The 538716-nt window shown below is 54.1% G+C and overlaps 47 protein-coding genes, 1 long non-coding RNA gene, 5 other non-coding genes and 1 pseudogene across 132 annotated transcripts in view; 26 read left to right on the top strand and 28 right to left on the bottom strand.

The window, feature by feature from the left end:
- Window positions 1-6845: 6845 nt before the first annotated feature.
- Window positions 6846-10284, bottom strand: LOC118679578 (patr class I histocompatibility antigen, B-1 alpha chain-like). Of its 4 annotated transcripts, XM_036356472.1 has the most exons (8): window positions 9931-10259; window positions 9429-9713; window positions 8885-9160; window positions 8030-8305; window positions 7803-7907; window positions 7380-7412; window positions 7198-7245; window positions 6846-7047 (listed from the first exon to the last, which is right to left on the bottom strand). In XM_036356472.1, exons 1-8 carry the CDS (start codon window positions 10001-10003, stop codon window positions 7043-7045), a joined length of 1101 nt encoding a protein of 366 aa, XP_036212365.1. In that variant the 5' UTR covers window positions 10004-10259; the 3' UTR covers window positions 6846-7042. The 4 variants fall into 4 exon arrangements, with proteins under 4 accessions (XP_036212365.1, XP_036212368.1, XP_036212367.1 ...); XM_036356475.1 differs by lacking the exon at window positions 8030-8305 and having other exon boundaries at window positions 9931-10284; XM_036356474.1 differs by lacking the exon at window positions 7803-7907 and having other exon boundaries at window positions 9931-10268.
- A 34998-nt stretch (window positions 10285-45282) lies between these two features.
- LOC118679482 (eukaryotic initiation factor 4A-I-like) lies at window positions 45283-48455 on the bottom strand. The gene is made up of 2 exons (XM_036356263.1): window positions 48450-48455; window positions 45283-46606 (listed from the first exon to the last, which is right to left on the bottom strand). The coding sequence occupies exons 1-2, from the start codon at window positions 48453-48455 to the stop codon at window positions 45446-45448; spliced, it is 1167 nt and encodes a 388-aa protein (XP_036212156.1). The 3' UTR covers window positions 45283-45445.
- Window positions 48456-57914: 9459 nt separating this feature from the next.
- On the top strand, window positions 57915-58724 carry MCCD1 (mitochondrial coiled-coil domain 1). The gene is made up of 2 exons (XM_036356423.1): window positions 57915-58082; window positions 58542-58724. The coding sequence occupies exons 1-2, from the start codon at window positions 57915-57917 to the stop codon at window positions 58722-58724; spliced, it is 351 nt and encodes a 116-aa protein (XP_036212316.1).
- A 249-nt stretch (window positions 58725-58973) lies between these two features.
- Window positions 58974-71438, bottom strand: DDX39B (DExD-box helicase 39B). 4 transcript variants are annotated; one of them, XM_036356419.1, is made up of 11 exons: window positions 71281-71438; window positions 69891-70215; window positions 68686-68813; window positions 68309-68401; window positions 64942-65125; window positions 63779-63897; window positions 61511-61642; window positions 60232-60341; window positions 59994-60138; window positions 59712-59859; window positions 58974-59202 (listed from the first exon to the last, which is right to left on the bottom strand). In XM_036356419.1, the coding sequence occupies exons 2-11, from the start codon at window positions 70099-70101 to the stop codon at window positions 59186-59188; spliced, it is 1287 nt and encodes a 428-aa protein (XP_036212312.1). In that variant the 5' UTR covers window positions 70102-70215; window positions 71281-71438; the 3' UTR covers window positions 58974-59185. The 4 variants fall into 4 exon arrangements, with proteins under 4 accessions (XP_036212312.1, XP_036212313.1, XP_036212314.1 ...); XM_036356420.1 differs by lacking the exon at window positions 71281-71438 and adding an exon at window positions 71108-71263; XM_036356421.1 differs by lacking the exon at window positions 71281-71438 and adding an exon at window positions 70343-71039.
- LOC118679665 lies at window positions 70580-70656 on the bottom strand. The gene has a single exon (XR_004975282.1). It is a non-coding gene; the product is annotated as a small nucleolar RNA SNORD83 (small nucleolar RNA).
- A 3298-nt stretch (window positions 71439-74736) lies between the features above and the next one.
- Window positions 74737-77264, bottom strand: ATP6V1G2 (ATPase H+ transporting V1 subunit G2). Of its 2 annotated transcripts, XM_036356515.1 has the most exons (4): window positions 77194-77264; window positions 76403-76487; window positions 76036-76136; window positions 74737-75571 (listed from the first exon to the last, which is right to left on the bottom strand). In XM_036356515.1, the coding sequence occupies exons 2-4, from the start codon at window positions 76482-76484 to the stop codon at window positions 75398-75400; spliced, it is 357 nt and encodes a 118-aa protein (XP_036212408.1). In that variant the 5' UTR covers window positions 76485-76487; window positions 77194-77264; the 3' UTR covers window positions 74737-75397. The 2 variants fall into 2 exon arrangements, with proteins under 2 accessions (XP_036212408.1, XP_036212407.1); XM_036356514.1 differs by lacking the exon at window positions 77194-77264 and having other exon boundaries at window positions 76403-76539.
- Window positions 76736-95022, top strand: NFKBIL1 (NFKB inhibitor like 1). 10 transcript variants are annotated; one of them, XM_036356505.1, is made up of 6 exons: window positions 76736-76828; window positions 77789-78064; window positions 83804-84025; window positions 84190-84592; window positions 84976-85187; window positions 85638-85951. In XM_036356505.1, exons 2-6 carry the CDS (start codon window positions 77800-77802, stop codon window positions 85724-85726), a joined length of 1191 nt encoding a protein of 396 aa, XP_036212398.1. In that variant the 5' UTR covers window positions 76736-76828; window positions 77789-77799; the 3' UTR covers window positions 85727-85951. The 10 variants fall into 10 exon arrangements, with proteins under 10 accessions (XP_036212398.1, XP_036212400.1, XP_036212399.1 ...); XM_036356507.1 differs by having other exon boundaries at window positions 76736-76849; XM_036356506.1 differs by having other exon boundaries at window positions 76745-76863.
- Window positions 95023-96591: 1569 nt separating this feature from the next.
- LOC118679652 (tumor necrosis factor-like) lies at window positions 96592-99346 on the top strand. 2 transcript variants are annotated; one of them, XM_036356660.1, is made up of 4 exons: window positions 96592-97065; window positions 97598-97658; window positions 97841-97888; window positions 98199-99346. In XM_036356660.1, the coding sequence occupies exons 1-4, from the start codon at window positions 96880-96882 to the stop codon at window positions 98618-98620; spliced, it is 717 nt and encodes a 238-aa protein (XP_036212553.1). In that variant the 5' UTR covers window positions 96592-96879; the 3' UTR covers window positions 98621-99346. The 2 variants fall into 2 exon arrangements, with proteins under 2 accessions (XP_036212553.1, XP_036212554.1); XM_036356661.1 differs by having other exon boundaries at window positions 96596-97065; window positions 97601-97658.
- A 22079-nt stretch (window positions 99347-121425) lies between these two features.
- Window positions 121426-123126, bottom strand: LTB (lymphotoxin beta). Of its 2 annotated transcripts, XM_036356592.1 has the most exons (4): window positions 122808-123108; window positions 122390-122441; window positions 122163-122234; window positions 121426-121961 (listed from the first exon to the last, which is right to left on the bottom strand). In XM_036356592.1, the coding sequence occupies exons 1-4, from the start codon at window positions 122964-122966 to the stop codon at window positions 121525-121527; spliced, it is 720 nt and encodes a 239-aa protein (XP_036212485.1). In that variant the 5' UTR covers window positions 122967-123108; the 3' UTR covers window positions 121426-121524. The 2 variants fall into 2 exon arrangements, with proteins under 2 accessions (XP_036212485.1, XP_036212486.1); XM_036356593.1 differs by lacking the exons at window positions 121426-121961; window positions 122390-122441 and having other exon boundaries at window positions 121968-122234; window positions 122808-123126.
- Window positions 123127-124418: 1292 nt separating this feature from the next.
- Window positions 124419-127787, top strand: LST1 (leukocyte specific transcript 1). Of its 6 annotated transcripts, none has more exons than XM_036356598.1 (4): window positions 124419-125713; window positions 126561-126662; window positions 126949-126971; window positions 127680-127787. In XM_036356598.1, exons 1-4 carry the CDS (start codon window positions 125473-125475, stop codon window positions 127725-127727), a joined length of 414 nt encoding a protein of 137 aa, XP_036212491.1. In that variant the 5' UTR covers window positions 124419-125472; the 3' UTR covers window positions 127728-127787. The 6 variants fall into 6 exon arrangements, with proteins under 6 accessions (XP_036212491.1, XP_036212490.1, XP_036212488.1 ...); XM_036356597.1 differs by having other exon boundaries at window positions 124426-125713; window positions 127620-127787; XM_036356595.1 differs by having other exon boundaries at window positions 124432-125713; window positions 127545-127787.
- Window positions 127788-129301: 1514 nt separating this feature from the next.
- On the bottom strand, window positions 129302-131781 carry NCR3 (natural cytotoxicity triggering receptor 3). The gene is made up of 3 exons (XM_036356672.1): window positions 131230-131781; window positions 129794-130138; window positions 129302-129653 (listed from the first exon to the last, which is right to left on the bottom strand). The coding sequence occupies exons 1-3, from the start codon at window positions 131282-131284 to the stop codon at window positions 129370-129372; spliced, it is 684 nt and encodes a 227-aa protein (XP_036212565.1). The 5' UTR covers window positions 131285-131781; the 3' UTR covers window positions 129302-129369.
- A 15579-nt stretch (window positions 131782-147360) lies between these two features.
- Window positions 147361-149377, top strand: AIF1 (allograft inflammatory factor 1). The gene is made up of 6 exons (XM_036356502.1): window positions 147361-147481; window positions 147899-147960; window positions 148053-148119; window positions 148460-148501; window positions 148689-148851; window positions 149187-149377. The coding sequence occupies exons 1-6, from the start codon at window positions 147457-147459 to the stop codon at window positions 149269-149271; spliced, it is 444 nt and encodes a 147-aa protein (XP_036212395.1). The 5' UTR covers window positions 147361-147456; the 3' UTR covers window positions 149272-149377.
- Window positions 149378-151874: 2497 nt separating this feature from the next.
- LOC118648929 lies at window positions 151875-152004 on the top strand. The gene has a single exon (XR_004965515.1). It is a non-coding gene; the product is annotated as a small nucleolar RNA SNORA33 (small nucleolar RNA).
- Window positions 152005-156397: 4393 nt separating this feature from the next.
- Window positions 156398-170962, top strand: PRRC2A (proline rich coiled-coil 2A). Of its 10 annotated transcripts, XM_036356399.1 has the most exons (33): window positions 156399-156556; window positions 156695-156829; window positions 157857-157994; window positions 158171-158345; window positions 158835-159012; window positions 159367-159466; window positions 159557-159629; window positions 159961-160104; window positions 160247-160398; window positions 160585-160664; window positions 160815-160957; window positions 161508-161598; window positions 161692-161911; window positions 162322-162796; window positions 163158-163348; window positions 163532-163820; window positions 164157-164367; window positions 164541-166397; window positions 166732-167009; window positions 167192-167322; window positions 167526-167652; window positions 167749-167834; window positions 168026-168259; window positions 168408-168548; window positions 168664-168735; window positions 168823-168996; window positions 169187-169266; window positions 169439-169646; window positions 169738-169833; window positions 169969-170157; window positions 170271-170365; window positions 170443-170533; window positions 170658-170962. In XM_036356399.1, the coding sequence occupies exons 4-33, from the start codon at window positions 158234-158236 to the stop codon at window positions 170796-170798; spliced, it is 6459 nt and encodes a 2152-aa protein (XP_036212292.1). In that variant the 5' UTR covers window positions 156399-156556; window positions 156695-156829; window positions 157857-157994; window positions 158171-158233; the 3' UTR covers window positions 170799-170962. The 10 variants fall into 10 exon arrangements, 8 of the variants coding, with proteins under 8 accessions (XP_036212292.1, XP_036212294.1, XP_036212290.1 ...); XM_036356401.1 differs by lacking the exon at window positions 157857-157994 and having other exon boundaries at window positions 169789-169833; XM_036356397.1 differs by lacking the exon at window positions 157857-157994.
- Window positions 158520-158650, top strand: LOC118648928. Its single transcript, XR_004965514.1, has one exon. It is a non-coding gene; the product is annotated as a small nucleolar RNA SNORA38 (small nucleolar RNA).
- Window positions 170963-171958: 996 nt separating the features above from the next.
- Window positions 171959-187684, bottom strand: BAG6 (BAG cochaperone 6). 18 transcript variants are annotated; one of them, XM_036356621.1, is made up of 26 exons: window positions 187332-187684; window positions 182664-182784; window positions 181431-181548; window positions 181112-181308; window positions 180839-180892; window positions 180604-180678; window positions 179472-179704; window positions 178863-178992; window positions 177534-177731; window positions 177075-177324; window positions 176693-176770; window positions 176475-176582; window positions 176240-176352; window positions 176057-176144; window positions 175584-175867; window positions 174929-175220; window positions 174591-174760; window positions 174328-174381; window positions 174122-174224; window positions 173915-174039; window positions 173602-173748; window positions 173446-173505; window positions 173210-173353; window positions 173027-173134; window positions 172421-172567; window positions 171959-172139 (listed from the first exon to the last, which is right to left on the bottom strand). In XM_036356621.1, exons 2-26 carry the CDS (start codon window positions 182769-182771, stop codon window positions 172044-172046), a joined length of 3480 nt encoding a protein of 1159 aa, XP_036212514.1. In that variant the 5' UTR covers window positions 182772-182784; window positions 187332-187684; the 3' UTR covers window positions 171959-172043. The 18 variants fall into 18 exon arrangements, with proteins under 18 accessions (XP_036212514.1, XP_036212511.1, XP_036212508.1 ...); XM_036356618.1 differs by lacking the exon at window positions 187332-187684 and adding an exon at window positions 183348-183637; XM_036356615.1 differs by lacking the exon at window positions 187332-187684 and adding an exon at window positions 183384-183637.
- On the top strand, window positions 185714-187815 carry APOM (apolipoprotein M). Its single transcript, XM_036356642.1, has 6 exons — window positions 185714-185939; window positions 186321-186475; window positions 186755-186828; window positions 186921-187019; window positions 187193-187291; window positions 187680-187815. Exons 1-6 carry the CDS (start codon window positions 185826-185828, stop codon window positions 187691-187693), a joined length of 555 nt encoding a protein of 184 aa, XP_036212535.1. The 5' UTR covers window positions 185714-185825; the 3' UTR covers window positions 187694-187815.
- A 436-nt stretch (window positions 187816-188251) lies between these two features.
- Window positions 188252-190924, bottom strand: CUNH6orf47 (chromosome unknown C6orf47 homolog). The gene has a single exon (XM_036356638.1). It carries the CDS (start codon window positions 189516-189518, stop codon window positions 188628-188630), a length of 891 nt encoding a protein of 296 aa, XP_036212531.1. The 5' UTR covers window positions 189519-190924; the 3' UTR covers window positions 188252-188627.
- A 124-nt stretch (window positions 190925-191048) lies between these two features.
- GPANK1 (G-patch domain and ankyrin repeats 1) lies at window positions 191049-194090 on the bottom strand. 4 transcript variants are annotated; one of them, XM_036356637.1, is made up of 4 exons: window positions 193728-194090; window positions 193418-193507; window positions 192227-192908; window positions 191049-191662 (listed from the first exon to the last, which is right to left on the bottom strand). In XM_036356637.1, the coding sequence occupies exons 3-4, from the start codon at window positions 192835-192837 to the stop codon at window positions 191218-191220; spliced, it is 1056 nt and encodes a 351-aa protein (XP_036212530.1). In that variant the 5' UTR covers window positions 192838-192908; window positions 193418-193507; window positions 193728-194090; the 3' UTR covers window positions 191049-191217. The 4 variants fall into 4 exon arrangements, with proteins under 4 accessions (XP_036212530.1, XP_036212528.1, XP_036212529.1 ...); XM_036356635.1 differs by having other exon boundaries at window positions 192227-192905; XM_036356636.1 differs by lacking the exon at window positions 193418-193507.
- A 208-nt stretch (window positions 194091-194298) lies between these two features.
- On the top strand, window positions 194299-198205 carry CSNK2B (casein kinase 2 beta). The gene is made up of 7 exons (XM_036356641.1): window positions 194299-194453; window positions 194989-195071; window positions 195877-195979; window positions 196526-196641; window positions 196976-197051; window positions 197193-197382; window positions 197993-198205. The coding sequence occupies exons 2-7, from the start codon at window positions 195000-195002 to the stop codon at window positions 198081-198083; spliced, it is 648 nt and encodes a 215-aa protein (XP_036212534.1). The 5' UTR covers window positions 194299-194453; window positions 194989-194999; the 3' UTR covers window positions 198084-198205.
- A 155-nt stretch (window positions 198206-198360) lies between these two features.
- On the top strand, window positions 198361-200600 carry LY6G5B (lymphocyte antigen 6 family member G5B). The gene is made up of 3 exons (XM_036356640.1): window positions 198361-199073; window positions 199158-199286; window positions 199561-200600. The coding sequence occupies exons 1-3, from the start codon at window positions 198950-198952 to the stop codon at window positions 199959-199961; spliced, it is 654 nt and encodes a 217-aa protein (XP_036212533.1). The 5' UTR covers window positions 198361-198949; the 3' UTR covers window positions 199962-200600.
- Window positions 200601-202846: 2246 nt separating this feature from the next.
- On the bottom strand, window positions 202847-206387 carry LY6G5C (lymphocyte antigen 6 family member G5C). The gene is made up of 3 exons (XM_036356367.1): window positions 206245-206387; window positions 204341-204508; window positions 202847-203093 (listed from the first exon to the last, which is right to left on the bottom strand). Exons 1-3 carry the CDS (start codon window positions 206363-206365, stop codon window positions 202939-202941), a joined length of 444 nt encoding a protein of 147 aa, XP_036212260.1. The 5' UTR covers window positions 206366-206387; the 3' UTR covers window positions 202847-202938.
- Window positions 206388-210692: 4305 nt separating this feature from the next.
- ABHD16A (abhydrolase domain containing 16A, phospholipase) lies at window positions 210693-224656 on the bottom strand. 5 transcript variants are annotated; one of them, XM_036356347.1, is made up of 20 exons: window positions 224452-224656; window positions 223951-224107; window positions 222930-222986; window positions 221840-221926; window positions 219907-219992; window positions 218219-218292; window positions 217728-217850; window positions 215460-215574; window positions 215267-215368; window positions 214334-214397; window positions 213898-213947; window positions 213491-213614; window positions 212966-213070; window positions 212710-212773; window positions 211960-212016; window positions 211771-211833; window positions 211545-211621; window positions 211366-211464; window positions 211220-211266; window positions 210693-211028 (listed from the first exon to the last, which is right to left on the bottom strand). In XM_036356347.1, the coding sequence occupies exons 1-20, from the start codon at window positions 224581-224583 to the stop codon at window positions 210945-210947; spliced, it is 1767 nt and encodes a 588-aa protein (XP_036212240.1). In that variant the 5' UTR covers window positions 224584-224656; the 3' UTR covers window positions 210693-210944. The 5 variants fall into 5 exon arrangements, with proteins under 5 accessions (XP_036212240.1, XP_036212242.1, XP_036212238.1 ...); XM_036356349.1 differs by lacking the exon at window positions 223951-224107 and adding an exon at window positions 222145-222211 and having other exon boundaries at window positions 224452-224654; XM_036356345.1 differs by lacking the exon at window positions 211220-211266.
- Window positions 224657-228871: 4215 nt separating this feature from the next.
- Window positions 228872-232256, top strand: LOC118679533 (lymphocyte antigen 6 complex locus protein G6f-like). Its single transcript, XM_036356355.1, has 6 exons — window positions 228872-229278; window positions 229766-230095; window positions 230177-230440; window positions 231405-231560; window positions 231734-231800; window positions 231932-232256. The coding sequence occupies exons 1-6, from the start codon at window positions 229224-229226 to the stop codon at window positions 231954-231956; spliced, it is 897 nt and encodes a 298-aa protein (XP_036212248.1). The 5' UTR covers window positions 228872-229223; the 3' UTR covers window positions 231957-232256.
- A 939-nt stretch (window positions 232257-233195) lies between these two features.
- LOC118679537 (lymphocyte antigen 6G6e-like) lies at window positions 233196-234882 on the bottom strand. Of its 2 annotated transcripts, none has more exons than XM_036356364.1 (3): window positions 234704-234882; window positions 233996-234121; window positions 233196-233859 (listed from the first exon to the last, which is right to left on the bottom strand). In XM_036356364.1, exons 1-3 carry the CDS (start codon window positions 234759-234761, stop codon window positions 233657-233659), a joined length of 387 nt encoding a protein of 128 aa, XP_036212257.1. In that variant the 5' UTR covers window positions 234762-234882; the 3' UTR covers window positions 233196-233656. The 2 variants fall into 2 exon arrangements, with proteins under 2 accessions (XP_036212257.1, XP_036212259.1); XM_036356366.1 differs by having other exon boundaries at window positions 234710-234866.
- Window positions 234883-239270: 4388 nt separating this feature from the next.
- On the bottom strand, window positions 239271-242104 carry LY6G6C (lymphocyte antigen 6 family member G6C). Its single transcript, XM_036356363.1, has 3 exons — window positions 241946-242104; window positions 240289-240399; window positions 239271-239825 (listed from the first exon to the last, which is right to left on the bottom strand). Exons 1-3 carry the CDS (start codon window positions 242085-242087, stop codon window positions 239614-239616), a joined length of 465 nt encoding a protein of 154 aa, XP_036212256.1. The 5' UTR covers window positions 242088-242104; the 3' UTR covers window positions 239271-239613.
- Window positions 242105-242847: 743 nt separating this feature from the next.
- MPIG6B (megakaryocyte and platelet inhibitory receptor G6b) lies at window positions 242848-246573 on the top strand. Of its 4 annotated transcripts, none has more exons than XM_036356361.1 (6): window positions 242848-243059; window positions 243460-243810; window positions 243951-244041; window positions 244355-244395; window positions 244530-244609; window positions 244733-246573. In XM_036356361.1, the coding sequence occupies exons 1-6, from the start codon at window positions 243020-243022 to the stop codon at window positions 244835-244837; spliced, it is 708 nt and encodes a 235-aa protein (XP_036212254.1). In that variant the 5' UTR covers window positions 242848-243019; the 3' UTR covers window positions 244838-246573. The 4 variants fall into 4 exon arrangements, with proteins under 4 accessions (XP_036212254.1, XP_036212255.1, XP_036212252.1 ...); XM_036356359.1 differs by lacking the exon at window positions 242848-243059 and adding an exon at window positions 243151-243312; XM_036356360.1 differs by lacking the exon at window positions 242848-243059 and adding an exon at window positions 243152-243312 and having other exon boundaries at window positions 244511-244609.
- A 293-nt stretch (window positions 246574-246866) lies between these two features.
- DDAH2 (dimethylarginine dimethylaminohydrolase 2) lies at window positions 246867-249219 on the bottom strand. Of its 4 annotated transcripts, XM_036356354.1 has the most exons (6): window positions 248893-249219; window positions 248706-248805; window positions 248495-248568; window positions 248241-248360; window positions 247355-247504; window positions 246867-247178 (listed from the first exon to the last, which is right to left on the bottom strand). In XM_036356354.1, the coding sequence occupies exons 1-6, from the start codon at window positions 249187-249189 to the stop codon at window positions 247062-247064; spliced, it is 858 nt and encodes a 285-aa protein (XP_036212247.1). In that variant the 5' UTR covers window positions 249190-249219; the 3' UTR covers window positions 246867-247061. The 4 variants fall into 4 exon arrangements, with proteins under 4 accessions (XP_036212247.1, XP_036212246.1, XP_036212245.1 ...); XM_036356353.1 differs by having other exon boundaries at window positions 248706-249219; XM_036356352.1 differs by having other exon boundaries at window positions 246867-247504.
- A 1583-nt stretch (window positions 249220-250802) lies between these two features.
- CLIC1 (chloride intracellular channel 1) lies at window positions 250803-257029 on the bottom strand. 2 transcript variants are annotated; one of them, XM_036356358.1, is made up of 6 exons: window positions 256795-257021; window positions 253639-253748; window positions 253326-253451; window positions 252842-252948; window positions 251845-252026; window positions 250803-250998 (listed from the first exon to the last, which is right to left on the bottom strand). In XM_036356358.1, exons 1-6 carry the CDS (start codon window positions 256831-256833, stop codon window positions 250837-250839), a joined length of 726 nt encoding a protein of 241 aa, XP_036212251.1. In that variant the 5' UTR covers window positions 256834-257021; the 3' UTR covers window positions 250803-250836. The 2 variants fall into 2 exon arrangements, with proteins under 2 accessions (XP_036212251.1, XP_036212250.1); XM_036356357.1 differs by lacking the exon at window positions 250803-250998 and adding an exon at window positions 251458-251710 and having other exon boundaries at window positions 256795-257029.
- Window positions 257030-259297: 2268 nt separating this feature from the next.
- MSH5 (mutS homolog 5) lies at window positions 259298-282371 on the top strand. Of its 3 annotated transcripts, none has more exons than XM_036356407.1 (24): window positions 259298-260439; window positions 260621-260744; window positions 261143-261223; window positions 261389-261451; window positions 262114-262235; window positions 262616-262725; window positions 262991-263026; window positions 263601-263683; window positions 264387-264432; window positions 268015-268153; window positions 268284-268346; window positions 277862-277990; window positions 278236-278308; window positions 278452-278561; window positions 278773-278853; window positions 279094-279181; window positions 279411-279600; window positions 279706-279832; window positions 280211-280360; window positions 280930-281004; window positions 281200-281343; window positions 281551-281688; window positions 281840-281913; window positions 282131-282371. In XM_036356407.1, exons 1-24 carry the CDS (start codon window positions 260305-260307, stop codon window positions 282240-282242), a joined length of 2493 nt encoding a protein of 830 aa, XP_036212300.1. In that variant the 5' UTR covers window positions 259298-260304; the 3' UTR covers window positions 282243-282371. The 3 variants fall into 3 exon arrangements, with proteins under 3 accessions (XP_036212300.1, XP_036212302.1, XP_036212301.1); XM_036356409.1 differs by having other exon boundaries at window positions 262114-262254; window positions 262572-262725; XM_036356408.1 differs by having other exon boundaries at window positions 260298-261223; window positions 261389-261651; window positions 262072-262235; window positions 277820-277990.
- Window positions 282372-282423: 52 nt separating this feature from the next.
- On the top strand, window positions 282424-285681 carry SAPCD1 (suppressor APC domain containing 1). The gene is given in 5 exon segments (XM_036356262.1): window positions 282424-282435; window positions 283423-283470; window positions 283473-283525; window positions 283527-283564; window positions 284874-285681. Coding segments are annotated over 5 exon segments (213 nt in total). The 3' UTR covers window positions 284936-285681.
- VWA7 (von Willebrand factor A domain containing 7) lies at window positions 285672-293377 on the bottom strand. Its single transcript, XM_036356411.1, is given in 19 exon segments — window positions 285672-285986; window positions 286080-286254; window positions 286444-286583; window positions 286651-286952; window positions 287151-287243; window positions 287353-287505; window positions 287620-287752; window positions 288174-288359; window positions 288834-288950; window positions 289156-289268; window positions 290166-290203; window positions 290205-290289; window positions 290292-290338; window positions 290436-290631; window positions 291237-291347; window positions 291835-291931; window positions 292139-292420; window positions 292710-292950; window positions 293197-293377. Coding segments are annotated over 19 exon segments (2724 nt in total). The 5' UTR covers window positions 293238-293377; the 3' UTR covers window positions 285672-285812.
- A 311-nt stretch (window positions 293378-293688) lies between these two features.
- Window positions 293689-308012, bottom strand: VARS1 (valyl-tRNA synthetase 1). Of its 2 annotated transcripts, none has more exons than XM_036356521.1 (30): window positions 307679-308012; window positions 307007-307426; window positions 305631-305765; window positions 305397-305535; window positions 305050-305174; window positions 304861-304948; window positions 304553-304653; window positions 304335-304462; window positions 299648-299812; window positions 299353-299434; window positions 298880-298999; window positions 298695-298803; window positions 298507-298601; window positions 298226-298316; window positions 297871-297995; window positions 297687-297790; window positions 297450-297608; window positions 297276-297366; window positions 297070-297175; window positions 296918-296988; window positions 296711-296836; window positions 296322-296426; window positions 296172-296240; window positions 296015-296093; window positions 295786-295913; window positions 295366-295521; window positions 295029-295235; window positions 294849-294960; window positions 294438-294763; window positions 293689-293814 (listed from the first exon to the last, which is right to left on the bottom strand). In XM_036356521.1, exons 2-30 carry the CDS (start codon window positions 307391-307393, stop codon window positions 293746-293748), a joined length of 3798 nt encoding a protein of 1265 aa, XP_036212414.1. In that variant the 5' UTR covers window positions 307394-307426; window positions 307679-308012; the 3' UTR covers window positions 293689-293745. The 2 variants fall into 2 exon arrangements, with proteins under 2 accessions (XP_036212414.1, XP_036212415.1); XM_036356522.1 differs by having other exon boundaries at window positions 304861-304945; window positions 307679-308011.
- Window positions 308013-308424: 412 nt separating this feature from the next.
- LSM2 (LSM2 homolog, U6 small nuclear RNA and mRNA degradation associated) lies at window positions 308425-317284 on the bottom strand. The gene is made up of 5 exons (XM_036356606.1): window positions 317094-317284; window positions 316356-316423; window positions 309209-309239; window positions 309032-309091; window positions 308425-308925 (listed from the first exon to the last, which is right to left on the bottom strand). Exons 1-5 carry the CDS (start codon window positions 317094-317096, stop codon window positions 308800-308802), a joined length of 288 nt encoding a protein of 95 aa, XP_036212499.1. The 5' UTR covers window positions 317097-317284; the 3' UTR covers window positions 308425-308799.
- Window positions 317285-319526: 2242 nt separating this feature from the next.
- On the bottom strand, window positions 319527-324093 carry LOC118679620 (heat shock 70 kDa protein 1-like). Its single transcript, XM_036356575.1, has 2 exons — window positions 323982-324093; window positions 319527-321785 (listed from the first exon to the last, which is right to left on the bottom strand). The coding sequence occupies exon 2, from the start codon at window positions 321770-321772 to the stop codon at window positions 319847-319849; it is 1926 nt and encodes a 641-aa protein (XP_036212468.1). The 5' UTR covers window positions 321773-321785; window positions 323982-324093; the 3' UTR covers window positions 319527-319846.
- A 559-nt stretch (window positions 324094-324652) lies between these two features.
- Window positions 324653-342957, top strand: HSPA1A (heat shock protein family A (Hsp70) member 1A). Its single transcript, XM_036356287.1, has 2 exons — window positions 324653-326715; window positions 342602-342957. The coding sequence occupies exons 1-2, from the start codon at window positions 324799-324801 to the stop codon at window positions 342608-342610; spliced, it is 1926 nt and encodes a 641-aa protein (XP_036212180.1). The 5' UTR covers window positions 324653-324798; the 3' UTR covers window positions 342611-342957.
- Window positions 340524-342957, top strand: LOC118679507 (heat shock 70 kDa protein 1). Its single transcript, XM_036356289.1, has one exon. It carries the CDS (start codon window positions 340685-340687, stop codon window positions 342608-342610), a length of 1926 nt encoding a protein of 641 aa, XP_036212182.1. The 5' UTR covers window positions 340524-340684; the 3' UTR covers window positions 342611-342957.
- Window positions 342958-350252: 7295 nt separating this feature from the next.
- LOC118679639 lies at window positions 350253-352164 on the top strand. The gene is made up of 4 exons (XR_004975280.1): window positions 350253-350615; window positions 350817-350852; window positions 351595-351755; window positions 351961-352164. It is a non-coding gene; the product is annotated as an uncharacterized LOC118679639 (long non-coding RNA).
- LOC118648924 lies at window positions 350663-350723 on the top strand. Its single transcript, XR_004965511.1, has one exon. It is a non-coding gene; the product is annotated as a small nucleolar RNA SNORD48 (small nucleolar RNA).
- LOC118679668 lies at window positions 351428-351496 on the top strand. The gene has a single exon (XR_004975284.1). It is a non-coding gene; the product is annotated as a small nucleolar RNA SNORD52 (small nucleolar RNA).
- A 20359-nt stretch (window positions 352165-372523) lies between the features above and the next one.
- LOC118679642 lies at window positions 372524-375515 on the bottom strand (annotated as a pseudogene).
- A 2682-nt stretch (window positions 375516-378197) lies between these two features.
- On the bottom strand, window positions 378198-382981 carry NEU1 (neuraminidase 1). 2 transcript variants are annotated; one of them, XM_036356469.1, is made up of 6 exons: window positions 382750-382978; window positions 382182-382374; window positions 379803-380065; window positions 379125-379307; window positions 378797-379019; window positions 378198-378699 (listed from the first exon to the last, which is right to left on the bottom strand). In XM_036356469.1, the coding sequence occupies exons 1-6, from the start codon at window positions 382906-382908 to the stop codon at window positions 378473-378475; spliced, it is 1248 nt and encodes a 415-aa protein (XP_036212362.1). In that variant the 5' UTR covers window positions 382909-382978; the 3' UTR covers window positions 378198-378472. The 2 variants fall into 2 exon arrangements, with proteins under 2 accessions (XP_036212362.1, XP_036212360.1); XM_036356467.1 differs by having other exon boundaries at window positions 378797-379307; window positions 382750-382981.
- A 320-nt stretch (window positions 382982-383301) lies between these two features.
- SLC44A4 (solute carrier family 44 member 4) lies at window positions 383302-393453 on the bottom strand. Its single transcript, XM_036356466.1, has 21 exons — window positions 393368-393453; window positions 391830-391878; window positions 391532-391605; window positions 391332-391410; window positions 390618-390717; window positions 390415-390540; window positions 390198-390258; window positions 388808-388895; window positions 388649-388732; window positions 388179-388414; window positions 388001-388100; window positions 387363-387455; window positions 386998-387100; window positions 384951-385204; window positions 384762-384856; window positions 384550-384653; window positions 384399-384472; window positions 384194-384264; window positions 384015-384106; window positions 383862-383946; window positions 383302-383521 (listed from the first exon to the last, which is right to left on the bottom strand). Exons 1-21 carry the CDS (start codon window positions 393399-393401, stop codon window positions 383400-383402), a joined length of 2124 nt encoding a protein of 707 aa, XP_036212359.1. The 5' UTR covers window positions 393402-393453; the 3' UTR covers window positions 383302-383399.
- Window positions 393454-393834: 381 nt separating this feature from the next.
- On the bottom strand, window positions 393835-420233 carry EHMT2 (euchromatic histone lysine methyltransferase 2). Of its 8 annotated transcripts, none has more exons than XM_036356460.1 (28): window positions 420159-420233; window positions 419446-419512; window positions 419134-419352; window positions 418793-419043; window positions 417749-417833; window positions 417622-417662; window positions 417331-417486; window positions 401974-402114; window positions 401760-401874; window positions 401515-401616; window positions 401137-401285; window positions 400897-401040; window positions 400586-400821; window positions 400326-400508; window positions 400145-400227; window positions 399754-399860; window positions 399551-399673; window positions 399379-399480; window positions 398082-398186; window positions 397823-397977; window positions 397575-397742; window positions 396981-397125; window positions 396686-396763; window positions 396298-396413; window positions 396123-396209; window positions 394937-395015; window positions 394642-394817; window positions 393835-394301 (listed from the first exon to the last, which is right to left on the bottom strand). In XM_036356460.1, the coding sequence occupies exons 1-28, from the start codon at window positions 420195-420197 to the stop codon at window positions 394121-394123; spliced, it is 3633 nt and encodes a 1210-aa protein (XP_036212353.1). In that variant the 5' UTR covers window positions 420198-420233; the 3' UTR covers window positions 393835-394120. The 8 variants fall into 8 exon arrangements, with proteins under 8 accessions (XP_036212353.1, XP_036212354.1, XP_036212357.1 ...); XM_036356461.1 differs by having other exon boundaries at window positions 401974-402093; XM_036356464.1 differs by lacking the exon at window positions 401515-401616 and having other exon boundaries at window positions 401974-402093.
- A 1783-nt stretch (window positions 420234-422016) lies between these two features.
- Window positions 422017-424461, bottom strand: ZBTB12 (zinc finger and BTB domain containing 12). The gene is made up of 2 exons (XM_036356451.1): window positions 424259-424461; window positions 422017-423768 (listed from the first exon to the last, which is right to left on the bottom strand). Exon 2 carries the CDS (start codon window positions 423745-423747, stop codon window positions 422368-422370), a length of 1380 nt encoding a protein of 459 aa, XP_036212344.1. The 5' UTR covers window positions 423748-423768; window positions 424259-424461; the 3' UTR covers window positions 422017-422367.
- Window positions 424462-454811: 30350 nt separating this feature from the next.
- On the top strand, window positions 454812-467811 carry C2 (complement C2). The gene is made up of 18 exons (XM_036356449.1): window positions 454812-455031; window positions 455225-455431; window positions 456177-456362; window positions 457958-458131; window positions 458205-458303; window positions 458456-458589; window positions 461991-462129; window positions 462668-462808; window positions 463688-463777; window positions 465631-465771; window positions 465927-466021; window positions 466109-466223; window positions 466304-466469; window positions 466555-466631; window positions 466768-466859; window positions 466999-467125; window positions 467271-467320; window positions 467461-467811. The coding sequence occupies exons 1-18, from the start codon at window positions 454986-454988 to the stop codon at window positions 467617-467619; spliced, it is 2238 nt and encodes a 745-aa protein (XP_036212342.1). The 5' UTR covers window positions 454812-454985; the 3' UTR covers window positions 467620-467811.
- Window positions 467812-468141: 330 nt separating this feature from the next.
- CFB (complement factor B) lies at window positions 468142-474305 on the top strand. Its single transcript, XM_036356448.1, has 18 exons — window positions 468142-468348; window positions 468433-468666; window positions 469028-469213; window positions 469340-469513; window positions 469716-469817; window positions 469903-470039; window positions 470308-470446; window positions 470765-470896; window positions 471154-471255; window positions 471351-471488; window positions 471902-471999; window positions 472117-472234; window positions 472872-473025; window positions 473115-473191; window positions 473363-473469; window positions 473551-473683; window positions 473760-473809; window positions 474100-474305. The coding sequence occupies exons 1-18, from the start codon at window positions 468213-468215 to the stop codon at window positions 474250-474252; spliced, it is 2370 nt and encodes a 789-aa protein (XP_036212341.1). The 5' UTR covers window positions 468142-468212; the 3' UTR covers window positions 474253-474305.
- Window positions 474306-474436: 131 nt separating this feature from the next.
- NELFE (negative elongation factor complex member E) lies at window positions 474437-482012 on the bottom strand. Of its 2 annotated transcripts, XM_036356454.1 has the most exons (11): window positions 481857-482012; window positions 481434-481516; window positions 478362-478431; window positions 478135-478280; window positions 477385-477459; window positions 477265-477302; window positions 476807-477102; window positions 476563-476707; window positions 476389-476443; window positions 476059-476161; window positions 474437-474615 (listed from the first exon to the last, which is right to left on the bottom strand). In XM_036356454.1, exons 2-11 carry the CDS (start codon window positions 481506-481508, stop codon window positions 474518-474520), a joined length of 1101 nt encoding a protein of 366 aa, XP_036212347.1. In that variant the 5' UTR covers window positions 481509-481516; window positions 481857-482012; the 3' UTR covers window positions 474437-474517. The 2 variants fall into 2 exon arrangements, with proteins under 2 accessions (XP_036212347.1, XP_036212346.1); XM_036356453.1 differs by having other exon boundaries at window positions 481434-481923.
- Window positions 482013-482031: 19 nt separating this feature from the next.
- Window positions 482032-491760, top strand: SKIV2L (Ski2 like RNA helicase). Of its 2 annotated transcripts, XM_036356447.1 has the most exons (28): window positions 482032-482154; window positions 482232-482335; window positions 482864-482973; window positions 483068-483185; window positions 483271-483385; window positions 483488-483562; window positions 483851-483904; window positions 483997-484187; window positions 484353-484481; window positions 484692-484837; window positions 485508-485654; window positions 485775-485859; window positions 486032-486138; window positions 486440-486586; window positions 486662-486758; window positions 486911-487123; window positions 487203-487313; window positions 488477-488707; window positions 488996-489133; window positions 489289-489426; window positions 489544-489648; window positions 489901-490048; window positions 490142-490268; window positions 490375-490585; window positions 490722-490832; window positions 490901-491119; window positions 491294-491434; window positions 491524-491760. In XM_036356447.1, exons 1-28 carry the CDS (start codon window positions 482133-482135, stop codon window positions 491722-491724), a joined length of 3741 nt encoding a protein of 1246 aa, XP_036212340.1. In that variant the 5' UTR covers window positions 482032-482132; the 3' UTR covers window positions 491725-491760. The 2 variants fall into 2 exon arrangements, with proteins under 2 accessions (XP_036212340.1, XP_036212338.1); XM_036356445.1 differs by having other exon boundaries at window positions 489289-489648.
- DXO (decapping exoribonuclease) lies at window positions 488170-493599 on the bottom strand. Its single transcript, XM_036356452.1, is given in 8 exon segments — window positions 488170-489662; window positions 490725-491899; window positions 491901-492021; window positions 492106-492200; window positions 492321-492456; window positions 492560-492779; window positions 492863-493098; window positions 493215-493599. Coding segments are annotated over 7 exon segments (1242 nt in total). The 5' UTR covers window positions 493568-493599; the 3' UTR covers window positions 488170-489662; window positions 490725-491818.
- A 259-nt stretch (window positions 493600-493858) lies between these two features.
- STK19 (serine/threonine kinase 19) lies at window positions 493859-500419 on the top strand. Of its 3 annotated transcripts, none has more exons than XR_004975272.1 (6): window positions 493859-494177; window positions 498301-498396; window positions 498589-498728; window positions 499466-499544; window positions 499661-499808; window positions 499989-500419. XR_004975272.1 is itself a non-coding variant. In XM_036356455.1 (6 exons), the coding sequence occupies exons 1-6, from the start codon at window positions 493890-493892 to the stop codon at window positions 500032-500034; spliced, it is 816 nt and encodes a 271-aa protein (XP_036212348.1). In that variant the 5' UTR covers window positions 493859-493889; the 3' UTR covers window positions 500035-500419. The 3 variants fall into 3 exon arrangements, 2 of the variants coding, with proteins under 2 accessions (XP_036212348.1, XP_036212349.1); XM_036356455.1 differs by having other exon boundaries at window positions 499466-499563; XM_036356456.1 differs by lacking the exon at window positions 498589-498728.
- Window positions 500420-500938: 519 nt separating this feature from the next.
- C4A (complement C4A (Rodgers blood group)) lies at window positions 500939-514321 on the top strand. The gene is made up of 41 exons (XM_036356444.1): window positions 500939-501081; window positions 501157-501355; window positions 501742-501943; window positions 502112-502182; window positions 502268-502356; window positions 502508-502590; window positions 503067-503163; window positions 503535-503640; window positions 503736-503868; window positions 504276-504391; window positions 504487-504660; window positions 504759-504944; window positions 505048-505233; window positions 505316-505474; window positions 505683-505809; window positions 505942-506016; window positions 506263-506460; window positions 506541-506652; window positions 506738-506811; window positions 506984-507123; window positions 507221-507430; window positions 507675-507726; window positions 507818-507907; window positions 508037-508246; window positions 508388-508463; window positions 508602-508758; window positions 508850-508966; window positions 509065-509236; window positions 509397-509629; window positions 509703-509870; window positions 510221-510280; window positions 511017-511110; window positions 511187-511397; window positions 511520-511610; window positions 511690-511764; window positions 512935-513037; window positions 513149-513238; window positions 513326-513424; window positions 513520-513603; window positions 513818-513950; window positions 514110-514321. The coding sequence occupies exons 1-41, from the start codon at window positions 501020-501022 to the stop codon at window positions 514249-514251; spliced, it is 5256 nt and encodes a 1751-aa protein (XP_036212337.1). The 5' UTR covers window positions 500939-501019; the 3' UTR covers window positions 514252-514321.
- Window positions 514322-516488: 2167 nt separating this feature from the next.
- On the top strand, window positions 516489-518904 carry LOC118679567 (steroid 21-hydroxylase). Its single transcript, XM_036356450.1, has 10 exons — window positions 516489-516801; window positions 516888-516977; window positions 517058-517212; window positions 517291-517386; window positions 517511-517612; window positions 517694-517780; window positions 517878-518078; window positions 518197-518375; window positions 518446-518549; window positions 518639-518904. The coding sequence occupies exons 1-10, from the start codon at window positions 516600-516602 to the stop codon at window positions 518902-518904; spliced, it is 1482 nt and encodes a 493-aa protein (XP_036212343.1). The 5' UTR covers window positions 516489-516599.
- A 16-nt stretch (window positions 518905-518920) lies between these two features.
- Window positions 518921-538716, bottom strand: part of TNXB (tenascin XB) — an 80290-nt gene continuing 60494 nt past the window's right edge. Inside the window, exons 27-47 of the mRNA XM_036356443.1 lie at window positions 531729-532025; window positions 531072-531395; window positions 529252-529584; window positions 528595-528918; window positions 526775-527107; window positions 526118-526441; window positions 525336-525623; window positions 524225-524500; window positions 522517-522840; window positions 522078-522413; window positions 521824-521946; window positions 521568-521711; window positions 521328-521447; window positions 521066-521209; window positions 520851-520981; window positions 520592-520724; window positions 520352-520503; window positions 520175-520271; window positions 519925-520086; window positions 519458-519621; window positions 518921-519197 (exon numbers count right to left, since the gene is read on the bottom strand). Of these exons, the coding sequence (XP_036212336.1) occupies window positions 519096-519197; window positions 519458-519621; window positions 519925-520086; window positions 520175-520271; window positions 520352-520503; window positions 520592-520724; window positions 520851-520981; window positions 521066-521209; window positions 521328-521447; window positions 521568-521711; window positions 521824-521946; window positions 522078-522413; window positions 522517-522840; window positions 524225-524500; window positions 525336-525623; window positions 526118-526441; window positions 526775-527107; window positions 528595-528918; window positions 529252-529584; window positions 531072-531395; window positions 531729-532025 (4631 nt within the window). The 3' untranslated portion in view covers window positions 518921-519095. The remainder of the gene's footprint in view (window positions 519198-519457; window positions 519622-519924; window positions 520087-520174; window positions 520272-520351; window positions 520504-520591; window positions 520725-520850; window positions 520982-521065; window positions 521210-521327; window positions 521448-521567; window positions 521712-521823; window positions 521947-522077; window positions 522414-522516; window positions 522841-524224; window positions 524501-525335; window positions 525624-526117; window positions 526442-526774; window positions 527108-528594; window positions 528919-529251; window positions 529585-531071; window positions 531396-531728; window positions 532026-538716) is intronic.

Here is a 538716-nt window from a genome sequence, read left to right as displayed (position 1 = left end):
CTGCTGTTAGGGTCAATTTGCATATTATCCTTTTATTATATAGAATAGAGGCCTGGTGCACAAGTGGGGGCCAGCTGGTTTGCCCTGAAGGATATCCCAGATCAGGGTGGGTGCCTGGCCAGCCTGGGTGAGGGGCTGAGGACTGTTTGCAGGCTGACCAAGCCCTCCAGAGGAGATCCTCACCCCATGGGGGTGGGGCCAGCCTGGGTGATGGGCTGATGGCCATTTTCAGGCTGGCCATGCCCCCCAGTGACCCAAGCTCCCAGCCTCTCCTTTTTTTTTCTTTCTTTTTTTTCCCCTGGGATTTATTTATCTTCTATAATTGAAATTTTGTATCCTTGAGTGGAGCCCAGGTCCAGCAACCCAGGCTCCCAGCCTCTCCTTGAGTGGAGGCTGGAAGCAGGTATCTGGGATTTATTTATCTTCTATAGTTGAAACTTTGTAGCCTTGAGCATAGCCCAGGGCCGGCCAGGGCAGGCAGGAAGCTTGGCTTCCTCCATCGCTGGGGGCAACCCAAGCCTCCTGCTTGCTCCAGCTCTGTGGCTGCCGCCATCTTAGTTGGGTTAATTTGCATACTTGCTCCTGATTGGCTTGTGGGCGTGGCTTGTGGACATGGCTTGAGTGTAACAGAGTGATGGTTAATTTGCATGATTCTCTGGTGCACAAATTAACCATCAGCCCATCACCCAGGCTGGCCACACCCCCACCGGAGCTGCCTTCAGTCTTTGCTCCGCCACTTCACACCTATGTATGCAAATTAACCGCCATCTTTGTTGGCGGTTAATTTGCATATCTCGCTAATTAGCCAATGGGTGGCATAGCGAAGGTATGATCACTTACCATGTTTGTCTATTATTAGATAGGATATATAGATAAACTTGCTTAATTAGACCTGTTTCTGATTTAGTTAAACTGTTTCCAGCCCAGTGAAGCACCCCAACTTCTCTTTCAGGTAATTGTCAGCAACACAGCAGTAAATATCAACATGAAGCAGATTATTATTGTAGATCAGGCAGAGAGGACAAAGGGTAAAATATTTATTTATTTTTTTAATAAATTTATGTAATTTTTAAAATATATTTTATTGATTTTTTACTGAGAGGAAGGGAGAGAGATAAAGAGTTAGAAACATCAATGAGAGAGAAATATCGATCAGCTGCCTCCTGCACATCTCCCACTGGGAATGTGCCCGCAACCAAGGTACATGCCCTTGACCGGAATCAAACCCGGGACCCTTCAGTCTGCAGGCCGACGCTCTATCCACTGAGCCAAACCGGCTTCAGCACGGGTAAAATATTTAACTGCAGCAGTGTTTGACTATATTCTGCACAGTGAGAAAACCTGAAGTCATTTTCAGGGCCCACCATTTCTTACTTCTTTTCAGTCAGGTCAAATTTCTAAGCTTTCTAAATCTCCATTTTCCAGTTAATGAAAAGAAAATAGGATTCCACCGAGTCTCCTATCTACCTACTCCAGGACTTCTGTGAGGATCAAATAAGATGAGGCATGGGAAAACACTTCACAGACATTTGGTTAAAGTGTAAAATGTTTGCACCTGGCTATAAAGCAAATTGTGTTCCTGGGATGAAGAAACTCCAAGGAGGCTAGTTGCTAGGAAGAGGGAGCCAGGCATTGCTATGTGACATTATTACCCGGAGCCCACAGAAACCATTTCCAGGCTGAGCTGGGCTGTGGGCCGCATTTTGCACCATGGGGTTTTGGCAGTGTTGGCTGCAATTTGGTGGGGTGTCACTCTGGGGTGATGGCGGGGCCTATGTCCCACTTGGGGGAAGCTGAGTGTTGTTTTGTGGGCGCCAGTTCTGGGGTGCCGTTTCTCTGTAAATGGCCAGTGCGCATCATGGCAGCTCCTGCATTGAGCATCTGCCCTCTGGTGGTCAGTGTGCAACATAGTGATTGGTCAGATGATCGGACACTTAGCATATTCGCCTTTATATATATATATTTTATGGTGCCCAAAGGTTTCATAGGATTTGTCTCCATTCTTTTTTAAAAAATTTATCTTTATTGTTGAAAGTATTACAGATGTCCCTCTTCCACTCTTTCCCCCCCCCTCCCCATTTATCCCCCCTCAATCCCGTTGTCTCCATTCCTTTTCATTTCTTATGCTTAGTGGAAAATTTTAATTGACCTATCTTTGATTCACTGATTCTTCTCCCTGATAAATTCCACCTATATTAGCCTGTGTGATGTCCCATATGTACCTTAGGTTTTGTTTACTACACCAGAGGATATTTTTTTCCATTGCTTTCAGAGAGAGTGGGAGGGAGAGAAAAGAGAGAGAGAAACATTAATGTGAGAGAGAAACATCGATCAGTTGCCTCCTGTATGCACCCCAACCTGGGATCAAACCCACAACCATTGGTGCACAGGATGACATTCCAACCAACTGAGCTATCAGAGAGGGCAGGTTCTGTTTACTTAAAAAAATTTTTCTTCTTTGCTCCTCAGACTTGGCAATTTAAATCAGCCATCTTCTAGTTCACTGAATCTTTCTTCTGACTTTGAATATGTTGAACCCCTCTAGTGAGTTATAAATTTTATTTATTATACTTTTCAGTTCTAAAACTTCTATCAGTTTCCTATTGTAGTTTGTATCTCATTTGATAGTTTTTATTTGGTGAGATATTGCTCTCTTGGTTTCCTTTAGCTCTTTGAAATAGTTATGATTATTGATGTAAAGTCTTTGTCTAATACATCCAATGTCTTGACTTCCTCAGGGACAGAGTCTATTTACTTTTCCCTGTTAATGAGATGCTGTCTTATTTCTTTGTAAACCTAATAATTTGTTGTTGTAAACTGGACACTTGGAATATTATAATGTGGTAACTGAAAATCTCATTTCTTCCTCTCCCAGAGACTCTTCTTGCTGTTTGTTGTGGGTTATAGTTGTTTCTGTGCTCAGTGACCTATCTTAGCTAATATTTTAAAGACTGCCTTTGTCATGCTTGGTAACTAAAATCTCTGTTGCATCAGCTCAGTGGTCAGCTCGCAGTTTTACAGAGGTTTCCAAACAGCAGGTGCCAAAAAAATAAAGTGGCCCTCTCTGGTGTGGCTCCACTTGTTGGTGCATCATCCTGTTTGCTGTACACAGTTATGACACTTTTGCTATTAGTGACTCTGTGGTAAAGCCCTATGGCATAACAGAGAATATCGAGTCTTTGTCCCTGTCGCTGGCACAGAGCTCCTGAAACCCTGGGACTCTCCTGAGTGGAAGAGGGCCTTTGGGATGTTAATGAGATGGCTCTTGGCTGAGGGTCCTGGTTCCCTCCAACTGGGACTGGCACCAGAGGCCAAGCTTGACCAGAGGGCTGGAACGTTCAGCCTCACTCCCACCCTCCGGGAGAGCAGCAGAGTTCCTCACCAATGGCCAGTGATTCAACACTGCCTGCACCGTGAACTTCCATAGCAAACCCCCAGTAACCGGCTCAGAGGGCCTCTGAAGCACAGCCCACACCCACACGCTGGAGGTCGGGACACACTCAATGCCACGCGACAGAGGCTCCTGGGCTCGGGGCCCTCCCCACCTCACCCAGATCCCTCTTCATCTGGCTGCACACCTGCATCTTTTGTGATAAATTGTAACAGTAAGCACATCATTTTCCTGAGTTCTGCAAGTTGTTCCAGTAAATTAATGAACTTGGAAGAGGGGGAATCCCCAACTCAGTACCAAAGTCAGACACAAGTGCTGGTACCATGAGGACCTGAAGCTGTGGCTTGTACCCTAAATGGGACGGAGCCCTGACCCTGTGTTGCAGGACACCCAGCTGGTGTCAGAGGAGCAGAGAACTGGTTGGGTGGAGGAAAGCATCCCTCACCATCCCACAGATAAACTTGCCGGGGCTGACCAGCAGCCCCTGAATGACGGATGAACAGATTACTCAGACACAGTTTCACGGTGGGGGAGACAGCTAAGGGACAGCCTGGCTGATAGCAACTAGGCAGCCTTGATTGCCTGCCTCGTTAGGCTTTTATTGGAATTTTTATCTTCAGATACAATCAGCCAGGTGAGTAATCTCAGGGGCACACATGTTTACATTGTCCTCTAGGCAGGGCATCCAGGGAGTAAGCATAAGGATTCCAGTAAATACCCGAGGGTCTGCACAGCACAGACTTGTTTGGAAAGGTCCCCAACAGAAACTGAGAAAGAGAGCAAGTACCGCTCTACCTCATCTCATCCCAGAGCACAAGATCCAGATACAAGCATTTATACCTTGTCCTTGGGCCTCCAAGCTGATCATGGTCCAGACGTTGAGTACAACTATGTTGAAACAAGGAACATGTTTTAGGTTTTGGTTTTTAGTCCTGTGAGCCAGTCCAATAAGAATTGATGTGAGAGATTTTCTCCCCAGAAACATTTGCATATACAAGGAGGTATAAATATGATGACATCGGTGCACAGAGAGCTGCTGCAGTCTCCCCGACCTGGGTGCTCTACCCCAGTAAGAGACAAAGGCAGGGGGAAGATGTTTGAGTAACCACTTCATGACCCCACCCTCTTTCCTGAGAATAGAAACTGGAGTAGAGAAAAGCTGGATTCAGGACATAGACTCAAGGGAATGAGCTGAAAGATGTCATTTATTATTCCCTGTTCTTCCCACCAAACCTGAGCACCTGCCAAGTCCTGAGACAGGTCCGCTCAGTCTGTGTCCGAGAGCTGAAATTGGTCTTGTTTCCATCCCTCACCGCAGTACCCGACTCTTTCTACATGAGAATTCCACGCGTAGAGCTCTGGTGGGAGACCACGCCCCTCCATAAAAGAGGGAAGCCCACCTCCCCCAACATTCCTGCATCTGCACAGGGCATGCGGCTCCGCCAGTCAGGCGGCCACATGCCGAACTCTGGCTCAGGACGTGGTGACACAGAGGGGCTGGGGCCGTGCAGAGTTCACTGGCAGGGGAGGCAGGAGCAGCAGAGGCACAGTCCTAGCCCCGGGCCCAGGGCCAGGTCAGGGGGCTCGGCAGTGTGAGCCGTGGCGTCTGTGCCAGCAGCGGGCAGTGGCCGCATGGGCCCAACCTGGGCTGCACTGCAGACCCCTTACTGGCTGTGCAGTCTCAAGCCTGGCCTGTGGCTTTCCCCCAAACACCGTCAGACACAATATCATGTCTATGGTACTCCATGTCTAAACTAGAAAAAAATGGGATTGCAGTGTTGGCACCAAGAAACCAGCCTGGGGAGCAGTTCCAGAGAGCAGACACGCCTCGATCTCACTGCGCTGACCCACAGCCCGCTTGCAGTCTGCCCCCTGACTCTGCCCCACGGTGAGAATGGCGTGTAATACCAACTCCATGTCTCATAGTTGACAATGTACGTCTTCCCTTTTCTTTCTGAGGAAAAAATAGGCCTTTAAATGTGGATTTGAGACACACACACACCCCCACCCCCACCCCCGCCCCAAGCTGTCACTGACCTCAGTGGTTCCCAGTCCAACAGCCCCATCAACCCTTCATGACAAAGTGAACAAAGTCACACCCAGAGTCTCACTTTAATACGGGAGTAAGAAGTTGCAGCTCAGAGCACCAGGAAGTCAAGACAGGGATGTGGAGGGCCCAGCCTGGCCTCTGCTGGACAGAAAAGTGTGGAGAGGAGGCGCGGGGCCACAGGTGTGCCAGCCTCCCAATTAGAGGTTCTTTATATGCATACTAGTAGCCCCCATAGATAGGAGACTAAAGGAGGAACTATGGGGGGATGCATGAATCCGTGCACGTGGAAAGGAAATTAATTAGAAGGTGGCTGACGCAGGACTGGGAGATGGGCGGGACACACCTGGAGCCAACCTCCCATGGTCCCTCCCAGGCCAGCCACACCTGGGGTGGCTCCGTGGCTCAAAAGGCAGCTGTGGAGTGAGTGGGGTCCCTCCGGCAGGTGGGGTCCCTTGGCCTGGTCTGTGGGGATCAGGCTGAAACCAGCTCTCCAATATCCCCTGAGGGGGCCCAGAGTGCGAGAGGGCACTCTGCGAAGTTGCTGTGGTACAGGGTGTGGAACGCAAACACAACTGCGCAGTAACCAGATTCGGGGCCGACAGTGTCCCAGCAACAACATAACCCACGGCCGAAGGTGGAATCTTGCAGCCCTGGGAGGAATCCGCCTCCCTCCTCTCTGGTTTCAGGGTGCATCACCTGAGAACCACCGCTGCCAAGTCACTGCGCTCAGCAGCTCCTGCGTTGAGCGTCTGCTCCCTGGTGGTCGCTGCGCAGACAGTGGGAAGGACACTTAGCATATTAGCCTATTACATATAGAGATTGATTTCAGACAGGGAGAGGGAGGTGAGATAGAAGCATCAATGATGAGAGAGAATCATTGACCTGCTGCCTCCTGCAGGCCCCCCACTGAGGATCAAGTCTGCAACCTGGGCATGTGCCCTGACCAGGAATTGAACTCTGACCTCCTGGTTCAACAAATTTTTTTTAATTTTAGGTATTATTTTATTGTTGACAATATTACAGATGTCTCCCGTTTTCTCTCTTTTTGTCCCCATCCACACAACCTCCATCCTACTCCAGGTCTTGCCCATGCTATTGTCTGTGTTCATGTCCCCTCTCCCCCTAACCCCTCCTGAGATCTGTTATTCTGTTCCCTGCTTCCATACCTCTGGCCTTATTATGTTTGTCAGTACAGTCTGTTGTTTAGATTCCATTTATACTGGGGATCGATCCTGTAACCCAGGCATGTGCCCTTGACAGGAATGGAACCCGGAACCCTTCAGTCTGCAGACCGACGCTCTATCCACTGAGCCAAACTGGCTAGGGCCAAGCAGAGGTTCTTTTTTTTTTTAATATACTTTATTGATTTTTTAAAGAGAGGAAGGGAGAATAGAGAGAAACATGAATCAGCGGCCTCCTACTGGGGATGTGCATGCAACCAAGGTACATGCCCTTGACTGGAATCGAACCTGGGACCTTTCAGTCTGCAGACCGACACTCTCTCCACTGAGCCAAACCGGCCAGGGCTAAGCAGAGGTTCTTGAGGCAGGAAGTGGGGCCTGAGCAAATCTTCCATCACTCAGTCCCCACAGGCACATGCCTCACGCTGTAGAAGAAAATAATCATGAACAGATTCAGGTCAGTTGCTGTAACTGGTGACATTCTCCAAAGTCCACTTCATGCTCAAAATGTCCCAGAGAAATCCTATTACCCAGCCTCCCTCTCTGTCCAAACCCTCCCCACATCAGGGTCTCACCTTTAGAAGCCTTGAGAAGCACATCAGAGCCCCAGGAACTGTCACCTCCTGGGGTAGGACAAGACAGGATGTAGTCAGAGCCCCCAAGACAGGAGACTAAGGAGGAACTATGGGGGTGAGGTCCCCCACGGGCTCCGGTATGCACTGTCACAGGGTCTCAGGGTTCACCTCTCCATACTCACTGGCAGTCTGAGCGTAGCTCCCTCCTTTTCCACCTGCGGGAAGCAAACATCCTGAGACCAGGGAGGAGGCAGGGCCATGAGGTCCTAAAGGAAGCCCTAGTCCTGGGCCCCAGAGAAGTTTCCAGAACTGTGACCACAGACCCAGGGCAGGATCAGGAAACCTGAGGAAAGTACACATGTGGGGACTGGACCAACTGCCCTCCTGGAGGTCTGTCCTCCGCAGGGACCTTCCACTCTGACCTCCTGGGAATCACCAGGTGAGGAATCTGTGCCTCATTTTCACACGGGCCTCACTAAGGAGTTAGTGTGAGCCAACAGGGCCCCACATTGTGGGGCTGGTGCTTCCCATGAATGAAGTGGGGCACACGTCTTCCTGGGCTTGAACCCCTCACTGGGACAGACTCAGACCCACCCCTTCCCCACCTGAGCGCCTCCTCTCCCACATCACAGCTCCAGCCACAGCTCCCAGCAGAACCAGGACCACGGAGATGCACATGATGATGAAGATGAAGGTCTGAGGAGGCGGCTCTGGGAGGAGAAGGGAAGGGGAGGTGAGGGCCCTGACCCCAGGCCTCAGCCCCTACCCCACTGAGGTCCCCCAGGGCCCCTGCTTCTCTGAGAAGACGCTCTGTGCCCACGCCCCTCCTCACCCCATCTCAGGGTCAGGGGCTCGGGCAGCCCCTCGTGCTGCACATGGCACGTGTATCTCTGCTCCTCTCCAGGGGGCACCCCCACGGCCGCCCACTTCTGGAAGGTCCCGTCCCCCGCCGGCCTGGTCTCCACCAGCTCCAAGTCCTGGGTCTGGTCCTCCCCATCACGCTGCCAGCTCAGGGTGATCTCCGCAGGGTAGAAGCCCAGAGCCCAGCACCTCAGGGTGACCTCCCGGGCAGAGACGGGGTGGCGGGTCACATGTGCCTTTGGAGGGTCTGAGGGGAGGGGAGAAAATGCAGAAACTTTGCATCTGCCATGGGACACTCCGGCAGCGCTCATGTGACCATCCTGAGAGTGGACAGGACACCTGGGGTGGGGAAGGGAGCACACACCAGCCTGGACTGAGGCAGCAAGAGTGATCTCCTAGTCTTCAGAAAGCTCTAGAATCAGTGACACAGCCCAGGGCAGGAGGCAGGGCTCTGAGGGGAGAAAAGGGATTTCTGGTCCTGACCTGGGTGGAGGCCACATGACTCAGAAAAGCCGAGGTCAGACCTCGGACACAGTGGGCGAGGGGCAGCCAGCAAGGTCTGAGAGAGAAGGCCCCCGAGGGTCCCAGAGCCCCCGCAGGGCCCATGGGAAGCCTGACCGATTATTTCAGGGGTGGTCCCCCTCCTTCCCGGAGAGACCGTACCCTAACTGTCGTGGAGAGAAGGGTGGGAGCTCCCGCTGCCGGATCTCCGGTCTCCCCACACAAGGAGGGCCTTGTTTGGAGGCTGACCGCATTTCCTCCTCTCCTCTTTGCAGGCCCCAGCCCGAGGGGAGAGGGAGGCCCTTCGCCCCGGTACCCCTGGTACCTGCGCGCTGCAGCGTGGCCCTTCCTTTCTCCAGGTATCTGCGGAGCCACTCCATGCACACCCTCTCCAGGTAGTTCCTCTGCACCTCCGCCTCATCCACAGCCTCATATCTGCGCCGGGAGAGCTGAGCCGCCTCGCTGGCCGCGGTCCAGGAGCGCAGGTCCTCGTTCAGGGTGATGTAGTCCGCGCCGTCGTAAGCAAACTGGTCATAGCCGCGGAGGAAGCTCCCATCTGACCCCATTTCGCAGCCATACATCCACTGGAAGGTGTGAGACCCTGACCCCGCCCCCGCGGTCAGCCCCGCCCCCGCGGTCAGCCCCGCCCCCGCGGTCAGCCCCGCCCCCGCGGTCAGCCCCGCCCAAAGCCCCGCCCCGTGGGGATTAAACCTAAACTGGAAGTGAAATCGGGTCAAATTCCCCGTAGGCTCATCCGGGTGGGGTGGGGGGGATGGGCGGGCCCCGCAGCCTCCGGGTGAAGCTCGGACCCCGACTCGGGGCGACCCCGGCCCGTCGGAGGGGATGGGTGGGGGCAGCCGCGTGCTCACCGTCCACGCTCTGGTTGTAGTAGCCGCGCAGGTTCCTCAGGTTCGCGCGGAAAGCCTGTGCGGTTTCCTTGATGTTCCCCGTCTCTACGTCCCAGTACCGCGGGTCCTCCTGCTCCACCCACGGCTGCTGCATCCACGGCGCCCGCGGCTCCATCCTCGGGCTCGCGGCGTCGCTGTCGAACCGCACGAACTGCGTGTCGTCCACGTAGCCGACGGCGATGAAGCGGGGCTCCCCGCGGCCGGGCCGGGACACGGCGGTGTAGAAGTACCTGAGGAAGTGCGGGCCTGGGGGGCGGGAACACTTCGGGGAGTGAGGGCCTGGGCGGGGGGCGAGGGGGCCGCGAGGCGGAAAGGGGCGGGGCAGAGGAGAGGGGGCGTGGGCGGGGCTCAAGCTGGGGCATCGGGTCTGGGCGGTGCCAGGTGGGCACGCGCCTTACCCGGGTCCAGCGCCCAGCCGAGCCCCTCCTCCCCGCAGAGGCGGCCCCTCCCGACCCGCACTCACCCGCCCAGGTCTTGGACAGGACCAGGGCCCCCGAGAGCAGCAGGAGCGGGGTGTGGGACCTCTGGGTCCACATTCTCCGAGTCCGGGGAGGCTCTAGTCCGGGCGGCCCGCGGCGCGCAGTAACCGGAATCGCGGTGAGGCCGCCTCTGTACAAACAGGCACCCAATGGGAGTGAGAGCGGGGGACGGCGTCATGAGTTTCCGGAAAGGAGGACGCGACACAGGTTGTGAGAGGAAGTGAAACACCAGGGCCTTTCCAGGCCCCAGACTCCATCGCACTGAGACGCTGAGGGCCCCTGGGCACCTGGACTGGGCCCGGACACTCCTGCCAGGGGAGCTCTTGTCGCCGTGTCTCCCGGAGTCGTGACGCAGGGCGTGTCTGCGCAAACCAGCCAGAGAGACCAGCTGGGTCAACCCCTTTTCATTCGCTTCCCCAGGTCGTTGGCGCAACTTTAACACCAACAGGAAACCACAATTTGAGGGCACCGTGAAGGAAGAAACTTTCAGCACAAAACAGCTCAATTGTGACCATTCTACTCTGGCCTGGGCAGTGGGCGTGGCTCTGCGCTAGTGAAACTTAGTCTCCCTGGAGAGAGAAGCTGGCCTATATGGACAGAAGTCCCCATCCTTGGTCCCTGATTGGTCTGTCCTCATGCAAATAAGAACTCCAAACCCTCCCATGTTGACTGATCAGAATAGAGCCACTCTGGTTGGTCGGAGTTGTGCACCTCCTATTGGATGAGGAAAGCTTCAGTCCTATTGGCTGAAAGGCAGTCCAGGACTCTCTGCTGGGTTGACAGCAACACCGTGCAAAATGAACTAACAAGCAAAAGAGAGACGGAGTCATAGCTCACTGACAGCTGTGGGGCAGGCGTTTGGGAGACGCCAGATGTGAAGTGATTGAGAAAAAAAGGAAAAAAGGCGCGCGGGGGGGGGGGGAGAACTCATGGACAAGTGTAGTGATTGCAGGTGGAGGAGGATGGGGAAAGTGGAGGGCATAGGGCAGTGATGGCGAACCTATGACACGCGTGTCAGAGGTGACACGCGAACTCATTTTTTGGGTTGATTTTTCTTTGTTAAATGGCATTTAAATATATAAAATAAATATCAAAAATATAAGTCTTTGTTTTACTATGGTTGCAAATATCAAAAAAAATTTTCTATATGTGACACGGCACCAGAGTTAAGTTAGGGTTTTTCAAAATGCGGACACATTATTGCAGAGAAGAAGGGAGCAAGGGGAGAGATAGATAGAAATATCAATGATGAGAGAGGATCATTGATCGGCTGCCTCCTGTCTACTGGGGATAGAGCCTGCAACTCGGGCATGTGCCCTTGACTGGAATCGAACCTGGAACCCTTCCGACTGCAGGCCAACGCTCTATCCACTAAGCCAAACCAGCTAGGGCAACAATAAATATTTTTTTAATAAAATAAAAATATATAAAGTATAGCTAAAAAAATTTTTTTAATGTTTGAGATAGGACAAAAGACCCACCTCAGAATGAAAGGTACATACAGGCTGAAAGTAAAGGGATGGAAAAGATATTTCATGCAAATGGAAGCAGAAAAAAAAGCTGGGTAGCAATACTTATATCAGACAAAACTAGACTTTAAAACAGGGGCTATAATAAGAGACAAAGGAGGATATTATATGATGATAAAGGGATCAATCCAACAAGAGGATTGTAAACATTTATGTACCCAACATAGGAGCACCTAAATATATAAAGCAAATTCTGTTGGACATAAAAGGAGAGATCAACAGTAGTAGAGTCCTATTAGGGAATTTTATCACCCCACTGACATCAATGTATAGATCTTCCAGACAGAAAATCAACAAGGAAATCATGGCCTTAAATGGCACACTAGACAAGATGGATTTTATTGATATTTTCAGAGCATTTTACCCCAAAGCAGCAGAATATGCATTCTTTTTAAGTGTACATGTTAGGACACAAAACATTAGTGTCAATAAATTATAAAATACTAGAGGCCCAGTGCACAAATTTGTGCATGGGTGGGGTCTGGCCGGCCCGCCGCAATGAGGGCACATTGGGCAGGGCCAGTTGGGGGAGAAGGGCTGTGGGCATTTGGCTGGCCGGCCCTGCTCCCAGTTGTAGTTTTGAGGGTTGATTTGGGGCTGGGCCAGCGGAGGGGGCAGGGGTGCCGATGGGGGCCCGGATCAGGTTGATTTGCTGCTGCAGTGTGTGTTATAGCCACCAGTTGTTCTGGTCGTTCCACCGTTCCAGTCGCTGGGCTTTTATATATATAGATTAAAATCATATCAAGCATCTTCTCTGACCACAGTGGTATGACACTAGAAATGAATTTTTTAAAAAAACTGAAGAAAACACAAACACATCGAGGCTAAATAACTTGTTACTAAACAACAAATGGGTTAACAATGAGACCAAGGAAGAAATCAAAAGATACCTTGAGACAAATGAAAATAAACACAAAATCTATGGGCCATGGTTAGAGCAGTACAGGCTGCCTCAAAAAAACAAGAAAATTCTCAAACAATCTAAACTTACACCTAGAGCAGTGGTCGGCAAACTCATTAGTCAACAGAGCCAAATATCAACAGTACAACGATTGAAATTTCTTTTGAGAGCCAAATTTTTTAAACTTAAACTATATAGGTAGGTACATTGTTATTAACTTAATTAGGGTACTCATAACTGGCCTTTGCTAAAATAATAATAAAGCCACCAACACAAAATAATTACAATTCTTAAATTGATTTCAAAAATACCTGTAGGATTTGCAGCTGGTTGAAAAAATACAGGTAACTTTATGCTTCAAGTAGGTACTTTTGTCACACACGAGTGGGGATGTGACTAGCACTAACCACTGCACAATGAGACTGCGGACTGACTGGCTCACTCAACTGGTGCATGAATCGCAAGCGCCTCCCCCGCGCTGCGTATCCCGTGGCCCGCCTGCACTGCATCTCCCGTTGTCGACCAACCAACACCCCCCACTTCTTCTAACGCCACTTCAAAATAGACTCGCCCAGGCCGAAAACTGACTTCTGCGCATGGGCCACGAAGTTTCAATCGCATTGTACATGTGTGCCTGCACATGGTATTTTGTAGAAGAGCCACACTCAAGGGCTGCATGTGGCTCGCGAGCTGCGGTTTGCTGACCACTGACCTAGAGGAACTAGAAAAAGAACAACAAAGCCCAAAGTGAGTAGAAGGAAGGAGATAATAAAGATCAAATATCAAAGCAACAATAAACAAAATAGAGCCTTAAAAAATAAAAAAGATCAATGAAACCAAGAGCTGGTTATTAATAAAAATAAGCAAGATTGACAAATCAGACACATCAAAAAAACAAGTAAAATCAGAAATGAAAGGGGAAAAGTAACAACTAACACCACAGAAACAAGAAAACTAGAGGCCTGGTGCACGAATTTGTGCACAGGTGGGGCCTGGCTGGCCCACCCTGATGGGGGCTCATCAGGGGTGGGGCCAGCCAGGAGGAGGGGCTGCGGGAGGTTGCAGGGGGCCAATCGGTGCCAATTGGGCCAGTGGCCACTGCAGTGCGCATCATAACAACTGGTCATCAGGTCGTTCTGTTGTTCCGGTCGGTTGGCTTTTATAAATATAGACTAGTGCCCCGGTGCACAAAAATTTGTGCACTCAGGGGCTGGGGGGAGTGTCCCTCAGCCTGGCCTGTACCCTCTCCAATCTGGGACCCCTGGAAGGATGTCCTACTGCTGGTTTACAGGGATCGGGCCTAAACTGGCAGTCGGACATCCCTCTCACAATCTGGGACTGCTGGCTCCTAACCACTCACCTGCCTGCCTGCCTGGTACCCCTAACCACTCTGCCTGCCAGCCTGCTTGCCCCCAACTTCCCCCGCCACCAGCCTAGTTACCCCCAAATGCCGCCCCCCCCCGCCAGCGTGATCAGCCCCAACTTCCCCCTGTACCAGTGTGCTCACCCCAACTACCCCCCCTGCCAGCCTGCTTGCCCCTAACTGCCCCCACCCCCTGCTGGCCTGCTCACTCCAAGTGGCTCCATATTCTATTCCATTTGTGTCCTTTCCACCCCTAAGTTAATGCCGTGTCCTTAATATGTGGTTATGAGATGTCTCTGTGACTGAGCTGGGAAACCTTTCATGTTTCTCTTTCCTTCCCCTTCATCTCAGGATAACTGAGCTCTGCGGTTTGTGTGGGACGAAAGGCCCTGGGAATACAATGCTGAGCCCCCTGAACTCATTTTATTCTTTATTGTATTATTTGATTCTTGGGACTGAATTAAACATGAAAACAGAAGAAAATACACCCTTAGATATAGAATCTGAGTCATTACCCGGAGATTTCTGTGGTAGTTAACACTGAGGCATGACACGCGTGTTTATTGGTCAGTTTCCTCAACTATGGAACGAAGGTTGATCCTGCCCCTCGGATCCTATGGAGGTTGGATATGCTGCATCCAGAGGGATTAACTGGCAGCTCTGAGAATAAGGTCAGAAATCCACAGACACTTGTTTCCTTTACCCAGACAGTTAGAAAAACACAACTCCTTTTATCATAACAGCAGCAAGGGCTGTGCCTGTGGGAGGAGGAGCAGGGAACCAGGCTTCTCCCTTGCCCCTTCCCCGCCCCCCCCCCCCCCCCATCCCTGCACTGGTCCCGCTGCTGTGCTATGGTGGAACCGCTCAACTCAGGCTCTCGCCCTGCCCATGTCACAGAAAGGAGCATGTGCACTTCTTGCAGACACAGAAGCAGTTGTGGAGTAGGGAGGTGGTGGTTATTCCCCTGAGCAGGTACTGAAGTCCTTGTTGAAGTCTCCACTCCGGAGCCTGTGAGTCCGAGTCCTGGGAGGCTGCACAGTGGAGGCGCCACATTCCTTTCAGTAGAAACTGAAGATTGATGGGAGCCTGCCAGCTGAGGGGAAAGGACCAGGAGGTCTGCTTTGTGCCCATTCCCAATGCACAGTCCGGCTTTGCTGGTGGAGCCTCCTGAGCCCAACGCCCATGGCCTGGGCGCACAGGGGGCGGGGCCAACGCCGAGGCCATGTTCCCTCTGAGCCCCGCGGATGGCTGGGGCTGCACTCAGGAAGGGCTGCACACAGAGCCGGCTGCACATGGAGCGGGGGGCCCCTGTTATCCCCTTGTTCAGTCTGAGCTCCACCGATGGCCTGGCCGCACAGGAAGCGGGCTGCACACGGGGCGGGGACCCCTGCCATCCCCTCCTTCAGCCTGAGCTGCCTGCCGATGGCCTGGCTGCACATGGAGCGGCTGCACACGGGGCGGGGGGCCCTGTCATCCCCATGTTCCGCCTGATCTCCGTGCTGATGGCCTGCCCGCAGTGGGAGCGGGCTGCATACGGGGCGGGGACCCGGCCTTTGCCGCTTTCCCCCTGATCTCCACACCGATGGCCTGGCTGCACAGGGGGTGGGGCCCCACCATTGCCTCCTTCTGTTTGAGCCCCAGGGCCACTTTTGCCTTGCCACCCGGCTCTTAGCTGCCACTTTGGTTTCCAATCACCCTGTGGCAGGCGGCTTCTTCCCCTTTCACCTCCCAGAATTGCACCTACATATGCAAATTAACGGCCATCTTTGTTGGCAGTTAATTTGCATATCGCCCTGATAGCCAATGGGAAGGGTAGCGGTCGTACGCTAATTACCATGTTTCTCTCTTATTAGATAGGATATTATGGACATCTATATGCTAACAAATTGGACAATCTGAAAGTAATGGATATACTCCTAGGAACATATAATCTTCCAAAACTGAATCAAGAAGAAACAGAAAATCTGAACGGACCAATTACAACTAATGAAATCAAAGCAGTAATCAAAAACCTCCCACAGGTGGGCACTAGTGCCAGGCGGTACAGCCTGGAGCCGCCGTGGCAGACCTGCAGCAGCTCCGGTGCAGGAGGCAGTGGACTCCATGAAGAGGACATCGGCAGGCCCGTGTTCCACTGCAGCACGGCTGTTGTGAGGACAAACAGTGCATTGGGTGCTGCCGCGCTTCTGGCTCAAGCCCAGGCCCTGGTGACTGGTGAGCTGGAGAAGAGGCAGGACCTCCCGGCCTGGTGCATGGTGCACTGTGTGGCATCGACAAAGCCAAAGGTTCAATAGATGCCGGGAGTAGAGCCAGGGGAGGCAGCTGTGTGACCAAGTGTGCAGATGCCCACACGAACCTTCCTTCCAACCGTGACCAGAGATGAAGGCATCTCCCCCTTCCTTCAGAAGCAGAAGCCTTTGCCATTGGCCATTGGGACTGCGGGCAAGAAACTATTTAAAAAGAAGAACGAGAATTTTGGTCTTTTAAGCGGGGTTTATGAATGAGGAGCTAGAGGATGGCAGCAAATTTAAAGCATATGTCACTTTCCTCTGGACTCTGGTTCCCTGTGTTTTAATCCTAGGAAGTGAAACAGAAAAATATTGGTGCTAAAATTTGGGTCATAGACTTTTGAGAGCCTAAGTGTTATGTGGCAAGAGCTTGTCTTGGCACCAGGCAGCTCGCTCAGACCCAGCCAGAGCCCCCTGAGGTCCTGGCAGGCTGGCTGGCTCCAACCCTGCCAGTGCCGTGGGGAGGGGGGAGGTTTGTGTGTGCTGCCAGCTCCTGCTCACCAGAGGCACCGTCACACCGTTCCCAAAGGCTGTACAACAAAATCTATGAGGTCACTACTGAGAAGGGAAGCCGGTTTCCGGGTGTTTGGCTGGCTTTGCTCTACGTGCAGGAGCGCGAAGTTGATTTAAGATGTGGAGCTGGGAGAGGTCGTTTGGGTGAGAACTTTGACAGTTTCATTGGGACGGGGATGTGCATTTCTTGAGTCTCCGTCACAGGACAGGTGATGTCACACCGGGTACGGAAGCAGGGCCTGAGCCTGTGCACAGCAGAGTGACAGATGGCCTTGCCTGGCGCCCTCCCTCCAAGGGAAAGAGATAGGACAGCCTTGCCTGGTGCCCTCCCGAGAAGCAAAGGGGCCTTGACTGCTTTGTATACCCGTATCCAGGAATGAAGTGAAAGAGGAACTGTTGGCTGTGTAACTGAGAGAGTGGGAAGCACCGCGTTGGGGAAAACCTGGTTTTCAGAAATGAAACCTAACCCAGTGCCGCTCGCTCAGCCCCTGAAATCACCGAGCCCAATGGAGACAATCCCATGGCAACAGGAAGGAGGGGGGGGGGGGGTTGGGGGGGAAGTAAGCAACCTGGGGGAGCTCTGGCTCTTTTAGAGCAAAAGAGGGGCAGCCCCCCAGGAGCGAATACCACTTTGCCTGAGGCCTTGGCAATGGCAGTGCCCCTGCAGCTCTGGCTCCTCCCACTGTTGACAAGACTTTGCCCTTTTACCCACTTATTACTTGAAATGATAAGAGGGCCTGTCTGGCTGCTGTTTCCGGACTGTAATGTATTTCCCTAATGGTCTGGTTTAAAAAAATAAGGTTTAATTTTTCCTTCAAAAAACTACTAACAAACAAGAGTCCTGGACCAAATGACTTCACAAGTGCATCTTACCAAACATTCAGAACAGAATTAACACCAATACTTCTCAAATTGTTCCAAAAAGTTCAAGAGGAGGGAAGACTCCCAAGCTCTTTTGAAGAGGCCAACGTTATGCTAATTTCATAACCACATACAGATACTGCAAAGAAAGAACATTATCAGCTAATATTCCTGATGAACATGGATGCAAAAATCCTCAACAAAATATTAGCACAGTGGCCCAGCCGTCATGACTCAGTGGTTGGGCGTTGACCTATGAACCAGGAGGTCACAGTTCAATTCCTGATCATGGCACATGCCCCAGTTACGGGCTCGATCCCCAGTGGGGGTCCTGCAGGAGGCAGCTGATTCATGATTCTCTTTCATCATTGATGTTTCTATCTCTCCCTCCCTCTCTCTTCCTCTCTGAAATCAATAAAAATGTATTTAAAAAACAAATAAAATAAAAGAATCCTAAAGATTCCACCAGAAAACTACTAACACTGATAAATAAATTCAGTAAAGTAGCAAGATACAAAATAAATATTCAAAAATCAATTGCATATATATATGTGTATATATATGTATATGTATGTATATAAAATTGATTTTTTACAGAGAGGAAGGGAGAGGGATAGAGAGTTAGAAACATCGATGAGAGAGAAACATCAATCAGCTGCCTTCTGCACACACCCCCACTGGGGATGTGCCCGCAATCACGGTACATGCCCTTGACCGGAATCAAACCTGGGACCTTTCAGTCCACAGGCTGATGCTCTATCCACTGAGCCAAACCGGTTAGGGCAATTGATTTTTTTTATCCTCACTGAGGATATTTTTCCATTGATTTTAGAGAGAGTGGAAGGGGGAGAGAATGACAGAAAGAAACATCGATGTGAGAGAAACACATTGACTGGTTGCCTCCTGCACATGCCCGGACCAGAGCCCAATCCAGGGAGGAGTCTGCAACCGAGGTACGTGTCCTTAATTGGAATTGAACCTGGGACTCTTTGGTCCACAGGCTGACACTCTATCCACTGAGTCAAACTGGCTAGGGCATCAGTTGCATTTTTATACACCAACTGGTGGCCCTGTGCACAAAATTTGTTCACGGGGGGTGGGGGGGGGGGGGTTGGTCCCTCAGCCCAGCCTGCACCCTCTCCAATCTGGGACCTCGAGGGATGTCCGATTACCGGTTTAGGCCCAATCCCTGTGGACATCCCTCTTGCAATCTGGGACTGCTGGCTCCTAACCGCTCACCTGCCTGCCTGATTGTCCCTAACTACTCTGCCTGCCAGCCTGCTCGCCCCCAACTGCCCCCCCGCCCCCCCGGCTGGCCTGCTCACACACAATGCCCCCCCCCCCGGCCTGATCACCCACAATGGCCCCCCCCACCAGCCTGATCACAGACAACTGCTGTCCCATCCTGGCCTGATCACCCACAACTGCCCTCCCCTCTTGGCCCCTAATCATCTCTACCTCAGCCCTGCGACCATGGCTTTGTCCAGAAGGTCTCCTGGAAGGTCTCCCAGTCTAATCACCATATTACCCTTTTATTAGCATAGATAGAGGCTTGGTGCACGGGTCGGGGGCGGCTGGTTTGCCCTGAAGGGTGTCCTGGATCAGGGTGGCCTGGGCAAGGGCCCTGTGGTGATTTGCAGGCTGGCAATGCCCCCATTTGGGTGGGGGTCCCCACTGGGGATGGTCCCGGCCTTGGCGAGAGGCTGCGGCAGTTTTCAGGCCAGTCACACCCCCATGGGGTGAGGGGCCCCGCTGGGGGGCCTGGCCAGCCTGGGTGAGGGGCTGATGGCTGTTTGCAGGCTGGCCACACACCCCAGCAGGGACCCTCACCCCATGGGGGCCTAGCCAGCCTGGGTGAGGGGCTGAGGGCCGTTTTCAGGCTGGCCATACCCCCTTCAGGGTGGGGGTTCCCACTGGGGTGCCTGGACAGCCTGGGTGAGGGCTGAGGGCCATTTGCAGGCCCCTCCTTCAGCCCCAGCCAGGGTGGGAGGGAAGGTTGAGTTGCCCCAAGCCTCCCCAAACTCTGGCCTGCTCCGTGGCTGCTGCCCACAGGCCCCTCCTTGGCGCCGGCCCAGGCAGGAAGCTTGGCTTCCTTTGTTGCCTGGGTGACCCAAGCCTCCTGCCTGCTCTGGCTGGCTCCGTGGCTGCCACCATCTTTGTCCCACTAATTTGCATACTCACTCCTGATTGGCTGGTGGGCGTGGCTTGTGGGCATCTTGAAGGGATGGTTATTTGCATGTTTCTCTTTTATTAGCGTAGATAAGGAAATATCACAAAGGGCAACTGAGAAAACATTCCCATTTACAAAGGCATAAAAAAAATTACCTAGGAAAAAATTTAACCAAGAAGGTAAAAAACCTATAAAAAAAGTATAAGATACAAAAGAAAGAAATTGAAGATACAAATAAATGGAAGCTATACTGTGCTCATAAATAGAAAGAATTAACATTATTAAGATATCCACACTACCTAAAGCAATGTGTGATTCAATGTGATTTTTTTCCAAATAAACAATGGTGTATTTCACAGAACTAGATATTCCAAAAATTTATACGCTACCACAAAAGACCTCAAACAACCACAGCCATCCTGAGAAAGAACAAAGTGGGAGGAATCATGCTACCTAATATCAAACTGTTATAGGCACCGCTCACCGACACCAGAGAGGTGTTATGGGACAGGACAGCCCACTGAGGCCGTGGGAGAGGCTGTCCCCAACCTCGATCCTGTGTTCTCATGTAGAAGAATTCACACGGCAGACCTTGCCTGTGTTGTGAAAGGCCAAGGTATTAAAGCAAGTCAAGCGTGAGCCTGTGCATCTGGCTTATGCAGCACAGCCGGTCGCTCAGCTGACCTGAAGAGCGAGTTGGGCGGGGCGTTACACACCCTCCTGTCTACGGGTCTCAAAATCCCCTGGGGACTATTTTGGTGCAGAGTAATTCTCAAGGTCCCTTTTGACTTTGTTGTGGCCTTCCCAGAATTCATGAGTAACACCTGGCAACTTTATCCTGACAAACCTGAGGCTGCCGGCTTCTCTGCTTAGGGCAGCGGTTCTCAACTTGTGGGTCGCGACCCCTTTGGCGGTCAAACGACCCTTTCACAGGGGTCGCCTAAGACCATCCTGCATATCAGATATTTACATTACGATTCATAACAGTAGCAAAATTACAGTTATGAAGTAGCAACGAAAATAATTTTATGGTTGGGTCACAACATGAGGAACTGTATTAAAGGGTCGAGGCATTAGGAAGGTTGAGAACCACTGGCTTAGGGCTTCCCTCCCCCTCCCTTTCCGAATTCTCTCTGCAGGGAGGTTTTAACCATTTGCTCCTTGGTTGGTTAGTCACAAGGTGGCTGCAAATTGCCCACACTGCTTGGTCTTGGTTTTTGGGTTTTTTTGTGGGGGGTTTTTTAGTTTACATTTTTATTTATTTTATTTTATTTTTAAATATATATCTTTATTGATTTCAGTGAGGAAGGGAGAGGGAGAGAGACAGAAACATCAATGATGAGAGAGAACCATTGATCGGCTGCCTCCTGCATGCCCCCTACCAGGAATGGAGCCTGCAACCCCGACATGTGCCCTTGGCCAGAATCGAACCTGGAACCCTTCAGTCCACAGGCTGATGCTCCATCCACTGAGCCAAACTGGCTAGGGCTGCGTGGCCTTGTTTTAACTTTCCTGTCTTAGTGTCCCCCTTCCTCCTGTCCTGGAATCCTGTAACATTCCCCCTCAGAGACGTCCGTCCCTAGAATCTTTTAGGGTTGATGAGGGAGGAAAGTCTGTCTTCCCTTCTTACTCCATGCTGTTAGGGGTGTAGACCCTGCCTGCGTTAGGGTGGAGAAGCTCTTCCTGTCTGACCCAAGGGAGACCCGGGGTGGGATCCGAGCCTGGAGCGGGGATGGGATCCGAGCCTGGAGCGGGGGTGGGATCCGAGCCTGGAGCGGGGATGGGATCCGAGCCTGGAGCGGGGGTGGGATCCGAGCCTGGAGCGGGGATGGGATCCGAGCCTGGAGCGGGGGTGGGATCCGAGCCTGGGACGGGGTGGGATCCGAGCCTGGGACGGGGTGGGATCCGAGCCTGGAGCGGGGGTGGGATCCGAGCCTGGAGCGGGGGTGGGATCCGAGCCTGGGACGGGGTGGGATCCGAGCCTGGGACGGGGTGGGATCCGAGCCTGGGACGGGGGTGGGATCCGAGCCTGGAACAGGGGTGTGATCCGAGCCTGGAACAGAGAGGCCCTTCGATTCTCCCACAGTGGGGATGGGCTGGGACCCGTTCGGCGTCATTGTTGTGACTGGAGGTGTGGTTTACTAGAGGTGGCGAACTGGGTAAGGAGGTTAGTGGACAATTACATGAAGGCCCAGCCATCATATCACTGACGGTAACTGGGTTTTGTTTCTTGAAAAGGAGCTAGGAGCTTGAGGCCGCTGTGGGGACTCACAGGAAATAGGGTTGATGTGCGAGAGGTGAGGTAGAAACTTCCCCTTTAGGTGTTGTTTTTATTCCTGTGAGACAGGTGGGTAACGGACACCCAGGCCCTTGAGGGTTGGGGCAGAGGCTGGCGGGAGTCCTTTCCTTAATTCATTGGGTCCCTCGGCTCCTTTCCTTTGTCCTCATTTGCTTAGTTTGATCAACTTAATTAAGGTTCTGATTTGGGATTGTATCTCCCCCTGATCTGTAACTGTGATGTTGACTATGATGACCAGTTACTTTATTAGCATAAACCCTTATAACTTGTAGGATGCGTTGATTTTTATCTGTAGTGCAGCAGTGGAAGAGAACAATTTATAAATTATTCTAAGTTACAAGTCAGTGTCAGTGACTAAGCCCCTGTGAATTTACTAGAGTTCTCAGAAAACCAACCGAGGTTTTCTTTGTAAAGGGCCACATACCTGGGCTTTTGTGGGGCAGTAACAGCTGGTTTTGAAAAAAATTAAAGAGAGCTTTTTGCCTTTCCATTTGTCCCTTTATTAAATTTGCACGACCTTCTGTGACTTACATGGACTTTCCGTGACTTATGTGTGTAGTCCCTCTTAGTTTGTTTCTTTTTCAAACCCTTGGCTTGGGCATTTTAGAGGCCTTGGTTTAAAAGCGCCTTTTCTTTTTTTACTTTTCCTTTTACAAGGGGAGGAGAGAGGAGTGCCCCCCACTTAGACCAGGTGAGGTGTCCTCCCTAATAAGGGAGGGGGCACCTTGGAGCTATGAGAAGGCATGACTGGGAGTGAGGTTCCCAAGGCTACAGCCTGGGGGCAGAGTGAAGGGTGGCGCTGAGGATGCCACTCCCGCGGTGATCACACAGGTTTTGGAAGAGGCCCTGGTGAGTGGCAGCAAGCAGCCCGTGCAGTGGGCTGACCTGTCCCGTCAAGGAACACGCTTGTCTCCACCCCGTCCCAGATGGTGCCCTCAGTGGGGGCCGCCTGGAGCACTGGGCCCGTCAGTTCAAGGCCATCGTGTGGGTAGGTTCTGGTCCGGGGGCCCTCCAGCCCCAGGGACAGTCCCTCTTCCAGTGGCCAAACCTTTGACAGAGGGGGCAGGGCCCTTGAGGTGACGCCTGGCTTAAAGCTGAGCATTTGTTCCTATGGGATGGCTTTCTTGCTCTTCCTCTGCCCCTTCGCAGGAGTTAAAAACACTGCAAGTTATTTCTCCCAGTTGCTCAGTGGGGTCTGGGGCCCTACGGCTAGTTTTTGGTAACTTCCCAGTGCCCGGGCTGTCTGCTGGATAAAACGCACCCGCACCCGCACCCGCACCCGCAGCGCTGGGCCCTTAGCACACCTGAGCAGCTCCCTCACAGGCTCCCTGGTTCTCACTTTCCTCAGAGAGAGCGCGCTAGGGTTCGGGCGATAATGAGCTCGGCTCCTGGTAGTGGCAGGCCTGTTTAGATGAGTGCCTGCAGTTCTGCAAACCAGTGTCTGCAGTTTTGTAGCAAAGAAAGGGTTTGCCGCCGCTGCTCTGCGGGGGGGTGAGCTGAGAAAGCGGCTGCTCTGCCTTTGGGAGGGGCAGCAGTGTGAGGGACTGTGAGGAGGAGTCCCTGGGAGTCTACCCGGTTAAGGGCAAACAAAAACGGACAGTTTGGGTCTAATCGGATACAAAAGAAAGCATCTTTCGAGTCTAATACTGAAAACCACTGACTGAGTCTGAGAGGGAGTTTCCCCTCCAATTGTACATGGATTTGGTACAACGGGGTGTGTAGGAATTACAGCCTCGCTGATGGCCTGTAAATCTCAGACTAATCTCTATGATCCGTCCTTTTTCCTGGTGGGTAAGCGGGGTGTTCCGGGGGAATCACTAGGAACCAGCAGCCGAGACCAAGGAACGTTGTCATAACCGTTGCAGGCCCGCCCCGGCCTCTAGATTCCTCGGGCATGGCCGCTTGTTTGGCATGGATTTGGGTCCTGTAGTTTGATCATAGCAGGTGTTCTATGGGCTCGTCCTGGCGTTCGCGTGCCCAGACCTGGGGGTGAGGTTCCTGGCTTGTATTTCAGCCGCCCCTCTTGTTCCAAGTAACGTCATCATTGGAATGGGACCCTCCGTGTCTGCTGAGAAACTCCGTGAGGTTTTGACTTCGCTTAGACTCTCCCTGAAGATGGGGAGCCAGTGCCCGTCCCCCGCCCCCGCAGGCGAGGGAAAGGCGGGGTGAAGCGCTTGGCCTGGGGTTTCCGTCCCCCCTTGCGCACAGCTGCTGGCGGAAGAGCGGTCCTGGGAGGAGGGGAGGAGGCTATAGCACCCAGAAGGCGGCTCCGTGTCTGAAAGAAAGTCAGCGGCCTCCCTGCCACTTCAGGGGCCACCTTCGGATCCGGCCCCTCGGTGATGGCGTCTGAGCTCTGGGCGGGCCGGCTGGAGCCATTGCGCGCAGGTTCTGGTCCGAGGCCCCGCCCCTGTGGCCAGGCTTTTGCAGAAGGGGCGCCCCCGGCCTAGGGCGTTCCTGTCTCCAGCGTCCCGGCTGCCCGCTCGTCGCCTGTGCTGGGCGGGGTGCTCTGAGGCTCCCCTCCCCGCGGCCCCTGGGCTTCTGCCCCTGGGCGCGCCTTTTCTCCGCGGGTTCTCCCTCCTCCTCCTCTGCATCCCTGCAGTAAGATCCCGCCCTCCCGCGGGCCGCGGCCCCGCCCTAATCTCTGTAGCTCCCTCCTCCTGCCGGGCCGACTGGGCCATGCAGTACCTTTCCCGACCAGCGCTCCAGCGGGGTCATCAGGGTCCAGAGGGGATCTGACGGAGCTGAGCCTTTCCATGAAGGAGCGGGCTTTCTTGGGGACCCTGGTCAATGGCTGCTAGCCCATTGCAACTAGCAGGTCCCCTGGGAGGTTTCATTCCCTGCAGAAGACAGTCCCATCGCCCATGGTCTGAACCATAGTCCCAAGTCGGATCAGAGCGCGAGGGCCTCCTCGCCGGTGGGTGCTTACCCCTCCGTGTGTGGGGTTCATATGCACCGGCTAATGCCTCCCCTTAATACTGTGGCTTCCTGAGGTGGCCGGGGCTCCTTGGAGGGTTAGATTAATGCCCCTCCGAGACAAGTCACACCTTAAGGCAGCGGTTCTCAACCTGTGGGTCGCGACCCCTTTGGCGGTCGAACGACCCTTTCACAGGGGTCGCCTAAGACCATCCTGCATATCAGGTATTCCCATTACGATTCATAACAGTAGCAACATTACAGTTTTGAAGTAGCAACGAAAACAATTTTATGGTTGGGTCACAACATGAGGAACTGTATTTAAAGGGCCAGAAGGTTGAGAACCACTGCCTTAAGGTGAGCTTCCTCCACTCTTGGGTAAATTTACCAGGGTCATCTGCGAACCCCAGCCTGTCCTTATGCCCATGAAGTCACGGATGCTCAATGGAACCTGAATTCTTATTATTCCCCCCACTCCTGCGCCTGGGGCTGCCCTCGAGGGAAAAGTTGAAGTGGTATTTTTTGTTTTCATTTTGTGTTTCCTGCTTTATCCTCCTCCCAATCAGTCGGTTCAGCATAGGGTGGCGCTAGTTCTCAGCTGACTGGTTGTTGGGGCTCCACGGGTGGAGTCGGGCATTCGCTCTCAAGGTGTAGTCCTTCACTATGGCTGCGAGAGTCAGGATCTACCTTGCAGCTCTGGTATAATTGGAATTATTTCTCAGGGCCATACGGTATTTCAGTCCCCTTGCCCTGCCTTCGACAGAACGCGTCCAATTGCAAGATTGTGTTATAATTTAGGCTCCCATCCACAGGCCGCACTTCCCCATCTCCTCATTTAAACTGGGGCCAAGCTGTGTTGCAAAAGAAAACCAATCTTTTTCTCCTTAAGGTCTGAGGGTCAAAGCTGTCCCAGCTCTTTAGGCTGCAGTCACAGGAGGAACTTGTGATGCTGAATGTTATTTCCATCTGAAGAGAAAGGAAGAGATCATAGGAGGGAATGTTACTCCTGGAGAAGCGGCCCTTCCAGGCGTAACCAGTCCCCACTGTGTAACCCCTGGTCTTCCAGGCTTAACCAGTCCCCACTGTGTAACCCCTGGTCTTCCAGGCTTAACCAGTCCCCACTGTGTAACCCCTGGCCTTCCAGGCTTAACCAGTCCCCACTGTGTAACCCCTGGCCTTCCAGGCTTAACCAGTCCCCACTGTGTAACCCCTGGCCTTCCAGGCGTAACCAGTCCTTACTATGTAACTCCCTGGGTTTCCAGGCTTAACTAGTGCTTCTGGTGTAGTGCCCCCTGGTGTCTCTATTCTCCTTGATTTAAAGCCTCCTCTGCCTCCACGCTCCTTCCCTTTGTGGCAGGGGAGGCCTCAGACCCCTGGGTGCACTCCTATTCTATGCAGGCAGTTATGCTGCTCTCCTGCCAGAGGCCCTGCTGGAGTTAAGAATTGCAGTATCGCCAGAACCGGTTTGGCTCAGTAGATAGAGCGTCGGCCTGCGGACTGAAAGGTCCCAGGTTCGATTCCGGTCAAGGGCATGTACCTGGGTTGCAGGCACATCCCCAGTAGGAGATGTGCAGGAGGCAGCTGATCGATGTTTCTCTCTCATCGATGTTTCTAACTCTCTATCCCTCTCCCTTCCTCTCTGTAAAAAATCAATAAAATATATTTTAAAAAAAAAAGAATTGCAGTATCGCTAGCCCTGTGAGCTCTTGTAAAGACAGCACTCCTCCACACGCTTGTACTGTTTCCATTCCCTCGGGAGGTTTGCTATTTAGCATATCTGTCTGCCAGAGTGTCTGGGAAACCCGCCGCTCCTGTCCGCGCGCCCCCGCCGCTCCCGTCCGCGCGCCCCCGCCGCTCCCGTCCGCGCCCCCCCGCCGCTCCCGTCCGCGCCCACGCCGCTCCCGTCCGCGCCCCCGCCGCTCCTGTCCGCGCGCCCACGCCGCTCCCGTCCGCGCGCCCCCGCCGCTCCCGTCCGCGCCCCCCCGCCGCTCCCGTCCGCGCCCACGCCGCTCCCGTCCGCGCCCCCCCGCCGCTCCCGTCCGCGCGCCCCCGCCGCTCCTGTCCGCGCGCCCACGCCGCTCCCGTCCGCGCGCCCCCGCCGCTCCCGTCCGCGCGCCCCCGCCGCTCCCGTCCGCGCGCCCACGCCGCTCCCGTCCGCGCCCCCGCCGCTCCTGTCCGCGCGCCCACGCCGCTCCCGTCCGCGCGCCCCCGCCGCTCCCGTCCGCGCCCCACGCCGCTCCCGTCCGCGCCCACGCCGCTCCCGTCCGCGCCCCCCCGCCGCTCCCGTCCGCGCGCCCCCGCCGCTCCCGTCCGCGCGCCCACGCCGCTCCCGTCCGCGCGCCCCCGCCGCTCCCGTCCGCGCGCCCCCGCCGCTCCCGTCCGCGCGCCCCCCGCCGCTCCCGTCCGCGCGCCCCCGCCGCTCCCGTCCGCGCGCCCCCCGCCGCTCCCGTCCGCGCCCCCCGCCGCTCCTGTCCGCGCGCCCCCCCGCCGCTCCTGTCCGCGCGCCCCCGCCGCTCCTGTCCGCGCGCCCCCGCCGCTCCTGTCCGCGCGCCCCCGCCGCTCCTGTCCGCGCGCCCCCGCCGCTCCTGTCCGCGCGCCCCCGCCGCTCCTGTCCGCGCGCCCCCGCCGCTCCTGTCCGCGCCCCCCCGCCGCTCCTGTCCACGCCCCTGCCTCGTGGGTCCCGTGGAGCTCTGCGTACAGGGGCCTGATCGGAGTGGTAATACTTTCCTTGTCTGTGTCTACGCAGGTGGTTTACTGGCATCGCATTCCCTGCTGTGCCTGTCAGCTTCTTCAAGATGCGTCACAAACTGGTTTTGAGTGTCAGAGCCCGAGTGCACGCGTGAGGAAGGTCCCTTTATTCTACAGCCCACGGCTGGCATGGAACCAGTCCCTGCGTAGTGAAGAGCCCTAGTCAGCCTGGCGACCAGTTTTAGGACCTTAGCCTCCATGTTTCTAACTAGAGCGTCTCATCAAAGCCTTTGTTACGTACTAGCGTCTCCCTGGACAGCCGCGCCCCCGGCCCTTTTCTGACCATGTCTGTAAGGCAGCCTAAGGGAGAAACTTCCCCTGGGTTTTAAATAACAGCCCCGAGACTTGAGGGGTCCCCCTTGATTCTTCTCTTGCGGCCCCACAGATGCCACGCTCTCCCTGTCTGTGTCTTCTACGAGGGGGCGCAGACGGAAATAGAGCCAAGGAAGGCAGAGGGGTGCAGCAGACGACAGCCGACTGTGAGTTCATTACTTTTCTCCTGGTCTTGCTCCAGGGCAGGAAAGCTGAGGGTGATGTTGTGGGTCAAGGTGAGCCGCGGGTCATCTCCACCCCTTTTACCGGCTGGAGTTCCTCTCCCCGGCCGACCGGCGAGAACAACCATGAGGACCCGGGCTGCTGGGGGCCCAGCCCTTCTGTGCACCCTCGGACGGTCAGAGTTTAGTTGCCGTTGTGTTCTGGAGTCCCTGTGAGGCCCCCTACATCTTAGGATGCAACCCCAGACACCTCTGCGAGGTCCTTACTCACATAAGGACATTCTCAAACCAGAGGGAGGAATTTGCCTCTTTGATCTTTGGAGCTTGGGTGGGGCCCAAGCACTCATTTGATTCTATTCTCAATTTTCTGCCCCGCAGCACAGTCCTAGTATGTTTTGCAAGTTTTTGTTACTCTGCAGCCCCCTAACCCTAGTGGCAAAACAGAAGAGATCCCCAAGTAACTGAGCTCGCTAGACCCATCTGCAAGACCGCTGTGCAGCCCGCCTCTGACCTAAGCACGCTCTTGGATCCGAGTCATGGCACCAAATGTATAGGCACCTCTCACTGACCCCAGAAAGGCGTTACTGGACAGGGCAGCCCCCTGAGGCAGTGGGAGAAGGCCGTCCCCAACCTCGATCCTTGTCTTCTCATATAAATGAATTGTATTTATTTATCTTTAAGATATAGTTTTTATTGATTTCAGAAAGAAAGGGAGGGGGAGAGAGAGAGAGAGAGAAACATCAATGACGACAGAGAATCATTGATTGGCTGTCTCCTACATAACCCACACTGGGGATTGAGCCCACAACCCGGGTATGTGCCCTGACCAGGAATGGAGCCATGACCTCCTGGCTCAACCACTGAGCCACACCAGCCAGGCTCATATAAATGAGTTTATATGAGAGACTTTGACTGTGTTGTGAAAAGCCAATTTATTAAAGCAATTAAACATGCACCTTTATTAAAGAAGTCAAGTAAGCAACCCTATACAACTGCCAAGGATGTGGAGAAAAGGGAACCCTAGTTCACTGCTGGTGGGAATGCAGACTGGTACAGCCATTATGAAAAACAGTATGGAGTTTCCTCAAAAAATTAAATATGGAACTGCCATTTGACCCAGTAATCCCACTTCTAGGAATATATCCCAAGAAATCAGAAACACCAATCAGAAAGAATGTATGTACTCCTATGTCCACAGCAGCACAATTTACAATAGCTAAGATCTGGAAACAGCCCAAGTGCCCATCAGGAGATGAGTGGATAAAAAATCTCTGGGACATTTATACCATGGAATACTATGCAGCAGTAAACAGAAGGATCTCTTACCCTTTGAGACAGCATGGAGGGACCTGGAGAGTATCATGCTAAGTGAAAGAAGTCAGTCAGAGAAAGACAAGCACCACATGATCTTATTCATGTATAGAATCTAATGAACAGAATAAACTGATGAACAGAGTGGATCCAGAGACATGGAAGCATGGAACAGAGTGCAGAATCTCAGAGGAAAGGTAGTGGAGGGTAGGTGGATGGGAAATAATCAACCAAAGACTTTGTATGCATATATGCATAACCCATGGACACAGACAATAGGGTGGTGAGGAGCAGCAGGCTGGAGGGGGTCAATGGCAGAAAAAAGGGAACATATCTAATACTTTCAATGATAAAGGTTTTTTAAAAAAGAACAACAAAAGACAACTAAAAAACAAACAAACAAAAGATGTACTGCCCAGCTGGTGTGGCTCAGTGGTTGAGCATCCACTTATAAACCATGAGGTCAGGATTCAATTCCCAGTCAGGGTACAAGCCCAGGTTGCGGGCTTAATGCACAGTAGGGGTCATGCAGGAGGCAGCTGATCAATGATGCTCTTTCCCTCCCTCTCTAAAACCAATTAAAATATATATTTTTAAAGGATGTACTGATTGGTTACTTACAAAATAGTCTCAGGATGTGAAGTAACAGTATAGGGAAAATAGTCAATAATCTACACTAATAAAAGAGAAACATGCAAATTGGTGTCACTCTGCTACGCCCACCAGCCAATTGGATGAGTATGCAAATTAACCCAACAAAGACGATGGTTAATTTGCATGTGCAGGTGCGGAGTGAAGACTGAAGGCTCCAGCCGGAGTGAAGACTGAAGACGGAAGACTGAAGACTGAAGAGGCTTGGCTTCTCCGCTGCGGCCAGACCAGAGGCCTGGGTCCCAGGTGCCAGAGGAAAACCAGTGCCAGCAGCCAGGGGAAGGAAGGCCTACTGCGTGTTGTTGTCTCCGTTGAGCGGTGGCCACGGAGCTGGAGGCTTGTGTTGCCCCCGGTGATGGAGGAAGCCAAGCTTCCAGCCCGCCCTGGCTGCCGCTCAAGGGAGACAACAACACACAGGCGCGGCCAAGAGCCTGAGAGATCAACACAGAGGGGCGCCTGCTCCAAGCCTCTGCGGTGTGGCTGGGGGCAGGCCCCAGCATACACACACACACACACACACACACACACACACACACATACACACACACACGGCACCTACTCCGAGCCTCCGACACAGCTGGGAGCAGGCCCCCAGCGGACACACACATACACACACATACAGGGCAACTGCTCTAGCCTATGTGGTGTGGCTGGGGGCCGGCCCCAGTGGGGACACACACACACACACAAACACACATACGGGGCAACTGCTCCGAGCCTATGTGGTGCAGCTGGGGGCAGGCCCCAGTGGACACCGACACAGACACACAGACACACACACACACACACACACACACACATACACGGCACCTGCTCTGAGCCTACGTGGTGTGGCTGGGGCAGGCCCCAGCATACACACACACACACACACGGCACCTGCTCCGAGCCTCCAACACAGCTGGGAGCAGGCCCCCAGCAGACACACACACACACACACACACACACACACACACACACGGTGCCTGCTCCGAGCCTCTGCTGCCAGACTGGATGTCAGTAAGACATCCACTGAGGGCTCCCAGATGGGCAGACTGGGCTGAGGGACCACTCCCCAGTGCATGAATTTCATGCACCAGGTCTCTAGTCCTATATAATAATAGTCTAATATGCAAATCAACCAAATGGCAGAACAACCGGTGGAATGACCGGTTGCTGTGACGTGCACTGACCACCAGGGAGCAGACACTCAACTCAGGAGCTTCCCCCAGCCCGTAGGCCCTGGGCCAGCCAAGGCAGGTGTGAGCAGGACCCCCGATTGCCCTGCCGGTCACCCCACATATCAGCCCTGATCACGGGCCAGGCCTAGGGACCCTACCTGTGCATGAATTTTGTGAACCAGACCTCTAGTATTGTAATAACTATGTATGGTGTCAGGTGGGTACTGGGCTTATTGGAGGGATCACTCTGTAATTTATATAAATGTCTAACCACTATGCTGTACACCTGAAACTAATATAATATTGATGGGGGGCTTATAATCTGATAGAGCACCTGAATTAATATGAAAAATAATTCTATTATTTTAAATCTTAGAACACATATACTTACGTGAGTAGAGGTAGAGGCTCAAGTTTCTTATGTATGAATAGGGGGTTAAATTTTTCTTAAAGTTTCCTTTTCAAGGCCTGTGCAAAGCAATTGAGAAGGTGACTCAGCTGTGAATCCAGCAAGCAGATCCAATAAACATGGTCAGGTCAACCCACCAGGAGTCAAAACATCATCTCGTCAACATCATCTCATCACCTGATGACTAAGGACAATAGCTGACGTCTGCGGACCCCCAGGCACGTAGCTGCATTCCTCACCTTAGCCCCTTTTTCTAATCCTGTCCCCTACACCTGCTGGAAAACAGGATTTGATGCCTGTAAGCCCCTGCCCTCTGGTGGGCTGGCCTTCTCAGTAAACGCCTACTATGATTCAACCCTGCCTTCATTATTGGACACCGTGACAGGCAGCCCGAGCCCAACCAGGGGTTTCCCAGGAACAATATTGCATGTCAACCATCTTTGAAAAATAGAGAGAGGAGAGGAAGATGGCTGCCGACGGGACTGCAGGCTGCTAGATGGTGTGGGAGTGAGGGAACGAGGGGAGAGTGCGTGGACGTGCGGGGAGTGTCAGTATTTGTGAGTGAGGGACAGCTATACTCCAAGGAAGTGTTGGGGACTGGTGGACTGGCCCCCCATGACCAGGCCGAGTCTACTGCGGCTGGAATCACTCCTGGAGGGGCCTGCTCTGCCGCAGAGGCCATGCCATCTTGAAAGGGAGACGGCTGTGATCGGAGACTGACTGTGGTCGGAACCCCAGCCTGACCTTCAAACCGGGAGATCTCGGATGCCTCCCAGGACCTTACAACCACAACGCCCAGTGACCAGTTACCTCAGCTACGAATCCACAAACACCGGAACTCCAACCTCCCTGACCATAGGCGCCTGGGAAGTCTGCTCAGAGGGAGTCTTCACAGATGGACCCTGCGCCTTCTCGCAGAGCAGAAGGAACAGCTGAATCAAAGAGCACCCATCTGGAACTGGCGAATTGAACACAGCTGGCATTGCCTAAAAAAAGGTGATATTTGGGATCAAGGCTGGAGGGAGAAACGCACGCAGTGGGAACTGGAGCCTCAGAGAAAGACTGCCCCTCACAAAATTTGTGGCTGTTGGGGTCAGTGTAGTCCTCGAATGTGGAAGGGGGTCCACAGGGCTGCTGGCAGAAGGGGATTCTGGATGTTAACCCACAGCTGGGCTGGACCCAGAAGGGCAGCCTGAAGTACTGTACCGGCTGCGCAGAGTCATACACAGAGTTGCGCACACAATTGGTGCAGAGCCAGAGTAGAGAGGACTTTTAGCCCCGGATATTAAGACAGAAACACTGCCACCTAGGGGCTGTAGCAGAAATTGACTCTTGTGTGTAAATACAACTAAAGACAGGCTGAGAACCACAGAGAGCAGAGAGATCCCGCCTGCTTGAAAATAGGATTGTGGCTTACATCACAGAGGAGCGGTGGATCGCAGGGAACTTCAATACTGTGCTGACTACCTGCAAGGAAAAAGACGTGCCAAGCAGAACAGTGGAGGAAATGAACGACCTAAAGTACTTCACATTTTTATTTTTTATCTTTTACTTAAGAAACTAATTTTTTCTCTCACTTGATTTTACCTTATTTTTACTATATTTTTATCTATTAGTATTAATACTATTATTTTATCCTTTTTTAAAAGTTTTATTTTATGTTATTTTTCTTTATTTTATTTTATTTTGGGATTAGTGTTATATATTCTATTTTGATTTTCCCTTTAGCATTATTTTACTCTATCTCAATTTTTCCTTTATGACAACACTCTCTTCACCACTTTTCCCCCTTTTTTAGTCCTGTTTCTCTTACCCTGTTCCTGCTTTAGTTTTTCTCTACCCTTTCTTTTTACTCCCTGTTAAAAATTGATCTTACTCATACATCTAACTTCCTCTCCCCTGCTCCAAACCCATACACACTTCTCTCTTCACTTTCTTCACTATCCAAATTCTTTTTCTTTTTTTGCCTTTTTTTCCTTTCTGTCTTGTTGTTGTTTGTTTGATTATTGGTTAGTTTTTTTTTGTTTGTTAGTTGTTTTTTGCTTCTGTTTTTCCTCTCCTTGCTTGTTCTCTTCTAATTCCAATCACCAACTCAGGCCTATCTACTCTCTATCCTCCTTTTCCAATAGCAAACAAATACATAGATAGATAGATAGATATATTAAAGAAGGAAGAAAATTATATTTATATATATATAAGTTTTCTTTTTTTTTTTTTTTTTTTTTAATATATTTTATTGAGTTTTTACAGAGAGGAAAGGAGAGAGATAGAGAGTCAGAAACATCGATGAGAGAGAAACATCGACCAGCTGCCTCCTGCACACTCCCCACTGGGGATATGCCCGCAACCCAGGTACATGCCCTTGACCGGAATCGAACCTGGGACCTTTCAGTCCGCAGGCCGACGCTCTATCCACTGAGCCAAACCGGTTTCGGCAGTTTTCTTTTATATATATTTCAATATATATTTTTTCTTTTTTTGTATTTAGTGTTTTACTTTTCTTCTTATACACCCATTCTCTTTCTACCTCCTCTATACTGAATTATGGCTATTTCCCCATTCATTCAATTCTTTGACCTTACCTCCTGGAAATAAGCTCTGCCTCCTCAGATTCATCTGGTTATTAGTTGTTTGGAGGTTTGTTGTTTGCATTTTTTTTATTCATTGTTCTTTGTAGTTTGCATTCATCTCTGGGTGTTTGTTGTTTGCATTTTTGGATTAGTTGTTGTTTTATTGGAGTTTTCTCCTGGTATACATATTTTTCCCCCTTTTTTTCTTTCTCTCTCTTACATTTTTTTCCTATTCTCAATATCATTTTTGCACTCTTCTCTATTCCCTAATTCTCTTTTCTCTGGTGGTCACCTTTATTTAGGGGTATTAGTATTGTGAATGCATTTATGTTTGGTGCCCTGTGCGTTGTGTCTTGTTGTGTTGTATTTTATACCTTTAAGTCAATGCAGGAGAGAGTGAGCTACATAACCAGAAACCCTGAGAGGAGCGATCATGGGAAGACAAAAAACGGCCCGCATATGAAAGAAAAAGAGGAATCACCAGAAAAGGAAGTAAATGAAATGGAGGCAAGCAATATGAAAAAGAATTCAGAGCAATGGTCATAAGGTCACTGAAAAGGATGGAAGACAAATTCAACAATATGTGTAAGAACCAAGAGGAAATGAAAAATGACATCGCTGCAATAAAGAACTCAATAGAAAGCATCAACAGTAGACTAGAAGAAGCATCAGTGAGCTAGAAGACAAGGTAGGAAAAAATACCCAAGCAGAGCAGCATCTAGGAAAAAAAAAACAAAAAAACTTAAAAAACAGGAGGAGAGCCTAAGGGAACATTGGGACAACATGAAATGAAACAACATCCACATAATAGGGGTGCCAGAAGAAGAGGAAACTGAGCAAGTAATAGAAAACCTGTTTGAAGAAATAATGACAGAAAACTTCCCTGATATAGGGAAGAAAAAACTCACACAAGTCCAAGAACCTCACAGAGTCCCCAACAAGATGAACCCCAAAAAATCGACACCAAGATACATTATAATAAATTGGCAAACACCAATAACAAAGTAAGAATCTTAAAGGCTTCCAGAGAGAGAAACAGAAAGTTACCTACAAAGGATCTCCCATCAGACTATCAACTGATTTCTCAACAGAAATACATCAGGCCAGAAGGGAATGGAATGAAATATACAAAGTCATGCAAAGCAAGGGTCTGAATCCAAAAATACTGTACCCAGCAATGCTATCAATCAAAATTGAGTGTGAAATCAGGAGCTTCACAGACAAAAAAGGACTAAAGGAGTTTATTACCACCAAACCAGCAATGCAAGAAATGCTAAAGAGTCTGCTATAAAAAGAAGAAATAGGAAGGGAAGAAGGAACACAGGCATAAAGAATAAAAATGGCGACAAACAAGTACTTATTAATAATAACTTTAAATGTAAATGGATTAAATGCCCCAATCAAAAGACATAGGGTAGCTGAGTGGATGACCCATATATCTGCTTTCTACAGGAAACCCACCTTAGAACAAAGGACTCACACAGACTAATGTTGAAGGGATGGAAAAAGGTTTTTCAGGCAAATGGAAATTAAAAAAAAAAAAGCTGGGGTAGCAATACTTATATCCGACAAATTAGATCTCAAAGTGAAGGCCATAACAAAAGATAAGGAACGTCACTTCATAATACTAAAGGGAGCAATTCAAGAAGAAGCTGTAACTCTGAAAAACATATATGCACCCAATACAGGAGCACCCAAATACATAAAAAAAACTTCTGGAGGATATCAAGGGAGAGATTGACAGCAATGCAGTTATAGTAGGAGAATATCTCGGGGAGTGTGGGCGGGGGGGGGGGGGGGTGGTGGTGGAAATATCTCAGGGAGTGTGGGGAACGGAGGGGGGATATCTCAGGAAGTGTGGGCCTGGGGGCAAGGAAGGGCTGAGACCCAGAGGCTCTCCTCCCCTGGTGGTGTACTGGGCTGCATATCTGGCACTTCGGCCAGACGGGGCACGCTGTGCTGTCTGTTCCTAAAACACATAGATAGGAAGGTACTGACATCAGGTCAGGCCTTGAGATACAGTCTCATGGCCCCTTCTCCATATGCTGTACTCTCTGTTCCTAAAACACATAGATAGGAAGGTTATGATGCTATACTGTGTCTGGAACTAATTGTGTAAACAAGGCTTTGTAACGTTGTGGTTTTTGCAAATAAAAATGCTGTACCTCTGGCAGTCAGGGCTGCAGTTCAGCCTTTGCTTCGGCAGGTTGCTGTGACTGTGGTCAGCTGGCCAGCTTAATAAAGTCTCTTAAATTTAAATTCTGAGTCAGTGGTCTATCTCGCTGAGTGAACCCATAACATTTGGAGGCCGCAGCGATATACCCGGCTGGGGTGAGAGGGACCCCCCTATTTAAGGCAGGAGGCTCTCCCCCATTTATCACCGGGCACGCAGCGAGATACCCCACAACCCTGTGGGGAACGACTACCAAGGAGGCCTCCAGTCCACCCAAAAACTTTCAATTAGGAAACCGAGCCACCTGGACTCTCTCGAGAGGTAAGGACCGGTCATTAAACAGGAATTGGGACGTCCCACGGAAGGACCTATACGGAGGGCTGGACGCAGCGGTACTCCTGGTCCTGACCTGCGGCCACGATGGTGGCCGGGGTCCTGGTTTGTGCGGCTCTAGGCTGCACCGGGTTTGTCTGTCTAGTGTTTGTCTGTCTGGTATTTGTTGTTTGGTGTGTGTTGTCAAAATGGGGCAGTCATCGAGTGCTTCTGTGTGCTCCCCGCTGCAATGTTTTTTGAAGAATTTTCAGGACTTCAAGGAGTGAGCTGCAGGTTCCCAGCAACCTTAGGTTCATTTGGCTGATTAGTTTTGTCTTTGTTCTTTGTTGTCTTTGTCTTTGTCAAATGGGATAGGGTCAGTCATCTTCCTCGACCCCCTATCAGTCAGGCCCACTCTGGGTGAGTGGAAGGGGAACTTGATCACCTCCTGGGAAGCTATAGAGCTCCCTCAGGAATTGGGAAATTGTTAGGAATTGGGAGCATTGTTTAAACTCTGAATGAATGTCTGGTGAAAGTGTGAGTGTGGAGGGAGGGGGCCTGCCCTCTCCTCTCCTTTGTGTGGCTCCACGACTTCGGTTATGGAGTCCGAGTGGGCCCCAACCTGCGGTTCCGAGATTCATCATATGGCATAACAGTGACTCACCCCCACGTGGAGGTGACCAGGCCTGGGGTTTATATGGGTGCACCTTAGCTAAGACGAATCTAAGCTCCCAAGGGACGCGGCCAGGTGGGCATCTGAGTGAGGATCTGTGAAAACAGGTCACCCCCTCCCTTGTCTGTCTTTCGTCACCGATCATCATGGGGTCGGGACAAAGTTTGTTTGTGTGGGACTAGCCAATTTACTACAGAGAAGGGGGACTGGATACAGCTCCAGCCTGGGCTAGTCTACTAAGAAAGTGTAAATCATTACTGGTCTGTGTGAAGTAAAAGCTACTCTGATTTATTCTGCTTTCTGTTGATACGCTTGGCTGAACATTTGGGCTAGACCCCGAAATAGTCTGCAAAATCTCTTAGCAGCTGGGAGAATTATTTTTTCTCAGAGTCTTTTGCTCACTATTAAAGGGGAATCGGCCCACTAGTTAATATAAATTTCTATCAGTTGCTCTTACCTGGGTTGTAAATTCGCTGTATTAAATTGAAATTTTGAAGTTCTAGGATAGATTTAAAGGCTAAAATAAAGGCTGGCTAGTTTCCAACATTGCTTGGTTCTGAGATTGCTTATAAAAAAAAAAGGCAAGAGAGAAGTCTTTTCAAGTTAACTGTTTGCTTAGCAAATTAACAAAGTAGTAAATTTCAAAGAACTTGTTATTTATGGTTTTCTTATCTCTTTGGTGGACACAAAGGGCTTACAGCTCTGCAGGGAGGAGAGATTTACTGGCCCTAACCCTGCCTGTGACGTTTTGTTTGACTTGCTGTTTTCAATTATTTATTAGAATCCTCATAGAGGACATAACCTGGTATTTTCCTTCCTCCCTCATCTTGATTCTGAAAGTATCTGTAACTGGATTTCAGGTGGCCTCCAGGCTTTCTGTCTGCAAAAAAATCTCCCTATGCACCCGTTATCTTTCCAGGCTGACTAAGAGTCATGTTTCCCCACAGGTCGGACCCCAGCCTCTGGGAGGGAGGGCTACTATAGGAGCAGTCTGTGGTTTTCTTCGAAACTCCCATTGTTTAAAGGGAGACAAGCAACTGGACTGGGGGTTGGGGGTATTGGTCTAAGAGATCAAGAGTAAAGGGAAAAAAAATCTGTGAGGGAAAGCAACCGGCCTGGGCTGAGAGAAGGGGGGTGGGGTGTTAGCAGTTATGTTACTGGCTGCAGACCGCTAGCAGGTGCCTTATCAACAAACTTCAAGGTCACAAGTTTTTTTGTGAGCACCAATGCTGAATGTTCACTTTTAGTAATCATTAAAAGATTAAGGTTTCTAAGAATAAAGAATTCTAATACATTAAAAAAACAAAAACAACTAAACTCCCAGGAGAAAAGAGGAGGAGAAACAAAGCTGAAGTCCGCAGCCGCCCTGGTGAATAGAACTGTTTGCTAGGCAGACTCAGCCCCTGAGAGCCAGGTCAAAGAAGGGGGGCTGGATGCCTGAGCTGCCCGCTGCGGCCCTGAAAGAAGAAGCAGCAGCAAGAGAAGTAGGGAAAGCTGCAGATAGAGCTAGCAAAAGCTCCCTGTTTGCAAATGTACTAAAAGGGTTCAGTACCTGTTGCTGCTGGAAGAGGAGGGGCTGATATCCTCTTCCATTGCACTCCCTTGGAAGAGGCCTATTGCTGCTCTGCCACAAAGGGAACTGGTGGGAAGGCAGAAAAAGCGGGACCCTGTAACTGATAAACAGGGTTAACAAAAGGGCACTCTCCCTAGACCTGGGAGCCATCAGGACTTTGAAATTCTCCAAGAGAGGAGGAGTCTGATTCAGAGACTGGCCGAAACCTCGTTGGGTTAGGAGAACTGGAGGCTGCATATTGAACTTATAGACTGCGGTTTGCTAGGCAGAGGTCCAAGCCCAGTTGTATAGGGGTTAAGCTGCCTGTGTACAGCAAAACAACTTCTCCTGTGCCAGAATACATTTTAAAGAAATTGTACAGACTGTGTTTATAGCTAAAAAGAAGAACTGGCCACAATGCACAGCCCTGACAGTGGCCTGCAGAACTGTATAATAGACTTCGATGGTGCCTGCATATTCATGGACATGGCTCCAGAGAGACAAGGACAACTTTGCCTTGTATAGAAAAGTCAAGAGTAGACTTTAGTCACCTCCCTAAGATGTTTGTATAGCCCTACCATATCTCATGTTTAGTAGCAGAAGATTTAGCAGCCTGAAGCGGCCATAGTGCCAATATTATGTTTCATTGTATTAATATGTTGTATTAACCTTTAATTCTCTTACAGGTTTGAATGTAGCTATAACTGACAGCAGCTGCTGTAGACTGGTGATGGCCTACAGTCCTTAGTAGTCTTTGGGAGTAACTGACAAGTGTCCAGTCTCACACACTGAGGGCCATTGTTATGGCTATGTGTTAGCTGTCCTGGAAGGAGGCTATGTGGGATGAACCCCAAAAGTAAAGGGTGACTAGCTGCCAAGAGGGCAGGTGCCCAACTGGGCAAAGAAGAATACCCATCAGATTTGGTCTCTATTGAGAGACAGTTGACAGTTGGCAGCCTGTGTACTGTCTTGAGGGCCTGCGTGACCATGCCCATGTCAGGGGTGGTACAAACCTCGGCTGTAGAGAGCTGGGAAAGGCCTGTTTGGAATAGAAGGTCTGAGGCATGGTTATGCATTTTTAAAGGACATAGAAAGAAGGTTTAAAGGCTAATTTGAAAGTATAAAATTTAGAAAGGTTATGTATGTAATAAGGAGGAGAAGAGAAATGTTAAAAGGAAATTAATCAAGTAGTACAGGCCAGTAAGCCAGAGAAAGTAAATAATTTATATTCTGCCTCCTAAACAGAGGGTAAATAGTTATGCCAAAGTACTTAGGGGGGACTGATAAAAGAAATCCAACAGTTACTGTTTTGTTATAACTCTGAAGAGTCCATGAAAAGGGACTGGCAAGGAAAATCAGAAAATCTTAGAGCAGGTCAGTATGTTTTTCTCCTTATATAATTCCTCTGAAATTTGGCAATGCTTAATAAATCATGGCAATACATTTTTTTGCATAGATTCAATAAGACTGGTTCCTAATAGTGGTTTTATTAACAGAAAACTTTGACTGGAGTATCATGTTTTAAAGAGACCTGTCTAGACTCTGAAGACTTGAAGCCAATAAGAGTGCCACAGGAAAAACCTGGTATCCTGCTTGGGAGCCCTGAAGATGGCTGGTGCTGGAGCGTCAGGCCCATGCCCTCCCATCACTGGCGGTTGGTCAGAGTAGAAGGGGAGCAGTAAACCCCCACTCACTCTGGGCCGCAATGAGTAGGAGGGCTACTGAGATGGACCTTAAAGCCTAGAGCGTGGGCTCAGGTGGAGTTGCTACAGGTGAGGGATTCACCTAACTCAGAAGATACTGCAGGCAGGCCTGATGGCAGCTGGATGGCTGGGCTTCCTGGCCCTACGGGGCACATTAAGATTCAATCATGAAATTCTGGCAAAGGTAGTCAGTAACCATTCTTGTTGTGTTTATGCAAATGATCAGGCCAAATTGAATACAGTAGATAAAATGGTCTTGCTTTGGCTTTTTGATAACCATAGAGGAATTTTAAGGAGAAAAATCCTATTTCAATAGAGACTGTTGAAACTGAAATGTTTTCCTTCCCTTCCACCAGACCATCTGTTACAATTTGTCTCTGCCAGGTCACAAGCCCACCTCCTTCTATGCCCAGGACATCAGGGAGCCTGAGTGGAAGGTGACCTCTGACCAGACACAGCCACTGCAGATCACCCTCAAGAAGACAGCGGACCTGGCCAATCAACCTACTCCAAAGAATTCAGAGAACACCTTGCTGAATTCTTCCTTACACTTTCTTTCTTATCGTCTCTTAAAGGCAAGATGCTCTGGTATTTCTGGATAATCATTGTTTTTTATCTTTCTAGTAATTCTCATTTTGTCTTTTTATGAGTGCCGCAGGAACCCGAGGCTAGTCCCAGGAGGAGAACTCTTCTGCCCTTGCTGGAATACAGAAGCACCATAAAATTACTGCTTCCTACACTAAAGAGGAACAAGACGAATAAGACAAAATTCCCTACAAACCTCTCCAAGAGGAAGAAACGGGATGTTAACCCTTTGGACGTCGTCCCTTTCCAGCAGGAAGTAGTAAAAGATCAATCGACATCCCTGTTCACTGTAACATCCCGTGGTTGTTGTACCACAAGGCTGAAAAGCTTGTGGAACAAGGCGGGGGAATGTGAAGGAAAACCCCTATTCTGTGGGACTACTGTTTGGAGTTCTCTGCTGTTCTTTGGATGGCCTCTTATTCTAGAAGATAAGTTTGCTTCCTAGCCCGTGTTAGCCTGCTTGAATAATGGGGAAGATAGACTTGGCTGTCTGGCCTTGTAGGTCAGAGACTAGATACACCAAATGCCATGCCAGGGGCATTTTTGATTGGCTGTGTAATTTTCAAGGCCACCACCAGCAAGCTCACAAAGGGCTGGCTTTTCCATAGAAAGGGAAGTTCTGCTTGTGGCTTTGCTTAGAATTTAAATTCATTTCCCTGGGCACACCGTGGTGAATAAAATGTAACTCCAGAATCTTAGAGGAGGACGCTGAATCAAAGATTTGATTCCCAATAAGACCAGTAGGGAATGTACTGGGCTGCATATCTGGCACTTCGGCCAGACGGGGCACGCTGTGCTGTCTGTTCCTAAAACACATAGATAGGAAGGTACTGACATCAGGTCAGGCCTTGAGATATGGTCTCATGGCTCCTTCTCCATATGCTGTACTCTCTGTTCCTAAAACACATAGATAGGAAGGTAATGATGCTATACTGTGTCTGGAACTAATTGTGTAAACAAGGCTTTGTAACGTTGTGGTTTTTGCAAATAAAAATGCTGTACCTCTGGCAGTCAGGGCTGTAGTTCAGCCTTTGCTTCGGCAGGTTGCTGTGACTGTGGTCAGCTGGCCAGCTTAATAAAGGCTCTTAAATTTAAATTCTGAGTCAGTGGTCTATCTCGCTGAGTGAACCCATAACAGTGGAAAGGATGGGGGAAGTGGCCTGGGAGATGGAAAGGGCTGGTGGTTGAGAGAACAGGGCGGGGGCAGGGGGAGGATGGCTTCTGTGGTCTGGACCCAGGCAGGTGGAGACTAGAGAAGCGCCTTCCCTGGTCCGGCGCCCCCACCGGGACCCCTCACTCCTCCCCACAGAGGCCATTCCCTCCTGACCCAGCACTCACCTGCCTAGGGTCGGTCAGGATCAGGGCCCCCCAGAGCAGCAGGAGGAGGGTTCGGGGTCCCATGACCCAGATCCTGAGGGTCTGAGGAGAATGAGTTCCAGTAGTTGGTGAGGACTTTACCACACAGAACCGCTGATCAGCTTCAATAGAAACCTGACACCCAATGGGAGTGAGAACGGCCCCCATCATGAGTATCCAGGAAGGAGGACCCCACACAAGTTGTGAGAGAAAGAAGTAAAACCCCAGGGACTCCCCAACACTTAGTTTCTCCGCCCTCGGGCAGAGACCCTGAGAGCCAGGCCTGGGAACCTGGGACTTGGCCCTCCCCTCCCCGCCACTTCCCACACGGAGAGCTCTCTGTTGCCTTGTCTCCCTGAGTCCTGGCTGAGGGGCTGCCTGAGGAAACCAGGGAGAAACCCCCAGGCTGAGCCCAGACCCTTTTCCTCCCCTTCTCTCTCTGGATTCCCTCTACCTGAGCTGTACTCCTACTCCTGAACTTTCCCCTGCCGGAGTCCAGCCCCAGCGGTCCAGGGGTTCCCAAAGGTTCCCAAAGGTGTGGACGGAGTCGGGGAAGAATGAAGGACATGGAGACAGCGTTCAGATGATCAGCATAGCCAGGTTCCCTCTTTATTCTCCTGTTACATCTGTATTTATACCATTTGATCTTATAAGCATGCCTCTATAGTCACATCATGGTATGTTTCGGGTTCTCCCTTGACCTACAGTTCCTTGTTTCATGTCCATAGTTTCTTATCTGACCTTTGCCAAAAATCCCATCTCCATCTAGTTCTGTTGAGTTTAATCCTATCCATTCTATTCCAAAGGTTAGGGCTAGTTTGTTCTCTCCATTCCAAGGTCACTACTCTACTGTTCTGTTAAGCTACAAGGAAGTAACTGAAGGAGATTATCCTAAGTAAAGATTATGTAGCTTAAGCATGATTGTTCATAGTTAAAGTGATTAACTACCCGCCTGGCACTTAGTTAAGGGGTTTTACTGATTTATTCCCTTCCTTAGTCCTGTTAATCCCTAACTCCAGGGAAAAATCCCCACCTGGGGAAACAACCTTTCTCGGGGAGGTGGCCCTCATAGGGCTAAGAAGGGGAGCAAACATATTAAGAACAGTATGCCAGGTCCCTTGAAACATATGCTGTGCAGATGTTTCTTCCCTGGAGCAACTGTGTCAAGCAACAAGGATGGACCGGCCTCCGGCACTCCCCCTGCACCCTCGTGGAAGAACACTCACTCCCAGGGAATATGATGCCAATACGAAGCTGGCCTTGGGAAAGTCAGTGAAGAAACAGTAAACCTTGGGCAGCCATGCCTGAGGGGCACCAGTGCCAGAGGGCACCTTTAGAAACCCCTTGTCTATGAACTGCAGTGGGGAACACAAGCTAATCTGTAAAGCTGTGGTTTTACCCTTCACATATAAACGTGTCTAAATAGCTCTGCAATGACTAAACAAAGCTCTTAAGTTTCACGTTCCCAAACCAAGACTCCAGGTTTTTGTATTTTAAAACTATTTATTTGGAGCCCTGAGTTTGTGTGAGTCTTAGACACCTTCAGTCCAAAGAAGCACATAGGAGTATAATTTGGTACCATGTATGATCTATGCGGGGCCTTTATTTATAAAGGTGATTGAGTGATGCTGGGAGAGACTAATGCCATCGACAGAAGACTGTCTTACCACATTTCCCAAGAGGAAGGGGCCAGCACACCACACAGGGCCACATGGGGAGGCACCAAGATTGGTGGGGAGGCAGAAGGAGAGGAAGACAGCATGGCTGTCATGGTGTCCCATAGCTCCCTTAGGCTCTGTTCATCTGTCTTTAATTTTTTTTCTCTTTCTCAGACTTGATCATTTCAATTGTGCTATCTTCAAGTTCACCAATTCTTTCTTCTATTCAAAGCTAATTTTAAAACCCTCTAATGAATTTTTCATTTCAGCACCAGAATTTCTTTTTGGTTTCTTTGGATATTTTTTGTTATCACTTTATTAATATTTTAATTTTGTTCATATATTATTTTCTTGATTTTTTCCATTTCTTTTTTAACTCTTTGAGCATCTCTTGGAGAGTTGTTTTAAATGTCACCTACTAAGTCAATCATCTGCTCTTTCACAGGAAGAGTTTCTTTTCCCTATGAATGGGCCATATATTCCTGTTCCTCTGTACATCTTGTAATTTTTATTGAAAACTGGACATTTGCATTTTTATTGTTGTAGGCTATGTGCTAGGAACCAGCCTGAAGTGTAAACCTGCTCCTTCTCATGTCTTTGCTGAACTGAGGCCTTCCCCTAAGTTCTGAATGTGGGTGATGACTTTCTAAATTCCGCCACGTATGCATCTGCTTTTTAATGTTCCAGTCCTTAAATGTCTGGCTCCCAAAAGGGACAATTTCTGGCCTTTTTATTTCCCTGAAAATTGCTAAAGAGGATGAACTTGAACAGCATCAGTGAGGGTTGCAAGAGTAGTAGCCCACCTCAGTGTCTACACCTCTGCAATCAAATCAGTAATCATATGTCAGCACATAGAACCCTTATTTTGAAAGATAGGGTTCTTTTTTTTTTTTAATATATTTTATTTATTTTTTACAGAGAGGAAGGGAGAGAGATAGAGAGCTAGAAACATCGATGAGAGAGATACATCGATCAGCTGCCTCCTGCACATCTCCCACTGGGGACGTGCCCACAAGCCAGGCACATGCCCTTGACCGGAATCGAACCCGGGACCCTTCAGTCCGCAGGCCGACGCTCTATCCACTGAGCCAAACCGGTTTTGGCGAAAGATAGGGTTCTTTTTTTTTTTTTTTTTTTTTTTTTTTTTTTTGCCTCAAAAAGTGACATTTATTCAAAGGGAAAAAAAGAAAAAAGAAAAAAAATTGACAAGATGTCCATCCCTTGGCTCCCTTCCCTCCCCCCTCCTGCTCCTCCTCAGCCTGCCAAGGACTGAGAACCCTGGCTGGGATGAGGCAGCAGGCCAGCCCCTCTCAGATGAGGTCAGCAACATTGAGGGGCATCTCCTCGATGGAGGTGTTGTAGAAGGTCTCAATGTCTCGAAGAGTCCTCTTGTCTTCCTCTGTCACCATATTAATAGCCACACCCTTACGGCCAAAACGTCCACCCCGACCGATTCTGTGAATATAGTTTTCCCTGTTGGTGGGAAGGTCATAGTTGATGACTAAAGAAACCTGCTGCACATCAATGCCTCTGGCCAGCAGGTCAGTGGTAATCAATACTCTACTAGAGCCAGAGCGGAACTCCCTCATGATTACATCTCGTTCCTTTTGGTCCATATCGCCATGCATGGCAGAAACGGTGAAGTCTCGGGCGTGCATCTTCTCAGTGAGCCAGTCAACCTTTCTTCGCGTGTTGATGAAGATGACTGCCTGGGTGATGGTGAGGGTTTCATATAAGTCACACAATGTGTCCAGCTTCCACTCCTCTCTTTCCACATTGATGTAGAATTGACGGATACCCTCCAGAGTCAACTCTTCCTTCTTGACAAGAATCCGAATGGGGTCCCTCATGAACTTCTTGGTCACCTCAAGCACATCGGAAGGCATTGTAGCCGACAGCAATACTACCTGGGTGTTGCTGTTGAGCTTTTGGAATATGTCATAGATCTGGTCCTTGAACCCACGGCTTAACATTTCATCAGCTTCATGCAGTACAAACATCTTGATGTATTTGGGAGACAGGTATCTGCGATTAAGCATGTCAAACACACGTCCTGGGGTGCCCACGATGATATGGGGAGCTTCCATCTGCAGCTTCTGCACCTCTGCACGCACGTTGGTACCACCAATGCAGGCATGGCAGGAGGCACCCATGTAATCTCCTAAAGCCATGACTACCTTCTGTATCTGCTGTGCCAATTCTCTAGTAGGTGCCAGGACCAAGGCCTGAGTGGCCTTTAGATCCAATTCAATCTGTTGCAGAATCGATATGGCAAAAGTGGCTGTTTTTCCTGTCCCAGATTGGGCTTGAGCGATCACATCATAACCCTTGATACAAGGAAGAATGGCTCGCTGCTGGATGGCAGAGGGCTTCTCAAAACCATAGGCGTAGATGCCACGGAGGAGGGACTCTGAGAGGTTCATGTCATCAAAGCTGTCAACGATCTCATTCCAGTTACTTTTCTCACAGTTCTGGAGGCTGGGAAGTCCTATGAAGGTGCCAGCAGATTTGGTGTCTGGGAGGGCTCTCTTCCTGACTTGCAGATAGCCAGCCTTCTTGCTGTATTCTCACATGGCAGAGAAAGCAGATAGGGTTCTTATAGCCTCCCTTAGCTCCTGCATCTGCAAGCTGCTCCAAGAACTTGAGCAGGGCTGCCTGCCATAGGCTGGTGGGTGGTGGGTGGTACCATCTGCCACACAAAGAGCTGGAATTGACCATGACATATTGTTCAAACCTTTCCATGGAAGTCACATGCCTTCTCATAGACTACACAGTCCCAAATTAGTTAGATCAAACAAATTCTGCCAGTACAATTGCTGTCTAGATGTGTAGACAGGATTCCTGGTATATCCTACTCTGCCATCTTCCAAAACTCCTCTCCTGCACCCTGAATCTTTGCCAGCTTTATATTCCACGTTCTGGAATGCATGTTTTGTTTACCAAGGCCTCCGCCATACTTTCCACCTCTTGCTCACCCAATTCAATCAATGTGATGTCAGTGTAATGAACTGATGTAATATTCTGCAGGTGTTCAGATGGACCCGATCTCCAAGGACTATGTTTTAAATGGCACTGAGATAAACTATAAATAAATACTGTGGTTTGTCCCACATGAATATAATCACCCTACATGCACCTTTCTAATTGAAATGTAAAAGAATATATTCACCAGCTGCGAAGCTGCTTACTGTATGCTAGGCCTTCTCGGTCTGCTCCAGCTGTGGTAGCACACCCAGCACAGCAGCTGTAATCGGTACTTCTGCTTGGTTAAGTCTAAAGTGATCTCATTCATTGTTAGGATCCATCAGGATTCTACAGAGACAGATTGCTTAATGAAATGGCAATAATAGGGAAACCCAACACCACCCTGCATCGTGTCTCCAACGTTGAGCCTAGTTTTCACAAGATCCACCTCCTGAAACACTGTTGTTTCTGATTTGAGCAGGGTGGGGCCAGTTTCAAAGCTTCCTCTTAGCCCTTCCATTTGTTAGAGTCCTTACTCCACAGACCAGGGACCCAATATGAAGGTTACTCAAACTGCAAAGTATATCAATGCAATTATCTACTCAGGGAATGGAAAGATGACTCAAGGTACTTAATATGCCTACTTATGTACTAGGAGGTTCTGAAACGTGGTCTGTTTTTGAGCTGGAACTTGATCGGGACTCCATTATTACCTGACCTCTGAAATCCCCCATTATAATAGTGGGACTTGATTGATGCTGTGGATGTCAATGTCAATTAAATATAATGTCTTATAGGCCTTGAAATTTATGGTTATTCTCCTTTCTCCAGGGTACAGTCACCTGAGTAAATGGTGCTAAGCTCTTTCCCACAAGGACTGGGGAAACTGTCATAATATATACTTCATGGTGCTCCAATTCCTTCCTCTAGGGGATATGAATATCTCTTCAATCAATGGACTTTGAATATGAAAATTGGCTCAGTTCTGGCAACTGAGAAAGGGATCATGATATTTTATGGATGCAACAATCTGCAGCCTCCTTTTCCTCAATTCTTGATTTTTAAAATTGTAGACGTTAAGCAGCAACCATATTGACTATCCCTCAACATCAACTACCCCAGCGTTTGGACACTTGAGACACCATGCTCTACAAGCCATCTCCACAAGTGCCTGCAAGTCAAGCTCTCGAGGCTACTCCTCCAGAGTTGTTATACTTACTGTGGCCTCCTGAATTCTAGGCATTAATGGAGATAATAGACAAAACCAACCCACCACTCAGCCTTGAATTCTTCAGGGTCATACCTTTCCCACCAATATTAATGAGCCCACCTCTATGACCACTTTCTTACCGTCATCCCGGGCCTTCAGAGCACAACACTACCAGCCTCCCTGGTGATGCCAGTGCCTCTCACCAGCACATTCCTGATGCATTTAGTGAAAAAGGTGTCCTCTGGGCCCTCCTGCGGAGCATGAGCCGATGGCCCACTTCATACGCAAGCTTCCCCCAGGCTCTGTCCTCTGCTCTACCAGCTACCAGGGCAATTAAGTCATGTCTACTTTATTGAGAGTTGGACATTGTTTTTTCTAGTCTACATAGAGCCACCCCAGCCTCCTTCCCTGGAGGAAGGTACTTCATAAACCCATGCCTTGAGAAAGCCAATCAAATTTTGCTTCTCTAGCTGGCATACCGGCCTTTCAAAATCCAACCTTGAAGTGTTCCTTGGGCTCCTACATGTACATGCTGGCTAAGTTCTTGCAATTAGTTATAGGTAAAGCCTCTTTCCCCCCTTACTAACTCTACTATGTCCCTGTTGGATGATGTTGGGGTTTTAGCCCTAGTTATTGGGCTAAGGAGGGGGGGGGGCAGCTAGTGAGTGGAATATCCACAGAGGTGAGGCTGCTGCAGTATCTGCTCGCAGAGTGGAAGAGCTAAGCATTCCTAGAGAAGGGCAATCATCAAAAAGCCCAGGAGGTCCAGAAAGCATCCATCAGAATCACCTGTTCCAATCTGCAGAATCGAAGGCCCTGACTTTTACCTGACGAACCTGACGTGGCTGAGTGTCCAAACATCTAGAGCAGCTGTGGGCAAACTACGGCCCACAGGCCGGATCCGGCCCGTTTGAAATGAATAAAACTATTGAAAAAAAAGACTGTACCCTTTTATGTAATGATGTTTACTTTGAATTTATATTACTTCACTCAAACACTCCCATCCTTTTGTTCCGGCCCTCCAGTCCAGTTTAAGAACCCATTGTGGCCCTCGAGTCAAAAAGTTTGCCCACCCCTGATCTAGAGTGTATGAATCATGTACTCAGCTGCCATTCAACTCTACCTGCTGCCCTGTACATGCAATAAAGGCTTCTCTATAAACTGCTGCAGAAGCTCTCACACTCACCAGTAATGATTTGTTAACAATCTTCAGATTCTCATCCTCCTTCCTAGGGCATCAATACAGCTCACAGTAACCAGCCAACTCTGCTGTCTTTAGCAGGCATTCCACTGCCTCACTCTCATTATTGACAAACCCTTCTATCATAAACACTTTTCAGAGCATTCCCCCGAACCAAGACATTTCCTCGCTCACCACCAGTGACAGCTAGCTGTTCAGCTGCCATCATGTGCCCCACCTAGCAATTGGACGACACCTCTTGGCCTGCGGGCAGTGGGAGAAATAAGCTCCAATCCCCGTCTTTGGCCTGTGTTATTGGACCACTCCTGACACCACTGTGTTAGTGCAAAGAGCAGACACTAATACAGTATTAAATGTGTGCGATATTATTAGAGAAAACACCTGCAAGAGAAAATGGGAGGGAGCCAGAAAGGTTGGGGGAACCATCAAATCTCAATGCAAGTCTGCATCCGAGTGGAGGAGAGAAAGGAGGAAGGTGGGCTGGAGGCATTCTAGACCCAGGGCAGAGTAAGGAAAGTTCAGAGAGCGTGCCAGGGAGCCTGGAGCCCAACTCAGTCCTCAGAGGAGCAATGGACCTGCCTTAGCTTCCCTGCTGTTCTCACTCACTGGCCAGATCAGCCAATGGAGGTGTGGCCTCAGCATAAATATGGCAATAGAATTCGGATGGTCCCAGCTGAAACCATCAGTCAATTATGCTTCCTCTACCTAAGGTCTGGGGTGTGCATTCTCATGGTGTCCATGTGCATCGTTTAAGAATAAAAAAGGATGATAGCCCTGGCCGGTGTTGCTCAGTGGATAGAGTGTCGGCCTGCCAACCAAAGGGTCCCAGGTTTGATTCTGATCAAGGGCACATACCTTGGTTGCAGGCTCTTCCCCGGCCTGGGCCCTAGTCTGGGCTTATGCAGGAGGCAACCAATCGGTGTGTTTCTCTCACACTAATGCTTCTCTCTGTCTTTCCCTCTCTCTTCCACTCTCCCTAAAAATCAATGGAAAAATATCCTCAGTCTGTACTATGGCTATGTGATGTAGGAGATGCTGGGAGTGCTGGTGCCACTTTGGGTACCTGCTGTTTTTCCATAGATAGGTAGATCCATAGATAGATAGGTAGATAATAGATAGATATGAATTTCAGAATATTGATATATTTTATAACTTAATAAAACTGAATAAATATTTAATAAAAAAGAAAGAAAAATATCCTCAGGTGAGGACTAACAACAGCAACAAAAAAGTAATAATAAAGGACAGCCAAGAGGAAGAACTGCTGGACCAACACCTCTCAGTATACGAGAGGGATGAGGCCTGAGCACCAGCAGGGACTGGCTCAGGCTAGGAGTGTGGACAGCGGCCTGTGGGGAAGGTCTCCAAATAGACGGTGTTGGAGATTTCTGTAATAATTGCCTTCTAATGTGCTTAGTTGTGTCAGTGAAGCAGGAAGCAAGGGCACCAGCAGTAAGAGATGGGGAAGGAGGGTGGATGTCTAGTGGAGGATGGGGGAGACTGAGGGAGCCTGCAGGGCCAGGATGACTGTGGGCAGCGGTGTGGCCCCCGGGGGGTCTGGGTCAGGATGTTAACATGGCAGCATCGGCGTGGCTGTGTGCTTCTCCGCCTCTAGTAGCTCGTGGGGCAGGTGCAGGCCAGGCAGAGGTAGAAGTCACCGGCTGTGTAGTTTTTCCAAGCGGGTGGCAAAGCACGGGAGAGCCACGGGAGGGCTTGAAATGGTACATCATGGAATTTAAGGAATGAGGAGAGGACACCCAGGGGTGAGGACAGAGAATGGATTGCCGGGGTCCAACCCCAGCAGGTCCAGGGGTCCCCAAAGGTGTAGACGGAGTCGGCGAAGAAGGAAGGACACGGAGACAGTGTTCAGTTGATCAGCAGCCTAGCCAGGATCTCTAGCCAGGATCTCCAGCCAAGTTCTGGTCTGGATCTCCAGCGAAGTTCTGCTGTTTATTGTCTTGTTACATTCGTATTTATACCAGTTGATTTTAATCCTGTCAATTTCTATTACAAAGGTTAGGGCGTTTCTTATCTCCATTCCAGGGAGTAAAGATTATGTAGCTTAAGCATGATTGTTTGTAGTGATTAACTACCCGCCTGGCACTTAGTTAAGGAGTTTCATCCCCTCCCTGACTTCAGGGAAAAATTCCTACCTGGGGAAACAACCTTTCTAGGAGAGGCATCCCCTCCCTGACTTCAGGGAAAAATTCCTACCTGGGGAAACAACCTTTCTTGGAGAGGTGACCTTGGTTAAAACACACAGCGCTAAGGGGAGCAAACATATTAAGAACAGTATGCTATATACGCCAGGTCCCTTGAAACATATGCTGTGCAGATGTTTCTTTCCTGCAGCGACTGTGTCAAGCAGCAAGGATGGACCGGCTTCCGGCAATGGATGGCAGGATAATAAATGGGGATCCCGTGGGGTCAAAGGATTGTTGGAGTTAGTGTAGCACAGGATGGACTCTGGCCTGGGAAGCAGGCACATTTGTGATGAATGGGTTGCTGATACTACATTACCAGACCCGATCCCCCATCGCACCGGTTCCCAGAGCTTAGGCCGCCCTGCGGGGATGCTGGGGAGGTGGTGGCAGAGCCTGGGAGAGGAAATGCGGGCGGTGGAAGGGCGGGCTGTTGGCAATGACAAGGGCGAGGGAACGGCAAGGGAGTGGGGCCGGGAGAGCCGAGCGGGAGGTCAGGGAGGAGCAGAGCTCAGGCCCGTGAGCCGCAGGCTGAGAGCACCCTTTCCGCTGGGCGTGCCCTGTCCCTGTTGTAAAATCACCGCCAACCGAGTGGCTTTACACGCGGCCATTCATTATCTCGCGGCTGCAGGCCGCACAGCCCAGGCCCTCACGGGGCCAGAACCAGGCGCGGCAGGTCCCTGCTCCTCACGGGGCTCGGGGGGCACCACTGCCCAGCCCGTCGCTTGGTTGTCTCAATGCAGATTCCTGCGGAGCAGGACTGAGGTCCCCTTTCCTTGCTGGCTGTCAGCTGGAGCCCCCTGAGCTCCTCTAGGACGGCTTGGGCCCTGGAACGTGGCCCGGCGGCACCGATCCTTCCCCGTGGACCCCCCTGACCTTCTGCCCCCCATCTCTCCTGCAGCGTCTCCCACTGCAGCCGGAGGAACTGCTCTGCTTTCCGGGTTCCAGTGGTGACTGCAGCCCACTCACCCAGCGCTCCCTGTCCAAGGTCCTGAACCGCATGCACCACCCAAGTCTCTGCGCGTAAGGACCCTGCCCACCGGCTCCGAGGACTGGGCGAGACGTCTGTTCGGCCTTCCGCGTCTGCTTGTGCTGAAATCGAGGAGGGAGCACCCTGGGGAGAGTGACAGCGAGCGGGAGCTAAAGGGAATGGGGTCCCTGCAATGAGGGGGTGGGGGCTCCAATCTGACGATGGATTAGGGGGTGTTCGGGGAGAGGGAGGGCCAAAGCAGCTGAGGAGCAAGCACCCCACCCACCACAGGCCCCGAGTCACAAGATCAGAGGGAGAGGAGACTCCATGGGAGTACCTCAGAGGAAGGGTGCCCTCAGGGAGGCCCGGTCTGTCAGAGCTGCGAGTGCAGGGACCTCCTGGGGAGGGCTGCGCTGGTTTGGCTGATCCTGAGCTGAGAATTCTGGGGGTGCAGTGGAAGGGGGCAGGAGAGCAGAGGAGGGATGTGTGGGCCTGTGGAGATGAGTGTGCAGGGTGTTTGGGGACCGGGGATGACAGACAAAGAGGGAAAAGGACAGAATGAGGTCAGTCCTGGTGGATTCAGGGCAGATGGTGGTGTGTGAGGGGGTGGGAGGAGTAGGGGGCTGGGGCTGTCACTGGGCTCTGGCAATGGGAATGGGGTTTGGGTGGTCGCATCTTAGTTCCTGTGTGTGGAGCCTTTCTTGACCCCTCGCTATGGGGTGCAGTGCCTGGGACAGAGGGGTCTTCGCGGATGTGCATAGCCCACTCTTACCCCCGAGGTGGGGGACTGTGCTCACACCAGGTCATTGTGGCACCTGGTGTCGGAGGTGTGACCTTGGGGCACCAGGAGTGACCCTGCATGGGACCCTCTTGTCCTGCTGTGGGAACAGAGGCCGGGGAGCCCAGTGCCTGCCCACACTGTGGGATATTGTGTGGACAGGGAGATGCTGTTTCCAAATAAGAGGATCTTATTTCAAAGCTTGAGTTAAATCACAGAAATAGGGAGAAGAAAATGTTTCTACTCTTCAGTCCCCCGAGTTGTTGCCATGAGGGGATGGAGGGAGGGGTTGCCGGGAGGGCTGGGACCCTGAGCGGAAGGGCTCTTGAGTGCCGCTCTACTGCAAATGAACGGCGGCGGCGCAGGATGACAGTCTTATGTCACTGGAATTTTATAACACGAGGGAATTGCCACTATCTTCTTCACTCTAATAATAATAGTGTTGGAAGAAAAAAGGTTATTTTTAAAGAGACAAATACTGAAATGTGTAGGGGTAAAGGTCATGATGTTGGCAAGTGATTTTCAAATATTTTAGCCAAAATTATAGAAATTCTATATAATAAAACCTAATATGCTAAGTGTCCAGTCGTCCGTTCAACCAATTAAAGGATCATATGCTACTGAAATGCTAAGGCTGTTCAACCACTCGCTATGACGTATGCTGTCCACCAGAGGGCAGACACTCCAACTGGTAGGTTAGCTTGCTGCTGGGGTCCAGCCGATCAGGACTGAGTGAGATGGACCGGACACACCCTGGAGTCCTCCCGCAGGGGTCCCTCCCCAGCTGGCCAACCTCCCACATCCCTCCCCAGGATCATGCACTGGTGGGGTCCCTCAGCCTGGCCTGCGCCCTCTCGCAATCCAGGACCCCTCAGGGGATGTTGGAGAGCCGGTTTGGGGCCGATCCCACAGGCCAGACTGAGGGCCCCCACTGGTGCATGAATTCGTGCACCAGGCCTCTAATAATTACATAAAGAAAATATGGCAAAATATTAAAATGATTAAACCAGGGTGACCATTGAGTTCTTCTTTCACACTTTAAGTATCCGAAATTTTTCACAATAATTTGGAGAAAAAATTTTAAATAATAATGCACAATGACATGGGAAACATTCACAAGATAATGTTCAATGAAAAGTAGGCTTTAATTATTTGTGTGTGTGTGTGTGTGTGTGTGTGTGTGTGTGTGTGTCTGAATATGTGTCAGTGTGAGAATGTGTATTAGTGAGTGTATGAGAATGTTAGTGTGTGTCAGAACGTATATTAGTGTGAGCATTTGAGAACGTGTGTGTGTAAGAGTCCCCATGGGTATGGTATCTGTGTATTGGGGTGTAGCAGTGTGTGTGTGAGAATGTGTGTCAGTATGTCAGTGTGTGTATGTGGGTGTGTCCCTGTGGGTGCAGTGTCTGTGTTGGTGGGGCAGTCTGGGGGTGCCTTCACTCATGCATTCACTCAACAGATGCTTTAAAATCAACAACCAGGCCCTTTTGGGACAATGGAAATGGAGCTGTGAAAATAGAGTCCCTGTCCTTGGCCACAAAGCTTATAATCTCAAGGAGGTACAGAGAGTAAACACAGAAATATATTAAAAATGTGTTAGTAACCAGCTGGTGTGGCCCAGGTCACGGTTCGATTCCCAATCAGGGCACGTGCCTGGGTTGTGGGCTCAATCCACAGTAGGGGGCGTGCAGGAGGCAGCTGATCAATGATTCTCATCATTGATGTTTCTATCTCTCCCTCTCCCTTCCTCTCTCTGAAATCAATAAAAACATTTTTTTAAAGTGGTAACCACAGTGCCGAGACCTACCAAAGGCAAACCCCCACAATATCATATGCAACAGGGACAAGAAAGGTCATACTGGGCCAGCAAGAGGAAAGGAAAAGTAAGGGGAAATTAAGACTAGCCGAAACCGGTTTGGCTCAGTGGATAGAGCGTCGGCTTGCGGACTGAAGGGTCCCAGGTTCGATTCCGGTCAAGGGCATGTACCTGGGTTGCGGGCACATCCCCAGTAGGAGATGTGCAGGAGGCAGCTGATCGATGTTTCTCTCTCATCGATGTTTCTAACTCTCTATCTCTCTCCCTTCCTCTCTGTAAAAAATCAATAAAATATATTAAAAAAAAAAAAAAAAAAAGACTAAAGCCAGGTCAATGGGTCGTTTTCAAGTCAGGTAGACCTGGGTATGAACCCTCCAGCTGTGGGGCCTGGAGTGCACCACAGACACCTGCTTGGATACATGAGTGCTGAATGAAACCCTCCAAGCCAGCTTCCTCCTCCGCAAAACCAGACACAGTGGAACCTCAGTTCTCCAACTTAATTCGTTCTGGAAGGCTGTTCAAGAGCGATCTGTTTGAAAACCATTTCCTTTAGAAATAATGTAAAATGAATTCATTCCAGACCCCCAAATGATTCCATTTTAATCTTTCTTATGTGCAGTGTATGCCAAGTGTGCTGTCTAATCTATAAACAAACACTTCTTAAATGTATCGACCCACCCCTACTGGCCTCAAGAGACCCTTTCAGCACTTGGCCCAGGCTGTCTTTCTGCTCAGCACGGGCGTCTCCGCTTGCTGTCACCTGCTAACCAAATCGCCCGCGATCAGTTTCTTTCACACGTTAGCAACATTAGCACTCCTGATGGCCTCTGCTTTAAAATTGTGCTAATCATCCGTATTGTCAGCAATAAACACACACACACACATATTCACAGCACAATTTCCTGAAATGTCAGCATGGTAAACTGACTCGCATCGGTGTATTTTTTGTGGCCTGAGATTTTTGTCATGCTGACATCTTATATACTAAAAGCCTAGGTGGTGTCGCGAGACGCCCTCGTGCGATGTCATCACAAGATGGCCACCACAAGATGGCCGGCAGGGGAGGGCAGTTGTGGGCGATCAGGCCTGCAGGGGAGGGCAGTTGGGGAGGAACAGACCTGCAGGGAAGGGCAGTTACGGGCAACAAGGCCTGCAGGGGAGGGCAGCTGCAGGGGACCAGGTCAACAGGGCCAGGCAGTTGAGTGCAACCGGGACAGCAGGGGAGGGCAGTTAGGGGCAACCAGGCCAGCAAAGGACAGTTGGGGGTCATCAGGCCAGCAGGGGAGGGCAGTTGGGGGTCATTAGGCTGGCAGGGGAGGTCAGTTGGGGGCAATTGGGCAGGCAGGGGAGCAGTGAGGCATCAGTCAGACCAGCAGGGGACCAGTTAGGGGGTAATCAGGCTGGCAGGCAGAAGCGGTTAGGGCCAATCGGGCAGGTGAGCAGTTAGGAGCCAGCAGTCCCAGATTGTGAGTTGGACATCATCCAGGGAGTCCCAGATTGGAGAGGGTGCAGGCCGGGCTGAGGGACACCTCTCCCACACACCTCACATCCACCACCCCCAGCACACAAATTTTGTGCACCGGGCCTCTAGTCCTATATAATAGAGGGAATATGCAAATTGACACTCTGCCATAAAGATGGCGGCGCCCACAGCAGAGGTGGGGTTTCCGTAACACAAGATGGCTGCACCCACAGTGGAGGCTAATTTCCCATAATGAGCCTTAACGAGCGATCAGCAGGGACCTGAAGCTGCAACTCCAACCCCTGCCCCTGCGGGGCTTGACAGGGGACCTCAAGGTGCAGCCCCTTGCCCTAGTGCTGGGCCAGGGGACCTCAGGCCACATCCCCCCAGTGGGGCTTGACAGGGGACCTGAGGCTGTGCCCCCTCCCAGTGCCAGGCTACGGGACCTGAGGCTGCATCCCCCGCCTGGCGGGGCTTGACGGGGGACCTCAGGCCACGTCCCCTGCCCAGTGGGACTTAACAAGGGTGAGACCACCCGGGTCTGGATCTAGCCCAATGTGTGTGTGTGTGTGGGGGGGGGGGGGGGGGGCCTGGGTTTCGTGCAATTCCAAGGCACATGTGGGTGGGCGGGGACTTGACTCAAGTCCTGTGGCGTGCCCAACTCTGACAGGAGGAAGATTTTCATATATATTTTACTAATTCTCTTTCACCTCTGACACTTCTATTATAAAGGGCAAATAGCAATATTAAAGTATTTCCTCTAATTAATCCCCTTTTAATGTGCACGAATTTTGTGCACCAGGCCACTAGTATCAGTATAAACGGGCTGTCAGGTTGAAAACCAAAGCTTGTTCTGTGACCTGGTCTAGACTGGAGACAGAGCACCGAGGTTTGACTGTACTTCCTTACTTACGGAATGGAGAGGAAGCAAGAAAAGCCAGAGCTAAGGAAACAGACACGAGACGTGGTAGGCTGGGCATGTGTTCTAAAGCCAGCTCTGCCTAAGCTGCAGTATTTTCACATCAGGAACAGGAGCCTGTCTAGGGCCAGGTTGGGAGGGAGGTGAGCGCAGGGGCAGGGCCAAGCACTGAAGCAAGACGAAGGCAAAGGCAAAGGCCCGGTAGAAGCCAGTTCCTGGTGGCAGTTGGGCAGCTGGCAGCTCCCGGCCTCACCCGCCATGGTCCTCCTTCTGCCCTGGCTCTCGCGGTGTTGCGGTCGTTGCCTCCTCCTGCCTTCCAGGCTGCTGGCCCCTGGCAGCTCCCAGAGATGCTGCTCCCAGAGATCCAAGCCAAGCACAAAGGAGCAGGCCAGCTCCACCGGCAGCGGGAAGAGGTCCCCCACCGCAGTAAGTGGCACCCAGAGTGAGGGTGGGAGGTGTGAGGGGAGATGTGTGCTGGGGGAATCCCCAATCCCATCCTGTACCACAGGCCTAGAGCAGATACCAACTGAGACCCCTCAAGTCCGTTGCCCAGTTCCAATTCTCAGCTTCCCAGTATGCTCCCCACCCCCACTCCTCCAGACCTCAGGGCTTACTCCCAGCTTGCAGTCCACTGTCCTTGAGCAGGCATTTCCCCTCATTAAGTTAATGATTTCTGGGTGGTGGGGGAAGGGGCAGGCAGTCTTTCCTCCTGAGTCCTTAGAGCCCCTGAGCCAGTGATCTCTATCTGCCCTACCTCGTGCTTACCAAGAGGCCTATGGCTAAGACAGGAAGCTACTCTTTAACGAATGGTGTCAAAAACTGGACTCCCGGCCAGCCTCAGCCCCCTGCCGTGGCTGATGTCCCCTCCTCACATCCCTCCCCTAGGGCCCTGGGCTCCCTGCTGAGCTAGCCCAGGCGGAGGAGCTGCTGGAGCAGCAGCTGGAGCTGGCCCAGGCCCTGCAGGAAGGGCAGGAGGGGGCCTGGGAGGCCCAGGCCCTGGTGCTCAAGACCCAGAAGCTGAAGGAGCAGATGAGGAGACTCCGAGAGAGCCTGGGAGGAGGAACCTAGGCTGCTCTGGTGCCCACTTCACCTCCAACATGGGAAACACTGCACACCACCTGCCTGGAGGCGGTTGGAAACACACCAGCCTCCCTCGGGCCACTAAGAAAAACAGAAGACCCCTCCAGAGGGCCAGACTGGAAAGCAGCGGGAACCATGACCTCTGCAGTCGTCTTAGCCACGTGCCCCCACTGTGACCCCTCCTGCTGACAACCTTGGCCCCACATAACCTCACCCCAAATTCAATAAAAGGAGCACTTAGACACCACAGACGCATGTTTTTTGTTTTGTTAAAAAAAGTTCTCACAAATAAGGAAACGGATTTAGAAGTGGTGATGCAAAAGAGGGAAGGCATGGGGTGGGGCTGGGCTGTCAGGGGTAGGGGCAGTAGTGTCTCCTTCACCCCCACGCCTGGTGTCATCTCCTGAAGAGGGACAGACTATCACATTCCAGAACAGGCGACGTGTCCTCTATCGTGTCTGTTCAACTGAAAAGAAAATGTGGCAGTTAGAATATGACACGAGAGCCCGGCTGGTGTGGCTCAGTGGTTGAGCACAGACATATGAACCCGGAGGTCACGGTTCGATTTCCAGTCAAGGCACTGGGGTTGCAGATCCCCAGTGTGAGGGGTGCAGGAGGCAGCCTATGAATGATTCTCTCTCATCACTGATGTTTCTCTCTCTCTCGCCCTTAAAAAAAAAAAAAAGAGAGAGAGTAACACACGAGTAAGAGAAGGTGAGGTTGGCAGAAACACATGCTCATACATGCAGATGTCTGTGCAGTGTCTGGTCTAAAGGGCAGACTTGGGGGCGTGAAGAGATCCCAAGTAGACGTGAACTAAACATCCCAACAGGGCGTCGTGTTCAGGGGGCATGAGCTAGTCAGGTGCCCATTATGTAGGGGCTTTGCCCACATGATGGGACTTAAGCCAAACACAGTAAGGAACAAGGAGAATTACACGTGGTGGGGGAGCTGGTCCGTGTGATCAGTACTCACTGTAGGAGGAGATGTCTATCTCATCAGGCAGCTCACTAATATTGACCTCAAAGCGATCCTGCACATCATTGAGGATCTTGGCATCATTCTCATCTGACACAAACGTGATGGCCAAACCCTTGGTACCAAACCGGCCTGCTCTGGCCACCTGGAAGGAGATAGAAGGTAGGACAGGAGGACCCAAAAGAAGACAACACCCAAAGGGGATGAAGATGTATGCCATGAAGACAGGAAATAAGGGGCGGGCGAGGTCACTGAATGGCCAGAGGGTGCGGGGCTTACCCGATGCAGGTAGGTGTCGGAGTCCTCAGGCATGTCGTAATTAAAGGCAATGTTCACCCTCTCGATGTCCATGCCTCGGCCAAACAGGTTGGTAGCCACAAGAATTCGTCGTTGAAAATCTTTAAATTGCTGATACCGAGAAAGCCTTTGTGAGAAAGGAAATTAGAAAACGATGAATTCTTTCTCTCAAGTCTCCTCCTCCCGAGAACACAAAATATCTTCTCCATTTCCAACTCACCTCTCCTCCTGGGGCATCCCGCGGTGGATGGCGATGGCTGGGAAGTTCTGCTCCACCAGGAGCTGGGCCAGGGCGATGCAGCGCTGCACAGACTTCACAAAGATCACCACCTGTGCGTGCGTGTGTGTGATGTAGGTCCATGCGAGTGTGATGTTGTTATGAAAAAGGAGTTTTCGGTCATTACTCTTCGAAAGGAATTCCTCAGTCCCTAGCATGTTTCCTCTTCTGCTCTAAATGCAACTTACCCCAAGTCTAGATAAATTTTATTGCAAATAAACTAAGTAATAGCCCTGGCTGGTTTGGCTCAGTGGATAGTATCAGCCTGTGGACTGAAGGGTCCTGGGCTCGATCCTGGTCAAGGGCATATGCTTGGGTTGCGGGCTTTATCCCCAGTGTGGGGCGTGCAGGAGGCAGCCAATCAATGATTCTCATCACTATTTCTCTCTCTCCCTCTCCGAAACAATAAAAAAAACACCACACACACAAAAATATCCTACATAGAGGTAAAGTGATGAAACACATCTCCTCAGTAAATAGTACACGAAAAACAAATTTAAAAACCTAAAAGGATGATCAAGACATTTCGGAACCATTACAACCTTATTAAGACCCTTTAAGGATTTTATTTTGAGGTTTGCTTTTATGTACTGAGTACCTGTCTGTGCCAGCAATGGAACAGAACAGCAGTTCCCACCTTGCCTGCGCTCAGCCCCAAGACATTTATCTTTAAAAGAATTTCATGCCCGGCCAGCAGGGCTCAGTGGTTGAGCAGTGACCTATGACCCAGGTGGTCACAGTCTGATTCCGGGTCAGGGCACATGCCCGGGTTGCGGGCTCCATCCTCAGGTTGAGGACGCAGGAGACAGCCCATCCATGACTCTCTCATCACTGATGTTCCTCTCTATCCCTCTCCCTTCCTCTCTGAAATCAATAAAAATATATTTTAAAAAAGTTTTTTTTCACTTAAGCCCTGGCCTGGAGGCTCAGTCGGATGGAGCGTTGTCCAGTACGCCAAAAGAAAGGTGGTGATTCGATTCCCAGGTAGGTTACAGGTACGATCCCTGGTTGCAGCGCACACAGCGAGGCAACAAACTGATGCCTCTCTCTCTAGTCGACGAAAATATCCTCAGGTAAAGACTTCAAAGATTTCACTTGAGAGAAAGTCTCCCCCACCCTCCTGCATCACCTATGTGGTTTCCTCTACAAGCGGGGACCGAACACAGATCTCGGCTACAGTTGGAGACGTGCTCATCCTCCCACTGGACCTGGAACAACTGACCTGGTTGAACTCAAGGACATCCAAAAGGTCAAAGAGCTTCCGGTTCTTCTCGTTGTCCTTCAGTTTCACGTAGTACTGCTGCAACCCGTGCAGCGTCAGCTTCGTCTCATCATCCACGAAGATCTCCATTGGCTGAGGGGGAGGGGGAGGTAGGGGTGGGGAACGGGAGGAGGGCAGAGTGGGGGGGTTAAACCTGGGGGGGTGGAGGAAGTTGATCTCCAATACACCCCATGGGGGGAATGGGGAGAAGAGAAGACTGAAAACTTCACCCCGCTCCCAAAAACATGCCCATTTTCACATGGTCTCTTCCACCTTTCACCTAATTTCCTCCCTATCAGTGGAGTTCTAGGAATGCCCAACTGAAAACTGTCAGAGGAAGAACTTTGCAGGGAGGGAATGGAGCAGAGAAACCACCCCACGGCAAGATGCCATGACCTCAAATGGAGGCGGGGAAAGAAAAGTCAGTAGATTCTCAAAGGGAAACACAATCCTAACACCTGGGAAGCAGGGAAACACTGGCGGGACGTCAGAATTCCACCCAAGCCAGTGTACGAATGCGGGGAGGACAAGGACCGCTCCATGAGTGCTCCCTCCGCTGGGAGTCACACCCTCGTAAAGAGGATGGGAACCCTCGATGGACATGAGCAGCATGCCGCGAAAGGAGGAGCAACGATTCAAACTGAGAAACCACTTGCCCTCAACCACAAGGGCACAGCTCCAGACGAGCCTGGTCTCTGAGCGAAGACTCAGCCATCGGCAGTGTCACAGGAAGGCACCAGTAAGTGGTGCCAAGAAATCAGAGTTGCCCGGCTCAGGGGTTGAGTGTCGACCTACGAACCAGGAGGTCGACGTTCGATTCCCGGTCAGGGCACATGCCTGGTGTTGCAGGCTCAATCCCCGGACAGCTGATTAATGATTCTCTCTCATCATTAATGTTTCTCTCTCTCTCTGAAATCAAAAAAATATTTTTTAAAAGAAATTCAGAGCTGCAGATATGCACTTATGTTTTTACCCTTGAAGGGGAGGAAGATAACATTAAAAAAGACAATTTTTTAAAATAAAATAAAAAAAATTTTTAAAGATAGAAATTGAGACAAAACCCAACTCTAGAGCCCAAATTCCCTAGCACTCCTCACTACCCAGGGAGCATAAACATTAAGACCCAGGGGCCAAGATGCTGGGAAAGGGTGTGCGTCACAGGAGACAGCCAGAAGCCAGTCGCAGAGGGAGGCTTTCCAAAAAGAGGTTCTGTGGCCTCCAAACTCACTGCAGCCCAAGTCCAGCTACAGACAAGGAGCTCTCATCCCATGGGAGGAGCAGAGCAGGGAGGCAAAGAACACACTCCACTGCGCACACGGCGGGCCGCCTACCCAATCCCTAACCTGCCTGGTTACATCAAGTGGAGCGCTTCACTGCACCCTTCCCCTCTCCCGAGCATTACATGGAAGGGGAAAAATCTACCACCCCATCCAGGGCACTCCTCCCCACCCCACACGTATGGGGGAAACAAGGAGCACGGCACGCCTTGGTTCAGGAAAAAAACCGGGAACAGAAAAAGAGGCTGGTTTGGTCCTCAGCTTCCTGGTCAGGTTTCCCCGCGGCCTCCGCTGCCGCCATCCACGCCGGTGCCGTCTGAATTCCCCCGCTGCGCCACAGTGCTTCTCTCTGCTGCTGGCTCATGGCTCACATCAACCGAGGTTCCACGTGGGTGCGAGGAGGTTCGGGTGGGAAGGCGTAGGGGATCGGGGATTGAGGTGCCAAAGGCCCCCACCCCTGGAGGTGGGGAGGGGGCGGATTCATTTGTGCTGTTTGCTCTTCGTTTGCACATGCCTTGCCATCTGTCTGTCCCTCTCTTGCTCTCCTGCCACCGGGAGGTTACGAGTTTTGGGGAGCAGAAGGCTCCAGTTGTATGCTCGATGCCACCTTGAGGGTGCGTGGCTGTAGGGGATGTGTAGGAGACGATGGGTGGGTGGTAGGGCAGAAAACCCTGCCCTCCCCCAAAAGGGAGAAGAGGTTCAAAAATGCTGTGATTTAAAAAAAAAAGTCGAACACTACCCGCTCTCACGTTAACCCGACCAAGTCTTCCGGAATTTCCCTGGCACCCGCGCAGACCCTAACGCTAGCTGTCTCTGCCTCTGTGCGTCTCTTCAAGGAGCCGTCACTCCCAGATGGGCGCGTGCCCTTCTTGGTGCTTGAAGGACAGGGAGCTGGAGGGCCCGCGGGGGAGGCAGTGGGCGGGGCGGAGGGAGGGAAGGGAGGAGTATTTACGTCTTGCATGAACTTGCGGCAGACGGGGCGGATCTCTTTGCTCAAGGTGGCACTGAACATCATGACCTGCTTCTCGTGGGGGGTCATGCGAAAAATTTCCTGGACATCCCGACGCATGTCTACAGGAGGGAAAGCAGCAGGTGTCACGAAGACCGCCCAGTGAGGTCGAGACCATTGGGAACGGGTAAGCAGGGTCCATCCAAGCAAAGATTTGCCTCAGGTCTCTCTACTCTATTTCCTCTAACCCTTACAAAATCACATCCAGAGTAATAATACTAGCACATTAGAAAAAGCAATGACTTTGGAATCAAGATTTGGGATCGGAATCCAGGTGTGTGTGTGTCTTAAACGGGCAAGAAGTATGATGAAGCCCCAGAGCCTACAACTACGGAACAGGGAGAGCCCACCACCGAGGCCCCAAGGATGAGACCTGTGAGAACACTTTACAAGTCCCTTCTCCCTGCCCCTCCCCAAGCCCCGCCTACCTGCGTTTGGGGCACACCTGTGATATTCCAGCTGTCAGAGTGCTCCCTGCTTCCTCTGGCTCACACTTTCCTACCAGTCAGGAAATGTGACATCTCTACCTGGAGCCCACCTCATAGCTTGCCATTCAGAACAGCCAAAGATCATTTGGAATGACTCACCCCTAAGGCTATGTCCACCTGTGGTCTCCCGTTCACCAAATTTGAGTTCTTAGAGAATATGTTCTGTGACCCCACTTAGCACACTAGAATACCAAGCCACACAAATGCCCAGCAACGCCCTACATATTAACCCTAGAACTTAAGTCTACATATTTATTCAGCTAGAAAGTCTCATGATATATGCTGTGCGAGGATGTCAGAGGGTAGACCGCCCCCTCCTCCAGTTGGGCACCTCCTCCCCTAAGACACCCAGTAGAGGGATCTGTCAAGGAAAGGGTGATGTAACGGAGGCCCTCTGCCAGCCAGGCCCCTCCCCTCCAAGATAAAGAAACCCCAGCACAGAATGAACAGGACACCCTCCTCCCTGAGCACGAGGGCTGCTTGAAGAGCGTGATAAAGGCCAACCAAGGGAGCCAGCGCCATCGTGAGGGCGGCAGATGCAGGGTCGTCCTGCACGACAGTGCTCCTGTGTCACCAAACAGCACTTGGCTCGGGCCCAGGCCCAGCACGGCCACTCACCGAGTTGTTCAAGCATCTTATCGCATTCATCCAAGATAAAGTGTTTAATGTGTTTGAGGTTGAGGCTCTTATTTCGAGCTAAGGCTAGGATGCGGCCAGGGGTCCCCACGACGATATGCGGGCAGTTCTTCTTCAGCACCTCTTCATCCTTCTTGATGGACAGACCTCCAAAAAACACTGCCACCTGCCAGCGGGGGAGAGCGTCTCACAATGAAGCAATGACTCCAGTCGCCACAGGTCCCACTCTCGCAGCTTCACCTACACCACTTCTGAACATTTCAGAGCTAAAAGGAACATGAAGGGCCGTCTAACCTAAAATTACTATCTCCCCACACACTGAGGGAGACACCAGGACTTGCCTGAGGCTGCAGGGCTGACCCGGGCAGTCAGGACAGGCCCCCAGCCCCCCGCCTTACCCTAGCCGCTTCCTTCCCAGGACTCTGACCAGGCTTCGCTCCAAGAACGAGAACAGCCGGAATCACCAGGTCAAGGGCCACCACAAAGCTCAGGGAACATCAAGGTTCCCCAACTCACCCTAAACCCCTTTGTACAAGCCTATGAAATGGCTGATTCAGGCAAACCGCATCACTCCTTATTAACACCATTAGGGGAATGGCTACTGAGGATCTGGGACTTAGTACAACACAACACCAAAAACTGCTTTCTAGTTTCAAGGGGGGAAGGTCAATCAAGGAATCAGGCTATCATAACCCTTGTCCTAAAGTAAATCTAAAGTCACTAAATGTGAGACACCCAGGTTTACAACAAAGCAGGAGGTACACAGGATACCCGTGAAGAATTCTTGCCCAAAACTTTATTTACAGGAAATGCTGGGAGAAAAGTACAAGCTAACTACCATGAGGAGTCAGGAGACAAGCCTGGCAGAGGGCTCAGTTGGCTGGAGCACCGTCCTATACACCAAGAAGGCTGCGAGCTCGATTACGGTCAGGGTGCATACAGGAGACAATGGATGGCTGTCTCTCTCACATCAATGTTTCTCTCTCCCCCCCATCCTCTCTCTCAAAAAAATAAAAACATCAATGAAAAACATAACCTCAGGTGAGGACTTAAAATCTGAGTTAACCAGAGGAATCCAGAGGTAGGACATTCTGTAGAACTGGCCCAGCCTCTTCAAGTCACTGTAGCATAATTTTGGGCAAAAGAAAGTGTCATGACAATTTGTATTTGATCTGGACACCAAGAATATAGGCACAAAGGTGACGAGTTGGACCTATACACCTAATCAGGTGGCTAGGAGGAAGTGCAATCCTAGCTCACCACAGAGCTCAATGATAAACGCTCCTACAGTTATAACAATGGAAGCTCGTTCCTAGTTTCCAAGTTTTAGAATCAACCTAGACAAGACTGCTTGGAGAAAGGACAGGAAGTCAATGCTATTGACACAGACGATGTAAACACAGAGGCATACATCACATGGACACCTACATACATACAGCATTCAGAACATACTTAGAGAATTAGCATTCATGTTCCAAAAAAAACCAATGTAAGTGAGCTGAGTAAAAAAGGCCTATAAATTGGCAAATTGAGGAAACAGTGCTTAACACTTCGTGTTACAGAACCAGCAGAATTTTCAAAAAAGGGCAACAATGATTCACTTCTGTGCAGCAGGGTCAGAGGCGGGAGAACACAAAACCTCTCACTGTGAGGCCTTGCAGATCCCTGCGGCATTCTCGCCATGCCGCTACCACCAGCACCACACTTAAGTTGCTAAAGTTATTTTTAAATTATAGTAACAGGGTTGCGGGCTCTATCCCTGGTAAAGGGCATGTAAGAGGCAGCTGATCAATGTTTCTCTCTCAAAAAAAAATCAATTAAAAACGTGTATATGTAACAGGAAAAATTTTAACAATCTGAACAAAAGTATTCTTTTGTTTTGTGTTTTATTTTTGTTGATTTCAAAGAGAGGAAGGGAGAGGGAGAGAGACAGGAAGATCAATGAGACAGAATCGCTCATCAGCTGCCTCCTGCACACCACCTACTGGGGATCCAGCCCGCAACCCAGACCAAGGCAGCTTTCATTTTCAACCATAGTTTTTTTCTCTTTTTAAGCTTCCCTCAGTATGTTTATTATTATTACTGATATAATTTTTTAAATAATTCTTTATTGTTAAAAATATTACATATGTTCCCCTTTCCCCCCATTGACCCCCCCCAGCCTACCCCCACCCCACCCCCACCCCCGGCTTTCATCACCCTATGTATTGTCTACCCCTTTCCCCTGAGATTCCCCACTCCCTTCCATGCCTCTGTATCCACTCTGCTCATCAGTTTGTTACTTAGATTCCACGTATGAGTGAGATCATGTGGTGCGTGTCTTTCTCTGACTTCTTTCACTCAGCATGAAACTCTCCAGGTCCCCCCATGCTGTCTCAAAGGGTAGCAGATTCTTTTTTACAGCTGCAGAGTATCCCATGGTGTAGATGTACCGCAGCTTTTTATCCATTCATCTCCTGATGGGCACCTGGGCTGTTTCCAGATCCTAGCTATTGTAAATTGTGCTGCTATGAACATAGGGGTGCATACATTCTTTCAGATTGGTGTTTCGGGTTTCTTAGGATATAGTCCTAGAAGTGGGATCACTGGGTCAATGGCAGTTCCACATTTAATTTTTTGAGGAAAATATACTATTCTTCACACCATCCTAACCAGGAAGATTGGAGGTTATAAACATCAAGGTTATACCATGGAGAACAACTTAAGCCAACTTTGTTATGGCCCCCAGACATCTTTTAATTTTCTGCCACTTTTAAATAATTCTCAAAATTCCCATCATACTAGGGCCATTTTGGAGTTTCCACATTCTCTTGCCATACACCCCCAAATTCTCAAACTGTCACCCAAAGCACACTGAAATGATCCAAAGCGTGAGCTTAAGAAAGCAGTAAGCAAAAGGGTGGTCCTGTGGAAACTTCCTCCACAGCCCAACCACCCAGTCTCCTAATGCACAAGCGAATTTACACACTGTGTTACAAAGTAAAGCAAGGGGAACCCAGCTGGTGTTGCTCAGTGGTTGAAAGTTGACCCATGAACTAGGAGGCCACAGTTCAATTCATCAGGGCACATGCCTGGGTTGAGAGTTCGATCCCCAGTATGGGTGTGCAGGGGGCAGCCAATCAATGATTCTCTCTCATCATTGATGTTTCTATCTCTCTCCCCCCTCCCTTCCTCTCTGAAATCAATAAAAATAAAAGTTTGCAGGAATTTATTATTAGATGTCACTGAGGTTCACGTATAGGTATTGGAACTTAACATCTGTGGGACATGAAGACTGCTGACCTGTAAGTCCCAAATGCCTCCAACTAGCCACACCCTCAGGCTCCCCGGGCTCTTTACCCTGACTTACCTTGACATTGGGCATGTACTTAGAGAAGCGCTCATACTCCTTGCTGATCTGAAAAGCCAGCTCCCGGGTGTGACACATCACCAGCACAGACACCTTGAGGGGTAAGTAGATAGAAAGACAGTGTATCCCTTCACTACCCCTCTGGGGAAGTGCCTATCACAAAAACATACCTGGCAGATCATAAATGACTTCAATTCTGAGATCTAAATCATTAACCCCAGGATTACTACAAAATATTCCCCATGGCCTCAAGGGCGACAGAGGTCACTGAGCAACAAGCACCCATGGTTGTGAATACATCATGTAGCTGAGCTAAAAACACTCTGCCCCAACATTCCTGACCCAAACGCCCTCCCCAACACTCTCCCCACCTGTACCTGCCCAGTGACTGGCTCCAGCTGCTGCAGCGTGGCCAGCACAAACACTGCCGTCTTTCCCATGCCCGACTTGGCCTGGCATAAGACGTCCATTCCCAGAATGGCCTGAGGGATGCACTCATGCTGAACTAAATACAGAAGAAAAAAGATAAATTGGGCTTCAGTCTCCAGATAACATTTTTCACCAGCCATACCCATTTCATGCCACCAAATTAAGTGGTTTTTGTCAATTTCTACACACTTTCTACCTCTATGCTCCTTCAAACTCATCTCCAAATCAGACCCTCCTAGTCCCTTCTAACTTCAGCTTACTTCAGCACCAATCAAGCCCCCCTCCCACACCACCCTCCTAACCACCCATTTGCATCTACCAACAGCCCACCTTTGGTGCTTTTGGCTGCCCTTATTTTCCTTCATCTTAAACAACCCATGGCATTTGTGCGCCCGCTGCGGGCCATTTCTCCTGCTTAGATTGCCATCCTTTGGATGATGTAACCCTGCAACTTGCACTAAATGAAGGACTTGGTACCTGACCCACAAGCCAACCACCTTTAGAACAGCCATAAGGTTTCCAGAGACCAGAGTTGGCCTGGCCCAAAAGAGAACTAAAAGTACAACCAACTCCTCTCTGGAAATTTAAAATTACAAGTTAAAGTGACAAAATCCAAAACTAGAAGGGGAAAACCCAGTCACAAAAATGAACAGCAGACCAGTAAATTGCTTTGTTTCATGCTATCCTATCCTATATAATAAAAGGCTAATATGCAAATCGACTGAATGGTGGAACAACCGGTCGCTATGATGTGCACTGACCACTAGAGGGAGCACCACTCAGCCAGAAGCCGGGCTCAGGGCTGACCAGTGAGGACAGCAGCAGCAATAGCAGTGGCAGGAGCCTTTCCTGCCTCTGCAGCAGTCCGACATCCCCCGGGGGCTCCTGGACTGCGAGAGGGTGCAGGCGGGGCTGAGGAGCCCCCCCCCCCCCCCGCCCACCGGGGCATGAATTTTGTGCATCAGGCCTCTAGTCACAAATAAAAGACAACCTATACAAACCTCTTCCAATGCTAATAGTTTCTGGGACTCCGGGTACTTCCTTACTCCCTGGTCTATCCTAAATACAGGTCTGTATCACTGAGGGACCAGGAACATCTGTTTCAGGATCATTAAAGGGCCTCATGAGTACCCTAAGCCCAAGAGGAATTTACCTTCTGATGGATGCTCAAAGCCACAGTCAACAATGGCTCGGAGCAGCTCTGGCTTGAGCAGGAAGTCCCGAAAGCCAGAGCTATGGATGGAGACATAGGAGCCCTTCACATCCTTCTTGGCGGGGGCCTCAGCCCCGTCTCCCCCGGCTGCGGTCTCCACCTCGTCATCTTCATAGTCCAAGAGCTCGTTGTCCACATCGTTCTCCGCCATAGCTGGGCCGGCCGGGGAGGAGGGAGGGTCTCGGAACGGGTTCACGCAGATTAAGTGAAAACAAAGGAGGAAAGTGGGGGCTTAAGGAACAGAAGATACACTAGTTTCTGACAGCTAGGAAAACAACAACAAAAAAACAAAAACAAAAACAGAAAAAAAGGACATCAGTCATGGGCAGCCTTCGCCACTTCTTTTCCATCCCCACGCCCCGCCCACTTCCCCTAAACTATGCAACCTTTACCTGGGTGGGAAAGTAACACACACAGGCACGGGCCAGGGGCCGGAGGGGGCTCCCGGGGAGGGAGGTGGTCAGGGCACGGGCCCAGCAGGGCCAGGGTCAGCCGGGAGAGCAGCTTAGGAGCTCCGCCAGCAGCGAGGAGAGGCCCGGGGAGGAGAGGCAGACGCCCTCGGAGCGGAGAGGGCGAGGGCGAGGGCGAGGCGGCCGAAACCCTCCCGGGACCCGCGCTCCCGGCGCAGCAGCCATCAGTCCAGGGTGATAGATGAAGGTCATCACTGCGCAGAGCGCTCACCTCCAGAGCGGACACATCATGTGGCTGCCGCCCACTCCCGCTCAGTCACCCCACCTGCGGCTTCAAACTCCGCGCGGTTAACCGATGGCGGGTGGCTCCGCCGAAAGCAACACCATCTCTCCATCACACACCGCGTCGGAGGCGGGAGGACGGCTCGGCCGGCGGGTGAGCCTTGGCCGAGCGCCTCCACCGCCGCCGCTCACCCTCAGCCGAGACGCTCCCGCAAGCACTTGCAAAGCGCTCCAAGTGAACGCGGGCCAGGCGGGGGGGGGAGGCCCGCAAGGCCCAGAGCGGGCTCCTCCGAGTCCCACGCCGGCCGAGAGGACCCAGAAACAAGGGCGGGGGCTCTCCCGCCCAGCGCCGCCTCTCCCCATCGCTGGGGCCTCTAGGAAACGAGGCCGCCGGCGGAGCAGAGAACTAAGAGGACACAATGGCGCGAGGCCACCATCTTGGATTGAGCCTTTTTAGTTCCCTACCTCCCCGCGGGAGCTCTTTGCTCTCGAAAAGGATGCAAGTGATGAAAATAACGACCCAACGAGGCCCAAGCGACCAGGCCATCGCCTGTGGAAGGGGTATCAGGACTCCATTCAGTAGGATGGCTGCACGGAGACGCAGATGGAAATGGATGGTACCGAAGGCCAAATCTTACCTGAGCAAGGCGAACGCGTATGGCGGCAGCAACAGCGACGAAGGAGGCAATCTGCCTTCACTTCCGGTTCCCAGTTTCCCTCTACCCCGGCCCCCCGCCTTCTCGGCTGCTAGCGTCAGGCTCAAGGGACCGGAAGAAGGACCTTCCGTGGTTCTGTAGTTCCGGGGGCTCCGGGGTTGCCTTTAGAAACTGCCTGTCTGAAGTTTTTTTTAAAAAAGTCACTTCTAACTCCTTCGCTACTGCCAGTAGCAAAAGACATAAAGGAAACTACATCCCCTTCCACTAGCATCCCCTTTCTCTTGTTCCACTTTTCTCCACGCCCCGCGCCTCCTCGTTTAGGTTCTGGCCACGCAGGCCTTCTCTCTGGGCACCCCTCTGTGGCGAGCGAGGCTGGCGAGGCTGCGGGTTCCCACGGGGTCCTTGGCCCGGTAGTCAAGGTGACCCGGGGCGTCCGCGCTGGAGCTAGGCAGCCGTGGGGACCAGGGCCTGACATTTGCCCAAAAGTAGTGTTGGCCCATATAGCACATGTCCCAGGGGCCTAAGCTGGTGGGCAGGGGCTGCGAGTCAAGGCGCTCTGAACTCAGAGTGGAGCGGGGTCTAGATTGGGCCCCAGTGTTAAGTGATAGGGCTTGAGGGTTATGCAACATTCCTTAAGCACTGTTAATGCGACTACAATGTTCTGAGCCCCACCCCAACAGCCCCATTGTCCAGCCTGGATTTTTTCGTGAATGAAGCATCGGATACCCCTGTCTTTGATATGCTATAGAAACCAGGATTGATGTCTGCTGCTTGCCAAAAATGACAACAAACGTTTGGCCCTGTAATTTTTATTAATCATTTAACACTAAGGAGTGGAGACCATTATTCCCATTCTATTAACAAGCCCAGAGTGAAGAGAATAAAGCAACATGTGGGAAGTAGTGCAGCTAGTAAGGTGACAGAGCCAGGATGTGAACACCTCTTATTCTCTACTAGAGGCCCGGTGCATGAATTCCTGCTGGGGGGGGGGGCAGTCCCTCAGCCCATCCCTCTCACAGTCGGGGAGCCTTCGGGGGGATAAGCTGACAGTCTGACATCCTTAGTGCTCCCGCCATCACTACTGCGCTGGCCAGCCGTGAACCTGGCTCTGGGCTTCTGGCTGAGCAGTGCTCCCACTATGGGAGCGTACTGACCACCAGGGGGCAGCTCCTGCATTGTGCGTCTGCCACTTGGTGGTCAGTGTGCATCATAGTACCAGTCATTCCATGCCCGGAGCCGGTCCATCCTTGCTGTTTCAAGGGACCTGGCATATATGGCATACTGTTCTTAATATGTTTGCTCACCTTCTTGGCACTATGTGTTTTAACCAAGGTCTCTGAGAAAGGTTGTTTCCCCAGGTAGGGATTTTCCCCTGAAGTTAGGGAGGGAATAAAACCTCTTAACTAAGTGCCAGGCGGGTAATTAATCACTTTATCTATGAACAATCATGCTTAAGCTACATAATCTTTACTCCCTGGAATGGAGATAAGAAAGGCCCTAACCTTTGGACGAGATTGATAGGATTGGAATCAACTGGTATAAATACAGATGTAACAAGACAGAACTTAGAAGACAGAACCCACACAGAACCTAGACAGAACCTAGAGACAGAATAACTTCGCTGGAGAGAACATGGCAAAAGATCCTGGACAGAAACTGGCAACAGAACCTAGAGACAGAACCTAGCGAGAGAAACTGGCTGAAGAACCTAGAGACAGAACCTGGCTACAGAACCTGGATAGAACATGGCAAGAGAACCTGACTAGAACCTGGTGACTGAACCTGGCTGGAGAACCTGGAGAACCTGGCTGGAGAACCTAGCAAGAGAACATGGACACAGAACCTGGCTGGAGATCCTAACCAGAACTTCGCTGGAGATCCTGGCTAGGCTGCTGATCAACTGAACGCTGTCTCCTTGTCATTCCTTCTTTGCCGACTCCGTCCACACCTTTGGGGACCCCTGGACCTGCTGGGGTTGGACCCCAGCAATTCCACCATTCAGTCAACTTCCATATTAGTCTTTTATTATACAGGAGGATGTATCCTGCCGCCCTGCTTAGAGAGTCTGGTTAAGAGGCTTGTTTTCTGTGGCCAAGAAAAATGCAGTAAGTGATCCATCCAAGGATCCCAGGATGGTGTCATAGAAGGGCAGTTTTTCCAACCCTATGTATCAATTTATTCAACAGTATTTATCTTTCATACTCTGTCCCAAGTGCTATTCTAGGATCTGGGGACATAGCAGTGAATGGCCCTGTCATTACAGAGTTCACTAACAGGAGAGACAACGCACAAACAAATATGTCAAGTAGTAGTAAGTGCTATGAAGAAAAATAAAGCCAGATGATAATGGAAAAAATAAAATGGAACAGGCACTGCTAAGAGAATCACCTTACATAGAGTCAGAGGCCACTGGGGAAGCAGCAGTGCTCGGAGCTGCTATGAAGTTGCTAACAACTCAGTTCAAGGCTGAGTCATAAACATTTTGGAACAACTGCTTCAGGGACACATGGACTTTACCTGCTCCTCATAGTTTTTGCCTCCCTTATTTGCATGTTAGAACCAACCAATCCCTAGCCAGTGATCCTTCATTTACATGAAAGAATTGCACTTCGTGGTTTTTGCTTTTATAAATCCTGCCTTTCTTTGTTCTCTCAGAGAGCAGTTTGAGTAGTTACCTGAATCTGCATCATGGTAGTGCAGTCATTTTGTTCAAATAATTGCCTTTTGTTCTCATTATAGCCTGAGCCTCTTCGGTTAATGAAGGGGCAAAATGCTTGTTCCTACACCTCAGCTTTCTCTCCAGTCGCCATCTAAAACCTTCATTTTCCCAAACTAGGAATCGCTTATGTTTCTCACTTTAGAGAAATATAATTTTTTAGGGTTTTCTTTTTAAAAAATATATGTTTATTGATTTCAGGGAGAGGAAGAGAGAGGGAAATATAATATTGATGAGAGAGAATCATTGATCAGCTGCCTTCTGCATGCCCCCTACTTGGGATCGAGCCAGCAACCCAGGTATGTGCCCTGACAGGGAATCAAACTGTGACCTTCTGTTTCTTAGATCAACGCTCAACCACTGAGCCACATCGGCTAGGCAATAATAATGTTATTTGCTATGTTTCTCCAACAAGTTTCAAAGGGCATCCCTTTTGGGTGTTTGGAGAATATAGAAGCAAGACACAAGAGAGGGGCTAAATGAGAAATGATGAAACAAAAGGATTTGCCCATAATCATTTTATTGAGAGTTTTTATTGTTACAAAGGAAGTCCATGCATACACGGTGACAAGCTTCTCTTTCAATCTCAGGAAGCAGCGATCATCTGACAGGTCTTTGGGGGAATAAGAAATGGGAGAAAACCAATAAAGAGAAAGACCAACTTAAGAGAGATGAAGGAGAGGCTAAAAAATGCACCATCTTTCTGGAACTACAGTAAAGGGGCTAAATGAAATCATCATTTTATCTTTTCAGGGATCATAAGGCCTGGGAAAAGAGAGGTGGGAAGAACCAATTCTTCAGAGAATTACTAGGGTCACAGAATCAATGAGTAGAGTTAGGGCCACAGACAGAAGTGAGGAAACAGCTGTGTCTAGGTTTTGGCAGGTGGACATAATATCACGGGGTTGCCATTAATCAAATCATAACTATTACATGCCAGCAACCATGCCAGGCTCTGGACAGAATGATTCCTAATTACTGCAGCAACACTGAAAGGTGGGCATTGTTGTTCCAGGGGAGGCAGTGAGGCTACGGGTTAAGCAGCTTGTTCTGGTTGCCTGTCAACTAGTAGCAGGGTCAGGAGAGGGATCTAAGTCTGCTGGGCTCTGGAGTTAGGATGTTTCCTACATCCCTGCTTTTTCATGCTACAAATTTCACAGAGGGGTTGGGTGAGGGTGACTTGGGAGTTTATAAGGTCTCAATGAAGGTTAAAAAACAATAAGGAGATTCGGGTCTGAGCAGGACATCTATATTTCACAGGAGAATTATTGGGTCCTGCCTCCTAGAATTTCTAGGGAATGGAAAAGGAAAGTAGGATTAGGATGGGAGGCGATTCTGATTTGGGGATTTCTTTTGAGGAGGAGTTAGGCGCTAGGGTTTGTCCTAGGCAGCAATCCTGTAGTTGGGGTGGACCTGGGGCCTGACATCACAGACCATGCCAAGAAGCTGGGCCAGGACGAGTTCTCGATTTTTCTGCTGGGAGCTCTGCATGCCCTGCACCTGGCGCCTGGTAGCCTGCTCCACTTCTGCGGACAGGTTTCCCTGGGAGCCCATGGCCTGGAGGGTGAGGAAGGGGTAGAAGAGAAAACGGAAGAGACAGAGAAAAGAGGGTCCAGGCATGTGGAGGGAAAGATCCTAGAGCAAGGCCAGAGAGAAAGGCCCTCCAACCCGCCCCTCCCGCAGAAACAGCCGGACACCAGGACAGCAGCACAACCCCTTTCCTCCAAGACCTGGCATGCAACATCAGACTGTACAACCCCCACCCTCACCACCCATGACTACTGAACTCTGCCCTCCACCCAAATGTCATCATACTCCACACAGACTGTGGCAACTCCCCCACAAGCTGCTCAAGGCCTTCAAAATGCCCAGACTCTTAAATATCACAAAGTTTGACCAATGTCACATGGTCCCCACCAGGATCCCCTTCTGTCCTTGACCATCTTATTTTATCGTAGAATCACCCTCACCAGATGCAACTTGCACTCTGGGGGGCCATCCCCAATTCTCCCCAGACTCACCGCCTGCTGTTTGCTCTGGAATTCCAGCTCTCGCTCCCGCCGGTACTGTTCCACTTCCATCTGTGCCTCTTCCTTTGCCTGCTTCAGACGCCGCGCCTTCCCTGGAAGCAAAAGAAGGATGGGGGTGGGTGAACCCGACACAAAATGTGATAGTGGGGGTCAGTCCTTTCCAGAAAGTTATTCTGCGCTCAGCCAACCAGGTGCTAGATTCTAACACTCACCCATTTCTTCCCTTCTAATTAGCCACCCCAGCCCCCAGCTCTCTCCCCAGCAGGCTTGGGTACCTCAGGACTCAAATGTTTGCTGTCCACACCCCCCCCCCCCAATTTTCTTTCCAGACTTCTAAGGGAGGAAGGGGGAGACTCACTCTTTCTGGCATCTGCCACCTTCTCAGCCGCCCGTTTCTCTGCTTGCAGGAGCTGCTGGATACCCTGGGATTGACTGGCCATTTCGGTCGTTACGGCAGATTCTGTTTCGGATGCTACCAAGGCACCAGACGGCTCCCAGCCCCCACCCACCGCCTACTGCTCTTCCAGCTCGTTGCTGCAGTCCGCCACTATCCCTGGGTCTTAGTGCTCCCGCTTTCGCTTAGCCTGCACCGGTGTCTCCCCCACACTGATCCTCCCGGGGGTGGCTGGTCCTCCTCTGCCACCTCTCCATCTGGCAGTACCGAGGAGGACCTCTCGGGGGCAGCAGAGACCAGGCCCAAAGCGGCCCAGTCGGGAGGTCGAGGAATGGGGGCCGGGGCTGAGAGGAGAGGAGGAGGCGCGAGGGGTTGAGACTGCGTGAGAAAGTAAGGAAGTCACCATCCGTGGTGCGTTGGGAAGAGTACGTTGGACTTCTGAATTCGGCCAATATCTCCTCCCTTTTCTCTCCCACCCGTTTCCATTTCTTCTCTATCTTTTCCAAGTCCAAACTTCTGCACTCATCTCACCTGCCTTTTATGTGTTTTCATGCCTGGTTTTCTCTTTTTGATCTGCCCCTGTTCTCAGCCTCAATGTGGTTTTGTTTTTCTTTTTCACTGTGATTTTTATTCCCTTATCTCTCCTGTTTTCTCTCTTTTCTCATCTTTTCATCTATCTCGGAACCACTACTCTCTCTTCCCAGTTGGGGAGTCGGGGTAAACCTCCAGGCCGCCCTCCTTTTTCTGCGCCTACCCTCCAGTTTCCCGGTTCCAGGTAGACCCTTTATCTTAAGTTCTCTAGTTTCCCCCCGGAGGCCAGATCGCGGAAACACACCTCCCCGCCCCCCACCACCGCGCGTCCTCGGGGAGGAACGACATCCGGTAATGCGCCTTAGGTCATTTCCGCCCTTTACCTGCGTCTCAGTTGCGCCGTTTCTGCCAGTCTAGAGTGTCTCCGCCTTCCTGCGTACCTCGCTCCGAGCGACTGGTTCCTCAGGGGGCCGGGGCAGGTCTGATGAGTACGCCCCCACTCCCCCACCCCCACCCCCACCCCCCACCCCCCGGTCCAGAGGGAGAAGCCTTTATTTTGCATCATTCGACCGGGTGCATTATATTCAATTTCTAGATCACTACTTGAAATTGTCCATGACTTTAAAATTCTAATTTCTGTTGATAAACATTTCCCCTATCAGTCCCTTTCCCCCCTTTTGAAAGTTCTTTATTTAAGATTTAGCGCTGCTAATGAGCCGCAATGTGATATGAGAACCCGGCCGAAGGGAGGGCGGGCTGGCCGGGCTGGCGGGCGGGCCGGCGAGGCTGGGCCCTCTGATGCCTCTTTTCCTTCTTCAGCCGCGAGTCCCATGGCCTCCAAGGCCCGCCGCCGGCGCCGAGAGCGTCGCTTCCGGCGGTACTTGTCTGCGGGCCGGCTGGCCCGGGCCCAGGCCCTCCTCCAGCGGCACCCCGGCCTGGATGTCGATGCTGGGCGGCCCCCGCCACTGCACCGGGCCTGTGCCCGCCACGATGCCCCCGCCCTGTGCCTGCTGCTTCGGCTCGGGGCTGACCCTGCCCGCCGGGACCGCCACGGAAACACGGCGCTGCACGCTGCCGCCCGCCGGGGGCCTGGGGGTGAGTGTGCCCGCAGGACAGCTCATGAGCCAGGAGCGTCCTGGGACCTAGGGCGTAGATGACAAGTTGGCATTGGCTGTCACCTGTGCCATTACCGTACCGAACTGCCATTGTCTGAGGAGCCCAACACTCAGGGTCACAGCTTTCTAGATTAGTAGCTCCTTTGTCTCTCGAGTGGTGGTTTGCCTGAAGTGCAAAAGGTAGCACAGAGGGTAGGCTTTAGAGCTGGTGCCTGGGTTCAAATCCCAGCCGCGCTCTTAATAGCTGGAACTTCTTGGACAAGGTACCAAACTTCGTTTACCCATGTGCAAAATTAAATCATAACAACCCTTGCTATGTGCAGGCACTTCTCACAAAGTAACTCGTTTAATCCTCACAACAACCGTGTGAGTACTAACAGAAGTAATTTGCCAAAATAGTGCAGCAGTGATTGTAACCCAGGCAGCCCGGCCAGGGCGCTGTCCTGTGACAGGTACAGAATTGCTACAGAAATACACTGTGATGGTGCCTGTGCTCAGCACCCCATGCTGGGGCGAGTGCTAAGACTCTACGAAGCAGTACACATGGCAAGCCCTTGGTAGGTACTCACCGCTGTTCTGCCTGTTGTCAGCATATCCATACTCCCTACCAACGATTCTGAAACAGAAGCACTGAGAGGCGAGCATTTACATCAGCCTGCCACCAAACTCATTCTGTGGCAGGGCCTAACCTGACTGCAGTGAGGCCATCTACCATTTGTTTTTCTCATGCTGATGTCAACATTCAGAAGCTTTCGCGTGTCCGGCCCCGGGGGCTGCCCAGGCTACACACTACACGCGTGTACTTTCAGATCAGCTCTCAAACCCCAGAACATTTGCAAAGCCTTGGCCGCTGTGCTTTCCCACGCGGACCTGCTGACCCTGTGGGCAGTGGAGGCAGCTGTCTAGATTTGCCCTCAGGAGATTTTCCTTCGAGAGTAAGAACATCTGAGGAGACCTCTAGGTTGGGATGAGCACCCTTCATTCAGTTTGATTGCTCCCCCAGTGCCCCAGGCATAGGAACCCATCTCCACCCCCACACCTTCCCTAATAGTAAAGAAGTTACCCCTTTCTTTAATGTTTCTTAATATAAGTGAGATAGGCCGGCATATGGGGAGGTTGTAAACTTAAAAACAAAGAAAGGAGGTTTGCAAAGTGCAGGTGGCTGACTGAACAACTGACATTGCCGGTGGCAAAAGCTGAGCCCTCACCCAGGTTCCGGCCTGGCCACTGGGGTCCTGGGCTGGGCTGGGTGAGGGCCCGCAGCTCACCCTCTGTGAGCCTGATGTGCCTCTAAAATGCAGGTTGTGAGAGTTAAGAGGCAGGCACTTGGTACAGTTTAGCACTAACTCAATGAGAAGTAGTGTTCTATTCTGATATTACTTAAGGCTATTTGAATAATAAAAATATTCTTCATGGTAAGTGCTTTCTTCATTGTATTAAATCCCAAGAAGCCAGCAAGATTGATATTATTATCTCACAGGTGAGGAAAAGAGGGCCTAGAAAGTCAGGAACTTTATTTTTTTTAATATATTTTTATTGATTTCAGAGTGGAAAGGAGAGAGAGAGAGAAACATCAGTGATGAGAAAAAACCATTGATCTACTGCTTTCTGCACACCCCACACTGGGGATTGAGCCCGCAACCTGGGCATGTGTCCTGACTGGGAATCGAACCAGGACCTCCTGGTTCATAGGTGGACCCTCAACCACTGAGCCCCACCTGCCCGGTGGTTCAGGAACTTTCTTCCCAAGGGGGATCCACACTCAGGTCACACCTAAGCCCTTCCTTCCTCCCAGTCCCTGCCAGTCGCCACCAGGGGGCCTTCTAACTCCTGGGTAGGAAGGCCGGTCTCCTTCGTCTCCCGCTGCTTTAGAAACCTCTGTGCCTTAAATGCAGATGTTCTCTTTGAGCTGATGAAATGATCTTGGATCCCTGAGGAGGTGCATTCCCCTCAGCTCTCAGGCAGGCCCAGGCCCGATGGACTTGCCTGTTCTGCTGGGTTGGCTGGGCTGGGTTGTCACACTCAGTGACATGCTGGTAAATGGCCCCTACCTTGGGCTTTTGGTAACTTCTCTTGGGACCCATCACCTTGTGGGGAAGTTATCTCAGCTGTCAGAGACCCCTGTGTACACACACCTCAGTCTGACAGTAACCATTCTCTGCATACAGCAAGAATAATCGAACACTGAGAAATGGGGTTGTTTTTCTCACAGTCTTTGCAAAAAGAATAAAATTGAGAGCCATCCTGATATTTTTTCGGATATATTATTTTTAATATGACGTTCACTGCACTCTGCTGTGTGCCAGACATTCGCTGTCCGTTACCGCTCCATCTGCACCGCGGAAGTAGGCTGTGGTCCTGTCTACAGGTGGCTGAGCCATGGGTCTGTGTTCCATTGCCTTTCCAGCCTGACCTCCCACGGCTCACCCCAAAGCTGCAGCTCCCCGCGAGGCTCTGTCCTCAGTGTCCCCCAGCATGTTTTCCACAAGCCCACCTCTCTCTTGCCTGTTGCTTTCCCGTCTGCCTGATTTCTGCTTCGCTAAATTACTCTCCCTTCCCAGGCCAACATAAGCCACCTCCGCCTGGAAGCCCTCTTGGAGCACCCTGCCCACGACGACCTTTTCTTCCTCTGTGCCTTCCTCAGTCAGTTGTCCTCAACATGAGCTTCTGATACTGGTGTTTCTTCAGTGAGTTGTACCAGTTAGTGTGAACTTTGCTTTAAGGTAGAAATCATCTTATGGGGAGGAGAAAAGCAGTGCTGTCATCACTAAGACAAAGTCTATTTTCACTCCAAAATGTTTTTCATATCTATTTTTCCCAGTAGAAAAGCACACTGGGAAAAGTTGATCCATATGCTAAACTGATGGTAAAGCTGGCATTCCAAGTCACCGGAGGAAGGTGAGCTGCTTAACAAATGATATCGGAGCGTTTGCGTCATCCAGGGAAAAGCAGAGTCCCCCCTCTTTCCTGACTTAAAAGTAAGTTAGTGAGGGGCCCGCAGCTCGCCTAAATGTGACAGGAAGGGCACATGCCAAATTCATAGGAAGGTTTCCTGGGGAATAAAACTTAGAAGGCAGCACTGAAGAAAAATTTACTCTATCCACGGTGGTTTTATTTCTTTAAAACGAAATGATGTTGCAAAAATGACAATATGTTAACATACCCTGTGATAGGAATAGAGGTGTTTATTGTACTATACTTTCTACATTTTTTGAATTTTTTAGGTTTCTAAAAATAAAAGTAAATATAGTAGAAAAACACAGGGGAATCATTTTATAATCTTGGAGTGAAGAAAACCTTCCTAATGAAATAAAGTCAAAAGCTATTGATGCAGATTTAACTACAAACTTTTTTTACAAATATATTTTTATTGATTTCAGAGAGGAAGGGAGAGGGAAAGAGAGGTCGAAACATCAATAATGAGAGAATCATCCATCGGCTGCCTCCTTCACATCTCCCCCTCCCCCTTGCCACTGGAGATCGAGCCTACAACCCAGGCATGTGCCCTGACCAGGAATCGAACCATGACCTCCTAGTTCATAGGTCGGCACCCAACCACTTAGCACCCTGGCAAAAACTTGTTAGAATGGGAGAAAATACCTACAATAAATGTAACACAGACACAGGGTTGATCTCTGTACTATATAAAGGGCTGTCGTCTCTACGTTATCGTTTCCGAGGGAAACGTAGATGAATAAGAACAGGTCATTCACAACAGAAACACAAAGAGCCAAAAAGCATATGAAAAAGAAAATTTCATAATTAAAATCTTTTTTTAATCTGTCAGATGAGCCAAATTAAAAGGTTGATGAGACTAAATTTTGGTAAAGGACGACGCAGATTTCCATAGGGTTGTGTGTTGGCACAAAAGAGAGCTGTTTGGCACAACCTCACATGTTCTTTGACTCAGAGATTCCACTTCTGAGAAGCAGCCCCGCAGAAATACCACAGGGAGCCCACAGAGACATGTAGGAAGCCAAGCAGTTTGGAAACAAAGTCTGTCGCCTGCGGGGAGGGGTGAGTTTGTTCCGCGCACAGTGAAACACCGCGCAGTCATGAAAAAGGAGGCCAGCGTTCACTCCTGTGGAAAATATAAGTAGACGTTAAGTGAAAAGAGCAAGTTGCCAAATAATACATACAGTGCGGTCATGTATCGCTGACAGAAATTGTCAGCTCTGTGCGTTTACATCACCAGATGGGGCTGGAAAAGACAGCAGCAAAGTGGGAAGGGCGATTACATTTATTCTTCATTCTTTAAGAGGAAAGGGGATTTACCGTTAGTTACATCCATGCACTTTAAAATGTCAAGTAGGAGTGGGGGAGCCACCCACAGTCCTTCCACCCCGAGGCCAGAGCCTTATATTTCTACACCTTCTCCAGCCAGAGCACTTGCTCTCTTTTCACACCATTGCAGTCCGGCCCCATGTACAGTTTTGTAGCCAGCTTTCCACACACAAACATCATGCTTAGTTACTAGTTAATATCCTGTGTCACATTTTACTTATATTTTATGGTTGGAAGCCTTACTCCTTAAAACCTATGAACCTAAAACCTTCCCGTCCTAGCCTGAGCACCTGCCACCCTCCCCCTGCCATGAGGCCTGGTCCTGACGGGGTCTGGAGTCGGGGGTACTCGAGTGTGCCAGGAGATGCGTGGGGGCCGCGGGCCTTGGCTGGCCAAGGCTGGGCCCGTCCTGTCTCCCTGCCTCCCTGGCAATGGGAACACCCCTTCTCCTCACCCGTGCTTTTCCTAGATAGCCAGTGCCACAGAGTAAAGATGGAAGGGCCGCCGGCCGCCTCCTCCTGCCCTGGCGAGAGGAAGCAGGCCACAGCGAGAGAGCACCTCATGCACGCGCCTGGTCCCAGGAGCGAGGTGCTTGGGGGCCTGGGTGAGCAGTGAAGTGAGCAGCACGGCCCTGGCACATGGCCACTCTGGAGCCAGTGCAGCGAAGTCAGGACTCAGGAAGAGGGGTTCCTGGGTGGAACCCCCTCTCAGCCCTCTCCCCCCGCTAGGCCAGCAGTCATTGGAAAGAGCTTGCTGGTTGCTTGGAGCATTTCTCTGGTTCAAACTCTGCTTATCTGGCCCTCGACCTCCACCCCTCCCAGCATGCTCTGGGGAAGGCTGGCTGCGGGAAATTCCCCTAAAAACATTTATTTTATCCAGTTTATTGCAAAGTAATATAAAAAGATACCTGTTCGATATTTGCATTTTTATAATGGTAGAGCAGAATGTTCAAATATCTTACCAATCTGAAGTATAATGTGGGGTGAGAAACACAGGAAGAGGTATTAGGTGACAATATTTCCTTTTATCTCAGAGAGAGATAGAAACATCAATGATGAGAGAATCGTTGATCGCTGCCTCCTGCATGCCTCACACTGCGGATCACCTGGGCATGTGCCCTGACTGGGAATCAAACTGACTGGTTCATAGGTCGACACTCAGCCACTGAGCCACGCCGGCTGGGCTGCCGTGACAATATTTTCCAGCCAAAACTGGAATCCATAGTCAGGTTTCTGACGGTGCCCGGTGGCTGGAGGCAGACTGGAAAACATGAAGTAGTTCATGGGGACACAGGTCAGAATATTTTAAACTGCGGTAAACTGTCAGTAAGTGTGTGTCAGGTCTAGGTGGGCAGACGAGGGTGTGCGTGGCCGGCAGGATCCCAGATGCGCCCTGCCAAGGAGGCCCAGCTAACCCCCTGCCCTCCCACCAACAGCCTACACGGACTTCTTCCTGCCGCTGCTGCGCCGCTGTCCCTCTGCCATGGGAATAAAGAACAAGGATGGGGAGACCCCCGGGCAAATTCTGGGCTGGGGACCCCCCTGGGATTCTGCCGAAGAGGAGGAGGAAGACGAGGCGTCCAGGGAGCACCAGTGGAGGCAGAAGCTGCTGGGAGAGCTGGAGGACGAGTGGCAGGAGGTCACTGGCCGGCTGGAAGGTGAGGAGTCCGTTCCCCAACAGCTGCCCTTCCCAGCTGCTGCTTTGCCTGCACACCCCCCCCCCCCCTCCGCACCGCGTCCCCTGTGCCGCCCGCTTCTCTTGCCCTGTGACCTTCTCATGGCCTCTCCCCAACCACCCCTGTCCCCCCGGCCCCCCAAACAGACTATGAGGCCCAGGAACCCGAGTCCTTCTCCGCCTGGTCAGATCGCCTGGCCCGGGAGCATGCCCAGAAGTGCCAGCAGCAGCGCAAGGCAAAGGGAGCCCGCCGGCCCGCCCGGACTGAGGGCTCCAGTCTCAGCTGGCGGCGGCAGGAGGAGGAGCGGAGACTCTTCCAAGAGCGGGCCAGGGCCAAGGAGGAGGAACTGCGGGAGAGCAGAGCCAGGCGGGCGCAGGAGCAGGCGCAGGAGGCTCACAGGGCCCAGCCCCCCAGGGGAGCAGGGAGGGGCAACCTCTGGCGCTTCAATGACGTGCCCTGGCCCTGCCCTGGGGGAGGGGACCCGGAGGCCATGGCGGCAGCCCTGGTGGCCAGGGGTCCCCCCTTGGAGGAGCAAGAGGCTCTGAGGAGGTACTTGAGGGTCCAGCAGGTTCGCTGGCACCCGGACCGCTTCCTGCAGCGGTTCGGGAGCCAGATTGAGACCTGGGAGCTAGGCCGCGTGATGGGAGCGGTGACAGCCCTTTCTCAGGCCCTGAATCGCCGTGCAGAGGCCCTCAAGTGAGCCCAGGGACATCAGGAGGAGCTGCAGGGAACGCAGCCTTCGAGACAGGGCGGCAGGAAGGGCATGATCAGAGGTGGGGGTGGCGAGGACGAGGCAGGACCAGGCACTGTGCAGCAGAGGATGTGGGGTGGGAGCGAAACTTGTGATGAGCGGGGGTGGGAGGGCAGCCACCGGCACTGCTCCTTGACTCTGCCACTTCCTAATAAGACCTGGTTCCACGTCTCACTCCCAGGGCCCTGCCTTTTTCCACTGCGGTGGTTTTCATCGCCCATGACATCTTTCCCGCCCATCTGCCGAACCCACAGCTCTACACACCTGTGACCCGCACGCACACGGCCGCGCCTGCACTGGACGCTAGAGGCCCGCCGGCCCATTCCCAGGCTGGCCCTGAGCAGGCCGGCGCGCCCTCCCGTCTCACTCTCTCCCTGTGCCGGGCTCCCCTCGGTAATTGGGGGCCCAAGAGATGAATGTGAACACCCGCCAAAAAAGGGAACAAAACTAGTTTCCCTCCCCCCCAGCCCCCCCAGAACCACATCCTCCTCCCCACTCACTGCCTCCCCAGCAGACAGGGCTTTCCCTTTGCTGAGTCACTGAATGGTCCAAGGGGGGCAGCGGAGCTGGGGGCCATGGGGAGGTTGTGAGAGGTCGGGACAGGAGCAGGATGCAGGAGGAGCCCTGTGTGGGAGTGGAATTTCGGTTGCTAAAATTAGGACCAGGGGAAGTAGGCGGAAAGAGCCAAATTATGTAACCTGGGTTGTCTGTTCTTGGGCAACCAGGGACCCACACCCGCAGAGAGTGAAGAAGTAACATGGACTCACTCTAGTCAAGCTGCTCAGTCACTAAAGCCAAGTTGACTGAGGCCTGAGGCAACGATTCTGTGCTCATTTTAACCAGTCTGGGAGCGTAAACTTCGGAATTTTCCCGGCCTGTGTCAGCGCCTCCTAATACCCCCGATGACCCCTGGAGGCCTCACTACGCCTTGACCTGACATCCATCACCCAGACACGGTGTGACCAGACCACCTGGGTCTGACGGCGCCCTCCCGGACGGTGGGTCCTGGCTAAGCCTGCAGGACCGACCATTCTCCAGAGTGCACTCGTACCAGGAGGACGCTTAACTTCCTTCTTACTCGGAAACACTGCTGGGGTTTTGCCTAGTTATGCTTCCAGTTTGCAAACCTGTGAATAAATCTTTATCGTGTCTTTCTAGCCAAAGCCTCCAAACACGTTGAGTTAGTTCGACAGCTCAAGCCTCAGCTCCCTCCATAGCTTCTGCCCCCATGAAGCCTGGGTTCCATCGCTGGGCAGCCAGGCCTGGCCTCCAGAGAGACATCTGAGGGTGGAGGGAGAAGGCCTGGGGTTCCGCGGAGGACGGGGCGCCACCCCTTCCGCTGTTCATGCTCAGCTCTCAGCCCCTGGACTGGTGTGGGACTAGACAGCACCGACCCCATGGCACCCCCACCCCCTCACCCCCACCCCAGGCACAGCAGTGAAGTGAGAAGAAAGGGCAGGCTGGCCAGTGCCGTGGGCACTTGTCTGCTGCAGGGCACTGATGCATCAAGCTTATCTCTCAGGTTGGGAGCCCAGTCTCCGTGGGTGCGGGCGGGAGAAGCCCGGAGTAGAAGGGGAGGCCTTGGAGGAGGGAAGGGGCAGCCTCCGAACGTGGCATGGGAATGTGGGGTGAGCACGAGACCCCGGGGAGACAGAGCCAAGAGGCCCAAGGCCTTGAGGCACCGGCCAGATGTTGGGGCAGGAAGAGGAAGGGCTGTGAGAGGAAGCTGCTGTGATTCAGAGAAGAGACGGGCTGTGAGCAACCCAGGCGTCCGGTTCCGCTCACAGCTGGGGGCTTCGGAAGTGGCATGCAAAGAGCTCAGGTTGGTGGGGGGCGGGTGGGGTGACGGTCCGACTGGGAGCTGACAGGTGAGCGTCAGGAAACTGGTGTCCAAGTCTGCTCCTCCATCCAGGTTTCCTCCGGGTTTTAAGCACATCGCTGGCCCTTTGCAAAAGTTACATAAACCACAGCACAACACGGCCTGTTCCCGGCCCCCCTCTTTCCAGTGTCCCTCCCTGGTGTCTGGCCCCCAGCCCTGTTGGGGGTTCCCCTGAGATGAGGGCTGTTCACTTTCTCTGACCACATGGTTTCCGCTTCAGTGTCTCTTTTTCCTAGGCTGATAAAAATACTGAGCCTCAGAGGCCCTGCTTCCTCTGACCTCCTGGGCCAGGCAGCGGCTTCCTGTCCACCAGGTGGGGGCAGGGAGGGGCCCAGGCATCCCGGGGTGATCTGCCTCCCGTGAAGCAGGAGAGCGCGTGTCCCCCGGAGACGGGCCAGGAATCGGTTCTCGGGGAAGGTGTCTGGGTTTCAGTCAGAGGAAGAGGGTTGGGAACGAGACTGGTGAGGTGGAAGAAGGTCTGTTTGGGGTTTGGGGTCCAGTCAGGTCTGGGTTGAGTTAGGAAAAGGGCCTGAAGGACTGCCCAGCCGCACAGCAAGTAGCCTGAGAGACGCCAGTGGCGGCAGTGTGAGCCGTGGGGAAGGCGGCGGGTGGGTGCAGAAAAGCACCCTGAGGAGGGCGGACATGTGAGCTGGCGCTGGCCAATGGGTAGCGTTTCTGTGTGCGGCGAGTGGGGGCACCAGAGGTCAGGGAAATGGCTTGAGCAGAGGCGGGCGTCCAGAGCAGAGTATGTGGAGGAAAAGAGCGTGCGGGCGAGGAAGCCCGGGTGCGAGGGACAGGCGTGGGCGGCGGGCGCGGCGCTGGATGCCGAGATGCCAGCAGAGGGCTGGCCTGCGTCCGGGGCAGCGGCACTGCCACCTGCTGTGCACACGCCACGGGAAGAAGGTGATGTTGGAACACCTACCATGTATGACCAGGTCCCTTTCCTAACTCCGGCAATCCTGCCAGCGGCCGTCCAGTGGGCGGGTGGGTCTCCACGTGCAGATGAGGAGACCGAGCTCATCAACGTCTGTGACGCGCTCGGGCCACACAGCTGAGGAGCAATGGGACCCTCATCGGGCTCACTTGCTCCGTGTACTTACTCCGCAGGTCCCGATACTGCAGGTGGTATCAAAAGAGGGAACAGACTTTATAAACTTCAAGAGGATGTCAAGACAGGACACAGATTGGGCGGTACCAGTGAGGGAAGAGGAGTCTCAGATGACTCCAAGTGTTGAGCTTAGGGAATCGGAAAGGCGATAGTGTCCTGAACAAAGGAGATGCGTGGCCATGGGAAAGGTGGGTCCATTTCAGACACAATCAGTACATTTTTATCCAGCTGCCGATGGGAGCCAGGGGCTCTGCTAGACAGTGGGCATAAGTGAGATAAAGTCACTGCCCTCAGCACGTGCCATCTACTGAAACACACACTACACGTGTACACGGGACAACCACGCAGTCATGGGAGGTGCGCGGCGTGGACTGGGGAGTGCGGGGGGAGGCGCTGGCCCGGCAGGTGGAGGTTTGCCGCCAGCAGGGATGCAGCCCCGGGCGTTGGGCCAGAGGAATCGATTTGGGGGTCACTCCTCTGAGTGGACAGGATCCCCAAAGAGAGGGCGAGCAGCCGAGCCTGAGGACGATCAGAGAGGAGCAGCGGGAGAGAGGCGCCTCTGGTGCTTCAAAGAGGCCGGGCCGGGAGGGCTGAGAGGATGGTTTAGGCTCAGGGACGAGGTGATTACAGATTTTGAGAAGGTAGTTTCCACTTGCCAGAGGGGCAGAAGTCACCTTACATGGGCCGAGGCATGAGTAGGAGGGGAGGAAAGGGAGGCAGTGGGTACAAAGTCAGAGAATGGCGAATACGGAAGAAACTAAGAATTGTCTCTAGTTCAACCCACAGGTTTTACAGATGAGGGAAGTTCTACCAGTTCCCGAAAAAGCGGCTGGTTGGGGTGTGCGATGTCTCTTGAGGAAGAAAAGGAAGGTGAGAGATGGAAGGGAGAAAGAGTCGGGAAGGATTTTTTTTATTTTCAAGAAAAAAAATGAATTTGTGAAATGAAGAGGAGCCAGAAAAGAGAAAACTAAGAGGGAGAAAGGGCCCAGTGAGAGGAAGCGGGAGGCAGAGCCGAAGGGTCCCCTTGGCAGGAGGAGCGCTTCCCTGAGTCGGGAGAAAGGGACGGCCAAGCGCAGTGAAGGGAAGAGGAGCAGCCAGGAGCCTGCTTCCGGTGCCCTTCGCTCAGCACCATGGATGACAGCATGCCCTGGCGGTTTGGCTCCGTGCACAGAGCGGCAGCCTCCGGACCAAAGGGCCCGGGTTTGATCCCGTCAAGGGCACGTACTCGGTTGCAGGCTCCTCCCCTGCCCAGGCCCTGGTTGGAGCGCGTGCAAGAGGCAGCCAATCAATGTGTCCCTCTCACATCGATGTTTCTCTCTGCCCCTCCCCCTCTTCCACTCTCTAGAAATCAATGGGAAATGTCCTCGGGTGAGGAGTAAAAACAGAAAGCGTGAGGGCATCACCAAGTGAGCGCAAAGAGGCAGTGGGAGCACGGAGACCACATCCCTGCAGTGGACGGGCCAACCGAGAAGGCCAGAAGGCCCGGGGGGCAGGGGCAGGAGGCACGACTCCTGCACGCCTGGCTGCGGAGGAGAAAGACTCGGGAGGGAGACCGTTATGTTTACCCAAATGACGACGTCCGGGTCTTCTTAGTAGAACATCAGGTAGGGAGTGATTCCAGAGCTGAAGCACAGAGGTCGCAGTGCAAGCCTCCTCTTTGTGGCTTTGAAGTCTCTATGATGGTGGTGGGGGGTGAGATGGAGGAAAACAGCTGGGCATACCCGTTGTTAGGAGCATGGTGGAGATGTTGGTGAGGACGACTGCCATGTGGACAGGCCCCAGCCCTGGATCCTGACCCTGTCCCTGACCCTGACCCTGAACCTGCCCCTGCCCCAGCCCCAGCCCCTGCCCCGGCCCCTGGTGATGGGTAGAAGAAAGGGCAGGCTTCACCAATGAGAGAAGGAGCATTGGTAGGAGAAACCCAGGTTGCAAGTGCCAGAGGACGCTTTCAGAAACAAAAGAGAGGACTGGAATACACGGAGCCCACAGAACACAATGAGATGGTCGGTGGACGCGTCCTTGTGGAGTGGGTGAGCATTCAGGGACGAGTCTGGACGGCTTTGCCTCTGGAAGCAGGAGGTTGCTGCTTGTGATTGAAGTGGAAGGTGCACAGCCATCATGAGACACAAACACTCCGACGGGTCTGGGATGCACAGGGCACACCGGCCTCACGGGACAGTGCCCAGTGCTGCCTCTGCCTCTGCCCTGGCCTGTGCAGCCCAGGATCATAGCAACTGCCAAGTGACATCTCCACTTGGACGTCTGTCCAATCGATTCAGACAAATCCAACCTCAAGCTCCAGGTCCTCCCACCTCAGGAGCCTACACTCTCCCAGTCTCCCCATCGTCACCCCCACCTGGCCATTCATCTGATCCATCCTGTCAATTCTATCCCTGAAATATATCCCAAATTTGCCTGCTTTTCTCCATCTTCATGGCTGCCACCATCCTCTCTCCAGGATTGCAGCAATTGCCTCCTAACCGGTGTTCCTGCTCTCAGTGCTGCCTCCTGCGATCCAGTCTACACCGAGGGGCCACAGGGATCTTTTAAAAACATAAGTCCAGTCACCTCCACCTCACACCTCACTGCGCCTTTCTCTGTCTCTCTGTGTCTCGCACACGCACACTAAATCTTCCAAAGCGTCCCAAGGTTGACTAAACCCAGATGCTTCACCTGCTCGCCTGCCCCCTGTGCGTGATCTGGGACGCTCTCCCCTCCCTCCCACTGCATCTCCCAGCCCCTCCCCTTCCTCTCTGCTCCAGCCACACCAGCTCCCTTCTGTTCCTCCGCACCCTCCGGCGCCCACCTCCTGGACTTTGCAGAAGCTGGCCTCTTTGCCTGGAATGCTTTTCCTCCAAACTTCACCTGGTCACTCTTGGCATTTGGGCCTCAGCTTAAATGCCACCTACAGAGAGGCCCTTCCCGACTTGTCTAGCGGAGCTCCCTGCCCCTGATCGGCCGCTGGCCGCCTCTCGCAGTGCTCCTGGCCCCGGCGTGTCCTGCGCCTCCCTCACTGGGCTGTGCGCTCCGGGAGCCGCCTGTCTGACTGGCCGCCACTGCGCCCCTCCGCCCGCAGGAGCGCCCACTCCGTGGAGGAGGGAGGAACCGCGGGAAGCAGGCTAAACCTCCCTCTAGCTTGTGGCGCAGGCTGGGTCTGCGCTTAGAGTCAGGCTTACCCATAGGGCTGGGCATGGTGGCAGCTGGTTTCAAGATTAGCTCTAGAGACCAGGTGGGGTTAGTTTAGAGAATTGGTTTGTTTGGGGTTCACTTACTGAGATGTGTTTAGATTTGATGTTAGGGTTTGAGCTGTGATTTAGGTTGAGGTTAAATTTGGGTTAGAGTCAAAGCCGGTATTAAATCCCCATTTTGATTTGAGGCCAAGTTTAGGTTTGAGGCGAGCGCCACGTCGGCCAGGTTGGAAGCCTTGGAGAGTCCCCTGGCCTCTGCCGAGACCACGGTGAGCCGCCCGAGCGGGGGCACAGGCTCCAGGCACCAGCACTCCCCTCGGGAAAGCCCCGGGCCAGCTGCTGGCCACCCCAAGAAAGAAACCAAATTTCACACAACCTCCCTCGAAACTAAGATCGAAACCAAGATTGGCCCATCTGAAGAGGTGCCTTCCGCACAGCGCCCCGTGACGGCCTCGCGGCCTTGCCTCCTCCTTTCTGCCCCCTCGCCTCCCCACCACGCCTCACCTTCCCCTTTCTGTCCATCAGTGCTCGGGCCTTCTCTCTGACCTCACAGTTTCTCTTTCTCACTGGTAATTGCGAGGCCCTTTTATACTTTTCTAGAGCGGCGGTCTCTGTCCATCAGCCCCTGCCATCAGAGAGGCAGAGAGACACCAGGAAGAAGGACGGACCCCAGAGAAAGCTGGGCACAGAGCAAAGGAAAGGGGCAGGAGCCCAGGGGAACCAACCGTGACCCAAGACAGTGCGGTTAAAAGAGCAGAACCCAGCAATGCAGACCACGACACGTAGAGGCGCGTCTGTGACCACTGCTCTTCCTCCATCACACCTGCTCAGCCACCAGGGCCTGGAGGTTTTGCTAGAAACTCTCCTCCTTTCTCCTCTGCAGCCTCTGTAGAAATCAGGCTCCTGTCACCCACTTGCTGGTTCACTGCGAACCCTCCTGACTGGTCTGCACACTCCGGTTTCCCCTCCAGCCCTCCAGCTCCTGCACCCCAATCCACTTCCAAGGAGCTGCCAGACTCGACTTTCTAATGTACCAACCTGGGCGGGTCCTGCTCACTTAGGAGTTTGGGTGGCTCATCACAATCACAGTGGAATGCAGACCTTCCCGTGGTCTCAGACCGCAGGATAGCTCTCAGCTACGTGCCACGCTCCCTTCCCCTGCCACCGGCCCAGTCGCACCGCGTCTGCACACGCCCTGCCTCTGCACACATGGTTCCCTCCGTCTGAACTCCCCTCACCATCTTCTCTGCCTCGATGCCTAGTGCCTGAAGCCCACTCCCCAAGCGCCATGCTTTTCTGCGGGCTGCCGTGAGCGCCCCATCATGGATCTGTCACACCTACTGTCATGTCCCAGTTACTTCCCTGTCTCCCACTCTGGATTTTGAGGTCCCGGAGGTCAGGAGCCTGTCTTTCGCGTCTGTATTCTCAAGGTCTTGTGCAAGATGCTCAGTAAATGTTAGTGGGACAGAGAAAACACTAAGTACATGGGATGAGAACAAAAAGAAATAATAGATGAGACTGTACGGCAGGAAAGGCAGCGCTGCAGGCTGCGGCGGGAGCGGAAAGCACCCTGAGCACACCCTGGAGGTCACCGAGCTCAGGACCCCGCCCCGGGGCTCAGTGCCGGTGCCGGGGAGAGCGCCCAGCGCCCAGGGAGGAGGGCTGCGCCGCCATCACCCACCCTCAGCACCAGTCCCTCCAAAATCTCCGAATGGAAACCTACGACATTAGTGAGAGTGAGATTGTGTTCTCAGTCTCATGAAACATCTTTAGAAGCCTCGCTTTTTTAAAAACCTGCAGCTTACAAGCTAAGTGAAAACTGGCTCATGTTCAAGAGTGTTCAATGTTTTTCATGCTGGCCAATCCAGGGACAGCCCAAAGGCCCCTCCGCAGAATGGATAAATCAATTAGAGTCTATTCACACAACAGGCATCTCACCGCCGTCCTGACGCTCACACGCAGCGGTGCCGGAAGAAACCACACACAAGTGAGCGCACTCCGTGTGGTTTCATTTATCTGCCGTTCACAAGCAGGAAGAACTGATCGATGGCGAGAGGTCACAGTGGCTGCTGTCCTCGGAGGCCCTAACGGAGGGACCTGGGAATGTGTGAGGGTGGTGCTGCGTGGCTGCAAACAGGCGGGAGGCCTGCCAGGCCGCTGTCTGAGGGCAGCTCCTCACATACTAACACCGAGACGCCGGGTCCTCACACTGAGCCAGCGGCCGGCTCTCCAGTGCAGCCTCCAGGCCGGTGGCTCGGCTGCCACACCCCTCCATCCCGCGTGGGGTGTGGGGGGTTCTGGAGACCCGATCTGCGGGGGCCGAAGGGAAGGCCGGGTGTGCGATGCGGCATCGTGTGTGGGTGGGGACCGTGCATGTCTCCCAGGACAGCGGACAAGGGTCCCAGGCTCCTTGATATGAAACTTGACATGAAAGCTCACACTGGGACAACGGGACTGGGCCATTTGGGACAGACAGGCTGCAAGAGGAGGGGTGGGCCCAGAGAGAAGCCTGCAGCCAGAGAGGCCGAGCTGTGACACGTAACCGCTCTCCAGGCAGCCAGGCCTCCAGCCCACACCCAGCTGCTGCCCTGGGCTCCCCGAATTCACCGTCCTTTTCTGGAACTCCTAAGCCTGACCCCACTCCCTGGCCCTCCCGGCCCACAAGTCCCCTAACCCCACACCCTTTCCCAGAACCCAGCCGTCCGCGCAGCCTGCGGTTCTCTGGGGCCTCAGCCTTCCTGCCTTCGGCTGAAAGGCAGCACCTCTGAGCCCTGGGGGCTTCCCCGGCCCAGCAGGCCTAGAACCGCCTGCCGCTGCCGCTTCCTCTATAAAGGCCCCCCGGGCGCACAGCAGGTGAGCCTCTGCCACCCCATCTCCCCGCGCCCCTCCGTGCCTCTCCCCAGCGCCGCCTGGGCCCTGGGGCTGTGGTTTGTTCCTCTCTCTCCGTCTCTGTCTGTCACAGCCTCTGTTTCTGCCTCCATCCCGCTCTGCTCCCCACCTCCCTTCCGTGTCTCTGTCTCTCCTGCTCGCTCACCTCGGCTCCCGACTGCGTCTCTGCCTGTCACCCTGTCTCCTGGCGGCTGGCGCCTGGGGAGGCCGGCTTGGCAGTGCGCCCGCCCCGCCCGCTCACGTCTCCCCCCTGCAGGTCTCCCATGCCACCACCGGGACAGCTCTCCCTGCGGCGGGGGCGTGGCGCCCCCCTCCTCCTCCTGGGGCTGCTGCTGGCCCTGCCACCTGCCGCCCAGGTGAGACAGCAGGAGAAAAGGGTGCAGGGGTGGCCTAGCCGAACCTTGGGCCCCAGAGCCCCCAACTCTGCTCTCCCCTAGGGGCTCCCTGATGTTGGCCTCTCAGCTGCGCAGACTGCCCATCAGCACCCCCAGAAGCACTTCGCACAAGGCACCCTCAAACCTGCTGCTCACCTTGTTGGTAAACACCCCCGCCCCTGTCCCCCCAGACAGCCCCTGGCCCTCCTGCTGCCCCCTTCAGGGCCAAACAGCTTCCACTCCACCTCCCCCAGTCCCCCAACAGGCTCCCACTCCCCGTCCTCCCAACCACCCCAGAACCTGGGCCGGCACCTGCTTCTTCAGGGATTGAGACCTCGGGGCCCAGGGCCCTGACCCCAACCTCTGGCTCTTCCTAGGAGACCCCAGCGCCCGGCACGCGCTGCGCTGGAGAGCGAGCACGGACCGCGCCTTCCTCCGCCATGGCTTCGCCCTGCGCAACAACTCGCTGCTGGTCCCCGCCAGCGGCCTCTACTTCATCTACTCCCAGGTGGTCTTCTCGGGGCAGGGCTGCTGCCCCGCGGCCAGCCCCGCCCCCATCTACCTGGCGCACGAGGTGCAGCTCTTCTCCGCCCAGTACCGCTCCCACGTGTCCCTCCTCAGCGCTCAGAAGTCCGTGAGTCCCGGGCCGCAGGGGCCCTGGGTGCGCTCGGTGTACCAGGGCGCGGTGTTCCTGCTCACCCGGGGCGATCAGCTCTCCACCAGCACCGACGGCATCGACCACCTGCTCCTCGGGCCCAGTACTGTCTTCTTTGGAGCTTTCGCGCTGTAGAAAATTCCAGAAAGAAAAAAAATTGGTTTCAAGGCCTTCTCCCCATCTTGCCTCCACCCTGACCATCTCAAAGGTCACCTTGCCTGTGACCATTCCAGCAGTTTCAAGTCTCCCTGCTCATGTCACCTGGAGCTTCAAAGAAGGCACCCTGGGCACCCAGGGTCCCCTCCCCAGCCGCCCAGATCCCACTGCGCTCAGGGCACCTGGACGCTCCCACCCAGAGCTCTGCTCTGTGCACCCGGCCTCGGGGACAGGGAGGGCGGGGACAGGGAGGGGAGCAGACACGGCCAGAGCAGGTGGCTGTCTGGAGGCAGGGAGGGGGATTATTTATAAGGAGAAAAAAATAAGTTATTTATTTATGGAGGATGGAGAGAAGGGAGAAATAGGGGACATGAGAGGAGACAGATAAGTGTGCCCACCCGATGGGGCGGGGGACATCTCGGGATGCCCTGGAGGGGCCAGGTGGTCGCGGCCAGGCCCTAGGAGAAGAGCCCCATCGCCCAACACCTGCCAGGAGACATCGGCACCTCCCTGAGGCCCAATAAACCTTTTTCTGCGAGATGCTCTGGTTCTGTCTGTCTGTCTGGGAGGGAAGGATGTCTCAGGGCTGTTTAAGGAATGGAGGGAGGATAGAGGTCTTGGAGGGGGGAGCTGGGGGCACACAGAGAGGCAGGGGCCTGCTGTGGGGGAGGGAACCAAAGGGTTAGCTAAGAGGGCGAAGGAATAGTGTGGGTTCAGGTCTGGAGTGGGGAGCCCTGGCAGATATGGCCACAGGTGGAGGCTGCGGGGAGTGGGGTTACAGGGAGCTTCCAGAGAGAAGTGACCCCACCAAAGGGTCTTCAGGACTATGGGGCGGAGCATGGGATCCCCTGAAAGCCTCCAAGGTGAGGGGCTGGGAACACAGGGGACATTTGAGGGAGGTAGTCACGCCCAGGGGCTCTGGAACTAGGCCCTTTCCAGGGACCCAAGGGAGCAGGCGTTCTTTGGGGTCACGTGGCCACACACTGGGCTTCATACGAAAATCAGAGCCTCGGGTGCCTTTGGAGCCAAGACTGAAACAGCACTGTGAGGTCAGAACGAACGGGGAAGGCCTGCCTGTGGGTTCAGGATTCCCAGGCTGCCTCGCTCTCTCTGGGTTGCCCAGGCTTGCCCCTGCTCTTCCCCCAGGCCTCCAGGGGCCCCATCCCCTCCTCTCCCAGAGACCCAGCCCCCCAGCAGGTTTCCCCTTTTTCTTCCTGTCCAGGACTCAGCTCTCTGAAACCCCTCCCGTTTCCAGTGCTGCCCCTATGTGAGTCCTGCCTGCAAATTGAGGGAAACAGGCCACAGCCCTGGTTCCCAAAAGGAATGGAGACCATGGGAATTGGGGGGCAGAGGGGAACTGGGGTCCAGCCTTTAAGGTCCTACATTCACAACACTGACTGGCCCAGCAAGGCCACCTCCAAATCCAGGCAGGAAGGGCAGCCAGTGTCCTTGATGCCTGGGTGTCCCCAACTTTCCAAATCCCCACCCCCGCAATGGAGAAGAAACCAAACCGAGACTGAAGGTGCAGGGCCCACTACCGCTTCCTCCAGATGAGCTCATGGGTTTCTCCACCAAGGAAGTTTTCCGCTGGTTGAATGAGAGCTCTCCCCGCCCTCCACCCCCCCAGGCTATAAAGGCAGCTGCTGGCACAGGCAGCCAACAGAAGCTGCTCAGCGAGGACACGGGAGAGAGACCAGCTCCAGACCCTCGGGAAGTGACCTCTCAGCGACACAGCCCCAGAGAAGCGCCAGGCAGCTCTCTCCCGCAGACACCCTCGCCACCCTCTCGCAGCCACAGCCGCAGCCGCAGCCGCCCTGTGCATCGCTGGGACACAGCATGAGCACTGAAAGCATGATCCGGGACGTGGAGCTGGCGGAGGAGGCGCTCCCCAAGAAGGCAGGGGGCCCCCAGGGCTCCAGGCGGTGCTTGTACCTCAGCCTCTTCTCCTTCCTCCTCGTGGCAGGGGCCACCACACTCTTCTGCCTGCTGCACTTGGGGGTGATCGGCCCCCAGAGGGAAGAGGTGAGTGCCTCGCCAGCCTCGGCTCCCCCCACCACCAAGAGAGAAATGGGGGGAAAGAGGGTGAGAGGTAGGGAGGGATCACTGGAGAAAGACGGGGAGGCAGAAAGAGAAGTGGAGAGATCAGCGAAAGAGAAGGTTGGAGAGAGAGGACCTGTCACCTAGAAGGTGCTCACTAAACATGTGTTGAGTGAATGAATGAGCAAGCGGACAAGCACATATTGAGAGCTGTGTAGAGAGCTGTGGGGCATGAGTAGAGAGCTAGGGAGAAAACAGGTGCTATGAATGAAGATGCTGAGATGAGCAGAGATGATGGAGATGAGGTGGAGGAAGGAGAAATACAGAAAGATGAAGATAGGGCATCTGCCTCCTGGAAAGCTCTCAACAAAGATTGTCGCATAGATGGGTGAGTGAGTGAAATTGTGGATGGAGAGAAAACCAGACACATCAGGCAGAGAGGACACACCACCTAGGCAGCCAGCTCTTTCTCCCCGGGGGGACCTGCTCTGATGCTAATCCTCTTCCTCCTCCCCAGCAGCACCCTCATTCTCCCCAGCAGTTCCAGATGGGCAGCCTCCCGCTGGCCCAGACCCTCGGTGAGTGTCGCCTAAGCCTCTTGCCTACGTCCGGGTTTGGGTAGAGTTGGTGTTAGTCCTGGGATGGTAGCAGCGGGGAAATTTACACCTGGGGGTGGAGGGATGAGGAATGGAGGTCAAAGTAGCAGGCTATTTTGGGGGGAAACTTAAGGGTCTCACCTTTTTCTTTCCTCTTTCCTCAGGGTTATCTTCTCGAACCCCAGGTGACAAGCCTGTGGCCCATGTTGTAGGTAAGAGCTCTGAAGATGGTCTGGGGGCGTAGAAGCAGGTGGGCTGGGGAGGGCTAGGGTTTGGGAGCTGAGCCCAGGCTGAGGGCAGACAGTCCTTGGAGACCCTGTGAGAAGAACTCACAGAATTCAAGGGGAGGGAGGAGAAGCACCACGGCCTCGGGGGGATACTCAGAGCTCCGTGGGCAGATGGGATATGGGAAGACAGACAGAGGGGACAGGAACAGGATGTGGAGGGTGGGCAGGACTCAAGGGCCAGGATGTGGGAGTGGAACTGACAGGGTCACCCTGACTCCCCTCTCCCTCCCTCCAGCAAACCAGCAAACTATGGGGCAGCTGCTGTGGCAGAACAAGGTGGCCAACGCACTCCTGGCCAATGGTGTCAACCTGATAGACAACCAGCTGGTGGTGCCATTGAATGGGCTGTACCTGATCTACTCCCAGGTCCTCTTCAAGGGCCAAGGCTGCCCTCACACCCCCCTGCTGCTCACTCACACCGTCAGCCGCTTTGCCGTCTCCTACAAGGACAAGATCAACCTCCTCTCTGCCATCAAGAGCCCCTGCCAGCAGGAGACCCCGGAGGGGGCTGAGGCCATGCCCTGGTACGAGCCCATCTACCTGGGCGGAGTCTTCCGGCTGGAGAAGGGTGACCGGCTCAGCGCCGAGATCAACCTGCCGGACTATCTCGATTTTGCGGAGTCCGGGCAGGTCTACTTTGGGATCGTTGCCCTTTGAGGGAGCAGGGTGTCCATTCTCGTCCACCTCCGCCCCTGTGCTCCTCACTCCTTCAGACCACTCCATCCCCTCTGGGCTAGCAAGGGGATTAGGGGCTCAGGGCTGGGCTCCGAGCTTAAAACTTTAAACAACACTTAGAAACCTAGAACGCACTGTGGTGTGGCCTGGACAGCGGGGCCCCGGCCACTTCCAAGCATTCAAAAGGCAGGTTTGGATGCCTGAATGCAGCCGGGACACCTGGGTGTGGGGGCCGGGGACCTTTCCTTCTGGCCAGACACTTCAGGACATCCCGTGAGAAGATCTTACCTCCCTTTCTGCAAATGTTCCCGGAAGCTTCCCTGAGACAGAGCGCCCAGAGGGCCAGCTCCTCTATTTATGTTTGCACTTGTGATTATTTATTATTTATTTATTATTTATTTATTTGCTAATAAAAGTATTTATTCGGGGGGTCAGGTGTCCAGGGAGACCCAGCGCAAGGGCTGCCTTGGCTCAGACATGTTTTCTGTGAAAATGGAGCTGAACGCTAGGCTCTTCCCACCTGGCCTCCTGGTCTCCGTGTCTCCCTTTGCTTATGTTTTTAAAAATATTTATCTGATCAAGGTGTCTAAATAATGTTGATTTAGTGACTGACTGTCGCTACATCGCTGAACCTCTGCTCCCCAGGGGAGCTGTGCCTGTAACCGCCCTACTGGTCAGTGGCGAGAAATAAAGTGGCTTAGAAAAGCAGCTCGGTCTCTTGGCATTAACTCTGCATCGGTCGTGCGGTCTGCTCCCTGGAGTCCTCTCTCCACAGGGCTTGGGGTACCTGGACCCCGTCCTAAGGAGACCCCACAGGAGACAGAGCTCAGCCAGACAGCCCCACCCAGAGGAACGTGCAGCCCAGCCTAATTACCTCCGCCTCGGGCTGGGGATTTCCAACTCTGGGAATTCCCACGGGAGAGGGGAAGTCCTGCAGCTCAGGTGCTCAGGTGGGATTTCTGGCTGTTGTGAGAGAGAGCCGGGAGGAGCCACGTTCTCTGGCACCTGAGCCACAGCCCAGGGCTCCCGGACATTCGGGCATCTGGACTCCAAATCCCCCTGAGGGCCTCCAGCCCACCTGGCCCACTGGAACCAGCACTGCACCTCATCTGTCAAATGGAGAGAGGAATGCCCACCACAGACGCAGCCACCAGAGAAAAGCTGCCGCGGTGCCCAGCACAGCACTTGACTCGGGCACTCGGTGAACCCTGACTTTTCTCCTTTCTCCAGCCCCAGCCCTTCTATCCCCTCCACCTCTCAGTGGGTAGGACTGACGCGATAGAAGAAAAGAAAAAGCTAGCAATAAGGTGTGGGGGAAGGGCCCACGGCAGCTTGGTCTCCCTGAATTTTTTGGCAAATGATGAGGGGAGGGATGTGAGGTGGGTGACTTGGAAAGAGAAAAACACCCCCTACCCCCAGAGGCTCTTCTGGACACAGAGTCACAAACAAATATGAAGTAAAAAATGGAGGCGCAGAGAATATGAGCTCTCTCACTGGGCTCAGAAGTTGGGTTTCCTCCCTGCCACTGAGGAATAGCACAAAGAAATAAAATGTCACTATAGCCAAGCAGCTAAATTACTAAATCAAGTAGATTGAGGCCAGAGGAAACAATTTTATTCTTGCTTTAACCAGTCTTGGAACTTAACCTTTTGAACTTTCCAGTCCTGTGTCAATATCTAGATGTACATCAAACCACCTGATAACCTTCTGTTGAGCCCCTGAAGGACGAAGGGACGAATGTCCATGTAGCCAGACCACCTGGCATCCAGCGAGCAGACTGCCTGCCCGTCATCTCAAGAATTACTATCTGGAACCAACCCAGAGGCTAAGCATGCAGAGCTGTTTCTTCCCAAGAAAGTACTGCTTCCTCTAAGAGCCCTCAGCTGCTTTCTTCCTCTGAGCGCTCTGCATCTTGCCTAGCGGTGTTTCCAGTTTGTAAGCCTCCTAGGCCCTTGGAATAAATCCTCACCGGTGATTACTAGCCAAAGCCTCGTGCTCCGGCCGCGCTCGGGCAGCGTTACGGTGGCCGCCGTGGACCCGAAGGACACTCTGCTTCAGCTCTGGGGCTGCCCCCTTGGGTTGAGCAAGGTGTGTGCTCGAGCCCTTTGTGCTGTGTTGTCTCCATGACAGTCCCGGGATTCCAGTGGTGAGTCCTCTAGGTTATGAATCTCCTTCTGTTACCAGAGAATCAAATTTCTTCCTCGCTTGTGGGAGTGGGGTTCTTACAATATCTCTAGAACTTTCTAAGATTTGCATGGGAGAATGGTGGTTTTCACTGGCGTGGAGTTACATTTCTCAGGTTGTAAAGTCCCTGTCCTTACCCCAGTCCTGAAAGAGGTGCGCTGGGGATCCGGCGGAGCCGAGAGGAGGGCCAGTGTCCAGAGCTTCTGTCTATGTTGCAGCCGGGTCCAGCTCAGCCTCAAGCTCATTAAAGTCCATTCCGCCGTTGTACAGAGTCCACATGGTGGTAGGCCCTGCGGGTGAATGCAGGCGTCCCAAGAGGGCCTGAGGGCCGAAGACCAAGAGCCAAGAGAGAGAACACCCTTTGTTCAGAAATTTAAATATTCAGATTTCTCAACCTTGCAGTGGCCATGCTTATTCCAGCCAATCACCTGTTCCCTGGTGCGGCTGACAGACAAGTCAGCACCTTCCCACAACACTCAGACCTTACTGGGCATGTGTCCAGTCCCTTCTCCGTCACCATGGGGAGCAGACTTGGAGAGCGTTCAACTACAGCTTCCTGGCAAAACTGTGTACATGGTATGTCTTGGTCTTCCCTTTACTCCGTTCCGGTTAATAATAACCAGGCTGTTATAACAGAGTCACTCCCTTTGGTTGAGGTTCAGAACTTTTACTCTTGGGTTCCCTGACACTGGTGTCTGTGATGGGATGACCTCTGTCTAAATCTGCTGCAGAAGACAACCCCGTCTGGAACACCAGCTGTCTACATGTTCAAAACTTAGGATTTATTCTCTATCAAATCATTATCCCAAAGGACCTCAAGCACAACTTAGAACTGCAGTGGCCACTTTAGAGATCTTTTGAAATTCCAAAATTAGTTACATCTTAGGATGTTAAACAACCTGGATGAGAAGCATTTTTCAGTCGGAATTTAGAGGCCTTTAAGAAATGAAATGATTCGCTCTAACCGGTTTGGCTCAGTGGATAGAGCCTGCAGACTGAAGGGTCCCAGGTTTGATTCCTGTCAAGCGCATGTACCTTGGTTGTGGGCACATCCCCAGTAGGAGATGTGCAGGAAGCAGCTGATTGATGTTTCTCTCTCATCGATGTTTCTGACTCTCTATCCCTATCTCTTCCTCTCTGTAAAAAAATAATGAATAAAATATATAGTTTTAAAAAAGAAAAGAAATGAAATGATTCAAAGATAGACAACATCTCCTTGTCTTATATATTGTCTAACCTTGAGGCTGAACTGGACCCGGCTTTCAGAGGAACTTACCTTTAACATGGGACCCCTAAAAAATTCCCAAAAGCTTCTCTCCCAGGAACTCTAGCTAGCCAGTTAGATATACAAACATTTTTGTTCCTCCTCATGTGCCTTCTGGCACAAAATAGACCAACTTAGCCAAAATAACTTAAAATTCTAATAGCCATTAAGAGAAAACTTTAAGTCCACCTCAAGGCCGCTCCCTTAAAGAGAGAATTTCACATCTCTCAGGGGTATTGGAATGAATTCTTTGATTGATATGCAGAAGCTTCTAATCTAAAAGACAAATTGAGCCCTGGCTGGTTCAGCTCAGTGGATTGAGCCTCGGCCTGTGGACTGAAGGGTCCCCGGTTTGTTTCTGATCAAAGGCACATGCCTGGGTCGCAGGCTCGATCCCCACTAGGAGGTGTGCCAGAGGCGGCCGATCCATGATTCTCTCTCATCAATGATGTTTCTATCTCTCTCCCTCTCCCTTCCTCTCTGAAATCAATAAAAATATATTTTAAAAAATAAATAAAAGACAAATTGATTTTGCCCTGGATGGTGTGTTCAGTGGTTAGAGAGTCAGCCCACACACTGAAGGGTCATGGGTTCGATTCCTGGTCAAGGGCACATACCTGGGTTGGTCCGGGTACGTGCAGGAGGCAACCAATTAAGTCTCTCTCTCCTCCTTCCCTCCTTTCCTTCCAGTCTCTCTAAAAATCAATGGAAAAAATATCCTTAGGTAAGGATTAACAAAAAAGAAATAATGACAGAAAACTTCCCCTACCTGGTAAAAGAAAGAGACTTACAAGTCCAGGAACTACAGAGAACCCCAAACAAAAGGAATCCAAAGAGGACCACACCAAGACACATCATAATTAAAATGCCAAGAGCAAAAGACAAAGAGAGAATCTTAAAAGCAGCAAGAGAAATAAACTCAGTTACCTACAAGGGAATACCCATACGACTGTCAGCTGATTTCTCAACAGAAACTTTGCAGGCCAGAAGGGAGTGGCAAGAAATACTCAAAGTGATGAATGCCAAGAACCTACAACCAAGATTACTTTATCCAGCAAAGCTATCATTCAGAATTGAAGGCCAGATAAAGAGCTTCACAGATAAGGAAAAGCTAAAGGAGTTCATCACCACCAAACCAGTATTATATGAAATGCTGAAAGGTATCCTTTAAGAAGAGGAAGAAGAAGCAAAAGGTAAAGATACAAATTATGAACAACAAATACACATCTATCAACAAGTGAATCTAAAAATCAAGTGAATAAATAATCTGATGAACAGAATGAACTGGTGATTATAATAGAATCAGGGACATAGAAAGGGAATGGACTGACTATTCTTGGGGGGGAAAGGGGTGTGGGGTGAGGGAAGAAATTGGACAATAATCGTGCACCTATGGATGAGGACAGTGGGTGGGGAGTGAGGGCGGAGGGTGGGGTGGGAACTGGGTGGAGGGGAGTTATGGGGGGGAAAAAGAGGAACAACTGTAATAATCTGAACAATAAAGATTTAATTAAAAAAATAAAAGACAAATTGATTTTAAAAGCGGTTCTAAAAGGGTCCTAAGCTTTGGCCATCTGTGCAGGTACTTTAACTTTTCTTCCTGATTCTACCCACTCCCTCCTCCCCCACTCCCCCGCCTCCCCTCATCCCTGGAAACCTGATATTTCAAAGAACTTAATGAGTCTATGGTCAGAAATCTGGCAAAATTGGAAGCTAAAGATTCAAACCTTGTTGGGAATTTTTTAAAAGCCTCCTCCCCTAAACAGAAATAAAACCACATGCCCAGAGGGAAAGAAGCAAATTAGGAATGATGTATGTGGATGGGTAGATCAACCTATGGTGCCACATAAGTTAAAACCCAACTCTTTGGGGTATTGAGAGCAACTGTCCTCATCTTACAAATCTTTGGGAAACCAGAAATGCAGCTTTAGAAGCAGGTCAGCGCCCACCTGTCTCGACCTCTGATTGCTAAGGCTGAAGGAAGAAGAAGGGAAATGAGCATTTTTTAAAAGCACAAACTGATGCTCTGACCCCAAGATTCCTTGCCAAGGACAAATACAAGTCTTAACTGTCTCATTCAGAAATATAATAAGAAAAGGCCTTAGCCATCTGACTCAATAAACTTAACTTATAAATTAGTGGGGGTTTGCCTTATTTTACTAACTCATGGCTGAAATTTTAAAAACAAAACTATCAGGTCTCTGTTTGCATCTGTCTGTGTGTCCATGTATGCCGGGTGCTAGTTTCTACCCCCAGATAATATTGCTAATTTGGAAAAGTCTGTTTAATTGGCTGAAAGAAATTAAGTACTTACATAAAATTTCTCAAAAATATAATAGGAACTAATCCAAATGCTTCCTCAGAACCAAGGGATCTGGAGCATATTTTATAGGCGAGCTGGTTTCAGTTTGGTTTGGTTACATCGGCAGATCCTTAGGGTTGTATGTAACCCTTTCATCTACCTGGGTTTACTAGTCAGCAAGCTCTCGCCAGGTCAGGATAAGTCCCTGCTATATCTGTTGCAAAATCTGTCAGCAAGAAAAACAACTTGGTATAATAAATGTTCTTAAGTAACCTAAACATTACTGAGAGTAGTAAAATTAAAGTTTTAAGCAATACTTATGCTTTATGGTATGTTTACTTAAATAGTTTATCAAGGTCTTTTGGGCCTGGCTGGTGTAGCTCAGAGGTTCAGCACTGAGCCGGGAACCAAGAGGCCGAGGGTTCAATTCCTGGTCAGGCCCATGCCCAGCTCTTGGGCTCAGTCCCCTGGGGTGGGGGTGGGGGGGCGTGCAGGAGGCAGCAGATGGATGATGTTTCTCTCTCATCGATGTTTCTATCTCTCTATCCTTCTACCTTCCTCTCCCTCTAAAAATTCAATAAAAAGTATATATTTTTTTAAAAAAAAAATCTTTTAGTAACTTGTATCCCAGAGTTTTGCCAAGTTAAGTTAAATGGTGAGTTAGGTTAAAGTCATTGAATATCTACATCATTTAAAAAAAAAAATACTAAGACATCAATTGTTAAGTCTAAGTTTATCTACTTTTGACTTCTTATTACAGATAAACTAAAACATAAATTTGGATCTGTTAATGAACATGTTTCATACTTGAGGAAGCATATGTATCTAAAAATTATGAAATATAGGCCTGGCCAGTGTGGCTCAGTTGGTTGGAGCATTGTGGGTACACCAAAAGGTGGTGGTTTGATCCCTGGTCAGGGTGTGTGTGGGAGACAGCCCATCAGTGTTTCTGATATGGGTGTTTCTCTCTCTCTGTCTCCCTCCCTCCCTCTTTCTAAAAATCAATTAAAAAAAAAAAAAAACCTAAAAATTATGAAATATATTTGCCAGTAAAAGAAACTATGTTTCTAGAGGTTATGAAATATATTCATAAATTTGCCAATCTAAAGTGTGCTAATTGCTTACTTTTCAGTTGTCATTAGAAATTAAAGTTTCTAAGGGTTAAGAATTCAAATTAATATGAGGTCAATGGGGGGGGGGGTGAAAGGGGATATATGTAATACTTTCAACAATAAAGATTTTTTTAAAGAAAATAAAAGGATTCTAATGAATATGGAAGGAAATAATATGTGTTTTCAGGAAAAGAAGATATAAAGTATGGAAATGCACTTTGTTCCTTAAACCTCTCCCAAGGATATTTTTCCCATTGATTTTTAAAAGAGAGTGGAAGGGAGAGAGAGGGGGAGGGAGGGAGGGAGGGAGGGAGGGAGGGAGGGAGGGAGGGAGGGAGGGAAGAGAAAAAGAGAGAAACATTGATCACATCAATTGGTTGCCTCCTGCATGCACCCCAACTGCCCAGGATGGAACCTGTAACCCAGGTACGTGCCCTTGATCTGAAATCAAAGAGAGACCCTTGGGTCCGAGGGCCAAAGTTCTAACCAGTGAGAAAACCTGCCAGGCCTGGAAATGCATTTTTGAGAAAATTAAAAGAAAATGGCTTGGGAGGACCAAGATGGCGGCGTAAGGTACAGACCTGTGCGTGCTGCCTCCCACAACAACATCGAGACTACCAACTATAGGACAAACAGCTATCATCCAGAACCAGGGGAAAGCTGGCCCAGTGGAAGCTCTACAACTGGAAGGAAAGAAAGAAGAGTATTGAGACTGAGTAGGTTGTGCAGAGACACCAAGAACGGAAGTACGGAGTCGCGCGCCAGGCAGACTGCAACTGGATGCACGGTTTTTTTCAATCGAAAGGGGTTGCAGACTCTCGAGTCCACTGAGCTAGTTTGGGGCCGGATCCTGAGGTCCCAGACCCCTACGGGGAGAGGCGGGATGGCCTTGCAAGGGACCAGAGAGTGAGGGTGGCTGTTTCACGGAGCTGCTCGCCAGCACTCGGAGACGTGAGACGCAGAGTCGCAGAGAGGCAAGGAGTCGGAGACGCCATTGGCCCTTGTTCCGCCCTGATGAGTCCCAGGGACCCCACCCTACTCAATTTACATCCCCACCCAAGCTGTGGTAGAGGCACAAAGAGAACCACCTGTGCTTTTGCAGCCCAGCCCAGCAGAATGCAGATTTCAACTCCTTGAATACATAAGGGACACACTCAAGAAGCAGAATCAGGTTCGGAGGAAGCCAGAGCCAGAGCCGGACCCAGCTGAGCCAGCGACGTGGAACCGCTGTACCAGCAAACGCACAGGCAGGTCCACCAGATCCAGTCTCACATGGGACGCTGGGAGACGGCAGACAGGCAATCTGTGCACTTGGTAGAAAATGAAATCCAAGCAAGCATACCAGATATTCAGCCACCAGGAACGCCTGGAGATTTTGTCCAGCAAGGAGCCGCCCAACGAAGGACAGAAAGCCAAACTTCGTGTTGCTGAGACGGCCCCCGTGAGGCCAAGGCAGTCCCCGTAGGGCTGAGGCTGCCCCTGAGAGGCTGTGACGGCCCCTGTGAGGCTGAGACAGCCCGGGTGAACCTGGGACGGCCCCGGTGGGGGTGGGACGGCCCCGGTAAGGTTGAAATCAGCCCAGGTGAGGCTGAAAGGGGCCCGGTGAGGCTGAAACGGCCCTGGTGAGGCTGTGATGGCCCCAGTGAGGTTGAGAGGGCCCTGTGAGGCTGTAACGGCCCTGGTGAGGTTGTGACAGCCCCGGTGAGGTTGAGACGGCCCCTGTGAAGCTGGGACGGCCCCGGTGGGGTGGGATGGCCCCGGGGGGGTTGAGACGGCCCCGGTGAGGTTGAGATGGCCCCTGTGAGGCTGAGACGGCCCCGGTGAGGCTGAGACAACCCCAGTGAGGCTGGGAAGGCCCCGTGAGGTTGACTAAGCCCCAGTGAGGTTGAGACAGCACTGGTGAGGTCGAGACAGCCCCAGTGAGGTCGAGACGGCCCCGGTGAGATCGAAATGGCCCCGGTGGGGTTGCAATGGCCCCAGTGAGGTTGAAACGGCCCCAGTGAGGTTGAAACGGCCCCTGTGAGGTTGAGACGGCCCCAGTGAGGTTGAATTGGCCCTGGTGAGGTTGAGACGGCACTGGTGAGGTCGAGACAGCCCCAGTGAGGTTGAGACAGCCCCAGTGAGGTCGAGACGGCCCCGGTGAGATCGAAACGGCCCTGGTGAGGTTGAGACGGCCCCTGTGAGGCTGGGACGGCCCTGGTGAGGCTGAGACGGCTCTGATGAGGTTGAATCGGCCCCGGTGAGGTTGAGACGGCACTGGTGAAGTTGAAACAGCCCCGGTGAGGCTGAATCGGACCCGGTGAGACTGAAACGGTCCCAGTGAGGTTGAGACGGCCCCGGTGAGGTTGAGACGGCCCCAGTGAGCTTGCAACGGCTCCAGTGAGGTTGAAACGGCCCCAGTGAGGCTGAAACGGCCCCAGTGAGGTTGAGATGGCCCCTGTGAGGTTGAGGCGGCCCCTGTGAGGCTGATACAGCCCCTGTGAGGCTGAGACGGCCCTTGTGAGGCTGAAACGGCCCCTGTGAGGCTGAGATGGCCCCTGTGAAACTGAGATGGCCCCTGGGAAGCTGAGAAAAATACCACACGAACTCACTCATTTATGGATAATAAGGACCATTATAGACTGATGAACAAAAATGGATACAGAGGCAGAGCAGCATTGAGCAGAATGTCAAACCACAGTGGGAACCCTGGGGAGGGTTGGGGGGGTAGGAGATCAACCAAAGGACTTATATGCATGCATATGAAAATAACTAATGGACACAAGACACTGGGGGGTGGGGGAAGCCAGGGGAATGTCAAGGGACGGGGGGAGGAGACGTGTGTAATACTCTTTGTAATACTTTAAGAAATTTAAAAAAAGAAAGAAAGAAAAGAAAATGGCTTTTCCTAAAATAAGCTGGTTAGCCCTAGCCAAGTTTGGCTCAGTGGATAGAGTGTTGGCCTGCGGACTGAGGGTCCCAGTTCGATTCCGATCAAGGGCACATGCCTGGTTGAAGGCTCAATCCCCAGTAGGGGGTGTGAAGGAGAGAGCTGATCAATGATGTTTCTATCTCTCTCTCCCTCTCCCTTCTTCTCTAAAATCAGTAAGAATATATTTTTTAAAAAGTTTAAAAAGTAAAACAAGTTAGTTATTTCTGAATAAGTGAGAAGAGACAAATTAAGAGGGACAGGAAAGTTGTGAAAGGTTTGTGAAAAAGGAATCTTGAGAAAAGAATTTTATGTGTGGTCAAGCTAAATAAGATTAAAATTAGGGCACTAGCCAGTTTTGCTCAGTGGATAGAGCAGGGGTCCTCAAACTATGGCCCGCGGGCCACATGTGGCCCCACTGAAAACATTTATCTGGCCCGCCGGGTGTTTCTGCCGCTGCTGCCTGTTGCTTAGCAGCCGACTCGTCCCGGGCCCGCAGTGCACATGTGTGGAATGTGCGCCGCACTCTCCAACTCCCCTCCTTCTCTCTGTCTCTCGACTCCTCCTCTCAGTCTCGGGTGTGATCGGACGAGTCACGAGCTTGCCTGTGCAGAGCCTGCTGCTGCCTGAGGACCGAGGTAAGAACAAGTTAGGATTTATTTTTTTTTTTTGAAGTTAAGAGGTCTATTTTTTTTTTATTTTGCAGTTAGTAGGGCCTTTTCTTTTTGAAGTTAGAAGAGCCTTTTTTTTGAAGTTTTGTTTTTTTTACTTCAAAATAAGATATGTGCAGTGTGCATAGGAATTTGTTCATAGTTGTTTTTTTTTTTAAACTATAGTCCGGCCCTCCAACAGTCTGAGGGACAGTGAACTGGCCCCCTGTTTAAAAAGTTTGAGGACCCCTGGGATAGAGCATTGGCCTGCAGACTGAAAGGTCCCAGGTTCGATTCTGATCAAGGGCATATACCTTGGTTGAGGACACATCCCCAGTAGGGGGTGTGCAGGAGGCAGCTGATTGATGTTTCTCTCTCATTGATGTTTCTTTTTTTTATTATTAATTAAATCTTTATTGTTCAGATTATTACAGTTGTTCCTCTTTTTTCCCCCCATAACTCCCCTCCACCCAGTTCCCACCCCACCCTCCGCCCTCACTCCCCACCCACTGTCCTCATCCATAGGTGCACGATTATTGTCCAGTCTCTTCCCGCATCCCCCTTACCCCTTTCCCCCCCCCAAGAATAGTCAGTCCATTCCCTTTCTATGTCCCTGATTCTATTACAATCACCAGTTCATACTGTTCATCAGATTATTTATTCACTTGATTTTTAGATTCACCTGTTGATAGATGTGTATTTGTTGTTCCTAATTTGTATCTTTACCTTTTGCTTCTTCTTCCTCTTCTTAAAGGATACCTTTCAGCATTTCATGTAATACTGGTTTGGTGGTGATGAACTCCTTTAGCTTTTCCTTATCTGTGAAGCTCTTTATCTGGCCTTCAATTCTGAATGATAGCTTTGCTGGATAAAGTAGTCTTGGTTGTAGGTTCTTGGCATTCATCACTTTGAGTATTTCTTGCCACTCCCTTCTGGCCTGCAAAGTTTCTGTTGAGAAATCAGCTGACAGTCGTATGGGTACTCCCTTGTAGGTAACTGAGTTTCTTTCTCTTGCTGCTTTTAAGATTCTCTCTTTGTCTTTTGCTCTTGGCATTTTAATTATGATGTGTCTTGGTGTGGTCCTCTTTGGATTCCTTTTGTTTGGGGTTCTCTGTAGTTCCTGGACTTGTAAGTCTCTTTCTTTTACCAGGTAGGGGAAGTTTTCTGTCATTATTTATTCAAATAGGTTTTCAATATCTTGCTCTCTCTCTTCTTCTGGCACCCCTATAATTCGGATGTTGGTATGCTTGAAGCTGTCCCAGAGGCTCCTTACACTATCTTCTTATTTTTGGATTCTTTTTTCTTTCTTTTTTTTTAATATATTTTATTTTAATATATTTTTAATATATTTTATATAAAAGGTAATATTTTTATATTTTATATAAAAGGTAATATTTTTTTTAATATATTTTATTGATTTTTTACAGAGAGGTAGGGAGAGGGATAGAGAGCCAGAAACTTCGATGAGAGAGAAACATCGACCAGCTGCCTCCTGCACACCTCCCACTGGGGATGTGCCCGCACCCAAGGCACATGCCCTTGACCAGAATCGAACCTGGGATCCTGGTCAGTCCGCAGGCCGACGCTCTATCCACAGAGCCAAACCGGTTTGGCTCAGATTCTTTTTTCATTTTGCTTTTCCAGTTGGGTGTTTTTTGCTTCTTCGTATTTCAAATCTTTGACTTGATTCTTGCGATCCTCTGGTCTGCTGTTGGGATTCTGTATAATATTCTTTATTTCAGTCAGTGTATGCTTAATTTCTCGTTGGCCCTTTATCACAACCTCGAGGGTCTCATTAGATTTCTTGTAGGTCTCATTAAGTTTATCGACAGTTTCTAGAAAATTCTTGAAAAATCTTAAATTGTGGTTTTGAGCTCTATATCCAGTAGTTTGCTTTCCTCCATTCCTGTCATTTGTGTCCTTTTTCTTTGTCTCCGCATTTTTTATGCTTCCCTGTGTTGATAAAGTAGTTTTCTGTGCTAAGTGTCCTCTAGGGCCCAGTGGTTCAGCCTCCCCAATTACCTGAGGAGGACACTCTTGGTGCACCCCCTTGTGGTCTTTGTGCACAGTCTTGTTGTAGTTAAGCCTTGATTGTTGTAGTTATCACTGGGAGGAATTGACCTCAGGCCAATTGGCTATGAGAATCAGCTGTGTCTGCAGTGGGAGAACTTCTGTGCTGGAGACACCCCTTTGGGGCAAGACTTGCTTCAATGGGGCTTTGGTGCTCACTGATTCTGCCCCCTGAGTGTGTCCTTTATGGTTCCACGGAGCTGCAAACTGGATGGTCCCACTCTGACCTCTGGGTGGCTCCTGGCTCCTGGATCTCTAGGGAGGTGCTAATCTAGCCTCTGCCTTAGGCTATCCAGCAAAAGCCTCCCTGCAGGGCTTGGGCAGAGTGGGTCCCACGGCATCAACAGGGTGGGGCTAGCAGTTATGGCTGCTCTCAGTCTTGCCTTCAGAGGCTTTGCTTCTCAGTGTCCTGGTAATCGCTGCAAGCCCCTCCGAGAGAAAGCTGCCCTCAAGTTCCGACAGATGCCAGACAGTCCCACTTCTCCCGTATGAGTCTGGGTCCCCAGAGACTCTCCCGGAACTGGAGCTCAGAGCCTGAGACTCCCTCCAGATTGAAAACGACAACTGCGCCCTCAGCCGCCAGCCCTCTCGGCATGCACCTCTGCACCTTAGTATTTTACTTCCGCACTGTGCCTCCTCTGAGTCTCGGTATGCTTTTCTATTTCCTTCTAGTTGTGGAATTTCCACTCAGCCAGCCTTCCTGTGGTTCTGGATGATGTCCGTTCTGTCTTTTAGTTGTATTTTTGGAGTGGTTGTTCAAGGCAGCAAACTCTGGTGTTTACCTATGCCGCCATCTTGGTTTCTCCTCATCGATGTTTCTAACTCTCTATCCCTCTCCCTTCCTCTCTGTAAAAAATCAAATATATATATATATATATATATATATATATATATATATAACCACTTTATAAAAAAAAGATTAAAATTAGGTTAATTAAGCCCTAGCCGGTTTTCCCAGTGGTTAGAATATTGGCCCATGGACTGAAGGGTCATGGGTTTGATTCTGGTCAAGGGCACAGACTTCAGCTGCAGGCTCAGGGCACTCGAGGGAGGCAACCTATCGATGTGTCTCTCTTCCGTGGATGTTTCTCTGACTCTCCCCATGCCTCCCCCCTCCCTCCCACTCTCTCTAATAATCAATGGAAAAGGGCCATGATGACTTAGCCCGGGCCTGTCCGTCCACTCTGGCTCTGGAGGCTGGGTTTCGGGGCGCAACCTTGGACTGGAGCCGAGAAGGATGGTTGCGGGGGTGTCTGGGGACGTGCCGGGTCCCCGTCGGGCGGCCCTGCCCCGAGGTGTCCGGGTCGGTCCCGGCGGCGGTTCCCTGAGCCCGGTGCGCCTTCTCCCCAGAGCGGAGCGTGAGGGACGGGCCGTGGTCCCGGGACGCGGGGAGGGTGCGGCTCCGGGCCTGCGCGGGGGACCCGATGGCGGCCGCGGCGTGGACGGATCGACTGCGGGCTGTGTGACCTTCAAGGACGTGCTCGTGAACTTCTCCCGGGAGGAGTGGGGGCGCCTGGACGAGGCCCAGCGATGCTGGTACCGCGGCCTGATGCTGGAGAACTTCGCCCTCATGTCCTTCCTGGGTTGCTGGCGACGCCGACCTCGAGGCGGCCCTTCCGAGCAGAGCGCCTCTGCAGATGAGTCGCGGGCCGGGGCCCCCGAGCCAGGTCCGATGCTCCAGCCAGCCCACGCGTGGGAGGCGTGGGACCCCCTCCGGAAAGACTCTGTGCCCCTGGGTGGTCTCCAGGGGTCGCACCCCACGCAGGAGCCGTGCACACGTGGCCCTGCCAGGAGAGGACCCCCGGGCCGTGCAGACTCTGACCAGCACGAGGAGCAGCACAGTGCAGAGCGCCCCGCAGCGGGCCTCGGTGGGCCTCGGGGAAGAGCTGTGCCGCCCACACGTTCGGGAGACCCTGTCCCTGCAGGGAGGGTGGGATGGACCTGCTGGGCAGCTCTGGCCTCTTCCGGCACTGGCTGGCTCACTGTGGGCTGAGCCCACGCGAGAGGACTGGGCTCTGAGAGTCTTCCCCACACCGTGCCAGCGCCGGACGCCACCAGGGGCACCGCAAGGCACGGGTGCTCTTCAGCCACAGTGACGACGGGACGCCTTCCTGAGCACCTTCCCGTCGCTGGACAAGCGGGTGACACACGGAAGGGGGGCCGTCGGATGCCCGCCCCGCGGAAGTGTGTCCCAGGAGAAATCGGCTCTCATTCCCCCCGGAACACTCACAGCGGGGAAGCAGCACCTGTGTGTGAGGAGTGTGGGGAGGCCTTTGATCACCTGTCCCACCTAAAGGTGCACCGGACACTGCACCCCGGGAAAAGGCACTACACGTGCAGCGACTGTGGCAAGGCCTTCAGCCGCAAGGACACCCTCGCCCAGCACCAGAGATTTCACTCCGGGAGCGGCCGCACCAGCGCAGCGAGTACGGGAAAGCCTACAGCAGGAGCTCCCGTCTGGCTCGGCACCAGAAGGTTCACGCTGGAGCCAGGCCTCACGACCGCGGCAGTTTCGGGGGCCCTTTGGCTGCGTCGCTGAGACTGGTGTAGCCCCAGGAGGCTCACACTGGAAAAGGGCCTGTGAATGCGGGGTATGTGCCTCTCCGTGTTCGTCCTCAGCCTCACACCGGAGGAAGCTCTGTGAGCACCTGGCACCGAGGGAGCACGGCCCGCAGGCGAGCCTCCTTCAGGCCTGCGCCCGCCTGGGACACTCCCCGTGAGTTCGGGAGCTGGGAGTCTTCATGAGCGACGCTGCACTTTCCGAGCTGCCTAGAGCTCTTGACGGATTTGTCAGTGTCAGTGCCTTTGGCAGAAGCCATCGCTGCCTCCAGCTGTGGGTCCCCCCGCGTGTCAATCACTCCAGTAGCTCAGGGAAGGCAGACCCTGCACACGCGTTCATTCCCTGGCGGGGATCCGCGTGCTCCGAGCCATGGAAGGTCCTCACTTCCCCTGAGGGGTTCTGAGAGGACGTGGTCGAGCTCTGGCCACAGGATCTGAGCGGGAGTCTGCTGGGCATTCCCACGCAGGCTTCCCTTCCTGCAGCCTGGACGCTAAGGCATCGGTCCTCTTCCAGTCCCCCACCAGCGGAACTGCTGCCCACCGCTCCGGTCCCCTGCGGTGCAGGCCTGCAGGGCGTCATGGCGACTCCGGGAGGGCTGCTCCCTGTGGGACATGGATTGAGAGGAACCTGGGTTCTGCCAACATGAAGGGAGGAACACCTTTGTTGGTACCAACTTCATATGCCTGAGAAGGGACAGCAGGAGGGCAGAGAACAGACCTCAGTCCAGTTGGGCCTGGTCTGCATGACTGTCCGAGGCTTGCGGGGAAACGACTGAGACGGTCGTGTGCCTGATCCTGCGGCCTGGACGTCCAGGCTCTCTGGAGGCCAGAGTTCATGCTGAGAAACCGCCAGTGCTTCTGGAAACACCGTGAGTTGGGTCCCTTTTTCGTAGGAAATGCCCCATCCTCCCCAGCACGTTTGGGGGCTTTCTGTCCCCTGGATCTATGGGAGCCAGTTCCTGGTGTCCAGGATCCGTGGGCAGGTGTCAGCGCCTAGAAGGCCTGCAGGGCAAGGTGCGAATCATGCTTTGTGTAGCAATACTTAGACCACTGCGCCTGGCTGACTGGAAATGAGAGGTTCTGTGTCTGTTATAAAGGGGTCGTCTACAAATGCCCGTGTATAGAAATTCTCAGGACCTTCAGACATCTGCATCTCCTGTGGCCAGGGCCACTGTCGGAGTAAAGGTTCGTGGGTTCCTTCTCCCGGGGCTGCTGAAGGCATGGCCATCACTGTACTAGCGCTGACGAGAGGGCACCGTATGTATGCCTGTGTGTGCCCTGGAAATGAATGGACTTCATTCCTCGCTTCAGGGCTCCCCCTTTAAATCATGGGGCGAGGGATATGGTAGCACCAGAATAGCTGGCAGATGTGGCCTGGCAAGAGGGAGGGCGAATACGTGTGTTTTCTATCGAGGTGTGATTGACATGAAAAGACTGCACATATGAGGAGTGTGACACGTTCGGCACGTGTACACGCCTGAGGAGCCATGACCGGAATCACGACAGTGAACGTGTCCAGCAAAGCACAAGGGGCTCCTTTAGGGCCCTTTCCTCCCAGTCCTTTCAAACCCCTTTCCCACGATTTGCAAACAACAGCAAGCATTTTCTAGATTATTATGCTTCTTGGGGAGTGGGGCCCTGGCTTTTTTCATTAATCATAATTGTTTTCAGATTAACCCATCTTGTTACATGTACCAATAGCTTATTCATTTGTATTGTTGGGTGCTATTCCATTGTATGGAGATACTGCAGTTGCTTTCTGTCCACTCAGGTGTTAGTGAATATTTGGGTTGCTTCCAGTTTTGGGCTGTTACCAATAAAGCTGCTGTGAATAAAAAATAAAAATAAAATAAAATAAAAAATAAAAAGTCAATAAAAAAATTTCCTCGGGTGAGGATTAACAACAACAAAAAAAGAGTTTAATTAAGTAAATAAATTTAAATATCAAAAATTAAAATTTAGTTTTATCTGTTAAAAGGACAAAGTTTTCAATTCACCATAGCTAAGATTTGGAAACAGCCTATGTGCCCATCAGCAGATGAGTGGATTAAAAAACTGTGGTACATCTACACAATGGAATATTAGGCTGCTGTAAAAAAGGAGTTCTTACCATTTGCAACAGCATGGATGGAACTGGAGCATTATGCTAAATGAAATAAGCCAGTCAGAGAAAGATAAATATCACATGATCTCACTCATTTATGCAATATAATGAACAACATACACTGATGAACAAAAACAGATCCAGAGACAGAGAAACAACGATCAGACCGTCAAACCTCAGAGGGAAGGTAGGGGAGGGTGGGGTAAGGAGGAGAGATCAATCAAAGGACTTATATGCATGCATATAGGCCTAACCAATGAGGGGGGTGAGGGCATGAGTGGGGGGGATGGGGGGTAATGTGGGGATAAGAACATATATGTAATTAATCAAATAAAGAAATTTAAAAAATGAAAAAAAGGACCAAGTTTTTCTATACTATTGGTATACTCTTTCTTAAATTTTCTTTTGATTGATTCAGAGAGGAAGGGTGAGGGAGAGAGACAGAAACATCAATATGAGAGAGAATCATTGATTGGCTGTCTTCTGCATGCCATGCCCCCCACAACCCGGGCATGTGCCCTGACCGGAACTGAACCGTGACCTCCTGGTTCATGGGTTGATGCTCAACCACTGAGAGACATCAGTCAGGATATTGGTATATTCTTAATCTTACCTAATAATAGACAAACATGTAAACTGACTGTCACTCTGCTACGCTCACCAGCTAATGAGGAGAGTATACAAATTAATCCAACAAAGATGGCGGTTAATTTTCATACGTAGGCGGAGCGGGAGCTGCGAAGACTGAAAGCTCTGGTGGAGCAAAGGCCTGGGTCCCGGGTGCCGGCAGCCAGGGGAAGGGAAGGCCTATTGCACGAATTGCTTCATGCAATGGCCTCTAGTAAATTATAAAGAGAAAGCAAATATTCTGTGTTTTATTAAAATTATTTTATGTTCTCTGTACCATTAGGTCTTTAATTGCATAGGTAGATAGTCTTCTTAATATTAAAAGAGCTAAATTTTGTTTACAAATATTTAACTTTCTGCATTTGCCTGTGAAGTCTTTAATCGGCACAATGATTAAACGTAACCAGGTATTGCTTGACAGGGACCTATGATCCTATTTGACCATTATGTTTATTATTTACTTATTACTTTAAAGAATCATTTTAATATTTTTGTAGTTTTACATTAACAACCAAAGCTGTGGTAGATGAGCATGTGACGACTCGCCAGTGTTACTCAGCACAGAGGCAGCTGCGGGCTGGCCAGCCTGCGGCTTTCCTGCGGGAACAGCCTCTTCGGGGCTTTGCACACCGTGACAGCAGGTCCCGCCCCCCGGTGAGGGTCGCACGGCCGGAGACCTGGGGTGCAAACTGAAGGCCTCTTAGGGAACGAACAGCAGGGACAAGACACGCAGCGCGGCCACGTTCGGGATCATCCCAGCGGGCTGCACACCCGGGAGCCCGAGCCCGGGACAGGCGGGGGCCCCGCCGCAGGGGCTCCCCTCCGCCGCTGGGCCAGGAGGGGTGAGCGCGCGGGTTGGGGCTCTCTCCCTCCTGCCTCGTGGCCTCTGGTCGCCACCACCGCCTCCCCCGGGCCGGCGCCACGGCCCAAGCGGCGCGCAGCGCAGCGCCAGGCTCTCCGGCCCGGCCCGGTGGCGAGCGCGGGGCCCAGGACACCTCACGGTTTGGGCAAAGGCGCCGCTGCAGTGACCTGAGGGGCCGGCCCCGGCCCCGGCCCCGCCAGAGCCGCCCCGGCCGGCTGTCTGTCTGTCTGTCTGTCTGTCGGGCGGAGACTTGTCCCTCTGCCTCCAGCCTGGGCCCTCCCGGGGAGCCCCGAGTCCGACGGCAGCCAACACCAGCGGTGAGCGGGACCCAGTGCCGGCCCGCGACCCCTCAGAAAGCTGACCAGTTACTTTTAAACTTTTGAAATGTTCGACAAACTTCCCAAAATTAAAAAATTGGAGCCCTTTCTTTCCTAACCTAAAGATAACTTTTGATTTTTAAGAAGAATCCATGACGCATTTTAAAGGATGCTCAGAATTCTCTCTCTGTAAAAGGAGGAAAACAGCCGGCCGGGTGGCTCAGTGCTGAGTGTCACCCAGGAGCCAGGAGGTCAGGGCACTCGCCCAGGGTGGGGGCTCAATCCCCAGTGGGGGCCTGCAGGAGGCAACTGGTCAATGATTCTCATCTTTGATGTTTCTCTCTCCCTTCTTCTCTCTGAAGTCAATAAAAATATATTTAAAAACAAAAAAAGGAGGAAAATAAGCTAATTAGGTCTATTTGAGTTGCTAAAATTACATGGGAAGCATTGTCAAATAAGAAACAATAATTGTGTTATACTTGTATGTAATATCATTATTAAAATAAATGTTCTAAATTGTATTAAAATTCTAGGAATCTACAATATCCTGATATGTTTTCATGTAATTATAATGTATAATGTAATTCTACTTATCTCAAAATGTTGTGTGTTGCAGAGAAAAGCAAATTTGTCAATTGCATTGTGATCAGATCTTTAACCACATCATTCTGTCATTTATGGAGTCACTGTCTTATTCTGATTTTTTTTGCAAATATGTTTCATCTTCAGAGAGATTCATGTTGAGGACTCTGACACTTACTCTAAAATACATATTTCTGTTTAACTGTTAGATTATACCTTAGGACTAGATGAGGATTTGCAGAACTGTAAAGAAAAACTGGAGCTCTAGCCAATGTGGCTCAATGGACAGAGCACAGCCTGCAGACTGAAGGGTCCCGGGTTCGATTCCGTCAAGGGCACACACCTGGGATTCAGGCTCGGTCCCCAGTGGGGGGCCTGCAGGAGGCAGCTGATCAATGATTCTCCATCATCATTGATGTTTCTATCTCTCTCTCCCTCTCCCTTCCTCTCTGAAATCAATAAAAATATTTTTTTAAAGAAAAACTGGATTCCTCAAAGTTAACAAAAAGAGCAAAACCAACAAGAATTAATAACCTGGGACTGAGTGAATTGATGAGGATGATTACAATTTTTATGACTTATTTGAAATATTGCTGCTTCTTTATTTTTTTTGTTTTTCTAGACATAAACATTTTTCCTTTAGCAACCTGTGAATTAGAGCAATTATACCTTTGTAAGCAGAATTGAAACATTGACCTTTTTCTACCTACTTGATTCCTCCAGGATTCAGAAATCACAGTGAGTATTCTTATTTTCATGGCAACATTGCTATTTGCGTACGTTAATAAAAACCTGTTCTCCTTGTCAGAGGACACATTTGGAAAGTGGTTGTGTTACCAAGGCTTTCAGTGGAATGTCCTACTTGAGGGAGACGTGCATAGATTCAGATAGGAGCAGACAGCTCCAAGGGATTAGGAGTGGCTTACGGAAGCTAAGGAAACCGTTGGCACCGCCGGCCAGCCTCTGCTCGGAGCGTCTCGGAGGCCTTACCAGATGAGTGAAGAGGCCACTTCCTGCAGGTGCAGGGCCCTCAGTTCCTCGGGGGACCTCGAGAAGAGAGGAACTCACCACATCTATGGTACTGCAGGCGGTGTCTGATGGCGAGTCCCTGCCGTGGCTGTTCTGGCCTCAGGGGCCTTTAAAGTTCCTTATGAAGATTCCTTATGACAAATTCCAGCAAAGCAGATTGTTTTTTAAAAATTTTTTTATTGATTTTAGAGAGAAAGAGAGAGGGAGAGAGAGATGGAAACATCAATGATGAGAGAGAATCATTGACTGGCTGCCTCCTGCACGGCCCCCATGGGGATCAAGCCCACAACAAGAAATTGAACTGTGACCACTGAGGCACACCAGCCGGGTCAAGCAGATTTTTAAAAGCCTATATGGTTACTTACCATTCTTGCTGTTCCTATGTAAATAACAAGCCAACTTTATTGAAACTAGATTTATTTCACAAACAAAGTGGTCTTGGCTATATTTGGTAACAATGAGGGTTATTTTAGAGAGCAAAATTGTTTAACACACCTTTCTGGATATTAGATTCCAGTACTGTTCATTCTAATTTTTTATTTTTTTATTTTTATTTTTTTGTCGTTACTGTTAATCCTCACCTGTGCCTTTGACCGCTATCGGACCCTGGACCCTTCAGTCCTCAGGCCAACGCTCTCACCACTGAGTTAAACCGGTTCTTTGGAGGTTTTGTTCATACAGGTAAACTAGACCAGATCTTGAATTCTTCTAGTTTCCTCAAACACCTGGCTATGCGTCTCCAAACTGACACTTCCAGTCTTTCTCGCATCCTTTGATTTGTAATCCTTGAGAACTAAAACTGCCCTTTCCCAAAGTCATACACGCTAAAGGGGACGACTTGACATAAATGTCAGAGAAATCCCAGCAGCTCACCCACAGACAGGCTTTGTGCCTGCAGAAGCAAGGTCCCCAGAGACATTCAAGCTGCAGAGCAGGGCGACTGTCATCCTGCGCCGCTCCCGCCATCGGAAGGCGGCGAGCAGGCATCTAGAAACTTCTGGACTGGCTGCCTCCAGAGCGCAGGGAGGGCTGATGGGCAGCTCCAGTCTTACACACTGTTTTTTGTTTCCGTGGAGGGCGCGTTATTTGCACCACAGGCCTACCAGTCATTTGGGGAGCCACCGCATCACGGCCTCCTAAAATGAGACAACTGCTTCACTGAACTGACCTAGTCCCTGGAACCGGTACATGTTAGTAATATCTCAACTGGTCCTTTCCTAATGCTTCAACCTAAAACTCGGCACAAATACTGAGCTGACTGTAAACTCATAGGCAAGCATGTCTCTAGCCCGTGTGCCCACTCTGAGGGCCATGCCAGGTCCAAGGGAGGCACGCCACCTGGACATCCAGGGACTTTAAAATGTTTTGTTTGATCTATGATGTTGGCTAAGAGAAGAAATCCTGATCAAAAGGGGAAATGAGTAGTAGAGTGAAGAAATAAACTACAGGCAACAGCAGGCAGGGGAAACCATGCGGTGTGCCACAGGGGCGGGTGACCCACTGGGGTGACCTAGATAGGGCCTTGGGTCCCCCTCCGCCTCCCCCCGCTGGGGCTGAAAGTCAGTCATGGGGTGAGAGGACTGCTGTTACTCACCCCAGGCACCCACACTGGCCCACTCCGGGAAGGGGCCTGAAGTGCGATAGAGAGGTGAGAACTTTCCATCCCTGGAAGGTGGCATCATCTTTTCCTCCTCTCCTCCTCCTCAGGTTCTCCATGGCGTCCCAGACACCATCCCAAGCCATCTCTCTCTCTCTCACCCGCCCAGCTCTCTCGGCCTCCTCCCTGCAGCCCAGGAGCTGTTCCGGCTCCTGAGAGGCGAGCGGGCTGGGGCAGTCCTGCCGGGCCTCTCCGGCTGCTCCTCAGCACCCGCTGCTCCCCGGCACCGGCTGCTCCCCGGCACCGGCTGCTCCCCGGCACCGGCACCGGCAGGGCTGCTCCTGCGGCTGGGCCTTTCTGAGCGGCGCTCGCCTTTTCCGGCAATGCCCCCCTCACTGCTGGGGGGGGGGGGGGGCGCTGCGGCTCTGAGAATCAGGTACTTGGAGATGCTTTGGGGTTTGAGGAGCTCCCCTTCCCTCTACCCTCCAACCTGCCAGTGCTGGCGCCAGGCCGTTCAGGCGGAGAGGGGGACCGGCCGCGTGGAGTCCTGCCTGGCGGCGAGCGCCCAGGGAAGCGCAGAGGCTGCCTACCCGCCGCCCCGACCAGACACGTGGCTCAGCCTCGCGGGCGCCTTCTTTATTGTGGGCTCACAGCAGCGGCCCCGCGCCTCGCCCGGGGCCCCCCACCCCCGGCCGCGAAGCCCGTCCCCGCGGGCGGCGTCAGCCCACCATCACGGCCCCGAAGAAGGTCTTCCCGCGGCGCGAGTCCACCAGGGCGGGGTGGCTGATGTTGACGAACACGCGCTCGCCGCGCCGCAGCCGCGCCAGGCCGCCGAAGCCCACGCTCGCGTACCACAGCCTCCCGGGCGCGTCCAGCGCGGGGCGCACGGTCTCCGCGCCCTCCAGCAGCAGCTCGGGGGCCCCGCGGCCGTAGGCGCCGCCCGCCCGGTACAGCCGGCTCTGCAGCGTGAGCCCGCGGGCCAGCGGGTCGCGGTCGGCGGCGGGCGCCCGGCCGCGGTAGCCCACGTGGCAGTAGAGGTAGTAGAGGCCGTCCCGCGGCAGCGCCAGCCCCGCGGCGCCGAAGTGCGCGCCGCTCCGCAGGAACGCCTCCTCCTTGGCCGCCTCCCAGCCCAGCCCGCCGCCCGGCGTCCAGGCGCCTGCGGAGAGAGGGCGGCTCTCGGGTCCCGTCCCCCGTCCCAGGGAGCGCCGTCGGGGGCGCGGGCGCGGGGCCGGCGGAAGGGGGCTCCTAGGGGCGAGGGCGCTGAGGCCGTGGGAACTGGCGCACCGCCCCGCGGAGCACAGGGTTCTCCCCGCCCGCGGGCAGCTGACCGGGCTGGGCAGGTCTCCGAGGTCCTTACCTATGAGGTGGGCAGCCGGGAGCCCGGGGCTGGGATCGCTTTCTGTGTCCTGCTCCGGCAGCTCCTGGGGCCCTGGAAGGGGCGAGAGCCCAGGATTGGGGCAGGGCGGCCACCACGCCTGGTCCCCCTGACAGGGCAGGGCGCCAGGGCCCAGGGATTCCCGGAGGAAGAGCAGAGTATCTGGGGATGCAGATGGATGGGGCGGGAGGGGGACAGTCTGCTCTTACCCAGTCGCTGCTGGGCCTGTGCTTGCGCCCCAGGGTCAGTGGTCTCTGCAACCTGGACGGGGAGGAGGGTCACAGTGCCCAGAGTTCAGCCGTAGCTGATGCCAACCCCACCCCTGCCAATGGAGACCCAACCTCCCAGCCCAACACCCATCTCCCTGGAAGGGAGAGCAAGCCAGGCAGATACACTGGGCAGAGCGACAGGAGCCCGAGTATGTCTTGGGAAGAGGAAGAAGACAGACAGACAACCAGGAAGGGGCTTGGAGACATCAGGAGGCAACAGCATCACAGGAACATGGGAAAGAACCAAGAGGCGACCAGACAGGCCAGCTGAGCAGGTGACACAGGGCCCCCCGGCGCAGCAGAGGTGAGCGAGCATGAGCAACACCAAGCCCCCTGGGCACCGACTGGAGCCACTCACCAGCCCTTGCTTCTGGGGCGCCACCACCAGCACAGCCAGGACAGTGAGCGGCACAGCCAGCAGCAGGGTCACCAGGGAGGTGGTTCCTGCCACAGCCAGCAGGAGGCAGCCCTTCCCCTGGGGCCTCCTCCTCCAGCCCTCCAGCCCCAGTGCCCCCATGGAGACTGAGGCAGGGCCAGTGCAGGGGGGCTTTCATATCTCAGGGGTGGGGCCCCCCCCTCCCCTAGACCTACACACCTGGCTGGGACTTTCCACACACCCCTGCTCCCCTCACCCAGCTTCCTGTTTACCCAGAGCTGGGGTGGGGCAGCTGGATGCCTGGGTTCCTTGAACTGGGGAAGGAGTGGAGGCGAGGAGGCAGGCTTTCAGGGTAGATCTGGAGGGTGTCTTTCTTAGTGATCTCCTGGCTCAGTGGCGGGGCGGGGGGGGGGGGGGGGGGGGGAAGGGGGCGCCGATCAGGGCAGGTGGCTTGCAGAAAGCCTGGCAGCAAAGCTGCAATGAGAACACAAAACTCCCGATACCCAGCACAGCGTGCAGCCTCTGCCCCCCAGAGGTGGGTGCTGCACAGAGGGCTGCACCCCAGCCCTGAGGTCCAGAACAGGGGTCTTGAGTGATAGATGTCCCTGAGAAGAACTATCCCTGCACTGGACTGACCTCCATTCCCATGCTCCCCCCCTCCCCTGCAGCCCTCAGAACTGGCTGCACAGCAATGGCAGCTGAGGGGGCTGCTTCACCGCCGACTCCTGCCTCGCTGAGGAGGGATGGGGACCACCCCTCCCTGGCTCAAGAGTGCACAGAAGAGCCATACGGCACACCCCCAAAGAGCTTAGCACCCAGAAGGAGTCCTAGCCATTGAGTAGGTGCTGACTGAATGTTAAGAAGAAATGACCAACGAATGAGTAAGCAAAACCAAGCAGCACTGATCCAATGACGGCCATGGTAGACAGTGCGGTAGGGGTTGAGGGGAAGGCCGGGCCCGAGGAAGTTAGAGGTGGTTGCACATCATCTCCCCTTCTCAAGGGCATGTGTGTGTGTTTGGATAATAACAATAATATAGCTAATAGGGCCCTAGCTGGTTTGGCTCAGTGGATAGAGCATCAGCCTACGGATGGAAGGGTCCCAGGTTCAATTCCGGTCAAGGGCACATGTGTAGACTCTAGGTGGTAGGGATATGTGCACTGTTCAATTCTTTCTATTTTTCCTTTCTTTTTTTTTTTTTTAAATATATTTTATTGATTTTTTACAGAGAGGAAGGGAGAGAGATAGAGAATTAGAAATATCGATGAGAGAGAAACATCGATCAGCCGCCTCCTGCACATCCCCCACTGGGGAAGTGCCCGCAACCCAGGTACATGCCCTTGACCAGAATCGAACCCGGGACCTTTCAGTCCGCAGGCCGATGCTCTATCCACTGAGCCAAACCGGTTTCGGCTATTTTTCTTTATTTAAACTTTTTAATAATAAATCTTTTTTTAATATATATTTTATTGATTTTTTACAGAGAGGAAAGGAGAGAAATAGAGAGTTAGAAACATCGATGAGAGAGAAACATCGATCAGCCTCCTCCTGCACACCTCCCACTGGGGATGTGCCTGCAACCAATGTACGTGCCCTTGACCGGAATTGACCCTGGGACCCTTCAGTCCGCAGGCCAATGCTCTATCACTGAGCCACACCGGTTACGGCAAATCTTTTTTTTTTTTTAATGAAACTGAATATTGTCCTCCTGTCCTGCAGTAGGAAGCACTGTGGAGGGGGAGAGGGAGGAAGTAGCAGAAAGTTTCTGAATTTGGAGAAGAAAATGCAAATGCACGTGGACTCAGGCACCACATCTCCTGAGCCCTGGCCTACACATGAGCTCCCCAGTCTCCGCCTCCTCAGGAACCGGCTGCAGTCCTCAGGCACGGCCTCCCCTCCACCCAGGGCGCCAAGAGGCCTTCCTCCAGCCTCTGCCCAGAGGACCTCAGACCACTGCCCTTGCTTATCTTTGTGCCTAACCTGAGAATGCTGCCTCCGGCAGGAAGTCCACCTGGACGGCCATCCCTCCTTTCCGAACACTAACCAGTCCCCAACCCTAGATCTAAGAGCAGTGCCCATTAGACTTAGTCCGGCTGCCTTTGACTTTGTGGTTTGTAAATCAGTCAGCCATGCACCCTGTGAGAGAGAGAGAGAGAGAGAGAGAGAGAGAGAGAGAGAGAGAGAGCCCCAGACACCAGGTGGTGCAGGAGCCAGGTGTGTGTCCACCACACACCGAGTCATGAGCTTCAGCGGGGCAGTGTGGGAAGTCATGGGAAAGTCAGTCAGGGAAGCCCCCCGAGGAGGCAAAGTCACTGGCTCCCTCAGGGTCAATAGGGCGCTGGAACCCAGAGGGTGCTCCATCCCAGGGGTCTGAAAGGAAGGATGTACTAACCCTCACCCTCAAAGCCCAACTTCCTCTCTAGCGGTGCTGGGAGACCCCAAGGCTGAGGGAGAAGCTGAAGCCAGAGGGGGGTGGAATGCCTGTGGTGAGCACTTGCTTCCCCAGGCAGCTCTGCTGTGCTGTCCTCTGGAGTCGCTCTCCGTCCCCCACCCCCCACCCCGCCTGCAGGCCACAGCTCCAGGCTCCGGGTGAGCTGGGAGAGAGCAGGGATCCTTGGCAGGGAGAGCGACAGACACCCAGACTGAGATGAGGCTACGAGGGGCCGGAGAGCATGGCTTTGAGGCTCCCTGGGCCCCAGAGGAGACCTGCCCGGCCTCCGTCTCGGATCCCTCCAAAGTGAAAAGCAGCCCACTCCTGCCCTCCTCCCCTGTGGCCGCCTGGGGCCTCCTGCCACCTGGGCTGCTGCCCCCCCATCGCACCCCACACAGTTCCTCTTGGGCCCAGGAGGCTCTGTTTCCACACCATGGTCAGCGCATCTGGCTCTGGGGTAAAGTCTGAGGCCTCCTTTCTGCCCTCAAACAGGAACAAGCGGTTGCTGGGCAGGAAGCCTGAAGGGAAGTTAGGGGCCCCAGAGGCTCCTGCCCTTGCCCAGCAGGATCTGCCCGCCCTGCCGAGCTGCCAGGGGGCTGGACACTGCCCACCCGCCTTTCCCCGTCCCCACACGCACCCGCACCCTGCTCCTCCCCCGCCTCCGCTCTTCCTGAACAGAACCGGAACTGGCCGGGGCTGGAGAGGCCCAGCGGGCGGAGGGAAGGGGGCGGTCCCCAGGGGAGATGGCACCACAGCCCCTATGCCCCACTGATGAGCAGGGTGACGGGAAGTGCCAGGGCAGGCAGGGCAGGAGCGAGGCTGCTGGGCCTGGGGAGATTGAGACAGAGGCCGGCTTTACCGATGAGGAACTCGAGGCACGTGACTCGCCCCAGGCCACTTTGGCAGCTGGGCAGGGGCCAGGCTTGCTCTCTGGGACGAGTCTCCCATGCCCAACCAAATGGGATCTCCTAATGCTACCTCATCAGGTGAGGTAGCCTCGCCCCGGCCCAGGCACAGCGGGTGCAGAGTGGGGTGTGCAGGCCAGGACCGGCGGGGAGCGGGCCAGGGACTGGGGGGTGGGGGGCGCAGTGGGGTGGCAGTGGGAGCCTCCGAGGGGTGAGAGGTCTCAGGGGTCAGTGATTAAACGATGGTGGGCGGGGCCTCTGCTGGAGGCCAGGTGACAGGGCGGTGAGGGGTTCCTGAGGGATGCTGCTCTGCCTCTGAAATTGCTGGAGAGGCACCGGGAGGACAGGGTAAGTGGAGAGGGCAAGGGGACCTCTGACACTCACCGCTTTTCCCCACAGACAGCATATGGATTTACCTCTATGCGAGCTGGGGGCTGGGGGGCCTCCTGGCTGTGGTTATGGCTGTTCTGTCCGCCTGTCTGTGTCGGCTCCATCGGAGAGGTGAGCCTGCCCTGACCCCCTCATGCCCCGCAAATGCCCCGCGTGGCCCCACCCGCACCCTTCCTACTGATTTCCCAGGGCGCCCTCAGCCCTGACACACCCTGGGAGGAAGGTGAGAAGCTGGGGGAAGGGAGGGGGGAGACTGTCCAAGTGGAGAGGCCAGGCTTTGGCTGTGGGAACCACAGGAAAGTCATCTGCGAGGAGCCACCGCTGGGGGGGCGGGGGGGGGCACTCAGGGGGCGGGGGCACCAGAGTGGGTCACACTGAGCTGCTTCCTTTCTTCCAGTGAGGAAGCTGGAGAGGAGCTGGGTGAGTCTGGGGCCAGGGGCGGGGCGGGGGGGGGGGCGCTCAGACAGAGATGGGGGAGGCGAGAGAAGAGAGAGCAAGCAGGGGTGTGAGTCGGTGAGAGAATAAGAGGCAAAAGGAGAGAAATAAGTAAATGAGTAGAAAAGAGGAAAGAAATGGTACAGATATAGGAAGAGGAAATAAGACAGAAAAGAGAAAGAGAGAGAGGCCCAAATGAGAGAGACAAAGAGTGAAAGAGAAAGTCAGAGAGAAGGAAGGAGACACTGGGAAAAGGAAACAGACACCACAACAGAGTAAGAGGGGGAGAGAGTGAGACACACGTGAGGAAGGGCAATGAGGGGAAGGACCCCAGCTGAGGAGGGAGGAGGAGGGAGAGCAGGAAGGGAAAGGAGGGTTGGGGAGGGGAGGGAGGGAGAGGGGGAGAAAGGAGAGGAGCAGGGGAGGGAGAGGGAGGGAGAGGAGGAGGGAGGGAGAGGGAGGTGGAGGGAGGGAGAGGGGACTGAGGAAGTAATGAAGAAAGTGGGGTGGGGCGGAGCTCACAGGGAAGGATGGGAGAGGCCCTGTGACCCCTGCCAGCCTGTGTGCCACCCGGCCCAGGCCCAGGCCCAGCTCCCTGAGCAGGAGCAGGAGCTCCACTACGCATCTCTGCAGCGGCTGCCCTGCAGGGAGCCGCCTGGCCATGGCCACCAGGAAAGGGAAGACTCCTTGCAGGACCCCGGCACCGACTACACCTGCGTTGCTGACAAGAAGCCCACCTGAGCACCCGCCCCCAGCCCGAGTGCATCCTGTGGCTCACCCAGTAAACACCTTGGTCTCAAACTTCCTGTGTCTCAGAGTTCTCAATCCATCTCAAGCCCCTCAACACTGCCACCATCAAACTTAAGTCACTTCCCTTCCCACCCACTCTGGGGTCAAGTAGTGATTTCTTGGCTAAAGAAGGGTGTCTAGGGACCCAAGCTCATCTGAAGGCTCGAAAAGAATACAGTAGTCCCCCCTTACACTGGTCCAGTTACCCCTAGTCAGAAAATAGTAAACGGAAAATTCCAGAAATAAACAATTCCTAAGTTTTAAATTGCGCACCATTCTGAGCAGCGTGATGAAATCTCTATCCCGCTCCATCCTGCCCGGGGCGTGGCTTATCTGTTTGTCCAGCGAACCCACCCGGGATATGCTACCTGGCCTAGGCACTTAGTAGCCAGCCAGGTTGCAAGGTCGGCAGTCGAGGTATCACTGCGCTTGTGTTCACGTCCCCCTATCTCAGGCCAGTGCCCATGTTATTCACCTTACTGCATCCATCACACAGGCAGGCATTGTATCCTCTCATGTCACAGGAAGCAGGGTGAGTATAGGAAAATAAGATATCTTGAGAGAGAGAGAAACCACTGTCACATCATTTATATTATAGTACTAGAGACTTGGTGCATGAAATTCGTGCACAGGTGTGATCCCTAGGCCTGGCTGGCAATCGAAACATGAGTGTCTGGTGTGGAAGGGCAGGTCCCAGCTGACCTCTGGGCCCTGGGCAGCACCTGAGCCCCCAGGGCCCTGAGCACCCCCCTCTGCCTGAGTCATCGGACCCCCGCCCAACTCTCTCAGCACTTGGGAGCCAGGCAGTGGCGTCACCACCACCGCTGCTGGTCACCATCTACAGGGCTATGGGGCCCCACTCACACCCACCTTGGCCTGGCACCACCTGCTCACCTGCTCCACCATCCTGCTGCATCCCGCTGTTGTCTGGGCTCATTGGGGCCAGCAGCACCTCCACTGCTGCCCGCTGCCCGCTATGTTCCACACCGTTCCCTGGTGGTCAGCACAGGTCATAGCAAGCAGTAGAAACTCCTGGTCACACTCCCGGTCAAGGGGACAATTTGCATATTAGGCTTTTATTATATAGGATATTGTTATAATCGTCCTATTTTATCATCATTGTTAATCTCTTACCATGCCTAATTTATAAATTAAACTTCATCATAGGCATGTATGTACAGGAAAAAACCACAGTATATAGAGGGCTCAGTTCCGTCCATGGTCTCAGGCATCCATGAGGAGTCTTGGAAGATACCCCCCTCATAGGGGGAGACTCTTGTCTTTGTCTGTGGGCAGTTGACAATTGGACCAATCAGATTTGATATCCCTCATTTCTCCACCTCCTGGGCTGGGAGAGCTGGGTCACTTCCTGTTGAGCCCCAGGCTGGGGGAAGGGGGGTCCTCCAGGCACAATTGCTGGGAAGCTCCCTCCTTGGACATTCCTAGGCCAGGCTTAGCAGAAAGGAGAACCCGGAGAGGGGCACACTGGGGTATTGGGGGACGGGGAAGAAATCACAGAGGCTCACTGGAAGTTAGTGGTGGGGCCGATTTATTGGGGTCTCCTGAAGAGTGCTGGGGTCACTGGGGTCTGGAATCACTCATCAGAGGCATCCAAGAGGCGGCAGTGTCCCCAGGTGGCAGTGGCCTGGCAGGGAGGTGGCCGAGTCCCTGGTGCTGTGAGGCTCCTCGCGCCTTGGCCTCTGTCTCCCCCCTCCAGCGCGCTCGCTGCTCCACCTTCTCTTAGGCCATTGTCATGGCTCCATGACGCACACTTGCCTTGGTAATAGATGGTGCTGCCCATGGCCACGGAGAGAAAGCTGAAGGCATAGAATCCAGCCCGAAGGAGGAGGGCCGCGAGGGGCCCTGGCCCAGGAGGTCCTGCATGTGGGTGGTGGAGAAGGGCTTGGTCAGGGGACTGGGGAAGAGGTGTGTGCCGCGGGAGGGACAGCAGCGGGCGCCTTGGGGAAGGACTCTCAACTTCAGGGAAAGTGGAGCCTCCAGCCAAGGGGGGGACTCACCTTTCTCCACCACCAGCAGAGTCCCGTTCCCTGTCCCAACACCCAGGCCCAGCACCTCCACCCGGCACACATAGACGCCGGCATCTGGGCCTCGGGTATCCCAGATGTGCAGCTCCGCCTGGTGGTCACAGAGGAAGCGGGAAGAGGCAAGAGGGGCCAGGCGGCCCCTGAACTCTGGGGTCCCATTCTTCACTTCCTTCCCCGGGGCCACCATGTCCCGATACCATGTGACAGAGCCAATGGCCAGTGTCCCTTGGCTGGCATTGAAGGAGCAGGGCACGAGGGCAGCGGCACCCTCCTGGGCATGAACCTCAGGGGGCTGGGACACCCAGAGAGCACAGGATCCTAGGGGCAGAGAGAAGACCCAGGTAAACGCCTCCCCCAGTAACCCACCCGAGGAGAAAAGAGAGCTCACCGAGGACTGTCCCAGCTTGCGGGTGCCTCGTTAACCCCTTTCCTCCTTACCAATCTAATAGTTAATATTGCTTATTAAGCCCTTTTCTAATTCTTTCCTATACCAACCCTCACCCTGCCTCTCATTGTGTTCCAGCTGCACTCATCAGCAGCATCTTGCTGAAGCTTACCCTGCAACAGTGACATGGGAGCTCACTGGCAAACGGGCTGCCAGTTAACTGGTGTCATTGATCACATCTCTCCAGGCACTATGCCCGCTGGTAGGTCCACCGCCACCACCTTGCTGCTTTGTGTTTTGCTAAAGAGCATCAAGCACTTAAATCTCCAGGTGAAGACCTGGCTGTCATTGATTGAGATCCCACTTAACTGATCGAAATGGATGAATTAAACCCATTCTTGAAATCCCTGATTAAATTCTCGAGTTAGTGAAATTTACCAGGCATTCTTCTATTTCAGTGGTTCTCAAACTTGGGAACTCATGGATAACACCTAACGTCTTTGTTGAACTGGTCCCTGGGCCCCACCCCGGAGACTTTTATTCGGTGGGTCTGGAGGGGGTTTGGCTGGTCTGAAGCTACAGGTCTGAGTCCAGGAATACGTCTGACAGGGAAGGTCTCTCAGTGAATTAAAATCAGTTCCACTAGGAAACTTAGATTTAATTAGGTCTCCCAAACTCCTAATTATATCTACACCAAGATATAAACTCATCAAATTAAAACTGACCCCTTTAAAGAAATTGACCACTTCAAGCCAATTTTGCTGGTTCTTTCAACTTTATCTTATTAGGAAGGTGGCTGGGAAGAAAGGCGCTCTGGGTGGAGGCTGGGCGTGACCGTGACCCTGACCGTGACGGGTTGCCAGCAGGCAACATGGAGGGGACCGAGCGGGGAGTTCCAGGTGTCATCTCCCGTCAGGGCTCCCATCAGCCCCCACCAAGCCTGCTCTCCAGACATCTCTATGGAGCCTCCCCCGGCCCCTCCTCCTGGCCCACACCCCTCAGGGTCCCGGGAGGAAGCCGTCACCTGGATGGAGTACGATGAAGACGAGCAGCAGCGTCCGGGCCACGTGGGAGGGCATTCCAGCTGACGAGGGGACCTGAGCGGCCAGGCTGGCCCAGGAGGAACGACCCTCGCTGAGCAGGCCTTGGTCCCCAAATGCCGGTGGACTTTCTAGGACACACAGGACTCACACGTCACCTGCCAGGGACCTCCGCCTCCTGGCACCTTGGGCATGGGAGGCATGGCTGAGGAGAGAGGCTTCTGCGGACGGTGAGGTCTGTGTCACAGGAGGTGGCTTAAGTGTTAGAGGCGGAGTGGAGGCCTAGGTGTCTGCAAAGCCAGGGTAGGTGGGTGAGACCAGGATGTGGTTCCCCCAGCTTCCGATGTTCAAGAAGACCAGCTCTTAACCCGGAAGACCGCTGGGAGCCCTCCTGGGCCCAGAGTAAACCTGCTTTCCCACCTGTTGGCTCCTCAGTGCCCAGGCCCGCCCATCCATTTCTTTCCCTGGAATCCGGCCCTCCCAGGGGCAGCTCTAGAGATTCTATAATTGAGGGGATTAGAAGAAGTGAGCTGATTGGTGGCGGTGACAAGGTTTGCTCAGGGCTTGCTTCCTGTTTGACTTAGACCTGCGAGGTTTGACGGGGTGAGTGCAGCTGATGGAGAAGTTTGAACCCTTCATATTCAAGTCTCCATGGAAGGAGTCCAGCTCGCTGGGGTCGGCTTCACCCACGACGTTCTGTGTGGACTGCCACCACCGGTACATTCACTCCTTTACTGCTGCATTCGTTATTTAACCAGCGTCCACTGAGAACGCAGAGGCCATTACAGGGAATGTGTTCGTACAGACACAAAGGAAAGACGCATTGTGTGCATGTAGCTCATGGCTGTAGAGGGGTTAATACAAGAATATGGCACACACGCGCATGGCAGAGCCGCGTGAGGAGCACAGCACGGGGACAAGGGGGTGACCTGGATGTGCCTGGTGAAACAGGGCCAGCCTCGCCACACACTTCTCTCTGGCTCCTTTGATGTTATGTATTTATTTTATTTATTTTATTTTTAAAATCCTTACCTGAGGATATGTTTATTGACTTGAGAGAGAGGAAGAGGGGCAGGGGGAGACAGAGAGAGAGAAATCCCAGTGCACAGGACAATGCTCCAACCAACTGAGCACCCCGCCAGGGCTCTCTGTACCCTTTTAGATGAATGCGTTGTTTTTCTTGGTGCCTGTGTTTCTAGCTCTGTTCACAATACGTGTAGATAGCTAGCGCCCTCCACCCGCCACCCCCACCCCCAGGTGATCTGAAGCTTTTCGTTGTTTTGGAGAAGCAGTAATCTCATGGTTAAGCCCGCAGCATGGAGTCTGACTGGGTGCAAATCCCAGCTCCCCGCAAACTATAAGCTCGAACAAATGTGACTTCTCAGAACCACCTCGACAAGCAGGCGCGCCACAGCCCGGGAGGAAGGCCTCCGCCCTTCCCCATGCGCGACGCTGTGTCGGGGCCACCCAGCCCGCGGTGGGACGGAGCTGCCAGGCTGTGCGAGGTCTGCCCCCTGGTGGTCCTGGAGCCTGAGGCAGCCGGAGGCACCAAGAGGTGGCTTTTCCCACCTGGCCTCCGCCGTCCCTGACCTTGCCTGGTCCTATCGACACCTATCACCGCCCAAAGAGTCAGCGTAGAGGAAAGGGTGTCTCCTCCTCAGCTGTGAGAGGCCCCCGGTTTGGAGAGGGGGGAGGTCACCCCTCTGTGGCCGGGGGTGGGGTGGATGGGCCACCTGCTGAGTGCACTACTGCACTGCCCAGGGCCACGCCGCCTGGAAGGCAGCCTCCTTGGAGTCCTGGTTCCACTACTGACGCATCTGCAAAGTGGGAGTCGCATCTGTTACTGCCAGACCCTGCTGTGCTGGGCACAGTGTCGCCCCAGCTCCTCCCAGTCCCGGGCTAGGCTGACCGATGTTACAGCTGGGCCTGAACTGAAGGGTGTCTTGCTCTCTTCCTCTTTCCTCTACCTATGATTTTCAATATCCAAAACCGTTGTAGATTCCAAAGACAACACTTAGCTGTAACCCGTCTAGCATAAACCTGGGACGTGTGTGGCCTTTTTCAGTAACCCTGAGACGCCTGGGAACTTCACCCTGCCGGGCGGGAACTGCCCTGCAAATGAGCTCAGTGGACACAAGGATGGAATCTTCCAAAAGAACAGTTCACCAGGGACTCCAGACTCAATGAACAGAAAAAGCTGTAAAGTTGCCTGGCCGGTGTGGTTAGTGGCTGAGCATCGACTTAAGAACAAGGTTCGATCCTGCGGTCCCCGTTCAATTCCCTGTAGGGCGCATGCCTGGGTTGTGGGCTTCATCCGGGGGGGGGGGGGGGGGAGGCATGCAGGAGGCAGCCAATCAATGATTCCCTCATCATTGATGTTTGCCTCTCTCTCTCTCTCTCTCTCTCTCTCTCTCTCTCTCCCTTCCTCTCTGAAATCAAGAAAAATATTTTTTAAAAGAAAAGCTGTAAAGTGATGCACACACCTCTTGTCTAACTTCTGTAACACCCAGCTGTGTGCTGACTAGAGTGCAATCAGGACCAGTAAACGCCCAACACAGAGCTCAGAGCAGGTGACGAGGTGCCAACCCCGAAGGGACCCTGGGACCCTGCACAGGTGATCCCACTCAGCGGGTGTCTCTTCTGAGTGCTGGCAGAGGTGAGAGGTGGGCGACTTCTCTGACCAAGTCCTTACAAACGTTTTCAAACTAATTAATGGTTCCAGTTTATACTTTCAACCTCTGACCACGACGTCTCCTTTGAGGTTCATAGCATTGGACCCTGTCACCTTCATTCTTTCTGTGTCATTGTCCAACTTCCCTCACATTCACCAAGAGCTGGCATCTGCCTCTCCAGTTTCCTTCCTGTTTCCACCTCTGTCATCAAGACCTAATGGCCAGGTAGATGACATTTATATATATATACTAGAGGCCCGATGCACAAAATTCGTGCAAGGGAATCAGCCCTCGCAGCCTCGATGGCTTGCCTCGGCCCTCGCAGCCCTGGCTTCGTCTGGAAGGTCGTCCAGAAGGATGTACGGAAGGTCATTCGGCTGTCTGGTCTAATTAGCATATTATGCTTTTATTTTATATATATGTGTGTATGTGTATGTATATATATTAGAGTAGTATTAGATTATACGAGTTTGTTTATCTGTTCACTTCATTATGTACAATTGGATTGTTTCTTATTTTTGGCTATTATAAACCAATCTCCTATGAACATTCTTGTACACATCTTGCATATGACTTTTCAATACACGACTTCTTTTTAAAAAAATATTTTTATTGATTTCAGAGAGGAAGGGAAAGGGAGAGATAGAATCATCAATGATGAGAGAGAATCATTGATCGGCTGCCTCCTCCACGCCCTTTACTGGGGATTGATCCCACAACCCAGCATGTGCCCTCACCAGGAATCTAACCATGACCTCCTGGTTCATGGGTGGATGCTCAACCACTGAGCCACATGGGCCGGGCTCAATGCTGGATTTCCCAGTTGCTTCACCTTGTCCACTCCAGCCATAACCTTGACTCTACATGCCCTACACCTTGGATCTTGTCACCGCGGAAGCTGTTCCACATCAGAGTTTTACCTCCTCTTCCACAGAAACATAAGGCTTTACTGTCATAGCCACCGTTTTTTTGTTTTGTTTTTGTAAAATGTATTTTTATTGTTGAAAGTAATACAGATGTCTCCCTTTTCCCCCATTGACATCTCCCTGGCCACTCCCACCCCTCAGCACATGCCTTGCAGTCTATGTCATTGGTGATGCTTATATGCATGCATACAAGTCCTTTGGTTGATCTCTAACACCCCTCCCCCCTCCCCCACAACCCTCCCAGGCCTTCCCGCTGCAGTTTGACAGTCTGTTCGATGCTGCTCTGCCTCTATATCTATTTTTGTTCATCAGTTTATAATGTTCTTTATTATCCATGAATGAGTGAGATCATGTGGTATTTTTCCTTCATTGACTGACTTATTTCACTCAGCATAATGCTCTCCAGTTCCATCCATGCCGTTGCAAATGGTAAGAATTCCTTCTTTTCTACAGCAGCATAGTATTCCATCGTGTAGATGTGCCACAGTTTTCTAATCCACTCATCCGCTGATGGGCACTTAGGCTGTTTCCAAATCTTAGCTATTGTAAATTGTGCTGCTATGAACATAGGGGTGCATATATCCTTTCTGATTGGTGTTTCTGATTTCTTGGGATATATTCCTAGAAGTGGGATCACTGGGTCAAATGGCTGTTTCATTATTAACTTTTTGAGGAAACTCCATACTGTCTTCCATAGTGGCTGCACCAGTCTGCATTCCCACCAGCAGTGTACGAGGGTTCCTTTTCCTCCACATCCTCGCAAGCACTTGTTGTTTGTTGATCTGTTGATGATAGCCATTCTGACAGGTGTGAGATGGTACCTCACTGTTGTTTTGATTTGCATCTCTCTAATGATTAGTGACTTTGAGCTTTTTTCATATGTCTCCTGGCCTTCTGTATGTCCACTTTCAAAAAATGTCTATTTAGGTCCTTTGTCCATTTTTTGATTGCATTGTTTATCTTCCTTTGTTAAGTTGTATGAGTTCCCTATAAATTTTGGAGATTAAACCCTTATCGGATGTAAAATTGGCAAATATGTTCTCCCACACAGTGGGCTTTCTTGTTTTGTTGATGGGTTCTTTTGCTGTGCAGAAGCCTTTTATTTTGATGTAGTCCCATTTGTTTATTTTCTCCTTAGTTTCCATTGCCCTAGGATAGGGGTGGGCAACCCCAGGCATGCGTGCCAAATATGGCACGCCAGTAACTTTTGCTGGCATGCAAAACCCTCTCTTATAATCTTCCATTTACAATTTTTTTCTTTTTTTTTTCTTTTTTATTTCTTTTTTTTTTTATTTTTTTTAATTGCTTAAAGTATTACAAAGGGTATTACATATGTGTCTTTTTTTTTCCCCCGCCCTTGACTATCCCCTGGCCTCCCCCACCCCCCATACAATTTTTTTCTTAATATCAACTTTTTTATTTTTCAGATAAATTCAGTGTAGGTGCATCTTAGATAAATAAATAATTTTACATAACAAGTTATCTTAAAGACCACAGACATGGATTGACGAGAGAAGGGAAGAGCAATTTCAATAGTGTCGAAAATGAACTATTGAGGACTTGGAATGCCATTCCAGAAAATTTTTTCTGTCTAAAAAACTTTGCAACAGTGTTTGTCTCCATGTTTTCATCCACATACACTGTGGATCTTTGTTCTCAGTGGTGAATTTTGTTAAGTCTCGTAATAGGATTAGCCTGACGGATGAAAGTAGTAGCTCGTGCATATCTCTGAAGGTCACAAAATATGAACCTGATGTAAAATCTCTGTCATCAGTGATGCAGCAGCAAAAGTCCCACTGATAATATCAAATGGAGTCATAAAGTTTTCTGTCGGACTGTCAGTGTACATGTGTACATTAAAAAATAAATGTATGTTTCATCATCATATACTGTGTTTTTGTCGCTCAAATGGATTTTATTTCTTCAAGGTTCTTCACATACGTACACCTTAAGAGATATCAAGTAAGCGTAACATGTTCTCAAAAAATTAGGGTTGGCACACAGAAGAATTTTGAGTCAGAGATTTTGCTGGTTTTGGCATGCAATCACAAAAAGGTTGCCCATCTCTGCCCAAGGAGCTGTATCAGTAAAATATTGCTACAGCCCTAACCAGTTTGGCTCAATGGACAGAGCATCAGCCTGCGGGCTCAAGGGTCCCAGGTTCGATTCTAGTCAAGGGCATGTACCTTGGTCGCAGGCACATACCCAGTAGGGAGTGTGCAGTAGGCAGCTGATCGATGTTCCTATTCCTCTCTGTAATAAATCAATAAAGTATACTTTAAAAAATATATTGCTACAACATATGTCTGCTATTTTGCTGCCTATGGATTCTTCTAAGATTTTTATGGCTTCCCATCTTACATTTAAGTCTTTTATCCATTTTGAGTTTATTTTTGTGTATGGTGTAAGTTGGTGGTCTAGTTTCATTTTTTTGCATGTATCTGTCCAATTTTCCCAGCACCATTTATTGAAGAGACTGTCATGACTCTATTGTATGCTCTTGCCTCCCTTGTCAAATTTTTTTTTTAAAATATATTTTATTGATTTTTCACAGAGAGGAAGGGAGAGAGATAGAAAGTTAGAAACATCGATGAGAGAGAAACATCGATCAGCTGCCTCCTGCACATCTCCCACTGGGGATGTGCCTGCAACCCAGGTACATGCCCTTGACTGGAATCGAACCTGGGACCTTTCAGTCCGCAGGCTGACGCTCTATCCACTGAGCCAAACCGGTTTCGGCCCTTGTCAAATATTAATTGAGCATAATGGCTTGGGCGAATCTCTGAGTTCTCTGTTCTGTTCCATTGGTCTATATGTCTGTTCTTGTGTCAGTACCAGGCAGTTTTGAGAACAGTGGCTTTGTAATATAGCTTGATATCTGGTACTGTGATCCCTCCAACTTTGTTTTTCTTTCTCAGGATTGCTGGGGCTATTCGGGGTCTTTTTTAAAATATATTTTTATTTTTATTTTTTAAAAATATATTTTATTGATTTTTTACAGAGATGAAGGGAGAGGGATAGAGAGTTAGAAACATCGATGAGAGAGAAACATCGATCAGCTGCCTCCTGCACACTCCCTACTGGGGATGTGCCTGTAACTGAGGTATATTCCCTTGACCAGAATCGAACCTGGGACCCTTGAGTCCGCAGGCTGACGCTCTATCTACTGACCCAAACCAGTTAGGCCTCAGGGTCTTTTTTTTATTCCAGATGAATTTTTGGAGGGTTTGTTCTAGGTCTGTGAAATATTCTGTTGGTACCTTGAAGGGGATTGCATTGAATCTATAGATTTCTTTGGGTAGTATGGACATTTTAATGATGATTCTACCAATCCATGAGCACTGTATGTTCTTCCATTTGTTTATGTCTTCCTCCATCTCTTTTTTCAGTGTCCTGTAGTTTTCTGAGTACAGGTCTTTACCTCCTTAGTTAGGTTTATTCCTAGGTATCTTAATTTTTTTGTTGCAATGGTAAATGGGATTGTTTGCTAATTGTTTTTTCTGTGAGTTCATTATTGGTGTGTAAAAAAAGCCATAGATTTCTGGGTGTTAATTTTGTATCCTACATTGCCAAATTCACTTATTAAGTCTAGTAGTTTTTTTATGGAGTCTTTAAGGTTTTCTATGTACAATATCATGTCATCTGCAAATAATGACAGTTTTACTTCTTTTCCAGTTTGGGTGCCTTTTATTTCTTCTTCTTGTCTGATTGCTATGGCTAGCACTTCCAGTACTATGTCAAACAGGGGTGGTGAAAGTGGGCATCCCTGTCTTGTTCTTGTTCTTAGGGGAAATGGTTTAAGTTTTTGCCCATTGAATATGATGTTGGCTGTGGGTTTGTCATATAAGCCTTTTATTATGCTGAGGTATGATCCCTCTACTAGTATTCCCATTCTGATGAGAGTTTTCATCAAGAAAGGGTGTTGGATTTTGTTGAATGCTTTTTCTGCATCAATTGATATGATTACTAGTATGTGATTTTTGTCTCTCAATTTGTTTATGTGATGTATCACGTTTATTGATTTGCGGATATTGTACCAGCCTTGCATCCCCGGAATAAATCACACTTGGTCACAGTGTATGATTTTTTGGATGCAATGCTGGAGCTGATTTGCTAATATTTTATTGAGGATTTTAGCATCTGTGTTCATCAGGGATATTGCCCTGTAATTCTCTTTCTTTGTAGTGTATTTATCTGAGTTTGGGATTAGGATAATGCTAGCCTCATAAAAAGAGCTTGGAAGTGTTCCTTCCTCTTGAATTTTTTGGAATAGTTTGAGGAGGATAGGTGTTAGTTCTTCTTTGAATGTTTGGTAAAACTCCCTTGTGAAGCCATCTGACCCAGAACTTTTGTTTGCTGGGAGTTTGTTTGTTTTTTTATTACTGCTTATATTTCATCTGCTGTTATTGGCCTATTCAGGTTTTCTGATTCTTCCTGATTCAGTTTTGGAAGATTGTCTTTTTGTAGGAATTGTCCATTTTATCCACATTGTCCAGCTTGTTGGCATATGATTGCTCATAGTATTTTCTTACAATCCTTTGTATGTCTGTGGTGTCAATGGTAACTTCTTCGTTTTTATTTCTGATTTTATTTATTTGGGTCCTCTCTTTTTGTTTCTTGATGAGTCTGGCTAGAGGCTCATCAATCTTGTTTATCCTTTCAAAAACCTAGCTCTTGGTTTCATTTCTTTTTTCTGTATTGCTTTTTTAGTCTCTGTGTCATTTATTTCTGCTCTAATCTTTATTATTTCCTTCCTTCTACTTACTGTGGGCTTTTCTTGTTGTCCTCTTTCTAGTTCTGTAAGTTGTGGGGTTGGATAGTTTATTGTTAGTTTTTCTTGTTCGTTGAGGTGGGCCTGTAGTGCTGTGACCTTCCCCCTCAGGACGGCTTTGCTGTGTCCCACAGATTTTGGATTGTTGTGTGTTCATTTTCATTTGTTTCCAGGAACTTTTTTATTTTTTTAATTCTTTATTGTTTAATGACTTCTTTCTCAATCTCATTGGTAACCCATTCATTGTTTAATAACATGCTAGTTAGGCTCCATGTGTTTGAATGTTTTGGGGTGTTTTTACTTAGTTGATTTCTAATTTTATTCCACCAAGCCAGCATTACAAGAAATGCTAAAGGGATTGCTGTAAGGGATTGCTGAGAAGAAGACACAGAGAGAGAAACCTAGCCATACAGAATTAAAATGGCTATAAATAAGTACATCTCAATAATAACCCTAAATGTAAACGGATTAAATGCCCTCAATCAAAAGGTGTAGGGTAGCTGAATGGATACAAAAAACATGACTCAACTATATGCTGTCTACAAGAGACCCACCACAAAATAAAAGACACACAGAGATGAGAGTGAAGGGATGGAAAAAAATTTTCCATGCAAATGGAAAAGAAAAAAAAGTTGGAGTAGCAATACTCATATCTGACAAAATTGACTTCAAAATGAAGGCCATCACAAGAGACAACAAAGATCACTACATAATACTATCCAACAAGAAGATATAACCCTGGTAAACATATATGCACCCAATATAGGTGCATCTAAATATTTTTTTAAAAAACTTCTAGAGGACTTTAATGGAGAGATTGACAACAATACAGTCATAGAGGACTTTAGCACCCCTCTGACTTCCCTGGACAGATCTTCCAGACAAAAACTTAACAAGGAAACAGTGACTCTAAAGGACACACAGGATTAGATGGATTTAATAGACATTTATAGACCATTTCACCCCAACGCAGCAGAATATACATTCTTCTCAAGTGCACGTGGATCATTCACAAAAGTATGAAGTTTCCTCAAAAAATTAAAAATGGAACTCCCGCCGAAACCGGTTTGGCTCAGTGGATAGAGCGTTGGCCTGCGGACTGAAGGGTCCCAGGTTCGATTCCGGTCAAGGGCATGTGCCTGGGTTGCGGGCATAGCCCCAGTGGGGGGTGTGCAGGAGGCAGCTGATCGATGTTTCTCTCTCATCGATGTTTCTAACTCTCTATCCCTCTCCCTTCCTCTCTGTAAAAAATCAATAAAATATATTTTTTAAAAAATAAAAAAATAAAAATAAAAAATAAAATAAAAATGGAACTCCCATTTGACCCAATAATCCCACTTCTAGGAATATATCCCAAGAAATCAGAAACACCAATCAGAAAGGATATATGCACCCCTATGTTCATAGCAGCACAATTTGCAATAGCTAAGATTTGGAAACAGCCTAAGTGCCCATCAGCAGATGAGTGGATTAGAAAACTGTGGTACATCTACACAGTGGAATACTACGCTGCTTAAAAAGGAAGGAACTTTTACCATTTGCAACAGCATGGATGGAACTGGAGAGCATTATGCTAAGTGAAATAAGCCAACCAATGAACGAAAAATATCACATGATCTTACTCATTTGTGGAATATAATGAACAACATAACCTAATAAACAAAAATAGAGCCAGAGGGGGGAAAATATACTAGAATATAATAGAAGCAATCCGGTTATTTGCAGATTTTTAATATCTCCTACAACTTTTGTGATACCATACTATGTTAGCACAGTTTTGGTAATATATTTAAAATCCTTTTATTCTTTATTTTGATATATATTTCTTTATTGATTTCAGAGAGGAAGGGAGAAGGAGAGCGAGATGGAAACATCAATGATGAGAGAGAATCATTCGGCTGCCTCCTGCACGCCCCCTACTGGGGGATCGAGCCCGCAAACCAGGCATGTGCCCTTGGCCGGAATCGAACCTGGGACCCTTCAGTCTGCAGGCTGACTCTATCCACTGAGCCAAGTCGGCTAGTAAAATCCTTTTATTCTTGAAATATTAATGTTTATTGCATGTAATACTATTATATGTAAGATCGTTTTTCTTGAATAACTGGTGTTTATTGCATGTAACATTATCATATTTAAAATCATTTTTCTTGAGCTATTAATATTTACTGCATGTAACATTATTATATTTAAGATCATTTTTCTTGAAATATTAAAGTTTATTGCATGTAATATTATTACATGTAAGATCATTTTTCTTGAAATTAAAAAAAAAAAACCTGAATAAAATAAAAACTAAAACTACAGCCCAGCCTGGCCTGTGTGGCTCAGTGATTGAGCATCGACCTAGGAACCAGGAGATCACAGTTCCATTCGCGGTCAGGGCACATGCCTGGGTTGCTGCTGGACCCCCAGTGTGGGGCGTGCAGGAAGCAGCTGATCAATGATTCTCTCTTGTCACTGATGTTTCTATATCTCTCTCCCTCTCCCTTCTTCTCTGAAATCAATAAAAATATTTTTTAAAAAATAAAACTGCAGGGGAGAGGGGACAGAGCTGGGGGGACTGCAGCCCAGGAGAGGGGGCTGGGGCGGACAGAGGGGGAAAGGGGCCAAATGGTGACAGGAGAATAGACTGTGGGTGGTGAGCATACAATGTTGGCCTGTGAAGTTGTATGCCTGAAACATGTTATTAACCAATGTTACCCCAGTAAATTTCATATAAAAGCACACACACTGCAGTCCACCACAGCACTTCCTGTCTCCCTCCTTCACTTTTTCTCCATGGGCACCTACTGCCTTCAATATATTTGTTTATTTTTTAAAAATATATTTTATTGATTTTTTACAGAGAAGAAGAGAGAGGGATAGAGAATTAGAAACATCGATGAGAGAGAAACATTGATCAGCTGCCTCCTGCACACCTCCCACCGGGGCTGTGCCCACAACCAACGTACATGCCCTTGACCGGAATCGAACCCAGGACTCCTCAGTCCACAGGCCAACGCTCCATCCACTGAGCCAAACAGGCCAGGGCTATTTGTTTATTTTTATTGTCTCTCTTACTCAATTAGACTGTCCCTGAAGACTTTACATTTGTTTGGTTCAGTGGGCTAAGAAACATGCCTGGCATACAGTAAGTATTCAATAAATATTGTGAATGAATGTATGAATGAAGAAATGAACTCCCCCCCCCCCCCAGGCAATGAGACCATTGGAAGTGCAGGGTTGCAGCTTTCTTCCAAGGAGAGAGGCAGCTGCAATGAAGGGAAGTCAAGAAGTCAGAGTCCCGCCTGCAGGGTCAGGAGCGGATGAGAAGCGAGAACTCCCAGCAGCAGACAGGGACAGGGGAGGGGAGGAGGGGGAAAGGTGTCTTCAGTGCTGGGGCCGGGACATGGAGTCTAGGTAGGGAGTCAGGACAAAAGGGTCTCAGCGAGGGGGACACACTGTCCCCCCCTCCCCCATCCCCTAGCAGTGACCAGCCAAACAGGGCAGCAAGGGAGATGAAGGGTTTGCTGAGGGAGGGCATTTATCAGGGCTACTCATCCTCTGTTGAACCCACAGCAGCGACCAGCACACACACATACACACACACACACACACACACACACACACCTAATGTCTGCCTCTCACCCTGGCTCATGTCCATAAATGCTGTCTCTCTCAACACCACTTTCAGTTCCTCCAAAGAATCTACTCAAATTCCTGAGTTCTGTAGATTTTACTAAAACATGCAAAGGGGATAAGATGAGGTTACATTGTACATTCTAAAGCAAACACGTTAAAATGCCTTTGTTAGACATTTCTGTATTTCCAAGTGCCTCTCAAGCTGCTGAGCTGGGAATGAAGTTTTGCTGCCTTTCCAGACCCTGCACCCATGTGGCCACCCTCCCGGCCCTCCCACAGCACAGACAGATCCAGCCGGCACCCCCTCTCCCCGTGGCTCCCTGTGTGAGACCCTGAAACCCACCAGATGCCGGCCTCAGTCACCTGAGCCTCCGACCGGGTTTAAAGACCACCTGTCCCTGACAAGAGATGTCCCAGGGGTCTTCCTGCTTCCCCACACCCCGCGGGCTTTCAAGATACTCCTCTCACACACACGCAGGGCTCTCCTTCTGAGGAATCTGAAAGAATGTCGTTTTCTCATTTCCAATCTACACTCCGCTCCCCTTCCTCCTGGAGAGCCAGTGGGAGGAACTCTAAGGACAAAATAGGCAGGTTTAGGGAATAAAGAGGGTCCATGGGGGAGGAATGCGTATGTGAAGGATGAGGTAACTCTGGCCTGAACAGCTTGGAGATGCCAAAATGTTTATCTTATAAAGGACAGAAAAAGGCCACAGGATAAGCGGAGGAGGAAGACATACTTTCACAGAGGATAAAGAAAAGTCACAGGATAATGGAAAGAAGGAAACATTTTCACAGAGAATAGATGAACGTTGCAAGATAAGGGGAGAGAAAGAAGGGTCACCACTGGGCTTTGGTCTTTGAAACTGATACTATGCAACAAAAAAACCAAGAGGAAAGCATGGGAGTCCTAAATTAATGAACGGTCCAATTAGAAGGGGTCAGGTTCAAATGAAGAACTGCACCATGCATAAACCGGAGGTAAAGGGGCAGGAGGCGAGATTTTTTTTATTTTTCCCATTAGACAGAGAGCAGGCTTTTCCCATTTGGGGGCCCCTCCTCAGGGGGTCTCCTTTGGGGACACCTCTGCTCAGATGGAGTTTATATATTAGTGGTTCTCAACCTTCCTAATGCCGCGACCCTTTAATACAGTTCCTCATGTTATGGTGACCCACAACCATAAAATTATTTTCGTTGCTACTTCATAACTGTAATTTTGCTACTGTTATGAATCAATGTAAATATCTGATATGCAGGATGTATTTTCTTTTTTTTTTTTTTTTTTTCTTTTTTTAATATATTTTATTGATTTTCTACAGAGAGGAAGGGAGAGAGACAAAGTCAGAAACATCGATGAGAGAGAAACATCAATCAGCTGCCTCCTGCACATCTCCTACTGGGGATGTGCCCGCAACCCAGGTACATGCCCTTGACTGGAATCGAACCTGGGACCTCTCAGTCCGCAGGCCGACGCTCTATCCACTGAGCCAAACCGGTTTCGGCAGGATGTATTTTCATTGTTACAAATTGAACATAATTAAATCATAGTGATTAATCACAAAAACAATATGTTATTATATATGTGTATTCCGATGGTCTTAGGCGACCCCTGTGAAAGGGTCATTTGACCCCCAAAGGGGTCATGACCCACAGGTTGGCGACCCACAGGTTGAGAACTGCTGTTATATATGCTTCCAATAAGCTTCTACATTATTTTTGCCATTTTTTTATAATTTTTTTAATTAAATCTTTATTGTTCAGATTATTACAGTTGTTCCTCTTTTTTCCCACCATAACTCCCCTCCACTCAGTTCCCACCCCACCCTCCCCGCCTTCACTCCCCACCCACTGTCCTCATCCATAGGTGCACGATTATTGTCCAATCTCTTCCCGCATCCCCCACACCCCTATTCCCGCCCCCCAAGAATAGTCAGTCCATTCCCTTTCTATGTCCCTGATTCTATTATAATCACCAGTTCATTCTGTTCATCAGATTATTTATTCACTTGATTTTTAGATTCACTTGTTGATAGACGTGTATTTGTTGTTCATAATTTGTATCTTTACCTTCTTCTTTTTCTTCCTCTTCTTAAAGGATACCTTTCAGCATTTCATATAATACTGGTTTGGTGGTGATGAACTCCTTTAGCTTTTCCTTATCTGTGAAGCTCTTTATCTGACATTCAATTCTGAATGATAGCTTTGCTGGATAAAGTAATCTTGGTTGTAGGTTCTTGGTATTCATCACTTTGAATATTTCTTGCCACTCCCTTCTGGCCTGCAAAGTTTCTGTTGAGAAATCAGCTGACATTCGTATGGGTATTCCCTTGTAGGTAACTGGCTTTCTTTCTCTTGCTGCTTTTAAGATTCTCTCTTTGTCTTCTGCTCTTGGCATTTTAATTATGATGTGTCTTGGTGTGGTCCTCTTTGGATTCCTTTTGTTTGGGGTTTTCTGCGCTTCCTGGACTTGTAAGTCTATTTCTTTCACCAGGTAGGGGAAGTTTTCAGTCATTATTTCTTCAAATAGGTTTTCAATATCTTACTCTCTCTCTTCTTCTGGCACCCCCATAATTCGGATGTTGGTATGCTTGAAGCTTTCCCAGAGGCTCCTTACACTATCTTCGTATTTTTGGATTCTTTTTTCATTTTGCTTTTCTGGTTGGGTGTTTTTTGCTTCTTCGTATTTCAAATCTTTGACTTGATCCTTGTGATCCTCTGGTCTGCTGTTGGGAGTCTGTATAATATTCTTTATTTCAGTCAGTGTATGCTTAATTTCTAGTTGGTCCTTTATCACAACGTCCAGGATCTCACTAGATTTCTTGAGGATCTCACTACATTTATCGGCAGTTTCTAGAAAATTCTTGAAAAACCTAAAAAGTGTGGTTTTGAACTCTATATCCAGTAGTTTGCTTTCCTCCATTTCTGTCATTTGTGTCCTGTTTCTTTGTCTCGGCATTTTTTATGCTTCGCTGTGTTGATAGAGGGGCTTTCTGTGCTAAGTGTCCCAATTACCTGAGGTAGACACTCTTAGTGCACCCCTTTGTGGGCTTTGTGCACAGTCTTGTTGTAGTTAAGCCTTGATTGTTGTAGGTAACACTGGGAGGATTTGACCTCCAGGCCAATTGGCTGTGAGAATCAGCTGTGTCTACTGTGGGAGAACTTCTGCGCTGGAGACACCCTTCTGGGGCAAGACTTGCTTCAATGGGGCTTTGGTGCCCACTGAGTCTGCCCCCTGAGTGTGTCCCTTGTAGATCTGAGGAGTTGTAATCTGGATGGTCCCACTCTAACCACTGGGTATACTGGCTCTTGGAACTAAGGAGGTGCTAATCTAGCCTTTTCCTGAGGCTACCCAGCAGAAGCCAGCTGTAAAGCAATGCAAGTTGCCCTGGGGCCTTGAGGCAGCTGCAGTTTGTTAAGTTATTTTCAGATTACAAAGGGCCGGGCCTTTCATATGCAAAAGCCTCAGTGCATGGCTTGGGCGGGGCGGGGTCCCAGGGGATCAACAGGGCGGGCGGATCGAGCAGTATGGCTGCTCTCAGTCCTGCCTTCAGAGGTCCTGGCAATCACCGAGAGTGTCTCCAAGAGAAAGCTGCCCTCGAGTTCCGACCGATGCCAGACAGTCCCGTTTCTCCCATATGAGTCTGGGTCCCCAGAGACTCACCTGGAACTGGAGCTCAGAGCCTGAGACTCCCTCCCGATAGAAAACGACAACCGCGCCCTCAGCCGCCAGCCCGCTCCGCGCGCACCTCCGCACTTTTGTATTTACTTCCGTACAGCACCTCCTCTGAGTCTCAGTGTGCTTTTCTCTTTCCTTCTAGTTGTAGAATTTCCACTCAGCCAGTCTTCCTGTGGTTCTGGATGATGTCCGTTCCATCTTTTAGTTTTATTCTTGAAGTGGTTGTGCGAGGCAGCAATCTCCGGTGTTTACCTATGCCACCATCTTGGTTTTCTCAAGCTTCTACATTTTTATTGAAGAAATCTGTTAGGCCACGAATTTATTCTTCATCTTCATCAGACAGGAACCCATGAAAAGCAATCTATACCCCGAACCCCATGTTTCACTAGTGTCAGCACAAGCTGATGAGGAAGTGAGGCCTGGAACTAGAGGAGGAGGAAATGAGAGAAAGGGGAAGTTTGGGGGGGCAGCCTCCCAGGAGGCTGTGGGAGAGGAGAGCCATCAGAGACACAGCCAGCTTGTCTGTCTCCACCAGCATCTACTGAGCCATGAACCAAGCCCAGGATTTACAGGGTAGGCAGCTGGGATAGGCAGAAGCCTCAAAAGTGAGCAGGAGCGCCCTGCTGGCGTGGCTCAGTGGCTGAGCGTCGACTATGAACCAGGAGGTCATGGTTCGATTCCAGTCAGGGCACATGCCTGGGTTGGGGGCTTGATCCTCATTGAGGAGGGGAACGGGAAAGGGAAGGAGGGAAGGGGGAGGGGGAAGGAGGCAGCCAATCAATGATTCTCTCTCATCATTGATGTTTCTATCTCTCCCTCTCCTTTCCCCTCTGAAATCAATTTTTTTAAAAATATTTTTTTAACGTGAGCAAGAGTGACAGACGTGGGCCAAGGGGCCAGCAGGGCAGTTACTGGCCTAAGATGGCACGACTGCGATGCCTGGGGCTGGTGGGCCGTGGCGGGGGTACATTAACTTTTGTGCCCCCTCAGGAGGAAAGGCCTTTGGGCTGCTGAAGGCCCAGCAGGAAGAGAGACTGGATGAAATCAATAAGGTAAAAGGGGGAACTAAGGGGGAAGGGCTGGGGCTGGGGCTGGGGGAAGGGGCCCGGCAGAGGGCCTACCCTGGCTCTGGCTTTTCCCACAGCAATTCCTGGATGACCCCAAATACAACAGTGATGAGGATCTTCTCTCCAAATTGGAAGCTTTCAAGAGTGAGGGGGAAACTGTAGGGGTGGGTGGGAGGCGAGGGGGTAGGAGTTCCCCAGAAACAGAGCGGGGAGAGCAGACGCAGTACTGTGTGGTTGGAAGAAGGAAGACTGCCTCCATTGCCCCTTCCCTGGTCGCATCCCTTCCCTGGTCAGCCCCTCGCAGCAGCCCCTCTCAGTTCAGGATGCCTTAACAGGGCACTTCAACCCAAACCCTGCTTCCTCTGCCTGCCCCCCTTCTCCCACGCCTCCCCTACCTAGCACTGGTAGCAACCCCCTTCTCAGTGCTCTGCCCTGCCCCTGCCCTTCCAGCCAGAGCTTACGTCTGCTTTCTCCCCTCACCCAGAGAAATACATGGAGTTTGACCTGAATGGAAACGGAGATATCGGTGAGAAAAGGGGGATTGGGGGTGTGCAGACCCAGGGAGAGGTCTCTCCTACTGTGCTCCACTGGATGGGGATAAGATGGTTTGGGAAAGAGTCCAGCTACCAGGATTAGACGAAGGGACTGGGAATGTGGCGGCACAGGAGAGAGAGAAGAAATCCCCTCTTCTCACCCCCATCCTTTATCTCCAGATATCATGTCCCTGAAGCGAATGTTGGAGAAACTTGGGGTACCCAAGACTCACCTGGAGCTAAAGAAATTAATCAAGGAGGTTTCCCAGGGCTCTGGGGAGACTTTCGACTACTCCGACTTCCTCAGGATGATGTTGGGCAAGAGATCTGCCATCCTCAAAATGTGAGGGACTGGGGGGGGGGGGGGCAGAGCCAGGGTGGCCCTCGGTCCAGTTCCAGCCGCCCTGTCCTGACAGGTTTCCTCCCCACCCTGCTCCAGTCCCTAGGCTCCCCTTACACACACTCAGCACCCACTCCTTCTGTCCTTTGAGGAACCCTTCCAAGGCCTTATCCCCATCCATGGTTCTGGTCCCACAGCCCCCAGCACTCCCACCCCCGTCCTCCTTCCTCCTCCCACCTCGAAACCCTCATCTTCTTCTGGACTTTCATAGCCGCCTCGGATTTATTCTCCCGAGAGGATTGTCCCCTGACCCCTGTGTCTCTTCCCATCTCAACCAGGATCCTGATGTACGAAGAGAAAGCAAGGGAGCAGGAGAAGCCAACGTGTCCTCCAGCCAAGAAAGCGATCTCTGAGTTGCCCTGATTTGTGGTGGGATTAAAGGGCTTCTCATGACTCCAACACAAAAAAAGAAGACAAAATTGTGAGCCAGGGTCGAACTAAAATAAATTCTCCTCCTTCTCTAGATGAAGTCATATGGTCTCTGTTTGGGGATTTTTCCCGGGGTTGGAAAGAAGTGAAGCATCTTTGAGGGATGGGCAGCGAGGATTTGCTGAGATGAGCGATGTAACTACTACAGCAGATAGTTTTTTGTTTTGTTTTGTTTTAATCCTCACCAAAGGATACGTTTATTGATTTTTAATTATTTTTTAGAGAGAGACAGAAACATCGATGTGAGAAAGAAACATCAATCAGTTGCCTCTCCTAGGCACCCCGACCGGGATTGAACCTGAAACCTTTTAGTGCATGGGATGACACTCAACCGGCCAGGGTTACAGCAAATGGTTGTGTATGCAAGGGGGATTCCAGATGTATAAGATAGCCTTGACCTCAAGGAAGTTAGGGGGTATGAAAAGACAGGTACAGGAAGGAAGGAAGGAAGGAAGGAAGGAAGGAAGGAAGGAAGGAAGGAAGGAAGGAAGGGGGGGAGGGAGGGAGGGAGGGAGGGAGGGGGGAGGGAGGGAGGAAGAGGAAGGAAGGAAGGAAGGAAGGAAGGAAGGAAGGAAGGAAGGAAGGAGGGAAAGAAAGAAGAGAGAGAGAAGGAAGAAAAGGAAGGAAGGAAGGAAGGAAGGAAGGAAGGAAGGAAGGAAGGAAGGAAGGAAGGAGGGAGGGAGGGAGGGAGGGAGGGAGGAAGGAAGGAAGGAAGGAAGGAAGGAAGGAAGGAAGGCAGGCACCCAGGCCTATCGTGAAGAGCAAGGATTATCTTGAACCAACATTCTCCATCACTATAAGCTTTATGACCTTAACAAATCACTCAGCCTCTCCGAGTCTTTCACCTGAAAAGAAAGATAAACATGATCCACCCTGCAGTGCCTGACATATCATTAGCCCTCAATAATGTTTAAAATTGAGTGGATGGCCCTAGACAGTTTGGCTCAGTGGATAGAGCATCGGCCTGTGGACCAAAAGGTCCCAGGTTTGTTTCCGGTCAAGGGCACGTACCTTGGTTGCAGGTTCCTCCCTGGTTGGGGTACGTGCAGGATGCAACCAATTGATGTTTCTCTCTGTCTTTCCCTCTCTTCCACACTCCCTAAAAATCAAAGGAAAAATGTCCTCAGGTGAGGATTAACAACAACAAACTGAATGGATGGATGGACAGATAGATGGATGAAAGGACGGGTGTAATTGAATGAAGTAAAGGATTCACAACACTATAAGCCCTGACAATTTAAGTCTTAAATGAGTCTTTGAGGTTCTTTTGGGGACAAGCTATAAAACTGAAGCTATCTAATGAAGGGGGAAGGGGCTTGGCTTCGGAGGACGCTGAGGGCAGATGCTAGGGATACAGGGTCCCTGGACGGCAGAAAGGGTTAGACAGCCAACCCCCTGGGAAGGTAGAAGCCGAATGGCTCAGTGAGACTATCCCTGAACCTTTCCTCCAGGGGGTCCAGATGAGCTGACCAGCAACCCCCAGTCACTAGCCACTATTTCAGCTTCCCTGACTCCCTGCAAAGAGGGAACCCAATTGCCCAGCTTGCTTCCTGTGCTGAGGACACACTGGGCCCCTGAGGCCACCCATGCTGGCCCTCACAATGGGGAAGCCAGGCTGGCATCCTGAAGAATGCTGCAGCGACTTCCCAGCACTTCAGATGAGGATGAGATCATGAGTGAATAAAGTATCTGAATATAACAAAATCAATAGCTAGCCTCTATTAAGCACCTACCTGTGAGTGTGAAAACAAGAAAAAAAGGCCTCCCTTTCTCTTTGCTGTAGCCTTCCACGACTTATGAGAAGCTCCTCTGATTCAAACAGCCCCTCTGTTCAAACTGCAAGACAAGCTAAGCTACTCTCAGGGCTACGTTCTTGCATACATACCCCTCCTCGCTGCTGTTTTTTACAAATCAGGGATAATTAGTAGGAAGTTCCCTTCTCCCCTCCTCTTCAAACAAAGCCTCCTTTGAACTCTTCATAACTTTCACTTTTTTTTCTTTATTGATTAAGGTATTACATATGTGTCCTTATCCCCCCATTGCCCCTCCACCCCCACCCCCCACCCCTGCTCATGCCCTCACCCCCCTGGTGTCTGTGTCCATTGGTTATGCTTATATGCATGCAGACAAGTCCTTTGGTTGATCTCTCCCATAACTTTTATTCTTTGCATGTTTTACATACAGGTTTGGGTGAAGATGCTGATAAAAACACCTCCCTCGGACATCTGCCCAGACTAAAAAACAAACAGACTTTTCAAACACAACCCCTCATGTATGCTCAACTCCAGCCCTGAAGCCCCCCTCCCTTCCTCGTCACCTAGCAACAGCAGCCAAGGCTTTAAAGGGGAGCAGCCTTTTGTTCTTGGCCCTTGTATTGGTTAGCGTGTACCAGGCCCTTTCCCTTTGGGGAGAGTAAAAATAATAAAACTTTCTCGCTGCATCTATCTCTTCCTTTAGTTGTGAATGCTTTCACAGCCCAAGTCACAGTCAAAAACCCTAACATCACTATATACTGGATACCATGCTAATGCTTTCTGAAGCCAGCCAATGAGTCTGCTTAGGTGAACATGTTCTGCAGAAACTTATACAAAGCTGGCAATAGTAAAGCCGTATTACAAGACTTAAAGACATTGAAGTCAACAAGATCCCTGAGAATGACTTATAAGAAAAAATTTTTAAAGATATTTTTATTGATTTCAGAGAGGAAGGGAGAGGGAGAGATAGAAACATCAATGATGAGATAGAATCATTGATCAGCTGCCTCCTGAACACCTCACACTGGGGGTCGAGCCTGCAAGCAGGCATGTGCTCTGACCTGGAATAGAACCATGACCTCCTGGTTCACAGGTCAATCCTCAACCACTGAGCCACGCCAGCTGGGCCCATATGGCCTTTTTCTAGGACTATGGCAAACAGTCTCAGGCATACGATGTCATCGAGGAGTACTTCCAATACAAGAAATGACCAAATGAAGTTGGCTTTTGTTTCTAAAAAAAAAAAAATGCTTTCTGTGTATTAATTCACTTAATCTTCACAACAACACTGGTGACACCAAAAACAAAGAGCCCGGCTGGCGTGGCTCAGCGGTTGCGTGTCGACCTATGAACCAGGAAGTCACGGTTTGATTCTCGGTCAGGGCACGTGCCTGGGCTGTGGGCTCCATCCTCTATCCCCAGTAAGGGACATGCAGGAGGCAGCCGATCAATGAGTCTCTCTTATCATTGATGTTTCTATCTCTCTCTCCCTCTCCTTTCTTCTCTGAAATCAATAAAAATGTTGGTGTTTGTGTGTGTTTTTTAAAGAAAAAAATATCTGGGAATCTTAAATAATTTGTTCATTCAGGATAAGCAAATTGGTTTATATTCACACAATAGACTATTATTATACAACAATAGGAATGAACAAACTATAATTACATGCAACAACATGGGTGAAATTCATTAATATGTTGAGAAGAAGACAGACACTAAGAGCCCTCACTAGTCCTGGCCAGTGTTCTCAGTTGTTAGAGCGTCGCTGGCACATTGAAGGGTCTCACGTTCAATTCCCCATCAAGGGCATGTATCTGGGTTGAAAGTTTGATCCTGGCCCTGGTCGGGGCGTGTGCGGGAGGCCACCAATCAATGTGTCTCTCACATTGATGTTTCTCTCTCCCTCTCCTTCCCTTCCACTCTCTCTAAAAATCAAGGGAAAAAATAATTCTCCAGTGAAGATTAAAAACAACAAAAAAGAGCCCTTACTGTACAATTCCATTTTTATAAAGAACAAAAACAGGTAAAACTAATATATGTTGTTAGAAGTCAGGATAGTAGTTGGCCTTAGGGAAGGCTCAGAGACCGATTGGGCAGAGGGAAAGGAGCGGAAGGGCAGAGGGGAGGCATGCCTGTGTAAGCGAAGGGAGTAATAAAACCAGCCCTGGCCGGCTTGGCTCAGCGGATAGAGTGACGGCCTGTGGACTGAAGGGTCCTGGGTTTGATTCGGTCAGGGGCACATGCCTAGGTTGTGGGCTTGATCCCCAGTAGGGGGCGTGCAGGAGGCAGCCAATCAATGATTCTCATCATTGATATTTTTCTCTCTCCCGCTCCCTTCCTCTCTGAAATCAGTAAGAATATATTTTTTTTAAAAAGAGAGAGTAGCCGAAACCGGTTTGGCTCAGTGGATAGAGCGTCGGCCTGCGGACTGAAAGGTCCCAGGTTCGATTCTGGTCAAGGGCATGTACCTGGGTTGCGGGCACATCCCCAGTGGGAGGTGTGCAGGAGGCAGCTGTTCGATGCTTCTCTCTCATCGATGTTTCTAACTCTCTATCTCTCTCCCTTCCTCTCTGTAAAAAAATCAATAAAATATATTTTTAAAAAAAAAAAAGAGAGAGAGAGTAGCCATAACCGGTTTGGCTCAGTGGATAGAGCGTCGGCCTGCGGACTGAAAGGTACCGGGTTCGATTCCGGTCAAGGGCATGTAGCTTGGTTGTGGGCATATCCCCAGTAGGGGGTGTGCAGGAGGCAGCTGTTCGATGCTTCTCTCTCATCGATGTTTCTAACTCTCTATCCCTCTCCCTTCCTCTCTGTAAAAAATCAATAAAATATATTTAAAATAAAAAAAAAAGAGAGAGTAATAAAATCAGAGACATAAAAGAGGCCAACTCATCTAGGGTCTCATAACTCACTGTAAAAACTTTAGCCCTTATTCTGAGAAAAACAGAGACAGCTTTGAGCAAAGGAGTCCTTTGAGGCCTCCTTTGAAAAAAGGCTGCAGTGTAGAAAATACAATAAACTGTAGGAGCAGGTGTAGACTCAGACCAGTTAAGAGGCTGTTGCTGTAACGCAGGTGAGAAATGAGGATGGTTCAGATCAAAGTAAAAGAAGTGGAGCCCTGACCAGTTTGGCTCAGTGGCTAGAGTGTCGGCCTGTGGACTGAAGACTCCCAGGTTTGATTCCGGTCAAGGGCGGTACATTGGTTGTGGGCACATCCCCAGTAGGGGGTGTGCAGGAGGCAGCTGATGGATGTTTCTCTCTCATGGATGTTTCTAACTCTCTATCCCTCTCCCTTCCTCTCTGTAAAAAAATCAATAAAAATACTTTTTTTTTTTTTAAAGAAGTGGAAGTGAAGAGGTTGAATTCTGGATATTTTCTCAGGATAAGATTTCCTGTCTGATTGAAAGTGGGGAGTGAGATAAACAGAATTGATGAGGAGTCCACGGTTTTTTATTTTATTGGAGTTTTAAAATTGCCATCAGTTGAGATGGTGAAGGCTGTGCATAGAGCAGGTTTTGAGGGTCTAAAGCTCAAATGTTCAGTTTGAACACACTGAATTTGAAATGAACTATTAGATACCCAAGAGAGGAGATGCCAAGTACATAGTTGTGTCTACAAGTCGGTGAAGATACACATTTGGGAGTCATCAGCACATAAATGCTATTTCAAACCATGAGACTGTTGTCTTTGACACCCAGTTTGGGTAAAGGTTAGGAGTGAATACTTGACTGGAGTGGGTTTAAGAAAGAATGAGGGGAGCCAGCTGGCATGGCTCAGTGGCCAGGAGGTCAGGGCATGTGCCTCAGTTGCAGGCTCCACCCCCAGTGTAGGGCTGTGCAGGAGGCAGCCAATCAATGATTCTCTCTCATCATTGATGTTTCTATCTCTCTCTCTCCCCCTCTCACTTCCTCTGGGGGGGGGGGGGGGGATGAGAGGAGAGAAATTGGAGAGTGAGTATGAATGGCTCTTCCAAGAAATTTTACTGTTGTAGCTGACAAGGGAGAGGGGACAGGAGAATCACTAAGAAAGTTTGAGGACTTAAGTCATCTCAGCTATCTTAATGAGCCTCAAGATAGTATTCTTACCCGATTCTTGCTAATTTTTCTGCTCTCATTTTCCATAATGGTAGTCCCTTAATTTAGCCACACCAGCTTAGGCACAGGTCCCCAAACCATGTCTCCACTCATCAGTTCACTGGGCCTGAGATGTGCACCCTGGCCAGTCTTATTTCTCAAACCTGGCTAAATCTTATTTCTTCGTATCTCTTAGTAAGTGTCACGTTTTTCTAGAAGCATTTCAGAACCGCCCCACCCCCACCCCCCAGGCAAGGTCTGATTTTATTCCCCTGGTTCTAAAATATTCTGTACATATCTCTGGCGCCTTCAAAACATAGTTGTAGAATGATTTGGTGAAGGGGTAGTAGGTCTGATTGGTACACAGTAATAAATAGGACAGTAAAAGGATACAAAGGAGGGAAAAGCATTGCATTTTGTAGAATGAAACCCATTGTGAAGAGAAAGCAAATTACCAACAATATCAGATATACAAACATCTTGAAAATTGAAGGTTATAAAACTAAATGTCCGTCTTGTCACTGGTTGCCAATATTTTGATGAATAGGTCATTCCTAGCCTATCTTTGTTCAAATGATTTGCATATCTTATGCAAATAAACAGAACTACCTAAAGATTGCCCGTGAGGCGCCAGGCAGCTGATACACTCCCCAGGACCCTTCGATTGGCCTGTCTACCCATCTCATTTGCATTACATGATTTAATAAATGAAAGGCCCCGCCCCTCTGACTCTTTCACGTCTCGCGAAAGAACGCGTGAGTTGAAACTCTTCCCTGGTTACGTAGGCTCCGCCCTCAGCAGCTGATCCCTTCCGCCCGTCCTCCCGCTCCTCTCCTCTGCTGGAAGCACGAGGGGCTTGCATCTTTTCCTTGCGTCCCTACGTCTCTCCGCTCCCATCTTTCCACGAACACACGACGCACGCACCGCCTCTTCCTCCCCCCGTGCAAATTCTGAGCCCCAACCGCCGGGGCCACATCCCCGCCCCACGTCTCAACGGCCGACGCAGGTCCGCCTCTTCAGCCAATCGGTGTCCAAGCGCCTGTAAGTCCCTCCTTTTTATGCAAATAACTTACGCCTGCTCCTCACGCCCCGCCTTTTTTTTTTTTTTAATAAGAGCAGCCCTGGAAGTAATGAGGGATAGAGTAGAACGCGCCCCGCCCCTTATGCAAATTAAGAGGCGTGTCTAGGCGCGGAAGGAGGCGGGAGTGGGGGGGGCGCTCCCGGGGGCGGCGGTTGCCCGGATGGGCCGTTAGTCGGAGCCCTGCCGCGGAGGGAGCGAGGGAGACGGGAGGAGCCGTACCCGGCGCCATCCGCCGCCATCCGCCCCCGCCCCACCGCCATCCCACCCCGGGGAGCCCCTGGGCTCCGGTCCCGGATCCCCGCGCACCCGGCCAGGTGAGTCTGGGCGAGCTGAGTGCTGACGCCCTTTTCCAGCGCGGGAGCGGTGGGGGCAGTGGCAGCGGCGGCGGTGGCGGGCCTGGGGGAGGGGGAGGACAAGCTGCCATTAGCCGCCGCCATTTTGTCCTCCTACAGCCGGGACCTGCCTTGCCCCTCCCCCTCCGATACCACCTCCTTGGGACCAGCACTGCCAGCCCCTCGCTCAGGGCTATAGCCTGCCCCTACCACCCGCCTTCTTGACTTAATGGGGCGACCCCCTCTCCTGGACCGGTAACTCCCCACCCTCCGCCGTGCGGCTCTCTCCCCTCTCGGTCCCCTTCGCCGCCGCTCCGGGGTGGGCCACGCCCGGCGTCCTGTTGGAGAGTCCCCTTCCCGTGCCATCGCCCAGCGCTGGGGTCCCCGCCGTGACGCCCCTCTTGGCGTCGAGTCGCTCCCGCTCTGCTCCCGCGGCTCCGCTCCCGTTCCCGTCCCCCTCCGTTTTCATTCCCGGCCCCATCTGCTCCCCGACACCCCTTCGCCCTGCTCTGGACACGGCCCCCGAAACCTGGCCCTCACCTTTCCCTGCCGCTGCTGCTTACGTGTGTTAGTTCCCGCCTGCTTTCATGTGCATTCTTTCATTTCAGTCTTAGCCTCTCCGCGATTCTTCTGTCCCCTTTTCCTCCATGGCTTTATTCTCAGATTGGCCGCCGCCGACACCTACACAGCAGTCCCCATCCTCTCCCCTAACCTGCCCTGACCTCCCCGTCCAGCGCCCGTGCCCACCGCCCGCCCGCCCCACTTCCGTCTCTGCCCTTTCCGCCATCCCCGGGGAAACGCGCTGCTGCCTCCACACGCCCGGCCCGCTCGGGAGCGGGGGTGCCCGGGAGAGACATGGCTGCTGGCGGCCTGTCCCACTGAGGGAGGAGGTGCAGTTAGCTCTGGCCGCGGCCTCGTGGTCACAGGGTGTTGGTGAAGTGGCTCCCTAACGCCCTCGTCCTCGTCGGTAAGCCAGGACGGCCCGCAGCACCTGCAGACGGGACGGGTCCTCTCGCTGCTGGGCCTGTGCCTTGGCGGTGTGGGGAGCCCCGTCCCTCGGGAGTTCTCGGCGCTGGCCTCAGTCCGGCAGAGCCAGGCGGAGTCCTTAGACTCCTGGCAGACCTTGCTGCAAGCCTCCCCCAGGTGGGGGTGAGGTGCTGGGAAGCGGCCGGGGCGCAGATGGGGTGCTGAATAAGTCGGGCTCTAAAGCTCTGTCCTTGCATGATGGAGCCGGACGCCCCTGGTTTTCTCTGGGGCTTGGACGTGCCCTGTTTTATTTCAGGTCTTAGAAATTCTTTTGGTGAAGAGATTATTGCTCGTGGGGGTTGTGAAGAGGCTGCTACCCTTTATAGACTGGCACAGAAGGGAGAGTTTATGCTAGGAGGCTACTAGACTTTTACTTGGATTTTCTTGGCAGGAGGTGAGAGGGAACATGGTGTTTGGGCTCTGTGGTTGCCTTAAAGGGACTGGAGAGTTTGAATAGGCTGAAGGAAAAGACACCAGAGGGCCACGGACCTGGGCTCCTAGTGAGAAGGCAAGGGCTACTGAAGTCTGTAAAGGGAGCAAAAAATGAAACACTTGGTGTTTGGCCCACAGGCTCCGGCACGTTTTGGGGGAGGTGCCTGTAGGACCCATCGTACTCAATGAGCTTCCAGCGCAATGTCCGATCGCTCGGGGCCGACTGCCAAGGGGAAGGATGGAAAGAAGTATTCCTCGCTCAACCTGTTTGATACGTACAAGGGCAAGTCCTTAGAGATCCAGAAACCCGCTGGTGAGGGTCCTGCAGAAATGCTTCTCATTATTGGAGGCTGGGCATGAATGGGCATGCACTTTAGAGCACTTGGAAGGGAAATGGCTACAATACAATTTGTCAAAAACTAGAGAGATTCCCCAGCTTCATCTTGGATTCCATAGAGGACATTGGGCTTGGAGTAAACACCGATCCCCCTCCTACAAAGGCGTGTCTGTGGTTCCCTGTCTTTGGACACGTAAGAACTGGAGGCAAAGCAATGTGGACTTGGAGAAGTCTGGAGCCAGCTAGCTCCCTGCAGGCTCAAGATCAACCATCCCACATAGAGCCTTGGATGGCATGCCTCTCAGCCTGCCCACAAGGGTTTCAGAGATTGCTGAGGGCACAGGAAGGGGTGGTTTCTAAGAGAAGTTGGTAGTAAGGCATGGAGGATGTCGTAGTGGTACACAGAGTAGGACACCGTCAGGTCTCCCATGTGAAGCACTCTTCACCCTCTCTCCTTTTCTCCAGTTGCCCCTCGCCATGGCCTGCAGAGTCTTGGGAAAGTTGCCATTGCCCGGCGTATGCCACCCCCAGCCAACCTTCCAAGCCTGAAAGCCGAGAATAAAGGCAATGACCCCAATGTCTCACTAGTGCCGAAAGACGGAACAGGATGGGCAAGCAAACAGGAGCAGTCCGACCCCAAGAGGTAGAGAGGCTTGGGAGACCTAGAGTGATAAGTATTTTTACGTTGAACTTCGGGATGAACTGGGCTTGGTCTAGCCCAGCCACATAGCCAGAATCAAAGAGGGAAGCCCCTCTCCTGCCTCTTTCCCAGGACTCCTGTTCGATGCCTAAGGAATGGGACTTTAGCTTTCTGTCCGAGGGAAACAGCAAGCAGAAATGGTGACAGCCTATGCGGGTGCCGTGGTTCTAGTATTTTGTCCTAATATGTGCAACTAATAGCAGAGGGGCCTACATTCCATTCCTATCCTCCTCCAGCGGGAGGAGTAAGGAAGGCACCTCAGGCTCTGGGTAACCTTCCCTCCTTCCATCCCCTCAGTTCCGATGCGTCAACCGCTCAGCCGCCGGAATCGCAGCCACTGCCGGCTTCACAGACGCCTGCCTCGAACCAGCCGAAACGACCCCCAGCAGCCCCCGAGGTACCTGAAGCACTGGATGTTATTGAAGGGGTAGGAGCAGGAATGGCTGTAGCTCCCCACCCACGTCACCGTTCCTTTTCTCTGCTCCAGAACACTCCTTCGGTTCCAAGCGGGGTAAAGTCCTGGGCACAAACCAGCGTCACCCATGGAGCACATGGAGATGGTGAGTGCGGGCAGGTGGGGAGCTGGCTCTGGGCACTGGCAGGCAGGAGCCCTGCTCGCACTTTCAGTGCAGTGTCCTCACTCCCGTTTGGCTCCATGTGGGGCCCTCCCTCAGTTCCATGGTGCACATGAGCAAGTTGTGTCAGTCTTGTATGAGGGTGAGGAGGGCCTCCAAGAACTGACCGTGTTTCTTAGGGAATAGGCACCTAATGCATAGGGTGGGCTGGAAGGCAGGAAGCTGGTGACCTGGTACCTATCGGAACCTTCCCCTTTAGTGGGGCATCTTCAGTAAATGTACTTCCGTATCCTGTTCTGCTTTCCAACCTCGACAGGTGGAAGGGCATCAAGCCTACTGTCACGATTCTCTCGAGAGGAATTTCCGACCCTGCAGGCGGCTGGCGACCAGGACAAGGCTGCCAAGGAAAGGGAGTCTGCCGAACAGTCGTCTGGGCCCGGACCAAGCCTCCGCCCCCAGAGTGAGTGGCTGCCATTTGGGAGGGGGCTGTGCGTACGTGAGGGCTTACCTTTGGGCTGGGATATTGCCTTATTCTATCTCGGAGCTAGTGCGTCTCTCGTCGTTTTCAGCCCTGTTCACTCTCTGCCTTTTCCAAAATCCAGATTCTACAACTTGGAGGGACGGAGGTGGGCGTGGCCCTGATGAGCTGGAGGGCCTGGACTCCAAACTTCATCATGGCCACGATCCCCGGGGGGGACTGCAGCCTTCCGGCCCACCCCAGTTCCCTCCCTACCGAGGAATGATGCCGCCCTTCGTGAGTTGGGATGTCTTGTTTGGAGTGGTTGCACTGGAAGATAGAAGTTGGGATTTACTCTCTGGAGGGTACAGCTGAAAAGCAGGGGCCTATGATAGAGAGTGGGAATGGGGAGAAGGTAGGTTTAGGGAGCTGGCAGGCTCTTTGACCATCCCTCTGAGCAGTTGCTTTTGGGCCCTTTTGCAGATGTATCCCCCGTATCTCCCATTCCCTCCACCCTATGGACCCCAGGGGCCTTACCGATACCCCACCCCTGACGGGCCCAGGTGAGTAATGCCAGGTCAGGTCTGGGTTTGTGATTGGGGACGGGAGAGCCTGTTGGTGGAGTGATGATTTTCTAGCCAGGAGGCTGTCTTGTATGTGCTTATACACTGGGCTATCTTTTACCTTCTCTTCCATTTGCTTTTCGTACACAGCCGTTTTCCCCGTGTGGTAGGCCCCCGGGGCTCAGGGCCGCCAATGCGCCTTATGGAGCCTATGGGTCGGCCCTCCATTCTTAAAGAGGATAACCTCAAAGAGTTTGACCAGCTGGACCAGGAGAACGATGATGGTTGGGCAGGCAAGTTAATTTTGTGTGTGTGTTAATCCTCACCCGAGGATATTTTTTTTTTCATTGCTTTTCAGAGAGTGGAAGGGAGAGAGAGGAGGGGTGGAAAGAGAGACATCTATGTGAGAGAGACATTGACTGGTTGCCTCCCCCATTCACCCAACTTGGTGGTGGGGAGTAAACCTGCAACTGGGGTATGTGCCTTTGGGAATCAAAACCAGGATCCTTCAGTGTGCAGGCCAACACTCTGACCATTGAGCACACTGGCCAGGGCCAGGTAAATGAATATTAAGGATCAAGAATTTTGGTCTTAAAAGGCAAGATCTGATAAGGAAAAAATACAGTGATGGGTAGGGGAGATAATGTGCAGGAAAGCCAAGTCCTGGAGATGAACTGCAAGGATTGAGAAGGACAAGACTCCAGTGGGCCCAGACTTCAGAGAGAGGGGTGGCATTGGTGGTGCAAGTCATCGTATAGCTCCAGACCACTGCCTCTGTTCCAGAAGCTCCCTGAGACTCGCAAGCAGAGTAGTGGAGTTACTGCTCTTCACATTTCCCCCCAGGGGCTCACGAGGAGGTTGACTACACTGAAAAGCTCAAGTTCAGTGATGAGGAGGACGGACGAGACTCCGATGAGGAGGGAGCTGAGGGCCAGTGAGTTAAGGCCCTCTGGGGAGGGGCGGCTAGTACACCCTTAAAGGAGCTGGGTCGCAGCTGATTTTAAATCCACTGTTGGTCTGCTCACAGGAAAGAGTCCCAGGCAACGGCTGGGGAGGAACGGCCCCCGGAAGCAGATGGCAGAAAGGGCAACTCCGCTGGCTGTGAGCCGCCCCCTCCCAAGACGGCCTGGGCAGAGACCACTCGGCCTCCAGAGACAGAGTCCGGGCCTCCTGCCCCGAAGCCTCCCCCACCCCCGCCACCGCACCGGGGCCCCACTGGGAACTGGGGCCCTCCTGGCGATTACCCAGTGAGTGTCTACAATGAGCATTTGAGAGGGTCAGTTGTGGCTGATAGTGTCAGCTGCATGATTGAAGGAGCAGTAATTGAGGAAGCTGGGGGGTGGGTCAAAATGGGCTGCAGGAAGTGGAGAGTTTGGGAGAATCTCTGACAAGATTCAGAGCTTCCTTGTGTTAGGGGAATCTGGGTGAATTGGGGGGCTAGAGAGTAAGAATCGGGAGGCCTGGGTGTTTGGATGGACCTCTGAAAGGAGAAAAGAAACAAAAAGATTAGGATGGTGAGTTTGTCCCTACTCAGAGGACATGAACCAAGGCCTGGTCTTGGCACCTACAACTATACACAGTGGGTCAGTCTGCAGAAGAGACCATAAGAAACATAATGACTGACACCTCTGGCCCCGCTGGGTCTGTCCATTGACAGGATCGTGGAGGCCCGCCCTGCAAGCCCCCAGCACCTGAGGATGAGGATGAGGCATGGCGGCAGCGGCGAAAGCAGTCTTCATCTGAGATCTCCCTGGCCGTGGAGCGAGCCCGGCGGCGACGAGAAGAGGAGGAGCGCCGCATGCAGGAGGAACGTCGGGCAGCCTGTGCGGAGAAGCTCAAGCGACTTGATGAGAAGTTTGGGGCACCTGACAAGCGGCTCAAAGCAGAGCCTGCTGCCCCACCTGCCGCCCCTCCTGCCCCAGCGCCACCACCTGCTGTCCCCAAAGATCTCCCCACACCTTCAGCTCCTTCACCAGCACCAGCCCCAACTCCAGAAAAAGCACTGGAAGAGCCGGCACCGGCTCCTCCTGCCCAGGCCACCCCCACTCCAGGTGTGGCTCCATCTCCTGTCCTGGTGAGTGGTGGTGGCAGTACCAGTAGCACCAGCAGTGGCAGCTTCGAAGCCAGCCCAGGTATGGAGATGGGGATAGGTGCTACCAGGTGGCAGATCTCTCCTCTGCTTGGGTCAAAGCTGTGTGTAGGGAGGAAGTGAAATAGAAGACAGTTGTTTGGGCTTATTGGATTGTCTGGGTGAGGGGGAGGTTTTGCTACCTGAATTCCTTAACAGTAGAAAGACTCTACCGCCTTAGTGTGTTGGTTTCACGGGATAGTAATCCCACCAGACCATTGGCTCTGGGGAGGTCATGTTATACATGGGAAGGACTTGCCTTGAGAGAGGGAGGGAGCTAGAGGTGAGAGCCGAGGTTGTGGGGGTGTTCGTGGAATGTCTGTGATGGGCTAGACACTCTGATCAGTGTTTTTTCACCAATGCAGTGGAATCCCAACTGCCCTCAAAAGAGGGTCCTGAACCACCAGAAGAGGTTCCTTCTCCTGCCACACCTCCAGCCCCAAAGGTGGAACCCAAGGGTGATGGGGTTGGTCCCACCCGGCAGCCCCCCAGTCAGGGCTTGAGCTACCCCAAATATCAGAAGTCATTACCTCCTCGTTTCCAGCGACAGCAGCAGGTGAGATCAAGTTACTTCTTCTCTTAAGGGCTGCTTTTCTGTCTGGCGCCAATGTTTACACTACCCTTTAGTTCCCTCTGGGTCCCTCTACCAGTTCTGGTCCAGGTGTATGTCACATTTGTTTTTATACCAGTTCCTTTTCTGTCTGGGCGGGAGCCTTGATGCCCATCTTGTCCTCTCCAGGAGCAGCTCTTAAAGCAGCAACAACAGCAGTGGCAGCAGCATCAACAGGGCTCCACTCCCCCTGCCCCAGTACCCCCATCACCACCACAGCCTGTGACCATAGGGGCTGTGCCAGCTCCACAGGCTCCGCCTCCCAAGGCCCTGTACCCAGGTGCTCTGGGTCGGCCCCCACCCATGCCTCCAATGAACTTTGATCCCCGCTGGATGATGATTCCTCCTTATGTGGACCCCCGGCTCCTCCAGGGCCGACCCCCTCTGGACTTCTACCCTCCTGGTGTGCATCCCTCTGGTAAGAGGCCTTCAGTCCTGGGATGTGGGTACCCGCATCTTGCTGTGGGGTAAAGGCCCCCCAGTGAAGAGGGCAGACATGGTCTTAGCACTGCTGAGGGAGCTCTTTGGGACAAGGATGGGCTTGGGGAAGTAAGAAACAGTGGTCTTTCCTTGGCCAGGATTTACTGTGACTGACGGATGGATTTACAGGGAAGCTGAGTGGGTGCCCTGCTTCAGGAGAGCAGGCCAGGCCCAGTCTTCCTGGGAGTGGGCAGTCGAGGAGCTGATGTTGACGGGGGATATGCCTTTTGGGCTGGAGAGCCTGTCACATGAGAAAGGGTTTTCGTTTCCTCAGGCCTCGTTCCCCGGGAGCGCTCAGACAGTGGAGGCTCAAGCTCAGAGCCATTTGAGCGCCATGCAGGCCCCCTCTTACGGGATCGGGGCACCCCACCAGTGGATGCAAAGTTGGCCTGGGTAGGAGATGTCTTCACCACCACACCTGCTGACCCTCGCCCGCTTACCTCACCGCTGCGACAGGCTGCCGATGAGGACGACAAGGGGATGAGGTGAGTGAGCAGTGAGTGTAATGGGTGAGCTCCTGGTGGAAGGACCTAGGCTAGGAGGAAAGGTGCTGGGGATAAACATGGCAGGAGTGTCTGGGTTCAGATGAAGTGTTCGTTTCCCCACCCAGTTCCAGTTGTCTTCATCCTGAGATGTTCTTTTCTGTCTCCCTCTTCAGGAGTGAAACCCCTCCAGTGCCTCCCCCGCCACCCTATCTGGCCAGTTATCCCGGCTTTCCTGATAATGGAACCCCTGGGCCCCCCCTCCCTCGCTTCCCTCCGGAGGAGCCAACTGCCCCAGGGGCCCGCCCACTCCCTTGGCCCCCAGGCAATGACGAGGCAGCCAAGATACAAGCTTCACCGCCCAAGAAGGAGACCCCCAAGGAGGAAACTCCACAGCTAACAGGGCCAGAAGCCAACCGAAAGCCGCCCCGAGGAGTTGGAGGCCAAGGCCCCCCGCCAGCTCGCAGAGAGAGCCGCACTGAGACCCGCTGGGGCCCGCGCCCAGGCAGCAGTAGGCGTGGAGGCCCTCCAGAGGAGCCAGGGGCCCCTCCCCGCCGCGCTGGGCCGATAAAGAAACCCCCACCACCTGCAAAAGTCCAGGAGCTGCCTCCCAAGCCCCCCGAACAGGGGGATGAAACCCTCAAGGTCCCAAAGCCAGACCCACTCAAGACGGCAAAGGGGAAGATGGGGGGCCCCAAGGAGACTCCACCTCCTAGTGGGAACCTTTCCCCAGCCCCGAGGCTACGAAGGGACTATTCCTATGAAAGAGTGGGTCCTACCTCCTGCCGTGGGCGGGGCCGAGGCGAGTATTTTGCCAGAGGGAGAGGTTTCCGGGGGACATACGGGGGTCGAGGACGGGGCGGCCGGAGCCGAGAGTTCCGCAGTTACCGAGAGTTTCGAGGGGATGACGGGCGTGCAGGTGGGGCAGGGGGACCCAGTCACCCACCTGCTCCCCGAGGCCGCACTGCCAGCGAGACACGAAGTGAGGGCTCCGAGTATGAAGAGATCCCCAAGCGGCGCCGGCAGCGGGGCTCAGAAACAGGCAGCGAGACGCATGAGAGTGATCTGGCCCCTTCGGACAAGGAGGCCCCCCCACCCAAGGAAGGTGTACTCACCCAGGTCCCTCTTGCTCCCCCACCGTCAGGAGCTCCTTCACCAGCCCCAGCCCGGTTTTCTACTGCCCGAGGTGGGCGCGTCTTCACTCCCAGAGGGGTGCCATCACGCCGAGGCCGAGGGGGAGGGCGGCCCCCTCCACCCATTTGCCCAAGCTGGACCCCTCCAGCCAAGTCTCTGGCCCCCAAGAAGCCTCCAGCTGGTCCTTTGCCAAGTAAGGAGCCTTTGAAAGAGAAGCTCATTCCAGGGCCTCTGTCCCCCATGGCCCGAGGAGGCAGCAGTGCAGGCAGCAACCTGAGCATGGCTGTGGAAGATGGGGAGCGGCCCCGAAGGAGGCGGCACGGGAGGGCTCAGCAGCAGGACAAACCACCTCGCTTTCGGAGGCTGAAACAGGAGCGGGAGAGTGCCGCCAGAGGGGCCGAGGGCAGGCGCTCCTCCCCAGCCCTTCCATCCTCCACACCCGGACCGGAGGAGGCCCTCTCAACAGTGGCGGTTCCCCCGCCACCTCGCCGGGCAGCTGCCAAGTCTCCTGATCTGTCAAACCAGAACTCAGACCAGGCCAATGAGGAGTGGGAGACTGCATCTGAGAGCAGCGACTTTGCCAGTGAGCGCCGAGGGGACAAGGAGGCTCCTCCACCGGCACTGCTGACCTCCAAAATGGTGGGGACTCCCGGGGGCGGGGGCGGCGGGGCCGGACCAGGCATTACCACCATGTCGCGTGGAGACCTGAGCCAGAGAGCCAAGGATCTGAGCAAGCGGAGCTTCTCAAGTCAGCGGCCAGGCATGGAGAGGCAGAGCCGGCGCCCCGGCCCCAGCAGCAAGGCAGGCAGCGGCGGCGGAGGAGCTGGAGGGGGCCCTGGAGGCAGGACCGGCCCAGGGCGAGGGGACAAGAGGAGCTGGCCCTCTCCCAAGAACCGAAGGTGGGTAGGGACAGGCTAAATGTGTTCTTAAGCTTAAGAAATGGAGGGTGGGGAGGAGACCTGAGGGAAAGTAAGGGTGGATGTGGTGGCGTTTGGAGACTTGGGGCTGTTAGAAAGGCACCAGGATGTCCTCTCTGCCTGAAGGAGCTGGGGCGCAGCGGGTAGAGTCAGGAACACCCAGCCCCGTTCTCGTCCACTCTGTACATCTGTACCCAGAATTCCTTAGAAATGCCTGAGAGCACCTGCATTTGCACAGGGAAGAGAGGCTGGGAGAGGGTACTGGAGGGAAAGGGTAACTGTTTGGGGAATGCTGGAGCTGGTCTGTTTTCTTCAGCCGCCCTCCGGAGGAGCGCCCTGCAGGGCTTCCTCTGCCTCCCCCACCCCCGAGCAGTTCTGCTGTCTTCCGCCTGGACCGGGTGATCCACAGCAACCCTGCTGGCATCCAACAGGCCCTGGCCCAGCTCAGCAGCCGCCAGGGGAGTGCAGCTGCACCAGGGGGGCACCCAAGGCCCAAGCCTGGGCCTCCCCTAACTCCTCAAGGCCCCTCCCCTCGGCCCCCAACCCTCTATGACCCTCAGAGGGCCAACGACAATGGCATTGGCATCGGTTCGGGTAAGCTGGAGGTGCTACGGGTGGGACTGTCTACTTCCCCAGAGGCAGGCATCGAAGGGGGAAGGGTCTGGCTTGGGGACCCTGGTGCTGGTGTGTGCACTGAGGCGTGGGAGGATTGGGATGGAGGAAAGTAGGGTCAGTGACAGTGAGGCTGGTGCTGACAGATTTCCCCTTTTCCCCAGACCTCCACTTCCAGGAGCCAGGGCCGATGGTGAGGGGGGTGGGCGGGACTCCCCAGGATGCTGCCGGGGTTAATCCTTTCCCCCCCAAACGGCGGGAGCGGCCTCCCAGAAAACCGGAGCTGCTGCAGGAGGTGAGGGATGGGGCTTGAGATTGTGCTTCACTGTTCGCTCCAAGGGCTCTCTTACGTTTTCTTCATTCTTTCCTGTTCTCGCCCCAAATTCTCAGCTTCGGTCACTGCATGCCTCCTGTCCCTGTCCCTCCTCACCCACACCTCTCTGCATTCCCCAGTTCCCAGCTCATTCTTGTTTTGCCTCTGGCCTTTCTCGCCTTTAGGAATCTTTGCCACCTCATAGCTCTGGATTCTTGGGCCCCAAACCCGAGGGCCCAGGCCCTCACAGAGAGTCTCGAGATGCAGGGACAGAGGCCCTGAGCCCTCACATCTGGAATCGTTTACATACTGGTGAGTGAGCGGTAACGCTGAGCGGCAGGAAGGGCCGGGAGACCAGACGGGCCACAGCAGTGTCCTCACCGCCTCTCCTGTCGGTGCTCTTCCCAGCCACTAGTCGGAAGAGTTACCAGCCTGGCCCCATGGAGCCCTGGATGGAGCCCCTGAGTCCTTTTGAGGACGTGGCTGCCACGGAGGTGAGTGGGGCCGGGAGGGAGTGTCCGAGTGGGCTTCTCCAGCGCTGGCCACGTCCCCGCCTGCTCTGGGCTGGGGCCGGGGTTGTTCCCTCGCATCGTTTCTCCTTTCCTCAGTTTGTGTGTGTGTGGCACCCGTCAGGGATGGGGTGCTTCCTGCCCCACTTAACTAACTCCTTCTCCACTCCTCTCAGATGAGTCAGTCTGACAGTGGGGTGGACCTGAGTGGGGATTCTCAGGTATCGTCAGGTCCCTGCAGCCAGCGAAGTTCCCCTGATGGAGGACTCAAGGGGGCAGCAGAGGGGCCCCCCAAGCGGCCTGGAGGCCCCTCACCCCTGAATGCTGTTCCTGGTGAGGGTCCACCTGGCTCTGAACCCTCTGAACCTCCTAGGAGACGGCCACTTGCCCCCCCTGATGGGGACAGAAAGGTAAAAGGTCAAAAATGGGTAAGAGGAGTGTTTCTGGGACTCCGGCTGTAGCTACCTTTGTCTCCCCCTTCTGTGTGTCCTGGGGATTCCCGTATTTGGGCTTCTGTTTCCTTCCCCCAACCCCACTTTACTGTGTTCCCCAACCCAGGAGCTGCCCCGGGAGCAGCCTCTGCCCCCTGGTCCCATTGGCACAGAACGACTGCAGCGTGCAGACCGAGGCCCGGAGCCTGGCTCCCTGCGGCCATCCCGTCGACCCGGTCCCCCGGGCCAGTTTGGCGCCAGTGACAAGGTCTGCATGGGCCACATCTGGGCTCTTGGGCTGGGTGGAGAGAAGGGAAGGACTGGCGGTGGGACATGGAGGACACCTGAATCGCGGGACAACCTTCCCTGCCTCGTGATCACAGGACTCAGACTTGCGTCTAGCGGTGGGAGACAGTTTAAAAGCAGAGAAAGAACTAACGGCATCAGTCACTGAGGTACGTGGGGAGAGTTGGGTGGAAAGGTCTGATATTTCTGGAGAAGATGGCCCAGAGAGCCCTCTTGACAAGTCTGCTCCTCCCCAGGCCATTCCTGTATCCCGAAACTGGGAGCTGCTCCCTAGTGCTTCTGCCTCCACTGAGCCACAACCACAACCCAGGAGCCTGGGTCCTGGGCATTGTGGCCCAGAGCCCAGCTCCGCAGGCCAGCGCTTGTACCCTGAGATCTTCTATGGCAGCCCTGGACCTCCCAGCTCGCAGGTAGGCCTGCCTGCCTGTCCTGCGACCCCATTCCGCCTGCTGTCCGTTACAATAAAGCCTTTCCAGTCTGCACAGTTGTAAACTTTTTTTGCTGTTTCGTTTTTCTCCTTGCTTTTACTGTAGGTGGTGGGGTGGGTGAGCTTTTCTTGACCAGAGAAAATGGAGCTAGTCCAGCTTTGCTCTTCTGTAGGTCTCAGGGGGAGCCATAGACTCTCAGTTACATCCCAACAGTGGAGGCTTCCGCTCTGGGACACCAGTGCACCCTTACAGGTAAGACTAGATGCTTGTGGGTGTCAGAAGGAAATGGAGCCATATTTCAGGGGAGAGGGAGACATTTCTAGGTACCAAAAGCTAGTGGACTTCAGGAGGTGTTCAGACTAAAGGAGTAAATGTTTCTGGCTCCCTGACACCTTTCTTCCCTGTCACCCCAATGTCTTTGCAGGTCACAGCCCCTGTACCTCCCCCCGGGCCCGGCACCCCCCTCAGCCCTGCTCTCAGGGGTGGCTGTCAAGGGCCAGTTTCTGGATTTCTCAGCACTGCAAGCAGCGGAGCTGGGGAAGTTGCCGGCTGGAGTTCTCTACCCTCCACCTTCCTTCCTCTATTCTCCAGCCTTCTGCCCCAGCCCTCTGCCTGACCCGCCCTTGCTTCAGGTAAGAGGTGGGCAGGGGCTGGGCTTAGGGAGCTAGGGGTGGAGGAGAGTTCTTTGGGGGAGTTGACATACTTCTTCCCATTGCCCAACAGGTGCGCCAGGATCTACCATCCCCCTCAGATTTTTACTCTACTCCTCTGCAGCCTGGTGGCCAGAGTGGCTTCCTCCCCTCGGGGGCTGCCCAGCAGGTACTTTTTTATCTGTCCTCTTCCCCTTCAGTCTCTTTCTGTCAGCCTCTGGCTTTTTTAAATGGTTTTGACTCTAGCTCAGGTTTTCTGACATTTCTTTCTGCCCCCAACACAGACCCATATTTCTTGTTACAGATGCTTCTACCCATGATGGACTCCCAGCTGCCTGTGGTGAACTTTGGCTCCCTGCCACCACCTCCCCTTTCTCTGTTACCTGTGGGCCCTGCTCTGCAGCCCCCCAGTTTGGCTGTGCGGCCCCCACCTGCTCCTCGGGTGCTGCCTTCACCTGCCAGGCCCTTCCCTCCTAGCTTGGGGCGAGCAGAGGTAAGGTACAGGAACTGTAGTGCTAGGCAACTCCAGGAGTTAGGGGTAGGGGTTCATTATCTGAAGATGAATGGGTTGAGAGACAGGAGGCTCATGAGTTTTTTTTCCTTCAGCTTCACGCAGTAGAACTAAAGTCGTTCCAAGATTATCGAAAACTGAGCAGCAACCTTGGGGGACCCGGGTCATCATGCACTCTCCCAGCTGGAAGGCAAGAGAAGGGACTGGGAATACAGACTGCCCAGCCCCAAGGCCTTCAGCTCTCTCTCAACACTGTTCCTCCTTTAGGTCTTTCTCTGGCCTCAGTTCCCGTCTCAAAGCCACACCCTCCACCTATAGCGGTGTCTTCCGCACCCAGCACATTGACCTTCACCAGCAGGTGAGGGAGAAGCCCCCATATCCCTGAGTCTGAATTCTGTTACCACCCGAAGCTGCCCTTCCATTCCTGACCTCCCAGTATGAATGGAGCCCTACTTCCTCTTCCACATGTGCCTGCCCCCCAGGCCTCCCCGCCTGACGCCCTACGCTGGATGCCGAAGCCTTGGGAGCGGACAGGGCCACCTTCCCGAGAAGGGTCTTCCCGACGGGCAGAAGAGCCTGGGTCCCGAGGGGACAAGGAGCCTAGGTTGCCTCCACCCTGCTGAAGGAGTTCCCCTTGCCTGTACCTCCGCACCCCCGGCCTTTTATGTAAATTATCAATATATAAGGGGGAAAGGGATTGGTGGGAGGGGTTGTGGGGCTGGGGCCTCGCTTCCCCTCCTCCCTGCTCTTCTGGTCCCCTATCCCTGGGGCCATTTGTTAAAAAAAATAATAATAATAAAAGAATTTAAAAAATATTTCCAAAATGATTGGGGTGGGAGGGGGGGGGTACAGGTTGGTTGCTTGTGATCTTGTGTCCTATGCAACATCGTGCCTGCCAAGTAATCTGTAGAGTGGGTTCAGTCAGGGAACTAACTATCTGTTTGTTACTCCCCAACGTCATCATTTTATTTTATCTTCAGGTTTTGGAGCCGGGCTCAGCTAGGCAAATCCTGTGCCAGCCAGGGAAGTTGGCTGCTTACCAGTCTGCAGCTCATAGCTGGGCTGGTCCCATAGAGCTCCCCTCATGTATCTGGGGCCTTGGTGGGGCATTTGGACTTGTCACGTGACTCCTCCAGCTAGATGTTCTAGGAGTCATCGGGTTTCTTAGGCCCTTGAGCCAGTGTTTCAGACCCCGGTGGGATATGCAAAGCTTATGGCCTGGTCTCTGCCATTGAGTGTCTCTGCCATTTTCTACTGGCCTAGCACTAAGCTAAAGTAGGGGAGGGGACAGCAACTACATCTCAAAGGCAGAAACAGATTTTGTAGCCATGTCTATCACTTCGACCCCACCTACAAACAGTGCCTCTAGCTGTCATGGGCTATGTCAACCACATGAGCAGTGGGCTCCTTGAACTGGGTAGACAAATTCTAGCACTGGTCAGTCTTGGTTGAGCCGTCTGGCTGCTGCTGCTTGAGAAATGGGTTTTTACTGGACAGTTTCAAAGTCCTAGCATGCACCTGGAATACGTTTCTTCCATCTCATAACTCAGGTATTTACATGCAAAAGTATTTTGCATGAAAAACTGAAAGCAGGCTGTCCAAGGACAGGCCTGTACATTTAAGTGTGCTCCGTGAACAGTAAAACGTGGTGTACATCTGCTCACGGCAACATGTTCAAAGCTAAATGGAATAGCGGGTTCCTAGGGGTTATTCCATTTTAAAAGTCAACTTTAGAGATTTAAGGGGCCCAGACTACGTAATGAACACAATTTACAGACAAAAGGGCCAGGAAAATCTGACTTTTATTTCTTAAATACTGTGAAGGAAGAGGGGGGGAAATGGTCCCCTGGTGGGGGAGGGGCAAAGAGCTAGGGATCCTCAGCAAAGGCCCGGTGGGCACTAGGGAAGCGCTGGGGGCTATAGTTGGGGTCTTCCTGCAGTCGCTTCTGTATATCAGCCCGGAGCTAGAAAGAGAACAAGCAGGTTGGAGGGCTTGGCCAAGGCCCTAGGATCCCAACAAACACGCAAGGCCATCCCTCAAGAGCTAACACTTCCCCACCAGCTAACACTGTCAGTAGCCCAATAAGGATCACTGAGCCTTCCCAGATGCCACTAGGGGAGAAGATCTTAAAAACATCAAGTAGTAGCCACAGACCAGTTCATCTCTGAAGGGATGTGGGGAAGAGGGACCCTAGCCCAACCCCTCCCACTAGACCATCCCTATTCTGCTTCGAGGTGGGGGCACCTGCTGCCTGTAGCTCTCCTGAACCTCTGGTGCCTCCAGGTCCCGGCTCAGGCTCTCGGGGCTCGTCAGGGGCCGAGCTCCGGCTGCCTTAGCCGCCCGGCTCACGGCCTCTGAGAGAAGCAGCTGGGGGCCCTCACCCTGCATCGTCTGGGGGACGGGGTTGGGAGGGAAAAGAGGATCAGCGTCAGATCCAGTGCCACCACCCAGCTCACCCTTTCCACGAGTCAACCAGTATCCACGCCAGGAGCAAGAAGGGAAACAGTCCCATGTGTTTAACAGCCGAAGTGCTGCCTTAATATTGTTTGGCTCTGGCCACAACAGCATTTGAATGTGTTGGACTCGCTCTTCAAAGCTATCTGGTCCATCAGAGGAAACCCATGGTAAGGAAACCAGGCCCTAGTCAGGGATTAGGGAGTTTCGGGTGACAGGGCTGCTGGCAAAAAGACTAATGGGGCAGCCACGAGCAAGTCTGAGTCTACAAAGGTTTCCTCGTCAATTAAATGAGGGGGCTAAACTAGAACTCCCTCCTTCCAGCTCAGTTTGTTTGATTCTAAGCATGACGGGAATTTGGATAAAGAGGGATCCTCAGGGAAGAGGCAAACCCACCTTGCGTCTCTTGGCAGGCATACCACTGAGGTAGGCATCGCTCAGGGGAGGCTGGGGTTTCACCTTCCGCTGGCTCTGAATGTCCTGCTGGATAATAGGGACCCACTCCTGGGGAAGAAAAAGATTAGGAAGTCATTGCCACAACTTTCAGCTGCCTCGGCCCACCGATCACCTGACACTTACTGGGGGGACTGCAGCTGCCCAAGGTTCTGTCTCAGCTGAAGCTCCATCCTGTTCCTCTTGAGAGCCCCCTTCAGGGGCAGGAGGAGGGCCTCGGGACATTGCCTCTTCCGCTGTTGTTCCCGGGGCTGGGGAAGCATTCTCCCGCTGCGGGTCACACAGCAGGAAGAGTCAGAGTTCTCGATCCCCACCCCCATCCCTCCATTCAGTCATCTGGTCCCTCAACCTCTCTCTCGTACCTGAGGCTCAGGGGAAGTTCTCTCTGATCCCTGAACTTCCATTGGCTCTTCAGAAAGTGGCTGTGAAATTGGACAGAGGAGAAGACAAAAGGCCCTCTTAAGTCTCTCCAGCTCCCTGCAGTCCCTGAATCCACAGCCCACCATCAGGGCCTTTACCTGTGGGGGATCACCAATCCTGCGGACATATCTGAGGATGGCATCTGGGCCCACAGGCATATGCTCCAGCACTACCTGAAGCCTCAGTCCCATCATAGTGGTCAGCCAGCTCACCAAGGACGGGTTCACCCCACGAGACATGCGACGCTGAGGGGCAGAAAGCAGCCTCAAACACAAAACCCGCAACCAGCTTTTGAAAGGTATCAAAGGGTAAAGGATGGCAATTGGGAGAAGAAAAATGAAACTGCAGGATACCGAAGAGAATGGAAATCTGAGGAAACAAAAGGCTGGGGGATCTGGGCGGGGTGCTCACAATTCGGCCATTGATGACAGCAGCTAGCTCCATCTGCTGTCCCCCCAAGCAGTGCAGGTTCAGAGCCAGGCACTCAAACAGGCCCTGGTTACACAACTCCAGCAAACGGGCCCCAAATCCACTGTCTGTGGGCAAGACAAGGAGGGCGTGCTGGCTCTGCAGCCCTGCACACCTCCACACCCTGCTCCCCCGACCAGCTGGCCAGACCTGTGCAGTGCAGAACGTGGGCAGCAATGCTATTGAACTGCTCCTGCAGAAACTCCAGATTCGTCCGGATGATGTCCACACCTGGCTGCACCTGCACCAGGGACTGAGACACAACAAAAATCAGGAGCCCAAGACACCAGGAGGCAGGAGGACAGAAGCTACCCTACCAGACGCAGGAGAGGAGGGGATGGGGCAGGGCTACTCACAAAACTCTCCCGAACATACTCTTCTAGCCCAGTGATCAATGTGTGAGTTGCCATCTACGGGGGGGAAGAGGGGGGACACACAGCACAGATTAGATTCAAGTCCCAGTCCTCAAGACACTTCCTCCTCCACCCCCACGACCAGGACTGCTTGGGCTGGGACAGTCACAGTGTAGGTGACAGATACACTGAGTCAGGGATTAGGTACTGAAGGTGAGGAGGAGGAGGCGGAGGAGGAGAGCTCTGGGACCCAGGCCTTCATTTACCCGGATGTTACCAGGTGTGGGCTCCTGGCCACCCAGGTAGTGCTGGTGAAAGAAGGATCGCAGCTGGGGCTGGAGCCGCTGCAGTGGCTGGAAATGCCCATGGAGAAGCATCACCACATCCACCATGGAGAAGTTCTGGCACAAGAGAGAGAGCAGGGCCCCAAAGAACCCTGTGGACAGGGGCAGAAGTTAGCAATGTCTTTATCACCAACCTACCCACCCATCCCAGCCCATCACCCTCATCCCACCTTAGCAATACCCCTAATGACAGGTCATCTACCTTCCCCTGGCTGCCCTTTCCTGGAGAAGGCCAAGGCACCCGCCCTGCCCATGCTCACCAAGAGCGCCATCTGCCCCAGGCTCAAAGATGTTGCTGGACCCACTGAGGCGCTGTATGAAAGCGGCGATACTTTCACTGCTGCCGGCCCGAGCTCCTAGGGAGCCCAGCAGGGAGCTCAGCACTCCCTGCACCACCGAGGTAAAAAACTCCGGGGACAGGCTTTCAGGACCCAGGCCTCCAGGACTCCCTGCACCACCAGAAGGGGACCCTGGTGGGGGCATGGTCTGCTGCTCCGTGGCCAGAGGTGGAGGTGGGGGGGGTGGGGGGGGTGGGGGGGCCGTCTGTGTTGCCTGACAACAAAGAAGACATAAAGAACAGAAGATGAGGTGAGAATGGGTACAAGGACATAAAATGGCATCAGGAGGGTACGAACCAGAGAGGTTTGGAAAATGGGGGGGCTCTACTCTGGTCTCGACTCCTTACAGCAGAACATGCATGGGCAGTACTGAGCAGCAGAAGGAGGCCAAGCAGCACCTCTCCCCCCTGAATGAGTTAGGTCAGAAAGCAGTGACACGAATGCTACAAGCCCATTTTCCTCATCTCCAAAATGGAGGACTTGGCGTTAGTGGATCCCCAGGGTTCCTTCCCAGTGGTGACATAATGGCAACAAGACACCAGTGCCTGGCTGGGCAAAGAGCAAGCCAGCCACTCACCTGCAAGAAGTCAGTCATGCCCTGGAGAAAGGCAGGGACACCAGGCATCGCCACAGTGATGGTGGGAGAAGCCATGCCAGGCCCTCCAGCACCTGGCCCTGCAGGCCCCAGCAGGTTCCCCAGGAGCTGAGAGAACTGCACATCTGTGGTGGAGGGTTGAGGGGGTGGAGGCTGGGTGGGGCCCCCTGGGGCAGGGCCAGCTGTGGTGGCCGTGTTCGTGGTGCCAGCACTGGCTGACGCAGTGGCAGGGGCTGGAGGTGGAGCCATTCCTGGGGTCCCCTGAGCTGTAGGGACCAAAAGCAGCAAGGTGAGATCTAAACAGAAACAAGGCCCACAGCACCTCCACTCCAGTCCTCTAGCAGGACGGTAGGAACAAGCAACCCCGGCAAGAACTGGGAAACACCAGTGAGGAGGTCATGGAGGGAGGGTCGCCACAGAAATCTCTGAAATTTGAGGGAAGAACGAGGACTCACCCACAAGGACAGGCTGCATAAGAAGCTGCCCTACAAGGCCGCTCACCATCTGGGCCAAAGAGGCGTTGGTACCCAGACCAGCACCCTGCTGAGAGAGAGGGGCTTTTGGCCCTGCCCTTTCCGTGCCCCACCACAGGGCTTCCTCCCCAGGGACCCCTAACCAAACTCTCCCACCCTACTCACCAGAGTCCCCGAGACTGGGGGCCCCCCAGGATGGGAAGGCCGAGCCTGTGGAGGTGTGGGCCGGGCAATCACCACCCGTGTCGGGGCTGCCGGGAAACCTGGCCCCTGCTGTCCTGTGCGTGGCACAGGGGAGAGACCAAAGAGGGCTGAGGGCCGGGCCCATGCTCGCCAGCCAACAACACCCGCCACCATGGACCATGGCCCTCCTCCCAGGCCTCCCTTTCCAGGTCATTACCTGTGGCCGCGGAGGCAACAGCTGCCACCATGGCCTGATGAGTGATCTGGTGGGCGACGGCGTGCATGAACTCAGGGGGCAGGGAGGGCAGCTGGATGAGGGTGGAGCCTGGGGGGCGGGTCTGATGTAACCTTGAACCTGGACCCCTTCAACCCACCCAATTGGCCCTACCCCTTCTCTACCCAGAGCTCAGCCTGCTCTGATGCCCTCACTCTTACCCAAGGTCTGTCCATGACCAGGGGGTCCCAGGGGGCCAGTGGGAGCACTCGGAACTCCACCAGGTTGTGTGCCAGAATCTGGGAAGGGAGACAGATAGAATGGTCCTGAGACAAGTGGGGCCAAGGCCTGACTGTATCCTCCTGAGATGGGAGTCCTTCAGGCCCCCATTTCCTACCTAGAATACCTGCCTGCCTTTCCCACCATCTAGACAGGGAGGAGGTGCTCTCTTCTCCATGTAAACAAATTTCCAAGGACAAGCAGTCCCTGCTCCCCCCTACCCTCGCCACACATACACACACCTACTCTGACCCCTCTGCTACCAGCAGCAGCCCTGGCCTCCCCCTTCCTCACCCTCACACCCTCGCACCAACCCTAATTCACCTTGAATGTTCATGTGCATCATGACCACGGGTTCCACGCTCTGGTGGGAAATCCGGATGACCCTCGGGTGGCTGGCGGTTGGGGGAGGAGCCGGCCCTGGGGGAGGCGCCCCCTCAGTTGACTCGACAGTGGCAGAAGAGGGAGCCAGGGGTGAGGCCTGCCCTGGACCAGGGGGAGATGCCTCCGCACTGGGAGTCGGGGGGGGCCGAGTCCCATTCCCCGTCATGGTCACAGTGGTCCCCACGTTGATCTGGAGCAGACAAGTGGGACAGAAGTGAGAAAAATACACGAGGGTAACCCAGAGCACCACCCCACGACGTATTTCTGAAATCTCCCTTATCACTCGTCATCTGTTTCCAAGCCTCCTCTCCTCCTACCCTCCCTCAAGTCCAGTAGCTACCCTGGGTCATTCCACCAAGAGCCCTCCATTCTCCCTCGGGCCCGGCGGGCCCGACCCACCTGGATGGGGATGGCCGCCTGCTGGAGCACCATGGGCGTGGTGTAGTGAGACATAGGCCGGACCACATGCAGGTGTCGAGGGGGTGCACAGGCCAGATTGCAGCGCAGGTCAGACAGGGCCACAAAGGTGTTGCCCAGCAGCCGCAGGCTCTCCCCCACCAGGTTGATTAGGCGCTGGTCTTCCTCCCGGCCCTCTTGCTGTAGCCCCGGCCAAAGGCAAGGGGGAAAAGAAAAACACAAAAGGGAGAAAACATCAGGCTGGAATCCACCTTACTAACCAAAGCAACACCTGAGAATATCACACCCTCTAAACCAGCGGTTCTCAACCTGTGGGTCGCGACCCCTTTGGCAGTCGAAAGACCCTTTCACAGCGGTCGCCTAAGACCATCCTGCATATCAAATATCTACATGACGATTCATAACAGTAGCAACATTACAGTTATGAAGCAGCAATGCAAATAATTTTATGGTTGGGTCACAACATGAGGAACTGTATTTAAAGGGCCAGAAGGTTGAGAACCACTGCTAAACCTTTAGGTGTAGCCTTAGAAGCTTCTGCAGATACCAAATCTTTGCAGAATTCTATTGTATACACATAGTTTCCTATTAAAACAGACCTTACAGTGAATCAAGGTCATCATCTACTAATCTCCCTTACTTTACAAACTTGCTAACCCTAGCCAGTTTGGCTCAGTGGATAGAGCATCAGCCTGTGAACCAAAGGGTCCCGGGTTCGATTCTGGTCAAGGGCACATACTTTGCTTGCAGGCTCCTCCCCTGCCTGGGCCCTGGTCGGGGCTTGTGCAGGAGGCAACCAATTGATGTGTTTCTCTCACATCAATGTTTCTCGGTCTTTTCCTCTCTCTTCCACTCTCTAAAAATCAAAAGAAATATATCCTCGGGCCCTGGCCAGTTTGGCTCAGTGGATGGAGCATCGGCCTTCGGACAGAAGCATCCCGGGTTTGATTCTGGTCAAGGGCACATGCCTGGGTTTCAGGCTCGATCCCCAGTGGTGTGCGGGAGGAAGCTGAACGGTGGTTCTCTCTCATCATTGATGTTTCTGTCTCTCTCTCCCTCTCCCTTCTTCTCTGAAATCAATAAAAATATATTTAAACAAAGAAAAAGGAAAATATCCTCAGGTGAGCATTAAAAACAAATAAATAATAAAACAACCCAGGAGACAGAGAGCGGGTCCTGCGAAGATGATCGCCTATCCTGAACGGGATGACGTCTTTGTGGGGAGAGGGAGATGTGTGTCAGCCGGCTCCCCCTGGGGAGAGCGGGGGGGGGGGGGGGGGGCGGGGGGGGGGAGGGGGGGGGGGGGGTCACATTGTTGTTGTAGTCCGTGCTGGCAGCAGCACCCAGAACCTCATAGTAGCGCTGCAGGAAGGGATGAAGGCGGCTCTCAAGTCGCTGGAGCTCCTGCAGCACCTCGATGTACTCCGCAGGGGAAGGATGGCTGTGGGCAACCCCAAGGGGCAGTGAGCCAAGGCTTTCCTGTTCCCCCCTCACGGCTGACAGGGACCACATTGCTGTCTCTCCTGGCCTCCCAGAACCCTGGCCCAATCCCTCCCTGGCCTAGCAGAGCCTGTTCTTTATCCCCGCCCATGGGAAGATGGGGAGGAAGATAAACTGCCTCCACCCTCCCCACTGCACAGCCTGCACCCACAGTGGCAAGATGCTGACTCTAATAAAAGATGGGGCCCCTGTGCACACAGGGGAGAGAATCGTGATCAGGAAGCAGCACTTGGTTTTCCTTGCCCCGGGGAGAACCGTGCAGGTCAGCTGACCAGTCCTACTCTACTCCAGAGCCCCTCCTCGACCACAACCACCTCCACATAGACCTCCAAGAAATCCTCCCTTCCCCATCACACTCTCCTGTTCCTCATCCTCCACTCAGGACCCCAACCCGCTCCCAAAGTGCCCTCCATCTCTCACTTGGGTGCACTGGTCTCTGGGACAGGTGCTGGGCCCGCTGGGGCTGGGCCAGGAGTCAGCTCCGGGCTCTGGGCTGGGGCACGCTCCTCCGCTTCTGCCTCCATGGGCTCCCGAGAAGGCGCTTCGCTTTCACCCGGATCTGATGGCTGAGAGCTCAAGGCTCCTGGTTCCGGGGCCACAGTCGGTGTCTGTGCAGGCGGCTGACTGGGCTGTGCTTGGGGCCCCCCTCGACACTGAAAGTGGGGGAGGGTCAGGGTACCAAAGGCAGGATGAGCCTGCCGCAGAGGACTGCTAGATCAAAGGAGCCTGAGTGGACAAAGTGCTCTGGAGGCAAGGCTCTAATACCTGAAATTCTTGCAAATGAATTACTAACAAAAAGAAGGGATTATGGTTTGCTAACCTCCACAAGGAGAAAAGAAAAAGCCACAGGCTGCAGACACAGCACAAACTAATGAAATTTGGACATTTCAGTATCAAATATCATAATTAAGAAATTAAAGGTCCTCCCTTGGCCAGTGTGGCTCAGTTGGTTGAGCATCGACCCACACACCCAGAGGTCCCCGGTTGATTCCAGGGTTGCGGGCTCAATCCCCAGTAGGGGGCATGCAGGAGGCAGCCGACTGATGGTCCTCTCTCATTGACAGTTTTCTCCCACCGTCTCTCTAAAGTCAACAAAAACATGGTTTAAAAAAGAAAGTAATTAAAGGCCCTGGCCGGATAGTTCAGTTGGTTAGAGAAACCTCCCAATACATCAAGGCTGCGGGCTCGATCCCCAGTCAGGGTACATATAAGAATCAACCAACAAATGTATAAATAAGTGGACCAACAAAATGCTTTTCTCTCTCTCTCCCCTTTCCTCTCTTTAAAATCAATAAATAAAAGTTTTAAAAAATTATAAAATATGAAATCCTTTTTTAATTGAAAAAAAAATGCCAGGAGAGTTATCTGACAAGTATAAAACAAACTTCCCAGACACCAGTCACCGAGAGGATTGGCAGGAACAAGATAGCCTCACATAGATACTTTTTTCTGCCCAAAGACAAAAAAATGAAAGGAACCAGCCAGTCATGCTTTCACTCCCGGGCTGAGACAAGGGGTAGGGAGGATGGGGAGAGAGTGACAGACCACTTACCTCCATCCGGGATAGTAAGGTCTGTATGTCCCTGATCATGTGCTGGGCCATCACCAGTCGTACCCGGGGTTCACTCTGCGACAAGAGAGGGAGAGTTGGGGCAAGTCTGCAATACAGCCACGAGCTCCAGAGCCCACTGAACCAGGTCCCAGCATCTCCTCAGCCAAGTCCAATCCCACCTCATGGCCTCCTTCTCCCAGATCCCCTTCCCTGACCCTCCCAGGCCCTGTAATACCTGCACTGGGGCCTGCTCCATGTTGATGTGAACATCCACAGCAGAGCCGTCACTCTGGGGAAAGGGTAAGGGAAGTTGCTCTGGGAGAAGCCAAATGTTAAGGCTCCCACATTTCCAATTCGTTCTCTGGAGACACATCCCTTTTCTCACATCTGAGGCCATTCGTAGACCACAGGGCCCTCCAAACCCAATCTAAATACTGAGCTCTTGGCTGGACCACAACCAACACTATCCTTCACCACAAAAACCACCCCAGGTGAAACACAAGCTTACAGGAAGATTGAAGGTTCCAACCATGACATAGCTGTTGGCATTCCGGTCATGAACAGAGGCCCCAGGCCCCCGAGTACCAAGTGGGGGTCCCCCACCATGGGTGGCTGAGGCAGACCCTGGCCCAGAAGATGCCCCAGAAGGGAGCTGAGTCTGAGGAGGTGCACGTTCTACCAGGTGAATAACCTTGCCCCCAACATCTGCAAAAAAGAAAGAAAGAAAGAAAAACTATATATATATATCTCTCAGGTAAACCCATGGCTTCAGCTCATCCCTCTTCACAGCTGCCTCAAACTCCGAACTGCCTCCCCCACCCCCTTACTGTATTCCTGGAGCTTCTTATCATCCTGCAGAACTCGTCCCTGATAGATGAGCCGTTGTTTCTCAGAGGGGATGCTGACAGAGGCAGCAATGTGCTCCTTAAATTCCTTTACATTCATCTGCACAGAAGGGACAAACAGGTGTCAGGGAATGGAGGAAGAGGAAGGACAGAGGAGGGACAACTGACTTGTAGGGGTGAGGGGTAAAAACCACCTCATTATAAAATCACTACCCATTTCTCTTGATTGTGAGGTAATGATGTGCAAAGCCCCAAACTAAGACAACTCCCTGTCAAAATACTGACAATAAACTGTATCTTCTAGGCCTAGGAGAAAACTACATGGCTGAGAAACAGAAAAGCCAACTGATAATCTGTTCACTCCTCTGCCTGGCTCACAAGGGAATGTGTGTCTAAAGATACGGCTCCCCGAACACAAAATGATACAACTCTAGGCTCAAAGATAAAAGCGAAGACGAAGAAGATGGGGTGGACAATCAGGTTGAGGAAGGAAGACTCAACCAAGAGGGAGAGAAGGGAGCAAAAAGACGACTATTTTTCCTAACCAGACACCTTCCTCTTGGGAAGATTCAGGTGTTGACACACATCTAATCACAAAAGCCTATATGGTTTTCTGAAACACATATATTGTCACGTTTTAAAAACCATGGGCCAACCCCTCACAATTTTGTCTCCCAGTATTACAGGCGCAATGACATTGATAGTTGTGCCAATGCTGTTAAACTCAAACGATTAAAATTATACCACACATATCAGTAACTCCACTCAACACTCTATTAGGCCTCTACCTGCATTATGGGCTCTGATTTCTCACCTTTAAAAACTCAGTATAGACCTAACCAATTTCTGTTTTCAAGACACACTTGCGTTTGGAGTCTGTGTGTTCTATTTTCCTTCCCAAAGGCCGGAGCCATGGCTATCCCTCTGAGCTGCAATTCACTCGTGATGATGGCATACAGCCTCCTCCTTCCTCCACATTTCCCTCTGCGTTGAGTTTTACTGAGGTGGAGGAAGGCAGAGCAAAACCTAGCTTGTTCAATAGAAACCATAGCTTCTTCCTCAACAAGACACATCAAAAAATGTTCTGTCTAGAATATGAACAAAGAAAGCAATGGAAGAGAAGTTGAGGACCGGAAAATCAGGCTGTTCTCTCAGGTTAAAGGGCCTACAAGAGGAAAAGTTAATGGATGTCTTCCAGAAGTACTGGGGTCTCACCTGGGACCCCACAATGAAGGTCCGGGTCTGAGAGTCCAGGGTCTTCACCAGCACCTCCAGGCTGTCAGGCTCCTCCATGGTGGTACTGGTACTGTTACTGGGCTCCATGGCCTACAGCTCTCTACGGAAGAACAGAGGGAGAGAGGCCGCTGTCGCCCAGAGCGGATTTTATATACCCAGAAGCCTCCCGGCCCGAGTCTCCGCCCCCGTGCCTACATTTCTCCCACACGAGCACACACTCACACCCACCCCATCCCCCTTCTGATTCCGGGGCAGAGGGAAAGAAATGCAAAGGGTAGGAGACGACGCCAAAGGAAGCTGGAGGACGGGAGGTGGGAGGGGCCCCACGATGCCAATCCCAAGAGTGGGCCACTCTGGCTAGGGAGCAGGGAAGCAAGGAAGCAGGATTCCAGGGTCATCACCGGTTGCGAAGGGCCCAGAAAAGCTGGGACAACGCGAGAAAGAGGGGGGGAGGGTCGCATTACACTCTGCGAAGAAAGTGGTTTCGCGCAGGCGCGCCACGCCCACGGAGCCCGCCTAACTCACGACAGACCCAAAATGACGGACACTCACGGGGGGCCAGACCGGTTAGCTGACTGCCCCCCTCTTCCGCCTTCTTCCGGAGTTCCAGCAGAGCGTCGCAACCAACACACATCAAATACACACACCACCCCGCGGACCCACCCCCGACTTCCCCACGGTGCCGTCACTTCCGGTCACCTCCAACCTGCCACCGACGGCCACTTCCGTTTCCCCGATAATATTTGGAGATCGCGAGGCGGAACTTCCGGCTCCCCTCAGGTCCCCAAGCTTCACTTTCGTGGGGCACGACAAGAAAGTCCACGGCCCCAAACAGTGAGTCCCTGAGGGCGAGACGGGCCGGGGCCGGCCTAGATGGGAGGGAGCCGAGCACCCCGAGGAGCCGCCGCCGTCGCCCGGGGCACCGTACTGCGTCTGCGTGCGTCGCATTACGCATGCGTACACACAGGCACCGCCCCACCCTCGCTGGCGCCGTTCCTTTCTTCCGTGCGCGCGCTGGAGCCAGAGGAGATTGAGGTGGCCACTGTAAATGCCTGGAAAAGAATTTCCAGATGAGACTTTATGACTGCCTCGAGAAGCTCTGGACGGTGATATAGGTGTTGGAGTTTGGGGACTAGAGATTGTGCCTCGTTAATCTGTGTTAAGGTCTTGGCCGGCAGAGACTTTGAGGCGGCACTGTCCTGGCCACCTAAAATCCCGTCCCCGTCCTCGCCGCGCCGCGCCACTCCTGCGGCGGCTCCGGAAGTCACCCCGTGCTGGGCGGTTGGGGCTGGCTCGCGAGCTGTCTTTCGTCCGGTCGTGTCGTTGGGCCTAATTTCGGTTCCGTCCGGTGGGCGTTTTGCGGAGTGCGGGTGCCGTGTTTCTCACCGGCGGTGCGCGGCCGAGGGAACACGCCGTTTTTCAGAAGCTAAGCATTTACTACCTCTCAGGACTTTTGTCCCCCCCAAAACGGCACCTCCGAGGTTGGGAGTTGAGAGCAAACGAAGTCCGACCGGACCGAAACACCAGATTCCCGCCGTGGGGACTTGAAGGGGCCGCCACAGGGTTTCTGCAGGCCGAGGTCCGGGGTGACTGCTCCGCCGCCTTCGCCCCCGGCCCGGCCCTTCTGCGGTTCTTGGTTTATACCCGGGTCCCACTACTGTTTCAGTCCAGGGTTCCACGTACAGTCACGTTTATAAGTCATTCAACAGGAGATGGCTATTACATCCCCTTATGCAGTGAGTACAGCTAGGGAACTGGCAGATGCAGGCCTACCGGACTCCCTGGGTCAAGCACTGCTTTACTGCCCCAGTACATTTTTTAGTTTTTTTAAATAAAAAATGTCAAACATTACCCCAAAAGAAAATAGCAGCCCTAACCGGTTTGCTCAGTGGATAGAGCGTCGGCCTGTGGACTGAAAGGTCCCAGGTTCGATTCCGGTCAAGGGCATGTACCTTGGTTGCGGGCACATCCCCAGTTGGGGATGTGCAGGAGGCAGCTGATCAATGTTTCTCTCTCATCGATGTTTCTAACTCTCTATCCCTCTCCCTTCTTCTCTGTGAAAAATCAATAAAATATATTTGAAAAAGAAAATAGCATACTGAGCCTTCAGATGCCCCAAATCTCAAGCCTCACCTCTCAGGACAAACCTTTTTTTTTTTTTTTTTTTTTTTGGCAGTCTATAAATTATAATTAAGAAAGTCCCACATTTCATTGCATTAACTGCTCAACCCTTTTGGTACTATTATTTGGGACTGTATTACCCACCAGAAACTAATAATCACTTTACAAGCATTACTTCAGCGAATATTTACTTTGGACTTGCCAGGTATAGGCTTTTGCAAAGGGCTTTATATGCATTATCTCTTAATCCCCTGAGATTGATGATATGCTCATTTTAAAGATGAAAAAGCAGGCATAGAGATTAATAAATAGAGTTGGGGCTTGAACCCACTCTGCCCAGCACCGTGTCTATCTGTCCCCCTTAACCACTAGCTTATGTAGTTTCTTATAGTAATAAACATGGAATGAACTGTGTCAGTGAGCTTTTCTGGATGGTGTACATATTATTTCCCCAATTACAAACCAGAGAAAAAGCCACCCATCAGGCATGCCCCAGAACCTGGTTCATACCTGTCTGAAAGCACTTATCAGGTTGTATTACAATGATTTGTTTACACAGCTAGTTCTCCTTAGACTGACTTCAAGGCCAGAGACTATGCCTTATTCATTTTTATGTCCCCAGGGCTTAGCCAATTCCTGGCAAACAGCTGAGACTTAATAAAAAGTTTGCTAAGTGAATGAATGAATCCACCTCTCCAGTGCTGCACAACACAGCAGACCCCAGCTCAGATAGAGACCACCGTCTCCGCCTGCAGGGCTCAGCTCTTCTGATAACCCCCAAGACCCTGGGCGTGCCAGGGCGTGTTGTAGAGTGGCTGCGTCTAGCAGAGGGGGCGGAAGGGCAAACACTAAGTAATCAATGTTTGGAAAACAAGGTTGAAGTTACTCATTAGCAGGTAAAGGGTCAAGGGTCAAGGCAAAGGGGCTGGAAGCAGAGTGGACTGACCAGCCAGTGGGGAAGAGAATAGTTAAGGCACCAGCCACTCCACGAGGAACATACCAGCTCCCTGTTGCCTAAAGATGTTCCACCAAATTTGGGCAGCTCTGCTTTACCTCTATGGCATTCTCCTTAATTCCATCTACCAGTGCCCTGAGCCGAGTCACCTGACAACTCAGGACGTGGATGGGAAAGAGGTATGGACTGAGAATGGGGGGAAACTTGCAGTGGGGGCTCTGAGGGACTTGAGTGGGTGGCCTAGCGTGACCAGAAGCTACATTGTGAAAGGAGGGGAGGAAGAGGGTGTGAATACTGTGAGGATAAAAACAAGGAGGAGTAAAAATATATTAGTACTTCGGCCATCAATGTGGAGTCATGGTAGCATTTGGGGTTGGAGGGGCACTCGGGTTACTGAGGGCAGGAAAAGAGGAAAAGTCATTTAATGACTCCCCGTCGTGGATCCAAGTCTAGTTGGAAAAAGGCAGCCGATACCTCCACACGAAGTCTTGCTGTCCTGGCAGGTTGGATGGACCTGCAGTGGGACACACCCTCTCTTGCTCCCCTTGTTGTCTCTCCAGTTTCCAGAGCCCCACCTGGGCCAGTGGCATTTTATTGCAGGGGCAGCTCCCACCAAGGAGGAGTTGGCAACTTTTGACCCTGTGGACAACATTGTCTTCAACATGGCTGCGGGCTCTGCCCCCACGCAGCTCCAGCTTCGTGCTACCATCCGCACGTAAGTGGTGAGGAGGCAGAGGTACCAACAGGTACAGTCTCTGCCCAAAGTGTGAGCACCGACCCACAAAGAGCGGGGCTCACTGGCATATCCTGTTCTTGGCCCACTGAGTGCGATGGTTTTGTTAGTTTTCATCTGGAGAGAGATGGGCCTAACCCTTGGTAGCTTGAAACCCAAGCTGACCCAGGCTTCAGAAGGAATAAAGGAATAAATGAAGGTTGGTACTGTGTGGCTGGGGTGTCATTCAATCTTTCTTTCTCGCCACCACCACCTCTGCAGGAAAACTGGGTCCTGTGTGCCCCGGGAATGGATCTACCACCTGACTGAAGGGAGCACAGATCTCAGAACTGAAGGTTGGTTCTCTCCAGCCCTCCCTCTCTCCAGATCCCCTGGTTGGCTTGTTTTGCATCTCTGTCCTCACACTTCCCCCAACCCATCCTGACAGGGCGCCCAGACATGAAGACCGAGCTCTTCTCCAGCTCATGCCCAGGTGGAATCATGCTGAAGGAGACGGGCCAGGGCTACCAGCGCTTCCTGCTCTACAGTGAGTGCGGTGGCGAGGCAGGGTGGGCTGGAAGGAAACCGGGAGGGGCAGGAGAGCCCCTCACTCTGGACCCTGGGATATCATCCCAGGAAGGGCTGGGTGCTTCCAGGTCCTCCCCAGGGGACTTGCTAAGTAGAGGTGCTGATGGGCCTGGCCCTGCTGTGCCCTTTCAGACCGCTCACCATACCCTCCTGAGAAGTGTGTGGAGGAATTCCAGTCCCTGACCTCCTGCCTGGACTCCAAGGCCTTCTTACTGACTCCCAGGAAACAAGGTAAGGGGACAAAGTCCCACAGAAGAGAACTAGGACTCACCAAGTCTGCTGCAGGTGCTGAAGGAAAGGGACTCAAGTGATGTCACCAGAGGGCAGGACCAAAGGCTGATACTATCAGAGTGGCTGTGTTCATATCCTCCATTTGTGTTATAGGTTGTGATGGCACCAGAGGAAGCCTGGATAGGCTGTGGGCTACTCAAGAGAGGTTTCTGAGTTTGCAGTAAATGCAGGGGGGAGAGTCAGACACAGAGGGAAACAGGCCGCAGAGGCCCCTTTGATAAGGGAGGAATGAGGGAGTGCATTCTCCCCCACCCGTTACCAGCAAGCTTGCATCTCTTCCTGGATTTCCTTCCTTCCCATCCTCTTCTTTTCTCCCTCCTCCCACCAGAGGCCTGCAAGTAGTCCAGTGACTGACCTGTGGCTTCATCTGTGCCCCCAGATGTATTTGGTGGGACTAAGATTGTGGTGAAGAGAAGCCGGAGGTGTCCTTCTAAGGAGTAATAAAGACGATTTTTCAATCCTCATCACATGTTGGGGTTTTTCTCCAGACATCAATCCCACTCCCATTTCAAAACGCCCCCTGAACTTCCTACCACCTGAACCCCTAGCTGGGCGGCATCAGGAAGGACACTGCATGGCAGTTCACTCATTTTAGTGGTATATTTAGGATTTGCTGTGACAGTGATTTATTGCTGAGTGAGCAACCCCTAATCCCTGCAAGGGCTGCCTGCCCCTGCCCCACCCCTCCGGCCAGTACCACCTACACCATCCCCACTCCCTCTGACTCCCAGAAACACCCACTTCATCCCTGCAGGCTCCCTGTTGCCTGTGCGCCCCATCCAGTCCCCAAATCCACCCACCTAGCAGCCCCATTCTACCCTAGATGTCCCAAGGTCCAAGGGACCCCTTGGGTCTCCCAACCACCCTCTTACCCCAGCCAGAGTTCTGTCTGTCCCTGGGGAGTCTTGAAAGGTAGAGAGGACTATTTAGTCTTTATTCTCCACCACAACATTAAAAAAAAAATATTTTTTGGCTTTTAAAACGTGAAGATGAGGAAAAAAACTTGAAGGTAGGAGAAATATAAAATCAAAAAGTAACAACAGCTGGTGAATTCAAGGGCTATGCCCCCACTGTCCATAAACCCAGATGCCCTGAACAGCTGTTCTCTCCCTGGGTGGGTGGGTACCCTCATGTTCTGGGGTTTCTTCCCCATCCCTGAGGTCCCTGTGCTTACAATCTGGGTCATCCCCCCTACTCTCCTAAAGGCCACACTGTCTTCACCCTTGCTCCCACCCCACGGAGGGGGAGGGGGGGCCTGGTCACACCCACTCTGAGGTCACAGCCCCTTTCCTGGGTCTCCCCTCTGCTCCTCTCCCTCCCTCCTCAACTTATTACCCTCCAAGTCAGTGGCCTCCTCATCCCCACTTGGCTCCCGGAGGCTGACAGCCAGCACCAGAGCCTGTAGGAGACCAAAGAGGCAGGCGAAGTGCAGGGGGTGAGCAGTAAGTAGGCTCAGCACGGCATGGAGCCCGTGCAGGGCAGCCAGGAAGGACAGCAGCCCATGCAGCCAGAGGCCCAGAGGCCCGCTCAGGCCCAGCATGTCCAGGGCTGCCCGCAGGGGCCGTGAACACAGTCCCAGCAGGGCCGAGGCCAGCAGCTCCAGCAAGTGCAGCGTCAGGTTGGTGGAGATCTGCAGACACTCCTCTGGGCCCCCCAGGTACTGCGAGGGAGCCCCTGCTCCCCCACCTGGTTCCCCCCGCAGCCAGCCCAGCAGCTTCTGACGGCGGCCAGGCTTCTCCATTGGCGCTTCAGGCCCAGGGGGGCTCAGTCCCCCTTCAGGAGGCACTTCAGATCTCCTGGTGCCACCTGAGTCCACAGGGTCCCATCCCAGATGGGGAATGGCCTCTGCTGCCTCCAGTCTCCCAGACTCTTGAATGCCAGCACCAGTCTTGTCCCCCTTGAGGGAATCCATCCTTTTGCTCCCCAGTTGCTCAACTTGGGGCTCCCTGCTTGGTTGGGGAGCAGTCCCAGAACGACTCCGGGCCCCTGAGTCCTTCCTCTGGGAAGGCCCCACATCGCCCATGGTTTCTGGGGCGCTGTCCCAGTCGCTCCCTGAGTTTTCCGAGGAGCTATCCAGCCGTCTGGGTTCTGGGGTGGGCGGGTCAGGCCTGGGTTTCCGGCGGCTCCAAGGGCCAGGTAGCCAGCCACCCAGCCGTCGCAGGAACATGGTTGGAATGTGCAATGAACCCCAAATCCTGAGGCCGCGTCCTGGCACTGTTGAGGCTCAGCAGCACAGGAATCTGCTGGGTGAGTGCGTTCACCGCCCCACACACAAGACTTCCAAGTCTCAGGATCCGACCAGGCCTCTGTCACCCGACAGCGTCCTCCCCGTTTCCGGGTTTCTTCCCAGCAAACAGCACACCCAGTTTCACTCACCGAGGCCACCCAAGGTGCCCCCAAAGCTGGAGAGGCGGCGCTCCATCCAAGAGGGAAGGAAGTGCTCCGATGTAGGGTCCTAACCTGCCGACTTGGGGAGCTCAGCGCTGGGAAGTCCCCTGTGGGAGGGTGGGGCAGGTGTCGGCGAACCTCGCCAGCAGGTTCATCCCTCGGATTCCAGGGCTGTGAGTCCCCCCGGGCGGCGGGCGGGCCCCAAGCGCGCAGCTGAGACGCGGCCTCGGGAAGGTCAGGCCACGACGTCCTCGGAGACCGCAGTCGCGAGCCCACGAGCGGGCCTGTCGGGGACCCAGGCGTCCGGGTGCTGTGGCGGCGGCCCCTCCCGGGCACAGCGTTCGGGCCGCGGCCTCCCGGAGGCGCCCGGAGCCGCCGAGCCGGAAGCAGCTGCAAGGGCGCCGGAGGGCCGGGCGGGGCGGAGCCGCCACTCGCGGGGAGGACCCTGCGGATGGCCCGCCCCCCGCGACGTCGGTGCGCAGCCCGCGGGCGTCCCCGCCGTCAGGACCCGTGTCCTAGCCCCGGCCCCCGCTTTCGTCGCCCGGAGGCCCCGGCGCCCGCGCTCCCCAGAACGCGCCTGCCCTTTAGCCCCCGCCCTGGGTTCTCCCCCCACAGCTCGTGTTTGTGTCCGTGACTTCAGAGCCATGAGGAGTCCTGGGACTTCAGTTGTTCCGTCCCTCCCAGCGGATCTCAGCGCCGGGCACCTGGTACCCGCAGCACAAGGCACAGGGGAGGATGGGGAAGACAAGCGTAGACGAACGGCATAGGTTTCCGCCTTCCTATTAGGATGTTCCAGGTAGTGGAACACCTGGCTTCAAGTTGAGATTTGAGAGGCCAGAGTACTGGTGCCAGTCAGCGAACAGAGTACAGGCTGCATCATCTGAGGGCTTCCCACCACACTGGCCTCTTCCTACAAGCCCCAACCCACTCTCATCACCCTATTGGGGTGCTCTAGAAAAGGGCTAGGGCTGGCAGGGAGGTGACCCTATGATGCCACCTGGAGGGGCTGCCCTTTCTGGCTCAGGGGAGACTTGCATGTGGCCCCCAGACTCTGTGGCTTCTCCATAACAGCTTCCAGAAAAGTGAATAAAACACAGCAGAGGTGCTCATGGTTGAGCATCCCCCATACACCAGATCACTGGTCTGATTCCCAGTCAGGGCACATGCTCTGATTGCAGGCTCGATCCCCGTAGGGGGCATCAGGAGCCAGCCAATGTTTCTCTCCTCGCTGTTTTTCTATCTCTCCCCCTCTACCTTCCTCTCTTTGAAATCAATAAATACATATTTTTAAAATAAAACACAAAACAAGTGAGATGATTGATTTATTTCTCAACTCTCAGCCCCTCTCTCAAAGGTAGGGCCTGTTGACCAAAATCTGAGTGTCTGGACTTGAGCAGACACCGGGAGTGTAACTCACAGCGCCCAGGTCAGATGCACAGCTCAGACTTCAACAGAGTCCAGTGTCAGACTCTGCAAGGTCAGAACTCAAGGTTCATGTATGTCCTCAGAGCCCGCTCCCAGGCTCTGTCCTTGTCCCTCTGCCTTCTCTCCTCCCTTCTGCTCAGTGTGGCTGCCTGAGGGGCTCTCTCCCTCCCAGCCACCGCCCGGGTATCCTGAGCCAGGAAGTGTGTGACTCGGGGTTGGGGTGCTGATCCGTATCCTAACCCTTCCTGATCTCTCTTGAGGACAGTAGGGATGGGGTTGACACGGCCCTTGCCCCAGGGTCCCAGACCCATTCCAGGCTCCCAGCCTGCCCTCAGCAGCAGCTTGAAGCCTGGGCTGGAAGTAGGCATTCCAAAGTGCAGACTGGGGTTCCGGAGGTCACGGGACAGTGACAGCAGGTGAGCAGTAGATGTGCAGTGGTTGGAGTCTTGGAAGTAGGCATCACACGTCTCACAGTACTGGGTGGACAGGGATTGGGACCTGCAGAGGAAGAAGAGAAAGGATTGAGGGCAGAGAAAGGGTGGAGGTGGGGGACGGGGGGAATGACAAGGTCCTTCCAGTCTTTCTAAGGAACAAATTGCCTTCTTCCCCACTTAGCAATGAAAGACCAGAAGGGGAAAGTTGGGTAAAGAGATGGTAACCAGAACTCACAAGGAAGGGATACAATAGCTACAGTTAATATTTACAAAGTGCTTACTATGTGGAAAGCTCTGTTCTAACACTTGACATATACGAACCCATTTAATCCTAACAAACCTATGAGAAAGGTGCTCTTATTACCACCGTTTCTCAGACAAGGAAACTGAGGCACCTAGACTTTAGGTTGCTTGCCCAAGTTAAGCAGAGTTAGCATTTAAACCCAGAGCTCAAAAAAATAAATAAATAAATAAACCCAGAGCTCGTGCTCATGATCGTCCTAGTACACTGCCTTATCTATCTACACTGGGAGACGGGGAAGAGAACCCTTCAGCTCTTTGCTGGTGTGGAGTGGCTAGGAAGCGCAGAACACACTGAAGACGGGCATGGGCGAAGGCTTCCCCTTACCGGTTCCCTGGACTCCTCGTCTCTCCATGACTCTCTCTGACCATGCGGGCCACCTCAGGGAAGCCTGCTTCTTCAGCCAGCTGAGCAGCATCCCTGCCACCCAGCTCGCAAACTCCGACCCAGGCAGCTCCCCGGCCCAGGAGATAGCGCACAGCAGCCCCCTGGCCTGCTCGGGCAGCACACATCAGGGGGGTCCACCAGAAGGCATCCCGAGCATTGATATTCCCCCCAGCTCCCCCTGCCTCATGGGGATCCAACAGCCTTCTTAGTTCTGCCAAGTCCCCCTCCTGGGCTGCCCTCAGTATCCGATGAGTCATCTTGTCCTCAGCCTCAAGGGATCTCCTTTGACCATGTCCTCCTGATGCTTCTGTTGTAGCCTCTCTCATCATTCTTCTCTTCTTCCTCTTTCTCTCACCGGCAGGTTCAGGTTGTGATCTCTGAGGTTCAGGGGTGCTGCTCTCATCTCCAATCAAGGCCTCATAGAAAGCCCGGGCCGCAGCCCCATCCAAGGCAGGCTCCAGCTCTTCAGCCTGTGACTGCTGCTGCCCATCTTTCCAGAAGTCACTGGGGTCAGTGGCTGGGGTGAAGGTGATGAGGGAGGGTCTGGACATGGCTTGGGAGAGCTTCAAAAATGAGACTAGGCAAGGGGAAGATGAGACCAGCAACCCACTCCAGAGACCTGCTGGGATGAAGGAAAGCAGCCTTAGAGTAAAAAACCTCTCCCGCCCCAAAAGTGATGCCACAACCTAGATCCCTGCTGGGCCTGAGGCAATAGATCATGTGGGAGAACAGGGAACCCTGTAGTAACAGGCCATGCCCAAGAGTAAAGGTGAGCAAAGACTCCATGAGGCAGCTGCTCAGAGGCCCTGCTTTCCACCCCCACTCCCAGCTTCATCAACAATAAGCAGTGATTGCCTCTCTCTGGAACTACTTCATCATCTGTAAGACAAACGACTAAGAAAAGCAATCAGCCTGGCTCTTCAATCTTCCTCCATCCTATTTTGAGTGTCTATTTCGAGTGCCGTCTTCTCAGACAAAAACACCTGACACTTCTCCGAAAGCAGGAAGCAGATTTGGGGAGAGGCTGCAGTCGGCATCCCTACTGCAAAATGGCGCTACTCTAAGCAAAGGAGTTCACGTAATCAAATAGCCAGACTATTCAAAGACGCAAGCGGCTGGGAAAAAACCCACCAAGATTACTGGAGGACGCAGGCGTGCAGAAAGCGCCTGGTTTCCCGCCCTGGAGCCTTTCCAACAGAACTCACGCAGAGCGCCGCGTGCCTAGGGAGCGCGAGGACAGAGGAGGTCTGTCAGTTGGGGTCTTGCTTTTACCTAACGCCCCACAATGCCCTTCGCCTCCCTCAACGTGGCCCCCTGCTCTGAGCTCATTTTCTGGAGCTGGGAAACCACTCTCTGGGTTAAGAAAGGCCCTGGGAAGGCGGAGGGAAACCTATGGGATGGCCCGGACTGGGTAATAAAATAACGTCACGCTGCCCCTCACCATTACTGCAACCAGGGTTCGAAGGTCGCACTTAGCGCCCGCAGCAGAAGGCCCCATTCAAGCCCTAAGAAGTACAAAGAGACGAACAGCAGAATGGCTGGCACCGCCTCAGGTTAGCGCACTAGGCCGCCCGGTTCTCTCACCGCCCAGCGCAGCCCAGCGCGGCCCACCCAGGTCCCTCAGCAAAATATGGGCCCCGTCGAGGGTCCCCAGAGCGCGCCCGGCGCGGGCAAAGGGTGGGCCAGGCAACTGGACGCGGCGGGTTCAGTCCCCTGCGCAGGGCGCGCGGGGGCCGGAGGCCAGCCTCGTCCCTTTCCCCACCGCCTCTCGCCCCCGGATCCCGGGATCACACAACTATATTTCCCATACTTCCGGGCCCAGGAGATTACCGGGCTTCCGCTTCCGGTGGCGCCTCGCTGCGTCCCGCCCCCAGCGTCTTCCTCAGGGGCCTCGCGACACCAGGGTCGTGCGCGAGTCACCTTGGAAGTCGTAGTTCGCCTTGCCCTGGTTTCGCCAGTTTCTCCCTCTCGGGAACTCTATCTCCCGGCGTCCACCGCGGCGCCTGACCCTTGGCGCTTGCGCGTTGCCCTCTTCCCCGAACTCCCGTTTACACCCCTCCACTTGCCTGCCGCGATCGGGTCCGCGGCCTGCGCTGTAGCCGTCGCGGCCGTATCTTGGAAGTAGCGACTCCCCTCCCCAACCCTGGTCCCGGCCCCCGTCCAGACGGTGAGTCTTATAAGGTTGTCGCCGCGCCGAGTACCCTGTCCCTGGGCGCGGCACATGGGAGTCTCCGCGCCTCGCTATGCGGTGGGGAAGGAAGAGAGAGCAAGGAAAGGGTGGCTTGAGGGGCGGAGGCGGGATGTGAGGAGACCCGCGAAAGGGACCTTGGGGCCACCCCAGGCCTTGAGAAAAGGAGGGGCCCAGCTCTCGCTTGGAAAGGATAAACTTGAAACCTTTGGGAAAGGCGCTGGGACCTGCAGAGACCGGCGGGGGTAGGAGCCGAGCCGAGGCCGGCCTCCGGGGGCGTCGGGATGTGGATAGAACGGGTAGGTCAAGGCCTGTCGGTTTCCGGTGGGACCCCAAAGAGTCCTGATCTCAGAGAAAGGGGCTGAGGTGTAGATAAGAGGAGGTGAAGAGAGGTGCTCCAGAATCTGGGACCCTAAGGAACGGTGGCCCCGCGCCCTTTCTTCCCTGGTGGAGGCAGCGGGAGGAGGGAGGTGGCGGAGCAGCGGAGCTTGGGTCTCACTGACTCTCTCTGCAGCTGACGTGAAGATGAGCAGCTCAGAGGAGGTGTCCTGGATCTCCTGGTTCTGTGGGCTCCGTGGCAATGAGTTCTTCTGTGAAGTGAGTTCTCCTGCCCTTCCTCCTGTGTCCGACACAGCCTGCCCAGATACTCCCCAGCCCTCTCACATGCCTCCATGGAAACTCGTTCCTGTGGAGGAGGAGTCCCCTCAGTGGCCCACGGCCGCCCCCAGCCCTGCCCCTCCAGCAGTGTAAGAGGGACAAGTGAAGCTGTGTCTTTTGGTTGGTGGGAAAAGCCAAGATGGTAGTGCCTCTCCAGCGACAGCGGTGTGGCTCAGTTGGTTGAGTGCAGTCCCGTGCACCGAAAGGTCACGGGCGCCATCCCTGGTCAGGGCCCACGCCGGTGCCGGCGCCATCCCTGGTCAGGTGTGTGCAGGAGGCCACCATCCCTGTTTCCTTCTCCCTCTCTCCCTAAAATCAATAAAAACCTATCTAGGCCCTGGCCAGGTAGCTGGTTAGAGCATCGTCCTGATATGCCAAGGTTGGGGGTTCGATCCCCAGTCAGGGCACATACAGGAAGCAAACAGTAAGTGCATAAATAGGTGGAACAAGAAATTGGTGTTTTACTCTCCCTTTCTCTTTCTCTCCCTCTCAAATCAACAAAAACTTTTAAAAAGTTTAAAAAGACATTTATTAAGTAAATAAATACATGTCGTCTTGGGGTTCTTTAAGCCAAAGCTTTTATGGGAGGGGGTGTGTGTGAACTGAGGATAGAGATTCAAGTACCTGTGCTGAGTTGGGAGGGGAATAGAAGCAGTTGTGCTGAGGATAAGGCATCAGTGGAGCGACTTGTCAGGTCAAACAGAATTCTGTTATGAGTTCCCTCCTCACCTCCACATCCTGACAGGTGGATGAAGACTACATCCAGGACAAATTCAATCTCACTGGGCTCAACGAGCAGGTGCCTCACTATCGACAAGCTCTAGACATGATCTTGGACCTGGAGCCTGGTGAGGCCCCCTCAGGGCTGTTTTGTGTGTGATGCTTTTTTTTTTAAATCTTCAAATCCCTGTTCATCTGCTTCTTGATTTTCTAAATTTCCTTTTGGTTTCTGACTCCCTTAACCCCAATCCCATACTTCATTTTGATCTCTCACCTGACTTTTGCCAGTTTAGTGACGTATACCACTTGTGGCTCATACTCTGATTCCATAATTCAGCTCTATTCCATAATGCCAGTTTCCGCAGGGGTCTCCTTTTTGCTTCTTTCTCCTGCCTTGCACCTTCCGGGCTAAAGTTCCATCTTCCCTACTGATGTTTTTGCATGTGTGTCTTGAGGGAGTTGGGAGGAGGAGAAGAAGGCAGAGGCTGGAGAGGTATGGAGAGAAGGTAGAGCTGCCTTGGGTTGGTGGAAGGGTCAGAGGCCCAGGTTTCTGGGTCAGAGGCCCACATGATGGGTGGGGTGAGGCTCAAAGGTGGGTGTTGAGTAGCCAGCAGCTCCTGGGGATGGGCAGGGCACCTAAGAAAGCGGTAAGACAAGTGGTTGCCGTGTTTCAGATGAAGAGCTGGAAGACAACCCCAACCAGAGTGACCTGATTGAGCAGGCAGCTGAGATGCTGTATGGATTGATCCACGCCCGCTATATCCTCACCAACCGAGGCATCGCCCAGATGGTGAGGCCTCTCTGCTTGCACTTGACTCCTCTGAGGCAGTAAGGGAAACAGGTTCCTGCAGCAGGGAGTCTGGCTGAGGAGCGCCTCAGAACCTGGGCCTGGGAACTCGGTCCTGATTGGGAATTGTGCTGAAGGGGGTTTTTTCAGGAAGGGAGGTGTGACCTTGGGCTGGAAGTGGTTAGAGACTCTTCCTCAGAATAAACAGTGAGTGGCTGATGGTCTGAGGGCCTGCAGGAGGAATGGGGACAGAGTGATAGGGGTTGGGCAGAGGAAGGGATTCCCCTTCTCTTCACACCCCCCTGCCACCCCAACACTTGCCATTTTATTCACTCAGTTGGAAAAATACCAGCAGGGAGACTTTGGCTACTGTCCGCGTGTGTACTGTGAGAACCAGCCAATGCTTCCCATCGGTGAGTGTTGGAAAGGAAGGAGGACAACACATGGCAGGTCCTCTGGGAAGGAGTTGGGGCTCAGCAAGTTGGACCCTGTGTTTGGGAGTGAGTTTGGGCACGGTCAGGGGAGCCTGCATGCTGAGCCTGCCTGTCTCCCAGGCCTTTCGGACATCCCAGGGGAGGCCATGGTGAAGCTCTACTGCCCCAAGTGCATGGACGTGTACACACCCAAGTCCTCGAGGCACCACCACACGGACGGCGCGTACTTCGGCACTGGCTTCCCTCACATGCTCTTCATGGTGCACCCCGAGTACCGGCCCAAGCGGCCTGCCAACCAGTTTGTGCCCAGGTAGGGAGCAGGGACAGTCACCAAGGGTCAAAGGAAAGGCCTGGGACCCCTAGAGGGAAGGGAGGACTGGGCATGGTCCCTTTTTGAGGTCTGCTTCTCCCAAAGCTAGGGCTCTCCTTGCTGAGGGACCTTAGAAGAGTTCTTTGATTGCCTGTGTCTCAGTTCCCTTGTCCATAGTGGGATGCTGATGGTACCTGCCTGGCAGGGTATTCTTAAATATGTGAAGTGTTTAGAATAATGTTTGGCACTTAGAGCACCATTTAAACAACAGCTGTTCTTGCCATCACCTGGGATGTTCTGCCTTTGCGAGGAGATCCTCAGACCACAGTTCAAGTGTGGTTTATCTTCCTAAGCATCATCTTTACTCTGGTGGGGGGACGGGGGGTCTCAGTTTTATGGTGAAGCAAGTAGTGATACAGACAGCCTAGAATTTGAGTTTTAATGGGTATTTAAGATACCCAAATACTCATGTAGGGAGGAGGTTGGGAACTGCTGCCCTTAAGCACTGAGCAGGCCCGTGGAGGAGCTGGGTGGGGAGATCGGAATGTAGGCTGCGGGCAGGGCTGCATGTGGCTCACCTGCTGTCTCTCTGACCTATTCCCTGGCCCAGGCTCTATGGTTTCAAGATCCATCCGATGGCCTACCAGCTGCAGCTCCAAGCCGCTAGCAACTTCAAGAGCCCAGTCAAGACGATTCGCTGATTCCTCACCCCCATCCCCAATCCTTTGCTGCCACCTTGTCAGCAACCCTCTATGGTTTTTAGTTTAAATTAAAGGAGTCATTATTGTGGTGGGAATATGAAATAAAGTGGAAGAAAAGGCCATGAGCTGGTCGCTGGTGCTTGGGGTTAGGGAAGGGAGGGTAGTGTGCTGGATGCCAGGGGCCCTCATGGCCCGGCCCACCCTCCCCCCGTTGAAAGCTGGCACGGATATGTGCCTGGTGGATTAGTGATGTTTTAGTAGCAGAGCAGAATCCTAGGACTGGATGTGGGGGTGTGCAAAGTCCCAAAGAAAAGACCCAGAGAAAGGTCAGACTTCAAAGACTAGAGAGATGTTTGCTTTGGTTGGGAGGACACCTATGGCTGTTTACACAGTAAGGGTCATAACACTCTGAGTTTTGGTTTTACAGGGAAAGTGGTTCGGAAATAAGGGGCGGAGAGAAGCGGGAAAAGGCCCAAAATTGCTGCCGGTGTGGTTCTGTGCCCCCCGCTGGGGAAGCTGAGACATGCTCATCTCAAAAGGACAGGGAGGCCGAGTTCCTGGCCAGAGTTCCGGCACAATGGGGAATGGCTCTCGTGTGAGGGAGGGCGGCATGTGGAGCTGGACACAGAAGCTAATTCATGGACCCTGAGGGGCAGGAATAGGTGTTTGGGAAGCACACTGGATACAGGCCCAGGTCCTGCCCGTCTCGGCCACTGCGCCCACATTCAGAGAGCAGGCCTCGTGGGTGAGGACACACTGTTCCTCCTGCCAAGTTAATCACTTCCTGCCCCAGGCAGGAATATAGCTCTGCCCACGGCAGCTCCTGCCCAGACTCAAAACCCCCCTGCAGCTCAGGACCCAGGAGCATGGTCCTGGGAAGGTGGAGTTGCAGGGCACCCCTCAGGCACTGCCCCTCTCCCCAGAATGCCATCATGAAGACACATATGCTTGTAGGTGTGCTGGTCGTGGTAGGCTTCGCAGTGGGAAAAGGTGAGTGGGGCCCAGGGGCAGGAAGGGAGGGGGTGGGGCAGGGACCTTGGAGTGAGCTCTGCTCCATCCCTCTGTCTTCCTCAGTTCCTGTTCCTGAACTCCGGACCTGCCACCTCTGCCTCTTAGAAGACCCTGCTGCAGGATGCATTTCCGGCTCAGAGAAATGCACCATCGGTAGCTCATCCCCATGCATGGTCATCACCATCTATTACGGTGAGTTCAAGACTCAGGAAGGGGCTGCTGGTGAGACGGCCCATTGCTTGGTCTCATAGATGAGGGCTGCTTGGGGCACAAGAAGGAGAGAGGAGGATCCCGGAAGGTGGGGTCAGGAGTTTGGGGCGGGGGGGGAGGGGGTAACGAAACTAAATTTCTGAAGCTGTCTGGGGTGGAAGTTGGGTCTGATAAGGGATGGGGAGAGTTCTTGGTAGGGGTGCCAAGTTTGGAGACTGCGGGAGGCAACGGCTTATGAGCTGTTCTCTTCCTCCAGATACCAGGGTTCGCTTCCTCATCCGAGGCTGTGGACAGTACAATTCTTACCGCTGCCAAGAAAAACGCAACACCTACTTCTCAGAGTACTGGTACCATGCCCAGTGCTGCCAGTACGATTACTGCAACTCATGGTCCAGCCCTCAGCTCCAAAGCTCCCAACCTGAGCCCCCTGGTGGGGCCCTGAGCCTGCCTCTGTCCAAGTCCCAGATCCAATGGTTCTACCAGGCCCTGAACCTCTCACTGCCCCTCCCCAGCTCCCATGATGGGAAGGAGCCCAAAGGCCTGGACCCCCTGGCTGCCCTGCCCTTGAACCTGGGCTTGTCTGTTGCCGACCTGCGCCGCATGTACTTGTTCCTCAACAATTCGGGGCTTTTGGTTCTTCCCTGGGCAGGGCCCTGACCCCTTACACTTCTTGAATTGCAGTTTGTTCAGCATCTCTCCCAACACCCAACCCCCTGCTCTGGCCTCTCAGAACTCAGCTTCTCTGCTCTGCTCTTTCAGACCTTCCCTTTGTCCTCGTGTCTACATGGCTCTGGTTCCATTCCCTCCTCAGAAACCCGTCATGCCCAGTGCCCTCCTTCCTCCTGGAGAATAATCTCAAGTGCAGATCTGCTAGGCTGGCCTGGGAAGGCAGCAGCTCCCTTGTCCTTTTCCCACCTGAGTGTGCCGTCACCCCATCTTCCTCGTCCCCTCTGGTCTGGTCACCTGCCACCTCCATTTAGTTCTGGCTGCCTCCCGTCCTGTGCCTGTCTCAGACGCAGGCCAGACTGGGTTTGTAGCGAGGAGGATGAGGGTTGAGCTGTGCAGATTCCTGGTTGGGCACCCTGGTGTCCCTGCCTCACTGTCTACCACTCCACTCCCACCCGGGTCGCCTGCTGCCTTTCTCAGCTCTTGTTCTGGTCGCTGGCCTCCTCAGCCTCACTCCATGTCACTGAGTCCTGATACCCACTTCCATAGGTGCCCAAGGGAGGGGAGAGGGTCTGTCCTGCTCTTCTCCGTGTCCCCCGATTTCCCTCCACAATAAACAGACAGGGTTAAGTCTGAGTCACATTGTTTATGGGGTTAGGCTCAGGTGTGGGCAGGTGTAGTCGGGTGAAAAAGTTAATTGGGTGTGGGGTTCAAATGGTTGCAGAGCTCTGCCCACTCCACCTGGTTTTGTGGCTTCTGGCCTGCCCCAAAGGCCCACATCCATCCCACCCTCTGCTCAGCGAGAGATCAAAGCTTGAGGATTATGATGCCTCCCGGCCTTAAATGTACCCTACAAAACCTAGGAAGTTCAGTCCAGGTGATGTCAGATTTTTCCACCTGAAAGAGGAGGGAAAACTCAGGAGCAAACCTAAGGGCCCAAGTCTGCACCTCAGTCACCTAGTGCTGAGGGACCTGTTTCCTGCCTGTCTTCTTTTAATTTTGTATGTGTGTTTTTTTCCAATTGATTTCTTTAGAGAAACACTGATGGTTTTAACTGCCTCCTGCATGCCCTCTACTGGGGATTGAGCCAGAAACCAGAATGTGACCTGGTGCATGGGGTGACACCCAACCAACTGCACCACCGGCCGTATCTGCCTGTCCATCCTTTTTAGGTTCCTGGTATCCAGGACCCCTTAGCTGGGGGCCTTTGATTTTATTTTTGAAAATGGCAAATATCCTGAAAGCAATAATTAATAGTCGTACTCCCTTTTCCTTACATTCAACAAACTACACACGCCTGCTCCGTGCCAGGCCCAGTGTTAAGCACCAAGACTCAGAAGGTACAGCCAGGTCTGCCCTTCCACATCTCAACCCATTGCTGGGGTGGTAAGTCCATTCCGGAGAAGTAGTGCAGCCTCGCGGCCGGGAGCGCGATCTCGGCTCCCCCACGTGGGTAAGCTGGTCTCTCCTCAGGTCCATGGCGAGTGCACGTGCACGTACACACACGGCTTCGCGCAAACACACGTGCCTTCGGGACAAGCTGACTTAGGCCTATCTGTTTTTAAACCTCTGGCAAAACATATATAAGATGGGCTTTTGAAAACCACCCACCAGCCGAAACCGGTTTGGCTCAGTGGCTAGAGCGTCGGCCTGCGGACTGAAAGGTCCCAGGTTCGATTCCGGTCAAGGGCATGTACCTTGGTTGCGGGCACATCCCCAGTAGGAGATGTGCAGGAGGCAGCGATCAATGTTTCTCTCATTGATGTTTCTAACTATCTCCCTTCCTCTCTGTAAAACATCAATAAAATATATTTTTTAAAAAAAAGAAAACCACCCACCTGTGTTAGCAGTTTTAAGCTGGCATAAAGGCCTCTGGTACCCAAAGCTGCTTCTAGGCACTGCCCCCAGCTCGGCGTCACCTCTACCCCGAGCTGGAGCAGCTCGGCTGGGTTTTGTCTGCTGGCTTTAAATGGCATCATACAGCATATACTCATGTCCACGGCACTGACACTGGCCACGTGTTAACTCCATGGCCTGTGCTCTGGTGGGAAACACCAACGTTGATGTTTAGGTCAGGAGGCAGTTGGAGGGACAAAGAGGTGTAAGCCTGTGTGTCCCCCTCTTGCTGGGCCCACTATTCCCCATACTTGATTTCGGTATAGGACAGAAAGGCCCAAACTGGAAGACAGCCTCAGAGGCTGAGGACCCCAAGGCCCGAAACAAGCGTAGAGCCATGGTCCTGAGGGAGCTGAGCCTGGGACAAAGCCCCGGGCTCCACGAGGCCCAGCAGCTCTCACCCTTCTCCCTGGACCTGCCTTGCACAGCCCACGCCCACCGACACCTCCCCGCAGGCCTCCCTGCAGTTCCCACATGGCTCTGGGCTGACAGCACTAACGGGTACCCACTGCCCTTTTGGCTGGCACTGTATCTCCTTCCAGTTCCTCTTCACCTGTTTGTGCTTAGAGCTGAATCAGACACCAAGACAGGCGAGAGCAGAGCTCAGAAGAGCTGGGAGCCCCTTACCTGTCCCCCAATGGGGCTGCCAGGCAGGACCCCCCCTCAGCCTCCACCACCACCGGAAGAGAGACCATACAGATTGTACACCAATTTATTCTGCAGGAACACCTCACGAGAGAGGCCTTGGTGGGAGGAAGGGAGAAGGCCAGAGCAGAGCAAAGGCTGCCTAGAGGTGGGAGAAGAGGCGAGGGAAGCTGTCAGACTGTGAGGACTCACAGGGAAAACTCCAGAGATGTCTGGAGAGGGAGCTTGGGCAGGGGCAGAGTGTGAAGGGGGGTGCTGAGGGGCAGCAAGCAAGAGGCAACTAAGGCTGGGTCAGGTAACCTGGGGGGGGGGGGGCGACTGCTGGGTGGGCTAGAAGTTGTCCTGGCTGCGCCCAGGTGGGAACCAGGAAGCTGGCTGGACACCGGCAACATTTTACTGCAAAGGTCTCTGCAGACGTCCTACAGGATTAGAGCGCTCGGTTCTGTGGGCTGTTGCAGAAATCCTGGAAGCAGCATCGAGAGAACATCCAGAAGCCAAACACAGGGGAAGTGCGGGTGTGCGAGCAGTCACTCATCTGCTCCTTGCGGCAACAGTCACTCACCATGATGTCAGACCCGCTACCTGCAACAGCAACACGTCCCTGCAGAGCCCAAACCCTCTTCTCCCTCCCTCCACTTGGACCTACACCGCCCACACCCTCCCCTGCACCCCCAAACGCAGAGACTCCTGGAACTGGGCAGGGCAGGGAGTGCCAGGAAAAGGAGTCTTATTATTATTAACTCCGTTTTGCCGCCCTGCCGCCCCGGTATTAGAGGGTGGAAAATCCCTGCCTGAGAGAGTTGAAGAGCGGAGGTCACCACGGTCCTACAAGTCCCACAGCGGGTGGCAGGTGGGCCTGACGCCCAGGCCCCGGCGAGGAGCGCTGTGCGCGGGTTGGTGGGGCACAGACGCTGTTTACAAACCGCTAGGGAAACGTTACCTTCCCATAACTGTTAAGTTTAAAAAGCAAGTGCAGAACAGTGTCTACAGGGCTGTGTACTGTTTGCGGGAGAAGGAGGTAAAGGTAGAGTACATGTATATAGGGCGGGATGCCCAAAAAGATCACAGAAAGGGGAATCCAGACAAAAGAGTGGTTTTTGTTTTCGTGCGTGGGAGCTGGGGCCAGTGTTGGACCACGTCTGTGCAGCTATCTGGGAAGCGTGTGAGGCGATGTGAACACAGGCAGCTCTGTGCCGCGGTGGTGGAGTGCCATCTCTGGAGCCACCACAGGTTGTGGCTCAGCCCTTGGAGACGGCAGGTGTGGGCCTTTCCCAGCCTCTTTCCTCAGCTGTGGAACACCTCAGAGGGCTGTAAGTGCCTGGCACAGTGCTTGGCCCAGAGGCTGTGTTAGGGTTTGTTAACTAAGAAGGTGAGCGGCCAGGTAGAAGAACCAGCATGAAGAACAAAGGGATGGACAACTTGGGGCAAGTGGAAAATTGAGGGGAGGTGTCCAGAGGGCAATTTGTTGGACAGTGTGGCCACCGCTCAGACTCTGTGATGTGGCTGCGCGGACGCCAGGGAAGCAGGTAAGTTCCTCTGGGAGAGTGAAATGGGAAGATAGCCAAAGAACATGAACCCTTAAGGGTGAAGGAGAACGAGGCAAGACTCGGTGAAGGAGACTGGAAGAGGTAGCTGGCCATCTCAAGGCTGGCGCCTGCGGAGGGTGGGACACTCAGCTGTGGGCTGAGAAGGGCGGTGGCGGTGGCGGTGGCGGTGGCGACACGGACTGGCTCTGAAGGAGAGAGTCGGTGCTGGGCAGTGTCGGAGAGGTGGGGCTAGGAAATGTAGGGACTCAGTTCTGGGCCCCAGACACACAGAAGGCAGCTTACTGTTCTTGATGAAGAGGGTCATACAGCTGCTGCCAGGAGAGGCCAGGCAGATGTCAGATCCCAGCAGGCACCCCAGCTCCTTGGTCTCCAAGAGGCACCGATAGCAGCGCAGGTATTTGGGGAACTCAGCTGGGTAAGGGGGCTCTTGATTGACAGGTTCAGTTTTACCTAGAACACAGACAAGCTCTGACCCCATGCCTCTGCCCGCCTATTTTCCAGGTCAACCCCACTGTCCCTCCCGCATCTCAGAAAACCATAAAATCACCAATTCTTTAAAACCATCCAGCCCAGCCAGTGTGGGTCAATGGTTGAGATTCGACCCATGAACCAGGAGATTTGATTCCAGGCAAGAGCACATGCCTGGGTTGCAGGCTTGATCCCCAGTGTGAGGTGTGCAGGAGGCAGCAGATCAATGATTCTCTTTCATCATTGATGTTTCAACCTCTCTGTCCCTCTCCCTTCTTCTTTGAAATCAATTAAAAACAAACAAACCCAGAAGTAAAAGCAAGAATACAGCATCACAGGATATGAAGAATCTCTGCTTTGTGCAGATAAGAGATTTCAAGCAGCCCAGGCCCACATTCTTTGTTCGGTGGTCCTATCACAGGACAGACTCATTTCTCATTTTTTTTTTTAATATTAAGAACACACTTTTTAAAAATTTTTTATTGATTTCAGAGAGGGAGAGCGAGAGAGAGAGATAGAAACATCAATGATGAGAAAGAATCATTAACCGGCTGCCTCCTGCACGCCCCCAACTGGGGACTGAGCCCACAACCTGGACATGTGCCCCTGACCCGAACTGAACCTGGGACCCTTCATTCCACAGTCCAATGCTCTATCCACTGATCTAAACCAGCTGGGGCAGGACAGACTCATATTAAACTTTGTGCACCAAAGCCCTCCCAACCACATGCATATATAGTTATCCCTTGGTATCCACAGGGGATTGGTTCCAAATTGATACAAAAATCTGCTCAAGTCCCTTATATCAGAATAGAGGCCCCATGCAACTGCGGCAGCTGCCTCAGCCCTCACAGCCTTGGCTTGGTCCAGAAGGTCGTCTGGAAGGATGTCCGGAAGGCTGTTTGGCTGTCTAGTCTAATTAGCATATTATGCTTTTATTATTATAGATGATGTAGTATTTGCATATAACCTATACACATCCTCCCAACTACGTTAAATCATGTATAGATTACTTGTAATACCTAATACAATGTAAATACTATATACTAGTATATAGATGTTATACTATATTCTTTAAGGAATAAAGACAGAAAAATGTCTGTACATGTTCAGTACAGACACAACCATCATAGGCCCTAACTACATAGTACACATTAGCAACAATATCATTTAAAAAATATTTTTCATCCTCGGTTGAACCCAGGGATGCGGAATACGCATATATGGAGGACTGACTGTACATCTGTCTCCCTCTTCCTCTGGTCCCTGGCCAAGACCACAGGTTAACGAGTCCCCAGTCCCAGCAGAGCACTAGGTGTGAGACAGATGCTGACAAATGTTTTGAATCCTGTTTCTATGGCGATGGTGCTTTGCAGCCAAGTGAGGAGGCGCTCAGGCTGTTCCAGCCTCTTTTTACCCTGTGGATCTGGTGCTGTCATCTAGCTTGCTCCCCAAACCCTCCCTATTCTGTGTTGTCCTGAGATGTTAATGGGTTCCCTTCAGTAACTCCATTCAGGTCATTGCTGTTGAGTGAGACAACCCTGGGGTGTCACTAGACATCTCCCTCAGAGTGGCCATCAGTGCATTAACAGTGGCCAGGCATTGTCCCAGCAAGCCCACTCACCCCATCTTCCTCCTGCCTGGGCAGATGTCCCCAACACCTGGTATCTGTGGGTTCCTCTACCCAGCAGGCCTTCGGATCCGTGCGAGCCACTTACCAAACACCAAGCTCATCACGACCAGCACTGTTAAGAGGACCATGTACAGAGCTTGGGGGGTGCTGTGGAGGCCCAGGGGCCCCAGACTCCGGCTGTGTGCAGGGCCTGCCGTAAAATGCATGACTGCCCACCAGCCTCCAGCATGCGCTTATATTGGTGGAAGAGAAGTTGGCCAAGAAGAAGGAGAGGGGCAACACCCATTTGGGATGGAAATTAGAGCCAAAACATCCAGAAGGACAGAGTGTTCTCGCCCACGGCCACTCTGGAACCTAACATCCTGGCTTGGGAACAGGAGCCGCAACAGGGGAATGAGACGGGAACATTCTTTATTTTAATATATATATTTCAGAGAGGAAGGGAGAGGGAGAGCAAGATAAAAACATCAATGAGAGAGAATCATGGATCAGCTGTCTCAACCCGGCATGTGCCCTGACTGGGATCCAACCGTGAGCCCACCAGCTGGGCACGCCATGTTCTAATTTTCAGTCTAGTAGTCATAGTAGTTGCTTCCTGGTTATCTTTGCAAACATTCCTTTGGGAAACTAGGCTGCTTCGGCGCAGTGCAAAGGTTATTCTGCCCGGTTTTAACATCCGGAAGGTTTGAGGCATAAGACTGGCACACAGGCAGCTCCTCTGGGAGGGCAGCTGCGGCTCCGTGGTTATTTACCCGGCCTTCTTAATGGGGGAGACAAGTCAATAAGCAACGGTGGGGCGGTGGAAGCCCCGGCAAAGGGGTTTCAGCAGAGGAATAACAGGACGGGCTTCGCTTATGAGATTCTGAGGCGGAACCGGTCAGGCAGCTGTTCCCGAGCCCAGTCACTAGATGGGGGCCTGGTCCTGCAGAAGAGAAGCCAGGAAGCCAGAAAGTGAGTGGCGCTGAGAGTGCTCATTTAAATGTTTGTTTTAGTTACAGTTCACTTCAGAAAAAATCGTTATTGTTGAAAGTATTACTTACGTCCCCCTTCTCCCCATCAGCCCCCTCCGCCCACCCCGGCCCCAGCCCTCACCATCTAATGGTCCGTGTCCGTGGGCCACGCATAGACGCACACAAGGTCTTTGGTTGGTTACCTCCCTCCCACCCGCCGCGCCTTCCCTCCGAGATTCCCACGCTGCTCCGTGCTTCCACGCCTCTGATCCACTCCGTTCGTGAATCGATCGGCGAGTTCAGAAGGAAGCCGACAGTTAGAGTCAGGCTGAGTGGGCGGGGAGGGGAGCGGGTAGACCGCACCGCGGTGACTTGGTGCGGTTTTCCAAGATGAGAAGGCGCAGGGCCCGCGGGTCCAGGAAGCCCACCCTTCCCCACGCCCGCTCCTGCCCGCCCCGCCGCGCTGGGCTGCGGGCCAGCGGCCTCATCTCCGGTGCCCACGGGCTCCGTGCGCTCCTCTCCGCGCCTGGCTGCCCCGCCGCGCCCCGGGAAGAACCTGGGGAGGCGCCGGCCCGCCGTGGCGGGACCACGCGGTCCCTAGACTAGCGGTGGGTCGCGCAGGGTCGGTGGGCGACGGGAAGTCCTCAGCGCCAGGTTCCGGCGGGAGGTCTGGGCGGGCACAGCAGGAGGCTCCCGCTTTGGCCCCAGACCAACCCAGAGCCCCGGATTGGGCGCTGATGGAGGGTGAGGAGACGCACGGGGGCGCGCTGGCGGCGGACGAGAGAGGAACGGAGGGGGCCGCCGCCGCGCGCCCCCAGAGCCGGGATGAACGAAATGACGGCTGCGTTAACACTGCACCCTTCAGTCGCCCCGGGGTGCCAGCGGAGGGCCTGGCACCCACTTAAACGCCTGCTGGATGGGTGAGAGGGACGGACGAAAAGAATCAGCAGCGGGCCCCCTCGAAGCGGACAGGGCGAAGGGGAGGCGGGAGGGACCATCACGGCGTCTCCGACCCTCCGCGAGGAGCCTGCACCCGCACCCGCAGGCTCAGGCCCGGGCTCCGGCGGCCCCGCCCTGCGGTCCGGGAGGCCTGGCGCGGAGCCCCGCAGCCGTGGGCCCTGCGGTCACAGGCGGGAGGGCGCGGGCGGGGTGTGGGGCGGGCCCGGCCTTCTCCGGACCCGGCGTGACCTCCCGCCCTCGTCCCTGTCCTTCCCAGCACCGGGGATGCTGAGGGAGACGGAAGCGGTCGGGCCTGAGGACAAAGTTTCAGGGATGGGGCAGGGCCACCGCTGCTCCTCGGCCCCCGGGGTGAGGAGGAAATGGAGAGGGACCTTTAACCCGAATGTAAACAATGCCTGGGTTCCCGAGGGAGCTGGGATGGCTTGTTGATGGATGGACGGACCGGTGGATGGATGGACGGACCGGTGGGTGGATGGATGGATGGATGGATGGATGGATGGATGGATGGACCGGTGGGTGGGTGGATGGATGGATGGATGGATGGATGGGTGGGTGGACGGACCGATGGGTGGGTGGATGGATGGATGATGGATGGATGGATGGACGGACCGGTGGGTGGATGGATGGATGGATGGATGGATGGACCGGTGGGTGGGTGGATGGATGGATGGATGGATGGATGGACGGACCGGTGGGTGGATGGATGGATGGATGGATGGATGGATGGATGGATGGATAAGGGAGTGGGCTGTCCCCCACGCCTGGGCCCCCCACCCTCTCACTGTACAGCTGTGAGGGAAATACATGCTCCTCTCAGGGGCCTGGAGTGAACCTCAACCCAAACCCGCAGTCAGCGGAGTCCAGCACCGCCCACTGGGAGCCGCGCGGGTGGAGCCTGGGCCAATGGACAGGGTAGGATAAGGGCTGGCCCAGCCTAAGACCCACTTCTTCCCAGGTTTCCCACTCAGAAGCTACCTCTCCTTTCTCCCAGCCTCCAGCCTCTCTCCCAGTTTGCCCAGCTACTCGGACACCTAGGTGTCAGGCCTGGCCTGGTGCCCAGCATAGCAACGTCTAGAACCCCAGCAGGCACCGGGTTGCATCTCAGCTGGTCTTGCCTGAGACTGCTGGAAACCTGCTACATAGGGTGAGGGAGTGAGGGAGCTGGCTGCGCCGGGGGTGGGGTGAGTGGGGATGGCACTGAAAACAAACGGCTGCTGGAGCCTTATTAGGTGGCGAGTAATTGGCAATAATTAGAGGAGGAAGACTGAGGCCCATGGGTGGGGTGGCCCAGATTCAAATGTTAAGCGTCCCCCTCCCCACTCCCCCCTTGAGGTGCCCAGGGCTCCTCGTGGCATTCAGGGTTCTCTGTAGTGCAGGGAAAGGGGAGGGGAGGGGGCGGTAGGGCAGGTCAGTAGAGCTCTTAGTGGCCAGGAAGGGGAGTCCTTTTTCTCCAGGGTGTGGGAGGTGGGGCTGGGTGCCCCTATTTGCATTTAAGGAGGTTCCTTTAGCTGAACAAAAACTTGGATTCCAGGGGATTAATTTCTGGTGGATCTGGGAGGGCCAGGTTCAGAACCAGGCTCTGGTACCAGGTCCCACGGCTTCCTGCTCGCACTCCCCACCCCGTTTGGCCCTGGGACAGACGGAGGAAAGGGTGCCACTCTCAGCTCTCCCATATTTGCTAAAGGTGGAACATTTTGGAGCTGTGGCCACCTCCCCTCTTTTAACCCCAAATATCAGGCGCAGTCACCTAAGTCTCAGATGACGCCTCCAGGAGGCGCAGAGTGCCACGCTGCTGAGCTGGCGGGAGCAGACCCCTCTGCCCGGGGCTTCATGCACGCGGCTGGAGACACTGCAATTAGCAAGAGGCTGTGGAGGACATGAGAACACTGTCACCCACGTATCTTGTTCAAACAGTGCGCCCAGGGTGGTCTAGGGGTGTCTCATCTGGGAAAGAGGGCTGATGGGTGAGAGGGACTCGTTCTGTTCCACGAGGTCCAAAGACTGGTAGTAGGAGAGAAGCTACAGGGAACGGATTTCCTCAGGTTCGACCTAAGAATGTTCTGACAGCTGCCCAAAAAGTGTGGTTCTGGGAGGACATGAGTCCTGGGCACCCAGCCCCTGGCAGGCCCTGTTTGTTAACTTGCGGAGGGTGTGAGGAGAGAGGCATGAGGGCATGGTGAGGAGGGGGTGCAGGATTTGCCGCATAAGACAGGGCGAGCAGACTGTTCCTCACTCCCCATGGAAGTAGCAAGAGCTGAGCAAGGAAAACGGGATACTATGGTGAAATCATGCCAGTTGGACCTGGAAATTGGTATACGAGCTGAGTAGGTAAAATCAGGCACTGGAGAGCACTTCTTGTAAACAAAGCTTGTGAGTTGAAGCAATAGGCCACCTGGGCTCCTGGGGTGGGTGTAGGCAGGGGGACTGTCAGGGCAGAGGCTGCAGTGGTGAGAACTGTAGGCACACCAGGGAAGGGTGAGGCTTGGGGGCCTGTTGCCTGAGGAGCAGCTGAGGTGGAGAGGGTTGAACTGGCTGGATGGGCTGGGATTTCCCAAAGCCCAGCCCTCAAGGCTTCAGCACCTTGTCCCTGGGTACTTGGGCAGTCACACAGTTAGCCAGCCAGTAGAAAAAATACCTTTTTATTAATTATTAGGAAAAATCCATTCATTTAAAGCAGGTGTGCCAGGAGGTTAGGTACTGCAGGATGGATGAAGGACCCATGCAAGAGGAACAGTGAAAAGGGGGTGGACTCCACGCTCCACAAACTAAACAGCAACATGAACACACAATCACAAATACGAGGGCCCGTCGTCAGGTCTCCTCCCACCCCAGTCCTTCAGCATGAGGCCCAGTGCTGACTTTAGAGGGCTGGTCCCTAGAGGTGCCAGGGCATCTGGAAGTGCTGGACCGGGAGCGGGGTGCAATGTGTGGCTTCGAAGTTGTGCAGATGTTTCTGGGCCTAAGGGAAGAGGCGGGACAAGTGGGGTGCACAGCACTGCAGTGAGTGGCAGCCACCAGACATCTCCCCACCCTCTACCTCCAAACCCACTACCCACTCTATAAAAGCTTTCACTTCCAACTGTCCCCAAGCCCCACATATGCCCCTGGCCACTCAGGCACCCCCATCTTGCTTCCCTCCCCTTAGCTCACCAGAAACAAAGCCAGCTGCTGCCTTTCACGTGCACTCATGTCCTCCCCTGCAGAGAGGAGGCGCTCAAACATGGCCCACGCATCTGGGCATTTACCCCCTTCCCGGGCTCTTCCCAACCCCCTCTCCTGCCCCAGGACCGCCTTACCCACACTCCAGGGGAAGTCTGGCCCGTGTTCCGCCTGGTAGGAGCGGAGGACAGACAGACACCAGTCTTCCTCTACCTCCCATCGGCTGTAAATCGAGGCTAGTCAGGGAGAGACATGAGGGCCCGTCAGCACCTGGCTTTGCCAGCCCCACCCAGAGCCTCCCCAGATCCCTTTTCACCTTCCTCCAGCTGCGAGGAAGCCTCCAGCCACTGCCTCACCACTTGAAGACCCTCTTCTGCCATCACATGGGGATATCTGCAGGGGCAATGCCAGATGGGAGTTAGACCCATTCGCTTCACTCCTCATCCCTGAGCCTTCTTCCCTTCCTCCTGGTGCTGGTGTACACACCTGTACACATATGTGCACACATGTACAGGTACGTACACACACACCCTGGCTCTCACCGATGCTGCAGGAGCTTCAGCAGGAGGTCGTTGCCTCGGTTGGACATGATGTCCTCAGGAGCCCTGGAGGTGAGAACGTACACTGGAGGGGAGGGAGGGTTTGGATACCTGGGTTTCTAGTGGGCAGAGGTGAGCAGGGCAACTGTCTGGCTCTCTGGGACCCAGGAGGTAGAGGTTCCCAGGACTCACGTGGTGGTGATGATCTCATCCTTGGTTCTTCGGATCAGCAGCACAGGGCCCTGGTACCTGCAGGGGACAGAGCAGTGGGCGGGAGAGCTCAGGGAGGCAGGTGGCAGCTGGCCACCTCATCCTGTACTGGCTGTATTCCTAGCCCCTGCTCAGCAGGGCCCATGGGCTAGACCAGCCATGGGCAAACTACGGCCCGCGGGCCGGATCCGGCCCGTATGAAATGAATAAAACTAAAAAAAAAAAAGACCGTGCCCTTTTATGTAATGATGTTTGCTTTGAATTTATATTAGTTCACACAAACACTCCATCCATGCTTTTGTTCCGGCCCTCCGGTCCAGTTTAAGAACCCATTGTGGCCCTCGAGTCAAAAAGCTTGCCCACCCCTGGGCTAGACCCTCACCCAGGGATGAGTCAGAATATTTAAGGGCCTGCGTCGACCTATGAACCAGGTCTTGGTTCACTTCCCATCAGGGCACATGCCCAGGTGGTGGGGCGTGCAGGAGGCAGCTGATCGATGATTCTCTCTCACCATTGATGTTTCTATGTCTCCCTCTCCCTTCCTGTCTGAAATCAGTTTAAAGAAGAAGAAGAAGGTGGAGGGTCCCAGGGACCTGGGTTAGGCCATCTAGGGTGGGGGCAGGGTCACTCAAGGGATTTGGGGCGGTGGTCACTTGCCAAGTTGCACTTTAGTACTAACTTCAGCGGTTGCACCCCAGCAGAGCTGTGAGGGGCTCAGGGGGCAGGTGTTACCTGCACAGCTGCTCTGCGTTGTTTAGATTGAGGTGCTGCCTCACGGTCCTGGTCACCAGGCCCCCTAGAGTGGGACGAAAGTGAAGGGAGAGCAGAGACAAAGCCCTTGCCCAACACAAAGATCTTCGCTATTCATGGGGGAGTCTGCTTCTCAGCAATGGGCCACCTACTCCCCGCCGTGGAAACGCGAACCATCGCCAGCTCACAGCGCCAGGGCAGCCCACCCCCTGAAAGGCAGGCCTGCGGCTGTACTCACTGCAGCTGTCTGGCATGACTTTTAAGGCCAAGGGCACCAGGTCATCAAAGGAGGCATCCAGGATCACGGCACTAATGTCTGGGTAGGACATGGCTGCCCACGTGGCTGGTACCAGGACCGGGAAGAAGGGCAAGGACTGAGGGACTCCCGCCCACCACCCCAGCCTCCTCCCACTGACCATGTAGGCTGACCCCACCCTCCCTCCTAGGTTAGCCCCAGGGCTCTCCTGGCCCTCATGTTACTCGTGGGCACTGCCTGGAGGATGGAGCGAGACGATGACAGTGCACTGGAGACAACCCACAGGAAGCTTCGCCTCCCTGATCTTCCCAGCCCAAGCCCCAGGTCTACTTGTGAACACTGGGTGTCAGTGTGGAAGGAATGTGAAGTGTATGTGCACAGGATACCTTCCTCCAGACCAGCCCGAGACCCTCTCCTTCCTTAAGCCTCCACCCCACTCCGGGCCACTCCCCTTGGGGGAGGGGGAGCTGAATGAGCGTGCAGTGTGGGGAGGAGGGAGGCTGGTACCAGTGAAGCCGCCGATGGACCAGGCATAGAGGATGATGTCCTGGGGCTGGAAGCCCAGGCGGTGGACAGCAAACTGGACCACCACGTCCATGGCGTTGGCCTCGTTCTGTGGGAACGGCACCCCCTGCAGGAGGACGGGCAAAGGCAGGAGTGCGTCAGCACCACCGGCCAGCCGGCCTGCCGCCCACACCCTCCCAGGGTGGACCCTCCCTGCAGCTACTCTGCAACAGAGGAATAAAAGGGGGGGCTCTCCCCAGAAACCAGCGTGGACAGAGATCCACCCTCTGTCCACTGCCTTCCCTCCTGCAACCCCCCTGTGAGGGGATCCCCATGCCTGCAGCTCCCTGCCCTTGGCACCCAGGTCACAGGTGAGTGGGAGCCCCACAGAAATATGCAGAGGGTCTCACCGTACTCCCAGCAAAGCCTGGATGGTTCCAGCCCAGGACTGAATACCCAGCTGCAACACAAGGTGGGGAGGGGCTGAGGCCTCTGGCCTGCACCCCAGCTCCCCGCCCACCCCAGCAGTAGGGCGCCAGAGCGCTAACCACACCCACCAGGGGCAAATAACACTGAGCCTTCCCAGGATGGGGAGACAACACCCACCAAAGGTTCCGAGGCGGCAGAGGGAGATGTGTGATCGTGAGGAGGGATAAAGGTGAGGGACACAGCCCAGGGCAGGGACATATGATGCGCAAAGCAAATGGGGGGAGGACTTTCCCCACAGTGAAGGTTTCAGACTTTACCCACAGAAAGTGGTCAGGCCAGGGGAGATCACGTCCATGTGGAAGATTGGGATGTTCCATTCCAAGGGGCAGAGACAAGAGGGCTGAGCCCTGGGCCTACCTTCCAGAGGTGTGGAGACGCAGCCCACCTCGTAGAAGCCCGCATTCCCCTCGCAGCAGATCACCTGCGGAAGGAGGCAGGAAGGAGGCTGGGAAAGGGCCAAAGGGGCTGAGGAACCCATGTGGCAGGGAGGGCAGCTGCGGGAGCTTCGCAGGGAAGAGGGAGGCGCATTCCTGTTCTCTCCACGGGGAATAGAAACAACGGTTTCACAAGGTCCCGGAGCTGAGAGGCAAGGAGCAAACATCCAGGAAGAACGTTCTAGCTGCCCCGCTCAGCTGCCCCTCACAGCGCCCATCTGTGCTTGGAGACACAGGCGGGGTCTCTCGGGGATGGGAGCTGGGGTTTTTCATTTCCAGGTTTGGGGTCTATTTTTTCTGTCTTTTGTGTGGCATGGCAATGGCTATTCCTCTCCCCCTCTGAGCTCAAGTCTACACCCCCACACACTAATTGCAAGGTGCCCCAGGCCAAAGCCTCAACGATGGGATGGGGTTTCCGTGGGCTCCTGCCGCGGGCAGAGCTGGGACGGGAGCTGCTCCCCGCCCGCTGGCACGGTGCTGTTTCCAGGGCTGCTCCGTGGAGCAGGGGCTCTGGAGCCTGGTGCACATGCCGGCGCTCCCACCAGCGAACTGTGACCCGGAAGCTCTCTGTGCCACCTGTAGGGGCCAATATAAACGACCTCCTCCCGGGTTGTGGGGACTGAGTGCAGGTGTTGCACGTGGTAAGTGCTTTCTTCTCGGGGACAATTACAATGACGACTTTTGGTCTTTGAATGTCAGCTCCACTTCATCTATTTCCTGTGGTGGGCTTCCTGCACCAGCAGGTCTTTAGGTGGAGCTGGAGGTGGGGTACCCACAGGTGCGCTTCCTGAGACCCCCAGAACCTCACTGCCCTCCCCACACTCTAGCTCCGGCCCCTACCCCTGCTCCCTCTCACCAGCTTCTGTCCCTGGGGCTCAGCTGTCCCCCGCCGGTCCACGAACATGGTGTCAATCTCGTTGCCATCACAGGCCAGCAGCTTTGCCCGGCGCCCATCACACTGAGTGAGATGCAAGGCCAAGTTAAGGGCAGGAGGCCACCTCCTTCAGGGGAGAGAGCTGTGGGGGGAGGGGCAGGGGCAGGGGGCTCACCTCTTCCACCAGCCGGGCCTGGCCCTGCAGGAGCACAGGCATGAGGGCCTTCTGGAGCAGGTACACGGAGCCGGGGTACAGCATCCGGCGCCCCAGGGTGTGGGCCACCAGGTAGCTGTGGGAGCATGGAGTTAAGGGGGCCCAGGCCTGTCCCAGACCGAACACAAACAGCTTCATTGGCCTCTTTCGGGACTTAATGAAATATATGCCGAAACCAGTTTGGCTCAGTGGATAGAGCGTCGGCCTGCGGACTGAAAGGTCCCGGGTTCGATTCCGGTCAAGGGCATGTACCTGGGTTGCGGGCACATCCCCAGTAGGAGATGTGCAGGAGGCAGCTGATTGATGTTTCTCTCTCATCGATGTTTCTAACTCTCTATCTCTCTCCCTTCCTCTCTGTAAAGAATCAATAAAATATATTAAAAAAAAAAAAAAGAAATATATGTACAAGGCTGGTGTTTTTCAAACTTTTTTTACTGCAACCTTTGTAAAATACACATTTTGTATTGTAGCCCAGTATATACAATTCTGAAAGTTTTATGAGATCATACATAATACTTTATATATGTGATAAGTAAAAGCAAAGTTTTCAAAGATGAATCTGTTCATGTATAAATGCAACTTAATAAAAGTCCCAAAATAAATAATACTTGGAAAAAAAATGACGGTGATTCACTAAATTAATTTCAAGAGTCACTAATGGGTCAAGATGGGTAGTTTGAAAGACACCAAATAGACTGCAACTCCTTCGCGGCAGGGACCTGGCTGTTTTGCTCACTTTTTAAAAAAATTATTATTATTATTATTTTTTTTTAAATATATTTTATTGATTTTTTACAGAGAGGAAGGGAGAGAGATAGAAAGTTAGAAACATCGATGAGAGAGAAACATCGATCAGCTGCCTCCTGCACATCCCCCACTGGGGATATGCCCGCAACCCAGGTACATGCCCTTGACCGGAATCGAACCTGGGACCTTTCAGTCCACAGGCCGACGCTCTATCCACTGAGCCAAACCGGTTTCGGCAAAAAATTATTATTATTTATTGATTTCAGAGGGGAAGGAGGAGGGAGACAGATAGAAACATCAATGATGAGAGAGAATCAATGATTGGCTGCCTTCTACTGAGGATCGAGACCGCAATCCAGGCATGTGCCCTTGACAGGAATCGAACCTGGGACCCTTCAGTCCACAGGCCAACAGTCTATCCACTGAGCCAAACCGGCGAGGGCTGTTTTGCTCACTTTGATATGCCTGATATCTGCCCGTAGGAGGCGCCAGAGCCTGGCGCACAGTAGGGCGTAATGAACTTTTCCTGAACAAATGTGCTAATCTAGACATGTAAGATGTAGCAGGTGCTGCTGCTGACAAGGACAATTAACCACTTCCAGTTCACCCCCGAGTAGGGTTTGTCCCCGAGCAACACTGCATGACCGCTTCCAGCAACCCCCTGAGAACCCCAACTTTGCTGGCCCCTCTGACAGTCAGCACTGTCAGCACCAGCCACCCTCCCTGGCCTGGAACGTGCCTCTGGCTACCACCAGGAGCTCCACTGTTACTCCAGCATCATCAGTGCCCACGGCTACCATTTCCTTGGGCTCTACCTCATGCTCTCAAGTCCCCCGCAGGCTCGATGCCCTTCACAAACGCCATACTACGTGCTGTCACCAGCCTGCGCACGGTGCACAAACTAGCTTGCTCAGGTGGACTGCCAGGAGCCAGGACACAGCCAGGGCTCTGTGTCCCCTCCCCGCCTCCCTCTAGGTCTCATCAAAAGAGCTATCGTGGCCCTGGCCAATGTTGCTCAGTGGTTAGAGCATTGGTCCATGCACCCAAGAATCACAGGTTCAATTGCTGGTTAAGGGCACGTACCTGGGTTGCAGTTCAATCCCCGACCACAGTTGGTAGGTGTGTGTGTGGGGGAAGCAAAATATGATGTCTCTCTCTCTCTCCACTTCCACCTACCCACCCTCTCTAAAAATCAATGAAAAAAATATCCTCGGGTGAGGATTAACCAAAAACACCCAAAAAGAGCTTTCATGTCAGACAGAACAGTGTTACTCCCCCAGCTCTCCCTCACCGCCAGGAGCCCTTTCCTTCACACGTGCACATGGATAAACATGACTTTGCCACAAGTAGTATGAAGCACGCAGCGGATGACAGCTGTCTTACAATGGAGCACCCAGTTCCAGAGCCCTGCCCCCCCACTTTATCCCCCCCACCCCTTCCACCCTCCCACCCTGTGGGCCTCTCCTCCCTGCTGCTTCCCACCTGGTGATCTGACAAGGCAGCTTCTTGGCGCGGTTGAGGAGGGTGTCTGCTGTCCCCCGGTGCAGGGGCTCTGGGCGGAGCAGGGCCACACCCCGGCGGGAAGGGCCTCCTCGGGACTCCTTCCTGAGGAATGGAAAGATGAGGGGAGGGTGGGGTCAGGAGCAGCAAGGCGGGTGGGTGTCTGAGGTCCGAGGGATGGTGGGTCTAAGGCAGGGGTGGGCAAACTTTTTGACTCGAGGGCCACAATGGGTTCTTAAACTGGACCGGAGGGCCGGAACAAAAGCATGGATGGAGTGTTTGTGTGAACTAACATAAATTCAAAGTAAACATCATTTCATAAAAGGGTACGGTCTTTTTTTTTTTTAGTTTTATTCATTTCAAACGGGTGCCCGTAGTTTGCCACGGCTGGTCTAAGGAGAGGGTGCTGGAGGCAGGCCTTGGCCGCAGGGAGGGAGGGGCGAGCAGGGACGGAGGGAAGAGTCGCGGCTCACCGGCTGCTGGGCTCCTCCCAGTGGAAGTCCACCGGCCAGCTCCTGAAGTCAAAGTTGTAGCTGGCCAGCTGCCTCTGTGGGGTGGGGAGAAGGAGCTGGGCCTCCGAGGGGCTTGGGAAGCGGAGGGAGGCCCACCTCCCACCCTCGTCATCCTGGGGCCTGGCCTCGGGCAGCCGACCCTCCTGGCTCAGACGCCGGACAATCCAGCGAGGGTGTCCTGTTGGGAACCAGCCCGCCTCTGCCCGCTTCCAGCTGCGCTTCACCAGCACCCAAGGCCGCTGGGCCCCAGGAGGGCGGCTGCAGGTGCGGGCGTTTCTGAGGGAGGGGCGCTGTGGCCAGTCCTGCTCCCTTCCCCACCTGGGTCCTGCACCTCTGCTGTCTGGAGGCTCAGAAATCCCCAGTAGATCGGACTGGCTGCCCCAAGCTTGGGTGAGAGGGGAGGAGGGAAGTCATGTCCAGAGTGGCCCCTCCGAGAGGGGAGAGGGCGCCTCCTGAAGGAAGCCCTCTGCCTGCCCCCTCAGGGCCACCTCCCCCCCCTCCCGCCTGCAGGCGGCGGGTGGGCCACTGCTGTTTGGGGAGCGGAGCGTGTCCCTCCCCACCCCAGATCCCAGCGCTCTACTTTATGTTGAGAGTTGTTTCTTATTTTCTGTCAGAGAAATTTTTGACATCTTCAAAAGTAACTTGAGTCAGAGAGAGCAACAGAAATTTTGTACAAAAATATAAAGAGCAGCCCTAGCCGGTTGGGCTCAGTGGATGGAGCGTCGGCCTGCAGACTCAAGGGCTCCAGGTTCAATTCCGGTCAAGGGCATGTACCTGGGTTGCGGGCACATCCCCAGTGCAGGGTGTGCAGGAGGCAGCTGATCGATGTTTCTGTCTCATCGATGTTTCTAACTCTCTATCCCTCTCTCTACCTCTCTGTAAAAAATCAATAAAATATATTTTTAAAAATATATATAAAGAGCAAAACAAAACAAAATGAAGAAAAGCACAGTCCAGGCAGGCTTTGCTCAGACTGGACTCGAATTCAGACCCAGCCACTCCTCAGCTCGGGCTCGGCCAGGGTCACCGTCCTCTGCCTGTTGCCTCCGATGGGTGAGTGAGGGTGGTGAGGCCCCTCACGCGGTGCTTGTGAGGATTAGAAAGCGCACATGCCAGTCACATGACTGCAGGGCACGGCAAATTGTGGTATGCAGCAATGGCAGTGCCACGGCCTTTGGCCCCAGAAAGCCCTGTAGCAGGAAAGAGCTTCACAGGGTCCTGGCCCTTCTCAAGGGTAATCACACTCCAGCCTGGCTGGCGGGCACGCTCCCGGACCCTGTGCCCCGGCTGCCCCTCCTGGCGCCACGCTGTGCCCGGGCACAAGAGCGGACATCCCTGTCCATCTGTCCCATCCCCGAACAAAACTAGCACGGAGGTCAATGCACGCAGCAACAGAACACATACTGACCTGGGCTCTGGGACAGAAACCCCGCCAATGTTTCTACATCTAGGCAATTCTTGCAGGGGGAGGGGGGAGGGGAGGGCAGGAGACTGTTCTGGCAGAATACTCCATTAGAAGGGGAGGAAGGAAAAGTTCATGGCGGACAGTTCACGTGCAGAAAGGAGAAGTGACAGGTCCCTGGGCAGCGGGCACACCCTCCCCCTGGCAGAAGCGGCACCTGCTTGGCACCCGCCCTGGACTCTCTCACCTTGTTCTCCGCAGACTGGTTCCTATGTGTGGCCTCCAGGATGGTGATGAACTGCCGGTACTGGGGGTTGGTCCAGCGGCCGACGCCTGGTGGAGGGAAGCAAGATGAGCAGGTTTCAGGAAGAGAACAGGAGACTGGCAAGCAGAAGGCCCGGAGGAGAAATGAGAGGAAAGGGTCCCAGATCTGGAGAAACGGAGGGCGAGCCGATCCCCCTGCACAGCCAGCACTGGCCGCAGCACGTCCCCCTCGGCCCTCAGTTTGTGTCTTCCCAGACTGCTGACCGCCCACCTGAGTGCGCATTCTCCCAGCCTGAAGAGGCCACGCGCCCTCAATCTCGGCCCCGCTAACACGGGGGTTCCTCTCCCACTGCCGTCCTTCGGCAACGCCTGCCGCTCGCTTTCTGCACAGTCTCGCTCCCTGCCATCTGCCTCACGGCTCCTGCCCCACAATTACTTCCTCACTGGGCCCAAGTCCCCTTCCTCCAGCCTCCAGCCCCTCACCTGGGTCTCAGCCTCTCCCTGGCCCTCCTCCATTCTTGCCTCCTTCCAATTCCTGGACTGCTCCTCCCTGGTTGCCATGCTACCTCCCTCTCTGAACCAAGAGCCATTCTCAATGCTGAGTTCCCTCTGCTCTTCAGCCGGCCCCGCAGTGATCGCATCCGCTCTCCCTTCACTGTCAAGGAGCCTCAAAACCTGACACCTGTCCTTCCAATGAACAGGTGCCAGGTGCCAGGCCTTGCTCTGACATGGGGAAGACAGTAGTAAATGAGATGCAAAGGCCCGGGCCTCAGAGAGCTGCCACTTTAGTTGGGGGCGGAGTGGGGCTGGAGAAAGACAAAAAACAGTCAAGAAAATTTCAGAGAAGGATAAGTGCTACAAAAAAAAGAAAACTAGAATGAACTAGAATGCGATGTGTCATCAGAGGTAGCACCCAGCAATGCTGAGAGCGAAGCAAGCTGCAGGACAGAAATGTCAGTGCAGCCCTGGCTGGGCACTGAGCTGGACAGAGCACCGTCACGACACACCCAGGCTGTAGGGTCCCGGTCAGGGCACATTCAAGAACCAACCAATGATGCAGAAATAAGTGGAACCTACAAATCAGTGTTTCTCTCCCCTTCCTCTCTCTCGTATCAATAAAAACATACTCTCAGTGAGGATAAAAAAATGCAGGAAAAAAACCACACCCAACGACAGTGGTTACTTCGGGGAAAGAGGAGCACAGGACCGGGAAGAGGCCCAGGTTCTATTCCAGTCTAAGACACATGCCGGGATTGCCGGCTTAATCCCCAGTAGGGGGTGTGCAGCAGGCAGCCGATCAATGATTCTCTCTCATCATTGATGTTTCTATCTCTCTCTCCCTGTCCCTTCTGAAATCAATAAAAAAAAAATACATTAAAATATATATATATATATTTAAAAGATAACAATGAAAAACAAGATAACAATGCCCATGGTTTTCCACTTACATACACTTCCCTTTTGAACTTGACATAAATGGAATCATACTGCATAAATCATTTGGCAGTCAGCTTCTTTCCTTCAGCATTACATGCATTACCTCAGCTGCATTGCTGAGTGTAGCTGAGTCTGCTCATTTGCATTGCTTTAGTTTGTCGCTCTAGGACTATACTCCCTAATGCATCTACCCACCCTACTATTTGTGGCTGTGGAGTTGTTTTCAGTTTAGCATTATTACAAACATAGGTATGAGTATATGTGGAGTTGTTGTAGGGTATATGCATCTTTTCTAGCTAATAGCAAACTTTTCTCATAATGATTTTTTCATATTTAGGACTCAAGCCCTTTAAGGAAAAGATCACGCCTTGACCATTCTCAATTATTCTCCCTCAGGGCCCAACACAAACCTGCAGGAGCTGCTGTATAAACATTTACCAATGATGAACGGATACCAACCAGGCTCTTTCTCCACCTACCTCGGAGGCAGGCCACACCTGCCAGCAGTAGCAGCAACGTCCCAGCATAGTGAGAGAACGGGACCACTTTGGACAGACTCAGGTAACCTGGGAGGGAAGAGAAACCATGTGAGAAGCTTTCCCACCGCCCCGCAGATGCTCTTCCCAGTTCCCCCCAACCTCCAGCCCACACTCCCTCACTGGGACAGCCGAGAGAAGACGGGAGCGAAGCCATCCTTGCAGGTCCCCTTTCTTCTTAAGGGGGTCGGCTCATCTGCCAACCACCTGCCCGTTTCCTGTCCCACCACCTTTGAAACCACACTGACCTTTCCTGTATAAGTAGAAGAAGGCGAAGGGAGAGGAGTAATAAGAGATGGACCAGAAGACTGAAGCCTGCAGCAGAGAGACAGGGACAAGCAATCAATACACACATACACACACACACACACACACACACACACTCCCCTGCCGTTTCCAGGCCTAGGCTCTGAGCAAAGTGGATAACCTGAGGGATATTATGTGACGTACCTATCCTGTGCATGACATCATGCACACAGTAGGTGCTCAATATTTGTTGAGGGCAATGTGTCAGAGCATAACAGGCCGGTAAAAGTAAGTACAAGTTCTACTCTCTTCCTGTTATCATCTCTAGACATAATCCTTCACATCTAGAGGCCAGGCTTTCTCTCCACTCAAGTTAATCAAGTCTTTTCATCCATTCCTGCTCAGGACAGCCTGGTCCCCAAGAGATGCACAAACATCACCATAGGAACCCTGCCAGAGAGAACAGCTGTCCCTGCAGCCAAAGAGGTTAGTTGCCAGGAGGACAGGTCACTGGGGACTGCAGGACTCAGCACCTGCAGATGGTTCCAAGAGTAAACACATTTTCCTCATAGCTCAGGCTGGCCCCAGAGAAAGTGGGCACAGTCAAAGGGAGTGCCAAGAAAGCATGCCCTTGATAGTGTGTCTGTGTGTGTTGGAGGGGTAAGCTATGAGCCTGGAGCAGGCCCCACCCCAGGGGCACTCCTCTCTGAGGCCGGGGAGGAGAAAGGTCAGGAGGGCCATTGGGGCTGAAAAGAGGCAGTAGTCCCAGGCGCCAGGGTAGACGTACCAGTGCCAGGATGCTGTCGGCATGTTTCTCCAGGGCCCGGGGCTGATAGTACGTATCCTGCCAAAACAGATGCCCACGTTAAGGATCCTGCCCCCTGACAAGTTCTTCCCCTTCCCTTTTGGAAGCCCTAATGTGTGTCCTCTGGTTTTAGCCTCCAAAACTGTCCCTCCTAGGACACCCCTGGCTCCCAAAGACCCTTCCCAGCCATGCTCTGAACCTGATTCCGCGCCCCCCTCCGCCCCTGCCCCGACCCCCAGACCATGAGAACAAACACAGGGGGCTGGACTTAGAAGCAAAAGTGAAAGCAGCATTGGACGATTTTGGCTTGGTTTTCGAAACCCAGTGTTTTTTTTTAAGTTTTTCCTTTTTTTCTCTATATATTTTATTTTATTTCTTTTACAGAGAGGAAGAGAGAGGGATAGAGAGTCAGAAACATCGATGAGAGAGAAACATCAATCAGCTGCCTCCTGCACACCTCCTACTGGGGATGTGCGCAACCAAGGTACGTGCCCTTGACCGGAATCGAGCCTGGGACCCTTCAGTCCGCAGGCTGACGCTCTATCCACTGAGCCAAACCGGTTAGAGCTTAACTTTTTCTTTTTTTAATTGATTTCAGAAATGAAGGAAGAGGGAGAGAGAGATAGAAACATCAATGATGAGGCAGAATCATTGATCGGTTGCCGCCTGCACGCCCCACACCGGGGATCCAGCCCGAAACCCGGGCAAGTGCCCTGACCGGGAATCGAACCATGACCTCCTGGCTCATAGGTCGCCGTTCAACCACCGAGCCCCGCCAGCCGGGCTCGAGACCCAGTTTCAAATGGGCTGTGGACGTGTGCCTATGGGGAGCGTGGGGTTAGGGAAGACAGGAACGGGCAGCATGACAACTTTAAGAGGGAAAGAAGGGCATCCGAAATAACTGGGCTGATCAACGAAAGGAAATGTGGCTGGCGTGGGCAGTTACAGGAGACCGGAAACATCATTTGAGATAAGGAGGAGGAGAACTTAGGGCACAGCCTACCGCCGTGCCCAGGTCCATGCGCGCAATGCCCCCGGGTCTCCGGAGCAGGCTTCGGGAGGCGGAGCGCAGCCGGCAGGGCGCTTGTGGAGCAAGTCCTGTGGACACGCAAAACGTACCACAGGGAGGAGAACACGGAGCCGGGAGGCACCCAGGGGCACTGAGGAAGAAATCGACAGTTTGGGGCAAAGCCACCCAGCGCCCGAGCCCGCGCAGCGTCAGCCCAGGACTTGGGAGTCCACCGGGCCGGCCGGGAACTCTCGGCCGGGCGGGGCCGCGGGAGGAGAGGCAGGAGCGCAGGGAGCAGGAGGGAGCGGCGGCACACGGCGACCCGGTGGCCAGTCCGCAGGCGCCACTTTAACCCGGAAGCACCACGCAGGCTGTGCGCACAACTGACTTGACAAGCGGGCTCCCCCGATTTCCGATAATGGGCGCTTCTGCGGGGCCAGGCCGCAAAGGGGCGCGGGCCGTACCATGTCTCCACGGGGGGAGGACGCGACTCACCCAGGAGCTGGGAGCGGGGGCAGTGACCGACGCTGGAGTCTCAGGGGCGCCGGACCGCGCCCTTTCAGAGTCCCTTTCGCGATAGATTTTGTAGAGCCGGGGGCCGAGGACGCAGCTCAGCAGCTTCGCCATGGCCCCGGCTCGGGCCGCCGCTCTCCGGCTGCAGTTCCCCGCTAGCCCCGCCCCCCGGCCTCCGGGGCCTGCGTGCCCCTGACGTCAGCACGCACTGGCTCCGCCCCCAGCCCCGTCGGGCGGCCTTCCCCCGGGAGAGGGATTCGGTGCCGGGACCTACGGGGGCGGCGATGGTCAGAAATTAGTCGGAGGAGCTTGGAACGCGGAGAGTTAGCAGGTGACCGGGCAGAGTTCAACCAGCTTTTTCACTGGAGCGACATTGGGCAGGGTGTAGGATTAGGAACACTTGACAAAAACAAACAAAAAAAAGGTTAGGTGTCTAGGAATGCAAGATTTTATGAAGAAAAAACATATAAAGTTTTTTTTTTTTTAATATATTTTATTGATTTTTTACAGAGAGGAAGGGAGAGAGAGATAGTTAGAAACATCGATGAGAGAGAAACATCGACCAGCTGCCTCCTGCACATCCCCCACTGGGGATATGCCCACAACCCAGGTATATGCCCCCTACCGGAATCGAACCCGGGACCCTTCAGTCCGTAGGCCGACGCTCTATCCACTAAGCCAAACCGGTCTCGGCAACATATAAAGTTTTTGATAGAGGTAAACGATGGACAACTACACCATGACCATGGATAGGCTGAGTATGGTGAAGGTGTGTGAAAAAGAATGGTTGAATTATCTCTAATGTCGAGTGAAAAAAAAAGAAGCCACAGATTACATACAACATGCCAGCATTGTATAAAGTTCAAAAACACGTAAAATGTAATGAACAACTGAAAGATAAAGAGCAAATTTGGAAAAGTGTTACACAGCATAATCTTTAGTTGAAATGGTAATATTCTGTTTCTTAATAGAACACAGGTTTTATTTTTCCTTGTACCTTACACCTACATAATATATATACCTGTTAGCTTTTTTTTAATGTATTTTATTGATTTTTTTGCAGAAAGAACGGGAGAGGGATAGAGTTAGAAACTATGAGGAGAGTGGGGTTAGGGAAGACAGGAACGGGCAGCATGACAACTTTAAGAGGGAAAGAAGGGCATCCGAAATAAGTGGGCTGATCAACGAAAGGAAATGTGGCTGGCGTGGGCAGTTACAGGAGACCGGAAACATCATTTGAGATAAAAAGCCGGGAGAGGGATTTGGAGAGAGAAACATCGACCAGCTGCCTCCTGCACACCCCCCACTGGGGATGTGCCCGCAACCAAGGTACATGTCCCTGACTGGAATCGAACCTGGGACCCTTCAGTCCACAGGCCGACGCTCTATCCACTAAGCCAAACCGGTCAGGCCTTAAATTATTTTTGCCTGTTTGTGTACTTTATGACTTCTTTTACTCTCGTTATGTTTGTGAGATTCAATCTGGTTGTATATCACGGTGGTTGGTGCATTCTCATTGCTATCGAATGGTCCATTGTCTAACGATGCCACAGTTTATTTAGCTATTATACAGTTGTACATTAGATATAGTCTTTGGTATGCATGGACTGTTAGGGTCACCAGAGGAGGAACTCATGAGGCCAAAGTGGTAAGGGATTGTAAATTTACTAGAGGCCCAGTGCGCGGATTTGTGCACTGGCGGGGCCCCTCAGCCTGGCCTGTGGGGATCAGTGGACCTCCGCACTGCTGCAGCCCAGCCTTACCCACCAGCTCACTGGGCTCTAGCCTGCTGGTCGCCTCGATCCCACACAGCATGAAGTAGTGTGCGAAGCTGCAGGTGGCTGGGGAGGAGCTGCAGGGGGAGTGTCCGAGGGAGAGGCTTCCACCTCTGATGCAGCTGAGCTCCCCATGAGCTGGCCAGGGGTCTTCTGGTGCCTGTCTGTCATCTGAGCCACACTCCTGCTATGGGAGCACACTGACCACCAGGGGGCAGCTCCTGCATTGAGTGTCTGCGCCCTGGTGGTCAGATTGCTTCATAGCAACCGGCTGGTCCACCAATGATCCAGTTGCTTAGACTTTTATATATATATATACTAGAGGCCCAGTGCACAAAAATTTGTGCACGGGGGGAGGGGGGGTGGATCCCTCAGCCCGGCCTGTGCCCTCTCGCAGTCTGGGACCCTGCGGGGGATGACCACCTGCTGGCTTAGGCCTGCTTCCCGGAGGTTGGGCCTAAGCTGGCAATCAGACATCCCTCTGGCAGCCCGGCAGCCCGGGGGATGTCCACTTGTCAGCGGGATGCAGACTTAAGCTGCAGTCAGACATCCTTAGTGCTGCTGAGGAGGCAGGAGAGGCTCCCACCACCACCACTGTACTGGCAGCCATCAGCCTGGGTTGTGGCTGAGCAGAGCTCCCCCATGTGGGAGCACACTGACCACCAGAGGGCAGCTCCTGCATTGAGCGTCTGCCCCCTGGTGGTCAGTGTGTCATAGTGACTAGTCATTCCCAGTCTTTCTGCTTAGGGTCAGTTTGCATATTACCATTTTACTATATATGATAGAGGCCTGGTGCATGGGTGGGGGCCGGCTGGTTTGCCCTGAAAGGTGTCCCGGATCAGGGTGGGGGTCCCGCTTGGGTGCCTGGCCAGCCTGGGTGAGGGGCTATTTGCAGCTAGTCACACCCCCTTCAGGGTGGAGGTCCCCACTGGGGTGCCTGGCCAGCCTGGGTGAGGGGCTGAGGGCCGTTTTCAGGCTGGCCAGCGACTGAAGCTCCCAGCCTCTCCTTTTTTTCTTTTTTTTTTTATTCTGGGATTTATTTACCTTCTATAATTGAAACTTCATTGCTGTCACTGGAGCTGAGAGCTGGCTCCAGCTCTGAGGCCACGGCCTGCTGAAAGCAGGTATCTGGAGTTTGTTTAGCTTCTATAATTGAAACTTTGTTGCTTTCGGAGCTTAGAGCCGGGCCGCGGCAGGCGGGAACCTTGGCTTCCTCCATCACTGGAGCAAGCAAGCCTCCTGCTCGCTTCAGCTGCGTGGCTGCCAGCTGCCATCTTGGTTGGTGGTTAATTTGCATATCTTGCTGATTAGCCAATGGGAAGCGTAGCAAAGATATGGTCAATTACCCTTTTTGTCTTTTATTAATATACTAGAGGCCCAGTGCATAAAATTCGTACACGGGGGGGGGGGGTCCATCAGCCCGGCCTGCACCCTTTCACAGTCTGGGACCCCTCGCTCCTTACCACCTGCCTGCTTGCTCCTTACTGCTCAGCTCGCTGCTCCTTAGTGCTGCTGCAGAGGTGGGAGAGGCTCCTGCCACCGCCGCTGTGCTTGCCAGCTGTGAGCCTGGCTTCTGGCTGAGCAGCGCTCCCCCTATGGGAGGGCACTGACCAAGAAGGGGCAGCTCCTGTGTTGAGAGTCTGCCCCCTGTTGGTCAGTGCATGTCATAGCCAGCAATTGAGCAGCCTTAGCATATCATTAGCATATTACACTTTGATTGGTTGAACAGAGGACCAGATGACTGGACACTTAGCATATTGGGCTTTTATTATATAGGGTTAGGTCATCTGGAGACCAGATGGGCTGAGCCCCAAAATGGTGCCAGGACCCCCAAAGACAGGAAATTAGAGGGTTTTAAATGACTCTAGTTGGTTTTTTTCTGGGCAGAGAATTCTCTGTGCAGGTCCGGATCCTGGGAAACTCCGGAGGGGGTAGATATAATGGTCTTAGCAAGTGGAATGTGGTCTAAGCAAAAGGGAATGTCCATTGTGAAGTGGCCTAAAGGTCTGTTCCCACAGGAGGGGATATCGATTCAATTATTTGATTAGACTTAACATAGACTGTTATACAAAAAAATTTTTTTTAAAAAGAAGCAGCCTTTAAAAATAAATAACACATTAAAAACTGTAGGCCACTTGAATATCTGCCTTGAGAGCACTGCCTGGGGCCAGTGAATTTTCCAGGTCCTTGCCACTCTCCTCCTTGAGTAATAACTTCACATACTCATCAGAGGCTGATGAGAAGAGGTCTGTGGTGTGCCAGGCAGCCCCAACGAAGGCCATTTTATTTATTTATTTATTTATTTTTAAATATATGTTATTGATTTTTTACAGAGAAGAGGGGAGAAGGATAGAGAGTTAAAAACATCAATGAGTTAGAAACATCGATCAGCTGCCTCCTGCACACACCCTACTGGGGGATGTGCCCACAACCAAGGTACATGCCCTTGACTGGAATCGAACCTGGGACTCTTCAGTCCGCAGGCCAATGCTCTATCCACTGAGCCAAACAGGTTAGGGCAAGGAAGGCCATTTTAAATAATTTCTAAGGTATTGACTGGGTATTCAGTCTCATGCTGGGTGCCGTGGAGACCAACCTGGAGACTCAGTTTCTTCCCTCATGGCGGCATCTCTTAAGGTGGAGGAAAAAAGGCTTCCAAACTGGCAGGACCCCTTCTGTGCAGGCTTCTCGGCATGGAGAGGCTTCTGTCGGGATCCCTCCACCGACATGGGGCCAGGAGTCAGAAGGGTGAGGAGGCTGTCTTCGGAGAGGCCTGGACTGGGCCTCTTTCCCATCAGGACAGAGAGGCAGTGGTCATTTTTCCGCCAGTGGACTTGCAACTAGGGTTTATCTCCCCAACTTCCCATCCCCTCCAGAGGCCTGTGTCACTCTGGACCAGGGAGGGCAGGCCTTTATCTGGGCTCTGTTTCCTCCCCGGGGACACCAGGTCCCAGGCAAGAGAACTTGAAAGGCTCTCCCATGGCGGTCTTATTCCTCCTCCTCCTCCTCGGGGGGCTTCCTCAGGCTGCTGCAGGTAAAGAGCAGGAGGTGGGGACTCTGCAAGGCTGCCACTTCTCCTTAGGGGCCTGGGGCAGGCATCTGACTCACGAAGGTAGATTTTCCCCAGCTGACCTCCCCCATCTCTAACACTGGGATAGACCCAGAGACCCTGAGGACCCAGGTCATGTGCAGTTTCCTTTAGAAAATGAGAATCGGTGAGTAACTGCTTCCAGAAAAGGAGAAATGAGAGGAAGAAATACGGGTATTTGCCAACTATTCCACCTTTTCTCTCTTGCCCTCCGATTCCCTCATTCATTTGGGGAAAGGGAGGAAAGCCCCTACCCTCTCTCTCCATCTCACCGTTTTTGTAGCTGTCCCTTGCGAAGTGTGCTTATAGCCAGACCAGTGCCCGGAGACCTCAGGAAGGAAGGAAGCCAGGGGTTGGAGGTTGAGATGGGGGTGGAGGGGGGGGTGTTTGATCTCATGGAGGTATCTGTCCTCACACAAGCCCCTCCCTACAGACAACATCCAGGCCATCTATGTGGCCTTGGGGGAAGCAATGGAGCTACCATGTCCCTTGCCACCCACCCTACATGGGGACGAACTCCTGTCCTGGTTCCGCAGCCCTGCAGCAGGCTCCTCCACTGCCCTGGTGACCCAAATCCAAGTGGCCAGGCCAGCCCCAGACCCTGGAAAGCCTGGAAGGGAGTCCAGGCTCAAGTTGCTGGGGAACTACTCTTTGTGGCTGGAAGGATCCAAGGAGGGAGACGCTGGGCGGTACTGGTGCGCGGTGCTGGGTCAGCGCCACAAATACCATAACTGGCGGGTGTATGATGTCTCCGTGCTCAGAGGTGAGTGGGGGCATGAGACCAGGGGCCACTGGGAGATGGGGAAGCCTGAGCAAGGAACTGAGGGGCCCCTCTCTCCCACAGGATCCCAGTTATCTGCCAAGACTGCAGATGGAGCGCCCTGCTCTGTCCTCCTGTGCTCTGTGGTCCCTGCCAGGCGCCTGGACTCTGTGACCTGGGTGGAGGGGAGGGGCCCTGTGAGGGGCCATGTGCAGACCTTCTGGGGCGACGGGGCTGCCCTGCTCTTGGTGTGTCCTGGGGAGGGGCTTCCTGAGTCCAGGGGCCGCAGACCCAGGCTCATCCGCTGCGTCCTGCCTCAGAACAAGGGGGTCGGCTTTAGCCTGGCAGGTAATGGGGTATGGGGGCAGGGGGGTATGGGAAGGGTGTTCCTTCTGGCACATCCAGCCTGCTGGCCAGGGGAGGAGGTGAGAAAGAGGCGAATTTGTTATTGGCCCGGTCAGGAGGGTGGTTTCTGGTGGTGCTGACCATCACTGCGGGAGGAGGGCCTTTCCGCCCTCAGCTGAAGCCGTAACCATAACCGAGGAGGGGGTGGTTAAGCCAACTTTCTGGTGGAATAGACAATAGTCAGGAGGGGGGGAGAAGATTTCTGTGGAATATGTCATTGTTTAAAAATAGGCTAACCTATGATTTGTGTGAAATATCCCATAGCAGAGAGGAAGAAAATAAGAATCATTGCTGGGGTAGTAATTGTCTTTTGAAGAAAAGATATATGCACGGATGTTATAATGGCCATTGATAGTAAAGGCAGAAGGAGAAAAACATGTGATTGTTTTACCAGAAAAAGTCCATTATACAAAGAAAGAATGCCATTGGATGTGGAATAACCCTTTACACGCGGGAGGGAGGAGCACAGGGCCACTACTGCCATCAGCAAAGGTCAACCACGGCAGGGGCTGGGCTTTACTGCCCCGACACCCACTCGCCGACGGTGCCTGGCATGTGGTGGGCACTCAGCAAATGCTATGGAGTGAGTGACTGGAAGAATGAATACATGCAAAGCACTTTTTTCCCCTGAACGGGTGGATTACTGTGCGGGGTATGAGGAGAATGACAGCATGGCTGGCGGGCTGCTCTGGAGTTAGCTGTCCGTGTGTGTTGGGTGTGGGAGGCGTTGGCTCATGGTCAGGGTGAGAGACCTAGAAAGGGGCAAAGTGGGTGTGGGTCCTGGGGACAAGGAAACTTCGGAAGTCTTCTTTTGGGAGAGCCCACCAGTCGATGTGGGACGCCTCTCTTTGGGGCACAGGGACAGACCCCCTCACTGCCTCCCTCCTTTCCTCTTGCCCTTATACAGCCCCCACGGACGCCTCCCCTGCCCTCTGTGCCCCTTCCACGGGCTGGGATGTGCCCTGGATCCTGATGCTGCTGTTCACAGCAGGCCAGGCTCTCGCCGTCCTGGTCCTCAGCATCATGCTCTGGAGGCGGAGGGTCCAGGGGGCTCAGTGCAGAGGTAAGAGCCCCCCCCCCCCCGCAGGGGGGAGAAGAGAGCACTTGGGTGAAAGGTGGAGGGGGGCTCACATTGCCTTTGTACCCCATCTTCTCCAGGGGAGGGGAGGAGAGGGAAGGCAGCTCTGGGCTATCTGGTGGCTGTCTGCCTCACTCCATGTGGCTCCTTCTCCCCAGATGCCTCGGTTCCTCAGTTCAAACCTGAAATCCAGGTCTATGAGAACATCCACTTGGCCCGTCTCAGGTGAGGAACAACGAGGGGACAGAGGCTTCCATCCCCGAGGGCACTGGGCTGGGGTGGACAGGAGTCCTGTTCCTGAGGCGGTAGGAATGGAAGTGTCCTTAACCCATCTTCCTGTTTCACAAAACCCACAGCCCACCTGCCCCCAAGGCCAGATGATCTCCGTGGCATCTGCTGGAGAATGACCTGCGGTCTCCCTGGCCACGTGGCACCCGAAAGAGCCCCTGAAAGTCTTGGCGAGAGGGGTGGGGTCGAGCGAGCTACTTCACAGCCGCTGGTCTCCCACAGACAAGCTGTGTGTGTTGGGGGGGGGGGGCGGAGAAAGGAGATTCATTATTTTGTGATGTCACCTTTGAAAAAGTGTGGTCTCCTATCTGTAGAAGCCAGTGGAGGGTGGCCCTGAACCCACAGGCATGGGACTGAGGGAGCTGGTGCAGCTGGAGGGGAGCATGGTGCAGCTGGCAGGGGTGAGGAGGGTGGGGTGGGCAGAGAGGAGACAGAGGAATCCAGGGCCTTGAGCCAGAGGGCAAATGGGGGAAACTGAAGGGGAGAGAAGGGAGGAGACTCAGTCAGACCAAGGGATGAGATGATCAGAGGTAGAGAAAAATGGAAGCACGAAGCAGGGGGATTGAGGGACAGGGAGAATGGAAAGGAAACTCAAGTTGCCTCTAAATGAGGTCAACAGCTCCATCGTCACAAAGCAGAGAAGAGTTGAGAGAGAACGAGCACCTTCACTTAGACCCCAGACTCCCTTAGATGGAAGGGGAGGGAGCTGGGCCAATATGGGGCCCATGCTCGGCCCCACCCTGCCACCCTCCTTATCCTAGGCACTCCATTGTGGCATCCGGAGCAATGAGTCGCTTATGTCACCCTGACATCCTGGGATCCGAGTCACACACTATCTCCCTGGGCAGGCGTGTTCACGGGGCGGGAGTGTGCATTCCCAGGCAGGGCTGTGATGGGCCCTGCGTGCAGGGCTGTCTGGGAGCGGGGGCAGGTCTGGGCTGGTGAGGCAGGGACGCTCCCAGCTCACCACGCGGCAGGTCAGGCAGAAATGAGCTGGCCACCCAGCCACACCCTCACAGCAGCTCCTCCAGCGCCCTTTTGTGTATCTGTGCAAGCCTGGGCCTCGCTGGGAAAAGCTTTCTTGGAGGCTTTCTCACCTAAAGCCTCCACTCTGCAGTGGCTTCAGCTCATCTGTCGGCAGGAAGGAGGCACGAATGACAGACAGAGAACGAGATGACAATTATGGTCCGGGTTCCAGCCCCAGCGCAACCACCAAGAGCTACAGTTTGCTTTTAGAGAAAACACACACGCGCGCACACACAAACGCATGCACACACACCTGCATGCACACACACGCATGCACGCACACACATGCACGCACGCACGGCAGTGTTACCAGACCCCAGATAGCACTTTATTAAATTCGCCCTTCATCGTTCCCCAAGCCCTCCTTCCTAAGTTCCTGATCTACCAAATGGACCTTCCTTGGCAAGACACCCCTCCTCTCCATACATGGGGTCCCTGCCATCCCCTTGCCTGGGACCCACAGCTCCATCAAGCACCTGCCTTGCCAGAGACCTGGGGCTTGGAGAGGGCATCAGCCTCGGTATCTAAAAAAGACAAAAGACACAGAACAGCATTTTTATGAGGCCGGGCTCTGGGCAAGTTGTGGGGGCTGGAGCAGGGCCCACAGGAATCAGGTCTTGGAAGTGCTCTGCAAAGCTGTGGGGCCAGGGAGCTGAGGCCTGTCTGTCAAGGCAGGATCTTGGCCACATCTCAAGTGTCAGGCAGGTGTCCCCAGGGCCGCAGAGACGGTGAGGGCATCTGGGTTGAGGGCCGCAGCTCTGAGGAGGCTAGAGGAGGAGGGGGCTTGCGCAGGTGAAGCTGGTGGTGAGGAGCAGGGTGGGGAGCAGGGGCCTGGGGGCCGCGTTGCACAGGTCCTGGTCGCAGCAGTGGTGCCGCAGCGAGTAGGAGCGTGACCAGTAGGTGGCATGGCCAGGCAGAGGGCACTGGGCCCTGGGGAGGCAGCCTTTCCGCTGGATGACCTCACTCTGCTCTGTGGGAGGAAGGGACGATGCTGAGGCCTGAGGCTGAGGCCGGGGTGGTCGGAGGTCGGGCCAGGGACAGCAGGGAGGGCAGGACCGAGGGGGTGGGGAACCATCTGGGGGAGGGCCGTTGGGCCAGAGTCCTACCTGAGGTGCCGGTGCTGACGCCACAAGCTTCATCATCCCCACACTCGGTGGGAACAGGGTAGCAGGGTTTGGCAAAGCTGCAGGTGTAACAGTGGAGCCGCCCCCGGGCAGGGAGAGTGGTGAGACCTGCCGGGTTGGTGGAGATCAGGAGGGTGGAGGAGAGACACACAGGCTAGGGGAAAGGCAGAGCCAAGATCCCAGACAGGGGTGCACGGAGTGAGGGGCGGCTGAGAGGGGAGAGGGAAGCGCTGAAAGGGAGCACGAGGGGGACAGAAGTAGGAAAGGAGACACGGACCAGGGAGAGGTTACAGGGAAAGAGAAAGACACAGACGTGAACAGAAGCCAAGAGAATCGGAGATGAGCTTAGAGAATGACAGAAGCCAGGGTGGGAGGCGGCAGTGAGGAAGTTTAGCGGTGGTGCCAGGACAGATGAAAACATCAAAACATCGGAATTGGCATTTACCAAGGAGCCCAGCGAAGGAGCAAGAGGTGAGATAGGGACGGGGACAGAGGCTCGTGCAGATGCCACGGGAAGACAGTCGATCTCCGGTGCCTTCCGAGGGACCTTGCCAGGCTCGCCTGAGGCCACCCCCGGTAGCTCCTCTTTCTAAACTCCTACAACTCTCCTTGGCATCTCTCAGACCCCCTCCCCAGCCCTCAGGCTTTTCCATGAACCCCGCCCGCTGCCCCAGAGGACCCCCAACCTACCCTTACCCAGTGCTCCACAGAAGAACAGGATGCAGAGGACGGCCCTGGAGATGCCCATGGCTGGGTCCAGGGCTCAGGAGTCCGGGAGACTGACTGCACCTGAGTGCCCCAGATTGGAGAGCAGGAGCATCTGAGGCTGGGAGGAACCAGTAAACAAACACACCTAGGGAGCGAGAACCAGCCCACATTCACCAGCCTGAGCAGCGGGCCTCTGCTCCTGCACCCCACACCTCCCTGGCCCCGCAGAAGCCTGCCCGCTGTTCTCTCAGCTGCTCTGAGCTCCGGAGTTGTCTGTCACCTTCCCTCCTAGTCCTCTTCCTTGCCCCCCTGCCCCCCTGCTTGTCTAAAGCTGTTTTCTGCTCTCTCAGCTCTTCTCCTTGTCTTGGCTTTCTCTTTCCCCCTTCTCTGCACTAATGCTCTCAGGGTCACCCTCCAAACAGCCTTGGCCCAGATCCGTTTAAGTGTGGGGTCAACAACCTCCCTTCCACCCCAAACACACAGCCCAGCTGCTTCAGGGAGGGCCCTTCGGATCCCTTCAAGCCCAGCATCCCTACCCCATAATGATCTCTCCCGGCTTTGCTACCGGACTTACACGTGAGGTCAGAGGGTCTGATGTGTCTCCACTGTGGTAGGTCAGTGAGGGGGGCCATGGAGACTAGGAAGAGGTGCAGGGGGATGGGGTTTGGGGGCAGGGGCAGGGGCAGCGTCTGGAAGACAGGGGTTAGAGAGACGGGAGGGGACAACCAGCTGCAGAACCAGGCAGGACTATCCCAGGACAGGACTGGGTGGGGCGGGCGTGGAGGCACAGCTCTGCTCAGAGCAGCAGTATTGGGGCTCTCCTTGTCTCAGGCCCTCTTCACACTCTCAAAAGTTACTGAAGACCCCAAGAGCCTTTCGTAGTGAGTTATAGTAACATTTGCTCTATTAGAAATCAAAACAGAACATTTTAAATAGGTTCACTTAAAAATTAGAACAATGAACCTGCCACATGTAAGCCAAACAGATTTTTGTGAAAAAGCACTTCTTTCCCAACAAAGATGGCTGGGCTCTCGTATCTACTTCCACACTCGGTCTGTTGGGTGCCCAGTGCCAGCTGAGGGAGACTCTGGCCTCCCTTTTCATTGCCGATAAAGCCCAGGGCAGCCCTGACCGGTTTGGCTCAGTGGATAGAGCATTGGCCTGCGGACTGAAGGGTCCTGGGTTCGATTCCGGTCAAGGGCATGTACCTTGGTTGTGGGCACATCCTCAGTAGGGGGTGTGCAGGAGGCAGCTGATCAATGTTTCTAACTCTCCCTCTCCCTCTCCCTTCCTCTCTGTAAAAAATCAATAAAATACATATTTAAAAAAAAAAAAAAGCTCAGGGCAAGGGTTGTAAGGCTGGCAGGGCAGGATGGGCGTGGGGGCCGTGGGAGGGAGGCACAGACACAGTGAACCCCCTCCTTGTGGGGCTGCCCTGGGTGAGAAGGCAGCCAAGGCCCCTGCCGCACAGGCTGGTCGTCCTCTGCCCAGGTCCAGCGCCTCCTCTCTGGGCCAGGACACCGCACCTGCGCTCTGACTGCAGTGCCCCAGGCAAAGCTGGGACACCTATGGTGAGGGCCTCCTGTGCATCCATCGCATTGGCAAACCCCAACTAGCCCCGGGGGTGGAGCACGCTGTCTGGGAACTGAGTCCTGGTTCCCCCTTCCCCTAGCGCTTTCCTGCTTGCAGACCTTCCAGGGTCAGGCTGGGTCTGAGCTGTCGGTAGCTCCTTCTGTGCTCCTGGCACTGAGCCCCTCAGGACCCCCTGTCTGCTGCCCGTGTGTCCACCTGCCCCCTCTTTGCTCTCCAGAATCTCACAGACCCACTCACGCACACGGTTAGAAAACCTCAGTCCCTTGAAAGCAGGGACCAAAATATTAAACCAGACTTCAACTTTCCAACATCAGCTAAGGACCAGGGAGGTGTGTGTGTGTTTGCATTTTTGTTCTGAAATGACTTTAGATTGACAGAAAAGCTGTAACAACAGTACAGAGAATGCCCATGTGCCCTTCCCCGCTTCCTCCAATGTGACATCTCACAACCAGAGCACAGCTGGCCTTGCACACGGAGGGGTCAGAGGTGCCACATCCGCTCAGTCAGTCTGTGTATAACTTGTGACTCCCCAAAACTACCTACAAGTGTCCCTTGGTATCTGAGGGGGATTGTTTCCAGAACACCACCCCCATCCCTTTGCAGATACCAAAATCCCCCACGCTCAAGTCCCTTATAGAAAATGGCATTAAAAAATAAAATAAATAAATAAAATGGCATAGAACAACGCACATACACTAGTCAGCCCTGTTTTCAGCCTGCAGTTGGTTGGATCTGCAGATGTGAAACCCGGAAAAGGAGGACCAACTGTATATTTATGGGGGGGGGGAGTCTTTATATAAGTTTAAACCCTTACTGTTCAAGGGCCAACTGTACAAAACCAGACAGTAAACCCGTGCGGCACTCTGACTGACCTGCAGGCCTTACTTCATTTAGCCCGTTGCTCCGGGGCCCGTCCCAGAAGCTCACATTGCCTTTGGCTCTCCTGTCTTTTTATTTATTTATTTATTTTAAAATATATTTTATTGATTTTTTACAGAGAGGAAGGGAGGGGGATAGTCAGAAACATCGACGAGAGAGACATATCAACTAGCTGCCTCCTGCACACCCCCCACTGGGGATGTGCCTGCAACCAAGGTACATGCCCTTGACCGGAATCGAACCTAGGACCTTTCAGTCCGAAGGCCGTTGCTCTATCCACTGAGCCAAACCTGTTACGGCTCTCCTGTTTTTTTAAACGCCCCCAATCTGTGACAGTTCTGAGTCTTTGTCTTCCTTGACCTTGAAACTTTTGAAGAGTCCTGGTAAGTTATTTTACTTTTAAAAAATATTTTTATTGATTTTAGAGAGAAAGGGAGAGGGAGGGAGGGAGGGAGGGAGAGAAACATCAATGATGAGAATCCTTGATCGGCTGCCTCCTGTACACCCGACACTGGGGATAGAGCCCATAACCCCATCATGTGCCCTGACTCGGAACGGAACCGTGACCTCCTGGTTCATAAGTCGATGCCCAACCACTGAGTCATGCCGGCTTTATCTGGTATTTTCACACAATTAGATTGAGCTCATGAGCTCTTGGCAAGAATTGCACAGACATGATGTTGGTCTTTGCAGTGCAGCACACAGGGGGTCACAATGCCAGTGTGATAACTTTGATCACTTGGTTTTAGGGAGGTGTTTTCTGAGGGAGCAGAGAATCCCTTTGTGCTCCTTGAAATCCCATCTGCTCTGCCCCCGAAGGCAAGTCCTCCAGCCAGGAGGCTGACAGCTCTGCCTCAGTCAGCACATCATTGCAGTTAAGTGGAAACAAAGTTGGAGGGACTCACACCGCCCACAGGGCTGCACCGGAGCCTGTGCGGCAGCCCTGTGGCAAGAACTGTGGCCCCGGCCTGCATCTTGGCTGCGGCACACAGCGCCCTGGCCTGGGTCTTACCAGGACTGTGGAGAGGGTAGTGGGACTAGAAGACCGGAAGGGAGCAAGAGAATGAAGGGGATCTGAGGTGAGAAGACACACACTCCTCTGTGAGCCATTAAAATCTATCGACCAGCCCTCGCTGGTTTGGCTCAGTGGATAGAGCATCAGCCTGTGGACTGAAGGGTCCCAGGTTCGATTTCTGTCAAGGGCACATGCCCGGGTTGCGGGCTTGATCCCCAGTAGGGGGCGTGCAGGAGGCAGCCAATCAATGATTCTCTCTCATCATTGATGTTTCTATCCCTCCCTCTCTGAAATCAATAAAGATATTTAAAAAAAAAACACTATCAAAACCACTCTAGAGCTGACTGGAAAATTCCATCTCCCTTTTGTCGATGGTAGGGCTGAAGGAGTAATAGGCCTAGTTTCAGGGTTATGGTGATGCACTCCTTATCCGACCCAACCCCGGAGGACAATGGAGAAGCTGCCCTAAGTTACCCCTGGACCTTGTTGCTAGGGAGAACCTTCCTTAGCAACGAGGATCACCCAGGGGAGCAAGCGCTGGCTGAGTGGGGCTCACAGAGTCAATGAACCCGTTTGTCCAGGTTGTTCTCCTTTCCCGTTTGCAGCCTGGCTCCCAACAGGACTCTCGAACTGAGAGGGGAAGTAGATGGAAGCCTGTGCTAGGAGGTTCACTCGGTGCCCCACTTAGTAACCGGGCCAGGGGAGGCCTCTGACTAACCTTGGGACTGACACCTGCAAAGAGGGTCCTGGGTCCCACCCCCCTGCGATTTTCCTACCCTTTTGGGGAGCCCTCAAGCCTGGCTGCACCTCCTTCTTGGCAGTCCCTCAGAGGTGTGACCTACGTTTGAGATAAGGATTGTCTCCAAACACTGGGACCTGTGTGCCACCCCCATGCTGGAAGGGAGGGTGGATGCTGGAAAAACCTGTTTCTCCATTTGCCCCAGCCCAGCCGCCAGGGAAACTCCCAGAGGGTCTGGGGAAGGGTGGGGGCTGAGAGGGTTATTTCTGAGATGGGGGAGGGGGGGGCTCTGACAACAGGTCTCCTGACAATAAATGCACGACTTATCAGACACAGGCATTTATTACTCAAAATGGGAAGAGGTGAGCAGGGCAAGGTCCTCAGGTCTTCTCTCGAGCCATCACGGGGGACAGGCCCGGACCCCAAGTCCTCCCTAAGCAGGGCCCAAAGGGGAGCCCTTCTGGGGCCGTGGGAGAGCTGGAGGGAAGCGGGAAGGGACTCAGCAGAGCCGAGAGGAGGGTGTGGGTAGAATGACCGATAGGGCGACTGCTGTCCAATCAAAGAAATGTGAAGGTCTGAGAAATGTTTCCCAAGCAAAGGGAACTAGGGGAGGCCGCTGTGGGCAGCCAGGGGTCCGGAGGCACAGGGAGAGGGGAGGGGTAAGTGTCAGTGCAGCAGCCAGAGGCCGGCGCCTGCCAAGGAGGTGAGGACCAGGCCCAGGGCCGGGGCGGGCCGAGGGGCTGGGCTGTTGCAGTTGTCCTTCTCGCAGCAGGTGGTGTTATAGGTCAGGCCCAGCTTGCGGTTGGTTTGGTTCAAGGCCTCCTGACAGGGCTCCGCAGGTGTGCCACAGCGAAGGTTGGAGAAAACCCACATCTTGCCTGGGGGTAGGAGTGGGCAGCGGTGTCAGCTGGGATGGGCACCTGGGATGCTTGTGTCCACTTCCCCGCCCCACGCACTCACTCAGCCTCCTTTCCTCCCCATGCTGCCCAGCTCCCCCTTCTCTCTCTCTCCTCAGTCTCATCTTCCTGCTGACTCCCAGACCCCGCCCTTCGCCCAGTCCCAGCCCTGTCACTGCCGGCTGGGATGCCTTGGACCTGTTACTGCTGCTCTCTGAGGCTGTCTCCTCAGTATAACAACAGCCACATCATAGGGTTGTCATGAACATGAATTGAAACAATCCATGTAGAGATACAGAATGGGGCCTGGTATGAGATAATTTTTGGCCAATAGTTCTCACTGCTGTCATTCTCTGTTCCAGCTCAGCCTTAGCCCCAGTTGGGCCTCAGCCTCAGCCATAGAGTCTCCCACCGGCCCGGTCCCCGCTAAAGAAGGGCAGATTACCGAGGTACACATTTGTTGTCAGGCATTTCTGTCCTGGTTCCAGACGGCAGGACGTCCGGTCCACACAGCCCAGCACAGGGACCTTGTAGCAGGAGTGACAGCGAATGTCAGCTGGGAAGACACAAATCAGGCTGAGGTGATGGGGTGTCTGACTCACCTGGGACTGAGCCGGGGGGGTGGGGGGGGGGTGGAGAAGAACTAGTGCAGTAGGTGTTCTGACCGGTTTGGTCTGAGAGGGACAGAGCAGGTGAGTGCCAGAGAAGAAGTGGAAGTGGGTGAGGGTGGAGTTGTTGCTCTGTGAACAGCCCACACCCTAACTACCTTTCTCCACTCCACTCCACCTGGGGATGAGTCAGGAGGGCAATGCTACCAACAACAGCACGGGGCTGGGCTAGATGGAAAGTGAGAATTCCCTGGGACAGAGGCAGTGGGGAAGAAGATGAAAGAATTCAGAGGAGGTCACAGGTGGAGACTTGAAATAGGAAGAACTATTCAAAATAAAAATCATGGCCCTCGCCAGCTTAGCTCAGTGGATAGGGCGTCGGCCTGCGGACCTAAGGGTCCCGGGTTCCATTCCAGTCAAGGTATATGCCTGGGTTGTGGGCTCGGTCCCTAGGAGGAGGCATGCAGGAGGCAGCTGATCAATGATTCTCCCTCATCATTAATGTTTCTATCTCTCTCCCTCTCCCTTCCTCTCTGAAATCAATAAAAATACATTTAAAAAATAAAAATAAAAATCATGGAGGATACAGCACATGCAGAAACGGCTTGGAGCTTGAAGCTGGCAAGAAGGCCATGTGCGGCCAGCTTTAGCAATTTACTCTTCACCTCCTGTGCCCACCAAGCGCGTGGGAAGAGGCCCCGACCTGAACGAATCCTCTCCCCCAGGAGCTCTCCGCAGAAAGGAATACTATCCAGGGGACAGATCAGGCTCCGCCTGGGAGCAGAAGGTGGCAGCCCAGAGTTTCTGCCTCGGCTAATCCAAGGTTTGGGCATGCAAGGTTTTGTGAAGGAGGGATTTGGTCCAAGGGTGAACAAGTCTGTGACTGCCCCTCACCCTGGGGGTGAGCAAGCCTGGCATTCCCTCCCTAGAAGGCTGGGGATATCTCCCTGGTGCCCTAGAAGGTTCTAAGAAGTCACTGGCACCTTCCAGAAAGCTTGTGTCTCTGGGGGTACGTGCCCCCGAGAGGAGCAGGAGGCATCTAGGAAAGGCTGCTGCTTGAGGGACTGAGCATGAAGTCCCTGATGGAGCAGATGACAGGTGGGGTGCAAAAGAAGCCCCAGGCGGGGTGCCTAGGCTCTGGGAGGACACCCTGCCGAGCGCAGCCGAGAGAGGAGAAAGCAGGTAAGCTGCATCTTGGTGGGTTTTCCACTGGAGTGGGGCTGGCAGGGGAACTGGTATTAGGGTGCCCAAGAAGGGGGCACCTTGGACTGGGGAAAGGGGACCTGGAACCCTGGCTTGATAGAAGAGTGGGTCTTGGAGGTGGGAACATGAGTCCTTGAGAATGGAGCCAGGATCCTGTCACAGAGAGACCTGGTTCTGGAAGCACAGAACTCAGCCATTTGGGGCCAGGGGTGCTTGGGGTCCTGAGGAGTGGGTAATGTGGGGTGGGGGTGGGGCAGGGTGAACCTGGCCCTTGGGGCCCCAGGTGCTTACCTGAGACCCAGCAGAGCAAAGAAGACAAGGCGAGCAGCAGAAGGCCTTTCATGGTGAGGGTCCTGAGAATGGTAGCAACTGCAGCAGCCGACAGAGCAGATTTCGGGGACCCAGCTCCGGGGGTTGGGTGGCCTTTTCGCATTTATACTCCCAACAGTCCCTCCCTTCCCTGCCTCTGGGGGCCCCTCCTCCCCATTATGGTGGGAGGGACTAAATGGGACTGACTGGGGGAGGGGAGAGGTGAGGGAGGTGGGGCAGGATTGGGGTGGAATGTAGGTGAGCCATTTTGGTTCTTGGTTTCAGAGGAAGGTGCTCCTCCTGGCGCCCCTGCCCACAGCCCTGCGTGCCCATTCCTCTGTTCTCCCAGGAGGCATCACCAAAGGCCCCTGCAATGTTACAGCCCCCGCCCCGGGCAGCTGCTGGTTCCTGGGAAATAGACAATGAGTGTGGCCCAAGACGACTGCCAATTTTGGATCCCTGGGGCCACTGGTAGAATATGTGGGCAGAGATTTTGGATGGAAAGAGCCAAATTAATCTCAATTCAGCTCCTATTTGGTCTTCCCAGCCCCTGTTCAGCCACAGGATTAAGGAGTAGGGTTTGTGGTGTCACCAAGGGTGTCTGTGATGTCACAGCAGCAGAGGCCTGGGCTGGGCTGGGCGGGCCTCAGGTGCGCTGTCCAGCGAAGGCCGGTGAAGTCCTGGATGCCCAGCGGGTGCACCCACTCCAGGGGCCATCCGACCAAAACCTGCCGGTCCAGGCGGTGCGTGGCTGAGGGACCGCGTGGGCACAGAGGCAGGAGGCAGGGGGCCCTTTCCGTAAAAACAGACAGTGAGACAGTGGAAAGTACTTCGTGTTCCCGTGAGTCACCCTGTCCTGGGCGTTTGAGGAGTCATTTAGTTCTCACAATCCTGTACAACGCAGGTGCTTTTGTAGATGAGCCAACAGGCCCAGGGAGGTTAGGCGACTTGCCCACAGCACGCAGCCAGCAGTGGTGAAGGCAGGTTTTGAACCGGCCGGGATGCAGAATTCGTGATGCTCCGACCTGCTCGGTTGCAGGAGTGAAAGCCTGGGAAATGCTGGCGCCAACGGCCGAGCGCGCATTGTTTGAGGGCGGTGAGCTTGCCTGAGTGCTCCCAGAGGGATCCGGACAGCGGGGGCCCCGCCCCTCTTATCGGAGCCCCCAGCCCCGCCGACCCCCGCTCCCCTCCCCCCCATTTCCCTCCGGTCTCCTCCGCTGATTCACTCGCCTCCTCTCCCCGCCACATCCCAGCCATGGCCCCGGTTCTGCAGCTACTGCTGCTGCTGCTGTGGAGGGCTCAGGGGGACCCCGGGGGCAGGCTGTCCCTGGGGAATCAGCATGAGCGAGGCAAGTCGGAGGCCCGGGGCGGGGGCGACTGCGGAGCGGGATGTGTGGGAAGACCCAGGACGGTGGGAGAGGGGAGGGGAGGGGAGCGGAGGGGGAGTCGCCTGGCCTGTGGACTTGCCCTAACCACCCCGGCTCTGCCTCCCGTAGTTTCCTTGGACGGCCGTCCCGGGGACCGGGTGAATCTCTCCTGCGCAGGGGTCTCCCATCCCATCCGCTGGGTCTGGGCGCCCAGCTTCCCGGCCTGCAAGGGTCTGCCCAAAGGACGCCGCCGGATCCTGTGGGCATCTTCGAGCGGGACCCCCACCGTGTCTCCTGCCCAGCCCTTTGCCGGCCGCCTACGAGTCCTGGACCACCCTGGTATCCGGCGGCTAGAGCTGCTTCTGAGCGCAGGGGACTCGGGCACCTTCATCTGCAGGGGCCGCCACGAGGACGAGAGCCACACGGTGCTCCACGTGCTGGGGGACGCGGCCGACTGCAGGGGGTCCGGGCCCAGCCTGGGTAGGTCGAAGCCCCCGCGCGCAGGGGGACTTCAAGCGGACACCTCCCGACGGGGAGAGGAGCCTTGGTTGGGATTCCTGAGAGGGAGAGCTGGCTGTGTGCCCTCGAACCGCTGACCACGCCCTTCCCCGCTCCCCCAGGGTCCGTGTATCCCCAGCTCCTGATCCTACTGCTGGGCGCCGGGCTGGTGCTGGGACTAGGAGCGTTGGGTGCGGTCTGGTGGCAGCGCAGGTGAGCTCGAGGGGCGCGGCCAGAGGCGGGAGGGTTTCCGAAGACAAACGCCAGATCTGGAGCCTTGGGGTGTGGCTCGGTTTGGAGAACAGGGGTGAGGCCGCAGGCTGGTGGGTGGAGCCCTGGCTGGGGAAGCTCAGCTGAGGCAGGATCCAAGCGGGGAGGGAACGGCCCGTGGGGTGGAGCCTGCGTTCTCCTGCGGACCGAACCTGCAAGTCGCGCGGTGGTGGTGGGCGCGGCCTGGAGCCGCCGAGAACCAGAGAGACAACACTGGTGGCTCTTAAAGACGATGACTGTTCCACATCCCTGACAGGCGCTCGCCTCCACGCCCGCCGCGGCCACTCCCCAGATCTGGTGAGCCTAACCCCACCCTTTTCCTTTTCCTACCCGCACATCCCGACCCCGCAATTCCCGAGTCTGAGCCCTTGCAGGGAGCAGACAAGTTGGTCACCTTCTCTCAACCCTTCAGCTCTGTCCCCCCCACATAGTCCCACGAGTGAAAGCCGAGCCCCAGAGACCAGCAAAGGCCGAGGAGCCCAAGACTTCGGGGGACCTGGACCAGGAATCGGTGAGGGCTTGGGGATGGGCGGACCCGGCCAGGATCCCTGAGAAAATTGGACCGAGAGAGACAGAGGCCTGGATTGCTAAGGAATCAGACTTCCGAGACACTGCCCTCCTCCCCACCTTGCAGAGCCTGCTCTACGCAGACCTGGATCGTGTGGCCCTCAGCCAGCCCTGCCGGCTGTCCCCAGTGGTCCCTGCTGACTCCTCCACCATCTATGCAGTTGTCGTTTGAAGGAAAGCCCTTACTCCAAACTTCACAAGCTGGGGGCTCCAGCTCTCCAGAACTACCCTCTCCCTCTTCGACTCTCCCCTGAAAATGAAGGCACCATAGGATAGAAAGGAGCACTAGACTGGGAGTCAGGAGACCTGGCTTCCAGGCTGTCTCTGCCACTGATCTTGCTCCTTCAGCTACCCCACCTCCTATGCCCTCCATGTCTCCTTTACCACTGGTGCCCTCTCTAAAGCTCACCGAGACCTGTTTCCCATCTCAGCCCTCCAAGAGAGTCGCTCCATCTCTTCCCTCCCTTCCAGTCAAGCTCCTTGAACCAGGGGTTACACCTGTCTCCTCCATGTTCTTCTCCTGCACTCTGCTCCCATGAGGCTGCCAGTGAGGTCCTAATGGCCACGCCCAGCAGACATTCTTTAGCATTCATCTGGTTTGGCTTTTGATTACTCCCTTCTTTAAGCTGTTTTTCTTTCTTTGTTTAAAAAAATATATTTTATTGATTTTTTTTACAGAGAGGAAGGGAGAGAGAGAGAGAACTAGAAACATCGATCATTTGCCTCCTGCACACTCCCTACTGGGGCTGTGCTCGAAACCAAGGTACAAGCCCTTGACCAGAATCGAACCTCAGACCCTTCAGTTCGCAGGCCAACGCTCTACCCACTGAGCCCAACCGGTTAGGGCAAAGCTGTTTTTCATTAATGCTGATGTCTTCCTTCTGGACTCCTCTTCCTTTCTCCCTACCGCCATGGTATTCCCCACCATTCTAGGTTTGTCCCTTTATCTTCCTCTTCTGGGAAGTTATCCACGGTGGCCTCAGCCCTCACCTTGGCAAATGACACCCAGAACTCTCCAGCTCAGATGCCAGCTGAGGGATTTCCAAACTGTCCTTCAGACACCCCTGTCTATCTGGCCCTACACATTGTCATACAGCATGTCCAAGACTCATCGTCATCTCCAAACCTCTCACTCAATCCTCCTCTGTATTCCCTCTTGATCAACCCTCTTGCCCAGGCCAGAAACTGAGTCATGCAGCATCCTTCCTGTCACACAATGAACCAAGTCCTTCTGTTCTATTTTAACATCACTGTCAAATCCACACCCTTCTTCATGCCCAGCACTGCCACCTAAATGTATGCTCCTCATTTCCTGGATTACCCAGAAACCCACCTCATCCTTTTTCCTTTGCCCTCCTCCCTGAAGGCAGGTAGATCCTCCCCAAATACTAACTTACTTCTGACAGCCTGTATTTCAGATCTGTAGTATTTCCTTCCTTAAGCATCAGCCCTGGGCCCAGGGGCCTTGGCTTTGGGTACACAGAAGTGCAGCACTCTGTCTACTCTCTAGGCTTATGCCTGTCACATCACATACACACACCAGCCTTGGAGAAATCGCCCACAGGCCCCAAGTGCTGTATGCCTTTGTCCAGTGCAAAGATGCCTTCTTCATGGATTACACTTTTCCTTCCTCTCCACTACCTGCCTGGCTGGTTCTTACTCATCCTCAGGACTCAGTTCAAGTGCAGCCTTCTGGAAGCCGTTCCCGATCCCTTGCCACACTGCATACATTTTGATGCCCTGGGAATCCCCTTGTTTCTCTCATAGCAATAGCCTCCTGTGACTTGTTCCATCACAACCTGTCTTTCTGTTTGAAAACAATGTTCAAGAATTGTGAGTTCCCTGATATCAGGAGATGGCCCTTTTCATAGCACTGCTAAGCCTCAGTAAATGAGTCAACAAAAATGAGTATTTCTGCAAGTGTTATTTCTTCCTATCAACAACGATGCTGGGTTAGTAATCTAACAATCTCTGAGTCATCTGAGCTTTAGATAAATTCAGCAAGTAATCCACCCATGCTCTCTCTCCTCTGCCCTGTACATGCTTGCGCCTGAGCACCTATGATACAGGGCTGGGCAATGAGTCAGCGAGTGCCTAATGAGGGTTTGAGGAATGAAAGAGGCCTCCTTCCCTTACTATCCCCAGCCTCAGCCCTGCCCCTGTCCCTCTGCCCCAGTAAAACAGCAGCCACAGCCCAGTCGGAAAGGTCAGTTCTATTTTATTAGTTCTGGGAGAGAAGACTCACCCAATGATCTCTCTCTTTTTTCCCACACTATGCCCTCCCCCTACCTAGGGACCCTGTTCCCACTATTCACCATCCTTTGTCTAATCCTCCTTCCCCTTCTACTCCCTATACTGCCCTATCCCTGACCAGCCAAGACCCCAAGGCCAGGCCCTCAACTGTGGGGGCGTGTGCTGAGTACCAGGCAGAGGGAGCTGAGCCCAGCACCTGCCTTCTCCAGTTCCGAGCAGGACACAGGGACCAGGGTGACATCAGAGAGCTTCTGCAGTGCCTGCAGGGAGGACATGGGATGGGGAGATGGGAGTGAGACAACCACACACCCCTTGCAGCCAGATCAGAACGGTCCCACTCAGGCTTCCAGGTAAGGACTCCCTCCCTCCTCCTAGGAAGGCCTGAGATGCTTTTCTCTGGTGGTGGTTGGTGGAGCTTCTGCCCTCCCCCCCTCACCTCCTGGCTGTTGGGCAGGTCCCCCCCTCCACGGTGCAGGAGGAAAGGGAGCACACCAGGCAACCCAGGACGCAGAAAGAGACAGTCAGCGGCTGCATCATCTGGGAGGGTCAGGGAGGCGTAGGGGTGGTCCGTCAGCACCGCCATGGCCTGGTGTAGAGGAAAGAGGCAGCATTCAAGTCTCAGAGCCTCTGCACCCCGGGCCTGGCTGCCCTCCCAGGCTGAGTGCTGGGGACTGTTAGTTGGTGAAATAATCAGGACACAGCACATACTGTGAGTCACTCTTCTAAGCGCTTGAGTTACCTGTGCTAATTTCCACCTCAGATTCACATGCAGTTCTTTTATTTTTTTTAAAAAAATATATTATTTATTTTTTACAGAGAGGAAGAGGGATAGAGAGTTAGAAACATCGATGAGAGAGAAACATCGATCAGCTGCCTCCTGCACACCCCCTACTGGGGATGCGCCCGCAACCAAGGTACATGCCCTTGACCGGAACCGAACCTGGGACCCTTCAGTCTGCAGGCCGAAGCTCTATCCACTGAGCCAAACCGGTCAGGGCAACACATGCAGTTCTTCCACCTGCAACCCCTTGGCCCCATCTCCCCCCCTTCGGCCCCCATCTATCGGCCTCAACCACCCTTCAAATCACAGCTCAGATGCCCCCTCTGGGGATTTTTGGGAGACTGTGTAAATGTAAATCGACTGTTCCCTGATCTCCATCGCCCTGCCCAGTTATACCTCCTGGTTTTCTCGCGTGTTTTCACAGATGCACTGGGCCCTGAGGGCAGGCGCTGGGGCTCATTTTCGAAGCCTCCCCCCCCCCCGCCCATAGCCACGCCCACGTCCCTGGGCCCCGCCCCGGCCCGGCCCCGCCCCTGCTCACCCGGACAGCCTTCTGGGCTGCGTCGCTGCTGCCCGCCACCACCGTGCGGGGACCCCCCATGCCGCAGAAGCTGCGCAGGTGGCAGGGGCTGGAGACCGGCACTGTGGAGACGGCGAAGTCCTAGGGGAGCGAGGGGGCGTACTCAGGGCCCCGGGGAGGCGGTACCCTCAGCCTTTCCCTCCACCGCCAGCTGCTCTCGGCCTCTCCCTCCTCGGCGCCCCGCACCCCTCCCCGAGGCTGTCCCCGCTGCTCACCCGGAACGTGTCGGCCACGATCTCGGCTCCTCGGTGGTTGGTCCACTTGGAGAGGCCCACGAAAAACTCCCGGCCTGCGCCCCGGAGGCCAAGAGGTTCAAGGGCGGGGGTGGGGGTGGGTGGGATGAGTTGGAAACAAGACCCGCGATGGCCCGGTCTCCCAAACCCTGCTCCCCTGTGCCAAGCTCCGGGGATGGGCACCCAGCCTCACCCGTGAAGAGGACATCAGTGCCATCCAGCGTTGCGTTCTCGTCCGCCATCTCCACAATCCGGAGCCCCAGGTCCTGGAGGGCTTTGCGGACTCCATCCACCTTAGGGCGAGAGGAGCGGGCCCGGGACATTCGCACCCCACTTCTTCCCTGAAGCCTCGGATGTCCCCCCGCGCCCCCTGGCGTCACCTCTGGCCTGCGGGCAGGACTCCAGGGCCGCGTGATCAGGGCCGTGTCCCCCTGGATCACGGCGGTGTCGCCGAGCAGCGGTCCCAGCGGCAGCGACTCTTCAGGAGGCAGTTCTAGCAGCTGAAGCCCCAATCGCTGCCTCAACTTACCCCCCAGCACCCCGTGCTCCCTCTGTGCTTTAGCCAGGTCCAGGGCAGGGAGGCCAGCCCCCGCACCCTCCCCGGACGCCAGGCTCTCCGGGACCCCGCGGATCAGGGCGTGGGAGCAGCGGCCCAGCCCCTCCCCCGGCGTCCCCATCCCATCCACACAGTCGCCCCCTCCGGCAGCGCTGACTTCTCAGTTTCCTCTTTTTACTTCAGCTGTCTGGGAGAAGAGACATGGGGGGGGGGGAGAGGGAGAGAGAGAGAGAGAGAGAGAGAGAGAGAGAACGCAGAGAAGGGCGTGGGAAGGTGGTTGAGAACGCGGGGTCTTCCTCCGGCCGCCGGGGCACCCCTCCCTCTGCCCACCCAACGCCCGCACCGTGGCGATCTGCTTCTTTAGGGGGAGTCCGAGGAGCAAGAGCAGGATCCCGTCATCTCCAAAACACCTGTTGCCCCCGCTCGGGGGCTTCGTGCGGTTCCTGCCCGGGGCCCCTCTGGCAGCCGCTAGGATGCGCTCACTCCCCAAAAATGCAGCGGCCCGCCCCCTTAACCCTCCGCTGCTGCGCGCCGTGCAGACCCGAAGCGCGGCGAGCAACCCACTAGGGTTGTGGGGCAGGAGGCAGCTGGGGAGAGAGGGCCTGGGGCATGGAAGTCTAGGGGCCAACTGAGAAAGGGCGAGGGGCGAGGAGGAGTTAAATATCGTCTCCACCCCGCGGGGCACTCCGCTCCCAGCGCGACCCAGCCGGAACCAGACCGGGTCCCGGAGGACTGGGAGCGTCCAAACGAAATCCGGGGGGCGGGGAAACGGGGGGCGTGGCTCCGGGCGGCGGCGCCGCTCCAGGCTCCGGGACCCTTCCCTTTCCTTCCCTCCCGCTCTACGTTCCCCAAAGTCCACCCCATTCAGCTCCGCAACTCAAATGCCGCCCCGCCCCCCGCACTCTGTCCGCGCAGGCACGGGCCCGGTACCCCGATCCCGGCCCCAACACAGTCCGGGGAGCACCGCCCGCTCCAGACTCACCTCCAGCGCCCACCCCCGCTCCTACCGCTCTGTGATCTCGGCTGGGGTCCCGACCCCCGTGAGGACAGAGTTGGCGGAGAAGAGCCCCGCTCCTCGAGCCTTGGGGGCTGGAGCTTTGGCTGCGAGGAGTCCCTGGGTAGGCGAGGGCCAGCGCTCCGGTGGGGCAGGGGCTCGGCGGTCTGGCGGCTCCAGGGCATTGTCTAAACGGGACAGGGCAGGGCTCCGCAGGCCACGCCCAGCCGCCCCGCGACGCCGCGCCCACTCCGCCAGGACTGCGCCCCCCTTCTCGGAACTGGGCCCCGCCCGGCGAGCGTTGCACAGGCCCACCCAGACATGGCCGCCCCTTCAGGCTGGGTAGCAAACGCAGCACGGACCCACGAGACAACGCGACAATGGACTGGCAGTAAAAATGGCCAAATCACCGCAAGCACCCTTCTTCTAATTCCTGGCTTCTGCCCGGAGCTCAAGGTCACTGACCCCCCCTGCATTCGGGTTACCCACATTTCAAGCCCCCTTTGTGTAATCACAACACTAGATTTTCATTCTGTATTTTATTACTGAAATACATTGTCCTACCAATCAATCCCACCCCCACCCCCCATGATAAAAATCTCACCCAGATCCCCCATCCTTCCCTCCACCCCCCAGGCAATCCTGCACAAGTCTCCAGAATTCACTGCCCACTGGGCATTTTGGAGTGTGTCCCTTGGGTAGCCAAGGGAAACCACCCGGGGCCTTTGTGGGGGGGAAAATGGAGGGGAGGGGGCGAGGGCGCCCCGAGGGAGTTTATTTGAGGGCCTTGGCCACTTGCTCATAGGCCAGCTCGATCTCCTCATCGTCGGGGCAGGTGGAGGCGAACTCCTCGCGCGCATAGGCATTGCGCAGGTACCGATGCACTCCCCGGAACACCTCTGGGATGGAGAAGCCGCGGTACTTCTTACACACCACCTGCGGTGGGGAGGAGAGGAACAAACCTTAGCCTCAGGGAAGCCAGAGTGGGCTGCCCCGCTGGGTCTTTCTCTTACCCCAGCCTTCTTGTCCAGGCGTTAAGTCGCCACTGTCTAGCTCTTTTTTCCTATGATTCTTACCTGCCACGTGAATCATCTGCTCCAACCGGCTTTCTTAACTCTTTATTGTCCTATGCTGTCTTCACTTTTCCTCTCTACTTACTGATAACAAGCCCCTTTTCAGACCAATTCCAATGGTACTACTTTTCTCCTCTTGGTTTTATTGAGCTACAATTCACAAACGATTAAATTTTTCTCTTGAAATTTCCACAGCGACTTTTCTCTGTTTCATTTGGGGCAAGGACTAAGCATCACACCACTTTGCCTTTCAGCGTTCAATCCGCAGCTCTGTGGCAGACTGACATCGGGCCCAGTTTTCACAAACTAAAACCATAGCTTTAAGGCTGTGACAAAAGATGGGAACCAAGTTTTCATCTTCCACAAGAGGAGGTGGAAACCCAAGCTATGAGGAGACAAAGCTTTGGTTGTAGGAAGAGCCTGCCCGGTCTGGCCTGGGGACTGGCAGTGCCAGTGGCAGGAAGAGCATTCTTGAAAGTAACACTGGGATGTGTTCCTCTCCGCCAGCCGGCTTGCACCCAGCTTGTATCTTGGAATGTAATTTTCACAAGCAACAGTCTTGTGGGCAATGACCACTGAGAAGGAAGGGGTGGCATCTACTATTAGTAGCAATCTATGGAAACCGCCCTAAGAAAGAAATCACCTCTGCAGTGGTCGTCACGGGAAGCCATCCCAGCGGCCATCCTCTCCTCCCACCATGGACACCCACCTGCACTATGTGGAGCTTTGGCAGCAGGTTACAGTCAGCGAGAGTGAGCTCATTTCCATCCAGAAACTTCCTCTGAGAGATGCCCTCGTCCTCAGCACTGGTCTCATCCACTTCCTCTGGGAGGGGGGATGCCAGGTAATTGTCTAAAACTTTCAGGGCTTTCAGGAGCCCCTTCTCCAGGGCTGCACAAGAGAGGACATTGGCAAGAGCATCAAATGATTGACACAGTCCAATCCTAGAAGGTTCAGGGGGCAGGTTGGGGTGAGAGGGTGAATACTAATGCTAGGCCAGTCCAAATTAACAATAGCTAATGCAGTTAGCTTTCTGTTATTGTAAGCACTTTATATATAAAAACTCATTTAATTCTCACATCAACCCACAAAATAGGTATTGTTATACTCATTTTATAGATCTGGAAATAGATTTATAGAGAGGTTAAATGAATTGCCCGAAGTCACCCAGCTAGGAGGATCTGTACTCAGATAGTCTGGATATAGAGTCACTGTTCTTTTCTTTTTAAAATATATTTTATTGATTTCAGAGAGGAAGGGAGAGGGAGAGAGAGATAGAAACATCAATGATGGGAGAGAATCATTGATTGGCTGCCTCCTGCACGCCCCAAACTGGATCGAGTCTACAACCTGGGCATGTGCCTATGACCAGAATCGAACCCGGGACTTTTCAGTCCAACACTCTATCCACTGAGACAAACCAGCTAGGGCTAAAGTCACTGTTCTTAAGCATAACCCTGTTCTGCCAGAAAACGGGCCAGTAGCCAAGCCAACCCAACTAATAACCCCAATCGAGCAGAAGAGGCCAGGGAAAAAATGAGAGGTACTCAAGAGTTACGGCCAATGAGAATGCAAGGAGAGATGGGAGTTAAGCAAAAACATCTCCCTTGATGTTGAGATCTAAATTCCTAGGTGCTCCAAATGCCTCCCATCCCCTGGATCTCTCGTTCCTCCCGGGACCCGGGCCTCTGGCCCACAGGACTCACTGTCATTGAGTGCTGGGTTTGAGTTCTTGATGTAGGCGGAAAACTTGGCAAATATGTCCAGGCCAGCTGTGTTTGAGTCAGGGTTCAGGGCTGCCAGCTTGGGGTACCTGAAAGCCAAGGGAGAAATAAGGAATCCTCCTGGAGGAGCCTCAGCCCGTCACCATCTGGCTTGTTTGTTTTTCAATCCTCACCCCAAGGAGTGAGGATATTTTTCCCATTGATTTTTAGAGAGAGTGGAAGGGAGGGGGAAGGGGAGAAAGAGAGAGAAAAAAGGAACATTTATGTGAGAGAGACACATCAATTGGTTGCCTCCTGCTCGCCAGGGATTGAACCTACAACCCAGGGACATGCCTTTGACCAGGGTTCGAACCTGGTTCTTGGGCTGACGCTCTAACCACTGAGTAACCGGCCAGGGCACCATCTGTTTTTTATTTCTTCAGAGTCTCCCAGCTCCCCCCACTCCCCTTTCCCAGTATCCCAATACCTGGGAGGACACAGCACTGCCTCCAGAAACTCCTCAATCTTATTGGTGTCTGTGTGCACTTCGGTGCCATACAGCAGAAAAGGGAGCTGCCCTCCTGGGCACAGCTTCTGTACTGTCTCAGTTCGCCTGTAGGAGAGAGAGGCCACGTATCGGGTTGGAAAAGGGGGTCAGAGAGGACCAGGAAAAGGAGATGGAGGGATGTGGGAAGAGAAAGGGGCCCTTGGTAGAAGGGAAACGTTCAGGATGAAAGACACAGGTGACTGTGTGTGAGCGTGAGCACAAAGGGTGTTTAGAGGAACAGAAGTGGGCCTACCTCTTGGTGTCAACGGTGGTGACATTGAAGGTGACCCCCTTGAGCCAGAGCACCATGAACAGTCTCTGGGAGAAGGGGCAGTTTCCAATCTTGGCTCCATCACTGCCAGCCTGAAAAGCAAGCCCCACCTCAAGTTAGGCCTGGTGTACCCCATCCATCCCCAGGCCATTCTGGGCATATCCTATTCCCAGACCTCTCTCTCTCTCTCTCTCTCTCTCTCTCTCTCTCTCTCTCTCTCTCTCTCCAGAACTGGGTACTCCACCCTGGGCTCGGTCAAATCTAGAGCAGATCAGTGGAAACATTTTCTACAAAGGCTGGCTTCTGGTTTTTCAAATACTGAAGTATAGGCGAGAGGTGGGCAGAGGGATGGGTTGTGGAGAAATGAGAGGATCTGGACCCTGGAGAGGGAAGACTGACAGTAGCGTAGTTTTCCTTGTGCTACTCTAAGTACTTTACACACAAAAACTCATTTTAATTCTCAGAACAACCCATGAAGTAGCCCCGAGAGAGGGACTTGGTGAGGCCAGAGATGTAGGCTAGCGGCCTGGGTTCCGGACTGGAGTAGCGCCTGAGGACAGGAGAGGCGGGGCAGGGTTTGCAAGCAGAGTTCTGGTTCTTATACCTCCACCCACTCCGTTTCTGGGCAGCTGCTGGGGAGTCGAGGGGCTCACAGCCTCGCCCTAGAGATGTAGAGGGGCTGCTCTCTAATTGGCAAGCGGTGACCTCATCCCTCAAGGGACACCGCCCCCTAGGCTCCGGATGATTCATTTCACCAGTGTCTCCAGCCTTAGCCGCTTCCTTCCTGCCAAGGAGTGGGGGCAGGGAGCCCTGAGGCGGAGGACCCGTGGTAGAAGCCACCTTCCTCTCCCCCGGCCCTGCCTGCCGGGTCTCCCGGCACAAGTCCTCGGGCGCCAGATACTCCTCCTCACACAGGACCCAGGGCCAGAACTCTGCAGCACACACTCACCCGGGAGTAAAAGTAGCCCTTGAGGCGAGTGTGAGAGTGAGGTGGGGACCACACCCGGGCGGGCCAGGCACTTGGCTGAGCGAAGGGACAGGGAATGGCTGCCTGAGGAGTAAAGCATGAAGATGAGGAGAAACGGGCAGGGACACACAAAGACAAGATGAACAAAAGGGGGCAAGGGAACAAAAGAGGGGAAGCGGAGAGAAAGGAAGCAGGAAAGTGAGGGGGTGGGGAGAATAGGCAAACAAGAAGGTGTCTGCCAAGGGGAAGGAGGGCCAAGAGATGAGGTCCAGAGAGGGGAGGCACAGCCCGGTGGGGAAGGGAGCAGGGTGGGAACAGCGAAGGCCGGGGCCTGCGGTTGTTGCTGTTTTTTAATTATTTGGGGGGGGGGGGGGAGAGAAACATCGATGTGTTGTTCCACTTATTTATTCATTCACTGGTTGATTCTTGCATGTGCCCTGCAGTGGTCGAACCTGCAACCTTGGTATATTCGGACAACACCTAACCAGCTGAGCTACCGGGCCAGGTCCGGCCTGCGGTTTTGATACCCAAATGCTATGGGCCCACATCTCCACATCCACACCCACAGAGGGGGGAGAGTTGGGGCAATTCTTTCTCTCCTGCTTCTACAGCCTCCAAACCCTAAAGGCCCTAGCCAGCCCCCCTCTTTCTGACCCCTCTCACCTAGTCCAGCCCGGAGGCAGCCACAGCAGAACTCTCATCTCCTCCACACCCGCTTTCTCTCTCCCCAGGTCCCCAGGCCCTTCTCCACCCACCGCCTGGCCAGCCCAGCTTCTTGCATTCCACTCCCACTCCCCTGTCCTTCCCACTCACACACTCACACACACACACACACACACACACACACACTCACACACACACTCACACACACACACACATACCCACACACACACTCACACACACACACTCACTCACACACACACACACTCTCACACACACACACACTCACACACACATACCCACACACACACTCACACACTCACACTCACACACACACACACACCCACTCTCACACACACACACTCACACACACACACACACATACCCACACACACACTCACACACACACACACACTCACACACACACACACACTCACACACACACACACACACTCTCACACACACACACTCACACACACACACTCACACACACACACTCACACACACACACTCACACACACATACCCACACACACTCACACTCACACACACACACTCACACACACACACTCACACACACACACTCACACACACACACTCACACACACATACCCACACACACACACACTCACACACACACCCACTCTCACACACCCGCTCGCACTCACAGTCACACACACTCTCTCTCTTTCTCTCACACACACACACACACACACACACACACACACACTCTCTCTCACACACATTTCTCCAAGCCTCCCCCACCCCCCACCCTCCTGAGGCCGCATGTCCTGATGTTTTCCCCTGTTCCTCCGCCCTGCTACCCTCCTCCTCGGTCCTTCCCTCCGCGTGTGCCCCCCCCCCCCCCAGGAACCCTCCCTTTTCCCCACCGTGGGGTCCTTCCGGCTGATGGGAACTTGCACTTGTACAAACTTTCCAGGGTTGAGCCTAGAACTCTTTCTCCACCACCTCAATTGTCCTCCCCTCCGGAGCCACCCCCTCCCGACCAACAGACGGCAGGTTGGGGGGGGGCGGGCGGCAGGGAGCCGGGGGCGGGGGGGGGGGAGATGGGGCCGGGGGGGGGGTCGGCAGGGAGATGGGGCGGGGGGGGGCGGCAGGGAGATGGGGCGGGGGGGGGCGGCAGGGCGATGGGGCTCGGGAGGGCGGCAGGGAGATGGGGCTCGGGAGGGCGGCAGGGAGATGGGGCGGGGGGGGGGGCGGCAGGGAGCCGGGGGCGGGGGGGGGGGAGATGGGGCCGGGGGGGGGTCGGCAGGGAGATGGGGCGGGGGGGGGGCGGCAGGGAGATGGGGCGGGGGGGGGGCGGCAGGGCGATGGGGCTCGGGAGGGCGGCAGGGAGATGGGGCGGGGGGGGGGGCGGCAGGGAGATGGGGCTCGGGAGGGCGGCAGGGAGCCGGGCCGGGGTCAGGCCGGCCCAGGGAGGGGCGAGCGCGCCGTCGGGAGTGCGGGGCCGGGAGCGCGGGGCCGGAGTGCGGGCCGGGCAGAGGCTCTCACCTTCACGAACAGCTCGACCTGCGGCTGCTCCTCGGCCATGGCTGCGGCGGGGACCAGGAAGCGCCGGGCGCCGGGGCGCTGGGAGGGGCGGAGGGCGGGTCTCCGGGCGGAGGACCTGGGCCGGGCCGACGCCCCTCGGCTCCACGCGGGCGGGTCGGGCCGCTGGCTCCCCGCTCGGCCTCCCGCCGGCCCGCGGCCTCCCACCAGCTCCTGCCGCTCGGTCCTCCGGGTCGGGTCGCGGCTGACTCACGGGCCGCCCCGCCCGGAGCCTGGGGGGGAGGAGGGCGGGCCGAGTCGGGAGCGGCCCGGGGGCTGGGGGAGCAGGCGAGGCCCCGGGGGGCCGTTTCTCGCCGCCTCCGGGGCGCGGGGCCCGCCTCCCTCCGCCCTCGGGGGACCCAGGCGGGCACTTAGGACCGGGCCGTCGGTTATTCCTTCTCCCAGTTCCTTCCAGATGCCCGCCCGGGGTCTAGGACCGGGGAGAGAGCGGGGGACGCGGGGGACCGAGGGGGAGTCGCGTCCGGGGCGGTCCGCCCCCCGCCTTCCTGCTGCCCCTCTGCCCCTCCAGGCCCGTCCTGCGCCCGCGCCCTCTTCTCTCCGGCGGCTGCTTGGGAGATGGGCGACGGGTGAGGCAGTCTGGCCGCGGGGCCCGGGGCAGAGGGCGGCCGGCCCTGCCCGGTGGGAAGCAGAGCGCAGCCAGAGCAGGGAGAGCGGAGTCCGCGGGGACAGACGGAGGGGAGCAGCCTTGCCCCCACCGCTTGGGCTTGGAGGTCTCTAGCTGTGACCTGCTGAAAGCAGCCCAGGACAGGTGCTCCGAACCGGACATTTTCCGGCCCCTGCATCTTGACTCTCCTACTCACACCCCTTCCCTCCTTCCTCACCGCCCTCTAACAAAAGACCGACGGTTCCAGAAAAACTCGGTGGAGCGCAGGGACACAGGAGCAAAACCAAGCCTGAGACCTGGAAACACGGAGGAACTCGGGGCAGGAGTGGGTGGGTGGCCAGAGCTGCTGGGGACCCGCGGTTGGCGGTTTCCTCCCGCTTCCTCTTGCGGGGTTTGCGCCTCGCGGGCGGGGTGGGGCCGGGGTGCGGGGTAGTCTTTCCTAGGGGAGACATGGATGTCTTTGGTGTTTGTTCCTTGAATTGTGACATCCTGTAAGGAGGTAGAATGATTCCTGCTAAAGGGAATTCCTTCCATGGTGACCCTCCAAGTCTGCACGCAGCCCGTCCAGCTGAGGCCCAGCAGCGCTAGGCCAGGTGCTTCGTCCAGCTTGTCAGTGTCCCCCAGAGACGCTGCCCACGAAGCTGACCCTCAAGCGAGGGGGCCAGCCCTGAACCCAAGCAGGTCTGGCAGCTGCTCCCCTGCCTCTCTCTTCTTCCCGACGCTTTCTAGCTAGAGCTGCCTTCATCCTCAGTACTGACCGGCTGCTGGCATGGCCCTCCACAAGGTATTGTTGCCTCAGTGTCCCCGCTGACAGGTGATGCTGCCCTCTCCTGGTACCACCCAGCCACGCCCCAAATCCTGCTTCAGAGGCTGCCTCCCACTTCATCTGCTTGCCCCCCACTGTCTCCTGTCGCAGTAGCTCCCCTTTCCTTTCCTGGGCAGGATTTCCTTTCCACTCTCTCCCCTTCCTGGGCTTGGTAAACCAGTCCCTAATCTCTTCCCACCCGATTGGAAGGTGTGTCCCTCCCAGACACTGCTCAGACACGCCTCAGCCTCCTCCAGGTTTCCATGGTTCCATTGCTCAACAGTTTGCCAAGGGTAACCATTAACCTTGCCCTAACTAGCTTCCCCACCTCTCTCCATAGAGGGGGCTCTCCAGCCATTGTTCAGCTGAGCCAGGTTACCCCACCATCTTTCCTAAAGTCTTGGGTGGGACCTCCCCATCTCAGGGTACCCAGGACAAAGCTGGGAGGAATGTGTATCTGCAGGGATCTGTTTCTTAAAGGTATACATTTGTTTATTTCTGTTCACAATCTATCTCCTTGCTTCTCCTACACTCACACACACTCAAAAGTTAGCTTCATGGAACTCAGACTTAATTATGTTCATTGCTTTGAGTCCACCACCCAGAGTAGGACTACATAGCTGCTGTAGGAATGAGCCCCCTCTGTCCTTACCAGGTGTGGGTGCCCAGGGGTGGGGCATGTCCCCAAAGGAGTGTAGGTGTTCTTATCAGGTCTACTCTGTCAGAATTGGGTGCAATTCCCACACTTTCACTTCCGGGTGGGGTGGCCTAAAATAAGTTAGGCCCTGTGGTGCCCCCGGGGGGTGTTCATACACTGTACCCAGGAAATCGGCAGAGGAGGTTGAGATACGAGTCTCACTTCTTTCTCTTTTTTTAAATATTTTTTACTGATTTCAGAGAGGAAGGGAGATAGAGTTAGAAACATCAATGATGAGAGAGAATCATTGATTGGCTGCTTCCTGCACCCCCCCCCCCCCCTGGGGATCGAGCCTGCAACTTGGTCATGTGCCTTTGACCGGAATCGAACCCGGGACCCTTGAGTCCACAGGCTGACACTCTACCCACTGAGCCAAACCAGCTAGGGCGAGTCTCACTTATTTCTGCTTATTTATTTATAACACATAGTTCTTACTACGTTTGCCAGGCACTGTTCTAAGCTCTTTATAAATAAACCAAGAGGAACAAATATTAACTTAGAGTTGTTGACACAGTTGAATTATTGTTGCTTATCTCCAGAAAAAACAATGCGCCTCTGGCCCTTTAAAGTCGTTCTCCCGGATTCCCCCCTCCCCCGGCAAAGCCCCCAGAACCGTTTCCTAGGCTAGGACTCGAGCTCGGCTTCCGGCCTCCTCTCAGGCTCCACCCCGCGTTAATCAGATCCCGGAAACCCTGGGGCAGAGGCCCAGAGGCTGAGCGGCGGCCGAGGGCGGGAAGTTTGAACGTCTTGGCACCACCCATTTAAGAACAGGCCAATCAGCGTCCAGCCTTCTTAGCGACCGCGCCCCTCCCCCTCCCGTCCTGCTGGCTTTCGAGGCAGGATCCGGGTCTCTCCGACCAATAGCGATTAAGGGGGTGGGGCCCCTGCGCGCGCACCCGTCCTGGCGTCCGCGCGCTCCTCCTGCAGGCCTGTGGTTGGTCGTGGCTCGGTCTCGCGCACGTCTAGGTCCGGGGACAGAAAAGGCGGGAAAACTCCGCAAGTTGTCCGCCTGTGGGGTAGGAAGCCTAGAGCGCGGGCCCGGCCTTGGGGCGTGGCTGGCAGGGGCGGGAGAGGAGGCTGGCACAGCTCGCCCACGCGCCCCGCAGACCGTCTCTATCCCAGTGCCACCTCGGCGTGACAGGAATGTGCGGGGCGGGAGTTCCACAGACTGTCCGTCCTTGAAATACTGAGAGGTCGCCCCTCGAAATGCCCCACAGATGACGGAAATAAATGTGACCTCTCCTCGCCTCAGCCCTCCCAGACTTCCCTGTGCACTTGCGCCCGCCTCGCGGTGAGCGCTCGCTCCTGAACCGCCTTCATTTCCCGCAGCGCAGAGCCTCCCTGCCCATGGCCTCGGTGGGAACGACCGCCGGCGGGACGCGGCAGGGACCGGGAGCCGGGGCGGCCGCGGCCAGCTTCCCCAGCCCGGCCCCGGTGCCGGGCCCCGCGGGGGCGGAGGACGACGCGGAGGAGCCGGCGGAGGTCTCCGGGGCGGCGAGGCCGGGGAGGGCGCGAGTTGCCGGGACGTCCGGGCGTTGGAAGAAAGGGGCGGGGAGGGGGCGGCCGCTCCCCCGCTGGCGGCTTCACAGGCGCCCAGGGTGCGGACGGTCCGAGCTGAGGAAATGGTGACGGTGACGGAGGCCTGCTTCCCGTCTCCGCGCAGACGCACCTGTGCGTGCTGTGGAGCGCCGGCTGCCTGGGCTTGGCCTACTACGACACCGGCGACTCGGCCGTGCACTTCATGCCCGACGCCCCGGACCGCGAGAGCCTGCAGCTCCTGCAGAGAGGTGGGCGGGCCGCGCTCCCCCGGGTCCGCAGCGCTCCCGGCCTCGGTCGGGTTGATCCGTTGACTTCGGAGGACGGTCTGTCGCTTTTAAGACTCCATTTCATGATTCAGCAGATATTTATGAGGTGTCTGCAAGGTGTCAGGTGCAGGGATGCAGTCCTGGCAAACCAGTCATGCCTGTCCTCTGGGGTTCATACTCCAGGGCTCCCCCTTCCCCCACCTCACCGTCTGCTACCTGCCCTTCCTCGCCCTCATGCCTGACTCCCGATGAGGCTCCCAGCTGGTGGGCTCTCCCTGCTCTTAGAGGAAATGCGCTTCTGAGGTGGGGAGGGGGACAGCAAGGAGAGGAATTAGGAAATACAGGTCCTGTCACTCATTTGGTCTGCGTTTCCTTCCAAGTCCTGGATGAAATCAGCCCCCGGTCTGTTGTTACCAGCGCCAAACAGGATGAGAATATGACTCGGTTTCTGGGGAAGCTTGGTAAGGACTGGGTAAGGCTGAGAAGGAAGACGAGGAAGGACTGAAGTGTGGCATATTACAGGAGATGAAAGGGTCTCGGAGGGAGGCAGAGTCAGGGTGAGAGAAGGGAGAGGCAGAAAGACTGAAATGTACAGACTAACGGCCCTTTCTTTGCCTCCCTCACAGCCTCGCAGGAACACGGAGAGCCTAAGAGACCTGAAATCATATTTCTGCCAAGTGTGGATTTCGGTATCTCCTTTTGCGTTGCTCATTTCCGAATCCCAGTTTTCCAACCCTTTCTCCTAATTCCACCCCATCATCAGAGGTCTCTCCTCGGCCCTATCTCACCTGAACTGTTATGTCCTCCAAGCGCCATGACTGGTCTCCTCAGGATCTCTCCTGCTCCCCACCCTTCAATAACCTGCACCTGCTATGAAACCTCCGCTTCGGTGTGTCTAGGGATGCGGGCCGCCCCTGAGAAGAGAGTGGTGACACTATTTGGAATTGGAATCCCCCCCCCCCCCTTTAAGCCAAAGCTTTTGTTTGGGTGGGAGGGAAGCTACTGCCTCGATGACCTTGATGATCCCTAAGGCACGTCCATAACCTTCCCTGATTTGCAAAAAAGACGGAATGTTCTCTCCTAATTAGATGTTAACACATTAGTCTTATATGATCTTTTTCACCAAAAAACCCCAATTCCAGACAGATTTCTTAGGCTGTGATCTCAAGCCAAACATCTTTATATTTTATATATAGAGATAATTAGACCAAGGGTCTGAAAATTTGGTTCTTGTTTCAGTTTTCCTTCAACTGCCTGTGTTAACTTGGCAAATCAGATCATCTGTCTTCTATTTTCTTTCTTAAAATAGAGTGAAAAATTGGATCACAAGACCTTTCTCTTTCCAAAATAGGTCTGGAGATAAGCAAACAGCGCCTCCTTTCTGGAAACTACTCTTTTATCCCAGACTCCATGACCACCACTGAGAAAATTCTCTTCCTCTCCTCCATAATTCCCTTTGACTGCCTTCTCATGGTGAGAGGGGTCCTGGGAAGTCAGGGCTGGGATGCCACAGGTTGGAGAAAGGCAAAAGCACCCCAGTCCTTGGGTTGAGTCCTGGGAGTTTCTAGCCCAGCCCTGGAAAATAATAGCTTCAATGGTATTGTCCAGCCTTCAAGACATTGGGATTTACCACAGCTCCACCCTTTAAAAAAAAAGTTTTTAATTGATTTCAGAGAAAGGGAGAGAGATAATCATTGATCAGCTGCCTCACGCCCCCCACTGGGGGGTCCAGCCCAACCTAGGCATGTGCCCTGACCAGGAATCTCACCAGTGATCTCCTGGGTCATGGATCACTGCTCAACCACTGAGCCACACCGGTCGGGCCCCCAGCTCCACTCTTGATCCTCTCTCAGGTTCGAGCACTTGGAGGGCTGCTCAAGTTCCTGGGTCGAAGAAGAATCGGGGTTGAACTGGAAGACTATAACGTCAGCGTTCCCATCCTGGGCTTTAAGAAATTTGTGCTGTAGGTGATTTACCCTTACCTCAGCCAAAGTAAGATGGGAAGTCTGAATAGTAACAGGGTGGAGTGGGAGGTAGTGATGCAGGGGTGGGCAGTGTCCTATCAGGTAAAGTGCTCTAGGACACACTGGAACACCTGAGGAGATGTGTAGCTCAAGGGACAAGCCTGAGACAGTATTCTGGAAGGTGGGGCAAAGGGGATGAAACTGAGAAATGAACTCCAACCTCATACCCCAGCACCTTCCCTTCTGCTTATTTTTTGCCCTCAGGACCCATCTAGTGAGCATAGATCAAGATACTTACAGGTAAGGAGATGGAGGCAGGCTGTCATCTCTGGGAAGGGAGAAGGATTAAGCTTAATGCTCTAATAATCTTAATGAGGCTCCAGTTTTTTTAATCCTGGGGCTATTAGGATAAACCTCCCTGAAGGAAAAAGAAGTGGGAATTAGTGGGAGAGAAGAAGAAAAGCATGAAGGTGTCACTCTTCTTTTCTGAAGAGAGAAACTGAGGCAGAGAGAAGTGAAGGACAAAACTTACATCAAGACTTGATCTCAGCAGGATGTTCTCAACCCCTTCTATTTTCTCAATTCCCTTTAAAAATCCAGCCCTAGCTGGTTTGGCTCAGTGGAGAACGTTGGCCCGAGGACCAAAGGGTCCTGGGTTTAATTCCAGTCAAGGTGTGTACCTCTGTTGCAGGCTCCTCCCTAGCCTTGGCCCTGGTTGGGGCACGTGCAGGAGGCAACCAATGGATGTGTTTCTCTCACATCAATATTTTTCTGTCTTTCCATTCTCTGAAAATCAATGGAAAAATATACTTGGGTGAGGATTAAAAAAAATAAAACCCAAGTTACCCAGAACTCCCCCATTTCTCCCTGACAGTGTTCTGCAGATATTTAAGAGTGAGTCTCACCCCTCAGTGTACAAAGTGGCCAGTGGACTGAAGGAGGGGCTCAGCCTCTTTGGTATGTGTGCCCCATCCCTCATCCCACACTACAAAAGCCTTCCAGAAAAGCAGCTTCCTCCAAAGATGTGTCCCAGCCCCTCTCTTCCCACTTCATTCCCATTGTCAGATGCCTCTTGTACTCCAATCCAACTTTCTTACCCTTTTTGTACCCTTCCTGAACTTGGGCACCTCCCCTTACCCTGTAGTTACCCAGTGTCATTAGCATATCTCTTACTTTACCAATTCCATGTTTATTCCTTAGGTTTGTATGATGTCTCTACTAGCTCTGTACCTGTCTGGGGACTTGGGAGGCCCTTTGTATAGAGGAGAGTTAGAACTATGAAACTGCCCATATTTGATTTGCATTGAGTATCAGTTGTTTCTGACTTTAGGGTGTACTGGGGACATCGCCCCAAGTATCCACCTGGTTTCACTATGCATATATCAGTGGGTTGTGTCTAATGTTTACGTATATGTATTCGACTCTTTGTGAGTCTAGCTATGCTTGCTCTGCCTATTTTTTTTGGCTGAGTGTTCCTTCTCCTAAGCCCATGTAAGGTAATACTGGCTCAGACTTGTGGCCAGCTGCTGACTTTGGTTGCCTTTGTGTCCTGTATCTGGGAAATAACCCCCAGGCCAGCCTGCCCAACACTGGAATCTCTGATCCCATGTCTCAGCTTAGACAGCCACACATTCCTTTTCCTGCCCCCTCACCTCCACAGGAATTCTCAACAGATGCCGCTGTAAGTGGGGAGAGAAGCTGCTCAGGTGAGTGGGACTCATACTCGTGCTATAAGCTAATGCATGCAATCTTGAAACATACACACCACTCCATGTAGTAGTAATAAAAACAGCCGCCCTTTCCGTAATGCTGACTAAATGCATTTAATCCTTATAACAACCCCACGTGGTAGCTAGTATCATCCTCATTTTACATTGTCGGCACAGATAAACATATATACTCATTGATGATACTCTGACTTGGACACATACAAGCAGCAGAAACACAATCACAAAACCCTAATGTATATATGGTAATAACTTTAATTATGAAAACCACACTTCAATTTGAGCTGTTCTCTGATAACTCTCAAATTTGTGTCTAGTTCAGAGCTCCACATGTAGAATGCTAATTACATTGCTACCTGCAATTTCCACAGGCAGCTCAAACTCAGAGCATCCAAACTGACACCCACTGCACCTGTTCCTCTTCCTGCATTCCCAATTCTGGGTGATAGCACTGCTGGCAGTACAGCTTCTCAAGCTCTGACTCCTGGATTGATGCTTCTCCCTCACCCTCCATATTCAATCATTCACTAGGGCCTGTTGTTTCTAGCCTCCAATGTCTCAGCCATTCCTTTCTCCCTCTTTCCACTGCTCTAATTCTGGGTATCATTTCTAACTGGGAGCATTGCATGTGCCTCCAAATTGGTCTCTCTGCCTCTACTCTCTTATTTTTCCTAGTCTATCTCTTACTCTAAAATACCGGTTAATCCAAAACAGAGATCTGAGCATGTCACTCCACTTTTCTAAAAACCTTAGGTAGAAACAAAAGAACAAACCTCAGGAGGCTTCCCCATTACCTGCAGGATGAAGACTAGCATCTTTAGCAGCATGATGTTCAGGAATCCTCCCATTCACCCCGTTTCATTCATAGGCTTACCTTCCCGTCACCCTCCTAAATCCTTTCTTCCTGGATTCATCCTCTATTCCAGTCATTTAGGGCCTCTGGCCATCATGGAAATACATCATGCCTGTGTTTATACTGTTCCTCTGGAAAGTCCCTGTTCTCCACTTGTCAGACTCTTACTTCAAGGTGCAACCCAACTGTCACCTTTTTCATGAAGCTTTCATAGGCGTAAGAAGACCAACATTCGCCTTCCAGTGTGCTCACGTAGTGCTTGTGTATATTTTCTAGTTGCACTATGGAATTAGTCATCTGTGAATTTGCTGGCCCTCGTAGCTGTGAGCTCTTCAGTGGCCATTCCTGTTACCTCAGTGCCTGCCACATGGCCTTGCACTCAGTAGCACTCAGTGAGTGAGCACAATACATAGATGCTAGCATACAGGTGGCATCATCTCTAAAAACTTGGCAGAACCCTTTGCTAGCCTACAGGTGCACAATCTTCCCCACCTCCCCCACCCTGCAATGTGTGTCTTTTGGATGTTAATTTAGGATAATTTCCAGCTAACTGGAGGGTGATATAATTGCCACACATTCTCCAGTGCTTCAGGAATAGATCTCTAATCTCAACCAGGGGCGAGAAGGAAAGAATTCTCCGTGGAGAAGAGAACTGAATTAAAGCTGGGAAGGAATGCAGATTACCGAGATAGGATTCCCCAGGGCATGGAATCATGACCCGAATGATGAACTAAGGGCCCGCTGACCTAAAGTTGGACAGGACACCAGGAAATTAAGTGAATGTCAAGTATGCTCTAAAAAGCACTGTCTTAGTACTCCAGAGACCCGAGTTTGAGTCCCAGCTTTACTTCTTACTAGCAGTATGACTTTGGATAAGTTGCTTATGCTGTAAGGGCCTCATTTCTTCAGCTGTAAAATGAGGAAGCTTGGCTTGGTTAAAGTCTCTCCTGGCACGAGCAGTAAAAACCTATGTTTTACATGAAATGTAGCTTGGTGAAGCTCATGTGCTCTCCAAGGTGGGGACAGAGTCATAAACTGGCCTATACTGCCCTGGGTGGAGCAGCCTTTTGTGACCAAGGAACAGAGGTACCTAAAACCCACCCTCAAATCCAACTGAGTCCTCCACTTTATTCTAACCTGGGGTGTTCTAACCAGGGTAACTGGCATAGACTACAGTATGAGATACACATCCTCAGACCCAAGTGTCTCCACACGTTATCTCATATAAAACTAGAGACCTAATGCATGAAATTCATGCAAGAGTAGGCTTTCCTTCCCCCGGCTGCCGACACCAGCTTCCCTCTGGCACCCGGGACCCGGGCTTCCCTCGCAGTCCTGGCTTCGTCTGGAAGGTCTTCTAGTCTAATTAGCATATTACACTTTTATTATAGACTAGAGCAGCCGTGGGTAAACTATGGCCCGCGGGCCAGATCCGGCCCGTTTGAAATGAATAAAACTAAAAAAAAAAAAAGACCGTACCCTTTTATGTAATGATGTTTACTTTGAATTTATATTAGTTCACACAAACACTCCATCCATGCTTTTGTTCCGGCCCTCCGGTCCAGTTTAAGAACCCATTGTGGCCCTCGAGTCAAAAAGTTTGCCCACCCCTGAACTAGAGGCCCAGTGCACAAAATTTGTGCATGGGTAGGGTCCCTAGCGGCTGCCACTTGCCAGCCGGGGCCTCCCTTTGCACCCGCCTTGGCCTGGCACTGCCCGCTCACCTGCTCCCCCATCCTGCCACAATACTGCTTTTGTCAGGACCCATCGGGCTGGTAGCACTTCCACTGCCACCCGTTGCCAGCGCCACGTTGCTGATGCCTGCCATTTTCTGTGTCGCCCCCTGTTGGTCAGCACATGTCTAACTCCCGGTTGGTTGAACTCCCACCCGTAGGGACAATTTGCATATTAGCCTTTTATTATATAGGATAATGGCTTGCTCTAATGTAGAAAAGAATCTGTGGGCTCATAGGTCCTTACAGAATCTCACACTCTTTATAGCCATAGGGAGATAGGGACACCCAGAATTGGATAAGCGTAAATGAGACATTTATTTCTGTACACTAACTTAATTAGTAGTAAATACCTGATACATAAAAGGTGTAAATATTAATAATAATATTATAAACTTCTGTGTTTCCACCAGTCAATCTAAAAATTAGGCAGTGTTATTGAAGCCCCTTAGATGTCCCTCCCCAATCCTTTATTCTCTGTAGAGAAGACCATTATCATGAATTGAGGAATTAAATCATTACACATGGGACAATTATATACTTAAACAGGAAGAACAGGAGAAGATGAATGCCTGTGCTATTACACCAGAGACACTTTCACAGCTATGCAAAATCATTCTGACTCACCCTCTCCTACTCAGCCACCAAGAAAGCTAGATTGTTGTCATACAAATGCTTCAACACACCACCCTCCCTCTAAAATATTGACAAGCTCTGTAACATACCCACATGGAATGACACACATGGTCCTATCCATCAAAACTGTGATACATAGACACAGTTGTGCTCATATCCAGAGAGGTTCAGTAGGTGCATGTAAACACCCCTGCATAGATAGAAAACTGTACTTGCCAGTACAGATACACATTGCCACAATCGTCAGGGACCTGCAAACACATTTTCACAAATTGAGATCACGACAATGATGAGAACAGATGTAATTTCAGGTCTCCTCACCCCAACCTTAACTTCCAGGCTGTGGTTCACACGTCCAACTCATGACCTGGGGGAACTAAATTCTCGTCTGGACGTCATCCAGTTTTTCCTGCTACCCCAGAATCTGGACATGGCTCAGATGCTGCATCGGTTGCTGGGTCACATCAAGAATGTGCCCGTGAGCCCAGGGTTGGGGGCAGGGAGGTGGGGAGGTTGAGGGCCGATCCAGGACATTGCACTTCCTGAGGGGCATTCGGGTGGGAGAGGGCAAACAGTCGTCCCCTGTCTGACTATCCTTATCTGACTAGCTGATTCTGAAACGCATGAAGTTGTCCCACACCAAGGTCAGCGACTGGCAGGTTCTCTACAAGGTAGGACCTACCTTCTTGAATCCTAGAAGTTCAGGTTAAGCCCCTCAGCTTGTGTTCTAGACTCTCTGTACTGTGGTTATCTTGTCCAACTTTATCCCAACATTATTTTTAAGCTTGTATTGTGGATATTGTCCAAAATATTTATTATTTTTTTTGTTTTTAATCTTCACCAGACGTGTGTGTGTGTGTGTGTGTGTGTGTGTGTGTGTATATATATATATATATATATATATATATACACACACACTGATTTTAGAGAAAGGGAAAGTAAGAGAGAAGGGGAGAGAAACATTGATGTATGAGAGAAACATCAATTGGTTGCCTCCCATACACACCCCCACAGGGATCTAACCTACAACCTAGGTATGTATCCTGACTCAGAGTCGAACCAGCAACCTTTCAGTACATGAGATAACACTCTAACCAACTGAGCCATACCGGCCAGGGCTGTCCAAAAAAATTAGAGAGAATAATAAAACGAACCCTCGTGTATCCACCTTGCAGCTTCAACACTTATTTCATGTATATCTATCTTCTCCCACTTTGCACTTCCTGGATTATTTTGAAGCAATTCCCAGCCATCATATCATTTTATCCATAAATGTTTAAATATAATTTCTAAAAGAAAATTATTTTTGAAAATGAATAACTATAGCCCTGGATGGTATGACTTAGTGGTTGGATTGTTGGCCAGCACACAGAAGGGTTGCGAGTTCAATTCCTGGTCAAGGGCACATGCCTGGGTTGCAGGTTTGATACAAGGCCCCAATTGTGGTGCATGTTGGAAGCAACCTATTGATGTGTCTCTCTCACATCAATGTTTCTCTCTCTCTCTCTCCCTCTCTCTCTCTCTCTCTCTCTCTCTCTCTCCCCCTCCCCCCTCCCTCTCTTCCTTCCTCTCTCTCTCTAAAATAAATAAAAACATACTTTAAAAATAAAATTTATGCCGAAACCGGTTTGGCTCAGTGGATAGAGCGTCAGCCTGCGGACTGAAGGGTCCCAGGTTCGATTCCGGTCAAGGGCATGTACCTGGATGCGGGCATATCCCCAGTGGGAGATGCGCAGGAGGCGGCTGATCGATGTTTCTCTCTCGTCGATGTTTCTAACTCTCTATCTCTCTCCCTTCCTCTCTGTAAAAAATCAATAAAATATATTTAAAAAAATAAATTAAAAAAAAAATAATAATAATAAAAATAAAATTTAGCCCTGGCCGGTTTGGCTCAGTGGATAAAGCGTCTCCTGCAGACTGAAGGGTCCCGGGTTCGATTCCGGCCAAGGGCATGTACCTTGGTTGCAGGCACATCCCCAGTAGGGAGTGTGCAGGAGGCAGCTGATCGATGTTTCTCTCTCATCGATGTTTCTAGCTCTCTATCCCTCTCTGCAAACAATCAATAAAGTATATTAAAAAAATAAATAAAATAAAATTTAAAAAGGATTTTTCTAAAAAAAAAAAAATCAATGGAAAAAATACCTTGAGAGAGGATTACAAAAAATTTTTTAAAAAATAACTACCATTGCCGAAACCGGTTTGGCTCAGTGGATAGAGCGTCGGCCTGCGGATTGAAGGGTCCCGGGTTCGATTCCAGTCAAGGGCATGTACCTGGGTTGCGGGCATATCCCCAGTGGGAGATGTGCAGGAGGCAGCTGATCGATGTTTCTCTCTCATCGATGTTTCTGACTCTCTATCTCTCTCCCTTCCTCTCTGTAAAAAATCAATAAAATATATTTTTAAAAAAATAACTACCATTATCTTACCTAAAATTAACATGATATTTAATATCACCAACTCTCTAATGTCTAAATATTAGGAACCAAATATGTTCAACATATGGCAATGGGATGATGTCTCTTTAAGTCTCTTTTATGGGTTCCTTCTTCTCTTTCTGTCTCTCTGTCTTTCTCTGTGTCTCTGTCTCTCCTCTCTGTTCTCTCTCTCTCATTTTCATTCTCCTTACAAGTTATTTATTGAAGAATCTGAGTCATTTGTCCTATAGAGCTTCCCTTAGCCTGGATTTTGCTGATTATATTCCCTAAGTGGTTTTGACATGTTTCTGTCTCCTAGAATTTCTTTTTTTTTTTAAATATACATATTTTTTTATTTTTGTTTGGTTAATCCTCACCCAAGGATATTTTTTCCCCCATTTATTTTTAGAGAGTGGAAGGGAGGGGGAGCGATAGAAACATAGATCCGCTGCCTCCTGCACTGCCCCCACGGGGGATCGAGCCCGCAACCCCGGGCATGTGTCTGGACCAGGAATGGAATCAGCGACTTCTTGGTGCATGGGTCAATGCTCAACCATTGAGCCACACCGTCCGGGTCCAAAGTGGTTATTTTAATTCTGTCATTCTTTATTTATTAGCCAGAATGTTTCCTTAAAGAAAACCTTCTTCTCTTCTGTTCTTTGGTTAACCAGTGATACAGTTCATATCACAGAAAGTTGCTTGATTTTTGTCTCTGCCTTTATTTGCCAGCTGTCATCTTTATAAAATAGTTCCCTAATATCCGCCCAGGTAGCCAATGAATTTTTTGTTGTTGTTATTTTAGTATCATTATGAACTCATAGATTTACAAACATGCTTCAGTCCACTGCATTTTTAATCTTTATACGTGTTCAAATTATTCTATCTTTTGCTGATGGGAGCCTCTTGAAGTTGGCTTCTGAGTCCTTTAAACACAGTTCTGGTAGATTTAAAAAAAAAATGTATTTGTATTGATTTCAGAGAGAAGGGGAGAGGGAGAGAGAGATAAAAACATCAGTGATGAGAGAGAATTATTGATTGGCTGCCTCCTGCACACCCCCCTACTGAGGATCGAGCCCAAAACCCGGGCATGCGCCCTTGGACTGGAATTGAACCCGGGACCTTCTGTCCCCAGATCGATGATCTATCCACTGAGCCAAACTGGCCAGGGCTGTTAAGATTTTTTTAATTAAATCTTTATTATTCAGATTATTACAGTTGTTCCTCTTTTTCCCCCCATAGCTCTCCTCCACCCAGTTCCCACCCCACCCTCTGCCCTTACCTCCCACTGTACTCATCCATAGGTGTATGATTTTTGTCCAGTCTCTTCCTGCACCCCCACACCCCTTTCCCCCCAAGAATTGTCAGTCCACTCTCTTTCTATGCCCCTGGTTCTATTATATTCACCAGTTTACTCTGTTCATCAGATTTTTTTTAATATATTTTTTATTGATTAAGATATTACATATGTGTCCTTGTCCCCACGTTACCCTCTACCCCCCCCCCCCCCCGCTCATGCCCTCACCCCCCCGTTGTCCGTGTCCATTGGTTAGGCCTATATGCTTGCATATAAGTCCTTTGGTTGATCTTTCCCCCTTCCCCCTACCCTCCCCTACCTTCCCTCCAAGGCCTGACAGTCCAATCAATGCCTCTCCGTCTCTGGATCAGTCCTTGTTCACCAGTTTATGTTGTTCATTATATTCCACAAATGTGTGAGATCATGTGGTATTTATCCGCTCTCCAGTTCCATCCATGCTGTGGCAAATGGTAAGAGTTCCTTTTTCTTCTTCCTCTTCTTAAAGAATACCTTTCAGCATTTCATATAGTGCTGGTTTGGTGGTGATGAACTCCTTTAGCTTTTTCTTATCCGTGAAGCTCTTTATCTGACCTTCTATTCTGAATGATAGCTTTGCTGGATAAGGTAATCTTGGTTGCAGGTTCTTGCTATTCATCACTTTGAATATTTCTTGCCACTCTCTTCTGGCGTGCATGGTTTCTGTTGAGAAATCAGCTGACAGTCGTATGGGTACTCCCTTGTAGGTAACTGACTGTCTTTCTCTTGCTGCTTTTAAGATTCTCTCTTTATCTTTTGCTCTTGGCATTTTAATTATGATGTGTCTTGGTGTGGTCCTCTTTGGATTCCTTTTGTTTGGGGTTCTCTGCGCTTCCTGTACTTGTAAGTCCATTTCTTTCACCAGGTAGGGGAAGTTTTCTGTCATTATTTCTTCAAAAAGGTTTTCAATATCTTGCCCTCTCTCTCCTTCTGGTACCCCTATAATTCTGATGTTGGTACGCTTGAAGTTGTCCCAGAGGTTCCTTACACTATCTTCATATTTTTGGAATCTCTTTTCTTTTTTCTTTTTCGGTTGGGTATTTTTTGTTTCTTTGTATTTCAAATCTTTGACTTGATTCTTGGGATCCTCTTGTCTGCTGTTGGATCTCTGTAAATTATTCTTTATTTCAGTCAGTGTATGCTTAATTTCTAGTTGGTCCTTTTTCATGTCCTCCATGGTCTCACTATACTTATTGAGGGATTCATTAAATTTATCGGCGGTTTCCATAAAATTCTTGAAAAACCTTATAAACGTGGCCTTGAACTCTATATCCAGTCGTTTGCTTTCCTCCATTTCTGCCATTTGTGACCTGTTTCTTTGTCTCCGCATTTTGGCTGCTTCCCTGTGTTGATAGAGTGGCCCTGCGCTCCAGGTGTCCTGTAGGGCCCAGTGGCTCAGCCTCCCCAGTTACCTGAGGTGGACACTCTTGGTGCACTCTTGGTGCCTTGGTTGTTGTAGGATCACTGGGAGGAATTGACCTCCAGGCCAATTGGCTGTGAGAATCAGCTGTGTCTGAAGTGAGAGAACTTCTGTGCTGAAGACACCCTTCTGGGGCAAGACTTGCTTCAGTAGGGCTTTGGTGCTCACTGAGTCTGCTCCCTGAGTGTGTGTCCCTTATGGATCTGAGGAGTTGCAATCTGGATGGTCCCCCTCTGACCACTGGGTACAGTGGCTCCTGGATCTAAGGAGGTGCTAATTCAGCCTCTGCCTGAGGCCACACAGCAGGAGCCATGAAGAGGCTCAGCTGTGAAGCAATGCAAGCCGCTGAAGGGCCTTGGGCCTTCTCTTGGAAGTTCCAGTCTGCCTGGCTTGGCTGCAGTTAGGTACATTCACATGCAAAAGCCTCTGCCACAGCCTGGGTGGGGTGGGGTCTCAGGGAGTCAAAGGGTGGAGAAAGCAGCTATGGCTGATTCTCCTAAGGAGTCGCGCGTCTCAGTGACCTGATAATTGCTGCAAGCACCTCTGAGGGAAAGCCGCACTCAAGTTCGCCCGCTGCCCGACAGTCCAGCTTCTCCCCGTATGAGTCCTGGGTCCCCAGAGACTTCCCGGAACCGGAGTTCAGAGCAGTCGGGAGCTTGTGATTCAAAAAAAATAGCCGCGTCTTCAGGTGCCACCCCTTTTCCGCGCATGCATGAGCCGCCGTACCTCTGCACTTCACCTCCGCACCTCTGCACTCACCTCCGCAGCTCCTCTGGCTCTCAGTGTGCTTTTCTTTCCTTCTAGTTGTAGAATTTACACTCAGCCAGGCTTCCTGTTGTTCTGGATGATGTCCGCTCTGTCCTTTGCGGTATTTTTCAATTGTTGTGGGAGGCGGCAATTTCCCGGTGTTTATCTATGCTGCCATCTTAGTTTCTCCCAGATTTTTTATTCACTTGATTTTTATTTTATTTTAAATATATTTTATTGATTTTTTACAGAGAGGAAGGGAGAGGGATAGAGAGTTAGAAACATTGATGAGAGAGAAACATCGATCAGCTGCCTCCTGCACATCCCCCAGTGGGGAAGTGCCCAGAACCCAGGTATATGCCCTTGACCGGAATCGAACCTGGGACCTTTCAGTCCGCAGGCCAACGCTCTATCCACTGAGCCAAACCAGTTTCGGCTATTCACTTGATTTTTAGATTCACTTGTTGATAGATGTGTATTTGTTGTTCATAATTTTTATCTTTACTTTTTTCTTCTTCTTCCTCTTCTTAAAGGATACCTTTCAGCATTTCATATCATTACTGGTTTGGTGGTGATGAACTCCTTTAGCTTTTTCTTATCTGTGAAGCTCTTTATCTGACCTTCTATTCTGAATGATAGCTTTGCTGGATAAAGTAATCTTGGTTGTAGGTTCTTGGTATTCATCACTTTGAATATTTCTTGCCACTCCCTTCTGGCCTGCATGGTTTCTCTTGAGAAATCAGCTGACAGTAGTATGGGTACTCCCTTGTAGGTAACTGACTGTCTTTCTTCTTGCTGCTTTTAAGATTCTCTCTTTGTCTTTTGCTCTTGGCATTTTAATTATGATGTGTCTTGGTGTGGTCCTCTTTGAATTCCTTTTGTTTGGGGTTCTCTGTGCTTCCTGGACTTGTAAGTCTATTTCTTTCACCAGGTGGGGAAGTTTTCTGTCATTATTTCTTCAAATAGGTTTTCAATATCTTCTCTCTCTTCTTCTGGCACCCCTATAATTCGGATGTTGGTATGCTTGAAGCTGTCCCAGAGGCTCCTTACACTATCTTCATATTTTTGGATTCTTTTTTCATTTTGCTTTTCCGTTGGGTGTTTTTTGCTTCTTCATATTTCAAATCTTTGACTCGATTCTTGTGATCCTCTAGTCTGCTGTTGGGAGTCTGTATAATATTCTTTATTTCAGTCAGTGTATGCTTAATTTCTAGTTGGTCCTTTATCACCTCAAGGGTCTCATTAGATTTCTTGAGGGTCTCATTAAGTTTATCGGTGGTTTCTAGAAAATTCTTGAAAAACCTTAAAAGTGTGGTTTTGAACTCTATATCCAGTAGTTTGCTTTCCTCCATTTCTGTCATTTGTGACCTGTTTCTTTGTCTCCGCTTTTTTTTTTATGCTTCGCTGTGTTGATAGAGTGGCTTTCTGTACTAGGTGTCCTATAGGGCCCAGTGGCTCAGCCTCCCCAATTACCTGAGGTAGACACTCTTGGTGCACCCCCTTGTGGGCTTTGTGCACAGTCTTGTTGTAGTTAAGCCTTGATTGTTGCACTGGGAGGGATTGACCTCCATGCCAATTGGCTGTGAGAATAAGCTGTGTATGCAGTGGGAGAACTTCTGTGCTGGAGATACCCCTCCAGGGCAAGACTTGCTTCAATGGGGCTTTGGTGCTCACTGAGTCGGCCCCCTGAGTGTGTCCTTTATGAATCCAAGGAGCTGCAATCTGGATGGTTCCACTCTGACCACCGGACACACTGGCTCCTGGATCTCTAAGGAGGTGATAATCTTTCTAGCCCAGGGGTGGGCAAACTTTTTGACTCGAGGGCCACAATGGGTTCTTAAACTGAACCAGAGGGCCAGAACAAAAGCATGGATGGAGTGTTTGTGTGAACTAATATAAATTCAAAGTAAACATCATTACATAAAAGGGTACGGTCTTTTTATTTTTTAGTTTTATTCATTTCAAACGGGCCGGCCCACGGGCCATAGTTTGCCCACGGCTGTTCTAGCCTCTGCCTGAGGCTATCCAGCAGGAAGCAGATGTGACCCAATGCAAGTTGTCCTGGGGCCTTGGGCCAGCTGCAGTTTGTTAGGTAATTATCAGATTGCAAAGGGCCAGGCCTTTCATATGCAAAAGCCTCTGTGGCTTGAGCGGGGCAGGATCCCAGGGGATCAACAGCGCTGATTGAGCAGTTATGGCTGCTCTCAGTCCTGCCCTCCGAGGCCCTGCTTCTCAGTGTCCCGGCATTCGCTGCAAGCACCCCCAAGAGAAAGCTGCCCTCGAGTTCCGACCGATGCCAGATAGTCCAGTTTTTCCCGTATGAGTCTGGGTCTCCAGAGACTCACCCAGAACTGGAGCTCAGAGCTTGAGACTCCCTCCCGATTGAAAAAGACAACCGTGTCCTCAGCCACCAGCCCTCTCCATGTGTGCCTCCATACCTCTGTACTTCTGCACCGCAGCTCCTCTGAGTCTCAGTATGCTTTTCTCTTTCCTTCTGGTTGTAGAATTTCCACTCAGCCAGCCTTCCTGTGGTTCTGGATGATGTCCGTTCCGTCTTTTAGTTGTATTTTTGAAGTGGTTGTGCGAGGCAGCAATCTCCGGTGTTTACCTATGCCGCCATCTTGGTTTCTCCTGTTAAGATTTTTTTGAGGGGAGAGAAGGGGCAGTTCTTTTTGTCCCCACTAGGGATATACAAATTACTGTATTTTAGTCACTTGGAAAAGTTCCACTCTGTGTGGTTATGCCACTATATGGACATACATATTTATGTTCCTTTGTTTCATTTTGGTTTTTTTTTAAATTATTAGGAATTTCTTTTTAAATTTTAATTTAATTGTAGGATTATGTAAAATATTTACATAGTTCCAAAGTCAAAGCTCCCAAACAAAGATATAATCAACTAATTCTAGCTTCTATCTCTGCCCCTCTTGCCACCTATAGATAATCTTTTCTTTTTTAAGATTTTTAAAAATATTTTTTTAATTGATTTCAGAGAGGAAGGAAGAGGAAGACAGAGATAGAAACATCAGTGATGAGAGAGAATTATTGATCGGGTGCCTTCTGCATGCCTCATACTGTGGATCGAGACCAACCTGGGGAAATGCCCTGACCAGGAATCATACCGTGACCTCCTGGTTCATAGGTCAATGCTTCAGCTGGGCAATAATCTTTTCTTTTTAAAAATGTCTTGCCCTGGCCGGATAGCTCAGTTGGTTAGTGTTGTCCTGATATGCCAAGGTTAAGAGTTTGATCCCTGGTCAGGGCACATACAAGAATCAACCAATGAGCCCTAACCGCTTTTGCTCAGTGGATAGAGCGTCGATCTGCGGACTGAAGGGTCCCAGGTTCGATTCCAGTCAAGAGCATGTACCTTGGTTGCAGGCACATCCCCAGTAGAGGGTATGCAGGAGGCAGCTGATCGATGTTTCTCTCTCATTGATGCTTCTAACTCTCTATCCCTCTCCCTTCCTCTCTGTAAAAAATCAATAAAATATATTTTTTTAAAAAAAGAATCAACCAATGAATGCATAAGTGGGAACAACAAATCATTGATGTTTCTCTCTCTCTCTCTCTCTCTCTCTCTCTCTCTCTCTCTCTCCCTCTCCCCTTCCCTTTTTCCCTCCCTCTCTCTCAAAAATAAATAAAAATTCCATGGACACAGTGAAGTGCAGTGAAGGCCTGGAAAGGAGGCAGAAGTGGAGTGGAGGTGGCCAATGGGGAGTCAAAGGGGGACATCTGTAATACTTTCAACAGTAAAGACACAGTCCTGGCCAGTGTACTCGGTGGTTAGAGTGTTGACCTGCAAACCAAAGGGCTGCAGTTTCGATTCCCTGTTAAGGGCATGTACCTGGGTTGCAGATTCCATCCCATACCTGGTCGGGGTGCGGGAGGCAACCAATCGATGTGTCTCTTTCACATCAATGTTTGTCTCTCCCCCCCCGCCCCCCCCATCCACTCTCTCTAAAAAACAATGGAAAAAATGTCCTTGGTGAGAATTAACTAAATAAATAAATAAATAAAAATAAAACAAATTATCTTCTCCCCTAGGATGTAAGCTCATGTGGACAGGGACCATATTTTGGTTGTCTTTTTACCTCAGTGTTTAGTGCAGTGCCTGGCACATTTCCTCCCTCATTATTTCATTTTGCCTTTGAGATCTCTCTGTCTTTGTTATTGTGTTTTTCCTTGTTGATCTTTGTTCTCAGTCCATCCTTGTCCCCTCTCCTCAACCAGGGCTGGCTGAGGGCCACCATCCTCTGTCCATTTCTCCTACAGACTGTGTACAGTGCCCTGGGCCTGAGGGATGCCTGTCGCTCCCTGCCTCAGTCCATCCAGCTCTTCCGGGACATTGCCCAAGAGTTCTCTGATGACTTGCACCACATCGCCAGCCTCATTGGCAAAGTGGTGAGTAGAAGGGAACTAGAGGCAGGAGATACGCTGTGGAAAATGGGAAAGCCTAGGAGACAGTGAGGTTAGCTGAATGACCAACAAGTGGAATGGTGAAAGGAGGTGGCAGAACATCGGGAACGTGCTTGGAGGGCTAGGGTTAGATCAGGGACTGCAGGGGGAATTGGAGCCCAGCTAGAGGTGAGCAACAGGACGGAAAGATGGTGCTGGCCGATAAGCAACTGGACTTCTTGCCTCCTCAGGTGGACTTTGAGGGCAGTCTTGCTGCAAATCGCTTCACAGTCCTCCCCAACATAGATCCTGAAATTGATGAGAGTGAGTATTGGGTGGGAATCGGCCTGTGAGCCCTGAAACACAAGCCTGCACAGTGATGAGGTGCCACCCTTGGTCCTCGGCCACTACAGCTGGGGATAATCATGGCAACCAGGGCAGGAGCCTCACTCTCGACGCCCTCCTAGGAAAACGAAGGCTGGCGGGACTTCCCAGTTTCCTCACCGAGGTCGCTCGGAAGGAGCTGGAGAACCTGGACTGCCGCATTCCTTCGTGCAGCGTCATCTACATCCCTCTGGTGAGCGCAGGAGGCTGGGTGTGACCTCTGGGGGCTTTTGGAGGAGGTTGTAGGCGTATAGAGGACACACTGGTACATAAGACAACTTCTGGAGAAGTTTGAAGAACATGAACACCTTGTGGTGGCTCCAGCCCCTGAGGGAAGCACGGGATCTGGGAAGAAAGTGCCCAGGACATCGCGCTCTGCTTTATCTCCTCGTTATGCTCTCCAGATCGGCTTCCTTCTTTCTATTCCCCGCCTGCCTTCCATGGTGGCGGCCAGTGACTTTGAGATCGAGGGACTGGACTTCATGGTAAGACCCTTGACCTCTGCAGGGAGGTGATAAGGAAAATGAATCAGCAGCTGTCCGGAGGCCTAGCCCTATCAGCACTGCCCAATAGGGGACCTCTCTTCTGTAGTTTTACTTTGACCTTTATTAGCTCTGAGATGAAGGAGAAAGGAGTCGGGTGGGGGCCTGCAGACAGGGTTATAAATGTGGGAGGGGATGAGGACCAAGAGATGCAGAGCCCACAGCTTGAACCCTCTGACCCAGTTCCTCTCAGAGGAGAAGCTGCACTATCGCAGTGCTCGAACCAAGGAGCTGGACGCATTGCTGGGGGACCTGCACTGCGACATCCGCGGTGAGGAGAAGCCAACGGCTGGGAGTGGGCGGATTCGAGATGACTCCAACAGGCTCCTTTTCTCCCTGCTCTCGCTCTTCACTCTGACTCTCCATCTTCTCTGAACGCCTCTGGGTGTCTCACACGGTATCTGCAAGCCTATTTCCAGGTCCCTCTGCTGGCTTGTCTCTCCTTCATGTCCCCCCCCCCCCCCGAGCTGACCCCCAGCTCCTCCCTCACCTACCATCAGACCAGGAGACCCTGCTGATGTACCAGCTGCAGTGCCAGGTGCTGGCTCGGGCAGCTGTCTTGACCCGGGTGTTGGACCTTGCTTCCCGCCTGGACGTCCTGCTGGCTCTTGCCAGTGCTGCCCGGGACTATGGCTACTCAAGGCCCCGTTACTCTCCCCGGCTCTTTGGGGTACGAATCCAGAATGGCAGGTGAGAACAGAAGCGGGTGGAGGCATAGACGAGGGGCCTAAAAGCCCATGTTCTGGGGGTCCGCCCATCTGGGCGATGTGTGAGGTACCTTTCCACCCACTGCAGACATCCTCTGATGGAGCTCTGTGCCCGAACCTTTGTGCCCAACTCCGCAGAGTGTGGTGGGGACAAAGGGAGGGTCAGAGTCATCACTGGCCCCAACTCTTCAGGGAAGAGCATATACCTCAAACAGGTAGGAGACTCCTATACACTGGCCTCTGGTACCTTCATCTCCTCCCCCACCTGCTACCAACCCCGGTCCCTGCAGCTCTCCTGCTGTGTTCTGACCCTGCCTGTCATGCAGACACTATACCCACACCCTGTTCCTCTTTCACTTGAGGGAGAGCCATGCCCTAATAGAGCTTTCCATGGCCTCAGTCCCCTTCCCTTACCTCTGAACAGGACCGTGCCATTCCCCAGTGTGCCTCTGCCCACTCCGTGTGGAAGGGGCTACGATCATCTATTAAACTATGTGCGTCTCTCCTTGATCTATCATTCACCCCTCAGTTTAGCCTCACCTTCACCTCAGCCCATCCCACCAGGCCCAGACTCTGTCTCCTTCCCTGCTTAGGTAGGCTTGATCACATTCATGGCCTTGGTGGGCAGCTTTGTGCCAGCAGAGGAAGCCGAAATCGGGGCAGTAGACGCCATCTTCACCCGTATTCATAGCTGCGAATCCATCTCCCTTGGCCTCTCCACTTTCATGATCGACCTCAACCAGGTCAAAGGGAGTAAAGAGAGGTGGGATTGGGATGGGGGGAAATGGGGAAGGAACTCTACCCCTAAAAAACGAGCAGGAAAAACATTCCCTCTGCTGCCTGCCCTCTACACTAGGGATCCTCTTTTTTTTGGGGGGGGGGGTGTTAATCCTCACCCAAGGATATTTTTCCATTTATTTTTAGAATAGAAGGGAGGGAGCACGGGGGAGAGAAATAGAGAAACATGACACATGAACTGATTGCCTTCCACATGTGCCCCGACCAGGGATGGGATTGAACCTGCAACCCAGGTACATGCCCTTGACCAGGAATCGAACCCATGACCCTTCAATGTGAGGGCCAATGCTTTAACCACTGAGCAACACTGGCCAAAGCTAGGGAGCCTCTTTTGAATCCTGGCTTTGTATGTGGCATTGTTGGCCATGAAAGGGTGAACAAAGCATGCACCTTGCCATTAAAGACTTCCCCGTCCATTGGGGTGGACACAAGCAGCTTTATTCATGGCAGACTGTGGTCAGCGTTACAGGCCTCGGATGCTAATGCAACTCTCTGTCCACCTGGTACCCAGCAGGTGGCAAAAGCAGTGAACAATGCCACTGAGCGGTCTCTGGTCCTTATTGATGAATTTGGAAAGGGAACCAACACGGTGAGGGGAAATCTGATGAGGAACTAAGGAGAAATGGAGGAGGGCAAAGGAGCAGGAGGGGAGGTTGGGCTTCAGGAAAAAGAATAGGTGTGGGGGCCGAAAAGAAACAGAAGAGTGCAAGATGGAAAAGGCCAGGGCAGGTGGGGGGACATGGGGCGCCCGTGGTTCTGCACCCTTACCCTGTCCTCTGCACAGGTAGATGGGCTCGCACTGCTGGCTGCTGTCCTCCGACACTGGCTGGCTCTCGGACCCACATGCCCCCACGTCTTTGTGGCCACCAACTTTCTGAGCCTCGTTCAGCTACCCTTGTTGCCACAGGGACCCCTTGTGCAGTATTTGGTGAGGGAACTAACCTAGTCCCCTCGGGGTCCCTAAGCCAAGTGTTTCCCAGAGCTGGAGACGGGCTCCTTCCTCAGAACAGGGGCTCCCTGAACACAGGGACCATGTCCCTTCCCTTGTCCTCACTCCCCTTAGGGATTGGCTATGGGTTTCGGGGCGGGACGCTGAGTGACAATGACACACTGTCCCCTTCTATTCTTTTTTAAGACCATGGAGACCTGTGAGGATGGGAATGACCTTGTCTTCTTCTATCGGGTTTGCGAAGGTGTGGCCAACGCCAGCCATGCCTCCCACACAGCTGCCCAAGCCAGGCTTCCTGACAAGCTCATAGCTCGTGGCAAGGAGGTGATGAGATCCATGTCAGCCCATCCATCAGGGCTCCCTTCCACTGTTCCTGCTCCTCTCGGGGCCTGGGTTCCTGGGCCCATGGCATTTCTGACCTTATTTTCTCTTTTCTTACCCAATGCCCCCACCCCTGCCTCCTCCTTGTTCCTAGGTCTCGGACTTGATCCGCAGTGGTAAGCCTATCAAGCCTCTCAAGGAGCTGCTGAAGGAGAAGCAAATGGAAAAGTGAGTGGGTGGCCCAGGGTCCTGTTCTAGCATCTTCTGCAGCTCTTTCCCCTTCGGGGACTCAGAAGGCCTTTTTGCCTTTCAGTGACTCAGTTTCCCAGTTTCTTTCTGAAATCCCTAAATTTCCAAGGTCCAGGCTCCCTCTGCACAACCTCTCCCCCTGCTCAGGATCAGTTATCCGTCCTCTCATTTGGCTCTCTGTGGTCTCTCCCTTCAGTTGCCAGACATTAGTAGATAAGTTTCTGAAACTGGATTTGGAAGATCCCAACCTGGACCTGGACATTTTCATGCGTCAGGAAGTGCTCCCTGCAGCCACCACCATCCTCTGAGAGTCCTTCGTCGGCCTCCTCCCCTTCCCACAGCCTGTGGGCTGCCGCGCCCTTTTTGTTTCTTTAGACCCAAAGTTCTCAGTTTCCCCAGAAATCTTGTTTCACATTAGGAATAAAGTTTATTTTGGAGAAAGTGTGTTTCCTTAGACCAGCCAAAACAAAGCAAGAGACTAGAAGAGAGATGAAACACCAAGTAGGAGTCCACAGAGGGACCTGCCCTGACTCACTGGGGGGGCGGGGGGATAAATGGTGATGGAAGGAGACTTGAATTGGGGTGGTGAACACATACAATACCCAGATGTTGCATGATAGACTTGTACACCTGACACCTGCATAATTTTATTAACCAATGTCAGCTCAATTAATTCAATCAAAAATGACAGTGCCATTTCTGTGGGAAGACGGGGGATTCTACCCAGGGGGACTTTATGAGAACCGACTTCAGACCCTGCAGAACAGAGGAGCCTAAGGGGGATGGTCCTTCCCAGCCTCGGACACACAGCAGGAGGAGCTCTGAGGCTGAAAGACTAGGTAGGAGGCTGCAAGGAGCAGGGAGAGGGGGGGAGGGGCCAGCCCTGGTCACCAGTGGGTGTGGCTCCACCTTCCCACCTCAGAGTCCTGAGGAGCCAGGGTCCTGCCCCTGCTGCAGGCCCCTTCCAGTTCCGCTGGGGACAAGCCACCAAGACCCAGCAGCCTGCCCTAGCTGGTCTGGCTCAGTGGATAGAGTTCAGTGGATAGAGCGTCAGTCTTTGGACTGAAGGGTCCCGGGTTTGATTCTGGTCAAGGGCACATGCCCGGGTTTGATCCCCAGTAGGGGGCATACAGGAGGCAGCTGATCAATGATTCTCATCACTGATGTTTCTCTCTCTCTCTCTCCCTTCCTCTCTGAAACCAATAAAAATATATTAAAAAACAAACAAAAACCCAGTGGCCTGAAGCTTCTTCCTCTGGGTGAGTACTAGTCCACCAAGAGGCCCCAGGGGAAGCCCCTCCTCCCAGATCTGCCCTCTACATTTCCACTCAATTTTGGGACTTATAGTCTTCCTCACTGCGTTCCCTTGCCCTGGTGGACAGTCTGGGCTTGATTCAGTGACCAGACAGAACCCAAGCAGGGGCTCCTAGAAAGACCGTGGCCCAGAGCCCTAATGTGGAGTAAGCCTCTGCTGTTTGCATTTTCCAGCTGCAGAGGAGGCAGGCTCTGGAGCAGGAACAGTCTGCCCTATGCAGGGGCTGCAGGGGCTGGAGCTGCGGGGGCACGGCCAGGCCTGGTTTGAGGGCCCGCTGAGAGGCACAGCAACAGCAGCTAGGTGCGGGGGCCTTTGGTGAGCTGCGGGGCAGCCCCAGGTGTGTGAGGAAGGGGACAGGGACCACATGTGGACAGAGCCTGACCCTGCCCTGGAAAGGAGACAATGGCCAGAGATCATGAATTAGGAGCAGCATTGCAATGACAGGATGCCACCACCAAGTGTTAGGGTGGCATTCACTGTTGGCACTGGAGGAGGTGGGTCTGCATTCTATTCAGAGGGATGGACTGGATCACCACTGAGGTGGGAGAGTGGTCTGCATCACCCCAATGGGTCAGGGACTAAAGAATAGGGAGGCCAGAAAAAGACGGGAGCCAGAGAGAAAGGTACCTGGGCTCACCTGACACGCCAGCCTGCTCTACCCAGAGAAGCACACTTGGTGAGAACCATTGGAAACGAGCCTGAGCTGCTGGGGCCCATTCCCTATGAATTCATGGAATGATAAGTGGAAAAAAATAAAAAAGACTTCTGTGCTGATAAAAATGTTTCTCTTAATTGAGTGGAAGTGTGGTGTCCCTTTCCAAAGAATAATTACAAAAAACTTTGTGTCCTAAAAAAAAGAATTAAAAAAAAGAGGGAGCCCTGTGCCCTAGCTGGTGTTGCTCAGTGGATAGAGTGTTGGCCTGTGGACCAAAGGGTCCCTGGTTCGATTCCAATCAAGGGCAAGTACCTTGGTTGCAGGCTCCTCCCCGGCCTGGGCCCTGGTCGGGGTACATGCAGGAGGCAACCAATCGTGTTTCTCTCACATCGATATTTCTGTCTTTCCTTCTCTCTTCCACTCTCTCTGAAAATCAATGGAAAAATATTCTCGGGTGAGGATAAAAAAAAAAAATAGGGAGCCCTGGCCAGCGTGGCTCAGTATTTAGAATGTCAACCCATGCACAGAAGGGCCGCAGGTTTGACTCCTGGTCAAGGGCACATACTGGGTTGCAGGTTCGATCCCTAGCCCTGGTCGGGGCATGTGCAGGAGGCAACCAATCGATGTGCCTCTCTCTTACATCAATGTTTCTCTCTCCTCTGTCTCTTTCCCTCTCTCTCCCTTCTTTCTGAAAAAGCAATGGAAGAAATATCCTCGGCTGAGGGTTAACAACAAAACAACCTTAAAAAAGAATAGGGAACGAGGGTGATGCTACCTGAGGGGACGGAGGTACTGGCCTGTCGAAGAGATGGAGTGGAGAGGACTGGGTTTCCCACCTGTCGGGAGGGTCCTGGGATGAGGGACTCCACATGGGAAAGCACGGCCTGTGGTGATAGGAGAGTGGCAGATGGACCTCGAGTTCTCACACTGTCAGCCTGCAAGACTCCAGAGTTTTCTAACATTCACACTCAGAGCCCGGTAGTCCGCAGTTAGCCCAGAGTCAAAAGGTGAACATCTGTTTGAGACTCTGACTCCGGGGAAGGTGTTTATTGTTTTCAGTTGAGGCTTTTGAGAGGCTGGGGTAGAGAGATTTGGGGTCAACACTGGTTTAACGGAGAACAGCGAATATCCCCCCATTCGCCCATGTCTTTGAACATGCCAGTTCCTGTGCCATCCAGGGCAGGAAGGGAAGGCCAAGGAAGCAGGGCTTGTGGCAGTGGCAGGTAAACGGGAGGGCACAAGGGAGGAGGGCCGAGCACAGATGCCCAGAACTCCTCTCTCTAGGGGCTGTCAATGCAGCCGAACGAGGAGATGGCTCAGCCAGGCTTCCCCAAGGGTGGAGGGGCCCTACCAGTGTCTCTAAGGCCTCCCCTCAGTCCCCTTAGTTGGGACAGAACCTCCTATTCTGCCTCTTGACTCCACAGCGAAGGAGCTCCAGGTGGTGGGCCAACTGCAGTCCACACATCAGGCGTGAAGCGCCTTCTCTGCTCCTGAAAGCCTCCATTTCCCCTTCCTGCGTTCCATGCCCTCACGCTCCTATATGCTGCGCATACATGATCTTTGAAATCCCTCTGGGGAGAAGATATGTTTATTGAAACTGTCCTTCAAATTTAAATACAAAAATAAAATAGAAGTTTCTCCGGAACTTCAAATAAAAGCAATTCTATAAATAACACTTTAGTACCCTCCTACCCCAGTCTTAGGTTTGCTTCCCACGAGGGTTAGGGAAAGTGCATTGTGGGAAAATCGATTACCCTTTATCCCAATCTTGCTAAGAGAAGGGACAAGTGCATGAGAAGGAAAACCTCCAGTCCCGCTGGGAGAGTAGGGCCCCGAGGCCCACGCCATCGCTCACGCACCGGGAGGGATTGGAAAGAGCGCTGGAGACCCATCCTTTAGGGGCTGCTGTCACCAGGAGGCCAGGCCTAGAAGGAGCAGCGCCCCAGCGACTGTGCCCCACCAGGGGTTGCCTGCCAGCCCTCCCCCGGCCCTGCCCCGAGTCACCAAAGGGGAGGGAGGAAGGGTGGAGCTGGCCATGGCGAGGACCGGGCCAGACGAGTGGGCAGGGACAGCGAGCTGGTCCTGGGGAGAAGAGGGAAAGTCCGTCTGGGTGTCTACACCCAAGTTAAGCCCCCCTTGGCCTGCCTACCCTGCGATGGAGAGGGGGGCCGTCACCTGTGGGTGCGGGGCCAGCACCAGGAGCCGGAGGAAGGCGTGGGTCGGGGGCACTGGTCTGGCTTCTCGACCCATCGCAGCCACAGTCACCGTCACCACGGAGTCCAGGGCAGCCGACTCCGGGACCTCCAGCCACAGGCGCCCCCAGGCGGACTCGTTGTGCTCCAGGCGAACCCTGCGGAGCGGGTAGAAACAGCCAGGCTCCCAAGAGCCCAGCGTGGGGGGCGGAGCCAAGCGCTGGCGGAAGGGGCGGTGGGCGCCTGAGGGCCAATCAGAAGGGGCCGGAGGCGGGGCTTAGAGGACGGTACCAGAGCCCCGCGCGAGAAAAGGGCGGGGCCGGGAGAAGCCGGAGCTCGGGCTGCACCTGGAGAGGTTGGAGGTGAGCGTGAAGCTGGAGTTGACCCACGTCCTGAGGTCGAGATCCCGAGGCCCCGAGAAGCTGGCGATGCGAAGGCTGAGGGGGGCCTTGCTGCCCGGGGCCAGGAACCCCGCCGGGCCACTGAGCTGCGGAGGAGGGCGGGTCAGGGAGGAGCCGCGCTCTCCGGCCCGCTGCGCCCTGCCCGGGGCTCACCTCCAGAAGGACCGGGGCCACCCTGCAGGGCTGGGGCGCCGCCCGGCGCAGGTCCCGCCCGCCGCCGTCCCGGCCCAGCAGCTCCAGAGCGAAGGGCCCCGCGGTGGACAGCAGCGGGGGTGGAAGCGAGGCCACCAGGAGACCTCGCTCCGGGGCTCCCCTGGGCTCCAAGGGCACCCGGCCCAGCTCGGCGCCCCCCGGAACCCCTCGCAGCACGACGTGGGAGAAGTGGGGCAGCGGCCCTTCCCGGCGGCCGCCGGGGCGCAGCCCTGTCACCTCAACCAGCAGCTGGGTCCGGAGACCTGCGGCCGGAGGGCGGGGAGAAGTGGTCTGCGGTCAGAACAGGGCTACCCCCGGGAGGACGGGTGGGGCGGTCAGGGGGGCGTTCTGTGCACATTTGCGTAAAACATGTAAGTTATAACCCAGTGGACAGTTAAATAAGAGAGAATTTTGTAAGTGTGAAATCGATAAACAAGTTGGGGTGGGGGGTATAGATGCACCTGCAACTGGCTGGGTCAAGGAATAGAGGCCAGGGTGGGGGCCCTCCTCAACGGGGATCCCAAAGTGGAAGAGGAAGTCCAGCGCCGTCTGAGCTGAGGGGGGGAGGGAGTCAGAGACCTTCCCCAGCTGGCTGTGACCACGTGCTCTCCGAGCTCTGCAGCTCCCCGTCCCTCCCCTTCCCAGGAAAGCCTTCCTCCTCACCTTGCACTCTCACCCGGGTGTTGCCCTCAGCTGTGACCTGGATCTCCCAGGTCCCTGTCTGGGGGGGGTCATTCATGCTCACCATCCAGAACTGCCCAAAGCGGCGAGTGTGGCCGAGAGAGCCCTGGCCTTCCTCCTGGCCCTGGGAGACCCCTGGGTGGAAGTGGAGAGAAGAGATGGTCACAGGAGACACTTCTTTCCCTTAGCAGATAGCCCTCATCCTCCATTCTCAGTTCTTCCCTCTGCCTTGGCACACGATGGAAGTACCTGCAGGGTTCCTGATCCAGAAGCTGCGGACCTCCCCGTGGATCCGGACCATTACCCTCCGGAGCAGCCCATCCACAGTGAACACCAGCGGCCTCCCAGGCACCACCACCGGGGGTTCCAGGGGCAGGACCACCTTGGAGGGTGGGGAAGAGATAAGGCGTGGAATGAGTGGGAACAAAGACGAGAGAAAGGTGCAGACAGAAAGAAGCGAAGTGACGGACGCCTGGAGAAGACACCGACGAGAGGGGCATGAACCAGGGACAGTTACAGAGTGTGGCAGTTGGAGGCGAGGGCTTAAGGAGGAGTCCCTCACTTGTCCCCAGGACAGAACCTTGGAACCCAAGATTGCGGGGGCGGGGGGGGGGGGGGGACTAACATGGGAGGGGCGGGGTGGATAGCCTGGCTCTCCAGGAAGACAAACTGCCCTTCCCACCGCGGCACCTTCTGGCAACACGGCCATGGGAGCCATTCCCTTCCTCCTAGAGGGAGAGGTGCAGCGTCACTCACCCCCCAGCGCCGAGCTGAAAGCCCTGTCCCTCCGTCCGTCCGCTCACCAGGTCGGCCGTGCTGTCCCTAACAACAGCTGCCACGTCGCGAATGTGCTGATCTTGGGTGAAGATCACCTCGCCTCCAGAGGCCAGGGCCACCACTTCATAAGGCTCGAAGCGCAGCGGGGACAAGACCTCACGCCGGACGCGGCGCTGACCCCGCGACGGGTCTTCAGTCACCAGGAACGTTACCTGTGCGCAGAGGAGAGGCCAGTACTCAGGAGCCCACGCGCCATGTCCTGTGGTCAGTGCGGCCTCCATGCTCCCGTCCCCCCAGGGCTCCCGGCTGGTGGTCAGGTCTCCAACTACCCTCTGGCTGCTACGCAGCGTCTCCCACTGACACCCCCCCCCCCGCCCCCGTTAGTAGTTGCCACTCCTTGTAACTGTTGCCGTATGCCATCCACATAGTGGGTTGTTGGCAGCTAGATGTCCGGGTGTTCAGATGGTTTATTGGGGGCAGGTTCAAATACAAATTCAGTTTGCTAAGGGCAGGGCCTCTCACTCGTTAGTTGTGAAGGGATCAGGAAATGTCAGCCTCATTGTCCAGGCGCCCACTTCATGCCGAGGCTGCTTCGACTGCCACAGTGTGGCGGGGCCCTGGTCATGAGACTGTGGGCCTGGGTCTCCCTGGGAGCTAACCTCGGGCTGCCCACTGGCTATGCTCACCCTGCAGCGTCGCTCCTGAGCCAGGGCTTCCACGCGGTGGGTGAGAAAGGCATCCTTGGGCGAGGCGTCCGTGAAGACAAAGATGTCTGAGAGTGGAGGGGTGTGCAGCAGGGCCAGCTGGCAGGGAGGGAATGGCTGGCGTGAAGATGGCGGCAGCAGGGAACGGGGTAGAGCAAGGAGAGCCGGGGTAGAGCAAGGAGAGCCGGAGTGAAGCCAGTGGGGCCAGACTCTGGAGGAGGGATGGGGACAGGGTCCCAGGAAGGCTCTCACTCCCCCTGGTGGTGGGGCCTGGAAAGGGGGAGAGTGGGGCGGGAGGGCAGACCTCCAGGGCTGACAGGCTCATCTCAGGCTCGTCTCCTCCTCCCATGGCCTGGATCTCATTGAGTTGCTGCCAGAAGCTGTCAGGGTCACTGGTGGTAAAGACAGGACCAAACCCTGGGAGGAGGAAAGAGGTGAGAGGTGGAGAGCGAGGAGGCCCCCCACGCCCACCGGGCAGGAAGCCGCTGTGCTCCTGGGCTGGGCAGTCCTGACACAACAGCCTGCCCTGATGCGGGCAGGGCAGGGCTCGGGCCTCTGCTGGGAAAGTGGGCCTCATTTCCTTAGCAAAGTGGCGCACTTCCTGGGGCCTGGGGGCCTGGGGAGTGTGTGTAAGAATAAAAAACAGCCGGGGCCTTGGTTTCCTCCCTGCAAAGCCACAACAGCAGCACTCACCTCACGGTTATTGGGAGACTAAAGGAATTGGTTTTGTGAATCTTGGAATAGTGCCTTTGACACATAAGTGGCCGAATTCTTCATTATTCACTTCCTCATACCTTCATCGAATATGTGAGAAACCCCGTACCTGCCAGCTATGAGATTTATGCAGACTTAGACCGGCCCTGGGGAAACGCTCAGTCCTACAGGCATTTTACCTGATGATCATTTCAACCCTGGGAGACAGTCAGGATGGAGCTAGCGGGGACCCATTTTATGGATGACGAAACTGAGGCAAAGTTATATGACCAAGCTAAGGACACACAGTGAGATTGGCCCAGGTCAGATTGAATTCCTGTTCAATGCTATGTAACTGTCTGTCTCAGATACTTCAGAGGCCTGCACCCACCAACCCCCCCGGCCCCCACCCCCGCATCCCCTCCTCGGTCTGTGGGAAGTAGACCTCAAAATGGAGCCTAAGAAAGCAGGGCCACTGCCTAAGCGTGGGTGCTGGGGAAGCGCTGTGACCTGCTGCCCTTTGGGAGCAGTGGACGCAGCGGCGATTGTTCGCGGTAAGCGCAGGCCCACTGCCCGCGGCACACCTTTGCCGCTTTCCTTCCCTCCACTCTCCCGCCAGACCGGCCCCTGGGTCATGGAAAGGCACCAGCACGCAGCGGCGGGCTCCACGGGGCTGCCCGCCGCTGCTCCACGACGTGGCGAGCCTGGATCTTGGCGGCGTGGATCTCCTCGCCCATGCTGCCGTGGCGTCCAGCACAAAGCTCAGGCTGGAGGCAGGGGTGACATCCAGCGGCCTGCGGAGAGCCACAGGGCGGGTCTGCCCACTGGTCCCCAGCCCCGGCTTCTCAGCTCCCCAGGGAGCTCCTAGGGAGCCGCCCCAGGGCCACTCACCTGGAGAAGCCCCGGTCCCCCAGGCGGCTCCGCAGGAGCCCGAAGGCCTGGATGGAGGCCAGAAGGGCCAGTTCTGCAGCCTGGAGCTGGAGCGTGTGGTGGGGGGAGAAGCCCGGGGCTGTGCTGTCCTTGTTGATGCCTCCCCGGGGTGGCTGAGAGCTGCTCTGGTCAAAACGGCCCCCGTGGCTGCATTTTCCTGGGTGGGGAAAGGGATCCGGAGGTGGGAGTAGAAAACGCACTGCCCCCTAAGAGATGGGGCCTTTCTGAGCGGGCCTCGCCCTCTCACCGCTCAGCGAAGGACCGGCAGGAAGTGATGACATTCTGGAAGGTCATCCCACAGCACATGAGGGATCCCCAGCCCCCAGTCCATCCCCAGAAGCTGCCCTCAGGCAATGGAGGTCTCATTAGCTGCTCCCGCCCCTCCCCCAACAAGTCCTGGCCACTCAGCAGGCCCTCATCCACCCAGCCCTTCCCTTCCAGGAAGTGGGGTGAGGACCTAGAGCAGCCGTGGGCAAACTACGGGCCGCGGGCCAGATCCGGCCAGTTTGAAATGAATAAAACTACAAAAAAAAAAAAAGACTGTACCCTTTTATGTAATGATGCTTACTTTGAATTTATATTAGTTCACACAAACACTCCATCCATGCTTTTGTTCTGGCCCTCCGGTCCAGTTTAAGAACCCATTGTGGCCCTCGAGTCAAAAAGTTTGCCCACCCCTGGTCTAGAGACTGAGGGCCCTGGGGACCGGGTCCGGGAGAGGAGGTGACTCCCCTTACTTCTGAGGGCTTTTCTGTCTGGTACCTGGAGGCTTGGAGGGATACGTTCCAAAGTAGCCAGAGGTGAGGCGTGTGAAACCCAGCAGGTTCCCAGGGCAGCTCAGCTCCTCACAATCGGCACAGGTAGGATCTCCCACTGCAAAGGGAGGGGCACGTTCTAGAGCCCAAGACCCTGCCGCCCCGACCCTAACCCTGTCCACCCAAACTTCAGCTTTTCCTCCGCTGCCGAGGCGCCAGCCCTCAGGGAGCCATCCCAGGCGCCCCCTAGGCTCCCTGAACGACCCTGGAGTTCAGGGGCTGATGGTGAGACAGGATCTGCGGCTGGGACTGAGCCAGGGGCGCCAGCAGTGTGGGGCCAGCCCTGTGCACTGTGCACAGGAAGTGGGCGGTGGGACAGGAGGCAGCTGCGGTCCTTGCTCAGCTGGGTGGTTGAGGGACCGAGAGAGAAAGCCCCGAGGACCCGGTGGGCGGGGAGCGTGTGGGAGGGACGCATCGGGGCCTGCAGCCTGGTCCTGCCGTCCTTTCCCTGGCGACCGCAGGGAAGCCACCCCAGACGCCTGGCCTCGGGTCGAGCTGCGAGCCTCAGAGGGCATTCCAGAGAGGAGGCGAGGCGGCGGCCGTACCTTGTGCCAGGCTCCCCAGCTCCTGCCGTGGCCAGAGGAGGTGCGGGTGTGGCCGCTGCTGCCCCAGCTCCACCCAGTTGCTGTGACTGTAGAAGTCCTGCTCCGGGGAAGGAGAGGGACGGGCACCGGCTGTCTCGGCTGCCAGCCCTCACCTGCCGTGTGGACGCGGGGACCAGGGCGTGGCCTCAGGGCCTTGGCAGACCAGGCCCGGTCCCTTCCAGAGGCCTGCTCAGAAGGCACCGCCCGGGAGACGGGAAGACTGGCAGTGAAGGGCCCTCTGCCCATGACCCCCAGTCCTGCTCACCTGCAAGGCATGGAGGGCCGCCCCGAGGCGCTGCCGGGCCAGGGCGTGGTCGCCGGCTTGGGCCGCCACCAGGGCCTCCCGCAGAGCCCCCACCAGGCGTGTGCGCCCCTGGCCCAGCCGCTCGGCATCGAAGTGCCAGTCAGGGTCGTTCCTGGAAGTTGGCAGAAAGTCCTGGGCTGCATTGGCACGAGACACCTCGCCTAAGGCTGCTCGGAACCGCCGGGAAGGGGACCCAGGTCCGAAGTAGGAGGCAAAGAGGTCATCGGCGAGGAGGGTGCGGCCCTGGGAGATGGCAGGGGACGGGCTCAGGGAAGCCCCTGGGATTGGGCCATTGCCCACGCCTCCTCAGGAACTGGCACACAAGGCTGTGTGGAAGGGCACGGCGGGCACCCCTCAGGGCCGCCTGGGACCTTCCTCAGCGGGGGGGACTCCTGATTTCAGGACCAGGGATCCTGGGTGCTGTGGCTGCAGGGGGTAGAGAGGAGGGGACAGGCAAGCAGGACCTCAGGGAGTAGAGGCCCCAGGACCGCCGGGGTTGGGCTGGCATGTGACAGGACCCTGGGACACTCACCAGGAAGTCCTCAAGACGAAGGGGGTGCCGGCCCGGGGGCGGCCGCTCCAGGAAGAGCTGCAGAGTGACATTGAGAGCCGCCGCCTCCGTCAGGTCCTGGTGGGTGACAGAGCCAGGGGCGGCCAGGAGGCTCCAGATGTTGGGGAAGAAGGCAGATGTGGGGGACAGCAGCTGTAGCAGCAGCAGCAGCATGGAGCCCAGGGCCAGGGGCACGTGGGTGAGGGGCATAGCGGACGTAGACCTGGGGGACAGAGGGCTCATGGGAGGAGGGAGAAGCAATCCCAGGGCAGGCGGCTGTGTCCCTGGGCACCTGCGGGGCCGCTTCTGCTTTGCCTCAAGCTCCAGCTGCTCCAGCCGCTTCCTGCCCTCTCTGAGGGCCTTCTCGGGCGGTTGGGACCTACACCGGCAAGAGGGGCCGAGGCTCCTCCCCCGGGAACCCCCTCCACCCAGCCTGACACCCCTCCCCCCAGCACAGTAAGTCCCCTACCTGGCGGTGGGTCTCCAGCAGGGCAGCCAGTGGTGTGTCATAGGGCACTTAGGTCAGAGTTATAATTAACCCACGTGGGGCTGGGCGGCAGGACGGAGGCCCAGCAGGGTGGGCAGGACTGACCCCTGGCCTGTCCTCCGGGCCCAAAGCCACAGCAGCAGCAGCACCGGGCGGCTCCCCTGGCTGCAGTGGGGAGGTGAGCGCTGGGAGGAAGGGCGCCGGCAGGCGGCACAGCGTGACTCAGGCCTGGCTCGGTGCCAGGGCAGAACCAGACAGACACCCTGCTGCCCACTGGGCTCTGGCACCTGCCCAGCCCCTCAGCACGCCTCTCCCGCCCAGCCCCTCAGCACCCCTCTCCCGGCCCAGCCCCTCAGCACCCCTCTCCCGCCCAGCCCCTCAGCACCCCTCTCCCGGCCCAGCCCCTCAGCACCCCTCTCCCGCCCAGCCCCTCAGCACCCCTCTCCCGGCCCAGCAAACACAGACAAGAGATGGTTTTGTGGCAAAATATTTATTGCTGCCCCCGGCGGACCACAGGGCTGAGGGCTGGTGTCACAGCATCCTCTGAAAAAGGGCGATGGCCTCGTCCATCTTCCTGAGCTCTGCTTCTGTCTGCTGCAGCTGGGGGGGGGGGGGGGGGGGGGAACGGGCTGGTGGGTGGAGGACCGGGCCCGAGAGAGACCCCAGACACCCACGAAGGCAGAGGGTCGAGTTAGAAAGGCGGGTGAGGGCCACGGGACTGTGGTGGCTGGATGGGTCCCCCAAATGCTCAGCAGCCTCTCCACCAGCACCCCTTCTCTTCCACCATCTCTGGGGTTTTGTCTTTTCCCAGAGTGGTCAGTCCCCAAGGACACAGGAGCCTCAGAGCCCAGGGGCCCAGCGGCAGCCCCACCCGGGGGAGAGCAGGTGAGGGCTCCTGGGAGAATGGCCAGTCCTGCCAGGCCCCACAGCGGCCTCCCTGTGCCCTCCTGGCTTACCCAGGGCTCCCAGCCCTGGCATGTGGGACGCCATGTCCCAGGGGCCAGATGGGCCGGATGGGCCACAAGGAGCCTGGCTGGGAGGCAGGGTACCTGGTTCTGGGTCTGCCTGTCTTCACCTTGTCATGCCCCCGCCCAGCAGGTCCCCACCTGTTCAGGGGCCTGGGCTCTGAGCCCCATGGACTGCCTTGGGCTGAGCAGAGCACAGACCAGGACCGGGTCAGAGATGCGGGGAGTGGGAAGGACGCACCCACCCACACCACACACCTTGGCCTCGTCTGCCTCCTGGACCTTGAGGGGCACCTTGACCGGGTAGCCCACGGCGGCACGGCGCTCCCGCAGACGCTGGGCCTGCCGCTGCGCCTCACCACGCCTGGCCTGCAGCTTGCCCAGCTCCCGGGCCGGGTCTACCAGCCCCTGCAGCTGCAGGTGGACGGAGCAGCGGTCGGAGGCCAGGGCCACCGCGCAGCCCTGGGGCACAGGAGCCCCCAGCGCCAGGACAGCCACCACACCCGCGCTGGCCAGCGCCTGCACGTAGCCCGACACTGCTGACGCCAGGGCGCCTGTGGCCTCGTCGGCCACTTCCAGGAAACCTGCCAGGGGAGAGAGGAAGGTGAGGCAGCCACGCTAGAGAGCGGCCTGGGGACAGCGGGCGGGTGGAGGCGCCCCGAGGCTCACAGTCGGGCCGGGTCCGGATGAGGTTGTAGTCGGCACGCAGGGAGCGCACGGCTCGGGCAATGCTCAGGGCCAGCTCCAAGGCTGCCTCTGCCTCAGGGTCCTTCCAGGAGCACTGTGGGGCGGAGGAGGGTGAGGAGGGCCAGGCACAGGCCCGAGCCCCGCCCTGACCACACCCCGTACCTCTGAGGGCTCTGGGAAGGGGGTGACGCAGAGGCTGGGGGGTGCCTGCGGCAGCCGCCGGGGCAGCCTCTGGAACAGCTCCTCAGTCACGAAGGGCATGAACGGCGAGAGCAGCCTCAGGCCAACATCCAGGCAGGTGTAGAGGGTCTGGCGGGCGCACTCAGCAGCCACCTGGTCCACCCCACTCAGCACAGGCTTCAGGCACTCCTAGGGGACGGGAGGCGGGTTCAGGGCTGGGAAAGATCTAGTCTCCAGCCCTCGCTGCGCCTGTGACAAGCTGGGAGGGGACAGGCTGGCTCGGGGCTCGCTGCCCCTGCCCCCTTGTGCTCCTCCTCACCAGGTAGACATCACAGAGCTCATAGAGCCAGAAGCTGTACTGGGCGGTGGTGACGGCCGGGAAGTCGTAGGCCTGGAACCCTTGGTTGCTGAGCCTCACGGCCTCGGTCAGCCGGCTGCGGATCCAGCGGTCCACCAGGCTCTCATGGCCTCCAGGCTGGGGGGGAGGGGCAGGTCAGCCAGGGCCACCAGTTGAGGGGAGAGATGCCCAAGGGGAGGGAGCCAGAACCCCAGGAGGCAGGAACCATGGGCAAATATGCACTCAGAGCCTGACGGTGGGAAGCCACATGCCCATATGCGGGGAGGACCCAATGCCTGGGCGTCTCCTGCAACCTCTGCTCTGCTCCCCCACATAGAGGCTCCTGGGTCGAGCGGCGGGGTGCAGCCTGTGGGGGTCACTCCGAGCCCACCAGGCCCTCACCTCAGAGGTGGCCGAGGGCACGAAACCCTTGCCCAGGCCACGAAGGGCAAACTTGGTGGCGTTCCAGAGCTTGTTGCAGAAGTGGCGGTAGCCCAGGATCCGGTTCACGTCCAGGTTGATGTCACGCCCTGGTGCGGGAAGTGTCCTCAGCTCGCCCTCCCAGCCTGCCCAGGGCGGAGGAGGGGTGGCCTCAGGGAGGAAGAGGGTGGGGAGAGATTTGGGGTCCTACCCTGGGATGTGTAGGCGCACAGTCCAAACCGGAGGGCATCAGTGCCGCACTCGGGAATCCCTGCCGGGAAGTCTGCCTTCTGCGGAGGAGCCGGGCTGGAGTCCTGAGCCAGCCCCGCCTCCCTCTGCCCACGCCCCGGCCTGGCCCTCCTACGTACCTGCCCTTCTTTAGCCCTCTCCACCTCACTGGGATCCAGGTTGCTGTTCAGCAACTGGTCGTGGAGGCCCTGAGGGTGCAGTGGGAGGGGTCAGGGCATGGCCACAGCCCAGCAGCCCTTCCCAAGGCCTCCCGGCTTCCAGGCACCCACCTGCAGGGAGACTCCGTGGATGACATCCAGGGGGTCGATGACATTGCCCAGAGACTTGCTCATCTTCCGGCCATGGGCATCACGCACGATGGCGTGCAGGTAGACCTGAGGCGGGAAGGGGCTGTGGGGCTCCGCTTTCCCACCAGGCCCCCCTGGCCGCCCCGCGCCTTGCATCTCGCCCCACTCTGAACCTCAAGTCCCTTGGTGTCCCGCCAGCCCCCGCCGGCACCTTCATGGGCTTAGAGGAGTCCTCCTCTGGGAAGCCCAGGCACAATCACCGAGCAGGTCCCAGGAGGTGCCCAATCCCCACAGCCCACCCAGTCGTCCAGGGGCCCCACCCAGGGCCCGGCCGTGTGAGCCTGAGCGGGAGGCCTCGGCCGGCCACGCACCTCTCGGAAGGGCAGCCTGCCGGTGAGCTGCAGGCCCAGCATGACCATCCGGGCCACCCAGAAGAAGAGGATGTCATGGCCCGTCTCCAGCAGGGTCCCCGGGTAGAACACACTCAGGTCCTCTGACTGCGGCAGAGCAGAGCGTGACGGGGAGCTGAGCACCCACCTCAAGACCCTGCCCCACCTGAGCTGGCCTCAAGGACGTACCTGGTTGGGCCAGCCCAGGATGGAGAAGGGGAAGAGGCCAGAGGAAAACCAGGTGTCCAATACGTCCTCATCTGAGGGAAGCCAAAGGTCAGAGGTCAGAGGTGAGGATCTGAGACGAGGCCCTGCCCCCCACCCCCAAGGCCCTGCCTTGCCTTGCTGGAGGCTGATCTTGTCAGGGGACACTCCAAACTCCTTGGCTGCCTTCTCACGGGCCTCGGCCTCGCTGCGCCCACTCACCCAGTACCGCCCGTCGGGATCCTGCCACAGGTGCCATGAATACCCAGGGGGCACCCCTGCCTTGCCCGACCCTGCCTCCCATCAAGGACCCAACAAACCCAGCGCCCCCAGATGGGCTCACCTCCCCGGGGGGAAAGGCTGGGTCGCGGACAGTGACGAAGTAGGCTGGGATGCGATGGCCCCACCACAGCTGCCGGGAGATGCACCAGTCCCTGCAGAGGGCGTGAGGAGTCAGGGGGAGGCGGTGCCTGGCCAGCGCTCAGCCCTCCCAGCCCCTCCCAGCGAGCCGACGCACCGGATATTGTCCATCCAGGCGTGCCACGTCCGCCGGTGGGCCTCAGGCAGGATGCGGAGATCGCCCCGAGCCACGGCTGCACTGGCCGCCCGGGCCATCTCCCCGCAGCGCACGTACCACTGCGGCCGCAGCAGGGGCTCCACCACGTCCTTGGACCGGCTGCAGGTACACACAGGTGGGGGGGTTGGGTGGAGAGCCCCTGAGAAGCCACCCCCCTTTCTCGGGCCCCGCCCTCACTTGCAAAGCGGCACCACCATGGGGTTGTCCTGGATGCCACGGAACAGGCCCCGCTCCTTCAACGCCGCCAGCACCGCCTTCCGGGCCTCAAACCTGGGCAGGCCCTGGGGGAACAGGCCTCGTCATGGCTGTGCTGTGGGACCCCGCCGCCTCGGGACCTGGCCCCACACCCAGACAGTCTCACCAGGAAAGGGGGGGGCACATTGACAAGGGCCCCCCGGGAGTCCATGATGCTGATGGCCTCCAGCCCGTGCCTCCGCCCGACCTCGTAGTCGTTCTGGTCATGTGCAGGGGTGATCTTCACCGCACCTGGGGTGTACATGGGGGTGCCAGGGCCACGAGGACTCAATACGTCCCTTCCCACATGCACCCCCTTTTGCTGGAGGCCGCCTGTCCCCCACTTCCCCGTGACAGTCCTGAGAACCAGGCCAAGGCCTGTCTGTTTAGCTGAAGCCTGTGTTCTTGTCCTTCAGAGGGTCGAGGGGTGCGGGATGCACCTCGTAGCTCCCTCCTGCCCCTCAGGACAGCCCCTTGCTCACCTGTGCCGAACTCCATGTCCACAAAATCATCAAAGACCACGGGCAGACTGCGAGACAGGAACGGGTGGACCACGCTCCTCCCCTTCAGGTGCTGGGAACAGAGGGGCCTCAACACACGAAGGCCGGCCCTCCCTCCTCCCAGGGCCCTGGCTGTCCAACACTCCAATGCCCTCTGCAGGCTGGACAGGGACCCAAGGTGACCGTCTAATCAACCCTCTCTCCTTCACAGGGGCCCGTCAGCCAGTAAACCCCGCCCCCCCACGGCAGCACCCTCGCCACACCTGGTATCTGGGATCTTTGGGGTGCACAGCTACGGCCACATCTCCCAGCATTGTCTCGATCCGAGTTGTCGCCACCACCACCTCCTCATCGCTCTCTGGGGTGACAGGCGACCTTATGATCTCAGCGCTGGTCCCCTCCTGCCCTCCACCCCATCCAGCCCCGGATCCTGGTGACCCCTGGCTCCTACCTGAGCCTTGGACCTTGTAAGCAAAGGAGATGAGGACCCCAAACTCCACCTTTTCCTTATAGCCAGGCACGGAGAGCAGGGTGCGACCCGTCAGCTCCTTCTTGTCCACCTGTGAAGGGGGTATTAGGAAAAGCCGCCCGGGGCCCGGGTCTGGGGTGGTGCTGGAGGTCCCGGGCGGGGCACACCTCGATGTCGGAGATGGCAGAGTTGAGGGTGCAGGACCAGTTGACGAGGCGGGTACTGCGGTAGATGATGCCTTCCTCGTGGAGCCGGACAAAGGCCTCTGTCACAGCCACGGACAGTTTCTAGGGGAGCAGGGAGTGGGCCGGCAGAATTTCCAGGGCAGCAGGGTCCAGAGTCCCACTGCCCAGCACCCAGACCCCTCCGAGGGCTGCAAGGGGGAAATGCGCTCCTGAGGGGAGAGGGGACCATGGAGGGGGCTTTGGGAACACAAGGACAGGCACAGGCCTGGTGATGCTGGAGATGGCAGGGTGCCAGCGCAGGCAATCCTGGGAGCACAGGCCCGTGGAGCTCCCAGAGGGGCAGGGGACACAGAGGGTCATGACCCGGGACCAGACATGGGCTCTGCAGCTGAGCCCTCAGCGCTTCCGTGTGGGTCCAGCCCGCGGAGGGCACAGCAGGCGCTCTCTACACTCACGGGGTCCATGGTGAAGCAGGCTCGATCCCAATCCAAGGAGCTGCCCAGCTTCCGCAGCTGGTGGTAAATCCGGTCTCCTTTCCTGGAGTGGACAGGAGGCGCGTCAGCACTCAGGCCGGCTGCAGGGAGTCATCGGGGGCTGGCGGGCAGCGCGGGGACCCCTCATTCTCTGAAATGGACCTCGTCCTGAAGCCACCGACCCTCGGCCTCTGTGAGAGGTTCTGTGTAGCCTGTGACCAGGGTCGCAGGTGACGGGGCCAGGGGTGGGAGGCAGGGCGGGAGGCTGCACACTCACTCCTCCTTCCACTTCCAGACCTCCCGCAGAAAGGCCTCGCGGCCCAGCTGGTGGCGGGTCAGCCCCCGCTCGCGCCAGAGCTTCTTCTCCACGACCACCTGCGTGGCGATGCCCGCGTGGTCACAGCCGGGGTTCCACAGGGTGGTCTCCCCGCGCATGCGGTGCCTGTGGGAAGAGCACCGAGGGCGGCAGTGAGTGGGCGGCAGAGCTGGCACCTGGAGGGGCTTTGGGGGAGGAAGTCAATGGGCTCGGGAGGGAAAAGGGCAGTGGAGAGGGACCCCAGTTCTAAAGTTTCAGTCTGGGGAGGACAAGGATAGCCAAAGCAATTTGGCAAAAGAACAAAGAGGAAGCTCCTGCCCAACTAGATAGCAAAACATATGAGAAAATTATGATTATTCAAGCAATTAGCTACAACATAGGAACAAAGTTACACATGAAAGGGAACAAAACAGTGACTGGAAACAGATCCAAGCCAATTTAGTATCTGTCCTGGGTGGCATTTCCTATCAATATGAAAAAGGAAAAAAATTCAAGATTTTTTTGGAACAACTAACTACTTAGTTGGAAAAACATCTCCCTGCTTCCCAATATTCACGAAAATAAATTATAGTCAGCCCTGGTTGGTGTTTCTCAGTGGTTACAGTGTCAGCTCCAGCACTGCAGGGTCACGGGTTTGATTCCCAGTCAAGTGCACATACCTGGGTTGCAGTTCAATCCTGGGTCAGGGCATGTATGGGAGGCAACCAATTGATGTAAGAGAGAGACATTGGTTTCCCTCTCTTTCTCCCTCCCTTCCATTCTCTCTAAAAATCAATGGAAAAAACCCTTAAGTGAGGATTAACAATAAATAAATAATTTCTAGTCAGATTAAAGAAATCAGTATAGAAAAACAACTATAAAACAGCAACACCTCTCAGTGAAGTTAAAAAGCAAGTGGTAGCCCTCGCTGGTTTGGCTCAATGGATAGAGCGTCGGCCTGTGAACTGAAGGGTCCCAGGTTCGAGTCCAGTCAAGGGCACATGCCCAGGTTGCGGGCTCAATCCCCAGTGTGGGGTGCACAGGAGGCAGCCGATCAATGATTATCTCTCATCATTGATGTTTCTCTTTCTCCCTCTCTGAAATCAATAAAAACATATTAAAAAAAAAAAAAAAAAAAAAAAAGTGGCAGACCATTTTGAGAAAATGACAGGAAGCCAGTAGTGTTTTAGGGAATTAACCAGAGGCATGAGAGTGAAGCCGTGGTCTGCAGCCCCCTCTGAAGCCCTGTGTGGGGCACAGGGGCCTCCTTTCCTGCAGTACGAGGTGCGTTCCGGGGGCAGAGGAAATCACGACAGAAACGCCATCACCCTCTGTTCACACACACACTGTTTTCAATCAATCATCAAACTGTATCATGTTGTTTTTTAACCCTCACCGAGGATATTTTTCCCATTGATTTTTTAGAGAGAGTGGAAGGGAGGGAGGGAGAGGAAGGGAGAGTGAGGGAAAGAGAGAAACACCGATGGGTTGCCTTCCACATGCACCCAACCAGGGCCTGGGATCGAACCCACAATCCAGGTTCTCGGTCTAACCACTTTGCATACCAGCCAGGGCTGTATTCATTCTTCTAGTCTGTTTCTCTCACTATGTTCAGGTCTCCCTGGGCGCAGGGATTGCAGCAACTCCATTCTCTTGCAGGTAACTGATAGAAACGCTGCTTATATGCCATAAAGGACATGCACAGCCCGGCCAGAGTGGTTCAGTGGTTCAGCATCGACCTATGAACCAGAAGGTCATGGTCGATTCTCGGTCAGAGCTTGATCCCGTGTGGGGCATGCAGGAGGCAGCCGATCAATGATTCTCTCTCATCATTGATGTTTCTCTCTCTCTCTCTCTCTCCCTTCCTCTCTGAAATCAATAAAATATATGAAAAAATAAATAAAGGACATGAACATTTTCTGAACGTCAAGATATTATTAAATATTATTATTAAAGAAGTTAAGCACAAGAAAGGAAGATAGAACTATTTTTTCACTAAAAGTATCTCTTGGGAATCACATAAAATTAGCAAAAAATAAATCAATGGCCCTGGCCAGTTTGGCACAGTGGATAGAGCGCCGAACTACGGACTGAGGGGTCCTGGGTTCGATTCCGGTCAAGGGCACATGCCCAGGTTATGGGCTCAATCCCCAGCAGGGGGTGTGCAAGAGGCAGCTGATCGATGATTCTCTCTCATCATTGATGTTTCTCTCTCTCTCTCCCCCTTCCTCTCTCAAATCAATAAAATATATTAAAAAATAATAAAAATAAATCAATGCCATGGATATTTGTAGAAAAGCACCCTATTCTCTGCTGGAGGAAGAAAAAGAAAAAATATAGCTTTTCAACTCATTTTTATAATGTCTTATTGGTGGAGATATTTAAAGCTGTTTTTCACATTATTTTATTTTCACATTTTTTATTCTAAAATATTGACATAAATCTACTCCATTTAATCAATGGTAGTTTCTAACACCTTATTTAAATCATGTTTGGTAGAAAAAATGTGGCTACCCTAAGAGTTTTGTAAGAAGTGTTAACTCTATTCTCATGTAAATAACTTGGCCATTCTTGTTATATGTATTTAATAAAACTTTACCAGCTCTCAATTCCTTGCAAAATACTAAATCTGACATTATCCCCCAATACCCAGAGCAGTGCTGGCACACAGTGATGTCCTGAAATATTTTTTGATTAATTAATTTAGTAATTAATATTTTTTGATTAAATTAATTTAGGAAACTAGAAAAATGTGTCAAAACTTAAAATATAATAAATAACCCTGGTTTCCAAAGATAAAAAGTTGTTTTAAAATGCTTTTTTTTTAAAAATATATTTTATTGATTTTTCACAGAGAGGAAGGGAGAGAGATAGAAAGTTAGAAACATCGATGAGAGAGAAACATCGATCAGCTGCCTCCTGCACATCTCCCACTGGGGATGTGCCCGCAACCCAGGTACATGCCCCTGACCGGAATCGAACCCGGGACCCTTCAGTCCGCAGGCCGACGCTCTATCCACTGAGCCAAACCAGTTTCGGCTAAAATGCTTTTTTTAAAAAATGTTTTTATTGAGTTTAGAGAGAGGAAGGGAGAGGGAGAGAGAGAGAAGCATCAACCGGCTGCCTCCTGCACATCCCCTGCTGAGGATCACGTACCCTGACCAGGAATGGAACCAGTGACTTCTGGGTGCATGGGACCTTGTTCAACCCACTGAGAAACACTGGCCAGGACTTAAAATACTTTTTAAAGGAATTTGTCACCTAGAATATTAACTCTATATCTGTTAACTAATTAAACTACTGACAGTGGGGCAGGTTTATAAGGCAGAGGGAGGGGAAGCAAGTGCTAGAACAGGAGTAAACATTTACAATATATAACAAATAAGAAAACAATACCCAGCCTGGCCAGCGTGGCTCAGTGGTTGAGTGTTGACCTATGAACCAGGAGGTCACGGTTCGATTCCGGTCAGGGTACATGCCTGGGTTGTAGGCTCCGTCCCCAGTGTGGGGCGTGCAGGAGGCAGCCAATCAGTGATTCTCTCTCATCATTGATGTTTCTATCTCTCTCTTCCCCTCCCTTCCTCTCTGAAATCAATAAAATTATATTTTAAAAAAAAACAATACCCAGATTATGTAAAGAATCACCCAACAACCAATTAAAGAAGAAGAAAACAACAAAGAATCAATCAATAGAAAGATGGGCAAACGATAGAGACGCACAGACAGTTCACATAGGGGAAACCAGACTGGCCCAGACACAGGAAGCGGCACAGTTCACTGGCAATCAGAAATTACACAGGTGCCATTTTTTTTGTCCATCTTAGCAAAATGAAGATAACGCCCAGAGTTAGCATGGCCAGGTAAACAAATATCCTCACAGGGAGATGTAAGTGGTAAAGCTCTTTTGTAGGGCACCGTGGCGCTTCGGTTTGTACTTAACATGCATGCCCCTCTGACCTAGCAGTGTCACTTCGCAGTAGCTACGCCACAGAAGTGTCTCTGTGCCTGAGAAAGCTTGTGCAGGAATGTGCATTCAAGCGATTTTCAGCAGAGAAAAATTAGAAACAACCATTAATTTTTATTTTTTTTTATTTTTAGAAAGTGACTCTATATGGCATAGTCACAGTATGGAATGCTACAGGGCAATGAAAGAGAACGAGGTCAGTCTGTGGATAAGGGTAAGGAAAGATCTCTAAGACAAACCATTCAGTGTAAGAAGAAAGCTGAAGAATAGCATGACAGAAAAAAAAAATCCACCCAAAAGAAAACTATAAATTTCTATGGGTACATGTACCTACGAGTAATAGACAGGGAAGATCTAGAAAGATCCACAAAGTGATAACAAAGGCTAAGTCTTGGGATGTAGGTCTGGAGGGTGTTATCAAGAAGACTTGAAGTTTTACATTTCTTACAACAAGAATATTTCACGTATTTCTTGTTTAATTCAAAGTAATATGATTTCTAATAGCAAGAGGAAGGAGGGAAGTGTTGGTTATTGACCAGGGGAGGATGCTATTAAGAAGTGCTCAGAGGGGAGGAAATGACAGAGAAGTGTAACACCACCAGGGGGCAGAGCTGAGGGCCAGAATGGAAGGAGAGGCAGGAGGGCCATCAGGGAAGAGAAGGGAAGGGAGCGGAGGGAAGCAGGCGGGAGGGGACCGGAGCTCACCATCGGGTCAGGGAGTCCTGGATGGCGTTGGTGAGCGCGTGGCCCAGGTGCAGGGAGCCTGTCACGTTTGGGGGTGGGATGCACATCATGAAGATGCCCCGTGGATTAGGTGCTGACACGCTGGAACGCTATGGGGGAGGAAGGATGGGCACATGCTAAGACTCCATGTCACCACTCCCACGCCCACCCCCTCCAGCCTGGGTGGCGGCGCCACTCACTCCATACTCTGGCTTAAAGAAGCCCTGCTGCTCCCACCACGGGTACCAGGCTGCCTCCACGTACTGAGGGCTGTAGGAGTCGGGCATAGAGCCACTGATATCTGGGGGAGAGGAAGGCAGGCATCAGTGTGGAGGCTGGGCCGCTGGGGAGAGGACGGTGGCCCAGCAGAGAAGGGCCTGGGCCTCCGCAAATCTTCACCAAGAAAAGTGGTGGGAGCAAGGACAGGCATGAAGGGAAACGGGAGCAGCAGCTGAGGAGGCGGGGGGGTGAGGGGGGCGGTGAGGGGGCCCCTCCCCCGACCCAGTACCTTTCTTCTCCCCAGGTGGGGTTGGGAGATCATAGGTAATAACTCCAGGATCCCGCTTCTCCCTCTTCTCTGGTTTTGGTTTCTTCTGCTTGGGAGGGAAAGATATAGACTCAGACTCAGAGATCAGCCTCTCCCCTTGCCCCCACCATGACACCAGCATCCTGTTCAGCTCTCCCCTTAGCCTCTCACCTCCCTGGGCAGTGGTTGCTGCTGTTGGATCTTCTGCTTCTGTTGGAATTTCTCTAGTTTCTCCCGTTTCTTTGCCTCTTTCTTCAGTTGAGCAGGTGTCTTTGGAGGTGCAGTGACCTCAGGGCCTGGTGAGAGGCCCAGAAATGCAGACTTAGCCGCTGAGGCCCTCTGTGAAGGTGCTGCTGTGTCTCAGACGGTCATTCCGGCTGCCCAAGGGTTTCCCCATGCTGACCTCCCACCTTGCCCTCCCGCAGGCCCCTGCTCCAGGGATTCTGCCATTCTAAGATAAGAATGTGAGCTGCATGGGAGACCGCAAGGAGCCCCTCCCCATCTCCCCGCTTCCTTACCTGGCTGTTGGAAGAGAGGCCTGGCCCCTGAATACAGAACCACCTCTCCCAGCACGGCCCGGAATTCTGGCTGCTGGACACAGGTGATGAACCAGCGAGTGACGTTACCCCAGATCCGGCGCACACAGGGATCCAGGACCTGGGAAGGGGAAAAGAAATCAACTATCCTTAGTCACCGTTTAGTGAGGCCAGAGAGGAGCCGCCCCCATTCCTCCCCAGGCCCGAGTGACTCACATATCGGAAAGGCAGCAGCAAGGCTGTGGCAGCCGCCAGGTCAGCCAACGTGGGAGCCTCCCCGGCCAGGTAGGTGTGCTGCCGAAGCCACTCTTCCAGGGGGCTCAGGGCCCTTCCCAGGGCCCCCAGTGCAGCCTAGCCGGAAGGGGAAGGGATGTGAGACAGGGCTCGGCCTCCTTCCACTCCCACAAACCATGACCTCGGAGGCCCGTTTCATCTTCTTTGAAATGGTCAAAATAAAAAGCAGCCCTGCCCTAGCCGGTTTGGCTAGGCGGACAGAGCGTTGGCCTGCAACTGAAGGTCCCAGGTTCAATTCCGGTCAAGGGCACATGTCCAGGTTGCGGGCTTGATTCTCAGTGTGGGGTGCGCAGGAGGCAGACGACCAATGATTCTCTCATCATTTCTGTTTCTATCTCTCTCTCCCTCTCCCTTCCTCTCGGAAATCACTAAAAATATATTTTTAAAACATACATATTTTAAAGGGGCACCCACGTGTGGCCCCTTTGTTGCTTCATTCATTCAGAAAATCCCTACTGAACACTTATCAGTTGCAATATACTAAGTACAAGAAGTTAAAGATGACACAAGGCAACACAACAATTGCTTCAACAATATTTGTTAAGCACCTACTACATGCCGCATACCTCTCTAAGGAACAAGGAGAGAATCTGAACAGGGCCCCTGACCTGACGGGAGTTTACATTCTAATTGGGGGACAATAAATGAACAAATATGTAATACATTACCCTATTTTTCCCCTTAAGTGCTATGAAGAAAAATTTAAAAAAATAAAAAAATCAGGTTGAGGAATTCCAAAGAGGGGGCCTCTATTTTAGATAGTGTAATCAGGGTATGAGGCAGCCAGCCAGGGTCTAAGTCACATATTCATTCATTCATTCATTCAAGAAATACTAAGTATGTACCATGTGTGAGATAAGGACCAGAAGGCACAGCCCACTCTGGAAGGACTTGGTTACAATCTGGTGTGGTTCTCTCACTCTTTCCCCCTCATTTCATGTCCCCCCAACCCCCATCCTTATCTCTCCTGGCCCTACCTGCCTCTTCTCATCTCTTCCTCACCCACTTTTTCCCTACAATTCATAGTAACTTCTACTGTGGGTTTCAGACTCATCAAACTTTTACTCACTCCAAAGCGCCTGGCACTAGACCATGTGCTCTGCACACGTCTTTTAATCTTCTCAACATGAAAACTAAAGTTTTCAGAGACAAAAGGAAGACCAAGGCTCAGAGTGGTTACCAGGTGGCAATCTGGGACTTGATCAACCTTTTTCCTCACCGACACACTATCGCTGTCTCATTACCCATCCCAACTCTTGCTTCCTTCTCCTCCCCCTCCGTCCGTCTCCCCCACTCACCTGGGGGTCCTGGACGGAGCCGCGCAGTCCCAAGGCGGGCAGCGTTGCCCCACAGGCAGCTGGTACTAGCTCCGTGTCGGCGTAGCTGACCCACTGCTGCACGAGGACGGCGGCCCGGCTGCCCCCAGGGCCCCCCAGGCCTGCGGGCCACAGCAGCTGGGCCACGGCAGGGGCCCCCCACACCCAGAGCCCACCGGGCCCCTGCTCCAGGGCGGGCAGGCGGGGTGGGGGGAAGGGGGTCCTGCTCGCCGGAGGCGGCTGAAGACAGATGCGCGGGTGGGCCCCTCCCCAGCCCGGGCCCTCCCCAGCCTCCCCGTAGCGCGCGGCGATGAGGGCTCGGAGGCTGGGGAAGGCATCGGGGTGCGGGGAGACGTAGAGGATGGACATGGCTCTGCAGGGTCCGAGTCTGGCGGCAAAGACCTAGGGGAAGGAGAGACGCAAGACTGAGGGACCTGGGTCCTACCTGAGTCAACAGGGGGCCCGCATGGCTCCTCTACCGCGGGCGCCAGGCCCCCGGATTTGGGGGGTCTGGTCAGGCCTCAAGAGCCCAGGGTCTGGCTGTCGGAGTGGTGGTGACGACGGGGACGGCCCGGGACCGCGGACTCGGGGAGAGGGGGAGCGGGAGGAGCCCCTCGGCTCCGGCGGGACGCGGCTCGGGCCGCAGGTACGTACTGGGGGGCGGGGGGGGGGCGGACGGAGCCGGCGCCGGCCGAAGCTGGACCGGCCTGGCTGCCGGGGCCGAGGAGTCGGGCGGCCGGGACGGTGGGCAGCTCTCCGGGCGACCCTGGCTCCTGGGCCCGCCGCCCGAGCCGTCGGCACCCACGTGCGGCCCCTTTGTGACAGCGAGCGCTTCCGGCCGCGGGTCCTGCGTGGGCGGCCGGGCCCCGCCTGCGTGCGCCGCCCTCGGATACCGGCCCGGGCCGCGCCGTCCCCGCGCTCGGAGGAAGGCGCGGGCACAGGCACGGGCACCGGTCGGGCGCGGGCACAGGACGGGGGCGCCCTAGGACCGCGCTCCGCTCGGGCGCTCCCGACAGGCGCCGCCGCGGGCACCCCGCGCGGGTCCTCGCGCCACCGGCCGGAGGGCGGCGGAAGCGGCGCCGCGGGCGGGGCTGGCGAGGCGGGAGCGGGAAGGCGCCGCCCCGGACAGTGCGAACAGGTCACTCGTTTGAATGAATCTGCCAGACGTCGGCGTGCCCCGGGCTGAGGGGGAATCGGCCGCATCGCGTCTCATTTGACAACGGTCACGGCGAAGGGCGGGCAGCGGGCACTCGGTGGCAGAGGCGCGTTCGGGGAACCCGGGCTTACCCAGCGCAGTGGCAGGTCATGCTGGGCCGGGGTAATGAAGGGCAGGAGCTTGATGCGTTCAACATCCCTTTCCCCCCTCCAGCCTCCTCCCCAAAACACACACACACCAGAAATGTGCACCAACACTTTATTCCCGATGCGGGACAGAGTCCTTCCATCCCCAAGTGAGTCACAGGCCGCCCTGGAGAGATCTAGATTCTCCCAGCATCTCTGGGGAAGGAGGAAAGGCAGGTGCTGGGGACCAGGAACACTGCAGTTCCCCCGACAACGTACCTTCCCTTCTCACCGAGGATGGCTGCTCCCCACTAATTAGTCCTCTCATCTACTCATCTCCCCCCCACCCCCCCCTTTTTTTTAAAAAAAAAAAAAAAACGCCTTCAATATTGAAAAACAACAAACACAACATCTCAAGTATGAAGGAGGGGGCCTGGGCTGGGACCCCAGGTCAAGGATCACCAATGGAAGAGGGAAGGGGTGGAGTCGTTGCATCACTGTTTCTGCTGCAGGGCCTCCTTCCTCGCTGCATCCTGTAGTAGCTGCGTGTCCACCTCATCTGCAGGCAACTGCACATAGCGGACCACTGAGCCCCGGATGAAGCAGTTCTTCACTGATAACTAGACAAAGGTAGGCAAACGTGAAAACACTCTTAAAAATGTCCTCCATACCCAGGGGCCTCCTGTGTTTACAGGTGCTTGCTCTTTTCCACCATCCCTCACTCACCATGTGAGGGTATTTCTCAGGGTCTGTGACGCTGATGTCAGTAAGTTTGATGTTGAGATACTAAGGAAAGAAGATGAACACCATCATTAGCCCTAGAGACAAGATACAAGTACCCCACCCTTAAGCTCTCCCCTCCTCCTTCCCCAAGACTAGTCCTGGGCTCTTGCTTTGTCTCACCTGATCCACAGAATGGAGGGTCCCACAGATGCTGTCAGGGGCAGAGGAAAGAACCACCAAATTAGTTTACACCAAAGTCAACACAGAGGTGACTTGAGAGCTAAGAACATGGTTTGGGGAAGTCAAGGACTTGAAAAAGCCAGAATAGCTGGAACCAAAAGGGGGCATTCCTAAGCCCTAGCATAGGAAAGACAGTGCTTCCAGAACAGTGTTATTTTTTAATTAACTTTACTGGGGTGACATTGGTCAACATGAACATACAGCTTTCAGGTGTGAGTTTCTATGTTACAAGATGTGTATATTGTACCATGTGCTCACCACCCAAAGTCAAATCTTCTGTCACCATATATTAGGACTGCCTTCTCCCCCGCCACTACCTAGAAGTGTGTTATTTTAGATTATACATCTTTCCCTACACCAATCCACTCTTGATATGAGAGCTACCATCTTATATTTCTCCTGTACTCTGTATAGCATGTATAATTTTTACAGCCACTTTTATAATCTTTAGCAACTTTACAAAGTAGCTATTACCATCCAGGGGCTCAGAGAGGTTGTGTAGCTTGCCCAATTTTAGAACAAACAAGGATTCTGTCTGACCCTAGACCATCAGCTGTTTTCATGTATGGATTTGGAACCAGAGCCCCACATATAAAGTAGATAAAGCATTGCTCTTGAAGGGACAAGAGATGCCCTCTCCCTTCCCCAATGCTTCGAGACCCTGAAATGTTAGTGAGGAATGCTCTCTCTCTCAACTTTTAAAATTTGTCAGATGGTGTTCATCTTCTTTCCTAAGTCTCACAACTTCAAATCCCATGAATTATATCTCTCCCCTGCATATCCCATAAATCCCTACCGTTTGCTGATGTCTAACATTTTTGTAATTCTCTTTCTAGTTTGATTTCTACAAACCAAGGTCGTACCTATTACTTTATACCTCAATCCGGCCACCCTCCAACCTGGCCACCCCCATCCTAACTGTTCTGTGTGTCATCACCAGATTCTAAGTTCCTTAGAACCACTGGTTCTCAAACACTGATGTGTGCTCAAAGGTGTCAGGAGTCCATGACAAAAGAGGAAACAAAGGCTAGTAGTATTGTGTATGTTGTATGCTGAAGGTTGTCAATTTTTCCCCTAAAAATAACTTTAAAATTTATTTTAGAGAGAGGAAGGGGGAGAGAGAAAGAAACATAAATTTTAAAAATTTTCTTCATTGATTTCAGAGAGGAAGGAAAGAGAGATAGAAACATCAATGATGAGAATCATTGATCAACTGCCTCCTACACACCCCCTACTGGGGATCAAGCCTGCAACTGGAATCGAACCTGGGACCCTTCAGTCCACAGGCTGACGCTCTCTCCACTGAGCCTCTCTCCACTGAGCCAAACCGGCTAGGGCAAAGACATCAATTTTTTTTAAAAAACATATGTTTTTATTGATTTCAGAGAGAGGAAGGGAGAGGGATAGAAACATCCTATCTAATAAAAGACAAAAAGGATAATTGACTATACCTTCGCTATTCTTCCCATTGGCTACTCGGCAAGATATGCAAATTAACTGCCAACTAAGATGGCGGCCGGCAGCCACACAGCTGAAGTGAGCAGGAGGCTTGCTTGCTCCAGTGATGGAGGAAGCCAAGGTTCCCCGCCTGCCGGGGCCGGCTCTGAGCTCCGAAAGCAACAAAGTTTCAATTATAGAAGCTAAACAAACCCCAGATACCTGCTTTCAGCCGGCCATGGCCTCAGAGAGCTGGAATGAGCAGGAGCCTGCTCTCAGCTCCAGTGACGGCAACAAAGTTTCAATTATAGAAGGTAAATATCCCAGAATAAAAAAAAAAAAGAAAAAAAGGAGAGGCTGGGAGCTTCAGTCACTGGCCAGCCTGAAAACGGCCCTCAGCCCCTCACCCAGACTGGCCAGGCACCCCAGTGGGGACCCCCACCCTAAAGGGGGTGTGGCCAGCCTGAAAACAGCCATCAGCCCCTCACCCAGGCTGGCCAGGCACCCAAGCTGGTCCCCCACCCTGATCAGGTACACCCTTCAGGGCAAACGAGCCGGCCCCCACCTGTGCACCAGGCCTCTATCCTATATAGTAAAAGGGTAATATGCAAACTGACCCTAACAGCAGAAAGACTGGGAATGACTGGTCACTATGACACACACTGACCACCAGGGGGCAGACGCTCAATGCAGGAGCTGCCCTCTGGTGGTCAGTGTGCTCCCACAGAGCTCTGCTCAGCCACAACCCAGGCTGATGGCTGCCAGTACAGCAGTGGTGGTGGGAGCCTCTCCTGCCTCCTCAGTAGCACTAAGGATGTCTGACTGCAGCTTAGGCCTGCTCCCTGCTGGCAAGTGGACATCCCCCGAGGGCTGCCAGGCTGCCAGAGGGATGTCTGATTGCCAGCTTAGGCCCAACCCCCGGGAAGCAGGCCTAAGCCAGCAGGTGGTCATCCCCCACGGGGTCCCAGACTGCGAGAGGGCACAGGCCGGGCTGAGGGCCCCCCCCACGCCAAATGCACAAATTTTTGTGCACCGGGCCTCTAGTCAATAATAGGATTATTGATTGATTGACTGCCTCCTGCATGCCCCCTACTGGGAATTAAGCCCAATACCCAGGCTTGTTCCCTGACAGAGAATTGAACTGTGACCTCCTGGTTCATGGGTGAATGCTCAACCACTGAGCCACACAGGCCAGGTGAAACATCGATTTTTTTTTTTTTAAATCAACTTATTTATGCATTCATTGGTTAATTCTCGTATGTGTCCTGACCAGGGATCGAACTTGCAAGCTCATATATGGGGATGAAGCTCTAGCCAACTGTGTTACCTGGCCAGGACTAAAGAATAGCTGTTCTTTGATTGTCCTTACTATTTTTTTGGCATTAAATTTTTAAAATGAAATTATTGTAATAAAAGGCAGTTTTTAAAAATGTCCTTATCTTGCCAAAAATAAAGTTGGCAGTTCTCTGCTGGACCCTATTTTTGTAAAATTCTAAGTCTTTGAAATCCAGTGTCTGAGGCCTGCTGCCTCGGTGATGGTTTTGCCACATCCCTGGCTGTTGAACAGCCTTTGATAGCACTTTACCACCATGTGCAGCGCTGGACTAACTTCCAGGAATCATATAAGGTGGTGGTATTCATTCAGTTCATCGAGAGCGAGACATCTGGCACAAAAGTGGTCTGACAACAAGCCTGAGAGAAAGCTCTTCTCCCAGTCCAATGGAATTCCTTTGAATCTTACAGTCCTTGCTTTAGGACCTGGAGCTAGAACATAAGTTTTCTGCCATGTGTAAGACCCAGGGAGGAGAAAAGAGGAAAATAAAAACAAATCATCTCACAGAATTGCCTAGGGTTGGTATGGGCTCCCCCACTGTCCCTCTATACAGCCCTCATCTCAATGCCATCAGTACCATATGCAGTGCCCATATCATAAATGAAATCTCTGATGTAGAAGTCCCTCTCCTCATCACTTTCTGCCATGTCAGTGTTTCTCCCACTAAGCAATTATCTCATAGAAATGTGGAAGACACTGCTGGGAGAGAATACATTGATTCAAACTTTCTAAAGGACAACCAGATAATAGGTATCACTTTTTTTTTTTTTATATTTTATTGATTTTTTACAGAGAGGAAGGGTGAGGGATAGTTAGAAACATCAATGAGAGAGAAACATCGATCAGCTGCCTCCTGCACACCTCCTACTGGGGATGTGTCCGAACCTGGGACCCTTCAGTCCACAGGCCGACGCTCTATCCACTGTGCCAAACCGGTCAGGGCGGTATCACTTTTTTAATTATTGTTTTTAAAATCTTTACCTAACGATATGTTTTTATTGATTTATTTTTTTATCTTCACCTGAGGCTATTTTCTCCATTGGTTTTGTTTTAAAATATATTTTCATAGATTTCAGAAAGGGAGAGAGAAACATCAATGATGAGAATCATCCACAGTTGCATGCCCCGCCCCCGCCCCCCCCTTGGGGATCAAGCCCCACAATCCGAACATGTGCCCTGACTGGGAATTGATCCGTGACCTCCTGGTTCATAAGTCGACACTCTAACCACCTAGCAACGATGGCCAGGGCTGGTTTTATTAATTTTTAGAGAGGAAGGGAGGGAGAGAGTAAGAGAAACATCAATACGTTGCCTCCTGCAGGTGTCCTACCTGCAACCTTTTGGCATAGGGCAGTGGTCGGCAAACTCATTAGTCAACAGAGCCAAATATCAACTGTACGATGATTGAAATTTCTTTTGAGAGCCAAATTTTTTAAACTTAAACTATATAGGTAGGTACATTGTTAGGGTACTCCTAAGCTGGCCTTTGCTAAAAATGTCCTCAATCTGATTGAGATACGTTCGCTGAGGTCAACCCCTTCCAACTCTCCCATCCACACTAGTCTTGTATACTTGTTTCAGATAGACGAGTGTGGATGGGAGAGCTGGAAGGGGTCGACCTCAGCGAACGTACCTCAAAACAGTGTACCCCCCCCGCGCTGTGTATCCCGCAGCCCCCCGCATCTCCTGTTGCCCGACCGACTGACACCCCCCACTTCTAACGCCATTTCTTCAAAAGAGACTCGCCCAGGCCGAAAACCGACTTCTGCGCATAGGCCACGAAGTTTGAATCGCACTGTATATGCGCGCCCGCACGTGGTATTTTGTGGAAGAGCCACACTCAAGGGGCCAAAGAGCTGCATGTGGCTCGCAAGCTGCGGTTTGCAGACCACTGGCATAGAGGATAACGCTCCAATCAACTGAGTCAAACTGCCTGTGCCCGTATCACTATTTTAAATGTATGTCTCATTTAAAGGATTTTTTCCCTAAAGAACTGGAAACCACCCAGCTAGTGTGGCTCAGTGGATGAGTGTCAATCCGTGGACCAAGAGGTCACCGGTTCAATTCCTGGTCAGAGCACATGCCCAGGTTTCGGTCTCAGGCCCAAATGGGGGCGCTGTGCAGAGGCAGCCTATCAATATTGATGTTTCTCTTCCATCGATGTTTTATCTCCATCCCTCTCCCTTCCTCTCTCTCTCTAAAATCAATACAAACACTTTTTATCCTCACCCGAGGAAATTTTTCCATTGACTTTTAGAGAAGGTGGAAGAGAAGGGGAAAGACAGAGAGAGAAACATCAATGTGAGAGAGACACATCGATAGGTTGCCTCCCTCACGTGCCCCAACCAGGGCTGGGAATTGAGCCCGCAACTGAGGTACAGGCCCTTGACCAGAATCGAGCCTGGGGACCCTTCAGTCCATGGGTCAACGCTCTATCCCAGGGGTGGGCAAACTTTTTGACTCGAGGGCCACAATGGGTTCTTAAACTGGACCGGAGGGCCGGAACAAAAGCATGGATGGAGTGTTTGTGTGAACTAATATAAATTCAAAGTAAACATCATTACATAAAAGGGTACGATCTTTTTTTTTTTTTTTTTTTAGTTTTATTCATTTCAAACGGGCAGGATCCGGCCTGCAGGCCATAGTTTGCCCACGGCTGCTCTATCCACTGAGTCAAACTGGCTAGGAAATAAAAACCTATTTTAAAAATATTTTTTTAAAGAATTGGAAACCGCCTAACTGTCCAACAGCAAGGTCTTGGTTAATAAAGATGCCATACAGACATTAAGAAAGTTAAAGATCACCTTGACTGATGAGAAATATCCACATCTGCTAAGTGAAAAGCAAGTTTCAAAACTGCATAGAGAATATGATCCTGTTTATAACTTTTTAAAAAAGCCCTGGCTGGACAGCTCAGTTGGTAGATCACCGTCCTGATACGTCAAGGTTTCAGGTTTGATCCCCCAACAGGGCACACACAAGAATCAACCAATGAATGCATAAATAAGTGAAACAACAAACTGATGTCTCTCTCCCCCTTCCTCTTGCTCTAATAAAAAAAATAAGATAATCCAGACAGAATTAATTTCCGTTCTGGCTGTCATTTACTAGTTGCATAGACTTGAGCAAGTTTCTTAACCTATCCAAGCTTCCATTTCCTCACATGTAAAGCAGCAACAGCGGTGTATGTCACAGGGGTGTTATGAGAATGCAGTGAGTTAAGTGTATGCAGAAGAGTGCCTAGTCAATAGGAGGCTCTCAAATGTTAGCTGCTTTACTTTCGCACGCATTTATTACTCCTACTATATACCAGGCTCAATGGTGAGCTTAAACGGGGTCCAGGGCTCTGCCTGAAGGACAGGCCATAAACAGTAAACGTATTTTTCTGAAATCACAATTTGAGAAGCACCCACTACGAAGAAAATAAGCCTCTGGTAGAAGGACCTACTTGGCGAGAAAGACCAGGAAAAGTCCAAGGATACAGCACTGAATCCCAAATTCTGAAGGATGAGTAGGAGTTACGATATAAGGGGTAAAGGTTGGAAAAGCAATACACATAGAAGGCACTGGTCTCCTGTTTACCCTTTACATTTTCTTTAGCAAAGGGGAGATTATGCCACGTACACTATCTTGCAACAACTTTCCACATCAACACATGTCATTCTGGTGTGACCGCTGTGGAACATGGAAGCCCACAGTTTAGCTCAGTCTCTATTGACAGCTGTTTATTTTCCATTTTTGGTTCCTGCAAAGAAAACTTACAAACGTCTTTGTACCTACATCTTTGCTTGTGGAATTGACTTACATTTCTAGAAGTTGGGTCAAAGGAGTATATAATTTAATCAGAAAAAATGGTGATGCCTTCACTCCCTGACCTCTGTTCTAACTATATATAGTATATTTATTTCTTTGTATTTTTTTTTTCAAATACAAGAAACAACTCCAAGGCTAATCTGTCAGGTTAAGGCACAAGTCATTTATTTATTTATCTCTCCCACCTTACCCAGCCCTCAAATAACACTTGTTCAATTAAAGAGGTTTCAGGGCCAGCCCGTGGGGCTCAGTGGTTGAGCACTGACTTATGAACCAGGAGGTCATGGTTCAATTCCCGGTCAGGGCACAGGCCTGGGTTGCAGGCTTCATCGCCAGTGGGGGGCGTGCAGGAGGCAGCCGATCAATGATTCTCTCTTGTCATTGATGTTCCTATCTCTCCCTCTTCCTTCCTCTCTGAAATCAATAAAATATATTTATAAACAAATAGGTCTCAGGGCTCTGGGCACATCCACCCCCTACAGACTTGCTGAAACAGGAACCTACCTCAGGTCATTCTTGAGTTCCACGACCACATCCTTGCCCACAAGGGACTTGAAGAAGGAGTAGAAGAGCTACTGGGCGAGAGGGGAAACCGTCACCGGGGAAGAGACGGGCGGGGAGCGGCCTTCGCTCCGCCGGGGTCCGACCCGCCTCCCCGCCTCCCCGCCTCCCCGCCTCCCCGCCTCCCCGCCTCCCCGCCTCCCCGCCTCCCCGCCTCCCCGCCTCCCCGCCTCCCCGCCTCCCCGCCTCCCCGCCTCCCCGCCTCCCCGCCTCCCCGCCTCCCCGCCTCCCCGCCCTCCCCGCCTCCCCGCCTCCCCGCCTCCCCGCCTCCCCGCCTCCCCGCCTCCCCGCGCAGGTCTCAGCCTCCACGGAGAGCGTGCGGGGCGCGTGCGGGCAGCCAGAGCCCAAAGGCCGCGCGCTCTTCACCGCCCCGGCGCCCCGGGCTCCCGGCTCGCTCAGTCCGCCGCCTCCCTGGGGCCCTGTCCCCCCCGCCCCCCAGGAGCCTGGGCTCCGTCGAGGACCTGCTCCTTGAGGTCTGACTCCCCTCCCCCGCGGGCTCTTAAATTTTCCCTTAAAAGGGAAAAAAGCCCTGTGCTCCCAGATGTCTTCTCGGGGAACTTGAGGTGCAGGAACTAAGGGCGGAGGGAACCCCGGACACGGCCGGGACCCCCACCCCGACCCCAACCGACCGACCCGCGCGCTCTCCCCGAGGGCGCCTCCTTGTGACGTCACAGTCCCTACCATGGTGCTCGCGCGGCGGGCTGCCGGCCGGACCGGGAAAGCGAGGGCCTGGTGCCGCGGGCCAGAGGCCGGGCGGGAACCGAGCGCGGGGCGGCCCCTGGGGCGGCGCGGGGAGCTCGGGGTGCAGAAGCGGGGCGCCCGCCAGCACGGGGATCCGCGAGGAAGGGCTGGGGAGGGGCCAGAGCGCGGGGCGGTGCTTCCTGCCTCCCGACAGCCTCCGCCGCGGGCTCCACTGCGCACGCGCGGCCGCCCGGTGCGTTGAAGCTTCTCCCCGAGCTCGTCCCTGCAGACACTTCCTATTGAAAGCTGCTGGGGAGTTCGTGGGACTTCAGAATTTGTACACTTTCTATATATGCTACACTTCCTTAAAAATTTAAAGGAATGTTGAGCTGCCCTGCCTGTTTGGCTCAGTGGAGAGAGCGTAGGCCTGTGGACCAAAAGATTCCAGTCAAGGGCGTACTTCGGTTTCAGGTTCCTCCCGGACAGGCCCTGGTCAGGCTCCTGCAGGGGGCAACCAATTGATGTGTTTCTCTCACACTGATACTGCGCTTTCCCTCTCCCACTCTCTCTAAAAATCAATGGAAAAATATCCTCCGGTGAAGGTTAGAAGAAAAAGACATGTTGAGTCCCCCAAGATCAGAAGCCTGAGCACGAATCTTGGTTTTATTAAAGGCTCCCTCCCAATGAACATATTTCTCTCAAGGACCCACCTCAGGCCTCGCTTCTTACACACTTTTGCCCGGGGCTGTCCTGTGATGGGCTGAGTGAAACTAAGCAGCTAGGACAAGGGTCCTAAGGTCTGGACAGTTCTAAATGCTATTTCCTGCTAAATGTCAACAGATAGCAGCATTCTGCAGATGCAGCAGTGAGCAGGTAAGAGGACAGGAAACAACCCTAAAATGCCAACTGCAGAGAAGCAACCAACATGTAATTGACCCAATAGTGTACATAAGCAATGACTAAGCTTCCTTGCAGCCCTTCTCAACCTGTGGGTCGAGAACAATGAGAATACATCCTGATATCAGATATTTACATTACGATTCATAACAGTAGCAACATTACAGTTATGAAGTAGCAAAGAAAATAATTTTATGGTTGGGGGGTCACCACAACATGAGGAACTGTATTAAAGGGGCAGCATTAGGAAGGTTGAGAACCCCTGCAGGGGACAGAGCTTTGGATATGAATCCCATCTCCTTGATTTGCTGCAAGTGAAACTACCCTGTGACAGAGCACCTCAAGGGGCGAAAACCCCTTCAGTTTGGTAACAATCTTTCACATCCAAATATGCCCCCTCCAATACAAAGGGTTACAAACGTAGTTACACATATTTCTATGCCCATGTCCCCAACGTTTTTATAAATAAATGATATGACATAATAGGTGAAAATATTTTCTCAAGGAATAAGACCATACTAAATCCTCCATTTCTCATCTTGCACAAAAGTACTCATTTGTCAGGAGTGTGTCGTAGAAATGTTTTATACACATAAAAGATACACTAGCAGCCCTGGCCAGGGTGGCTCCGTTGGTTGAGCATCAGCCTATGCTCTTAGAAGTCATTGGTTTGATTGCCCATCAGGGTACAGGCCCTGGTTGCAGCTTGATCCCGGGTAGGGGGCAAGCAGGAGGCAGCTGGTCAATGTTTCCTCTCCCTCTCCCTCTCTCTCTAAAATCAACAAAAACAGCCGAAACCGGTTTGGCTCAGTGGATAGAGCGTCAGCCTGCGGACTGAAGGGTCCCAGGTTCGATTCCGGTCAAGGGCATGTACCTCGGTTGCGGGCACATCCCCAGTAGAAGATGTGCAGAAGGCAGCTGATCGATGTTTCTCTCTCATCGATGTATCTCTCTCCCTTCCTCTCTGTAAAAAATCAATAAAATATATTTAAAAAAAACCAACGTAATAACGGACTCTGAGTGCACAGACACTGGATCTAGACCCCACCTGTAGGTAAGAGAAGTTTGGCTGCCCGCGCCCAACCCCAGCAGCTGAACCCTAAGCACCTAGTCCAGCGGTTCTCAACCTGTGGGTCGCCAACAATGAAAATACATCCTGTATATCAGATATTTACATAACAATTCATAACAGTAGCAAAATTACAGTTATGAAGTAGCAACGAAAATAATTTTATGGTTGGGGGTCACCACAACATGAGGAACTGTATTAAAGGGTCGCAGCATTAGGAAGGTTGAGAACCACTGACCCTAGTCTATCATTGAATATAAGTAGTAATCAGTTAGCAACTGCTCCAGCTGGGGCTGAAAGTGCCTGATGGGCAAGGCATCTTCCTCCTTGAAACAATTAGCTCATGAAATGTCAAATACTTTGTCCTTACCAACTTAATCGTTCACAATTAGCTCACAATCAGACCACACATGCTCTCTCCATGAACTTTCCTTTTCTTTTCAAGATACACTCACAGTCTAAAGATACCAGAAGAAATTTGTTTCAGGAACAAATTTACTGAGTGACAAATAACCATCCACACAGGAAGAAAAAAGTTGGTGAGGCTGGAACTAAATAACAGACAGATTCATCAAATGGTTCAGAGAAGGGCCTAGTTTTCCTAAGAGTCTGATTCCAAAGTCAGAAATGGGACACTGGAGTGTGAAAAGATGGCACATGAGACTCCTCCATTAGAATTCCAAAACGATGGTAACTTAGGTTCAGGTCCAGTCAATTCAAAAGTCATAACAATGCTTGAAGATGAAGGGAACAAATTCATCCTAGGACCCTCCAGCTCCAGATAAGATCAGTCTACTTCTTCAATGGTGGGGCCCGTGGCAGCCCTCCCAGGTGCGCGCCCAGTCCCACAGGCGGGCCCGGTGCATCCCTCCTGGTAGAGTTTTGTAATGACTGGGTTACACACCTGCTCCAGTTCCTTTCTCTTGTGATCAAACTCATCTTTCTCAGCCAGCTGATTAGCCTCCAGCCACGAAAGAACCTCACTGCATTTATCCAGAATTTTCTTTTTATCAGACTCACTAATCTTACCCTTCAAGCCTTCATCACTCACAGCACTCTTCATGTTAAAAGCATAGGATTCTAAGGCATTTTTTGCAGCAATTTTCTCTCTCTGGATCTCATCTTCAGCTTTATATTTCTCAGCATCCAGAACCATGCGCTCGATGTCCTCCTTGCTCAGGCGGCCCTTGTCATTGGTGATGGTGATCTTGTTGGCCTTGCCGGTGCTCTTGTCCATGGCGGTGACGTTCAGGATGCCATTGGCGTCGATGTCAAAAGTCACTTCGATCTGAGGAACTCCCCTGGGTGCAGGAGGGATTCCAGTCAGGTCAAAGCGCCCCAGCAGGTTGTTGTCCCTCGTCATGGCCCTCTCGCCCTCGAACACCTGGATCAGCACCCCCGGCTGGTTGTCCGAGTAGGTGGTGAAGATCTGTGTCTGCTTGGTGGGGATGGTGGAGTTGCGCTTGATCAGGACCGTCATCACGCCCCCGGCTGTCTCCAGGCCCAGCGACAGGGGCGCCACGTCCAGCAGCAGCAGGTCCTGCACGTTCTCAGACTTGTCCCCCATCAGGATGGCCGCCTGCACTGCCGCCCCGTAGGCCACCGCCTCGTCCGGGTTGATGCTCTTGTTGAGGTCACGGCCATTAAAGTAGTCCTGCAGCAGCTTCTGCACCTTGGGGATGCGGGTGGAGCCCCCCACTAAAACAATGTCATGGATTTTCGCCTTATCTATCTTGGCATCTCGAAGAGCCTTCTCCACAGGCTCCAGCGTGCCCCTAAAGAGGTCTGCACACAGCTCTTCAAACCGGGCTCTAGTGATGGACGTGTAGAAGTCGATGCCTTCATAAAGTGAATCAATTTCCAAGTTGGCCTGCGTGCTGGACGACAGGGTCCTCTTGGCCCTCTCGCAGGCGGTGCGCAGCCGCCTCACGGCTCGCTTGTTCTGGCTGATGTCCTTCTTGTGCTTGCGCTTGAACTCCTCCACGAAGTGGTTCACCAGCCTGTTGTCAAAGTCCTCCCCTCCCAGGTGGGTGTCCCCGGCCGTGGCCTTCACCTCAAAAATCCCATCATCTATGGTCAGGATGGACACATCAAATGTGCCTCCACCCAGATCAAAGATCAGGACCTGTCGCTCGCCCTGACCTGCTTTATCTAAGCCATAGGCAATGGCAGCAGCTGTTGGTTCATTGATAATTCTTAGCACATTGAGACCTGCAATCACGCCTGCATCCTTGGTGGCCTGGCGTTGAGAGTCATTGAAATAGGCTGGCACAGTGATCACAGCGTTGGTGATGGAATGGCCCAAAAAAGCCTCCGCAGTCTCCTTCATCTTAGTCAGCACCATAGAGGAGATTTCTTCAGGGTAGAAAGCCTTTTTCTCCCCTTTGTAGGATACCAATACTTTGGGCTTGCTTCCTTCACTGATTACTTGAAAAGGCCATAGTTTCATATCTGATTGTACTACAGGATCATTAAATTTTCTGCCAATCAGGCGTTTAGCATCAAAGACAGTGTTCTGAGGATTCATGGCTACCTGGTTCTTGGCCGCGTCCCCGATGAGCCGCTCGGTGTCAGTGAAGGCCACGTAGCTGGGGGTGGTGCGGTTGCCCTGGTCGTTGGCGATGATCTCCACCTTGCCATGCTGGAACACGCCCACGCATGAGTAGGTGGTGCCCAGGTCGATGCCGATGGCCATTCCCTTAGCAGCAGCCATGGTTTTCCGAGGCCTGTTGAGAAAAAGTGAGATAAAGTCTTGGTAGAGTACTTCTTTAGTCTATGTATTATTTTTAATTGTGCTAAGATACACATTAGTGCAATTTACCATTTGAACCATTTCTAGGTGTACAGTTCAGTAATAAGTTCATGCACATTGCTGTCCAACCAATCTCCAGAACTCTTTATCTTGCAAAAACTGAAATTCTATGTCCATTAAACAGCTTACCATCCCCTACTCCCACCAGCTCCTGGAAATCACCACTTTTTTTTTTTTCAGCTATGCCTCAAAATTTTAATAAGATGCCCTCTACACACATTTGCTACTAAAAATTGCAACAGCACATCAAAAAATTTGTTACAATTCAAATATGTACAAGAATAAGGTGTATACCTAAATTGACTTCATGTCATAATTCTCAATGATAATACCATTAGAAGGATCTCCATGTAATAGTCAATAGCTACAGCTACATTTAAATCTTGGGCCTCCTGATTGATTCAGATACGTGGTATATAATAGCCTCAATCCTTGTCATCCTTAATCACAACCTTTCTTTCATTTCTTTCCGAACCCTTGCCACTGTCTTCACTCCACATCTCCTCTTGCCTTAACTCAGCCCCAGCCCGGACCCCTTGAAGTTTTTTCTGTGTCCTGCTGTTGGGGCGAACGTTTTGGCGGAAAGGAATGTAGTACTAGGGTTGAGAGTGAAGTCACTAAGGTTCTTTGCTAGCACTTCTGAGACAGCCTGCGTGCCAGCTGAATCTTCTTCATCGGGCATCTGAGAAAACTCCCGGGCCGACGGTGGGTTGAGCTGCTCTGGTGAGTCCATTGGAAGTCTAGTTTCGGCCTCAAGTTCCTCCTAGATTCTGTCCCCAAAGAGTTCAAGCAGAAGGTGATGCTCAAAACTCTCAAACTGCTACAAAGCAGCCCGGAAAGAACTGTATCGCCCAAGCACAGGAAATTCCCAAGTCTATAAATCACCACTTTCTGTCTCTGAATTCAACTACTTTGGATAGCATGTTAGTGGAATTATACACTATTTCTCTTTTTGTGACTGGCTTATTTCACTCAATATAAGTTCGTCCATGTTATAGCATGTGTCTGATTTTCCCTCCTTCTTAAGGCTGAATATTGCATTATATATCCACATTTTATTCATTTACTCCCTCCGGGAACTCTTGGGCTGCTTCTACCTCATGGCTACTGTGAATAATGCTGCCATGAACCCCGGGTACAAGTATTTTTTTTTTTTTTTTTTTTTGGTGTACAAATATCTCTTCCAGCCCTAACTGGTTTGGCTCAGTGGATAGAGCATAGGCCTGCGGACTCAAGGGTCCCGGGTTCGATTCAAGTCGGGGGCATGGGCCTTGGTTGCCGGCACATCCCCAGTGGGGAGTGTGCAGGAGGCAGCTGATCGATGTTTCTAACTTTCTATCCCTCTCCCTTCCTCTCTGTAAAAAAATCAATAAAATATATTTTTTAAAAATCTCTTCCAATCTCCCATGCTTTTTAAAAAAAATGTTTATTGATTTCAGAAAGGAAGGGAGAGAGAGACAGAAACATCAATGATGAGAGAAACATTGGTCCGCTGCCTCCTGCACGCCCCCTACTGGGGATGGAGCCTGCAACCTTGGCATGTGCCCTTGACCTGAATCCAACCCAGGACCCTTCAGTCCGCAGGCCGAGGCTCTCTCCACTCAGCCAAACCAGCCAGGGCTTCCATGCTTTTTGGAGAGACAGACAAAAGCATCTTCGTGGGAAGGCAGTGGGTGTCACTGTTTTCAATTTTCACAGGTCCTGAGGCAATTGCCCTGTCCTCTGTCTCTGATGTACTTACTCTGAGGGTGACTCCTGCTGGACTCGGACTATTCTACCTCCTGGTCTCTGCAGACACAGTAATCGCCGCGCTTGGGTTTCTGCCTCCCTGGGCTCCTCTCCCCTCCACTGGGGATTTGCGGGAGTGAGTCAGGGGAGGTGGCGGCTCAGGCAGCCTCTTATGTCTAACCTTTTACCTGAAACAATCCTGCTCTCTACGGACAGTAACACACCACTCCTCCGCCCCTTCCTGGCGGCTGAGACCATCCCGCGCCCCGAGCTCCTCAAAGCACCCCCTCCCGCGGCTGGCCACACGCCACACCTCAGACCAGAGGGCCTTCCAGGACGCCCCAGACCAGGACCCACCCGTTACCCCAGCCTCCCGGGTCACCTGTTCTCCCGTCGCCTTCGCTCCAGTTTGGTAACGTTCGGACTGCGAAGCCCCAGTCGGTGGGAACTCCCTCAACATCGATGGTGCGCAGCCGGTGTCCCCCACCCCCCACCCGCCCGCCCGCCCGAAAGCTTTGAGCGGCTCAGGCCTCTCATCCCGCTTCCAGACCAGCCATGAGGTCAGAGGCCGCCGGTCCATTGTAACGCGGCTGCGGGGAGTGGCGTCAACACCGCCACCCGCTCCCGCCCCTTCCCAGCGTCATCACTGCCACCGCCCGGCCCCCCCACTTCCCTGGGCCCCCCCTCGCCGGGCCCCTCAAACCCATCGGCTCCGCCTCCCCCCGCGCCCCCGCCCCGCCCCGCCCCAGACCTGCGCCAGCCCAGCAAACCCCAGAAGAGTCTGGAGAGTTCTGGGAGGGCGGCACCCAGGACGCTGATTGGGCCGAGGGAGCCCGGGGGCAGGGCGCGCGGGGAACCCCCTGGAATGTTCCCGACCCGCCGCCCGGCAGAGCCCGCCGATTGGGCGAGCGGAGGGGGAGGGCGGGGCTCGGTGGGGAACTATAAGCCCGGCGCCCGCCGCGCCGCAGCAGCGAGCCCGCCCCGACCTGCCAGCTCCGCGCCCTCCGCCGACCCGCAGCCCCGAGGACCCGCCGCCGCCGCCGCCGCCGCCGCCGCCCGCCGCCCGCCGCCCGCCGCCCGCGCTCAGGCTCCCGCTTCGGAACAGACCGAGCTTCTGGTTCCCGTCGCCGACCCGACCGGGACCGCCGCTTCCAGAGAGGCCCGGACCGCAGCGCGCGGCGAGGGAGCAGGCCGCCGGCATGGCTAAAACCACGGCCATCGGCATCGACCTGGGCACCACGTACTCGTGCGTGGGCGTGTTCCAGCATGGCAAGGTGGAGATCATCGCCAACGACCAGGGCAACCGCACCACCCCCAGCTACGTGGCCTTCACCGACACCGAGCGGCTCATCGGGGACGCGGCCAAGAACCAGGTGGCGCTGAACCCGCAGAACACCGTGTTCGACGCCAAGCGGCTGATCGGCCGCAAGTTCGGCGACGCGGTGGTGCAGTCGGACATGAAGCACTGGCCTTTCCAGGTGATCAGCGACGGCGACAAGCCCAAGGTGCAGGTGAGCTACAAAGGGGAGACCAAGGCGTTCTTCCCCGAGGAGATCTCGTCCATGGTGCTGACCAAGATGAAGGAGATCGCCGAGGCGTACCTGGGCTACGCGGTGACCAACGCGGTGATCACCGTGCCGGCCTACTTCAACGACTCGCAGCGCCAGGCCACCAAGGACGCGGGGGTGATCGCGGGGCTGAACGTGCTGAGGATCATCAACGAGCCCACGGCCGCCGCCATCGCCTACGGCCTGGACAGGACCGGCAAGGGGGAGCGCAACGTGCTCATCTTTGACCTGGGCGGGGGCACCTTCGACGTGTCCATCCTGACGATCGACGACGGCATCTTCGAGGTGAAGGCCACGGCCGGGGACACCCACCTGGGAGGGGAGGACTTTGACAACAGGCTGGTGAACCACTTCGTGGAGGAGTTCAAGCGCAAGCACAAGAAGGACATCAGCCAGAACAAGCGAGCCGTGAGGCGGCTGCGCACCGCCTGCGAGAGGGCCAAGAGGACCCTGTCGTCCAGCACGCAGGCCAGCCTGGAGATCGACTCCCTGTTCGAGGGCATCGACTTCTACACGTCCATCACCAGGGCGCGGTTCGAGGAGCTGTGCTCGGACCTGTTCCGGGGCACGCTGGAGCCCGTGGAGAAGGCCCTGCGTGACGCCAAGCTGGACAAGGCCCAGATCCACGACCTGGTGCTGGTGGGGGGCTCCACCCGCATCCCCAAGGTGCAGAAGCTGCTGCAGGACTTCTTCAACGGGCGCGACCTCAACAAGAGCATCAACCCGGACGAGGCGGTGGCCTACGGGGCGGCAGTGCAGGCGGCCATCCTGATGGGGGACAAGTCTGAGAACGTGCAGGACCTGCTGCTGCTGGACGTGGCGCCCCTGTCGCTGGGCCTGGAGACAGCCGGGGGCGTGATGACGGCCCTGATCAAGCGCAACTCCACCATCCCCACCAAGCAGACACAGATCTTCACCACCTACTCGGACAACCAGCCGGGGGTGCTGATCCAGGTGTTCGAGGGCGAGAGGGCCATGACGAGGGACAACAACCTGCTGGGGCGCTTCGAGCTGAGCGGCATCCCACCGGCCCCCAGGGGCGTGCCCCAGATCGAGGTGACCTTCGACATCGACGCCAATGGCATCCTGAACGTCACCGCCATGGACAAGAGCACCGGCAAGGCCAACAAGATCACCATCACCAATGACAAGGGCCGCCTGAGCAAGGAGGACATCGAGCGCATGGTGCAGGAGGCCGAGAGGTACAAAGCCGAGGACGAGGTCCAGCGCGAGAGGGTGTCTGCCAAGAACGCCCTGGAGTCCTATGCCTTCAACATGAAGAGCGCCGTGGAGGACGAGGGCCTCAAAGGCAAGATCAGCGAGGCCGACAAGAAGAAGGTGCTGGACAAGTGCCAGGAGGTGATTTCCTGGCTGGACTCCAACACGCTGGCGGAAAAGGAGGAGTTTGAGCACAAGAGGAAGGAGCTGGAGCAGGTGTGTAACCCCATCATCAGTGGACTGTACCAGGGGGCGGGAGGCCCGGGAGCTGCTGGCTTTGGGGCTCAGGCCCCCAAAGGCGGTTCTGGCTCTGGCCCCACCATCGAGGAGGTGGATTAGGAAGCCTTTCGCAGATTGCTCATGTTCGTTAGGAGAGGGATGGGATGCAGGGCTTTGCGTTGCCTTAAGTATTTGCCTTTCTTCAACTCTGAGCTTGGGATTGCTTGTAAAGTTGAACTGTGTTTTTTTGTGAAGTTATGAACTTGCTTTTTTCCCCTTGGTGAAATGTAGAGATGCCTTTATACTGCCATCTTCTGTCCTTTTTTGTAATACTCATACCAAACTCGGTTTTTTTCCAACTGTTTACTTCAAAGTAAATAAACTCAAAAAAAGTTGAGCGATGTCTTGTCTGCCTCTGTTTTATTTTGAGGTCAGAAGGGTCTGCATAGTTTGTGTTTTTTTATAAAATCTGAAATCAATGGTAATTTGCCTCTTAGAAAAGGTTAGGACAAATAAGGGGATTAATTGCATTGTGATCTCTTTCTTTTAGACAAATGGTATTCTTAGGAGATTTTTAAAAAAATAAACCTGCTTGGAGGCAGCCAATGATTCTCTCTCATCATTGATGTTTCTATCCCTCTCTCTTCCTCTCTGAAATCAATAAAAAAAATTTTTAAAGAATAATAATAAATTAAACCTGCTTATTTACAGTGGGTTGGGTTTGTGGGTCCACATAAAATAAGGGCTACTGGCATGGGTACCTCAAGATGGGTGGAGAGGTTTGACCCCATGTAAGGTGCCTCAAAAGGGACTTGGGGTTATTCCCCAAACAGGCAAAGGAGAGGCAGTTAGATGGGAAGGTCATGGCTAGTAATTTCTGTAAGTACATCTGATATATCAAAGCCCTGATATTTAATCTGGATTCAACATCAAAGAGAAAGCGAGGCTTAAACCAGCAGTGAGGAGATGTGAGTTCAAGCGCTGGCTTACCCAGTCATGCACAAGTGCATTAGCCACTCTGATCCCTACTTCTTATATTTATTTTATTTTTTGTTCATTCTCACCTGAGGAAATTTTTTCATTGATTTTTTTAGATGGGGTGGGGGGGAGAGAAACATAATTTGAGAGAGACACATCAATCAGCCCCCTCCCACACATGTCCCAGCCAGGGCTGGGGATTGAATCTGCAACTCAGGTACCTGCCTTGACCAGGAATCAATCCTAAGACCCTCCAGTGTGCTGGCCCATGCCCTAACCATTGATCCACACAAGCCAGAGCTACTTATATTTTTTATTTTTTTAAAATATATTTTATTGATTTTTTACAGAGAGGAAGGGAGAGGGATAGAGAGTTAGAAACATCGATGAGAGAGAAACATCGATCAGCTGCCTCCTGAACACTCCCTACTGGGGATGTGCCCGCAACCAAGGTACATGCCCTTGAGCGGAATCGAACCTAGGACCCTTGAGTCCGCAGGCCGATGCTCTATCCACTGAGCCAAACCGGTTAGGGCTACTTCTTATATTTTTTAAATGAAAGGGTTTGGCTGATACCTCAGCTTATAGTTATTTATGAAAGGATGCTGAGATAGAAATGCCACATTTCTAGCAGTAGCTAACTATACTTTAAGTGCACCGCTGAGTTCCTTACAGAGGTGTCATTGAGAATTGGGTGCCTGAGCAAGGACTCCAGTGTCTTAGTGCTTTTATGTACCAGGTACTGGGGCCTTTTGTGTTTACTAACCCTCATTCCACCACACTGAGTTTAGGTAGTATTTGACTTTCACGGGTGAGCGTATGGGGAAACTTAAAAGTACTGGCTTAACTAAAATTATTTAAAGGTTAAAAATAAGCTCCAGTTCAGCAAAGATGTTGAACCTGGACTCCTACCCAGGTTTCACAGGCTTTTGCCATGCTGCCCCTAGCCCACAGGGCTTGTTGTGCATGCCTGCTTCTGGGTTATGCCTATGTTTCACAACCAGTGCCCCTTTTACCTTCACTCTACACAGCCCTAAACCATTATGCCAGATAAGCAGTAAGATTGATGACCACGGTTTGGTATTCGCTAATTGAGAAGAGAGGGAGAAATTTGCAGTCCTACACTGGGAAGTCTTTTAAAGGCTTCTTTCCCTTGAAGATGCTTCATGTCCTAGCTGCTTGCATCCTAGAAGTCGTCCCCTCCACAGCCTCCTTGTTGGAAAAGGCCTGGCATGATCCTTAGGCTTGGGGAAAGAGCCCCTTTAAAAAGCATTTGCATTTTGGGGTTACAAAGATGATTTAGAACTAGATTGAAATGATAGTTGCACAACATTGTAAATGTACTAGGTACTAGTGAATTGTACACTTGAAAATGTGTGTTTTTTTTAAAATATATTTTTAATTGACTTCAGAGAGGAAGGAAGAGGGAGAAATAGAAACATCAATGGTGAGAGAGAATCATTGATCGGCTGCCTCCTGCACGCCCCCTACTGGGGGTTGAGCCCGAAACCCGGGCATGTGCTCTTGACCAGAATCAAACCTGGGACCGGACCCTTCAGTCCACAGGCCAACGCTCTATCCACTTAGCCAAACCGGCTAGGGCAAAAATAGTTATTTTATGTTATGTGAATTTCACTTCAACAATAAATACAGTAAAAAAAATTGTATCAACATTCCATAAGAGCACTTTGTGAGCTTATGTATACCTCAAAGCCAACCAAGCCTTTCACTAAATACTTGCCTTTGAAGAAAATCCAGTATCAGGGAATGGCACATACAGGTAGACTTTGCTTTTAAGTTTGTAAGTGGAAATCTAAGAGGTGCTTAGGCTTCCAGGCTAGCTTATAAAAAAGCACAGCTAACCTCAGAGTAGTTGAACTGGAGCACCGTGGACACGTAGCTACTCATCTTCCTGGGGACGTGCATTTGCAACAGGACCCTCGGAACTGCAGGAGCATCTGTGACTGTCACTGCAGACAACAGTGACTTTTCAAGCCAGCTTGGGGTGGAGGGAGGGAGGGGGGTGGAAAAGGATAGAGATGGCCAAGGACCTACCAAACACCTTTGTTAAGAAATAGAGGTTGGGCCCTAGCTGGTTTGACTAGGTGGATAGAGCGTTGGCCTGCAGACTGAAGGGGCCCAGGTTCCTTTCCAGCCAAGGGCATATGCCCGGGTTGTGGGCTTGATCCCCTGTTGGGGGCCTGTAGGAGGCAGCCAATCAATAATGCTTTCTCATCATTGATGTTTCTCTCTCTCTCCCTTCCTCTCTGAAATCAAGAAAAATGTATTTAAAAAAGAAGAGAGAGAGAAATAGAGCTTGGCCCTAGCCAGTTTGGCCAATGGCTAGAACATCGGCCTGCAGAGTGAAGGGTCCCAGGTTTGGTTCCTGTCAAGGGCACATGCCCCCGTTGCAGGCTCGATTCCCAGCAGGGGGCATGCAGGAAGCAGCCGATCAGTGATTCTCATTGACGTTTCTATCTCTCCCTTTCCTTTCCTCTCTGAAATCAATAAAAATATATTAAAAAGAAAAAGAAATAGAGCTTCGGGAAATCTGAAATAACCTTGGAGAAAACAACAGTTCCTAGAGCTAGATCAGTAAAGGTTATTGAGTAGGTGTTTTATTAAGAAATAAATATAGCCCAGCTGGTGTAGCCCCGTGGTTGAGCATCAAGCTATGAACCAGGAGGTCACAGGTTCAGTTCCCAGCCGGGCACATGACTGGGTTGTGGGCTTGATCCCCAGTAGTGGGCGTGCAGGACACAGCCAATCAATGATTCTCTCTTATCATTGATGTTTCTCTCCCCCTCTCCCTTCCTCTCTGAAATCAATAAAAAAAATATATAAAAAATATGGGGGAGCCGAAACCGGTTTGGCTCAGTGGATAGAGCGTCGGCCTGCGGACTGAAAGGTCCCGGGTTCGCTTCCGGTCAAGGGCATGTACCTGGGTTGCGGGCACATCCCCAGTAGGAGATGTGCAGGAGGCAGCTGATCGATGTTTCTCTCTCATCGATGTTTCTAGCTCTCTATCTCTCTCCCTTCCTCTCTGTAAAAAATCAATAAAATTATATTTTAAAAAAATATGGGGGAGGTTAGGGGTTTATGGGGGTGATGAGGACACATTTGTAATACCTTAACTAATAAAAAATAAATAAATAAAAATATGTGCCTCAAGAAAGAAGTTATTGATGGTTCTCTCTCATCATTGATGTTTCTATCTCTCTCCCTCTCCCTTCCTCTCTGAAATCAATAAAAATACATTTTTTTTAAAAAATGCATAAAACATACCCAAACAAGATTATTTTATAAATGTGAAAGAAGTGGGCTTTTGGTTAAAAGTGGAAGCTGGGCTATTTCGGGTGAAGAGCGCTGCTGGCGATTTCTCAGGGGGATCCCTACCGTAGCAGTAAGAACCCATGATTATCACCCTCCACGCTAATTAGTCGCCCTCAACATGCCTGACGGTGCAGTTCAGTGGACAGCACCCCACCACCGTCGCCCTGTCCCAGCACCGCTCATTGGAAAGGCTGGGCAGGGGAGCCGGAGCGGGCCCCGCGGGGAGGGGGGTTCGGCCCACAGGGGGGCGAGTGCGGAAGAGAACCACTCCCCCCGAAGGTCCCCACGGGAACGGGGAACGGGGCGAGAGGCGGCGGGGAGAAGCCAGCGGCCCCAGCCCCGCCGGCGCGCTCGCTGGGCCCGTGGGCACCTTCCATTCCGCGTCTGGCCACCCCATCCCTCTGGCTCGGGGGAGTTACAAAGCTTCCCAGTGGTTTTGTCTGATGCACTAGCTGGCGCGAGAAAGAAAGCTCTCCTTTTCTCGGCTCCTTTAATCACGTTTTTGGGGGAAGTAAAACTTAAAAAACACAAGACCGGGTGAGCAGCTTGGTGGCCAGCGCGCCCGGCGGGGGCGGAGGCTCCTGGGGGGTTCGGGCTGTGCCCGGAACTTTCTGGAGTTTTCTGGCCGCGCAGGCGGAGACTGGCTCCTAGCACACGCCTCTACCAGCAAACGCCGCCACCCGAGACTCCCTGCCCGCACCCCGCCCGCAAACCTGGAGCTGAGTCAGGCGCTACAATTAACTGCGGGGGGGGGGGGGGGGGGGGGGGGGGCGGCCCTGGGGCCCTGAGCCAGCGCCTCCCCAATCCTGTCAGCAGGGACGGGCAGGCGGGCTGGCAGAAGCTGGGAGGGTGGGAGCTCGTGGGGACTGCCCTGAGTCAGCCCTGACCAGGAGGGAGACCTGGCTGGTCACTAGATGCCCGCAGGGTGCCCCTAGCGCGCAGGTCTCTGACAACTCCCTTCTCACTCCCTCCTCTGACGGCTATTTTTAGAGAAGGAAGCCATTGGGCCAATGTGCCAGTACTGGGAGGATTTCAAACAGGGAGTGTAAGGACGTGTCGGCTCAGGCACTGGCTCTGGGATGACCTGTCTGTAGGACCAGACCAAGCCTCTGAACTCCCATCCTATGTGCTCATCTTCGAAAGTGAAAAGATTTGGCTGAAAGTCCTCTGCCTAGAAAGCTTAAGATCGTCCCTACAATAATCCAGAAGTAATGCCATCGTCCTAGTACCAGTCCCCAGCCATGTAAGTGCCTCAGTAAGAATGATTGAGAGGTCAGACCTGACAGAGAATAGGGGACCCCCAACAAAGGGAGAAGGCAGCAACTTTTGAACACTATTTCACAGGCACTAAAGGCCTATAATCCTGTCAACCATATTTGTACCATCTCGTGAAACAGATGTTAACTCTATTATAGAGATACTAGAGCCGAAACCGGTTTGGCTCAGTGGATAGAGCGTCGGCCTGCGGACTGAAAGGTCCCAGGTTCGATTCTGGTCAGGGGCATGTACCTGGGTTGCGGGCACATCCCCAATAGGAGATATGCTGGAGGCAGCTGATCGATGTTTCTCTCTCATTGATGTTTCTAACTCTCTATCTCTCTCCCTTCCTTCTCTCTCCCTTCCTCTCTGTAAAAAGTCAATAAAATATATTAAAAAAAAAAAAAGAGAGATAGTAGAGCCCCAGGGGTCCCGCGGCCTGGCCTGCAATCCCGTGATCCGGGCCCTCTCACCCAGTCCCAATTGGGGCCCATCAGGGCCGGCCACAGGAGGTTGGCTGTGGGAGAGCACTGACCACCAGGAGGCAGCTCCTGCATTGAGCATCTGCCACCTGGTGGTCAGTGTGCATCATAGTGACTGGTTTACTGGTCATAATGGCCGCTTACGCTTTTATATAGAGACTAGAGGCCGGGTGCACAAAAATTTGTGCACTCGGGGGGGGGGGGGGTCCCTCAGCCCGGCCTGTGCCCTCTCGCAGTCTGGGACCCCTCGGGAGATAACGACCTGCTGGCTTAGGCCTGCTCTCAGGTGGCAGAGGGCAGGCCCAATCCCCAGGTGCAGCCCCTGGTTGGGCTCAGAGCAGGGCCGATTGGGGAGTTGGGGCACTGCCCCCTGTCATGCACAGAGCAGGGCGTATTGGGAATTGCGATGCCACCCTCAGTCACGCTCAGGGTAGAGCCGATTGGGGGGTTGGGGCACCGCCCCCTGTCACACTCAAGGCAGGGTCGATGGGGAGGTTGCGGCGCCACCCCCTGTCACACACAGAGCAGGGCCAATCAGGGGGTTGGGGCACCACCACTCTCACACTCAGGGCAGGGCCGATGGGGAGGTTATGGCTCTACCCCATCACACACAGAGCAGAGCCTGTGGGAGGGGTGGGGGGGGGTTGGAGAGCTCTCCCCTATCAGGCACAGAGCAGGGCCGATCAGGGGTTTGGGGCGCCTTCCCCTGTCATGAGCAGAGCAGGGCTGATAGGGAGGTTGTGGCCCCGCCCCCTGTCACACACAGAGCTGCAGGGCGATCAGGGGGTTTGGGCGTTGCCCCCCGTCATGCTGATCCCGGTGCCAGGGAGGCATATTACCCTTTTACTATATAGAATAGAGGCCTGGTGCATGGGTGGGGGCTGGCTGGTTTGCCCTGAAGGGTGTCCTGGATCAGGGTGGGGGTCCCCACTGGGGTGCCTGGCCAGCCTGGGTGAGGAGGGGATGATGGCTGTTTGCAGCTGGTCACACACCCTTCAGGGTAGGGGTCCCCAATGGGGTGCCTGGCCAGTCTGGGTGTGGGGCTGAGGGCTGTTTTCAGGCTGGGGGTGACTGAAGCTCCCCACCGCTCCTTTTTTTCTTTTCTTTTTTTTTATTCTGGGCCAGCTTTAGCTCTGAGGCTTGGCTCCAGCTATTAGGCCTCCAAGGCTGAAAGGTTTCTGGCCTTTGCTTACACTGTTGTGAATCTGCTGGCTGAAGCCCGGTGGTATTTGTTACAGTTTCTTAAACTGCCCGCTCAGAGGCCGGCAGCCGCAGGCGGGGAACGTTGGCAACCAAGCCTCATGTTAGCTTCAAGCTGCCTGGCTGCCGGCCGCCATCTTGGCTGACAGTTAATTTGCATATCTCGCTGATTAGCCAATGAAAATGGCAGTCGTATGCCAATTACCATGCTTCTCTTTTATTAGTGTAGATGTGTAATTTAGTTAACTTCTGAATACTTAATTGCTAAAACATGAAAAACTTCAACAAGGTAGTAGAGTTCAGATGCAAACTCAGGTCTCCCCACCCCAGGTTTTTCTCCCCCATGCTGCCAGAAGTCCACAGGGTCTCCAGGTCATTGAAGTTAACTGAAGTCTTTGCCGTTTGGTTGTTAAAAATGCCTGACCCTAGCCCAGCTGGCTTGGCTAAATGGTTGACCCATGAACCAAGAGGTCACAATTCAATTCCCAGTCAGGGCACATGCCCAGGTTGCGGCTCGATCTCCAATAGGAGGTGTGCAGGAGGCAGCCGATCAATGATTCTCTCTGATCATTGATGTCCATCTCTCTTTCCCTCTCCCTTCCTCTCTGAAGTCAATTAAAAAAATAAAAAATAAATAAAAATGCTTGGCTCTAGGTTTAATATCAGTTATCTCCTTTGCTTTTTTTCTGGATAAATAGTATCATACCATTTTTTTAATATATTTTTTATTGATTTTTTACAGAGAGGAAGGGAGAGGGATAGAGAGTCAGAAACATCGATGAGAGAGAAACATCGATCAGCTGCCTCCTGCACACCCCTACTGGAGATGTGCCCACAACCAAGGTACATGCCCTTGACCGGAATCGAACCTGGGTCCTTTCAGTCTGCAGGCCAACACTCTATCCACTGAGCCAAACCGGTTAGGGCTCATACCATTTTTTAAACTAATAAAATTGAAGAAAAATGGTACTGTTTGAGAAACTAGGAAAAAGAGCGAGAAGAAAATATATCTTGTAACTACGGAGAAGGGCCTCCCTCCCCCACACTTCCTGCGGCAGGCAAGAGCGTTCCTGGCACTCCCTCTCCAGTCCCCCACCCTTAAGAGGACTCCTCAGCCCATCCAGCTTGGAGAGCCTGAGCCTTACTCCTTCTACACACCAATCCTGATAAAAACTGGACGAAAAAGGGGGCTATGCAATAATTCTGGCAAGCTCGGGGGCTGCCCATGGCAGCCCTGACAAGCTCAGTGACCAAAAGTAACCACACAGGATGGTCTGATCACAAATTCCTAACTGGGCAGGTCACAGCAGATAGGCATGTCTCAGGCCGATAGCTTCTAGCTTCTTTAAGGGAGTTCCGTCCACTGTTCTTATACATCTAAGACAACATACTTGTGAAATGTCAGTAATTTTCTTTTTTAAAAATATATGTATATAGGTTTTTAAAAATATTTTTATTGATTTCAGAGAGGGAGGGAGAGGGAGAGATAGAAACATCAATGATGAGAGAGAATCACTGATTGGCTGCCTCCTCCACACCCCCCATGGGGGATGGAGCCCGCAACCCGGGCATGTGCCCTGACCAGGAATCGAACTGTGACCTCCTGGCTCATAGGTTGATGCTCAACAACTGAGCCACGCTGGCTGGGCTGTGACTAGGTTCTTGCCATGGGAAGCATCAGTGTATAAGGAAAAAATTAGAGAGACCCTCTTCCTGTCAGGAAATAGAAAACAAATATATCTAGAGGTTTAGGTTTCCAGGTCAATCCACAGAGATATTTTCAAAAAGTGGTTAAGCGCCCTACCCGGTTTGGCTCAGTGGATAGAGCGTCGGCTTTCGGACTCAAGGGTCCCGGGTTCGATTCCGGTCAAGGGCATGTACCTTGATTGCGGGCACATCTCCAGTAGGGGGTGTGCAGGAGGCAGCTGATCGATGTTTCTAACTCTCTATCCCTCTCCCTTCCTCTCTGTAAAAAATCAATAAAATACAGTAAAAAAAAAAAAGCTACAGCGCAGTTGACTCCAATTCATGGAAAACAGCATGTCTAGTGGCTTTCTTCCTGCTATCCCACCAGTAGTAAGATGTGAGCCCCTGTCACCATTCCTTCCTGCCAGAGAGTAGAGACAGTGCTGCCCTTTGCTTCCAACCAATAAGGAAGTATTCCAGCCCTCGCTGGCTGGGCTCAGTGGATAGAACTTTGGCTCTCAGACTGAAGGGTCCTGGGTTCGATTCCGGTTGCAGTCTCAATCCCCGACCAGGGCCATGTGGGATTCTCACATGGATGTTTCTGTCTCTCCCCCTCCCTTCCATTCTCTCTAAAATGGGGGTTAATGGGAAAATATCCTCCAGTGAGGATTAACAACAACAAAAACTTTAAAAACACGGTATTCCAAATTGCAGATTTGTAGAGAAGGAAGGAGAGAATCCAGACTGCAGCTGGCAGCATCTGATGGTGAGGAAGCTGAGAGGTGGAGGTGGTCGGGTGACTTAAGGGTCCCCGTAAGTGTTCATACATTGGGCAGTTAAGATGGAAGTTTGAAGAATTCCCAGTCAGATTATATAAAGAAATAGAAAATTCCTTAGGTTTGACTCTAGACTAAGGAGGCGATTCATTAGGGAGCTACAGCTGAATGTAAAAAAAGGTTACTATTAAAAAAAGAAAAAGGCCCTAGCCGGTTTGGCTCAGTGGATAGAGCATCGGCCTGCGGACTCAAGGGTCCCAGGTTCGATTCCGGTCAAGGGCATGTACCTTGGTTTGCGGGCACATCCCAAGTAGGGAGTGTGCAAGAGGCAGCTGATCGATGTTTCTCTCTCATTGATGTTTCTGACTCTCTATCCCTCTCCCTTCCTCTCTGTAAAAAATCAATAAAGTATATTTAAAAAAAAAAAAAAGAAAAAGAAAAAAAAGGTTACTACTTGCACACACACACAGCATCTTTCTTTTTTTTTTAAGTCAGCTCTTGATATGATAAGTGCTTTAAGTTTATTTTATTTTAAATATATTTTATTGATTTTTTACAGAGAGGAAGGGTGAGGGATAGAGTTAGAAACATCGATGAGAGAGAAACATCGATCAGCTGCCTCCTGCACACCCCCCACTGGGGATGTGCTCACAACCAAGGTACATGCCCTTGACCAGAATCAAACCTGGGACCCTTCAGTCCGCAGGCCGACGCTCTATCCACTGAGCCAAACCAGTCAGGGCGTCTTTCTTTTTTTTGTTGTTAATCCTCACCCAAGGACATTTTTTCCATTGATTTTTTTTTATTCCTCAAAGAGTGAAAGGGAAGGAGGGAAGGAGTGGGGGGGAGAGAAACATCAATGATTGGTTGCCTCCCGACGTGCCCTCACCAGCCAGGCATCCGGGGCTCTACTGGCAGCCCAGGTATGTGCCCTTGACCAGGAATCAAACCTGAGACCCTTTGGTGCTTGGGCTGACACTCCAACCACTAACCCACACCGGCCAGGGCAACACACACACACACACACACACACACACACACACACACACACGGCATCTTTCAAGCAACCTTTTGCAACATTACTTTAGATCAGCTTGAGTAAATCATAACTAGCCTGGCCGGTGTGACTCAGTGGTTAGAGCAGCGGTTCTCAACCTGTGGGTTGAGACCCCTTTGGGGGTCGAACGACCCTTTCACAGGGGTCACCTAAGACCATCGGAAAACACATATATAATTACATATTGTTTTTGTGATTAATCACTATGCTTTAATTGTGTTCAATTTGTAACAATGAAATTGGGGGTCACCACAACATGAGGAACTGTATTAAAGGGTCGTGGCATTAGGAAGGTTGAGAACCACTGGGTTAGAGTGTTGGCCCAGCACCAGCACCTACGGGTATTTGGTTTATTCCTGGCCAAGGGCATGTATCCAATGTAACCAGTTGACATTTCTCTCTCTTTTCCCCTGGCTCCCCTCTAATCTCTCTGAAAAGCAAGGAAAAAAAATCCTCTGGTGAGGATTAACAACAACAAAAATAGCGCAGTAGGCCTGGCGGGGAGGGTGACGCTGGAGGGAGTCAATGGGGGGAAAAAGGGGGTATTCATAATACTTTCAACAATAAAGATAAATTAAAGAGAAAGAAACAGCAGAATGTCCTTGGCTTCAAATAAGAGGTGTTCTGATGGTGTGTGTGAAATGCCAACTGAGCAAGGTGTTCAAAAGCAAGACTCCTTCCCTTCTTTAAAAACTGCCTCCTCCCACGTGCACGCTTATGTGTTCTGTGCTGTGCTCAAGACATGTGGATACAGGGGGTGGGGCAGGCAAAAGGGGGTAAACGGGATAAATGGTGGCAGAAGGAGACTTGACTTTGGGCGAACACACTATATACAGAGGATGTGTTATAGAATTATACACTTGAGACCTACATACTTTTATTAACCAATGTCACCCTCACAAATTCAATTTTAAAAGATACATGTGGGTGTGCCCTGTCCGGGGGGCTCCGTTGGTTGGAGCATCCTCCTGTACATCGAGAAGGTTTCGAGTTCTGTTCCAATCAGGACACATAAGTGGGTTTCGGGTTTGATCCCCAGTCGCCAGAGGCAATCCATTGATGTTTCTCTCTCTCTCTCTCTCTACCTCTCCCTCTTTCCCCCTTCCTCTCGCTCTCTAAAAATCAATAAAAACATATCCTCGAGTAAGGATTTAACCAAAAAAATACATGTGGCTAAAGCAACAAGTCTTTTCAATGGATTGTGAACCCCTTACTTTTGCTTTATTTTTTAATATATTTTTATTGATTTCAGAGAGGAAGGGAAAGGGAGAGAGAGAAACATCAATAATGAGAGAGAATCATTGACTAGCTGCCTCCTGCACACCTCCTACTGGGGATGGAGCCTGTAACCCAGGGATGTGCCCTTGACTAGAATCGAACCCGGGACCCTTCAGTCGACAGGCCCACACTCTATCCACTGAGCCAAACCGGCTAGGGCCTTACTTTTGCTTTAATGTCCCTCACATTTTCATTTCAGGCGCCTCACAAGGGGTCCTGATGCCCAAAAGGATGAAGAAGAAAAAAAGCCGAAATAAATTACCGAATGTGCCGACTTTAAAACAGTAGGGAGGGCCATGTGCAGTTAAGTGGGAATGTGGGATAAAATAGCCAAGTGGGTGGATTACGTGCGCCGCAAATAACCGGAAGCTTTAGAGCAGCTGGAACTGGAACCTGGGTCCCCCCAGCCCCTCCCGCCTTACTGGGTGATTCCCCACCTGTTACCTTAAAACTGGCTGCCTGCCAGCCAGCTGTGCCATGATGCTGTTACATATATATGTATATTTTATTGTTTTCAGAGAGGATGGGTGAGGAAGGGAGAGAGAGAGATCAATGAGAGAGAATCATTGGTCAGCTGCCCCCGCAAGCCCCCTCCTGGGGATCCAGCTGGCAACCAGGGCATGTGCGGGGACTGGGAATTGAACCTTCACCTCCTGGTTCATAGGTCCACAACCACCTGGCCAGATGTTAAGAGAACTGAACATCCCCGCAGCTCACCTCCCCGGCAGACTCACCATTGCATTTATTTTAAAATCGGTGGAGGGCCTAGGGCTGCAGGGACTCTGGGGTGAACCCTGGGCCTAGCCACCCGCAGGCTGAAGCAGGAATGGGGAAGGCAGAGAGGAGGGAGGGGAGAGGCTGGGCCCGAAGGAGTGAGAGAGAAGCCCGAAAGGCCTTAAAGACAAAGTCTATAGCAAAACATGTTTCTTTCTCTGGCCCCGGACAAAGGGGAGAGACTGGGCGTGAACCGGGGCACCGGCGGCGGACCCGCCCGGCCTTCCTCCCCGCCTCCCCCCAGGCCCCCCCAGTACGTTCCCTCTTCCAGTTTTAAGAACTGCCAGTTCTGGGAGGTGGGCTGGGGCTGGGAGGAGGGGGTAAGGGGAGAAAAACCGGATATGTCTGTAATACTATCAACAATAAAAAATGTATTTAAAATAATAAAATATGGGGGGAAAAGAGCTGCCTATTTGCCTGATTACTTCTCTTTGGAAATTTAGATGCCCCGCCCCCAGATATTCCGTGTAGATTAAACTTGATGTCAAACCGGTACCGCATGATCGCTTTTCTGCTTCCCATTTAAAGACAAGCAGGGAGACACCGTGAGGCCCCGGCGATCCTCCGGCAGCCGCCGCGGGCTGCGGGGACCCGACGAGCAGCCCCCGACGCTCCCGTCCGTCAGGGCCGAGGTCCAATCAGAGTCCCTTTGGCCCGCACATGCCCCGCCCTCTTTAAGAGATTCGGGAAGTTTCCTATCTTTAAACCAACAACCGGTTTGAGCGCCACCGCCCCCTACCCCCCGGGGCGGGTCCGGGACCCACTGAGAGGGCGGTGGCAGCCCCCTCACTTCCGAGCGCCGCCCCGCCCCCTTGGACGCGCCCCTCCCGGGACCCAGAAGAGTCTGGAGAGTTCTGGGAGGGCGGCACCCAGGACGCTGATTGGGCCGAGGGAGCCCGGGGGCAGGGCGCGCGGGGAACCCCCTGGAATGTTCCCGACCCGCCGCCCGGCAGAGCCCGCCGATTGGGCGAGCGGAGGGGGAGGGCGGGGCTCGGTGGGGAACTATAAGCCCGGCGCCCGCCGCGCCGCAGCAGCGAGCCCGCCCCGACCTGCCAGCTCCGCGCCCTCCGCCGACCCGCAGCCCCGAGGACCCGCCGCCGCCGCCGCCGCCGCCGCCCGCCGCCCGCCGCCCGCCGCCCGCGCTCAGGCTCCCGCTTCGGAACAGACCGAGCTTCTGGTTCCCGTCGCCGACCCGACCGGGACCGCCGCTTCCAGAGAGGCCCGGACCGCAGCGCGCGGCGAGGGAGCAGGCCGCCGGCATGGCTAAAACCACGGCCATCGGCATCGACCTGGGCACCACGTACTCGTGCGTGGGCGTGTTCCAGCATGGCAAGGTGGAGATCATCGCCAACGACCAGGGCAACCGCACCACCCCCAGCTACGTGGCCTTCACCGACACCGAGCGGCTCATCGGGGACGCGGCCAAGAACCAGGTGGCGCTGAACCCGCAGAACACCGTGTTCGACGCCAAGCGGCTGATCGGCCGCAAGTTCGGCGACGCGGTGGTGCAGTCGGACATGAAGCACTGGCCTTTCCAGGTGATCAGCGACGGCGACAAGCCCAAGGTGCAGGTGAGCTACAAAGGGGAGACCAAGGCGTTCTTCCCCGAGGAGATCTCGTCCATGGTGCTGACCAAGATGAAGGAGATCGCCGAGGCGTACCTGGGCTACGCGGTGACCAACGCGGTGATCACCGTGCCGGCCTACTTCAACGACTCGCAGCGCCAGGCCACCAAGGACGCGGGGGTGATCGCGGGGCTGAACGTGCTGAGGATCATCAACGAGCCCACGGCCGCCGCCATCGCCTACGGCCTGGACAGGACCGGCAAGGGGGAGCGCAACGTGCTCATCTTTGACCTGGGCGGGGGCACCTTCGACGTGTCCATCCTGACGATCGACGACGGCATCTTCGAGGTGAAGGCCACGGCCGGGGACACCCACCTGGGAGGGGAGGACTTTGACAACAGGCTGGTGAACCACTTCGTGGAGGAGTTCAAGCGCAAGCACAAGAAGGACATCAGCCAGAACAAGCGAGCCGTGAGGCGGCTGCGCACCGCCTGCGAGAGGGCCAAGAGGACCCTGTCGTCCAGCACGCAGGCCAGCCTGGAGATCGACTCCCTGTTCGAGGGCATCGACTTCTACACGTCCATCACCAGGGCGCGGTTCGAGGAGCTGTGCTCGGACCTGTTCCGGGGCACGCTGGAGCCCGTGGAGAAGGCCCTGCGTGACGCCAAGCTGGACAAGGCCCAGATCCACGACCTGGTGCTGGTGGGGGGCTCCACCCGCATCCCCAAGGTGCAGAAGCTGCTGCAGGACTTCTTCAACGGGCGCGACCTCAACAAGAGCATCAACCCGGACGAGGCGGTGGCCTACGGGGCGGCAGTGCAGGCGGCCATCCTGATGGGGGACAAGTCTGAGAACGTGCAGGACCTGCTGCTGCTGGACGTGGCGCCCCTGTCGCTGGGCCTGGAGACAGCCGGGGGCGTGATGACGGCCCTGATCAAGCGCAACTCCACCATCCCCACCAAGCAGACACAGATCTTCACCACCTACTCGGACAACCAGCCGGGGGTGCTGATCCAGGTGTTCGAGGGCGAGAGGGCCATGACGAGGGACAACAACCTGCTGGGGCGCTTCGAGCTGAGCGGCATCCCACCGGCCCCCAGGGGCGTGCCCCAGATCGAGGTGACCTTCGACATCGACGCCAATGGCATCCTGAACGTCACCGCCATGGACAAGAGCACCGGCAAGGCCAACAAGATCACCATCACCAATGACAAGGGCCGCCTGAGCAAGGAGGACATCGAGCGCATGGTGCAGGAGGCCGAGAGGTACAAAGCCGAGGACGAGGTCCAGCGCGAGAGGGTGTCTGCCAAGAACGCCCTGGAGTCCTATGCCTTCAACATGAAGAGCGCCGTGGAGGACGAGGGCCTCAAAGGCAAGATCAGCGAGGCCGACAAGAAGAAGGTGCTGGACAAGTGCCAGGAGGTGATTTCCTGGCTGGACTCCAACACGCTGGCGGAAAAGGAGGAGTTTGAGCACAAGAGGAAGGAGCTGGAGCAGGTGTGTAACCCCATCATCAGTGGACTGTACCAGGGGGCGGGAGGCCCGGGAGCTGCTGGCTTTGGGGCTCAGGCCCCCAAAGGCGGTTCTGGCTCTGGCCCCACCATCGAGGAGGTGGATTAGGGGCCCTACCTTATCTTTTTCATATTTGTCTCAGAGGGGACCTGAGGACCTTGCTGTGACCCTGTATGTGTGTTGTTTTTAAACTTTCAGTTCAATCTAAAGTTAGATTAACATGATTAACTTGCTTGTTTGTATTATTTCTTCTTGCTATAACCAATGTGTCCTCTAGAATTTTTTGCATGCAGTGTTATTTGGTTCTCTAGGGTGTCTTTTCTCTCTTAAATGAGTCAACACTGCCACCCTCTGTCTTACTTTTTGAGGGGATGGGGACTTTGTAAACAGATCAAAAGTCATGGGATTTTTTTATAGTTTGTAAGTTAAGGATGAAAAATAAAATGTTAATAATTTGTGCCTGTTTTTATTTGGGAGGTTAATGGGCTCTTCTGAAATACCTGCATTCCATAGACAGTGACAGGGACAGTACTTCTGAAGAAAGCACATATTAAAGGCCATGGCTTTTTGTGGGGGCTTAATTCTAGGTGGTAAATGACATCGCTGTCAGAAAATGAAAATTCTAGGTGACCATTTTGATTGGGATGGGATTGTTATAGAGGAAAGTAGGGACTGGAGCAGCAAAAGGGGTTTGGGTAGAAGAGGTTGGTGTGTTTAAAGGCCGAGTTCAGAGGGGTTTATGGGTCCTCACTTGCACTTAGTGGTCAAAGCTTTTCAGTACACACTTCTGACCTGTGAGTCTTCCAATCTTTTGTTTAGGTTACACAGTAAGTACATTTGGGGGTGGGCAAAACAGCAAAAATGAGGGGCAGGTTCACACTCTGGTTCTATAAACCCCAGCTGGAGATCAAATGCAATTATTCATCCTCTCAGTTTTGGCTGCCTCCTTTTGTCTTATCTAAATGGCTCACTTCCACAGTTCTAGGATCATTCTGAGCGGAAATGTGCTCTAGACAAGTGACACCTTCAGCCGTGGCCCCCCTAGCTGCAGTCATCTAAGTGAGAGCGGAGGAGGGAGATAACTCAAAACTTCGGGGCCTGGCAGTAAGAGGGATGGGGATGGGCACTCTACCGGGTTCTTTGAGTCACCCCAGTAATCCTCACCCCACCACCCTCTACACCTCAGGTATTCTCAAGCTCTTTGTATAGGTGAGCATGTGGAGGTGTCACTGCAATCACATCCAGGGCAAAATGAGCGCAAGGGATGGTTTGGGGGCCGGGCTGTTGGCATTGGGTTGTTCATGTCTGCTTCTAAGTAGCGTTTTTACCCCCATTTTAACAATCAGTGCCCTCTTTGTCCTTTTTATGGACAATCTCAAAAGAATAGCAACTTAAAGTAATAGCAAATTTAATGCAGAAAGGAGAAGATAAAGCTGTTAGAGCTGGGGAGATAGGGAAATGGGCCTCCTCCCACACAACCCCTCCTACCAGCAGTTAGGAGTCCTGAACACCGACTCTCACCTGGGAGAATCCCAGCCTGCTTCCTGCCAGAAACAGTCTGGAAACACCTACTCCGAAATCAAAATTAAAATTCCATGTTATCTCAATAAATTACCCTCTGGGGAAATCAAACATCTTAGCAATGACAACATACAGGAAGCCCTTCTCAAAAGCTTGTAAAGGAAAGGAGTGTAAGAGTTCTTTTGGTAACTGGGCCAATTCTCAAAGGCCTGTTTTATTCACAGATAGGTAAAGTATAATATAGTCTATGATAATAGGATGTACTAAGTGCAATATAGGAAATATATCTTTTAGCTTCAAGCCATTCAAGTTCTGGTTCTTTAACCTAGTGGTATTAAAATCATTTGGGCCCGGCCAGTGTGGACCAGTGGTTGAGCGTCGACCTATGAATGAGGAAGTCACAGTTCGATTCCGGTCAAGGGCACATGCCTGTGTTGCAGGCTAGATCCCCAGTGTGGGGCACATAGGAGGCAGCCAATTGATTCTCATCATTGATGTTTCTGTGTCTCTCTTCCTCTCCCTTCCTCTCTGAAATCAATAAAAATATATTTTTAGAGGGAATAGGGAAACAATAAGGGAGAAAAAGGAGGGAACCTCACGTACTTCACGGGAGGTTTGAGCTCTGGAGTTGCTATAGTAACCAATCTAAGGGGATAGTGACCAATCAGAGGGGATATCAAGGCATAAAGATCTGCAGCCTTTATAAACTGTAGAGAAAGGGGACTCAATGGGACTCTTTTCCCCTCCCCACATGGGAATCTGTTTGTTTCTCAATAAATTTCCACCTTTTGTTATACCAAAAAAGTAAAAAATAATAATATAATAATAATGTGTATATATATATATATATATATATATATATATATATATATATATATATATTAAATCATTTGGGAAGGCTAGAAAAAATATATACCCCTGGCTGGTGTTGCTCGGTGGTTAGAGTGCCGGTCCGCACACCAAAGGGTCTTGGGTTCAATTCCTTTCCTTTACAAGCTTTTGAGAAGGGCTTCCTGTATGTTGTCATTGCTAAGATGTTTGATTTCCCCAGAGGGTAATTTATTGAGAGAGAACATGGAATTTATGTTACTGAACCTGGGTTGCAGGTTCAATCCCCAGCCCTATCAGAGTGTGTGTGGGAGGCAGCCAGTCAGCTGTTTCTGATGTTTCTCTTTCACATCAATGATTCTCTCTCGTTCTGTCCCTTCCATTTTCTCTAAAAATTAATGGAAAAAATATCCTTGGATGAGGATTAACAACAACAAAACAAAAAAATATATATGCCAGGCCTTCCCCCAAGTCGATTCTGAACCTCTGCAAGTGAGCATTATATAGAGCAGGGGTCCTCAAACTTTTAAAGAGGGGGCCAGTTCACTGTCCCTCAGACCGTTGGAGGGCCGGACTATAGCTTAAAAAAAACTATGAACAAATTCCTATGCACACGGCACAGATCTTATTTTGAAGTAAAAACCAAAACGGGAACAAAGGCAATATTTGTATTTGCACGTGGCCCGCGGCCGGAGTTGAGGGCCCCTGGGGTAGAGTTCAAGTTGCTCAGGTGTTTCTAATGTGCAACCAAAGTTGAGAAAAGCCTGCACCAGAGGCTACTCCGGGTGTGTTTTTAGAGGTGGGGGAGCAGGAAGGCTCTGCGTCCAGCCGCCCTTGCTGTCAGTGGAGGCTGGAGCGGCCTTCCAAGTGTTGACCCCTGGCAGCAGCAGCGATGAGGGGGTAGGGAACTCTCTAGTAACAGCATCTCCAGCAACATGAGGTAGAGCAGAAGAGAGAATTCCTGAGGCTAGGCCAGGTAAGTTCATGTCTCCCTCATTAGGGCAGTGAACATAAGCCATTGTCTACTTGTACACATAACACATCTTGAAATTTCAAGCAAAATCACTTTGCAACATCAGCCACAGATACCACAGGACTCTTGGAAGAGAGTTTTAAAAAAATATATTTTACTGATTTTTTACAGAGAGGAAGGGAGAGGGATAGAGAGTTAGAAACATCGATCAGCTGCCTCCTGCACATCTCCCACTGGGGATGTGCCCGCAACCCAGGTACATGCCCTTGACCGGAATCGAACCTGGGACCTTTCAGTCCACAGGCTGACGCTCTATCCACTGAGCCAAACCGGTTTCGGCAGGAAGAGATTTTTTAAAAATGTTTTAATTGATTTATTTTTATTTTTTTTAGAGAGAGAGGAAGGGAGAGGGATAGAGAGATAGAAACACAGATGAGAGAAGGCATTTATTGGCTGCCTCCTGCACACCCCCTCTGGGGATAGAGCTAACCACTGCGTCACACTGGCAGGCTGGAAGAGATTTTTTATTTTTTTTTTAATATATTTTATTGATTTTTTACAGAGAGGAAGGGAGAGAGATAGAGAGTTAGAAACACTGATGAGAGAAACATCGATCAGCTGCCTCCTGCACATCTCCTACTGGGGATGTGCCCGCAACTCAGGTACATGCCCTTGACTGGAATCGAACCTGGGACCTTTCAGTCCGCAGGCTGAAGCTCTATCCACTGAGCCAAACCGGTTTCGGCTGGAAGAGATTTTTTGATGGGAGCCTGAAACCTTGAGGGAAGGTAGGGCAGATAATTGCAGAAGAAAGTGAAGGATATTTCCTGCACTCACAATTGCATTCTTCCAAATTTTACTGTATGCTCACTGTGCCTAAATTATGTGACTCAAAAAGGAGACTGATTCTGTATGCTTCAGAAGCCTCAGTCACCTTGTTATATGTGGCTTTTGCTCAAAATGTTACCGGACAGGCCCTGGCTAGGTGGCTCCGTTGGTTAGAGCATCATTCCTGTAAGCCAGGGTTTCAGGTCTGATGCCCAGTCAGGGCACATGCAAGAATCAACCAATGAATGCATAACTAGGTGGACAACAAATTGATGTTTCTCTCTCTCTCAAATCAATTTTTTTTTCATTGTATAAAATAAAATTTATAATGAAATAGATTCAAGAAAGTACTATTTTTTTCATAAAGTGTAACAAATACATACACAAAACAGTTATCATCTCATTACAAATTACAAAACAAGAGCATCTGAAAGAGAAATATCTAAATTTACATATCTAATCAGTATGCTAGATTCTCGGGGCCAGCAACAATGTTGGAGCCCCCCAAAAATTCTTCATGCACAGTCTGCATAATACACATTAAAAATAGACCCTCCTAGCTTATTTATTTATTTATTTATTTTTATTATTATTAGTTAAGGTATTACAAATGTGTCCTCATCCCCATTAACCTCCCTCCCCGCCCCGCACACTCATGCTCCCATCTCCCTGTTGTCCATGTCCATTGGTTTGGCTTATATACATGTATACAAGTCCTTCCGTTGATCTCTTCCCCTTACCCCCGCCCTCCCCTACTTTCCTTCTGGGGATTGATAGCCTGATCGCTGTTTCTTACCAGAAGAGGTCTGGGCCCAGGGTGGTTCTGCCTAGGGCCCACTGGTGGTGTGTGGAGTCTTGATTTCCTGTAGGAAAAATTTCACATGAGTCCAGCTGGGGACTGTGAAACAAAGGAAGGCCTTAAGGTAGAAAAAGTAGTAGGAGTGAGAAAGTCAGAGAAAAGGGGGCTTTGAAGACGGGTTCAGGAGGTCAGCCTGGGACGAGCTGCCACTGCCCATTGCTCTGCTGGTAGCAAGTCTTGTGGTTTCCTTTAGAGTTTAGGAGAAAAACAGCAAAGATACAAGTCCTGGGCATGCTCTAGTGAGAGTGTAGCAGATCCTTTATCTTGAGGCTTTTTATCTTCCTTTGGGTGGCAGGAATTCTAGGGGAGATCTCAGGTGAGGCTCTCAACAGAATATTCATTAGCTTTGCAGGTGTGTCCTAAATATGTTGATTTGTCAAAATGTGTGTAGAGAGGGGCCAGGGTTACTTTCTGATTAGTTTTATTTTTTACTAGAGGCACAATGCATGGATTTGGGCACCAGTGGGGTCCCTCAGTGTGGCCTGCGGGGATTGGGCTGAAACTGGCAGTCCAACGCTGCCTGCCGCTTCTGCCTGCTGCTCCTGCCACTGCCGCTGCTCAGTAGGCTAGCTGCTGCTCTGCTGCAGTCTCTGGGGTGTGGCGGCCAGCTGTGAGCCCTGTGTCTGGTGCCTGTCGATGAGCTGAGCGGTGGTCCTGCAGTGGGAGCGCACTGACCCCCAGGGGCAGCTCCTGCGTTGAGCATCTGCCCCCTGGTGGTCAGTGTGCATCATAGTGAGCAGTCAGAATGGTCACTTAGGCTTATATATATATATATAGATTATTTATTTTTTAAATAATTATTTTTTTATTGATTTCAGAGAGGAAGGGAGAGGGAGAGAGAGATAGAAACATCAACGATGAGAGAGAATCATTGATCAGCTGCCTCCTGCATGCCCTACACTGGGGATCAAGCCTGAAACCTGGGCATGTGCCCTTGACCAGAATCAAACCCGGGACCCTTCAGTCCGAAGGCTGACGCTCTATCCACTGAGCCAAACCAGTTAAGGCAATAAAGACATATTTTAAAAAATTGTTTGGCTTTGTCTAATTACTTTATCTCAGTTTCCCTTATTCCACTTGTCAAGGAATTTCCCTAGCTTCTTACTATTCTGCCTTAAAAAGATGCCAACACACATCACCAAAAAACACTTGCATTTATAAATGAGGGGGTATAGAAGGTCCAAGTAGGTGGGATTTGGGATAATGTACAAGTTTATGGATTAAGGGGCAAGAGCAAATGACTAAGGAGGATTGCTGAGAGCGAAGATTGGTGGAGAATAGGGCCTGGCTGTTGCCACCCACCCCGCTGCGCTACCTTACATGGGGTGCTGTTCAGAGCCTCCTGAACACCCCACTGTTTTTGGCCAACTCCCATGCTCAGAGTAGGACCTGAAAAAGCAGGGCGGGGAGGAGCTGTTTCCTGGGTAGAGCCTGTTTGCAAGATGAGAAAGTTCTGGAGGTCGGTTACACAACGTGAATACAGTGGGGCCTTGACTTACGAGTTTAATTCCTTCGGAGACCGAGCTTGGACCGAGCTCGTTAAGGAGTTCGTTAACTCAAATTACTCTATCAACTCAATGCAAAAAATTGGCCGAGAGACAGCTGGTATCTCAAAAAACTCGTTAGTTGGGACACTCGTAAGTCAAGGCCCCACTGTATACCTTAACACTACTGAAGTGGACACAAAAAAAGGTTAGAATGGTTTTTTTTAAAGATCGAATTTTGTATTTTATTTTTTGTTAATCCTCACCCGAGGATACTTTCTCATTGATTTTGAGAGAGTGGAAGGGAGAGGCGTTAGGTCCGCGCCACCAGGAGCCAGGCCAAGGGACGTGCGAGTTTAAGAATTGCTATGGCGTCCGGCTCAGCCCGTGTGGGCTCAGCCCGAGGGGCTGGGTCAGGGCGGCCCGCAGCGGGAGCTGCCTGAACCTCGGAAGGGAACGGGATGGCTGGTGGGCGCACAGCCCAGGCAGAGGGGGCGCCCCAGTCGGCGGGGGCGTGTATCTGATCTTCTGCAGAGCAGGCCGTTTGCTTCCAGCTATGGGAAAACTTATCACAATATATCCCAGAAAACATGCCCAACAGGAGGGGCCAGGGGGAGTGCATCCTAACAAGAGGGGGGGCGGGGGGGGGGCAGACAGAGAAACAGCGCATCCCTCCCCCACGCCCGGACCCGGGCCCGAGCCTGCGCCGCCCTAGAACCGAATCCCACCCGGACCCTTCAGTGCGCAGGCTGACACCACAGACCGGCTAGGGCGCGGGTTCTGTATGTAAACATGTGCAGCTCATTGTAGTCAGTTATACCGGAAACGTTTAAGGAAGAAAAAGATACGACGCTAATGTGCCTGGCAGGGCTGTGGGCCCCCGTGGCGCTGCTAATTCAGGGTCTGTGCTCGTGGCGGGCGACAGTCCCTGGGAGCGAGCGGAGCCCACGCTGGGCCCGGCGAGGACCCGGAGCGGGAGTCCCGCCCCCCCGGAGGCCCCCGGGGAGCGCTCGCTGCGCGCGCATCGGCGGCGCGGACTGCCTCCCGCCTGGCCAGTCGGGCACCTGTTTTTTGTTTTTCAAGTACTATTCACAAAATATCTCTGAATAGTTGCCCGGGAGAGTGTGAAACTTTCACTGATGGCCTCTCTCACTTTATTTTATTCTTGTTTGGACCAACAACGGGAAATGTCGCAGGTGGAAGCAGGCATCTAAGAGGACAGCTACGGCCGCCAGGCCCCGGCTCACGCCGCCATAAATAGCCCGGCCTCGGCCCCGTGGGCCTCTTTGTCCCGGGACCTGCCTCCTGGCGTCTGTGCGGGAAGCGCGGTGCCAGCCTGCCCCCAAAGCGGGGGGATGGTGGGGACCCGGCGCCCCGGCCATCTGTGCGCGGCTCCCCGGCAGGTTCTACGGGGCCCAGCCGGGGAGGGGACCGCAGTCCCGGGCTGAGCGGGATGAGTCGCCATTACAGACTAGAGTATCTGATGCCTGCGTGACGCCACTGCTTGGAACTGACCCAGCCGGGGCATAGGGGCTCGGCTAGAGTCGTCCCGGCCTCTGCTGCTCACTGGTTTCTTCGTGGGCCCCGGGTCCCCGCAGGCGGGCCTACAGCGCCTGGAGGGTAAGTGGGTGTGCGAGGCGGAATGGCTGCGCTCGCCGGGGTAGGACGGGGATGATGACCCCAGGTGATTCTGAGTGTCTCTGACGCCATCACCGCAGCGCGCTGACCACCTCCCCCGGGGCTGGATCCCCGGTGCCTGGGGAGAAGTTGGTGGCCGGGAACCCTTGTTAACCGCTTACTCCTGTTTCGTTTCTCCTTTAGGGGTGTCGGTGTCCACCGGCGGCATCCTGAGGAAAGGTGAGTGGCAGGTGTGAGAGCTCTCCCGCTCGGAGACCGTCCTCTTTCTTTTTCTTTTTCTTAAAAGAAAAAAATCTTTTTATTGGTTTTTTTTTTTTTACGGAGAGGAAGGGAGAGGGATAGAGAGAAACATCCATGAGAGAGAGACATCGATCAGCTGCCTCCTGCACACCCACTACTGGGGATGTGCCCGCAACGAAGGTACATGCCCCCGACCGGAATCGAACCTGGGACCCTTCAGTCCGCAGGCCGACGCTCTGTGCCCTGAGCCACACCGGTCAGGGCTAGACTGCCCTCTTTCATGGGCTCCCCGGAGCCTGCTGCTTTCCAGCGAACAAATGCAACAATGTATATACTCCATTCATTTGGCGATTTTCCAGGGACACTTTTTGGTTTACATACTTCGCTGATTGCTTTTGAAAAATCTGTGACTCCCTATATGATGTTTCTCCATCACTTTTCCTACATTCTCTGCAGTTCTAACTTACTTCCTCTTTCCTTTCCCATCCCTGTGTCTTTGAATGCACTAGATCCCTTCCCAGAATGGCTTTCCCTGATCCAGGTTTCCCTAAGTTGGGAATGATGATTTCTCAGACTAGAGTCTCTGACGCTGGCTCTGAAGTGAAAAAATTAAGTTCTGACTCATTTGGGGAACTCTGGATATTTGGGTCTCTGAGAAGAGCCCATGGGTGGGTCCTACCTCGGTTTGTCCTCACTGGCTGTTCTGTTTTCATCTTTCTAGCATGAGTTCTGGTAGCCCAGCGAGGGCAGTGCCCTTTCAGGGATCAGCCCCTGACCTGGTGGACAGCCTGCATTACTCCTGTTGGGAGGGTTGGCATGCCTAGGTGGTGAATGGTTCCTGCCACTTCCGGCTGTGACAGGTCCTCCTCTCTGGCTGCTATGGTGAGTCTCTGGTTTTTCCTGCAACCCCAGAGTGGTAGTGATGACCTGGTTGGACTAGAGTCTCTGAGGATCTTGGAAACCATCTGATCCACTGATGCCATCTCCCTTTTACTCCCTGTGGCAGCTTCCCTGCCTGTCCAGCTTGATGTTTTTGATGGCCGTTGCCTGTGTGGTTCTAATACATGCTTCTTTTGTGAAATTTCAGGGTTTTGCTCACTCAACGGGTGCTGTCTGGTGTTGGGCAGATGTAGGAACTCCCGTCTTTCCTGCATTAGCCAGTGTGAGCAGCTGTCAACCCGCCGGAGGAAAACACTGCCTAGAGATTTGGGAACAAATATCAGTAGCTTTCACTTCTTTAAACAGGTTTATGGTTTTATCAAAAGATTCCAATAAAACACATTAAAGCAAATGAAGTGGATACTTTGGTCTCAGTGAAAACAAGATGGTTCGAAAAAGCCTTTTGCCAAGTTGGTTAAAACAGATTGTTTAGATGGATTTTAAAAGAATATACTGGTGGTTGCAGAGCATGGGGAGTTTAATAGGTTATAGTTTTACAGGATTAATAAAGCTATGGAGAGGGCTGGTAGTGTTGATCTGGAATTGAACCCAGGACCCCCTGGTGTGCAGGCTAATGTTCTAACCACTGTAGCACTGGTCAGGGCTTTAGTTGGTAATTTAAAAAAATTGATTTCAGAGAGGGAGGGAAAGACACATAAATGATTATCTCATTGATTGGCTGCCCCCTGCTAGGGATCTAGCCCGCAACCTGGGCATGTGCCCGACACTCAATCACTGAGCCTCAGTGGCTGGGCTTGACTCGTTTTAAAAATTCTTATCTGAACATTTCTAGATTGATCTCTACCACTTACACTGATGAAAGATCTTTTCCATCTGTTATTTTTCTTAATCACTTTTTTATTTTTTTTATTTCTTTATTGATTTCAGAGAGGAAGGGAGAAGGAGAGAGATAGAAACATCAATGGTGAGAGAGAATCACCAATCGGCTGCCTCCTGCACGCCCCCTACTGGGGACCGAGCCCGCAACCCAGGCATGTGCCCTTGACCGGAATCAACCCGGGACCCTTCAGTCAGCAGGCTGACTGCTCTATCCACTGAGCCAAGCTGGGCAATTAAACATTTTTTTTAAACATTTTATTGATTTTTTACAGAGAGGAAGGGAGAGAGATAGTTAGAAACATTGATGAGAGAGAAACATCGATCAGCTGCCTCCTGCACACCCCCCACTGGGGATGTGCCCGCAACCAAGGTACATGCCCTTGACTGGAATCGAACCTGGGACCTTTCAGTTCATAGGCTGACGCTCTATCCACCGAGCCAAACCAGCTAGCAGCTAGGGCTCTTAATCACTTTTGCTAGTGTTTCTTGAATTCCGTTGTTACTCCTGGAGGGCAAGGTCACCTGCTCCCATTTGCTATTCTGAGGTAACTGGGATGGGGGGGGGGGAGTAGAAGAAGAATTGGACTTTTTCCTCCATGGCAATATTTAGTTACCATTAAATATTAATGATAGAAGGTCCTAAGCACATGATTCCATTTGGATCTCAGGCCTCATTTTGTATATCTTAGCCACTGTGTACTGTACTTTCTGCATGCTTTGGTTCACTTCATTGAATCCCTAAAAATGAGCTTTGTCCACTTTACAGCCAAGAAAGGGAAGGCTCCCTGGTGTTAAGTAATTTGCTTAAGCCCAGAGATAGGAAGTACCAGGATTCAAATTCCATTGTTCCCCGTGTACCCAACCATCACCCAGCTTCTGAGCATCAGTTTTCCTTTTTCTCCCAATCAGGAAACCAGCTGAATTGTGGCTTTATCATTCCTTACCTGACTTGAAAAGATTTTTAGAGAGGCACGGAGAAAGAGAAACATCTACCATATGTGAGTGAAACATTGGGTCCGTTGCCTCCTGCATGCCCCCTACTAGAGATGGAGCCTGCAACCCGGGCTTGTGCCCTGACCGGAAATCCCAACTCACAACTGGTTCATGGGAGGATGGCCAAACCAACTGAGTCACACTGGCCAGGGCTCCTGGCTGTTCTTTATGCTTTTATTCTGCATCCTTGATATAATGCTTGGATTTATGTCTTGAGTTCATAAATATGGATTAATTCTAGTTCTAGTGCAACTGTTTTTCATAATCCATTTTTTTTTTTTTTGGTTAGTCCTTACCTGATGATATTTTTCCATTGATTTTTAGAGAGTGGAAGGGAGAGAGAGACAGCGATTGGTTGCCTCCTGCGTGCACTCAACCAGGGCTGGGGAACCTGCAACCAAGGTTGCCTTTTTTAGAATTGAACTGGGACCCTTCAGTCCCCAGGCTGATGCTCTATCCGCTGAGCCAGACTGGCTCGGGCTCATAAGTGCACTTTTTTAAGGTGACTAGCACATAGGAAGATAGTGGATTGGCTAAGATTCTGGTGTCAGACAACACTTGACTGTAATTTTGGCTAAGTTTACTTGGCTGCTCACAATTTCCTCATTTGTAAATGGATAAAACAGTACCTACCCTTACAGAGTTGTTAAAGATACATAAATGCAACCTTAGCTGGTTTGGCTCAGTGGATAGAGCGTCGGCCTGCGGACTGCAAGGTTCCAGGTTCGATTCCGGTCAAGGGCATGTACCTTGGTTGTGGGCACATACCCAGTAGTGGGTGTGCAGGAGGCAGCTGATCGATGTTTCTAACTCTATCCCTCTCCCCTCCTCTCTGTAAAAAATCAATAAAATATACTTAAAAAATAAAAAAGATACTTAAGTGCACTGAAAACAGTGCCTGGCACATAGCAAACCCTATTTAGGTTATTAGCCATAGTCATATTTCAAATAGCTTATTAACTTACACAGCCTAGTCAGCACCTTACCCTTCATTAACCCCTGGCTGGCATCTAGATGGTCAACTTACCCTAGGGTCTGTTGGTTCCATTGCCCTAATTTCCTAGAGTGGATGATTTGAGAAGACCTCCACCCCAAGACACTCTCAGCCCATCAGGTCCTGGGAGTGGAACAACTTCAGAAGTAAACAATCCTCCCTCCCACCCCTCAGAGCAGATCTCCCCAAAGCTCTCCTGGTAGTGACTCAGCAGTCTGGCCTAGCTCAGCCACCCAGACAGCGAACCCCCTGGGGCCTGGCCGCCTGTCTCATCCCAGGGATACTCAACAGTGCCCACCCCTCCCGACACCACCCTGCCAGCTGCCCCAGCTAGAACCCTTGGAGTCTGCTGGGCTCCTTGCACACTGGATCCAGTTTACTAGCAGTTCATGCTGGCACTACCTTGAAAACGCCAGGTTAGACCACTTCTCAGACCCCTGCTACTCCACTCTGCTGGGAGCCACCATCGGCTCACCCAGACCGCCCACCTACAGGACCCCAACAGCGCCTAAGGGGCCGGCTGCCACCTGCGACCCGTGGCGGTCTTTCTGCACAACAGCCAGAGGGGTTCTTCCAAGTCATGGCTTGGGTCCTCGTGCCAAAAACCTAGTGAAAGCCCGTCTTTACAGGGACCATCCACCAAGGGCCTCCTAGTCTAGCTCTTAACTCTGACTTCATCTCTCCACTGAGCTCCAGCCACTGAGCACAAAGCCGGGAGCTGCTGGCTGCTCCTGCCTGGGCCCAGGGAGTAGTCTTCCTGCCAGCGAGGGCCAGCCTTGGTCTGTGGGGCGGATCCAAACTTGCACCAAGGAAGCCTGTGAATGTCCTTTACTAGGTGTAATGGTTAATGCGGATTTTGTAATCAAAGAGAACACAATAATTTCAAGAGAAACATCAAAAGTGCTTTATTCAAAGTAACGTCCATCGCTAGCTCCACATTTCCCCCATCTTTCAGGTAATTTGTGGATACCGTCCCAATAGAACTTTTCTTGTTTTGAGACAAACCATTTAGAGACACAATTTTCCACTTGGTACGTTTTGAAGTGCTGCTCAGAAAGTGTGTGCCATCGATCGGAACAAGTGGTCATCTGAAGGAGCAAGGTCTGGTGAATACGGTGGGGGGGTTAATACTTTCTAGGCAAGAGCTTTTAACACAGCGGTTCTCAACCTGTGGGTCGCGACCCCTTTGGGGGTCGAACGACCTTTTCGCAGGGGTTGCCTAAGACCATTGGAAAACACATAATTACATATTTTTGTGATTAATTACATGCTTTAATTGTGTTCAATTTGTAACAATGAAATTGGGGGTCACCACAACATGAGGAGCTGTATTAAAGGGTCGCGGCATTAGGAAGGTTGAGAAGCACTGTTTTAACGCGTCTTTAACTGGTTTTGAAGTGTGTGATGGTGCGTCATCATGAAGCAAAATTACTTTGCTGTGTCTTCTGGCACATTCTGGTCATTTCACAATCAAAGCGTGGTTCACATTGATTATTTGTTGTTGGTAGCGATCAGTATTCACGGTTTCACCTGGTTTTAGAAACTCCTAATACACCACACCTTCCTGATCCCACCAAACGCAGAGCATTGTCTTCTTTCCGCAGCGATTTGGCCTTGCAGTCGATGTTGATGGTTGACCTGGATCAACCCATGATTTTGTGCATTTGGGATTCTCAAAATAAATCCACTTTTCATCGCCAGTCACAATTCGATGCAAAAAAGACTTTCTTTCGTGCTGTTGAAGCAACATTTTACTGATGACTTTTCAGTTTTCCATTTGTCTTTCGTTCTGTTGATGTGGCACCCATTTTCCTTCCTTTAAAATCTTTCCCATTGCTTGTAAACGATCGGAAATTGTTTGCTGAGCAACATTTAATCTTTTTGCAAGTTTTTATTTTTTTAAAATATCTTTTATTAATTTTTTACAGAGAGGAAGGGAGAGGGATAGAGAGTTAGAAATGTCGATCAGCGGCCTCCTGCGCCCCCCCCCACCCCCCCCCACTGGGGATGAGCCCGCATCCAAGGCACATGCCCCTGACCGGAATCGAACCTGGGACCCTTCAGTCCGCAGGCCGACACTCCATCCACTGAGCCGAACTGGCCAGGGCTGCAAGTTGTTTTTGAGTTTGACACGCATCTTCATCCAATACTTGTAATGGTTGGTCTTCAAACTTTTTCGGCTGACCTGGACGTTCATTGTCTTTCACATTGAAATCATCATTTTTAAAGTGTTTAAACCAGCGTTCACAAGTATCTTGAGATGGAGCATGTTCACCATAAGCTTCCTGAAGTATACGATAACTTTTTCTTCAAAATAAAGTAATGAATTAAAACTTCCCGCAAATGCTCTTTTTTTGGCATGAAATTTGACATTTTTAAGCGTAAAAATATCTATGATGTTAACACCTTCAGCAGATTTGACATGAAGTTTTGAACTTTGCTGTCAATACAACAAAATAGCATACACATCAAATTGCATATATATCAACATATGTGTAACTCCAGCTATTGAAAAAATCTGCATTATTAACTGGTACACCTAGTAGATTGTGAGGAAATCCTGGAGGCGAGAAATAAACGGACAAACTGTTTGGATATTGCTTGTGGGAATGTGACTTTATATAAGCCCTTTGGAAAACAATTTGGCAATATCTTAAATAAGAAGCAAATTTTTTTAAAATCCAGTGTTTCCACTTCTGATAATATACCCTAAGCAGACTCACGTGCATATAGGGTTAATGCACACAAAAGTCCTTGCTAGCTGAAGAAAAGGAAGCTACTCAAACATTCTGCAGCAGGAGAATGGATAAAGCGACTGTTCATACAGTACATGTCAGCGATGAAGTGTCGCCTGCGCAGTGGTGTGCCTCGCACACCGGCATGGGTTAGTCTCACAATGTGAAGAAAAGGGCAGCCCACAGAAGGACACATGTAGTGTGTGATGTTTAAAAACATTTACAACGGAAGAGCATATTAGAGAAGTATAGTAAAAGCAGCAACAAATGTAGTGGTTACCTGGGCTGTGACACGATAAGGGGGTGGGTAGGGAGACGGATGCAGTCACGGAGATGGACATGGAACTCCATGGGAGCTCATGACAATATTTTTCATATTTTTGTGTCTGAACTATTAAATCTTTTTATTTTAGAGAGACATTGATTTGCTGTTCTACTTATTTATGCATTCATAGGTTGATTTTTTAAAAAATATATTTTTACACAGACAACGGGGTGAGGGCAGGATAGGGAGGTGAGGGGACAATGAGGGGATAAAGACATATTTGTAATACCTTAATCAATAAAATTTTTTTTAAAATATTTTTTTATTAATTTTTAGGGAGAGAGAAACGTTGATGTGAGAGTGAAACACTGATAGGCTGCCTCCTGCACCCCCCCTGCCAGGCATCCAGCCACAACTCTGGCAAGTGCTGCCCTGCTAGGGAATCAAACCAGCAACCTTTTAGTGCTCAGAGGGTTGCCCAACTAACTGAGCCTTACTGGCCAGTTATATATACTAGTGTATTTCAGAGAGAGAGACAGAAACAGTGATGAGAGAGAATCATTGGTTGGCTTGCAGCCCTCTCCCGCCCGCCCCACCCTCAACTAGGGATCAAGCCCCAAACCCAAGCAAGTGCCCTGACGGGGAATCTAACCATGACCTTCTGGTTCACAGGTCCATACTCAACCACTGAGCCATGCCAACCAGGCCATTGGTTAAGTCTTGTATGTGCCCTGATGAGGGATCGAACCCACAACCTTAGCATATCGGGACAATCGATTCTCTAACCAACTGAACTACCCAGCCAGGGCTGAACTATTTTTTAAAAATATGTTTTTATTGATTTCAGAGAGAGAGAGAAACATCAATGATGAGAGAGAATCATTGATTGGCTGCCTCTTGCACGCCCCCTACTGGGGATTGAGCCTGCAACCTGGGCATGTGCCATGACTTGGAATCAAACCGTGACCTCCTGGTTCATAGGTCGATGCTCAACCACTGAGCCACACCAGCCGGGCTGAACTATTTGTTAACATAAAAACATGATTGGGAACCTGTGAATCTCAAAGGGCTGAACAAAAGCAAAGCTAAGCCACCCCACAGGGACACTACCCGGCTCCAGAGCTGGGGCTCCCTTGGAAGACAACTGTTCCCAAGGTGAGGCAGAATGAAGGCATGGGCTCCTTCAGGCCCACAGGGACAAGTCAGCAGGCGCAGTAACAGGTGATGAAAACCTCAAAGAACAGACTCCCGCAGGCTGAAGGTAGTCTGAGATAAAGGGAAGAATTTAATCCATTGTACAGGAGCAAAGCATTATAAAAAAGGCAGATTTGAAAAAGAAGCAAGTGAAGCAAATAGAAATTGTAGAATTGAAATAAATGCCAAAACCGGTTTGGCTCAGTGGATAGAGCATCGGCCTGCAGACTGAAAGGTCCCAGGTTCGATTCTGGTCAACCGGATGTTTGATGTTTCTGACTATCTCTCTCCCTTCCTCTCTATAAAATATCAATAAAAAGAAATAAATACATAACACAATAAATATGTTAAGTAACAGATCAGCATAAAGAAGTAGTGACTTAGAAAAAATCATCCACTATGTGGAGTAGAGAAAACATGAATACTATGGAAGGGGAGTTAACGAGGGAAGGGATGAGATGATCTGGCCTTCAGCATTTTTTGGGTAGAGCTGCCCTCACCTGCTTTGGTACAATGGCAGCATCCTTAGCTCTGCCCAGTGGCATATGGGGGCATCTGTTGTTGAGCAGCCAGGGCTATCTGTTAGACTATTTTTTTTTTAAGTATAATTTTATTGATTTCAGAGAGGAAGGGAGAGGGAGAGAGATAGAAACATCAAGGATGACACAGAACCTAGACTCAGAACCTACACACAGAACCTACACAGAACCTAGAGACAGAAGAACTTCGCTGGAGAGAACATGGCAAAAGATCCTGGACAGAAACTGGCCACAGAACCTGGAGACAGAACCTAGCAAGAGAACCTGGCTGAAGAACCTAGAGACAGAACCTGACTACATAACCTGGATAGAACATGGCAAGAGAACCTGACTAGAACCCGGTGACTGAACCTGGCTGGAGAACCTGGACAGAACCTGGCTGGAGAACCTAGCAAGAGAACATGGACACAGAACCTGGCTGGAGATCCTAACCAGAACTTCGCTGGAGATCCTGACCAGAACTTCACTGGAGATCCAGACCAGAACTTGGCTGGAGATCCTGGCTAGAGATCCTGGCTAGGCGGCTGATCAACTGAACGCTGTCTCCGTGTCATTCCTTCTTCGCCGACTCTGTCCACACCTTTGGGGACCCCTGGACCTGCTGGGGTTGGACCCCAGCATCTGGCGCCCGAACAGGGACAGAACATTTTATACAAGAAGTATGTCCATGCTTTTCTGAGGAAGGAAAGGTAAATGTAAAGGCATGGGAGAAGGTAGGCCCAAGGAGCCTTATCCTTAACCCCACTGCAGCCTTTCCACCCCGGGAAAGTGCAGGGTTGGCAAGCTCTCCCTGGGGTGATAGATCAGGACTCAGGTAATAGCGGAAAGCGCCAATCCTACTCTTAAAATGGATACAAGAGAGCATTTGGGGTTTTTCTTTTTAATGCCTGCTTTTAAAAAATAAAAAAGGGGGAATTTGTCGGGAGCCGGTCCATCCTTGCTGTTTCAAGGGACATGGCATATATGGCATACTGTTATTAATATGTTTGCTCACCTTCTTGGCACTATGTGTTTTAACCAAGGTCACTTCTCTGAGAAAGGTTGTTTCCCCAGGCAGGGATTTTCCCCTGAAGTTAGGGAGGGAATAAAACCCCTTAACTAAGTGCCAGGCGGGTAATTAATCACTTTAACTACGAACAATCATGCTTAAGCTACATAATCTTTACTCCCTGGAATGGAGATAAGAAACGCCCTAACCTTTGGAATAGAGATTGATAGGATTGGAATCAACTGGTATAAATACAGATGTAACAAGACAACAGGACACAGAACCTAGACACAGAACCTACACAGAACCTAGAGACAGAAGAACTTCACTGGAGAGAACATGGCAAAAGATCCTGGACAGAAACTGACAACAGAACCTAGAGACAGAACCTAGCAAGAGAACATGGACACAGAACCTGGCTGGAGATCCTAACCAGAACTTCGCTGGAGATCCTGAACAGAACTTCGCTGGAGATGCTGAACAGAGAACTTGGCTAGAGATCCTGGCTAGGCTGCTGATCAACTGAACACTGTCTCCGTGTCATTCCTTCTTCGCCGACTCTGTCCACACCTTTGGGGACCCCTGGGCCTGCTGGGGTTGGACCCTTACAGACTTGTGCTTTGTATCATCTATACTAATAAAAGGATAATATACTAAAAAAAAAAAAAAGAAACATCAAGAATGAGAGATAATCATTGATGGGCTGCCTCCTGCATGCCCCCTACTGGGGATCAAGCTTGCAACCCAGGCATGTGCCCTTGACTGGAATCGAACCCAGGACCCTTCAGTCCGAAGGCCGACGCTCTATCCACTGAGCCAAACCAGCTAGGGCTGTTGTCTATTTATTGTAGAATTTTCTCGTCCATTAACATCCTACTTCACGATTGTGTTTGATTGTGTTATTTCCCAAAGAACAAGGAAACATTATTTTAAGTATCTGCTGACTTTTTAAAAATGTTTTTTATTAATTTCAGAGAGAGGCAGGGAGAGGCAGAGGGAGAGAGAGATAGAAACATCAATGATGAGAGAGAATCATTGATTGGCTTCCTCCTGCACACCCCGCACTGGGGATGAAGCCCACAACCTAGGCCTGTGCCCCGACTGGGAATTGAACCGTGACCTCCTGGTTCATAGGTCAATGCTCAACCACTGAGCCACACCTTCTGGGCTCTGCTGACTCTTAAAATGTTAAACTGTATTGCCCTCAGTCAGGTGAGCCTCAGGTGGAAGAGGGTCATATTCTTGGCTGGCTATTGCCTATCATTAAATCATTAAATTCTAAAGAATGTAGTGCAGATAGAAATGTCAGCCAATTACCCCCAGTGTAATGCTGATGTCAGGCAATAACAGGGAGCTGTCTCTAAAGGGCCTAGCAACAGGGTGGGGACACCCTGGATGGGGAGCCTCCCTCCTAGCAGAAGGGAGGAAGTGACTGCTCCCCCCGGGTTGATTTCTCATAAAGGAGACTGAGCAAATACCGTAAACAATTACTGTTCAGTAATTTTATTATGAAACTTTTAAAACGGGAGAAGAGGTTCTTCCGTCTTCTGTGGAGCTGTGATCCCTACGGGTGGTGAGAGTTGCAGGCGGGACTCGGAGATCCAAAAACCTAGAAATGGACTCAGTGACCTTTGAGGATGTTAATGTGGAGTTCACCAAGGAGGAGTGGGCTTTCCTGGGTCCAACCCAGAAGAAACTCTACACAGATGTGATGCTGGAAACCTTCTGGAACCTGGCATCCGTTGTTTATAATGCTTTTTCTAGCATGTATTTTAGAAGAAAAATGTGAAGACCATGACAGTGAAGATCAGTATGATAATCATGGGGTGAATCTTAGCAGTCATATGGTAGAGAGACTCTGTATAAGGAAGCATGGTGGTCAATGCAGACAAAACTTCAGCCAGATTCCAAATCACAGTGAAAAGAAGGAAACTCCTACTGAAAGAAAACAACCCAAATCCAGGTTGTGTAGGCAAATCTTCATGCATTATTTATCTATATATATAAAAAGCCAGTGACCATAAGGGCCATAACAACCATAACGACTGGTCGCTATGATGCCCACTGTGACCAGCGAACCAGCCCAATCAGAGAGTGGGGCTGGCTGGCCAACCTCTCAGCCCCTCCCCGCTGCTGGCCTGCCCCTGATTGGACTCTCCCACCCCAATCAAGAGTGGGGAAGCTGACCAAACGGCCCCTTCCCCCCCCCCCGCCCTCCCCCCAGCCCCACCAGTCCCACCCCTGATCAGCCAGCCCCACCACGAGAGGCCCTCAGCCCCTCCCCCCAACTGGACCACCCCTATCGCACCCCCCACCCAATAGGGTGCGGGGCTGGCCAGCCAACCTCCCACAGCCCCTCCCCCAGGCTGCTGGCCCCCAATCGATCCCCCCAACCACAATCGGAGGCGGGGCCCGCCATCCAATTGCCTGCAGCCCCTTCCCCCAGCTGTCCTGGCCCTGGTCAGGGATCAGGGTGGTCTGGCCGGCCAACCTCCTGCCACCTCCTCCTCCCAACAGACCCAGCCCCGATCTACCCTGATTGGGGCCAGGCTGGTTGGACCCCACCCATGCACAAATTCATGCACTGGGCCTCTAGTCCTTTAATAGCCACCTGAGCTCTCACATTGGACTCAAACTATACCTGTGTCAGGAATATGAAGAAAACTCTTATAAAGGTAAGGAACCTGAGAAAGCTTTCAAGCATCACCAACATATTCAAAGACATAAAGGCAGCCCCACTGGAAAAGCTTTCCACTGTTCAGCTTCCCTTAGAAATCATGAAGGAATGCATATTGGTGGGAAACCGTATGAGTATGAGCAACGTGGGAAAGCCTTCAGTTCTCTCAGCTCTCATGCATGTAAGGAATGTGGTAAAACTTTCCTTTATCCCCCTTTCCTTAGAATTCATGAAATTTCCTTAGAATTCATGAATGCATACTGGGGAGAAACCCAGTGAATGTAACCATTGTGGTAAAGCTTCTCTCATCCAACTTCCCTCATATATCATGTAAGAACATACTGGGGGAAACCTTACAAATGTACGCAATGTGGGAAAACCTCCAGTCGGCTCACATCTTCAAAGACATCAAAGAACTCATGACGGAAAGCAGCCTCATGAATAAGGAATGAGGTAAACCTTTTATCCCTTTTCTCTTAGATATCATGAAATGTATATGGGGAAGAAACCCTCTGAATGAAAGCCATGTGGGAAAGCCTTTATTCATCCTAGTTCCCGTCAAATTCACAAAAACACTCATAGTGGAGAGAAGCCATCTCAATGCAGGGAATGTGGTAGAGCCTTCAGGCTCACTAGTTTTCTCAGAAAGGTGGAAACAAAACCTCCTGATAAACTGTGAATGTAAAGAATCGCGAAGAGCCTGCATCTGTCTCCCAGCTGTGCTGTCCTGTGTGATTATCCGTATTGGGGTGGACCCTAGAGATGTGTCAGGAAGCATTCATTTCTCCCAGGTTATTGTAAAGGATGAAGGAACTCACTGAAGAGAAGCCCTGTTATGTAAAGATGGTAGAAGAGCCTTCGGACATCCTAGTCTTACAAAATCATGAAGGGACTCACACCCAGGAGTAAGGGTATGACCATGAGGATTGTGGGAGAGCCTTTCAGGACGTGTGAGAATGCACCCGGAGAAACAGTGTATACATACAGCGAAGGGGGCGAAGCCTTCAGCTGCCCCTCTTCCTGGAAAGGCCATGAAAAAACTCAAAGTGGAGAATTGTATTGAATGTAAAAATGTAGGAAAACCTTCATGTTGCCTCATATCCCTACAATACCATGTGAGGATGTACACTGTATAATTGACAACTAAAACAAACTTTAACATTTTAACAAATACTTTCAAAGTAGCTTGAAAACTACACTTAAAAAAATCTATTAGTGTAACTGAAAGGGCGAGGGCCACGCCCTCCATCTCGCCCCGAATCCTCCATGTTGGGGCAGCAGCCACGTGCTCAGCAAGCACCTTCTTCCCGGAAGCCCAAGCCTCTGCTGGCCACGCCCAGGATTTCTTTAAACTAACCAATGACAATCAAGGGACGTGCGTGCCATAGATATGACCACATCCTGTGTAACAAGACCCGACTTGCACCTGGCCAATCGGCAGGGCCCACAGTCATCTCTCCTCCCCTCACTCCACCCCCCTCTATTAAAACCCCTTTTTCCCACGGGGCTGGCACTCTCGTCTCCAAGAGGCTGGGAGCCAGACCCAGGTCTGTAATAATAATAAAGACTCTCTGCTTTTGCATTGGACTTGGCTGGCTCCCTGTTGGTCTATCAGGAATCTTGAAATCTGGGCATAACAGTAACTATCTGGAACACCTAAGCCTGTTGCAAATTAAATCATATACTCCCCAAAACTCACAGCATTAAAGAAGTTCTATAAACTTTTGATGTATTTGTTCATTATCAGTACTCATTCTTTGTTTATTAGTTTTTTTAAATCGCTTTTTTGGAGTGAGGAAGGGAGAAAGAGAGTAGTAGAGATATTCATGTGAGAGAGAAACATAGATGGGTTGTCTTCCCATGTGCCTGACCAGGGGTCGGACCTGCTACCCAGCTGTGGGAAGCTGCCTATTGTCTTCACTAGCAGAGAGGTGTGGACAAGGAACCCGGAAGGCTGGTGACCCTCGAAGGCCTGGCAAAGGTCAGGGCTGTGCACCCACTGTTAGTCCAGACGATGGCAGCTGAAGCAACTTCCCCATTTACTATTATGCAAATCCCTGCTGTTGGGCTAGTCTGCCTATTACTGGAAATTGCCTGCCTAAGGGCCATGGGTGGATCCCAAACCAATAAAAGGCTGGCCAGGCCTGAGCACCAGTGGAAGTCCTTCCCCTCGAGTTGGACTTGCCCGCCTGGCCCCCCAGTATTTCCAAATTATCTCTTGTCTCTTCTCTTTCATTTGTGTGCGGCTCCTCTTCCAGATCCTGAACCCTGAACCAGGCGGGACGTGGGGGAACAAACATTACACACCCCGGAATGTGCCCCGACAGGTATTGAATGAATAGGCCCTACACACATATGTATTCTTTTTTAATTTTTCAATTGCACTTGAAATTCACTATTATTTTAGTTAATAAGTATTTGCCATATATTTATACGTGCACACAGTTCACTGTAGAGTCCCATGTGAATTATTTTCATGTTTGGTTTTTGTGTTTGCGATGTCGGGGGTAAGCTGGCAGTTGTTCAGAATTCAACATTAAAGATCCAGCAAGGCTGGCTTTTCCTGCAAGCCCATCGGTGTCCACCAGCCAACAGCTGCGGCCGTCCTGGCTGAGGCTGTTTCCTGAAGGGGCGCACTGTGCTCTCGCTGCACGTGCAGGAGGGCTAATCTGACCCGTCATCACCTTGTCCTGTTGGTGCTGCTGCCTGTGACTCAGGTGCCACTGTGAAGCGGCAGCGGGGCAGTGCCAAGGGGCCGGCATTTGCTCTTGCGCCACCCTCTGCGGGCGGCTCTGACCGGGCTCCGCGTGAGAAGCGGCACCGTCCGCACTGCGGGCAGATCTGGGTGTGCCGCGTGGCGCTCAGGGCCCAGCCTGACCGCTCAGTGTGTCAGTTATCTTTGCTTGGATGTGGTTAAAATTATGTGCACCTTTTCTCTCTCATTAGCGCTTCTGTGCTTTTTAAAGAAATAGTAACTATTTTCCAAGCACTCATGCTAATAGCTATTGCATTGTGTTGTTTCTAAGGATATATTGAAGCGCCCCATTGTAATTATGTATTTTCAGATCAACATGCCATCTTTTCCACTTAGTCATACAATCTGAGTCACAATTATCATGTGTGTATAAATTCAGACATGTTTTCTCAGGGAAATTATATTGTTTATATTTATTTGGAAAAAAAATTAGAGAAGAGTATAAAGAATACCCATATACCCAACTCCTAAATCCAACAATTGCCAAAAATTTCCGTATTTGAAAATATGGCAGCCTTGCTCAGTGGTTAGAGTGTCGGCTCTCGCACTGAAGGGTCTCAGGTTCTATGCCTGTTCAAAGGCACATACCTGGGTTACCTGTGTCGCAGATTCGATCCCCGGCCCCAGTCGGGATGCCTGCCAGAGGCAACCAATCAGTGTGTCTCTCTCACATCTCACATCTCTCTCTCTCTCTCTCTCTCTCTCTCTCTCTCTCTCTCTCCTCTCTCTCTCTCTCTCTCTCTCTTTCTCTCTCTCTCTCTCTCTCTCCCCCTCTCTTTCTCTCTCTCTCTCCTTTCTTTCTCTTTTGCCTCCCCCCTCCCTTCCACTGTCTCTAAAAATCACTGGATCCAGAGACATAGAATAATGGAACAGCCTGGAATCTGAGGGAAGGTGGGGGTGGGCGGGAAGAGATCAACCAAAGAACTTGTGTGCATATATACATATAACCCATGGGCACAGACAATAGGGTGGTGAAGGCCTGGGGTGGGGGATGGGGTGGGCTACAAGTGGTCAATGAGGGGAAAGGGGGACACATTTAATTCTTTCAACAATAAAGATTTAATTTAAAAAAATAAAAATCGACCAGCTGGCATGGCTCAGTGGTTGAGTGTCCACTGAGCCAAACCAACTAGGGCATCTCTCTCTCTTTTTAATTGAAAAAGTAGCATTTAAAAATTTTTGTTGGAGAGAGAGAGTAAGTGAGAGGAAGAGAGAGAAGCATAGATGTGAAAGAGAAGCGTTGCCGGTTGCCTTAGGTACTCACCTCCACTGGGGACCGAACCTGCAACCTAGGTATGTGCCCTGACCAGGAATCAAAATCCCCTGACCTTCCGGTGTTTGGGACGACACTCCAACCCGCTGAGCCACACCTTCTCTTGACATAGGCGGGATGCTTTGCTCTGGCACCACCATCTTTGTGGCTCTGTATTTGTCAAGTTAGTCAGAGTTCTCCATTTGTCTTTTTCCTCCTGTGTTATTTGTTGTGAAACATACAATAGATACAAAGGTGTATATAATAATTATGTGCAATGTAAAGAATAAGCTACATGGACTCACCACTGAGCTAAAGATCTGGCACCACTAAACGCAGGGCCGCAGATTCCAGGCCTCCCTCAGGAAACGTGATCTCTGGCCCCAGTCCTTCAGACACTTTTCTTCCCTTTCTTCCTCCATCCGTCTCAGCCGCTGAAGATGTGACCTCCTGCTACTTCACTTTCCAAGAGGGGGCCGCGTGCGACCTGCTGTTTACTGTGGACAGCGGAGGCGCCGTGACAGGTGATCCAATCGTGATTCTAACTGAGCAGGTCATGGCGGGCGGCCACACCCCAGGCCTGTAGCTTCTTTAGTAAAAGGCTGTCTTTGCCTTAAGCAAGCCCTGCCTATTGTTTCTGTGCTTCTAGGTTAACACACCGTTGAAATGCATCTATTTCAGACCCTTCAAGAGAGCACATAATTCTGATAACTATTCTGTAAGCCAAGCCCCATCTTGCTTTTATTTCACCTTCAGGTAATCTTCCTTATGTTTCCTCTTTAATTTCAAATGCGTAAAGAAACTGCAGCCCTAGCCAATGTGGCTCAGTGGATAGAGCATCAGTCTGCGGACTGAAGGGCCAAGATTTGACTCTAGTCAAGGGCACATCCATGGATTGCAGGTTCCATCCCCAGTAGGGGGTGTGCAGGAAAGCCAATCAATGATTCTCTCTCATCATTAATGTTTCTATCTCTCCCTCTCCCTTCTTCTCTGAAATTAATAAAAATATATTTAAAAAAAATAACCTGCAGAGGGGAACATTTGGATCTAGCTTCCTGGCAATGCCATCAGTTTGGCTCAAGTAAATTCTTTTTTTTTAAATATATTTTTTATTGATTAAGATATTACATATGTGTCCTTATCCCCACGTTACCTCCTACCCCCCGCCCCACTCATGCCCTCACCACCCCGTTGTCCGTGTCCATTGATTAAACCTATATGCTTGCATATAAGACCTTTGGTTGATCTTTCCCCCTTACCCCCACCCTCCCCTACCTTCCCTCCAAGGCCTGACAGTCCAATCTATGCCTCTCCATCTCTGGATCAGTCCTTGTTCATCAGTTTATGTTGTTCATTATATTCCACAAATGAGTGAGATCATGTGGTGTTTATCCTTCTCTGACTGGTTTATTTCACTTAGCATAATGCTCTCCAGGTCCATCCATGCTGTGGTAAATGGTAAGAGTTCCTTTTTCTTCTTCCTCTTCTTAAAGAATACCTTTCAGCATTTCATATAATGCTGGCTTGGTGGTGATGAACTCCTTTAGCTTTTTCTTATCTGTGAAGCTCTTTATCTGACCTTCAATTCTGAATGATAGCTTTGCTGGATAAAGTAATCTTGGTTGTAGGTTCTTGCTGTTCATCACTTTGAATATTTCTTGCCATTCCCTTCTGGCCTGCATGGTTTCTGTTGAGAAATCAGCTGACAATCGTATGGGTACTCCCTTGTAGGTAACTGACTGTCTTTCTCTTGCTGCTTTTAAGATTCTCTCTTTGTCTTTTGCTCTTGGCATTTTAATTATGATGTGTCTTGGTGTGGTCCTCTTTGGATTCCTTTTGTTTGGGGTTCTCTGTGCTTCCTGGACTTGTAAGTCTATTTCTTTCACCAGGTAGGGGAAGTTTTCTGTCATTATTTCTTCAAAAAGGTTTTCAATATCTTGCCCTTTCTCTTCTTCTGGTACCCTATAATTCTGATGTTGGTACGCTTGAAGTTGTCCCAGAGGCTCTTTACACTATCTTCATATTTTTGGATTCTTTTTTCTTTTCCGGTTGGGTGTTTTTTGCTTCTTCGTATTTCAAATCTTTGACTTGATTCTTGGGATCCTCTTGTCGGCTGTTGGATCTCTGTATATTATTCTTTATTTCAGTCAGTGTATGCTTAATTTCTAGTTGGTCTTTTTTCATATCCTCCAGGGTCTCACTAAATTTATCGGCGGTTTCCATAAAATTCTTGAAAAACCTTATAAACGTGGTCTTGAACTCTATATCCAGTCGTTTGCTTTCCTCCATTTCTGTCATTTGTGACTTGTTTCTTTGTCTCCACATTTTTTATGCTTCCCTGTGTTGGTAGAGTGGTTTTGTGTGCTAGGTGTCCTGTAGGGCCCAGTGGCTCAGCTCCCCAGTTACCTGAGGTGGACACTCTTGGTGCACCGCTTGTGGGCTTTGTGCACAGTCTTGTTGTAGTTATGCCTTGATTGTTGTAGGATCACTGGGAGGAATTGATCTCCAGGCCAATTGGCAGTGAGAATCAGTGGGAGAACTTCTGTGCTGAAGACACCCTTCTGGGGCAAGACTTGCATCAGTGGGGCTTTGGTGCTCACTGAGTCTGCCCCCTGATTGTGTCCCTTATGGATCTGAGGAGTTGTAATCTGGATGGTCCCACTCTGACCACTGGGTACACTGGCTCTTGGATCTAAGGAGGTGCTAATTTAGCCTCTGCCTGAGGTTACCCAGCAGGAGCTACGAAGAGAACTGCAGATTCCCCTTCCTTTTTTGGAGTTTGGAGGTGCCCATATGAGGCCCAGCTGTGAAGCAATGCAAGCTGCTGTGGGGCCTTAGACCTTCTCTTGGAAGTTCTGGGTCTGTCTGGCCCAGCTGCAGTTTGTTAGGTAATTTTCAGGTTGCAAAGGGCCAGGGCATTCATATGCAAAAGCCTCTGCTGCAGCCTGGGTGGGGCAGGGTCTCAGGGAATCAAAGGGCGGAGCAAGCAGCTATGGCAGATCCTTAGCCCTGCCCTAAGGGGCCCCGGGTCTCAGTGTCCCGGTAATTGCTGCAAGCACCTCTGAGGGAAAGCCGCCCTCAAGTTCCGAGTTCTGCCTGCTGCCAGACAGTCCAGTTTCTCCCCGTATGAGTCCTGGGTCCCCAGAGACTTCCTGGAACCGGAGTTCAGAGCAGTTGGGAGCTTGTGACTCCCTCCCGATTCAAAAAGACAGCCGCTTCCTCAGGTGCCAGCCCCTTTCCCTGCGCACGCTTGAGCCTCCGTACCTCTGCACTTTACTTCCGCAGCTCCTCTGGCTCTCAGTGTGCTTTTCTCTTTCCTTCTAGTTGTAGAATTTCCACTCAGCCAGCCTTCCTGTGGTTCTGGATGATGTCCGTTTTGTCTTTTCGTTGTATTTTTGAAGTTGTTGTGGGAGGCAGCAATTTCCTGTGTTTACCTATGCCGACATCTTGGTTTCTCTCAAGTAAATTCTTATAAGCCCAGTTGGTGTGGCTCAGTGATTGAGTGTCGACCTATGAACCAGGAGGTCACGGTTCAATTCCCACATGCCAGGGTTGCAGGCTGGATCCCCAGTGTGTGGCGTGCAGGAAGCAGCCGATCAATGGGTCTCTCTCATCATTGATGTTTCTATCTCTCGCTTCCTCTCTGAAATCAATTTAAAAAACTCATTACAGGTTTGGACGTTCTTACATTGACATTACCCACCTGGACTTGTCTTTCCTTCTGTATTAAGCACCTACCATGTGCCAGGTGTGGTGGAGGCATTCAAGATGCCCAAGGAGCTTGGTCAGTGTTGACCTATGAACCAGGAAGTCATGATTCAATTCCCAGTCAGGGCACATGCTCGGGTTGCAGGCTTGATCCCCACTAGGGAGCATGCAGGAGGCAGCTAATCAATGATTCTCATCACTGATATTTCTATCTCTCCCTCTCTTCTTCTCTGAAATCAATAAAAACATTTTAAAAAAAAAGATGCCTGGGTAATAGGCAGGTTTGGTCCCTGCCAGCTATTATAGCTATCGTTTTATTTTATACTAGAGGCTCAGTACACAAATTCCTGCACCTTGAAAGGAACTGTGGGCCGAGAGGCTGCGGTGGGCACAGGGGCGGGTCTCAGCCCATCCTCTGTGCCCCTGCCCAGCCCCTCCTGCCTTGGCCGCCGGTCCCCTCTCTGCTGGCAGCTCCACTCCCGCCGCTGCTTCCATGTGCTGATGGCATCAGCCCCGCTTGCACCCACTGATGGCGGGGAGCGATTGGGGCTGGCGCCAGCAGTGGGTATGAGCAGTGGCGCTGGGCAGGGTGGTGGCACATGGGAGCAAAGAATTTTCAGTAACCACCAGAGGCTCATCCCGATGACAGCGGCTGGCACTCTGCCTTGGTCTGGTGCCCCTGCTCACCATCCTACCTCGGCCGACGCCCGCCATGTTCCTTGAGTGCTATGACCTGTTGTTCGGTTTTCCACTGTTGGGTCTATTTGCATATTAGGGTCTTATATTTATGTTATTATTATTATTGTTTTTTTGTTAATCCTCATCCGAGTATATATTTTTCCATGAGTTTTTAGGGAGAATGGAAGAGCATGGGAAAGACAGAGAGAAACATCGATGTGAGAGAAACACATCAATTGGTTGCCTCCTACACGAGCCCCAACCAGGGCCCAGGTCAGGGAAGAGCCTGCAACTGAGGTACATGCCCTTGATGGAATTGAACCCTTTTTGGTCCGCAGGCCGACGCTCTATCTACTGAGCCAAACTGGCTAGGGCAGCTATTGTTGTTGTTGTTTTTAATTTAATTTATTGGGTTGATAGTTATTGGTTTGTTTAGACAGATTTCTTCTGTAAAAAGTTCTTTTTAATTTTTAAAAATTAATTTATTTTTTGTTAATACTCACCTGAGGGTATTTTCCCATTGAATTTTAGAGAAAATGGAAGGAAGGGGGAGAGGCAGAGAGAGAGATACATCAATTGGTTGCCTCCCGCATGCCCGGGACCCACTGATCCAAACCAGCTGGGGCAAAAGGTTTTTTTTTTGTTTTTTTTTGTTTTTTTTTAAATATGTTTTTATTGACTTCAGAGAGGAAGGGAGAGGGAGAGAGAGATAGAAACATCAGTGATGAGAGAGAATCATTGATCAACTGCCTTCTGCATGCCCCCTACTGGGGATCGAGCCTGCAGCCCGGGCATGTGCCCTGACTGGGAATCCAACCGGTTCATAGGTTGACCCTCAACCACTGAGCCACACCAACCAGGTGAAAGTTTTTTTTAATCCTCACCTGAGGATATGCTTAGAGCAGTGGTTCTCAACCTTGGCTGCACATTAGAATCACCTGAGAATCTTTTTAAAATCCTGATTTCTGGGCCTCACCCTCCGGAAATTCTGTTTCTTTGTTACTAATGTTGTGGCCTCACCCCATAACAAGGAAACAGAATTTCCGGGGGCTGAGGCCCAGAAATCAGGATTTTAAAAAGATTCCAGGTGATTCTAATGTGCAGCCAAGGTTGAGAATCACTGGCTTAGAGGAAGGTAGACAGAAAGAGAGAGAGAGAGAGACAGAGACATAGGTCACCCTGACGAAGAATTAAACTGGTAACCCCCTTTTTTAAAAAAAAATTCAGTTTAACATTTATTTTCATCATGTTTTCTTCATGGTCATATTTTCAAATGCAAAGAAAATTAACTTTTCATGATATGTCAGGGACTGGCACTAAAAATGAATTCCGTCTGCAAATGAGTTATACAAATGAAATATCAAATGGAGACCCAGTTATCAAAAGGAGAGCACTCGACATATAAAAGCTCACAGGATTTGTTAGGGCACATGCAAACGTCAGTTGGCTGGTGACAGGAACCTTCCGGTGCAGGTGCACAGACAGGGCAAACAGCTTCTGTCCGAGGTCTTTTCTTCAGCATTTTGAAATCTATTCTTCCTAAATCTAGGCTGACTGCGTAAGACCAAGTCTCTCCGCTGTTCCTCCCTTCCATCCCTGCCCCTCCTGCAGGCCTGCGGTTCCCTCCAAGTGTCTCCTGTTTGGTAACAATGTGGCTTACTGGCCGGGGCAGTTATCACAGGTTCACTCTGAGAGCTGGCAAGGAAAGGGGGACACTCAGCCCCGCCGGCGGCTTCGTGGCTGAGCGTTGACCTAGGAACCAGGAGGTCACGGTTCCATCCCGGTCAGGCACAGGCCCGGCTTGCGGGCTCGACCCCCAGGGGGTGTGCAGGAGGAAGCTGATCAATGGTTCTCATCATTGATGTTTCTCTCTCTCCCTTCCTCTCTGAAATCAATAAAATAAAAATAAAGGGGACAGTCAGCATTTGTATGCCTCTCTGGCACACACCTGCTCAGGGTGAGCCCCAGCCGTGAGGAGGGGAAGCGCCTCTTTACTGAAGAATTCCAGCTAACAAATGAGGACGAGATCATAAAATTGGGAAAGCAACATTTCTTTCTTCCTTTTTTTTGGAAACGAAATATTACAATTTATTCCATCTTCATGATTACAGATATTAGCGGGCAGGGTGCGTAAACAACGCAAGTAAAGCAGCTGCCTTTCTCCCCTAACCAGATACAGTGCTTTGGCATTTTCATGATAGACAGGTTGACTTAGCTCATTGACTTAGCTTGAAAGCTGGCCACAGCAGCAAACCTTAGCAATTTAGGATCTTCCTCCATAGCATACTCCAGGGATCTTAGTGACTGAACTAACTCTGAACTCTGAAATGGTGTTCGCTCTAGCATTCTTGAGGCTTTCACATCTTAATCTGAGGTCTGACACCTCTTGTTAAGGCCGGGAGCTGTTAAAAGCTAACCCAGTCCACCACTGAGCACCTTAACTGTTAAGTTACTGTAAAAAATAAAACTGCTCCCAAGCATTGACTGGAACAGTCGTGCTGGGACCCTTGTCAGAGCATCGGCTCCCCGAGCGGAGAGCGGTCCTAAGCAGCTGCCCCATGAACAGTGACCCGTACGGTACATCTAACGTCCTCAGAGGCATAACGCAGGGCGCCAGGCAACCATCATTATCCTGATGAGTTTATCAGTCTTTAGATACAAGATATATAAAGCGGATCCCAGATGAAGTACTGCAACCATATCCCAAGAAATCATTCAGTTTTAGCACAGCGAGTTCCTGCAAGATGTCACAGCAGGTGACAAAGCGTCCCAAAGTAAAAGGTGATGGTGCAAAGTGAGAGGAAACATCCAGGAGGAAAACAAGTCCGCATTAAACTGATGGCTATCTTCACAGCCTTCATTTGCAAAATCCAGAGGGCTCACATTTCCAGATCTGAGGAGTCTATTTTCAAGGCGACTGTCAAGGTCAAGAAGAGCTTTCAGGCTTGTCTCTGCCGTGGCCCATGAACTCCAGTCCTTCAGTGGGAATCTCCTCTCCTTTATTGCTTTCTGAATGCACTGCTGGTAGCGCTTGAAGGAGTCCATGCACGGTCCCCGGAGCTTCCCCCTTGAGGAACTTCTCGGCAAACCAGCGATGAAAGCACTGATCATACTCGCGCCTCATGTCAGTGCATCCCTCCTCTACGCTGTTCATTGCGAAAACCAGGATTTCACAGCTCCTCATGAAGTAACTGACTCAGGCAAAACTCATCTATGGATGAAACTGTCAGCGGGAAGGTGAGGGAGGATCCCCACAAGGAGGGCGGGCCATGGCCATGGGGACCCCAGCCCGCGCTCCTCTCTGCTCTGCTCGCCTCCTCAGGGGGCACCACAGGGAACCACAGCACCTGCCAAGGAATCTTATCCCACAAACGGAATCTGAATCCAATCAAAACCTCAGGTTTGAAGGTGAAAATACAAGGGCTGGAGGAAGAGGCTCAGTGGCACCCGGAGGAGGCACCTGGCGAGTGCAGAGTGGGTGGTCCAGGGGAGAGTGACTCTGTGACTCTGTGACTGTTAGATGGTGATACAACAAACAGAGGAAGAGGACTACTGGCCGCTAACCTTAGGAGACCTCAACACGCCATGTGTCCCCAGCCGGCGTGGCTCAATGGTTGAGTGTAGACCTATGAACCAGGATTCCCGGGCAGGGCACAAGCTTGGGTTGCAGGCTCAATCCTGGTGCAGGGGGCAACCAATCAATGATTCTCTCTCATCAATGGTGTTTCTCTCTCACCCTTTCCCTCTCTGAAATCAATAAAAAAAAAAAGAAAAAAAATGCAACGTGTAGATTTTCTTTGGATCCTGATTTGAACAAATCAATTACAAATAAGATCTTTTTGAGACATGATGAGACTTGAATATGACTGGTTATTAGAAGACACCACAGTGCTGTTTCCATGTTTTGGGTGTGCAATGGCTTTACGGTTATATACTAACTGTTCTGTTTAAAGAATGGGATGCAGCCCGGCCAGTGTGGCTCAGTGGTTGAGCATTGACCTAGGAACCAGGAGGTCACAGTCTGATTCCCGGTCAGGGCACACGCCCGGGTTGCTGTGTAGGAGGCAGCAGATCAATTATTCTCATCATTGATGTTGCTATCTCTCGCTCCCTCTCTGAAATCAATAAAAATATATATATTAAAAAAATAAAAGGGATGCAGCCTGGCCGATGTAGCTCAGTGGTTGAGCATCAGCCTATTACCCAGGACTCCTGGTCAGGGCACATGCCCGGGTTGCAGGCTCAGTCTCCAGTGGGGGTGTGCCTAAGGCAGCAGATCAATGATTCTCATCATTGATGTTTCTATCTCCCTCTCCCATTGGCTCTGAAAATATTTATTTTTTAACAAGAATGCAATGTAGCCCTGACCGGTTTGCTCAGTGGATAGAGCGTCGACCTGCGGACTGAAAGGTCCCAGGTTCGATTCCGGTCAAGGGCATGTACCTGGGTTGCGGGCACATCCCCAGTAGGAGATGTGCAGGAGGCAGCTGATCGATGTTTCTCTCACATCGATGTTTCTAACTCTCTATCCCTCTCCCTTCCTCTCTGTGAAAAATCAATAAAATACATTTAAAAAATTCTACTAAAAAAAAGAATAAAAATAAAAAGAATGCGATGCATACCTAAGAACGAAGGGGTGAGTGTCATGAGGTCTGGCATTTGCTTTAAGATACTTCAGCAAAGGGAAGGAACAGAGAGGCATCAGGAGCAGCAGTGTGGCAATTCCTTGGTAACTGTTGAAACTAGCTGTTTGGTACATGGGGCTCGTTAAGCTATGCACTTTTTTTTTTTAATCCTCACTCAAGGATATTTTTCCATTCATTTTAGAGAGTGGAAGAGAGAGGGAAAGACAGAGAGAACATCGATTTCAAACACATATACTGGTTGCCTCCTGCACGAGCCTGAACAGGGGCCGGGTGGGGGAGGAGCCTGCAACCTGGGCATGTGCCCTTGTCCGGAATCGAACTCAGGACCCTTCAGTCTGAAGGCCGATGCTCTATCCACTGAGCCAAACCAGCGAGGGCTAAGCTATTCACTTTTTTTTTTTTTAAATATTTTATTGATTTTTTACAGAGAGGAAGGGAGAGAGATAGAGTTAGAAACGTCTATGAGAGAGAAACATCCATCAGCTGCCTCCTGCACACCCCCTACTGGGGATGTGCCCACAACCAAGGCACATGCCCTTGACCGGAATCGAACCCGGGACCCTTAAGTCCCCAGGCCGACACTCTATCCACTGAGCCAAACCAGTTAGGGCAAGCTATTCACTTTTGAGAGTTTTTGAAAATGTGTTTAAATAAAAAATTGAAGTATTACATATTGATCACAAATTCTGGATAAAATATAACAAAATTATACCATGTCTTCACACAGTGCCGTTAACCCACCTTTCGTCAGGTGGGATAAATGACCCTGATGTCATTTCCTAGTGCAGCACTTGAAAGTGAAACAGACTTTATTTTTAAAAAATATTTTTATTGATTTCAGAGAGGGAGAGCGATAGAAACATCAATGATGAGAATCACTGATCGGCTGCCTCCTGCACCCCCCTCACTGGAGGTTGAGCCTGCAACCCCGCCATGTGTCCTGATTGGGAATCGAACTGTGACTTCCTGGTTCATAGGTCAATGCTCAACCACTGGGCCACGCTAGTCGGGAACACTTTTAACTGCAGATGAATGTGACCCTCATCCCTTTATGTGAGAGACATTCTTTTTTAAAGAAATTGATTTGGAAGAGAGGAAAGGAAAGGAACAGATATGAGAAAAACATGGATCAGTTGCCTCCTGCACGTGCCTGGATCGGGAATCGAACCCTCAACCTGGGTATGTGCCCTGACCAGGAATGAAACCCACCACCCTTCCGTGTCCGGGCCAACCGACCGAGCGTCACCGGCGAGGGAGTGTGAGACGTCTTTCCACGTGGTCCAGGTGTTGTACTTTCTTTCCATCGGGAGGAAAGCGTGGCTTCCCACCACCTGCAGCCACCCAGGCTCTTCCCCCAGCGTCTGCTAGAGAATGAAGAGGCTGTCTCTCCCCGAATCCTTCGTGTTTGCTCCGCCCGGCTGGTCTGGGGCAGGCCTGCCCTCCGCACTGTGGGCCCGCTCCCTGCCTCCCTGCCTCCCTGCGGAAGGCCCCCTCTTAGAAACACCACTTAGCAGGCTCAAGTGCCTTCCGGGTCCCCTCCGACTGCGCGGGGTCAATGTGCTTCCGGGCGAGAGGATGTGACGGGAAAGGAGAGTTGATTTGCCCAAGTTGATGTTCTCAGGCAGCACCCCCAGCGCCCTCCGCAGAGCTCTCCCAGCCCACGGTGTCTACGAGGGACTGACATGCAGACGGGCATCGCAACCAGACCACACGCATTCCCCCTCACTAACGCAGTCGCTACAAACATCCTGATGCACCAATAGTCAAGGTCGGTGTGCGTCTAGGCCAGTGATGGCGAACCTAGGACACGTGTGTCAGAGGTGACACGCGAACTCATTTTTTTGGTTGATTTTTGTCAAATGGCATTTAAATATATAAAATAAATATCAAAAATATAAGTCTTTGTTTTACTATGGTTGCAAATATTAAAAAATTTCTATATGTGACACGGCACCAGAATTAAGTTAGGGTTTTTCAAAATGCTGACACGCCGAGCTCAAAAGGTTCGCCATCGCTGGTCTAGTCCCTTCCCCTGAAAGCGAGCATCCTGCCCGCCAGGCGCTCCACCGACGCTCTCCACAGCCACCCTCGTGCCTCAGAGAGGAAGCGCAGCCTCCCCAAGTCCCTGAGTTCACGTTTATTCAGCCTACAGGCCCAAGGCAGGGCCCGCAAGGCCCCTGGGGCAGGAAGGGCAGGGCCAGGCCCAGCGCTACGGAGAGGAAGCCTAATGGAGTGATTTCCCTGTCAAAGAAAACTTGATTTTGCAAAAGGCTGGAGTCTAAAGGAAGGTGGAACTGTCCTTTGGGCGCCCGGCGACCCTCCGCAGGCCACGGTCCTGAGGCCGCTGAGGCCAGGGCCTCCTCGCCGTGGCAAGTGTGCAGCTCAGAGCGTCCAGCTCAGAGCGTCCCGTACACGCTGACCTTGGCCAGGGAGATGCTCTCTGTGCAGTAGTTCCGGCCTTTCTCGTACAGGATGAAGAGCAGCGGGGCCTGGTCCGCCCCGCCCACGCCGCCCTCCAGGGCTGCCAGCGAGGAGTAGCCGCTGGGCCCGGGCCAGAGCTGCACTGTCTCCTTCCGCCACGAGGTGCCGTTGCTGAAGCTCCAGCGCAGGGTCAAGTTCACTCCTGGGAGAGCAGCAGCGTCAGGGCGCGGGGTCTCTGCCCAGGCCTCTCTAGACAACGGCCCAAGCCCGCCCTCCCTCCCTGGCCCGCAGACACTCACGGAACTCCGGGTGGGCTGGATTGGAGAAGAAGACAATGCCCGAGCTGGTGGCTACCGCGCCTGCGGCCACCACAGGGTCCACCAGCTCAGGGTCGAAGGTCACGTCCCGGGGCCTCAGCGTGTCGCAGGCGTCGTAGCTGCGGAGGATGATGCGGCAGCGGCAGTGGTAGTTGTTCTGGTTCCGGGCGTTGATGACTACTGAGCCATCCGGGAGCTCGTAGGGCTGAGGGGAGAGAACGGGCTCAGGGAGGCCCGGGAGGGGCTGCGCGAGGGGCTGTCCCTGAGCCACGGCGGGCGGCTGGGAGGGGCGGAGCCTCGGCCTCCTGACCTGGCACTCATCAGGGTTGAAGTCATTTTCCCGCTTGGGCTGGCCGTAGGGGATGCCGCTGACCCCACTGCCGTAGCGCCAGGAGGCGCCGTGGTCATCGCTGAGGAGGCAGAAGACCCCGTCCCGCTCCAGCGTCCCGTGGCCACACACGATGAGCCGGCCTTTCCGTGGCTCTCGCTGTTTCTGTGGGAAAGGAGTGCGTGTCAGATGGAGGCCCGAGGGGGCTCAGAGGCGGGAAGGGGAACCACCCGGTCCTCAGTGTGGGGACACATGTGTCCCCTTAGTTCTGTCCTTGCTCGCTGGGGGTCCCCGACGGATCTCAAGCAGCCACTGCTGGATTACGCTTTTGCAGAATAAGCTCCTTTGGAACATCCAGGACCAGGGGCGGGCCACCGGGGGGTGGGGCTGGCTCTTCCCTGCGTGCTCGCTCACCACGCTGGCCGTGGCACAGACGCGTCCGCCCAAGGAAGGGGTGTTTTTTCTAACTTGCAGCCCTGCTGACGACCACTGGGTGGGGAGTTCCACCTCCCACTCCTCCCAGGGTGAACCTTTCTTCCAAGGGACCCCACCTCAGACAGGAACTGGCTTCGCAGGAACCTCTCCTGGGAAGGAGTCCATGTTGGGGCATCTCCCAGACTCTCCACCGGGCACCCCCTCTACCCATCCCAGGCCGGAGACCTGAATGCCAGAGCCCGGTCCAGGGGCAAACATCTCGGTGCCGATCTCCAGGGAGAGGTTCCGGGGTGGGCTCCAGGAGACCCCATCGTCCTTGCTCCACACCAGCATGGTGGAGGCCACCTGGCAGCCGGCCTTGTGAGCACAGAGGGAGTAGAAAAGGAACACCACTCCCGTCTCCGCATCGCTCACCACGGCCCCCAGGTTCAGCCCGTCAGGGGTCTCCCCGTCGTCCACAATGAACGCTGTAGGAGACCACGTGCTGCCTGAAGAAAAGAGACACAGATGGGACCACATGAAACCGAGAAGCTTCTGCTCAGCACCAGATGCAGGGGAGCCCACTGGACGGAGGACAGTCAGCGATGAGACAGCGGGTAAGGGCTGATTTCCAAAATGAGGCAAGTGCTCGGCCACTGATCGTCGGAGATGGAAATTAAAACCACACTGAGGCGCCACCTCACACCTGTCAGAACGGCTGCCATCAGCAAATCAACAAACGACAGTGCTGGCGAGGATGTGGAGAAAGGGAACCCTCGTGCACTGCTGGTGGGAATGCAGACGGGTGCAGCCGCTGTGGAGAACAGTATGGAGTTTCCTCAAAAAATTAAATATGGCCGGAGCCGGTTTGGCTCAGTGGATGGAGCGTTGGCCTGCGGACTGGAGGGTCCCAGGTTCGATTCTGGTCAGGGGCGTGTGCCTTGGTTGCGGGCATATCCCCAGTGGGAGATGTGCAGGAGGCAGCTGATCGATGTTTCTCTCTCATCGATGTTTCTAATTCTCTATCTCTCTCCCTTCCTCTCTGTAAAAAATCAATAAAATATATTCAAAAAAAATTAAATATGGAACTCCCATTTGACCCAGTGATCCCACTTCTAGGAATATATCCCAAGAAACCAGAAACACCAACCAGAAAGAATGTGTGCACCCCTATGTTCATAGCAGCGCAATTTACAATAGCTAAGATCTGGGAACAGCCCAAGTGCCCGTCAGCAGATGAATGGATAAAAAGCTGTGGTACATCTACACCAGCCGTGGGCAAACTACGGCCCGAGGGCCAGATCCGGCCTGTTTGAAATGAATAAAACTAAAAAAAAAAAAAAGACCGTACCCTTTTATGTAATGATGTTTACTTTGAATTTATATTAGTTCACACAAACACTCCATCCATGCTTTTGTTCCGGCCCTCCGGTCCAGTTTAAGAACCCACTGTGGCCCTCGAGTCAAAAAGTTTGCCCACCCCTGGTCTACACCATGGGATACTATGCAGCTGTAAAAAAGAATCTCTTACCCTTTGAGGCAGCAGGGAGGGACCTGGAGAGTATCATGCTAAGTCCGTGGTCGGCAAACTGCGGCTCGCAAGCCACACGCGGCTCTTTGGCTCCTTGAGTGTGGCTCTTCCACAAAATACCACGTGCAGGCACGCACGTACAGTGCGATTGAAACTTCGTGGCCCATGCGCAGAAGTCGGTATTTTGTGAAAGAGCCACACCCAAGGAGCCAAAGAGCCGCATGTGGCTCACGAGCCGCAGTTTGCCAACCACTGTGCTAAGTGAAATAAGTCAGAGAAAGACAAGTATCACATGGTCTCACTCATATGGGGAATCTAATGAACAAAATAAACTGACGAATAAAATGGGCTCAGAGGGACGGAAGCCTGGAGCAAGTGACGGGCCTCAGAGGGAAGGGAATGGGGGTGCGGGCAGAGAATAACCACAGACCTTATTGCATAAATGCAAAGCCCATGGAGAGACAGTGTGGTGAAGACCTGGGAGGGGTGCGGCTAGGTGGAGAGGGACCATGGGGGGCACTGGGGACACCTGCAATCCGCTCCACAATACATATTTAAACATTAGGAAAATAACAGCATGAGAGCTGAAACCCAGGGTGCGCACCCGCAGGCGCCCTTCCCACCAGGTCCTCTCACCTTCCCTCCAGCTGAGGACCAAGGCCTTACAAGGGCCGGGGCCCAGACCTGGCTTCCTGGCCTCTTGTAGCGGAGCTGCTCCCCTCACTCTGTCCGTCCGTCGGACCGGCACACAGCTCCTCGGGCCTCGGGCCCTTCCGCCCAGGGCCTCCCCCCAGGCTCCCCCATATTCACACCATTGCATTTAGCCTGCTCATCTGTGGCCCCGGTAGAATATGAGCCCCGCCAGGACTGGCTCTGCTGTTTTGTGCATCACTGTGCTCACAGCCCTCCCACTGTGCCAGGCGCAGTCAGTGCTTGATGAACGTCTGAATGAAGGCTCACCCCCGTGGTGACCCCAACTTCCAGGTCACTGTCCCGAGCGCCTCCTCTGCGCAGGCGCCCTTCCCCCAGGGCCTCGGGCAGGTCAGGCTGCCCCCCGCCGCCCAGCGCCGGCTCTGGCCCGGGAGGATGCATACCCTGGTCTACGGACCTCCGCAGGGCGATGAACTTGGCCCCCTCGTCCGACGTGGACATCTTTCTGGCCTCGGCAAAGGCAAGGAGAGTGCCGCGCGGGGTGGCGGCGATGAGAGGGATGCGGAAGGTGTCCACCGCCGCGATCCGCCGCCCGCTCACCCACAGCAGCTGCTCCATGGTCACCAGCGGCTGGACCTGCGGCCGGAGGAGGGGCCACGCGGGCACACGTGACAGGTCAGGACGGCGGGGCAGCGGCTCAGTCAGGTCCCCCGGGAGAGGCAGCTGTGGGGTCGCGCGGGGGGCGGGTCCCAGAACCAGGGCGGGAGCCTCGGGGAGAGGTCGGAGGGCAGGGGCCTCGGAGCGGCGGACGGGCTGCGGGGGGAGAGGCGCCCTCGGAGAAGAGGGGCCTCCAAAGGGGAAGGAGCGCGAATGCGGAGGGGAAGGGCCTGAAGGCGGAGGGGCTGCGAGCGGACGGAGGGGCGGGGGCGGGCAGTCCCGCGGGCACCGCCGGGCGTGGGCCGCTCGCGGGGTCGGGTTCGGGGTCGGGGTGGGCGGTGCAGGGCGGCTCACCAGCCTGAAGTCGTTCTCGTCCCCCGCGGTCAGTGCCGCGGACAACAGCAGCGGGAAGATCGTGGCAAATACCTGAACCCCACCGAGTCTCCCGAACCCCGGCCTCCGCGGTCCCTCGGGGCCGCCCAGGAGCACCGCGCCGGGCCGCTCGGCTATCATTTCTCCCCGCGCCCCCGGCCCCCGGCCCCAGGACTAAACCCGGGCTGGAGTCAGTCAGCTGACCCTGGCCCTTTAAGCACTCAGGTGTCACCTCCCGTCCCGCCCCCACCCGCCGATCCGCGGCGCTTCTGCGACTCTAATTGGCCCCAAACACTCGGACTCTTCACGTGACCCGTCAGCGCCTCTGAGCTAGCCCTCCTATTGGCTCCCTTTGAAGAGCCGCAGCTCGTGACCCGGGCGGGAATGAGGAAGGGCCGGGATGACTCCTCAGAGCCTTTTGATTGGTCGCAGCCGCTGGGGCGCGACATGGGGGCGGGCCTACTTGAAAGTGCCGGGCGGGGAGGACAGGGTCTCATTGTCCTGGACGGAATGAGAGCAGGACCACGCTTCTTGCCAAAGCAAATATGTGTCAATCTTTAATGGCATCTTTTTACTACAAAATCAGGGCCTGAGCGGAGGGGAGGCCGGGAGGCTGCGCGGGCGGCGCCGGCTCAGGGCTTCTTCCCCTTGCCCGCCGGGGGCGCGGCGTTCTTCTTGCCGAGAATCTGTAGGAGCGCCTTGGACATGAAGTAGGGCCGGGCCGCGGAGCCGTCGTTGCGCTCCAGGTCTTCCACTGCGCCGCGAGCAGGCGTTAGCGGGCGGGCGGGCGCAGGTTTGGGACTCGCGGGGGGGGGGTGCATGCAACCCCGCTCCCCATTTGTCAGCTAGGACCAGGGTAGCACATCCCTCCCCGCGGTCAGGTTCGGGGGGGCCGCACGCCCCCTGCGCGGCGCGGCGCGGCGCCGGCACGACCGGAGCCTGAGAGGCGCCCACCGCCCGGTGCGGGGACCCCGCTCCCCACAGCCCCGCGGGTGGCCCGCACCTCCCGGGGTTTCCGGGGACGTCAGGTCTCCCCGGGAGCTCCCCCTCCCACCAGCCGGCACCGCGCGCGGGGCGGGGGCGGGCGCACTCACGGAAGCAGAGGAAGAGCGTGTCCACGCACATGCCGAAGACGCTGAAGAAGCCGCTGGCGACGACGTGGGCCCCCAGGACGGCGATCTGCGGGGCGCGGCCTGTTAGCGTTTCTCTGGGGCGCTAGGGGGTGCGGCCGGGAGGGGGCCACTCACCATGATGGGCAGCCAGTAGTAGTTGAGGGGGCGGCTCTCCAAGTCTTGGCCCAGCCCCAGGCGACCCGTGAAGAGGAAGAAGGACAGGACCCCTGTGGGAGGGCGGCGTCACCGGGGCCAGCTCGCCGCTCCCCGCGCCCGCCCGCCCGCCCGGTGCTGGCGGCTTGGCCGGTCCTTACCGACACCTCCCACCACCAGCAGCTTCCCGAAGAGCAGCAGCAGGTCCGTGACCTTGTCCAGGACGACCACCCTGCGCGGGGAGAGGCCGGCTGGACGGGGCTGCCTCCCTTGCGGGCAGGCATTGGCCAGGGGTCACCCCGCGGGGCGCAGGCCTCTGCGCCCCCCGCAGCCCAGGCGAGCGGAGACCACGCGGGGCAGCCTGACCTGACCACGTTCCGCATGAGCAGCATGAAGGCGTCTCTGGCGGAGACGCAGAAATTCTTCCCGTAGATGGCGATCTGGGTGGAAGGGGAAGGTCGGGGTCACCCCGGGGCTCCCCGGGGCCAGGAGCCGGGGCTGCGTGCACTGGGCTCACCATAATGTACGCGTTGCGGTTCAGGAACTTGATGAACTTCTCCAGGCACCAGAGGCAGCACTTGAAGCAGCACATGATGCAGCGGGCCACGGGGTTCTGGGCGACTGGGGGCCAGCGACTCGGGTGTCAGGACCCGGACACAGGGCCTGAGAGCCTCTCCCCAGGGACCCAGCTGCTCAGCCGGGCCTCCCCAGCCCCTGACCTCCGCTCACCTCTCAGCTTGTGGTCAATGTACTCCAAGATGACCCGCGCTATCTGCACCAGCATCAGGATGAGGGCCCCAAAGGCCAGCGACCCGGTGTGGTAACTGCCCAGGGAGGAGGCAGTCAGAGGCGGCCGGGACCCCTGGACTCCCAGGCTCCCAACCCGCCCCGCCCAGGCTGACCCGGCCCCAGGCTCACCGCAGCGTGCGGAGGAAGGCAGCGCCCAGGGGAAAGGTGGGGATATCCCGGGGCTTGTGGAAGGCCCAGTAGAAGGAGGCAAAGGCCCCAGCCAGGACACACTGGCCCAGAGCCAGGACCCAGTTGAGGGTCCAGAATAGCCCCAGGACCCCATAGATTTGCAAGTTGAAGAGAGATCGCTGCACCAGGCCTGTGGACAAGTAGCCCTGGAAGACGCACATCAGTCCGGGGCACGAGGAGTTCGTGGGCTGAGCCTGGGGAGCACAGACAGGTCCATACCCAGCCAGCGCCCGCCCCTCCCAGAGTGGAAAGAAACAAAGCCTCCCAGCTTGGGAAGGGGCTCCCTCCAGGAGATTCACCCCCGGGTCCCGAGTGGGTTGATCTCGCCTATTGTGTGAGCATAAGTCTCTTCTTTCTGTCTCTGGGTGAGCGCAGGAGCCCCAGGAGCTCCCGGCCACGTGGTGTGGGCCAGGCCCTAATGGTGTGTGGGGAGCCCTGGGGCCAAGGCCTGGCCAGGCCCTCGACCAGCTGTCCCCTCCCAGAGCAGCCTCTGCAACTTCAACCAAAATGCTTTCCAGCAAAATTGAGGAGACTGTGTGTCTGATGACATTAAGGAATTATTGTTAATCTTGTTGGGTTTGATAATGGTTATAGTGGCTATGCTTTTTTAAAGTCTTATCTGTTGCCCTGGCCGGTTTGGCTCAATGGACAGAGCATAGGCCCTCAGACTGAAGGGTCCCAGGTTTGATTCTGTCAAGGGCACATGCCCGTGTTGCAGGCTCGATCCCCAGTAGGTGGCATGCAGGAGGCAGCCGATGAATGATTCTCTCATCATCATTGATGTTTCTATTTCTCCCTGTCCATTCCTCCCTGAAATCAATAAAAATATATTTTTTAAAAGTCCTTATCTGTTGAGATCCATCCTGATGTGTTTACAAGTGAAATGGTATGATGTCCAAATTTCCCTTAAACTCTAGAAAAATATTTGCACTTAGGGGTGGGGGTTGGGTGAGATGGATGAAAAAAGAAAGTCGAAGGTGTGGGATCTGGGTATGGGAATTCTCTACTTAGCGTGTTTGAGAAATTACCATAACAAGTGAAAAGCTTAGAAATAAAAACCCTTCCCAGCCAATGTGACAGCCTTGATAATTGCTGGGCCCGAGTGCGTCAGACATTTTATAATAAAATGAACCACTTTCCATGTGTGTGCCTGCGGGCGGTGTCCGTCTCCACGGCCAGGTCCTGAGCCGGCTGAAGCAAGCACAGTCATCTGGGGCTTTGCACAGCTTGGCACATAGGGTCCTTCGCAAACGGACGCAAACCTCCCTCCCCTTTAGAGTGGGGGCCAATGCCTGTGGGCAGAGCCCGTCTCGCTCAGAGCAGGTCGCCACAGGAAAGCTTTGAGGACAGTCAATTCCCAGAGGTCCAGGCCACTCCTTGGGAACCTCAGGGGCGGGGTGTGTGTGTGAGGGGGCGGGGGGCGGGGGGGCTGGCAGCTTCTCTCCCAGACCCCTGCAGGGCAGGGCAGAGCAGCTCACCTGCCTATTGCCTAGGGCAGTGTGTTCCCAGGGAGGAAGATAAAAAGACTAAACAAAACCCATAGCTATCAGCGCTAATCAGGTGCTGGGCTTTGTACTAAGCACTTCTGTGCCCAAAGTCACGGCCTGCTCTGGCTGGCCCTGCGGGCCGGGCATTATGAGGGTGTTTCGATTGGCTCCACTTTACAGAGCGGACTGGCTGGGGTCGTTCGTGGCCCAGCAGAGGAATGTCCTGGGGAGGGCAGGGCCCTGGCATCCAGCTTCCTGCGGCCTGGCGCTGCCTCAGGCACAGCACACTCGCCTCAGTGGCCCTCCCCGGCTCAGGCAGGACTCCTGGCTCAGGAGTCAGCAGACTGGCTCCCTTTCGGGCTCTGCCGGGGCCTGTTGTGTGACCTTGAGGGAGCCTCTGTCCTCTCTAGTCCTCGGTTTCCCCTGCACAAGGAGGCATTCGGCCCTGAGGTGCCCTCAGCCCTTTAGGTGCCCCTCCACGTTTACCCCCACCCCCTCACCATCGGGTCGCACGATGCGTTCACTGGCACGGCCTCACAGCTGGGGAAGCTGGTGTTGGGTGCCCAGAAGACGTACTGAGGTTGTCCTGAGGTGGCCAGGTACCCAGAGGGAAGTCAAGGAAAGCATGGCCACACGGGGTCTCTGTGGCCCCTCCACAGGGCCTTCCCAGGTGCTGGTGCCGGATGCTCCCCGGCCGAGGCTGGACTTCTGCCTGGGCTCGCTCTCCCCGCTGTCCCCGGGCCACTGTGCATGCCCAGAGGGACGGGCGCCTTCCCAGCACGAAGGTGCTGAGTGGGCAAGTCCTGCCCTTTCTGCCCTCCGCCCCACGGACACCAGGAGGGCTGGCTGTGTGGGCAAAGGATACAGGGCAGTCATGGCCCAGTAGGCAATGCAGATGAGCAGGAGGACAAAGGTGACCAGCGGGTAGAACATAGTGGACATCATCTGTCCCACAGCCCTGCAGGGAGTGAGCACTGTCCACCAGCAGGCCCCCCGGCCCCACCTCTGCCCCAGGGCCTGCTCCACCCCGGAGCTGGGCACGCCTAGGAGCTCCCTGAGGAAACGGAAGTCAATGAACCTGGCTCAGGGGCCCTTAGAGGAAGTGCGTCTCAGAGAAGCCCCCTGGACAGCGTCAGGGAAAGTAAGGTCAGGGAGTCCTCAAAGTGGTGTGTTGACCAACCTGGCAGGTAGGTCTTCCCCACCCTGCCTGGGTTCCCACCGTCCCACCCACCCACCATCACCATGGCAACAGTGACTGCCAGGACAGCCCTTCTGGAGGGACCGCTTCATGCTGAGACACACTCACTTCAGCCTCAGGGCACCCTACCAGGTAGGTGTGCTCTCACCCCCACTTCACAGATGGGTAAACGGAGGCTCAGAAAGGCTGGCACAGCAGTATTAACCACTGCACTATTCTGCCCTTCTGTGCAGGGCTCCCGCACCTGCCCAGCCGCCCACCGGCCCGCCCTGCCCTCTGCCCGCCTCTCTGGGGTAGGCCCTGACTTGCTGGCCTCCTTCAGGAGGGCGATGGCGATGCGGATCCGCTGCCGCAGGAAGATGAGCATGAGCAGCAGGAGGCCTTCAAGCACAGCCAGCAGGATCACTGAGGGGGACAGGGCAGAGGCGGTCAGGGCCAGGGCAGCGCTTTGGCGGTTGGCATTTGGAGGGGCGGGGTACTCACGGGCCGCCAGCCAGGTCTCCTGAACACTGCGGTAGGCGCTGAGGTTGGTGGTGAAGCCCAGCTGGGTGATGGAGGCACCCCGGTCCCGCAGCACCTGGTACTCCTTCCAGCAGTGGTAGATGCCATAGGCCAGCACCCCCAGCACCCCTAGGATCAGGACCAGCACCAGGGGCCCGGCCACCAGGCGAAGCAGCAGGAGAAACAGCAGGCTCAGGACCAGAGCCACGCCCAGGGCACTGCAGGCAGGAGGAGGTAGGTGAGGGTCACCCCTGGCCCCCAAATGCCTTTCCTCACACCCCTACAGTCTTCGGATTAGACCTCCTTTCTATTATAAATCCTGTTGGGCTTGGGGTCCATTCTGAGCTCTGGCTCCTCCTCCCTAGTCTAAAGACTCAGTGTCAGACACTGGGCTGGAGAATTCGGATGGGGAGGGAGAATGGAAGGAGAAGGCGGGGAATCTGGTGACTCACACAAGAATCAAGTACCAGGACTGGGCTAAGTCTTCAAAGATCTTAACGCTGATGTCGCGGGCACTGAAGCTGTCCAGAAGACCACTAGGGAGAGACAGAGTCGGACGGGCTGCTGTTGGAAGGGCGGAGGGGCAGAGCTGTAGAGACGGCGGTACCCACCTGATCCCCTGGTTGATGGAGGTGTTGCCAGGGATCCCTGGGAACTCGAACTGTGTACTATTGGGGTATGGAACACAGCGCCCCAGAGCTGGAGGGAGAGAACAGCTACTGGGGGGCGGGCGCAGAGCTTTGCCTTGAAAGTCTCTGGCCGCACCTCAGCCACAGCCCTCAGGGGGCCGGAGAGCCGGTCCGCACCCTCTGAGCGGTTCTTGATTCCACAGCAAAGAGCCCAGGCCACGCTGCCTTCACTCTACGTCCTGTCCTCCCCTCCCGCCTCCGGCGACGCCGCCTCACACCCTCCTTTGCTCTGGGCTGGCTCTTAGGAAACCTCCACTCCCCACCTTGCGTCCATCAGCCAGGCAGCCAGGCACAGCGAGGGCCGCGTCATCCCAGGGCCCGAGCCACTCTGCTGCTCAGGCTCCTCCGAGGCTGGAGGCTCCGCCCTGACCCCGCTCACCTCACGGCCAGGCTTCAGGCCTCCCGAGCCGGCGCTCCCGCTGCGCCCCTCTCCCTGTCGAGCTCCATCCTCGCCTCACCGTGCCTCCTGCAGGCTTGTGCCTTCTCCTGTGGCACCGATTACATGCCCACAACATTTCGCCACCCTTACCACTGTGCCAGGTAAACTTGCTTTGGCACTGACATTCTCAAGAGCAAATAAGGCTCAAGGGGTTGAGCAATTAGCCCAAGACCACACAGCTGGAAAGTGCTGGAACTTAAGTCCAGCTCTGACTTTGGAGCATTCATTTGAGGCACTTCCTATTGTATTTATGGTGAGAACTGGGTATCTTTTCTCATGCTATAATTAATATTTTTTCTTTAAAAAATAACATTGACTGCCCTGGCCGGTGTGGCTTGATTGGTTGAGCATCGTCCAGTATACTGAAAGGTCACTGGTTCGATTCCTGGTCAGCACACATACCTGGGTTTGGGGCTCCATCCCCCGTAGGGGGCACGCAGGAGGCAGCTGATGGATGCCTCTCACATTAATGTTTCTCTCTTTCTCCCTCCCCTTCCTCTCTCTCTCAAAGTCAATTAAAAAGTCATAAAAATAATTTGGTTGTTTAAAGAAAGATTTACTATTGGAAAGAAGAGCATACAGAATTAAAATTAGTCACCTGCCACCCCACCGCCAGCCATATTCACCTGTAGCATTTGGGTGAACTTCTGGTCTGGTCTGTCTTCTATGCACGCACCGAAATGTTTCCACGCACCCTCTGAACCTCCCACCAGCACGCAGCTCCACGGGCAGCTGCACTTCCTGCAGCTAGCCACGCCCAGCGCCCAGGTGCCGGGAACTGTGCTGCCCTGTGACTTCACCGTCTCTGGCCTGGCTTCCTCATTTGAGCAATAAACGTATAGGCTACCTGACCGAGGGGGCGTGTGCTCTCACCTGGAGTGGAGGGGAGGAGGAAGCTGGGGCAGAGGTCTTGTTCCAGGCTTTGGAGTACTGGCTGGGGGTGGGGGGAGGGACAGACACCAGTCACAGCAGGATGGAGTGCCCCCCCCCCCGCCCCGCCCTACCACCCCAGTCATCTTCCCAACTCCCCCTGCACCCCACCCATGCGGCCCCTTCTTGATGACAGCGATGACATTGGGGCAGCGCTCACCATGTCCCAGGGCACCCCTGGCCGACAGACAGTCCGGTTTGCAGCGTAGAAGACCTCCCCGACCGTCAGTGAGAGCTCACCCTGACTCACGACCCAGAGGGCCGCTGGACAGGAGGACACACACACCTGGGGCAGAGGGTGTGCTGTGGGGCTCTTTCCAGACCTGGGGGTGATCTGGGCAGAGGCAGGTCCCAGGCTCTGACCTGGGGCGTGGGGCACTGCAGGCCGTGCTCAGCGACCGCGATGATGTTGGTGGCCAGGACGCAGCTGAAGATGTTGAAGTACAGGAGATAGGGTTTATCTCTGCAGGAGGGAGGACGTGCGTGTGTCAGGGCCTGGCCAGGGGTAGGGGCAGGAGGGACGGCGGGCCTCGCCTCCAGGCTGCACACCCAGCTCCTGGCCTCAGCCCAGCTGGAGGTATGAGATCTCCAGAGCCATCCAGCGCCGCACGTGGTTCAGAGCTGAGCAAACCCATGCTCGCAAATGGTTAAAAGCGTGAACTCTGGAGCCCAATCACCACCCAGCTTTATGACCTTGAGCAAGCCCCTGTACTGTTCACAGTCTCAGCCCCATCGTGGTAACTAACAGTGCCCGCCAGCCTGGAACAGGCGAACGCCTTGTAAATGCCGGAGGTTTGGTTGTTGATGGGCCACTTCCTGCCTACGAGATGGACAGCACCGCTGCGGGGTCACCCCTGCGTTTCAGATGAGGCCGAGCACCTTGCAAGGCCACACGGCCAGGACCCAGGTGGGGAGCCCAAGGCCAGTTCCAAAGTCTAAAGCCTGTGCCCCTGGCCCTGGCTCTACATCGCCTCGCAACTGGGGGGCCTCATAAGCGAGCTGCCCGCAGGGGAAGCTGCTCAATGTGGCTGAGGGGGTCCCCGGCCCATCCCCCCCCCCCCCTGCTGGTGCACTCACTTGTTGGCCCCCATGCCGCAGTAGGCCCCGGTGGAGTTCCTGGGGTAGAGGACTTGCCGGGGGTCTCCATACGCCCACGCTGGACACAGACACACAGTCACCGGAGGGGGCGGCAGGGACATCGCGGGGAGCAGCATGGGATCGCCTCTCCCTGGTCACTGCCCCCAGCCGCCACCCTCGCTGTGCAGCGGGAGACTCACCCACGACGCCCAGCGCAGCGTAGCCCAGGAGGAAGAGGAGGAAGAGGACACAGCAGATGACATCGGTGCAGCCCCTGCGGGAAGGGCCTGCTGAGCAGGCGCTGGGCCCGGGCGGGCCTCTGGTGGGCGAGCTTCCTCTGCAGCCACCAGGACACACACAGCTGCCCTGCTCAGCTGGTTTCCCGAAGGGCCCCTCCACGGCAGCGCCCCACTCTCCTGGCACAAGCTTCTCACCAGTTTTTCAGCAAGTTCACGGCAGAGGCGAGGCCCCTGCCCCCAGCGAGTTCCCAGGGCTCACCTGCTCTTGATGGGGCCTCGGAAGGAAGGGTCGTGTTTGACTGGCTTCCCTGCGGGCAGTGGGGAGCAGTGTGGAGACTGAGGCACTCAGAGGACGTGCTCTCCACTTCCTGTCCCCACCAAGGGAAATGGATGGGGCCGGGCTGGCGGGAGGGGGAATGGGAGGGCAGGGGAGGTAGGCTCCAGGCTCACCGTGAACCCCCAGGTGGCCTGGGGGGAGGGGGGCCCTTACGGGTCATTTCCAGGACAGTAACTCCACTCTTGCCTCCACCCTGGCCCCTCTCTCCTTTGTCCCCTCGGGGAGGCGGACTCTGTGTCCACCCTTCCAGGGGCCCTCATGCTGCCAGCCCGTGCCCTCCTCTCCCAGGCGGCACAGGTGGAGCCCACAGGGAGGTCACAGCCCCTCTCCCAGCTGCCTCAGGCCCCCACGCTGGCCCCCAGAGCCGCAGGGCGGGAGCTCCCTGCACACCCCTCCCCAAGGGCCTGTCTCCCGGCCACTGCCAGTCGCTGGGCAAGCAATCCAAGCAGGGTGACACCTGAGCTTGGCGGTTGAGGTTGTGGCTGCGTCCTGTTCCTGGTCCTCCCTGAGTACACAGGGAGGAAGCGGGCCAGGACCAGGGTCCCTTGTGGGCGCCGAGGAGGGGGCAGAGGCGGGCAGTGTGGGAAGAGGTGGGGTCCGTGCTCTGCAGGTGCTGGACTCTGTCCCTGCACGGCTCTTGGCCATGAGATCAATGATTGACGCAAAGTTGCTCCAGGAAGTCCTGCTCTTCCCGGCCCCTGAGACCCAGGTCTCCCCTCTGGGAGTCCCCTTCCCTCCAGAACAGGGCTCAGACCCCCAGCCCCAAGGGACTGTCAGGCAGGCTCCCAGCCCCCACTGCTCACAGGGATCCCCGAGGCGGCCCGTTCCTCTCCCTCACACCTCCCCACCCCTAACCCTCAGGTCCTGGGACGGCTCCCAGATTCTGGACACAAGCTTCTTGCTCCATCTCCCCTCAGGCTTTACCCTTCACGGGACCCCAGGAAGCCTCGCCTCTATTCTTCAAGGTACCAGTACAGACTCGGAGACAGGCTCAGCCCCCCATAAAGACCCTGAGCCCCAACTCCTCACTGGGGCCCCAGCACTGCTCAGTGACCCCGTGGGAAGACCCCCAGCGCCCTCCCCTCAGCCCAGGTCCAGGCTGACCCTCCCGGGGACCCAGCCTTCTGCTGGCTGGGCCTCACCTGGCAGCGGCAGGCTCCACGGCCCGCACCCCAGCCCTGCTCAGGACCACACCCTGCCTCTTTCCATTCAGCTCCCTTCCTTCCCAGGGCCCTGGCCCCAGGGACCAGCGTCTGGGCCTGAACCTCTGGTCCCAGGGGCTAAATAAAGCCCCAAACCCCAGCTTCACTCCCCAAGTTTCCTTAGCAACGGCCCCCGGCCACTGAACCCCATCCTCCTCCCAGGACCCGGGCTCTGCCTTCTTCCATGAGCTCCCCCAGTGCCTCTCCCCAGGCCAGCCCGTGGCCCAGCTAGGTCTCCCTCCCTTGCAGGGTCCTCACCGTAGGCCTCCTCCCCAGCCGGCTTTCCCCCCATGTTCAGTGTCTCCAGAGTGAGGAGTGATTGGAGCCGGGAGACCTGGCAACTCACCTGCCGCTGCCCCGCCCTCCCACGTCACAGCCCCACCTCCGCCTGTGGTCCCCGACACACTCTAGTTCCTCCTCAAAGTGCAAAGGGAGGAGGGCGAGGCGGGAAGGCCCAGCCAGGGCCGGGGCGGGAGCTGGAATGCTCCAAGAATCCCTGTGACCCTGCAAACCACCTCCCGCCCATGCCCTCCAGCCAAGGCGGTCATTTGCCTTTTAGGCCTTGACTAGCCCCTGCCCTCAGGGTCCTCCCCTCCCCTCCCCTCCCTGGGGCTGCTGTGCACACCAGTTGGTCGCTTCCTCCTGGCTCTGCCCTTGGACCCACATTCCCTGTGTGCGCTGTGCTTCCTCCCCACAGCCCCCCACGCCCCCAAACCCAAATGCTGTTACCAAACCCAACGTTTATTGAGAACCAAGACACCAGCTGGCACAGAGGCTCATTTCAGTTCATCAAACATCAGCTGAGGATGGGACGGGCGGCCAGCCCTGAAGTCCCCCCAGGGAGGAACCAGCCCTGGGCGAGGGGCTGTCAGACCTCCAGGGCCTGGCTGGGGTCTCTGGCCGGAATGTGTGAAGGGCGAGTGGGAGAGGCGGCAGTGCCCAGCGCGGTGTGGGTGGGAGCAGCACGTGAGCGGCAGCTGCTGAGCTGGGGGGGGGGGGGGGGGTCCACTCTCAGGGGTTGACAGGGGGCAGGGAGCCCAGCTCAGGCAGCAGCTCAGAGTGGGGCTCCAGGCGGGCCAGGCGGCTCTGCTCTAGGGCAATGGCCTCGGCCGAGTGCTTGCACTTCTCCGAGCCACACTGGCAGGTGAAATATTTGCTTTTGATGTCCCAGAAGCGGTCGCCATAGTCAAACCTGTCAGAGGAGCACAGGTGGCTGGTGAGACCCAGACCTGACTGCCCAGGCCAGGCCAGAGCCTCCGCGGACCCTGCTCCGGAGGGCCCTGCCCCTCTCCCGACAGGCCGACCCTCGCGTGTTCTGTGGACCCGAGCACCAGCCTGCCTGGAACTGTCTGTGTGCAGGAGCCCGAGCCCCACCCACACTTACTGTGAGCTCGGGCCTATTTAGCACGCCCTCCAGGGACACTGCTGCACACCCGCTGAGCTCAGCTCCCGTGCATGCGTGCAACTGGGAGTTCTCTTCAGCGCCGAGTCCCAGGCCCGCGCCTCCCGCCCCTGGCTGAGCCCAGTCTCACCCCAGCTCCTCCCCGGTGCGGATGTCCCGGGAACTGAAGAAGGCGATGCGTGGAAACCGCAGGTCTTGGTGCAGCATGAAGACCCGGACAGGGATGATGTTGGGGTCACATAGGTGGTTGATGAACCGGCTGATGTTGCCATAGTAACGGGCATCGATGCAGTACACTTCTCCATCCTGAGGGGAGGGTGGCACTCTTCAGTGCCAGGCCCATGGCCCCCCCAGTCCCCCCGCCCCAGGTTTCCATGTGCGGCCTGGGAGTAGGGGAGTAGGGGACAGCAGGGCCTCCTGCCCACCTTGTTGTCCAAGTCGAAGAGATAAGAATCATCCTCTCGGACGTCAGCCTCGGCATCGGAGATCAGCTCCCCAACGTACCTGCCGGGCAGGGCGAGGGCTTCTGAAGGCGGGCAGGGCGGAGCCGGCCCAGCCGCGTCTCCGCACAACCCCACGGCCCGCTTCACTGTCAGACCCCCAGTCAGTGTCCGCGAACGTCACTGCTGCACAATGCTGGCCCCGCGTGGGGCCCGCGGCCTAGTGGGCCCAGAGGACAGGGACTTCATCTGGGAGGGAGGAGGTGGTGGTCCCCTCGGGGCAGGACCAGGAGGACGAACATGGGGACACTGGCATGTGAGGTCCCCACTGGAGAGTTGCAACAGGCAAGTGTGGTGGCCGGGGGAGGTGAAGGGATGGACCCAGGGCTCTGGGTTCGGGGGTGAGCTGGTGGCAGTTGGCTTGGGTGGGACAGTGTTCAGGTTTAGGCACTGGGAGGTTTGTGGGGGTGGCGATGGCAGGCTGATGGACAGGCGTCAGGGCTGCTGGAAGGGATGAAGCTGCAGGAGCGGAGGGGTTGGGGGGAGGAAGGTGGCACTTGGAGAATCTGCCCGGGAACCGAGGCCGAGGCACAGGGTGCAGGGTGGGTGCGAGGGGTGAGGGCAAAGGCAGGTGAGGCAGGATGAGCAATGAGCGACGGTGGGGAACTGGGGCCCAGGAAGAACGGCTGCTTGAGGAGCTGAGAGATGACATGACAGAAAGAAGGTCGTGGGTTCGATCCCTGGCCCTGGTCAGGGCGCATGCAGGAGGCAACCAATCAATGTGTCTCTCTCACATCAGTGTTTCTCTCTCTTTCTCCCCCCTCCCCCTCCCTCCCTCCCTCCCACACTAAAAACCAATGGAAAAATAACTTCGGATGAACAACAACCACACAAATGAAAGGCAGGGAGAGGGGATGTGAGGCTGGGAAGTGGGGGATGTGGGCAGTGGTGATGGGCAGCCCTGTGGTCTGGGCAGAGTGGGTGAAGGGATGGACCCAGGGCTCTGGGTTCGGGGGTGAGCCGGTGGCAGTTGGGGCGCTTGGCTGTGGGATGGGGGCAGAGCAGCTGGAGATGGGATACTGAGAAGAGGGGGGACCTGTCAGGGAGGAGGCAGAGAGGGCAGAAGAGGCAGCAGTGGCCCTGGGCCCACCCCTCACCCCTGCCCACTCACTCGCAGATGAAGGTTCCTTGGGGGATGGTGTGCAGGGCGCGGACCCCCCAGCCCATCTTGGCTGTTCGGTAGAGCTGCAGTCGAACCCTAGGGGTGGGAGAGAGAGTGATGCTGGGTGCATGGGAGACAGTGCGTGTGTGTGTGCGTGTGCGTGTGCGTGTGCGTGTGGCCTCACTTGATGCCGCTCTGCACCACCCGGTTCTTGCAGTTTCTCCAGCAGGAGCAGGCCTGGTTACACTCGAAGATCAGCGGGGGCTCGATCTTGTTAAATTCCTGGAGCAGCCGCCCATCCTGGGGAGGGGGAGGCGGTGGTTTCTGTGTGGTCCCACCTCAGCTGCCCAGGTCCCGAGACCCCACAGAAAAATCCTCCCCTGGCCTCAACCCAGTCAGCGGACACCACATATGCTCCGAGGTCAGAGGACTGGACTCCAAACCCTCCCTTGATCTGTAGGTGTCGGGCCAGGCCCATCTGTCCTAGCAGCATCCCAGGAATTCCAGGTCTGCCCTGCCCTCTCTGCCAGCCGCGCCAGGGCAGGAGGCGAGGGAAAGGCGAGGGTGCATACCTTGTCATACCAGCAGCGAATGCTGAGCTGGCCGCACAGGCAGTTGGAGCTGGAGCAGTCGTCCACACAGGTGCAGTGCTGGGGGGAGGCAGGGTGAGCTGGGCCCGGAGTCAGCCCTGCCTCAGCTCCCAGTGCGCCTGCCCCCACTGCTGCCCCTTCTCTAGGCCCCATGTTTTAGAATCAAGATGCTGCTGGAGTTTGTCCCAGGGCCACCCTGAGCCTGACGGCCCTGCGTGTGTCCGGGTGAGGGGACGCTTCTCCAGGGGACCGAGCCCAGGGCTGCCTCCGCCCTCACCTGCAGGTGGGTGATGTTGCGGTCAATGTTCATGGTGGAAGTCTCGCAGTTCTCCGAGATGTACTTGTAATCCTCGGGGCACGGCTCCCCGTCTACACCGTTGACGCAGGGAATGGGCACGTTCTCATAGCCCCGAGCCACGTCCCTGGCAAAGGGAGATGAGGTGAGGGCTCCCTGGGTGCAAGGGGAGGGCTGGGCGGTTCCTGGGGTGGGCGTGGGCTGGGGGAGGGAGGGAGGTGCTCTGGGTATTCGCCGGGGAATGGGGAGTAAAGTTGTCAGATAAAATACAGGGCATCCAGTTAAATTCAGATTTTAGATAAACAAGAAGTAATTGTTTGGTATAGGTACATCCCAAATGCTGCATGGGACACTTTTACATTAAAAAAAAGTTATCAACTGTTCATCTGATATTCAAATTTAACTGGCTATCCTCTATTTTTATTTCTTATATTTGGTAGTTTTAGGAGGGAGACCCGAAGGTGGTTCTTGGGATTCTAAGGGCCCTGGGGAGGGCTAGGGCGCAGGGGGCCGGGGAGGGCCAGGGCGCAGGGGGCCGGGGAGGGTGGGGCCGCTCTGGGAGGAGGCCGCACTCACCGGCAGATGATCTTCTCAGTGCGGACGGCCCGGTTGCCCACGCCGAGCCGCAGCTTGCGGTTGAGCTGGAGCGCAAACCACACGTCCGAGCGCTCGGGGGTCAGGTCCCACGCAGTGTCCCCCTCCTTGTTGCGCAGCTCGGGGTTCGCTCCACGCGACAGGAACAGCCTGGGAGGGAGAGGAAGCCGTGGGGTTGGGGCTTCCGGAGGTGATGGTGGGGCTTTGGGGGTGCGGCAGGCGGGGCTCACAGCACACAGTCGTGGTAGCTCTCCCGGGCTGCGATGTGCAGGGGCGTGTCCCCGTGGTAGTTGACGGCGTGCAGGTCGCAGCGGGCGTTCAGGAGGACCTCGGCGATGGCGGCACTGCCGGTGAAGGAGGCCCAGTGCAGGCAGATGTTCTCCTCCTGGGGAGGGGCACGGGGAGCCGGGCAGTGAGCCTGAGCCCCACCTCCGCTTTGGTCAGGGTCTGGGCCAGGCCAACTCCCCACCCAACCAAACTCAGGCTCACGTTGTCTGTGAGGGTGACGTCGGCGCCGCGCGTGAGCAGCATGCGGATCACCTCAATGTGCTTGTGCTCTGCGGCCCAGATGATGGGCGTCCACCCCCCACTGTCCTGTGGGCGGGAGGGAGAAGGGGAGGAGGCTGCGGGCAGGCCCCACCGGCTCTGTTCACCAAAGCAGCATGTGGCCAGAAGCACGCGCCCTGGAGCCAGACGAGTGAGCCCGCTGGCGCCGAGGTGCCCAGTGCCCTGCGCCGGCTTCATCTGGCACCAACCACAGTGTCTGTGGCTCAGGCCGCAGAGCACCTCTGCCCTTTTTCTCTTTTTGTTAATCCTCCGCAGAGGATATTTTCCCATTGATTTTCAGAGAGAGGGGAAGGGAGAGGGAGAGACAGAGAAAGAAACATCGATGTGAGAGACACACATTGATTGGCTGCCCGCCCCCGCCCCCTCCCATCCCCCAACCCCCAGGCATGCGCCCCGACCAGGGCTAGTGATCCAGCCTGCAACTGAGGCATGTGCCCTTGACCAGAATCAAACACCGGACCCTTCAGTCTGCAGGCCGACGCTCTAACCACTGAGCAACCAGCCAGAGCAGTATTTTTTTTCTTTTTTAAAAATTTGTATTTCCTAGGTCTGCCTACGCAGAAGTCCTAGACGCAGGAAGCAGCAGTGACAGCCGCCCGTGGTACAGACTGTAGTGTGTGAATGCCTGAAAGGCCAGGGTGCTCTCAGAGGCTGCTGGGCCACGCCAGAGGCCACAGGAGCCAACTCCAGGGGCTCCTCCTGACCAAGGATGAATTGAGAAGATGAGAGAGTGAAACACGCCTACCATGCGAAAAACTAAGAGTTCACAAAGAATTGCACTGAGCCCTAGACGGTTTGGCTCAGTGGATGGAGCGTCGGCCTGTGGACTGAAAGGTCCCAGGTTCGATTCCGGTCAAGGGCACATGCCCAGGTTGCGGGCTCGATCCCCAGTGTGGGGCGTGCAGGAGGCAGCTGATCAATGATTCTCGCTCATCATTGATGTTTCTCTCTCTCTCTCTCCCTTCCTCTCTGATTAAAAAATAATACAAAAGAATTTTAAAATAAATGGCACCGACACCTCAGAGATAAGGCAGCTCCTCAGTACCCAAAGGGACAAAGAGAAGAAGCAAGAAAGAGAAATGCAAATGAGGGAGAAAGGCGAGGACAGCTGCAGCCACATGGGTTGTAGGGAGGGGTCAGAGGTCAGCCGAGGTGGAAAGGGGGCACAGCCTAGGGCTGAGCCAGGGACCCCAGGGGCTGGGGCGGCCGGGCCTCTGACCTGGGCATTGACGTCCACCTGTCCTGTGCTGAGCAGCAGGCTGACCATCTCCAAGTTCCCGATTTTGGCTGCGTGGTGGAGGCAGGTGGAGCCGTCCTCCTCCTGGGGGAGACGGCAGGTGAGTCCTCGGGCGGCCCCTCTAACGGGCCCCCAGCCCGGCCCAGCAGCGCACCTTGCTGTAGACACACCCGCCGCGCTGCACCATGTAGCGGGCCGCCTCCAGGTGGTTGTTCACCACGGCCTCCATCAGCGGCGTCCGCTGCTGCTTGTCCACAGCGTTGATGTTGGCTCCAGCCTGCAAGGAGGGGCATGTGGCTGGCACAGGGCGGGCAGGGCGGGCAGGGGTCCGAGGCCTGCGGGGGCGGCCGTGCTGACCTGCAGCAGCACGTGGCAGATCTCCACGGAGCCCTTCTGGGCGGCCGCGTGCAGGGGTGTGCGCTTGCTCTGCTGGTCGCTCTGGAAGTTGGGGTCCAGGTTGTCCACTGCGGGGAGAGCCCGCCGTACGGGAGAAGGAGGGACACGTGGTGAGCGAGCGAGGGGCGGCGCCTGCTCCAGGAAGGCTTCTAGGGCACGTGTCAGAGTAGGGAGCCAGGGCACCAGCTCAGCCCGAGTCAAAGCGGCCCTTCCCCGGTGCTGCTGTGCGCCGGGCCGCAGGCACCTCGGCGAGGACGGAGGCTGCCCCGCGCCCCTGGCCAGCCCGCTGCTGGGTAGCGCTGGGCGCAATCGAGCTCGGCTCACTTGTGCGAACGAATGAGCACATACTCACACAGCATCAGGACGACCTTCTGCAGCTCCCCCTGCTTCACGGACAGGTACAGCTGCCGGGGGTGGAAGCGGAGTTTCTTCCGCCTGCCAAGGGGGGTTCTCAGACTCCAGCAGCAGCCTCACCACCAGAGACCGGCCCTCCAGCCCCACCCCAGCCTCCGTGAGGACAGCAGCCCACTCACCGCTCGGACTCCTGGACGACCAGGGCCTTTTCCAGGGCCTCCCGGCCTGGCCCAGGTGGCAGCCCCACGGCCGAGAGGCAGCCCCCACTGGGCAGGGTCAGGGAGGGCCCCGAGCTGTCGATGGTGTCAGCCACGGGGTCGCAGGGTGTACGCCGCGGCTCGCCCTGCCCGCGCATCCGGGCGCTGCGGGAGAAGGGGCTAATGTCTTAGGGGCGCCGGGGAGCGACAGGGAAGAGACGGGGGGTGGGGGAGGCCAGTACCTGGGCTGGGAGGTATCCGCTCTCCCAGGGGCATCCTGGGCCAGGGGTGGGGGCGCAGGGGCTGCAGTGCCAGCTGGTGGTGTCACTCCGTCCCCCCGGGGGATGGTCACCTCCTGGGCCTCGGACGCATCCTCCCCACAGTGGGGACAGAAGACCATGCCGTTCATCTGGGACACACAGGCCTTGTGGAAGCGATGGGCCACACGGAAGTCGGGGTGGCACTCCAGGAAGGTGCCCTGGGGCAGGGAAACAGGGGTGAGGCCAGGGGATCCCCCAGGGGCGCGCTGCCTGCCCGCCCCACGCCCACTCACCACTGTACAGAAGTAGCCGCAGCCCGGACAGCAGTGGTGCTTGACCATGCGGGCCCGGTGCGCCTCGCAGAGCACCATCAGGGCCACGCGGCTCGAGGGCCTCATGGTCTCCCGCTTGAGGATGGCAGCGTTGCAGCCCGACAGCTGTGGCAGGGAGGGTGGGCGAGAAGAGGTGAGGCTGGGCCTGGCCCTGCCCGCGGCGCTCCTCTGCCCTCGGCCCACCTCTCCGCCTCGGCCCACCTCTCCGTCCACGCTCTCCGTGGCCATGCACTTGTGCCCCGCTCTTTCGCTGATGCGGTCGATCTTGGGCGCCTCCATGCGGCAGCTGCACAGGGGCAGCTCCTCCAGCCCGCGCTCCGTCTCCAGGGAAGAAGTATCGTTGGACACCCCTTGGACAGAGGAGAAAGGGAGCTGAGGGAGGCCCTGCCCCTCACCCACCGGGACCCCTGGTGGGGCCGTTCGCCCCCCACCCTGCCTGCCTTTCCCTCCATGCTCCAGAACCCCCAAAGCCTGGCCATGAACACCCTGGCTCCAGTGGGGTCCCCCTCCTCCCCTTTCCCTCCAGTCCTGACGGTGCCCCCTAGTGGCTCCCTATCCCAGCAATTGGCAATTAATTACCAGCGTGGTTGGGGGAGAGGGTCCCCTCGCTGGGCAGCTCCAGGGACCCCAGAGGGACCTCCATGTACTCACTGGGGCCTGAGGAGCCCACACCATTCACTCCTGACACAGAGACAGAGAGAGTGAGAGTGCGAGCTCACAGGCGCCTGATGTGTGGGTACATGCGTGAGCGTGTGCTCGTGCACGCTCTCTGGGGCTGGGAGGGGGCTGAAGGAGGGCACCCCAAAGCAGAGGAGCCTCCTCACCTCGTGGCTCCTTGGCCCGTGGAGGCTCCCGCTTCCGCCGTTTCCGGGACGGCTTCACCCAGGGGCTGTCCTTCCGCCATTTCTTTTTGGCTTTTCTCCGGCCGCTGGAACCGCTCTGGGGAGGAGGGAGGGTTAGCGAGCCTGGCCCAGACCCTCTGGAACCCTCTGGAACCCTCTGGAACCTCGGGCCATCCCGCCTCCCGCTCTCACCCACCTTGTCAGACTGATTGCCAGACTCCTCGTCCTCCTCTTCCTCCTCCTCCTCCTCCTCTTCTTCCTCCTCCTCTTCCTCCTCCTCCTCACTCAGTTGTTCAGCCAGTGCTTCAACCTCAGACTGGACCAGGGCAAAGTGGGGCTGAGGAAACAGTGGCCCTTGGGCCACAGCTCTCCCGTGGGGGGACGTGGGAGGCGGGGCAGGTCACACCCAACCGCCGGGCGCCGCCACCCCGGGCGGCTCTCTCCTGGGGCGGGGCTGGCGGGGAAGGAGTTAAAGAGCCGGGTAAAGGGAAAGGATGGAGAATATCACACAGCAACAAGAAGGAAGGTGCGATGTTAGATGCAACAACACGTGTGAATCTTGGCAAGACAACATTAAGTGAAACAAAAACAACAAATTAAAAATGGCGGGGGAGTAGGTGGATGCTGCACGGACATGCTCCCAGGAACAAGCTGGAATTGCAACCGAAATACGGAAAGAATTCCTGAATAATCAACGGCAGACTCACAGGAGAGAACCCTGATACCCAAGGACCAAAGGTGGAGACGCAGAGAGACTGGTAGGAGGGGCGGAGGCGCAAAAGGGCTGGCCAGGCCCCCACAGACGGCAACGGAAGTCCCGGAGAGAGAGCTCAGCTGGGAGGGGTGCCACTGAGAACTCTAGGGTCTAATCCTGAAGCTGGGCTCCCAGGCAGAGAGCACCAAACTGGGAGGGTACCCACATAACATCTATCTGTGAAAAGCAGTGGGGTGCTGTTGGCCAGGGAGTGACAGCTGAAAGTTCAGGCACCCTCTTAAAGGGCCAATGCGCAAAAATTCCCTGTGGAACATCGAGTGGCTGACTGGATAAAAAAACATGACCCATACATCTGCTGTCTACAGGAAACCCACCTCATTAGAAGGGACTCACACAGACTGAGAGTGAAGGGATGGAAAAATATCTTTCAGGCAAATGGAAAGGAAAAGAAAGCTGGGGTAGCAATACTTATATCGGACAAAATAGACCTCAAAGTGAAGGCCATAACAAGAGATAAGGAAGGCCACTTCATAATACTAAAGGGATCAATACAACAAGAGGATATAACGCTGATAAACATATATGCACCCAATGCAGGAGCACCCAAATTCATAAAAAACTCCTGGAAGATATCAAAGGAGAGATCGACAACAATACAATCATAGTAGGGGACTTTAATACACCACTGACAGCACTGGATAAATCCTCTAGACAAACAATCAGCAAAGAAACAGCAATCCTAAATGACTCACTAGATCAGATGGACTTAATTGACATCTTCAGAACATTTCACCCCAAAGCCATGGAATATACATTCTTCTCAAGTGCACATGGGACATTTTGAAAAATAGACCACATATTGGGTCACAAACAAAGTCTCCCCAAATTCAAGAAGATTGAAATCATACCAAGCATCTTCTAAGGCCATAATGGCATAATATTAGAAATAAACTACAATATAAACAACCCCAAATACTCAAACACTTGGAAGCTGAACAGCATGTTATTAAATATTGATTGGGTTACCAATGAGATCAAAGAAGAAATTAAAAACATCCTGGAAACTAATGACAATGAAAACACAACAATCCCAAACCTATGGGACACAATGAAAGCAGTCCTGAGAGGGAAGTTTATAGCTCTACAAAAAACAAGAAAAAATGGTAGTAAATCATCTAACTCTACAACTCAAAGAATTAGAAAGAAAGCAACAAGAAAAGCCCAGAGTGAGCAGAAGGAAGGAGATAATAAAGATTAGAGCAGAAATAAGTGACATAGAGGCCAAACAAACAATACATAAAAATCAACGAAACCAAGAGCTGGTTCTTTGAAAGGATAAACAAGATTGACAAACCTCTAGCCAGGCTCACCAAGAAGCAAAGAGAGAGGACCCAAATAAACAAAATCAGAAACGATAGAGGCGAAATAACAACAGACCCCACAGAAATACAAATGATTGTTAAAAAATACTATGGACAGCTCTACTCCAACAAACTAGACAACCTGGAGGAAATGGACATATTCCTAGAAAAATACAACACTCCAAAACTCAATCAGGAAGAATCTCAAAATCTCAACAGGCCAATAACTATGGAAGAAATTGAAGCAATCATCAAAAAGCTTCCATCAAACAAAAGCCCAGGACCAGACGGCTTCACAGGGGAGTTTTACCAAACATTCAAGGAAGAACTAAAACCTATCCTCCTCAGACTACTACAGAAAATTCAAGAGGAAGGAACACTTCCCAGCTCATTCTATGAAGCCAGCATCACCCTAATACCAAAACCAGGTAAAGACAACACAATGAAAGAGAATTACAAGCCAATATCCCTCATGAACATAGATGCCAAAATCCTCAACAAAATCTTAGCAAATCGGATCCAGCAATACATCAGAAAGATCATACACCATGACCAAGTAGGATTTATCCCAGGGATGCAAGGATGGTACAATATCCGCAAATCAATAAACATGATACATCACATAAACAAATTGAAAGAAAAAAACCACATGGTCATATCAATTGATGCAGAAAAAGCATTTGACAAAATCCAACACCCATTTTTGATAAAAACTCTCAGCAAGGCCAAAACCGGTTTGGCTCAGTGGATAGAGTGTCGGCCTGCGGACTGAAGGGTCCCAGGTTCAATTCCGGTCAAGGGCATGTGCCTGGGTTGCCGGCACATCCCCAGTGGGGGATGTGCAGGAGGCAGCTGATCGATGTTTCTCTTTCATCGATGTTTCTGACTCTCTATCTCTCTCCCTTCCTCTCTGTAAAAAATCAATAAAATATATTAAAAAAAAAACCACAAAAAAAAACCTCTCAGCAAGGTGGGAATAGAAGGATCATACCTCAACATAATAAAAGCCATATATGACAAACCCACTGCCAACATCACCACTCTCACCACTCCTGTTCAACATAGTACTGGAAGTATTAGCCATTGCAATTAGATAAGAAGAAGAAATAAAAGGCATCCAAATTGGAAAAGAGGAAGTAAAATTGTCTTTATTTGCAGATGACATGATATTACACATACAAAACCCTAAGGACTCCATCAAAAAACTATTAGACTTAATAAATGAATTTGGCAATGTAGCAGGATACAAAATTAACCCAAGAAATCTAAGGCATTTCTATACACCAATAGTGAACTTACAGAAAGAGAGACTAAAAAAACAATCCCATTCACCATCGCACCAAAAAAATTAAGATACCTAGGAATAAACTTAATTAAAGAGGTAAAACACCTCTACTCAGGAAACTACAGGACGTCAAAAAAAGAGATAGAGGAAGACATAAACAGATGGAAGAGCATACCATGTTCTTGGATTGGTAGAATCAACATCATTAAAATGTCCATACTACCCAAAGCAATCTATAAATTCAACGCACTTCCCATTAAAATACCAACGGCATATTTCACAGACATAGAACGAACTCTCCAAAAATTCATCTGGAATAAAAAAAGACCCCGAATAGCTGCAGCGATCCTGAGAAAGAACAAAGTAGGTGGGATCTCAATACCAGATATCAAGCTGTATTACAAAGCCACTGTTCTCAAAACTGCCTGGTACTGGCACAAGAACAGACATATAGATCAGTGGAATAGAATAGAGAGCCCAGAAATTGGCCAGAACCAATATGCTCAATTAATATTTGACAAAGGAGGCAAGAACATACAATGGAGTCAAGATAGTCTCTTCAATAAATGGTGTTGGGAAAATTGGACAGATATATGCAAAAAAATGAAACTAGACCACCAACTTACACCATACACAAAAATAAACTCAAAATGGATAAAGGACCTAAATGTACGTTGGGAAACCATAAAAATACTAGAAGAATCCAAAGGCAACAAAATCTCAGACATATGCCGAAGCAATTTCTTCACCGATACAGCTCCTAGGGCATTGGAAACTAAAGAGAAAATAAACAAATGGGACTACATCAACATAAAAAGCTTCTGCACAGCAAAAGAAACCATTAACAAAACAACAAGAAAGCCCACTGCATGGGAAAACGTATTTGCCAATGTTATCACCGATAAGGGTTTAATCTCCAACATTTATAGGGAACTCATACAACTTAACAAAAGGAAGATAAACAATCCAATCAAAAAATGGGCAAAGGACCTAAATAGACACCTTTCAAAAGAGGACATTCAGAAAGCCAAGAGACATATGAAAACATGCTCAAAGTCACTAATCACCCGAGAGATGCAAATCAAAACAACAATGAGGTACCATCTCACACCTGTCAGAATGGCTATCATCAACAAATCCACAAACGACAAGTGCTGGAGAGGATGTGGAGAAAAGGAACACTCGTGCACTGCTGGTGGGAATGCAGACTGGTGCAGCCACTATGGAAGACAGTATGGAATTTCCTCAAAAAACTAAAAATGGAACTCCCATTTGACCCCGTGATCCCACTTCTAGGAATATATCCCAAGAAACCAGAAACACCAATCAGAGAGGATATATGCATCCCTATGTTCATAGCAGCACAATTCACCATAGTTAAGATCTGGAAACAGCCTAAGTGCCAATCAGTAGATGAATGGATTAGAAAACAGTGGTACATCTACACGATGGAATACTATGCTGCTGTAGAAAAGAAGGAATTCTTACCATTTGCAACAGCATGGATGGAACTGGAGAGCATTATGCTAAGTGAAATAAGCCAGTCAATGAAGGAAAAATACCACATGATCTCACTCATTTATGGATAATAAAGACCATTATAAACTTATGAACAAAAATAGATACAGAGGCAGAGCAGCCTCGAACAGACTGTCAAACTACAGCGGGAAGGTCGGGGAGGGTTGGGGGGCGGGGGAGGGGGGATTAGAGATCAACCAAAGGACTTGTATGCATGCATATAAGCATAACCAATGGACATAAGACACTGGGGGGTAGGGGAGGCCAGGGGATTGTCAAGGGCGGGGGGAGGGGGGGCGAGGGGAAGAAGGAGACATATGTAATACTCTTTTTTTAAAAAAATATATTTTATTGATTTTATACAGAGAGAAAGGGAGAGGGATAGAGAGTTAGAAACATCGATGAGAGAGAAACATCGATCAGCTGCCTCCTGCACTCCCCCTACTGGGGATGTGCCCGAAACCAAGGTACATGCCCTTGGCCGGAATCAAACCTGGGACCCTTGAGTCCGCAGGCAGACACTCTATCCACTGAGCCAAACCGGTTAGGGCTGTAATACTCTTTGTAATACTTTAAGCAATAAAACAATTAAAAAAAAAATTCCCTGTGGAGCCACCCACCTTGTGATCTGGCAGAGGGAGGGTGAAGTGGACTGGAGCTGTGAGAGCAGAACCCGGGATTGGGGACTTGGGGGATAGAGCTCAGAAGGCAGACACCCCAAGTTTTCTGGGCTGAGTCATTCCCTCACACAGCTGAGGACATCTGTCCCACATAGTCACCTGCCTTGCCTGGGGGGAAGACAGTCTACACACCCTATTGAAAAACACCTTGCCCTAAAGCCACTTAAGTCAGTGAAAATGACAATTAACCTCCAGGCAGAAGCAACTGCCCCACCCTGTTGAAAAAACTCTTGCCACACCTGAGCACAATTTCCTGGGGCCATTCAAGTCTGAATCCTATTAGTCTGTAGACCAGTGGTTCTCAACCTTGGCTGCACATTAGAATCACCTGGGAATCTTAAAATCCGGATTTCTGGGCTTCATCCTCTGGAAATTCTGTTTCTTTGTGACTAATGTTGTGGCCTCACCCCATAACAAAGAAACAAAATTTCCGGAGGATGAGGCCCAGAAATCAGGATTTTAAAAAGATTCCCAGGTGATTCTAATGTGCAGCCAAGGTTGAGAACCACTGCTCTGGAGGCTTTGAGTCTTTGCCTGATCCAATTAGTCAGAAACAGCCTTTAACACTGTCCTGCACTAGAGATTGAGAGGTGTAGAGGATCTACCTAATACATAATCACAAACAGACAACCAAAATGAGACAAAAAAACAACTCCCAAATGAAAGAACTAGCGAATTCCCCAGAAGTAGAGATAAGAAATTTATCTGAGCCCTGACCGGTTTGGCTCAGTGGATAGAGGCAGCTGATCCATGTTCCTCTCTCATTGATGTTTCTAACTTTCTATCCCTCTCCCTTCCTCTCTGTAAAAAAAAATCAATAAAATATATTTAAAAAAAAAAAAAGAATTTATCTGAAAGAGTTTAGAGTAATGATGGTAAAAATGCTCAACAATATGAAATAAATAGTAACTATGAAAAAAGAACAGTCTGAGATAAAGACTGACATAACACAAATAAAGAACACATTAGAAGGAATACATAGCAGATTAGGGGAAGCTGAGGATAGAATCAGCGAATTAGAAGACAGAGTTGAAAATATCACTCAATTAGAGAACCAAAAAGAAAAAAACAATGAAAAAAAACAGGAAGACAGCTTAAGGAAGCTGTGGGACAATGTGAAATGTAACAATATTAGAATAGCAGGTGTGCCAGAAGAGGCAGAAAGGGAGAAAGAAACAGAGAAGGTGTTTGAAGAAATAATGGTAGAAAACTTCCATAACCTGGTAAAGGAAAAAGTCATACAAGTTCAGGAGGCACAGAGAACCCCAAACAAGAAGAACCCAAACAGACCCATGCCCAGACACATCATAATTAAAATGCCAAAAAGTAAAGACAAAGAGAGAATCTTAAAGGCAGCAAGAGAAAAGAAAACTGTTACCTACAAAGGCGTTCCCATAAGGCTGACACCTGATTTCTCATCAGAAACTCTGCAGGCCAGAAGGGAATGGCATGAAGTACTCAAGGTAATGGAAAGCAAGGATCTGAGACCAAGATTACTATATCCAGCACGGCTATCATTCAAAATAGACGGTCAAATACAAGAGCTTCTCAGACAAAAAAAGGCTAAAGGCGTTCATCCCCACCAAGCCAGCATTACAAGAAATGCTAAAGGGATTGCTGAGAAGAAGAAACAGAGAGAGAAACCTAGCCATACAGAATTAAAATGGCAATAAATAAGTACCTCTCAATAATAACCCTAAATATAAATGGATTAAATGCTCCAATCAAAAGGTGTAGAGTAGCTGAATGGATACAAAAACATGACCCAACTATATGCTGTCTACAAGAGACCCACCTCAAATCAAAAGACACACACAGGATGAGAGTGAAGGGATGGAAAAAAATTTCCATGCAAATGGAAAAGAAAAAAAAGCTGGAGTAGCAATACTCATATCTGACAAAATAGACATCAAAATGAAGGCCATCACAAGAGACAACAAAAGTCACTACATAATACTAAAGGGATCGATTCAACAAGAGGATATAACCCTGGTAAACATATATGCACCAAAATAGGAGCACCTAAATATATAAAAAAAACTTCTAGAGGACTTTAACAGAGAGATCGACAACAATACAGTCATAGTTGGGGACTTTAACACCCCAATAACTTCCCTGGACAGTTCATCCAGACAAAGACTTAACAAGGAAACAGATTTTTTTTTTTTTTTTTAGTATATTTTATTGATTTTTTACAGAGAGGAAGGGAGAGGGATAGAGAGTTAGAAACATCGATCAGCTGCCTCCTGCACACCTCCCACTGGGGATGTGCCCGCAACCAAGGTACATGCCCTTGACCGGAATTGAACCTGGGACCCTTTAGTCCGCAGGCTGACGCTCTATCCATTGAGCCAAGCCAGCCAGGGCTGGAAACAGAGATTCTAAAGGACACACTGGATCAGATGGATTTAATTGACATTTATAGAACATTTCACCCCAAAGCTGCAGAATATACATTCTTCTCAAGTGCAGATGGGTCATTTCCAGAGACCACATGTTAGGACACAAAACAAGTCTCTACAAGTTCAACAAGATTGAAATCATATCAAGCACCTTCTCAGATCACAGTGGAATGAAATTAGAAATCAACTACAGTAAAAACACCCCAAAATATTCAAATACATGGAGGCTAAATAGCATGTTATTAAACAATGACTGGGCTACTAATGAGATCAAGAAAGAAATAAAAAACTTCCTGGAAACAAATGAAAATGAACACACAACAACCCAAAATCTCTGGGACACAGCAAAAGCAGTCCTGAGAGGGAAGTTCATAGCATTACAGGCTTACCTCAAAAAATAAGAAAAATCAGCAATCAGCTATTTAACCCTACAACATAAAGAACTTGAAAGAGAACAACAAGAAAAGCCCAGAGTAAGTAGGAGGAAGGAAATAATAAAGATTAGAGCAGAAATAAATGACATAGAGACTAAAAAAAGAAAACACACAAAAAAATCAATAAGACCAAGAGCTGGTTCTTTGAAAGGATAAAGGCTGATAAACCATTAGCCAGACTCATCAAGAAACAAAGAGAGAGGACTCAAATAAATAAAATCAGAAACGAAAGTGAAGAAGTAACCATGGACACTACAGATATACAAAGGATTGTAAGAAAATACGATGAACAACTCAACTATATGCTAACAAGCTGGACAATGTTGTTGAAATAGACAAATTCCTACAAAAATACAATCTCCCAAAACTGAATCAGGAAGAATAAAAAAAACTGAATAGGCCAATAACAACCGATGACATAGAAGCAGTAATCAAAAAACTCCCACCAAACCAAAGCCCAGGTCCAGATGGCTTCACAGGGAAGTTTTCCCAAACATTCTAAGAAGAACTATACTCCTCAAACCAGTTCAGAAAATCCAAGAGGAAGGAACACTTCTATCCCTCTGGCATCCCGGGAGCCCCCGGGGGTAGTCTGACTGATGGCGTAGGCCTACTTTCCAAGCCCACTTCCCGCGGGGAGTGGGCCTAAGCTGCAGTGGGACATCCTTAGCGCTGCCACTGCCCCTGCACAGCCCCTGCACAGCCCTCAGCCCGACTTATGGCTGGGCGGAGCTCCCCCTGTGGGAGCTTATTGACCACCGGGGGCAGCTCCTGTGATGAGTGTCTGCCCCCTGGTGGTCAGCGCGCATCATAGTGACAGGTTGTTCAGCCTTTAGGGTCAATTTGCATATTACCCTTTTATTATATAGGAATTTTTTTCAACACCCATTTTCGATAAAAACTCTCAGCAAAGTTGAAGTAGAGGGAGCATATCTCAACATGATAAAGGCCATATATGACAAACTTATAGCCAACATCATACTCAATGGGCAAAGACTAAAACCATTTCCCTAAGAACAGGAACAAGACAGGGATGCCCACTCTCACCACTCCTGTTCGACATAGTACTGCAAGTACAAGCAACAGTGATCAGACAAGAAGAAGAAATAAAAGGCATCCAAACTGGAAAAGAAGTAAAATTGTCATTATTCGCAGATGACATATAGTGTACAAAGAAAACCCCAAAGACTCCATCAAAAAACTACTAGAGTTGCCCTGACCCGTTTGGCTCAGTGGATGGAGCATTGGCCTGTGGACCGAAGGGCCCCCGGTTCGATTCTGGTCAGGGGCATGTACGTTGGTTGCGGGCACATCCCCAGTGGGGAGTGTGCAGGAGGCAGCTGATCAATGTTTCTCTCTCTTCGATGTTTCTAGCTCTCTCCCTCTCCCTTCCTCTCTTTAAAAAAAAAAAATCACTAAAAAAAAATACATATATATATATATATATATATTTTTTAAATATATTTTATTGATTTTTTACAGAGAGGAAGGGAGAGAGATAGAGAGTTAGAAACATCGATGAGAGAGAAACATCGATCAGCTGCCTCCTGCACATCTCCCACTGGGGATATGCCCGCAACCCAGGTACATGCCCTTGACCGGAATCGAACCTGGGACCTTTCTTTTTTTTTTTTTTTGAACCTGGGACCTTTCAGTCCGCAGGCCGACGCTCTATCCACTGAGCCAAACCGGTTTCGGCCACTAAAATATATTAAAAAACAAACAAATAACTACTAGAGTTAATAAATGAATTCAGTAATGTAGCAGGATACAAAATTAACACCCAGAAATCTATGACTTTTTTATACATCAATAATGAACTCAGAAAGAGAAACTAAAATTTAAAAATCCCATTAATCATTGCATCAAAAATAATTACGATACGTAGGAATAAACTTAACTAAGGAGGTAAAAGACCTGTACTCGAAAAACTACAGGACGTTGAAAAAAGAGATAGAGGAAGACATAAAAAATGGAAGAATATATTGTGTTCATGGATTGGTAGAATCAACATCATTAAAATGTCCATACTACCCAAAGTAATCTATAGATTCAATGCAATCCCCTTCAAGATACCAACAGAATATTTCACAGACCTAGAAACAAACTCTTCAAAAATTCATTTGGAATAAAAACAAAGACCCTGAATAGCTGCAGCAATACTGAGAAAGAAGAACAAAGTTGGAGAGATCACAATACCAGATAACAAGCTATATTACAAAGTCATTGTTCTCAAAACTGCCTGGCATTGGCACAAGAACAGACATATAGACCAGTGGAACAGAACAGAGAACCCAGATATCAAGCCAAGCCATTATGCTCAATTAATATTTGACAAAGGAGGCAAAAACATACAATGGAATCAAGACAGTCTCTTCAATAAATGGTTTTGGGAAAATTGGACAGATACATGCAAAAAAATGAAACTAGACCCCCAGCTTACACCATACACAAAAATAAACTCAAAATGGATAAAGGACTTAAACATAAGATGAGAAGCCATAAAAATATTAGAAGAATCCATAGGCAGCAAAATAACAGACATATGTCGTAGCAACATCTTTACCGATTTAGCTCCTAGGTCAGTGGTCGGCAAACTCATTAGTCAACAGAGCCAAATATCAACAGTACAATGATTGAAATTTCTTTTGAGAGCCAAATTTTTTAAACTTAAACTATATAGGTAGGTACATTGCTATTAACTTATTTAGGGTACTCCTAAGGCTTAGGAAGAGCCACACTCAAGGGGCCAAAGAGCCACATGTGGCTCGCGAGCCGCAGTTTGCCGACCACAGTCTCAGGGCAATGGGAACTAAGGAGAAAATAAACAAATGGGACTACCTCAAAATGAAAAGCTTCTGCACAGCAAAGGAAACCATCAACAAAACAACAAGAAAGCCCACTTCCACTTTCTCTAAATATCAATGGAAAAAATATCCTCAGGTGAGGATTAACAAAAACACAAGGACAACCTACTGAATGAAAAAAGATACAGTGGGGCCTTGACTTACGAGTTGAATTCGTTCCATGACCGAGCTCGTAACTCAAATTACTCGTATGTCAAATCATTAAAGTGAATGAGTGAGACACGTGATGCTGGGCTGATGTGGTGGCATTCACTGTGACGTTCGCTGCGCCACCTAGTGGTGGGGTATCTGAAGCTGGCTCGTAACCCGAATTTTAGCTCACAACTCAAAGCAAAAAATGGTCATATCTCGAAAAACTTGTTAGTCGGGACACTCGTAAGTCAAGGCCCTACTGTATTTGCCAATGATACATCTGATAAGTGGTCAATATCCAAAATTTATAAAAAAGATAACTGAAATTAAAAAAAAACAAAATCAAAAAAGCCCCAAACAATCCAATTAAAAAATGGGAAAAGGACCTGGATAGACACCTATCCAAAGAGGACACACAGATGGCCAAGAGATATGAAAAATGTTCAGCATCGGTAAGCAGCAGGGAAATGCAAATTAAAACCACAGTGAGATATGACCTCACACTTGTTAGAATGGCTACCATGAATAAATCAACAAGTGCTGGTGAGGATGTGGGGAAAGAGAACCTTTGAGGACTGTTTTTGGGAATGCAAATTGGTGAAGCCACTGTGGAAAACAGTATGAAGTTTCCTCAAAAATTAATAATAGAACTACCATATGACCCAGCAATTCCACTTCCGGGAATGAAACCCAAAACACTAATTCCAATACACATATGCACCCTTCTGTTCACTGGAACGTTATTTAGAACTAGAGGCCCGGTGCACGATTTCGTGCATGTGTGGGGTCTGGCAGGTCTGCCCCATAGGGCTGGGCTGGCTGGGGGGCGGGGACGCGGGAGGTTGGCAGGCCAGCCCCGCCCCCTGGTCAAACTCCGGTAGAACTCTCGGTGGAGGGGACAATTTGCATATTACCCTTTTATTATTATTATTATTATATTTTTATTTTTTTTAAATATATTTTATTGATTTTTTACAGAGAGGAAGGGAGAGGGATAGAGAGTTAGAAACATCGATGAGAGAGAAACATCGATCAGCTGCCTCCTGCACGCCCCCTACTGGGGATGTGCCTGCAGCCAAGGTACAGCCCATGACCGGAATCGAACTTGGGACCCTTGAGTCCGCAGGCCGATGCTCTATCCACTGAGCCAAACCAGTTAGGGCCCCTTTTATTAGTTAGAGAATAGGCAAGATATGGAAGCAACCTAAGTGTCCACCAATAGACAAGGGGAAAGGAGACGTGGTACATACACACAATGGACTATCACTCAGCTGTAAAGTGTGAAATCTTCCCATGGATGGACCTAGAGGGTATTACGCTGAGGAAAATAAGTTGGAGAAAGACAAATGCCATGATTTCACTTATATGTGATTTCACCAAAAACAAAATAAATGAAGCAGAAACAAACTCAAAGATTCAGAGAACATTTTGATGGTTGCCAGATGGGAGGGGTATTGGGGGTGCGGGGGGAGGCTGGGGGAAAAGGGGAAGGCATTAAGAAGTACAAGTTGCACCCTAATCGGTTTGGCTCAGTGGATAAAGCGTCGGCCTGTGGACTGAAGGGTCCTAGGTTCGATTCCGGTCAAGGGCACGTACCTCGGTTGCAGGCTCCTTCCCGGCCTGGGCCCTGCAGGAGGCAACTAATCAATGTGTTTCTCTTACATCAATAGTTCTCTCTGTTTTTCCCTCTCTCTTCCACTCTCTCTAAAAATCAATGGAAAAATATCCTCAGGTGAGGATTAAAAAAAGAGAAAAAGAAGTACAAATTACCAGTTATAAAAAGTCATGAGGATGTAAAATACAGCACAGGGAATATAGTCAATAATATTGTACTAACTAGGTATGGTGTGAGATGTGTACTAGATTTACTGGGGTGATCACTTTGTAAGGTATATAAATGTTTAATCACTATGTTGCATACCCAAAACCAATATATTGTATGTCTATTGTTATTGAAAAATAAAATTAGCTTAAAAAATCAGCTGTGTTGCAACAGCAAAGGTGGACCTAAAGGGTATTATCCTAAGTGAAATAAGTCAGAGAAATACCACAGGATTTCACTGGTACATGGAATCTAAAGAACAATATAAAAACAGAAACAGCCCTAACCAGTTTGGCTCAGCGGATAGAGCGTTGGCCTGCAGACTGAAGGGCCCCAGGTTTGATTCCGGTCAAGGACATGTACCTGGGTTGCGGGCACATCCCCAGTGGGGGGCGTGTAAGAGGCAGCTGAATCGATGTTTCTCTCTCATCGATGTTTCTAACTCTGTATCCCTCTCCCTCGCCCTTCCTCTCTGTAAAAAATCAATAAAACATATTTAAAAAAAAACAAACAAACCAGAAACAGACTCAGATACAGAATACTGATGGTTGCCAGAGGGGAGGTGTGGGGGTGGGGGTGGGGGGTGAGGGACTGGGTGAAAAAGCTGAAGGGATTGAGAAATGCAGATCTGTAGTTACAAAACAGTCATGAGGTGGGGGGAGAGTGTGCCCAGTGTACCCAGTGGTTAGAGTGCCCGACCACCAAAGGGTCTTGGGTTCAATCCCTGGCCCTAGTTGGGCACATGAGGGAAGCAACCAATCAATGTGTCTCCCTCACATGGATGTTTTTCTCTCTCTCTCCCTTCCTCTCACTTTCTCTAAAAATCAATGAAAAAATATCCTTGGGTGAGGATTAACAACAATAACAAAAAGTCACAAGGATGTACAGTACGGGACAGCATTGGGAATCTGGTCAATAATATTGTAATGACTGAGTGCGGTGCCGGCGGGAACTGGCAGTATCAGGGAGGAACTCTTACAAAGTATATGACTGTCTAACGGTCTAACCCTATTAATATTGAGCCCTGACCAGTGTGACTCAGGTGGCTGGGTATCGAGGCAGGTGTCGGGGTGTGCAGGAGGCAGCCCATCGACATTTTGCTCTCGTATTGATGTTTCTCTCTCTCATTCCCTTTCCCGTCCTCTCTAAAATTCAATAAAAACAAACAAAAACCCTAAATAATGTTGAACGTAAAAAAATTAATTAAAAAAAGAAAAAAAGTCAGTTATATACTGACGGTTACATGGGGCTTTCTCTTGTATTCTTTCTTTGTTATTATTATTTTTTTTAATCCTCACCTGAGGATATTTTTCCATTGATTTTTAGAGAGTGGAAAAGAGAGGAAAAGACAGAAATATCGACGTGAGAGAAACAGTGATTGGTTGCCTCTTGCTTGTGCCCTGACCATGGTCTGGGGCAGTGGTCAGCAAACCGTGGCTTGCGAGCCACATGCGACTCTTTGGCCCCTTGAGTGTGGCTCTTCCACAAAATACCGACTTCTGCGCATGGGCCACGAAGTTTCAATCGCACTGTACGTGCGCGCCCGCACGTGGTATTTTGTGGAAGAGCCACACTCAAGGGGCCAAAGAGCCACATGTGGCTCGCGAACCTCGGTTTGCCGACCACGGACCTGGGGGGACCTACATGCCCTTGACTGGAATCGAACGTGGGACCCTTCAGTCCAAAGCTCTATCCACTGAGTCAAACTGGTGAGGGCCACTCTTGGATTCTTTTATGTATACAATTGGTTCTTGAACAACATGGGAATTAGGGGTGCAGAAAAAAAATCTGTGTATAACTTTGATTTCCCCCCAAAATTAACTAATAGCCTACTGTTGAACAGAAGTCTCACCAGTAACATAAACAGCTGGTTAACACATATTTTGTATGTTATATGTAATACATTCTGTATTCTTATGATCAAGTCTGCTGGAAAAAATAAGTCATAAGGAAAATACGTTTATGGTATTTGTTGGGGAAAAATTCTGTGTATAAGAGGACCCTTGAAGGTCAAACCTGTGTTGTTTGAGAACCACCTGTATTTGAAAGTTTCCATGATAAAACATTAAGTAAAAAGCGAAGCAGGTAAGACTAAGAATGACAGCACACAGGCAAAGGTGCGAGATAAAACCAAACCAAGAGCAGTGGCATGAACACCCAAACTCACAACAAATAAACCGTCACATGGATGGGGGTCACTGTGGAGGGTCAAGGAGGGGAGGGGGTGCAGCACACAGGGCAGTAAGTTATAGGGAGCATGGGGCAATGAATTAGTGGGTGCTAAACAGGAAAGAGTGAAAAGGGGGCGCAGTGAGCCCTGGACACGGCGGCCCTCACCTTGCTGTCCGAGTCCACACGCTCGTCCACAGAGTAGGAGTCATAGTAGAGGCTGAAGTCATCCCCCACCACCGTCTCCCACTCCTCCAGGGGGCCCGCATTCGCCTTCTCCAGGGTCATCTCTCCTGAGCCCCGGGCAGAACCCAACTCCTCCAACTAGAAAAAGATGAGAGCAACTGAAGCTGCTGGCACCCCCACCAACCCATTTCCCGAGGCTGGGACGCAGCCCTCGTTTGGGGCTCCCCTGCGGCAGCCCCCGGAGGAGGCCTGTGCCCGCCTCTCCCTGCTCACCAGGCCGCCTCCAGAGTTCAGCTTCCTCCTTTTGGCCACATCTGGAAGGAGAGAAGACAGGAGGCAGGCTGGCATTCTAAACTCTCAGCAGGCCTCATCAGGCTGCAGGTGGGCGGGCGGGACTGACCTGAGGCCACCTTCCCCAGGGGGTGCACGTCGTCACTCATGCGGAAATGCTGTACTTCGGGGGGCCGCTTCTCGGGGACTGGGGGCTGGGGACCAAGAGGGAGCACACTTAGGGGCAGGAGAGGCTATGGTTTGGCCTGGACTAGCCTGGAGCCCCAAATGGGGGTGGGGTGGTGAGCCACACCCTCAAAAATGCCTTCCGCAGCTGCAGGAACCAGATGGGGCTCTCAGGAGAACGGCCGTCTCCCAAGCACATCCCACACCCAACCCTCACTTGTTTCTGCGAGTGTGCGGCAGGCCCGCTTCCCATTTTACAGACGAGAAAACAAAGGTTAAGGCCTTGACCAAAGCTACTCTAACCGCACGCAGAACTGAATGCTACCAACAGCCTTAAAAACAGTCATAAGCCTTGGGAGATGCTGGGGCCTGTCATTCCTGAGGCCCGTCTCCTCCCCAGTAGGATCACAACCTTTAAACTGGAGCAGGGGCCGTTTCTGGGGAGCAGAGCTCCCCGGGGCTTGCTCTGAGCTAAAAAGATAGGGGGGTTGACGTTTCTTTACATCATCATTGTCTTAAGAGTAATTAAGCCCTACCCGGTTTGGCTCAGTGGATAGAGCGTCGGCCTGCGGACTCAAGGGTCCAAGGTTCGATTCCGGTCAAGGGCATGTACCTGGGTTGCGGGCACATCCTCAGTAGGGGGTGTGCAGGAGGCAGCTGATCGATGTTTCTCTCTCATCGATGTTTCTAACTCTCTATCCCTCTCCCTTCCTCTCTAAAAAAATCAATAAACTACATTTTTTAAAAAAGAGTAATGAAGACATGAACTAGATACATAAGTCTAACAGCTGTCTCTCCTACTCTGCCCAAGACTGTAATGTGCAGGGGACCTGTCTGTCCACGCATGAAGCCCAGCCCAGAATGTGACACCGAACAGCCCCGGGCACATGCACAGAGCTGTGGCCCGATTAGCAGCCCTGTCGCTAGAGGACGGGAAAGCTCACCAGAGGCTGAGCTCTGCACCCCACAGCCCTCCCCCGGGCCTCACCTGTCCATTGCCCGGCTTGGACATGGTTTTCCTGGCTCGGTGGACCTTGGGCTGCCCCTCTGGGCTGGTTGTAGCTGGAGGGGGTTCAGGCCCTGCCGCTGCCCCCTGGGCCCCAGGCATACTCAGCAGCCTCATCGCCAAACTCTGGACCGAGGGGGGTGACTTCCCCGCCCCCGTCATTGACATCTTGGCGCGGCTGGGACAGGCACCCCCTTTGCTGGGGGAAGAGGGGAATGACTTTGTGGCATGGCCTGGAAAACAGCAGGCAGATAGCAAGGCAAGATCAGAGGAGGCAGAGTCAGAGGGCGCCCCACCTCTCCCCAGCCTCCCCCGCCGCTCACCCAGCAGGACGCGCCCCCCTTGGAGGTCCCCATCGCCCTCAAGATTCTCAGGTTCATCCCCAATGAGTGGTGTGGCTCCTACAGGGGTGTCGGCGCCCTCGTCGCCAACAGTCACGGTGACAGAGGCTGGGGATGAGGGGCCAGCAGGCTCCAGGGAGTCGGGGTTGGCCTTGGGCAGGGTCTCCTCACTACGAGGGGTGTCCCCAAAAGAGCCGTGAACTGTAAGGGAAGAGAGAAAGTTCAGGGCCCCGGGCCAGGGAGCCTGCGCTTAGGGAGGTAATGGTCCAGCGGGGCCGTTTCTGCTTCACTCACCTCGCTCGACGGCTCCTCGGGGCTCCTTGTCCAGCACCAGAGCCCCCATCTCAGCGGGGCCCTCCCCCTGAGAGGCGACACCAGGGAGAGGAGGGCTGGTCAGCCCGGTAGGAAGTTGGGGGGCCCAAGACGCCTGGGCCCTGGGAAGAGAGAGCAGGCTCCGGGGCCTACCTCTCCCTCTGTGGGCGCCCCCCCTCCCGCGGCCCCGGCTGCTCGGCGGGGCCGCACGGCCCCGGCCCCGGGCCCGCATCAGCCCCCGGCCTCTCGGCAGACCCCGCATCTCAGGGACCGAGAGGAGAGGAGGGGGAGGGGGCGGGGCCTCCGCGCACCGGCCCCGCCCCCTCCTCCCGGCGGCACGCGCCGCTCCCCCTTTGTCCCCCAGGCCGCGGGGACCCCGGGCACCAACCCCTCCAGCACCCGCTGCCCCCCAGCCCGGCGGACGGCCTCTCGCGCCCCTCGCGCGCGCTCCTGGGGCGCCGGGGCCAGCCGCCCACTCGGGGACGGCCAGAGGCTGCACGCGCGCCCCCGTGCCCACTCCCCCCACCTCCCACCCCCTGGTCCCCTCATCCGCCCCCGGTGCTGGCCCTCCGGATGGCTGTAAGTCCCGCCCGGGCCCCCCGGCCCCGTTGCACCCCCGGAGCATTGCACGGGCGCGCGCTTCCCCCGGGCGCGCGCGCGGGCATGCACCCGCCTCTCCCCCTCCCCTTCCGCACCTCGGCGGCCGCCGCTGCAGCTCCCGCCGCCGCCGCCATCGCCGCTGCGCTGGGGCCCAGCCGGCGCGGCCGCCCCGGGTCACGTGGGCCGGGAGGGCGGGCCGGGAAGGGCCTTAAAGGAGCCACCGCGCGCTTTCTGGCCATTTTCCCCGGAGAGCGGCCTCGGCCATGGCTGCGGGCGGAGGCCTCTGGTTCCTGCTCTCGGCTCCGGGGCGCTGGCGCGGGGGAGCCACGCGGGCGCGCGGGCCCAGGTGTGGCCTCCCCCAGGTTTTGGGTCCCGGCGGAGTGTCAGCCTCCGGACCGGGGCTCCCCCACTTCTAGTGCTTCCCGGGCTGGGCTGCAGAGAGCAGGTGGGCCTCCGCTTGGGCTTCGCTGAAGCACGAGGGGGCGAGGGGACTCGCCGCCCCTCCCCGAGCAGGCGGGCGCCTTTGCCTTTCGTTCCCCTGAGCTCCAGGGGCCCTTCGAAGTCTGTCACTTGTTTCCTGAGCCTTCGCAGCCCGGCTGGCCCACCGCTGCCTCTGTAACTTTCCAAATACACTTTATGATTTGAAAAGAAGGGCCTTGGGACGCACAGGACCCGGCCGGCTCTCGCAGGCTGCTTCACGTCCCCTTGGCGGGGAGGTGGCCTTCCGTTTATATCAGACATGTCACCCCAACGCACGCGCTAGGAATCCCGATAGCCCCCCAGTGCCCCGGAGTCACTGCTGTCGGGGAAAGTAACCTTTTTAGCCAGACACTTCACAAGCGCAGTCAGGCGCCGGGGCCACAGCCCGGCAGAGAGTGGAAGCATGGCTATGAGGCCAAGACGGACAACGTCGATCGAACTATTCGGGTGCGGCCCGTTTAGGAACTCATCTGGTCAAAGTTGGGAAACTGATTTCACAGACAGTATTTGACACAGACAGGTGGTTGGGATATAGGCCAATTCGAGGCTTTCTGGGAACTGTAGTTGATTTTGGTTAGGAACTATTCCAGTAGGGCTTTCTGGGAATTGTAGTTTCCCCAGACCCACACTTCCACGCCTAGTGACTTTTAGCTTTCCCGAGGACACCGACCCTTTCCCCAGACCAAAAATGCCCCGACATGGGCTCCTGCTTGCGGTTTTGGTGGGCACAGTGATCACACCTGTAGCCCATCCCTGGCCTCGATACCAAACTCCTGGGGAGCCGGTCACGGATTATCATGGGACACTTGTGCTTGAGGTACCTGGCAGGTGTAGAGGTTTAACTGGAAGGGCCCCGGCCGGAGAGCCCACTGGTGACACCCCCTTCCCTGTTGGGCCTGCCTCAGGCACGGGACCTGCGTGAGTTGTGACCTCTGGGTACTGAGCAAACAGGAGGCTGCTTAGGGTGGACGGTCATTTACAAGCAGTTGCCAGACAGAGTATAAAGAAAAAAAAAAAGGATTTTTTTTTATTTTGTGGAAAACAAAAGCAAAAAAAAAAAAACACCTAAAACCCCAAACTCCAGAAAAAAATCCTAAAAAATACGTGTTTTTAAAAAATACTGTATAAGTCTCTACTCCTCTCCCTCCCCCTAAACAGCTCTTCTGTGTCCTTTCATCTAAGTGCCCTCTCCCCACCCCCTTATTCCCGTTTTTGCTATTGTACCCCACTTCCCGATACTATCCAGGATGCTCATCCCTATGTTCTCTTACCTGCCACCTTGTTCTTCCTAGAATTTTGGTGAGCCTTGTACCCACAGTCCCATTCCCCAGCATGCAAGACCTGTCCCCCTTCCTTTTCTGGGGCTCAATAATCCTTCCCCCTACCAGTCCCTCTCCCAAGAATCTAGTCTAAGCAGGAGCATGTAAGGAACCCCTGCCAAATACCCTCCCAGTTCCCACCCACCCACCCCACCTCAAGAAACGTCAGACCTCTCCCTGGGCAGGCGTGGCCAGGAAAAACAGTCTCCAGTCCCTTTGCCGCCTCATTCCGGAGGACCCTTTCCCTCCACAGACGCATGCACCTCGGAGAGGAGTCGGTCTCTCTGGGGCCCTCCTCCCTTGGCCTTCTCAAAGAAGAACCCTCTCCCTCTCCACCCTTTTCTTCGGAAGAGGCAGCTCTTCTGTCCAGGAATCTTGGACCCCTCGCTCAGGACGTGTGTGTCTGCTCAGGCTCCCCGCCATACCTGCGTGTCCCCGACCCCCCCTTCTCCTGGGCCAGGGGATCCCTTCCCACCCAGCCCACCGACCCAGAGCCGGGCCCGCGCTAGCGGATGAGGACATTGATCTCCGCCACGCTGGCCTCCAGCACGTTCTCGGCCGTCGTCTTGCCGTGCTGCTCCTTGAGGTGCCGCCTAATGGCAGGCTTGTGCGCAAAGCGCACGTCGCAGTAGGAGCAGCGATAGGGCCTGGCTCCCGAGTGCAGGTTGAGGTGGTCGTGCAGCGTGGACTTCTGCGTGAAGCACTTGCCGCAGATGCCACAGGAGTGCGACTTGACGCCGCGGTGCACGTTCATGTGGCGGTTGAGGTTGCTGCTGTGGTTGAACTGCTTGCCGCAGCGCGGGCACATGAAGATGAAGTGCTGCGCCCGCATGTGGAAGACCAGCTTCTCCACGCCCTGGAACACCTCTGGGCACTTGGTGCACTTGATGTTCTTCAGGGAGCTGCCACTGGAGAAGCCCCCGGGCAGGGGCCCCCGGCTGCCCCCCGACCCGAGGCTGCCCCCCGCCCCCCGGGCAGCCATGGCCACTGCTGCTGCCTCCACCAGGCCAGAGGTGGCCCCGACGCTGGCCCGGCCTCCAGGGATCAACAGCAGGCCCTCCCCTTCCGCATCCTCGGAGAGGCTGTAGCAAGCTTTCACCACGCCCTGCGGTGGGGCCACAGCGCTGGGGGGCACGCTGCTCTGGGCCAGCTCCCCCAGGTGGCTGCCCACCGAGCCTCCGATGCCCAGACCTCCTCCCAGGCCGCCGGGAGGTTTGAGGCGGTGTGCCACCTCCAGGGCAGACTCCACCTTGACGATGCAGATGTCAGACACATCCTCATCCTCATCCTCATCCTCTTCCTCAGCCTTCAGCTCCAGGTCCTCATCCAGCGGAAACTCTAGCTTCACAGGCCGAAGGAGGGGAGGGGGAAGCGGGGGTGGAGGCGGGGGCTTGGGGGCTGGCTTTGGGGTCCTGGCAGGAGGGAGGAGGGATTTGGTGGCACTGACACTGCTCACAAGGCTGGCATCGCTGACCCCGTCCTCTTTGAGGCCTATTTTGGGCTCGATAAACTGACTGAGGGCGTTCCGGCACTTCTCCACCACGTGCTCCATCTGCAGGTAGGAGGCGGCCGTCAGGTAGTTGACGATGTCCCTGACAGCGAATTCCAGGGCGCCCGTGTAGCAGGAGAGCAGCAGGTCGGCCACTATGCGTGCGCTGTGCATGAGTGAGACCTGCAGCTCAGAGCTGGGGTTCAGCAGGAACTGGTCCCGCAGGAAAGGGGAGCAGGCAGCCAGGATGACCTTGTGGCCTCGGAACTTGAGGCTGTCGGCCACAATGGTCACGTCGCAGAACCGCTCCTCTGCGCGGAGCTGGTTCATGTTCCGCAGTGTAGCAGCCTCGTGGCCCGGCAGCTGGAAGCGCAGGACTTCCACCCCAGAGGCCATTGTGGCGGGGGGTGGGCAACCCTGGTTGGGAAGGAAACCGGTCAGAGACAAAGGTCTCTGGCTCTCCTCAGACAAGGCTCCAGGCCCCTCGTCCCCTCTTGCCCGGCCCCCCAGATCACATCTCCCAGTCTTCAGTCCTCAGTTTCCCCAGCCCCGGGGTGGGGGTGGGGGCGCTGTCCCTGCCCGGAGAGGGAGGCGTGGCTCCCGGGGGCGGGGCAGCCGCGTCCATACCCCCAGCCCTACCGCCCGCGAGGATGGGGCGAGCCCGTGTGCCCACGGAAACAGGAGTAGAGGCCTGAGGCTCTGGGCTCCGGGGTGCCCGGGTTGCAGGATCTTCTCACCCCGCCCCCTTTACTCGCTGCCTCCTTCCTCCGCCCTCACTTTGCACGTTTGCACGCGCCTTTCACGTCCTCCCCCCCACCGCCTGCACGCACGGTGCACGCCCCCCCCACCCTCCGAGCTCCGTGGCACGCCCCGCCAGCCCCAGACCCTGAGTGCACGCGCCTCTCACCTGGCCCTGGTCCGCGTGCTGTTTTTTTGCCCCCCTACTTCCCCCACCCCCCCGGGGCCGCCGGCGCCCCCACACTTGGGCCGGGCCCGGGCAGCGCGCAGGCGCGGGGGTGCACGGGGCGCGCGCGCGGGGCTGGCTCCGCGTGGGCGTCGGGAGGGAGGGGCGGGGGCGGCTCGTGCCGAGTGTTCCAGGCTCCGCGCGCGGCGGCCGCGGCAAGCACTCTGGGAGGAGGAAGAGGGGAGGGAATTAAAGGAGCAGGAGTTCCCCCCTCCTGACCCCCCTTTCAGCACCAGCCCCCCCACACGGTTAAAGGGCCGGAGAGCCTGGCCTCCCCTTTGGCCGGTATTATTTGTCCGCCAGAGCGGAAATACGTTCCATCCCCCTCGTCCCCGCTCCCCCCTCCTCGGTGCCTCCGGGCGCGAAGGCCGGTCTGCGCGTGCGTGCCCAGTGCCGCCGCGGCCGGCGCCGCCCCGCCCCGCCCCGCCGCTCCCGCCGCCCGCCCCGCGCCCTCCAGCGCGCGTCCCCGCCGCCGCGCCCCGGCCCGGGGCTGGTCTCCCCGCGGGCGGCGCAGCCACCTGCTGCCAGGGCGGCACCGCTCGGGCCCAGCAGTGCCCAGCGGCGAGTTCCAGCCGCGGCCCCCGGCCGCCCCTCTGAGCGCTGGTCCCCGTGGCCACGCGGTCATCCCCTGCTGATGGGGTGGGCACCCTTCCAGATTTCCCCAGCGCGTCCGAAGCTGGTACCCACCCAGCCCTGCAGGCCAGACGACCCAGTGCCCTCAGCGTTCCTCCATCTCATTGTAAAACCCATCCTCCTCCCTCCTCTCCATTTAAAAAAAAAATGTATTTTTATTGATTTCAGAAAGGCAGGGAGAGGGAGAGAGAGAAACACCAATGATGAGAGAGAATCATTGATCTGCTGCCTCCCGCTCGCCCTCCACTGGGGACCGCGCTGGCAGCCAGGCATGTGCCCTGACCAGGAACCTTCCCCGGGACCCTTGGGTCCGCAGGCCAACGCTCTATGCACTGAGCCAAACGGGCTAGGGCTCCCCATTCTTATAACTGAGCCCAGGCAATGGCCTCCAGCCTTCCACTTGAACTGGGGATGACCTCCCCATCCATTGCACCCTGCTACACAAGGAGCCCTAGAATGTCCACTGCTAAGTATGGGGTTACTTGTGTTAGTAAGATTCTGCGATCTTTAATCTTCCCAATTGCAGCCGTACACCTTCACCGCCCTAAGGAAACCCCCCTGAACTCCACCTGCGCCTTCCCCGTCTCCGTCACTCCCAAACCAGGCGTCCCATCCACAGCTTTTATCCACACCTTGAATGGCCTCCCCAGGCTCCCACACCCACACTTCCCCACCCATCCAAGTCCAGGTGAGGAAGCCCCGTTTCCTGCCAATTGGATTTACTGCATATTCCAGGATACTATAGCATTTTCCTCACACATCAATTAAAAATATTTTTTATTGCCCTGGCCAGTTTGGCTCAGTGTCTAGAGCGTGGGCCTGTGGACTGAAGAGTCCCAGGTTCGATTCTGGTCAAGGGCATGTACCTTGGTTGCGGGCACATCCCCAGTAGGGGGTGTGCAGGAGGCACCTGATGGATGTTTCTCTCTCATGGATGTGTCTCTCTATCCCTCTCCCTTCCTCTCTGTAAAAAATCAATAAAATATATTTAAAAATATATATATTTTATTGATTTCAGAGAGGAAGAGAGAAGGAGACAGAGAAAGAGAAACATCAATGATGGGAGAAAAATCACTGATCAGTTGCCTCCTGCACGCCCCCTACTGGAGATGGAGCTGGCAACCCAGGCATGTGTACTAACTGGGAATCTAACTGTGGATGCTCAACCACTGAGCCACACCAGCCAGGCCTTACACATCAATTTTGATGAAACTGCTTGATCTAGAATGCGTTCACAATCTGGTCTCCCTGCCCTAACTGGTGTGGCTCAGTGGATAGAGTGTCGGCCTGCGGACTGAAAGGTCCCAGGTTCAATTCCGGTCAAGGGCATGTACCTTGGTTGCGGGCACATCCCCAGTGGAACAAGTGTTCCAGTTTCTAACTCTCTATCCCTCTCCCTTCCTCTCTGTAAAAAATCAATAAAATATATTTAAAAAAAAAATCTGGTCTCCCCAAGTAAACATCCTGATTGCCAGAATTATGTCATGGGTTATGTTTTGCAAATAAAAGTCATGCAATAAATGATTGACTGTTGAAGTCATTCCTCTTCAGCTCAGCCAGCATCCACCCACAAAAAGTGTGTTCCCCACTTCAACTGAACTCCTGAACTCACGGGGTGCAGAGTGTTTAGCTGGTGCCTGGGTTCTGTGCCTTTCCCTTTTAAATGCTCTGACTTGTATGCCTCCACCCCGCGCTCTAAGAAGCCCTCTGTAGAAACCTCTGTCGCCAGGCAGTGCGGGCTGGAGGAAGAGCTTTGGCTTTTGTGTGAAAGCACACAGGCTCCACGTCACATTTGACTGCTTGCTCAAAGAGGGTCCTTGGAAGTGACTCACTTTTCAGAATCTTTATCTTTGAACTGGAGACCCCGGGTCCTTACAGGGCTAGTGTGAGGTTGCCGTGAGCCCGGCACACGGTGAGGTGCCGAATCAGTGATAGGTCCCTTCTCATTTGCCTAACTGGGAGACTACAAATTTTTCAAAAGAACTTTAACTAAAAATTATGTTTTCCTATTTCATCCCTTCTTTTCCTCACTGCCAACCTTCTCAAAAGACTAGCTCAGCCCTGGCCGGTGCGGCTCAGGGGGTTGGGCGTCATCCCATGCACCAAAAGGTTGCTGGTTGGATTCCTGGCCAGAGCGCATGCCTGGGTTGTGGGCTCCATCCCCAGGAGGGGGTGTACAGGAAGCAGCTGATTGATGTTTCACTCACATCAATGTTTCTTTCTCTCTCTCTCCTCTCCCCTTCTCTCCCTACTGAAAAATCAATTTAAAATCTTAAAAAAAAAAAAAGAAAGAATAGTTCACAGTCCAGTGAGAGCAGCAATATGAAAACCTGTCATGGTAAGAATTTAAGTTTGTAAAGTTTTGTATCCTGTCCCTTCTGGCTACTTCCTTTCCTGGGAGTGTGAAGGGGTCAGGCGGCCCAATCTCAGCTTAGAGTGTAAGCCAGGCGATGCTCAGGGGCAGGTGGGGTTGACTCTTCAGGTGCGCGGCCCACCTCGCCACCGTTTTATACGGAAACAGTAGTGCAGAAGGCGGTCTTTTCCGGCACAGGCGTGGGGAGATGTGGCTTTCCCGTGGAGGGGTATCCAGCTCCTGGTCCTTGGTCCCCAACTTCTGCCAGTGTGAGATGAGGGCCCCTCTGGCCCTGGCTGACAGTACTGAATACCCTAGTATAGCGTCAAATCCAGATAGATTCAGGATTCCTAGTGGGCTTGAGAAATAAAATCTGACCAGGGGTGTAAGGAATGAGTAGGAGACAGAAGGTCTAGGTCAGCCGTGGGCAAACTACGGCCCGCGGGCCGGATCCGGCCCGTTTGAAATGAATAAAACTAAAAAAAAAAAAAAAAAAGACCGTACCCTTTTATGTAATGATGTTTACTTTGAATTTATATTAGTTCACACAAACACTCCATCCATGCTTTTGTTCCGGCCTCCGGTCCAGTTTAAGAACCCATTGTGGCCCTCGAGTCAAAAAGTTTGCCCACCCCTGGTCTAGGTTCTAGTCCAGGTTTGAAGTCCGGGGGGCCCCAGAGGTTTCCATATTCTCTTCAGTGAAATGGAGGGTGGTCTTTCCCAGCCTGGTGGGCCTATAAAAGCTCATTCTGAAGGGATGTGTGTATTGTTATGTGTATCGGGGAGAAGTGGTCACGGGTAGCGGGCTTGAGGCTCAGAGCACCGCTCCGGGTTACTGAGGGCAGCATGGCCTAGGATGTCCCAAGCAGGCGGGAAGCTGGCGTTCCTCTGCGCAGGCCAGGGGCTTGGCGGGGCGTGTGTGTGTGTGTGTGTGTGTGTGTGTGTGTGTGTGTTGTGTGTGTGTTGGGGGGGGGGGGGAGTTACCTCTGCACTGTGCGCCTAGACGGGAGGAACTGTGTCCCCGAGCACCCAGTGAGGATGGAGCCGAGAGGTCAGCATGGGCTTTTTAATCTCGAGGCTAGAAAACTTTCCTGTGTTACAGCAAAACCTCCCCGCCTCCCCCTTCTCCTTTGACGACCCGCACTCAGCTCCACCTCCGGAGGGGCCCTGGTGGAACCTGCAGCCTGTTTGGCGGCGCCGGGCTCACAGCCCAGAGAAACCGCCTGAAAACAAAGGCCCACACCACTCCCAACCATCGGCAGACCTCCCCTCCGCAAGGCCACCCGTCTCTGGCCACGGACTCGCTCCCCGATCATCCCTCCGTGCGACGCTCCTTCCTCCTAAGGCGTTCTCCCAGCTCGGCCTCTGGACATACTCCCCCTCCTCCCCACGCCTTGTCCTCACACTCTCCCCACCCTGCTCAGCCGAGGTCTGGAGACGCTCCTGGCTCTGTGTCAGTCCCCGGAACAGGGCTCTTCAGGCTAAATGCCCGTCCCAGCCATCCCGGGAGTCCTGCTCTGCTGTCCCCGCCGCTCCTGTGGCCATGAACAACTGACCCCAGGCCTGGGAACTTGGGAACCTGCATTCCCGGCTCAGGCCTGTAGATGACCTAATCCACACCCCAATTTTCCTTTCTGCCAGGCTCCCTCCCTCTCCCCTCCCCCCCTCCCCTGTCCAGCCAGTGCACCAGTCAGGATGTGGTACATCAGCTGCTCTGGGTGCTGCCTTGGGCACCTGGAAGAGCCACGCTTCCTTGCCCACTGTCCTGAGTCCCCTCCCCCATTCCCAACCCGGCTTAGCTGACAGCCTGTTTCTTGCCTGAGGCTCTGTGAGTGCCCTCTCTCACACCTCAACACACCTTCCTTTGCTCATCCTGTTTCCCTTGCCTTAATTTCAGAGCCTGCCTTTTGACACTCCACTCCTAACCTTCCTTCAGCCCCCGCCTTCCTGAGTCCCTGTACTAGAACCTAGACACATTTTTGCTATGTTAAAAAAAACAAAAAACCGCCCTGGCCAGTGTGGCTCAGTGGATAGAGCGTCTTCCTGTGGACTGAAGGGTCCTGGATTCAATTCCAGTCAAGGACACATGCCCCGGGTTGCAGGCTTGATCCTCGGTGGGGGCCATGCAGGAGGCAGCCGATCAATATTCTCTCTCATCATTGAGGTTTCTAGCTATCTCTTCCTCCTGAGATCAATAAAAATATATTAAAAAAAAAAAACCCAAACCATCTTCAACCCGGTCCTTCTCCTGCTGCTGCCACAGCTTACTCCCCCTTCGCGGCACAGCCAGTGTTGCGAGTGTTGGTCCGTTTTCACCGTCTCTACGTGCACTCTCCCTCCTAACAATACTTGTTGTGAATTTATTATACACTCAGCAGAGGTTGAAGTGAGTGAATGAGGAATGAAACAGGACACCGGGGCCCCCACCGCAGCTTAAGGAAGAAGTGCTCAGGACCTGAGTCAGTCCTGCCCCACGCCGGCCGCACCCTCCTCCGCTCAGAGGCCTCTCCGGACACCTGCCTCCCGGTGGCTCCACTGTCTCTGCATCGCGTAGGTCAAGCCTGTCAAACTCACGGCCCTGGGGCCGCATGCGGCCCACAGTGAGAATTTTTGCGGCCCAGCCAGTATAGGGTAAGTAAGAAACGTTTTAATAAAACTTCTGTAACTTAATTTTTACAATATCCTGTTATAATTATTAATATTATTATAATTATTAATAACGAACTATACCGTTCGCTAACGACTGATGACTATAATCGTGCTGCATCCATTTCCCTTACGCACCTTACGCGCAGGCACACCATTTCTCTCCACTAACACCAGCAGCGAGTATTTTAGCAGCCGATGGCCACGTCATTAGTCTTGGACTGACTTGTTTGGTGTGCGCAACAGGAAATATTTCGCTTTCAGAGAACAAGAAAAATAGGTTTATTTGCGTTACGCTTATTAATTTGTGCAGTTATTCAGTGTCTGGTAAGTTAATGTTCAAGAAAAAATATTAATTTTTATTAAAATGTTATATTATTTCATCCCTTTGTATTCAGCATGTCTCTATTGAAATAAACCTACGTTTCTATGAAAATGGAAACTTTTGTTTTTTGCGGCCCACACACACTTAAACCTTGTTTGTTTGGCTTGTGCTAGCCTTTGAGTCTGACATGCGTGTTGTAGGTGTCCCTGAACAGCGTCCCGCTGAGCTTTGCCTGTTCCATCTCCACGTTTTTCTCGGGCTGGCTTTCAACTCAACATTATGAGTTTGTTAACTTGAATCATTAAATTCACTCATTTATTTTCTGTTTGCTTGCTCACACACAATTTACTTATTTATTTACTTTTATATGTTTTTATTTTTAGAGAAAGAGGAAGGAAGAGGGATAGAGAGATAGAAACATCGATGAGAGAGAGACATCATTTATCGGCTGCCTCCTGCACGCCCCCCACTGGGGATGGAGCCTGAAACCTAGGCCTGTGTGCTGACCAGGAACCTAGCCGGTGACTTCTTGGTTCCTGGGTCATCGCTCAACCACGGAGCCACACCAGCCGGCCCCCCACCATTTATGAGTCTTTGCCCTGTTGATGGACATTTGTTCTGTTTAACAGATGGCCATCACCAGTGCTGCTGGAGCTCCCCTTTCTCTTCTCTGGGCACCACGTGTAAGCTCCCCCAGGCAGCATTGCCACGGGGCCATGTGCATCCCTGCAGCATGAGGAATGCCTGGGGGCGGTGCGCCTGGAGAGATGGCAGGGAACGGCTCTCAGATCTGACACTTTCGTATGATGTGTGTGTGTGTGTGGTGGTGGGGGGGGGGGGGGCTGGTGGGCCTGAGGGCCCCTGAGAAGGAGGAGCAGGTGCCCTTCCTCCTCTGTTACCTGACCCTCCCTGACCAAAGACACAGGCCCATGGGGAGTCCAGGGGGGTCGGAATCCCAGGAAAACAAAGGACCGGACAGTTCCAAAACCTGTGTTGGTTCTGAGAAAGTGAGTGACCTAGTGACATCTTCCCGCAAGGCAGGTGCTTTCCCTCCCCCCTCCCTTCCCCCTCCCTCCCTCCCCTCTTCCCCCCCTCCCCCCTCCCCCCCTCCCTTGGTGTAAATAAATCATTTATTCAAGGCCACACAGCTAATACAAACAGGTCTCTAGCTTGAACCGAGTTCAGTGCTCTTTTTCATTAAATTGTACTTCCAGATTCTTCTATCTGATGAAACCAAAATGTGAGGTTTGAGTCCGAGTTCATTGTCTCAAGAAATCGAAGAGCGAAGTTGTGGACGGTTAGCGGAGCCAAGTTCACTGCGAGCAGCCAGTCCTGGGAAAGGGCAGCCGCCGCAGGAGCAGCCAGCGTCCAGGCTTCCTTCCTTAAATCCGCGGGTAGAGCCGCACGTGGGTGCAGGGCGTGCTCCCGCCCGACCCAGGAACCCTGTGCGCTGGTGAGGGCGTCGGGCGCTTTCTCTCTCTTTCCCTCAACAAAACGGAAGGAGGAGTCGCTGAGCAGCGGCTGGTTTGCTTACTGTGCACCTTTTTGTTACTGAGTGAGACTCTCCTACCAGAAAATGACCCACTGGAAGTGGGAAGGTCAGTGGCATTTCGTGCACCCACGATGTTGTGCAACCACCACCTGGCGCCACAGCACCTCGCCCCCCGCAGGGGAACCCTGTCCACCAGGAGCTGCTCCCCTCTTCCCCCACAGCCCGGCAGCCACCGGCATGTGCTCTGTTTCTGTGGGTTTCCCTATTCTGTGTATTTTGTGTTTCGAATGCAATTTGACTTTTTTATGCCTAATCATTACTTAGCAAAATTTATAATATATTCACGTTATTTATCAAAATTTATTTTGATTAATTATTATGGTAATCATAATTACTTAATCGGGGGGGAGTTTAACACTTAGAGCTTTAAAACCATAAGAAAAATTTAAAATTCCATTTTTATTTATATACATATTTCATTTTTATTTTTTTAAAATATATTTTATTGATTTTTCACAGAGAGAGATAGAAACATGAGAGAGAATCATGGATCGGCTGCCTCCTGCAAGTCCCCCACTGGGGATTGAGCCCACAACCCGGGCATGAGCCCTTGACCAGAATCAAGCCTGGGACCTTTCAGTTCACAGGCCGACGCACTACCCACTGAGCCAAACCAGCTAGGGCAGGAGAGCTACTTTAAAAAAACTATATATATTTCATTGATTTTACAGAGAGAAAGAGAGGGATAGAGAGTTAGAAACATTGATGAGAGAGAAACATGGATCAGCTGCCTCCTGCACACCCCCTTCTGGGGATCAAGCCTGCAACCAAGTTACATGCCCTTAACCAGAACCGAACCTGGGACCCTTCAGTTCGAGGGCCGATGCTCTATCCACTGAGCCAAACTGGTTAAAGCTACTAGTATATACATACTTTTGTTGCAGAGAATAGAAGACTTTCTTTTTAAAATATATTTTTATTTATTTTTATTTTTTAGAAGAGGAGAAGAAGGAAGAGGTAGAGAGAAACATCAGTGTGAGAGTGGGGCCTTGATTGGCTGCCTCTGCCCGCCCCCTACCGCTGCTGCCCTTGCAGCCATCAGCCCAGCGTGTGGCTGAGCTGAGATTCCCTGTGGGAGCGCACTGACCACCAGGGGGCAGCTCTTCATTGAGCATCATCTGCCCCTTGGTGGTCAGTGCACATCATAGCGACGGGTTGTTCTGCTGTGAGAGTCAATTTGCATATTACCCTTTTATTAGATAGGATACTTAGAGCAGTCAAAACCGTAGGGACAAAGAATAGAATGGTGGTTGTCTCCTGGGCCTCGGGGTGGGGGTGGGGGGGAGCTGCTGTTTAATGGGTACATTTTCCATGCACAGGTGAAAGCATTGTGGGGCGGACAGTGGTGGTGATTGCACATGTCATGCATGGATTTAATACCAGTGAACTGCGCCCTTAAACATGGTCAAGATGGTAAATTCTACATTGTGTGTATTTTACCACAATAAAATTTTAAAAAGAAATGATAAATTCATTGAACAGTAAACAATAGTTTTAATACAGACAATTGTCCTTTCAATATATAACTTGCCAAAGAAACCTGTCTCTTTAGAATCTGAAAACCTATATCTATTTATTGGACCCATTTTGCTTCTCTTGTTCTAGTTCATGTCCCAGGAAGCTGAAACCTCTCTTGTATTTTACTTACTACCTTGTGAATTGACAAATAAAATAAAATGTTAACTGGTAATAAAAGCAGAAGGCATTTCCCACCCTCAAGAAGACTATAGTTAAACGGGCGATTACAGGGTAAGTGCTGATATGGGGCGGGGGTGGGGGGTGGGGGTAGGAGAGTGCAGGGAAGGGCCAAGCAGGAGTGGAGGGTTTGGGGGCTGCTTCTCAGCACTTGTCCTGGTCCTCACCTCTCTGCTTGCTTTTAACCCTTGTCTCTGCCAGGACTAGAAAAGTCCCCCAACTGGTCTCCCAGCCCCTCCAATGCACCTTCCGCACTGATTTCAGGGGCACTTTTGAAATTCTAATGAAATCATGCCACTTCCTTATCTACAGTGTCACGTGCCTGAGTTGGTCTTACTCTCCTCCTGCCTCTCACAGCGGCCTCCCCTTCCCTCTCCCACCTTCAAACTTGGGGGACTACTTGTAAGGCCGGCGATGTACTCTGGGGTCCCAGACGCCAAGCCCTCGCTCCATGGGTCTCTCTGCCTGGACGACCACTCCTCTTCCTTGTCAGGTGGCTGAGCAATCACCTCTTAAGGCTGATCCCCAGGCCCCCATGAGCTTTCCCCGGGCCCCTGGACAGGCCTGATGCTCCTCTTTGCGCCCCCGGGAACTTTATGTGCTCCCCATCTCGGCTGTCAGTCGATGGCTCAGTAACGCTGCGGTGACAGATAACCCCGCAATGTCAGTAGCTTAACCCAACAGCTATGTCTCACCAGTGCTACCTGTGGGGCCTGGGCGTGGCGTCGGGGGCTCTGACCCTCACAGTCACTGGGGACCAGGAGAAAGGAGGCTCCATCAGAAGGGGCCTGCAGTGTCTCATCCACTGGCAAACCGCCCGGAAGCAGCAGCCTGGCCGCACTCACTTACCCACAAGAGGGCCGCAGCCAATCCGCCCCGTGCGGGAAGGCAGGAGATGGGGCAGTTGGAGAGCAGCCTCTGTGATGCCGTAGCTGGTGCTGTGCTGCCGGCTCACAGCTCTCCCGCCGGGATCCCCACCAGTTTGTGCTCCATGATCGGGGAGGAGAGATTATCACTTTGTGTGTTAATGTTACAGTCCAGGCTTGGCCGGGGGTCAGTGGGGGAAGTCCTTGAAGGATTATGGGAGAGGGGGATGGGAAAGAGACTGCCTTACTTTGACTGCGGAGCCCGAGACAGGTCTGAGCGATTATCAGTGGTCGGCAAACTGCGGCTCGGGAGCCACATGCGGCTCTTTGGCCCCTTGAGTGTGGCTCTTCCACAAAATATCACGTGCGGGCACGCACATACAGTGCGATTGAAACTTCGTGGCCCATGCGCAGAAGTCGGTTTTCGGCCTGGGCGAGTCTGTTTTGAAGAGTGCTGTTGATATTTGGCTCTGTTGACTAATGAGTCTGCCGACCACTGGAAGAGATAGCAATGTTCCCATTGTGTGCGGGGTGTTCGAGCCACCGGAACCTCCTGAAGAGAGAAGCGGAAGGTCTCCAGGGACTGTCCCCTTGAAGGCCAGGGTCTGGAGCCCCTGTCTACCATCTCCATTCTCCGATGGGTCTCAGGCTGAGTCTGGGCAGCACGTCTCCTGCCTTTCCCTCGGTGCTTGCCCACCGGGCACTGAGGGACTGGAGAAGGTCCAGGCGGGGATGAGCTGGCACAAAGTGAGTCTGAGTGCCCACGGAACCACCACCTCAGCCACAGCTGAAGTCAGAGGTTGGCAGAGGGGGTGTGGTTGCTACAGGAGCCTGATGTTTATTGAATCACTGCCTCCTGCCAGTTGCTGGGCTAGCTGCTAGCCATGGCCCTTGTCTCACTGAGCACAGCAGCTCTGTGAAGTAGGCTTTGTGGTGGTTTATAAAAAGTCAGTAGCATGTCACCTGGCGAAGGATAACAGCTGGCTCTGACATGGTGGCTTTACCTGTATCTGGTCATATTTCAAAAGGTCTGATTCTTTGCTTTTTGAACTGAGAAAGTGGGATTTTTAAAACACAGTTTTTACTGGGCTCCAAAGGGTTGACTCATACCCATAAAACTCACAAAAGACTAATGTGCAGCCCTGGCCGGGCGGCTCAGTTGGTTGGAGCATCTCTCATACACCAAAAGGATGCAGGTTCGATTCCCGGTCAGGACACATACGGAGGTTGCAGGTTCCATCCCGGTCGGGGTGCGTTCAGGAGGCAACTGATCAATGTTTCTCTTTCACACTGATGTTTCTCTCTCTCTCATCAATAGAAAAATGTTTAAAATCAGTAAACATATCCTCAGGTCAGGATTTTAAAAAAGACTAATGTACAAATGTCTCATTTAATAATTTCAGTGGTTATGTAATTGGCAAGATGATTCAATACTTATGTTCCCTGAGCTTTATCATTCATTCTTTGATGTTTTTGACAGTGAATATTCTGTACCAAGGTCTTGGTGTCTTGCTTAGTCTTTTTATTTACTTATTTAATCTTAATCACTTAATGGTCAAAGGGGTTGAGGTGCTTTTAAAAAACTGTTTGTTATAGCCCTAACTGGTTTGGCTCAGTGGATGGAGCGTCAGCCTGCGGACTGAATGGTCCCGGGATCGATTCCGGCCAAGGGCATGTACCTTGGTTGCAGGCACATCCCCGGTGGGGGGTGTGCAGGAGGCAGCTGATCGATGTTTCTCTCTCATCGATGTTTCTAGCTCTCTATCCCTCTCCCTTCCTCTCTGTAAAAAATCAATAAAATATATATTTTAAAAAAACTGTTTATTATAGAAACTTTCAAAGATACACAAAAATAGGGAGAAAGGTATGCAGAACGCCCATGTACAGATTCCAGCTTCAACAATTGACTAGCCTTGCTTCATCTGGTCTTTCCCTCCCACTACAGGACTTTTAAACAAATGCCAGACATCAAATCAACCCATCTGTAAATACTGCTGTTTGTGTACCCAACTTAAAAGGAATTTTAAAACAATATCATAACTCCATCATCACACCTAACAACATTAGACACAATCATACAATCGGCTCCATGGTCTATGTTCAAGTTACCTTGACTGTCTCAGAAATTTTCTTTTATAGTGGTTTGTTAGAATTAGGATCCAAGCAAGGGTCACCTTTGGTTGCATTTGGTGTTTTTAAAAAATATATATTTTTATTGATTTCAGAGAGGGAGGGAGAGATAGAAACATTAATGATGAAAATCATTGATCAGCTGCCCCCTACTGGGGATTGGGCCTATAACCCAGGCATGTGCCCTTGACTGGAATCGAGTCCAGGACCCTTCAGTCTGCAGGCCGATGCTCTATCCACTGAGTCAAACCAGCTAGTGCTGGTCCATATGAGTCTTAATTAATTCACTCTATAATCATTCCTCTTCCTTCTTTTCATGACAATTATTTGTAGAAGAAACCAGATCCTTTGTTTTGTTATTCTGTATACTTAAAAAATGGAAATAAAACTCTAATTAAGAGAACAACTAAACATTTTATACATATACTAGAGGCTTGGTGCACAGATTCGTGCACTGGTGGGGTCTCGGCCTGGCCTGTGGGATCGGGCCAAAACTGCCTCTCCAACATCTTCTGAGGGGTCCCGGGTTGCAAGAGGGCGGTTCTTGGGTGATGCACCCTGGAATCAGGCTCCCTCCTCTCTGGTTCTGGGTGCATCACCTGAGAACCACAGCTGCCAAGTCACTGAAGCTCGGCAGCTCCTGTGTTGAGCATCTGCCCCCTGGTGGTATTTGCACATCATAGCTACCGGTTGGATGGTTGAACAGTTGGACGGTCGCTTCGGCATATATGTATATATGTATATATGTGTATATGCATATATGTATAGATGTATATATCTACACTAATAAAAGACAAACATGCAAATTGACTGTACCTTCACTATGCCTTAAGCCATGCCCACCAGCCAATCAGAGCGACTATATGCAAATTAACCCAACCAAGATGGCAGCTGGCAGCCATGGAGCTGAAGCAAGCAGGAGGCTTGGTTGCCCCAATGATGGAGGAAGCCAAGCTTCCCGCCTGCCGGGGCGGGCTCTGAGCTCCACTCAAAGCAACAAAGTTTCAATTATAGAAGGTAAATAAACCCCAGATACCTGCTTTCAGCCGACCATGGCCACGGAGCTGGAGAGAGCAGGAGGCTTCCCTCCCGCCTTCCCTGGCTGGCTCCGAGCTCCTCTCAAGTCTACAAAGTTTCAATTATAGAAGGGAAATAAATCCCAGAATAAAAAAAAAAAGAAAAAAAGGAGAGGCTGGGAGTTTCCGTCGCCAGGGGGTTTGGCCAGCCTGAAAACGGCCCTCAGCCCCTCATCCAGACTGGCCAGGCACCCCAGTGGGACCCCCACCCTGATCCGGGACACCCTTCAGGGCAAACCAGCCTGCCCCCACCCATGCACCAGGCCTCTATCCTATGTAATAAAAGGGTAATATGCAAACTGACCCTAACAGCAAAAAGACTGGGAATGACTGGTTACTATGACACACACTGACCACCAGGGGGCAGATGCTCAATGCAGGAGCTGCCCCCTGGTATTCGGTGCGCTCCCACAGGGGGAGCTCTGCTCAGCCACAAGCCAGGCTGCCGGCTGCCAGTACAGTGGTGGTGGTGGGAGGCTCTCCTGCCTCCTCAGCAACACTAAGGATGTCCGACTGCAGCTTAGCCCTGCTCCCTGCTGGCAAGTGGACATCCCCCGAGGGCTCCCGGGCTGCCAGAGGTCTGTCTGATTGCCAGCTTAGGCCCAATCCCCTGGGGAGCGGACCTAAGCCAGCAGGTGGTCATCCCCCAAGGGGTCCCAGACTGTGAGAGGACACAGGCTGGGCTGAGGGACCCCTCCCTCAAATTTTTGTGCACCGGGCCTCTAGTATAGATATAGTTCAAAAGAGGCATTTTGTTTGGGAAAAGGTGAAAAGCAGAAGAGAAATATTTAGAAGTGAAAGATTTGAGCTTTTACATAAAAATTTATAATAAAATTACATTTTTAGGAGGGAAATTACTGGGAAGGGCACATGACAGGGAATGTTCTGTCTTGATCTGGGTAGTGGTTACTTAGATGACAACCTATGTAAAAAAGGCAACGAGCTGTACACATAGGACTTGTGCACTTTATGTGTGTTGTATCTCAATTTAAAAATGATAATGCAGGTTGTTGGTCAAAAGAGATATGTCACATCTTATTAAAAGTAGATTGATCATTTCATCTAGGTTGTCCACTTTGTTGGCATGTAGTTGCTCATAGTACTCACTCAAAATTCTTTTCCTTTCTGTAGAATCAGGAGTCCCCACTTTCATTTCTGATTCTAGTAAGTTGAGTCTTTTCTCTCTCTATCTCTCTCTCTCAGCTCATCTACATAGAGGTTTGTTAATTTTGTTGATTTTTTTTAAAGAACTAAGTTTTGGTTTAATTGATTTTCTCTATTGTTTTTCTAGTCTCTATTTTGTTTATTTCTGCTCTCATATTTATTATTTCCTTCCTTCTGCTTTGGATTTAGTGTGTTCTTCTTCTAGTTCCTTGGGTTGTAAAGTTAGATAGTTGATTTGAGGACTTTCTTGTTTTTTAAATGTGTTTATAGTTATAAATTTTCCTCTATAAAAATATATTTTTATTGATTTCAGAAAGGAAGGGAGAGGGAGAAAGAGATAGAAACATCAATGATGAGAGAGACAATCATTGATTGGCTGCCTCCTGCACGGCCCCTACTGGGGATTGAGTCTGCAACCCTGAGCATGTGCCCTGACCAGGAATCGAACCGTGACTTCCTGGTTCATAGGTCGACGCTCAGCCCCTGAGCCCTGTGGCCGGCCTAAATCTCCCCCTTAACACTGCTTTTGTGGCATCCAAAAAGTTTTTATATTTTGTATTTTCATTCCTCTTTAAGTATTTTCTAATTTCCCTTGTGATTTCTTCCTTGATTCATTGATTGATTAAGAGCATATTGTTTGCCCTGGCTGGAGTGGCTCAACTGGTTGCCTCCTGCACACTCCCTGACAGCATGGTATATCCTTTCATTTATTTGTATCTTCTTCAATTTCTTCCTTCAATATCTTATCATTTTCAGTGTACAGGTCTTTCACCTCTTTGGTTAAATTTATTTCTATGTATTTTATGCTCTTTGATGCAATTGTAAATGGTATTGTTTTCTTATTTCTCCTTCTAATTGGTCATTATTGGTGTATAGAAACACAACACATTTCTGTATATTGATTCTGTGTCCTGCAACTTTACGGAATTCATTTATTAGTTCTAGTGGGGTTTTTTTTGTGTGGAATCTTTAGGGATTTTTAGATATGGTATCATGTCATTTGCAAAAAATGAGAGTTTCACTTCTTCCTTTTAGATTTGGATGCCTTTTATTTCTTTTTCATGTCTGTTATGGCAAGGACTGCCAGTGCTGTGTTGAATAGAAGTGGTGTTAGTGCCTCTTGTCTTGTTCCTGCTCTTAGAGAAAAAGCTATCAGCTTTTTATCGAGTATGATATTAACTGTGGGTTTTTCATACATAGCCGCCATTATGTTGAGATATGTTCCTTCTATACCCATTTTGTTAAGAGTTTTTTAAAAAAAATAAAAGGATGTTAAATTTTGTCAGATATTTTTTCTGCATCTATTGAGATGATCATTTTTATCCTTTATTTTGTTAATGCAATGTGTCACATTGAGTGAATTACAGATGCTGAACCGTCCTTGCATTCCTGGGATGAATCCCACTTGGTCATGGTGTATAATCTTTTAAATGTATTGTTGAATCTGGTTTGCTAATATTTTGTTGAGAAATGTTGCCACTATGTTCATCAAGGAAATTGGCCTGTAATCTTCTTTTTCTGTAATATCTTTTTTTAAAAAAAATCCTCACCCATATTTTTCCATTGATTTTTAGAGAGTGGAAGAGAGGGAAAAACAGAGAGAAATATTGATGTGAGTTCGATTGGTTGCCTGCTGCACGCACCCAGACCAGAGCCCAGGCCGGGGAGAAGCCTACAACTGACAGAGATCAAACCCGGAACCTTCAGGCTGATGCTCTATCCACTGAGCCAAACTGGCTAGGGCTTTTCCTGTAATATCTTTGTCTGGTTTTGGTATCAGGCTAATGCTGGCTTCATAGAGTGAGTTTGTAAGTGTTCTTTCCTCTTCAATTTCTTAAAATAGTTTAAGAAGGATAGGTGTTGAATGTTTGGCAGAATTCACTAGTGAAGCCATCTAGTCCTGGACTTTTATTTTTTGGCAGTTTTATTATTATTATTATTATTATTATTACTGCTTCAATTTCATTGCCAGCATCTAGTCTGTCCATTGTATTTCTTCTTTTTCTTTTTTCTATTTATTTTCTTTTTGCAACTGATCTATTTAGATTTTCTATTTCTTCCTGGGTCAGTCTTAGAAGGTTATATATTTCTAGAAACTTACCATTTCTTTTTGATTGTCAAATTTGTTGGCATGTAATTGTTTGTAGTATTCTTTAATGATTCCTTGTATTTCTGTGATGTTGGTTGTAACTGTTTCTGCCTCATTTATGATTTTATTTATTTAGGCTCTTTTATATAGGCATTTTGAACGAAAAGTTAAAGGAAGGGCTGTTAAGTCTCCCTTCTCATCAAAGCTAAGTCCAGACGAGGGGGTAGGGGTGGTGAAGGAGGCAGCCAGGGAGGTTAAAGCCAGAGGTCATCTCTTCCCTTGCCCTTTTCCAGCCTACTCATGAGTACATACATACTCAAGGTCACTACCCTATCACCTAGGTTATGCAAGGCAGCCTCCCCATAGGCAGCAAGAAGTGGGGTAGAGGGGATATACGTACCACTGGCCCACCAGGACCGTGGAGACCCCAGAGGGATGGGGTGGACAGGGGTGAGGTAGGGGCTGTGGTGTGGGCAAATGGATACACTGCTTCATCCCAGGTCTGGCTGTCCCCAGGGACTAAGTTTCCCTGTGAAAGAGATGTGGCCTTTACAGGAGGTCAGGGACAGGCCTGTTTCTTGGGAGGTCCACACTCTACCCTTAAAAAAAGTTTTTATTTATTTATTTATTTATTTTCAATTTTTATCAATACATTGTAGTTTAATAGAAACATAGATTACACAGTTCATCCAAAAGTATGTCAATATAAGCATCACCGATGAACAAAACCAAATAATGCTGATATTTTAGTTCTAAAAAATTCATGGTTTTTCTAAAACACTAAGATGCCACCTCAATAGTGATCGCTTCACATTTTCCAGCCTCTTGATCTGTGCACGTCACATGCAAAGATCCATCCTCTGCTGCCATTTTTAATCTGCAAAAAAAGTTTTTATTGATTTTAGAGAGAGAGGAAGGGAGAGGGACAGAGAGAGAAACATTGATGTGTGAGAGACACATCAATTGCTGCCTCCCGCATGCACCCTGACCAGGGATGGGAGCCTGCAATCAAGGTACATGTCCTTGACCAGAATTGAACTCGGGACCCTTCAGTCCACAGGCTGATGTTCTATCCACTGAGCCAAACCAGCTAGGGCGGGCATAACTCTTTTCTGAAGCTCTAAGGATGATTTACATAAACATTTCTCAAGGTCACACCTGGGCAATCAGTTCAAAGTAAGTAGGTCAGTGCATAATAGAATGGGGGATGTGTGCGCCAAGCGCCTCAGCAGGGGCCTGTTAGGGGAAGTGGGTGGAGTCTGACCCAATGTAAATATTTTTATTAAAAAAGAAATGGAAAGAATAGAAACCACAGCCACTCTGCTGCTGATCTGGAGGATGCTGCTTACTTGGAGTGAGGATAGGACGGGGAGGGAGCTGGCTTCGAGCTTTCTAAGGAGCTCATTGTTTCAACAAAAACTCCCAGAATCCTTCTTCCGGGGAGTTTTAGATAAGCACACAAATAACTCAAAGGCAGTAAGTCCTGTGGGCAAGATCCTGTAGGAACCCAGAAGACAGAAAGAGCTTCTCAGAAGATGAGGGATTTGAGCCCTAGCTGGTTTGGCTCAGTAGATAGAGCATCGGACTGCAGACTGAAGGGTCCCCCAGGTTTGATTCCAGTGAAGGGCACATGCCCAGGGTTGCGGGCTTGATCCCCAGTAGGGGCGTGCAGCAGGTAGCTGATCAATGATTCTCTCTCATCATTGATGTTTCTATCTCTCTCCCTCTCCCTCTCCCTTTCTCTCTGAAATCAATTATACACACACACACACACACACAGACACACACACACACACACACACACACACACACACACACACACACGCACACTAGAGGCCCGATGCACAAAATTCATGCAAGAGTACGCCTTCCTTCCCCTGGCTGTCGGCATTGGCTTCCCTCTGGCACCTGGGACCCAGGCTTCCCTTGCAGCCCCAGCTTTGTCTGAAAGGTTGTCCAGAAGGACATCTAGTCTAATTAGCATATTACACTTTTATTATATATACTAGAGGCCCGGTGCACAAAAATTTGTGCACTCGGGGAGGAAAGGGGGGTCCCTCAGCCCGGCCTGTGCCCTCTCGCAGTCTGGTACCCCTCAGGAGATAACGACCTGCTGGCTTAGGCCTGCTCCCGGGTGGCAGAGGGCAGGCCCAATTCTTAGGTGCAGCCCCTGGTCGGGCTCAGAGTAGGGCCGATTGGGGAGTTGGGGCGCCACCCCCTGTCATGCACGGAGCAGTGCGGATTGGGAGGTTGCGATGCCACCCTCAGTCACGCTCAGGGTAGAGCCGATTGGGGGGTTGGGGCACCGCCCCCTGTCACACTCAAGGCAGGGTCGATGGGGAGGTTGTGGCGCCAGCCCCTGTCACGCACAGAGCAGGGCCGATCAAGGGGTTGGGGCACTGCCCCCTGTCACGCACAGAGCAGGGCCCATCAGGGGGGTTGGTGCTCCGTACCCTGTCACGCACAGAGCAGGGCCAATCAGGGTGTTGGGGCGCCGCCACTGTCACACTCAAGGCAGGGCCGATGGGGAGGTTATGGTTCTACCCCGTCACACACAGAGTGGGGCCCGTGGGGGGGCGGAGTTGGGGCGCCGCACCCTGTCACACACAGAGCCGCAGGGCGATCAGGGGGTTGGGGAGCTCCCCCGTATCAGACACAGAGCAGGGCCGATCAGGAGGTTGGGGCACCTTCCCCTGTCATGAACAGAGCAGGGCCGATAGGGAGGTTGTGGCCCCACCCCCTGTCACACACAGAGCCGCAGGGCGATCAGGGGGTTTGGGCGCTGCCCCCTGTCATGCTGATCCCGGTGCTGGGAGGCATATTACCCTTTTACTATATAGGATAGAGGCCGGGTGCACGTGTGGGGGCCGGCTGGTTTGCCCTGAAGGGTGTCCTGGATCAGGGTGGGGGTCCCCACTGGGATGCCTGGCCAGCCTGGGTGAGGGGCTGAGAGCTGTTTGCAGCTGGTCACACACCCTTCAGGGTGGGGGTCCCCACTGGGGTGCCTGGCCAGTCTGGGTGAGGGGCTGAGGGCTGTTTTCAGGCTGGCGGGTGATGGAAGCTCCCAACCGCTCCTCTTTTTCTTTTCTTTTTCTTTTTTTATTTTATTTTATTCTGGGCCAGCTTTAGCTTTGAGGCTCCAGCTCTTAGGCCTCTGCTCCTGAAAGCAGGTATCTGGTTTGTTTCAGTTCTACAATCGAAACACTGTATCAACTCCAGCTCTGAGATCCCGGCTCGCTGAAAGCAGGTTTCTGGGGTTTTGTTTAGCTTCTATATTTGTTACAATGTTTCTTTTTTTTAAAAAAATATATTTTATTGATTTTTTACAGAGAGGAAAGGAGAGGGACAGAGAGTTTGAAACATCAATGAGAGAGAAACATCGATCAGCTGCCTCCTGCACACCCCCCACTGGAGATGTGCTCGCAACCACAGTACATGCCCTTGACTGGAATCGAACCTGGGGCCCTTCAGTCCGCAGGCCGATGCTCTATCCACTGAGCCAAACCGGTTAGGGCTATATTTGTTACAATGTTTCTTAAACTGCAGGCTCAGAGGCCGGCAAGGCAGGCGGGGAATGTTGGAGTCCTCCGTCACTGAAGCAAGCAAGCCTCATGTTAGTTTCAAGCTGCCTGGCTGCCGGCCGCCATCTTGGCTGGCAGTTAATTTGCATATCTTGCTGATTAGCCAATGGGAAGGGTAGCAGTCGTACGCCAATTACCATGTTTCTCTTTTATTAGATAGGATATTTATTTATTTATTTTTTTAAATATTGATTTTTTACAGAGAGGAAGGGAGAGGGATAGAGAGTTAGAAACATCGATGAGAGAGAAACATTGATCAGCTGCCTCCTGCACATCCCCCACTGGGGATGTGCCTGTAACCAAGGTACATGTTCTTGACTGGAATTGAACCTGGGACCCTTCAGTCTGCAGGCTGACGCTCTATCCACTGAGCCAAACCGGTTAGGGCTACACTTTTATTATATACTAGAGGCCCGATGCATGAAGATTCATGCAAGAATGGGCCTTTCCTCCCCTTTCTGCCTTTGTTCTGGCATGGTGTTGACTTCCCATGCTGCCCAGAGGCCCAGAGCAGCTGGGGCGGTGTGGAATGCCTGCGTTGTCGCCATGGTGATGACAGAAGCATCCCGCCCCGCCCTGGCCACTCTGTGCCTGTATATGCAAATTAACAGCCATCTTTGTTGGGTTAATTTGCATACTCATTCCTGATTGGCTGGTGGGCATCACAAAGGTACGGTCAATTTGCATCTTTCTCTTTTATTAGTGTAGTCTAGTGGCCTGGTACACAAAATCATGCACATTAAAAGGAAATTAATTAGCCCTAACTGGTTTGGCTCAGTGGATAGAGCATCAGCCTGCAGACTCAAGGATCCCAGGTTTGATTTCAGTCAAGGGCATGTACCTTGGTTGTGGGCACATCCCCAGTAGGGAGTGTGCAGGAGGCAGCTGATCGATGTTTCTCTCTCATCGATGTTTCTTTTTTTTTTTTTTTTTTTTTTTTTTAATTAAATCTTTATTGTTCAGATTATTACATTTGTTCCTCTTTTTTTTCCCCCCATAACTCCCCTCCTCCCAGTTCCCGCCCCACCCTCCGCCCTCACTCCCCACCCACTGTCCTCATCCATAGGTGCACGATTTTTGTCCAGTCTCTTCCCGAATCTCCCACACCCCTTTCCCCCCCCAGGAATAGTCAGTCCATTCCCTTTCTATGTCCCTGATTCTATTATAATCAACAGTTCATTCTGTTCATCAGATTATTTATTCACTTGATTCTTAGATTCACTTGTTGATTAGATGCATATTTGTTGTTCATAATTTGTATCTTTACCTTTTTCTTCCTCTTCCTCTTCTTAAAGGATACCTTTCAGCATTTCATATAATCCTGGTTTGGTGGTGATGAACTCCTTTAGCTTTTTCTTATCTGTGAAGCTCTTTATCTGACCTTCAATTCTGAATGATAGCTTTGCTGGATAAAGTAATCTTGGTTGTAGGTTGTTGGTATTCATCACTTTGAATATTTCTTGCCACTCCCTTCTGGCCTGCAAAGTTTCTGTTGAGAAATCAGCTGACAGTCGTATGGGTATTCCCTTGTAGGTAACTGAGTTTCTTTCTCTTGCTGTTTTTAAGATTCTCTCTTTATCTTTTGCTCTTGGCATTTTAATTATGATGTGTCTTGGTGTGGTCCTCTTTGGATTCCTTTTGCTTGGGGTTCTCCGAGCTTCTTGGACCTGTAAGTCCATTTCTTTCACCAGGTGGGGGAAGTTTTCTGTCATTATTTCTTCAAATAGGTTTTCAATATCTTGCTCTCTCTCATCTTCTGGCACCCCTATAATTCTGATGTTGGTACGCTTGAAGCTGTCCCAGAGGCTCCTTACACTATCCTCGCATTTTTGGATTCTTTTTTCATTTTGCTTTTCCGGTTGGGTGTTTTTTGCTTCCTCGCATTTCAAATCATTGACTTGATTCTTGCGCTCCTCTGGTCTGGTGTCGGAAGTCTGTATAGTATTCGTTATTTCAGTCCGTGTATGCTTAATTTCTAGTTGGTTCCCCAATATAAGATCGAGGGTCTTATTAGTTTTCTTGTAGATCTCATTAAGTTTATCGGCGGCTTCTAAACAGTTCTTGAGAGACCTTAAAAGTGTGGTTCTGAACTCTATATCTTCCATTGACAATTTTGTCCTGTTTCTTTGTCTCCGCATTTTGTTATGCTTCCTTGGTGCACCCCCTAGTGGTCTTTGTTCGCAGTCTTATAGTTAAATCTTGATTGTTGTAGCTAATTCCAGGGAGGGTTTGACCTCCAGGCCAAGTGGCTATGAGAGTCAGCTGTGTCAGCAGTGAGAGAACTTCTGTCCTCTAGGGAGGTGCTAATCTAGCCTTTGCCTGAGGCTATCCGGCAAATGCCTGTGTGCAGGGCTTGGGCGGGGCGGGTCGCACAGGATCAACAGGGTGGGCCGGAGAGAGCAGTTATGGCGGCTCTCAGTCCTGTCCCCAGGGGCTCTGCCTCTCTGAGTCCCAGCACCCGCTGCAAAGCTCAGAGAGAAAGCTGCACTCGCTCTGACCGAAGCCAGACAGTCCCGCTTCTCCCGTTTGAGTCTGGGTCGCTAGAGACTCGCCGGGACCTGGAGCTCAGATTCTGCGACTCCCTCCTGATTGAAAATGCCAACCGCGCCCTCCGCCGCCAGCCCGCTCCGCGCACTCCGCACCTCAGAATTTGACTTCAGCACTGCGCCTCCTCTGAGTGTCCGTATGCGTTTCTCTTTCCTCCTAGTTGTAGGACTTCCACTCAGCCAGCGTTCCTGTGGTTCTGGGTGATGTCCCTTCCGTTTTTTGGTTTCACTTTTGAAGTAGTTGTTCAAAGCAGCAAACTCCGGCGTTAACCTATGCCGCCATCTTGGTTCTCCCTCATCGATGTTTCTAACTCTCTATCCCTCTCCCTTCCTCTCTGTAAAAAATCAACAAAATATATTTTTTATAAAAAGGAAATTAATTAGAGGAAATATTTTCATATTGCTATTTGCCCTTTCTCTATAATAGAAGTGTCAGAGATGAAAGAAAGTTAGTAAAATGTATATGAAAATCTCCCTCCTGTCAGAGTCTGGGGCACGCTGCGGGACACAGAGTCAAGTCCCTGTCCAACTTTGTGCGCTTCAAAATCACGTGAGACCCAGACCCGGCTGGCCCCACCCCCGTCAAGCCCCACCGGGTGGGGAACGTGAGCCTCAGGTCCCCTGTCAAGCCCTGCCCCCTGCTGATCAGTCGTTACGTGTGAGGTCATGATGACCATTTGCATATTAGCCTTTTATTATTATTATACTAGAGGCCCAGTGCACGAAATTTGTGCCTGGGGGGGTGGCCCTCAGCCCAGCCTGCACCCTCTCACAATCTGGGACCCCTCAGGGGATGTCTGACTGCCAGTTTAGGCCCAATCCCAGCAGTTGGACATCCCTCTCGCAATCTGGAACCTCTGGCTCCTAACTGCTTGCCTTCCTGCCTGATCATCCCTAACCCCTCTGCCTGCCTGCCTGATCACCCCTAACCGCCTCTGCCTCGCCCCCACAGCTTCGTCCCAAAGGTCATCCAGCTGTCTGGTCTAATTAGCATATTACACTTTTATTAACATATATATATGAGGGATTTGAGAAGAATGGAGGATAAGGTGTTACAGGAGATGTGGCGGAAAGAGGCAAGCACCTAGGGGAGAGAGGGCTTGGGAAGGCACGATGCAGAAGGGTGGGGTGGAGCTGTGCCTTGAGGGAAGCTCAGGGAGCTCAGAAGAGCCACGCAGAGAAGGTAGGAAGAGGCACCAAAGCATCAGGGCTGTGAATATAGGCTCAGGAGCCACGCTGCCCGGGTTTGCATCCCAGCTCTGCCACTCGGTGCCTGTGTGAGCGGGGGCAGGGCATTTAACATTTCTGTGCCTTGGTTTCCTCATCTGTCAGGGGGGCTAATGATAAAACCTGCGTCATCGGCCTGTCGTAAAAGTCAAGTGAGCGCCTACATACAAAGCGTTTGGGATGGTGTTTGGCATAGTCGTTCCTGTCGATGGGGGTCTTCTTCCCCCAGAAGCAGTCCTGAGACAAGGATTCAAGTGCAATTAGTGCCTCTGGGGCGTGGTCCGGGAAGGTGAGGAAGGAAAGGCGCCGTCAGGTGGAGTTGCTGTGATGGGTGAGTGAGATTAGTCCCAGTGAGGATCCCTGGAGTGGTGCAGGGCGCGCACATCAGAATGACCCCGGGGGGGGGGGGGGGCGAGGAGCCGGCGTGGCTATACCCCCATTCCATGCGGCCACAGGGTGAGGGCTGACTTCAGGGGCCGCAGTTCTCTGGCATTTCCAGCTTTCTGAGCACAGGTGGAGGACGCAAGAGGAACCCGCAAGCAGACAGAGAGAGGGGCTCCTATTGGAAGTCAGTGACATAGATCGATGAGGCTCAAGGGACGTCAATGGGGCAAGGACAGATCCACTGTGAACAGAGAGAGCCTCGCTCAGGACCGCTGAAGCCTCAGCTCGCATCACACGTAGGCTGGGGACCAGGCCAGGCCAGCCTGGTTTCCAAAACTGGGGGTTGCTCTGGGAGGTTGAGGGAGGCAGATGCTAGTTGTCTAAGTGTCCAGACTGGAAACGAGACCGTGACCAGTGGAGACCTCATCCCCACGGCCTGCCTGTCTCCTCTGCCGCCCTCTAGGACATGTTCGGCAGCGAGGCGATGAGCCCCTGTGGGAGCAGTAAGGCATCCCGAGAAGCCATCACACCGTCCTTTCCTTCTTATTTCATTTATTTTTAAAAGTATGTTTTTTACTGATTTTTTTAGAGAGAGAGGAAGGGAGAGGGATAGAGTGATAGAAACATCACCGAGAGAAAAACGTCATCGATCGGCTGCCTCCTGCACATACCCCTACTGGGGACTGAGCCCACAACCAACCCGGGCATGTGCCCTGACTGGGAATTGGACCGATGACCTCTTAGTTCCTGGGTTGACTCTCAACCGCTGAGCCACACTGGCCGGGCCATCTTTTCCTTTCCGAAGCCGGTGACTGGGGGGGCGAGTTGCAGATGGTGGGGTGTTGATTTCTTCTCTTTGGAATTGGTCCCTGGAAGTAAATATTAGAGACCTCGAACCGATGAGAAGGAATCTGGACAAGAGGGAAGAAGCTAGCAGGAGTGGAGGTCTGTTGTTTTAGGCATCATTTACCTCCTCCCTTCGTGGGAGGAAAACAAAGGTTGCATTTGCCAGGCTTTTTAGTGATGTAAAAACTGGACAAGCCAAGGTCACCTTCAGCAAATGGGGTCCACTGAACGTCTGTGTGGGAGCGTGGGGAGGGAAGGAAGGACCTGGTACCGCAGGCCCAGGGGCTCGGCTCCGGTCCGTCCGCACTGGGCAGGCCCCAGGGAGAGCTGGGACCGGACCCCCGCCGGCGACCGCCGGCTTTCTGTCCGGCTTGCTCTGCCACCGCACAGGGCGGTGCTGCCCTGGGCGGCTTCCAGCAGAGTGGCCCTCGCGTGCACATTGCCCGTTGTCTCCCCAGGGCCATTCCCTCCTGCGTGGTCCTGGAGTTCTGGTCCATTCCCTCCTGCGTGGTCCTGGAGTTCTGGTCCATTCCCTCCTGCGTGGTCCTGGAGTTCTGGTCCATTCCCTCCTGCGTGGTCCTGGAGTTCTGGTCCATTCCCTCCTGCGTGGTCCTGGAGTTCTGGTCCATTCCCTCCTGCGTGGTCCTGGAGTTCTGGTCCATTCCCTCCTGCGTGGTCCTGGAGTTCTGGCTTTGCACATGGTAGACAAACTAGAGACCACATTCCCCAGCCTCCCATATAGTCAAGTTTTGCCCACGGAGTATGAGTGAGAGAGTGGGTGAATTTCCACGTCGGTCCTTGTCCCCTGTTTGTGCTTTCATCCACGTCCTGGGGACTGGGATGCAGCCCCGACAGGGACCTGCTCCAGCCAAGCAGGCAAGAACCAGCTCTCAGGCTGCGGCGAGCCAGATGGGAGGACCCTGCCTCCCCAAGGATGCGATGAGCAGCTCCGCCCCGCCGGCCAGGGCGCCTCGCCCACCCGCTGTCTGCTCAGGAGGAGGCCTTGGTTCCAGAGCAAAGTCGGCGGCTACCTCAGCTCGGTCCCTGCGCTTGGCTTCTCCTGATGACGGCCATTTAGGTTAAAGCCTGGTAAACACGTGTCCTGGCGTTGGCTTCCAGTAAGCATCTTTGTTAGATGCAGGTTTGGCTGCTAAGACCAGGCGAGAGTGGCAGCTACAGTCGCCTAAGGGCTTGGGGAGCAGGGCTTGCTGAATGTAGCTGCTTTGCTAGTGTGAACGTGTCACGGCCCCCTGGGTCTCGGTTGCATGCCAGCCGGTGGAAGGGGAGAAGAAAAGGTAGGAGCTCACCCCTTTCCCCGGAGCACAGGCTGCGGGCGCAGCGGACAATGGGGCTTTATTGCTTAAGGAAGAAGGTGGAATGGGTTCGGACACACTCTGCCAAGTTTATTTAACTCAACAAATATTGGGGGAAACGCATGAAAGAAAGGTCCTTTCTTTTGAAGACGTTATTAGATATGAATCGGGCAGGTGTACTAGTTGGCTTGAGTCCCAAAAACAAAATAGCACCGACAAGGCAGCCTGGACAACAGACATTTCTTTCTCACGTTCTGGAGGCTGGGAGTCCGAGAGCAGGGCGTCGGCATGAGCCGTTTCTCGTGAGAGGCGGTCCTCATGGGCCTTCCTCTGTGACACGGGGTGGGAGGGAGGTGTGAGGAGAGGGTGGGGGGAGAGCAGGACCCACCCTTATGACCTTGTTTAACCTTAATTACCTCTCTATCGGCTCGATAATTTCCAAATACAGTCACATTGTGGGTCAGGGCTTCACGCGTGAATTCTGGGGGACGCAGTTGTCTGTAGCAGTGGCTTAGAGAGGCAGCCGGAAGCCAGTCGCTGAAGGACTCAGTCCTGAGGACTCGTTGTGCCCGGAGCAGACAAGCCCCAGGTCTGGTCACTATAGTCGTTGGCAGATTACGGCCTTACGTGCGCGCTCTGTGCAATGTGAGGTTGCCACTCCTCCCATCAAGAGGTAAAGTGTCCCCCACCTTTATTTATTTTTATTTTTTGGAATTATTTTTATTTTATTTAACATATTTTTATTGATCTCCGAGAGGAAGGGAGAGGGAGAGAGAGATAGAAACATCAATGATGATGAAAGAGAATCATTGATCGGATGCCTCCTGCACGCCCCCTCCTGGGGATGGAGCCTATAACCTGGGCATGTGCCCTTGGCCGGAATCGAACCTGGGACCCTTCAGTCCGCAGTCCGATGCTCTACCCATGGAGCCAAACCGGCTAGGGCTCAGGGTCCCCACCTTTAAATCTGGGTTGGCCTTGGGATGCGCTGACCAACAGAACACGGTGGGAGTGATGTCATGCGGCTTCTGAGGACAGCGTCGTGGGGCTTGCTGCTCGTGCTGGGGATCTTGGCATGCTGCCCCGAGAGCCACCCCTGAGGGGCTCGGCCGGAGGCCCCGAGGGCGAGCGGCAGCTGTCCCACGGCCCCCTGAGCCGAGCCCTCGACCGCTGCAGCTGCGTGCGTGACCCAGGCAAGCCCAGCACAAGAACTGCCTGGCCGGCCCACAGATCAGAGTCACAAGAAAGAGCAACTCGTTTCCTTAGGCCCTACATTTTGGTGCATTGTCCCTGCGGCGCCGGTCACGATTGGTTCACAGCCACAGCGGCTCGTTCGGCGCGACCTCTCCGCTGAGGTGGCAGGGCTCTGCTCCTGGTGCGCAGGGGTCCAGGCTGGTGCAGCGCCGGCTCAGACGCGGCCACGAGGGAGGCTCGGGCGCACTTGCTGCTTGTGAAGCTGCGCCGAGAACTGACACAGGCCACCCATGGTCAGGCCTCGCTGGCCAAGCCAGTGGTGGGAGTTCCTGCTGTGTGCCTGAGAGGAGGCAGAGCCAGAAAATCGGTGACCGTCTCCTGCCCACCCCCAGGCAGGTCATGTCTCGCTTGTTACAACTGAAGGGGTGGGCAGGGCTGAGGGACACCGCCTGCGTCGGGGACCCAGGCTCCTCTGTCTGCTCTGTCGTCCCCTGGGTGTTGTTCTCACATCACCATCAGGGTTATTTTTATTTATTTTATTTATTTACTTATTTTTTTATTTTTTTAAATATATATTTTATTGATTTTTCACAGAGAGGAAGGGAGAGAGATAGAGAGTTAGAAACATCGATGAGAGAGAAACATCGATCAGCTGCCTCCCGCACACCCACTACTGGGGATGTGCCCGCAACCCAGGTACATGCCCTTGACCGGAATCGAACCTGGGACCTTTCAGTCCGCAGGCCGACGCTCCATCCACTGAGCCAAACCGGTTTCGGCTATTTACTTATTTTTTTAAAAAATATGTCTTTTTATTGATTTCAGACAGGAAGGGAGGAGAGAGAGATAGAAACAATGATGAGAGAGAGACATCAGCGGGCTGCCTCCTGCACACCCCACACTGGGGATGGAGCCCGCAACCTGGGCATGTGCCCTGACCGGGAATCAAACCCTCATAACCTCCTGGTTCAGAGGTTGATGCTCAACCACTGAGCCGGCCGGCCAGGCTAAAGTCCCTCCATGCAGAGGAGGGGACGGAGGCTGGGTCTGGGGGAGGAACCAGCAGCTCTGCCACAGAGCAGCTTTGGGACCCCCACAACCAGGGGCGTCCCACCTTCCCACCCCCCGTCAGGGGGTCCCGGGCCCCACCTTCCCACCTCCCCTCAGGGGGTCCCGGGGGCCCCACCTTCCCGCCCCCCGTCAGGGGGTCCCGGGGCCCACCTTCCCACCTCCCCTCAGGGGGTCCCGGGGGCCCCACCTTCCCGCCCCCCGTCAGGGGTCCCGGGGGGCCCCACCTTCCCGCTTCCCGTCAGGGGGTCCCGGGGCCCACCTTCCCGCCTCCCATCAGGGGTCCCGGGGCCCCACCTTCCCGCCTCCCATCAGGGGGTCCCGGGGCCCACCTTCCCGCCTCCCGTCAGGGGTGGGGGCCCACCTCGTACATGTGGTTTCTGAGGAGTTATTTGTAAATCAGAAGCGTTTTCACAAACTTGATTGATCCCTGGGAAATGTTTCCTCTTGCTTTGATTGATGCTCTCCATTTCTGCCTCGCATAGCGTGACGGAGCAGAGAGGTTTCTGGGGGCTGCGCACTGCTCAGGGCCTTTGCTTCCTGCATTGCCCACAGCGCAGCTCTGGTTCAACCCCCCAGCCCCCAAATACGTTTGCTCCTGTGGGTAACCCACCCAACATTTATTTTATAAGTTGGGAATTGTATCTACTGAACTTTCTGTAAAAATGTTCTACAAAGTTTTCCAGTCTCTAAAACAAAATGTTGGTTTTGTTTTTTTCTGTCGCCAGATTCTCTCTGGGAAAAAGGTCGTCCCTGCCCTTATGTATCAAGAAGTTCTGAGATCTCACTCATTTGTGGAAGATAATGAACAACATAAACTGATGAACAAAAACATATCCAGAGACAGAGAAGCATCGAACAGACCATCCCACCTCAGAGGGAAGGCGGTGGTGGCGGGGGTCGGGGGTCGGGGGGTAAGAAAACAACCAAAGGACGTGTATGCGTGCATATGAGCTTAATCCACGGACACAGACAGTAGGGGGTGAGGGCATGTGCTGGGGGTGGGAGTGGCCGGGGAGAGGTCAATGGGAGAAAAAGGAGACATGTAATACTTTAAACAATAAAGAATTTTTTTCAAAAAAGAATAGCACTAACCAGTTGGCTCAGTGAATAGAGCGTCAGCCTGCGGACTGAACGGTCCCAGGTTCGATTTCGGTCAAGGGCATGTACCTTGGTTGCGGGCACATCCTCAGTGGAGGGTGTGCAGGAGGCAGCTGATCAATGCTTCTCTCTCATCGATGTTTCTAACTGTCTGTCCCTCTCCCTTCCTCTCTGTAAAAAAATAAAAATAAAAAACAAAAACAAAAAATGATAGGGGGAAATAAGTTCTGAGGCCCCGGCTGGTTTGGCTCAGTGGATAGAGCGTCGGCCTGTGGACTGAAGGGTCCTGGGTTTGATTTCGGTCAAGGGCCTGGGTTGTGGGTTTGATCCCCAGTGTGGGGCGTGCAGGAGACAGCCGATCAATGATTCTCTCTCATCATGGATGTTTCTATGTCTCTCTTTCTCTCCCTTCCGCTCTGAAAAAAATCTATTTTGGAAAAAAACAAAAGAAGAAGTTCTGAGAAAATCGTCTCAATCTCTTGGAGGTTTATGTCCCAGAAGACGGCCCCAGCCCAGGCCACATGGCGGGCGAAGCCCAGCAGAAAACGGAAACTGAGCGAGTGGTTTTGCAACATCTTGGATGGTGGCTGGATCTGTGCCCTTCAGACGGCTCGTGCCAGAGTGTGTGTGCGTGGCTGTGCCGCGTGCGCGTGGGGCGGGGGCGCCCACGCCGAGGTGAGGCCGGCGGAGCTGCCAAGGCCACGCGAGGAGGAGGACACAGGCTTCGCCCCCAGCTCAGCGCCCAGCCCGGCCTGTTTTCTCCGGCAGGAGGCCACCCCCCTTGCCACTCCCTAGTTTTCTGAGCCAGGGCTGGTTTTCGGGAAGTCAGCTGACCTTTCCCCTCTCCGGGCTCACTGCTCTGCGGCCCCGAGGTGGACACCATGGGCTCACTCAGGGCTCTGCTTTGCCTGCTGCTCCTGTACCCAGGTAGGAGCCAGGGAGCCAGGGAGCCAGGGAGCCAGGGAGCGGGTGGGGTGGGGGCGGGGCGGGAGGGTCCTGGGGGAGGCCACCGCCACCCGGCGGGTGTCTACGCTGGAAACAGTCTCTTTTGCTCTCCCTTTCTGCCAGGGTTTACCTTGCCTTCCTCTTCTCCATTTCTGCGTCTGGCCCCCCCCCACAGGCCTGGCTGCAGCTGCACCCTCCTGCCCTCAGAACGTGAAAATCTCCGGGGGCAATTTCACCCTCAGCCGCGGCTGGGCCCCTGGGAGTGTTCTCGTCTACTCCTGCCCCCTGGGCCGGTACCCAGTCCCCACATCCAGGCTGTGCCTGAGCAGCGGACGCTGGCAGACCCCGAGATCCAGCCCGGTGGCAAAGGCGGTCTGCAAACGTGAGGCTCCCCAGCTCGCCCAGGGTGCCCTGCGCGCGGAACCTCTATTTAGGATGTGGGTCTTAGCCCGCCTGGGCGGCGTGGGAGGGAGGGCGAAGCCTCTCCACAGGGCTTTGCAAAGTAGCGGGAGAACGTCACTCCCCATAGCAGGGTATTGGAGGCAAGCTTTAAACAAATTTTAAAAATATATATATATATATATATATATATATATATATATATATATATATATTTTTTATTGATTTCAGAGAGGAAGGGAGAGGGAGAGAGAGATAGAAACATCAATGATGAGAGAGAATCATTGATCCGTTGCCTCCTGCACACCCCTTACTGGGGATCAAGCCTGCAACCTGGGCATGTGCTCTGACCAGAATTGAACCCCGGGACCCTTCAGTCCATAGGCCAGCGCTCTATCCACTGAGCCAAACCAGTTGGGGCGAGGCAGGCTTTGATGGAGATTGTGGGGGCTACGGGCCAGGGACGCTTTCCAAAATACTTAACAGTTGGCCGCATGGCACTGCCCACTCCTGGGAGGCGAGGACCCCGGGGGGAGGGAGCAGCTGAGAGAAGTGGCTGAACGGTGTGAGACCACCAGCGTTCACCCAACTGCCAGCAGCAGCAACTGCACAGGCATCAACCTAACCTGCAGGCAGCCAGGGGCTGTCCCCACGCCTAGGGCGAACGCCGCCCCCGTGGTGCCAGCCCAGGGGCTCCCGGTCCATCCCCAGCACCCCTCTCTCTGCAGCTGTTCGCTGTCCCGCCCCGGTGGCCTTCGAGAATGGCATGTACACCCCGCGGCTGGGGTCCCACCCCGTGGGCGGCAACCTGAGCTTCGAGTGTGAGGACGGCTTCGTGCTGCGGGGCTCACCCGTGCGGCAGTGTCGCCCCAACGGCATGTGGGATGGGGAGACGGCCGTGTGTGACAATGGCGGTGAGTGGCCTGGCTGATGGCTGTGGGGGGGCTGGGACCTCCAGGAACCCCGGAGCCAGGCTGTGGCCAGGGAGCCTCTGTGGGGCAGGGGCCTGGTGTGCCGAGGGTCAAAGTAATATTCCTGGATTTTGGTCAGCTGAGACCAGCAGGCCCCACATCACCGGCCTGGAGGGGGCCAAGGCAGCTGGCTCCAAGCTTCAGCTCCGACATAAAGGCCCTGCACACTGTCCGGCTTTTCCAGAAGCCTCAAAGCCTGCTTGGTAGTCAGACCCCACGGGACTGAGGACAGAGGATAGGCTGAGAGCGTTGTGCGGACGTGCCTTGCCTCTGGAACCCGGTTGGGTTCCAAGCTTGGCTTTGACCTTGACAGACTTGGGGCAGGTTATATAACCTCTCTATGCCTCAGTTTTCCCATCTGTAAAATGGGTTTTGTAAGGGTGCTGGCTGTCCTCGTTTCACAGGTGAAAACTGAGAGGATAAGTGGGGTTGTCGTGTGGATGGAGTGAGTTGACGTTAGTACGCGTCTAGAACAGCCTCGGGGTCTGGTACGTGCCTGGTACACTGCCTCACGCCACTGCTATTACCGTCCCAGAGCACGCAGAGGGCTCTGCTGGTCAGAGTGGGGCTCCCGGGCGTCCTGGAGCCACATGCCCCTGTGGGTTTGGGAGCTTCCTGGACCAGAGTTCTGGGCACAGAGTCCAGGAGACAGTCCATGAGACGGCAGGACCGTGGCCTCCCCAGCAGCCCCCCCATCAGCTCCGGCGCATGCAGCTTGACTCTGCCAAGTAGCCATTCATTCAAACATAAGTATAATCTATTTGAAAATGAAGGCAAAATCTACCTACAGTAAAGTCTACAGATCTTAAGTTTTTAGCTTGATGAATTTTTACACACGTGTCCACCCACGTAACCGCCACTGGAGCGAGGACACGCCCGCATCCCAGGAGGCCCGCCCTCCCGCGGGACCGTCTTCGCTGGGCTCCCTCGAGCTCAGCCGGGAGGAGGCGTCACAGGCTGCTCTGCGCACCTGGCGGCCCTTAGCCAGCGTCGCCTGGGCGCGCGCAGCTCTGTGCACCGCAGTCTGCTCTTCGCTGCCGTGGAGCCCCTTGCACGGGCCTGTGAGAGGTCACGCCTGATCCTGCAGCTGGGCCTCGGGTCACGTCCAGGTGGCGGCCACGAGTGGAGCTCCGCGAACGTTCTTGTGCCTGACGTTCGTGCCCTTGTTTCTCTGGAGCGTGTGGTCTGGGGTGGGATGAGCGGTCCCCGCGCAGGGGCGGGCGTTCCACCACATCCAGCGATGCCGGCTCTTTGGTGCTGACTCCCGTGGCTTAGGAAGAGCAGTGTCCCCCTGCAGATGGGCTTCTCTGCTGGCACCTGCCCCGGCTTCTGGGGTGGATGCAGCCCGAGTCCCGGGTGGGACTGGGAGGCCGCTGAGCTGGAATGTCTGGCCCTCCTGAAGGCCCCATCCACACCCGCCAGGACCCCAAGAGGCTCTGGGGCCTGGAGCCGGGCGCGGGAGGGAGAGGGCAGTGAGCAGGGCCAGGGGCCACGCCGGAGGGTCTCTGCTTACTCCATCTCCCTCTGCTCCCTCGCAGCCGGCCACTGCCCCAGCCCAGGCATCCCCGTGGGCTCGGTGCGGACCGGGTCCCGATTTGGCCTTGGGGACAAGGTCAACTACCGCTGCTCCTCGAATCTGGTGCTGACGGGGTCGACAGAGCGGGAGTGCCAGGACAGTGGGGTCTGGAGCGGGACCGAGCCCATCTGCCGCCGTGAGTAGCTGCCCTGCCCGTCCGGAGACTCTCGGCACCGGCTCCACGCTGACCCCAGTGGCTCTTCCCACAGAACCCTACTCGTACGACTTTCCTGAGGACGTGGCCCCTGCGCTGGGCACCTCCTTGTCCCACCTGCTTGGATCCACCAATCCCACCCAGAAGAAGACGGGTGAGTGCTGGTGGCGGGCAGCAGGCGGCTGGGCAGGCTGCTTGGGGCTCGGCCTCCTCTGGGCGCAGCAGGGCTGAGCTGACTGCAGGGGAGGCCTTGGCAAGAGAGCAGGGTGGGGGAAGACATGAGTTCCCCCTCCATATTTCATCCAGAAAACGTGGGCCGAAAAATCCAAATCCAGCGATCTGGCCACCTGAACCTCTACCTGCTCCTGGACGCCTCTCAGAGCGTGAAGGAGGAAGACTTCAGCATCTTCAAGGAGAGCGCCGCCCTCATGGTGGACAGGGTCAGGGCCAGGAGAGCGCCGCCCTCATGGTGGACAGGGTCAGGGCCCGGAGAGCGCCGCCCTCATGGTGGACAGGGTCAGGGCCCGGAGAGCGCCGCCCTCATGGTGGACAGGGTCAGGGCCAGGCGCCGCCCTCATGGTGGACAGGGTCAGGGCCCGGAGAGCGCCGCCCTCATGGTGGACAGGGTCAGGGCCCGGAGAGCGCCGCCCTCATGGTGGACAGGGTCAGGGCCAGGAGAGCGCCGCCCTCATGGTGGACAGGGTCAGGGCCCGGAGAGCGCCGCCCTCATGGTGGACAGGGTCAGGGCCAGGAGAGCGCCGCCCTCATGGTGGACAGGGTCAGGGCCAGGAGAGCGCCGCCCTCATGGTGGACAGGGTCAGGGCCAGGAGAGCGCCACCCTCATGGTGGACAGGGTCAGGGCCAGGAGAGCGCCGCCCTCATGGTGGACAGGGTCAGGGCCCGGAGAGCGCCGCCCTCATGGTGGACAGGGTCAGGGCCAGGAGAGCGCCGCCCTCATGGTGGACAGGGTCAGGGCCAGGAGAGCGCCGCCCTCATGGTGGACAGGGTCAGGGCCCGGAGCCACCCTCATGGGGACAGGTCCCCTCATGGTGGACAGGGTCAGGGCCAGGAGAGCGCCGCCCTCATGGTGGACAGGGTCAGGGCCAGGAGAGCGCCGCCCTCATGGTGGACAGGGTCAGGGCCGAGAGCGCCGCCCTCATGGTGGACAGGGTCAGGGCCCGGAGAGCGCCGCCCTCATGGTGGACAGGGTCAGGCCCGGCGCCGCCCTCATGGTGGACAGGGTCAGGGCCCGAGAGCGCCGCCCTCATGGTGGACAGGGTCAGGGCCCGGAGCGCCGCCCTCATGGTGGACAGGGTCAGGGCCCGGAGAGCGCCGCCCTCATGGTGGACAGGGTCAGGGCCCGGAGAGCGCCGCCCTCATGGTGGACAGGGTCAGGGCCAGGAGAGCGCCGCCCTCATGGTGGACAGGGTCAGGGCCAGGAGAGCGCCGCCCTCATGGTGGAACAGGGTCAGGGCCGGAGAGCGCCGCCCTCATGGTGGACAGGGTCAGGGCCAGGAGAGCGCCCTCATGGGTGACAGGTCAGGGCCAGGAGCCCTCATGGTGGACAGGGTCAGGGCCCGGAGAGCGCCGCCCTCATGGTGGACAGGGTCAGGGCCCGGAGAGCGCCCTCATGGTGGACAGGGTCAGGGCCAGGAGAGCGCCGCCCTCATGGTGGACAGGGTCAGGGCCAGGAGAGCGCCGCCCTCATGGTGGACAGGGTCAGGGCCAGGAGAGCGCCGCCCTCATGGTGGACAGGGTCAGGGCCAGGAGAGCGCCGCCCTCATGGTGGACAGGGTCAGGGCCAGGAGAGCGCCGCCCTCATGGTGGACAGGGTCAGGGCCAGAGAGCGCCGCCCTCATGGTGGACAGGGTCAGGGCCAGGAGAGCGCCGCCCTCATGGTGGACAGGGTCAGGGCCAGAGCGCCGCCCTCATGGTGGACAGGGTCAGGGCCAGGAGAGCGCCGCCCTCATGGTGGACAGGGTCAGGGCCCGGAGAGCGCCGCCCTCATGGTGGACAGGGTCAGGGCCAGGAGAGCGCCGCCCTCATGGTGGACAGGGTCAGGGCCAGGAGAGCGCCGCCCTCATGGTGGACAGGGTCAGGGCCCGGAGAGCGCCGCCCTCATGGTGGACAGGGTCAGGGCCAGGAGAGCGCCGCCCTCATGGTGGACAGGGTCAGGGCCAGGAGAGCGCCGCCCTCATGGTGGACAGGGTCAGGGCCCGGAGAGCGCCGCCCTCATGGTGGACAGGGTCAGGGCCCGGAGAGCGCCCTCATGGTGGACAGGGTCAGGGCCAGGAGAGCGCCGCCCTCATGGTGGACAGGGTCAGGGCCCGGAGAGCGCCGCCCTCATGGTGGACAGGGTCAGGGCCCGGAGAGCGCCGCCCTCATGGTGGACAGGGTCAGGGCCAGGAGAGCGCCGCCCTCATGGTGGACAGGGTCAGGGCCAGGAGAGCGCCGCCCTCATGGTGGACAGGGTCAGGGCCAGGAGAGCGCCGCCCTCATGGTGGACAGGGTCAGGGCCAGGAGAGCGCTGCCCTCATGGTGGACAGGGTCAGGGGCCAGGCGCCGCCCTCATGGTGGACAGGGTCAGGGCCAGGAGAGCGCCGCCCTCATGGTGGACAGGGTCAGGGCCAGGAGAGCGCCGCCCTCATGGTGGACAGGGTCAGGGCCAGGAGAGCGCCGCCCTCATGGTGGACAGGGTCAGGGGCCAGGCGCCGTGCGGAGCTTCCCTTGCTCAGACCCCTCACGGCCCACCTCCTTCAAGGAGGCTTCCCCACTCCACGAGGAGCCGTGCTTCAATGTATAGGGTCATGCTTTTTGTTCCACAAACACCTACTATGTGTCCGGCACCGTAGTGGGTGCTGGGTGCTGTGCTGGGGGACACCAACGATGAACAACACGGGGCCCCCTTTCCAGGAATTCGTCTTCTAGAACAGGGGTCTGCCCAGAGGGGTGCACAGATAACCCACTGGGTGTGGCAGAAAAGTCCTGGTATCCCTGCTGACCCATTTCATTTAAATCAACAGCTTGATATTTAATAATTTGAAAACATTTCAGTATTTTGTGTGTTTACAGTGATACACGTTATGAATAGGAGTGCAGTTTCCAAGCACATATACCTTTATGGGGCTGTGCCCCAAGCCCCTGCTAGCCAGATGCGCACACAGGAGCGTTTGGAAGCCGTGGGTTAGTCGTTGCCCACGTTTGCTTGGTGTCTGCTTCTCACAGTTGTTGATGTAGATGTGGCCGCTCCTCCCGCGACATTTTAGAGGAAGAGGCTCTGTGTTCCTCAGCGGCTCTCTTAGGACCTGAACGTGGGCCACTCACTGAGCCCCGAGGCTGCAAACTACAGCCACTGGGAGCCTCCCGGTTGCACCAGCAGGTTCAGGCCCTCCCTCCGCCTCTGACTGGTGGTGTGAGCCGGGGAAGGCCAGCGCCTCAGTGTGCGCCTGTAAAGGAGGGCCTCCTGCCCGCACAGAGTTTCTGGGAGAATTAAATGAGGCCAGTCGCTCAGTCGTTTGACGCATCATCCCGATACCCAAGGTTGCAGGCTGGTCTCCAGGCGCAGACGGAGGAGCCGATGGGTGTGGCAATGGGTGGGACACACGTCCATCTCCCCCCTCCCCTCTGTCTCTAAAATCAATAAAAAAAAGATTAAAGAGGAGCGAGCCCTTCAACGCGAGCAGATGGTCAGCAAACACCGGTTTCCGGAGCTCCTGCCGGCCGCAGCGTCTTCCCCCGCATGATTGTGGTTGATGTCGGAGCGGAAGGGAGAGGGAGAGAGACATCAATGATGAGAGAGAATCATTGATCGCTGCCTCCTGCCTCTCCCTCCCCTGCACAGATCTTCAGCTTTGAGATCAATGTGAGTGTCGCCATCATCACCTTTGCGTCAAAGCCCAAAATCATCATGTCTGTCCTGGATGACAATTCCCGGGACGGGACTGAAGTGATCTACCATCTGGAAAACATCAACTATAAAGGTGTGGTGTCGTCCGATGAAGGTGGGAGCGGGGGTGCGGGGGGGTCCGCAGCAGACCCATCTGGACAAGTTAGAGAGACGGGGTCTCTTGGCGGCAACCAAGGCTCAGGGCTCTGGCTCCTCAGGCTCAGGTGGGGGTCCCCGCCCCGCCAGCCCCTGCCTTCCTCCAATGTGCTGGACGGCCAGGGTGTCGCACAGGCCTGGTCCTCCCGATGCCAGAGCCACACGCCTGGTTTTCGTGGCTCAGTGCTCGTCTCCCTGGTCGTGGTAAACTCCCGCAGGGTGGGCTGCAGACGCTAACAACGCCCAAGTTTGCATCTGGAAGCCCCATCTTTGCATCCGGGGACATTAGCGTGGCCTTGGGTTGCGGTCATGCAATGAGCCCGTCTAAGGGGAATGGCTCTTAACGCCTGAACAGGCGACGTGCCAGATCCCCACCTGGGACCCAAGGTCTGGGCTTCTCAAACCAGCGGCTAATTTATCTCCAGCTGTTGGGGAAATAGGGTGATTTCTACTCCCCTTCTCTTTGCATGTTGCAGACCATGAAAATGGAACCGGGACCAACATCTATAAGGCACTACACAGTGTCTACATCATGATGAATAACCAAATGCAACGCCTGGGCATGAGCACCGCGGCCTGGAAGGAAATCCGGCACGCCATCATCCTTCTCACAGACGGTGCGTGCCGCCGTCTCTGTGGGGGTCGTCGTCTCTGTGGGGGACGTCGTCTCTGTGGGGGACGTCGTCTCTGTGGGGGTCGTCGTCTCTGTGGGGGACGTCGTCTCTGTGGGGTCGTCGTCTCTGTGGGGGTCGTCGTCTCTGTGGGGGACGTCGTCTCTGTGGGGGACATCGTCTCTGTGGGGGACATCGTCTCTGTGGGGGACATCGTCTCTGTGGGGGACGTCATCTCTGTGGGGGACATCGTCTCTGTGGGGGACGTCGTCTCTGTGGGGGACATCGTCTCTGTGGGGGACGTCGTCTCTGGCGCAGTAGCAGGAGCATCATGGAGGGGTCAGAAGACCTGCATTCTGATTCTCCCTGGGCCACTTGGCCTGCTTCTTACTTACCAAGTAGAAATAGTGACAACAGTGATGGCGAGGACAACAGTGATGGAAACATTAGCTGCCTTCCGCTCCTTACACAATTTTTGTGGAGAGAAATTTAAGTCGTTTGCGTAAAGGTGCTTTGTGATTATAATGCTGGTTATTGTCACTACCTGGAGGTCACCGGCTCCGGACCCGTGAGGTCCCGGCGCCTCGGGCGGTGACTCTGCCGTGGATCTGGGCTCTGTCATCGAGCTTGATTTTGCCCACATTATGCCACCCATCAGGACTGTGCTCTTGTCTATGCAATGAGGGTACCCACCCCTCCTGGGGCTTCGTGAGAATTAAATGAAATAAAGCAAACGGAGCTCGGGGCCCAGTGCCTGCGACACAGACTTTCAGTAAAACTCGGTAGACGTGCAGGGGCTGCGGGTCCCGGGGATGCCTCCCCCACTCCTCCTGGGCGCGGGGTCCTGATCCACCAGACGAACAAGTCTTTCCCTCCCTGTTCCAGGAAAGTCCAATATCGGGGGCTCGCCCAAGCCAGCTGTTGACAATATCAAAGAGGTCTTGAACATCAACCAGAGGAGGAGCGACTACCTGGGTGAGCCCCCACCCCTGCCCCCGGCTGTACCGCCCCCCAGGTGTACGAGGCCCACAGCCTGGGTCCCAGCATCTTTCTGTGGAGGCGCCCCCCCACCCCCCCACCGCTCTGTGTCATTCTGTGTGAAGGTGGCCGAGTGTCTGCCTGGTGTCATCTGGGTTAGCTGAGGCTGTGGGCAGTTTCTTCACTTGCCAGAGGGGACCTCTAGGCCGACAGGGGCGAATGCTCGGACACAGGGAAGCAGTGTGTCGGGGTCGCCATCTTCCTCCTCCTCCTGCTTTCCCACGCTCTACAGTTGCAGGAGCCTCTCCAGGAGGAAGAGGCGGGCCTGCTGGGGACTGTCCCTGGCGCCCCGGGAGCAGTGCAGATAAGCCAGGGAAGCGTTGGCAGCTGCAGGCGCTAACGGACAACTCCTCAGGTTCAGGCGAAATACAAATTGCACTGGCCTTTGACCAGAACAGAATTCAGACAGAAGCACCGGATAAGGGAAGGCGTTGAGCGCCCCATGCCCCCCCTCCCCGTCCGTGTGCCTCGCCCTGACCTGGCCCTCCGTGGAGAGCAGATTCCTCTTAAAAACTCTGGCCCAGCGAAGGCAGAGCCCAAACCCCATCCCTCAGGCCTTAGCGCCACTGGGCCAGGGTGAAATGCTCAAAACCACCTCGCCGAACAAGCAGGAGCTGAAGGGAAACGGAGAGCTCGGGGCCTGAGCGCAGGTGCTGCCTGAGGGGGCCCTCTGTCCGGGTCTGAGCATCGCCCCCTCTCGCTGCACCGCCCTCTGGGAGCAGAAGGGGGCCAGGCGGGCAGCGTGCGGAGGGAGGGTGGGGTGGGGGGGTGGGGTGGGGTGGGGGGGTGGGGTGGGGTGGGGGGCACGGTTCTCGGGAAGGGAGGGCTCCAGGCCCGCCCACGCCTCGGGGTGGAGGAGGCCAGGTCCGTGCTTCGCCTCCAGGCGACGGCCATGGCCCGTGTTTACCTAGTCGTGGACCAGAGCCGCCAGGACTGGGCGCTGTTCTAAGGGCGAAGCAGACACAAGCCGCGCGGGCAGTGCTCTAGGAGGCAAAGTGCTGGCTGCCAGGGCTGGTGCAGCACAGCATACAAACCCAGGGGCTTAAAAAACAGAAGTTCGGTCTCCCGCGTTGAGGAGCCTAGAAGTCCAAATGCCAGGTGTGCGCGGCCTGGAGGGTCCTTCCTCGCCTCTCCCGGCTGCTGGGGGCCCAGGGCCCTGGCTGAGGCGGGTACCCGGCCTCTGCTCCGTCCTCACATCCCTTCGCTCTTCTGCGAAGACCCAGCGTCAGGTCAGGGTCAGGGCCGCTCTCGTCCAGCTCGACCTCATCTTCACTAGCTCACATCCGTAAGACCCTACTTCCTGACGAGGTCACACTCAAGTCCTGGGAGTTAGGACTTGAACATACTCTTGTGGGGGACACAGTGTTACCCACAGTGGGCATAAAACAAGAGAGATAAAGAATCCCCAGGGCACGGTAGCTGGTGACAGGGGCTAAGGTGCAGGGGGGGCAGGGCACTGCGCCTTCAGACGCAAGGCGGGAAGGACAGCCGGGTAGTGATGCTTGAGTCAAGACTTAAAAAGGTAAGGAAGGGAGCCAAGTGGGGAACCTGGGGGGGAGTGGGCCAGGCGGAGGCGCCTGTGCAGAGGCTGCGGTGGGAGAGCCTGCGGCACGAGGCTTCACGAGGCCGTGGGGCTGGATGGGCTGGAGGGCGAGCCGCGGAGGGAAATGCAGTCAGACAGGGCGGGCGGAGGGGCCATGCAGGGCTTTGCAGGCACAGTGAGCCCTAAACGCCGCCTCCTGCCTCGCGGTGGCCCAGCCACAGATTCTGGTGGCTTCCTCCCCCGTCAGACATCTATGCCATCGGGGTGGGCAAGCTGGATGTGGACTGGCGAGAACTGAATGAGCTGGCCTCCAAGAAGGACGGCGAGAGGCACGCCTTCATCCTGCAGGACGCCAAGGCTCTGCGCCAGGTCTTTGAGCACATGCTGGGTGAGTGTCTTCCTTCACCCCTGGCCGGGGGCGGGGGACAGGGAGGAGCCGGGGGAGGGGGGCGGGGAGGAGCTGGGGGAGGGGGGCGGAGGCCGCTGGGAACCTGCTCACAGTGCCCTCCCCGTCTCCTGCCCCATCGGCTCCTCACCCCACAGATGTCTCCCAGCTCATAGACACCATATGTGGGGTGGGGAACATGTCAGCTAACGCCTCCGCCCAGGAGAGGACACCCTGGCATGTCACTATCAAGGTAGGGAAGGAGGGCCGGGGCTGGGGCTGGGACGCACAGTGAAGCGCCATGGGCGAGGGTCCCTGAAGACCCCCTGCTCCCCTGCAGCCCATGAGCCGGGAGACCTGCCGGGGGGCCCTCATCTCCGACCAGTGGGTCCTGACGGCCGCTCACTGCTTCCGCCACGCTGACCAGGACCACTCCCTGTGGAGGGTCATCGTGGGTGAGGAAGGCCCCACCCTGTGCCCAGCCCCTGCCCCCTCAGGAGCCCTGGCCCGGCCTAACCTGCCACGTTGTTCCCAGGGGATCCCAGCTCCCACTTGGGCAAGGAGTTCCAGATTGAGCAGGTGGTGATCTCCGAACACTTTGATGTCTTTGCCAAGAGGCACCAGGGCATCCGGGAGTTCTATGGGGACGACATCGCCCTGCTGAAACTGGCCCAGAAAGTGAAGATGTCCACCCATGCCAGGTGCTGGCACCTGGGGCAGAGCTCTGGGGAGCCCTGGAGGAGGGGGCACCCAGCATGGGCCTGTGTGACCCCCGCTTCTCCCCAGGCCCATCTGCCTTCCCTGTACGGTGGGGGCCAACCTGGCCCTGCGGAGACCCCCGGGCAGCACCTGCCGGGACCACGGTGAGAGCTGGGGCTTCAGGTGTGAAGAGCTGGGGCCGGGGCTTGGGGTGAGGACATGGCTGTGCTCCAGTCCCCAAGTCAGAAGCCGGGTCCGGGTGAAGGGGCCGGCACCAGCCTCCCCTCTCCTTGCCTGTAGAGAGCGAACTTCTGAACAAGCTGAGCGTTCCTGCGCATTTTGTGGCCTTGAATGGGGACACACTGAACATTAACCTCAAGACAGGGACAGAGGTGAGCGGCTCAGGTCTGGGCTGCGGGGGCGGGTCCCCCAGAGTGTCTGTCTGCCCCTGCAGTGCTGGCTGCTTTCTCCATCTGAGAGAGGCCCCCTGCTGCTCATCCAGCCTTCTCTCTCGCTCCACTCCTACTGCAGTGGACAAGATGTATTGAGGTCGTTGGCCAAGACAAAACCACGTTCCCCAACCTGACAGATGTCAGCGAGGTGGTGACAGACCAGTTCCTGTGCAGTGGGATGGAGAAAGATGACAATCCCTGCAAGGGTGAGCGCCCCCCCCCGGCCCCCCCCGCATTCTTGCAGGCAGGCCCCAGGGCCCGTGGCCAGCACGCGGCCAGGACGGCGCACTGCCCTGCTGATGCGAGCAGAGCAGCGGGAGTCAGCGCATCGCCTGCCCCTTCCTTCTGCAGGAGAATCTGGAGGAGCGGTTTTCCTTGAGCGGAGATTCAGGTTTTTTCAGGTGAGAGAAGGGGAAGCTGGTGGGGACTGGGTTACAGGATCTGGGCCTCACGGGGGGACCAGGGAGGCCTTTGCAGGAGCCAGGAGGATGGGCTGGGAGCTGGGGCTGTGGCCGCCTCCTGTCCATGCTCTCTCTTCCAGGTGGGCCTCGTGAGCTGGGGTCTCAACAACCCCCTCCGTTGCAACAAACTCCCTAGAGGCAAGGTCCTCCTGCTCCGCGACTTTCACGTCAGCCTCTTCCGCCTGCAGCCCTGGCTGAGGCAGCACCTGGAGGGCGATCTGAACTTCCTGCCCCTCTAGTCACGCCCACGGCCCCCTTTGCCGTCCTCTCCCCCGTCCTTCCTCTGCATTTCTGCCTTCAGACCCCGTGACCCTCCTCACGCCTCACCCGGGCAGCGCCCACCCACCCTCGGCTGTACCGACTCACTCTCCTTTCGCTTTCACGTGGAATTTCCCAGTTTTGGACATTAATAAAAATCTGATTTTCACATAGTCTGTGCCTCTGCCTGGGGGCGGGGAAGGCAGGAGTGATTCCAGGAACCACAGGAGCAGGTCAGAGACCTCGCTGGACAAACAGGGACTCTGCTCCACACCGGGTCAACAGGGGGGCGGTCTGGGCTCTTTGGGGAGGAACTGTGGCCGAGGGGAGCTGCTGAAGGGAGAGGCCTGGATCCTGGGCAGCAGAGGGTGGGGCTTGCAGTTTCTATTTCCTTGACTGGCAGCTCAGTGGGGCTCTCCCTCTTGGACATTCCGGAAAGTGATGTGGGAAGGGTGGGCAGGGCGAGCGGCAGGTGCCAGCACTCTGATTGCATAAAAGGCTGGAGGTGTGGGGGGCAGGGGACGGGAGTGCGCCCTGGCCCAGGTCTGCAGTCTCAGCCTGGACGCTGAGCCAAATGGCCATGCAGCACCAGCCGGGGAAGGCCGCGCGGCCTCCAGCGTCAGCCCCTCGCCCGCCTTCCGGGGCCCCGCGGAGCAGCCCCTGCCCCTGGCTCTGCCTCGTAGCCCTGGTCCTGGGCCTCTTGCCTGGAGGTAAGCCAGGGTCACTGCCCCCTCCTGCTGCCCAGCATCCCTCCTGGGCCTGGCAGGCCAGGCTTTACCAGCCTGTCTTTTTAGGTGTGGGCACCACGCCAGTGTCCGTGGCTGAGCCCCAAAGACCCTGCTCTCTGGAGGGAGTAGAGATCAAAGGCGGCTCCTTCCGGCTTCTCAAGGAGGGCCAGGCACTGGAGTACGTGTGTCCCGCTGGCTTCTACCCGTACCCCGTGCAGGCTCGCACCTGCAGATCCACGGGGTCCTGGAGCGCCCTGCAGACCAAAGACCAAAAGATTGTCAAGAAGGCGGAATGCAGAGGTTGGAGGGCAGGGAGGGTGGGCACGGCCAGCAGAGGGTTGGAGCAGGGCGGCCGAGGTCCCGACGAGGCTGATCCGTGTGTGAGGCCACGCGGGCTGAAAGTTGGGCTGAGCAGGTGTAGGAGCTGTCCCGGGCTGGAGGGGGGAAGGCGGAAAGAGGGAGGAGGAGGGAACCAGGCGGCCCTGCAGCGGACAGAGCACTCAGGAGTGGGCGGGAAGGGCGGTGGGCCTCCCGTGGGCTGAGGGGCCTGGGCGGGGGGGAGACGCTGCTCCTGGGGGACCAAGAGAGGGCTTGAGGCCGGGAGGGAGGCTCCAAAGGGCAGCCCGCCCCTCGCAGTGACTTCTCCTTGTCCCTCCCCCAGCAATCCGCTGTCCACGACCACAGGACTTTGAGAATGGGGAGTACTGGCCCCGGGCTGCCTACTACAATCTGAGTGACGAGATTTCGTTCCAGTGTTATGATGGCTACACTCTCCGGGGCTCTGCCAATCGCACCTGCCAAGTGACTGGTCGGTGGGATGGGCAAACAGCCATCTGTGACAATGGAGGTGAGAAGACGGCTCCCCCACGGCGGCCTGTCCCTGCCGGTGCCGCAGCCGAGGAAGCCTGGTCACTCCTGGGCGCTGCCTTGCCCGCGGGCCCCGGGCCTCACTCGTGGTCTCATGCCTCTGCAGCGGGGTACTGCCCCAACCCAGGCATCCCCATCGGCACAAGGAAGGTGGGCAGCCAGTACCGCCTTGAAGACAGCGTCACCTACTACTGCAGCCGGGGACTCACCCTGCGCGGATCCCAGCGGCGAACCTGCCAGGAAGGTGGCTCTTGGAGTGGAACAGAGCCTTCTTGCCAAGGTGACCCTTGACCCATGCCCGCCCTTGGTCAGGTCTGGCTCTCGGCCTCAAGTCCCCGTGCCAGGGCACTGCCTCCTTCTGTGCCAAACCTCCCTGTACAACTTCCCGCTGAGCCCTTCCCACTCTGGAAACCCCCCGCCGCGTCTGGCCCCCGTGCTGCGGGCCCTCCCAGACATCTGACCTGCTTTCCGACCTCTCCCAGACTCCTTCATGTACGACACCCCTGCGGAGGTGGCCGAAGCCTTCCTGTCTTCCCTGACGGAGAGGATAGAGGGCGCGGACGCTGAGGATGGGCACAGCCCAGGTGCGAAGGCGGAGTGGGGAGTGGGGTGGGAGTCGGGAGGGCGAGGGTGAGGGGCAGGGAGTCTGAGTGTCTGTGGGGCGCGCAGGGGAACAACAGAAGAGGAGGATTGTCCTGGATCCCTCGGGCTCCATGAACATCTACCTGGTGCTGGATGGATCCGACAGCATCGGGGCGCGCAACTTCACCGGCGCCAAGAACTGCCTGAAAGCCTTCATTGAGAAGGTGGAGCCCCTCCTTCAATGCGGGGACCCTGAACGGCCCTCACAGGACTAGCTTCCTGGTTGGCAGCCCCTCTGAGCCCCAGGGTTTCGGAAAATCCTCAGGTCCTAGCCCGTCCTACTTTCCCCTTCACTTGAATCAGTTTCTTCACCTGTAACCCAGACGCCCCTGAAAACCCCAGTGACCAGTCAGCCCTTGAGTCTCTTACCAGGACCTTCCCCGTCCCAGCTAAGTATTCTCCTTGCAATGCTATTACCCTTGATTCCCTCAGGTGGCAAGTTACGGGGTGAATCCAAAATACGCTCTAGTGACCTATGCCACCGACACCAACATTTTGATTAGAGTGTCCGATGCAGAGAGCAGCAATGCAGCCTGGGTCACAGAGAAGCTCGACAAAATCAGCTACGAAGGTCAGAAGTCAGGGGAGTGGTAGGAGGGGATGGTGGGAAGTTCACTCCCTTTGGGGTCAGAGAGGTCAAGGTTCGGGGTGCGGTGTGAGACCGCCTGGGGACAGGGAGGCCCGCTGTGTAGGGCATGGCTGACAGCGGGTCCTCGGAGAAGAGGTTAGTGGGAACCTGCTAGGGGCTGAGAGAGTCGCTTTGCAAAGGGAAGTCAGTGGGATGACAATCAACTAAAAAAGCTGAACCATGTGGGATGTCGTGACAGGCCTCCGGGGTTGAAGGGTGGCTTGGAAGGCTGGGAGGTGGCAACCTCTCTCCTGCCCACAGATCACAAACTGAAGACGGGGACGAACACCAAGAAGGCCCTCCTGGCGGTGTACAACATGATGAGCTGGGCGGGGGACGCCCCTCCCGAGGGCTGGAACCGCACCCGCCACGTCATCATCCTCATGACTGACGGTCAGACGGGCTCTCTCCTGCCCGACTCCCCACCCTCTCCCTCGTGTGTGGCCCTTCAGTCCACATGGAACATTAGACTCATGGCTGGGGCCCCAGGCAGCAACAGGCGGGAACCATGTTGATCTTTTCTGTGACATTTTACAAGGAGGGACTCTGTGATCTGTCACTTCCAAGCCTGCCTACCCAGCCACGTGCCACGCCATGAGCAGTCTGTCTGGACCCTCCTTGCCTCCCCTCACGGTCCGTCTCTTCCGTAGGCCAGCACAACATGGGCGGAGACCCAGTCCCTGTCATCCAGGACATCCGGTCTTTGCTGGACATTGGTAGAGATCGCAAAAACCCAAGGGAAGACTACCTGGGTGAGTTCCATTGGCCAGGGCCCAGCCGCCTGCTCTCCCAGCTCCAGCTCCTGCCCTTCCCGGGCGTGGACCCTCACCCTCCCTTTCTCCCTCAGACGTCTACGTGTTTGGGGTTGGGCCTCTGGTGAACCAAGAGAACATCAATGCTTTGGCTTCCAAGAAAGATAAAGAGCAACATGTGTTCAAAGTCAAGGACATGGACAACCTGGAGAATGTTTTCTACCAAATGATTGGTAGGCAGATGTCAGGAACCCGCTCTCCCAGGCCCTCCTTCCTGCTCCGCCCGAAGCCCTGGCCGTCTGGAAGGCCTCTCCTTGGCTCCACCGTAGTGCCGATTGCTTCCCTGGCACTGTCCACTTAGGACCAGAGCTCCCAGGGGCCTTTCTCCAGCCCCGTTTTACAGATGAGGCCAAGAGACGGCAAACTAGTGAGCTGGGCCTAAAACCAGTCAAGTCTTCGATCTGAGTCTCAAATTCTTTCCCCTGTACCAGTGACTTCATGTCTTCAGTACAAGTAAACGAATGCCCTTGCCGCTCCTTTCTCATGGGCCTCGGCTCCCATGGACATGGAGGTGTCCCTCCCCAAAGGTGCTGCCGTTGGGATGAAGCGCCCCAGCTTTCAGCGCCCGCCCTTCCTCTCTTTCTAGATGAAAGCCAGACTCTGGGTCTTTGCGGCATGGTCTGGGAGCACAAGGATGCTACCGATTACCACAAGCAACCATGGCAGGCCAAGATCTCAGTCACCGTAAGCATGGCGGCCTGGGGGGGGGGGGGGGGCAGGGGGAAGTGGGAGTAGGGAATGGGCAGGGCCCACGCTAGGATTCAGTTGGTGAAAGAGCTTCCCCTCCGCCATTATTACCAGCGCCCTCCGAACACACATGAGAACTGCATGGGGGCTGTGGTATCCCCGTACTTCGTGCTGACAGCGGCACACTGCTTCACAGTGGAGGACCAGCTACACTGGATCAAGGTCAACGTGGGTAAGGACGATGCAGTGGATCAATTCTGAGCTCCACCCTCCAGCTAACACCTCCCACTTCGAGCTCAGTTCACCCGCCCTCAATGTAGCTCGTTCCTTTACACCAGGGGCGGGGAACGTCTGGCCCTTGGGCCATATAAGGCCCACAGAATCATTTGGTCTGGCCCTGCCAAGGCATTAGAGAGGAGTTAAATATTTGACCAAAGATAGCAAGCTGTTTTTGTGTTAACTTCACCTGAGGACATTTTCTCCACTGATTTTTTAAGACAGAGTGAAAGGGAAGGGGAGAGACAGAGAAACATTGATGTGAGACACATCAATTGGTTGCCTCCCAGGGGCTGGGGATCAAGCCTGCAACCAAGGTACATGCCCTTGACCGGAATCCAACCTAGGACCCTTCAATTCACTGGCCAGTGCTCCACCCACTGAGCCAAACCAGCTAAGGCCTAGCATGCTAATTTTTAATTTGATAATTTTGTATGGCCCATGGACGATATTATAAATACCCCAATGGCCCTCAGCAGAGAAAGACCCCGCCCCTGCTTCCTATGCTGAAGCAGAGGGAAGGCCCGGGGCCAGAGGCCGGAAGCTGCCCGGAGAAGTGGGTGGCCCAGAGGTCCTCTCTCCTCTGACCTTAGGAGGAAAGAAGCAGGACTTGCACATAGAACAAGTTCTATTTCACCCCAAGTACAACATCAATGGGAAAAAAGCAGAAGGAATTCCGGAATTTTATGACTATGACGTGGCCCTGATCAAGCTCAAGGAGAAGCTGCAGTACAGCAAGACGCTCAGGTCAGGCGTCGGGCTCCCCGAGGAGACTGCAGGTGGGGCTGGAGGCCTGGGGTGCAGTTTGCCATCCCTTCCCTACCTCTCCTGAACAGGCCCATCTGTCTCCCTTGCACTCTGGCCACAAATCAAGCTCTGAGGCTTCCACTGTCAACCAGCTGCCAGAAACAGAGTAAGACATGTTCAGGGAGAGGAGCACTAGGGTGAGAGTCCGAGACAAGTGGGGCGTGAGGGTCGCTGAGGAGGCGCCTGCCTGAGCCCAGCTCCTAGGGAGGGGCTGAGGGAGCTGCGGAGACGGTGGGGAGAGGAGTGCTGAAATGACCCAGTCCGTCCATCTGTCCAGTGGAAGAGCTGCTCCCGGCAAAGGACGTCAAAGCTCTGTTTGTGTCCGAGTTGCTCAAGGGCGGGAAGCTGACTCGGAAGGAGGTCCACATCAAGAATGGGGATAAGGTGAGCAATGTGGGACCCTAAGGAGGTTCTCGGCCCAGACTCTCCGAGCGAGCTGGTTCATCCCTTTCTCCCCGCCCACAGAAAGCTGCGTGTGAGAGAGATGCTCAGAAGGCCCCAGGCTATGGTAAAGTCAAGGACATCTCTGAGGTGGTCACCCCCAGGTTCCTTTGCACTGGAGGGGTGGATCCCTATGCTGACCCCAACACTTGCAAAGGTGAGAAAAGGCTCTTTGGTGGAGCTGCAAGTTCCCGAGGCCCCGGAGGTTCGCTGCAGCTTCTTCTCCCCTGTAGGTGATTCTGGCGGCCCCCTGATTATTCACAAGAGGAGTCGCTTCATTCAAGTAAGTCTCTCCTTTCCCAGCCGGGGAGACGCCAAGTGGTCAGCACGGGCCCAAAGCAGGAAAGGTCAACAGATGTGGCTAGAAAGGGGACAGAGCCGCCTCGCCTTAGGACTACCTCTGAACTGGCTGGCTCAGGACCACGGTGTGGCCTGGCTGCTGCGGAGGACGGGACCGAGTGGGTTCCTAGTCTATTTCTCCCAGGGCAGTGCAGGTGCAATGGGAGCAGCTGTGCTTCCTGAGGTGCAGGAGAAATTCTACCAGATGACCCATGGCACCCCGTGCCCCTGCAGGTTGGTGTGATCAGCTGGGGAGTCGTGGATGTCTGCAAAGACAAGAGACTGCAGCACCAGGTGCCTGCTCATGCCCGAGACTTTCACATCAACCTCTTCCAAGTGCTGCCCTGGCTCAAGGAGAAACTCCATGAAGAGGAGCCTTTTCTATAGGGGTTTCCTGCTGGGAAGGGGCATGGGATCCAATTAAAAGAGCTGTGACAACACCTGTGTTCAACATCCTTGGGGGTAAGGGAGTGGGGAAGGCGCACTGGCCATCTTGCCACAAATGAGATCCAATCTAACGGCCATTGTAAAAGGCTCAACCCAATCCCGTGCTGAGAAACCAGAGGCTGAGGGAGATGTGTGAGCTTCCACCTCAGTGCTTTACTGAGACCAGTGTCAGGCAGGCGGGGCACAAGCAGTTCAGCTCCGCCACCTAGAAGCCATCCACAAGGTTTTCCTTGTAGACATCGTCATTGTAGACAATCTGGGTCCTTTTGTCCCGATGGCAGCCCTTAGGACTGTTCTGGACGGCTAGGGAGGGAGGAAAGGATTAGTTAAAGGCCTGAAGGAGAGCATTGGTGAGACCCCACACGGAGTCTGACCCCACTCCTGGCCTCTGGTTCCTGGAAGCTGTTCTATGCTGCCCTCCGGTGGCCGGGACGGCCTGGCTCCCCCAGTGGCTGCCAAACCATCACAACACCCCAGCAAGCAGTGAGCAGTATGCTGTTACCACAGGGGGATACTGTTAACAAATGGTTGGTTCTTAGAAAAACAGCCAATGTTATTATTGACACATCTGAATGGTGCGTACTACAGCTCTGAGTCAATACATCAAAAATTAAAACTATCCTGGCCCAGTGTGCTCAGTGGCTGAGCGCTGACCTATGAACCAGGTCACAGTTTGGTTCCTGGTCAGGGTACAGGCCTGGGCTGCTGGCTTGATCTCCAGTGCAAGACGTGCAGGAGGCAGCCAATCAGTGATTCTCTCTCATCATTGATGTTTCCATCTCTCTCCCTCTCCCTTCCTCTATGAAATTAATATTTTTTAAAAAGTTAAAAATGAGAAAATCTCTATAGCCCTCTGTTGACATGCTGGTCTTTTCTGAGCCTTCCTTTCATCTGGAAGGTCACTCTTGCTCTGAACCCCTGTTCTGCCCCACCCCTTTGCCAGGAAAATCTATTTCTGCTAAAATGAGAAGTGCTACTCGCCCGGCAGAACTCACTCTGGGGGTAGCTGTGGCCAGAGCATTCTCCCTTGAGCCTCGAGCTATCCTTCCCTTCCTTGTTCCTCCCTGTTCCCAGTGCGTCCCTCTCCTCACCCCATCGCCAAGGATTCCATCCCCGCCACTCTGGAGCTAGTGATCCCCCGACAGCAGCTCCCAGTCTTTGGGGTCTCTGTACTCTGGCAATGCTGACATGCCCTTTCTCAAAGCGGGTGTCCTCTGGCTTCAATGGCCCTGACCCTTCCTGCTGTCTCCGTTGCTGCATCAACCCCAGCCTAACATGTCAGGAGGGCTGGGACGAGCGGGGCATGGGGAACAGAGCCCTGCTTCCACCATATTCTCTGAATATTACCCAAGCCCAGTCCTGGGCCATTTTTTCCTCCAGAAGTCAGTCTCCCCAATGAGACTATCATTTTGTAGCCACCCCGAGATACAGGTGACAATCTGTCTTCGTTTCTCACCTCGTGCCTGAGTTCCAGTTCCTATTCCAACACCAACTACACTTCACCTCGAAATGAACAAGGCCACGAGCTGCTCATCTTCCTCATGAACCTGACCCTGCTCCAGTTACAGTTATTTTCAACCATTTTCTCTTCCTTCTCCTACTTCCAACTGACAGAGGGCCTGACCACTCTCCTTCCCATTCCCACAGCCCCCCACACACCCAGGCCTCCAGGGAACCCAGGGCATGCAGGGGAACCAGAAGAAGGGGTGAGCGGTGGGGCAGGATGAGGAAGAACCTCGTTCTTACCGAGGGAGCCCCACACAGACTTGCCAGTGGCGGCATCCAGCATGGGCTGCTTGCGGGCAATGCTGACCTTGAGCTGCACGGACTCCACCTGCGTCCCGTTGAGCTGGGGCAGAGAGGGAGGGCAGAGGATGGGGAAACATTACAGGCAAACCAAAGGAGAATTTCCACGGGCTGCCATCCTAGCAGTGGCCTGAGCCGGGATCTGAGGACATAGGGTTGCTGTGAGTGGGGAGGGGCTCTCAGGAGGGAACGATGGCCCCGGCTCTCAGTACTTCAGAGAAAACACGAGGATGGCAGGAGGGCGGGAGGAACGGATCTGGGAAGTCCCACCTCAGCAACGGCCTGATCTGCCGACTCCATCTTTTCATAGGTGACGAAGGCACAGCTGGATGAGAGGAGACAGGGTCAGTGGAGGGACGCGGGCTCTTCTTAATGCAGCCGAGCCCGATGCTACAGGCTGCGGGGACGGGCTGGCCGAGGCCGCACACCCGACGTCCTCCTTACTTTCTGGGCGGGTCCATGGAGAGGTCAATGATGTTTCCAAAGGGGGAGAAGGCCCCACGGAGGAGGGTGGGCGTCATGTCTTCCCCATACACGTAGAGAGTGTTCCCCTTCCGAGGGGCCCGGCGTTCAGGGAACGAGTCCGACCCTGTGGGATCACAGACGGACCCTGTGTCACCCTCCACGTGAGCTGGAGCCACCTCAATCCTCGCTGAGGCCACTTTCCCCACTAGCCACGCCCACTCACTGCGGAAAGGGCCCTCTCGCTCTCGCTCTCGGTCCCGTTCCCGGTCCCGTTCTCTGTCTCGGTCCCGTTCTCTGTCCCGGTCCCTTTCTCTGTCCCGGTCCCGTTCTCTGTCCCGGTTCCGCTCACGACTGCGGTCCCGGCTGCGGCTTCGGGGCGGGGAGACTGAGGAGCGGGCGTTACCACGTTCTTCGTAGCCCCATTCAAAGCTTCGCGGAGGGCCGTCACCAGCCCCTGGGCCCTCTGCCTCCTCCCCATCGGGCCCCAGGTCCCGAAGCCGGTCACTGGAGGAAACAAAGCTAGGGGAGCAGACAGTGAGGATCAAAGGGGGCCTTTACCTTGTCTTTCAGGACCCTGTAGAGACTCCACACTCGCTCTGGAGCCCAGCTCCTCCCACTCCAGCCCCACACCTCCCAAGGACCAGGCAGCCCCCGCACCGGGACCCAGTCCTGCTGGCTCACCTCTCGTACAGAGATTTCCTCTGGGGGCGTCTGGACGACTGAAAAGGAGACCAAGTTTCAGTGAGGAGCCCCCTAGTTTCAGGCAGTGGGTCCCTCAGGGACAGGAGTGGGAGCCGTTACCTCCTGCAGGTCGTCATCGGCAGATATGCTCCTCTGGAACGGCTGGAAAGTGGGGGCCGGCCCCTTCTCGGGGTCCTGGAAGGAGGTAGGGACCCACCTCAGAGTGGGAGCAGGAGGCGGCCAGCCATGGGACAGAGGAGGGGATTCCTCTTCCCTCCCCGCTACTCGCCTCTGCTGGCCTTTTTTCCTTTTAATTCCTTTGTACTTTTCTTTCATTTTTAAAAAATATATTTCATTGATTTTTTACAGAGAGGGAGGGAGGGGGATAGAGAGTTAGAAACATCAATCAGCTGCCTCCTGCACACCCCCTACTGGGAATGTGCCCGCAACCCAGGTACATGCCCTTGACCGGAATCGAACCTGGGACCCTTCAGTCGGCAGGCCGATGCTCTATCCACTGAGCCAAACTGGTCAGGGCTGTACTTTTATTTGATTATGTGGTATTTCAAAATAAGTGACCCTAATACACCCGTAAAGTACTTAGTGTATCTCAACATTTCTTGAGCCTGCTAACATTTCAGCCGGCTCACCTCCTGAGAACAACACAAGCCACGAGCTCTCACACGTGGGCTGGAGCCAGACTGTGCCAAGTGCAGAGCTCGGGAGTCACCCACTGTCTTCGCTCGGGGTGGCAGACCATGTGCCCAGGATCGAGCAGGCGTTCCTTTCCCCTCAACCTGCCTCCATTCCAGTGTGGAGGGATGCCCCCCGAGTTAAGGGTCCCTGGACTAGCTTTCTGCTTGTGCTTACTTTTAACTTTCCCTCTAGGGTTCGAGAACGCTTGAAGCCCGAGTTCTTGGTCTCAGCCTTGATGGCACTGATGGCTCCCGACTTCACCAGCTGCTTTGCCTGCTCTGTTGCGGTGGCTGTGTCCACCACGGGCTGCTCTGACAGAGCTGGAGTGGGGAGGGAAAGAGGCGTTATGGCAGCCAGGAGGGAGAAAAGCCAGCCCTGTGCTCCCGTTTCCCGCCACTCACAGCGTTTCACGCCGCCTTGGCTGGCTATGCTGCTGCTACTTTGCTTCTTCAGAGCCAGCAATGCCTTTTTCTGGGAATAAGAATGAGAAGAGAGGAGTTGGTGAGGGCCACCCTGACCAGATCCTTTCCCAAGGCCCCTGCCACATGACTCCAGGCGCCCCCTTTCTCAAAGAAAACAACGCCAATGGTGCTCCTGGAGAGGCTCGCTGAGACAGCCAGAGACCACCTGCCGTGCCAGCGACACCTACGCCACCCAAACCATGGTATCCAGTGACTTCCCAAAGCATCAAGTTTCTGAAGGTGAAGACGAGGAATTCAATCATGGACCAGAGCTCCCGGGTATGAGCTGCAAGTAAGCATAGGCCAGTGGTCGGCAAACTCATTAGTCAACAGAGCCAAATATCAACAGCACTTCTTCAAAATAGACTTGCCCAGGCCGAAAACTGACTTCTGCGCATGGGCCACGAAGTTTCAATCGCACTGTATGTGCGCGCCCGCACGTGATATTTTGTGGAAGAGCCACACTCAAGGGGCCAAAGAGTCGCATGTGGCTCGCGAGCCCCAGTTTGCCGACCACTGGCATAGGCCTACATGCCTTTCTTGGGGGCTTCACCCACCCATCTTCTGTGTACTTAACAAGAACACGCCTTTCATTACTTTATAGCAGGGACATGCAAAAGTATGAGACACAGTTCCTCCTGTGCAAGAAGCTTACAATCTGAAAAATAGAATGTCTGGACTAAATTGTCAAGGATGTTTATTAGAGATGCAAACTGCTCGAGAGCAAGTAAAATTTTCTGATGTCTAATGGCTATTAAACTGGACCCTGGGTAAAATCTGTACAACAGAGATGGAGAAAAAGAGCATTTTACACAAAGAAAACAGTGTGAAAAAATGCAGATATAAGAAGGCTTTGGGAATGCATGTTTTGGGACTAGTGAATAGTTCTATTTTACGAAAAAAGGGATACCAACTTAAGATTTTATTCCACAAGGTTCGATCCCAGTCAAGGGCATGTACCTTGGTTGCGGGCACATCCCCGTTGGGGGGTGTGCAGGAGGCAGCTGATCGATGTTTCTAACTCTCTATTCCTCTCCCTTCCTCTCTGTAAAAAATCAATAAAATATATATTTTTTTAAAAAGATTTTATTCCACAGACAATGTGAAACTACTTAAGGATTCTGAGAAAAAGGACAGTCTTGTGTTCCCAATGGATCATTTTAATAAGAGTGAAGAAATCTGTTAAAAAAACACACTAAGAAACGTGTTTAGAGACCATTACAACAGTCTACGTGAACATCAGCAAAGACCTGATGATTTATGGAATATGCAGGAAAAAAGAAATGGGAGAAATTATTTTCAAGAAAGAATCAAGGAGCCTGGCTGGTGTGGCTCAGTGGTTGGGCACTGACCTATGAACCTGGAGGTTATGATTCCATTCTCAGTCAGGGCACATGCCCAGGTTGCTGGCTCAATCCCCAGTAGGGGGTGTGCAGGAGGTAACAGATCAATGATTCCCTCTCATCACTGATGTCCCCACTTCTCTCTCCCTTCCTCTCTGAAATTAAAAAATATATATGTATATGTACTAGAGGCCCAGTGCATGAATTCATGCACCAGTGGGGTCCCACGGCTGGCCTGCAGGATCAGGCCGAAACTGGCTTTCCGACAGACCCCGAGGGGTCCCAGATTGCAAGAGGGTGCAGGCCAGGCCGAGGGACCCCACTGGTGCACGACTGGGGCCCGGCCCGGGAGGGACGGGAGAGGTTGGCCAGCTGGGGAGGGACCGCGGGAGGGCTCCAGGGCGTGTCCAGCCCATCTCGCTCAGTCCAGATCAGCTGGACCCCAGCAGCAAGTTAACACATTGTATGCGGGAAACGTATTTATACGTTTTACGTTGACTGGTAGTAGAGCGCGGGGCATGTACTAATACTTTTTTATAGACTAGCAGTAGAATGCGGGTAACGTATAAATACGTTTATTTTTATACTTTTTTATTGCTCTAAAGGGATGCTAACATGCAGCTATACGAATTCCAAAGGACAAAATTTGGGTCTCTAACACATACAATGGTGAATTATGTCTGTACTTCCAGGTATCATGGTAATCAATCTATTCAACTGCAAAAATGGCCCGCGCCACCTGTTAGCGCGAGATAAAAGCTATCCGCAAACAATGTGTTAACCTACCGGTCAGAGCATCTGCCCCCTGGTGGTCAGTGCACATCATAGTAACTGGTTGACCGGTCGAGAGTCTGCCTCCTGGTGGTCAGTGCATGTCATAGTGAGTGGTTTAGCGGCCTTAGCATACCATTAGCATATTATGCTTTGATTGGCTGAACGGCTGACTGGACACTTAGCATATTAGGCTTTTATTATATAGGGCATTAAAAAAGACAGCAATTGTTTGGCTATGCAAATGGAAAAGTCAGAGATGAGATTTAAAAAAATTGATTTGAGCCGAAACCGGTTTGGCTCAGTGGATGGAGCGTCGGCCTGCGGACTGAGGGGTCCCAGGTTCGATTCCGGTCAAGGGCATGTACCTGGGTTGCGGGCACATCCCCAGTAGGAGATGTGCAGGAGGCAGCTGATCGATGTCTCTCTCTCATCGATGTTTCTAACTCTCTATCTCTCTCCCTTCCTCTCTGTAAAAAATCAATAAAATATATTTAAAAAAAAAAATTGATTTGAGAGAAACACTGGTGTGCTGCTCCCCTTACTGATGATTCTTGTCTGTGCCCTGACGGGGGCTGAACCTGCAACCTTGCGTGTCAGGACGATGTTCTAACCGGCCACGGCAGAGCTGAAATGTGTGACTCCAAACACTCAGAGGAATGTGGTCGGTCCGTATTTGGAAGATGGAGAAATGGACCGAGGTTAGGCTCGGAGGAAGATGCTGGCTTTATTTCGGATAGGTTAGGGGCATCAGTGAGACCATCGGAACGGGAAAGCCACACTGGGGAGCGCCAGCTGCAGGATGAAAGCCGCGGGGAAGGGAGGCAGCTCCAGGGCCGGCGGATAGGACAGACCGGCCGCTCCGCGCCACACCGCGGCGGCCCGCCACACCCCTCACCTTTTTCTTCAGTTTGTTGAATTTCTTCTGCAGAGCCTCCTCCTCCTCGCTCAGTCCGGGGGGTATCACCAACATGGTGGCTCCTGGTTCAGGGGCGGGGCCAAGACATCTTTCTCCACCGGCACCGCCCAGGCCTGCTGACTCCTGGGGTCGCCTCTCCCAGCCCCGGCTTAGGCTCGGGCCCGCACCCCGCCTCGCTAGGAATCACGGACAGCAGCCCAGCGGCACCGCGAGGACCGGGACAAACACCCTCCGTCGCCGAGACGCTGGCGCCAGAGCCCCCCTACCCCACGGGTCAGCATGGCCACCGCGGGGTCCCAGCTGCAGAGGCGGCGGCGGAACCCGCGCAGCGCCCTCGGAACATCGGAAAAGGGAAGAAGGAAGGAGCTCGGAAAAGGGCGCAGGGTGCGGAGGGCGCCTTACCTGTGGCGCGTCAGCCCGGCCGCGGTCTCGGGCGGCGGCCCGCGGGCACGGTCGCCGGCTCGGAGCGATGACGTAGAGGGGCGGAAGCGCGGCATCCACGGCAGCCGCCTCGCAGGCACTTCCGCCCGGCCTTCCCGGAGTCGGAGCCGGCGGCCCCTCGCAGGCACTCGGCGGGTGGGTGGCGGAAGTCGCCTTCACTTCCGCCCTTTCGGGGGCGGGGCTTACCGCCGCTCCTCGCTGCACTTCCGGCTGCGGGGCAGCTGCTGTGGCTCCCAGATGATGGAGACGGAGCGACTCGGTGAGCGGGCGGGGGTGGAACGAAGGAGTAGACAGGAATCTACCCTTGACCCCTGACCTCTGATCTTCCTCCTGTAGTGCTGCCTCCCCCGGGCCCCCTGGACCTGCCTCTTCGGGCTGTGGAGCTGGGATGCACTGGGCGCTGGGCGCTGCGGAATGTGCGGGGGGCTCCGGAGAGCACGGTGAGTGACTTTTGACCCTAACCTTTGACCCGCACTGGGCTCAAAACCCTTTCCTTACAGTAGGACGAGCAGACCCGCTTTTCTGTCGACACCTGCCATCGGGCCGGCCTGGTGCAGGGCAGACTCCAGCCTAGTGCTGCTCCGGGTGGGAGCCCCTTGAGGACCAGCGGGGCGCTCCGGGGGTGTCTTAGCTCCCCAGCTGCGCTTTCCAGTGTGTCTGTCCTCGTGCAGGCCCTTCTGTCTCCAAGCACTTGGTGGCTGAGATGCCAGCCCTTTTCCCTAAAGCTGGTGATTCTCAAATTTCAGGTGCCTCATAATCGGGGGGGCAGCTTTTAAAGAACACGGATTCCTGGGTCCAGCCCCAGCTTCTGAAATCTGTACTATAAACCAGCAGGTCCTTTGTCCCTGAAAGTGTCACAGCCTTTGGGAAACATCGCTTCACTTTGATTGTCCTTGTCTGTCTGGGTCATCTGCCGTTTCTGCTCTAACACCAGTCCCATCCCTGTCTCTCATCTCGCCTGGCCCCAGCTTCCCCACGGCCTCCCTCCCTGTGCCCCAGATCTGCAGCAAGAAGCCGAGCAGCGGTTCCTGTCGTCGCCAGCCTGGCTGCCTCTGCATGGCCTGGAGCACTCAGCTCGGTGGGCGTCGGAGGGGCCTGGCCGAGGGAGGTGGGCCCATGGAGGGAGCTGAGACAGAGGAGAAAGAAGACTTGAAAGTTACTTCTCTCTCTAGAAAATGGCAGAGGAAGATGGATCCTTGGTCCCTCCTTACTGTCCTGGGGGCCCCAGTCCCCTCCGACCTGCAAGCCCAGAGACAGCCAACCACGGGCCAGATACTGGGCTTCAAGGAGGTAAGGGCTCAGGGGCCACGAGCAGCAGGGCTGGGGGAGGCGGGTCGGAGGCAAGCTCAGCCTCGGCTCTGCTCGCGCACCTCAGGTCCTGCTGGAGAATACAGACCTGTCGGCCACCACCTCCTTATCTCTTCGCCGGCCACCAGGGCCCATCTCCCAGTCCTTGTGGGGGAATCCAACACAGTACCCTTTCTGGCCAGGTAACTGTTGTGGGAATGAGATTGAAGGGGAGGGAGCCCTCAGTCTCCAGGGAAGGTTCCCATATCCCCCCTCATGACTCCTCGTGTCCAACCTCTCCCCAGGTGGGATGGATGAGCCCACCCTCACAGAGCTGAGCACCCGGGAGGAGGCTGAGGAGGAGATAGACTTTGAGAAAGGTGAGGTGGTGCCAGGCTGGACCCTGGGGAGGCAGGGCTCCAAGTCTGGGCCCTGAGGACGAGGGGCCCAGGCCTAGCACTGGGCTGCTGCTAGCCCTTCCGTGCCTTTGATCAAGTTAGGAAAAGGTCCCCCTTCCGTAACAAACGTTACGGTCGCGTGTTGGAAAACTATTACAGCTGTCCCCAGCTACAACGCCCGTGCTGTGCATGGCATTCTTTAGTCTGTGTGACGTGGGACTTGCTCGGGAGTGCGCAGTGGTCCTGACGCGCTCTGTCCCTGCCCTGCAGACCTCCTTACCGTTCCACCTGGCTTCAAGAGAGGTGTGGACTTTGCACCAAAGGGTGAGTTCTGGGATGGGCGTGTAGAAGTGGCGCCCTTCTCCTGTAGAACGGAGATGGACGGACTGGGTCTCCCTTTTTGCCTGGCTCCTCAGATCACCCAGTTCCAGCGCCTGGGCTGCTCAGCCTCAGCCGTCTGCTAGAGCCCCTGGATCTGGGTGGGGGCGACGAAGACGAGAGGGAGGCAGTGGGACAGCCAGGAGGTACCAGAGGAGACACTGTCCCAGCCTCTCCCTGCAGTGCTCCCGTGGCCAGAGCAAGCAGCTTGGAGGACCTAGTGTTGAAGGTGGGTGCTTCTGGGCAGTTGAAACGGGAAAGAAGGGGGCCTTGGCCCCGGGCGGTGGGCTGGCTGGCTTGGCTCTATGGGAGAGACTGGAGCATCTCTTGGGAGGAGTGGTCATGGGGAGCTTTCTGGCTGTATCTCTATCGCTCCCACCCCTTACTTTTCCAGGAAGCGTCCACAGCTGTGTCCCCTTCGGAGCCCCCCAAGCCCCTCCCTCAGGAGCAGTGGGCCGTTCCTGTGGATGTCACCTCCCCCGTTGGCGACTTCTACCGCCTCGTTCCCCAGCCAGCCTTCCAGGTAGTGTGGCCCAGGCCTCACGTCTCCCCGCCTCCTCCCCGCCCCTGCCTTGTCCGCTCTCCTCGCCAGAGGCCAGATGCCTTCCGGGCCGGTCTTGGACCTCAGTCCCAGCCTCGCTCACTCTGGCCTTCTGCCCTGCGTGCCCCAGGAGCCAGAGGTAGGAAGGCCCCTCTCCCTTCCTTAGCCCTCATCTAGTTCTCTCTCCCACAGTGGCCATTTGAGCCTGATGTGTTCCAGAAACAGGCCATCCTGCACCTGGAACGGCACGACTCGGTGTTTGTGGCGGCGCACACATCTGCAGGGAAGACGGTTGTGGCCGAATACGCCATTGCCCTTGCCCAGAAGCACATGACGCGGTACCGCCTTCCCTTCCTCAGCCATCCCTGCTTTCTCCCGCGTCCTTTCTAAAGCTCCTCTCTTCCCATGTCCTTACTTCATCTTTTATTCATTATTTAAAAACACATTTTTATTGGTTTCTGAGAGGAAAGGGGAGAGAGAGAGGGAGAGAGGGAGAGAGAGAGAGAGAGAGAGAGAGAGAGAGAGAGAGAGAGAGAGAGAGAGAGAGAGAGAAAGAGAGAGAGGGAGAGATAGGAACATCAGTGAAGAGAGAGAATCGTTGATCAGCTGCTTCCTACATGCTCCACCCTGGGGTTGAGCCTGCAACCCGGGCATGTGCCCGACTGTGACCCTGGTTCACAGGTCAGTGCTCAGCCACTGGGCCACGCCAGCCTGGCTTTACTCCATCTTTTAGATGGGAGAGTTGGGGGAGGAATGGAGACGGGCCTGGGAGGAAACGAGAAGGTGTGGGGAGAGAGTTTAGAAGCATGACCTGCATGCATTTAGTTCAGGAAGGGGTCGAGGGACAGAATTTTTCTGGGATCACGTCATGAAGGAGAATGAGGGCTGTTTGGGTGAAGAAAGGGGGGCGCCTGAGCGCTGCGGCTGCTGCTGGGAGGGCTCAGGGTGGGCGAGGAGGTGCTGACCGCAGTCTGTGTGGAGTGACTGGCGAACCTCACCCTCTTCCAGCACCATCTACACTTCCCCTATCAAGGCTCTGAGTAACCAGAAGTTCCGAGACTTCCGAAACACATTCGGGGACGTGGGGCTGCTCACGGGGGACGTCCAGCTGCACCCAGAGGCCTCCTGCCTCATCATGACGACAGAGATCCTTCGGTGAGAGATGGGCACTCGGCACGGGTGGGTTTGGCTCAGGAAGGCGAGGCTGCTCTGGAGCTGTTGGCTGGGCTGGTGGAGGCAGGAGCCACTGGGGAGTCAGCCTGCGGTCTCCCCCAGCTCCATGCTGTACAGCGGCTCAGACGTCATCCGGGACCTGGAGTGGGTCATCTTCGATGAGGTTCACTACATCAACGACGCTGAGGTAAGGAGCAGGAGGCCCGTGGGGCCCCAGACCAGCAGTTCTTTCCTGTGGGGCCAGCTCAGCAGCTCCCGCCACACACCCTGCAACCTCCCTGCCTTTGCCCTCCAGTGGAAGCCGAGGAGCAGGACAGCCCCTCTGAGCTGCCCGTGACTTGTCTTCCCTTTCTGCCCAGCGTGGGGTCGTGTGGGAGGAGGTGCTCATCATGCTTCCTGACCATGTCTCCATCATCCTTCTGAGTGCCACTGTCCCCAACGCCCTTGAGTTTGCTGACTGGATTGGGTGAGATGTGTGTCCCGGGTGCTGGGCGAAGGTGCTGTGGTCCTCCCGTGGTTGGGGGTGGGGGCGAGGACTGCCACAGCAGGGAGCGTGGCCAGACCGTGGGGCAGAGGGGGCCGGGGTGGGTCTGGGGAACATGGCCCACTTGGGCCCAGACCACTTTGAATGTTGAGAGATACGATGACGGGGACAGCCTCCCAGTCCAGCTCCCAGAAAAGACTGGGGGAGGCCAGAGGCGGAAAGTGGGTGGGGATGTGGGCTGCTCCTTCCCACCCCCCACCTGACCTGTTTCCTTCCCACTCAGACGACTGAAGCGCCGCCAGATCTACGTGGTCAGCACTGCCGCCCGCCCCGTGCCGCTGGAGCATTATCTCTTCACGGGGAACAGCCCCAAGACCCAGGGGGAGCTCTTCCTGTTGCTGGACTCGCGAGGCGCCTTCCACACAAAGGGGTAAGCGGGGGAGGGGGGGGGTGGTTAGCGCTGGGCCCGGCGGGCGGGACTGATGGCCGTCCTCCGCACACCCAGGTACTATGCAGCTGTGGAGGCCAAGAAGGAGAGGATGAGCAAACACGCCCAGACCTTTGGGGCCAAGCAGCCCACGCATCAGGGGGGGCCTGCACAGGTGAGGACCAGCAGGCTCCAGACCTTTCACCACCTGCCTCTTCCTTCGTCCCCCGGGGCATCGGACTTGCGCTGTGAGCACTGCCCCTGATGACTCTTCCTTCTCTCCTCCCACCGGTGGCTCCACCTGTGCCTTTGCACCCCCTTCCCCAGGACCGCGGTGTGTACCTGTCCCTCCTGGCCTCCCTCCGCACCCGTGCGCAGCTGCCCGTGGTGGTGTTCACCTTCTCCCGGGGCCGCTGTGATGAGCAGGCGTCGGGCCTCACCTCCCTGGACCTCACCACGAGCTCAGAGAAGAGCGAGATTCACCTGTTCCTGCAGCGCTGCCTTGCTCGCCTCCGCGGCTCTGACCGGCAGCTGCCCCAGGTGTGGAGGGCCCTGGGCTCGGAGGCCGGTGGGCTGGGTGCTCGACGCCCCTCCCTGACCACGGTCTCGGTCCCCGCAGGTGCTGCACATGTCGGAGCTCCTGCACCGAGGCCTGGGCGTGCACCACAGCGGCATCCTGCCCATCCTCAAGGAAATTGTGGAGATGCTCTTCAGCCGCGGCCTGGTCAAGGTGCACACCGCCTCCTCCCTGCGGCCCTGCGGCAGCTTCTTCATCTCCCGGACCTTAGGGTCCTCATCTTAAACGGGGATGCGCTCAGAAGAGAAACCCCAAAAGCTAGCAAGCACAGACGCTGTCATCAGAAAAATGCAAATTGAAACTCATGAGATAAGGGTTCAGTGATTAGATGGTGAAACTTAGGGAACTGGCTAGTGCCAAAAGCTGCCACAGCCGCAGGCAGACCTCGGGCACATTGCGGGCTGGGTCCCAGACCTCCGTAGTGTCGCATTATGGCGAGTCACACGGGTTTTTTGGCTTCTCGGTGCACTTAAAAGTTATGCTGACACCATACTGAACTCTGTTAAGTGTACAAAGCGTTATGTCTAAAAACAACGTACGTACTTTAGAGAATAGTGTTACAAATGCTCCCCATCTTCTGAGCCTTCAGTGAATGGTAACCTTTTCGCTGGAGGTCTTGCCCCCGTGGTGATGGCCACGCAGTATCTGCAAATTGCAATTGAGCGAGGTCTGCCTGCATAGGCCTCTAGGACCCTTCGCACAGGGCAGCCAGTCCGGAGCGTACCTGGCTTTCCTTAGGCCAGAGCAGGTATAACATACTCTGACCCAATTCCATTCCTGAATATAAGCCACAGGAAGTCCTCACCCGCGCCCAGGGGGAAACATGTCTGCTCTTTCTTTGTTGGCTAGTCTGGCAGGGATCGGTCCCTGCCCCCCGGGGAGAGCAGCCGGGTAACTGGAGGGGTGTTCCCCACTGTCCTGCCGCAGTTGGAAGCGAGGGGTTAGGTACAACCACAGGGACAGGTGGGTGCTGAAAACACCATGTGGAGGAAAAGAAGTAAACAGGAGATACACAACTGCTTTCAATGTGAATTGCAAATTACATGCACATAAGACAACGCGTAAGAACACATTCACACAAAACGATACTCATTAGACATCGGATGACTGACGGGGGGGTGGGATGTGGGGGCACCAAGAAAGGAATAGCTAAGTAAATGAATGAGGGAAGTGGTCATCCCTGCTCTATCCATTTGCCCTGAGTGGAGTGGGCTCCTGAGTTAACCACCTGGACCATGCCAGCTGCCTACATGGCCTTGCTAGTGAGGCGGGGGGTGGCTGCGTGGCCTGTGCTGATCTTTCTTCCCGTGTCCCAGGTCTTGTTCGCCACAGAGACCTTTGCCATGGGTGTCAACATGCCAGCCCGAACGGTGGTGTTTGACTCCATGCGAAAGCACGACGGCAACGCCTTCCGGGACCTGCTCCCCGGGGAGTACGTGCAGATGGCGGGCCGCGCGGGCCGCAGGGGCCTGGACCCCACGGGCACCGTCATCCTGCTCTGCAAGGGCCGCGTGCCCGAGATGGTGGACCTGCACCGCATGATGACGGTGAGACACAGGCCCAGCCCCGCCCGCGGCTGCCTCTCCGGCCCTTGCCCTCTCCTGTCTGTCTACTATTTCCTCTGCCCGGGAAGCCCCGTGGGAGCGAGCAGATCCCAGGGCGAGACCTGGTCCCGCTCTCTCCCGCACTGAGTGCAGCGCTAGCAGGGCCTTGTGACTCCATCAGTTCTGCTCCCTTATTTGGCAGAAGCGGTGCGTGGGCAGCTTGTCTAGGGTGGTCCGCAGAGGGCTGGGTGGGGAGCAACGGGCCCAGCCTGGTCTCCCCGCTCCCCACAGGGTAAGCCATCGCAGCTGCAGTCTCAGTTCCGCCTCACGTACACCATGATCCTCAACCTGCTGCGGGTGGACGCCCTCAGGGTGGAGGACATGATGAAGAGGAGCTTCTCTGAGTTTCCGTCCCGCAAGGACAGCAAGGTGAGGGGTCGGGTGACCAGTACCCTGGCCTAGACATTGGACGAGGGAAGCCAGGCTGGGGATAGGTGGGCATGTGGAGGCCAGCGGGCTGCAGGTGGGGATGTAGCCGACTGAGCCTGGAGACTCATTTCACACCTGCCCTTGCTTCTGCCCAGGCCCACGAACAGGCTCTGGCTGAATTAACCAAGAAGCTGGGGGCCTTGGAGGAGCCTGACCTGACTGGCCAACTGGTGGACCTGCCCGAGTATTATAGCTGGGGAGAGGAGCTGACAGAGACCCGCAGCTTGATCCAGGTCAGCAGGGATGCGGGCAGACGGAGGGGAAGACAGGGCGGCACTCTGGGTGCCCCCGAACTGGTCCCTGCATCCCTGACTGCCTCCTTCATCCGTGTGCACATCCCCGCTCCTCAGCGACGTGTCATGGAGTCTGTCAACGGGCTGAAGTCTCTCTCGGCCGGGAGGGTGGTGGTTGTGAAGACTCAGGAGCATCACAACGCACTGGGTGTGATCCTGCAGGTGATGCCGGGGATCTGGGCCCGAGGGAGGAGCAGGTTACACTCGGCAGTGCCCTCACCTTCCCTCTTGCCTTCCTCCCCTCCCATCACCACCACTTCGTGCCCTCTGCCCTCCCCGCTCCCCACCCCGCCTGCTTGGCGTGGTCTGCATTGGTGGGCTCTGTGCGGCTGCTCCGGGATCCCCGCCTGAGGTCGGACCTGCTCTCGACCTTGTCCACTCCTCTCATTCCCTGTCCCGGCCTCCCGCCCCTAGGTCTCCTCGAACTCCACCAGCAGGGCATTCACCGCTCTGGTCTTGTGTGATAAACCCGTGTCTGAGGACCCACGGGAGAGGCGCTCGGCCTCCCCAGGTGTGCCCTACCCAGAGGACCTGGTGGGATTCAAACTGTTCCTGCCTGAAGGTGAGAGGGGCAGATGCCCAGGTCCCTAAGGGCAGTGAAGGCAGGGCACCTGGGTTCGGGGCGAGGTCTGACCCTGCTCGTCCCTTTTCACAGGGCCCTGTGACCACACTGTGGCCAAGCTCCAGCCCGGAGACGTGGCTGCCATCACCACCAAAGTGCTCCGGGTGAACGGGGAGAAGATCTTGGAGGACTTCAGCAGGAGGCAGCAGCTGAAATTCAAGTCCGATGCTGGGGAGGCCCCTTTCCCGGGGAGGGACCACTTGGGGGGGAGTGGGAGGCAGGGTTGGGAGGCCCGCAGCCCGTCTCAGGACCTGCTCCTTCCTCAGGAAAGACCCTCCCCTCGCTGCTGTGACCGCTGCTGCCCAGGAATTGCTGCGCCTGGCTCAGGCCCACCCGACAGGACCCCCTACCCTTGACCCTGTCAACGACTTGCAGCTTAAGGATGTGTCAGTGGTTGAGGGGGGACTCCGGGCCCGGAAGCTAGAGGAGCTGATCCGGGGGGCTCAGTGCGTGCACAGCCCCCGTTTCCCTGCCCAGGTAGGGCCCTGGATGCCAGCTTTAAGCCTTTTCTCTCTGGTCCCCTGTAGGCTGCCCACCCCCATGTCAGTCCTGGTCCTCAAGCCCCGTGGAGGGCGAGGGAGAGCTGACCCGCCCCTGCTGTGGCTCTCCACAGTACCTGAAGCTGCAGGAGCGAAGGCAGCTACAGAAGGAGATAGAGCGGCTGCGCTTCCTGCTGTCAGACCAGTCGCTGCTGCTGCTCCCCGAGTACCACCAGCGAGTAGAGGTGAGAGCAGTGTGGGGGGCTAGTGAGGGAGAACAGCAGGCTCCCGACACCCGCCATCTTCCGTCCAGGTGCTCCGAACTCTGGGCTATGTAGACGAGGCGGGCACGGTGAAGCTGGCGGGGCGCGTGGCTTGTGCCATGAGCAGCCATGAGCTGCTCCTCACCGAGCTCATGTTCGACAACGCTCTGAGTGCCCTGCGGCCGGAGGAGATAGCAGCCCTGCTCTCCGGCCTGGTCTGCCAGAGCCCCGGGGACACTGGGGAGCAGCTCCCAAGTACCCTCAAACAGGTATTGGGCCCCCCCTCCCCGGGCTGCAGCATTCCCAGGCCCTACCCCCAGGGTCCCCCGTGACCTCTCCAACCCTGTACGTGCCCCGAAGAGCTGGAATGGCTTCTTCCTTGATCTGAGCCTCCCTAGTCCTGGAGCAGGAAGGGGTCTTAACCTGTCCTTCCCCACCTGCAGGGAGTGGAACGTGTCCGCGCTGTGGCCAAGCGGATTGGTGAGGTCCAGGTGGCCTGTGGCCTGAACCAGACAGTGGAAGAATTTGTAGGGGAGCTGAATTTCGGGCTGGTCGGGGTTGTGTACGAGTGGGCCCGGGGCATGGTGAGTAACTGGATTTGGGGTTTTGCAGACGGTTGGGGAGAGCCTGCCCAGGTCTATCCAATTTAGTCCCCACCCTGCTTCCCCCACAGCCCTTCTCGGAGTTGGCAGGGCTCTCGGGGACGCCCGAGGGCCTGGTGGTCCGCTGCATCCAGCGCCTGGCCGAGATGTGTCGCTCACTGCGAGGGGCGGCCCGCCTGGTCGGCGAGCCTGTGCTGGGTGCCAAGATGGAGACGGCAGCTACCCTGCTGCGGAGGGACATCGTCTTTGCAGCTAGCCTCTACACGCAGTGAATGGCCCCATGGGGAATAATAAAACAGCAAACCGCCGGTGTGTACTGAGGTGCTGGGCAGGGTGACAGCTCAAAGACACAGCAGGGAGAACCACCTAGAAATCTGCCTTTAACTGCACAGAGACAGGACCAGCCCCCCTGAAGTATAAGTCCTTAGGGGACGGTGTCTTGGGGGGGCGATGGGAGCTCCTGAGTCATGGCTTCCACGTACCATGTGGGCAGGAAGACATGGGGTGTGTCCCGATGTACGGACACGGTGACTGGGCCGCCAGGCTCCCAGGAGAAGAGGTGGACAAGCCTGAGGGGAAGACGGAGTCAGCAGCTGAGGGCTGGAGGCCAGGCTCCTGGGACCCAGAGGGGAGGGCAGAGCGGAATGCCTCACCTGGGGTCGTCCTGCACGACTGTGTTCTGGGCAAAGCTGAGGAAGGCGGCACAGAAGTTCATGCACACGGAAGGGTTCCAGCCGTCACGGTCATTCTGGAGAGGGCCGAGGAGGAGGCAGAAACGAGTGAGGGCAGGAGCGGGAGAGGGACACACTACGGCCCTGGACACGGGGCCTGGGGTCTTGGCGTGGGGGTTCAGGTACCACCGCCTTACCCTGACGTGCTCAAACATCTGCATGGTGGGAAAGGTCTTGAGGGAACAGACGAAACCCTCTGGGTTGCGGAAGCCAGCGACAACATTGGGGACTCCCAGGAGGAATGACTGAGCCCACCATTTCAGGAGCTTGTGTCTGTAAAGAAAGACAGGCCTCAGCGGGGCGCCCCCTCCTCTTCCCCCAAGGCCCTGTCCCAGCTGTCAGCTCTCGGCCCTGGCCCGCCCACCCCCTCCTGAACCTGTAGAAGCTCCTCCATTGGCCAGGGCTGTGCATCTCCTTGGAGGTCTTGAGCTCCACATAGCAGGTGGGGGGCTGCGGAGATGGGGCCTGGGGGTCTGTGCAGTCCACCTCCCCCGAGAAGAGCAGAGGGTGGCTTCCCAGGCGGCTGCGTAGCACAGAGCAGAAGGCCACGTTGGTGTTAACCTCCCCAGAGGGGTCGGGGGAGCCTCCAGGTTTGTCTGTACAGAGAGAAGCAGCAACAGGGTGGGGGCTCGTAGTCTCTGGGGGAGCGGGGGGCCTGCAGAGCAGGGGCAACGCTCACCTGCACACATGTACTGCTCGAACTTGTACCCCATGTACATCAGCTCGCGGAGGAGGGGCGGCCGGGCGAGCCTCTGCGCGCGAGCAGCCGGCGTCTCCACCTCACTCAGGTACAGCGTCCCCTGGAACCTGGAGGCCGCCAGCTGCCAGCCCTCCTGCCGCTCGTACGGTGTCGTCAGCAGTTTTGTCAGGTGTCCCCGCCACGTCACGATGGCCCCTGCCAGCCAGCCGGGACCTCTGAGAGGAGGGAGAGGCTGCAGGGCACCGCGCACTGGCGCAGATGGCTCCCGGAGCTCCCCCCGGGGCTCCCCCCGGGGCGGTGCGCGCCCGCGCTGCTCCGTCTCCGCGCTCACCCCTCCAGCCCGCCTCGGTGCTCCAGGAGCCAGCGCAGCAGGTGGTCCAGGCCCTCTCGCACCTCCTCGTCCCGCGGCTGGTACCGGTCGGGGTACCCCTCTCGGAGGTCGAAGTTGGGGCCCTGACCAGCGGCGGGTGGGCTGTAGTAGCGCAAGGCCTGGGCATCGCCGTGGTACTGGCGCTGCGCGTCCAGGGAGAAGCAGCCCAGCTGGGACGGGCGCCGGTAGAACGGGAAGGGCCCGGAGTAGAGGGCGGGCTCCGTGGGCAGCGAGGGCGCGGGGCGCGGGGGTTTGTTCCGCGGTTCGGCTCCTTCTACCTTCCCAGCTCCCCGCTTGGTGCCCCGGGGCTCCATGAGGCGCTGGGAGGCGGGGGCGGCCCTTCTGCAGAGGAGGGGGGAAGGCGCGGGCCTCCCGACGGCCGGCCCCGGCCTGGAACCACGCGGCGGGGGGAGGGTCCCTCCCGGTGCACCCGCGGGGAGGGCAGGAGCTGGCGGCTGAGCCCAGGCCGGGTCACCACGGAGCCGACGCCGCGCAGGAACGCGGAGGCCCGGCGGGTTTCCGGCCCGATGACGCGATCATTCCGCGCCAGCGAAGGGCCCAGCCCGCGCTCCCGGGGTGGCCGCTCGTCCGCGGCGCCGGGGCCTCCGTTCGCGGCCGCGGCGCCGGGTCCGCGACATGAGCCGGAAGAGGCCGCGCCCGGGCGCGAAGCCGCTGGGTCTGAGGCGGCGGCGCGGCGGCGGGCCCGCCGAGGCCGAGCCCCCGGGGGGCGCGGCTGATGCCCGGGTGTTGGGGGGCGGCGCCCCGCCGGGCAGCCCTCCCCGCCCGGGGTCGGCGCGCGCGGCGGTCGCGGAGCTGGGCCGGCTGTTCCCGCGGGGCCTGTTCGAGGACGCGCTGCCGCCCATCGCGCTGCGGAGCCAGGTGTACAGCCTGGTGCCGGACCGGACGGCGGCGGACCGGCAGCTGGTGAGGGCGCGGCGGCCCCGGTCAGCACGCCGGGCGGGGAGCGAGCCAGGTGCCCGAGGGGAGCGCGGAGCTCGGGAATTCACCGGCATAAACGTTTGCCGCCGCATGACGTTGTAGAATCGGGAACACGGCCTTTCTTATCTACTGGCTGGCTGCTTTTCGGTTTCTCCGCTTGTCAATGTTAATGTCTTTCAGAGAACTCACACTTAGCTTTGTTGCTCTCTTGTTGGCATGTTTTCTGCTTCATTCATCTGTTTCCCCTGTACTGTTGGGTTTGTTTTACTCCCCCCGCCCCCCCCCCGCCCCCCCCGCGCACACACACACACACACACACACACACTAACTTTTATTCTCTCTTTTCTAAGAAATGCATGGCAGGCTGTAGTTTTCCGCTAAGTATTGAGATTTATCCTCTCAAGTTTTGGTATATGTTTTCATTATCATTTATTTCAAAATGTCTTCTAATTTGTCCTGTGTTTCCCCCCCTTTGATTTATTGGGTTGATTAGTAACGTATGTTTTAATTTCTGAGCATTTTCTTATTACCTTACTAGAGTCCCGGTGCAGGTGGGCCAACCAGGGAGGGACCCCGAGGGCTCCAGGGCCTGTGGGGCCCGCCTGCTTAATCTCTCTCTGAGGGCCCCAGCAGCAAGCTAACCTACAGGTCAGAGCATCTGCCCCTTGGTGGTCAGTGCACAGCATAGCAAGTGGTTAGCATATCATTAGCATAATAAGCTTTGATTGGTTGAATGGCTGACCAGTTTACTGGACACTCAGCATATTAGGCTTTTATTATATAGGACTAGAGGCCTGGGGCACGAAATTCGTGCACTGGGGGGGGAGGTGTCCCTAGCCCAGCCTGCACCCTCTTCAATCTGGGACATCCCTCTTACAATCCGGGACTGCTGGCTCCCAACCGCTCACCTGCCTGCCTGCCTGATTGCCCCTAACCACTTCTGCCTGCCAGCCTGATTACCCCCTAACCACTCCCCTGCCAGCCTGATCGACGCCTAAATGCCCCCCTCCTGGCCCGATTGCCCCCAAATGCCCTCTCCTGCTGGCCCGATCACCCCCAACTGCCCTTCCCTGCCAGTCTGGTCGCCCCTAATTGCTCTCCCCTGCAGACCTGGTCGCTCCCAACTACCCTCCCCTGCTGGCCCGATCACACCCAACTGCCCTTCCTTGCCAGCCCGGTTGCTCCCAACTGCCCTCCCTTGCCGGTCTGGTCGCCCCTAACTGCCCTCTCCTGCAGACCAGGTCGCCACCAACTGCCCTCCTCTGCTGGCCTGGTCACCCCCAACTGCCCTCCCCTGCAGGGCTGGTCCCCCCCAACTGCCCTCCTCTGCAGGCCTGGTCCCCCCCAACTGCCCTCCTCTGCAGGCCTGGTCACTCCCAACTGCCCTCCCCTGCAGGCCTGGTCGCTGCCAACTGCCCTCTCCTGCCGGCCTGGTTGCCCCTAACTGCCCTCTCCTGCTGACCTGGTCCCCCCTCCCCCCAGCTGCTCTCCCCTGCAGGCCTGGTCCCCCCAAACTGCCTTCCCTCCCCTGCAGGTGTGGTCACTCCCAACTGCCCTCCCCTGCTGGCCTGGTTGCCCCCAACTGCCCCCTCTGCAGGCCTGGTCGCCCCCAACTGCCCGCCCTGCAGGCCTGGTCACCCCCAACTGCCCTCCCCTGCAGGCCTGGTCACTCCCAACTGCCCTCTCCTGCAGGCCTGGTCACCCCCAACTGCCCTCTCCTGCAGGCCTGGTCACCCCCAACTGCCCTCTCCTGCCGGCCTGGTCACCCTAACTGCCCTCTCCTGCTGACCTGGTTCCCCCCCCCAACTGCCCTCCCCTGCAGGCCTGGTCATCCCCAACTGCCCTCTCCTGCTGACCTGGTTCCTCACCCCCCCCGCCCCCCCGCCAGCTTCCCTCCTCTGCAGGCCTGGTCATCCCCAACTGACCTCTCCTGCAGGCCTGATCCCCCTTAACTGCCCTCCCCTGCAGGCCTGGTCACTCCCAACTGCCCTTCCCTGCAGGCCTGGTCCCCCCAAACTGCCCTCCCTCCCCTGCAGGTGTGGTCACTCCCAACTGCCCTCCCCTGCAAGCCTGGTTGCTCCCAACTGCCCTCCTCTGCCAGCCATCTTGTGTGAGGGCATGATGGTCAATTTTCATATTACCTCTTTATTATATAGGATTGTTACTTATTTCTGGCTAAGTGATATATTGGCCAGAAAGCGTACAATATTATTTTCGCCATTTGAAACTTGTTGAGACTTGCTTCATGCTATGTGGTCAGTTTTGCTAAATATTGTATGTGTAGTTGAAAAGAATATGCATTATTCAGTTATTAATTTCTCAGTAACTAGAGTTACAATTGAAGTCTTCTAGTTCCTCACTGATTATTTTGTCTGTTCTATGAGTTAATGAAAATTGGATTAATATACTTTTGTGATTGTGGATATGTTATTGTTTTTTCACATATTTCCCCTACCTTATCTCTTTTCATTCCTCCTTGGACTTTAATTACACATACATTGGACCTTCTCTTTGTATCCTTTACGTCTTTCAGCTTCTTGTCTGCATTTTCAATCTTTTTGACTGTATTATATCCTTGTTAGTTTTATAAAATCTGTTTTACAGGCCAGTAGCTTTTTATTTAGCTGTGCCTTAATACATTAAACCCATCCATTGAGTCCTTAATTGCACTTGCCAGTTCTAGAATTTCTATTTGGTTATTTTTCAACATATTATGTCAGTTTATATAATTTCTTGCTAAAAAATTCTGTCTTGACTGTTATTATCTAAGCATTATACACATAGGGGTTTTTTAGTAGTCTGTTTTTGATAATTCCCTGATAACATGTCTTTTGGGGTCTGTTTCTATTGTCTGTTTCTTTTGAATTTTGTTTCCTTGTGTGTTCATTTACTTATTTATGCCCAGTTATTATTATTATTTAAAGTATGTCATTATTGACTTCAGAGAGGAAGGGAGAGGGAGAGAGAGAAATATCAACAATGAGAATCATTGATCAGCTGCCTCCTGCATGCCCCCTACTGGGGATTGAGCCTGGGATCCTTCAGTCTGCAAGCCGATGCTCTATCCACTGAGCCAAACTGGCTAGTGTGCGCCCAGTTATTTTTGACTGTGCTGGACAGATTTGCCCTCCATCTTCCAATTACATCTTTGTTGTTGTTAATCCTCACCTGAGGATATTTTTTTCCCCATTGATTTTTAGAGAGAGTGGAAGGGAGGGAGGGAGTGAGAAACATCGATGTGAGAGACACATTGATTAGTCGCCTTCGCCGGGGATTGATCCTGCAACCCAGGCATGTGCTCTTGACCAGGAATGGAACCTGCGACCCTTCAGTGCTCAGGCCAATGCTCTAACCACTGAACCACACCGGCCACAGAGCCCCATTATTTCTATGAATTTTTTTGTTGACGTATTATCTTGTGAGCTCTTTGATGCTTAACAATTTTAAAAACAATATTTTATCCAGCATTTTAATTAATTTTCAGTAGGTGAGTTAGTTCTTGCTGTATTCTTAGAAACACTAGTCCTGGTTGATTTTTATTTGTTTTAAACATTTTATCCCATATTCTTCACTACTTTCCTCTGCCCACAGTCTAGACTTAATTCCTTGAGGGCAGGGTCTGTGTCTTTTTAAAATATACATATATTTTTATTGATTTCAGAGAAGAAGGGAGAAGCAGAGAGAGATAGAAGCATCAATGATTGGCTGCCTCCTGCACGCCCCCCGCCCACTGGGGATTGAGCATGTAGCCCGAGCATGTGCCCTGACTGGGAGTCAACCCGTGACCTCCTGGTTCATAGGTTGATGCTCAACCATTGAGCCACACCAGCTGGGCAGGGTCTGTCTTAATCACTATTTTATCGTACTTAGTGTCTGCCATATGATTAGTCTTAGAAAGTATGTACTGATCGTTTAACATAAGAGATGAGGTGGGTGGATGGGAGGGTGGGTATCCAATTGGAAAATACTCTTTGGTGATTCCCCTGATTCTCCCCACAGTTTTCCCTTCACTTGGAGAAAAGCTCCCCAGTATGGGCAGCGCCCCCCGGGTATGTTAGGGCATCTTACCCTGATAGCCTTCTTCTCACCCCCATCTTCCTGGAAACAGAAAGAACTTCAGGAGCAGGGGGAGATCAGAGTCATCCAGCTGGGCTTCGACCTGGACGCCCACGGGATTGTTCTCACCGAGGACTACAGGACCAGAGTGCGTGTGGCTGGGGCGCGGGGCAGGCGGCTACCCACTCCACACCTCCCAGGGCACGGGCTCTGGTTGGTAGTAATAGGAGGGCCAGGAAGGAGCGGGAGGAAAGGTCTGAGAGGTGAGATGAACTGGGCAGAAGGGGTCTGCCTCCCACGTGCCGAGAAACGCCCCCCAGCCTCTCATCCCTGCTTCCAGGTCCTCAAGGCCTGCGATGGCCGGTCCTACGCTGGGGCTGTGCAGAAGTTTCTGGCTTTGGTGCTTCCAGCCTGTGGGGACCTTAGCTTCCAGCAGGACCAAATGACGCAGACCTTTGGCTTCAGGGACACAGAGATCACGTGAGACTTGGGGGGCCAATCACATCCGGCGTCTGGCGCCTCCCTGCCTCCCTCCTCCCAGCCTGGCCCTTTTCCTTTTGCGGATCCTGCCCAAAAGGTTGACTTTTTTTTTTTTTTTTTGTAAAATCTAAATTTGTATCCTTCCCCCAAGAGAGAGGCCTATCTCACCTGGAGCCTCGGCCTTAAGTTCAGGCTCCCTGGGTGGCTAGTGAGATGCACCCAGAGGCCCGGCAGGCACCACACATGCCTGATGTGCGTCACGCTGAGACTAAGAGCGCGAGTGGTGGGCACTGAAGCACTCGTATCCCAGAGCAGCAGCCAGGCGCGGCGAGGGGAAATGTCCGTGCCGGGCTGGCCGACTCCGGCCCCTACTGTGCACCATGGTATCTGTGAAGGCGTTGTATGAGCTGCTTCTCAGTAGATGTGGGAGGAGCTGTGGTCAGGCAGGGGCACAGGAAAAAGACCCTTATGTCTCCCCTGCGGGTGGGACTGAGCGTGCGTCAGGGCTGTGGTCAGGGAGGAATCAAGACTGGTTTTAGGAAACAAGCAGCAGGAAGAGAGCGTGCGAGAGGGCAGCTGGGTAGGCGAATGGGACCAGAGACCTGCTGGGCAGGGGCGGGGAGGAGGGTGTCTGTTGTCCGGTCCCTTTGTCCGGTTGCCCATGTTTCCAAACATTAGCGGTGAGGAGAGGATTCTCAGAGCCGGTTCCCCTCTCTCCTGGCTTCCCACCCGCTTAGGCAGCTGGTCAACGCCGGAGTCCTCACTGTCCGAGATGCCGGGAGTTGGTGGCTGGCTGTGCCTGGAGCTGGGAGATTCGTTAAGTATTTTGTTAAAGGTATTCTGTCTGCAGCTCAGCCCTCAGCCCTCCAGAACACCTTTCCGTGGCTCCTCTGGCCGCAGGCCTCACTCCCTGCTCCTGTCCACCTCTCCAGGGCGCCAGGCTGTCCTTGGCATGGTCCGGAAGGCCAAGTACCGGGAGCTACTCCTGTCGGAGCTCCTGGGCCGGCGGGCGCCTGCCTCGGTGAGACTCGGCCTTGCCTACCATGTGCACGACCTCATCGGGGCCCAGCTGGTGGACTGGTGAGTCTTGCCCCCAGCCTCTGGCAGTGAGAGCAACCACCCAGAGCAGAGGTGGGTTTCCTTCACTAGGGAAGCCCAGCTCCCCTCTCCTCCGGAACCTGGGAATGTTCCTGCCGAGTTCTGAGTTCTCCCCAGACCTTGGGCCCGCGCGTCTGGACCAACTGTCTCTCTCTCTTGCAGTGTCTCTACCACTTCTGGAACCCTTCTGCGCCTGCCGGAGACGTGAGGGTCTGCTCACCGCGACAAGCCTTCCCGGAACCGGGCCTGGGGGCCAGGCGTGCTGCCCAGTGTGGCCGAGCCAGGGTCACCTTGCGAAAGCTTGGCCAGGAGGATGCGCGATGGGCCTGAGGACGTGCAGTGCCAGGCGTGACTGCTGCTGTTGACCTGGGCTCCGGGCCAGGGCGGGGTTTGGGCAGTGCTTTGGGAGCCTGTGGACATGGAGCCAGACCCCATGCCAGGGCCATGGCCGCTGCCTCTCGGGCAGCACGGTGCTGCTGTTACTGTCTTGGGGTAGGAAGGCGGGGTTTCCGAGGGGCAGGTGAGGGGGCGGGGTTCTCTGCCCTACATGGTGGATTGAAACGGCCAAATAAAGTACTTCTGCTGGTGCTCTTCTGGCGTCTTGTTTAATGTGGTGGGTGGCTCCTCGCTGGGGGTAGAGGTAAAGCCACACTGGGCCTAACCGTGGCCTCATTGTTCAGAGAGGAAGAGGGGTGTGGAGGTCAGTTTCCTTGGGGGGTGGTTAGGGGTTTCTGTCAGGGCCTGTGAAGAGCACAGGCCTCACGAAGTTCTATTTTGTGGGGTTCATAGTGGGAGGCCAGCATCTTATCGCCTTGTTTTGTCAGGGCCTTGGCCAAGAAGCCTGATTTCTCTGCCCGGTGCTCCGCCCAGGCTGCCGAGCGGTACACAGACACATGCCCAGGAGGGGAGATGCCAGGCACTGGCAGGAGGGGCTAACGGGAGGGGAGGGCGTGGAGGGGGAGGAGAACAGGACCTCTGGGCCATGATTTCCTCAGTGACCCAGGTGTCCAGGGTGCTCCCCTGCCCCCAACACTGGGCCTGGGGCCAGTGGCAGTTCTTGCTTGTCACGTGGTTTCCCAGCTTAGCTGGCCCAGGGGAGGAGCAAGGTCCAGAGTCTACTCTGCTCCAAGCACGAGGCCAACCAGAGAGGAGCAGACAGACACACGGGTCTGATCGCTCCTGGTCTTGCAGCCATGCGGCTCCTCTGGGGCCTGATCTGGGCGTCCAGCTTCGCCTTGTCTCTGCAGGAGCCCAGGTCCTGGCGCGGCGGCTGCTGAGCGGGCGGGCTGGGGGCCGCTGGGGCCGCTGCTGACCTGCCTGCTCTCCCCAGGTTGCTCCTGTTCTCTCCTTCCGTGGTTCACCTGGGGGCCCCCCTGTCGGTGGGGCTCCAGCTCCAGGATGCTCCTCGGGGACAGGAAGTGAGAGGGTTCGTGTTCCTGAGAAACCCGTCCCATCGCAATGCCCCCTGCTCTCCGAAGGTGGACTTCCTCCTCACCTCGGAGCAGGACTTCGTTCTCCGCAGCCTCCAGGTAGCTGGCCGCACCTGTCCTGCCGTGCTTGCCCCCCCTCTGTCCCCCACCTGTCCTGCCGTGCTTGCCCCCCCGCCCCCCACCTGTCCTGCCGTGCTTGCCCCCCCCGCCCCCGTCCTGCCGTGCTTGCCCCCCCTCCGTCCCCCACCTGTCCTGCCGTGCTTGCCCCCCCTCCGTACCCCACCCCCCGCTCCGTCCTGCCATGCTTGCCCCTGCTCCGTCCCCCACCTGTCCTGCGTGCTTGCCCCCCCCCCCCGCTCCATCCCCCACCTGTCCCGCCGCCTCTGGGGTCATCTGCGGGCGGCCTCCTTCCCTGGCCGTCCAGCCTCTGGCTTTCTCCGGCTCTGTCTCTGACCCGCTCCCTTTCCCTCCTGCTCGCCTGACAGATACTCCCCAACGGTGCCGACAGCTGTGGCCTCAAAAGCCTCCGAGGAGGCCCCAAGATCCAGCTGGTGGCCCAGTCGCCATGGCTGAAGAGCTCTCTGTCCAAAGACGTGGACACTCAGGGCATCAACCTGCTCTTCTCCTCTCGCCGGGGGCACCTTTTCCTGCAGACGGACCAGCCCATTTATAACCCTGGCCAGCGGGGTGAGTCTCAGCCCCAGGGCCTCTCCCGCGACCGCCCCCTAACCCCAGCCCTAGCCCCCACCCCTTACCTGAAATAGCCGGAAAGTGCCGCCTGGAAGGCGCCTGGCAAATGTTTGTTCTCCCCTCACTCCCTGCCCGTCACTGCTGCTCACCTCCCCTCCACTCCAGTTCGGTACCGGGTCTTTGCTCTGGATCAAAAGATGCGCCCATCCACAGACAGCCTCACAGTCACCGTGGAGGTGAGTCCCTGACCTCTGACCTTCCTGACCAGCTGGGGCTACTGATCTGACCTCCCACCCACGACCCCTTTTCCTCCCGTCGCAGAACTCTCAGGGCCTCCTTGTGCGGAAGAGGCAGGTGTACGCTCCCTCGTCCATCTTCCAGGATGACTTTGTGATCCCGGACATCTCCGAGTGAGCTCTTGCCCCAGTTCCCGGTTGCCGTGCTCCCCCTCCAACACAGCATCGGACCCGAGCTCCCTGCCTGTGGTTTACCCCACATCCTTCCCCAGGGCGTGTGGCTGGCTCTCCCAGGCCCTCTGAGCCCCTCCCTGTCTGTCCTCAGGCCAGGGACCTGGAAGATCTCAGCCAGATTCTCCGACAGCCCGGACTCCAACCACAGCACCCAGTTCGAGGTGAAGAAGTATGGTGAGAGCCCGGCCGGTGTGGCTCAGTGGATTGAGCGCCGGCCTGCAGACCAAAGGGTCCCGGGTTCGATTCTGGTCGAGGGCAGGTACCGTGGTTGCAGGCTCCTCCCCAGCCCCGGCCCTGGTCAGGGCGGTGCAGGAGGCAACCAATCGATGTGTTTCTCTCACATTGATGTTTCTCACTGTCTTTTCCTCCCTCTTCCACTCTCTAAAAATCAACAGAAAAATATCCCCGGGTGAGGAAAAACAAAACAAAACAAAACAAAACAAAACAAAACAAAACAAAAAGAAGTACAGTGAGAGCTGGAGACACTGGAGACAGGAGGGCCAGGCAGCTCCTTTCCTGGAGGGAGAAGGGCAGGAAGGGGGTGGGAGCAGGCAGGGGTGGGCGACCTGGGTGCCGCCACCTGCGGGGAGGGAGTCCTCCAGGGCCCTTCCCCCGGAGTCTGACCGGCCTGCCCCTTTGCCCTGGGTCAGTCCTTCCCAACTTTGAGGTGAAGATCATCCCTGGGGAGCCCTACATCCTGACAGCAGCTGGCGTTCTCGGTGACATCCAGTTAGACATCCAGGCCAGGTACCGCTGCCGCTCCCCCTCCAGTGCAACCTTCACTTCCGCCTTCCGGCCCGCGCCCAGGCCACGCCCTCATCCCCCCCCCTCCTGCGCCCAGGCCACGCCCTCATCCCCCGCTCCTGCGCCCGGGCCACGCCCTCATCCCCCGCTCCTGCGCCCGGGCCACGCCCTCATCCCCCGCTCCTGCGCCCAGGCCACGCCCTCACCCCCCTCGCGGCCCTGCCCCCAGGCCATGCCCTCATCTCCCCCCCCCACCCTGCGCCCAGGCCACGCCCTCATCTCCCCGCCCCTGCGCCCAGGCCACGCCCTCATCCCCCGCCCCTGCGCCCAGGCCACGCCCTCATCCTCCCCCCCCCCCACTCCCATGGCCACAGGTACATCTACGGGAAGCCGGTGCAGGGGGTGGCGTACGTGCGCTTTGGGCTCCTGGATGAGAATGGTGACAAGACTTTCCTCCGGGGACTGGAGAATCAGACCAAGGTAGGAAGGAGGGTGGGCTGGGGTGGGGAGGTGACCGTTAGGGAGGAGGGGAGGGGGGAGACCGGTGTCACCTGGCCGTTTTCTCCTCTGCCCAGCTGGCGGAGGGCCAGTGCCACATCTCCCTCACGAAGGCTGCGGTCCAGGGCGCCCTGGGGAAGCTTGGCGTCCAGCCGGCTGACCTCCCGGGGCTGCGCCTCTACGTGGCGGCGGCCGTCATTGAGTCTCCAGGTGAGTGCTTTGCCCGGTTGTGACTCCAGACCTAGCCTCTGACCTCTGAGCGGACCTCTGTCATCCAGCACCGCCCCCCCCCCCCCTTTACCCTCACGTGGGACCCACAGCCAGGAAAGGGCCGGAGCCTCTCCACCTGGGCTGCTGGGAAGCAGCGCCTGCCCCTCTGTTTGTTTCTGCTCATCCGTCCACCCGTCCGTCCATCGACCCGTCGGTTCTTCCCCCCATCCCCCTCGCAGCATTTATGCACTGTCTGTGCTGGTCCTGCTCGCTCAGCAAACGAACGAGGGGGAGAGGGCCTGTGCCCCAGGAGCTTGCCGCCTGGTGGGCGGGAAGCACTTGAGCCGCCCCGGCTCTCCTGCCCCGCTCCTGGGCCTGCTCCTCCCCGCATCTGCCATGTCTTGCAGGGGGAGAGCTGGAGGAGGCCGAGCTCACATCCTGGCGTTTCGTGTCATCTCCCTTCTCCTTGGACCTTCGCCACACCAAGCGACACCTTGTGCCTGGGGCCCCCTTTCTGCTGCAGGTTTCCTCTGCAGGGGAGGGGCGTGGCGGGAGGGTGCCCCGCAGGAGGGCCCATGGCCCCTCTTCTCTCTTTGACCTGCCCCTCCACCCACCTAGGCGCTGGTCCGAGACATGTCAGGCTCCCCCGCCTCTGACATTCCTGTCAAAGTTGCTGCCAAGTTCTCCCCGGGATCTGCTTCTGAAATACATGATCAGCGAAACACAGATGGGCGCGGCCAAGTCCTCATCTCCATCAATGTCCCTCAGACCACCTCGGAAGTGCAGCTCTCGGTAGGACTCCCACCCACCCCCCGGGGGCATGGGGCGGAGCCGGGTGCCTGGGTCCTGGCCACTGACCCTGCTGCTCCCGCCCCCACCCCTTTCTCCAGGTATCTGCCGGCTCCCCCTATCCAGCCACAGCCCAGCTCACTGTGAGAGCCCCACCCGCTGGAAGCTCAGGGTTCCTGTCCCTGGAACGGCTGGATTCTCAACCCCCTCGAGTTGGGGACACTTTCCGCCTGAACCTGCGAGCCGTGGGCGTCCGTGGGGCCAGCTTCTCTCATTACTACTACATGGTGTGCAGGGGGGTGGGTGCTGCGAGGGCTCGGCGGGAGGGAGCCCTGGGGCCGGTGGTTTCAGGCTGGGCGCGCAGTGAAGAGGGAGCCACTCTCGTCCCAGGTCCTGTCCGGGGGACAGATCGTGTCTGTGGGCCGAGAACCCAGGGGGGCCCTGACCTCGGTCTCCGTGTTTGTGAACCACCGCCTGGCGCCCTCCTTCTACTTTGTGGCCTTCTACTACCACGGGGGCCTCCCAGTGGCCAACTCCCTGCGGGTGGACGTCCAGGCTGGGGCCTGTGAGGGCAAGGTAACACATCGGGGGTGGGGGAGGCAGGAGAAGATGAGAAGCAGCGCTCCCATCTGACCCCCCCCCCCCCCCCACCGTGCAGCTGGAGCTGAGTGTGGACAAGCACAAGGACTATCAGCCTGGGGAGATGCTGAAGCTCCAGCTGCACACGGACTCCGCGGCCCTGGTGGCCCTGGGGGCTGTGGACATGGCTCTGTACGCCGCGGGCGGCAAGGCCCACAAGCCCCTGGACATGGGCAAGGTTTGCGAAGACCCTCTCCCCGGCCCTGCCTCGTCCTCTCGGGCTCATCCCAGCTGCCCGCCCACTCCGCCCAGCCTCCCTCAAGCTGGGGCCTGGGGCCTTATTTCCCCGCTGTCTGTGTCTCGCATCCGTCCCTCCTGCCCTCGCCCACAGCCAGCCCTGCCCTCAGCCATCTTGTCTCCGCCACAGCCCTGCCCTTTCTTGCCAGGTCTTTGAGGTCATGAGCAGCTACGACCTCGGGTGTGGTCCTGGGGGCGGGGACAGCGCCCTGCAGGTGTTTGAGGCGGCTGGGCTGGCCTTTTCTGACGGACACCGATTGACTTCGACCAGAAATAGTGAGAGAGGAGGAGGCGGGTGGGTGGTGGGAGGCAAAGTGAGGAGGAGGCCCTGAGGGGTGAGGAGGGAGGAGGGGCGCGGGCAAGGGAGGCCGCCCACCAGGGCTTGCCTGCAGCCCTGCTCTCTCCCAGGTCTGAGTTGTCCCAAGGAGCAGAAAACCCGGAAAAAGAGAAACGTGAATTTCCAGAAAGCAATTAGCGAGAAGTGTGAGTTGTGGGTGCCGGTGAAGCTGCTTGCACCCCAGGGTCAGGGGGAGGGGTCTGCCTCTCGGCTCCTCTGCTCCGGAGGGGCCAGGCTGTGGGCTTCAGGGCCAGAGGGCCAAGCCCTGGGTGGGCAGTGGGTGGGCAGGAGGCTCTGCGCGGCCTCCTGAGCTCTTGGTGCCCAGTGGGCCCTGGGTACCTGGAGGTCCGATTGGGGCGGAGTGCGTCCCGTGCTCACCCTCGGCCCTGCAGTGGGCCAGTACACTTCCCCAGTGGCCAGGCGCTGCTGCCAGGACGGGCTGACGCGGCTGCCCATGACCCGCTCCTGCGAGCAGCGGGCGGCCCGGGTGCCGCAGCCGGCCTGCCGGGAGCCCTTCCTGTCGTGCTGCCAGTTTGCCGAGGTCCTGCGCAAGAAGACCCGGGCCAGGGGCCAGGTGGGCCTCGCCCGAGGTGAGCCAGGGGCCGGGGCTCGGCACGGGCAGGGAGCCTGGGCGGGCAGAGCCCTCCTCACCGTGCCGTGTGGCCCCCAGCCCTGGAGGTCCTGCAGGAGGAGGACCTGATGGAGGAAGACGAAATTCCTGTGCGCAGCTTCTTCCCGGAGAACTGGCTCTGGAGGGTGGAGCCCGTGGACCGCTACCTCCAGTGAGGGCGCCTGCTGGGCTGGCCTTGGGTCTGGGCAGGGTGGGGCCAGCCCAGCCTGTGACGGCCGCTCACCTTCCCACCACAGGTTGTCGCAGCTGCCGATCCCTGACTCTCTGACCACCTGGGAGATCCATGGCGTGAGCCTGTCCAAAACGACAGGTGGGCTGCCCGCCGCTCCGCCCTCCCCGCCGCCACCCTGCACCCAGCTCCCTCTTCCTTGACTGCAAGGAAGGGGGTGCAGACAGTGGGGCAGACATGGTCACCCTGCCTCCCAGTGGCTGCGATGCCCCCAGGCCTCTGATGTTTCCCGTCCCCACACCTCACTCCACAGGCCTGTGTGTGGCCACACCAGTCCGGCTCCGAGTGTTCCGCGAATTCCACCTGCACCTCCGCCTGCCCATCTCCGTTCGCCGCTTTGAGCAGCTCGAGCTGCGGCCTGTCCTGTACAACTACCTGGACACCGATCTGACCGTGAGGCCCGCGGGAGCCTGGTGCACAGCGGGTGGGGCGGGCGGGGGCGGGATGAAGAGCCCAGCCGCCTGACTGGCCCTCCCCTTCTCCTCCCCAGCTGAGCGTCCACGTGGCCCCGGTGGACGGGCTGTGCCTGGCTGGGGGCGGAGGGCTGGCCCAGCAGGTGCAGGTGCCTGCACACTCTGCCCGGCCCGTTGGCTTCTCTGTGGTGCCCACGGCGGCCGCCGCTGTGTCCCTGAAGGTGGTGGCTCGAGGGTCCATGGAGTTTCCTGTAGGGGACGCAGTGTCTAAGATTCTAAAAATTGAGGTGAATGGAGCACCCCTGAAGCCAGATCCCCAGGCTCCCAGATTTACCCCCTGACTCCCAGCACCCTCTCTGCTGGCCCTCTGGCCCACCACCCAAGCCCAACTCCTTGGTCAGTTTGCCTTCTACAAGTCTGATCCCACTCCGCCTCCAAAGTTCAAATCCCAGTCCTGCACTGGGGGGGCGGGGGGCGCAGCTGCAGCCAGGCGCTGGGTGACCTCTCAGAGCTCTGTTTCCCCCGAGACAGAAGGAAGGCGCCGTCCACACGGAGGAGCTGGTGTATGAGCTCAACCCCCTGGGTGAGTGGCCCTGGCCGCCGCAGTGCCCTCCGTGGGTTGTAGGTGGAGGAGATGGACACCAGGCTGACTGACAACTTCCCCATCTCCCCAGACCACCGAGGCCGGACCCTGGAGATTCCTGGCAACTCTGATCCCAATATTATCCCCGATGGAGACCACAGCAGCTTTGTCAGGGTCACAGGTGGGCGTGCCCTCCAGTCCCTTCCCAGCGGCCACCCTCACATGCATGTGAGACCTGTTTGGGGCCATGACCCTCTGACCCTGGGTCCCAGACCTGCTCTCTATCCTTCGCCCCCTCTTTCCCCTGTAGCCTCAAGTCCACTGGACACCCTGGGCTCCGGGGGGGCCTTGTCAGCAGGAGGCGTGGCCTCCCTCCTGAGGCTGCCACGGGGCTGCGGGGAGCAAACCATGATCTTCTTGGCTCCGACCCTGGCTGCTTCCCGCTACCTGGACAAGACGGAGCAGTGGAGCAGGCTGCCCCCGGAGACCAAGGACCACGCGGTGGACCTGGTCCAGAAAGGTTCTGGCGCAGGGCGAGCGGGGGTGGGGCAGGCCATTAAGGGCAATGAGCACCCCAGGCGGCTGGTGGGGGGAGGGGGTACCCAACGGGAATGGGGAGCATGGCCTCGGGCACAAATAGCAGCCGCCGCTCCTCCCCCAGGGTACATGCGGATCCAGCAGTTCCGGAAAGCGGACGGCTCCTATGGGGCGTGGCTACATCGGGACAGCAGCACCTGGTGAGCCTGGGAGAGTGCTCTGGGTCTCTGAGCTGGTGGGCTGCCGGGGGCAGACCAGGTTCAACGGGAGGGTGACTAACCAGGTGTCCGGGGAGTGGCCTGTGTTCCCTAGCCCCAGCTGTCACTTCCCTCCTCTAGGCTCACAGCCTTTGTGTTGAAGGTACTGAGTTTGGCCCAGGAGCAGGTGGACGATTCACCGGAAAAGCTGCAGGAGACGGCCAAGTGGCTGCTATCTCAGCAGCAGGCCGACGGTTCCTTCCGGGACCCCTGCCCCGTTATCCACAGGGGCATGCAGGTGCGGCCGGAGGCGGGGCCCAGGGGTGCCGGTGGGCGCTCTCCTGGCACCTCCCCTCCTGGCTGACGGCTTCTCTCCCTTAACTGACCAGGGGGGCTTGGTAGGCAATGACGAGACGGTGGCCCTGACGGCCTTTGTGGTCATCGCCCTTCATCACGGGCTGGCCGTCTTCCAGGACAGGAGGGCAGAGCAGCTGAAGCAGAGAGTGGTAAGGGTGCCCGCGCCTGCCCTGCGCCGGCCGGCTCTCCCTGCTGCTCCTCAGGACCCAGGTGTCTGCCCACAGACCTTCCTCCCTCGTTCTTCTAGGAAACTTCCATCTCAAATGCAAACTCTTTTTTGGGGGCGAAAGCAAGTGCTGGGCTCCTGGGTGCCCATGCAGCCGCCATCACGGCCTACGCACTGACGCTGAGCAAGGCCCCTGAGGACCTGCGGGACGTGGCCCACAACAACCTCATGGCCATGGCCCAGGAGACAGGCGGTGAGTCAGGCCTCGGGCCTCTGCGTGTGCCCACGGGGAAGAGCCGGGACACAGCCCAGAGGGGGTGACAGCACCTGAGGGGCGCGGGGCGGCTGGAGAGCTGGCGGGAGCAGGCCCGGCGGCCGGCGTCCCGCTCACGGCTGGTCGCCCTCCCTCCCAGATAAGCTGTACTGGGGCTCGGTCATCAGTTCTCAGAGCAACGTCGTGTCGCCCACGCCGGCTCCTCGCAGCCCGGCAGACCCCGTGCCCCAGGCCCCCGCCCTGTGGATTGAAACCACAGCCTACGGCCTGCTGCACCTGCTGCTCCGGGAGGGCCGGGCAGAGATGGCGGACCAGGTCGCAGCCTGGCTCACCCACCAGGGCAGCTTCCAAGGGGGATTCCGCAGCACCCAGGTAGGGGCTCCTTGGGGCTCTGGGGTGGACGGCCCTGGAACCAAGCGCCTGAGTCCCGGTCCAACCTCCCCAGGACACGGTGATCGCCCTGGATGCGCTGTCTGCGTACTGGATCGCCTCCCACACTGCCGAGGACAGGGGGCTCAACGTGACCATCAGCTCCCAGGGCCGAAATGGGTTCAAGTCCCACGTGCTGCAGCTGAGCAACCACCAAGCTCAGGGGGTGGAGGAGGAGCTGCAGGTGACCACACTCTCACCTGGGCGGCAGGACACCTGGGCCTAGTGTGTGGGCCAGGACTTCCCGCCCCGCCCATCCCTCGCTCTCCTGGTGCCCTGTGGGAAGGCTTCTGGCTGAGCGGCTGGAGAGCCACCTAGCCTCAGCTGCAGGCTCCTCCCTGCGGGGGCGGGGGTAGGGTGGGGGGGCTCCCCGCAGCGGGGGAGGCTGAGTGGAGTCGTGCCCGTGGAGGTGCCAGCTCCGGATGGGAGGGGAGAGGAGGAGCAGGGCTGCTTTCAGGGAGGAGAGAAGCTGGAATAAACAGCGCGCCCTCCTGCGCCCCCCTGACATCACTGTCCCTTGTGTGTCCCCGGAAGTTCTCCTTGGGCAGCAAGATTAACGTGAAGGTGGGAGGAAACAGCAAAGGAACCTTGAAGGTGAGAGCCCGCAGCACGGGCGCCGGCCAGCAGGGGGCACTGGGGTCTGGAGGGGGAGCAGCAAGACACGCAGGGCTGTGCGCGCCCCTGGGTGCTGGCCTGCACCTCCCCCATCGAGCCACAGGCCCTGCTTCCTCCTGCTCCCCTTGTCTGCCTGACACAGCCCCTTCGCCAGCTGCCCAGCTGACACCCTCCGGCTCCCGAGCCCCCCCCCCCCCCCCCCGTCCCCTAATGCCCAGGGCCTCATCACTTGATCTCTGGCTTGGGGCTAAGACAGCCTGGAGCTCCTCCCACGCCCAAGCCCCACGCTCTGAGCCCTGAGCCGTCAGACTAGCCTTTGGGACCGCCCCCCCCAACACACACACACACACACACACACACACACACACACACACGGTTGGGTGCCTGTACCTCCCTGGCCAGACGGGGGTACCGCCACACAGGTCTCCTGGCCTTGAATGCCTTCCCCCTGCTTCTCTTCCCATGAGGCAAACTCCTCCTCACGCCTCGGCCCAAAGCCTTTCCCTGCGGCCTCAGCAGGTGCAGAGCGCCGGTCCCAGGGCAGGCCCTGCCCCCGCCTCACCGTCCAGCCCGCCTGGCCGTTCGTGTTCTCTGCTGGTCAGGAGGGAGATGGGAAGGGCCCAGGCCTCAAAGCCCCGCCTGGCCGTGCCCTGAGCTGTGCGCGCAGAGGCCTGGGCCCAGGTGCCATGTTCCCTCCACGCCCCTTGCTGGCCAGGTCCTCCGTACCTACAACGTCCTGGACATGCAGAACACGACCTGCCAGGATCTCCAGATCGAGGTGACGGTCCAGGGCCACGTGGAGTACACCAGTGAGTGCTGGGGGCGGGCGCCCCGGGGCCTCCAGGGGCTGGTGCAGGGGCGGAGTCTCAGTGCCCCCTCCCCCAGTGGCAGCCGAGGAGGACTACAAGGACTACTACGACTACGAGAACCAGGGGGACTCCGAGAGTCTGGGCTTCGCGGGAGACGACCCGGGGGCCCTTTCCCGGCCCGTGACGCCCCTGCAGCTGTTTGAGGGGCGGAGGAGCCGCCGCAGAAGGGAGGTACCCAAGGTGGCCGAGGAGCAGGAGGCCCGAGTGCAGTACACCGTGTGCATCTGGTGAGCCTGCGGGCGGGGGAGGGGGGGTGCGGGTGGGCGGGGGGGTGGGCGGGGGGACGAGGGGGGGCGGGCGGTTCTGCCCGCTGGGCCGGGCACCCAGACCACAGGGCTCCTCTCCGCAGGCGGAACGGCAAGGTGGGGCTGTCGGGCATGGCCATCGCGGACATCACCCTCCTGAGCGGGTTCCACGCCCTGCGGGCTGACCTGGAGAAGGTGGGTCGTGCCCTCAGGAGCCCGGCTCCGGCTGCAGGGACCCTCCGTGGCCACCACCTGGTGACCCTCTCCTTTGCAGCTGACGTCCCTCTCTGACCGTTACGTGAGCCACTTCGAGACCGAGGGGCCCCACGTCCTGCTGTACTTCGACTCGGTGAGCAGGGGGGTGGCGGCGTGGGCTCTGCTGCTCTGCGGCTGGGGGCGGGGCACTGCGAGCGGCCAGCGCTCCCAGGGAGGCAGGACATGAGGGAGGCCATGCTGGCCGGGACAGGGGCAGGGGCCGGGGGCAGGGACCGAGGGTGGGGCAGGGGCTGGGGCAGGGGCAGGGCCGGGGCAGGGGCCGGGGCAGGGGCAGGGGCTGGGGCAGGGGCAGGGGCAGGGGCAGGGGCAGGGGCCGGGGCAGGGGCAGGGGCCGGGGCAGTGGCAGGGGCAGGGCCGGGGCCCCTAATGTGGTTTGGGGCCAGTCAGCAGGGGGTGCGGAGAGTGAGCCTGTCAGAAAGCCGACTGTATTCACCCTGAGGGTTTGCTTTGTGGTCGTTTTCACTGACGTCCGAGGAAAGTGTCCTTTCTTTCAGGAAGTGATGTTGGTCATAGTGAGTGGTCTTTGTGTCTGTGGCCTCCTTGGCTAAAACAAAGTTTTCAACCCTCTGATGGCCCTCAGCGTGTTTGGATGTTTACTGAGGGAGCTGGGATGGGGCGGGGGGGGGGGGGGGCGGTGCCGGCTTCGCTGCCCCCTCACGTGGGCCTGCGGGTCCCAGAGGGCGAGCATAGTGGCCGCAGCTGCCCTAGTGGCAGAGGAAGGAGGCCCTGGATGTGTCCGTGGTGAAGCGAGGCTGCCAGGAGGGGTGGGGGGCAGGCAGAGTGGCTTTGGAGAATGTGTGCATCCTGCGAAAGTCCTAATGGAGGAGCAAGGCTGACGGTTTTGTTTGGCGATCAGCCGAAGGGGCTGGTGAAAGCTGGGCCGTGGGGGAGACCGGCGTAGGGGAACGCGAGGAAGGCAGGCGAGGGGAGGTCACAAACAACCCGTCAGCAGCAGAGACGCCCAGAAGCGAACCCTGAGCTTAAGGGGAGCTGCACGTGGTGTGTCCTGTGTCCGCGAGGCGACGCCGTACAGGCACCCGGGGACCGGGCGGGCCGGGGAGGCCACCCTCTGGGCAGTGAGGTCAGCAGGGACCTTGGGAGCAGTTGTTAGTGTTCTGGCGGCCGGAAGGTAACAGAATGTGAAGGACACTGAAGATGAGACAGCGGACACCAGAGGCAGGCCAAGGAGTGTCACACGGGCCTGTGGGGCCCTGACCGCCCCCCCCCCCCCCGCCCCCCGCAGGTCCCCACCTCCCGGGAGTGCGTGGGCTTTGGAGCTGTGCAGGAGGTGGCCGTGGGGCTGGTGCAGCCGGCCAGCGCCACCCTGTACGACTACTACAACCCTGGCAAGTACCCGGGGCACCAGGACTGGGGCTGTGGAGGGGCAGGGAGGTCCTGGGGCTCCAGACTGGCTGGCAGGAGGGCAGGTGCCCTAACGCCCTCTCTGCTCTCCTCAGAGCACAAGTGTTCTGTGTTTTACGGGGCACCGACTAAGAGCAAACTCCTGTCCACGCTGTGCTCCGCGGACGTCTGCCAGTGTGCAGAGGGTGAGGCCCCGGGCAGGGGAGGGGGGGCGGGGGGCGGGGAAGGGGCTGGGGCTGGCCGGCCTTGCCTCACCTGGGCCCTGCCTTCAGGGAAGTGCCCTCGACAGCGGCGTGCCCTGGAGCGGGGGCAGATGGAGGAGGAGGGCTACAGGATGAAGTTCGCCTGCTACTACCCCCGCGTGGACTACGGTCAGTCCCCCGCCCTCAGGGCCTGGGGGCGGGGCGGGGGGGCGCCCGCAGGCAGCCCGGAGCTCACCTTCCTCCCGTCCCGAACTCCCACACAGGCTTCCAGGTTAAGGTTCTCCGAGAAGATTCCAGAGCTGCCTTCCGCCTCTTCGAGACGAGTGTCGTCCAAGTGCTGCACTTCTGTACGAGGGCCGGCCGGGTGGAGGGAGCTGCGGTCGGCCTGGCGCCTGGAACAGGGAACGTTCAGGGGCGCTGAGCTTACACCCCGCGGCCTCTCAGGAGCGCGGGGCTTGTCACGGGAAGGCAGCTCCTGTGGGAGTGGCGGGCTCAGCGGAGGGTGTGCAAGGCCTGGCCGTGCCCCGTCCCCTCTGACAGCTCTCATCCCGTCCCCCTCAGCCAAGGATGCCCAGGCCGCTGCTGGTCAGACCCGGAACTTTCTGGTTCGAGCCTCTTGCCGCCTTCGCTTGGAACCCGGGAAAGAATATTTGATCATGGGTCTGGACGGGACCACCCACGACCTCAAGGGACAGTGAGTTCGCTGGGCCCTGGGTCTCTTGCTGCCCTCACACCTCCTGAGGGCGAGGATCCCCAGCACCAGGCCCTGCCCCTCGGGTGCCAGGTGCCAGGTGCCGCGGGCTCACTCCCGTCTGCCCGTCCGGAACCCGCTGACGGCCCTTTGCTCCCACAGACCCCAGTACCTGCTGGACTCGAACAGCTGGATCGAGGAGATGCCTTCTGAGCGCTTGTGCCGGAGCACCCGCCAGCGGGCAGCCTGCGCCCAGCTCCGCGCCTTCCTGCAGGAGTACGGCACTCAGGGCTGCCAGGTGTAGGGCTGCTCCCCCGACCCCGGGAGGGGCCCAGGGCTGGGCCCGAGACTCAATAAAGACCTTACACAGCCAAGCGTCCGTGTGTGTGTCCCAGCCCTGTGGCTTCTAGGTCCTGGCCGGCCAGGGTTTGCGTAATCCCGGGCTGTCGGAGCCTGGTGGCCCTCCCGGTGACTCCCCAGGAGCTCAGTCCCTCATCAGACCACCAAGCAGACTTGTGACCCGCAGCCTTCGCCCGTGGACCCGGCCTCCACACCGTGGCCTGGCTTCACCGTGCCACAGGCCCTCTGCTGCCGGGGTGGCCAGTCTCGCCGGCGGTCCCGGCACAGTTGTCCCCTTGGGCTGTTTTCGCTGCGACCTGGCCTGTGGAGAGCCTGTGCTGGTGGCAGTGGGAGCGCCGGGGTCTCTTCCGGGGCTGACCTTAGCCACGCCCAAGACTGCCTTTGTGTTTGCTGATCCTCTTCTACTGGGGTCAGCCCTCCCCACCCGCCCGCCTCGCTCCCTGCATTTGGGGGCGCCCTTGGGTCTGAAGGGCTGACCTAGAAATCCATCGAGAGGTTTGCTGACATCGCAGCCTGCCATTCAGTCGACAGAAACGGGCGGGCCTCTCCCCGTGCCCCGCGTGCCAGGCCCCGCCCTCAGGGTGCTGCTGGGGCGTGTGGTCCTGTGGGCACTGGTGGGGCACCTGACCTGGCCTGGGAGGGGCGGGAGGGCTGCCGGAGGCGGTGGCATCGGAGCTGGGCTCTGGAGGCTCAGGACTCGGGAGGAGGGCGAGGCTGGATGAGGGGTTTGAGGCAGGAGAGGAATGAAAGGCCAGGCAGGACAGCAGGGCAGGGCCCGGCGTGTGACGCATCAGGTTGGAATTTGGATTTGGTGGGCGGTGGAAGAGATGGGGCTGTTTACCAGCACGCCCGCTCTCTGGGTCACCCCACCCCCAGCCCCCCGCCCCGATTCCGTGCGACCTGAAGCCCTGGCCCCCCAGCACTGCAGAGGCTGCCTAGGCTGTGGTGTGTGCCCTGTGCTTGCCCATCAGGCCTCGCTTCCCACAGCCGTCACCATGCTGACAGCTATGCCCGTGGCTGCCAGCTGGGGCTCAGCTGCAGCTGTGGTCCCGTTTGCTGCCCACCCCACAGCCCCGGCCCGTGCCTCCCACCGGCTCTGCCACCGGGACCTGAGTTAATTCTCCACGCCAGTGGGTGGGACAGCTGGGACCTCAGCCCAGGCTCTCCAGCACACAGCCCGGGGCGCTGGGGTCAGTTTGGAGCCAGGGCTGAGGAATTGGCGTGGGCCTTGGGTCACCTCTAACCTTTAACCCCAGGAGGCCTAACCTCTCCCTGAGCCATGCCCTCCTCTTTGGCAGGGCCTCTCCCCAAGACCCTCCTCTGAGCCCTTCAACCGACACCTCATCCCTAAAATGGTTCCCTGATAGTCCTACGTGGTCCAGTGGGATCCTCTTACGGCTCCTGCTCTCAGGATGGGGCTGGACCCAGACCCCAGCTGTGGCTATTGGGCTCCTTCCTGGGGACTTTGGGGGCACGGGGGGTACGTTGAGTTGTGCTGGGAAGCCCAGTGCCCTTGGCTGGACCTTAACCTGTGGACTCTGACCCCAAAGGCAGTCCTGTTTGGCCGGCCCAAGGGCAGGTACCGCAGGCTGCAGAGCAGGAGGGCGAGGGGGCCGCCCCAGGGCCTCGCTCTCCCTGCCCCGGCTCCTGACCTCAGGGCCTGGGATACCCTGGAATTTATAAAGCAGTTTCTACTTTTGGCTTAAGTTCCTCAAGTTGGTCTCTTTCTTGCAACCAAAAAGCATCAGGCACATGGTAAGAGCTCCAAATTGGGGACCAATACAGTTCTTCATCTTCAGCTGTTGAGAGTGAAATGGGGTGATGATGACAATCACACGGGACTACAGGTCTAACGCGGGAAACCCGGCACACCAGCCGCGGGCTCCCGCCTGTGCATCGGGAGAACAGCACACAGACCGCTCAGCTCATCTTGTTTTCGGAGGGTCCTGGGGCCCGTGAGGCGGGGGCACCCTTTCCCGGGAGACAGACTGCAGCATCGGCAGAGGGAGGCGGCGGGGCCGGTGTGGGCCGGAGGCTGGTGCTGCCTGTGCAGGTCAGGGTCGCGCTCTCCTTCCGTTCTTGATGGATCACAGGGGAAAGGCCGGTTCTTTGAAATATGGGCTCCCCAAGGCCAACGGGCCTGCTGCCCTCCCAAGAATGTGCCATCCTGTGGGCGGGCCGGCGGCCGGGGCGAGGCGAGGAGTCAAGGGCCCCAGAGCAGCCCGGGCAGCAAGACGTATGGTGGGGCCCCCAGAGCTATAAGTGCCGCCCGGGCCGGCTGGGCCTCCAGCCATGCTGCTCCTCGGGCTGCTGCTGCTGCTGGCCGCGCTGGCCAGCGCCCGCCTGCTCTGGGGCCAGTGGCAGCGCAGGAGCCTCCACCTCCCACCTCGTGCCCCTGGCTTCCTGCACTTGCTGCAGCCCAACCTCCCCATCCACCTGCTGGGCCTGGCTCAGACCCTCGGGCCTGTGTACAGGCTCCGCCTTGGGATGCAAGGTGAGCGCCCCCCCATGCCCGCCTGCCTGCCCGCTCGGGCTCGAGGGGCAGGTGGCTCCCTGCTGACATGGCGTGGCGCTCCCCAGATGTGGTGGTGCTGAACTCCAAGAGGACCATTGAGGAGGCCATGGTCAAGAAGTGGGTGGACTTCGCCGGCCGACCCCAGATCCCGTCCTGTAAGGGCGGGGAGAAGTGGGCTGGGGCCGGCGGGGAGGCAGCCGTGCTTCCTGGCCCCTGACCCCACCCCCACTTGCAGACGAGCTGGTGTCCCGGCACAACCAGGACCTCTCCCTGGGGGACTACTCCCCGCTCTGGAAGGCGCACAAGAAGCTCACGCGCTCCGCCCTGCTGCTGGGCATGCGTGGCTCCATGGAGCCCTTGGTGGAGCGGCTGGCCCAGGAGTTCTGTGAGGTAGGCCCCCCACCCCACCCGCCCCGCCCGCCTCCCCTCCCCTCCCAGCAGCCGCCCTGCAGCCCGCTCCCCCCACAGCGCCTGCGGACCCGGGCCAGCACCCCGGTGGCCATCCAGGAGGAGTTCTCTCTCCTCACCTGCAGCATCATCTGTCACCTCACCTTTGGAGACCAGGTAAAGGCCCTCACGCTCACGCGTGCTCCGCCTGAGCCTTCCACCTCCGGCCCTGACCTGGCTGCACAGACTCCCCTCTCCCCCCTCCTCCCCTCCCCCCCGCATCCCCCTTCCCCCACTGCAGGAGGATGCCGTGGTGCACGCCTTTCATGACTGTGTCCAGGACTTGATGAGGACCTGGGACCACTGGTCCATCCACATTTTGGACATCGTTCCCTTTCTCAGGGTGAGGATGGGGGCCGGCCCCGGCCTGGGCGGGTGGGCCAGGCGCCCTTCTCACAGCCACTCTCTCCTGCTCCCTGCCCAGTTCTTCCCCAGCCCCGGCCTCCGGAGGCTGAAGCAGGCTGTGGAGAGCAGGGACCACATGGTGGAGGGGCAGCTGAGGCGGCACAAGGTGGGCACCCTGCGCGGACCGGCCCGAGCCCCGCAGCCGTGGGGCTGCCCAGAGAGAGGCAGCTCTGCAGCCCGTGCTCAGGAGCCTCCCTCCCCAGGAGAGCATGGTGACGGGCCGCTGGCGGGACGCGATGGACTACATGCTGCAGGGGGTGGGGAAGCCGCCGGCAGAGCAGGGCTCCGGGCAGCTCCTCGAGGGGCACGTGCACATGTCTGTGGTGGACCTTTTCATCGGCGGCACCTCGACCACCTCGACCACCCTCTCCTGGGCCGTGGCGTTTTTGCTTCACCACCCTGAGGTGCGCCCCCTCCGCTGGTGCAGGCTGTGCTGGCCGGCCGGGCTGCCTCCGAATCGGCACAAAGGCTCCTGCGGTGCTGCAGGGCCGGCGGCCCGCACTAGGCTTCCCCATTTCCCAGGTCCAGAGGCGACTGCAGGAGGAGTTGGACCGTGAGCTGGGCCCCGGGGCCTGGTGCTCCCGAGTCCCCTACAAGGACCGCGCGCGGCTGCCCCTGCTCAACGCCACCATCGCGGAGGTGCTGCGCCTGCGGCCGGTCGTGCCCCTGGCCCTGCCGCACCGCAGCACGCGGCCCAGCAGGTGACTCCCGGCGGGGGGCGAGTGGCGGCAGGCGGGCTCTGGCGAGCCTCTGACTCTACCCTGCCCTCAGCATCTCCGGCTACGACATCCCCGAGGGCACGGTCGTCATCCCCAACCTCCAAGGTGCCCACCTGGACGAGACGGTCTGGGAGCGGCCACACGAGTTCTGGCCTGGTGCGTGCGGTGTGGGGCTGGTGCCGTGGGTGGGAGTGTGCGGGCCGGTGCCCGCCGCTGACCCGGTCTGTCCTCCCCTCCCCCCGCAGACCGCTTTCTGGCTCCCGGCGGGAGCCCCGGCGCGCTGGCCTTTGGCTGTGGGGCGCGGGTGTGCCTGGGCGAGCCGCTGGCGCGCCTGGAGCTGTTCGTGGTGCTGAGGCGCCTGCTGCAGGCCTTCACGCTGCTGCCGCCCGCGGGCGCCCTGCCCTCCCTGCAGCCCCAGCCCCAGGGCGGCGTCAACCTCACGATGCAGCCTTTCCAGGTGTGGCTGCAGCCCCGGGGAGCGGACGCCCAGGGCCCAGGCCCGGGCCAGTGACGGGCAGGATGCGTGCCAGTCTCGTGCCTCAGTTTCTCCTTTTATTGCTTCTGTACACCCCCACCCCCTGTAAACAAAGTGCTGTGAGATCGCGGTGGAGGAAGCCTCCTCTGGGGCGGGCGGTGGCGAGCCCTGGCTCTCCTCGCGGCCCCTCAGTGCTGGGCGGCACGCCTGCCTGCGGCCGGAGCTGCTCAGCCTCCCCCGGCGGGTGCCTGGTAGCCTCTGGGTCTCAGCTTCATCTCCGTGAAGGGCACGGAGAACTCGAAGCCCTTCCAGTGGTACCAGCTCACTCCCTGGAAAGGAGGTGGAGTCAGAGCAGACCCCATCCGCTGCTCCCCCCTCCGCCCCCTGGTTCCCAGCAACTAATCAACCGCCTGCCCTCCCCGCTGCCCTCCCAACCCCAACGCAGAGGACGGAGGCTCCACCCTGAGCTGGTCCTTCCCACCCAATAAACCACTTCCTCCCCAGAGCGTGGCGAGGGCGCTGTTCCATCACAGATGAGGCCGGGGGCTCAGTAACTCCCCGCCCTGCGGTCAGCCAGCCAGGGGCGCACCTGGTGGTCCACTGTGCTCCCGTAGAGCCCGTTGAGGTTGGCGTAGTGGCAGTTCCTGTACCACCAGGCCCCTCGGTAGGAGACGGCGCAGGAGATGAGCAAGTTGTTGGGGTCGCGGTCTCGGGCAGAGAAGACACTGCCACTGTGGTAGCTCATGGAGTCCCCTGCGGGGCGGGGCAGGGGCGGGGGGGGGGGGCAGGGTGCGGAGTGAGGGCCTCCGCTGCCGCCACGCGCCCAGGCCCAGCCCTCACCTGCCTGCGCCCGGGCCCAGCCCTCACCTGCCTGCGCCCGGGCCCAGCCCTCACCTGCCCGCGCCCGGGCCCAGCCCTCACCTGCCCGCACCAGGGCCCAGCCCTCACCTGCCCGCACCAGGGCCCAGCCCTCACCTGCCCGCACCAGGGCCCAGCCCTCACCTGCCTGCGCCAGGGCCCAGCCCTCACCTGCCCGCACCAGGGCCCAGCCCTCACCTGCTGTGCCGTGGTAGCCCTCCAGGTGGAGGCGGTAGTAGTCAGCAGCCGAGTCTACCCGGAAGGAGTCGTACTGGGCGAACGCCACCTCGCCCCCAGCCCGCAGGTCCACACGCATGGAGTAGTCCCCGTGGCTGGTCAGGCTGTGCAGGGCCTCGTTGCCTGGGGGCGGGACCCTGCTCTCACCGGGGCTCTGCTGTGCCCGGGGGCCGCCCCTTCCCTGTCCCCCCAATCCCTGTGTGGCACTGACCCAGCCAGAACTCCCCGGAGACGTTCCCAAAACCGTGGGCATAGTCCTCCCAGTCCCTCCAGAAGTCCGTGCGTCCATCCATGCGGCGCTGGAACACCTGGGGAGCAGGTGGGCACCGTGAGGCTGTGACCTGGTGCGGCAGCCGCCCGAGCCGGCCCCGGCTTCCGCTGCACCCACCAGCCAGCCGCCCCCGTCAGTCTCCATGTCACAAAACACGTCCAGTGGCCGCGCGCGGTTTCCATTGAGGAAGATGGTGGTGGTTCTGGAGGTGCCCGCCCCATTCTGCATCTCCTCCCCACAGTCCCGGGGAAAGGGGACCTGCAGTCCACCTGGGGGAGCACAGGGAGGGTCAGTCCTTCTTTCAAACCCTAGACCCCTGCTGCCCACGCCGCCCGCCCCCGCCCCAGCCCCAGGCACCAGTGGTGAAGGAGGTGGACATGGGCGGCGTGAGGGCCTCGCCCCACATGGCCCGGAGCCAGGCTCTGTAGGTGGTGGAGGGGAAGAGGCCCAGGAGCTGGTGAGAGGTGACACTTCCTGGGAGCAGGATCTCCTGTGGGACAGAGAAGGGGCTGGTCGGGGACACGGAGGCGGAGTCCCACTAGGGGAGGCAGAGGCAGAGGCAGCCCCTGGAATGGAACCCAGGGAGGGGCGTGGCCAGTGGGCAGGGGTGGGGCACCTGGGTCTGTCCATCAGGGGTGTCGTAGGTGAGCAGGTAGCCAGTGGGCAGGACTTGGGGCTCAGTCCACGTAAGCAGGGCCGTGCGGGGGGTCACTTCTTTGGCCTCCAAGTCCCGGGGGCCCTCCAAGCCTTGCAGGGGAATGGGGAAGAGAAGATGGAGATGAGGCCCTTCCTTGCACCTGCCCTCCCCTTCCCACCCCTCCCAGGAGGTACCTGTGGTGAAGACGATGCTGGCTGGAGAGGTGAGGTTGGGGCCCCGAAGGCCATGCACGGTGGCTGTGTAGTTGGTGTGGAGCTCCAGGCCCTGCAGGGGGTAGTCCACAGCGCTGCCCGGGGCTGAGGCCTGTAGAGGGGGGGCTGGGCATGGGGGGGGGGGGTGGCGCGTCAGAGGCTGCCTGCGGCCCTGCCTCAGCCCAGGCTGCCTCCGCTCTTCCCACCCACACACGTCCCCTCTGGAAGCCCGAGCCCCGCTCACCGCCTGGGGCTGTGACCCGGACAGCATAGGTGTCCACCGGAGCCTGGGGCGGCTTCCAGTGCAGCCTGGCGGTTCCCTCCGTCAAGTTCAGTGCGCGCAGCTGGGTGGGGCCGTCCGGAACTGGGGGAGGGGAGGCTCAGAGCGGACCTTCCTTCCCCAACCCTCCGACACCCCTCCCCTCTCTGGCCACCCCACAACTCCCGCCATGGCCGCCTGCGCCGCCGGCCGCCCGCCTCTCACCCGTGGTGAGGAAGCCGGTGAGCGGCTCGCTCTCCTCGAAGCCTCGGACGGACACCACGGTCACCTCATAGTGGGCGCCTGGGACCAGCCCCCCGAGCTGCTGGGTCCGGGCTCTGCCGCCCACCAGCACACTCTGTGGCTCCCCTGGAAACACAGTGGGCTCAGGAGGCTGCAGGGCGCCAGGAGGGCTGCAGGGTGGGCAGAGCGGAGGGCGCAGGGGATGCGAGACCAACGCGGACATGGGCAAGGGGGTCACCTCCGTCCACCAGCTGGTAGGACACTTTGAAGCTGTCGGCTCTGGACGGCGGGGGCGTCCAGCTGACCTTGGCTGAGGTCTCCCCAATGTCGCTGAACTGTAGGTCCCGGGGGCTCTCCAGAACTGAGGGCGAGATGTGCCGAGTAATGAGGGTGAGGGCATGGGGCGGGGCTCCTGTCCGGGGTCCCCCCTCCCGCCCCGGGCCTGCTGACGCCAAGCCTGGCCACAGCGCCAGCCCCCTGGCCCGGGCTCACCTGGGCTGAGGGTTCGGGCCGTGCCCTGCACGCTGTCGGCCTGGTGGGGCCCGCGCAGCCCATACAGCGTCAGGCTGTACAGGGTCCCAGGGCGCAGGTCCCGGAGCACGGCCGAGAGCTGCGTCCCTGGCACGGTCACCTCCCGCTGCAGCAGGGGACGCAGATGCGGCTCCAGAGTGCTTGCTGATGGGACCCCGTAGCGGAGCAGGAAGGAGTCGAAGGCCCCAGGGGGCGCCTCCCAGTTGAGCCGCAGGGAGCTGGTGGTCACGTCGGTCACGGACAGCTGGGACAGCCGGGGCCCCGGTCCCCCTGGCGTCTGCCCGGCAGGGGCCGACCCTGCACACAGCGGGTGGGAGGAGGGTGAGGCAGAAGCGTGCCGCTGGGTGACTGGGAGCAGGCTCCTCTGCCGCCTCTGCCCCCCAGGCCCGCCTGGCGCTACCTGTGGTGCCCTCCGTGGAGACGGGCCCCAGGCGCTTCCCTTCGTGGAGGCCGTAGAGGAAGAACTTGTAGGCGGTGCTGGGCTCCAGGCCTGACACGTGCACCGTGTGCTGGTCCCCACCCACGAGCAAGGCCTGGGGCTGCCTGTCCGCGTCCCAGTACTGCACCACGAAGGAGTCGAAGGGGCCCCGAGCCACCGTCCATGCGAGGCGCAGGGAGTCCGGGGTGCTGTCGGTCACGGCCAGCTCCCCCAGGCGGGGCCCTCCGGGGGTGTCGGGGGCCCCTGTGGCAGCTTGCCAGGGGGCGGGTGTGTCCTCTTCTGGGGCTGGGAGAGAAGCCCGGGGAGAAGCTGAGGGTGTATATGCATGTCTGTGTGCATGTGAGTGCATGTCTGTGCGTGTGTATTTGCATGTGTGCATGTGCGTGTGCACACAGCAGGCCCTCCCGACTCCATTGCATCGGCTCCTGAGTGGCCCAGGGCTGAGGTGGGGACCTAGCCATGGAAGCCAGGTGGGGAGAAGGGAGGGACTGAGGCCCTTCTAGCATCTTTTTTCTCTTGAATCTGCCACCTCCCTGCACTGGCTGAGGCCTGCCACCCTGGGTCTCCCCGGGCACCAACACTGTGGCTACGACTGCTCTGGGGGCTCCTTTGCCAGGTCTGAATTGGAGCTGCCAACCATCTCCACCTGTGTCTCCCCCTGCCCCCACTCCGTGCTGAGGGCCTGGGGATGGAGGTGGCTGGTGAAGAAGGGACAAGCCTGGGGGGCTGCTGCTGCTCCAGGGGGGCTACGGGCAGAGGGGCGATTCTTAGAGCTGCCTATACCTCCGTCCTGGCAACTTCCGGGGCGTGAGGGTCTGGGAAAGGGTCCCTGAAGTGTGGCTCCAAGGACAGCGCCTGAGGGGACAGACCGGCTACCGGAGGCGGGCCCAGACTCCTGCCCCGCCCTCGCCGCTGTGGGCAGGTGCGGGACATGCATAAAAGAGCACCTTGTGAGAGAGGGGTGGTGGGGCTGCTGAGAAGGGCCTTGCTTTCCCCTGACCCCCAGGCCCCGGGCAGAGAGGTGGCCAGAGCTGAGACGAGTTCCAAGCTCACGGCTGCCACCGCCCGGCCTGACCACTGCCTTGCTCTCTATCGGCCTGGCCTCCTCCCACCCACTTCCCCATCCCTGCGAGAAGCCCTGGCCTCATAGTGGGTGAGGAGGGGCGGGAGGAGCCGGGGCAGAGCCGGGAGACCTGCTGCCGTGGGTGCGGATGGGGCTCGCGGAGAAGTCTGTCTCCAGTCCCCTCGCGAGTGTCCAGCGAAGAGAATTATGGAGCCCGAGGGCCCTGGCCATGCGCCCCCCCTTGTCTGTGGCTCGTGGTCCTGGGAGTGGGGGAGGGTCCGAGACCCCTCTGCCCTCCCTGTGACACCAGACGCCCCCCATGTGGATGTTTACTGAGCTCCAGGAGCGTATTCGTAACCACTATGCAGGTGTGGGGACAGGGTCGGGGGGAATGGCTTGCCATGGCCACACAGCTGGCCACTGGGGTCTGAACGCAGGTCGGCTGGGCCCCGCAGGCTGGGCCCTTACGGCATCGCCAGCAGGGAGCGCGACGTGTGAAGTGCTCAGAGCAGGCCGGGCAGGGCAGGGGCGGAGGGTTTGCTTTGGGTGCTGGGACTGCCGCGCCTGGGCCAGCTCTGGGGAAGGTGGGAGCAGGGCTGGGCTCACCTGTGGTGCCCTCAGCGGCAACGGGGCCCAGCTGCTTCCCGCCTGCCAGCCCGTAGAGCAGGAACCTGTACTTCCGGTGGGGCTCCAGGCCGCCGATGGTGGCCTCGCGCTGGTCTGCGGCCACGGGCACCACCCGGGGCTGCCCGTGTCTGTCCTTGTACTGGACCTTGAAGGAGTCGAAATTGCCCTGGGGGACCGTCCACGAGAGGCCCACGGAGTCCGGGGTCACGCTGGTCACTGTCAGCTCCCCCAGGCGCGGAGGTTTTGTGTCTGGGACTGGAAAGGAGAGAGAGGTGCATGGAGAATGACAGGAAAGGTGACAGAAGCAGAGCTTCCTCTGGGCCACGTGTCAGGAAGGGGAAGCAGAGGAGAGACAAGAGAGCAGCCGGAAGCCCAGCCGCCATGCACCAAAAGGTCACCGGTTCAATTCCATCAGGGCACACGCCCCGGGCTGCGGGCTCGATCCCCAGTGGGGGGGGTGCAGGAGGCAGCCCGTTGATGTTTCTCTCTCTCTCTCCCTCCCCTTCCTCTCTTTCTAGAATCAATAAAATCACTGGGGATGGAGCCTGCAACCCGGGCATGTGCCTGACCAGAATCAAACCTGGGACCATTCAGTCCTCAGACCGATGCTCTATCCACTGAGCCACACCAGCTGGGCAATAAAAATATATTTTAAAAAAAGGAGCCCGGGAAGAAGCGGGTGTCCCTCGGGATAAGCGGTCGGGGAGAGGGACGGGGTGACGGCGGGGAGAGCGCGGGACTGGATCTCACCGACCTGGTGAATACATGGGTCTGAGGCCCCAGGTCTGGAGCAGTGATGGCGAACCTATGCCTCTGACACAAACTCATTTTTTTGGTTGATTTTTCTTTGTTAAATGGCATTTAAAAATATAAAATAAATATCAAAAATATAAGTCTTTGCTTTACTATGGTTGCAAATATCAAAAAATTTCTCTATGTGACACGGCACCAGAGTTAAGTTAGGGTTTTTCAGAATGCCGACACGCGGAGCTCAGAAGGTTCGCCATCGCTGGTCTGGAGTGTGGAGCACAGAACATGACCTTCCCACGGTGGCCACAAGGGGGCGGAGGTGGCCTTGGGCCGCACTCACGGGTCTTAGCGTCCGCAGAGAGTGGGCCGTGCCTTTTCGCATCCTGCACTCCAAAGAGGAGGAATTTGTACTTGCGGGCAGGGGCCAGGCCCGAGACGGTGACCTCCCGGAGGTCTCCGCCCACGGGCACTGCCTGCGGCAGCCCCTGCTCGTCCCTGTACTGGACCAGGAAGGAGTCGAAAGGGCCCTGGGCCACTGTCCAGGACAGGTGCACCGAGTCTGAGGTCACGGCGGCCACAGCCAGCTCCTCCAGGCGGGGTGCCACCGGGGGCTCTGAGGGCAGGGCGGCTGGAACAGAGCAGAAGAGGCTCAGGGTTCAATGGCCTGGGAGAGGGTCCTTTCTGCCTACGAAACAAACATTGGAGCAAACTGCTCTCAGGTGAGCACGGGGCCCAGGACAGGGGCAGGTGCTGCTACCCCCGCAGCCCCACTGTGGGGAGGGCGGCAGAGGGAGCAATCAGCGTGATACAGGGCCTGTGCGTGCCTTCGGAGCAGGAGCAGGACCCAGGCGCAGATGCAGACGGCCTGACTCCACCCACCGGGGAGCCACCCCACGGCCCAGCCAGGGGCCTGGGGAGGCCGCACAGCAACACAGCAGCAGCCAGAGGCTCCCATCCAGGGGAAGGAACAAAGCTGCTGGATGAGGCCGGGGTCCAGGACACTGATTGACTGACCACAGTCTCCACCATCCTCACACATTGGAGGAAGGAGAGGGCCCGGCCCTGTGTGAGGAGTGCGGGCCACAGAGAGGAGCAGAGCAAACTGCGTCCTGCCCCACTCACCGGTCAGGCCCAGGGTGGACGCGGGGCCCACGCGCCGCCCCCCGTGCAGGCCGTACAGGTGCATCTTGTACTTGCGCCCCGGCTCCAGGCCCCGCACGGTGACCTCGCTCTCCTCACCCCCGACACGCACCACCTGGGGACGCCCTTCTCTGTCCTTGTACTGGACGGTGAAGGCGTCGAAGTGGCCCCGGGGGACGGTCCAGGACAGGCTCAGCGAGTCCGGGGAGGATCCCGTCACCGTCAGCTCCCCCAGCAGGGGCTCCTTGGGGGGCTCTGGGGCCTCTGTGCTGGGTTCTGCGGGGCTGGCGGTCTCCTCCTCTGCAGCTGAGAAGCACAGACACAGGGCGGGTAAGGCAGGCTCCATGGAGATGTCCGGGTCTCCTCCCAAGCCCTGGTCATGGCCGGGCCCTGGTCACTTCAGGGAGCCCCTCGGGGCAGCCTCACTGACATGCCCGGAGCCTTGGGGTCGGCTGTGGCCGCAGCCCCCGCACAGCCCAGGGGCCCTTCTCTGCCCAGGGCCCCGCTGGTGCTCAGGGAGCCCAGGGGAGGCACAAGGGCACCACGGCTCAGCCTCGAGCAGAGGGGCCCCTGCGCCCCCTCAGCCATCACGAGTGTCATCTCCCGCAGGTCCCCCCGGGGTTCCCACCACCCACTCACCTGTCACCCCGGTGGCAGAGGCGGGGCCCTGGCGCTGGCCGTCGTGGAAGCCATACAGGTGCATCTTGTACTTGTGGTCCGGCTCCAGGCCCGAGATGGTGACCCCGTCCTCGTGTCCCGGCACCCGGACCGCCTTGGGCTGCCCGTCCCCGTTCTTGTACTGGACCAGGAAGTGGTCAAACTGGCCCTGGGGGACGGTCCAGGACAGGCTCAGCGCGTCCGGGGAGGATCCCGTCACCGTCAGCTCCCCCAGCAGGGGCTTCACAGGAGGCTCTGGGGTCGTGGTGGGTGGGACTTGGGTGGTCACAGCTTCGTAGTCGGGAGCTGGACGAGCTGGACAGAGACATGGGGGACAGGTGAGGTCTCCTCAGCCCTCAGCGCAGCACACACAGGGTCCATTGCAAACATAAGGCAATAAGGACCCGAATCTGCCGTCCACAGCGGCTCCAACTCCAATTCTTTCTGGTCCCTCTAATGTCTCCTTCAACCCCTCACAGTCAGCCTTCCTCCCCCATCTCCCCACCACCCACCAGCAAACCTTCGACCCCCTCCCCAAGCACCCGCCTCCCCGACCCCACCAGCACCTCTGCGACTCCCCCTCAGCACAGGCTCTGCTCTCCTCTGAACACGGGCCCCGAGGTCCCTGTGCCCGGGGCTCCCGCCACTGGGCCTGGGTGGCATCTCACTCGCTTTGGCTCAGGACTTTGCTCCCAAACAGCTCAGACCCGACCAGAAACCTGCAGTCTTCCTGGCCTGCTCCCTCCTCCGTCCTCAGCTGCCCCGGGCCTCACTCTCTCTGAACTTCTCTCCCATCTCCCCGCCCCACACACCTGCAGCCCAACCTCCTGGCCTGGGCCACCCCCACCTCTCACCTGTGCTCCCCCCTCCCTCCTGCTGTCCCTGCCTCCCTCCCATCCCTCTGCGCAGCGTCCAGACGGGACCAGAAACGCACGGTGATGGAGTCGGTCTTACTTAAAGCTTCACAACCCTGTGCTCCCGGAGGAGCCCTGCTGCCTGAGCTGCCCACTCTGCACCCCTTCTCGGGACTGTCCCCCACTCAGAGCACTTCATCCAAACCCTCTCGGGTGCCCCGTGCTCCCAGTTCCCAGGCCTTTGCACCAGCTGTGGCGTCGTGGATGTGACACACTCTCCGTCCTATCGTGCTGTCACCATGCCCACACCTGCCTGAGCGCAGGCCTCAGCTGCCCTGGGGGGGCCGTGGACAGGCTCCTAGGCCTCGCAGCCCAGGCCTGGCCTGACCCAGGGCTTCCTGTCGTATCCACCCCCCTTTGCCTGTTCTGTCGGTTCACAGCCTGTCTCCCCACGACGAGGAGCCCCATTAGGATAAAACCTTGTCTCTCTACCAAGTTCAAGGTCGACCCATGAACTCCCGTGGCTGGGCTCAGGGCGCCCCATCTGGCTGACCCACTGCAGTCCTAAGTCTGGTGATGTCTGAACCATGAGGTTGGGGCGCTGGCAAGACGCTGCTCTCTGAGCACCTCCCAGCCTGTCAGGGCTCCAGTCGCCCCTGAGGCCCAGCAGGTGGGGAAGACCAGGGATGCGGGTAGGACTCCCTCCCACAAGTTCTAAGGAGTGTCCGATCCCTTGGCTGTGAGGTGCGGCCAGAGGCCCCTGTGGGGGAAGCGACTCTCCAGCCCCAGCCCCCCTGCCCCAGCCTCACCCTCTACCAGACCCCAGGCCAGCGGCGGATTCTGCGGGGGGTCCGGGGGGAGTGGTACACCGGTATTTCCACGAAGATGGTAACAAAGGGAGAGTCTTCCAGGGCCCTCCTCCCTGCCCTGTGGCCCCGCCCCACTCACCGGTCAGGCCCAGGGTGGACGCGGGGCCCACGCGCCGCCCCCCGTGCAGGCCGTACAGGTGCATCTTGTACTTGCGCCCCGGCTCCAGGCCCCGCACGGTGACCTCGCTCTCCTCACCCCCGACACGCACCACCTGGGGCCGCCCGTCCCTGTCCTTGTACTGGACGGTGAAGGCGTCGAAGTGGCCCCAGGGGACGGTCCAGGACAGGCTCAGCGAGTCCGGGGAGGATCCCGTCACCGTCAGCTCCCCCAGCAGGGGCTCCTCGGGGGGCTCTGGGGCCTCCGTGCTGGGTTCTGCGGGGCTGGCGGTCTCCTCCTCTGCAGCTGAGAAGCACAGACACAGGGCGGGTAAGGCAGGCTCCATGGAGATGTCCGGGTCTCCTCCCAAGCCCTGGTCATGGCCGGGCCCTGGTCACTTCAGGGAGCCCCTCGGGGCAGCCTCACTGACATGCCCGGAGCCTTGGGGTCGGCTGTGGCCGCAGCCCCCGCACAGCCCAGGGGCCCTTCTCTGCCCAGGGCCCCGCTGGTGCTCAGGGAGCCCAGGGGAGGCACAAGGGCACCACGGCTCAGCCTCGAGCAGAGGGGCCCCTGCGCCCCCTCAGCCATCACGAGTGTCATCTCCCGCAGGTCCCCCCGGGGCTCCCACCACCCACTCACCTGTCACCCCGGTGGCAGAGGCGGGGCCCTGGCGCTGGCCGTCGTGGAAGCCATACAGGTGCATCTTGTACTTGTGGTCCGGCTCCAGGCCCGAGATGGTGACCCCGTCCTCGTGTCCCGGCACCCGGACCGCCTTGGGCTGCCCGTCCCCGTTCTTGTACTGGACCAGGAAGTGGTCAAACTGGCCCTGGGGGACGGTCCAGGACAGGCTCAGCGAGTCCGGGGAGGATCCCGTCACCGTCAGCTCCCCCAGCAGGGGCTTCACAGGAGGCTCAGGGGTCGTGGTGGGTGGGACTTGGGTGGTCACAGCTTCGTAGTCGGGAGCTGGACGAGCTGGACAGAGACATGGGGGACAGGTGAGGTCTCCTCAGCCCTCAGCGCAGCACACACAGGGTCCATTGCAAACATAAGGCAATAAGGACCCGAATCTGCCGTCCACAGCGGCTCCAACTCCAATTCTTTCTGGTCCCTCTAATGTCTCCTTCAACCCCTCACAGTCAGCCTTCCTCCCCCATCTCCCCACCACCCACCAGCAAACCTTCGACCCCCTCCCCAAGCACCCGCCTCCCCGACCCCACCAGCACCTCTGCGACTCCCCCTCAGCACAGGCTCTGCTCTCCTCTGAACACAGGCCCCGAGGTCCCTGTGCCCGGGGCTCCCGCCACTGGGCCTGGGTGGCATCTCACTCGCTTTGGCTCAGGACTTTGCTCCCAAACAGCTCAGACCCGACCAGAAACCTGCAGTCTTCCTGGCCTGCTCCCTCCTCCGTCCTCAGCTGCCCCGGGCCTCACTCTCTCTGAACTTCTCTCCCATCTCCCCGCCCCACACACCTGCAGCCCAACCTCCTGGCCTGGGCCACCCCCACCTCTCACCTGTGCTCCCCCCTCCCTCCTGCTGTCCCTGCCTCCCTCCCATCCCTCTGCGCAGCGTCCAGACGGGACCAAAAACACACGGTGATGGAGTCGGTCTTACTTAAAGCTGCACAACCCTGTGCGCCCGGAGGAGCCCTGCTGCCTGAGCTGCCCACTCTGCACCCCTTCTCGGGACTGTCCCCCACTCAGAGCACTTCATCCAAACCCTCTCGGGTGCCCCGTGCTCCCAGTTCCCAGGCCTTTGCACCAGCTGTGGCGTCGTGGATGTGACACACTCTCCGTCCTATCGTGCTGTCACCATGCCCACACCTGCCTGAGCGCAGGCCTCAGCTGCCCTTGGAGGGCCGTGGACAGGCTCCTAGGCCTCGCAGCCCAGGCCTGGCCTGACCCAGGGCTTCCTGTCGTATCCACCCCCCTCTGCCTGTTCTGTCGGTTCACAGCCTGTCTTCCCACGACCAGGAGCCCCATTAGGATAAGACCTTGTCTCTCTGCCAAGTTCAAGGTCGACCCATGAACTCCCGCGGCTGGGCTCAGGGCGCCCCATCTGGCTGACCCACTGCAGTCCTAAGTCTGGTGATGTCTGAACCATGAGGTTGGGGCGCTGGCAAGACGCTGCTCTCTGAGCACCTCCCAGCCTGTCAGGGCTCCAGTCGCCCCTGAGGCCCAGCAGGTGGGGAAGACCAGGGATGCGGGTAGGACTCCCTCCCACAAGTTCTAAGGAGTGTCCGATCCCTTGGCTGTGAGGTGCGGCCAGAGGCCCCTGTGGGGGAAGCGACTCTCCAGCCCCAGCCCCCCTGCCCCAGCCTCACCCTCTACCAGACCCCAGGCCAGCGGCGGATTCTGCGGGGGGTCCGGGGGGAGTGGTACACCGGTGTTTCCACGAAGATGGTAACAAAGGGAGAGTCTTCCAGGGCTCTCCTCCCTGCCCTGTGGCCCCGCCCCACTCACCGGTCAGGCCCAGGGTGGACGCGGGGCCCACGCGCCGCCCCCCGTGCAGGCCGTACAGGTGCATCTTGTACTTGCGCCCCGGCTCCAGGCCCCGCACGGTGACCTCGCTCTCCTCACCCCCGACACGCACCACCTGGGGCCGCCCTTCTCTGTCCTTGTACTGGACGGTGAAGGCGTCGAAGTGGCCCCAGGGGACGGTCCAGGACAGGCTCAGCGAGTCCGGGGAGGATCCCGTCACCGTCAGCTCCCCCAGCAGGGGCTCCTCGGGGGGCTCTGGGGCCTCCGTGCTGGGTTCTGCGGGGCTGGGGGTCTCTTCCTCTGCAGCTGAGAAGCACAGACACAGGGCGGTTAAGGCAGGCTCCATGGAGATGTCCGGGTCTCCTCCCAAGCCTTGGTCATGGCCGGGCCCTGGTCACTTCAGGGAGCCCCTCGGGGCAGCCTCACTGACATGCCCGGAGCCTCGGGGTCGGCTGTGGCCGCAGCCCCCGCACAGCCCAGGGGCCCTTCTCTGCCCAGGGCCCCGCTGGTGCTCAGGGAGCCCAGGGGAGGCACAAGGGCACCACGGCTCAGCCTCGAGCAGAGGGACCCCTGCGCCCCCTCAGCCATCACGAGTGTCATCTCCCGCAGGTCCCCCCGGGGTTCCCACCACCCACTCACCTGTCACCCCGGTGGCAGAGGCGGGGCCCTGGCGCTGGCCGTCGTGGAAGCCATACAGGTGCATCTTGTACTTGTGGTCCGGCTCCAGGCCCGAGATGGTGACCCCGTCCTCGTGTCCTGGCACCTGGACTGCCTTGGGCTGCCCGTCCCCGTTCTTGTACTGGACCAGGAAGTGGTCAAACTGGCCCTCGGGGATGGTCCAGGACAGGCTCAGCGAGTCCGGGGAGGATCCGGTCACCGTCAGCTCCCCGAGGCGAGGCTTCACGGGGGGGCTGGCAGGGGGCTCGGCTTTGGGGGCTGGAAGAGAGGCAGACAAGGTCTCCTGTTGCTGGAAGAGCTGGGAGACCCCCACCCTCCTGGTTCAGGCCAGAAGGGGCTGGCTCTGGCCTGACAAGACCCCTTTCTGGTTATGATCACCCAAGTCTTTCTATTTGGTCCGTCCGACAGGCCAGCCTCCTGCCTCGGAGCCTTGCCTGTTCCCTCTGCCCACATGCTCCTTCCCCAGATGCCTTCATGGCTCATGTCGATGCTCCTTTAAGTCCTGTTCAAATGTCACTTTCTCTTCAGGACCTTCCACTTATTTAAAGTTTCAATCTTCCCAATTGGAACCCACCTTCCTTTTTAAAAAATTATTATTTTTTAAAATAATTCCTTATTGCCGAAACCGGTTTGGCTCAGTGGATAGAGCGTCGGCCTGCGGACTGAAGGGTCCCAGGTTCGATTCCGGTCAGGGGCATGTACCTGGGTTGCGGGCACATCGCCAGTGGGAGATGTGCAGGAGGCAGCTGATCGATGTTTCTCTCTCATCGATGTTTCTAACTCTCTATCTCTCTCCCTTCCTCTCTGTAAAAAATCAATAAAATATATATATATATATATATATATATATATATATATATATATATATATAAATAATTCCTTATTGTTGAAAGTATTAATAGGTCCCCGTTTCCCCTCATAGACCTCCTCCAGCCTGCCCCTGCTCCCCACCCAGGCCCTCACCACCCCACTGTCCGTGTCCATGGGCCATGCATATATGCATGAAGGTCTTGGTTGATTACCTCCCACCCTCCTCTGCCTTCTCTCTGAGGTCTCCCACTCTGTTCCAAGCTTCCTTGACTCTGGATCCACTCTGTTCATCAGTTTATTTTTGTTGATAAACATATGAGTGAGATCATGTGATACTTGTCTTTCTCTGGCTTATTTCACTTAGCATGATACTCTCCAGGTCCCTTCATGCTGTCTCAAAGGGTAAGAGATCCTTCTTTTTTACTGCTGCATAGTATTCCACAATGTAAATGTACCACAGCTTTTTACCCATTCATCTACTGATGGGCACTTGGGCTGTTTCCAGGTCTTAGTTATTGTAAATTGTGCTGCTATGAACATAGGGGTGCATACATTCTTTCTGATTGGTGTTTCTGATTTCTTAGGCTATATTCCTAGAAGTGGAGTCACTGGGTCAGATGGCAGTTCCCCAATTTTTGAGGAAACTCCATACTGTTTTCCATAGTGGCTGTACCAGTCTGCATTCCCACCAGCAGTGCACAGGGGTTCCCTTTCTCCACATCCTCTCCAGCACTTGTCGTTTGTGGATTTGTTGATGGTAGCCAGTCTGACAGGTGTGAGGTGATAACTTATTGTTGTTTTAATTTGCATTTCTCTGATGATCAGTAACTTTGAGCATTTTTTTCATATGTCTCTTGGCCATCCGTATGTCCACTTTGGAGAAGTGTCTATTTGGGTCCTTTGCCAATTACTTAATTGGATTGTTTGTCCTCCTTTTGTTAAGTTGTATGAGTTCCTTATATGTTTTGGAGATTAACCCTTTATTAGATGAATCATTGCCAAATATGTTCTCCCATGCAGTGGGCTTTCTTGTTGTTTTGTTGATGGTTTCTTTTGCTGTGCAGAAGCTTATTTTGACGTAGTCCCATTTGTTTATTTTCTCTTTAGTTTCCTTTGCCCTAGGAGATATATCTGTAAACATGCTATGAGAGATGTCTGAGATTATGTTGCCTATGGTTTCTTCTAGGATTTCTATGGTTTCACGACTTACATTTAAGTCTTTTATCCATTTTGAGTTTATTCTTGTGTATGCTGTAAGTTGGTGGTCTAGTTTCATTTTTTTTTTTTTTTGGCATGTATCTGTCCAATTTTCCCAGCAGCATTTATTGAAGAGATTGTCTTGACTCCATTATATGCTCTTGCCTCCTTTGTCAAATATTAATTAAGCATAATGGCTTAGTTCGATTTCTGGGGTCGCTGTTCTGCTCCATTGATCTATATGCCTGTTCTTGTGCCAGTACCTGGCTGTTTTGATTATGGTGGCTTTGTAGTATAACTTGATATCTGGTATAGCAATTCCTCCAATTTTGTTCTTCTTTCTCAAGATTGCTGCAGCTATTCAGGGTCTTTTTTGGTTCCATATAAATTTTTGGAGTATTTTTTCTAGATCTGTGTAATATGCTGTTGGTATTTTAATAGGGATTGCATTGACTCTGTAGATTGCCTTTGGTAGCATGGACATTTTAATGAGGTTGATTCTACCAATCCATGAACACAGTATATTTTTCCACTTGTTTATATCTCCTATCTCTTTTTTCAAATTCCTATAGTTTTCTGAGTACAAGTCTTTTACCTCCTTGATTCAGTTTATTCCTAACTATCTTATTTTTTTGTTGTTGCAATGGTAAATGGGATAGTTTGTTTGATTGTTTCTCTTTCTGGGAATTCATTATTGGTGTATAAAACAGCCATTGATTTTTGGGTGTTGATTTTGTATCCTGCTACATTGCCAAATTCATTTATTAAATCTAGTAGTTTTTTGGTGGAGTTTTTAGAGTTTTCTGTGTACAATATCATGCCATCTGCAAATGAGTTTTAGTTCCTCCTTTCCAATGTGGATGCCTTTTATTTCTTCTTGTCTGACTGCTGTGACTAGGACCATGGTTGGCAAACTGCGGCTCGTGAGCCACATGCGGCTCTTTGGCCCCTCGAGTGTGGCTCTTCCTAAGCCTTAGGAGTACCCTAATTAAGTTAATAACAATGTACCTACCTATATAGTTTAAGTTTAAAAAATTTGGCTCTCAAAAGAAATTTCAATCGTTGTACTGTTGATATTTGGCTCTGTTGACTAATGAGTTTGCCGACCACTGGACTAGGACTTCCAGTATTATGTTGAATAAGAGTGGTAAAATCAGACATCCTGTTTTATTCCTGTTCTTAGGGGAAATGATTTTAGTTTTTGTCCATTGAGTATGATGTTCGCTGTAGGTTTCTCATGTATGGTCTTTATATACTCCCTCTATTCCCACTTTGTTGATAGTTTTTATCAAAAATGAGTGTTGGGTTTTGTCAAATGCTTTTTCTGCGTCTATTGATATGATCGTGATTTTTGCCTTTCAATTTTTTATGTAATATATCATTTTTATTGATTTGCAAATATTGTACCAGCTTTGCATCCCTGGAAGAATTCCCACTTAGTCATGGTGTATGATCTTGTTAATATATTGCTGGACCCAATTTGCTAATATTTTGTTGAGGGTTTTAGCAAATACTAGTATGTTCATCAGGGATATTGGCCTGTAATTCTCTGTCTTTATCTGGTTTTGGAATTAGGATAAAGATGGCCTCATAAAAAGAGTTTGGAAGTGTTCCTTCCTCTTGTATTTTTGGGAATAGTTTGAGGAGGATAGGTGTTAGTTGTTCTTTGAAGGTTTGGTAAAACTTCCCTGTAAAGCTGTCCAGACCTGAGCTTTTGTTTGCTGGGAGGTTTTTTTTTTTTTTTACTGCTTCTATTTCCTTAGTTGTTATTGGCCTATTCAAGTTTTCTGATTCTTTCTGATTCAAATTTGGAAGATTGTATTTTTCTAGGAATCTGTCCATTTCATCCACATTGTCCAGCTTGTTGGGCATATAGTTGTTCATAATATTTTCTTACAATCCTTTGTATTTCTGTGGTGTCAGTGGTTAATTCACCACTTTCATTTCTGATTTTGAGTCCTCTCTCTTTGTTTCTTGATGAGTTTGGCTAATGATTCATCAATGTTGTTTATCCTTTCAAAAAACCAGCTCTTGGTGTCATTGATTTCTTTGTATTGTTTTTTTTAGTCTTGATGTCATTTATTTCTGCTCTAATCTTTATTATTTCATTCCTTCTACTTACTCTGGGCTTTCTTGTTCTCTTTCTAGTTCTTTAAATTGTAGGGTTAAATAGTTAATTGTTAAAATTTTTTGAGGTAATCCTGTAGAGCTATGAATTTTCCTCTCAGGACTGCTTTTGCTGTGTCCCATGTCCCAGAGATTTCAAGTTGTTGTGTGTTCATTTTCATTTACTTTCAGGAATTTTTTTTATTTCTTTCTTGATCTCATTGGTAACCTATTCATTGTTTAATAACATGCTATTTAGCCTCCATGTGTTTGAATGTTTTTCAGTGTTTTTACTATGTTGATTTCTAATTCCATTGCACTGTGATCTGAGAAGATGCTGGATATGATTTCAATCTTCTTGAACTTGTAGAGACTTGCTTTGTATCATAATACGTGGTCTATCTTTGTGAATGTTCCATGTGCACTTGAGAAGATTGTATGTTCTGCAGCTTTGGTGTGAATTGTTCTATAAATTTCAATTAAATCCATCTGATCCAGTGTGTCCTTTAGAGTCACTGTTTCCTTGTTGATTTTTTGTCTGGAAGATCTGTCCAGTGAAGTCAGTGGAGGTGTTAAAGTCCCCTACTATTATTGTATTGTTGTTGATCTCTCCCTTAAAGTCCCCTAGAAGTTCTTTTTTGTATATTTCGGTGCTCTTATATTGGGTGCATATATGTTTACCAGGGTTATATCCTTTTGTTGTATCAGTCCCTTTAGTATTATGTAGTGACCTTTGTTGTCTCTTGTGATGGCCTTCATTTTGAAGTCTATTTTGTCAGATATGAGTATTGCTACACCAGCTTTTTTTCACTTCCATTTGCATGGAAAAAAATTTCCATCCCTTCACTCTCATCCTGTGTGTGTCTTTTGTTCTGAAGTGGGTCTCTTGTAGACAGCATATAATTGGGTCATGTTTTGATGGGCACATTTAATACATTTTCATTTAAGATTATTATCGATAGGTGCTTATTTATGCTATTCTACTTCTGTATGCTTAGCGTTCTCTACTTCTTCTCATTACAGTAGTCCTTTTAGCATTTCTTTCTTTTCTTCTTTTTTTTTTTTTTACAGAGAGGAAGGGAGAGGGATAGAGAGTTAGAAACATCGATGAAAGAGAAACACTGATCAGCTGCCTCCTGCACATCCCCCACTGGGGATGTGCCCGCAACCAAGGTACATGCCCTTGATCGGAATCAAACCTGGGACCCTTCAGTCCACAGGCTGATGCTCTATCCACTGAGCCAAACCAGTTAGGGCTTAGCATTTCTTTTAATGCTGGTTGGTGGTGATGAACTCCTTTAGCCTTTTTATTTTATTTTTTTTGTCTGGGAAGCTTTTTTTTTGACTATTATGAATGATAGCTTTGCTGGATAGAGTAATCTTGGTCTCAGATCCTTGCTTTCTGTTGCTTTGAGTAGTTCATGCCATTCCCTTCTGGCCTGTAGAGTTTTCTGATGAGTAATTGGGTGTCAGCCTTATGGGAACTCCTTTGTAGGTAACAGTTTGCTTTTCTCTTGCTGCCTTAAGATTCTCTCTTTAATTTTTGGCATTTTAATTATGATGTAACTTTTTGAGTTTATTCTTATTTGGGACTCTCTGTGCCTCCTGAACTTGTGTGACTTTTTCCTTTACCAGGTTAGAAAAGTTTTCTGACATTATTTCTTCAAACACCTTCTCTATCCTTCTCCCTTTCTGCCTCTTCTGGCACACCTGCTATTCTAATATTGTTATGTTTCATGTTGTCCCACAGCTTCCTTAAGCTGTCCTCCTGTTTCTTAATGGTTCTTCCTTTTTTGGTTCTCTGCTTTTTCTACCCTGTGTTCTAACTCACTGATTCAATCCTCAGCTTCCCCTAATCTGCTGTGTGTTCCTTCCAATGTGTTCTTTGTTAGTGCTATGTCAGTCTTTGTGTTTTCATAGTTACTATATCTTTTCTCATGCTTTTGAGCATCTTTACCATCATTATCCTGAACTTTATATCAGATAAATTTCTTATCTCCATTTCATTTCTCTCTTCTTTTGGAGACTTCTCTTGTTCTTTCATTTGGGGTTGTTTTCTTTGTCTCTTCATTTGGGCTACCTGTTTGGGTTTATGACTCTGTATTAGGTAGATCTGCTACGCCTCTCAATCTCTAGTGCAGGATGGTGCCAAGCTGTTTCTGACTAATTTATCTTAGGCAAAGACTCGAAGTCTCCAGAGACCACCTCTGTCTACAGACTGATAGGATTCGGTCTTGAGTTGCCCTCAGGCAATTGTCCACAGGTGTGGCAAGAGGTTTTTTCTATAGGATGGTGCAATGGCTTCTGCTTGGAGGGCTAATGGTTATTCTCAGTCTCTTAATGGGTTTTTCCAATATGGTGGGTCAACTGTCTTCCCCCAGTCAAGGCCACCTGTATAGCAAATGTCCTGCATGAGAAAGATCACCTCCGCACAGTGAGGGATGACTCAGCATGGTTATCTGGGGTGTCTGCCTTCTGAGCTCTAACCCCAGGAGCCCCAAAGCTGGCTTCTGTTCACACAGCTGCAGTCCACTCTGCCAGAGCACAAGGAGTGGCTCCACAGGGAATTTTGTGGCGTTGGCCCTTTAAGAGCGTGCCTGCATTTCCAGCTGTCTCTCCCTGGCAGACAGCAACCCTGCTGCTTCTCCCAGCCAGATGTTGTGTGGGTACCCTTCTCAGTTTCTGGTGCTTTCTGCTGGGGGCCCAGCTTGGGGATTTGACCCCAGAGTTCTCAGTGGCAACCCCCCACATCTGAGATATCTCTCCAGGACTTCAGCTGCTGTCTGTGGGAGCCGAGCCAGCCTTTTGCGCCTCCGGCCCTTCCCATCGTCTCTAT

Source organism: Myotis myotis, unplaced genomic scaffold (genome assembly GCF_014108235.1).
Source record: "Myotis myotis isolate mMyoMyo1 unplaced genomic scaffold, mMyoMyo1.p scaffold_m19_p_26, whole genome shotgun sequence".
Classification (NCBI taxonomy): Eukaryota; Metazoa; Chordata; class Mammalia; order Chiroptera; family Vespertilionidae; genus Myotis; species Myotis myotis.
The sequence above is the reverse complement of the archived record's forward strand: the minus strand, read 5'-3'. Positions and strand labels throughout refer to the sequence as shown.

Excerpts from the sequence above, each read along its gene's own strand:
- LOC118679578 (XM_036356472.1), bottom strand. The coding sequence starts at position 10,003 with ATGTGGACCCAGAGGTCCCACACCCCGCTCCTGCTGCTCTCGGGGGCC. Across the intron at positions 9,714-9,930 it reads CCTGTCCAAGACCTGGGCGG|GCCCGCACTTCCTCAGGTAC; the intron begins GTGAGTGCGGGT and ends CCCGCCCCCCAG. Across the intron at positions 8,306-8,884 it reads GGCCACGCTGCAGCGCGCAG|ACCCTCCAAAGGCACATGTG; the intron begins GTACCAGGGGTA and ends CCCTCCCCTCAG.
- MCCD1 (XM_036356423.1), top strand. The coding sequence starts at position 57,915 with ATGGTCCTCCTTCTGCCCTGGCTCTCGCGGTGTTGCGGTCGTTGCCTC. Across the intron at positions 58,083-58,541 it reads GGAAGAGGTCCCCCACCGCA|GGCCCTGGGCTCCCTGCTGA; the intron begins GTAAGTGGCACC and ends TCCCTCCCCTAG.
- DDX39B (XM_036356419.1), bottom strand. The coding sequence starts at position 70,101 with ATGGCGGAGAACGATGTGGACAACGAGCTCTTGGACTATGAAGATGAC. Across the intron at positions 68,402-68,685 it reads TGGAGCCAGTCACTGGGCAG|GTGTCTGTGCTGGTGATGTG; the intron begins GTACAGGTGGGG and ends TTACCCCTCAAG. Across the intron at positions 59,860-59,993 it reads CCGACACCTACCTGCATCGG|GTGGCCAGAGCAGGCCGGTT; the intron begins GTAAGCCCCGCA and ends ATCTCCTTCCAG.
- ATP6V1G2 (XM_036356515.1), bottom strand. The coding sequence starts at position 76,484 with ATGGCCAGTCAATCCCAGGGTATCCAGCAGCTCCTGCAAGCAGAGAAA. Across the intron at positions 76,137-76,402 it reads GGTGGCAGATGCCAGAAAGA|GGAAGGCGCGGCGTCTGAAG; the intron begins GTGAGTCTCCCC and ends TTTTGCTTCCAG. Across the intron at positions 75,572-76,035 it reads TCCAGAGCAAACAGCAGGCG|GCCATGGGCTCCCAGGGAAA; the intron begins GTGAGTCTGGGG and ends CTCACCCTCCAG.
- NFKBIL1 (XM_036356503.1), top strand. Across the intron at positions 78,065-83,803 it reads CGCCCGCCGGGGGCCTGGGG|CCTACACGGACTTCTTCCTG; the intron begins GTGAGTGTGCCC and ends TCCCACCAACAG. Across the intron at positions 84,026-84,189 it reads GGTCACTGGCCGGCTGGAAG|ACTATGAGGCCCAGGAACCC; the intron begins GTGAGGAGTCCG and ends CCCCCCAAACAG.
- LOC118679652 (XM_036356660.1), top strand. The coding sequence starts at position 96,880 with ATGAGCACTGAAAGCATGATCCGGGACGTGGAGCTGGCGGAGGAGGCG. Across the intron at positions 97,659-97,840 it reads CCCGCTGGCCCAGACCCTCG|GGTTATCTTCTCGAACCCCA; the intron begins GTGAGTGTCGCC and ends CTCTTTCCTCAG. Across the intron at positions 97,889-98,198 it reads GCCTGTGGCCCATGTTGTAG|CAAACCAGCAAACTATGGGG; the intron begins GTAAGAGCTCTG and ends CCCTCCCTCCAG.
- LTB (XM_036356592.1), bottom strand. The coding sequence starts at position 122,966 with ATGGGGGCACTGGGGCTGGAGGGCTGGAGGAGGAGGCCCCAGGGGAAG. Across the intron at positions 122,442-122,807 it reads CGCCCCAGAAGCAAGGGCTG|GTTGCAGAGACCACTGACCC; the intron begins GTGAGTGGCTCC and ends CTCCCCGTCCAG. Across the intron at positions 121,962-122,162 it reads CCCGGCTGCCCACCTCATAG|GCGCCTGGACGCCGGGCGGC; the intron begins GTAAGGACCTCG and ends CTCTCTCCGCAG.
- LST1 (XM_036356595.1), top strand. The coding sequence starts at position 125,473 with ATGAGGCTACGAGGGGCCGGAGAGCATGGCTTTGAGGCTCCCTGGGCC. Across the intron at positions 125,714-126,560 it reads TCAGCGCATCTGGCTCTGGG|ACAGCATATGGATTTACCTC; the intron begins GTAAAGTCTGAG and ends TTTTCCCCACAG. Across the intron at positions 126,972-127,544 it reads GGAAGCTGGAGAGGAGCTGG|CCTGTGTGCCACCCGGCCCA; the intron begins GTGAGTCTGGGG and ends GACCCCTGCCAG.
- NCR3 (XM_036356672.1), bottom strand. The coding sequence starts at position 131,284 with ATGCCCTCCCACGTGGCCCGGACGCTGCTGCTCGTCTTCATCGTACTC. Across the intron at positions 130,139-131,229 it reads CTTCATCGTACTCCATCCAG|GATCCTGTGCTCTCTGGGTG; the intron begins GTGACGGCTTCC and ends CTCTGCCCCTAG. Across the intron at positions 129,654-129,793 it reads TCTGCTGGTGGTGGAGAAAG|GACCTCCTGGGCCAGGGCCC; the intron begins GTGAGTCCCCCC and ends ACCCACATGCAG.
- AIF1 (XM_036356502.1), top strand. The coding sequence starts at position 147,457 with ATGAACCAAGCCCAGGATTTACAGG. Across the intron at positions 147,482-147,898 it reads CCAAGCCCAGGATTTACAGG|GAGGAAAGGCCTTTGGGCTG; the intron begins GTAGGCAGCTGG and ends GTGCCCCCTCAG. Across the intron at positions 148,120-148,459 it reads CAAATTGGAAGCTTTCAAGA|AGAAATACATGGAGTTTGAC; the intron begins GTGAGGGGGAAA and ends CCCCTCACCCAG.
- PRRC2A (XM_036356397.1), top strand. The coding sequence starts at position 158,234 with ATGTCCGATCGCTCGGGGCCGACTGCCAAGGGGAAGGATGGAAAGAAG. Across the intron at positions 167,323-167,525 it reads AACCGGAGCTGCTGCAGGAG|GAATCTTTGCCACCTCATAG; the intron begins GTGAGGGATGGG and ends TCTCGCCTTTAG. Across the intron at positions 168,549-168,663 it reads AGTTTGGCGCCAGTGACAAG|GACTCAGACTTGCGTCTAGC; the intron begins GTCTGCATGGGC and ends TCGTGATCACAG.
- BAG6 (XM_036356621.1), bottom strand. The coding sequence starts at position 182,771 with ATGGAGCCCAGTAACAGTACCAGTACCACCATGGAGGAGCCTGACAGC. Across the intron at positions 174,040-174,121 it reads CCACGTTCTGCACTGCACAG|ACAGTGGATTTGGGGCCCGT; the intron begins GTCTGGCCAGCT and ends TCTTGCCCACAG. Across the intron at positions 172,140-172,420 it reads AGGAGAGCTACAGGCAGCAG|CTCCGGGCTGATATACAGAA; the intron begins GTGCCCCCACCT and ends TTCTCTTTCTAG.
- APOM (XM_036356642.1), top strand. The coding sequence starts at position 185,826 with ATGTTCCACCAAATTTGGGCAGCTCTGCTTTACCTCTATGGCATTCTC. Across the intron at positions 185,940-186,320 it reads AGGACGTGGATGGGAAAGAG|TTTCCAGAGCCCCACCTGGG; the intron begins GTATGGACTGAG and ends TTGTCTCTCCAG. Across the intron at positions 187,020-187,192 it reads CCAGCGCTTCCTGCTCTACA|ACCGCTCACCATACCCTCCT; the intron begins GTGAGTGCGGTG and ends GTGCCCTTTCAG.
- CUNH6orf47 (XM_036356638.1), bottom strand. The coding sequence starts at position 189,518 with ATGTTCCTGCGACGGCTGGGTGGCTGGCTACCTGGCCCTTGGAGCCGC.
- GPANK1 (XM_036356637.1), bottom strand. The coding sequence starts at position 192,837 with ATGTCCAGACCCTCCCTCATCACCTTCACCCCAGCCACTGACCCCAGT. Across the intron at positions 191,663-192,226 it reads ACGAGGAGTCCAGGGAACCG|GTCCCAATCCCTGTCCACCC; the intron begins GTAAGGGGAAGC and ends CTTCCTCTGCAG.
- CSNK2B (XM_036356641.1), top strand. The coding sequence starts at position 195,000 with ATGAGCAGCTCAGAGGAGGTGTCCTGGATCTCCTGGTTCTGTGGGCTC. Across the intron at positions 197,052-197,192 it reads CCAGCCAATGCTTCCCATCG|GCCTTTCGGACATCCCAGGG; the intron begins GTGAGTGTTGGA and ends CCTGTCTCCCAG. Across the intron at positions 197,383-197,992 it reads GCCAACCAGTTTGTGCCCAG|GCTCTATGGTTTCAAGATCC; the intron begins GTAGGGAGCAGG and ends TCCCTGGCCCAG.
- LY6G5B (XM_036356640.1), top strand. The coding sequence starts at position 198,950 with ATGGTCCTGGGAAGGTGGAGTTGCAGGGCACCCCTCAGGCACTGCCCC. Across the intron at positions 199,074-199,157 it reads AGGCTTCGCAGTGGGAAAAG|TTCCTGTTCCTGAACTCCGG; the intron begins GTGAGTGGGGCC and ends TGTCTTCCTCAG. Across the intron at positions 199,287-199,560 it reads GGTCATCACCATCTATTACG|ATACCAGGGTTCGCTTCCTC; the intron begins GTGAGTTCAAGA and ends CTCTTCCTCCAG.
- LY6G5C (XM_036356367.1), bottom strand. The coding sequence starts at position 206,365 with ATGCATTTTACGGCAGGCCCTGCACACAGCCGGAGTCTGGGGCCCCTG. Across the intron at positions 204,509-206,244 it reads CGTGATGAGCTTGGTGTTTG|GTAAAACTGAACCTGTCAAT; the intron begins GTAAGTGGCTCG and ends TCTGTGTTCTAG. Across the intron at positions 203,094-204,340 it reads GACCCTCTTCATCAAGAACA|GTAGCGGGTCTGACATCATG; the intron begins GTAAGCTGCCTT and ends TTGCTGTTGCAG.
- ABHD16A (XM_036356345.1), bottom strand. The coding sequence starts at position 224,583 with ATGGCGAAGCTGCTGAGCTGCGTCCTCGGCCCCCGGCTCTACAAAATC. Across the intron at positions 215,575-217,727 it reads CTGCCTTGTCAGATCACCAG|CTACCTGGTGGCCCACACCC; the intron begins GTGGGAAGCAGC and ends ATGCTCCCACAG. Across the intron at positions 211,834-211,959 it reads GATGAGATCATCACCACCAC|GGCTCCTGAGGACATCATGT; the intron begins GTGAGTCCTGGG and ends TCTCACCTCCAG.
- LOC118679533 (XM_036356355.1), top strand. The coding sequence starts at position 229,224 with ATGGCGGTCTTATTCCTCCTCCTCCTCCTCGGGGGGCTTCCTCAGGCT. Across the intron at positions 230,096-230,176 it reads TGATGTCTCCGTGCTCAGAG|GATCCCAGTTATCTGCCAAG; the intron begins GTGAGTGGGGGC and ends TCTCTCCCACAG. Across the intron at positions 231,561-231,733 it reads CCAGGGGGCTCAGTGCAGAG|ATGCCTCGGTTCCTCAGTTC; the intron begins GTAAGAGCCCCC and ends CCTTCTCCCCAG.
- LOC118679537 (XM_036356364.1), bottom strand. The coding sequence starts at position 234,761 with ATGGGCATCTCCAGGGCCGTCCTCTGCATCCTGTTCTTCTGTGGAGCA. Across the intron at positions 234,122-234,703 it reads CTGTGGAGCACTGGGTAAGG|GTCTCACCACTCTCCCTGCC; the intron begins GTAGGTTGGGGG and ends CCAACCCGGCAG. Across the intron at positions 233,860-233,995 it reads CGTCAGCACCGGCACCTCAG|AGCAGAGTGAGGTCATCCAG; the intron begins GTAGGACTCTGG and ends TTCCTCCCACAG.
- LY6G6C (XM_036356363.1), bottom strand. The coding sequence starts at position 242,087 with ATGCGAAAAGGCCACCCAACCCCCGGAGCTGGGTCCCCGAAATCTGCT. Across the intron at positions 240,400-241,945 it reads TTTGCTCTGCTGGGTCTCAG|CTGACATTCGCTGTCACTCC; the intron begins GTAAGCACCTGG and ends GTGTCTTCCCAG. Across the intron at positions 239,826-240,288 it reads GACAACAAATGTGTACCTCG|GCAAGATGTGGGTTTTCTCC; the intron begins GTAATCTGCCCT and ends TCCTACCCCCAG.
- MPIG6B (XM_036356359.1), top strand. The coding sequence starts at position 243,219 with ATGGCCCCGGTTCTGCAGCTACTGCTGCTGCTGCTGTGGAGGGCTCAG. Across the intron at positions 243,313-243,459 it reads GGGGAATCAGCATGAGCGAG|TTTCCTTGGACGGCCGTCCC; the intron begins GCAAGTCGGAGG and ends TGCCTCCCGTAG. Across the intron at positions 244,396-244,529 it reads GCGGCCACTCCCCAGATCTG|TCCCACGAGTGAAAGCCGAG; the intron begins GTGAGCCTAACC and ends CCCCCCACATAG.
- DDAH2 (XM_036356351.1), bottom strand. The coding sequence starts at position 249,189 with ATGGGGACGCCGGGGGAGGGGCTGGGCCGCTGCTCCCACGCCCTGATC. Across the intron at positions 248,361-248,494 it reads TCGTGGCCGACACGTTCCGG|GACTTCGCCGTCTCCACAGT; the intron begins GTGAGCAGCGGG and ends TCGCTCCCCTAG. Across the intron at positions 247,505-248,240 it reads CAGCCCAGAAGGCTGTCCGG|GCCATGGCGGTGCTGACGGA; the intron begins GTGAGCAGGGGC and ends CCTCTACACCAG.
- CLIC1 (XM_036356357.1), bottom strand. The coding sequence starts at position 256,833 with ATGGCCGAGGAGCAGCCGCAGGTCGAGCTGTTCGTGAAG. Across the intron at positions 253,452-253,638 it reads ACCACCGTTGACACCAAGAG|GCGAACTGAGACAGTACAGA; the intron begins GTAGGCCCACTT and ends TCTCTCCTACAG. Across the intron at positions 252,949-253,325 it reads GCAGTGCTGTGTCCTCCCAG|GTACCCCAAGCTGGCAGCCC; the intron begins GTATTGGGATAC and ends CTTGGCTTTCAG.
- MSH5 (XM_036356409.1), top strand. The coding sequence starts at position 260,305 with ATGGCCTCGGTGGGAACGACCGCCGGCGGGACGCGGCAGGGACCGGGA. Across the intron at positions 261,452-262,113 it reads TCTGCCAAGTGTGGATTTCG|GTCTGGAGATAAGCAAACAG; the intron begins GTATCTCCTTTT and ends TTTCCAAAATAG. Across the intron at positions 279,601-279,705 it reads GTACGAATCCAGAATGGCAG|ACATCCTCTGATGGAGCTCT; the intron begins GTGAGAACAGAA and ends CACCCACTGCAG.
- VARS1 (XM_036356521.1), bottom strand. The coding sequence starts at position 307,393 with ATGTCCATCCTCTACGTCTCCCCGCACCCCGATGCCTTCCCCAGCCTC. Across the intron at positions 297,609-297,686 it reads ATGGTGGTGCCGCTTTGCAA|CCGGTCCAAGGACGTGGTGG; the intron begins GTGAGGGCGGGG and ends GTGTACCTGCAG. Across the intron at positions 295,236-295,365 it reads AGCTCTGTGATGTCTACCTG|GAGTGCCTGAAGCCTGTGCT; the intron begins GTGAGGAGGAGC and ends CCCGTCCCCTAG.
- LSM2 (XM_036356606.1), bottom strand. Across the intron at positions 309,092-309,208 it reads CCCTCCATTCTGTGGATCAG|TATCTCAACATCAAACTTAC; the intron begins GTGAGACAAAGC and ends TTCTTTCCTTAG. Across the intron at positions 308,926-309,031 it reads CTGAGAAATACCCTCACATG|TTATCAGTGAAGAACTGCTT; the intron begins GTGAGTGAGGGA and ends ACCTTTGTCTAG.
- LOC118679620 (XM_036356575.1), bottom strand. The coding sequence starts at position 321,772 with ATGGCTGCTGCTAAGGGAATGGCCATCGGCATCGACCTGGGCACCACC.
- HSPA1A (XM_036356287.1), top strand. The coding sequence starts at position 324,799 with ATGGCTAAAACCACGGCCATCGGCATCGACCTGGGCACCACGTACTCG.
- LOC118679507 (XM_036356289.1), top strand. The coding sequence starts at position 340,685 with ATGGCTAAAACCACGGCCATCGGCATCGACCTGGGCACCACGTACTCG.
- NEU1 (XM_036356467.1), bottom strand. The coding sequence starts at position 382,908 with ATGATAGCCGAGCGGCCCGGCGCGGTGCTCCTGGGCGGCCCCGAGGGA. Across the intron at positions 382,375-382,749 it reads ACGAGAACGACTTCAGGCTG|GTCCAGCCGCTGGTGACCAT; the intron begins GTGAGCCGCCCT and ends CTCCGGCCGCAG. Across the intron at positions 380,066-382,181 it reads GCGGAGGTCCGTAGACCAGG|GCAGCACGTGGTCTCCTACA; the intron begins GTATGCATCCTC and ends TCTTTTCTTCAG.
- SLC44A4 (XM_036356466.1), bottom strand. The coding sequence starts at position 393,401 with ATGGGGGGAAAGCCGGCTGGGGAGGAGGCCTACG. Across the intron at positions 390,541-390,617 it reads TGCAGTGCCCCACGCCCCAG|GTGTGTGTGTCCTCCTGTCC; the intron begins GTCAGAGCCTGG and ends CCTCTGCCCCAG. Across the intron at positions 388,896-390,197 it reads CCTCCTCCCCTCCACTCCAG|CTCTGGGGCGCTGTGTTCCA; the intron begins GTGAGAGCACAC and ends CTCTCCCTCCAG.
- EHMT2 (XM_036356457.1), bottom strand. The coding sequence starts at position 419,725 with ATGCGGGGTCTGCCGAGAGGCCGGGGGCTGATGCGGGCCCGGGGCCGG. Across the intron at positions 419,353-419,445 it reads CCGAGGAGCCGTCGAGCGAG|TTCACGGCTCTTTTGGGGAC; the intron begins GTGAGTGAAGCA and ends CTTCCCTTACAG. Across the intron at positions 402,115-417,330 it reads GTGTGGACTCGGACAGCAAG|CCCCACTTTGCCCTGGTCCA; the intron begins GTGAGGGCCGCC and ends CTGTTTCCTCAG.
- ZBTB12 (XM_036356451.1), bottom strand. The coding sequence starts at position 423,747 with ATGGCCTCTGGGGTGGAAGTCCTGCGCTTCCAGCTGCCGGGCCACGAG.
- C2 (XM_036356449.1), top strand. The coding sequence starts at position 454,986 with ATGGGCTCACTCAGGGCTCTGCTTTGCCTGCTGCTCCTGTACCCAG. Across the intron at positions 458,590-461,990 it reads CCGCCCTCATGGTGGACAGG|ATCTTCAGCTTTGAGATCAA; the intron begins GTCAGGGCCAGG and ends TCCCCTGCACAG. Across the intron at positions 466,632-466,767 it reads CAGCACCTGCCGGGACCACG|AGAGCGAACTTCTGAACAAG; the intron begins GTGAGAGCTGGG and ends CCTTGCCTGTAG.
- CFB (XM_036356448.1), top strand. The coding sequence starts at position 468,213 with ATGGCCATGCAGCACCAGCCGGGGAAGGCCGCGCGGCCTCCAGCGTCA. Across the intron at positions 471,489-471,901 it reads TGTTTTCTACCAAATGATTG|ATGAAAGCCAGACTCTGGGT; the intron begins GTAGGCAGATGT and ends CTCTCTTTCTAG. Across the intron at positions 473,684-473,759 it reads TGACCCCAACACTTGCAAAG|GTGATTCTGGCGGCCCCCTG; the intron begins GTGAGAAAAGGC and ends TCTCCCCTGTAG.
- NELFE (XM_036356454.1), bottom strand. The coding sequence starts at position 481,508 with ATGTTGGTGATACCCCCCGGACTGAGCGAGGAGGAGGAGGCTCTGCAG. Across the intron at positions 476,708-476,806 it reads GCGAGAGGGCCCTTTCCGCA|GGTCGGACTCGTTCCCTGAA; the intron begins GTGAGTGGGCGT and ends GTGATCCCACAG. Across the intron at positions 476,444-476,562 it reads TCCATGGACCCGCCCAGAAA|CTGTGCCTTCGTCACCTATG; the intron begins GTAAGGAGGACG and ends CCTCTCATCCAG.
- SKIV2L (XM_036356445.1), top strand. The coding sequence starts at position 482,133 with ATGATGGAGACGGAGCGACTCG. Across the intron at positions 483,563-483,850 it reads GGAGATAGACTTTGAGAAAG|ACCTCCTTACCGTTCCACCT; the intron begins GTGAGGTGGTGC and ends CCTGCCCTGCAG. Across the intron at positions 486,139-486,439 it reads GAGTTTGCTGACTGGATTGG|ACGACTGAAGCGCCGCCAGA; the intron begins GTGAGATGTGTG and ends CTTCCCACTCAG.
- STK19 (XM_036356455.1), top strand. The coding sequence starts at position 493,890 with ATGAGCCGGAAGAGGCCGCGCCCGGGCGCGAAGCCGCTGGGTCTGAGG. Across the intron at positions 494,178-498,300 it reads CGGCGGCGGACCGGCAGCTG|AAAGAACTTCAGGAGCAGGG; the intron begins GTGAGGGCGCGG and ends TCCTGGAAACAG. Across the intron at positions 499,809-499,988 it reads GGGGCCCAGCTGGTGGACTG|TGTCTCTACCACTTCTGGAA; the intron begins GTGAGTCTTGCC and ends TCTCTCTTGCAG.
- C4A (XM_036356444.1), top strand. The coding sequence starts at position 501,020 with ATGCGGCTCCTCTGGGGCCTGATCTGGGCGTCCAGCTTCGCCTTGTCT. Across the intron at positions 502,357-502,507 it reads GTGATCCCGGACATCTCCGA|GCCAGGGACCTGGAAGATCT; the intron begins GTGAGCTCTTGC and ends GTCTGTCCTCAG. Across the intron at positions 508,464-508,601 it reads CATCGGGACAGCAGCACCTG|GCTCACAGCCTTTGTGTTGA; the intron begins GTGAGCCTGGGA and ends TCCCTCCTCTAG.
- LOC118679567 (XM_036356450.1), top strand. The coding sequence starts at position 516,600 with ATGCTGCTCCTCGGGCTGCTGCTGCTGCTGGCCGCGCTGGCCAGCGCC. Across the intron at positions 516,802-516,887 it reads GCTCCGCCTTGGGATGCAAG|ATGTGGTGGTGCTGAACTCC; the intron begins GTGAGCGCCCCC and ends GGCGCTCCCCAG. Across the intron at positions 516,978-517,057 it reads CCGACCCCAGATCCCGTCCT|ACGAGCTGGTGTCCCGGCAC; the intron begins GTAAGGGCGGGG and ends CCCCACTTGCAG.